Here is a 544,437-nt window from a genome sequence, read left to right as displayed (position 1 = left end):
AATGAATGCAATAAACAACATCTGTAGTCTCTAGAGTGGTTAGGGGTTGTTTTATTTTGCTATACAGCTGACGTATGGTTTTGATGTTCTTGTTAGCTATTTTGATATTCTTAAAGTCTTTAAAAATCTTAGTGAGTTCAACGGTTAGTTTCGGAATATATGGAAGGGCATAAAAATACACACTTGTTGGAGCAGAAATATTTTGTGCTGAGGGCACTGATTGTGACATAGTAAGTATGTTGTTTCTATTAACAAAGGGGACATTAAAAATTAATTTATTTATCAGTCTTAGAGGATATGAATTTTCAACAAAAATATTGCGTAAGAGGTTGAGATCATGTTGGAGATAATCCGGATGAGACAACCTTTTGACACGTTCTTTCATCGCTAGGACTAAATTAGTTTTCATCCTCGGGGGATGGTAGGAGTGGTAGCTTATGAATCTATTGCTACATATGGGTTTTCTATACCATTGTGTTTTCACAACATTATCCTCACATCTATGCAAACTAATGTCAAGGAAAGGCAAAGATCCCTCCCGCTCCTCCTCGCATGTGAATTGCAAGTGTGGGTTTTGTTGGTTGAACACATTTAACGTAGAATGTATGGAGTCTGCAGGTAGTGCCAAGATTAAGTCATTCACATATCTCTTTATGAACGGTATTTCAAAATTGATTTGTTGCAAACTATCTTCAATCAAATCATCTAAGACATAATTGCACAGTATTGGTGAAATACTGGAACCCATTGGAGTACCAAAGACTTGTTTGTAGTAACAGTCATTAAAAATAAAATAATTTACATTTTTAATTTCCCGCTTAATTTCAAGTTGGTAATACAGTTGGCAGTACTAAAAATTCACTAACAGTATTCTGTTAGACGTTATTTTCAAAGTTGTTTTTTGTATTTTCTCCAAACTATTTAAACAATAATTATCCACTCACTTTCTCTTTCTGCTCGTGAAATGTGACTGAAATCAAGCCTACAACGACGACTGTTTTAACATGTCGTCCTTCATTTTGTTTTTAACTTTTAACGTTTTTAGTAATTTTTAAAGTGTTTTTTAACAGTAACATTTTTAAGTTTAGTTGCAACCTCAGTTTTATCATGTTATTTAACGTTGTTGTTTATGCCACGAATCTTACATTCGGGTAAGTTTTTTATAGTTTTTTACAGCCTTTTTGGCACCATTCAGTTTGTTACAACATAGTAATTTTCTTTGTAGACCTTGATAAAGGTGGCAAAAAACCATCGAAAGCTTGGATTCAGAATAAATAGTACGCCTTAGCAAAGCTCTATTTTTTATTGACTACCACACCCAAAAAGAAAAAAGTATTTACATATATATATATATATATATATATATATATATATATATATATATATATATATATATATGTGTGTACTAGATAGTACTTCTTCTTCTTCTTCAAGTGCCCTGTCCGTTGAGGAACGTTGGCTATTAACATGGCAATTCTAATCTTATTTGCGGCGCTTCTGAATAGTTCGACCGATGTGAGCCCAAACCACTTCCTCAGATTTTGGAGCCACGAGTGTCTTCTCCTGCCTGGCCCTCGCTTACTGTCTATTTTTCCCTGGACAATCAATTGCAGTAGACGGTACTTATCGTGTCTCAATATGTGGCCTAGATATTCAAGCTTTCTTTGTTTAATTGTATTCACGATTTCTTTCTCCTTTCTGATTCTTTGGATTACCTCTGTGTTGGTGACATGTTCGGCCCATAATATACGAAGAATGTGTCGGTACATCCACATTTCGAATGCTTCTAGTTTTCTCGTAAGCGTCTCCGTCGGCGTCCAGGCCTCCACACCATACAGTAAGATCGGAAAAATGTAGCATTTAACTAGACGTAGTTTTAGGGGAAGAGACAAATCCCTGCTTATAAGGAGCTTTTTCATATTGCTAAATGCTGCTCTAGCTCGTTCTATTCTCGCCTTAATTTCTGTGGCCTGTTCCCATTTTGCATTTACGTTGGTGCCAAGGTACACATAAGATTCTACATGGTCAATTAGTATGTTACTTATCCGTAACTGTCGAGCAGGCTGTTGCTTCCTGCTTATCAGCATCCACTTTGTCTTCTTGAAGTTGAGGCTCAGGCCGTATTCCTCACTAACTGAATAAACTCTTTCCATTACCTGCTGTAATTCGTCTTTGGTACTGGCAAGGATCACCGTGTCGTCGGCATATCTTATATTGTTCGTTAACTCGCCGTTTATTTTTATGCCCTCATTTGCATTTTCCATACATTTATTAAATATTTCTTCGAAATAAATATTGAATAGGAGTGGGGATAATATACAACCCTGACGGACACCTCTTTTGATCTGCACACTTTTAGTGAGTTCGTTGACAATTTTTGCTCTTGCTGTTTGACCCCAGTATAGGTTTGCCACAATTCGAATGTCCTTGTCGTCAATACCTGTCTTTCGCAGAATATCTATTAATTGTTCATGATTGACATTGTCAAATGCTTTTCTAAAATCCACAAAGCACAAATACACGTCCTTATCAACGTCTCTACACCGCTGTATAAGCACCTGGAGAGCGAAAATTGCTTCTCTAGTTCCAAGTGCTTTCCGAAAGCCAAACTGCGATCTATCAATATTTGACTCACATTTATCATATATTCTTCTATGAATGATCTTAGTGAATTCTTAGTGATCTAGATAGTACTAGATAAGATAAAGATACCAAAGCCATCATTAATATTAGGGCCGGCGATAACGGGTCTGCAAGAGATGCACTGCAGACGGGCGCCCTTGTTTGGAAAGCGCCTAAATGTACTTTTTTTAAGCTAGTGTTATACAAAATGGTAAAACAAAAAAATTACTTTTTTAAAAGTGGTTTTAATTTTAGTCATAATAAGCTAGTCTATGTTTTTGTTACTTTTGCATCCCGCTTAGGTAAAATATACAAAAATATACAACGCATAGAATTCATAGCGTGGAGTAATAGAATTTATTAATAAGTATATGTTTCAAAAAACAAACATCTTTGCATTTGGTCGAAATGCTTTGTTTAATTTCTTTAAATGCCTTTGAAATTGTTTAGAAGATTTTTGTCAGCAATTAGGAATATAAATAAATGATTTGTAGTAAAATAAATAATTTATTTTATCAGGAGCTTTGTCAATTTAATATCCTATGTGTTTGCCAGCTTACTTTGCAGTTAAAAGAACAATATCTGGTGTTGCTCTCAATTAACATAAAAAGATTACCAAAAGATTAAATAAATACAATTCAATTTTAAGCAATAAAATTGTATTTATGTTGTTAATGTTGTATTTACGGTGGTTAAAGGCTGGTAAGGGGTCTTGGAGGCGACATGAAGCTGCCGACGCTTTTGTCGTAATAAAACTCACTCAAGAAATGCCCACTGTTTTCCAACTACTGAGTTGGAGGTTTTAGGAATAAAACTCGGCTGTCTCAGCAAATCCTACTCTCACGTCCACGAAGACATACCATGTTGCGTAACCACTGGGTGCATGGCCTACAATGGGGGTGCGTTATGTAGCAGACGATGAGAGGGTAAAAGGCGAGTTTATGGCGCCTAAAAACTGGAACATATCGGCTAGGGGAATGAACCCCAACAGAAAATTCGGTCCTCTAAGGATGGAGGTTAAGCGGTAAGGCCAGCGACCTTACACTTGTGAAAATTCGACAGTGCTAAAATACCCAATGAGCCTCGGTTACCGGACGAAAATTACAGTAGACGAAAACAGCAACGAAAATGGACCATGAATTACGGAATATGGAATATACAGGGAATTCGGAACAAGCAACAAGAAATTATGCAGGAATTCGTAAATCGAAAATTAGATATAGCCATACTCTCCGAGACCAAGAAAACAGGAAATAGAAGCGAAAAATTAAAGCACTATCTACATTTCTTTTCAGGAGTGGGAAAGGATTAAAGAGCAAGAGCAGGGATATCAATATTTGTACACAAGAAATTCGAAAAATATATTAAATCTTGGGAAGCATACAACAAAATCAGAGAAAGAATAAACAAGGGCAGAACAGCGACCCGTGCCTTAAACTCTCTTCTCTGGCAAAAAACAATTCGACGAGAAACCAAAAAAACACATTTACGGTAGTATAGTCCAAAGTATTACACTTTACGGTTGGGAAGTATGGGACGTCACCAAAGCTAATAGAAACAAACTTATGACGACAGAAATGGATTATCTGAGACGAAGCTGCGGTAGATCGAAACTGGAGACAGTTAGAAACCAACAAATAAGAAACGAAATGAAAATGGAGCGAAATATCAATGATGACATAGAAAGAAAACAATTAATCTGGTTCGGACATGTTAAAAGAATGCCAGAGTACAGATCGCCTAGAAGAGTACTTGAATGGATCCCTCCTGAAAGAAGACAGAGAGGACGACCACGGAGAAGTTAGCGCAACGATATTGATGAAGCAATGGCAGCAAAAGACAACAGAGGCAACTGCATATGACAGAAAAAGATAGAAATTGGGGCGGGAGAAGCGGCGACAGCATTATATAGACAGAATTATATATAGCCGTTATTATATATATATATATATATATATATATATATATATATATATATATATATATATATATATATATATGTAAAAGATTAAATCTTTTAGCGAAAGCTGCTATCGCATTATTGAGCAAGCTACTGGTTTTCACTGCGTCATTTAACCATCTGTTTTGTGGTGTTCTTCTGAATTGATGGTTCTTGATTAGAGAATACGCTCGCGGTGATCTTAATCTAGTAAATAAAAAATATAGGCTGTTAAAATGCTAATATAATTATAGAATGTGTAAAAAGATAAAAACTAGCCAAGAAAATGAAAACAATGTTTAGTATATCGGACTAACAACAAGGTTTCTGTAGCGAAAGACGACGAGAATAGCGAAAGAAGAGATAAATACCAGTGGAATCTATAGAATAAAATAAACTAGTATACTTATGTATTGTAGACTTAAAAGGCAGACAAAGGTTTCATTACTAACACTTCATAAATATCTCCAGATTACCATGCATTACACTACCGATTAAAATCATTTAAAGTTCTTTCCTTATTTGAAATATTTATCACTAAAAATACGCAAAAACAAAAAATTATGGATGTGGGGTTCAATAAATTTGCATGTATGCTAAGATGGTTGACCTTTAGATTCTACAACGACTTCTACATTAAGTTTTAAATCATAGTCTAGCTTTACGTAAATATATGCGACCTGTAATTCCATTTGTTTTTGAAATATTTAGGTATCCAATACTAGGCGCTATCCTAATATTAGGCGACCTTTCTTTATTAGAAGAAACAAGGAATAATGGGATGAAAGACCTAAGTAGAATGAACACCGTTAATGTATGTGAAAGAAAAATAACGGAGTCACATCAGTTGAATGGCTAAGAAAAAGATAGTCAGGATAGCCCAGGATAAGTCGTAAATTGGAAAAAAGCACATGTCTTCCACAGAAAATATTATAAAATGATATTCCATTTAAGGAGTGAGCTGACGTTGAAGAAAAACAGACAATTTGCCTATATAAACGTAAACGAAGTTGGATACCTACGGATATTTCTTATATTTCTTTTAATTGGACTCCCACTATTCATCTATACGTACTTTATGACGTTTTTTTTTATTTAGAAAATCTCATCGATCAAATGGCCATTAGCAAAAAATTAATCGATTCCATTAGGTACAATTACTGCATTACAATTTGTTTTATTAAATATTGTGGTACTTATTAATGTCTTTCAAGAAATTCAGAGTATTGCTAAAAGTACAGTCTGCACCTAGAGCTTCTAGAAGAGTTCCTGGTATCTTGTTGTTACTTCGTTGTTGATTGTAGAGGGGACATTCACATAATATGTGCACTATTGTTAGTGTCGTATTACGCGTTTCACATCGCGGCGTTTCGCACTTTTTAATTAAGTAATCATGCGTTAACCTAGTATAAATTATTATAACAATAAACAGAATAGGATCAAACCACGCACTCACTCCTGCATACAAACACAGCGTAGGTATTACTGATAACCCATATTGCTCCTGTGGTAAAGTGGGAGATCTGCAGCACTTTATATTGGAATGTGGACAGTACAAACAAAGTATCAAAATGATGTATAAAAAAATTATTGAGCTAAATTGTTCATTGCCTGTCAATTTAAATACAATTATTTTTTCAAATAATAAGCAGATATTAAAATGTATCTACGAATACATAACATCCTGTAAATTTAAATTATAAGTAGTTTTAGGTATTCAAATCAACAATTATTGTAAATATGTCAAAAATTTGAATGTGTATACCAACATATTACTTCCTGTAAATTTATATTATAAATAGGCTTAGGTAATAAAATCAAAAATTGTAATTACCACAAATAGTCTGGCTAATTGGCTATGCCAAAGCCATTATACAATAAAAAATCGGTTGCCTGTAAAGTCGGTTTTACGGGCGAAGATTTTACGTGACAACGTCTTTTTCTCGGTAGAATATTTATTGATATGAATATATTAAATTGCACAATAGGAACAAGGAATTGAATGAAAATAAGAATTGCATTACCGATTTATTAGGTATTTTATATATTATTTATATTTTATATATTATATTTTTATATATATTATTTTATATATTATTTATTTTATATTATATTATTGATCTTATTATTTTCTACAAAATTTATTTGAAAATTTTTTCGATATATCAATTAGTTGCGGAGATATCGATCAGTGAAGTTATTGTTTGCTACCAGTATTTTATATATTTATTTTTTTTCAGTTATAAAAAATTACTATTTCCAATTGTGTCTACCAAGTATGGTCACATGTATTTGCCTACATATTAAATAATAATAAGTACAGATAATGTTATGTGACGTTCACTTCTGATTATATATATTTTAATATTTTTAATTTTAAAGAATCAATTTGAAAATCAAAACACTTATTCAGATCGAAGGTTCAAATTTTTGCTCAATAAATTTGAAATTAATTAAAATTTGTAAATGTAAATGGTAAAGTTGAAAATTAAAACATTTACTAAAATTGGAATTTCAAATTCTTTCTAAACACATTTAAATTCTAACTCCGCGCGTGGTGATTGGTCGGTTTAGTTCGTTTGTTTGGTCGCCCTGTTTTGACAGGTTAGAAGTTATAATTTGTTATTTTAAATGTTTGACTAGCAATACGCGCTGTTTCTTCTCAATCGACTGAATTACGATTGATTGCAGAGTGATTTAAACTAATAATTTACTTAACACTATCAACATTTGTCAATAGTATGACATAACCTATAAACTCAGTTTCTCAACTTTTGTGTCAATCTAACAATTAATCAATCAATCATAGTTTACGATAATGAAATATTAGTGTACAATTATTTACCTTTATTGTTGTAGTTGTTGTAAATGACGAATCTAAGCACTCCACATTTTCACTACAGACACAGCTGACGATACTTTCAACGATTTTCAACTTTAGCGATTCAACGCGCCTAATTCTCTAGTGCCGCGCGCAGCGGACCGATCATGTTTGAGTGGGAGAGAGACGCAAGGCATTCGCCGGTCCGGCGGGCCTCTCTCTCGTTCGGCGACTCAGTGTAACAGACGTGAGCGGGCGTTACACTTTTTCTTAAATGACTCCGAGCCACAACCTAATTTAAGACGTTGTCACGTCAAAAAAAAACCTAGTATGTCCGAGCCTGAGGCGCGTTACTATTATTTCTTGGCTTCTTGACGTAGGTAACACATTCCATGTCTCTATGCTGGGTTTCACTTGTTTTAATTTTGAATTCGACACATTCCATTAATTTTTCCACGCACTTTAAGATTGATTTTTTTATATAAGCTTTTATACCCGTTGATGCCGATGTGTTTATGATTTCGGAAACGTCACTTACTATCGCGTCTTTCGCACTATGGTCAGCAGTTTCGTTGCCTTTTATTCCTATATGGGATGGGATCCAGACGAAATTTATCTCATTATGATTGATATAAGCCTGAAGAAGGACCGTTTTAATTTTTTTTAAAAGAGGGTTTTTTGGATACAGTTGTCGGATGCTTTGTATGGCACTAAGTAAGTCTGTTAAGATAATATATTTGCAGTTTGTTGTCAGATTGATTAGTTCTATGGCACGATAGAGAGCATACAAATCAGCTGTATAGATAGTACTAACATTAGATAGTTTGAATTTAAGGACCTTCTCTGGAGTTACTACAGACGCTCCCACACCTTTGGATGATTTTGAACCATCGGTGTATATCTGGGTATGATTTTTATAACGACTAAGGATTTTTCTAAAATGGGAAATAATTAAATCATGATTAGTGGAGTTTTTGTCAAATGACGTAAGTTCAAAATTATATGATGGTATGTTTTGAATCCAAGGTGGATTATGGTCATATGTGTATGGTAGACATTCAGGTATGACAATATCAAACAAATGCAAATGGTCTTTTATTCTTTTATAGACAGGTTTAACAGAACGGTGATTTAAATTGAGGTTTAGGAAATTATCAGTAAAAGTATTTATATAGACATGATTTTTTGCATTATCCCTAATTTTTGTTGCATACGTTAGACTAAGGTAAGCTCTTTTATTATTTAACGACAATTCGTTTGCTTCGTAAAGTAAACTTTCAATCGGTGTTGTACAAAAGGCACCCAGACACATTCTGAGTGCTGTGTTGTGAATAGTGTCGAGCTTTATAAGTACTGATTTCGATGCTGAGTCGTTAGCTATAGCCGCGTAGTCTAGCTGTGTATATTAGTTCTGTATATAATTAACAATGTACTCCTGTCTGAACCCCAATTCTTGCGTGCTAGAATTTTTAGTAAATTTAATCTTCTGTAACATTTACATGTTAGATTATTGATATGTTCTTTCCAATTCAACTTTCTGTCAAAAGTAACTCCTAGCAATTTTAGCGAATCTTTTTGTTGTAGCGATTGGTTGTATAGATATAAGGAGATTGGTTTACTGACTTTGTTTTTAGAAAATACTATATATTTAGTTTTATTTGTTGACAAGATAAATACAGTTTCCTGTGAACATTTTTAAATATCTAACAAGAAACTTTGTGCAAGTTGTGAGAGGTTGTTTAAGTTTTTGCTTTGACCAAATATTACGAGATCGTCAGCATATAAGCAGTCAGAAGGACGTTGTTATACTAGAATTGAAAAGAAATATTACTGTGTATATCCTTAGATATTTAACACAATTTTACTTTTGCGTTTTATTTTTGTTCTCTAACGATCAATTTATTTTCCTTACTAGTTAAGTCTAGAAAAACAATAATAAATTACCAAACGATCTAGAACATACAGTCACCTTGTCACCCCTATAAAACACCATATATCTTCTTTGCCTGGCCATTAAAATTAATGTAAGTTGACGCGTCCATAGAACGAGCAAAAAATTAAAAGATTTTCCTAATGGCACGTCGTTTAAATTCGAACGAGGATAACTTTATTCTAATTGGTCTTTCTTTCAATTTGTATAATGGCATTCGATTCGCTATTTCCATTATTTTAATAGTAAGGGTCAAATATGTGCAATTATATTCACAAACTTGTATTTTTACAAAAAGATAAAAGGTTGGTAATTTAAAAAATAATTCTTATAAGAAAAAATTGTGTATATTTGCTACTGTATTTGATTGGGAAAAAACTACGCAAATTTATGGGTTTTTATTATTTAATACTAAAGCACCAGCATTTTTGCATACCTACAACAGCGGAGCGGTCAAAATGACGGGTATTAGAATTTTCTATCGCTAGCTGTTTTTGTATTCTTTTTTACTAGCAAGAAAACCTATATTGATTCATGCCTTGAGTGTTCCAAGTACCAATTTTCAAAGTTTTTTTCTTTGCCAGGTGTCGTCGTCGTAAGTTTCCATCCATATTCCGAGGCTCGGCGTTAGAATTTTTAGTCAAAAGAGTTTTTCCCAGATGATGAGGGACTGGCCCACCGCTCCAACCCCCAAGCTTGTAGGACCAGGATTTTATGTTGGTGTTTCTTCTCTCTTTTTTTTTCGTCTTTATAGAGGGGGGGGTCTGGAATCTTCAACAGACATCTCAGTCCAGGACGCCGCCTGACTAACTTTAGTGCAGGATTCGTTCTTCGTACTCCCGGCGATAGTTCCCGAGGTACTTTAAAATGCCCTCTCGTCGCCAAGTCTACGCCGAATGCCTACCTGCTAAACCAGACCCTCCTCTGTCATCCAGCGGTCGGTATCACTTCCGAATCACTACCTTTATTCATTCATTCTCTATTCATACACATCCACACTCTATTCATCAGCAAGGAGGTTCCGTGTCTCATTCCAGGTAGCGCGTAGAAGACACTCATCGCTCCTAGTTCGGCATTATTTCCAGATGGGCATTTCCTCCTTTCCCACAGTCTGACTCACGCATTCTATACAGTGTGACTCACTTTTCTAGCTTCACCTTTCAGCATCATTCACTCTTACCTTTAGCGTTGGTTTAGCAGTCTTTCTTCCTCTTCCTTTTTCTTGATCACTACACGGATATAGCTGTGTATGTTGGTCCAAACTAATTTATTTTCAATCATTCTCTCAATCATTTCTCTCACTGTAACAAAATTCACACCTGTCTCTCTCTCCATTCTGTTCCTTTCCACTATCCATCTGCTGCAATCTAACATCGTATGTGTCACAGTGTCCGAGTATCTACAGTATAGGCATTCATCTGTATCAGCCTTTCCGATCCTATAGAGGTAGGCCCTAAAACACCCGTGTCCTGTGAGCACCTGCGTGAGGAAATAATCCAGTCGCCTGTGGCCACAGTCCACCCAATCTCTTATGTTCGAGATCAGCATTTTCGTCCACTGTGCCACATCTTCCGTGTTGTTCCATTCTTCTTGCCATCTTTCAACTGACCTTTCCCTTTCCTGTCTTTTCTCGGCCACAGTAAGGTTTGGACCTCTTCTCTCATAAAGCTCTTTTCTTTCCACCGCCAAAACATGCAACGGAACACATCCAGTGATGTTCCATAAGGCTGCCGCAGACACAGTCCTGTAGGCGCATGACACTCGCAACAGACTTGTTTTGTCTACTCGTGTCATGAGACTCTTATAGGCAGTTATCTCTACCGCCTCGCTCCACACTGGTGCCGCGTAGAGGACGATCGACTGTACAACACCGTGTAAGACCTTCCTCATTTCAGATTTGGGTCCTCCAATGTTCGGCATCACCCTCCCCAACGCAGCCGTACTATTCGCAGCCTTACGGACCACCTTTTTTTCTTCTTAAAGGGGTTTCTTCCCTTAGTTGACATCTTCCAGTATATTAAAAACTGTTGTCCTGCTTACGTTAAAATGGTTCGCTACGGCAGATAGTGACCAACCATCTTTTAATTTCGTTACAATTCTTGCTTTTAGTTCTTTCCTAGTATGTGGAGCCATTTTATGAGGTTGAACAGAATAAGTTATCTGACAAAAGATTTGGCAGTGACAGTGACAGTTTGTAAATAATAAGTATTTATTAGAGTCGTATCAGTTTTTTTAGGAACCAGCTGTACAATTCCACATTTCCGTTTTTCATTGACGACGGAATATCCTGTCTTGCTTGGTTCGTAATTATTTTGCCAACGTAAAGAAACGTAAAAAAATATCTCATGAGAGGGCTAAATACATGAACCCCTAGAAGTTGATTAGCTGGTCGTTGCTCATCTTTCCCCAGGTGAGGATATCCGTTTAATAAATATTTGAACTGTACATCAACTGCAAGTTAGAATTTAATTCCAAACTTATCGAGTTTGTTGGTATTTTGGGAGGATCTCAATTTAAAAAAAATATTTACACCTTTAAGTAGACCATTTCACAAGATACGCTTATATTTTGGTATCGAAAACACAAAATTCTAACGACTTCATAAAAATAATTAAAAAGGTGACACAGGGTCACGAAATTAAAACTGTGTTGACTGGTCAATATCCTGGCATAAATTCCAAAGAATTCAGAAATTTTCTACGGAGTAATCAGACTAAGTAGTAGATAAGTACCTACAGGGCAAAAGATCAGTAGAAAGACGCCAGAACTCGTGGCTGCAAGACCTGAGGAGATGGTTCGACCGCTCATCCGCAGAAATCTTTCGCGCAGCAGTTTCCAAAACTACAATTGCCATTGGGATCGCCAACCTTCGAAAGTAGACGGCGCTATGAGAAGAATGCAGCATTTTTAAACGATATCAATAAAAGAATAAACCAAACATTGGTTAATAAAATAAGATGCAAAATAAATAAAAGTGATAAGACAACAGCATGGACAACAATTGCCTAAGAATGTGTACAAATATATAATGAGACAACATATAACTACAAAATTTGCACCAAAATATTTATTAGAAGGAGAATATATAAGCATTCTGCCTAATAAACTGAAATCGAAAGGTACACAGACAGATCTCGAAAAAGACCGACAAATTGCATGGAAAAATACAAAAAAAATACACAATTATAATTTAAAGCGGTTCGATCTATATAGGAAGGAAATTGAATTAAATGTTGAAGATTTAGTATATGTGGAGAATGGAAACCCTCTAAACAGAAAGAAATTAGATAAACTAAGGATTGGACCATAAAAAATATTAAACAAGATTTCCAATTCAATTTACGAAGTTAACACTGGACATAGGAAAACGAAGAAAACCTTTTTCATATAACTAAACATATTCCAGCGTTGATACAAAATATTCACTCAACAGTTAGGCTGTATATCGTTTATAATGGTTTTTCTCCACAGGGGGGGGGGTAATAAATATTGTAATTTAGGTTTTAATAAATTGTTAGGCCACTGTCAAAATACTTAAAGTCATATTTAATTTTTATTACTGCCATAAGAGACGTCATTTTAATATTAGTTAAAAGCTTCAAATGTTGTTTGCAGGTAATGGTATTTTAATTTCTTCTTTTCGTGCCCTATCCACTTCGTGGATGTTGGCGACAACTCTGGCCTACTCCTCTCGGTCTTGTGTGGCTCTAAAGAGTGCATGGGCATAGAGGTTTGTCCAATCCCTTATGTTTTTAAGCCACGAGTATTTCTCTCTTCCGATGCCCCGTCTCCCTTCTATCTTTCCTTCCATAATAAGCTTTAAGAACTGGTACTTGGAATTTCGAATTATATGACCCAAATAAGCAGTTTTTCTTCTTTTTATTATTGGCACCAATTCTCGTTCTCTGCCCTTTCGATTTAATACTTCGACATTTGTTGTGTGATCTGTCCAGGGAATTTTAAGTAGTCTTCTAAATACCCACATTTCAAAGGCCTCCAATCGGTTCATCACATTGGCCTTTATGGTCCAGGTTTCTACACCATATAGCAGTATGGAGTAAATGTAACATTTTACAAAGCGATATCAAAGCGTTAAGTTAAGGCTGCGGTTGCTTAGCAAGGATCTCATATTAATAAATGCTGTTCTGGCTTGCTCAATCCTGCTACGTATCTGTATGTCTGGATCTAGATCTTCAATTATCCAACAACCGAGATATCTGAACTTGGGGACCTTTTGGATGTTCTTATTGTTTACTCTTATATTTAATTTCATATTTCGTGTTCTGCTAACCACCATTACCTTCGTCTTGTCTATATTAATCTTCAAGCCCAGTCGTTCTTCTTCAATGTTTATTCTATTAGTCGTTGTAGCGCTTGTTGGCTATCAGCTAATATGACTGTATCATCAGCATAGCGAAGATTACTAATAGTCTGTCCGTTGATTTTGATTCCATCTTCAGTGTCACTTAAGGCTCTATCGAAAATCGTTTCAGAGTAAAGATTAAAAAGGAGGGGTGACAGAACACAACCCTGTCGTACACCTTTTTCGATTGAGAAATATGATGTAGATTCCAGTCCTACTCTCACAGATGCCACTTGATTCATAAAAAGGTTCTTTATGATTTTAAGGTCAATCTCATCTATCGAACGTTCCTGGAGCAATCTTACTAATTCTAAATGATTAACACCATCGAACGCTTTCTGGTAATCTATAAAGCATAGGAAGACATCCTTTTGCTGATCTCTGCATTTCTGAAGTAGGACAGTTAAGCTATAAAGTGCTTCTCTTGTGCCAAATCCTTGTCTGAAACCGAACTGTGTGGGGCTAATGCCTCTTTCGTAGTGAAACGCCCAACATAGCACGCTCCATCGCCCTTTGACACACACGGATCTTTTGAAGTGTTCTCCTTGTCATGGTCAACGTTTCCGCACCGTAAGTTAACACTGGCAAAACACACTGATTAAACGTTTTTCTTTTAAGGCATATTGGTATATCAGACGATTTGAAAACATGGTTCAACTTGCCGAAGGCTAACCAAGTCAGTCTTATACGAGGGAGAAGCTCAACGGTTTGGTTATCTTTTCCTATGCGAATCTCATGACCTAGGTATTTATAGGCCATTACCTGGTCTATGGATCTTGTTCCTACGCATATATCTTCGCTGACTACAAGATTTGTCATCATCTGGGTTTTAGATATATTTATTTTCAATCCCCCTTCTAGCGAGGAAAGGTAGAGCTGATTTAAAAGTTCTTTGACCTCATCTATCCTATCAGCTATTGGTACAATATCATCTGCAAACCATAGATGGCTAAGCTTTTCTCCGTTTATGTTTATGCCCTTGTCGGTCAGTTTTGCCTTTTACATATATATTCCAAAAGCGTAGTGAACAGTTTGGGCGATATGGTGTCCCCCTGGCGTACTCCACGTTGTATCGGGAATTTCTGGGTTTGACTTTAAACTTTAACTTAAAACTTTAAAGAATTTCCGTGGCAACGGTATTTTAACACGCATTAGTAAATTGTTTTATTTAAGTTGTCAGTATTTTAATTTAAGTAAAAAGTTTTCAATTCTGAAAAATGGTTAGATTAACAGAAATGCATAAAATAACAGTTTTACAAATGATTGGTTACGGAGATAACACCTGAACACAACAGGAAGTAACTCGCCTATTTCATGAGAAATTTCCTAATTTACCGCCTATATCCCAAGGAACAATAAGTAAAATAGAGAAGCAGTTTCGCGAGTTTGGTCATGTAAGGCAGATAAAAAAAGCAGCTGCCAATGCACTGAGTGATGAACTCAAATTAGATGTATTGCTTGAGTTTCAGGAAAATCCACATACATCGAGTAGACAGGCATCCACTACATTCAATGCTTTGACGATCACCCACTCTAACACTGGCTGTTGCGTTTTGGTATATGTGTTTACTTATATTTATTACCGATAGTCAATTCGGCATTCTGTCAAGGCTTCCAACATTTTTTGTTGATTTACGGTGTCGAATGCCTTTTCATAGTCGACAAATATTAAAGCTAGTGGTTTATTATATTCAGTGCATTTTTCTATAAGATTTTTTATTACCAGTAGGTGATCGTTTGTTCCATAGCCTTTTCTAAAACCCGCCTGTTCTATGGGCTGATAAAATTCCAATTTATTTTCTAGTCGTTTCGTAATTATTTTTGTAAATAGTTTATAAATATGTGTAAGTAGGCTTATGGGCCCGTAATTCCTGAGGTCGGTAGCATCCCCTTTTTTATGAAGTATGATAATTTCTGCGTTATACCACTGGGTTGGTGTTATTGCTTCCTGCAAACATCTAGTGAATAGTTTGGCAAGGACCTGCCATAATCTTTTTCCAGCCACTTTCAAGGCATCTGCCACTATTTCATCGCCTCCGGGGGAGTTATTGTTTTTCATTTCTTGCACTGACCTTCGAACTTCATTGGTTGTTACGTCCGGTAAAATTTCAGATCCCTGATTGATTATCTTTGGTAATGATCCACTCCGGTTACATTGCTGATCTTTGTATAGTTGTCTATAAAAATTCTCTATCGTGTTCATAATTTGAACTCTATTCTCGATTATTTGCTCCTGTTCATTTCTTAATTTGTGGACGTTTTTTCTTCCAATGGACATGCTCTGTCTGAGTACTTTCAAGCTTTTGTTTTCTTTTATTACTCTAGTTATTTCCATCGTATTGTATCGTCTCAGATCTTTTCTAACTTCCTTTTTAATTTTCTTATTCAAAATCTTTAGTTCATTTTGGTTATGATCCTGATTTTCCCTAAGTTTTCTTCTTTCCTCTAGAAGATGTTTTGTGTTGTGGCTTAATTTTTTGTTATTGTTTTCAGGACGAGGACAGTATTTCTTTTCAGCTTCTCATACGAGACAAGATCCCAAATCGCCAGCTACGACAAAGAACAGGAGTAGCCGATGCAGTAGAGAGAGTAGCAACACTGAAATGGAACTGGGCAGGTCACGTGGCTCGAATGACAGATAATAGATGGACAAAGCGGATACTGGAATGAAGATCAAGAGATAATGCCTACCGAAGCAGAGGTCGTCCACCAACACGTTGGACTGACGATCTAAAACGTTGTCATAGGAATTGGATGCAAGAGGCACAAGATCGAAATAGATGGAAAATTATGAGGGAGATCTATGTCCGGCAGTGGATTAGCGAAGATTGAATGATGAATGCCTCTTTCATATCTGTTGTATATTCTTGTGTGAATTATCTTTAAAAAGAGTTTTAGGACCTGGCTTAATAAGCTGATCATTCGGAATTGGACGTAACTATTAGCGTTTGGCTTTTTTGGGATTGGTATAAAGGTTGATTGAAGCCAATCCTGTGGTATTTGACCGGACACATAAATGTCATTAAAAAGATCTACCAAGGCGTCTATATTGTCTTCACTCAACATTGTTAGAACCTCTATGTATATGTCGTCTGGGCCTTGTGCTTTACCCCATTTGCTCTGTTTGATTCCCCTTACAAATTCTGACTTCAATATTTTGGGGAAGGGTTTACTTTTATATTTACTTTCAGAGTTTATTCTAGTGTTGTCTGAGTATAGTTGCTGTGTGTAGTTTCTCCAATTTTGAAGTAGATCCTTGGGATCAGTAATTACTTTATTGTCCTTCACAATACTGTTAAAACTGCAAGGTTTTGTATGACCTGTCACTTCTTTAACGAGTTTATGTATGTTAAAGTGGTCATATTTTTCTTCCAATTCTTCCATTTTTGTACACCTGTCTAGCAGTCTTTGGTCTTTAGCTTTGCGACACTCCTTTCGTATTTATCGGTTAAGCTGCTGATGTTTGGTTAGGTCTTTGTTTTTAAATGATCTGCGGTCGTCCATCATTGATAATATTTCTCCAGTCATCAAATTCTTCTTTTTGAACTTTTGGGAAGCGATCAGAGACTTGGTGGTGGTTACGATAGCTTTTTTGATACAATTCCATTTGTCTTTTATAGTGGCCGGTTGTTGAGATCTTGCCGTGATATCCGCTATTGTCTCATTTAATTTTTCTGTGACTTTTAGTTTCACGTTAGGTTGTTTTAAGCTGTTTATTTTAATTGAATGTTGTTAAACTAATAAGTTTTTTTCAAGCACCAGCAAGAAGCGTTACTGCCTGATTTGATCATGGCAAGTGCGGCCTTGCCGAAACGTCGTCAAAATAATGGTTTTAATCATAATTCGATAATGATCAAAATTTTTAATTTTTACCATAAAAATTACTCAAAATTTTCACACTTTTTCAATATTTCTTATATCTTCTACCCAAAAGATTAAACACCATTGCATCGTTGTGATTGAATAAAAGTCAATAGATTCAATAATCCCCAATAGAATTTGCATAAAAACTTCTATTCTATAGGAAGCATTTTCCGATAAAGTAAATATTGTCAAATCAACATGAATAACTTATAAGATTTTACACTTTTCTCGAGAGACTTCGTATATTTGTATATCTCCAATCCTATCTTTCCAGTTCTCTCTCCAAACTAGGTCGAGGGAGAGATTTCCTGCAAAAATAAAAATATCACAATATAAGAATTCAAATTGATGATGGCGCGTGTTTATATATACTTTAGTTTAAAGGCGATCTAGTGTTTTATAAAAATAAAAAACTAATCGTAAAAACACGGGTAATAAACTAATAAAACAGTAAGAAACATGAAAATTTCGCTTTTGAATTGCTGCTTTAGTCACCCCCAATATAAAATAATATAACTCTGAAATTATAGTAGGATGTTATTGGTAAATTTTTTACAAGCTAATAAAACAGAATTATATAGACAAAGTGATATCCGATAAAAAGGAAAAGAAAAATTTATGGTAACAATGTTTTGATACATTTAGTCAGTTGAAAACTGGAAGAGGCCTTGACAGAGCAAATAATGACTAAAGCTCGGATTTATAGGCAACAAAAATTGAAGAAAAAGGCGCCTATATAGGCAAAGATTTTTATTAAAAAAGGCAGGAATATTAACATTTAGGCAAAATATAGGCAATAAAGGAATATAACTTATTATTTATTGTATAAAGTGAATTAACGTAATATTAACTTAAGGCAGGTATATTTACACATCATAATCATAACATTAGTATAAATAAACTAGTAACTAAATAATTGTAAATTAATAATTAAACATTGTAACCACTTAAAATTTTATCATTAATAGAAACAACTAAATGTTTTTCAATATTATTATTATAGTCTTAAAACTATGTCTTCGATCACTTAAAATTAATTTGTACATTGAAAACGAACGTTCGACATCGACAGATGTAATTGGAGCATATTTCAGAGCGGATAATAAATCTGGCATAATTTGAAATTCCTCGGAAAATGTCCCATTCAAAACTTTGAGCAACATTAGATAAAAACGAAAAATCTTCATTCTTGTCGAAAACATATTTCATTTTTTTTTAAATTAATTGGCCGTTACTTCCAGGTGCCGATTTAATTTTCGTCTTTAAATTATCTATTAATTTTACTGACTCACATAAATTTATCTCTTGTTTTTCTAATAATGTAATTGTGGTAACTATTAATTTATAATTGTCATTGATATAAGCGAGTTCCTGTTTCAATTTGGGATTTTTTAATATTTTTTTTGCTTCTCGAATGGCTTCGGAAATATCATCATCAAAATCTGACATAACTAATTCTATTTCATTGCAGTGTTCAAAGTAAAAAAACTGCTTCGAGCCAGGTTCCCCACCTTGTAATTACTGGTTTAGGTGGCAAAGGGACACCGGGAAGTCTTTCTTTATATATTTGCACCCTCAACGGAGCCTTTACAAAAACTTTTTTCATAAAATTTATAAAATTATTTACCAACGGAAACAGATTTCTTCAGCAATTCTATTTACCCCGTGGGCTAGACAAGTGCAATGAATTAAATTAGGATAAAAAATCTTTAAATTAACAGCAGCTTTTAACATATATGCCGCAGCATCTGAAAGCATTAAAACTATTTTATTCACTGGTATAGCGTTGGGTAAAAAGAGGTTTGTTAAACTATCTTGTATAAATCGACTTATTGTTAAATTGTTTGTTTTTTTCCAATTCTTTAACAGCAACTAAATAAGGTTTTCTCGCAAAGTTTTCGTTCAAAATTCCAATCATTAAATTAGCTATATACCTGCCGCATACATCTGTCGTTTCATGCACGATAATATACAAAAAATTGCCCTCTAACTCCCGCTTAATTTTTGAAATACATTCCACATAACATTTTTCCACAGTATGTTTTCTCAATTTACTCTCGTCCGGTAAGGATTTATTAAGATTTTTTGAAAAAGCATTTAAAACTAGGGTTATTAACTTTATATAGAGGAATGTAGGATGCAATCATCATCTGGCATAAATTAAATTTAAATGCGTCTTCCTCCTTTTTTTTTGAACTGCTTAAACTATACCGCAGAGATATTTGGGCTAACTTAGAGGAATTTAATTTTTCCAAATTACGTTTATGAAGTGGGGTTCCACAATGAAGGTCAATAAAGTACTTTTTTCTACTTGAAATCTGAGAATTTAAAAAAAATAATTAGAATTCTAAAACCGCTTTAGAATTTAGTTATGTTGTGGGACGAGAAAAAAAGAGAAAAAATAAAACTTACCGATTTGCCGCATGGGATACAAAAAGCTCTATCTCCTTCTAGAGAAAGTTCCGAATAAGGTGCGATCCATAGCTTTAATTTAGATGTCATCTTTTCACACAAATGTCTAAAACGTTTTAAAACGTGTTCTTTGCTTTTCGGTACACGCAACAAAACTAAACTAGGATATAGCAATTTGTGACTAAACTCTGATACATTAACCGACCACAAACCGACTGTACAACTGATAATAAACTAATAAAGCTTAGGGATTTCCAAATAGTTAACCCTCAAGTCTCGATCAGGTACATTTTCCTAGAAATCTGTTATAAAAACAAACCATTGATATTTTATTATTGACCCAAAATTTTAAAATAGAATGGTTTAGTAATATAATAATATCATGGGTAGTACCATGAAATTTTAAAAAAGGTACAAATAGGCGGAATTTACGAAAAAAGGCAAAAAGTGCAAAAAACAATGCATTATAATAGGCAAAATAGGCAAAAAAGGCATTTTGCCTATAATCCGAGCTTTAATAATGACACTATCAAAGTATCAATCATATCACTAATGGGATTAAAAGAAAATGGTACAGTAAGCGGTACTGTAGACTTCAAAATAAATGTTTTTGGCAGCATAAAAGTGGATTTCTATGGAATTCTTCCTATACAATGTTTTTTTTTTTAATTTTATTTATCTGCATCAACCACTGGGGTTATTAGCGGTAGGTTTCTGATACAAATAGAGAAAATAAGGTACATTTTAAAAGTCATGACTTACAACAATATGGTACAATGTACATGTATGTACATGTAACAAAAAATAAATCATAATTTATTATAGAGTTTACAGTAATTTAAAAAAGACGAAACTTCATTGAATTTTTTAACCAGTGCAAAGGTGTTTGGCATCTTTGGCACATTGGTAGTGGTTCGTTGGAGATTATATAGCCATACGTAAGTCGTGTATGCCCAATCCGGAGTCTGCTGATAATTACCTGGTCTTTTCTTTATGGTGGTATAGGAAGGTTTAAAGATTTGTGTTTGTTTGATCCCATATTTCTTGCCAGATTTTATTTACATGAGTCTTGAATAAAGTTTTAGTATCTGATATTGGTATACCTGTATGGGATGGGACCCACAAAAATGATACGGTTTTCCCAAAAAATTGGAGTTGTTGCAACGCGTCTTTAATTAGGAATAGATTGATTTGTGTAGGATAAACATGTTTAATGGCCTGTAAAGAACTTAATGGATCTAATAATATTAGTATTTGTTTTTTATTTGTTAATTTACAATGATTTAGTGCGTCAATTATTGCTTGGAGCCCTGCGGTATAAATACTACAGCCGTCAGTTAATCTAGTGGCAGAAATTACGTTTTCTGATAAAGTAGCAGCTGCTACTCCGTTGCAATCTTTGGAGGCATCAGTGAATAACAATTTTTGAGTGGAATATTTGAGTAAATTTGCATGATACTGAAGCCTGACCTCAGCAGATATGTGTGAATGCTTATCATGATTAAGTAAGGAGAGGTCTACTATTGGTAAAGAAACTGTCCAGGGAGGTGTCTGATATATTATTATGGGTGCCAAGGTGATTTGATTGATATAATAAGGTAGTCTTTTAACTCGTTCGTAAAATGGTACTGTCTTGGTGGTGTAATTTGTGTATTGTTCTGGTGATTCTTCCAATACTAAACTTCCAAGAAAAGTATGATCCTTTGCGCTTAGAATTTTTGAAGCGTAGCATAGTGATATATATATTGTCTTCTAAGGTATAGTGGCATTTCTCTTGCTAGCACTTAGAGGCTTCTTATTGGAGTAGTTCTAAAGGCTCCAAAGATTACCCGTAGATATGTGGTTTGAATAACATCCAGTTTTTTTAGTGATTTTTATTTCCTGTTTCATACAGATGCATCCATAGTCGAGTTTACTTCTGATTAATGTCTGATATAAATTTAAAAGAATTTAGTATCTAAACCCCATCTATAATTGGATAAAATTCTTAGTAAGTTTATTCTTTGTTGGCAGGATTTGATTAAATTGTTGATATGTGAAGATATGTGAGTTGCGAGTCACATATTACACCCAAAAATTTGATTTCGCGGACTTGTTTCAGAGAACGACCATTTAGATACAAGTTTAAGTTGTATTCTGCTCTTCTTTTGTTATACATTATTACTTTAGTCTTCTCAGTTGAAAAGTTAAACCAGTCTCTCAAGACCACATTTCTAAGCTGTTTAAAATTTGCGTAGCTAATTCTATATTTTTACTTTTAACACATATTACTAGATCATCAGAAAAAAGATTTATGTGGTTTGTTATATTATTTTTATTGCGATTTAGAATAATAGTGGACTTAAGGTCGATCTTTGAGGAATTCCATTATGGAGTGATTTCAATGTTGACATGAATCCATTCGTTTTTATTTGTATGGACCTGTTTTGAAGAAAGTTTTTGGTGAAAGCGAGAAAGTTACCATCTATTTTCCAGTTTTTCATAATTTTGAGGATATAATGCGTCCATGTTGTTGTAGCAAAAAACTGGGGTGTGTAGGAGGAGAGATGTATAAGAAGAGTAGTCTATATATATATATATATATATATATATATATATATATATATATATATATATATATATATATATATATATGGGATAAAATTGATAGAAGTAAAATAGATAACAATTAAGTAAAGAAGTATGAGAAAAATATTGAACGGAATGTGGCTAGGCTAGCAATGTAGGCAAGAGAATGACCACTAGAAACTCAAGGATGGATACGGTCAATTTGCATGCCTTTTAAAGACAGTAAATCAGGAAAATATGTATGATGGATAGAAAAGAAGATACGAAAAATGAATAGATATAATGAAAATTAACAAAGAAAACAAATTGAGGGCGCCAGAAGAGGGATACTACTCTAAAAAGAGTAACGGTCACTCTTCCAGGTATCGTATACTGCTAATATTAATTAAAGTTGATGTAATAAACAAAAATGCTGTAAATGTAAAAAGGTAAGGAAATATTAATAAAAAATTATATGCAAAACAAATTCAAGTTTATTAAATATAACTTCTTAGATTTTGACAATCTCTAAGTTACCAAAAAGTATATGAAAATTTCACAATATAATATTTTAACAGAAATGTTGAAAACAACTATAACAAAAAGTTGAAAACTACACAGAATAACTCTGATATATAGAGTGTACAACCTACATCTAGGTTAAAAAACAACCCTAAACAAAATAATGCTAACGTTGGAAGAACGTATAGCCAAGTAAATATATTATACTAACCTACAATATGACCAACAATATTGTTAAACACCTCTAAATTCAAATATAAACAAAGTAATATATAAATGGGAACAAGCCAAGTTAAACAATTGAAACGGTCTATCGCAAGATGAAATATAAAAAAATTAGTTAAGTAAACAAATAATGAAATAATTAAAGTTAATAATGAAATAAATGGTTAATACAAAAAAAATAATGGAAGATAATCTCTGGGTAGAATTTGAGCTCAAACTTACCGATACCTTACACCAAGGCGAGTTATATTAATTAATATATATATATATATATATATATATATATATATATATATGTTATAAAAAAAACCTATAACTGGTGAAACAAGATATATATATATATATATATATATATATATATATATATATATATATATATATATATATATATATATATATATATATATATATATATATAGTTCTGAAGCAAAAACCAACTGTCCTACTAGGTGAAACAGTTGTCTGGAAGGATACTCCCGAATGGCTTCGGTGTCCCAGCGAAGTCCTCCTTGAGGTCCGAAATTAGCACGGAGCTGGTGCTAATTGGCTCAGTTCCGATGGTTACTGTCCTGCCCTATCTCTAGGTGCAGGCTGGAGAAAAAATGAGGGTGGAGTAGACAATACCCCCTGGCTTGTCCCGATGACCCTGATTCTTATAGAGTTGAAGTGGTACTCTCCCTCGGATGTTCTGAGGGAAGTTTATAATTCCATGGGAGGTGGCTGAAAACAATTCGCCGTTACTTCTAGTCTCAACATTAATAAAAAGAAATCAAAGAAGAAGTGAGGAAAGTTTCTTTCAGCATAAGAAACCGGAGCAAAAAGATAATTATAGTAGATGAAAAAAAAACACATCCAATCGGATGTAGCGTGACCTTGCTTCACATAGAGTAAAAATATAATGGCCTTGAACAAAATACTATATTAAAATATGAAATAATGAATCTGAATAATAGGATATGGATAAAATACTCTAATGTTTATTAAAATATCTGTGGAAATTGTAATAGATGTTAGAGATTTACGGAAAATTCAGAATTTTAATCAGATTCATGCCAGAATGATTGTAAGCGGCCATACTATGCTTGAATTCGTAACCCAAGGTCATTCTGAATAACTTAAGGATGTGGGATGTGGGAACAAAAAGTTAGTTTTTATAATATCAAAAAAATAGTTACCAGATAGCTACTCAATTTCGTGCTAGAAATTTCACTTCAGCCTCCCGAGTTTCCGAAAACACCGTCAATTAAATGGTTACGGTTATACTTAAAACATTTAACTTCTTAAAGTGAAGGAAATACTTTAATATAAATAGTAGTAAAAGTAACGACTGTTACATTGTGTCGAAAGCTTTTTTGATGTCAAAAAATATTGCGATTACTTTTTATTGATTTGTAAATGCTTTGTGAATTTCGGATTCTAGTGCAACAATGTTATCAGCTGTCGATCTGTCTGAAGAGTTTGCGTTTTATGTTAAAGTAAAAAGTTTTTTCTTTTCCAAGTGCCATTTCAGTCTTTCACTCAATATTCTCTCCATTGCTTTGCAAGTATTACTGGTGAGCGATATTGGACGATAGGAGGATGGTAAGTTTTTTGGCTTATTCGGCATATTAAAGGAAACGTTTTATTTGTATAAATAATGTTATAGATGTCAACTAAAATTTTCTTTACTGTTTCCAATAGTCTCTCAATAAATATTGTTGGAATATCATTAGGTCCTTAAATAGTTTTTTTTAGCATTGCCTAGGCTTTCGTTAAACTAGTCTAGTGCAATCGGTATATTGAGAGGGCATAAAATATCTTTTATTTTGATTTGTGGCAATTCGGTTTTTCCTTTGTGTTGTAAGAATGTAAAGTTCTATTGATCATTGCTCGAAGTAATTAAGTTATCTGTAGCAAAGGTGTCGATATGATTAATTTTGGTTGAGCCTTTTATTTTCCTTATTTTCTGCCAAATATTACTTATTGGTATAGATAAATTTATTGATGAGATATAATTGCCCCAGCATTTTTTTTTTAGATTTTTTAATTAGAAATCTGGATCTGTCTTTTAAGGCTCTAAATCTAGCTAAAGTTAGTTTCGGAATTTTTTTTTCAATATATTAAAGGAGTGTTTTGTTTGTTGCAAAGAAGTTTCTATTTCGATATTCCACCAGGGTAGAGGTGTTTTTGTGGTAGCTTTAGTTTTTCCAATAGCTTCTCTGGCTGAATCTATTATGATATCATTAAAATTTGTTATTGTGATGTTTATATCTTCTAATATTTTGAAGTCTTTCATTCGTTCAGTTATTAAACTAGTGTACTTTTACCAGTCTGCTGATTTTAATTTTCATGTTTCATAAGGTTTTGTATTAGTGTTTGTGTCTTTAATATGAGTAATCAAAATTGGTAGATGGTCGCTGTTAAATAAGTGTGAAAGTGTATTTCACTCAACTAATATAAATCGATGGTTAAAAACGTGTCATTGTATGAGTTGAAACGGGTAGGCATGTTTATGTTTAACAGTTTGAGGTTGTTAATTATTTCTTACAGAGTTATGCCATTTTTGTCAGTTCTCGCAGATCCCCAAGATTTGTTATGACAATTTGTGTCAGCAAGAATTAATTTAGGAGATGGAAGATATACAATGTTTGATAATAGCTTTTAGAACAAAATTGGTCTATCATATTGGTGAAGTTGTATGATCACTTTATATTTCGTTCGTGTGGCTCTTTTTGGTTAGTTCATATGCTCAATCCTTGTTTAAGTATCTTATTTGATAAGAAGTCTTTGCCCCCTTTTTCATTTCAACACCGGAAAAACAAAAATAATAATCGTAGGTAGGGCAAAAATAATCTACCGCACAAATGTTAATTAACTATCACTAGGCACATATTTAGCCGCAATAACAAAGGTGTAGTTTGGTTTTTTTTGCGAGACCCATAAACAATTTACAATTTTCTTTATTTTTCTGCTTTCAGGATACTAAAATAACAAATACCTATCTGATGATAAAAAAAATCTAAAAACTGCATTTTCGTACTTAGTTGGTAATAATTAGCCGTGTTATTGTTTTGATTTAATTTTTTCTTGGCTGCAAATATTAAAACGTTCCATTACACCATCATTTTCCCACTGTAAGTTTTCTCCGGAAATAGGCTAAGAAAACGGGCTGTATCTAATTCGCAAAAGACGCAAAGAAGCAACAAAAAATTCAAATTACTCGTCCTTACTTAACTTTTTAATTAGTCTGAAAATTTTAGTTACGGAACATGATTACGAAAGTTGACTCCATAACTTTTTAAATAATTATGTAATTGATAATTATACTCAAAATTTTAGTTTTTAACCGTCAGGGAAGGGTTTATATATTTCAAGAAATTTGCTACTGGAGATGGATGGATCGGATCTTCATCGTAGATCTCTTTATCCGAATCGAAAGAGTTTTGACTCTTGAGAGTCTGACTTTTCTTATGTATTTCGCAGAATCTTTATATTCTCTAAATAATTTAGCGCCACTTTGGCTGGTACGAGTTCTTTGGATTTACTAAAACTTCTCTCTGACCTTTACTTTGATAATGATTTGGATCTACAGATTCACATTGCTAAACTCTATGTAAGTAAACTGAACGAATCCCATTGGCCATTATTTCGTTTATGCCAAATTTACCGTTACGAAAAAAAAAACAAATTTCCATAATTCCTATACTTAATAAATTATTAATGAAAAACGTTTATTCTACTTCTTCTTTCTTCTTGTATGTAGGCTTTAACGCCTGTTTCTTCTTCAATATTAGCCCAATAAATTGTTTAAATTATCGCACCATCTTTTTCTTGGTCTGCTAATACTTCTTCGTCCATGGCTTATCTCGTGCTATTCGTACTATCCTATTCTCTGCCATTCTACTACTGTGTTCGTTCCACTTCTGTTTCCGTTTTGTCATCCATCCATTTATGTCTTCTATATTGCCAGCTCTTGTTATGTTTTCACTTCTCTCCCTATTCAACAGACATTTCCCTGATATTCGTCGAAGTATTTTCATCTCTGTTGTTTCTAGTAGTCGTCTCGTTTTAGATGTGTCAGGTCTTGTCTATGTTAATATAGGTCTAATTGCTGCTTTATAGATTCTTGATTTCGTATCTTGCCTTAGGTGTCTGTTTTTCCAGATAACGTCATTCAGAAATTCTCGTTGCTTTTAAGCTTAGTTGTCGTACTTCTTCTTCAACATCTCCGTAACTAGTTATATCTATTCCCAGATATCTAAACCTTGCTTCCTGCTTTATTATTTTCCCATCAATTTCGATTTTACATCGTAGTAGGTATTTAGATGTTGTCATACATTTGGTTTTTTCTACTGATATTATCGTATTGTATTTTTTGCCTGTTGTATTGAAGATATGTGTTAATTTTTGGAGCTCGTCTTCTGTCTCGCTGATTAATGCGGCGTCGTCTGCATAACATAATATTTGGATTTCGCAGCATTCTGTAACCATGACCTTTACGTACTGCTTGTATTATTTCGTCCATTATTATATTAAGAGAAGTGGGCTTAACGAGTGCCCCTGTCTAACTCCGCTGTGTTAGTTTTAAATTTATCTTTGCCTGTATCGATTATGGAAGTAGATGTTTTCGATGGTTTGTATGATATTGATTGGTCATCATCATATAACGGGGGTCCTACAGCGATTGCCGCTTCCCGCATTTCAGCCTCCATCTTTTCCTATCTCTCCAATCTCCCTCTTCTAAGCCTCTAGATTGCATTGTTTTTGTAATTTCTCTTCTCCAGGAATTTGGTGGTCTTCCCCTTTTCCTTCTTTCTGGCGGAACATACATTAAGACTTTCTTTGGCCACCGCTCCTCCTCCATTCTCATCACGTGACCATACCATTGTAATTGCCTTCCTTGTATTCTATCTGAAAGAGTATCTCTAATTCCTGTACGGTTTCGTATTTCCTCATTCCTGATTCTTTCCAGTCTCGATACTCGACATGACCTTCTAAGATAATCCATTTCCACAACGTCTACTTTATCTCGTTCATTCTTTGTCATCGTCCAACATTCGGCACCATATGTGGTAATTGGTTCTACAATTGCTCTGTATACGCAAAGTTTGGTATGCATCTTTATTTTATTAGACCACAGTAATGAATTCAGTATTCGGATGCATTTTTTCCCTTGGGTTATTCGGTTTTGTACATCTATCTTAACTCTGCCATCTGCTGATATGATGCTTCCTAGATATTTATACTGGTTGCAGCCTTTTATGACTGCGTTTTCAAGCCTCAGATCTGTGGTATTTCCTCCAATTTTTAAATATTCTGTTTTGCTTATGTTTACAGTAAGCCCCCATTTGGTATATTCCTCAAATAATTTTCGATTCATATAATTTATATCTTCCTCATCGGTTGCAACCACCACCTGATCATCTGCAAACAACAATGTATACAGAGTTTCTTGTCCCACTTCGATGCCCATAAATCTACATTTATTTCTCCAATTCCTCAATGCTTCTTGGACGTATATTTTAAAGAGTGTCGGTGACAAACAGCATCCTTGCTTTTTTTCTACTAACTGCATTTTCGTACAATTTATATATCGCTCGGATATACGTCGAATCCAATCCGGACCTTTTGAGGACCTCAAACATTTTCTTTAACGGGACACTATCATATGCTTTCTCAAGGTCTATAAATACCAAATGGGTCTCTCTACTTCTTTCGACACGCTTTTCAATTATTTGTCGTAGGATAAATATATTATCAAGGCAGGATCTCCCGGTACGAAAGCCGCTTTGTTCTTCAATATCTTGTATCTGTCTTTCAACTCTCTTCTTTAATATTCTGCCGTACAACCGGCCCACAGAGCTCGTCACACTAATACCTCTATAATTGGAACAGTCTCTTTTATTCCCTCTCTTATATATGGAGCTTATATAAGATTTATTCCAATCTTTAGGAATTTCCTGGTCTCCACACATACATTTATTGAAAAGGTCTACTATTAATTCTACAAGTGCAGTCGGCCCATATTTAACCAGCTCTATGGGAATGTCTCTAGGCCCTGCGGCTTTTCCGTTTTTAACCTCTTTTAAGGTTTCTGTCAATTCAGATAATGTTATTATAGGGATTTCCTGTCTTTCGTCTCTGTTGTCTATTAATTCCCTTATCTTTTCCCATCTGTACTCTACTCTATCCTCTTTCAGCAGTTTCGTATAATATTCTTCCCATTCATTTAACTTTATGAGAGAAATGTTGTCTTCATTTTTCTCATTTTTCCTAAACTGTTTTAATGTTTTCCAAGCTTGCGCCACTTTTGTTCCACCCATACATCTGTCCAGTTCATCACACTTAGCCTCCCATTTTATATTTTTCGCCTTATCCACGTCTTTTTTAACTTCTCTATTCCATTTAGCGTATATTTCTTTGTCTTGAGGATCTTTGGATTGAAGCCATATGTGATATGCTTGTTTTTTCTTGAGAACTTTTTCTTCTAGTTCCGTTGACAACCATTCAGGTTTTCCTTTTTTCAGATTTTCAACTTTTCCCAGTGCTTCATTTGCCGCTTCATGAATATATTTTTTAATTACCTCATACAGACTTTCAGGGTCTAAGTCCTTTGTTTCTATATTTTTTATTTTCTGAGCTATTCTAATTTTATACAAGAACTTTGTCGAATCTTGTTTAAAGCTTTCCAGGTTATATTTTATGTTTTCTATGGTTGTTCCTATGTCTGTTACTTCATCATTTTTGTGACTTGATTGTTCTCTCTTAAATGTCACCATTACTTTTGCAATAATCATATGGTGGTCACTTCCACATTCTGGCCCTCTAAACACCTTCACGTCCTTCGTTTTTAGTTTAGAATCTTTACGATGAATGAAATAGTCAATTATTGATTTTAAATTCCTGGTAGGCTGCGTCCATGTAAATTTATGTATATTCTTATGGGGGAAGAAACCATTTAATATTTTCAAAGAATGTGCCTTGCAAAAATCTATTAATCTTTGACCATTGTCGTTCAGAATGTCTTCTCCATATCTCCCTATTATTTCACTGTTGGAGCTCTTTCCGGTTCTTGCATTAAGATCACCTAAGATCCAAATTTCTTTCTTCTTATTAATTGTGGCTAGAACAGTTGTTAACTTGTTAAAGTACTCTTCCTTGCTGTCAACCCTTGAGTCATCCGTCGGTGCATATGTTCCAATTACCACTATTTCATGGCCATTTTTCTTAATTTCCACGAGGATAATTCTTTCATCTATTTCTTGCCATGATTTAATACATTTTTTTCAGTTTCTGATGTATTGCTATAGACACTCCCCTTTTAGCTCGTTCGCTCTTTTCTACGCCACTATAGAAATGCAGGTATTCGATATTGATTGGTATGTTTCTTTTATACGGTAGGTGTAAGACGTCTTCGACTTGGATGCGATCCAAAGCCTTTGTCAGGTCTATAAAACGTAGATATGCTGGTTTATTGTACTCGATGGACTTTTCTGTGATTTGTCTTAGTACAAATACGGCATCTACGCAGGATCTTCCGGATCTGAATCCTTATTGTTCATCTGATAAAGTTGTTAGTTTATTTATTTTGTTGGTTAGGAGTTTTGTGGTAAGCTTAAGTACCGTATTCAGTAGATTTATACCTCTATAATTACTGGAGTCTTCTTTATCTCCTTTCTTAAACATTGGTATCAATATGCTGTTTTTCCATATGTCTGGTATCTTGCAGTGCAATATTAGTTATTGTATAAGTTTTGTCATCGTTTATAAAAATTCGTCATCGAAACAAAGTCACTGGCCTCTGAAGAGAACCTGCTAAACCTCTGAAAACTGGTAGCCCTCTAGTTGTAGAAAAACGGTATCTTTGCCTTCTTTGGCAAAAATATTAATAAAAGCTAACCATCTAGATATTCACAAAAAGGGGTTTGTCTGTAAATGAATAGCGGCAAAAAATGAGTTTCCAGTCGGACTATATAAATATACAAAGAAAGGATCTCTTACTGCCGCAATTAATAAAAAACGAAAACTGAACACTTAACACAATATTGTGAGTTTCTCGATCATAAGTTAACTACAAATACACACGTCTGAATGCATATTGATATATCAATAACAATTGACAACTGAGAACAAAAATTGGATTTTAGCTTTTTTATAAGTTCACCCTAAGGGAATTAATTTTTGGAGAGGGAAAGTGTGGTTTTATTCAAAATATTTGTTCGCTTGAGAAAATAATAACGCTCTGAGATTAATACTTGAATGAAGTAGTTTAAAAAACAACGCATGAGTTGACAACATTTATCTTGAATTTATAAAACACATTGGTCCAAATACCAGTAAATGGCTTCGGGAATTTCACAATCGAATGTTGACTAAGCAGAAGTTTCCAAAATCCTTCACAAAAAGTAAGATCATCGCAATATCTAAACCCGAGAAAGACCCTGCACTATCTGAGAGCTACAGACCAATCGCTCTTTTAAGCGTCTGCTATAAGATATTTAAGAGGATAATCCAAACGAGATTATTTTGCCATGCAAAACCAAATATTCCTCAAGAACAAGCTGGATTCATGCCGAGAAGAAGCTGTGGCGATCAAGTGCTCTCCTTAACAACATTTATTGAGAACGGATTCCAGAAAAAACTTAAAACAGTAGCAGTTTTCATAGACTTGACGTACGCCTACGACACAGTGTGGAAGGAGGGTCTTTTATTTAAAATATACCAGATGGTACCATGCCGTTCGTTCAACAATTTAATAAACCAAATGGTAAGTGGCAGACTTTTCCAAGAACACCTAAATGGGACAAACAGTAAGTTCAGAAACCTGCAAAACGGCTTACCACAAGGGTCAACTGCTACAAGATTGGCTGATTTCACTACTGAGGAGCACTAGATGTGCGAATGGAATCCAGATATCAGAAATGCTAATCTCATAGAAAACCCTACAATTAAACCAGATGGATTTTCTCTTCCTCGTCGTGAATGGTGCAACCTTAATAGAATACGCGTTGGTCATGGAGTTTGTAACAAGTCTCTGAACCAGTGGGGTATAAATGCTGGTCCGGGATGTGACAAATGCAGCGCTGTTGAACAAACAATTAACCACATCTTCTTCGAGTGCCCAGCCTCCAAAAGTTCGTTGGCAGTCTTCAAGAAATCCAAGAACTTAATGCCAAGTCAAGAGATTGGCTTCGAGTAGCTGTAACCTTTGACTTTAATAATTTTTATTTTTAATGTAAAACTGCAGTGTGTAAAGTTTAACGTATTAGTTTATCGGAACGTATAAATTTTCTAAATCCAAACATAATTTATCATGAAAAGGGTCTTTTAAGTACAAACACTTATAAAAGTTATGCAAAGCGCTAACAATTAATAATCTCTAAACACAATTAACTAAAAATACAGGCTCGCAATAAGTTTTCAATTCGAGAAATTCAAAAGAAATTTCTTCTTCTTCAAGTGCCATCTCCGCGGCGGACGTCGGCAATCATCATAGCTATTCGGACTTTTGAGACGGCTGCTCTGAAAAGTTCATTTGATGTACATCCGTACCACTGTCTCAGGTTGCGCAGCCATGACATTCTACGCCTCCCTATGCTTCTCCTTCCTTGGATCTTTCCCTGCATAATCAGTTGGAGCAAGGTTCTCTCCACGTGTATATGTCAGAGATATTCCAATTTTCTTGTTTTAATTTAGCATGTAAAAGAAATTTAGCATGCTACGATTTATGCAAACATTCGGTGGTATTTTCTTTCCATTTTTTGTCACGATTATGATAAAAATGAATACAGTGTTCATCCATGTAAATTATAGCCGAATTTTGTTCCTATAATGATATTATTTCTAGAAAAATTTCTCTGAAAAACTTGTATATCAGATTTTTCCATTAGAATTTTTCTGTTATTTTTCGCTTTCCTCCATAGAAATTGCGTTTCCCTTATCACTTTTCCTAAAGTTTCAGGTGACCCTGTATAAATATTGTCTTCATGAATTGTTTGTAACTGGTTATGTGTCGCAAGGTAGGGACTCGATTTTCCGTGACATAAAAAGTTATTATTACACGACAAAGTAAACCTGTGTCAAAAGAAACCAAGTTGAATTTTGGGGCAGATATCATACATTTGTTGTAAGGCTAGATTTATTATTATCTCCTTAGTTTGTCTAGACAAACTTCACAAGCATCTCGCTTTCAGCGATCTAGAAATAACAATGTTGGTAATTTTGTTGCTGTTCACTGCGCATTCGAGATGGAGCCTTATGTCAAAAAGATCAGGCCTCAAGCTATATTCGACAAGTAATATGAAACTGAAGATCCACCACTTAATAAGAGAATACCGGATCACGGTGACAGTTACTGATTCGTGATCCGGATTCATTGACTCGATTTTTAAAAATCTTCCACCTCTAATTCTTGCTTTATTAGAATTCCGTTCAGGATATCAAATTACCCCAAAAAGTGTCATAATCGAATTCTTCAATTTTCAAGTTTTAAACTCATAATCAGATTATCAATAATATTTTGCTTAGAACTTCAAACTAGCTCGACTTTTTTATTTAAGCAAAGAGCCGTGTATGCGAAGGGTGAATACATTAAAACTTCTTCACCGATATTTTTTAACTTAGATATATGCGGCCTTTGGTAAAAAACAAAAATGTTTAATAATGTTTTTACATGCAAAACTTTAGGAATATATTTCGATATTATTAAAAAGAAAACACCAACAAGCATTTACAAAACCAAATATTATGAAAAATACGTTTAAATAAATTTTAATGTGTTCTAATTTTATATAAATTCACAGATAAATGGGTCAAATACTAGTTCCTATAGATATACTAATAAATTTCTATACCGCGAATTTATTAGTTTTTAGTGAATTTGTATATCGAAACGATGATATGTTTTATTTGTGTAAATATGGGTTAATACGTTGCTAGACAGTTAATGATATCGAAGGGTCCGAAATTGGTCACTTGACATTTTTGCAAAAATTAGTTTGCAAATAATTATGGATAGTAGTTCGATCTAGTGTATAGGCCTCTCTTAAACTCCTTCATTCTTTACGATTTTGTGCTCTTTGTTGCCAATTTTTAGTGATACGCCTGATGTCGTCAGCCCAACGTGTAGGTGGTCTTCCTCTACTACGTTTGACTGCTCTTGGCCTCAATTGGTAATTTTGCACATCCATAGTGAGTCGTGTATTCTCGCTACATAGCCAGCCCAGTTCCATTTCAGTTCTGCTATGCATTTCACAACATCAGCAATACTGGTCCTTCTTCGCAGATCTTAGATTATTAGGTCCTGCAACGTCACTCCCAGTATATACCGTTCCATTCGTCTCTAAGGCACTCTCAATTTCGAAGTCGTAGTCTTAGTTAGTCTCAGCAAAAATCAAAATAAGAATAGAAAAAGCCAGATCCATATTCACTAAAATGAAGAGAATGTTCTGCGGAAGAGATTTGAGCCTTGAAATTAAACTTCGCCTGATGAGATGTTGCGTACTTTCTGTGCTGTTCTACGGAATGAAGTCATGGACGTTGAAAAAGATTGATACCAAAAAATTAGAGGCATTTGAACTGTGGATGTATCGCAGAATCCTGAGAATATCATGGACCGAGAGAGTCACAAATGTCGAGGTCTTGAGAAGAATGAATAAAGAAAAGGAAGTCATATTTACGATCAAAAAACGAAAACTGCAATACTTGGGACACATCACAAGAGGCGAAAGATATGAACTGCTTCGAATAATTATGCAAGTGGAAATAGCAGGAAAAAGGTCCATAGGAAGACGACGAAACTCCTGGCTAAAGAATCTACGGGAATGGTATAGCTGTAGCAACAACGAATTGTTTCGGTCAGCAGTTTCGAAAATACTTATAGCCCTGATGATCGCCAACCTTCGGAACGAAGATGGCACTTGAAGAAGAAGTCTTAGTTACAGTCATAGTTTCCACCCCAGAGGTCATGACCGGTAATACGCATTGGTCAAATACTTTTCTTTTGGTACTAATTGGTATGTTGGCCCTAAGTGTGTCTCGCAGTTTTCCAAAGGCTGCCTACGCTGAAGTAATTCGTCTTTGGATTTTGCATGTTTGGTTATCCCTGCTGATTCTTATTTCATAACACAAATACGTATATTTCTCTACCAGTTCTACCACTTTGTCTTAAATAGTTACATGATTATTGGGGACAATATTTGTCACAAACTTAGTTTTGGTCAAGTTTATTCTGAGGCCCAGCTTCGAACAAGCAAAGTCCAATTCATTTAACATATCTGTGACTTCTCCTAAATTAATTGTGATAAGGGCAATGTCATCTGCGAAACGGAGATGGTTAAGCTTTTCGCCGTCTATTGTTACTCCTCTGTGATCACAACTGACCATCTTAAAGGCATAATCTAATGACGTTATGAATTATTTCGGTGACAATGTATCTCCTTGCTTTATTTTGCGTTTTATTTGTATTACTCGTATTTAATCTTAAATCTTAATGGTCACAGTGGTATTTTTGTAAATATTGTATAAGTTCATTATACCTATGGTCAATCCTGCTGTCTTCTATAAGACTGTCTATTTCGATCGTGTAGAACGCTTTATGAAAGTCTATGAAGTAAGGAAAAGAGGTTTGTTGTTTTCTATAAATTTTTCTGTAAGTATCTTTTCAGTATGGAGGTGATCATTGCTACCATAATTTGATCGGAATCCTGCCTGCTTTCTCCGTTAGTAGAAATCTAATTTTTTCTACAATCTTAATGTCACTAACCTGGCAAAGAGCTTGAATATGTAGTTCAACAGGCTAATAAGTCTATAATTTTCTAGCGGTACTTATTAAAATAAAAATAAAAGAAAAATAATTTTAAATACTTACTGACGCCATAATTTTTGCATTTCTAGAATCCAGTATTTCTTGTCTCTATTTGTCAAACTTATATTTCGTTATATAATTGTTATCTACCTTTTTTATCTATTAGATAAGATTTATATACTACTTTTCTATTAATTATATTTTTACTCTCCCCCAATTAAGCCCGAATTAAGCAACGAGTCCTTTGTAAAGTCTTTGTGAATGATCAGCTTTTTACCATCTACTATTGTTAGCTTCTTCGTTTCAGTGTAAAAAGTCTAAGACCTACAGAAAATATTATATTATAAATTAGTATTTTAACAACAAGTCTTGTACCAGTATGTAAGTACCATTTGTATATACATATACTTCCTCAAATCATACTTGAATAATATTGGCACTAATTGCAAAACAAACCTAATAGAACTTTTTTAGTTATGATATGTAATTGAAAAAGAAAGACCTAACAATTTTCAACCTGTAGTTGGACCATTTAGACTAGGCAACCGAAACGATCGGGGAGGTACATTGGAGATTTTTGCGGAAGCAAATCAATTAGTAATAATGAAAACCTGGTTTAAGCTACATCCAAGGAAATTGTACACCTGGAAATATCCACAGGATTCTGTGGGAAGGATTGTAAGAAATTACATGCTAGTGTAGAAGAAGTATAGGAACAGCTGTACATCTGTCAAATCATACCCGAAAGCAGAAATAAATTCTGATCATGTACCAGTTGTAAGTAATTTTAAAGTCAGAATGAAGAAGGTTACAAGTAAGTCGATGAAGAAGTATGAAGCTAAAAAACTGAAAGATCCCAATGTTCGACTGAAGGTGAGTGAAAACCTAAATACAAAGATGCATAAATGCAGAAATGCAGGAACTATAGAGGAAAGTCTGAATATCAGATAAGAAACAGTGAGACAAATAAAAGAACAACACCTGATAAAAGATACAGAGAAATGGAAATCGTGGATGACGGATAAAATACTTGAACTTATGGATCAGAGAAAAAAAAACAGAAAATCTCCAAGAATATAAGAAACTACCTACCATCGTCAAAAGAAAGATAAGAAAAGCCAAAGAGAAACAAAAAACAGAACGATGTCAAGAAATAGAGGAGTATCAGAGTTGATATGATAACTTCAATGTCCAACGAAAGATGAAGGAAATAGCTGGAAAGTTCCGAAAACGCAACAGCGGAAAAATAACAGATGATTAAGGCAATCTTGCCATAACTAAAAAAGATAAAAAGAAAATATGGAAAGAATACTTGGAGAAATTTTTCAACGACCTTAGAACAATACGAGAACCCACCATTGAAGATAATTCAGGTTTTGAAATCCTATCAGAAGAAATAACGACAGCCATCAGACAACTGAAGGATGGAAAGGCACCGGGAGTTGATGAAATTCCTGCAAAACTGCTTAAGTTTTAGATGCAAAACAAATAAAATTAATAACTGAAATATTTAATGACATATATAAGGCAGGAAAAATACCAGTAGAGTGGCTCAAATCGTAGTTCATACCATTGCCCAAAAAACCAGGAGCAAAAGTTTGTGAAGAGTATAGGACCATAAGCCTAATGAGTCATTTTTAAAAGTCGTCCACACAAGAATTTACCGAAAATGTGAGGAACACATTGCGCCCAATCAGTTTAGATTTGTGAACGCCGTTGGTACGAGGAAGGCTTTATTTACCGTGCAGATACTGTTTCAGAAATGTAGATATGTCAGCTGTGATGTTTTTGCATGCCTGATTGACTACAAGAAGGCTTTCGATAGAGTCAGGCATGAACAAATGATGGAAGTGCTGAAGAGAACAGGGATTGACGGAAGAGACCTAAAACTAATAGCTAACCTGTATTGGAATCAATCAGCTGTGCTCCGAATCCATGGAGAATATACAGATCAGGTCAGATACTTAAGGGGAGTGAAAAAGGGGTGTATAAGTTCAATAACCTGCGGTATGCAGTTGATACAATAGTGCTTCCTAATACCATAGAAGGGATGCAAAACTTAGCACAAAATAACGGAAACAAGTAGAACATATAGACCGGATAAAAACACCAGCATAACGAAGCTAATAATAATAAGCAAGGAAAACATAACTGGAGTAACTCTATAAGTGAACCAAATTAGAATTGAACGTGTCTCGCAGTACAACTACTTGGGAACTATAATCAATGAGTCGTGACATAATACCCAAGATATTAAATATCGCATTGGAAAGGCAAAAAGTGCATTCTTGCTCCAATGAATTTGGCAAGGTAAAATTGAAGGAAAAAGGGCTACATGACGAAGAAGAATATCCTGATTTGCTAACCTACGAGCATGGTATAGAAAGACCACAACATAGCTATTTCGTATAGCAACCAACACATTCATCATAGCCAGAATGATCGTCAACGTTTGAAACGGTTAGGCACTCTAAGAAGAAGAATGTAATTATTTTAGAATTTAAATTAAACCTGCGTAGCGCAAGCGGTAGAATGCTTGCCTCGCATGCCGGTGGTCCGGAGTTCGAATCCTACCACCGGCAAGAACAACTAGACATTTTTAAAAATGTCTATAGGCCCCAGGTCGACTCAGCCTAAATAAAATGAGTACCTAAAAGCGTAGCACTGGCCATGTTACCTTCCTTGTATACCGTAGGCCTAGATATAGCAGACTACCCTGCTATACTCCCAAAGCCGCAAGCGGTATAAAACGGAAGACTATTATTAATTTGGATGTTATATGTTTGGATGACCTGAAGATGACCAGAAAATTTTAGTAGTCTAAACTGGTAGTTCTAAGTTAATAAAACAGATTTTAAGTAAGTCTAGTATGTATTTTATAAAAACCTATTTAAAATGGATTCACATGTGCAACCAAAGTATATATTGTAATATAAATTCTTCTATTAGCAATATCTCCTGGATTATTCTGTTTAACTTTGTTTTTTTTTATGTTTTCATATGTTCAATCGTGTCAATCTTGTTATTAATCTCATTTTTGGTAAAGATTGGCAATTGACAAATTTTGATTATTAATCTCGAACTACTTTATATGACTAGAAATTTGTTGCCGTTTAGCCTTCACCTATATAGCAAACACGCAATTTTATCAAACAACAATCCATTCCAGCTATAATTTAAAATTAATATAATTAAGAAAAAAAAAACGATTTCCTTTCACCTTCTTTAATTATATAATAATATCGATCAAGCGAAATCCGTTCGTCTTCCAGCATCCACCTGATGTACGTCCATTCATTAGAAGACATCAAAGCGAGATTTATGTGAGCATTTCTAAGGGCTTAATAAGAAGGCGATAGAGCTCTTTTTAAGGGCCAAAGTCGTCGCAAGCCGAATTTCTTATATTAAAATAACAAAGGGTATCTAATTTGTTAACTAATTAAAAAAAAGTTCATATTGTTAAAATTTAATGTTTTTGTTTTTTGAAAAATTTGATGTTTTTTAATTAGTTAGCTCGAGAGATGTAATGATGTCCCAATGGTAAAAATATCACAGCAAAATAGCAAATAGTAGAAATATGACTGTGTTGGTGTTATTATTTTTGTCAAAAGTGAGAATACAAGCTTAAGACTTATTATTTCTTTTTTTTTTCTTGCAGACTCTGATTGTTTCTCAGAGATTTGAGGGGCTTTATGTTAGGTAATTCCTCTTATATCTGGTATGTTTCAATACAACGTGCTTAGGAGTTTCTTAGGATGAAGCAGTTTCTTCAAACGTCCAACTTCAGTGGTTTCAAATGCTGTCTCAATCGATAATGCAGTAATTTACACATATGAGTTAAGTAATCTAACGGCTACTGGACTATCGGACATTATAATATAATAATTTCTCAATATTTTTATCCAAATTTATCTGAGATCTTCTTTCAGTCGCTTAAGTTTTCGCTGTAAAGATGTCTTGTATTTTTCTCAGGTTTTCAGTATTTAGTTCTAGACCCATACATTCAGCTATTGTAGATATGTCTGTATACTAGTTAATCGAATTATTATTTAACTAAAAAATGGTGTCTTTATTGATTTATCTTTATAACTTAATTCCTGGAAAATTCATTCTCAAAGATATTCTTTTCTGTATCCATTCTTAGAGTAGCACCAATAGTGTCTCTTAGTTAAATTGATAATTGAGTCTACTAATTACGTCGTTGGTTATCCTTTATATAGCATTTGCTGTCACACTCTTTGCTAGGATATCTAGGGCTGGAAGACCAATATTTTATCTTCTGCTACGAAAACACATGTTAGTCTTTCAACATGTTAGATATTATTTCTAGTTTTGTTTTCCTTTACCTACTTTTCCAGGCCACTGCTTTTTCTTTTTAATGTGTCTATCGGTGACAAATGTTAGCGGTCATCATGGCAATTTTTATCTTGTCTACAACAACGCAAAAAACTACACAGATGTTGTGTTAAACCAGGATCTGACGTTCTTTAACCAGGTCGTTCTTCTTCTTTTTGGATCTCACCTTTCACTTATTTTTTCCTATAGGATAGGGCATATCTGGACTTAGCATGATTTATCCGAAGTACTATAGCTTTCGAGATTTGATCATGTTAAGTACCTCTTGGTTCTTTTTTATTCTTCTCAGGATCTCTTTATTTGTAACTTGGTGAGTTCATGAAATCTTAAGTATTGATCGATACAGCCAAATCTTCAATGCTTTCAGTTTATAAAATATATAAAGAGGGAAGAGTTAAAATCCTGTGATTTTTGAATTAGCTTCTGCAATGTGTTATTCTACTGAGACCAAATAGATACCGTATTGCTCTTTTTTGTAATTAAAAAAAAGACATCAGATTGAGCAGCTGTACCAGAACCCCAAAAAGGAAGATCATATCGAAGATGTCCAACAAAGAAAAATATGTTATTTTGGAATTGATTTTCTTTGAAATAGATCTTATTGCATAGCAGGCTGTGGCTAGTTTCTTACTTAACAAATCGATATAAAGAAACCGTTTAAGGTTGCTGTCTAAAAAATACCAAGAATTTACAGAATCAACAATACTGATCTGTCTGTTATTAAAAAGTAAGGGCTGAAGAGCACCTTAATAGGATAATGATAACGTGCCTTATCCACGTTAAAAGAAAGTAAATTAGAGTTGGACCAGGTTTATATTTTAAGTAGATCAGAAGTTATAGTTGCATAGAGGGTTGCAATATTAGAGTTCCTCCAGGTGATACTGGTATCATCAGCAAAAAGAAAAATGTTTCCATCAATTTTTAAGTTAGTGATGTCATTTATAAAGATAAGAAAAAGTAGAGGACTCAATACTGAACCTTGTGGTACTCCACATGCAATGATTTTGTGACTTAAGTCAGTATCACTTGCTCTTACTAGTTGATTCCTATTCTTCAAGTAAGATTCTAACCAATTCAAAGAAAAACCTCGATTACTGTTTTCAACCAGAAAGGACATAACTCGGGCTTTTATAAGTCTTTTAATAATTTTAGATAGGACCGGTAGTAAAGCAATAGGTCTATAGTTGCAGAAATTCGATTTTTCACCACCCTTATGAAGAGGAATAATAATGGCTGTCTTTAGGCACTCTGGAAGTATACCTTTTTTAAAGGAATCATTAATTAGTGAAACCAGGACTTCAAACATATTTTTTGGGAGATTTAAGAAAATTTTTATGGATAGTCCATCAGTACTACAGAAAGAATTGCTTTTAATACTACTTATTATTTGGATTTATCAACAGGTCTTATAAAGAATGAATTCAAGACCTTTTTTTGAATTGTGAAGATAGGAAAAAGGATCTTGTTATGCAAAATAGTTGATGTTATTAATATTACATTACATTACATTTCATTAACGAAGGTGGATGTAGCTTGTCCGATGTGCTTCTCTTATCTTCTGGTTGTTGGTGCTTATAATTTTTCATAATTAATGTCTCTGTATCTTTAAAATCAAACTTATACCGACAGTAGCCACTGCTTAGTAAGCGATAATTGGTCCTATTATTGCAGTATTCCGTCATATAATTTCCTTTAAAGTTGCTCCACATCAGCATACCATTAGACCTTTGGTAACCTTACCGATTTAATTTTTTAATGCTTGTTTTCGACAAGTTTATTATTTAGAAAAATATTTAGATATAATCCTAGCTACGATAGATGGAAAAATTGGTCAAGGTTCATAGGAAGTAAAGGATAAAATCCAAAGACATGACCGTGCTGTATCATTAGGAGGCTTCAACACTAAACTGAGTAAAGAGAAAACTCTTAAAAGCGTATTTGGACAGCATAGTTTATATACTGGGACCACTTCGCTGGTCGCATCAATAATTAGATCGTAAATTCTAGATTTTGCGTGTCTTTTACACTGAAAGCCGAGTCAGCTCTTTTAACCGAAATTCCAGAAAAATATCGCTAGTACGGCATTAATACAACGCCAGGTAGAATTTTAGAGAAATTACAGGACCGTAGTTACAGTCACATAACAATATTTCGTAACAATAACTGAATATGTCGTTGTCAGCACTAGTTTCCAGAGAGAAACAATCTATAAAGAGACGTAAAAAATATCAGGAACCAACGACAGCAGCCAAATTGGCCAATTCGTGGGTCTGCATTCTTACAAAATTCAACTAACTCAGGATCTAAAACTAAACGACCATAAACAACGAGATGTGTTCGCACTGGAGCAGTTGAAACTTACCCTAATTTTCATCGAAAAAATCATCTTCGGGGATAAGGCCCATTTTTGGATTAATGAATATGTCATCAAACAAAATTAATGAATTTGAGACGATTTGAGCCTAATGCATCGATAAAAGTCACTGTTTGGTGTGGATTTTAGTCTAAAGGCGTTGTCAGTCCATCTTTTATTAGAGAACGAAGTTGGATAGCCATCATTGTTAATGACGAGTGCTATAAATCGTTGATTATCAACTATATAGAAGTAATTTTGTAAGTGATTGCTGTTTTAAATACCGTATTTGTTTAATTTTCACCTAAATATTTGTAAAATATAGTCCGTCTAGAAAGTATCCAGAGTTTTATATTTTTCCTAATTTTAATAGATTTCCTTTTTGTAACATTTTAAGACAAAAGTAATGCATCAAGTAGGTTGTGCCGATAGTAGGTTATGGACAAAATCGCATGACAACACCATCTGTCAAATATTGTTGTTTGTAGACAAACTTAAGATTTGTGAAATAATGTCGTAAGTAGAAATAAGAAAAGTGGTGGAATATTTGTATAGAAAGGGTATCCGAAACGTTAAAAAATTAGTGCAATTGACTGAACTCGGAAAAATTGCAGTGTTTGAGACAATAAAGAAAAAAAGAGGATAAAAAGAGGCATAGATATGAGACATAGACCAGTTTCGGGTAGCGCTTAGAGTTTTGAAAATTAGCGAACAGATTTGGAAATCAACGAAGAATAAAAGTGTGCCCAGAAACTGTCTGCATGTCACTAAAAAAGCAAGGCTACATATTAAGGAATCCAAAAAAAATCCCTACAATGACACTTCTGCAAAGGCAAAGAAGAATAGATTTTTGTCAACGTTTGCGAGAAGATAATTTTAATAATATCTTTATATCTGATAAAAGTTGTTTCCAGCTTGGTGCAAATCATCTAAAAGTCCCTTTAAGAGAAAATATTACCGTTCAAATTTCCAAATCTCCCACTAAAATAATGGTTTGGGGAGCAATATCTCAGCGTGGTGCTACACCTCTCTGTAGTTAATGGTACTGTTGATAGTGCGAAATATTGTGACATCCTAAATGGTTTTCTTCTTGAAACGGCTATATGAGATGTTTTATATCCAGAGGGGTGGCGTTTTCAACAAGATAATGCAAGATACTTCGGCTTATATTCAAGCTTGGATGCAAGAACACGAATTGGCAACAATTCTGTGGCCAGCAGCATCTCCAGATCTTAGCCCCATTGAAAACATATGAGACTAATAAGATTGAAGTGAAACGAGCAGCGCCACGAGATAAAGAAGGTTTGATTCGGCCAGTTTTACAGGCCTAGAACACCATTACCGAAAATCATGGCCTTGACCTAGTTTCGGGTGTACCTGGACAGTTAGTTAAGTGTTTAGATTTAAATTGAGTTTGTATAAATGAGGTGAAATATTTGTTTGAAATTTTATATTTCAAGTGATAGAAATAAATACCGTAAAATTATAATTCTGCTTTTTTTTCCGGATACTTTCTAGGAGGACTATATATTGCCCTAACGTATGTGATTCCATGTCTTATCTCAATTAAGATTTTTTTTATGGTTCTACGTAACAAATCCTAACTTAATCATCATTCAATCTTCGCTTATCCACTGCTGGACATAGATCTCCCTCATAATTTTCCATCTATTTCGATCTTGTGCCTCTTGCATCCAATTCCTATGACAACGTTTTAGATCGTCAGTCCAACGTGTTGGTGGACGAGCTCTGCTTCGGTAGGCATCATCTCTTGGTCTCCATTCCAGTAACCGCTTTGTCCATCTATTATCTGTCATTCGAGCCACGTGACCTGCCCAGTTCCATTTCAGTGTTGCTACTCTTTCTACTGCATCAGCCACTCATGTTCTTTGTCGTAGCTGGCGATTTAAGATCTTCTCTCGTAGTGAAACGCCCAACATAGCACGCTCCATCGCCCTTTGACACACACTGATCTTTTAAACTGTTCTCCTTGTCATGGTCAACGTTTCCGCACCGCAAGTTAACACTGGCAAAACACACTGATTAAACGTTTTTCTTTTAAGGTATATTGGTATATCAGACGATTTAAAAATATGGTTCAGCTTGCTGAAGGCTGCCCAAGTCAATCTTATACGACGGAGAAGCTCAACGGTTTGGTTATCTTTTCCTATGCGAATCTCATGACCTAGGTATTTATAGGCCATTACCTGGTCTATGGATCTTGTTCCTACGCATATATCTTCGCTGACTACAAGATTTGTCATCATCTGGGTTTTAGATATATTTATTTTCAATCCCCCTTCTAGTGAGGAAAGGTAGAGCTGATTTAAAAGTTCTTTGGTCTCATCTATCCTATCAGCTATTATTACAATATCATCTGCAAACCTTAGATGGCTAAGCTTTTCTCCGTTTATGTTTATGCCCTTGTCGGTTAGTTAACATATACATTCCAAAAGCGTAGTGAACAGTTTCGGCGATATGGTGTCCCCCTGGCGTACTCCACGTTGTATCGGGAACTTCTGAGTTTGACGATCACCCACTCTAACACTGGCTGTTGCGTTTTGGTATATGTGTTTAATTATATTTACATACCGATAGTCAATTCGGCATTCTGTCAAGGCTTTCAACATTTTTTGTTGATTTACGGTGTCGAATGCCTTTTTATAGTCGACAAATATTAAAGCTAGTGGTTTATTATATTCAGTGCATTTTTCTATAAGATTTTTTATTACCAGTAGGTGATCGTTTGTTCCATAGCCTTTTCTAAAACCCGCCTTTTCTATGGGCTGATAAAATTCCAATTTATTTTCTACTCGTTTCGTAATTATTTTTGTAAATAGTTTATAAATATGTGAAAGTAGACTTATGGGCATGTAATTCCTGAGGTCGGTAGCATCCCCTTTTTTATGAAGTATGATAATTTCTACGTTATACCACTGGGTTGGTGTTATTGCTTCCTGCAAACATCTAGTGTTTGGCAAGGACCTGCCATAATCTTTTTCCAGCCACTTTCAAGGCATCTGCCACTATTTCATCGCCTCCGAGGGACTTATTGTTTTTCATTTCTTGCACTGACCTTCGAACTTCATTGGGTGTTACGTCCGGTAAAATTTCAGATCCCTGATTGATTATCTTTGGTAAGGATCCACTCCGGTTACACTGCTGTTCTTTGTATAGTTGTCTATAAAAACTCTCTATCGTGTTCATAATTTGAACTCTATCCTCAATGATTTGCCCCTGTTCATTTCTTAATTTGTGGACGTTTTTTCTTCCAATGGACATGCTCTGTCTGAGCACTTAATAGATCAGAATAAAAACAAATTTACCCTGACGTTTACTATCTCAACAGGGAGCTCATAGAAAAAGAAGTCTATTTCGACAAAAGAATAGAAGATGTAGTAAACAAATATTAGTGGTTATAGACTTACAAGGAAAAAGAAAAGACATTTTAAGTAAGATGGAATGACAATTTTATGAACATTTTAACACTGAGTGATCATAACATCACTAGACGAAGATAAGCGTCTTCTTCTACTTTTAAATATAGAGAGGATAAGCCACAAATAACAAACATATAGTTTATAGATGTCGTAAATGTGAACAAAGCTTAAATAACCTATATTAATAATTATGCAAATTAAACCTTTTTATTTGAAATATAATTTCCTCGGGTCTGTATTTATATGTTTATTAAAGAATTTTTTGAATGCTTAAACAGCTATTTGGTATTCAATTATGTATAACTTTATTTTCATTGTTACTTTTTAAACGAAGCAAACGCTGTGGGAATGTCGAATATTACAATTTTTTCTGTTACACGATTATAAAATTTTCCAGCAACTAATTAAACATTTTGCTGTTAAATAAATGGTCTAAAGGGGAAAATATATTTGGTTTTTAGGTCATTCATTAGGAATTTAATTTTGTATATAAGGTAGGTTTTGAAAATGCTTAGTTTGTTAATGAAGCAAGCGTTACAGCGAAAACAAAAACAAAATTTCTACGTTACAAAATGATCAAACTTATTTTTATTTTTTTTTTTCAGGCAAGTATTGTAATAAAAAGTAAGTGTAATTGGCATCCTGAACGAGCGCCACTTTAGCAAAATTAGGAACTATGCCGGTAATGGAATGAAGCAATTTAATAATAACGTGAACTTACCGGTCAGATGATGGAATGAATTTCACATAAATAACAAAATAATAAACAACTAAATCCAAATATTCTTCTTAACAAATTAATCCATCTCCCTAGAAGCTTAAAATATTTTTTCCAATAAAAATCCACATCACTGACCGCCGCATGCTATTTAGAACCGAGCTATCCCTAGAAGTAGTCTTTTAGACGCACCGCTCTCTTTCAAGGCCTCCGAATAGTCTAACAATGGTACTAACCAAAATGTTTAATGCTCTATACGGTAAATAAATGCGGCAAAGAAAACTTCGTTATTCCATGCGGCGAATAATAGGTTTTGCATGCTCTGTTTTGCTGTATGGCTGTGAAAGTTGGACAATGGACTCAAAATGGAAACAAAATAAAGAATAGATACCTTTTAGGTGTATATATACAGACAGATGCGGAGAATTCCATGGATACAAAAAGTTACCAATGGTGAATTACCAAATGAATTACTCAGCATAATCAAAGAGAGGAAAATAGAATACTGTGGTCATGTGTTGAGTGGTGAAAAATACGAATTACTCCCAATCATATTGGAAGGTAAAGTTCAGGGCAAAAGATCAGTAGGAAGACGCCAGAACTCGTGGCTGAACGACCTGAGGAGATGGTTTGACCGCTCATCCACAGAAATCTTTCGTGTAGCAGTTTCCAAAGCTACAATTGCCATTTGGATCGCCAACCTTCGAAAGGAGACTGCGCAATAAGAAGAAGTATCGTAATCTTTCGACTGAAATAAAATTTACTTAATGGATATAAAATAATCAAGTTCAGACATTTGTTCGATATATTGGGCACATAAATTGTATAGTATTCCTAAAACAACATTATTCTACCATGTGACTGGTGCTCGAAGAGTTATAAGCAAATCGCAAGGAAGGACTCTAGCAATTTCACTCCAAGAGACTAGATTTGCCAAGGACTAAAAACTATGGAGTAGTGGGGATTTGGAATATCCAGATTGGAACTACTAGGGATTGTTCGCCAATGTGTTACCAAAAATGACATAAAAACTCCATTTAAGGATAACACTCTTGGGGATGAGTGGTTCGGGAGTTTTAAAAGACGTCACCAACTTAACATAAAAAAACCCCAAGCTGTGGAGTAAAAAAAATGACAAATCCTTTCATCATCCAAGAATATTTTGATATTTTCAAAAAAACTTTAGTTCAGCTAAAATTAGAGGACAAGCCGCAACTAGTGTGAAATATGGAGGAAACATCCATTTCTCACGACTCCAATAAAACCAAAGTCATTGGAGCTAAAGGTAAACCAAGTTTCAGAACTACTTTCGCTGCAGGAAGAGCAAAATCATGCAAAATATTCATAAAAATAATCTAACTGAAAACTAGTTCACACTTCGACGGGTTCACCTTTTTTCAAATTTTTTACTCTTTAAGAAAATTCTATAATAGGACTTTAAAGTATATTTTCCGTCGACCGTCCATTTATGATTAATTTTAACACCCTCAAAATCATTGATTAATGACCCCTATTAATGAATGATTTTCTATTAATGAACGATTTCATTATAGGCAATACAACATACATTGCTTGTATAAATTAATTTAACCACATTTAACGCTCTGTGATTGGCAGTTACCTGTGGTGTAGGCAACCAAACATACCTATTTATATTCCCACTAAAAAATTATTTAAAATGAAGTAGTCGCTGTAAGTACTGTCTGTCATTGTATGTCATTATTTATCGTTAAGTAAATAAAAATTTAAACTAAGATATTTTTATTTCTGAAAAGTACGGTCGACGGAAAAGTTTTATAACGAACTCGTAAATTAAAATGGCGATTAACAATCTCGAACATTAACGCACTCGCTTCGCTCGCGCGTTAATATATCTCAATTGTTAATCGCCCTTATTAATACACTTGTTGGTTAAATAACTATAAAAAAGTAATAATAAATAATAAAACATTTAGTTAGCTTCTTTCGGCATTAACTTGCCTCTCTGAATCCATTTAATAGTCTTAAATATTTTATTTTTTAAGCTCTTGTTAGTATGCTGGCCCTTAATCCCATCATCTCGGGTATTTTATTTGTATCTCAAACATTCTGCGGCTTTGTGAGTTTTACCGTTCTTAATAATTCAGTGAGCACCTTAACAACGCGTTTTTAATTCTCCGCAAATTTGTTTGGAACTTAAAGTTCCTATTACCTTAAAATAAATAATAAAATTTGTTTGTGAAGAATTTTTAATGTTATAAGGGTTGTAATTCGAGTTAGTTGTGATAAATATGGTCCTTTGTATTGCACAATGAAAGATTAAATTATTAGGTGTCTATAAAAAATTGTTATTATTGCTATTTTCTTTGTCTTTGTTTCTGCGCGTATTAAGATTTCGCAGTTACATTTCTATATATATATATATATATATATATATATATATATATATATATATATATATATATATATATATATATATATATATATATGTACCCATACATAAAATTGTCTAGGTCTTTCAATTTTTAATCACTTTTTTCCTTTATTATTTACTTCTCTCCAGTAAATTCTGTTTTTTCAGATATATGGCACATGGTAATCAGATTTTCAGTGATTCCCATTCCCTGACTTTTGAAGTAGGTCTAGGGGCCAGGTTCTATCTAGTCACCTTGTAGCTTGATCATTGTTGAATAATTCCTTTACTAGCTCATTTTCATGATGAATGGTACGTTCATTTTGCGATTCCGTGGCTCGATGGATTTCTTCTCTGATGAAAGGAATCTTTAAGTCATAGTGAAGTGTTTGATTACTTACGTACCATAGTGCACCCACTATCGATCTTAGCACTTTAGACTGCAATTTTTAGATAATATTCAGCGACGTTGGCTTTGCACAGCCTCCATAGGTGTAGTCCGTAGAACCAAATAGGTTTGAGTATGGCTTTGTATAGAAGAATTTTGTTTTGGATGTTAAGTTTTAATTTACGTCCAAGGAGCCAACACATTTGCCGGAATTTTAAGTCGAACTGCCTTCTTTTGGTTTGGATATGTTTCTCTTCCAAGTGAGACGTTCGTCAAGATGAAGGCCAAGGTATCTAGCGTATGTTCTTCTTCTCATGGCGCCGTCTCCTTTCGAAGGTTGGCGATCCAAATGGCAATAGTAGTTTTGGAAACTGCTGCGCGAAAGATTTCTGCGGATGAGCAGTCGAACCATCTCCTCAGGTCTTTCAGCCACAAGTTCTGGCGTCTTCCTACTGATCTTTTGCCCTGTACTTTTCCTTCCAGTATAACTTAAACACTATTTTTTGCCTCTCAACACATGACCCAAGTATTGCATTTTGTTCTCCATTTTGTATACCAATCACTGAGTATGTTCAGATGATGTTGCAGATTTTGTAAGGCTTGTATGGGACCTTCATTTACAGCTAGTATTGCTACGTCGTCAGCAAAGGAAGCAAATGTAGTATTATTAGTCTCTGGTATATCGGCTGTGTAGAGTGAGAAAAGCAGCGGCCCTAGAAACACTACCCTGTGGGACTTCGGCGTTGATACGACAAAGGTTGGACTGTTGGTTTTTGAATTTTACAGAGAAATATCTATGTAATATTTAAGATTTAAGTAGGAAGAAATAGTTAATGGATAGTGCTATTTTTACTTTGTATAGCAGACCTCTGTGCCAGAGTTTGTCAAATGCTTGTGAGATGTCTAGAAATACAGCATTGTAGTATTTCTTTTCTTCAAGACTTTATGATATTTCGTTTATCATTCAATAGACGTGTTGGGTAGTGAAGTTATTTTCCCGAAAACCAAATTGATGTTTTGGAAGTAATGTTAGGAATTCATGATCTGCGTATATCTTTTGTAGCACCAATCTTTCAAACAATTTGCTTGGGTTTGGGAGTAGGCTGATGGGTCGATAAGATATTACTTCATTTGGCTCTTTTCCTGGCTTGATGATGATAATGACTTCAGCAAATTTAGATATTTTTGGAAAGTATGATAAGCTTAGCGTGCGATTAAATATAACTGTTAGTAAGGTAATGGTCTTGCGAGGAAGTTATTTAAGTACTTATACCGAAATTAAATTATAGCCTGGGGCCTTTCGTGAGTTGAGTTTGTTTATTTCTTTCTTGATTTCTATAGAAGTAAAACTTTTAATTGGGAGGGACATTTGACATGCTGCGCTAATTAGTTCTTCCACTTCTTCATCAGGGTCTGCTGGCTCTGTTTGAAATACGTTTGTAAGATGTTCAGCAAAAGACGTCCGCTTTTTCTTTCTTAGAATAGACCCATTCGCCATTTGTTTTACGGATGGGAAGGATAGTTTTGTATGGTTTATTAAGCTTCTTAGTCGCCTTAAATAACATCTGGTCATTTGCTGTAAGGTTTTTAATGTAATGTTTGAAGGTTTCGTTGTTTGCGGCTTTGATGGCTACTCCAAGTTGCCTACGTAGTCTATTGAATATATGTAGATCTATGTTGTTTCTAGATCTTTGCCAAGTTCTCCTCGCACGACGTTTTCCACCAATGAGTTGCCGAATGTGCAGGGGAACATTTGTGGTATGTGTTGGTTTGCGTTTAGTTCATGCTGTAGATTGCCATGCCGCTTTTTGCACAAGTGTGGTGAAGTATTGAGCTGCTATATCTATGTCAAGTGTAGCTTTGATAAGCAGATTAAGATTGGTGTTTTCTTCTAGGTAGGATTGAAAATCTGCCCAGTTGGTGTTTTTTGACGGGAGTTGAGAAGGTGGTGAGTTGTTTATAACCGTGGTTATAAACAACTCACATAAAAGACATTATGACAAAGTACACCGAAGAATATAGTAAAGACCCATTTAGCGAAGTTACGGCAGAGATAGGGGAGAGACTACAGCAAACACTAAGTGCCTCCAGACAACAACGGTGGAGCGAGACTTTAAGTAAAATGGATATGACGCACAGTAGTAAGCAGGCTTGGAATATGATCAAAAAACTTAATGGTGATCCCACAGAGATGAAAGAGCTATGTACAATAACACCAAATCAGATAGCCCACCAACTGCTTCTGAATGGCAAAACAAACAATCGTTGCAAAACGCCAAAGATTATAAGAACTCAAGACCAGGAAACAACTCTCTTGCGAAACCCATTTACCATCGAAGAGCTCAAAAATGGTATTGACTGTATGAAAAATGGAAAATCACCTGGAGTGGACGAAATCCTAACAGAGCAGATAAAACACCTCGGGCAAAAAGCGAGACAATGGGTGCTCGATCTATTTAACATCTGTCGCTTTACCTACCAGATTCCAAAACTGTGGCGTAAATCAAAAGTAGTAGCCCTTCTGAAACCTGGGAAAGACCCTGAACTACCGAGTAGCTACCGTCCGATATCCCTGCTATGCCATTTGTATAAATTGTATGAACGTCTCATTTTAAACCGCATCCAGGAAAAATTAGATGCAAAATTAATCCCACAACAAGCAGGCTTCAGACCAGGTAAATCATGCACAGGCCAAGTGCTGAACCTAACAGAATACATAGAGGAGGGATTTGAGCAGAAAGACATAGTGGGAGTAGCCTTGATAGACCTCACAGCGGCCTATGATACGATAAACCACAGAACCCTGCTAACTAAGATCTATAACACTGTGCTTGACTACGACCTGGTAAATATCATTAGATCACTGTTGTGTAATAGACGTTTCTACGTTTTGCTAAATGGAAAGAAGAGCAGATGGAGAACCCAAAAAAATGGCCTACCTCAAGGAAGCGTTCTGGCGCCGTCCTTATTTAACATCTACACCAACGATCAACCAATGCACCCTCAGACTGAGAGTTTTGTCTACGCTGATGACCTTGGTATAGCCGTAAAGGGGAAAACATTCACACAAGTAGAGTCGACAATGGAAGAGGCTTTAAACATGATGTCAACTTACTACAAACAAAACTCATTAAAGCCAAACCCTACTAAAACCCAAGTATGTGCATTCCATCTCAACAACCAACTGGCGCATGTAAAGCTGAATGTTTCTTGGGAGGGACAACGCTTGAAACATATTGATAAGCCCAAATATCTTGGAGTAGTACTAGACCGGTCACTAACGTATAAATTCCACTGTCAGAACACAAGACAAAAGGTTTCTACGAGAAACAACCGTGGGGTGCAAACCCCCAGGTCTTGAAGACAACAGCTGAGGCCTTATGTTTCTCAACAGGGGAATATGCTTGTCCCGTCTGGGGTAGATCTAGACACGCCCAACAAGTCACCACGGCGTTAAATGAAACATGCAGAATAATTACCGGTTGTATGAAGCCTACCCCCCTACCCCTACTGTACCGGGTAGCTGGATTCTCATCACCAGATGACCGTAGATGCGCCTCACAATATGTGGAGAAGTTCAGGCAAACTTTCGATGAAAGGCACCAACTATACGGGTTTGACGAACCACCAGGAATCAGCCGACTTAAAGCAAGGAAAAGGTTTATGAGAAATGTCAGCGTCGAACCACCCGAACTGTTCCCCCTACATCCAGAACGACCTAATGGAATGAACCTGGACTGGAGAACCTGGCGGACACTGAATCGCATACGCACAGGTGTTGCCCCTGTAAAACAGAACCTCATTAAATGGGGCATCAAGACAGATAGCGACGCACTTTGTGAATGTGGGGAAATACAGAACATGGAGCACCTGAGAGTATGCAGACTTTGCCCATCACAGTGCACCCTCGATGATTTATGGCTCGCAAATACAAAGGGTGTAGACGTAGCCCGATATTGGGCAGAAAAACTGTAGTCGGATCCAGACACGAAAAAGTAAAGTATAACCGTGGTACTCAGGCTTATAATAACCGGTGTATGATTCGATGAGAGATCATAGCTGGATGCTATTAGACAGTTGTTTCTGGACACTCCTTTGCCTATGTAGTATTCCAGTAGATCTGGAAGTTTTCGGGGGTCACTCGGCCAATACGTAGGGATTTCATTGGTGTGGCAATCATAGTTGTTGTCGGCAATTGCTTTTAGAAGATTACGACCTTTTGTTGTTGTGAGTCTTGAGCACCAGTGTATGTGTTTCGCATTCCAGTCTTCCCCGGCTACGAATTTGCTGCCAAGTAACTGGAAGAAGGCGCTTTGTATTCATGTGTGGAGATTGCGTGACGAGGTGGGCTATGCATTGCAAATATGTTAAAGTGCTATGGCGTTGAATTTACTTGAACAATTGCTACTTGTATTTTATCTGTTGCATATTTCGGCAATACATGATGTAATATGCAGCTGCGGATGATTACCGCCTAGCCACCATGAGCTTTACCATCGAGATGAGGTGTGCTGTATGTAATATATAGGAATATTGAACGTAGTTAGATCGGTAAAGTGGGTTTCTGAAATAAGCAGAACATCCATTTTATTTAGGTTTAGGAAATTAATTACTTCCTGCTTATGATTTAGCAGGCCATTCGTTCAAAGTGGCAACTCTAAGTATGTTTAAGAATTTCTTTGGTTAATGACTTGTGTTAGTAAGTCTAATATCATACTATTTTGACTCATGAGTTGCGAGAACATGTTTTTGACCTCGTTTAGGAATGTTAATAGTTCTATATTAGTTTAAGGTTCTGTATCGTGGTTGGTTTGATGTGCTGTCACGTTTGTATTTATTTTTTGATGTTTTTGTAAAGTAGTGTTTAGATACATACACGTGGGCTATTGAAGTTCTTTGAGGCTGTTGGTTTTCTCTTTTCTGCATGTCTGTTTTCTACTAGTTCTCTGTAAACTACACAGTCCTTGTAGTTAGGAGGGTGACCTTTTTTGAGCAATATTGAGTTTCTTTTATATGGTACCTCGACTGCTATTTTGGTGTGACATAAGAATTCTAGGTTGAATGTCTTTGTTGTTACTGTTGGGTTCAAGGTCTATGAAAAATAAAGATAAGGGTTTCTTTGTTTGTCTGTGTCGAGTATTAGTTATATTGCGAACTTTATGGCCGGCTTTTTTTAGTTCCTTTGTTTATCTCTTGTAGGTATAGAGTGATATATCTTATAATCACTATGTAGACACGTTCTTCCTTTATTTGGTAAGTGTGGTGAATGATTTCTTCTTCTCGTAAATGTCTTAATAGTTTACGGTATGTATCTATTCTATATGTTGTAATCTTGACAGTGTCGTTTGGCAGAGTACTGGTATAGTAGGTTTCTTCCTCCACAATTTGTGCAAAGTTATCGAACATATCTTTAAGTTTTTGACGCCATGTAGAAATATTAGATGTAGTTTTAGTATTTTCTGTTGTTTTTCTGTTTCAGTCTGTTCAGAGCCATCGGCGTTTGATAATGCACTGTATCGATTTTGTATTTTTGTTGGTAGTGAGCTTGGAGAATTGGGATCGTTATTTTGTTTACTGAATTTACGTTTTTTGACTACTTGTCATGAGTTTTTATTTTGGGTTTCTTGATCATCGTCTTTGCTAGACTCTATATCCGAGTTTTCTGAACGTGTAATTGCAAGTTTTAGCTTTGTGTTTGAGGTCTGCCCTACAGTAGATGGCTTGTTTGGGTTGTAGTAAATTGATTGGGGTTGTAGTGAAAATTGTGGATAGCGAATTGATTTTGTGGAATGTTTGATACAGGAGTATTTGTCAATTGCCAGTATATGTGGTTTGGTGTATGTTGGGATGTTTATTCCAGTGGCGAATACTGTTGGGGACTTAGGTACCTGTTCCTGAATGTTTGTTATAGTGGACCTGTTGCTTACTTGCAATTTCTGCTGATACTGCAATAGACACTGATTGTTTGTGTTCCGTGTGTATGAATTGTTCATTGTAGAAAACAGAATTTGGTACTCCACTGCCACTGTTTATTTTAATAACCAGATTTAATTGTTCTTATCGGTGGTCACTTTTTGATATCGCACTTGGCGGAATACGTCCTGAATCTACGATATTCAAGTAAGTTATCAATATTCCTAAAATCTCTTTTGTATCACTTCGATTTATTAAGGAAATCACTCCCAAATTGACCAAAATTTTTGCTCAATACTCTACATACTATTCCCGTCGAATTAGTGATAATATATCTGTGTTTAATCATTAACATACTACCCTGTAAAGCAAAAATGTCAGTTTATTGTCTGTTTAGTTTCAGTTTGAAACGTACACATAAATATTTTTGATTGTATGATTTACTCGAAACAATTTTTCAGGGCATTGAAGGCTATTCATCTTGTTTGTAGAAATGTTTATCTATTAGCTATTACCTGCTACATAGTGTTATTTTTAAAATTATTCAGAATGATTTAAACTAGAATTGTTTATAAAACACTGATTTATACCGATTTTGTAATTATTTTACAAAGTACATTAAAAACTGTAAAGAACATTGCCAAATAACTGACAAAAATAAATCTAAAATGAGATATGTAATATTTTAACAGTTTTTGCTTTGTACACATATTGTTTAATCTAATTAGTTTAGATCAAATAACAGGGAAATTACAAGGTAAGATTCCTTGGTATGCATATATTGTAGTGATAGTAGAAAATATGGAATAGACAACTTCATTTGGGTAAATAGTATATGATCCTGTTTTACCACAACACGGACACTTCAAAGTTGGGTTAATTTTTTTTATTAAACAATTAAGAAAAAAATTTAAAAAATTAAATTCTTTTTCTATTTTCTTTTTAGCTGCTAGGCATTTTAAAAAAAATTTGTAGAGACAAAAAAGTTCTGCAATTAAATTTCCTATAAGATGCCTATAAGACATAAGGCCACTGATGTACTTGCTCTAAATGTTAGAAGGCCTTTAGAGTTGCAATCTTGCAGTCAGGGTTTTAATTATCGAAAATTAACTAATATTCTTCTTCTTCTTCCTACTTTATAAATAGGCTTAATGCCTCAATTGATGTTGTCTGACCATCTTTTCCTCGGTCGTCCCAATGATCTTCTTCCATTTGGCGATTTGTCTCTTGCTATTCCTACTATTCTATTTTCTGTCATTCTTTCGATGTGTTGATTCCATTCCACTTTTCTTCTTTTGGTCCACGCGTTTATTTCCTCTATACCACATCTCGCACGTATTTCCTCACTTCTTACTCTGTCTCTTAGAGTTTAGTTTGTTATTTTTCGTAAGACTTTCATTTCTGTTGTTTCCAGTAGTCTTTGTGTTTTCGACGTATCTGCTCTTGTTTCCGCTGTGTACGTCATTATCGGTCTTATTGTTGATTTATATATCCTGGTTTTCGTTTCCGCTGTGATGTATTTGTTTCTCCAGATTTTGTTGTTGAGACATCCTGCTGCTCTGTTTGCCATGTTCACTTGTTTTTGTACTTCTTCTTTCACTGTTCCGTAGCTTGACAGTTTTATTCCCAAGTATTCAGTTTCCATCACTTGTTCTATTATTTTGTTATTTACGACTAGTTTACATCGTTTCGGTTCCGCTGATATCACTATCGTTTTAGTTTTCTCTGTTGAGATTTCCATGTTGCATATGAGCGCCGTATCTTCGAATTCTTTAATTAATCTTTGTAGGTCATCTTCATTTTCGGCTGTTATTATGGCGTCGTCGGCGTAGCATATTATCCTTATTTCCTTTTCTCCCATTCTATATCCTCTTCTTTTTTAACTTTCTTTATGATTTCATCCATTATCATATTAAATATTAATGGGCTCAGCGAATCTCCTTGTCTAATGCCAGTTTCATATTTGATAGGTTGCGATAGTTTTCCTTTACATCTTACCATAGCTATGTTATCTTTATATATATTCTCAATGGTTTTTACTAAATCCAGTGATATTCCCTTTTCATATAATAAACGTATCGCGTCCCGAATTCTCACTCTATCAAACGCTTTCTTCAAATCTATCAGACACATATATGCTGGTTTGTTGTATTCCAGCGACTTTTCTTTTATTTGTCTTATTACAAAAACTGCATCCGTGCATGATCTTCCTGTCCGAAATCCTTGCTGTTCCTCTTGCAGAGATTTTCGGTCGTTTATTTTTGTCGCTATTATTCTTGTTGTCAATTTGAGTGTTGTATTTAATAGATTTATTGCTCGATAATTATTGGGGTCTTTCTTATCTCCTTTTTCGAAGAACATCACCATGATCGCTCTCCTCCATTCATCTGGTATTCTGTTCGTGGTGATTATTTTATTAATAAGAAGTTGCAGTTGTTGTACAAGATGATCACCTCCATATATTAAGAGTTCATTTGGTGTTTGATCTTATCCTGGTGACTTTCTGTTTTTTAATATGTTTATTCCTTCTTTCACATCGTTTTGGGAGATTTCGGTCTTTTCCTCAGTTATTATATTTCGCGTTTCTGGTAAAGGTTCTTCGTTTTGTTTTTTAAACATTTCTGTCAGGAAGGCCACCCATGTATCCTCTTGTATGTGTTCTATTTCAACTAGTTCTTTTATTTCGCTTCTTTGTTGTCTTATGAAACGCCATACTTGTTTCTGTTGTCCTTAGAAATCCATCTCTAGTCCTTTTGTGAATCTTTCCCAGTAATCTGTTTTTGTTTTTCTTACCAATTGATCAGCTTCAGTTCTTATTCTTTTATATTCTTCATATAAAAATTAACTAATGTACCTACCAATGTCCCGCACTAAATCAGTAATAAATTACAAACTACATTTAGAGAAGATCACGGGTTAATATTGAGCAGCTGGTTCTTTCAATATGATCGAACGACATAATTTAAATACTTGCAACCGCACTTCTATGGATTTTGTGTGTGCTGTTGGTTTCTTTTGAATGTGGACTTAATACATTAGCCGAACTTCTATGGATTATTTAGAACAAATCCAATCTGTACCTGATTGTTTCTTTGAACTTAATAATCGGGAATCGTCAATTTATATAGATTTACAACCAATTCAAAACAATGAATCCGCAGTAGTTGTCTCTGCTATTGAGTTTGAAGTTTCTCCTAAAAATTCACGATTGACTGATGAATGCTTACCAATAATTTCCCAAGAAATTCAGATTCACTTAAATATTCATCAATGTTTGGATATTGACACCCCAGTTGCCAAGCAAAACTACTTCAATACAAATCAAAGTTTGTTGCAAGATGTTTCAGCTGATGATACAACATCTGTAGCTAACTTTCGTAGCCGTAAAAGTGTTTTGAAATCGGCTTATACAGACTTTTTAGATGAAGAAGAAATATTTCAAGAGTACGATTGCGATTTAAGATTTTGGGAAGGTTTGTCTGGGCAAGAAGATAGTACAGATGAAACAGCAGCCAAAAAGATATTGAAAAGGAAAAGAAGAAAAGAAAAGCGGTTGCTGCTGAAAATGGAACAGCATATAAGATAAAACGGCTTAATAAAACGAGCGAAAGGCAAAAATTATATCGAAGTAGCAAAAAATATAAGAAGAAAAGTGGCATATGGGTTCCAGCAAAAGAAATAGTACCAAATCCATGTAAACTAAAGAAATGTACTAATCGTTGCGACTATATATTTGAGGAAAGAAGATTAAATATATTTAATAGCTCTTGGTTACTATTGTACTGTATTGTATTTGGTACTTTGGAAAGCAGAAAGTCCAATATATTTCTCTATTTTATTAACGAAGATAAAGGACAACTTCATGTTTGTGTGAAGTTTTTATTATCTACTTTGAATGTATCATACAGATATATTTATTACACACTTTCTAATGCTTCTTATGGTTTGGGATAAGGATCTAAATAAATTGTACCATTCGAATATAATACCCTTGCAATATTATAATAAATATTCAAATCTACCTAGAGGTAATAGTGTAAATGATGTCCTTCTAGAAACTGACGAAGAAGATGGAGTTCAACGTTAATATTGCTGATGTGTTTTTCATTATTTTTGTCAAAAACCTCAATTGTTTTTTTTTTTCGTAGAAATAAAGTATTTTCGAGTAACTTGAACTATTTCTTTTTGTCTTTTGATGTAAAATGTCTAGAATATCTAATACTGATGCAATTAATATAATGAAATAATATTAAAATTTAAACCGAGAATGATTTCTTCAATCTCGTAGCTTCATAGTTCGATCAGATAACGTTAACTCAGATAAAAAAGTTCAAGAGAATGTAGTACCACAAGGATCAGTTATAAGCTCAATCCTTTTTCTGATAGACATAAACTACATACTTCAACAATGCTCACCGATTGTTAAAGGAAGATCATACGCTGATGACTTAGTTTTATTTGCCAAACGAAAAAACTCGACATCATTTACAACAAACAATCAATCAGTTAGAATCATGGTCTAAGACTATCGGATTACAATTTTCACCGACACAAAATAAATGTATTTTATTCACACTCTAACTCCACATCTAAAGCTATATAATCAAACTCTCAGTTTCACACAGAATATCAGATTCTTAGGTATGGTTTTCGACCAAAAGCTCTCCTGGAAAAAACATACAGAAGAACTTAAAAAATCATGCCAAGCAGGATTAAATTTTATGAAAACTATTTGCAGCAAAAACTGGGGAGCAGATCAAAATACACTATTACATGTATATAAATCTTTAGTTAGATCCAAACTCGAATATGGTGCGATAGTTTATTCATCAAGCAAAGTATCAGTATTGAAAACCTTAGAAACTATTCAAAACACAGCTCAACGAATAGCTACAGGTGCGTTTCGAATGACACCAGTTGAAAGTTTACAATGCTTAACAGGAGAACCACCCCTAAGTTTACGATGCAAATACCTTTCTCTCTCATATGCTTCTAAAATAGCTAGTAATAAAGAACACCTTATTTATACCAATACGTTCACAGATCGATTTCAAGATACTTTCTCTACAACAAGACTAGATCCACCATTTTACGAAAGAGTTAGGAGAAACCTTCATGACCTATATCTTGAATTTCCTGAAATTCTCCCAACAAATTTCTTAACTTCTCCACCTTGGTTAATACCAATTCCCAAGATTAATACTAACCTTAGTATATATAAATAAAAGTAAGACTATAACGGACCTGATCAAACAATCATTCTTAATAGAAATGGAAACTTATAAAAATAACTATAAGATATACACTGACGCATCTAAATCTTCAGACGGTGTTGGTGCAGTCATGCTCACACCCAATACATCCTTAAAATTTAAATTCAATCCCATTACTTCGTCATACACTGCAGAGTTGTTTGCAATATTACAAGCACTTATCCACATAAAAGAGTCGAAACAGTCCCCGTCTCTCATAATAACCGTTTCACTAAGTTCACGTAAACGTTTATATACCAATAATCCAATTGCCTCACATATCCAATCAGAAATAGAGATTCTAAATAATCATAAGAACACTGTTGACTTTATGTTTGTTCCATCACATTCAGGTATACAAAGAAATGAAGAAGCAGATGAACTAGCCCGCTTAGCATCCTTCAGCCAGGACTCTATTCTTATTAATGAGGTTTCTCCAGATGATTTCAAGTCAGAAATAAAATATAAAGTGTCAAGTAGGTGGCAAAATAAGTGGAGTGCTTCACAAAATAAACTCAAGGAATTCAAACAATTAGTGAAACCGTGGCTCCAACCCACAGCTAATAGACAAGACCAAGTGAGAATAACACGCTTGCGACTAGGACACATGTTTTTAGGATTGCATGTTTTTGCATGCCTGATTGACTACAAGAGGGCTTTAAATAGAGTCAGGCATGAAATGACGGAAGTGCTGAAGAGGACAGGGATTGACGAAAGAGACCTAAAAATAATACTCGTAGCTCAACTTGTAACGATATATTTTGCCTACCTCAGGGTAAGAATATTGGGTAAAAAATTGGGGACAGAAACTATGGGGGCGAAGATAGGGCAAGCAAAACAAATCGATACGTATGCGAACGGCACTCAGGGGGTTGTTGGAGAGCTGAGGTCGTGGATAAGTTGAAATAAATGGGTCGGATTGGGGTATCTACACAAAAAAATGAAACAAAGGGGTTACTTACGTAAATCTCCTGGACAACTAAATAATTAAGACAACAAGAAACGACTTCTAGCTATTTTAAGGAAAGGACGCCGCTTCGAAGAATCCTAAACTTGCTGGATTTAGGAAAAATATCCCTAAAATAAAAAATACATAAAGGGTTAGGAGATTTCTAAAATAAATGCAAACAAATGGATCAGAGAAACAAATCAAACGTTTATTTTTGTCTCATACAAACAGTTATCAAACATATAAATGGCACAAAAAATATACTATATAAATAGTTGCAAAATACAGAATAAAAAAAAACTTACATGTGTCCATTTACAAACTCCAGGGGTTGGAGATAAATGTTACCGCACAGAGATTAATCTTTTTTTAAAACAAATAAAACAAATAAATATCGAAAAAAAATAAAGCTAGCTGTCATATGTTAAAATTAAATTTAAAAAAACAATTAAAATCACAGCTAAGTTAAACCATAAAATTTACAATTTATTAATTATTACAAATCCTTTTAAATTTTAACGAAAGCAATTATTGTTTTAGCAAAAAAATGTCTGTCTTTACCTTAAAATTAAAATGTTTAATGTTACCTCGATTCACAAACTTTGCCACTTAACTCTGAGAAACTTGCTACCATCTCTGGGATTGGAACTGCAAGGACAAAACTCTCAACTGGGACAAAAGGAAACCATTTCCATACCAGGAACGAAGATCTGACGCAGATGGGGCTGAATCAAGCAGGCAAACGACAACAAAACTGGTGGGACATCCTATATACTCATTTTCCAAATTTCATCAGTGCCGGTGTACTGCACAAATCTTATGGTGATTACTCTGTTTTAAACTGCCATATTGCAAAGAGTATTATCACCTTAACCGGTCTTAAGACATAACACAAAAAAATTGAATCGACTCGCGATTCAAAATTGCCCAAACATCTATTCTGTCTCAGATCTATTGCTTGACTCTCTATGCCTTACATTTTACAAAATTCAACGCCAAATAATTTCCCTTCACGGAACCAGTTGTGCCTACAAACTTAAAACAAACATAATACCCTCGACAATCGTTCGTCGACAACCTTGAAATATTCCCAGTTTTACTACGTCTTAGAAAAATGGATTACCTGACTTGCAATATTATATTAGGGGACTCGAATGTAAACAAATCGTTGTTCAGCGACAAAAAAATTTGAAATATTATAGTTAGAAATAACACGTACAAAATGGGGAATTTTGAATGTAAATAAAGAAAAAAACACTTGAAAACTGGATACAAAACTTGTTATATTATCGATCGTTTTTACATTCCCTTTTAAAAGACAAACGCAGATTTCCTGGTAATTTTTAATGCGTACTAACGAGATAAACAAAATAGGGGCGGACTACAAAACTTTATACAGAATTTATATTATTATATAGATATTAAATATTATATAAAGAAACAAATTTAAAAACGCTACAAACTGTATTGGAATCAATCAGCGGTCCTCCGAATAGATGCAGAATACACAGATTAGGTCAAAATCTTAAGGGGAGTGAGACAGAGGTGCATAATTTCACCACTGATATTCAATCTGTACTTGGAGCACATTTTTGAAGAGGCTCTAAAAGCTATTGATGAAGGCATATTAATAAATGGAGTCAAGCTCAAGAACTTGCGGTATGTAGATGATACAATAGTGTTTGCCAATACTAAAGAAGGGTTGCAAAACTTAATGAACAAAAGTAAAATATATTAACTGGATATAAACACCAGTAAAACCAAGCTAATGACCATATTTGTATCACCAACTTTATCAAAAGTAGTTGTTAGATGGCTGTATTAAATAGTGTCACGAAACAGGCTTTTTATTTACTAATTTCTTTGGTCTATACACTCCTGTTTGACAATTTTTTATTTTTTTTTAATTTAAAGATACTTTCTTTGGAGATTACAATTGGATATCCATTTAGCATCACTGCTATCAGTGTGAATCTTACTTTTATTATTTTTTATTTAGAATACAAAAATATAATTAAAAAAGGAGGTAAATTAAACCATTAACAGATAACCCTGTATACAAAGAATTAACAAACTTCCAACGCTTGCGCGAATTTCGGCGTCTCGACGTAACGTTAAGATATCACACTCGCCGCTATCAGACGCACTTTTACCGCGCTAAAGCGACGATGACTCTACTACTACCTCGCTTTTCGCGCCGCTGAAATCCGCGCGTAAACTTTGAAACTTCCAAAAGTTGCAACCACCTGCCAAAATGAACGAAACAACCAAATATTGCAATCTGACGGGTTTCCAAAAGAGTTACGGTGAGATACACGGCCCTTTGAGTATCATCGTGTGCGTGTTAGGGTCCATCGCGAACATATTGAACATTTGTGTCTTAACGAGAAAAGAAATGCGATGTTCTACGAATCTAATATTAACCGGACTTGCTGTGGCTGACTTGTTAGTTATGATAGATTATATACCGTTTTCTTATCACAGTTATTTCAATTTGGACAAAAGAAAATATGTGAGTTATTTCAGCTACGAATGGGCTGTTTTTACCATATTTCATGCGCAATTTACTCAACTGTTTCATTTTATATCCTGCTGTTTGACAGTCATGCTAGCTTTGTGGAGATATCTAACTATCAAGAATCCCCCGATTACGAAATTTTGGGCAGATCTAAGAAAAACAATATATGTGATAATTAGTTCTTATATTTTTTGTGCTGTCGTATGCATACCGCTCTATTTATCTTTAACTATTCAAGAATACGAAGATAAAACAGACGCGACTGGTAAAATCATAAAACCATTTACAAATCAAACAGATTTTTACGTAAATACAAAATATATTGTCCAATATGTCAACGAATCTTATTCGAGACTAGTGTTTTGGCTCTACACTGTGGTGATAAAACTAGTGCCATGTGTTTTATTAACAATCCTTTCTACGAAACTTATTTTAGTATTGTTAGAAACTAAAAAACGAAAAAATAGGTTGCTGCAAAATAGACTTAACTTAAATAATCTCGATTCGGACGCGAAACCGATCATGAATCATAAAGTGAAAAAGGACAAACAAGCAGATAGAACCTCGGGAATGTTAGTGGCTGTTTTGTTGTTGTTTTTAATCACAGAGTTTCCCCAAGCTATCTTGGGACTACTTAGTGCCACGATGGAGACTTCCTTTAACGTCGAATGTTATATACCGTTAGGTGAGTTTATTTACATTATTGGGTTGTATTTATATCTAAGTTTTCATAATATATATTTCAGCATTCTTAAGCAAATAAGGTACCTAATATTTGTATTTAGACTTAAATTTTTTTATTTTAATATGTGCTAATTTACCTAAAAATATGCATTTCTTTTAAAAAAATATACATAATGTCAATGGAAATATAAATTTGATAATGGCATATCAATTAATGTTTACTTTAATAATTAGAAAACATTATAAATAAATTTAAAAACCAAGTAGGTAATTGTAATGTACTAATTAATTGTAATGAAAATAGTAAAAAATTAAAATACTATTCCTTATAATTATATAAACAACAAATGACCAAATGCTTTTAAAAAATTTTCCAATTAAAACTTATGGCTTATATTTATTTTTTTTATTAAATTTGCAAATTAACAATCTGCTATTAAAAGCTATTAGTAAATGTGAGTATAGCAAATATATATGAGAGGAGAAATTTTCCACTGATAACACTCCCAATACTAACACTAACAAATTAAATTAATTAAGGATTATAATTTGAAACTAAAATTAAAATGAAAATTAAAATTTAAAATTGAAATTAGTGAATAAAGTCTGTTGGCCACTGTCTCCTCAATCTTCGTCTGACTTCTGGTTGGAGGTGTAGTTGTCTTGCTTCCTCGTTGGGGTGATCTGGCAAATGTTCTAAATAATTTCTTGTTAGTGTGCTGATTTCGTCTTCAACGAACGATATACCAAAGTCATCATGCACTGTTTTGTTACTAACGTACCACGGCGCGTTAAAAATCATTCTGAGTATTTTGGATTGCACTCTCTGAATGATTTTAGTATTAGAAGGCTTTGCACAGCCCCATAGTTCTACTCCGTATGTCCATATAGGCTTTATTATGCACTTATACAAGAAAAATTTATTATTTGTAGATAACTGTGATTTTCGGCCTATTAGCCAATTCATTTGAAGTACTTTCATGTTGATTTGGATTTTTTTTGCCAATATGTGTGCTTTCCAAGTGAGCTTTTGATCAAGTGTCATTCCTAGATATTTGACTTCTATTTTTACTGGTAGTAATATGTTGTTCAGTCTGATTCTCGGACATATGATGTTCCTGTTGGTGAATGTAATTTGATTAGACCTAGTATGGTTAACTTTTATTTTCCATCTATTCATCCAGTCTTGTAGTAGGTTAAGGTGTATTAGAAGGTTTTCTGATGCTACTTAGGGGTCATCATCGATGGATATTATGGCGGTGTTATCTGAGAACATGGCTACTGTGGGGAGGGGACCCAGGACACTTCCCCTTGGGACACCGGATTTTATGGGACAGTAATGAGAGGTTTCTGTAAGGAATCTGACTTGAAAGTGACGTTATGTGAGGTATGATTTTAATAGTAGATAGTGAGGAGTGGAAAAGGATCATTTAAGTTTAGTTATGTCGAAGCCTGGTGCTTTGTACTTATTGCATCTAGAAATTTGTAGAAAGCATTTGATTGGTAGAATCATTGGGCATGGAGTGTAAGAAGTTTTTAACTTGTTCTTCGTTATTATTGTTATTACGTTCAGGTACACCAAAATCGTGTGAGAGATGCGCACCAAAGATTTATGCCTTTTCTTGTTTAGTTTCTCCCCAGCTTCCATCGGCTTTCCTTAGAGGTGGTATGTGCTGTGTAGGCCTCTTGAATGATTTCGTTGCTTTCCAGATGCTGTGGTTTTCTTTTGACAGGTTGTTCATAAATAGTTTAAATGTATCATTCCTCGCGTCTTGTAGAGCAGTTTTAAGTTGTCGTGTTAATATATTGTATTCATTTTTATCTATAGGATTGCGACTTCTTTGCCATATGCGTCTGGCTCTTATTTTTTTGTGCAACAAGACGTTTTATATATACTGGTATGTTGGTATTACTTGGTTTTTTGTCATTATGAGGGGTCTAGCTATTTCAGCGGCTGCATGTATAGTTTGGGTGAGAAGAAGCACAGCATTATCGATATCGTCTGGTTGCTTTAATTTTATATTTCAATTTAAATTTTCATATATGTAAGACTCGAGTACATTCCAGTTGGTCTTTGATGTTGTCAACTTAGGAATATTTGGACGTTTTATAATTTGCGTAGATAGTGTGACAATTATGGGATGATGGTCAGTGGACAGATCCCAGGATCTTGTATGTCAAAATAATTTAAGATCATGCTATGGAGGATAAAGAAATCGAGTAGATCTGGGATTTTGTTTGAATTTAATGGTCAGTAGGTGGGTTGCCCTGTACAAAAGTAAGAGCTGTTTGTGTTAGCGATGGCTTATCTGAGATTTTTCCCTTTGTCGTACATAGTCTCGAACCCCAGTCTATATGTTTGGCATTTCAGTCACCTCCAATTAAGAATTTGTTTGATAGATGTTTGAAGAAGTCTTCATATTGTGCTGTGGTGATATTATGCCTTGGAGGGCTGTACATTGCCGCAATGTCAAAAGACTATGGTTGAGAACTGATGCAGATTACTGCAGCTTGTATTTTTTCCATCTGATACATTGTTTCCTCATAGTGGAATAGTTACGTACAATAATAGCAGTGCCACCGTGTGCTGTTCCATCAGGATGGTTGGTGTTGTAAATAGAATAATGAGGGATCTTGAACATCGTTCTGTCAGTGAAGTGGATTTCCGATATGAGTAGAACATCAATTTTGTTATGTTCAAGAAAGTAAGTAACTGTTATGGTTGCCTAGGCCGTTGGCATTCCATTGTGCAAATCGTAGTGGCTTAAGTTCCATTACTGGATTTATTTATTACTGTGGAAAGCATGTTTAGGATCACACTATTTTGATTTATTAGTTTTGAAAACATAGCTTTGAATTCGTTAAGGAAACTTTTAATCATCTCTCCAATGTCACTGTTTGTATTACTTACATGTATTCTACTTGTTATTTGAGCGTAAGTTGCATAATTTTGGTTGTATGAGTTCGTATTATTATCGACATTATTTACATATGTTCCACTTGTTGCTTTTGTGTAAGTCGCGTTATTTTGATTGCTTAAGTTCGGATTATTATGTACTGTGTTTCCATTATATTGCAGTTAATTGTTCGCTGGAGTGTGCGATGATACTCATCTTGCTCTGTTTCTACTGCTAATTAACTCTTTATATACCATGCATCCTTTGTAATTTGCGGTGTGTGCTCCATTGCAGAGAGCGCATATGGCAGGTGTGTCCCTAGGTTTTTTACAATCGGCTGACATATGGTTGCCTCCACATTTGACACAGTGATAAGGTCTATTACAGTATGTCTTGAGTGTCCATACAATTGGCATCTGGTACACTGGATAATATTATTCTTTTTATACGGTGGCTCAATAAAGATTTTCGCGTTGTTTATAATTTCATATTATTTTTTTATTATTTTGATAAGGTTCTATATCGACGTAGAACATCATTAGTGTCCTAACTTACTCTGTGTTTTATATTTACAATATTGCGTACTAAATGCCCATGTTTTTCTATTTTACTTTTTAATATATTAATGGGCACTGTATGATGTAGATTACGAATTACAACTCTGTATGCTCTATCCTCTTTCATTTGGTATGTATGATGCACAATTTTTTTGCTGTTTAAATATCTTACCAGTTTTCGGTATGTTTCAGAGTCCCGGGTATTTACTTTTATTGTGTTATTTTTTAATGATGTTCAATAGTATGTCTCTGTTTTTGTTACTTCCGATAGGTTATTAACCATTTTATTGTATTCAGTAACACCATATATAAAAATTGGTGGGGGTTTAGAGAGGTTGCTGGAGTTTTGTTGATATTTTCTGTACTGTTATTGTTGTCGTTTTCGTTTTCATTTTGTAGAATCTGAAAATGATTGCTGGTTACTACCGTGTCTTCGTTTTCTGTTGGTGTCGGAAGATTAATTTTACGTTTTTTGTTACTATGTTGTATAGTTTGCCATTCGTGGATGTCCGATAACTCAATCTCGCTCATTTCCCCTGAAGATTCTTCACTTTGTGATGTATGTGTCATCTCAATAGAATCAGAAGCTTCATTTTGAGGTGTAGATAATGTGGGATTTATTATAGGATTATATTGACAGTTTGAGGAAGATTTTGATAAACTTGGTTAGGAACATAATATATTGTTGGAGGGATGTGCAGCACAAATTTGGTTGAAAATTTTGTGGAAAAAGGACATTTGGGCATTCTGGTTGAATTTGCTGTTGCTGATATTCAATATTTATAGGTTGACCAATAACAGTAGCAGTATAAAAAGGAACACTCACCGATAAATCTGGTGGAGCACTCATTTTAATTGTTAAAACTGTATATTTTAATTTTTAAATAGTTTGTAAATAGTATATCTACTTGATACACGATAATGACGGTAAAAACCAGGCCGCAGCCCGTTTTTAATCACCACTATCACCACCTAATCCATATCAATGTTTACAGGTCGAGAGTCAAATGAATACTATTATATCAATATCTACGGTTAAATAAATATTATTTAAAATCTGAAATTCGAAATAAATTGTGGTTTATGCATTTTATAAAATTTTTAAAGTAAATATGCAAAATTCCCAGATATTTGCATAAAATATGCAATGTATGCAATATATGCATTTATGCATTTTGCATAAATATTTGCCCAAGTCTAATTATAACTAAATTTACTACAGTAAATATTCTACATATTCTTACAGACACTTTTAAAATTCTAGTTTTATGGGTGTAATACACAAAACTTGCCTTTTAAATATACCAAACCTACAAATTACTCATTCTAATACTATTGGCGCTGAATCACAGTTTTCGGTAGTACCAATAACATCAACGAATCGGAAGAATTATAGGCAGTACTAGAAATGTAATTAGTGAACAAAAAAGTAACCAACGTTTTTCACTTTGCCAATAAACACACTTGTACTGTAGAATAGGTGGATCCATTAAATTAATTTCCAGAACCGCTTAAAGAATATATTTCTTTAATTGGCAATAAGTTATTTTGTAAAATGGGTCTTTATGGAGTACTGAATTTTGTTTTTATTATGTTTAACTATTTAAAAATTAAAATATATTACATTCTATAAGCTGACTTGTTAGCTTGAATGAATGGCGTAAAATAATTATTTATAGTTAAAGAATTCTATTAGTTTATTTTCGTAAAAATTGAGTTTATTTTATAAGAAGTGTCAAATGCGTACTGTTTTAAGGAATAAAATGCAGGGCAAAAATAAAGCCAGAAGTGTAGCGAAACGTAAAATTTTGAAGCTACGCAATCTCGGGGAATTTTCATAAATATTGATGGTACCACAAGACCTGTAGATCTCACACACAAATCTGACCACAGACGTATTTTCTTTCAGACGACTTACTCATTCACAAAAAAATTGCGTAACCAGACTGTTATTTACCAATGATAGATAGATAGTCTTTTCAATTTGAAATTCGTCTTCTTAGAGAGCCGTCTCCCTACGGAGGTTAGCAATCATAATGGCTATTTTTATTATTGAACTTGCTGCTCTAAACAAATCAATCGATCTGCATTGATACCAATCACGTAGATTCTTCAACCATGAGTTTTGCCTTCGTTCAACAGATCTTCTTCCTTGAATCTTTCCCTGCATTATGAGTCTCAAAATTTCATATTTTGGTCCCCTTATCACGTGGCCTAGGTATTCCAGTTTTCTGGTTTGTATAGTGGTGATCTGTTTCTTTACCAACTCTCTCCAGTACTTCGTTATTTGTAATTCTATTAGTCCGTGATATTTTTAATACTCTGCGGTATAACCAGAGTTCGAAAGCCTCGATTCTTTTAAAATCGCATTTTTTTAATGTTCAAGTCTCAGTTCCATATAATAATATTGAAAATATATAACAGCGAATGGTACGTAGTCTGATCTCCAAATTTAGATTTTTGCACGTTAGGAGTGGCTTCATTCGTATAAATGCTGATCTGACAATCTCTATTCGCCTGTTTATTTCTGCAGTATGATCATTGGTTTCATTGAACAAAGTTCCCAACTACTGATATTTTTCTACTTGTTCTATCACGTTACCATTGATTGTCAATAGGTGATGTATATTTTGTGGTCTTTTTGTAATTAGCATGCACTTCGTTTTTTTAGCGTTTATAGTAATTCCCATCTCAGCACTATTCATACTTAAGCTTTCGATAAGATGTTGTAGATCTTCTATACTCGTTGCTATAATCACAGTGTCGTCTGCATATCGTAAGTTGTTAATTAATTTTCCGTTAACGGTTACTCCTGCTTTGATATTATTGAGCGTGTTTTGGAAAATTTCTTCAGAATATAAGTTAAACAAAAGTGGAGATAAAACACATCCCTGTCTAACTCCTCTACAGATCTTCATTCCTTCTGAGTGTTGGCCATAAATTTGAGCTATGGTACTTCGGTTCCAATATAATGTTTGCACTATATTTATGATTTTATTATTGTAAGTATTGATATTAGTTTTTCATGTCTTACTTTATCGAAAGCTTTTACGTAGTCAACAAAGCACAAGTGTAGATCAACGTTTACATCCCGACATCGCTGAATCAATATGTTGATGGCAACCTTCTCGAGTACCCATTCCATTTCGGAACCCGAACTGCGTCTCGGTAATATCCTCCTCTAGCCCGTCGTATATTCTCTTATGTATTACTTTCAGCAGTATGACTCATGAGGCTCAGTATTCGATAATCAGAGCACTCTTTTGCTGCTTGTTTTTTAGGGATGGTTATAAATGCTGACTTCAGCCACTCTTGTGGTATTATTCCCGTATCGTACACCGTGTTGAATAAATTTGCCAATACTTCCAAGTTATCCTCTTCCACTAGTTTTTAACAGTTCTACTGGTATTTCATCTTATCCAGCTGCCCTATTGTCTTTAAAGTTTTTGATAGCATATTTGATTTTATCTATCGTGATCTTCTGTCTCTCCAAAGGATTTAATTCTTGTATTTTCTGCATTTCACCTCTTTCATCTTGGAAAAGTTCTCTAACGTGCTCCTCTCATCGTCTTAATTTCTCTAATAAATCTATTAGTAGTACTCCTTTTTTGCAGTACTCTCCTATTTTTTTTGTGCACATTTCTCATATCATATTTTGTTTCTTTTTCTTCTATCTCTTTACATTGTTTCATCAAATAGATTTCCTTAGCTGTTTTGATTTTTTCCTTAATTATTCGTTGTATTTCTTTATACTTCTGTAGATCTTTTCCTTTATATTTCCTTCTTTCTTTTATCTGTAATAGTATTTTTTCTGTCATCCACTGTTTTTTAGCCTCCGACCTATGTTGTATCAAACTTTCTTGAGCTGGTTTCAGTAATGTGTTTTTTATATTATACCACTTTTTATTTACATCCATAATTTGTTTGTTTTCAGTTAGTGTTTTTTGCATATTAACATTCATATTATTTTTTATTTCGTTTTAAATTTCTTCGTTTTTCACATTAATTTTTGGTTGTTGTTTTCTGAGTTCAATTCTTTTTAATTTTATTTTCACGTCAGCAACTAACGGATTGTGGTCTGAGTTAACATCTGCTCCAGGATAAATTTTAACTGAGGTTGTAGCGTTTTATATCTGCTATTTACGAGTATAAATTCTATCTGGTTTCTGAATATTGAATTTGAACTAGCTTTTGCTAAATTAAAACTTTAATTTTGTAGGAAGAGTGTCAATATTGTACCACTTAATATATTTTGAACTTTAATCTAAATAATATACGTCATGTTTAACTGAACGATGTATTAGGATAAATAATAAACATTTTTACACACATGATAATTTAAGTATGTTTTCCTGGCAGGTTTGCATGTGGTACAATTTAGAAATTTAGTTACCTTTATTGTACCATTTGTTTTCTTAATTGTAGGTACCCGTAATAACCCATCTAGAGGGATCAGTGTATAGTAAAATAAATTTTAGTGTAAATACTATTAATCATGTTTTGTTTAATATAAATTATTTTCCAATGTCAGAAATTATTCAGTTTGAAAAGGTAAAAGAAATAATAAATTAGACTTACTCACAATCAATTTAATTTAACTATCAGACGACCGGTTTCGCTTTCTACAATATGCAAAGCATCTTCAGGTCACGATGCAAAGTTAAATAAATGCTGAAAATAATAAACCCATATTAGGGTGTTGTCTAATAAAGGTAAAACAAAGATAGGTGATATAAATTATATAAATTACAGTAATTATGCCAATATTACATGTCTGTGGTTTTTCAAAATGAATAAAATGTTTAAGCAGACAAGGTAAGCAGACATTACTTACATGCCGGTACTCTATTAATTGATGGTTGAAAGAACATGGTTCAAACTATCTTGTATTGTTGATTGGAGAACTCAAGTCAACTATTGTAATTGTTTAACAGTAAACGGGGAAGTTCTTGAGGAGACAGATTTTATCCAATGAAGTAGAGATATGTAAATGTAATTGTTTGTTTGATGAAAGTAATGTTCTATACCATTAAGTTCTTTAAAGTTATTTATATTTATTCTGGAGATATATTTATGAAATGTGTGTTATTTATTGAGATTTTTATTTTTGTTTTGGAAGGTGACAGTTGTGAGACAATGAATAAGAATGGATGTACAAATTGTGTGGGTGTGCAATTATATCAGCTTGTAATTATCAAATTTCTTTGATAAAGTTATGTTGCAATATGTGGCAAAATGTTGTAAAGTCCAATATATAAAGTTAAAAATTAAAATTGAGACACTTTAAGACACACAGAAAACACACAGAGAACACTTAAAAAAACGGGGGGACGAAACAGACAATAAATTTAAAAAGGGGAGGATTTTAAAAGAACTACATCTCTTACTTGGAGACAATGAGTTTTTTATGTTATATATCAGATTTTAGAGGTAAACTTGACAAATGTAGGTTAAAGTGTGACATTTCTTCTTCTATTTTAAATGCTGTAAGTTAAGCTGTAAGTTAAGTTATCTAGTTTTATGAAATAAGCTGATATTAATAAATGTCTTAAAAATTTTTAATTTTAAATTTAGATATCAAAGTTATTTGATGTGTTAATATTGGCATACTTTAACATTACTGTTAATTAAAAGTTATTTGGTAACATTTATCATCCTAGAGACAACGTGTAGGCGACCAACTTCTCGAGCTGACATGCAACCCCATATCATAACGAAGGTTGGATGTTTAATTGTGGGAAGAACACATTTTGGAGAAAATTATTCACCAGGAAATCTTCTGACGTAAGCATTTCCAGCATGATTATTAATATTGAATGTGGATTCATCACTAAACAGTACACTCTGCCATTGCTCTGCTGTCCAGATTCGATGTTCTTTGGCCCATTTTAAACGGTGCAATCTTTGCTTTTCTGAAAGCAGTGGTTTCTTCCGTGCCTCAAGTCCAAAACTAAGCAGTCTTTTTCTTACAGTGGAAGTGCACACGCTTACACCTCTAGATTCAGAGCCCAGCTTCGTCAATTGGGTGGAATTAAGGCTTCTGTCTGCCAGACTTGTTATTCTTAACGCAGCGTCATCTCGAACAGAAGTTTTCTTTGGTCGGCCACTACGCGGTCTGTCGTCAATTTTTCCTTATTCAGCATACTTCTTAATGTTTACTGCGGATGCTATTTTGCGACTAGATTTGTCGTTTTTATGGTGAAAAATAATGTCAAAACGCTTTTCGTCCGATAATTTAGTTTGTTTGGTCTGGGATGACATTTTGATCTTTTTATCAAAAATCAAAGGGCAAATAAATGTGTTAGGGTAACTATAGTGTTTATATAGTCAAAATATGTGGCAAATTTGTCATTAAGATTCAATTTAATAGTACTTTAACGACTTAATAATCACCTCATAATTTTCTCGGATTATGGGAAATCTCTTCAATTAGATTATTTTAATCTTTTTTGTAGAATTTTGAGCTAGTAATTAAAAAAACATTAGTAAGTATACCGATAATGCTAATTACAAGCAAAAACTTAAAATGAATTAGCGAAAATATACAAAAAACCTGTGTTAAACTTCAAAAACTATAAGGCGCTTAGGTGATGCAGGACTTTTTAACACCACTGTATTTATAAATATGTACAGATTCGAAGGAAGGATCTCAGTACGTTTTTTTCCTATGGTTCTTTGTATTATAGGAAGACTAAAAAGATAAAACAGAGAAGTGTAGACTACATAATAAAACGTATAGTCGGTTCGCTATATTTACGCGGGTTTCGGATTAACAAAATTATGCTAATGACTCATTGATAACCAGTTGCAGTAAACGACTTCCCAGAAAATTAGGTAAAAACTGCATTAATGGTCATATTTTAAAATACATTAAAATAACATTAGGGTAGGTATAAATTTGTTACAATATTGCAGTTGAATTGATTCTTTGCCAGTGTTGACATTGTATGTTTGGTGAAAATATTTAAAAATGCCTAGACGTGTGTTAGATGTAGATAGTCTAATTTGTAGTTTACATAAGTATTTTACGGATGAAAAAGAAAATGGCGGTCCTTTAAAATCGGTAATGTCTGTTCAACAACGCGTATGTGATGCTCTAGGAATTAGTGAAACCAAAGTAAGTATTACAATACGGAGTATTACAAAATCGCAACGATCCAACAAGGAACATGTCACCTTAAATATAATTCTCTCGGAATTAAAAGATAGAAAATTTGACGAAATTGGCAGAACAAGTCTATGGCAAGTGATACATAATTTGGGTTTCAAATTTCAAAAGGAGGATAACAGAAAAGCCCTTTGTCAAAGAAGTTCTGTTGTGCATCAAAGAATTAACTTTCTAAGAAAATATTCTCCAATGGATACATTGTCTACCACTAGGAAAGGCAGAAGGACCCAGACGTAACGGAGTTGCAATTTCGTTCCTTTCAATGATCGCATCATGATGATACAGCTGCAAAATAAATTAATGAATATTAATATAATACAAGTCTATGCACCAACAGCTGACAAACCAGATGAAGAAATTGAGCAATTCTACAACCAAATTAAACAAATTTCTGAGAGCACAAAAAAAACATGAAGCTACGATTATTATGGGAGACTTCAACGCAAAAGTTGATGTCGAAATAACACAAGATATAACCAGAAAGTATAGACTTGGAGAAAGGAACGAAAGAGGGCAGATACTAATACAGTTCTGCCAAGAAGAGAATTGCATTACAGCAAATACTTTGTTTCAACAGCCTAAAAAACGACTATATACCTGGAAATCTCCAGATGATCAAGAAGGAAAGGTAGTCAGAAATCAAATCGACTACATTAAGTGGAGGACATATTAATGTCATCAACATACTTTTTAATAAAAGGAACGTTAAAAGAAACAACTTAAAGAACAATATCCAACAGATTGTCAATTACCTATGTAGCTAGAATTGGGGAGATACTAGCTTCCTGAGGAGTGCCAAAAGTTTGATTATAATATTTGTTGTTAAAAGAAAAACTAGTTAAAATAAACGAGAACTCTATCATCTCAATAAACATACCATAATCAAGGATACATACTGCAGAAATTTTATCCCAGTATTTATGAATAGACCGAAGAACGGCATTTAAGTAAACAATACTAAAGAAGGAGACCTTATCCAGACTGACGACATAATTATGTAGTAAGACAGTTGTGTTAAACAACTCGACGACTTGAAAAGAACCTCTCATGTAGTAATTATTATTAGTTAAAATGTTATTTAGAAAGCCCTAAATATATTCAGTTAGTGGGCCTATTGGTCTCATAGTTAAGGTAGGTTTATAGATTTTAACTATGAGACCTATGGTCTCCTCCATCCCTATGGGCTCACCAACTGAACATATTGAGGGATTTCTCACTAATATTTCAACTGAAGCTTATGATTAGAATTATTATTACTACATCAGAGATTCTTAAGTTGTTTAACAGAGCTGTCTTACCACAGAATTATATTCTCGTCAGTCTGGATGTAGTCTCCCTCTTCAGTAATGTTTACTTAAATACCGTTCTACGGTCTATCCATAAACACTGGATACAATTTCTGCAGTATGTATCATTGATTATGAAAGATGATAGTTTTTGTTTAATTCCACTTGTTTATCTTTTAACAACAAATATTATAAACAAACTTTTGGTCCTCTTATGGGAGCTAGTATTTTCCCAATTCTGGCTACATATGTACTAGACGTTCTGTTGGATATGGTTCTCCAGGTTGTTCCTTTTAACGTTCCTTTTATTAAAAAGTATGTTAATGACATTAATATGTCCTGTCCACTAGGTTTATAGACTGAACTCTTAGACATTTTTAATAGCTATTATCCCCACATTCAATTTATTCTTGAAAAAATGGATCAAAACCAATATGTTTCGTTTCTTGACACAATGTTTACTAGAGAACTGGAAAACATTATTACAATTGATTCGCATAGAAAATGTGTCGCACTGGGAGCTAACTCAATTACCATTCTTACCAAAAGTCAAGCATGAAAGCTAATCTAGTGAAAAAAATGACCACAAGAGTTTGTAAACTGGCTGACTCTGTTTTTAAGAAGAAGAATCTCAACATCCTTTTACAATTATTGTTCCTAGATAATTCTTACCCTAAATCATTACTCAGAAAAATCATCTTCAATACATCCTCTGTTATACTTAACACATAAGAGAACCCTCCCTAAAATACAGGTGCTATGAGAAAGTTAGCTCTAATTTCTATTCACTGACTAAAAATATTCTTAAAATCTCTTTTGTATCACTTCCATTTATTAAGGATGTCAGTCCCAAATTGACCAGAATTTTTGCTCACTATTTACCAAATGTCAAAAATTGCTTATAATAGCACTCTAGTTATGGGATCTTTGTACAAGTCATTGAAAGACACAGTACGAAACTCATAAAAGTGATGTTGTATACAAACTTAGTTGTTTAGGCTGTGAAGGTTTTTATATAGGTCACACCTCTCAAAAAGTTTCCAGCCGTTTGACTTTTCACAATAGTGACATTAGGTTACACCCTGATAGATTTTCCCTAGCCACACATACTAACACAACACTCTTTCGATTTTCCGAATGTAAAAATCCTATCCACGGACAGTAATTATTAAAAAAGATTGTTTTTCGAGATGTCATTAATTTTTCAAGAGAAAGAAACCATTAATAAAAAGACAAAAAAATTTTTGGATGGCTTTTGCTATTATTTGTGGGAGCCAGATGAACTGTATATTGACAACTAATCTCCAGCATTGCAAAGCAGATGTTTTTAAACAAATTGTAAGTTTTTGTTAAATACAACAAATTATCTGAGGCGTGACTGTCGATTTTTTTGAGAGGCCACCAGATTTTTGTCAATATTTTTCTATGAGATAATTTCTTTGGGAAAAGATCGGCCCAGGAGGCGAGTACCTTAAACTAGAAAATGCAGGATTTTGAGAAGAAGAAGCCTGGTAAAGTTTAAGATTAAATTTTGGATTTAAAATTTTCAAAAGACAGTCATAGAAAGATAGAGGTGTTCTGAATAGAAACAGTTTTTCTTATTTGATTCCTAGAATTAAATAACACTTTAGAAACATATATGATTTGTATATTTTTGGATTTTTAAAATTTAGATGTTATAATTTTGATCTGTTAGAAAATGTTATTCATTTTATATAGCAGGTGCACAAATTTTGTATTGATACAGTATATTGATGAATTTTACATTTGATATTTTTTTCATCTTATTTTCATAATAATATCATAAGAGAGAAAAATTGTCGATCAAAAATTTTCGACTGGTATAAAAGTTTGTTGCCTGGCAATTTTCGCTTATAAAATTTAATTCACGACAGTTAAATCCCGAGTCGTCAGTCGAGTGATTTTGTCAAAATTTCATAAGCGAAAATTGCCAAAAGGCAACAAACTTGAATAAAACCAGAAGAAAATTTTGCCGGTAAATAATTTTCTCTCGAATGATATTCGACAAGACTATTTCGCGAGGTAATTAATACACCATATCAACGAAACATAATCTTCATTTATTTGTTAACAATATTATAATAAGCTATAGTAGTTTGACCATTCTTGTGTGCCAAAACATCATCATCATATAACGGGGGTCCTACGGCGATTGCCGCTTCCCGCATTTAAGCCTCCATCTTTTCCTATCTCTCCAATCTCCCTCTTCTAAGCCTCTAGATTGCATTGTTTTTGTAATTTCTCTTCTCCAGGAATTTGGTGGTCTTCCCCTTTTCCTTCTTTCTGGCGGAACATACATTAAGGCTTTCTTTGGCCACCGCTCCTCCTCCATTCTCATCACGTGACCATACCATTGTAATTGCCTTCCTTGTATTCTATCTGAAAGAGTATCTCTAATTCCTGTACGGTTTCGTATTTCCTCATTCCTGATTCTTTTCATTCTCGATACTCGACATGACCTTCTAAGATAATCCATTTCCACAACGTCTACTTTATCTCGTTCATTCTTTGTCATCGTCCAACATTCGGCACCATATGTGGTAATTGGTTCTACAATTGCTTTGTATACGAAAAGTTTTATATGCATCTTTATTTTATTAGACCACAGTAATGAATTCAGTATTCGGATGCATTTTTTCCCTTGGGTTATTCGGTTTTGTACATCTATCTTAACCATGTGCCAAAACATGATTTTGTGTATTATTGACTAGTAGCATTTGGGAACTCGAACGTCCAGCTTCATTTGTTGTTCTGAGATTTTCGATCAACTTGTGGTGACTGGAATCCAGCTGCAGATATCGTTTTAGAGAGCTTGCATTTGAGTGAACCGTTAATTAAATTAACTTCTGTTCAGAAATACCTTGCTTGAACAAGGCTGACACAGCTGAAGATAGTTGAGAATGGTTTGTTATTTTATGTTTTTTTGGTGGAAATTCTTTGAACCAAGACTTATCCTTCCATTTGGGGTTAACAGTAAGAAAGAGTCTGTCTGATAAAATCTTTGGTCCCCTTTTTTCCATTAATTTCAAAAATAATCCAACTGGGCATACATTTTCGTTTGATGAATTTCTTTCCAGCCATTTGCTGCTTGCCAAACTTTTCGAACCGGCTTGATATTTGTTTGGAAAAAATGCTGTTGTATTCAATTCGTCCCGTAAATTCTCCCATAACATCAAATTCCTTTTGGAAAAAGTGAATTTTGCAGTTTACGGCCTCGTTGCTTTCCCAAGCAAGGTCAAATGAGCAAATGTGAAAAAACTTTTTTTGTACTTCATCGGGGGTTTCCTCGTCCTAGCTTTGAATGATTTTTAGCCCTGCGGCAGTCGCGTCTTTTATTTTCGTTCGAGCGGTCGCGCTGCAGTCCTCAGGTCCGCGTGATGAACTATCAGTTATTTAGTGAGATTATGTTGCATGTCATACAAAACAATTAAAATAAAACAAATTTTATTAAAAATTAAAATTTTATATAAATGAATTGTATTGATTCAACAATTTAGAAGACAAAAACTAAATTCTTCTTTAGTATTATAACTGTTAATCTTCATCCGTTTCGGTTTCATGGCTGGTAGCGCAGGTAACTGTTCTTTGGCAATCCTCTAGACATACAAGTTTGTTACAGGAACCGAAAATAATTGTCGTTTTTCTGTTCTTGTGGGAACCACACTTGTGGCATGGTCCTTTCTTTCTTGTATTGTCTATGGTATTACTATCTTAAACGTTCTCTCTGTATTTTTGTAAAATAGTTTAATTATTACTGGGAAGATTATTCAGTTGGGCACTTTTTTTTTAGATGAGAGCCCACGAGTTCAAATTCCAAGATTATTTTCGGTTTGTTAGTTTTAGGATCAATTTTTCCAGAGTCATGCGTTGTTGACAGTAAAACAACTAACTTATTCTTTTTAGGAACATAGGACACAATAGTGGTATCATATTGATATCCAAAAAGGGAAGAACCAACTGGTCTACTTGCAGTTTGGAGAAATTCTATCTGTATGTCAGGTTTATTTTTTCTTAAAGTCCCAATAGTAGTAATTCCATTTTCTAATAACTTTTGCGATAGTGGATAGCTTGTATAAAAATTGTCAGTAGTCAGATTTCTATTTGATTTTAGTAATGGATCAATTAGTCTCATTACTATGTCAAATGGTTTATTGGACGTCACATATGGTCCAGGTTTTTATATGCTGCAGTATAGTTCAAACGTCCAAGTGTAAAATGTTTTATTGTCAACCAATGCGTATAATTTATGCCCATATTTTGCCGGTTTCTTTGGCATGTATTGGATAAATCCACACCGTCCTCTAAATGGATGTAACATTTCGTCTATGGTATTAAATTCTTCAACACAATAGTTTTTTTGGCATTTATCGACAAATTTACTGTAAATGTCTCTAATGGTGGCAAGTTTGTCTGACGTTTCACGGTCTCTTCTTGTCCGAAAGTCGTCAAATCGCAGAGACCGTAATAGAAATAAAAACCTTCTATAACTAAAGACGGCTCTAAGTAACATCATTCCTGTGCCGTCTTTTGCCCATAGCTCTAAAACATTGACATGGTTTCCCTTTTTTATAGGAATTAAAAAAAGTACACCAAAAAGGGCTAGTATTTCATCTCGATTGGTAGGTTTGCCATCTCTCGGTCTTGAATACTTCATAACTACTTTTTCCTTAATAAATAAGTTAGTCGACGTAACAATTTCGACAATTATTTCAAGAGAAATGAATTTTAAAAATGCTTCGATCTTTGAATATGTCTCTTTGGCATGTATAGTTGGCCTAGGTGATATTTTGACAATATTTTTAGATTTAGTTTTAGTACCTGATACAAGTTCCTTACTACTCCATATTGTGTCATTATTTTTACCTATATAAAATCTGTTGTTTTCATCTTCTACCTCATTCGATCTCTTGTCCATATCTATCTCCATAACTTCCTCTTCGAATTCAATTTCAGGTAGCTCGGACTCGCGCTCATCAGAAATATGATCAATGTGCTCCTTTTTACCGTCGCTTTCATCACTAAAATCCACTATTTCTTCTTCGTCATCACTCCATATATGTGCTGCTATTTCTTCCAGCTCACCCTAACCTAAAACGTTACAATTTGTAGCATTTCTGTTCCTAAAAAATATCTATATGTAATACCGTTTGCTTTGTTTCACGAAAAATAGGGTCATATAAAAATAACTAAAATCACTTACATGATCAGTCGCACAGGGGAACAGAGATGCAAAAAAACGTACTACTCTGTATCAAAGACTGATACACACTGAAGGTAATTTTCTAGTCGGGCGATGTCGGTATAAAGTGTTGCCCACCATCGTCAGGAAAGCATACCTAGGGACATTATTCAATATAATGATGAATATGTAAACAATTTCAAAATGTATCAACAGTGTGGACCTCTGTTCCCCGACGCAACTGCCACAGGGTTAATAGTTCTTCGGTGAATAATGCTTTTGAACTGAGCTTAATAATGCTTTGAAGCTGCCTCTGCTTGGTATCTCTGACCAATCTTGCACATTGGAAAGATATATCTGTGAAAGGGTCGATTTGTATGCCGTACTCCGTAAAATATTTTTCTTCTACCATTTTTGGTGTAGTATTCTACATTGACCTTACAAACGATTCTTTATAGTCTTCGCCATTGACTTTTTTCATGTTAAAGGCATACTCCTTGAGAATTTTTGCTAGTTCCGTATGGTTGTACATCTTGCAAGCGTAAAATTTCTCGCCCGTAGGAACTCCGAAAATTGGGTCCAAATAGAGCTTCTGGACCTCTGCGTATTCGATGAAACATTTTCCGAAACCAATTTCTTGATTTCTTTACCTAACTGACATTCAAATCTTGATTTTTTGTCTGGATTCATTAAATCTGTCCAAAATTGATTACGCCTCAATGACGTTTGTCAAACATAGCACACTACCACCTAGCATTGAAACTTCCGTGTTAAGGAATAAAACAATGATTGGCGCATCACCTAGTGATCGGGCGCGTAACTATATATACATGGCGCTAAATTCAAAAGTTTAGTAATATTACCTAGGATTGTGAACTCATTTTAAAGTAAAGGAAAATCGATATAATCCTAAAATAACAAGAAAAATCCTTATCCTATACGATAATAAATATTTTTCGTATACTTTTTGGGTTTTCTTGTTATGTTGGGACTATATTTATTTTCCATTACATTAAAATGCCAAAGTGGTTAAAAAAATTACAGAATAAAATATAGAATAAAATCTTTATTTATAAAAATGTTACAAGAAATGTTATATGTGTTACAAGAAATATTAATAATACAAGCCATGTTTAGTATAATTTAGTTTTCTTAATGTTGTGACAAGAACGGGTCAGTATTTAAATAATTGTTTTGTCATTCTTATCAAGTTTTATGTGAATAAAAGTCTAATTCTGCAAAAGACATTTTACTACAATTTTATTCGCATAAATTTACAATGGGGAAGTACTTTAGACCAGATAAACTAGAGGCTGGTCCAAACTGTCAAACTTCCACCAAAGAATTCAAACATTAGTAAGTATATAACATTCAAGAATTTTTTAGAAAGCAATGAATCTAAAGATAAATCCCTAGAAGATAAAGATAAGTACATGCTTTTAAAAAATTAATCTACGATTACATAAGCGAAGCAATCAATCTGGAAAACCAATTGCTTTTTTCACACATACCCTCACAGATTCTGAATAAAAACATTAGGCAATTGAAAAAAAAAGCAAATGAGTTGAAGTATTTAAAAAATGCAGACATTATCTGGTAGAAAAGCAATTCTAACCAATTACAGATTAAATCACTATTTGGTTTATATAGAATGACGGTATATATCAAATCTAACAAGGAGAACTAGCTTTACTTCACAAGAATTTATTAATTATCTACACTCTAAAGGAATATATTCAAGTAGAACAACACCATATAATCATGAAGGAAATGGTTAAGTCGAAAAATACAATGAGTTATATGGAAATTGGTGAATCTAGCACAGAAAACCAAAAATTTAGAATTCACTTAATGGAAAACTGCTTTACCATGTGCTCTGCACTATATACGAAGTTTACTGTTGAATTGTTATATTATTGAATCAAGATAATGATGAAGGTCCAAATAACACACTAGAGAATTCCACTACTAAATAAATACCAGATGAGACAGAAAATTTACCTGTTCAAAAACCTGATGATAATGATGAACCAAGATTGGAAAATTCAGATTTTCATTCTAGCTGTAAATCAGCTGGAGCTAAAAATAAACCAAAATAGTTGCAATATTTTGTTCAAAAATAGGGACGGGTGAATGTAGTATAATTTAGTGTTTTAAATGTTGTGACAGGAACTTGTCAGTATTTAAATATTTTTTTTGTAATTCTAATGTCAAATTAAAGCCTAATAAGCAACAGACAGCCATCAGACATTCTGAGTTTTTTGTAGTACTTTCATCCTAATGCAATAACACTCACTATCAGTGGTCAGTGAAAACTCTTACAGTCTGGCTTTCTACTCACAGAAAGAGAGAACTCAAGGACCCTGCTAAGTTGGAAACAGAACAATTAAATGATTTAGTTCTAGAAAGAAGTTTATATATATTTATACTCATACTATATGTTATATATTTATATGATAATACTTTTATTCTTATAATCAGAATCATAATATAAGTTCCAGAAAAATATTCTGGTTATCAACAAAATTATGATTTTGATTAGATTAGCAGCAAAATATTGCTTCTTGCAAAAAGAAAACCCAAGAATGAGGAATAACCGAATGATAGCAAATAGAAAAAACGAACAAAAAAAAAGAACAATGGATAAGGTAAATATTTTATTTCTAAGGTATGCTTAAAGTTTTCACCCAGAATGTAAGCTTTGCTAAAACCTGATATAGTAACTTTATTTGCTCAGTATAAACTCCAAACAACAGAGGATAATAATGTTTTTATGCCTGAAATGACAAACACAATTACAATCAACAGATTTTTTCACCAGTATGTCATCTTAAGATCAGACATCCCATCCCTATCATCAACAGAATAGGAAAGATCCCTGTCAACACATTCAAATTTATTTATTCATAACTCTGAACGCCTAACCGCTGTCCATGTGGATGCAGGCTAATATACCGGACAAGCCGATTAAATGTTACAACTTAGTGGTTAAGTACACAGTATTTTAAGATAATAAAATTAAATAATGTGAAATAAAAATATATTATGTACACAAACACATGCATGTACACATACATATATATATATATATATATATATATATATATATATATATATAATTAAACATGTAATGACATTTTAAAACCTATAAACCCAACAGTTAGTTCTATGATTCTAAAATCCAGCACAAACAATAAAGATGGAAAAATAACATAACAAAAATAAAAAAATATGTAAAGTATTACCTAGTTACAATAAAAACATGAAGTATTTTACACAGTTAAGTTTCCAAACTCTATGGTACCAGTAACTCTTCTACTAATATTTATATATTTATTGAGGGACATATTAAATACATTTACATTTAGGTTGTTTAACAAAGATAAGTATCTATTCAGTGGGCTATTAGCACCATAGGTTGTTCTACAAAATGGAACATTAAAAGTACATAGATGAGGCAAACCATGGTAATATGGTACTCTAAGACCAATCTCACTCACAAGAGAGGGACAGATCCCTCCTCATACTTAAAGCAGGCAAGCTCATAGACCTCTCCATGATAGTGTAGTCATGGTCTGCTAATCTAATCCAACTTTGAAAGGCGCACACCTGTAGAAATTTATGCCGAACCCTCTCTAAGGTGATGCTTTTTAAGATAGTTGTTGAACCACCACCTACAAATAATTCAAATACTAAACTAAGTAAGACTGGTTTTATAATATATAATTTTAGGTTAAATTTATAAACTAATTTTATAGTAAAAGGTCAGATATAATGTGAATAAGAATATAGGTCAGTGGTATAATAGTTCTTACCTGGTCCTGGTAAAAACAAACTCGGAACGGCTGTTCTTGTAATACCGCTATTTCCAACATTGACTATATCTTCCTCTTTAAAATGACTAGCGCATACACGAAAATTGTTATAAATAGTTTCTTTTGCAGCATTCTCTAATTAGGGCTCTTAACAGCATTCACCCATTTATCAAACATATCCATATAATGTCCTGGACTTAAAAAAGTAGTATCAAAGAATATAGACGCTTAAGCGTCTATATTCTTTGGTAGTATCCATGCAATCTGGAACACATCTTTTTTGTTCAGTTCTTCGTCTCTACATTGTTATTCCATGTAATGTGTTCGATTCCATAATAAAAAATCGTCGAAAATTGTACGATTTTGCACTATTTATACAAAAAATTTTAAATTATAAAATAAACTATAAAAAATAAAACAAATACAAATATGGCGCCGTATTTGTCTAAACTCAACTTTGACTTGATCACAGCACACTCACTCCGCGCAGGAACGAGACTAGCAGTGCCACCAAGCGAATGGGCGCCTAATCCGAACATGATTTGACCTTGGCTATCCCTGTTACCAATCTAGGTGTAATTTATCTATGTTTGTCAAACTGACAACAATCGAATTGCCAGACACCTTCGTGACGGATCTGTCATTATTTTGTAGTTGAGAAATCACGGGCTGGAAGGAGTTTTGTCAGTAGTATGTCAGAGGCGTTGCTATGACTTTTTATCAGTTAAAATAGTCTAGTGAAATAGTCGATACAATATATTGATGAAAATTACATTTTTGATATTTATGTCTATTTTTATTATTCCTTTAGAAACAGAGAGGTAGAGGTATAGGTAGTGGGGATCCCGTAATGAAAGTTTATTAATTTCTTAAAAGCTTTGTATACGCTAATATATTTTTATAATAAACGATTTTTTTTTCTTTCAATTAAAAAAAATATTGGGACTGAAATGAATTGTTTTATTTGCTGTTTTTTTCTCCCACGAAGGACATTTCAAAGTTTTTATAAATCGTTTTCTATTTATTTATAATTCCCAATAATCAACTCGTTATAAAGATAATTCAAATATTATTAAAAGAAAAATTTTAAACAAACTGCTTCTCTCTTCCTTTAATCATTGCCTTGTAAATATTGATATAAACGTAGTAGGTATGGACTGGAGCCGTGAAAAATTGATCGGTCCGCACGCAGTTTACGTAACGGGCCGTTAAAAATAATCGCTCGCTAATTAATAACAGATTTTTGCTTGACTTTGAGAATTACGTGTTTACTTTTTTTGTTTTAAGTCGCTTTATTTAAGGAACACAAATGTAAAGAAACCGCTGTATCTTATCGAGCAATTACAGTGTTGATTTAAGTGAACAAACTTAGTCGTCCCTCCTAATTAATCTGCCTTGGTTTATTTTAAACGTTCGGGGATTGGTTTTGTTAAATTTATCTAAACAACGCAAAAATATGATATAAAAGTTAAACTTTTTTAAATTAGAATTACCGCATCATTCATAAAAGTTTATTAGAGCATTTTACAAAAATTGATTAACACTAGAAAGTTGGAGGGGCCGATTAATTGAATTAGAATAGAAAAGAATAGAATAGAAATATGCTTTATTGTTACTGAAAATTATTGAACAATTTTATGGACAAAGCTAAAAAAAATCAGTCAAAAAGTACAAAAAGTATAAAACAAAAACAAATATAATAAAAAAAAACAGAACAATACAATTTTAAATTAGTAAAATTATTGTATCACTTACATAATTTGTACAGACAACAACAAATGAGACAAACTGTAGCCACTGCTTGAGACACCCAGATTTAATTATAAGCAATACTAATTTTGTTTCTTTGTTATACATTAAGAAACTCGTCAACTGAATAATATGATCTTTCAGAGAGATAGATTTTTGTCATCTTACGAAACTTAATGAAAGATGTTGCGGATTTAATTTCTCTTGGAAGGTGATTATAAAGCTTTTTTGCACTATATAGAATAGAATTCTTTACTAGCTGAGTGGACGGGATCGGTAAATAAACGTTACAATCCGAATTTCTAATAGAGTAGCCATGATCAGGTCTATCGGGAAAAATGTTTAGATGCTTGCGAATCAAACAAACCGTTTCCAAAATAAATAAAGAGGGAAGCGTCGAAATTCCGTGATATTTGAAGTAGGTCTTGCAATGCGTTGTTTGTTTGAGACCAAATAGATAACGAATTGCTCTTTTTTGCAACTTAAAAATAGTATCAAATTGGGCCGCTGTGCTAAAACCCCAAAATGGAAGCCCATATCGTAGATGGGACTCGAACAATGAGAAATATGTCATTTTGACAGAAGATAAATTTAGTTCCTTTGAAACAGATCTTATTGCAAAGCAAGCTGAGGCTAGTTTTTTCCTTAAAGAGTCAGTATGCAAGGACCATTTAAGATCGCTGTCGATAAGAAGACCTAGAAATTTCACGGAATTAACGATACTGATTTGGCTCTCATTCAAAAGCAAGGGTTGAATGACACCTTTATAAGATAATGCCACGTTAAAGCTAAGTAAGTTGGAGTCTGACCAAGCCTTGATTATAAGCAAATCAGCGGTTATAATTAAGTGAAGCGTTGAAATATTAGAGCTGCTCCAAGTAATAAATTTTCCCTTTAATTTTCAAGTAAATGATTAATGAAAAGTAAAAAAATCGGTTGCCTGTAAAGTCGGTTTTACGGGCGAAGATTTTACGTGACAACGTCTTTTTCTCGGTAGAATATTTATTGATATGAATATTATTAAATTGCACAATAGGAACAAGGAATTGAATGAAAATAAGAATTGCACAAATTTTAACTATAGAAATATATTTTGTTTACTAAAACATTGTACATGTAAACTTAAACTTAACTAATTTCTATTTGAGTGATTTTGTTGAGGATAGGACGATGATAGGAGAAATAGCATCGCACCAGCGGACCGATCATGTTTGAGTGGGAGAGAGACGCAAGGCATTCGCCGGTCCGGCGGGCCTCTCTCTCGTTCGGTGACTCATCGTAACAGACGTGAGCGGGCGTTACACTTTTTCATGAATGACTCCGAGCCACAACCTAATTTAAGACGTTGTCACGTCAAAAAAGAATGGGACCTAATACTGAACCTTGCGGTACTCCACACTCAATGTCTTTACAACTAGAGTCGGTGTCTTTTATTCTAACCAATTGTTTCCTACCTACCAAGTAAGTTGAATTGAATTGAATTAAGTACAGAAAGATGTACTGGTTGATGGGAAAAAATCTACTCTGTCTACTTATAACAAATTGTTATTGTAAAAGCAAGTCCTTAAAACGATATGGACATTATGGGATACAGCTATGGGGCTGTACAAAAGAAAGTAACATATAAATTATACAACGATATCAGAATAAATTATTAAGGAACATCGTTAACGCTCCATGGTACTTCAGAAACTGTGATCTTCATCGAGACCTCCAGATGTTATCCAAACAATAAGTAAGTTTGCCGAGAGTTATGAACAAAGGCTCTCCAGCCACGTGAATGTCGAGGCCATCAAACTCCTAGACAACGCCAACCATATAAGAAGACTCAAGAGAACGAAACCGTTTGAGTTAGTGCTATAAGTGAGTGAAAGTGAAAAAGCAGAGCAAAGTGCGGCTAAAGTGTACACGTTAGCTAGTAGAACTATAATGTATTAGAGCCTAAGGAATATTACTGAATGTAACCTTAGATAAGTTTTTTGTAATATTTGTATATAGAACTAACTTGCTTATTGATCAGAGTGAATGATCAAATAGCAATAATCATAAGATTTCTGTCGGAGTTTTATATATATATTTAGGGATTCTACAGTATTCACTGCCTTCCCTCGCTCAACCGTTTTCATTTCTCTTTGTTCTTCCATTCTCCATCGTTTAGGCCTCTCTTACCCATGGCGTCGTCTACTTCGTTCCTCCAGGATTTTCGGGGTCGTCCTCTTTTCCTCCTTCCTATGGGGCTCCATTCGGTTATTCTCTTTATCCATCTGCTGTCGCTAGTTCTTCTTACATGTCCATACCACTTTAGTCTTTTTTGTTCTAAATATGGTAGTATGTCTGTTTCTATCGATGTTCATTGCTGTATTTCGTCATTACTTCTCCTATCCATTCTTGTTACTCTGCAGCATCTTCGCAGGCATTCCATCTCTGTTGCTACTATCTTACTGCTGTTTTTCTTGTTTATGATCCAATTTTCAGCCCCATATGTCATAATACTTCGCACTCATGTTTTATAAATCTGCGTTTTTGTCTTCATATTTAGGTGAATTTACCTTCTACGAAAATAACGAATAAAAATCTATGGTCTCAGAAATCCAAGAGACATAAAAACAAGTCAGCTTACAGTACGCGTTTTAATTTAAAGAACTTTAACCACTTTAAGACCTTTTTTTAATTTAAGTAATTAAAAGTTACTTCTATTAGCAGTTTGTGCATTTGGATAGAACAAATACAGTCGCCAGATTTAATTAAAAACACAGATCCTAAAGAAACGAATAGCCAACAAAACTGCACCCACTTCTTTGGTAATTAAAAACTCTCTGGGGTTGACACCAATTAAAAGTAAGTGAAGGAATGGAATTCGGGTTAGGTAATTTGTTTACTTTAATTATTTCATTATTTTATATCGCAACAAACCGAACGAAATAATTAACATTTACCAAGGGAATTTGATTTGCGGATATACATCAATTAACAATTAAAAGAAAACATAATGAACATATATAGATAGATAGATAGATAGATAGATAGATAGATAGATAGATAAATAGATACCTTTATTGAAAATTTTTACATAGTAAACACTACATGTCATATCACAATATAAATAAGTCACTTATGTATACATAGAAAATAACTAAGAAATAATACAAGAACACATATTATAACATACACAGTAAAAAATATAAATATGAAAATATAAAAAAAAATCAGTTAGGTGTAAAATAGTTTTCATAAAAACGACCACACTATACTTTGTCTCAAAGTGACTAGTCTGTACAGGGTAAGATATGCAATGCTAAATTTATAGGGATTTTGCCAAGACGTTGCCAGTTTTATGCAGTGAGCGATGGCGTTCTCTACTGTCTATATTTCAAAATAAACAGAATAAACCAGGAGTTCTCAAAAAGTCCTCACGTACAATTTTATGTAATAATTATGAATATCGTTTGCTAATAATTTTATAAATAAACATTTGTTTCAAAGTTTAAAATAATTCCGGTAATTTGTATTAACTGCCAAATTTAAAATGTTATTTATGTACCTGCGGTGCTAATTACTGCCATAATGTGTAAAGAATTTGTAGTTTTGGTTGATATCAGCTGCAAATACTTTCTTCTAAGTTATTCAGTAATTAAGAAGCAATTAGAGTAATTCTTGTACAGAATATGTTTAAAAACTTGATACATCCAGGGCCTTAATCAGTCTTTATTTGTTCGCATACGTTTCGCATACGACAGAAATATTCATCATTTGCTGGATTACAATCTTCAAAGCGCAGGCCCAAGAAGCGAAAGGTTGGTAATTCTTGTGAAAACAAGTACGATGAAGGTGTCAGGGGCCAAATTCGTAGAATAGTTTATTAATTTTTTCGTGACAACATACCACCAACAATAAACACCATATTAGCTGTTGTAAATGTCGAAGAAACTTTGCCCAACTTTTCACGGACCACGCTATATCGCTTGCTGAGTGATATGGATTTTGTGTTTATAAAACGTGGCAGAAATTCAATTTTGATTAAAAAACCAGAAATCTTCTCGTGGCGTCATCGTTATTTACGCGAAATTCTTAAATACCGTTCAGATGGATACAACATAGTGTATTTGGATGAATTATGGGTAAATATCGGGCACATTGTGAAAAAAGAATTGGTTGATAAATTAATTACATCTCATCGCGATGCTTTTGTTCGTGGTTTGACAACAGGATTAAAAGCTCCAACAGCTCGTTGTGCACGGTTCGTTTTATTGTACGCAGGATCTATCAGTGGATTTGTTGATGGAGCAGAGCTCACGTTTTGGTAAAGAAAAATACTCAGGACTACCACGACGAAATGGATGAACCGACCTTCGAAGATTGGTTCGAAAATAACTTAATGCTAAATTTGCCAGAAAAAACTATTGTGGTAATGGACAATGCCGCCTATCACAGCAGAAAATCAGAACAAATTCCCAACAGTTCAACAATAAAAAAAGATATTCAAAAATGACTTCTGTCAAAGGACCTATTTTTGTAAGAAGATTACCTAAAATGCCAGTTACTTGATGTAGTCAAGGCCTTCAAAGTAAGATATGAGAGGTACATAATAGAAGATATTGCCAAAAAGCACAATGTTAAGATTCTGTGGCTCCGACACTATCACTGTGAACTCAATCCCATCGAAATGGATTGGAGTGAAGTGAAACGGTATATAGCTGGACGTAACGCGAATTTTAAAGAAGCTGAAATGCGAAATTTAATTACAGCAGCGTACCAGTCATTACGCCAGAGAAATGGAAAAACTACGTAAACCACGTAATAGCAACAGAAAAAAAAAATGTCGGAAATTGACAATTTTTTTGATGATATCGAACCAATTATTATAAATATAAATAACGGAGATAGTGATGACAGTGACGATAATAATGATGATGATGATAGTGAAGCAGAAACTAAATGTGACAGCGATTGACAGAAAAAGGAACTAAACATAATGGTGTACAATTACGATTACTTACACACGAAATTAAATACAATGACTTCTTTTATTTTTAACTTATTTATTAGTTTTAGTTTCGGATATTTCTACGTTTTGTTACTGCCAACATATACAGTGTGGTTTTTAGAAGTCCTTCCCCCCTTAACGTTTGAATGCAAAAATACATAAAAAAAATGTTTCGTTATATTTTAGTTTTATTTTATTCGATTTTATTTAAATCTATAAACAAATGGTTTGTATCGCTAGCACATACTGTAGAATTAAAAACAAACTGCTTGTGTGACATAAATAAAAGGCATTTCTATTTTATTTTAATTTAACTCAAGTATGCTGTAGCAAATATTACTTATGTTTAAGAACCACTGACAGACGGAAGCCAGACAGGGTCGTTAGTGGGCATTAGTACTTAAGCTACCCTCAACACAAAAGATGGATTAGGCTAAGTAGTAAGAAGTGACGTTTATTTTAATACAAGTTTGCAAAGAAGTATGGCATCGATGTTGTGCATTTACCCTGTACAGACTACAGACTAGTCACTTTGAGACAATCTATAGGAGCTTAAACAAACAAATTCCTTTATACTATAGAAACAGTGTTATAGCAAGAAGTGTTTTGCTAATTTATAAAATTATTTAGAATTCATTCCCTTAATATCAATATTTTTGTTCAGATTTAAAAAACAATTATACACATTATAATCTATTGTATTAGGTTGTGTAACACACAATCAGGAATATGGTATAATTATATGACTTTTATTTCTTGTATTGTACTGATGTTAATTAGCATGTGTTTTAACATCTTCTATATTATTAGGGACAGTTAACAAACTTTTAAATGTATATATTGATGGTAAAGGAAGAATGTCATACTTTTTAAATAAGGGTTTAGCTGGCGTAATATTCTGCTATCAGATATCGGAGTCAATAATAATTCGGATTGCTGCTTTTTGAAAAGTGAAAATTTTATATGCATAAACCAGGATTTAGATTTTTCTTATATTTTCTGACTGTAATCAGTTTTACCTCTACATAGTAAGGTTGTGTCATCTACAAAAAGAACACAGTTGTTGTTTTCTAACGCACTTGGTAAGTCATTTATATAATCAAGAATAGTAAAGGTCCCAAAACTGATCCTTGTGGTACTCCGATTAAAACTGGTAGAGGATTAGATTCTTGATTATTAAATGCAACAATCTGTGTTCTTCCTGTAAAATATGATTTTAAAAGGTTAAAAGGTCGTGTATGCTACCCCTTATTCCATAGTACTTTAATTTTATCAATAGTGTTTGAATATCCACACAATCGAATGCTTTTGTAAGGTCACACATTAACCCATTAATATGTTCACATGCATCAAGATCGTGAACAATATCTTCTACTACTTCTAATAAAGCTTTAGTTGTTGAGTATTTTTTTCTAAAACCAAATTGAGAACTAGATATAATTGATTTGTTATCCAAATAATTTGTTATGCAATTTTTAAATAGGATTTCAAAAATTTTACTTATTGGTACTATGGTAAAAGGTCTGTAATTGTCTGGAGCATTTTTATTTCCTTTTTTATGAAGTGGAATTACTTTTGAGATTTTAAATACATCAGGCCAGTAACCCTTGTTATTACATTTTTTAAATATTATTGTGAGTGGTTTAATCATTATATCTAGAGATGCCTTAATAATTTTACTGTTAAAACCATAGTGAGGAATTTTTTAATTTGTATAGATATTCTTTCACATCAGATGCTACTATTGGGTCATAAAGAACAAACTCGACCTTCTAGGTAGCCTGCTAAGATAGTAGTATATGTCATGCTCGGAGTTTTCTATTGATTTCGATATAATATCTACTATATTCGTAAACTATTGGTTAATCTCTTCTGGTGTTAAGTTCAGATTGGACGTAGTATTTTCCTTATAGGTTTCTTTTTAACAATACTGTCCTACTTTTGTTAGTGGATTTGTTTATTATGTTAGCATAAGCAGTACGTTTTTCAGCTTTTATTGCTTGCTTGTATTTCTTTCGCATTTGACAATATTTAATCCAATTGTCAGTAGTATGTGTTTTCCTATAAGTTGCTTTACAATCGTAGAGTTGTTTTCCTAAATTTCGAAGTTTCCAATTAAACCAATGAATAGCACGGTTTCCGCTATTCACGTTCTTTAAAGGAAAACAAATGCCGTATTCTTCACACATATATTTCATAAACAACTCTGTCATGTTGATTGAATTACAGTGGCTATCGTCAAACACAGTTTCCGCGTTAATCGTTTCCACAAACTTCTTAATATTTTTGACGTGACAACGTCTTAAATTACGTTGTGGCTCGGAGTCACTCATGAAAAGTGTAACGTCCGCTCACGTCTGTTACGATGAGTCACCGAACGAGAGAGAAGCCCGCCGGACCGGCGAATGCCTTGCGTCTTTTTCCCACTCAAACATGATCGGTCCGCTGCGCGCGCAGCACTAGAGAATTAGGCGCGTTGAATCGGTGCGTGATTGTGTCTCTGTCTTTCTCGAGCGTTCTTGGCGTTGAATTACACATTACAGCAGAAACACTTCCTTTCATTTCATATTTCTCCTATCATCGTCCTATCCTCAACAAAATCACTCAAATAGAAATTAGTTAAGTTTAAGTTTACATGTGCAATGTTTTAGTAAACAAAATATATTTCTATAGTTAAAATTTGTGCAATTCTTATTTTCATTCAATTCCTTGTTCCTATTGTGCAATTTAATAATATTCATATCAATAAATATTCTACCGAGAAAAAGACGTTGTCACGTAAAATCTTCGCCCGTAAAACCGACTTTACAGGCAACCGAGTTTTTTTTTATTAACTAATCTTTTTCTTGACAGAACATCAAGAGATACTAAGTAGATGGACAGAACATTTTACGGAAAAGCTTAAAGGAGATCGGAGAGAGACGAACCCTGACATGCCATTAGACCAAGTAGACAACAAAGAAAAAACTCCACCAACAATAGCCGAGATTAGAGCAGCAGTAGACAAATTAAAATACAATAAAGCACCGGGATCGGATCAAATAGCATCGGAGTTACTGAAGGAAGGAGGAGACGCACTACAAAAAAAATACATGAATTGATAACAAAGATATGGTCGAATAAACCGCTACCAGCGGAGTGGAATAGCGGTATTATTGTACCATTACATAAAAAAGGAAATCAGTTAGAATGTGGAAACTACCGTGGAATCACGCTGCTGAATGCAGCATACAAAATAATGCCCAACGTCATTTATGACAGAATTAGACCACACGCTGAAAAGATAGTTGGCAAATACCAAAGTGGCTTCTGTAGACAGAAGTCAACAATAGACCAGATAGTTGTTCTGCGACATATCCTCGAAAAAACAAGTAAATATAACATCGACACACATCATCTCTTCATAGACTTTGAAAGCGCATATCACAATATAAACCGAGAATTCTTAATAAAAGCAATGAAGGAATTTAATATACCAACACAGCTAATAGAACTAATAAAAGAATCACTGAAATTAGAAAGTAGAATCTGGATACAAAATGAATTAACGGAAACAATAGATGTGAAAAAGGGACTACGCCAGGGAGACGCTCTATCATGCATCTTGTTTAACATTGTACTCGAGAATATACTGGGATACAACAGGCAATACACGAGGAAAAATCATTATTAAAAGCGTGCAAATACTAGCATTTGCAGATGATGTTGACATAATCGCAAGATCAAGAAGAGAAATGATAGAGGCATACAACCAAATAGAACGAGCTGCACAAAATAGTGGTCTTAAAATCAATCAGACCAAAACAAAATATATGCAGGTAAGTAAAAACGCAGAAATAAGGCAGCCACAAAATATAACAATAGAAGAATACAACAGTGAGGGGGTAAAAACTTTATATACTTGGGATCCCTAGTCACGTCTGATAATAACGTTGCGGAGGAAGTGAAGAGGCGAATATTTATTGCAAATAAATGTTACCATGGCTTAATTAGGCAACTAAGATCAGATAACGTCTCAAGAAAAACAAAATACCAAATATATAAAACCCTAATAAGACCTGTACTTACATACGGCTCAGAAACCTGGACACTCACTAATAGAGAGGAAACGTTGTTAGCCAACTTCGAAAGAAAATTCTTACGACACATATATATGGGCACAAAAGAAAACGGAATATGGCGAAAAAGATACAACTCTGAACTATACAAAATATTCCAGGATCCGGATATTATAACATTCATTAAAATAGGACGGCTGCGTTGGATAGGACATGTAGAAAGAATAGAAGAAGGCGAAATACCAAACAAAATATTCAAACCGATGCCGGTAGGAAAAAGAACAAGAGGAAGACCGAAGCTAAGATACTTAGAATAAATAGAAAAAGATATAACAACCTTAAAAATAAAAAACTGGAGAAAAAAAGCACGAAACAGATCAGAATGGACAAGAATCCTGGAACAGGTCAAGACCCAAAAAGGGTTGTCGAGCCAGTGATGATGATGATGAATATTTTTCTAGTATTTTTAATAATTGTAGACACATTTTTTAAATGTGTACACAATTATTACAGTAGCATCTTTTTGTATATTAAGTTACCAAATTGAGCTCACTATTATCCAAATTATTAGACAAATATTCAACTATAATATATTATTATATAGATTTACAGTCAACCTTGCACAACTCGTTAATGTATACTAATCGTTGTTTGTTTTCAGAATTTCTCACCATTAACTTCCGCAAATAACTTAACTGACCCAAAAGGTCTCGTAACAAGTTTAAAAATTTAATTTATTTACTAACGTACGTTACGAATAATAATTATGCAAATTTAAGACGTGCATTTCCAGCAATATAAAAAAAGGTTTTAAACAATTTGTCCTTTTGTTGCTACGAATAGTATTCATAACAATAACACAAGCCAAGGATATCTTTTTCATAATTATTATGTTTTTGTTTGTTATCTTTATATTAAAATTTCTTCTGCTTGAGTAAAAAAATAGTACATTTTTCTTCTGCTTGACTCTTGATTTTTGCCCATCATGACGTTCAAAGATAAAGACCAAATAGAAAGATTCTATAACAACATGAAAATGTGCTCGATATTACTAAAAACAGAGACATAAGAATATTAATAAGGGATTTTAATGCACAACCGTTCATCATCATCATCACGTAGCGCTACAACTCTGGATGGGTCTCGGCTGACTGTACAACTTTTTTCCAATTTGTTCGGTCTTCCATCAACCTAGGGTCAAATGGAATGTTCATTTTCCGGAGATCTGCTTGGATGTTATCTCTCCATCGCATTCTGGGACGTCCGAGTGGTCTTTTGCCTGTGGGAATCTCTTCCCTGTGATGGGTAGCTCTTTCGGGGCGACAGACTCAGTAAAACACAGGTTTGAAATAAAAATAAATCTATTAATTTAGTATATACAATAAATAGGCGCAGAACTATCCAACATTCAGATGGACACAACCGAAATTGCATTCTGCACTGAATATACCTACCTAGGAATTGATTTCGACACCACAGGCACAGACAATAGGGAAATTAGAAAACGAATAACCCAGGCCCGTAGAACAATTGGATCCCTTAACGGAGTTCTTTGGAGCTCAGAAATTGGTAAAAGACGAAAATACAATATATATGAATCTCTCATAAAAACCAGCTTAACCTATGGTGCAGAGACATGGAGACTAACAGAAAGCAATAAAAGAAAACTCGAAGCAACAGAAATGGATGTATTTAGACGATCACTTCGAATATCTAGAGCAGACAGAATTAGAAACGATGAAATAAGAAATCGGATGGGGGTAGATGGATCACTGGCAACAGACATAGAAAGGAAACAACTTATATGGTATGGCCATGTTCAAAGAATGCCAGAAACAAGACTACCAAAAATCGCCATGAAATGGATACCACCAAATCGTAAGAAACGAGGAAGACCAAAAAGAACATGGAAGGAGGGAATAACAAAGGCAATGAGCTCCCGAGACTTGACCGAAGAACAATGGAATGATAGAAATTCGTGGAAATTAGGCATCGGACAACGACGCAAGACGTTTTGAAACCGATATATATATATATATATATATATATATATATATATATATATATATATATATACAATAAATAAAAATAAAAAAGGAATTCTACGTTGTACACTTATATAACGAATAAAACTAAAACGAATTCTACGTCCCACGATGAACGAAGTCCCCGGCGAATGTCTATAAAAGAAAAGAAATGAATTAGTATTAAAAAGAAACGAAATGGGGGAAATCGATCGAGCGCAGATTTATACTCGCTTTCGCTTCAATTCAGCGAAAGCTCCGAATATGCTCGCAAACAAAATATCTAGCTGTGCAGACCCACGGCAATGTTCAATACACAATGCCGACGGGTTCCGCTTGGCTAAGGACAGAGAGTACGATCCTCAATACGGAAATCTCTCCGTCCCGGTTGGTTCTGTGCAGATCCACGGTAATGCTCAATACGCAATATCGATGGGTTCCGCTTGGTTAGGGACAGAGTATGATCCTCAATACGGAAATGTCTCTGTCCGCAATGGTTTGCCGGTTCACTACACCGGCGAGTCAGGGAGCCTAGAGCGCTAGCTACAAGACTACCTAATTCCGCTATTCACACGCCTTAAATAGCCGTTCTGAATCCCACTCGACCCTCACGTTGTAGAAGTGGATGCGCAAATATTGACACTCCCACGGTTCGAACTGTTAAACGATCAAAGCATCGTTACATCCCATACCAGTTTTACAAGTCTATCGTTATGCAGTCTGTGCACGTGGCCTACCCATCTTAGTCTTCTTCTTCTTCAAGTACCATCTTCGCTACGGAGGTTGGCAATCATCATAGCTATTTTAATTTTTGAGGCAGTAGCTCTAAAAAGTTGTTTTGAGCAGCATCCAAACCATTCTCTCAGGTTCTTGAACCATGAAATTCGTCTTCTTCCGATGCTTCTTCTGCCATCTATCTTTCCTTGCATTATGAGTCACAGGATGCCATACTTCTCGCCCCGCATCACATGTCCGAAATACTGTTGCTTTCTTTCTTTAATTGTTAGTTCAACTTCCTTCTCTTTACCTATTCTTCTCAGTACTTCATTGTTCGTAATTCTATCTACCATCTTAGTCGCTGTGATTTAATTTCTTGGACAATATTGGCGTCATTGTAGAGTGCTTTTAATTCGATATTGGTTCTGATCTTATACTGGTTTGTGGTGATGTCATAGCGAGGTCCGAAAATTTTTCTAAGTATTTTTCGTTCAAAGCGTCTGAGCTTTTCTTCGTTTGCTTTGGTCATGGTCCACGTTTCGCATCCGTATGTTATTACAGGTCTGACGATGGATTTATAGATTTTGATCTTTGAACTTCTTGTTAGATTTTTTGATTTTATGAGCTTATCCAGTGCGAATAGACAACGGTTTGCAGATTGGATTCTGTCTTTTATTTCTTCAGTAACATCGTTGTCAATTGTGATTACGGCCCCCAGATACTTAAAACGTTGTACTCTTTCAAAATTGAAGATGTTGATTGTCCAGGTAAATACGCAACCGTTAGGTTTTAAAAATGCTATGGGCAGACAGTTGGCAATATTCGGAAGAATTTCGTCTTTATTTTGGTCCTGGCTAGTTTATAGTCTAAACCCACAGCTATTCCTCGTACGATAATAACGTCTTGCAGCTAGCTTTTACATTTTGACTAAAATTGGAATTTTAATTGTGTATCATCGAATGTTTAAATAATCTACCAGTTAATTTTGATGGGCTTTTGTTAAAGCGCTCTAAAGCGCTCTAAAGTAGAGACGCTGGAAGAGATCTAATAAACAATGACATGACAGTTTATTAAAGAGGTAAATTTAAACAATATTAACAACAGTCTCAATGAGTCAAAATAAATATGTTATGGCGACCAAAAGGTCATAATAATGAAGTACTGAAGATAAAAAAAAAGAAAAGGCAATTAATTCGCTCACTTTTTCAAAAATAGAACTAGAACTTGACATGGTTTAAGATCTATGTGAGGAAAACATATATTTAAAGAGCGTAACCATGATATTGACAATAAAATAATGGAAATCAGACACAATTTATCAAAGGTTTATTGTTACTTAAAAAAATTAAATTACAACTAATTGCAAAAAGTATCAAAGTATAATTTTTATCACTGAAATTAGCTAATTGCGACACATGTCATATGAATGTAAAAATCGCGTAATTTTTTATAGCAAGTCCTTATCTTTATCTACCTTTTATATTAACATTTATAACAACTATTTAACGAATAACTAAGCTACAACTATAATAATCTTCTTCGTCATTCCAGGCTTAAGGCATCAAACATCATTCCATCTTTCCATAGGGTGTCTACAGTGCCGGCAAAAAATTATTACATTGCCAAATAAATCAATAAATTCGAAGAAAAATTACATGCTTAGTTTCCTTAGTTTATTCTGCATGTTTGTACTGTACACAGTTGGCTTTGTACGAGTAGTCACTGTTAAACTGCTTTTTATTTACTCAGTATGGTTTGGGATCGTTAAATTCTAAATTGAAGTAAAAATATAAGTCGAAAGAAACTTAACGTTACTTGAGAAAGGGGACTCTGTAAGCACGTGATATTGGTGTTTCAAGAGGAGCAATTTATCAATTGAAACCGTCAGATGCGTCGTTGCTTTCAGGGACTGTTCCAGAAAGAAAACCTGGTTCCGGAGCTCATAAAAAAAAACATAATCTAGGACTGACACCATCAACAGGCGTAAAATAATGTTGAACCCTTCCATAACTGCCACATAACTCAAAAATAAACATCCTGATCTCCTTGAGAACGTTAAGAACGTTTCTTCGCCGGCTTTAGAAAGATCTTGCATTACTAAGTCGACGTGCTGCAAAGAAGTCCTTGCTTACAAAAGAAATGAAGAAATAAAATTAGATTTTTGTAAAAGGTATCGGCATTGGATACCTGATAAATGGCAAAAAAGTCATGTTCAGTGACGAAACTACGTTCAGCTTAATAAGAGAAAGCTTCAAATTTGTTCGTCGTCCACACACCGCATCAAGGTACGATCCAAACTTCAAAGTTAAAACCGTCAAACATCCTGAAATTGTAATAGTATGGGGTGCGTTTAGTGGACATAAAAAAAGGGCACGGTTGTATTTCTTGCCAAATAATGTTACAATGAGGGCAAGCAACTATGTGACTGTTCTAGAACAACATATTTGTTGAACTTGTGGGAAATTCACGAATGTGACTTTTATTCACGATGTTACCTCTGCTTACAGGACCAAAACAGTGTCGAAGTTCTTGAATGATCACAATATCAACGTATTGGAATGGCCAGGTAACCCGCCCGACCTTAATCCCATCGATAACGCCTGAAAAATGATGTGATGACATCTCCTTTGAATGTCGACTGAGCAACATAGATCAGCTAAAATAAGAGTTGAAGGAGTCGTGGGTGACCATGGAAGAAGAATATTTCTTGAACCTTACTCAATCCATGCCCAAGAAAATTTAGCTTGTCATCGACTACAAGGGTGATATGACAACGTATTAATTTGTAAAATTAAAATAATAATTATCCTGATTTATGTGGTTTATTTACTGTGTAAAGATTTTTTGCTGGCACTGTAGAGTGCATTCTCCAGGGTTTTTCTATCTTGTGTCATTTATTTTCAGTATATCGATATTTAATCTGCATCAATTTAATTTAATATTACTTAATTTTTCGGTTTCGTACATGTTTCTTACATTTCATAAAGCAATTTTGAGAGATGTTCGTATACATTTAATAGGCGTGAATTCACTGATTTACGACCTAGAAAGCCCTGCTCCCTGTATCATATCTTTCATTGCGTAATCTTGGTTACCAAGAACAATGATTAAGAGCTGGTTGCTTGTTATTCATTGTCATGGTAGCCAAAATTGTATTAACATTAATATTGCAGCATAAATCTTAATTATTTATAACTTCTTGTTCAATTTTATAACACTAGCTCTGCTATGTCTGTTTTTTACCTACACAATGCTTTTATTCATATTGTTTATGTAAAGTTGTAAAATCGTCTTAAAATTATTTTTTTGTACGAGTTTATACGAGAGGTTGCTGTTTATATTTTTTTGTTGCTGGCCTAACAATGAAAAAACAAGTGTGGTCGGAAATGGATTGACTGCTTTTCAAAATAATCTCCAGGAAAATCATTCAGATTGAGGTAACTCCAAAACATGGGTTTTGAACGGTTCAACCGCTTTCAATGGCTTTTATAATTTCTTCTTCGGTGGGGGGCGGCTCTTGAGCGTTTTCATCCATTTCAGGCAAAGTAATTTCTATTTGGTCTTCTTCACGACTATCGCTAAGCAGTTCTTCAAAATGAATCGCCCACCTGTTTAGTATCTGTTCTTTGTCACTAATTATGGAACCATCTCTGTCTTTACAAGCTGTTATTCTGGGTTTGAATTCTTTTCTACAGCTGTTTATCTTCTGGTAGAATTTTCGCGAGTCTTTTCTATTGTGGCGGTTGACAATCTCGTTTAGAGCGTTTTCGTATAGCTCTTTCTTTTTCCTTCTAAACGTCCCTTTTTTCTTCTCGTCTAAGATTTTCATAGTCTTCCAGGTTTGATCTAGTTCTGCGCTGCTGAAGTCTCTTATATGCTTCATTTTTCTGTTGGTTAATGAATCTACATTCTTCGTCAAACCAATCTTCTTTTATTTTAGCCTGCTTAGGTTTTAAAAAGCCTTTAGCCGCTGTATGGATAGCTTCCTTGCATTTGGTCCAGTGTTCTTCTATACGTATATTTTCGTCAACTCTTGTCAAATGCCAAAATATTATCTTTTAAATAAAGTCAATTTCATATAAATTTAAAAAAATCATCTTTGTTTTATTCCATTTCAAAATTCCATACCTCTAAAAAACACCCATTATAAATATTAATTCTTTGTAATAAATAAATATATTAATTAATAATAATAAATTTGTAGATTACTTTTTATTTTTCATACATTTTTACTGAAAACCATTTAGTGTATATTAAATTTTTAACAAAGTCCTTTTATTTAGAATGTTTTAAAATTTCTTGATTAGAATATTAAAGAATAGAAAAATAAACTGTTTAATCCGATTTCAATAATATTCTCACCATAAATAATTCATTTATAAATAATAAACTGCCGCAAACACAGCTGGTTGATTACTGGTAAATGCCATATGGTGGCTTATATTATAATTATAATATAATGTCTCCTTGCTTTTGTATCGATCTTTTTTGTCGTGAGTAACATCATCAAATTCGGTAGGGACGCTTTGCGTTAGTTTCCTCAGAGTTGGGATCAACAATTCCTGCCCGTACCTACATCACGAATGCCTGACAGTAAATAAATATTTATACAGGGTGCGCCAAACCTCTGGCTTTCTTTGATTACGACTAAACTATGAAGTATATAAAAAATGTTCCAGCAAAACTGATGTATATAAAAGACGTCTATAATTTCAAATTATTTTCCATTATACAAGGTCAGTCAAAACAATGGAATGAACCAAAGTTTGAACGAAAACATTGTCTACAACGAGAAGAAAGTCCTGGTAGAAAACGTAGACGAAATTGTGTTGATTGTTACAAGAAGTTGAGACAGACTATAAAAAGTAAGGAAGCTGACAAGAAGGTGACCAAAGTAAACACTTTTTGTGAAAATTGCGAAAAGAAACCGGCTTTGTGCTTAACTTGTTTTAATGATAGACATATCTAATTATTAATTACTATTTTAATTATTATATATTTTTGTACTCTTTAATATTACTTCAAATAAAAATTGATCATTTTATTTATTTTTTAAAAGTAAAATATTTCAAATTGCCACATAAGTATCAGTATATTTTTTATATACCGTAAATACTTTACCGGACATCGGAATCTGGTGCTATGTCTGCCAGAAATGGATTAGAGTGTTTACTATGACATGGCAGTGTTAGATTCAAGGTAATTTCAAATACAAAGTCACAGAAACCATTTATTTATAGATATGTTTACCAGACCCATAGTTCTGGTATCGTCCGAACAGTAGACAGTGTTACCAGATACAGGGATCTGGTAACGTTAATAAATGTTACTGACAAATTTAATGCCGTCGTGAACGTGTTAAATAAATGCTGAAAATAATAAACCCATATTAGGGTGTTGTCTAATAAAGATAAAACAAAGATAGATGATATAAATTACAGTAATTATGCCAATATTACATGTCTGTGGTTTTTCAAAATGAATAAGATGTTTAAGCAGACAAGCTAAGACCCACAAATTGGTAAAATAGTCTATTAAACTGTAATGAATTAATAAATAAACAAATAAATAAAACATTACTTACATGCCGGTACTCTATTAATTGATGGTTGAAAGAACATGGTTCAAACTATCTTGTATTGTTGATTGGAGAACTCAAATCAACTATTGTAATTGTTTAACAGTAAACTTTTTTTTTTATCCAATGAAGTAGAGATAGGTGAAATGTAATTATTCTACTTCATTGGATAAAATCTGTCTCCTCAAGAACTTCCCTGTTTACTGTGGCAAAGGATTGTTCAAAAACATTTCAAACGGAAGTAGATTGGTTATCGTGCATGGTGATGTTGAGATGGGTTTCATACAGAATGCCCTTTTGATTTTTAAGTCAGGAGATTATCATGATGATATGAATTCAAGAACAGTTAATCCCCAATTTGCCTGTTGGATATGTTGTTGTTACTGATAATGCGTCATATCTTAATGTACAAATTAATAAAGCATCCACTAGTAATTCTAAAAAAATGGATATGATATCTTGGTTGACAGAAAAAAATTCACAATTTGTAACGTCAATGTTAAAACCGAAATTGTATGAAATCATCAAATGACACAAACAAGATCATATTCAATATAAATTTGAAACAGTGCTGCAAGAATGTGGATATGTTTCTTTAAAACTTCCATGGCTGTGTTGAAAGTTTGGTCACCTTCGCTAGACTTTGTGGCGCCATGCAGGACCGGCGGCATGACACCAAGTTAAATTGTATTTTCGAAAAAGATTAATAGTTTTATTTTATGTACATTATTCTGTCAATATCTAGCGAGGTGTTTTTTTTCATATGTTTATTAATTGTTATAGCTGTTATGTGAAGATAAAAAATTAAATTTTTTTAAGACGGCACATGCATAAAAACACAAACACAATTTATGAAAAAGAAGATAAGATTGTTGCCACGTTCAATAAAGATGTTACTATAAGAAGAGGAATAAGAATGAGTCTTTAAATATTCGAAAATCACTCAAGCATTCTTGCAAACAAATTACAAATAAATGTCAAAGAAATTGTATAAAAACTTTTCTCAAAGAAGAACCAACATTATATAAAATGGACAATACGAAAAAAAATCATCCTATATAAATGTTAGGTATATTAAAATAAAATATATTACTCTACAGTGATGTGAAAACGACTATACTTGATAGCACGCCCCAGGGCTTTTTTATCAAGTAATAAAGCATAAATATCATATATCTAATTTTGGATTTAGAGATGATCAATTTCCCAACTGCCTGTTTTTCCTGCCTTTCTCTATCCGGCGCCCAGCGTTAATTTTTGATGAAGTTATCATTTTTTTCACGTCTCGTTCCCGCAAATCCTCGATCTCACAAATAGTTTTTTTGAGCTCGATAAAAAAGATATCAATATTAGGAGTTTCGTTGTATCATAACTTGAAATATATTAAATATTTTCGAAATTTAATAACGGGTTTTATTGGAATCTTTTTATGGTAAATCCACCTTGAGACATTGTAATATATTGTTTTATTTAGAAAAAAAAATTTTTTAATAATGTTAAGAAAGTGTAATATATTACTATTATGCTTGTTCATCAACCAAAGAGAATGCAACAAAGTTATCTATAAAAGAAAAAGGAGAATTACTTTATTAATGGAGTCTAATGTGGCTAATATAAACCTAATAATAATTTTATATTACACTTCACACAGAAAATATGGTCTATGTATATTTGTTCCATGGAGAGAATTTCTAATGAAAAATAAAAAAATTTAACTTGCCAACAAAATTGAAAATCAGTCATTATCATCAAAAATATCATAATCGTCATCATCATCACTGTCATCACCATTAATTGTTATTATGATTGGACTTATTTCGTTTATTTTATTTTATTTTCACGAGTCCACCAATCTTCTATTAGTTTCTCGCACTTGAATATACAGTTGCACCACACTTCTGGAGTTACAATTGAAAGTGCCTTTCGCCAAGTTTCCCGAACTGCGTCGTCGCTATAACCGTTAGGCCCAATATGGTTGTCATAATATTGTTTTGCTATTCCCCATATATATTCGATGGGATTAAACTGGCAATGATACGGTGGCAGACGTAAAACTTGATGACCGTAACTTTGAATAATCTGATCCACAACAAAGGTTTTTGGTTTTGCGTGGATATTTGCCAAGCGTAATAATTCTGATTCTAAAATATGTTGTGTAAATGGTATATGTTTCTTTGTCAACCATTCTTTAATTTTATTAACAGTCCAAGAATTTGTTGGACTTTTGTTTAATACTTCAGAATGGTAAGGTGCATTGTCTAAAATAATTACGCTGGGCTCACTTAAACCTGTGGAAGTTTTTCATGTAACCATTTTAGAAACATTTCTGTGTTCATATTATCGTGATAGTCACTTGATTTTGATTTAGATGAAAATATTAAATCAGCACCTCCTATAAAACCCGATTTCCCTCCTGCATGTAAAATTATGTGTCGCTTCCCTTCTCCATCAGTATGTTTGATAGACTTTACGTTATCATCTTGCCATATTCTCTTGGTTGCACCCCTAGAAAATATCCATGTTTCGTCTAAATATATAAAATTTGCCCTTTCTTCTTTTAATTGAGAATTGGACCCTAGCCATTTCGTCTCGCAGATACCTAGGATAGGAATGTCTAGTCTGGCCATTTCCAGCTGAATATCGTGTAACTTCGCGCCTTCAAACATAGTTGTGACGTTCCACATAGCTATCTTGTGGACTTCCACGACACGGGGTTTTCATGGGTTTACAACCTGAGAAGCCCCGTGCTCTGGTTGTGATCTTCCTCCCCTACCGGATCTTGGATTCCGAAGTCCATGATCATTAAAAGTATGCATACCTTCTTTTTCTGTCATAGGAAGCTGTACTAGGGATATCCAAAAGGATCTTTAATGTAGTGGTTTCTCCTGGCATTCTACATCCTGATGCCGTTGACCATTTGTTGGTTCCTCCGCCTTTGAGACCGATTTCTCGGTCTCAGGACAACAGAGTGCCCTCCTACTCACCAACTCATCCGTCCGAAGCCGTTGGCCAGTAAGTGGGAGATTGCTAATATCGGCAATCATTCGGTTTATCTGTAACCCTAGACAAGGGGCCCTTACAGGGTGCTATCAGCCGGGCCAGCTAAACCCTGTTTTTATATAGAGGTGTTACTCCTCTCCAGTCCTCTTTTATCCGGGCTTGGGACCGGCTGTATCAGGTGTAAAGCTACTCAGTTCACAGTTCACCCCCCACCTAATACAGGCAGAGTTTTTAGATAACTACAATTTTAGATAAATACAAATCTATTTATAACGACAACTCATCATCAATAATATAAGTTTCATTATATAAGTGATATAATATCTGTTCTACTTCATAAAATAAGTCTTTCTGCCTCTTCTTTTTCAGAAAATCCAGCGCCTATCAGGTATACTATTTACTTTACATATGGAATCAATTATTTTGTTTCTCATTAAGTATATGTATATGTATAACCTAGATTTATTACAATATGACTACAATTTCTGTGATGATTTTACAACATAATTTTACTTAAATGTTTGTCTGTTTACAAATGAAGGTGGAAGGCAAAAGAGGACCGGGGAGAAGACGCACGTCCTGGTTGAAGAATCTGAGACAATGGAGTGGGAATACGTCAATAGAACTTTTCAGAACGGCTGTAGATAAAGTCAAATGGGCCATGATGATCGCCGATGTCCTAAGGGATGGGGCACGTTAATAAGAAGAAGTTTGTCTGTAAAAGTTTTTTAAATATGTGTGTTGTGTAAAGACGTTCTTTAAAACAAAAAATGTTGCTATGGTTTTTGTTAATATTTGTAGGAGCCCGAATAGTTGTGTTTTTATATATATATATATATATATATATATATATATATATATATATATATATATATATATATATATATATATATATATATCTTTCATATTTATATGTATTTCTATATTCAATGGTCCTGATACAACTATCTTTGCTGTTTCTTTGTTCATTTTACTATTTATCCTTTGTCCCTAATGTATTAAAAAATCTGACCCAATGGATTTGTATATTGTATCTTCAATATAAGGAGATCCAAATTTATCAAAAACGTAAAAACCGAATTTACGTTTAACCGATACAATTTTTTACACATTTTGTTTTGCCCACGACCAGTCGTATTGAAAAGATATAAAGACTTGGATTATATGATACGAAAACTAAAATGACACAGTTTTTTGGAGATGACAATTTCAATTTATGTCTCGATCGTTCGGTAAAGTTTTTTGTAAAATTTTCGTTGTAAATATGACAGCTGTGAAGAATAAAAAGGGGAAAACAATACATTTCTACAAAAAAAATTTATAATACAAGAATATTGGAGCGAAAAATGAACGAATGGACATTTTTCCAATAAATTTATATACTTTTTTTAAAACATTGTTTTATATAATAAAATCATATTAAAATAAAAGAAAATATATATAACTTGGCATGATTAATTCTTAATTCACATACGAATTAAAAAAATTAACCATCAAATATGATCGTAACCTGAATTATTGTTAAAAATTCAGTTCAGTATTTTTGTTAGGTTAGGTTAGGTTAGGTTAGATCATCATGGCGCATTTTTGTTAGGAGTTAGCCACAATTTTATTTTAAAATAAGTTTATTTGACGTTTCGATTTTCACTTCTGGTAATGTTAAATGTTTTCCAATCAGCCAATACAATTTCTTATATCTAATATCAAGCTGTCCCCTTTTCTTTTTGACATGGACTTTCCAGCGCAGCCTCGCGTCTAGGGTGATGCCCAAGTTGGTATTTAGCTGATGTTACATAAAGAACTTAAATATCATTTATTATAACTGGCAAATTTTCTATTTTTTTATTTTTAAAGTTAATGTGTGCAGATTTAGTCTCATTTAATTTTATTCGCCATTTTCTGGTCCAGGTATGCATTGTATTTACTGATAGTTGCAATTTATCAGTCGCTTTTTCACTCGTGTCTCCTATCGCTAGTATGGCTGTATCATGCGCGAAGGTGGCAATAGTGTTTTGTTCTAGCTTTGGAATGTCACACGCATATAATAAGTACAGGACCGGACCTAATACACTTCCTTGTGGCACGCCAGCTTTGATTTCTCTTAAATCGGTGTTCACTTCCTCTTATCTTACTCTGAAATATCTGTTTGTAATATATGATTCTAAGATTTGTGAATACTGTTTAGGCGTGACCGTTCTTAGTTTACAGTTTAAAGACTCCAAAAAGATTGTAGAGCAGACTTTCTTTTCTTCTAATATTTTGTCTACTATTTTCGTTATTTTGTGAACTTGATCTATATTGTAATGTTTATTTCTGAAAACAAATTGATGATTTGGTATAAGATTTTTTCTTTCTATTATTGGTTTTAATCTTTTCAATACAAGTTTTTCAAATAGTTTTGACATCACCGGAAGCAGTGATATTGGTCGATAGGATGTCACTTCATTAGGAGGTTTTCCTGGTTTGGCGACCATAATGACTTCGGCTACTTTCCAGAGTCTGGGAACATATCTCAACCCAAAAGCAGCATTTATTAGGTGTATCAGCTTAACTATGGCTTTATCGGTAGATTTTTTAATAGTTCTCCGGTTATGAGATCACATCTTGGAGCTTTCTTAGGATTTATATTCTCCTTTATCTCTGGTGATAGTTCTCTAAATGATGTTAATGTTAATATTTCTTCGGTTTGGAGTGGTTCTTTCCATTCTTCTCAGTTCTTCTTTATCATTGTCGTTGGGTTTAAACGTGATTTCTAAATGATCTGCTAATCGTTCTGCTTTCTGTTCATTACTTCTAGCCCAGTTGCCGATTTCCAACTTGATAGGAGGAGAATGAATAATTGGTCTCTTCATTCTTTTTGTTGCCTTCCATAACGAATAATCTGTGTTCTGATCAGCTGTTAGATTACTTAAAAAGGAATCAATTGTTAAATTTTTTTTATTCTGTATTTCCCGTTTTAGTTTTTGTGTAGCATTATTTAGACTTGTTTTGTCCAGTGCAGTTCTGTATTGCTGCCATTGTTTTCTTAACTTTCTTTTTTTTTACTATAAGTTCTCTGATTTCTTTTGGATAGTTGTTCCCTTTTGTTCTACAAGTTATTATGGTAGTATTTTCCAAGCTACCTGTTGGATATTTTTTATAAAAATTTCTAATTCGTCATCAAGTTGCCTCGTGTTTCTCAATGGCACAGCAAGATTAATTTTGTGTTTAAGGTTTAGTTTAAAGCTCTCCCAGTCAGTTTCTTTATTAGTCAATATTAGATTGAACTTTTTTTGATCGCTATATCACTCATAGTTAAAATTATCGATGAGTGATCAAAGTTCATGCTCCAGCCGTCATTGGTATCCAGATGGTAACTGAGATATTTTTGTAAATAAAGAAATCTATCAGGTCTCGAATTTAGTTCCTTTCTGTAGGTCAGTATGTTGGTCTACCAGTAGATAATACTTCACCCTTCTGTTCTTTAACAGCTGACAATAGTTCTTTTTATGACAAAAATGTATAAAGTTAATTTATTTGAAAACTGCAAGGATAGTCAGGTTTTATGCCAATTTTAACAGCACCTTGTATAACAAAAAAGGCAACTTTATACTGTTAACGATAAAATTTATGTGTTTAATAAATTCTTAATGAATTAAACTTTAATTCAAATTATATTAGAAAATATTGAACTTTATATACATGGTAGAAAAGTGTAATTTTCATATAAAAACCATTCAAACTCAAAAGCGGTTCATAATAGGTATACGGACGTATTAACAAAAATGTTTAGAATGGCGTGAATATTTCTAAAATTAAAAAAATTACAGGGTGCCTTGTAAAAGGCACGAAGTTATAAACAACTTCCACTACGGGTAAAGGGTATTTGACCAGTGTGTGTAACCAGTTGGGAAGTCTGTGGCCAAACTCTTACCATCACTAAAAAATCAGCAAAGAAAATAAGAGTTGACCATAAAAAAGCGAAAATATTGACGCTCGGAATCACTTCTAGGCATAAACTCAAACCAAGAAAATACAACAAAGAAATTTATATACGACATTATTAAAACAGTTGTAAAACTAATGTGAAATTTGCTTGCAAAATTGATGGTATGAAGACAAAGAAGGAGCTAAGAAATAGGAGTTTTTTAGGGAAACCTATTTTCAATAACGAAAGCAGCAGTCATAGCAATAAATGAATACAAAATCAATACAGCAATGTGATTAAGAATAAGAAGACTCACAAAACACAACAATATAAAAATAGAAAGAATAATAAATTCTGCAGCAAAGCCAGAATAATAATAAAAAACAAAATAGAAATCAAGACAAATGCTAAATAAAGTATTAAGAACTATAAATAAAGGTAAAAGATTGAAGGAATTGCATAGAACAAAATAAAAAGGAGGGACATGATGAAAAAAATGTAGAAGAACTCTAAATCATTAATAATATAATAAGTAAGTACTATTAAAATGCTGCCTAAGGTTTGTTTAGAGACTATGTTTTGGACCAGTAACTCTCGTTGGGAGTTTAAGCTGAAATATTTATTCCTAAAACGTTCTGTGATTTAGCCCGAAAGAGTTCTTTTATATTAATATACCTTTTCTTAATGATTTTTTACCAACTTTTTTGTATTAAAATAAGTTATTGAAATTAATATTAACGTATAAAAACATGGAGACACAAAAATCATTTTTAAATATTCTTTTTCAATTCAATTAACCCTCAGACAAACTAGGTCTCCAATGCTCTTCAAAAATTCCTTTATACAATTCAAGTTAAGTTGGGACCGTTCCACTCGAAAAAGCAAAATGCCGATTTGCTTTTCAAGCTAATTGGGAACGATCGTTTCTTCCAGTCCACCGAAAAATAGATATGATCTTATATTATCAAACTGAAGTTTAAATACCTCACGGCCAGATGTCAATTATTATCTGACTTAGAAATACTTTATTCGTCTGATTAAATATTTTTTAATTTGAATGGTAATGAATATTAATCAACCTTGCCCGTAAGAAAATTAAAATAAATTCAAAGGATAGTTTTAGCTTTGTCTGTCTACAATAATTAAAAAAAAATTCCATTTTTTCTCTATTAATTTAAAAAAAAAGAAATTTTTTAAATTACGATTAAATTTTCAATTAAATTTTAAAAAGTTTAAAGCGTAACACCGAAGCTGACTGAGACCATTACCTAAAGCAATGTAATAATACCAATAAAGTAAAAGCAATGCTAAAATTTAGAACACTAAAGCTGATAAAAACAATTAAATGCAAGTGTATTAAATACGAAAAAATCAAAAAGAGAAATCAAACGATTTTTGCCTAGCGAAACCGAATTCAAATCTTAACCACTGTGTTTCCTAAAATTTGCGAAACAAACAGCTGGATAAATTACTCGGCATTCTGTGACGAAAAATCACTTTAATCAGAATAGAAACATTCTTGTGGCCATTGATTGTCGCAGATATTACGACAGCACAGACAATACGATAATACGACAGCTTCTTTCAAACCCTTGGCTCACATTTCCTGGTAGCAGGCGATTGGAACGCCAAAAATACTCCATGTGGATCACGACTAACTACAACGAAAGGTAAAAATCTACATAGATCATTACAGAAAAACAATTCATTCTTCTTATCCACAGGACAACTAACATACTGGCCAGCAGATAACAACAAAATTTCGGATCTTCTAGATTTTGCAATATTTAAAGATTTACTTAACATGCATTGAAAAATAGAGCCTAGTTTTGATCTAAGTTCGATTCATAGCGCTATAATATTAACATTAAGCACAACTATATTATACAATCAACAGCCATTAAGACTATCTAACAAAAAAACAAACTGGGAATAATTTGAAAATACCATTAACCAGAATATAATGTTAATTCGCCGAATAAAAGAATCTGATGAGCTGGAATTTGCAGTACAAACGCTAACGGCTGTAATACAAAACGCTGCTTGGGAATCTACTACTATAAGTAAAAGGGGTAATACTGAAGACAATAATGTGCCATTATATATCAAACAAATTCTAACCGGAAAAAAGAAGAGCGCGTGCACAATGGCAAATGTTCGGAAATTCACTCGTAATGACACCTTCAATTTTAATATTAATAATCTCTCACCAGATGACCGCGCTATATGAAAAGCAAATAAAAAATTCAAGAAACCGACACTACCAATTCCTCCATTAAGAAAACCTGATACAAGTTGGGTGCAGACTGACAATGAAAAAGCTAATGTATTTGCAGAATATTTATTAGTTAGTTATTTTAGAAGTATAGAATTTATTTACTCCAAATTGATGTCAAAACATAAATGATGATGTAGTTAGCGAATGTCTAGATGCACCCTGCCAACTATCACCTTCAATAAAATCATTCTTCCCATTTGAAGTTTGTAGAACAATAATGAGTACCAACTCTCACAAAGCCCCAGTAGACACGATTTAATCGATGGGAGAATCCTAAAACATCTATTCAGGAAAGCATTTCTATGCGAACTATTATCTAAAATAGAATGCTGCAGTTAAGCCATTTTTTAATCCAGTGGAAATATTCTCATAATATAATGATTGTAAAGCCAAGTAAATTGCCTACAGAACCTTCTTCCTATCGTCCGATAAGTTTGTTACCCTTGATGTCCAAGATATTTGAAAGACTCCTGCTATATAGAATAAACGAAACCGTACAACTCGAAAACATAATACCCGAACATAAGTTTCGTTTCCGGTAAAAATATTTCACAATCCAACAGTATCATAGAATCGTTAATACGATCAAGAAAAGGTTTGAAGAAAAAACTATGTGTGCCTCAGTATTTTCGATATTCAGCAGGCTTTTGATAAACTCTGGCACAACGGTTTGCTATATAAATTAAAATCTTTACTGCTTAGCAATATGTACCTCATCCTGAAGTCCTATATTAACGAACGTTCATTCCAAGTAAAAAATCAATAATGATTTCTCAACCTATCATGCAATCTAATCCGGAGTTCTTCAGGGAAGTGTCGTCGGTTCCTTCCTGTAACTAATCCTTACTGCTGACATATCTTTTACAGATGACGTCACAGTGGCGACTTTTGCCGATGATACAGCCGTTTTAGTTTCAAACAAAGACCCAGACATAGCATCTGAAAAGCTGCAAAATTACTTGCATACATTAGATAATTGGTTGACAAAATGAAAAATTACGTCAATAACGTCAATAACGAAAATTCAGCCCAAATCACATTTCCAACAATAAGAAGCATTGTTCACAAGTTAGTCTAAAGGGTTCTCCCATTCTTGCTAGAGATGTTGTGAAATATCTTGGGTTGCATGCCCAAAAAGCTCAGCTCAATATAAAATTAAAACAACTAAATTGGTTACTTGGCAGAAAGTCAAAACTGCCATTGAAGAACAAAATACTGCTTTAAAAAAGTCATACTAAAACCAATATAGACTTACGGCGTAGAATTCTGGGGCTGTAGCAAGCCTTCAAACACAAAAATTTTGTACAACTTTTAATCAAAAACATTGCGTATGATAGCTATCGGCCCTTGGTATGTGAGCAATGCAACCATCCACAATGAACTAGGAGCACCAACCGTAAAAGATGTCATATCACTTCACGCCATTAAGACCAAAATTCTTATTTCAACGCATCACAGCCAAAGTTTCAGTGAATTATATCAGCCACCAATAGAGGAACGAAGACTGAAGAGGATTTGGCTAGAAGACCTTGTTACATAGGTGAAAGTGGAGAACTGTCGCTGGACCATACCCTAATTAAGTCAATATTGCCATCACATTTACTAATTACTCAATGTACTGTTTATGAGTAGATTGTAAATATGCATTTAAAAATAAAAAAAATACAACAAAATGAGGCTAAAGGATGTTAAATTTATATGAAATACTAAGAAATAATAAGACTGACGTGATAAAAGACAGGGTTAAGGAAACTATGATAATATTTGAACTGAGTTTGAAAATACAATCAAATTATCAGCAGAAATACTATAAAGCTACGGGAAAAGCTAAAATAAGTCGCTCAAAGAAGAGTGAATATATTGGATAAGACTGAAAAACGAATCTTACAACTCTGCTGGGGCAAAAAACTAAACTAAGAAAATGATAATAGTACAAAAAGAAAATTTATCTACAAAAGAATTAAAGATAATTTTAATGACACATATATCAGAAATTTATTAGGCATTATCGATATCTGTGAGATGGGTGGAGGTGGGAGTGGTAGAAATGACAAACAATGACAGCATTTGAAAAATGAAAACGAAAAAGTATCAATAAGGAGACGAATTAAAAGAAGTTATTAAACATCTTAAGAATAATAGCAGTGCAGCTATAAATGGAATTGTCGACGAGCTTATAGAGGGGGAAGGGGCTTGAAAATTTTTTATACAATCTCTCCAGTATCTCTTGTGCCATATTAGGATCAGGAAGGGAGTTAATTAGGCTATTACCATATCTAGCTATTTTCATAACTTTATTCCATATTGTCCTGATTGGCTAGTTTGTATTAAGGCCTTCTACAAATTTTCCTAAAATTATTCTTCCTTTTTTCTTTAAGTAATCTTCTTGCTATAGCTTTGTTTTTTACTATTAAATAATTTTGTAAGCTGGGTGTTGATTGCAATTCCTTTGTTGCCTTTATTTTGTCTTTAATGACTTCAGCGCAAGATTCGTCCCACCATGGGATATGATACTGTTTATTGACATTCGATTTGTACAATGGGATGGACAACTGTGCAGCTTCATTTATTAAATCTGCAAATGATTGGTAGTTCTCACCTGGAAATAATGTAAATGATGGCTCTAATACTGAGGTATATTGATCCCAATTAGCTTTTTTGTTTCTTTTATTGCTTGGTTGCATGTGGATGGTAAGTTTTTGACTATTAGTACCTATTTCTGGCACTTTGGGTTCCCTCTGCATTGATTATTAGTGACCATATAAAAGGCACTTCCACAAATTAGAACTGGGCTGATATATGGAATAACCCTCCATGTACAAGAACCCCCTAGATAGTGCTTTTCCTGTAAATATCACGCATATTGTAGTTGTTGGTACATAAATTTGTTTTTTTCCCTCTTCAAGAATTTTCCCATTTAATCTTTTTATGTCAATTACTTTACAGGAGGCCAATTTTATTTTAATTGCATTTTTAATTTCCACTTCATTTCTTCGCATATATTTCTTATTATACCCTTGCAGGAGACATTGTGATTTGGAATAAAAACATCATATTGTACACTTTAAAAATCTTTAAATACAACAACTAACTGGTTTTTTCCTTTACGATTAAATTTGATAATTTGCTGTAGGTTTAAGTTAAACATTGCTTTAGCAATACTTAAAATGTGGAAATTTCCTATATTTTTGTCCTTTCGTTGTACATATACTTCAAATGGACCGGAATCATATACAGTGATGAGTGTCTTACCACCCGGCAAAATAGCGGAAAGGATAGAAGACAGATTAAGTTGTGAGATAGTATGAGATAAAGCTATTTCTTGACGTGGCTATTTCACTTCAGTCATAATTATACGGATGACCTCGAAAATATTTTATTTTAATAATTTCTGATGTTAGAATAAATTATTGAATAAATTAAGATATAGTAAAAAACATTAATTATTAGCGATTTTAAATTATAAATTTTTAAGTTTATTTAATAATAAAAATAACTTAACTGAAATATTTGATTAAACTAAAGGTAGGTATGTTCTATCCTAAAATAATTGTGTGTAGAATTGGCGTAATGGTTAGAGACGTGGTCTAGTGACAAGAAGATTGTAGATTGTAGGTTCAATTCTCACCAAGGATAAAATTTTTGTTTTAGTCAATCAAAAAGTAATAGAAAATATGATACATATTAGGTAAAAAGTTTTCCAAAAACTCATTATTTACAATTTATTCTTATTCCAATGTTAAAAAATAGAAATACAAAATAATTCAATTTCAGTTTTACAGTCTTCAGTTGTGATTGCAAAATAATCCGGTTAAGACTATTTAATGCCAAATCCATCACTAAATTCTCAGTGTTAATATCAATAATTCCTCTGTACAGGTAATGATTTTCAAAACAATTAACAACATTGTAATAGATGCGCGCGAATAGCTGCCTGCTTTACAGCTAACCAAATCATCAAGCCATCAAAAATAATAACATACCGAGAAGTGTTTTTGCACGGTAAACAGAAACTTTTTATTGAAAAAACGATTCGTGAAAATGGTTTTAACGGTCGAGGAAAAAGTGCAAATTGTTGTCTGGCATGTGAATGGATTATCAGACAACATGATTAGACAACAATTTGTAAATATGTTTCCAAATAGGCCGGCTCCAGCACGATCAACAATTCAGTCTATACGTAATTTTTTTACTTATGGATCCGTGTTCACTCCAAGAGGAGTTCGTAGACGAAGGGAGGTAAATCCAGATTTGGAACTAAGGGACACTTTGATTTGTGCAAGTATTCAGCAAAATCCTACCCAATCAACATCTCCTCTCGGAGAACAATATGGAATTTCAAGATTTAGAGTAGGTAAAATTTTGAAAAGACATGGATACCGTCCCTATAAACTTCATAAATCCAACGAACAATTCCCTGGGGATCAATATAGACGTTTAGAATTTTGTCAAACTGCAATGGAAATGTCACATCAAGATGAACATTTTTTAGAGAACGTTTTGTTCACCGATGAATGTACGTTTTCATTGCAGGGCCGTCACAATTCAATGAATGCTCGGTATTGGTCTTGAGGAAATTCTCGTCAGATTTATGTCGCTCGTACCCAGCGTCCTCGAAAAGTAAATGTTTGGGGAGGCATAATAGGGAATCATGTCATTGGTCCATTTTTTATAGACGGTATGTTGACTGGGCGGAAATACTTGGAACTTCTGCAAAATCAAATTGTCCCAGTCCTTCGTAATTTACCAATACCTTTCGATTCCATATGGTTTCAACACGATGGTTGTCCCGCACATAATTCTGGCATCGTCAGTGAATATCTCAGTGCGACTTTTGCTAATCGATTGATTAGTGGCCACGGAGATATTTTTTGGCCTGCAAGATCACCTGATCTTGCACCTTGTGATTTTTTTATGTGAGGATATATCAAGTCCAAGCTATATGGAATTGAAGACGATAGGCCTAATTCTCTCCAAGAATTAAGAGAAAAGATCTCTGATTCAATGAGAGGTATTAGTCCAGAAACATTAACTAATGTTAGACGAAACTTTTATAATAGATTGGGTTATTGTTCTGCTGCTAATGGAGGCTTATTCGAACATTTATTGTAAATACATTTCATTAGAATAATTTTTTTTTATTTTTATAGAATTTCTACCTATTTAAATATTTTTGGAAGTACATTTATTTAGAACGTTCTTTTATGTTTGAAGAATTTTTAATTTATTTTCGAAAGTACGACATTGTTTTTTCAATAAGATTTTCATGTTTTACTATAAACACTTCTAATAAAAACTGAAATAAATGTCTAGTGATTTAAAGCAAAACAATATAATGTCTGCATAATTTCAAATTTTTAAAAAAGTAAAACCTTCATGTGGGATTTGAACCCTGAGTGCCTGCATGAAAACATCGTGACTTGAACTCTGATCCATCAAACTTTTATATTTCTTCAGTGACAGTTTGGGATATTGTTCTGCTGCTAATGAAGGCTTATTTGAACATATTGTAAATACGTTTATTTACAATATTTTTTTTATTTTTGTAGAATTTTTACTTATTTAAACATTCTTTAAACGTTCTTTTAATTTTAAAGAATTTTTACTTTATTTTTGTAGTACGGCGATACTTTTTTTTCAATAAGATATTTGTGTTTAACTTTAAACACTTCTAATACTAGTAACGACTGACATACATGTTTAACGATTCAAAGCAAAACAATCTCTGCATAATTTTAAATTATTAAAAAAAAAAAAAAAAGAAAACCACATGTGGGTTTTGAACTCTAATCGTCTGCGACGTCTTTTTCGAATTCTTACCACTAATCCACGAAGGATAGTGATTATTCCGTGACAAGAGTGTATGAAACTCCTCACATCATAATAGAAATTATTCTTGGTTAATAATTTAAAACTTTAGATTAAATAATTACTATTAATTAAATTATTTTATTCACATTTTTGCTTTATTGATGTCAATCAGTTTTTACTTTATGTGAAATTAAAAAATGGAAATACGTCACACATACGTTACACATAATAATTATGACCGAGGTGATTTAGCTCGAAGCTAACGTCTAAAGGTGTGAGACTATCGATTTATAATGTTAATTATAGGTTTCTACCGATTATTTCCCACCTCTACTACTTTCATCTCTTTTTATTTCACAACGTATTATATTTTCTATCTTTTGCGTTATTTTGCCGGTTCTTAAGGCACTCATCACTGTATATTATATTGGTTATTAATTTTTTCCCACTTAAATCTGGCGGGGAGTCAGGAGGTTTATTAGGATCGAGGTGAATGGTCTCCATTTTCGGCTGGAGGAACCGTGTACTTTATTACTTGTTACTATTAAGTATGTATGCGATAGGATCGGGTTATAAACAAAGAATTGTTAGTAATAGCCTTATTAACTATAAATATCTCGAGTTTTTCTGCAATAGGTGTTATCACAACAACTTTTAAGTACAGAAACTGGATTGATCCGAATAATTAAAAAAAAAAAATAACAAATTAAATCAAATATATCATTAAGTATGCAATAAAGTTTGTCCATGTGTCCTTACAATAATTTTTTTATAAATATTTAATATTTTGACTTATAGTAGTAAAGCAGTATCGAATCTGTTTATTAAATCACATACAATTCCCTAGTACAAATACTTCCATCGGTTGTATAGCCACGTCTTGTTTGTTTTACATTTTATAATTTACTTGACATAAGTTATATAATAATCCTTGTCAGACGAGCTGTAGCATATGTAGCTTTAAATAACAATAAAAATAAAACTGTACTGGATATTCTACCCCGACGTTCTACAAACCACCAAATTAGCTAAACTAAACATTGCAGCCATAATTGTGGACTTATTCAAGACTCTCATGTTCCTGAGCCTACTGTTTTTGAAACGGTCGTCCCATATCACAACTGCCAGTTTTATTAAGTACACATTTATATCCACCTTTACTACCTTCATCCCTCAGGAATTTCGAACATTATCCCGAATAGACCTGAAGTGCTTTGCTTAGCTGTGACCCATTTCATCTAATTGTAGTAGAATTAGCTGTATTTAAAGTCACATTTAGTGTGCGACAGTAAAATCCCTTCAAATTAGTTTGTTTTGTACAAGGTAAATTTATATAAGAATCACTGTTTGTTCTCGGGGATAACTATTGCTCAGATTAATTTTAATGTACTAGGATTATTTTATATATGTCAAATTTCGAGTAGGCGATCAACATACTTCCATTTGTAAGTGGAAGAAAAAGTATAAAAAACTCAAGACAGCAGTTAGATAGGTTGGACAAACCAAATTAGTCGATGCACGAATTTAAAAAAAATGTTAATGGGATCTTTGAAAATGTCAAGGGATTGAAATACATGGGTAGCACAATCAACGATGCTATTGAGATTAGTCAAGAAATAGCATCTAGAATACTGAGTGGTAATTGAGCAGCAGGAGTTCTACACAAATTGCTTAAATCCTGGACTTTATCCAGAAACTTAAACCTTAATATATACAAACACATCATAGGACCAGTTGTATGTAAATTTTCGAACCAAAGTATTATACATTTTTAAAATCACTATTTCAAAAGCTTTTATATGAGATACTACATGACGTACTTTCTCATTTAAAAAAATCAAAATTATGACTGTCACCTGAAGAGGAATCGCGTAAAGTTCGAAACATTCGTGCTATAATATACTATGATTATTTTAAAAATCGATGTGTTCGAGCGTTTGGCTTACGTGCTAAAGATAAGTTTATAGCGGGGGTAACACTTATTCCATTATATATTATATAATAAGCTAATGGTATAAGCTCCACCCAGGCCACGTCACGGTATAAATGAACCGTCTTCTGTTCCCAGTCATAGTAGTGAAGTGAATAGTGATCAGTGTAGTACTGTCTAGGGGCTCGGGAGACTGAGACCTCGGAAGCCCTGAAGTCTCCATAAAGTAGTGGTTTATCTCAAATAATGAGTTTGCGCTGGTAGCTCCTTTAAAATCCTGCATAACATTGTAGCAATTACTATTTAAATGAGAATAAGCTACAATTAAAGGTTAAAGTACGTTTATTGACGTTTCAATTTCCACTTCGGAAATCGTTCCCAAAATACAAACATTATTAAATTAAACAAATTTTGTTTTTTTGTTACTTGGTGAAAAATTCTTCTAATAATCTAATTTTATCTGACTCATTTGTATTGACAATTCAGACATACATTATACATTTTAAAGTAGACGACTTTAAAATAATATTGCCAATATTGTTGAGTTGCGTTCATGGGGCGACTTTACTTGTAAGATAGTTCATTCTCTTATATGAAATCAACTTTAACTTTAGAATATCGGTCAGAAAAATCATAGCTTGTAGTTCGTCTTTAAAAAGACAAACACATGCCATGATGACAGTAAAAATCTCCTGTTAGTGATTCCATAGTAAATTATGAGGGAAAAACCAGGAAAAACCTCATAATACTATTCCGACATGGTAAGTATTTGGACGTGCATTTAGTTTACTTTCAATAAACACCGAATTCTGATTTTATATGTTTGTTATTTAAAAAACCTAAATGATGTATCTTCTATATGTAACCGACTTACTAATACAGGTATTTTCCTTTTAATAACTTCCTCTTTTAATATGGGTAACCAGATCCTACTACATTCTGCCGAGGATTTTGCGACACAATTGGTCTCATTTAGCATAATCAGAGCCGCTTCTTTAATTTTTCTTTTTCTACCATCCGTTTCTTTTAGGACTATATTTGAATTATTCCATTGAACCCTATGTTCATTATCCCATGCGTGTTTACATATTTTTAATATAAGATTGATGTTCACTTATTCTAATATTTAATGGCCTTGATGTTTCACCTAAATAAAACTGACCTCATTCACAAGGCATTTTATAAATGCAATTCTTTGTCTTTTCTTATTCATTATTAGGTTTGGTTTTAGACAAAATAGATCTCAATGTGTTTGTTGTTTTGAATATTGTTGAAATGTTGAATTTATTTCCTATCCTTTTAAGTTTTTCTGATAATCCTTTTATGTATGGTATTGTTATTTTCCTCGTATTATTCCTTGCGTATGCTGTAGGATATCGTTCTAATTGTTCTGTTCTATTCGGTCGATTGTTGAAAATTTCTTATTTATAAACGATAAAGGATAATCATTTTTTAATAAAACAGATGTTAACAAATGTTTTTCTTCCAAGAACGAATTTTCTTTAGAACAAGTAACTTTGGCTCTATCGTATAAGGATTTAATGATTCCCTTTTTAATATTAATATTGTGATTTGATTTGAAATTTAAATATCTGTTGGTGTGTGTTGGTTTTCTATACACCTGAGTCTCATACCCAGTATCGTTCTTAGAGATTAAAACATCCAGGAAAGGTAGTGTGTTATTATTTTCCTTTTCCATGGTAAATGTTAGTGTCTTCTTTATCGTTTATATCATTCAGGAATGTGTCCAACAACTCTGAGGCCATATTGAGAATACATCGTCTACATATCTCTCCACCATACTGTGGGTTTTAAATTATGTTTGGAAATATAATTTGTTTTAAAATCTTCCATAAATATATCGGCTAATAATGGAGATAAATATTGTAGCAACATAAAAATTTCTATTCTGTCCAGAACATGAATCGCTGTAGAAATTATGAATTTTAACCTCTTCTGAAGAAATATTCAAAACAAACTTTCTTAAACAAGAAGCTATTTCTTGACCTACAAGTCCTGCTATAGTTTCGTTCCATAAAAACACATCCCTTCATTGCCAATATTATCCGTTTTAAAAAGAGTTTGTAGACCCACAATTGTCCTTTGTAAAAATATACACCATTTCTCAAGAAGGGGGTCGGCAAACATTTTTCCAAATCAAATGAAACAGGTACATAACTTGGATCTAATTTACTTCTTTCTTTATCTTTCTTCTTATTTTCATAGAAGCTTTGAACCATTTCCATATGGTTATTTAGATCTTATTTTATTGTAATCTTTTCGTGTACCTCATTTTTTGTAAGGTTTGTTATATTATAATATGACTTAAGGCAAAGATTTAATCGATCACACTTCGCACATGTATTATTTGTAGAATGATGAAAAGCAAGATTAAATTCTTCATTAAATATTTTTCTGTACTAAAATTCTTTGAGCGAAGCAACTTTCATTTCTTCAAATCGGGGCTAAGATAATGCCTAATGAAGATTTTTTACGGGAATAGTGGCTGGTGTATGCTGGAAAACTTCTTATGTAATCACGAACAATATTTTTCAACTGTTTTTGGGTTGGATTTTATGCAGTCCTCTTCAATCTGGTGAACATATCCCACCATAAGCCCTTTTAAGGTCTAACATCGGTCTTATCTTTTTAATAGAAATGTCATAGGTGCTTAAGAATATGCTTTGACAAACGTCTGTTCGATTTTCGGTATAATTTAAAAAAAAATGTTTTCTAGAAAAGGAGATCCGATTTTCCATTTTCTCTGGTGCCAGCCTTTGCCTATCTTTGAGTTTTTCTTCCACACTTTCCTCTAACACTTGATCTTGAGCGTGTCTACTTAATTGGTAAAATCGCGAAAATATATTCTGTCTTTGAGCGTTCTCAATCTTATCATAACACTTTCGCCTATAGTGGATACTGACTGTAATACTTAAGCTTTCTTTACCTTCCCCTTTTAAGTTTTATATTCCTCACCTTTACGTTTTTGTTCCTGTCTTTTGAGTTGCTTCAAATCTTGAATACGTTTCACTTGTTTCATTGATTTTTGTTTCCATTGTAACTGTCAACATAGGCTCATCCTCTTCGCTATCGTTTTCATCTGGATTATAATTAAGATCTTGATGATCAGAAACATTCTCACTACTGTCTGATTCCTAAAAAAATTAAGAAAACAATGTAAGTGGAAAAAAATGTGCTTTTAAGAATGGTAAAAACACAAATTAGTATGTTGGAAGCACTTACGTTTAAAGTAAGTTCATGCTTTTTTGCTTTTTAATTTTGTTGATTGCTTTTATGCGTTTCATTAATTTGTTCTTCAAGTACGCTTATTAAATTTAACGGCGGAATATTTTAAAAGAAATGAATCTTCAATAGAGTTTCTTGACTGATATATCGCCTAGTCCATCGCAATATTATCAGATGCCTGAAATTGCATGTCTACATCTTGTGGTATCATTTCCACAATAACAGCAGCATTACTACAACCAGGCTAGGTAAAAGAAGTTGATATGGTTTCTTCAGTAGAATGACCTAAACCCATTTTTTTTATTAATAAAATAACGCAATTTGCATACCTATTTTATTTTAGTACTTACCATTTTCGTGTCTATTTCTATCACCAACTCGTTCGGAGTATTCAATAAAAGACAAGAGCCTTTTAGTTTGGCTTGAATACATTTTTTTGCTTTAGTTGTAGTAAACTCACTTAAAATAAAACACAGAAGATTGGCCTTTCTTGTATTGAAACTTTTGAATATTATAATTTTTGTGGTGGTACTCAATAAAGGCCAAAATGGAGTTTGGACCTTTTATGAGTAAATTAATAAATTTAACAAAAATAATTTTACCTCTTAAGCAATTTGTTATCAGTAGAAGAACATTTTTAGAATCAGACTTTTAGATAAGTACAAAACGAATAATTTGAAACCGGAAAAAAGTAATTTCTGAAGCTTTCAATCATTTGCATAAGACGCTTCTTGGCTTTACATTTCAATTTTACCGAGCAGATACTTACTCATTTTGTCAAATTCCAAAGAAATATAAATTTGTTGCAGATCGGGAATTTAAGTACAACAATTTTTAACTGTTATGTATGCAAACCCGAGTTCAGTATTATAATATGTAATTTTCTTTCTCTCTAGATCTTTTCTTTTTAGGTCTTTTTAGATATACCATTAAAGTTAAGGACGAGACGCCATTTTAAAAAATGTTGACTGAACTTATTTTCTCGTTTATGAATACATAAATATATTAGAAGGGGCTTTTCGTCTTGAAAAATGTTTTATACTTATACTTATACGATATATGTCGTTAAATGCAAATATCGAATTTTTAGTCCAGGATATGACTGGTTTTTTGTTCAGTATTCATTTTATACCAATGAATTTGCTTAAAATTTTTAAATTAAGTAGAAAATATCTCAAAGATCAAAATCTAACCTATGGCAATGTGTACTTTTTCTCTGGGGGTGAAAAAGTTTTTTTAAAGGAAACCACAGAGAAGATGGACATGTTAAAGTCCTAATGGAACAACTCAAAACGAAATAGATTTTATTATCACGGACAAAACACACACCGTTGAAAACATCACGGTTCTAATCAGATTTCTTACCAGCAGCGATCATAGAATGGTACGAGGTAAAATAGAAATAAGCTTAAAGAAGGAGATATATAAGATGATCAAAAAGAAGAATAATTCAAAACCATGGATGAAACCATCAGATGTAGATAGTTTTCAGAAATGTATTTCCGACATACTTGGTAGACTGTAACGATTATTTTACCTACCACGTAGGGTATTATTATAGGGGGCTAAAAATTGGAGACAGAAACTACTGGGGTGGAGATAGGGCAAGCAAAACAAATCGAAACGTTGGCGAACGACCACTCAGGGTTTATTTGGAGAACTGGGTCGTGGTTAAGTGAATAACAAGAGGACTGGATTGGAGCAACTACAAAAAGTAAAACAAAATGGGTACTTACATAAATCTCCTGGATAAACACAAACACAAGAAGGTTCTCAAAGCTATATAAAATGGACGCCGCTTTCTTCCTGTTGGATAAAAAAAGGTTCTTCCTTATTAAAAACACAAAAAGGGGTTATCTAATAATTTATGATTGAAACTGTAATAAATCTAATAAACCACTCTAATAAATTGTCACTACTCTAATAAATGCTGTCACCATTGTAGAAGACGTCTGTCTCAATATCCTTATCAATGCATCTACAATTCTTAGGGGATACTTATCCCTGCGAGCGGGACAAGGCTTACTGGTTCCACTAGTCTGGACTGACTGGTTCCGCCCTCGCGGATTTGCAAGAGGGTAGGGAGATTTTGGGAGGAAGGGGATTAAGGACTTCTCGGTCTCAGGTCCTACAAAGAGTGAGAAGCTATGGGCTTACGTTAGAAGCCGGAGCACTGCATAAGCGGAAATGTGTATCTCTTCTAGTCTCTACCTGTAACGGCCGGGAATAACAAAAAAAACAAATTTCGAGTTAACAATGTATTAAATAGACTGTACACTACAAAATATCAGTTATGACCAATAATGTTTCGATCAGGCGCGAAGGGAGACGAGAAGAGACAAAGCAAGGAATTAAAGGGCGGACAATTCCGTATCATTAGATATACCTTGGGTTAGTATATAGATCTTAGTTACCTTCGCGTATTTAGGCTCTAGCTAATGAATACGCCTCCAGTCCTACAGGGATTCGAGATCCGTCAGTTTTTAAGAAGTCAAAACGGCGCGCTGTCGCGAACCTTCGAATCTCCAGATACCGGCACTTCTTCGTCACACTATCCCGTCAAGTTAAATAGCGCGCTCACTGTCCGCGTATCGTCCGATCTCCAGTACTTCTCGCGTGGGGCGCTCTAGAGTGCCAACTTCCCTCTAGTCCCCGCTGGCCCGCTTGTTCGGTTTTTTATGAGCCCGTATTCTCAATTTTCAGTCGTGGTACCAAGGTCGCGTTATTGTTTTTTTTGCTGACTGGGTCCCCGTGTTATTTTTCAGCGGAGGTCTATGTTTTTTTAAACGTGATTTAAACAACCGTGGTGGCCTGATATTTGAGACTCGTATAATACATTTAAACTGGGTCGAGTTTTCAATCTTTGTTTAATGTAAAATGTTTACATTAAATATGTTACTTACTAGCTATGAATTTATTTGTTCTTTAATCAATTTGGAATATGTAATAATTACTTAAATAATTATTACTCTTTACTAGACTAATTATCCCTTCTTTATTTCCTTGCTATGTTTACATTACAGTTAGGAACTTTTTTTAAAAGAGATAAATAAAATGGTTTAGAAAAAAAATTACACATTTATTATTGTCTTACTACAAACAGTTACAAATATAGACAATAACAATAAAATACAAAATATTAAAAACATACTTACTTTACTACTGAACTTACAATTGTTAATGGGCGACAATTTGTAGCAGAAATAAAATATTACAAATAAAGAAATATATTTTTAAGTGAAACTATGCATAGAGGTTAACCTTATTTAAAAAAACAAAAACAAAATCTCAATTATGATTACCTATTTACCAAATGTCAAAAAAAAGCTAGCTGTCAGATGTTAATATTAAATTTGAAAACAGAACAAATATTATGACAGCTACACCTAGACCACACCCTAGCATCTACAATTTTAATTATTACAATTTCTTAAATTATTATGAAAGCAATTATTATTAGAAAATGTTTATTTTTCCTTTAAAAATCAAACACAAAAGTTACCTGGATTTCACCAAAATTTTTATGGTTAGGAACTCGACTTACAAAAATTTCTGGGGGTGGAACTGAAGATTCACTGTTATGCAAAAAACTGCATCTATAGTCTGGAACGACGAACAGGGACAAACAAAATTGAGGCTAAAAGTGGACACCGGACACAAACTTGGAAAATCTCCTTCTTTAAAAAACTGGAACCATATGGGTATTTTCAAATTTGTTGAAAACGCCGCAAATCTCTTAGATACAAATCTCTTAGGTGAGAGACGACTTAAAACAAAATCACAGTGATAACTCCTTCAAAATTGACACATTACATTGAGTATAATTCATTTTTCTCAAGAAATTAGCCGGCTTATTTAAACTACACACGCAGCCGTGTGCTCTTAATGACCAATCTTTTTAATTTTACTTAAAACTGTAACTATTAACTGCTCACTACATGTTTTCCATGAACAGGGGCGAAAAAGGAGAAAACATTACAAATTTGACGTAAAATATGACCATAAACATTGAAGCCAAGCGCCCCTGACAACTGCCTCAGCAAGAGTGATGTAATTCTCTTTAAAATTCATTCCCCCAACTTGGTATAAACAAAACATATAAACGGTAACATTTATTTAACGCGCAATATTAGGCGGCCTAACGATCAAAGAATACCGAGGAAATATGTATCTGTGATATATAAACAAACTTTAAAAATATGTTTATTATCAACCACGGCGACGCAAAATTGATTGAAATATTATTTATTTCGGTGTTTTAACTTGTACGATAGGAAACAGAAATACATGGGAAATATTCTTCGGTGTTTAAACATATACGGGGTGATTTCAATATATACCAAAGAATTAAAAATGTTATAAGACCTGAAATGAAAAATAATATAAATGACTTAAATAATAAATTAACAAATGCTTTACTGGAAAGTCAAAACTAATTCTAGCCTAGAACTCAAAAAGAAGAGAAGATTAGATTAGAAGTCAAAATACAAGGCAACTAATGCAGAAAAAAAGTAAAATGAGAAGCGAGACAAAAACTGCTGTTAGACAAGACACTCGAAAATACAACCAAGAACAAATCTAACATACCATTGAAAACAATAGAAGTATGAAAGTATTGAGAAACAGACTAAGAACGGGGACAAGGTAAATAATAAAGATTAAATATAGAAATCGTCATATTACAATCAACATAGAGAAAACCCTTAAAATAGTTGAAGACTTTTACAAATTGCTGTACACAAGCCAACACAAAACAAATAGGAGAGAAGATCAAGTACCACAAATAAACAAGAAAAAAGGGCATTGTTAACAAAGAATTAGAAATACCGCAAAATACCAATAGAATAGACGAAATAAAACTAGCCCTAAAAAAGCAAAGAATAACAAATCTCCAGGAGTCCCCTAGAATAAACAAAAAGTTTTTTTGAATAAGATATTTCAAATCCAAAATCACACTAAATTTTCTCTTTTTTTTTCTGTAACTTATTAAAATAAACATTATAGAAGTTTACAGGGACTTTCGGCCCTCGGTAATAGTGTATTCTTTCATTCTGCGTTTAAATTTTTCAAAAATATTTATTAGTTTTCTCAGGATTCGAAAAAAAAAAAAGAATGTATTTAAAAAACATTGGCCCGAAACTTTCCGCCTACGCTCTTAAATTAAAATTTATATTGTCACGACCTTCCATACTTAATATTAAATATGAAATTTTGAATAAAACGCAAATTGTATACTTTTTACAAAAGTAAAACAGAGACTGATAATATAAAAACCAGACAAAATACCAATTAACATTTTTTTTTCTTAAACAGTAAGCTGTATTTACAAATTTCTTTTTAATATTTATTCTAGCCTTAATATTCTTAAGAGCCAGAAAGAAATCATTTGAATTAACCAAATGCGGTCAGAAATATTTGTAATTTTATGACTTTATGAGTTCCGTTGTTGTTTAACCCTTCATGTAAGCTGTGAATTCCAATGGTTGGCATGTATTCCCTCTTCTTACCTACCTTTGCATTAAAATCTCCTATTAAGACCTTTACGCATTTCTAGGACGATGTTGTATGATATTTTCCAGTTGTTCATAAAATTGTTCTTTTTCTTCATCCGGCTTCTCCTCAGTTGGTGCATGGGCATTTATTATTGAATATTTAAAGAGTTTACATCTGATTCTTAGTGTGCATAATCTTTCGTTGAGAGGTTGGAAGTCTATTATATTCTATTTCTTTTATTGATTATGAATCCCGTTCCTAATTTGTGTTCCGTTCGATGGCAGCTATAATATATCTTATAATTCTTTTTCTCTAATATTTTATTTCCCAACCATCTCATTTCCTGAAGTGCAATTATATCGCTCTTATATACTTCTACACTGTTAATAATAGACTGCAAGGCTCCTGTCCTGTATAGAGATCTTACATGACTCATAAGTCATGCGATACTTTTTTGGCGGAGTATAGTATTTTCGAAATTTCTCTAAAAATTCTCCTTATTTTTTTAAAATAACTCAACAACTAGAAAAGTCACAAAAATAATGCTACAATACAAAAAATAACCTTTTATTACTATTTTATTTCTTTTGTGCAGACTATGTAGAGTAATGCATTTATTTTCATATACCTTATTATTAAACTTTGGCTGATGTCATAACCAAAGGCTAAAGTTCTAGATAAAAGTCAACAAAAAAATATATCAATCATCACAGAAAATGTATCATATTGTTTTCTTTAAACAAAAAAGTAAATTCCATAGACATCTGTCCTCGGTATTATGCCCTTCCAGTTATAATCTATTATCTTAGGCGACAAACGAATCGTAGAAATGAAAAATTAAGCTGTTGTTTCCGTCTTCAAGCCAATGATTATAACTTCGTTATCCTTATGTAAAACGTTGTCAGGATCATAAATTTCAGCTGATTACAAACAACTTTGACATGAACAAAACTTCGCTATACGTATAGTGAATCTGATGGCAAAGCTACGATGATAAATTACCAAAAATACATTAATCCTCAGTTTATGATGTTACACAGATAGTTTTGGTAAATGGGGCAAAGTTAGAGTTATATATTTTCCTAGTTTTATATTGAACAATAAGAGAAAGAGAAAGGTAGTAAGAATTTTTTATAGATATTAAGATATGATAGTGATTCTAAAGAAAAGTAAGCTGTTTTTAAATAGAAAAAGGCATTGAATTAATACCTAACAGATAAAAGAACGCATCAGAAAACGGTACCTTATATTCTTTTTGGCCAACTTGTGGACCAAGTCTGTTGAAATTCAAATAACAGCAAGTTCTGAAAAACACTAGAAGTCCTGGGCTCGATAATGACTACCAAGACCTGATCAAGGCTGTAAATACAAAATATTTGATATATCTATTCAATACAATATTTAGTACAGAATAAATACCAAATAACAGACTAAAATATGTATCACAATTTTAAAAATATCAAATATCAGCAATCTATACAAAAATAAAGGCGACAGAAAAGATTGTAAGAACTACCGAGGGCTTAGTGTAACTAACTCAATCTGTAGAGTCTACGGGAAGATAATTAAAAGCCGAATTGAAGATTTCTGGGAAGACGCTGAAGACTCTTGTATAGACAATGTGTTCTGCCTAAAACAAACAATAGAAAAGCGTTTGGAACATAATATGGAGACACACATGGTATTTATTGATCTTCAAAAAGCGTATGACAGTGTCCCATTAGCCAAGCTATGGCAGGTGCTAGAAGACAAGAATATTCCACCGATTTACATTAATGCTGTAAGGGAGTTGTACGATGATATGACGAGTGTAATAAAGATTGGACAAAAAGTGACAAGAAAGATAAAAGTGACCAAACGACTTCGCCAAGGCTGCTGCATTGCCCCTACACTCCTTAAGATTTATTTGGAGGGGGTTTTGGATATTTGGAAAAGAAAATGTGAACCTATGGGTGTTAAAATTGGAGACCATACACTGTACAGCTTGGATTTTGCTGATGACCAAGTAATACTTGCAGAAGATCAAGATGATATCCACTACATGTTACGAAAAATAGATGAAGAATATACTAAGTGGGGCTTATCAATTAATCCATCAAAAACAGAATACGTAGTAGTGGGAGGTGAAGGAAAGCACTTAGAACTAGGAAGCAAACAAATTCAAAATACTGATAGCTATAAATATCTCGGTGTAAACATTACCAACAATGGTCGAAATACAAAAGAAATAGCTACTAGAATTGGTCAAGGAAATTCAGCAATACGTCAACTGAATAGTATACTTTGGAATAACCACATCACCCGAAACACAAAAATTAGGATATACAAAAGTATCATAGAAAGCATTGCTACATATGGTTCAGAGGTTTGGGTAATTAATAAAAATGACGCATCCAAAATAAAAGCAATGGAAATTAATTATTGGAGAAGATGTTGCCAACTCACTAGAAGAGATAGAGTAAGGAATACTGAAATCAGAGAGCGTATGGGCATAGACATTGACGTCCTGGAAACTATAGAATGCAAAAGGCTGAAATGGTATGGCCATGTAGAAAGGATGAATGATCAACGATGGCCAAAGAGAATGTTACAGTAGATCCCCACCAACCGCAGGAAAAAGGGAAGACCAAGAAGATCGTGGAGACAAGAAGTAAAAGGTGCAATGGAAGATAGGAGTCTATAAGTAGATGACTGAAACGATCGCAAGCGTTGGAAGCTAGGTTGCGAGAAACGGCGGCAGCTGTAATAAACTCGTTATATATATATATATATATATATATATATATATATATATATATATATATATATATCAAATTCTAAACAGTGCAAAAATCTCTTAATGACTCTTTAAAAATGAACTTAATTAGTCTCGTTTCGAAGACACTTCTTTGTCTAATTCACGACAGGATTAATAGAAGAAGCCAAGACATGGGTGATGACGTGCAATCATATTTTATTAATGATTTAGGAACTAGAGAAATTTTATTTTCTTTTTTATTTCCAATGAGCTTCTCATATCTATACCGTAACCAGATCTTCTTCTTTGTGTGCCGTGCTTGTATTCAAGCGTTGGCTATCGTCATATTGACAAGCTCATGAAATGATTCTCGGTCGGCAGCTAGATGAAACAGTTCCTCGACCGTTCGACCTGTCCATTGTCTGATGTTACGCAGCCAGGACAGTTGTTTTCTTCCGACCCAACGTTTTCCTTCGATTTTTCCCTGAATGATTAACCGAAGTAAGCGATATTTAGGTCCTCTCATTATAAATATGACCGAAGTATTGGACCTTTTTCATTTTCATGATGTTGATCAATTCTCGCTCTTTGTGCACGGTCTCTAGCACGCGTTCGTTAGATATGTGTGCTGTCAACGGGATTCTGAGCATGCGACGGTAACACTATAACTCAAACGCTTCTAATTTGTTAAGATTTATTATTTTTGTTGTCCAGGTTTCATATCCATAGAACAAAGTGGACCAGATATAGCACTTCAATACTCTTAGACGTGTGGTCAACGACATACTTCTACTGCATAATACAGAACGCCAGTTAATAAAGTTTTTCCGTGCGAGTTCTATTCTGGTCGAAATCTGCAGTCAATCCAGCTACTCAGATATCTAAAGTGTTCCACCCTTTCCAGGATTTTGTTATCTAATCTTAGTACTGAGTCTTTGATATTAATTTTTCCGACCACCATCCATTTTGTTTTTTTTGCGTTAATTGTTAAGCCCTTTTCAGTGCATTCGTTGTTTACAGCATTCAACAGGGTTTGAAGATCTTCTAGACTCTCTGCCATTATTGCGGTGTCATCTGCGTATCTGATGTTGTTAATAATTTCTAAAAACTTTTATACTAGTCGAAAATATTGCCGGCAAAAATTTTCTCTCTTATGATAATGTATACAATAAAACTTCATAATAATTTCTCATATCAACCATTTAACGTATTTTTCCAGAATTTCCAGATTTCTCCAGAAACATATAAATTTATGAAGTTAGCCATACTAGTTAGTATTGACGTTGAACAATTTTTGAAACAAATCTGAAAAAACAAAAGGCAAAGGCGCTTAAACTAATTAAAAACGGTCCAAGACAGGCAAAATATTACGGGGATCATCGCCAAACTTCTTTTGCACAAGTGGACCTGCACAAGAAGAAGAAATTCGTTTAACTCAGCTGCTCACCTAGGAATAACATTCATTACATTGATAATATAATTATTATTAAAAACTTTACAGAAGATTCTTAGTATCTGCTGAACAAGACAAATACCGTTGAACAAAAACATGGATTAAATATAAATATATATAAAAACAATTAAAATTAATCGCAGATTAAGCGTCTAGCTTTTAATGTTATTAATATTAAATAAGACTGTCTCCATGAGGATCAAATTCTAATCCATATACCTAAAAATGTTTTAAATGAAACTAAGCAAACAGATTATTAAAAAAATGGAACCTGGAAAAAAAGATGTCACTTTCACAGAATCTGACAAATAACTATCACAATAAAAACGTCATGCTCGATGAATTCCATTACAAGAATGCTAGACCCATAGAATGGCAGTTGTAAATGGCTAAAGCTGCCAAGTACAACTAGAATTGTTAAACGATTTAAAACACCTTTTCTCCTCTTTCAACCATGTCAGATCAAGGAAAACCCTTTCAGTGGTTGTAATCTCTAGGCTGTATTAATATTACTTACTACAATTTGGTGCAATCTACTGGAAAACTTTAACTTGGCATAAAATAGTAGAATTGGTGGCAGGTTTGTTGGGCAGACTTATCTGAATATTCTAAAAAAACACCAAGTTTCCCAGTGTAGAACAATTGTACCCAGAAAATAATTTTATCCTCCAACAAGATAATTGTCCTGTTCACATTGCAAATATAATAAACCAGTGGCTTCAGAATAATAACATCCAAACCTTACCATGGCCCAGCTACAGTCCAGATTTAAACCCAATCGAGAATGTGTAGGTGGTTATTATAAAACGGTTGTATCGGCGTAATTTTATACCTCAAAATACTGAAGAGCTGTGGCACGATATACAACAGGTTTGGGAAGAGTTCTCTGAAGAAGACAATTTTATAGTTCCTTTCACACAGATGGACCGAAGACTACAAGCTGATGCTGAAGCTATCCATGCTGATGGAGATATTACAAAATAGTAATTATATTTTTACATACCTAAATTTAGTTTAGTTTTGGTCTTCCAGACCCTCGCTCTCTTTCGAGAGTTTCTTGTTCCCTCCATTTTTTATTAATAGAAAAATTGTTGTTCTGCTTATGTTAAAATGTTTTGGTGTCTCTGATAGTTGCCAGTTATCTTTTAATTTAGTTACAATTCTTGCTTAAAGATATTGTTAAGTCGTTTGTTTTATTCCTTAATAATAAACAGACAGACAAATGTCGTGCACTAAATATAGTCAAGGGTAAGAAAGAAACTATCAAGAAAGAAACCAAGAAACTATCCAACATCCTACCGGGGGCTGCCAGGCATTTGCTGCAACTGAATATAAGGAACGGCATGACTCAGTAGGGAAAATCCTCCATCAGGAGATAGCTTTTAAACTGGGACTGTTACAAACAAACCATCTCCCATATTATCAATACGTTCCTGAGAGTATGCTTGAGAATGACAACTACAAGCTATAATGAGATCGCACTGTGCTTACAGACCAAACTGTAGCACATAATAGACCAGATCTCGTTCTAGTTATTAAACTAACAAGACAAACAACGCTAATCGATGTGGTGATACCTAACAACAATAATCTACGTGTTAAGTACAACGAAAAGATCGCCAAGTACTTCTTCTTCAAGTGCCATCTCCGCGGCGGAGGTCGGCAATCATCATAGCTATTCGAACTTTTGAGACGGCTGCTCTGAAAAGTTCATTTGATGTACATCCGTACCACTCTCTCAGGTTGCGCAGCCATGACATTCTACGCCTCCCTATGCTTCTCTTTCCTTGGATCTTTCCCTGCATGATCAGTTGGAGCAAGGTGTATTTCTCTCCACGTGTAATATGTCCGAGATATTCCAATTTTTTTGTTTTTATTGAATTTAAAATTTCCATTTCTTTGTTCATCCTTCTCAGAACCTCTTTGTTTGTGACGTGTTCTGTCCATGATATTTTCAGAATTCTTCTGTACACCCACAGCTCAAATGATTCCAGTTTTTTCATTGATGTAGCATTCAAGGTCCAAGATTCCATTCTATAAAATAAGGTCGAAAAAACATAGCACCTCGCCAACCTAACTCTTAGTTCCAGTTTTAAATCCCTGGTACATAGAACTCTTCTCATTTTGTTGAAATTTGCTCTAGCCTTTTCTATTCTTATTTTTATCTCCTGATTGTAATCATTTGTGGAGTTAATCATTGTTCCCAGGTATGCATATTTGTCCACTTGTTCGACGTTGGTTTCGTTTATTAGAAGACTCTCGTTATTTCTTTGAGTTTTCGATATTCTCATAAATTTCGTCTTCTTGACATTCACTGTTAGACCATACTCTTTTCCATACTCTTCTATTCTGGTCACCAGTCTCTGAAGATCTTCAATGTTTTCGGCTAAAATTACAGTGTCGTCCGCATATCTAATGTTGTTAATGGGAACCATTAACTCCATTAAACTCCATTTACCTTAATTCCAGCTGTTTCACCCTCAAGAGCTTTTTTCAGCACCTCTTCGGAGTAGGCGTTGAAAAGAATTGGCGACAATACGCATCCCTGTCTTACTCCACATCTAATTTCAATTTCTTCTAACAGCTGTTCGTTAACACGTACTTTTGCTCGCTGTTTATAGTACAAATTTGATATGATCCTGAGGTCGTTGTAGTCAATCTTCTTTGATTTCAGGACATTCATTAAATGTTCATGTCGTACTTTATCGAATGCTTTATTATAGTCAATAAAACATGCGTATATATCTTGATTGACGTCCAGGCATCTTTGTATTAGTATATTCAGTGAAAAAAGAGCTTCACGTGTTCCTAGGTCTTTGCGGAAAGTACCTTCGCCAAGTACAGAGATCTGGAAATACAAATAAGGAGACAATGGAAAATGAAAAGTACCCAGACGATACCTATTATTCTTTGTCAAGACCAATTAAATAAACTGCTCAAAATGATCAAATCTGACTTAGAGTCGTATCAGTATTTTTTAGGAATCAGCTAGTAATTGTACATATGGAATATTTTTCTAAAAATCGATAGAGTTTTTCATGAAAAAATAAATGAACAGTTTTCCTGTTAAGTGCTTCTAATTTATGTGGTCATATATTATCATCAAAAATAAATCAATTTTATCCACGACTATACGTTCCATTTAACCACTTCATCACCAATTATGATTCAATCCTTGTAATTAATATTAATCAAAGCAAATTGCAATTAACTGAGTAAACAAAACAAGGTTTCTAATTTATACTAATTAGTATAGTCTATTTCATCGTGCTTTAGCGAACGATATTCCATAATATCAAATAAATTTGCAGTTCACATAAATTTTCACTCCAATCATTTTTTACATCTACAAATTTCACTTGTACTGAATATTCTTTAAACCAACATCTCGCATGATATATTTATATTTACTTTCACATAAAAACTTTTGGTTATTTTTTATACAGCTTCTGAAACATCAAGATTCTATACGTGCCTTCAAGTCGCCGTTTTCTGTTATTCCATTAGGTGGAAACACCCACATCTAATGCTATAGTGTTGTATATGGTATTTGGACGTGCAAACACCGCTATACGGGAAAAACATAAAATGCAGGCAAGGATAAACTCTAAAAAATTGTATTAAAACATTTTTTTGGTTATACAGATCCATCTAGAAGACTTCGATTGTTTTTCTTTGAACTTTTTTTACTTTTAACATTTTATTCTTGTAATAATTACCACAAACTGTAAAATTGGAAGCTTTATATAATGTTTAATCAGCAAAAAAACTTTTTTTTTTTCAGATTATGGTTAAATCGAGAAACAGTTTATTTTTTGCAGCACAAAACAAACGGCTGTGGTAGTCCAGTGGTACTGCCGCTAGAAGTTAGACTTCTATACACGCATTCGCCGTTTAACATTTATATGGGAATCAATCTGCGCAATCATTACATATGTAATGCTATAGGTAAGAGAGAGCAGAAATAGAAAAAGAATTAGGTATATAGGTATATGGTGCATCGTTAGCTGTATATAAACATGTGACCTGTAATAAAAGTAAAGTAAATGAAGGATCGAATAAATATTTTGATAAAAATGTATATTTTTATTTTCATATATATCTGAAAGGAGTTGAATGCAAAAATTTTTTTACACATACTCTACTGTAAAATTCACCGTTTATTTTGTTATTAATATAAAAATACAATACACTGCAACAAAATTCAATATATTAATACAATACAAATTAAAATGCAATATTCATAAGTATTTAAAAATGAAAATAATATACATAACTTTTCTACTTACGCATATGTTTAATTTACAATGATAATAATATTAATAAAACCCGACTGGGAATCGAACCCCGGTCTCCCGCGTTACAGGCGGGAGACTGACTACTATACTATCGAGGACTACATTATTGAACTTTAAAACTTTCTATAAAAATGACGTGTCACGATAGGATTTATTGATTTCCTTACTTTTGACAAAACCAAAGATATCACAAAGATTAAAAAATATTGTTTGGTGATACAACTGTCAATTTATCTGACATTGACAAATATATATATATATATATATATATATATATATATATATATATATATATATATATATATAATATATAATATTAAATATATATATACAAAAGGAACATTTTTGTTCTCCAGAGAGGAAGAGAGAGAGAAAATATATCTTCTATCTCTCTCTTACTCATTATCTTACATATGTAATGATTTCAGCGATTCACTCCCATACAAATTTCCAACGTCGAGCGCGCGTATAGAAGTATAGCTTCAAAAATGTGCTCAACTTGTGACTAATAATCTAATAAAATATTTTTGTATATAAAATAAACTTTAGCATGCTATCTTAACATTTTTCTTATGATACGTTTTTAAATATAAGTATTTTTTGGTCGATTTCATTGCGGATGCGGTTTTTATTGATTGGATGCCACTGAACCCCAGGTAGCACATTTGGTTTAGAAAAAAAAAATAGCAATCCAGTGTTAAATACCGAAAATTTAGAATCTTTCTTTAAATTTAAGTTAACATTTCCTTATAACTTTTCTTTATGTAAGAGTTTGTTGGCTTTTGCTAATCGTGGCTCAAATTCAAAACACATTGCGAAATTAAATTATTCTTCAATTTTATCATATACTGGAAAACAAAAACTGTGTCACAAAAATTTTGATAAGTCGTTTACATTCCTATCCAGTTGTGTCATTTCTGACACATTCACTTACTGACTTCTTAAAAACTCTAATATTTTTATATTTCTCTCATACTTTATAAAACTCTTCATTCAAAACTTTTTCCGTTAATTTACCATTTTATTGGTTCGATAACAAAAGTCCTTGAAGTTGTGAAAACAAGCTTGTATGGGATGCATTACCGGTTACAAAACAGCTTAAAATGTTGGTTAAATTGATTGCCAAAAATTTGAGAAAAAACGTGAAAAATACTCAAAATATTGTAGAGTTTTATTCTTTTCTGGAAACGGAAACTAAATTACAATGACTAATAATAAGCAAACTTATGTTCCTTAGGTGTTGATTGTTTGGATGTTGATCCTATTTGCAGTCCCGAAAATTTGGAAACTTTCCCTAAATTATTGGAGGTAACTTTCACTTGAAGCTTCAGCATTACTTAGTACTTTGTAGTTTTAAAAATAAACGCTCATAAAACGTTAAATAAAATCTTTTTATAGCCACACAATATATAAGACCAGAAACTTCTTTTAAAAATAAAGAAAATTCTTTTATTATAGAGGCAATGCATGGACTACGATTTTGTTTTTCTTCTGACAATGGATACAATTAAACTTTATGATGTTGTAAATAAGTGCAACACAACGAATTTAGTTCATTAAAAATTTAAAATAAAAAAAATATTTTTTCTAAATGAGAAAATTTGAAAATTACAAGTGGTAGTGGTTAAATGGGTTATCAGTTAAATGTGCTAGCCTCCTTTGGGACAGTTCTCTTGTAAGGTGTGGTTCGAAAGCAAAATCGAAGCGAAAAAAAGCCCTAACACAGTGTGGTTTTTATTTTATGTTCCACAACCGTCAGAGAAAACACGAAGATTTTTCACCAACGGCATCTATAAAATACTTCATGAGAAATGAGCAAACTTCATTCTGCCCCTTCGTACCGTTTCCCTTTTGATACAAGGAAAACGATGCTCTTCCTGTTTTATTACTGTCAATAATAAAAAAGTTCTCCAAAACCTCTTGCACCGGTAGCAGTTAAAGGTTCCGTATAAAATCTATAGAAATAACTCCAATTTCCTCGTTGGACTCGGCTATTCCTTTAACAAATTTTATTTGAGTTGAAAATTTCTTAGCTTGTCGTATTTGAAGCCTATATTGTGACCTGTCCCCGTAAGTTCGTTTTTCCCGGGTTGTATTTTTGTACCTAGCATCTCCCGTTTTGTTCTTTAATTAATTTATATTTGATTTCCTTCATTTCGCTTAATATTTTCAAGATATACACTAATGTCATTAAAAGGAATGAATGTCATTCACGTGTTGTTGAGAGATTATTTTTGAAATGTAAAATATTTTAATTAAAATTCGGTTCTCTATATTTCAGCTGGCAGCCGTTAAATTTATGAAAATTTGAAACAGGAAATGTCAAGCTTCAGTTTTAGATGTTTAAAAATTAATTTTAGTGTATATAGAAAGGTAGAACATTTTTAAAAGTAATTTTTAATTAGTTTTAAAATAAATGTGAGAAATTTTAAACACGTAAATGTCGAATTTTTTTTATTCACTTATTCATCTTCCTTATTTTCTTATAGAGGCAAAGGTGATCTAATGGGCTATTAGTGGCAATACGGGTTATCCTAGTACATGGTAAACAAGCCAGCGAATTCTAGCGCATAAACCAGAAACTATAAGTAGTAGTTTGTGTGAGAGCCGCTAGGAAGCTATAACGCATTTAGTTAAGCAGTGGTTGAGTGATTGACGTGTATATTGTCGTAAACTTCCTATCCAGAAACTGTACAGTGTTTAGTACTACAATGTAGTTATTCAACTGTTACATCAAACTGCTAAGTAGTTTTTAACTGATGGTGTTCAGTGGAACAGGAGGGCTCAAACAAGGTGTTTCTGAACAGGAGTTAATTAAATTAATGGGTCACTCGAATGCAAGATCTCTAAAACCATATCGGCAGCTATATTCCAGTCACCACCAGAAGTTGATCGAAACTCTCAGAACAACAAATGAAGCTGGACCTTCGAGTTCCCAAATGCTACAGGTCAATTCATGCTTTGGTAGAACAAAATGGGCAAACTACTATAGCTTATAATAATTGTACATCTAATATTGTTAACAAATAAATAAATATTATGTTTCGTTGATATGGTGCATTAATTGTCTCGTGAAATAGTCCAATATTATTCGAGAGAAAATTATTTACCGTCAAAATTTTCTTCTGGTTTTATTCAAGTTTTTTGCCTTTTGGCAATTTTCGCTTATGAAATTTTGACAAAATCACTCGACTGACGTCTCGTGATTTAACTGTCAAAATTTAATTCGCGAACATTGCCAGGCAACAAACTTTTATACCAGTCGAAAATATTGTCCGCAAAATTTTCTCTCTTATGACATTATATACGAAAATATATTTTTTAGAATAACGGGAAAAATTTTGTTTTTGGAAAAAATTGAATTACCCGTATAGACAGCTATTTTGGACATAGAAGGTAGAAATTTGACAAATCATCATATTTTAAAGTATATAATACGACTGTAAAATTTAAAACAAATCAAGAGGCCTGATCAACTTTGGATAGTTGACGTGGAATTACCCATCTTGGTTTCTTCTTCTTCTTCTTCTTCTTCGGCTTTTCCCATTATGAGTTCGCCGTTTTCGTCCTCCACAGCACTCTATTCTCCCAGTCACCTTCTCTGAGGTCTCTATCTATCATAGCATTTCCGACGTATGTTTTCCATCTTGTAGCAGGTCTTCCTCTCCGTCTTCTTCCCGGCGGGTCCGAGTTTAATATTCTTTTCGGCCACCTATGCTCTGGCATTCTTTGTACATGCCCGTATCACTGCAGGGCTCTGTTTGCTAACTTTTTTGTAATTGAGCATTTTACTTCCATTCTGTTTCATATTTCCTCCGTTCTTATTCTATCCGCTCTTGTGATTTGTAGACATCTTCTTATAAAGTCCAGTTCAACTGTTCTTATTTTATTTCGTATTGTTGTTGTCATTGGCCATACTTCCGCTCCATATAGGGTAATATTCATGACTATGCTTTGAAAGATCCTCTTTTGTTTTCTTTGGTTAGAGTGTTGTTCCATATCACTCCATGAAGTGCTCTTGTGGCTTGTTTTCCCCGTGCTATTTTCATTTCTATATCTTTCATACAAGTACCAACTCGGCTAATCATTGACCCTAAATACTTAAAAGCCTTACAACTCTTAATAGTCTCTTCTTCTAAACTTAAGTTCAAATCTGCAACCTCGGGTCCAATACGTAAGTATTCGGTCTTGCACATATTTATCCCCAGTTCCCAAAGTTCATATCCTTCTTTTAATTTCCTTATCATATATTCCATATCTTCCCTGTCTTGTGCAAAAATGACTTGATCATCTGCGAAAAGTAGTGAATGTAATATATTCTCTTGTACTGGTATGCCCATTGTTCCGCATTTTCTATACCATCTTTTCAAAGCCTAATCTATATATATATATATATATATATATATATATATATATATATATATATATATATATATATATATATATATATATATATATATATATGCTGTCACTATTTTTCCGGGTTTGACTCCGCGTTGTAAAATGCTGGTTTTCTTGAAAACCATTGTTTTGGCGACGTTTCGGCAAGGTCTCACTTGCCATTCTCAAGCCTGGTGGATCTACTTCTCGTCGTTACTCGATTAGTACTGGTTGACTGGGCATTTCGGCGCTCGTTTAAATACTCTCTCGGCGTATTCGTGCGGGTGCTACGGCGAAATTGAAACGAATCCCTGTTGAAAAGATTATCAGCGAAGTAGAAAGTTCCATTACCAATATACCTCCGGAAACAGCTGAGATCATACGCCAAGACGTATCGCAGATATTACGGACAGCCAAACCACCAAAAAGAAATTTAACACGTGAGGAAAAAGAGGCGTTGCGAGATTTGCAGAAAAACAAAGAAATAATCGTCCTTCCAGCGGACAAAGGTAACGCCACGGTAGTAATGAATATAGATAACTACGACAAAAAATTAACAGATCTTCTAAACGACACAGCATACGAAAAAATTGCCACAGATCCAACAACGTATCTAGAAAAAACAACGAAGGCCAAGATCAAAGTTTCAAACATAAAAAAGAAGGATCAGCCCAAGCTGATTCCACGCGAAAAATCATCTAGGTGCTCTAAGCTCTACGGTTTACCAAAAGTTCATAAAGTTGGGATGCCACTACGACCAATAGTTAGTTCAATCGGATCACCCACACAGCCGCTCGCAAAGTTCTTAGCCAATCAGTTACAGCCGTACGCAGAGGAAGCGGATTCTTACGTCAAGAACGCAGGCCACTTCATCGAGCGTATAAAGGACGTGACTCTTGACCCGGGACATTTGCTAGTGAGTTTTGACGTGGTGTCACTTTTTACTAACGTCCCAGTAGAAGAATCGTTAGAGATTATAGGAAAAAAATACCCAATACCACCGGATACAGTAAACCTAACGAGACACTGCCTGAACAACACTATATATATATATATATATATATATATATATATATATATATATATATATATATATATATATATATATATGTTAAAAAGTGTAGGTGAGAGACCACATCCCTGTTTGAGGCCTTTTGTTGCGGTGATTGTTTTTGCTATTTCATTACCTAACTTTATTTGCACTTGTGTTTCTTTATATAGTCTTTGTGTTATATTTACCCATTTCTCTCTAACGCGCATTCTTCTCATTGCTTCCCATAATTGTTTCCTGGGCACGCTATCGTATGCTTTCTCTAAGTCGATAAAGGTCATATGTGTTTCAATGTTTTTTTCTTTGTTCTTTTCAATCACCTGTCTCATAATGAATATATTATCTAAACATGATCTGGCTTTTCGGAATTCGGCTTGTTCTTCGCTATAATGGTCCATGTGTTGTTCTAGTTTTTCTTTTATAACTGATGAAAAGATTCTTGCTATTGAAGGCATTACACTGATCCCTCTGTAGTTATTTGGTGACCTTTTGTCACCTTTTTTGAAAATGGAGGATATGTATGATAAATTCCAGTCATCGGGAATCTTCTCTCCTGCTTCGATTTTATTGAACAACATTTGTATAAAGGATACTATCCTTGCGCCTCCATATTTCATTAGTTCCATTTTTATGTTCCCTGGTCCTGGTGCTTTATTGTTTTTGGATTTCTTTAGTGCTTTATTTATATTTTCCTCTGTGATTTCTGCTTCCTTAGTTAGTATTATCACAGGGTCGTATGAGATATACTCCGGCCTATTCTCCTGCAATAATTTCGTGTAATGCTTTGTCCACTCTTTTGGTGTAATTATCTGTATGGTATTTTTACTTCGTTTATTACTTCTGATGTTTTTTATTTTTTTCCATGCTTCCGTTGGTCTGTGATACCCTATCGTGTTGTCTATGTCTCTGCACATTATCTCCCAGTATTCGTTTTTCTCGAGCTTTATTCTTTGTTTAACTTGTTGTCTGAGGGTAACATATTCTCCCCGTGTTCCTGGGGTTCTGTCGTTTAGCCATTTATGAAATGCACTTTTTTTTCTTTTAATCATCTCTTCTAAGTCGTCGCTGTATTTCACCAAATACGTATTCTTATGTTGTTCAATACCCAGCACTTCGTTTGCCGCTTTGTTTATTTTTTCCTCTTGGTTTCTAATAATTATTATTGTTTTATGAAGCAATGCAATAAAACTCAATTAATTAATTATTAAGAACAATTTAACCGAGGTATACTAATTATATTTTATACCATTTGTATACCATGCACTAAACTTTCACTACTAGATGCACAAAAGACATTTTTTTTAATAATCGGTGTAAAAAAATCTAGTTAGAAATAAAAATAATCTGCTGAGGAATCTCTATCCGATAAACATCTCAACAGAAAGTGTTGTTCCCCGTTTCAGTTTAATAGTCATGTTAAAAAATTTTACGATCTGTTATACATCAAGCTGATGAAATAACATAATTTAAAAAAACTGTTTTGTTTTCAGCGCAAAGATTATAAACGTTGGTCTTAATCTGAACAAATTTAATTTATATTGCTGGAAATAGATCAGGTATGAAATATTGTTTCGCTTTGTATGTGACGTTAATTGTTAACAAATTAGTAGATTTGTGTTATGGTACATTTCATTATTGTAAGCAAGATGAAGTGAGGGAAATTTTATGTTTGTTCTCAAATGTTATATTTAAGCTGTAAAGTAGTCTACAAAAAACATTAATAGTAATATTCTTTAATTATATGCAGTGTCGGATTTACTTCATGGACCACCGGGGACTAAGTCATACTATACCGCCACTCTCCAATAGGTATAGATGCTTCTTAGGTTAACATTCATTAAAACTATTTTAATAGTATTGGGTAATTCATTACTAGACTTCGGCAAATATGCAAATAAAAATGTAGAAAATATGCGCATAAATATGCACGTGTTTACCCGAAAATATGCAAATATTTTACAAAATATGCATACAAATAAATAAAAAAATCGTAAAATAGTAACAATTTTATTTAAAAAAAAAAATGTACATAACTAAATATTTCCTACTATTCATTAAGATTTACATTTATTTTAAGTAACTACATCATTTTTAAGTATGAATAAACTTATTTAGAATTATGGTAACAATAAATGACCAAGTGGTGTTCAAAATTTTCTAACAAAAACTTGTGGCTTCTGTCTGAGTACATATATTTATATATGGAAAAACTTCGTTTAACATCAACTGATGTTAAGGGAACATTTTTCAAACTAACCAAAACATTTGGTTCTAAATTAATTGTTTCCGAAATATTTCCAGCTAGAACACTGACTACTTCAGAAAGAATATGGTAACCTTTATTTTTTTTCATAGTAGCTTCAAATTTTTTTAAAATATCTTTTCCAATATTACCTCTAACGTTTCGACACCATGACGCAAATTCTTTTATTAATGCTGTACTTTCGAACAATGACAGTTTTGGTGATTCTAACTGAGTAATTGTTTTTTGAACAAAACTAAAATTTGATTTTATAAATGAAAGTTCTTGTTGAAGCAAGTTACTCTGAAAAGTTTGTTTAGAATCCAAAAGAGATTGGGAACTTTCATCTGTTAACGTATCAATTATATTCTTTATTTTAACAAAATGATCTGCATAAAAATTAGCTGCTTCTAACCATGTTCCCCATCGCGTTAAAATAGGTTGTGGTGGAAGAGGAATGTTAGGTAGCATTTCTTTATAAAGTTGAATTCTTATAGGAGATTTAAGAAATACTTTTTTGACACTGGATATCATGGTATTTACAAGAGGAAACTTTTTTCGTATTTCCTTTGCAACTCTGTTTAATCCATGCGCTACACAAGTAACATGTATTAAATCTGGGAAAAATATTTTTAAATTTTGTCCTGCTTTCACCATATAAGGAGCAGCATCCGATAAAATAAGCAGTAATTTATTAGAAGGAATAGTTGTCGGAAGAAAAAAAGTTGCTAATGTTTCTTGTATAAAACGCGAAATTGTTAAAGCATTTGTTTTCTCAAGTTGCTGGCATGAAATAAGATGAGATTTTGGTAAGGTATCTTCTTTAAGAACAACAATCAATAAATGAGCAATATACTTTCCTGAGGAATCAGTTGTTTCGTCTACAGATATGTAAAAATAATTATCTGCAATTTCTTCCTTAATATTAATTAACACCGACGAGTATAGCCCGTTCACATTATTTCTTCTTAGAGACCGATCACTTGGAACATTAAGTTTGCAATATTTTTTTAGAAACAAACTAAAATTTACATTTGCTAATTTTGAAAGCGGTATGTTTGCAGACATTAATGCGTGACACAAGTCTTCATTAAAAGTTTCTTGCTCATCTAATTTTTTTGAAGTAGATTGGAAACATTTAGCCATTGAAGTTTGATGTTTTCCTCCTATTTTTCCTTTTTTTGCAATGTGTGAAGCAGTTCTCACATGTTGGTCTATCTGAAATTTCTTCTCACATGCTATCTATAAATAAAAATAAGAACCTTTATTTTAACCCAACCTTTAAAATATAAAAATATACAAGGTGTTTTTGGTTAATCAAATAACTGGTTTGGAAAAAAAACACTCGCTAAGTGTTTTAAATGCAGTATTAATCCACAAATTAGTTTTTGTTACTAACCATTAGTACATCATATAACTTATTTTAAAATTCAACAAAAGTTTTTTTTTTGTTAATTCAATTACAATAAAAATAATTGTGTTTTAGAATAGCTGACTTCATAAAAAAAAGTAAAGGTCAAAAATTTTTCTAAATACACACCATTGTATTGTACCATGGACAATTTTTTCTCACTAAAGAAAGCTATTTTTCATTTAAAAACAACCTACGAGTACTAAATTTCAAGTAAATACGTTTATTGGTTTTAAAGTTATTGTTGTTATTAACTAAAAAAATTTAATTTTTTTTAATTTTAACACCTTGTATCTCGAAAAGTAAATAAGTTTGACCCCTCATTAACTATATCGTTTTGTTCAATTTTTCGAGAAGTATCTACAGTCAAACGTTGTAAGTGTCATTTGGAAACACCCTGTATGTATGAAATATTAGATATTTAATAGAAAATATTAGATACTTACAATTTTGCCACAGACTGAACAGTAGATTTTTCCCATATCCATAGACAGCTCTTTATAAGGTTTAATCCAAGTTGAAGCACTGGTTGTTTTAGGCATTATAAAATCACAATCTTCCTTTTTGTTACGCACAACGAGTGTTTACGCTTTGAATATCAAAACAAAAATGATTTACAAATCTGAGCATCAAATTAGAAATGTTTAGGTACCTAATTCAATAAACTGGGAGATTTTGGAAAATCCCTAAATTTGGAACAAAACTATTAGCCGTTTACCTGCTGTTAAGATACAATAAATTGTAGATAGATTTGGGGATTAGATCATAAAATGCCAATGAGCAAACCCTTAGCGATTATCCAATAACTGAATGCCTCAGTGACCGAGACTTTCTAAGAATGTTGAGGGCTACTTAAATTGATCTTCTTTGAAATTGTAAATGTTTTGTACCTGTAGAGATTACGTACTTAGATCATTTCTTGATTAAAATGACTACAAAATTTTATACAAGAATTGAAATAAATTGGTATGTTTAAAAATTTTCAAATACAGTATAAAAATCTGAACTTTTATGCACTTTATGCAAACTTTTATACAAATATGCCAAAATATGAAATATTTGCATAAAATATGCACAATATGCAAAATATGCAATATGCATATTTGCCGAAGTCTATTCATTACAAATATACAAAAAAGCTACACAGACACAAACTCACAGCTTTTACAAACAAAGTTTCCTGGACTTCATACTTGCAAACAGGTCGATGATTTTATTAAAATCTAATTTTGTAAGCGGATCATTATTAATATTTAAAACAGCGAAAAAATTTAATGTTTCTTCCGTCATCGCAATTCTCAAATAATTTTTGACCCGTTTTAAAGTTGAAAATGATCTTTCACCAGTTGCGTTAGTAACCATCAACGATAAGAAGATTCTTAGTGCTATTTCTACGTTTGGGAAGGTTGCAATTATATAAATTATATTATTTTTATGCAAAAGCTCCATCACAAAAGTAGTACTGTGAGTTGTTGGATTTTTATACTCAACTTGGCCTAGTAGTAATATTATAAAATGTTTTAATTAAATACACTCACTTGCTAAAGATGTATCCAAGTAATTCGAATAAATATTCACTAATACTGACGCTTTATCTGGAATCACGTAATCCTCTTAAAAAGGTAGAGAAAGATAGAGAAAATAAATATGAGAAAGTGATGGCAAGATCTTCATAAGCTTTTAGTAATTAAGTAATTAATTTGTTTATACAGCGCTTGGGTTCTAATCTTATTTTGCGGTGTAAGGATCTCTTCTGTATCTGGTTCGTCAAACTGTAATTTTCTTTTAGGACTTCTAATTTCTTTGTTGTATTCCGTTTGTTGTAATAAGAGATGCTCCTTTTGTTCAAATAAATTACATTTATCACAAAGAGACTCGTAAAAATGTTATATTGAGCTATAAAAAGACGAACATGTATGTAAGTCCATATTTGCGCTTTGTAAAGATTTACTCGCTAGCTCAGTCCTTTCCAGTTCTTCGAACCAAAAGGCAACATAAATACCAAATTCTAACGTAGCCATCTTTTCGTGTAAATTGTTTGCTTCACAGCGAACTGGCATCTTCTCGTCGTCGTTAGATAATGACTCTAAAAGTGCTTGCTTTATACCTTGATAGCATAAATTTCTTATTCTTAAAGTGCCCTCTCCTCAATGGAGGTTGGCTACTACAATTTTAAACTCTTCTCTATCTTCAGCTGTTCTTATTAGCTGTTCAAAATTTAGCCCTGTCCATTGTCGGATGTTTCTGAGCCACGATAGTCTTTTCCTTCCTAGGCCTCTCTTTCCCTCGATTTTTCCTTTCACTATAAGTTGGGCATATTGGTACTTATTATTTCTCAGTATGTGGCCTAGGAGAGACGTTTTCCGAGTCCATGAGAGCAGCCCAAAATCGCAAGAGATGGAGAGAATTGACAGCCCGCATTGTAGGAAATCACGATCCTCAGCAATGAGGAAACGACAAGAGAGAGAGAGGCCTAGGTATGATGTTTTTCTAACTTTTACTGTGTTAAAAAGTTCTCTTTCCTTGCCTATTCTATGCAGCACTTCTTCGTTTGAGGTATGTGATGTCCATGAAATTTTGAGTATTCTCCGGTAGATCCACATTTCAAAGGCCTCCAATTTATTTACGGTTGATGTTTTAAGGGTCCACGTTTCAACTGCATATAGAAGAGTCGACCAGACGTAGCATTTTGATAAACGTAGTATAGCATAAATTAAGAGCTTTTAATGCATTAAATCCTCCTGACCATCGAGTCACATTAACTCTTTTTGGAACAAATGTTGTATGGCCACATTTTTTCAATAGCTCAGTGAGTCGTTTCCATCTATAAGTTGAAGCTGAGAAAAAACATAAATTTCTTCAGCAACTAGAAAAAAAGAAGTACTTTACATAGTGCATTGAGCTGCATGTTACACAATCAAATTTAGGGAATGGGCTGCACATGGTACGTATTTTGCCAAACTATTCCTAGATTTTATTTGGTTTGGAGACCGCTATAAACGCCAGACATGTCATTCGCATTGTCATACGGTTTATATTGAGGTGGACAAGATTTTTACAATGCTGACTGCCATATCTTCGGCTTTGTGGCCACTGTTGTCTAAAAACTGTATGAACATCTCGACAGGTGTTCCAGTGTCCGAGCACTACCTAATAATAAATGTCATTTGATCTGTACGTGTTATATCAGGCGTAGAGTCAACACTGACAATATTGGCCACAATGAATTTGTTTTACAATTTCTTCTAATATGTTGTTCGAAAGCACTTGCAAAAATTCAAAACAAATAGTTTTTGATAAATAAGATTTTGAATCACAGCCTTTTGTAGCATATTTTTTAATATGTTCTTTTAAAAGAGGATCATATTCCGCCAACAACTCTAGTAATCCAAGGTAGTTGCCATTGCTAGTAGAACCAAATTTTTTGTCAGTTCTTTTAAAAGGTAGTCCTTTTTATTGCCTGGATTTGGTAAAACAAAGCTGAATCTTGAGTTTTTTTTAATACTGCATTTAATTTTTGTTGTTTTTCTTTCACCTTCCCACCTTCCTATCCGCTCATTTTTTAGAAACGTCACGAAAACACTTTACTAATAAATAAGTAAAATTTGAGACTAGTCTCGAAAACTGCACTAAGACGACTGACGACTGACATTGACATGGCGTGTTGGAGCCGGACACGCTGCCGCCAGGCGTCGTGGCGCTGGCCGATTTCCCGGAAACATGAAATGTGTTTTTGTGCGACCTGCTACCGCTGGCACAAATCTTATCGGTGACGAGACGAAGTTTTATTACCATGCCATTTCAGAAAATCAACCCCATAAATTTGAAATATCCACATATAGAATTAAAACGTGATGGAAGCGACGTACCGCCTCTCAAAATTTACCGCCGAGGGCTAATAGTCCCATAGCCCCCCCTTAACTCGACACTGATTATATGTTAGGCAAACGGTTAACCAATTTAGACAAAATTCAATCTTTCCAGCATTCAGACCCCAGAACTAGTCAAATGATTGGGCACCCAAACCTTGGACAATCACAGCAGCCTTGACCGACAACTATGAGTGGAATATCAGGTACCACAAACAAGTTCCTCCAAAATTTCACATGAAATTAGTAAGCACAGTCAAAGTTTACCCTCGAAGAAATATACAATATACAATGTCAAGCAGTTAGGTAAAAAGATAATGCCAACTACCATTACTATGAACCTGCGTATGAAAATTTTCAAGATGCTAACGGCAATCAACAACCAGAATAAGAAGAAGACGTAACTCTTGGAGAAGATCCAAGCAAAGCAGCCGAAGCGTAATAGAACTCCGTTCATTTTCAGATAAGAAGGAGCTACCCTATATCGAAATTTGTAAGCCTCCTTTACGACTTTTATCGATACAGGATTCACAAAATCTTTTCTTAATCCAGAAATAGCTTCTTCATATTTTCCAGATTACATAAAAAATATACTTTTCGTAGTTACATCGATTTTTTTAAATTATTCACAAAATAATTGGGTTAAAATTCCTTCGTTATAAAAATAAGGACTAATAAACTTAGTGTTAGAACATTTTAATTTTAAATTAAAAAACTGTAAATAGAGACAGTAATATTGTTACAGTATCTTCGAAACATTAATTGTAGCTTAAAAAAACTGAGGAATAAACCAAATTTACATCCGTTAGCCAAAATTACATCTCTGGATTACATAGCTTTAATAGCAGAGTTGACAATAGAAACAAACGTATTTTCCGTATATTCCCCTTTCGTGTAGTAAGACAATTACCAGTTCGACGATGATCTTAGCATTTCCTGGGTTATCGATGTTTCCCAGATAACAAACCGAGGATGTAGTTAAGACTGGCAATCAATAACACATAATGTCATTAGGGATAATGTGATTTGAAAGTTCGTCGATTGTGAAGAGAGTTAAAACCATTGCCTGGATGTTAACTACGTTGTTAGTGGAACATGGACAACTTAATTTAAAGTGATAAATTAAACGTTTACTAGGGGATATACTAGGATTTTTGTTTTTATATCGAATATATTGGTTAAGGAGTTAGCCTGATTTTATTTAAAAATGGTCATTTCTACGAATAAAACTGATGCGAATAGGACTCGTTGTTTTAATAAAGAAGAAATTAATTTGTACAATCTACTAAAATTCACAATGTGTACCAGTCTTTTTTAGTCTACTACAAAGGGTACCTGTATATTATCATCATCATCGTATCCTTACAATCTTATTGGATTATGGTTTACACCTGGACGTTTAATCCTCCTATTTTATTAGAGGTGAATTGTATGTATGTACAGCGTTAACAGGCTTTCTAGGCCCATTGCTGGATGGATAATTTCCATCGTTTTCTGTTCTCAGCTATCACCTTCCAATCTCTGATTCCCATCTCTCTGACATCTTTCATCACTTCATTTCTTCATTCCCTTCTTGGTCTTCTTGCATTCTTTCTAGATGTCCGAGCCATTCTAGTCTACGTTTTTTCACCAATTTTGTTATTGTAGGATTAGCATACAAATGGTACACTTCTGCATTAGTTCGTCTTCTCCATTCTTCCTCTACTACTTTTCCACCAAATATTCTGCGAAGTATCTTTTTTTCCCATGTCTCCAATCTGTTCTGTATGGTTTTTTTCATAGTCCATGTCTCGGCAGCATAAAGCATTGTGGGTCTAATTATAGTTTTGTATACTTTTATTTTTGTATTACGAGATATATCTTTGGCCTTTTTGCTAATATCTCCAGCACACCTGTTGGTGTTTATTCCTTTTTTGCTCGAGATTTCCAAGTACTTCGATTTATTAATATTAACTTTTAGTCACATTTTAGAGCTTTCCCGAATCAGTATTTTGCTATATTTGCCAGTTCTTTTTCATTACTTGCAATGAGAACCACATGATCAGCGTATGCTAAGTATAAGCGCTCCTTGTATAAAATACTGAAGTACCTATGTATTCCACTAACTCTTACAATGTTTTCTAGAACTATATTGAATAGTAATGTAGACAACGAGTCTCCTTGTCGAACACCTTTTTTCACTACGAATTCTAATAGGACTGTATTTGCTGCTTCTGAGACTGCATTTCACAGTACAAATGGTTTGTCTAATTGTCATTTTTACCAATCTTACTATTTTTTCTAGCACTTGGAAATCTTTTAGCGTTTGTTGTGAATTTGTTTCTGTCTATTGTATCGTAGGCGGCTTTGTAATCAATGAAAAGTATTTGTACTGAAATGGTGTGTTCATAGCAATTGATTTGGTTTAGCATAAAAATTTGATGGGTTGCTGACATTTCTTTTCGAAATCCTCTCTGGTATTCTCCTAAATTCTTTACTACGTATATTTTTATTGGTTTTTTAATTAGTATGGCAAGTAATTTATATATTACCTCTAACAATGGTATTCCTCTATAGTTGGCGCATTTATTTCTATCTTCCTTTTTGTGTATAGCAATTTTATTCGATTTATTTTATTCTTGAGGCATATCTTCGGCATCTCTCACTTCTAGTGTTAGCTCACTAAGTTGGTTTATTAAGGTATCTCCTCCATATTTTAATTTCTCTGCCACAATGCCGCTCACTCCGAGGCTTTTTTGATTTTTCATATCTTTTATTATGTCTTCAATTTCTTCTTTTGTGGGCTTTGGTATTTCTTCTATTACTATTTGAGGTTTAGGAATAATATAATTTTCTTCAGTAGTCACTCCGTCATTTAGTATCTCTTCGAAATATCTTTCCACCTTTCACATATTTACAAAATCCACAAGGAAAATAAAGAGTTACCAGCTGATGTCCGTTTGAAGAGGTTTACTCTCTGGACCCTGGAACTCACGTGAGGCATGGTTATGTGTTGAGTGAAATTAAATATAATAAAGTATTAAACATCACTCACTTTTAAACAACAACATGTACATTTTTTACTAACTTCATTTTTGTAAAGGGTTGTACCTTAATATTTTGGTGGCTCAGGCATGTTAACCTGCTTTTTAACCTGATGATGAAATTATTATTCCGAAAACGTTTGTCATTTTGATGTAGCCGTTTTAAGGGTTTTTAAATATACCTACATACAAAGATTAAACCTCTTTTCACATATTTCTTCTTCGTCCACTATCAGGTTTCTTTGCTTATCTTTGCCAAAAAACCTACCATCCTCCTATCGTCCAATATCTGTCACCAGTAACATTTGCAAAGCAATGGAGAGAATATTGAGTAAAAGACTGAAATGGCACTTGGAAAAGAAATAACTTTTTACTCCAATACAAAGCGGATACCGTTCAGACAGATCGACAGCTGATAACATTGTTGCACTAGAATCCTAAATTCATAAAACATTTAGAAATCAACAAAAAGTAATAGCAATATTTTTTGACATCAAAAAAGCTTTCGACACAAAATGGACGCATTACATATATCCTCAAAATTATGAAAAACTGGAAAATAGATGGTAACTTTCTCGGTTTCACCAAAAACTTTTTTTAAAACAGGTCCATACAAGTAAAAACGAATGGATTCATGTCAACATCGAAATTACTTCATAATAGAATTCCTCAAGGATCGGCCTTAAGTCCACTATTATTCTTAATTCCAATAAATAATATAACAAACCACATAAAGCTTCCCGTAAAAGCTTAAAGTTGTATCTAAATGATCAAATTTTTAGGTGTAATATTTGACACACAACTCACATGGACTTCACATGTCAACAATTTGATCAAATCCTGTCAACAAAAAATAAACTTACTAAGAGTTTTATCCAATTATAGATGGGGTTCACATACTAAAATTCTTATAAATTTATATCAGACATTAATGCGAAGCAAACTCGACTACGGATGCATCTGTTATGAAACAGAAAATAAAAATCAACTAAAAAAACTGGATGTTATTCAAACCACATCTCTACGACTAATCTTTGGAGCCTTTAGAACTACTCCAATAAGAAGCCTTCAAGTGCTAGCAGGAGAAATGCCACTATACCTCAGAAGACAATATATATTACTATGCTACGCTTCAAAAATTCTAAGCGGAAAGGATCATACCTTTCTCGCAAGTTTAGTAACTGAAGAATCACTAGAACAATACACAAATTACACCACCAAGACAGTACCATTTTACAAACAAGTTAAAAGACTACCGTATTATATCAATCAAATCAGCTTGTCACCCATAAAAATATAAAAGACACCTCCCTGGACAGTTTCTTTACCAATAGCTGATCTCCCCTTACTTAATCATGATAAGCATTCACACATCTATGCTAAGGTCGGGATTCAGTATCATACAAATCTACTTAAATATTTCTTTTACAAATTGTTCTTCTATGATGCCTCCAAAGATTGCAACGGAGTAGCAGCTGCTACTGTATCAGAAAACGTAATTTCTGCCACATGTAAATAAAATCTGGCAAAAAATATGGGATCAAATAAACACAAATCTTAAAAGCATCAAACCAGAGTTATCTTCAAAAATTCTTCCTATACCACCAAAACGAAAAGACCAGGTAATTATTAGCAGACTCCAGCTTGGGCATACACGCCTTACTCACGGCTACATAATCTCCAAAGAACCACTACCAATGTGCCAAACACCTTTCACATTCAACCATATAATAATAGAATGTCCAGAGTACACCTCAGCCAATGCGATGATATTCAAGATACCCAACGGCCTGAAAGAAGCACTGGTTACAAAATTCAATAAAGTTCTGTCTTTTTTAAATTACTGTAAACTCTATAATAAATTATGATTTAATTTTCGTTACATGTACATATATGTACATTGTACCATATTATAAGTCATGACTTTTAAAATGTACCTTATTTTCTCTATTTGTATCATAACCCTACCGCTAACAACCCCTAAGTTCCCCTGTTTTTCTGTTTATCGACACGATATAAATACATATAAATAGTCACATAAAAGAATAGAAATATGAACCAGTTTTGTCCTGGTATAATATTAAAATATAGTTTACAAGTAAAACAAGACAAAGCAGTGGATGTTATAAAATTATGTTATATGTTATAAAAAAAATAACAAACATGTGATGTTTATAGTGTTATAATGGGAACAATAAGAATTATATAAAACAAGGTGAACACATATATAAAACGACTTTAATTTACTTAATATAAAGTAAACAGGCATCCCAATTTACATACAAAAAGAAAAACTAACAATTTATATAGACAAAATAATGTAATGACTTCAGTATGATTCCAAAAAAAGATCAACAAAAGCCTCCATATATAATAAAACAGATTGTAAAAAAGACGTACGTATATCTTCTGTTTTGAGCCCCCACATAAAATAAATTTTCAAGCGATAACAGTTACAGCTTCCGCAGAAGTATAATGATGATACATATATGAAAAATTGTACCTTTTCTAGATCTAACAATTGAGTCGTAATATTGAAACATCAAGTATGATGTATGTTATCGAATTATTCATATATGCTGGTATGAAGGTAGAATCCACGATAAAATCTTTATGCGGGTAAAAATTATGTTGTTTAAATAAACAATTCACTTATACTGCACTGCATTTATATTTTATACAATTTGTATGTTGTTTTAATGGTGGTGAAGATTCGAGTTGAATATAAAACAGATGTTGCACAGGAAGATTTTTATTGTTCCGATTTCCTTAGTATTTCCAACAATATACATGTTTTCATTGTAACATGCTGCTATTTTTAATGCCTTCTGTTCCATATAATTTTGTACAATGTTTGTGTACTTTGTTACTGATTTCTTTTTATCTTTTCTTATTTTAAACTTTCAAAATTTGGTGTTAGGTATTTGAAATTTTTAGTATCTCTAATTAGTCCACTCACGCATATATACTATTAGTCTGGAAAAAGCCTTATCAAATCTCGCGACCCTAGGAGGACGGATGTAGAAGTCTACGAAATGAAAAGACTTCAACTCCAGGAACTAATACAGAATTGGAAAGGTATACGGTATCTATGATTATAAAAAATCCTGTCCGATAAGAATGGTCCAGGAAAATTGCAAGACCAACTCTTGGTGGTGCACTGAACTAAAACACCTTAGAAAGACAGCAGGAACTGCTTTTAGTTGACCAAAATGAACAGAGCTTAAAGAGGATTGTGATTCTTATTAATCAAACCTCAGAGACTTTAAGAAAGTCTACAAACAAAGACAAAGAGCTGCTTGGACCTACCCATATCGGTATATCGGCATATTAACGAAGAAAGATGAAAGCAAAACTTCTATTCTTTGCGAAAGTGCCTAGACCCTGATGTGAACACTCTGTTTTGGTTCTAGCACCTCAACAGTACCAAACTAGATGAAAAAAAACTATTATACACTCACTAAACGACTGGCATCTCGCCAGAACAATGATTAATGAGGAAAAGGTAAAATGGATCATATTGTGCTTTACCCCTTTTAATTGTGGAAATATGCAAAGCCTCCTTGGCTGATATCTGATATATTCTGATATATATCTGATATATTCCTAGGAAGTAAAGAGAGGTACGTTTGGTATCTATAACAAAACCAGGTAGGATGGACTACACTCTACCAAAGGTTTTCTGACCAATTAACCTAACGCCGTTTTTCTTAAAAACGATGGAAAGGCTATGCGAGAGGTACATAAGGGATTTAGTTCTGGTTTGTAACCCACTTCACTGCATCAAGTAGAGGAAAGATCATGAGATCATTAAAATTGATTATTTTTCCATTAACTAGTCACTATAGAATTTTCATTGTTAAAGCTCAATCTTCAAAATCTATGGCATCAAATTTCGGTTTTGATTTTTGGCAACAAATGTGAAGCATTTGAAATATGCCTAAGAAATGCTGAATTTAAACTTTCACATTACAAACGATCTAAATATTTAGAAGTCCTTTTTTATTACACATACACTACTGTAGCTACAAATTTCACTCAATTTAAAGATTGGGCTTTAACAATGAAAATTTCATAGTAAACTATTAATGTAACAGTGATAAATTTTAAAGATCTCATGAGAATCATAAAAATTTCAAAGTTTATTTATTTAACACTTTTATAAAAACTGGCTTTAATTGTGGCAAAATGCAAAAATTGCATAAAAAAGTTGAACTCTACCTTTTAAACGCTTTTTGATTTTAATCGATAGGACACTCTTATCAAAAGATATACAGGGTGTTTAAAAAAGGTATGTCATAAATTAAATCACGCATTTCCGGGACAAAATAAATTGATCGAATCCAACTTACCTTAGTACAAAAGTGTACACAAAAAAAGTTACAGCCCTTTGAAGTTACAAAATAAAAATTGTTTTTTTGCATTATCTCCCAAACTACTTGACATTTTGTAATAAAAATGGACACGTTAGTTTCTTGTTCTGAAAGCATTTTTCATACAAAAGAAATAACAAAATCTAAGCGCACAGAAAAATTTTAAGGGGGTGTGCAGCCCTAAATCCCCCCAAGCTTTTGAGTACGTTCAAATCAAATGAATTTTGTGACATCATTAGTTTAACACATTATTTTTAAAACATTTTTGCCTCATCATTTTTTCGAAAAACTAGTTTTTTCCTAGTTGGCGCCATAAAATTACAATTAGTTTCTACGGATAAAATAATTACAAACAGTTCCATCAATAATAGTCAATAATTTGAAGCCATCATTTATTGTGTGAATAAGATTAATATTAAAAATTTTGATATTACAAGGTCCTACTTGTTTTAGGAAATGGCAGATATGCATTTAACTTTGGGTAAGTTGAATCAAGGAAATAGTGCACCAGCCGCAAGGCGTTATGCAGTAAAATAGCCCAATCGAAAAACACGCGATACACACACACACGCAGTGATCAACCCTGCCCCTAGGAACATGTGTATACCAATGTAAGAATGGGATCCACATGTCCGAAGATCAAACCGGTCACACTTCGCTAGTCGAAGTGGTACCTATCTGAACCTCAGGCTTTTCCACCACCCCTCCTCATCGTGTGACTTACGTGAGGAGGCTTATGATCTGAAATTTACTTAAGATGCCCTGGGTAGTAGGACATCATCGGTTTTTAGTGAATGTGGTTATGCCACCTAACTGTAGGGGTAGCCATATCTAGGCTTTTCTCCCTATTTACTTTACTGACTCTATTGATTTTACTCTAGCTTTACGTCGGGACTTGAGTCCCTAAAAAAAAAGAAAAAAGAGCGTGTGTTCCGACCATAGAGCCATCAGCCTGGGCTGATGACTCTATGTCCGGAAAAGAGTGTGTGCTCGGTCACTCAGCCGCCGATTTGGCAAAATAAATTTTGTTCTCCTCGCCGGCTGAGCACCCGAGAGGGGTCCGGCCACCAAGCCCATGTATGCCGCTCATGACCTCAGTGCCCGGATTTCGCGAGAAAATCTTTCATTCGATCTGCCTTAAGGGCCTAGTCCGCGGAGCGGTATATAGAAGGCCTGACGGGCCCCTTCTATATTTGCTATATAAGGTAACACGCGATAGAAGATTATTTCTGACTATTAATCGTCGTTTACGGGAAACGGGTACATTCCAACCGCAATTTGCTGGCAATAGTGGTCGTCCAATAATGGATGCAACTGATGAAGACATTTTAGAAATCGTTGAAGAAATCCCTGAAACAAGTACAAGGGTAATAGCTGCTCAACTAAATGTTCCTCACGTAAGGGTTTGAAGGTGTTTGAAGGATCAGCTGCTTAAACCCTATCACTTATCAACGGTGCAAGAGTTATTGGTTGAAGATTATCCTAAAAGGATTGGATTTGGCGATTGGTTGTTAATGGAAAACACTCGAAATGATAATTTTATTAAAAATATTTTGTTTACCGACGAGGCTACCTTTAGTAGAAATGAAATAGCAAACCATCATAACGAGCACATTTTGGGCCGACGAAAATCCTCACGCCAAAAAAACGACTCATCACCAAAGGACTTTCAAAATTAATGTTTGGCAGGAATTGTGGATAACAATCTAATAGGCAAAGTATTTCTTCCCAACAATTTAAACAATGATAATTATTTGCAGTTCTTGGCAAACGATTTACAAGGGTATTTGGAAGAAGTGAATATTGCAATAAGGCAAAATATGTGGTTTCTACAAGATGGCACTCCACCGCATTTCAGTAATGAAGTCCGGGAATACCTTTGCAGACAGTATCCTGGTTGGTGGATTGGAAGGGGTCGTGACGCACCTATTTCTTGGCCACCCAGAATTCCAGGTCTCAACCCCATGGACTTTTGCCTTTGGGGGTTTATAAAAGAGAAAGTGTATTCTATAACAATAGAGGACGAACAACAATTGACGAACAACAATTAAAATTTAATTGTCGCTATCTTATTTTGTATGACTTTGCTCCAAAATGAATTGTTTTAAAGTTATAAGCAAAGAAAGTAAAAAAAATCGACGTTTTAAGTCATTTTAAATACTTAAATTTTTTTAAATGTTCCCGACGTTATTTGAGAGGGAGTTTAAGTTAATTAATAGCTTTGTTCCATGACTGGTTTTTGACTGATTTGCACGCGCAGTTGCGTTTTGAGCGTTCGCGATGTTAAAAATCCAGGACTTTAACAGAAAGTTAATGTTCGTGGAGTTTTTCTGACTGGTTCATTATCAGTCAGAAACAGGTTCATTGGGTTTGTGGATTAGAGTGCGTATTTTTAGTCATTAGAGTGCGGATTTTTAGTCAGCGCAAGCGCTATAAAGACTGTGGATTGTCAAGTTTTTTGTTTGTCTTCGTCTCGAACAGTGGTCTCGTACAAGAAAACGTAACAATAACGAAAATTCCTTCTACCTACTAAACGAGATAACATGAACATGAGGAAAGTCAGTTATTACTGCAGACCATAATCTTGATATATTTCTTAATATTTTGTATGTAGTTACCTGTTTTAATTCAACAGCTATCTACTACTCAAAAACTTTAAGTTTAAGTTTAATTTTTAGTTTCTTATACAATTCTTGACAATCTTTTAAAATGTTTTAATCTTTTTTTGCCCAATACAGATACTTGCAATTTACTGTGATTCTTGATCAATTGAAGACATTTTAACATGTTATTTACCACATTTACCAACGTTGGATGAGGTCATTTATGTTAAATATTAATATCTTACATTAAAATGACAAAAATATAATATATATAGGGATTATATTTATCATCTAAAAAAGCAGACCTTTCCATTTGTTTTCAAAATTATCACCTTTCCCGTTAAGAATTAAGGTTAAAAACTTTGGTCTTTTTTGAGGTTAGAAACAATAAGAAATGTCCGAAAATCGTTCGAGAAGAATTTAAAGTTGGAAACTAATAACTAATCTTGTACTGAAGCTATTTTCTTGTGACATCTTAAAGTAATTACTATCTAAATGTGAATAAGTCACAATTAAAGGTTAAAGTAAGTTTATTGTAACCTTAGTAAATTTACTAATGTTTGTATTTTAAGAACAATTTCCGAAGTGGAAATTGAAACGTCAATAAACTTACTTTAACCTTAAGTTATGGCTTATTCCCATTTAAATAGTAATTATAATAACTAATCGCGCCAGTTCACAACAATAATCCCTAACTGGTCCGAAAGTTGTCGGTCTAGTCAGGGACGCTCTTCGCGAACAAAGCTATTATTACTGAAGTTATCACCTAATTACTTCTGCAAAAACCTAAATGCCACCTCTCACATTCACTTTAAAACATATCTGCCCTGATCTATTCCTTGTTTTGCTAATTTCGTCTTTTTTAATATCGTAGTTTATCACTTTTTATCTTCGTATTTTCCAGTCAAAAATTTTGTTGATATTTGAATTTATTATTCTATTAATTTTATCAATAAAAAATTTCAAGATCCAAGTGTAGATCGTAAATACCTCATAAATAATATTAAATATTATTCGGTTTATATATTTTGCGATCAGTTTTTGATAAATGTTTATTTTAGAATTTAAAAATAGCCCCCTAATAAATTTTCGGTCGTAAAATTCATTTAACGGACTGTGACTAAATTCATTAAATGGTTTAATAACAATGTGATCGTTATCATTTTGTGTTCCGGTGTTAAAAATTTTCAGTATAAATGATTGAAATGAGATCAAAAATATGTTTTTGCGAACACAATATAATTGAATAGTTAAATCGCGTTTGTATTGATTTATTTCTACAAATATTAACTGTAAATGAGATATAAAATGATTCCTAGATGATATTTCGGTAATGGTTATGTATTTTCCACCAAATAACAACAATACAGCTCATTATAATCATCCATTCTGCTATATCCATTATGGAACTTAACGCTTCCTCAAAAGTAGCCAGTATCTTGTGATCTGAGCTTCTTGGATGTCGATAACACGATTGCATCTAAGATTTATATTATTCTATTCAATTTAGTTAAGACTCAATTATGTTTTTACTATTCACGTGGCAAATATACACAATTTATTTGCTGATTTTCCTTTCTACATTTTCAACAATTTCTAATTAAATCATTATTTAATTTAACTTCTGCAAGTTCCGCATTCAATCTAATCATGGAATTTCCGCATCCGCCTGACGACTCGTAAAGTAGTTTTTTTCCATTAGCGAAAAAAGTTCCCCTGTTTATACAAATATTTTTATTCGCACACTAGAAATATCTTTAAGGCTCCTGGATACAGATACAGTACATAGTTGAACTCTGAGATAGTTTTGTGATTGTTTGTAATTTTATTAGAGTTATAAAGTAGATGTCAAACAATATCGATACATTTTTTCATAAGGACAGCATTTTGAATGTAGTTAACTGGATGGTTGTAAAATACAGCTATTGCGGTTACTGGTTTTAGATACTGGTTGGAATGTGTATTGGATTAGAAAAGAACTAAAACGCGATATACAAAAATGGAACGAGAACTTAATAGAGCGAGTCATTGAAAACAGCAGAGGCTTAAAATGTCTAAGACCCACACTGGGAGTTCAAAAAATCATCAAAATTAAAGACGCCAACAATAAGGAAGAGAAGGACAAATATAAAATAACAAATATTGTCGAAGACTTCTACACATCCTTGTACAGCTCGCAAGGCCAGCCTAATGAAACAACAAAGGAGAACGTCAAAAGAAAAATAAAAAACATGGGATCAGAAGTACTACCAAATATAAAGGAATTCGAAATAGAAAGAGCTTTAAAAGAGCTAAAAAATAATAAAGCTCCAGGACACGACAGTATAATTGCCGAGCTCTTGAAAACAAGCAAGACATTAACAATCCCTGTACTAACAGAGCTATTTATTAGATGTTTTCATAATAGCAAGATCCCTAAAGACTGGAACGAGAGTCTAGTAATACTCTTACACAAAAAAGGTGACAAATGTGATCTACAGAATTATAGACCTATATCGTTGCTCAGTCAAGTATACAAACTATTTATGAGAATTATTAACAACCGGTTAACCTACAAAATGGACAATTATCAACCGGTTGAATAGGCTGGCTTCCGCAAAGCATATAGTACATCAGACTATCTGCTGTCAATGAGAACATTGATAGAGAAGGCAAATGAATACCAAGTACCCGTATTTCTTGCCTTCGTAGACTATGAAAAGACGTTTGATTAAGCGACAAGCTATTAATAATTTTAGAATAGATTCGAGATATAGGCAACTAATACATAATATATATATATATATATATATATATATATATATATATATATATATATATATATATATATTGTTATGTTTCTTCTTTCCCAACCAAAGAAAAATAAATAAAAATATCCATCGAAATAAAATTTCAAGATATCAATATAGACAAATTGTATATAGTAATTTAAGATAAGATTTAGTATAGATAAGAATAGAAATTTGTTTGGCAAACGACCTTTTTTCCGTTGCAAACAAAATTATCAAAAAATCTTTGTTTAGAATTAGAAGACATTTTACCTGAAGTTAATCTTTTCATTGTTTGTAGAGTCGAGTATTAAATGACCATATTCTAATCTTTTGAAATATGTATAAATGATGTATTAAAAAAAAACCAATTTTAAAGTAAGCTATTTAGTTTTCTCTGAAACCGAAACTAGGCTTTTCCAAAATCATAGTAAACACAATTTAAGCTTTTTGATTGGATGGTCGTTTTTAAATGGGAATTTGGGGAGTCGATGATGAGAGAGGAGAAGTCAGTCATATTTTGGTCATCGAAAGGAAACAGTCGTGTGTCTCAAGATAAGGTGTGGTTCGTGAGTTTGGATACCGGCGTAACGAAAAGAAGTGAATAGTTTGAAGGAGATAACAAGTAGATTAAAAGAGGTCCTTGTATCTACCGTGGGCATTTTATAAAGTATATGTGAAAGTATTCTTACGGCATCAAGTTGACAAAAGGAGGTCCTGGTGTCATAAATAAGTAGCGGAGTTTGGAGAAGTGAATCAGGTGTTTTTTGTGTAGTCTGAAGGAGGTTTGCAGAGACGTAAAGAAGGAGCCGAGGTGCCAAAGAGGGGAGATCACATCTTTGAGGAGACTGGACTTTTCTGGGTATGTTCCAACATACAACTCAAGAAGAAAATAAACTGTAAGTGTTTGTACAATTGAATTTTATATCTGTGAAGGATCGTTTCGACATCATGGTCATTAGCATTAAAATTTAAGAACTGAGGTTTTGTTAGGCTAATCAAAAGTTTAAAGTTTTGTGGTTTCTTTTTTCAAGTAAAGAAAATTTTAAGTAAAATTGGTTTTTCACGTAATATAAATGTATGTAGCTTTATAATCTTATTATCATAATAATTTGATTTATTTTCTTGTATGCTGATTGATAAGATAACGATAGAATTTAATAATTGTTTTATTAGTTCATATAAAATAAAGAAACGTAAATCTTTGTAATATAATATATTTGTATTATTATCCTTTCTTTTCTATCCCGATAAAAGACAACTAGAAAATCTTTTGAATCCATCGAACACAGGTAATATAAGGATTATTTTACTTTTGATAACAAATAAGTTATAATTCTTTTTTATTGGCTCAATAAACTAAGTTTGAACTCAAAATAAACAATCATAACAAAATATATATATATATATATATATATATATATATATATATATATATATATATATATATATATATATATATATATATATATATATATATATATATATATATATATATATAACTAGACAAAAATACAAATCCCATCCCCATTAAGAGAGGAGTGAGACAAGGAGACGTAATATAGCAAGACAAGAAGTAAGAGCGTTGGAATATGAACTTGATTGATTGTTGTTATATAAATATGGATAAATATATATATATGGAAAAGAAATATAACCAACAGTATTTTCATTTATTTTTAAAAATGTTCATATTATCGGGAACTTGTTTTGATGTATCTCCAATTATATTAGAAATTCCTATGTAATAAATAAAACTATATTTTGTAAAAAAGATTTTCATTAATTCACCAATTTTCTTAAATATTACTTATTTTTTACACGGAAATAATTCCTTCAGGCCTTTGCAGAGATGTCATAGTTCATAATTTATTCGACATGTACCTACTTTTAAAACTATTTTTAAAATTTCAATTATTAATTCCATAAGTTATCACACTAACTCCACAGTATTAATATATTAACCAAAACTAAGTTAAGGAATCGGAATTTTGTAAGTTTTGGTAAGTTTTGGTTTTTGGCGTAATATCGCCAAATCTTTTTAACCTAGCCCTAGAAGACGTCTTCAAAACTACAAATTGGTCAGTCTATGGTATTAATGTTAATGGCAACAAGTTAAACCACCAGTGGTTGGCACTGTAGTAGAGGGTCATAACTATTAAATACCTGTAAAATTTCTGTGGAACGATTACTAGGAATAGCAAGGATTAAGTTATCCACATACTTTTTTACAAAAGGAATAAAGGAGGTCAAAGCTGGGATCACCATATCCAGTTAATGATCCATCATATAACAGGCCAAAATGGGAGAGATAGTACCTCCCATGGGAGTTCCTTGTGTTTGTCTAAACACAGTATTATTAAAAGTGAAATAGGTGTTGTTGAAAAGAAAGTTGGTGAGTTTTTTTGAAATATCCCAAGCTAATATTGCAATAAGCGCGTTGTGCGAAATAAAAGTGTTAAACATTTTTACCAGTGTTTATTCCGATTTTTGAGGTAATAGTGAGAAATAAAATCCAAACTATACGTGAAAAATTGTATGAGGACATAAACTCTCTGCAGTGCAAAGAAAATTGGCAAAAAGTGACCTGTAAGTAAGTTTTAAAACATTTTATTGTATTCAAAACAAAACGACATTTAGAAATTCCAGTTCTTTTAATAACAGATAAGAAGACAAGTCTTGATCAAATTGAATGCGACGTTGCCGGTTATCCAAAAAGTTTCAAAAATCCAAGAAAGGAAATCCGCTAATTAATAATATTAACTAAATAAACAAAATTTAGAAGAAATAAAATATTTAATAAATTTAAATTTCATACTCAATTATTGCTTGAGAAGTTCTAGAGCTTCTGACGGGTTGACCGGAGAACTAGAACTTACCGCTTGCTATAATATAGAGTAAAAAATACATAAAAAAGAAATAAAAATGGATAGCGATGATGACTACACCTCAGAAGACAATAAAAAAAGAAGTCGAAAGGAAGATGATGAAGATATTTTCAACAAGAGCAAGAAACTTACCAGAACACCAACCAAACAACAGAAAGATGAAAACAAAATAGATCAGCTTTTAAAAATGATGCAAAATTTAACAGATCAAACAAAACATCTAACAACGGAGGTAAAAGGAATAAAAGAAGAACAACGAGAATATAGAAATGACCTCAGAGAATTAAAAAAAGAAATAAATGAATTCAAACAAAGTAACCAACAACTAAAAAAGGAAAATGATGAAATGAAGCAGGAACTAAAGATAGTGAAAATGAAGGTAGAACAGCTCGAGAAAGAGAGAAAGGCTAACAATGTTATTGTCCAGGGTCTACCGATGGATACAAATAACCCAAATGTAGTCAACGAGATTATGGCAAATTTCGTGGAAAAAGAATTAGGCATTAAAGTAGAAATAGAAGATGCCTATAAAATAGGCGACAAAACATGTCTTGTAAAACTAAAAAACAGAAATGAAAAAATTAAAATCATGAAGAACAAAAACAAACTAAGGGCATCAAAGCCAGAAATATACATCAATAACGATCTAACGCAAGAAGAGATGAAGATCCAACAAGAAATACGGAAAATTGCAAAATTTCAACAAGAAAAAGGTATGAACACCAGAGTAGGTTATCAAAAATTAAATATTGACGGGGCTATATGGAAATGGAACAAAGAGAAGAATGAACTGGAAAAGGCAAACCAAGACACGCCAAAAAACCGATAAAACAACAAATATCGTACACACAACAAAAAACGGAAACGAAAATGACAAAGGAAAAGGACATGAATAGATTAGATAAGATAAAACAGACGAGCAGGAAAAAATATAATAGAAAAATGAAAAAACGCGATGAACTAAAAATAAGTACGTGGAACATCAGAACAATGCTTGAACCAGGAAAAATGCAGGAGATTGTCTCAGAACTAGAAAGATACCAAATTGATATTGCAGTGATTCAAGAAATTAGATGGGCAGGTCAAGGAGAAATAAATAAAAAAAACTACACACTACAGTATTCGGGACATGGAAAACAAGGTCAATATGGAGTTGCTTTCATAATTATGGGAAAAATAAAAAATAACATTATGCAATTTAAACCAATAAATGAACGTATGGCTTACCTGAGAATTAACGCCAAACCATTTAATATATCAATCATAAACGTATATGCTCCAACTGAAAGTGCTGCTGCGGAGGAAAAAGACAAAATGTATGAGGAACTTGAACGAGAAATGGAGAATTTACCTAGAGAAGACACAATACTGGTAATGGGAGATTTTAACGCCCAAGTAGGTAAGGAAGACTACATTAACCAAGTAGCAGGTAAACACACATTACACGAAAAAACAAATGACAATGGTCAAAGATTATGTAACCTAGCAGCTAGTACCAATATGATTATCATTAGTACAAATTTCGAACATCCTAAATACCATAAAGTAACATGGATTTCCCCAGACCAAAAAACATGGTCCCAAATAGACCATATTCTGATTACAAGAAGGAAACAAACATCGGTTACGGACGTGAGAACTTACAGAGGTGCGCATGCAGACACAGATCATTTTATGGTGACTGCAAAGGTAAAACAAAAAGTCAAAAGAACTCTAAAAAACACGACAATGAAAGACAAATGGTACGTAGAAAAACTGAATGCTCCAGACATAAGGATTAAGTATGCTGATGACATGAACAAAAAACTAAAGGAACAGTGTAAATATACAAAGGATATAGAAACAGAATGGAGAAATTTAAAAAAATGTATAAATGAAACAGCGGATGTACACATAGGAATAAAAAGAAACAAAAAAAAACAAGAATGGTATAATGAAGAATGCCATAACATGCTAAAAAAGAAGATAGAAATTAGACAAATGTGGATAAGAACAAATAGACAGGATTATAGGGAAGAATACAATAGAATAAGGAATGAATGTAAGAAAAAAATAAGGAAAATTAAACGTGCCTGGTTAGATGATAAGATAAAAGAAATAGAAAAAGAAAGTAAGAACAGAAACACAAAAGCATTTTATAAGAAAATTAGCGAGCAAAACAAAACTTTTAAAGGAAAGATAAAAGGCATAAAAGATAAAAATGGAAAAGTATCAGAAAATGATGAAGAGTATAAAGAAATTTGGACTCACTATTTTAAAGAATTATTAACAGAGCAAGAAGATCAAGACCTAAATGAAAACGTAGAAGAAGAGACAATGATGTTAGGAAACCAGCTAGAAAGACCAACAAAAGAGGAAGTTGAGGAAATTATAAATAGCAGCCGTAATGGTAAATCTTCAGGATCAGACGGGATCAATATGGAACTTATAAAATATGGTGGTGAAGAATTAAAAGAAAAACTGTACAATTTAATAAAAGACATATGGGACGAAGAAAAAATGCCGGAAGAATGGAACAAAGGACAAATTATCACGATTCATAAAAAAGGAGACCAACAAATGTGTAATAACTACAGAGGACTGACGCTATTAAACACAGCATATAAAATTATGTCGACCTTAATACATCGAAGACTGACCAACGCTATGACGAATATCATAGGACACTATCAATGCGGATTTATTAAGGGAAAGTCTACAACAGATGCCATACATACAGTTAAACAAATTATGGAAAAAGCTCATGGATATAAAATAGAAATTGAACTGCTTTTTATAGATTTTCAGCAAGCATTTGATACAATAAAAAGATCAAAATTAATGGTAGCTCTGAAAGAAATGGGAATACAAAACAAATTAAGACGATTAATAAAAATGACAATGAGTAGAACTGTAGTGAGTATAAAAACTCAAGTAGGAGACACAGAAGAATTTGTCATAAATAAAGGGGTTAGACAAGGAGATTCGTTATCAGCAACCCTGTTTAATCTTGCCCTGGAATACATCGTCAGGAAAATAAACAAAGGTACCCTTAGAACTAGAGAAGGACAAATAATAGCATACGCTGACGATATTGTGCTAATAACAAAAAATAGAAAAACAATGGAAAAAATGTTAAATGAAATGGTAACAGAAGGAAAAGTAATGGGATTAAAAATAAACCAAGAAAAAACAAAAATAATGAGATTTGATAAAAACTTCGAAAACAAAAAGGTTAGACTAGGCGAATACATTTTTGAAGAAGTCGAAAAATTTAAGTACTTGGGAATATTAATAACAAACAATGGAGAAAGAGAAACAGAAATCAAAGAAAGGATTATTACAGCAAATAAGACCTTCCATGCAAATAAGAAATTACTAAAAAATAAACTATTGAGTAAGAAATCGAAAATGAAGGTATACAAAACAATAATTCGACCGACGATGATGTATGCAGCCGAAACCCTCAGCATGACAAAAAAACAAGAGGAAAACCTTAGAATACAAGAAAGAAAAATACTAAGAGCAATACTGGGACCAATAAAAATAAATGAAAATGAATTTAGACAAAGAACGAACCTTGAGCTACTGGAAGAAATTAAGGAAGATATAGTGTGTAAAATAAAACAACAAAGAGCAAAATGGCTAGGACACGTATGGAGATCAGGATCAACTACGACGATATTCTCAATATTGGAATGGACACCAGCTGGCAAAAGAAGACGTGGAAGACCAAGATCTACATGGTTACAAGAAGTTGTAAATGATCTCAACAAGGCGGGCATACGACAGTGGAAAGGAAAAACCAGAGATAGGACACAATGGAGAAAAATAACTGAGAAAATTAAATAAGGAACATGAGGACTGATCTACCTCAAAACATAGATCTAGAGAGCGTAAGCGGCGTAACCCCTAAAGGGGTGTTTAGCCACATATATATATAATATTGCAATAAGAAATAATGAAATTCCAATTGTTTTTAATAGGTATTAAAGCTGCATCTAGATGAACATTAGTGAACAATGAGACTACATCCAGACTAACAATAACATAGCCTTCAGATAACTGATAGTTATTGAAGTTGTTAAAAACATCGAATGAATTTTTTATGTAGTATTCATTAGAAACATATGCATTGGTCAAAATCTCAGTCAAAAAAGATGTTAATAAATTAGTAGGAGCACAAATACATGCAACAATGGGACGCACTGACAGCTGTGGTTTATGAATCTTAGGTAAAGCGTAAAATATGCTTGTATTTCTTGACTGATGTTGTTGTTGTCGTTTATTTTTGAGCCTAGGTAGGAAAAGGTGGAGGCATATTTGTAGGTATGGTTATCTACCTACAGATTCTCATGCCGATTTGATTTGGTGCACTTAATATATTTTGTTCACCTTTCATTTATATTTAGACCAAATGCAATCTTGACTGCCAATGGTGAAGACTTATATCTCCATCTGCAAGTAGCATTATCAACGATATTTTGACGATCTTGTTTGTGACTTACACATTCCTTTAATAAATCTGAGGCACATTTTTATTTATGTTAATAAAGACCTTTTTTTCTTCTATGTTTGTTGGGAAGTTCCTACGCTTTTTTAATTTTCTTTACGTTGCTAATTCCACGGAAGTTTTTAAGCTATAATCTGCGATCATTTATATTCATTGGATATATTTGACAAATCGGTAAAAAGTCCTTCATTTAAACAAAAAACTTTAATCTCGAGATTCTTTAACATATTTTTGAGACTTTAAAAACTTTCCGCGTTCTTGTTGTTAAATCTCCAGCACTTTGTCTAAACTAAAAGTTTACTGTCTGCATTTTCCGACGATATTTTATCGGAATTGGTCGTGCGGAAAATTTATGGCGTGATTATATTACCAACTTGGTTGCGACTAATTCTAAGTTTTAGAATTATTGCAAACTACTAAAGAAAACACTGAGTTTACACTTTATGGAAGCAGCTATAGCGGATTAAAAATAAACAAGTACAGAGAGTGTAAATTTTGTTAAGAAACCGTAAAAGTTTTATTAAAACCACTACCTACTTCAATAACTCTTTATTTAATTAAAGTTCAGTAAATAAATAAGTTTAAAAATAAAATGTAAAGCAGTAAAATAAAGCAATGTATTGTTTTAAAAGTGATTATTTAATATATATATATATATATATATATATATATATATATATATATATATATATATATATATATATATATATATATATATATATATATAATAAATCTTCTAGCAAAAGCTGCTATCGCTTTGTTGATTTAAATGGCCAAATATATGGCCTAGGAGGACAAATTCGTTAAACTTCCCGTGCTCGAATCGTTATCAATAAAGTGTTATGACTCATTTCGGCCTATCCCAGCCTCATCAGACACTTGGGCTGATACAAATTCAAACTCGCAAAGTCCAACGAATATCTCCAATAATTTCACCACAGCAGTGGTTAGCATGCAGAGACGCCACCAGCTTTGGGCCTCTGGGCCGCCAGTCTCTTCCAGCAATTTCTTTTTCTTTGGAAAATGGATGATGTAAATTTTTTCTACGGCGTATTTATAGGCACATCTTTTTATTTTTGTGGGAGTTATTCCATAAAAATGTTTTGATAACTTTATGACCTGCTTCGTCAAAACTTCTTGTTCTTCTTTGGTAAATATAGAATTACGACCTAAAGAAGCAGCTGTTATATCATTTCGCTTTAGTCGTAGTTGAATTGTAGATCTAGGAATTGCAAAACTTCTTGCAACTTCACGGAGGCTTCTGCCATTATTTACTGCATTTATTGCTGCACTAAGTTGCTCAGCATTCTATCGTGCTTTGTCACTTTTTCTCTTGTATACTAGAGGCATCTAAAATATAAGAATTTATAAAGAAATACTCTTTATTGTATAAATTCAATTTGGGCGTAATAGTGGCCAGCCAGCATTACCTCCAGGTGAGTGGCTATTATAACTCAACAATACATATTTATACTGATCGAATCATAATCATTAATCACTTAAATTAGAGCAAGCTACATAAACTTAATTACATACTTCTTCATACCTTTAAAAATCTTGCACTAATACATCAACTCCAACAAAATATGACATTTTCAAAAATTCCTTCTTTGTCGGCAAAACATCGTCATTGTTTTAGGTATAGTTTGAACGAAACACTGTTAGATAGCGCAACAGGTATTAAACGCGAAATAATATTAGGCCGTAAATATTTCTTGGCTACCATTACCCCAGCGGCCACTATTTCCCCCCTTTTAGGGGGGCATAGTGGCCGCTGGGGTCAGATTTGATTTCACATCTTGACTGTCTTTTTCATTTTATTCGGATCTACTCTGTATGAGTACAAGAAACCAATTCGCTAAGGATTTCTTCTTAGTTGAGGAGACATGTTGTGGAATGCAAATTTTAGATTCCCCATGTCTCTATTAACATCTTTATCAACGTCTGTTTTGCCTTGCAATTTTTAGAAAGCTCAGATTAAAGAAGCAATCTGAATTGTGGTTAAAATCTTTTTAATATATTTTCTTGGCATTTTTGTACTCATAGAATAATTTATAAACAAACTAACCTAGAAACTTTTGGAACCACAGTTTCCCCGGTGTCGCCGTCCACAGTTGCACCGATTACGTGTCATATCAGGGTAACTGTGGACCCCTTCTTAATTACCAAACTATTCTTCCCACACTCCGGTTACTCAGCGCTAGATGGCGTCTCAAGTTTACTTTCAGAAGCCTTTATTAAAAATTAGCACTGCTTCAGTATTGAACCAAGTCTATTAACATCTTTATCAACGTCTGTTATCTACCTTGCAATTTTAGAAGGTTCAGATTAAAGCAGAAATCTGAATTTGTTTCGAAACTATCTTACCGATTTTTCTATCAGATGTCGCTATTGCGTCCATAACGAAGCCATTTTATTGTTGCTTCTTAAAAGACAGAAAAGATTTATTTTTCACGTTGAGAACGCCTATGAATAACTGTTCTGATGAGACTTATTAAGTCGAAATACGTATCAACAGATACATAGACGCTTTGTGCGTGAAATCAAATCTTTGCTGTCTTTTTCATTTTACAAGTTTTTCAAATTTAACTCAATTACTACGCAATTTACTTAGAAAAAAACATGAGGGTTAGAGTTTTAGTTGCTAACTGAATTTTCGTTTTGGTAGCTGATGTCCCAAGAATTTATCACTAGTTACTACCAGAGAGATTAAACGAGTATGTACTACAAACTTTATAATATCTTGTTAATTAAAAAAAAACATTAATGGGTGCCACAGTTACCCCAAACCACAGTTACCCCATTTCACCCTATGTCTGATTTATCAAGTCATTAAACTTTGTGGCTTATTCCTAATAAAAATAGTAATTACACTAGTTATTATTAGGTATTAATAGTAACCCAGCGAAAAATCCGACGCCATGGACCAAACTGAAAAATGAAACTAACATTCTTTTTTCAATAAAACTATTTCAATGTAGGTATTAATGAACCCTCCTGTATATATTTATAAATAAACATTTCCTTTTGCGAGTTTCCAACGACAATCGAGCTCATCCTCAAATCGATTACAAATAAAACAATATTTTCGTATAATCCTTCACAAATACGGATGGCTGGCGGTTGTTAGCTTAGCCTCTTTTGTTTTCTGCAATGCGTATTTTTGGGCATCCGTCGGTTTTGTCGACAGATTTCTTATCGCGGATGCGAACTTAGAGAAATTTATAGGTATTTCACATGTCATCCTATCGCAGTTTGTTCTATTTCCTTCAAAACCACTCCAGACTATGCAGCAAACGTCAAATTTAAAAGCTCTGAGTAGAATGTCATGTATTGTATCTAAGTAAAATATTGCTTTATGCTTCTCAATTGTTTACTGGAAATAATAATACATCACAAAAAAGCTTATTTCATCCACTTTTCAAAAATAATAGAAAATTGATGCAATAATAAATAATTAACCAAATACTTAAAGAAACTTTGTTAAAATTAATAAACATGTAATTTTATACTATGGTATTTTACAACTCATAACAATAATATACAATAGAAATAAATTACAATTTTTTTTTTACAGTAAGTGCTCAAAGTGTTGTCCATTTGTTGAGAATGATACAATTTATCGTGAAAGCTGTGAATAAAATTTTGAATCATTTCTACAGTAATTAACTACATTTCACGACGTATGCGACCTTTTAAATCATTTAGGTTAGTTGGTCTGGTAATATAAAGTGGATCATCGAGATCATCGTCAGTAGAACATCGAGAAAATGCAAAATGAGGAAATACGAGAAAATTACAAACAAGAAATTAAACAGCATCTAAATACAGTAGACCAGAGCAATGATGTCGAAAGGCTGTGGCAACAAATGGAAAAATCAATTACGGAGTCAGCAGAACTAATAATAGGAAAAAACAGGAAGAGAACAAGGAAATGGTTTGATAAAGAATGTCAAGAAAAACTACACGACAGACAGATAAAGCAAAACATTGTGCTTCAACAAAGAACAGCAGAAAGTAAAGAAAACTATGCAACTTCACGACGAGAAACAAAAAAATTTATTAGAAAGAAAAAAAGGAAGTAGGAACAACAGAAATATAAAAAAATGGAAAGGAATAGGCAACAGTCAAATAGTCGAGCATTTTATAAATCAGTGTTAAACGAAACGAAAGGCTTCAGACCTAGATGCGTGTCTGTACTCAGAAAAAATGATGAATTACTAATAAATGAAAAAGAACTCCTCCAAACATGGCAAGAATATTTCAAGACTTTACTAAACATACATCAAGAGGAAGAACATGGAGCAAATATATATTTTGGGGTGGACCTACCGGTAGAGGACCCCAAAACAGATGAAACATTGCAAGCAATTAACAAATTGAAGAACAAAAAAGCTCCAGGCTTTGACAATATACTGGCTGAATTCCTTAAGTACGAAAGAGAAACTCTACATAGACAAATACACAAACTAATATCACTTATATGGAACGAAGAGGAAATACCAACAAAATGGCAAGAAAGTGTAATAATCCCCATCCATAAAAAGGGAGACAAAACCAAGTCCTTTAATTATAGTGGCATCTCTCTACTTACTACGGCATATAAAATCTTATCGAACATCCTATTAAGTAGGCTGACACCGTTTGTAGAAAATTTCATGGGGGAATACCAAGCCGGCTTCAGAAAACATATATCGAACATAGATCAGATCTTTACTATAAGACAGCTGCTTGAAAAAGCATGGGAATTCAATAGAACTATCCATAATCTCTTCATAGATTTTCGACAAGCGTACGACAGCATTAAAAGAGATCAGATGTGAAATGCAATGACAGAATTTTTAGTTCCAAAAAAACTTATCTAGCTTGATAAGTTATGTGTGAATAGCTGTAAATCCAGAGTACGAATAGGTAACAAACTCTCAAAATCTTTAAAAATAAACAGTGGCCTGAAACAAGGAGAAGCGCTGTCACCTCTCCTCTTTAATATCATCCTGGAGAAAGTAGTAAGAACAGCACAACTTAAAATAGAATTGCCGACAGTAAATGGACCAAAATTACTACTAGCATACGCAGATGACATTGACAATGTGGGAAATACAGTCACCAATGTGAAGGAGACTTATAATAAATTGGAGGTAGAGGCAAAGAAAACTGGTTTAGGGGTAAACGAAGAGAAAACCAAATACATGTGCATCAACAGACAAAAAGGACAAGATAGAATAGAGCAAAATGTTACAATAGACCCATATAACTTTGAAAAAGTTTTAAATATCTCGGAGCATTAATCACTGCAGATAACAAAAATAGATAATAAAAAGAGATTAAAGGAAGAATTCAGGCAGCAAACAGATGTATGTACATCCTCCACAATACTATTAAATTTAAAAGCCTAACACGAACATCAAAGACTAAAATATATAAAACGGTGATTTGACCGGTACTCATGTATGGGTGTGAGACGTGGACCCAGACCAAAGAAACTGAAAGAAAACTTAGATGTTTTGAGAGGAAAATTCTCAGAAGAATCTTTAGGCCTTATCACGACATTAATAGCAACCAATACCGAATGAGAACAAATGCTGAGGTCAAGCAGATGTATTGAGCGAGCGATATAGTCCAAGAGATTAAATCCCAACGTCTAAGATGGGCTGGCCATGTCCATAGACTACCTAATAACCGCCTTGCCAGGTTAATATGGGAGGAAGCCCCTACAGGAAGAAGGCCCTTAGGACGTCCACGAATGCGATGGAGAGACAATATATGGTCAGATCTAAGAACAATAGAGTTAGTCACTGACCCAACTATTATGGACGACCGTTCAAGATAGAAGCAAAGTGTGCAGTCAGCCAAAACCCACCCCAGTTGTAGTGCTACGAGAAGAAGAAATAATATAAACGCGGTTTTGTAAGTAACACTACAGAAAAAAATCAAGTGGTGTCAAATCCGGTGATCTCTGAGGTAAAATTATATTTAAATATTGCCTAATTTCTCTTTGATAATGTGGAGGTGCATCATCTTTTTGAAAATATACATTCATGTTTGAAGACAAACGGTTGATTTTATGTATAATTGGATTTTGGAGAACAAGATATTTGGCTCCGGTCAGCGTTCCTTCAATTAAAAAAAAACAATTAAACTTTTTTTTGCCAAATTACACCAGACATTACTTTTTTCTGGATATTGTGTATGAATCTACTCCATCTAGTGCGAATTACAATCTGATCAGTATCGAGAATTATGCTTGTTTACATAACCATTTAATACAATGTGGCTTCATAACCGAATACAACAAAATCTAAAAAAAATGTGTTGCATCTTTATTTTCTCTGTTACCGTTTCACAAAATTCTAATCGGCAATCAAAATCATCTTCAGATAATTCTTGGTGGGTCTGAACTTTGTATGGATGAAATTAATGTTCATATAAGTTTTTCAAGTTCATTCGTAGATATTTTAAGATTCTCCTGAACATTTAATAGGATATCTAAAGTTCTATCGTCATTAGTTTCTGTTTTCGATCTACTAGACCTTGGACTATCTTTTGATCTTTATTGATATACTTATAGGAGGGAGTTTAGGGTTTAAATCGTTAAAACCTAGCCATTTTACAACAAAATTTCTAATTTTTAAATTAGTCACTAATTGTTTGGACATTTAATCCAAAAATCCTTTTTCTGAACGTTATATTTCTATATTTGCACCTCCATAAAAATCAATTCGTCTTAAAGTACAAATAACTGCAGCTTTGCATCTTGGAAATCATAGAATAGCATAAAACTCTTCTTTAACTTGAATCATTTCATAATTTTGTTCATACATTTTCTATTCTTGAAGCTGTTGCCCCCGATATACCCATATAGTTAGCTACTGATATTTGCATTTTTGCAGAAGCAAAAAATAATAATCTTAAAAAATCGGTTGCCTGTAAAGTCGGTTTTACGGGCGAAGATTTTACGTGACAACGTCTTTTTCTCGATAGAATATTTATTGATATGAATATTATTAAATTGCACAATAGTTGTTTGCAGTTGAAACGCGCTGTTTCTTCTCAATCGACTGAATTACAATTGATTGCAGAGTGATTTAAACTAATAATTTACTTAACACTATCAACATTTGTCAATAGTATGACATAACCTATAAACTCAGTTTCTCAACTTTTGTGTCAATCTAACAATTAATCAATCAATCATAGTTTACGATAATGAAATATTAGTATACAATTATTTACCTTTATTGTTGTAGTTGTTGTAAATGACGAATCTAAGCACTCCACATTTTCACTACAGACACAGCTGACGATACTTTAACCACACGTGTGAACTTGTATTATGACGCTTTCTCGGTTTTCCAACGCCAAGAACGCTCGAGAAAGACAGAGACACAAGCACGCACCGATTCAACGCGCCTAATTCTCTAGTGCTGCGCGTGCAGCGGACCGATCATGGTTGAGTGGGAGAGAGACGCAAGGCATTCGCCGGTCCGGCGGGCCTCTCTCTCGTTCGGTGACTCATCGTAACAGACGTGAGCGGGCGTTACACTTTTTCATGAGTGACTCCGAGCCACAACCTAATTTAAGGCGTTGTCACGTCAAAATATTTGTGTAACAGCTTCTCCTGTAAAAATAGGTACCGATTAATATTTTCTCTATATATATTTGAACACTAATGTTCATTGGTTTGACTTTTAATGATTTTTTATCCACCAATGTTAGGATGATAAATTTTATTATGATATCTTATCTTTAAAATCTTAATGATCATCTAAATGATGAAAATTTTTTTTCGGAAAATAGTGCAGTGGTTACCCTTTGCCTTCTGCACCGCTGTATATGTGCCATTTCTGTGGCTATCATTCTTGCCGCATGATCAGTTTTGGAACAGCTAGCTGCCACTGTCCAACCTATCGCCATGTCTGGCTACCCTCACTTTGTTTGTAGAACAATATGTAGTAGAAAGACATATAGTGACATGTCTGCCCTCGGAAACCTAATAGCGATTCAGGGTAAAAAAAACAAGAGTTAGTCAAGAGAGGCTGATAGAAAAGATTAAAGACATTTCACTCAAGACTAGTTGACAAAAAATAAAATGTGAAGGCCCTTATGATGCGCCAGGTGCGTTTAATAAGCGTATGAGTATAAATACACTTTGTATTTCCGCTCATACTTCGGGGTGTTGACTACAGGCTGTATGGCTCGTCCAGCGTGCTATAGCATGAAGAATAGGGTGCACGCTATTTTACAATGTGGATAACCCAACTCTATCCCCTGACATATTAGTATTACATAGTGATTAATTAAAAATAAAGACAACGTCCTTAGTTCATTTCCTAGTTAGTTACCTTTACCTGTAACTGTGCTATAGTTTTTATGTTTCGCGGAAGAGTCGCAGTGAGCAGTGAAATCTGCGGATTTTAGTAAGTCATATATAACAACTTTACGAAAGGACTTTGAGTAATACCAGGAGCAATAGTAACAACGTTAGCCATTAGATTAAATATTGGTCTTCGAACAAATGTCATCGAACTTTAATTTATTAAATAGTTAATTCCGCTCTAAATGGTAGGAAGATCGCTATCCTAATTCTTTGTTCATCTTCCACCAAAATGTTTTTGCCAAAAAAAATATTTTTTCTTTATCGGACCACGTACTTATCAACCACTCCTCGTAAGATTCCCATTTGCAGAAAAATAAATACGATCATGTTTTTACAGAAATTGCTTAACATTCGTTTAAGATCGTATGCTTTTGATATCAAACTCAAAAATAAATCGCAAGGCTTTTTTAAACCTCGCAATTATTTTTCAAAGCTTCTCAAAACCGTGTAACACAAATATTAAATCAATAAACGTGCTCACTTGTTTACTTTCTTCGTTTGTTTTGCTGATCCGTACAAAACTGTGATACAAACTTATATAGCTAGCAATAACTATAAAGTAATAACAAAATAACGTGTGTTGATTCACAATGCGAGTCCTTATTGGTTCTTTGTGCTTCTATTTTTGTACGGTAAATATAAAAAGGGGTGAAATGGGAACGATTTACAGAAAATTACGTCGGCTAGACGGAGTCTGTTAAGATTATAGTTTTGGTAAATGAACAGCAATAAAACAAATGTTATAAAACATAAAGAAGCTTTGTGTAAATCTAAGCAATTTTTATACTACACTGCCCTGCAAAATTAACTGGGCATGGTTTATTTAAAGTAACAGTAAAAAGTATGAGAAAAACTTAAATTCGTATACCTATTTTTTTTATTATATCTTTAATAACAAACAATAAAATAAAACATAAGTTCCAAGATTGTGATTAATTTAAACATTTCGAAGTAAGATATTTTTGAAAACTAAATCATAAAATGAAAAGGTGGCGTTCAAAAAAGGATTATTTGTCACAATAAATCACATGTTGAGATTTTGGTGTCATTTGAAAACTTATTTTGAACTCCACATGTTATTAAATAAAAGTTTGATCAAAACAAATTTTGTCGTATGGTTTTTCACATATGAAATATAGGTAGCGAAACAAAACAAGTTTTGTCCACCATAAGTAGTTAATCGGAAAAGATTTAGTCACAACCAGCCAATCACAGGACAGCATTCGCCATATCCATGATGCTCTGTTGTTTGAGGTTAGGAGTTTTCAGAAGGTATTGTAACCTAAAGGTTACAATACCTTTAACTAGTGCTCACATTCCTCTAAAAGGTTTTTGTGTAAAAGCTTTACTCCCAGTGATTTTTCTCATGTGAGGAAAAACTTGCTATCTGTGCCCGTTAAAACTGCTCAGGACAACTTCATTTCAAGTCATGTGACCTTTCAAAACATAAAAAACAGAAGGTCACGAAATTCAAGCAACGAGGCACGGCCTAACTGCTTGTTCTGTTAAGTACACTTTGATTAAGCAAAACACAAAAATTATTAAGGTATGTAAGAAGTTTTTTATGTCAGTGATGATAGTCAAACCTACCAGATAAAGCAACATTATAAAATGTATACGTAAGGGAGAATGTCCAAATGAAAATAGGGGGGCGACCGCAAATCAGCGAAGACAGCTGGCAAAAAGGCGCGTGTAAGAGATTTCATAAAAAGGTTAAGAGGTAAAGAGAAACACATTATTCTAGAAATAAATTAAAGCGCATATATTTGGATCAGGACATGAACATCACAAAAGTATGAAAAATGTATAATATTCTACAAGATGAAATTTTAAACAACAAAGTATCAAAAACTATGTTTCGAAGAATTTTTCAAACCTTTATTATTATATTTTGCTCCCCAGCATCTGATGTGTGTAGTTACTGCTACAAAATGAAACATTTCATCAAAACTACAAAAGATCCAGCTAAGAAGATTGAGTACATGACCAATAAGCGAGTTCATGCGATTCGTGCAGAAGCATTTTATAAGGCTATGAAAAAAGAAGAGTCTGGTTCACTCACTATGTGCTTCGACTTACAGCAGATTCAACCGTTACCAAAATCACCGATTCAAGAAGCATATTACTCTAGGCAAATTGGATTATACTGTTTCTGTGTTGGAATTGACCGAAAGAATCCGACATATTATATGTGGACAGAAGATGAAGCTGGAAAGGGTTCTAGTGAGGTCTCTTCAGCTCTTTTGCAACACCTTCAAAGCCTTGATCTACCTGAAAATGTTACATCAATCAGACTTTTTCATGATAGGTGTGGTGCTCAAAATAAAAACAATTTCGTTTTGCATACACTTATGCTCTTTTTGACCAAAACTAAGTCCAAAGTAACAGACATTACAATTACATTTTTGGTGAGAGGACACAGCTTTCTTCCTGCCGACCGAGTGTTTGGACGAGTAGAAAAATTGTTGCGTAAACAGCCAACTATCACTCACAAAGAAACCTACATCGACGTATACAAATCAGTTGGAACAGTAAAACTACTGGGAGAAGATTAAAAACTGTTTGACACCAAAAGTCTTTCATCAACAGAGAAGGGCTGCTTTAGACGTCTGGACGGTATCTTAGACTGCAAGAGAATTTTCATAAAAATAGAAGTTATTAATCGACAAACTAAACTCTTTGTCACAGGCCTAATCAACTTTGTGTTTGAATGTGAGACAGAGGCATGGAAATCTCTTCAAAAGAAAGGTTGGCCTGCTAAAAAATGCGCCTTATTAGAGATAGATGAGTTACCACTCGGTTACAGCATACCTCCAGACAAAAAGAAAGATGTTGACAAGCTTTTGACGCAGATCTTTGGGGAAGAATGGAAGGACGATCAAACACTATATTGGTATCTCGTATCGTTTCTAACAACGTCCCTGGAACAGAAGAAGCTGACCATGATGAAAAAAACTGTGACTGCCTAGAGGAAGATCTTGGGATGCACGTTTGAGTTTTGAATTTTATACATTTAACTTTTGATTTTATACTCATGTCATAAAGGTATTGCTGTTTATATCAAATTTATTGTTTTGTAATTCATTTTGTGACCTATACATATTTACATGATCAATCAAAAGGGGATTAGTCCTCATAGAGTTTATTCAAAAGAAGTTTGGTCCATACCGTCAATCAAAACGCGTTTAGTCCATTGACCTATAAAAAAACCTATTTTTTATAAAATAAGCACATAAAATTCTACTTTTATATTTATTTTTAGTGTCCAGAACTACCAATCTATCATTAGAAAAAAAATGTCATAACCAGGAACATGGAAAATAAAGAAATAGTTTTTTTGATTTTCTGAACATTTTTTTAGCTGTGACAAATTATTTTATGAACACCACCTCCTTAAATATGGATATTAAAATTGAGTATTTCCTTCTCCAGTTCGAATAAAAACTCTTATTCTTTCTGATCATCCCTAGAGAAATGTTGATATCAGCATTTGTGTGTTTGCCAAAGAAAGTGAATGCCAAAGAGTGCAGTGACTATCGAATCATAAGCTTAATGTCACATACCTTGAAAATTCTGTTGAAAATTATTCACGCCAGAATTCACTCTAAACTGGAGCTGGATATTAGTGACACACAATATGAGTTCCGCAAGGGTATGGGTACCAGAGAGGCACTATTCTCCTTCAACGTGCTAACGCAGAGATGTTTGAATGTTAATCGTCCTCTTTACGTCTGTTTTATAGACTACAATAAAGCGTTTGATAAAGTAAAACATGACCGACTCATGGAAATTCTAAAAAAAACCTAGATCAAAGAGATTTAAGGCTAATAACAAACCTTAATTACAATCAGCGAGCAACAGTACGAATTTAATAAGAGACATCTGAAGAAATGGAAATAAAGAGAGGAGTCACACAAGGCTGCATACTATCACCTCTATTATTTAACGCTTATTCTGAAGAGGTAATTCGAGAAACTCTGGAAGATGAAACAGTCGGCAAGAGTAAATGGAGTCTTAGTTAAGAACATCAGATATGCAGATGATACAGTAATACTAGCCGATAGTTTACAAGACCTGAAAAGACTCATAAGTAAAATAGTAATGTGGAGTTGGGAGTACGGACTCTCGCTCAATATCAAAAAGACGAAGTTTATGAAAATTTGTAAAAACAACCATAATACTAACTAAATCTTGACAGTAGAAGGACCGCAGATCGAAAGAGTAAAAAAGTACACTTACCTAGGAACACTTATAACAGAAAATAATGACTACACCGCAGAAATCAAAGTCAGAATCGAAAAAGCACAATTTTATGAAAATAAAAAAGGGTCCTATGTGGCAAAGATTTAACATTAGCTCTTAAAGTACGCCTAACAAAATGTTACGTATACAGTGTACTATACTATGGAGTGGAATCATGGACGTTAAATCTAGATACAATGAGACGACTTAACGCCTTTGAAATGTGGACCTATAGAAGAATTATGAGGGTTTCCTGGGTAGATAGAGTTACGAACAATGAAGTACTGAGAAGAATAGGTAAAGAGAAGGAAGTTGAACTAACAATTAAAGAAAGAAAGCTACAGTATCTCGGACATGTGATGCGGGGCAAGAAGTATGGTATCCTGCGACTCATAATGCAAGGAAAGATAGATGGCAGAAGAAGCAACTGAAGAAGACGAATTTGGGTTTGGATGCAGCTCAAAACAACTTTTTAGAGCTACTGCCTCAAAAATTCAAATAGCTATGATAATTGCCAACCTCCGTAGCGGAGATGGTACCTGAAGAAGAAGAAATTCTTTGTGATATAGACTGGATCAACCACTAATCTTGTTTTGCTAGAAACATTTGTTCCCATTCGTTTACCAGATTCTGTTCTAACGCTACCACAGTTTCAAACTCTCCATAATTGTGACTTAATACAACTTTTTGCATAAATGTTCTATGAGATTAAGGTCTTCTAGGAGGCAAGACTAGTTACTGAAAACCAACATCTGTAAAGTATTGCATTGTTAACTTGACTATGGGCTACCGAGCATTATTCTTCATTAGGAGAAAATTTTCACCTATAATATGTATACAAGGGAAAACTTCTTCTATACATTCAGAAAATAGAGAATGTAATGTTTATATAATATAATTAAAGTAAATTATAGAAAGTAGAGAGGAAATTGCTGGTTTTGCTACTAACCCTAGTTTTTGACGTTAAATATGCAAGGTTTTGCTACACAATATTTTGTGAAGTTGTAGAGATAAACACAAAGATATAGATGGCAGCAATAACTCAATTTGGGGAAAATATGGAGATTGCTGGTTTTGCTTCTGTTTTACTACTGTTTAAATTTTCACCATACGAAAATAATTCTGACAGAAAATCATCATATCGTGGACTACCAGTTGTTTATTTTTTTTTTATTTTTCTGCAAAATATAACAAAACAAAAAACAAAAAAAAATAAAATAAAAATGTCTGATTTAAGTAGTGTATCTTGACTGGAAACCAATGGAAATCTCTCCATTCCTTAATATCTAGATCAAATCTAGAGCTGAACAAGCAAGATGGGCCATTACCAAAATGAAAAATGTTTGTTTAACAGAAATTTGCCGATCTAATTAATAATAAATGTGACTTTTAGAGGACTTAAAGCACAAACGCTTAAAAACAAATCGATAATAGATTGGAGGGTTTCGAGATGTGAACTTATAGAACAATACTAACAATAATATGAGTGGACATATAGTTACAAATAACGTAGTATTGAAAATACTACGCGTTTACTATTGCCTTCCATGTTTGTTGGTCCTGTGCCAGTAATTCCCATTGTCGCACTCCCATTTTCTCTAGGTCATCTTTGACTGCATCTTTCCACCTTTTTCTAGGCCGCATTACAGAACTTCTTCCCTCTGGCTTTCCCAGAACACATTGTTTATAATAAAAAATCCTAAGCACTATCAAAATTGGAAAGTTTCAATATTTGGGCAATGTTATGAGAAGTGAGCACTACGAACTGCTGCAGATGATCACGCAGTAGAAAATATAAGGACAAAGATATTTTTGCCCTATGATTTATGATTTCAGTTTAGTTCTGCATATTTATCTGATTTTTTACGTCCCCTGCATTAAGTGTATTGTTTCATTAGATTTTGGTAGGATCAACTTAGATCTAAGCAGCTAATAGAATTGGTTTACAAACACCTTCAAAAATAATCTAACAATCACAATTCCATAGCTGCAGATTGGAAAGTGCAAATAAAACTAATGTGTATATGAGTGTATGAAAATAAGATATTTTATAAAAATTTAAGCTCTAGCTGTAAATCTTTTGACGGAAAATTGCCGTACTAAAAACGCTCATTTAAAATAATTATTTTTCTACCTACAATATCCATAAAATTGTTTTTACGACAAACATAAAGATGTGCTACCTACCTACTAATTATATGGTTTGTTAAAAGCAAACACATACATTAATAAATTTGATAATTAAAATGCATCTTGTGGCAAATGGATTGGCATCCAAGCCAAAAAATAGAACAAACATATTTACACAAACCCAAGGTACATCTTAAAAACGTCAAAATCTACTGTACTATTCATTGTACCTACCGAGGTAAACCTTTTGGGTTATTTTTGGTTAATTGAATGGAGTTGTAAAATTTATTACGCAATAATTTTCATTTTATTTGCCATAAATACTCCCTTTAACCTAATTTTGCAAATCAGTAATACATTTAGCAATAAAATTACTCGAAAAGCACTCTCATTTAAAATCGAAATAAAATTGTATAATATGTAGCAATATTCTCAAAAATGTTTTATTTTCCGGCTTAATGCACAAGTATTTTTCTTATATTAGTAGTAAACATCTCAGGATATATAACTGATTTTATTACACAGCTACATGTGTAGATATGACGTTTGTGATTCTGTTTCATTTATTTTTTACGATGTAGGTATTCAGTACATATCAGTGTTTATATAAATTTATTACTCATAAAATTAATAATATTTTGAAGTAAAATTAAAACACCCACCTAGCTATTTTACATTTGAAAGAATGTGTTTATTTATAATACGATATTAAGTAGATAAAATAACCAAACTTCAGTAAATACAAAGATCTTGATTCATAAGCATGCAGAAAATTTAATATCACTCAGACAAAAAAAATATTTAAAGTACAGAAAAGTAGTAGATAATAAAAACAAACATAACATAGCATAAAGATAAAAAGAAATATATGTAAATGAAAGATGAAACAAATAGCCTGGGGATTGGAAACTAAATACTACAAAATAATTAAAAAGTAAACTGCAGATGATGTTGTAATACGCCCGGGAAAGACCGCTGTCACCACTGTAATAAACGCTGTTAATATTTAACATCCACGTCTATAATGTTAAGGGAGACTTAACTCTGCGAGCGGAGGCAAGGCTTACTGATCCAACTAGTCCGAACGGTCGTGATTCCGCCCTCGCAGATTTACAAGAGGGTAGGAAAAATTTGGAGAAGGGGATGAAGGACGTTCAGATGTAGGGCCTGTAAAGAGTTAGAGGTTATTGTATTACGTTAGAAGCCGAAGAGATGTACAAATCGAAAAAGTGTGTTTTCTTCTAGTCTCTACCTGAAACGGGCCGGGAAAGAACAAAAGCCAATTTTCAAACTTACTATATATTAATAAATCGTAAATCTACAACTAATACAACAAGATATACGAGATACCTAATTATTGTTTTATCAAATTTTGCGAAGGGAGACGAGAAGAGACTTTACCAAAGAGTATAAAAGGCAGAAAATCTACTATTATTTGTTTTTCTCCATTGGTTAGTATTTATGTTTAGTTACGAGCGTATTTAGGCCCTAGCTAAAGAATATGCCTTGTAGTCCGAACTGGAACTTAGGAACAGTCTGAATGAACTCTGGGAGCACTGTACGCTATCACGATTCTAAGAGAGACGAAAATTCGGTACTTATACTCTCTTCGTTCTCGTAGGATACGATGCCGCGCTAACTGGGCCGATCACACCGGGACGGCTGACCGATTAACACACTCCTAGGTCGCCTAGCACTCACTGCCTGGAGCACCAAGTACCCACTGGCGCCGGTCGCCCGAGCACTACTCACTGGACCAGTCGCCCGAACACTACTGCCCGATTGACCAACTTTTTTCCTTTTTATGTCCCGCAACGCGTACCTTCAATTACTCGTCACAGTTCGAAGTCAAGCGTCGCGTCCTATCGCTTTCCCCTAGAGTTTTTGCTGATCTTGTCATCTGCTCCACGTGTTAAAATGGATCATGCGATGCTTTGTTGTATTATTTTCCACGAAGGTCTAAGGTGTCGTAATTTTTAAACATTCGGAGCTTGTGTTAAACTAGGTGGAATTGTCATTCTTTTTTTAATTTGAAATATATACGTTAAACTGTGTCGAATTTTTTTATTCTTTATTTAATTTGGAGTATACAATGATTATTTAATTAATTATAATTATTATTTTCTAGGCTCACTACCCCCTATTTTGTTTCTTTTATTTTCTTGCTATGTTGACTAGTTACATACCGGGCTAACTGATTAACGATTGCGTTTGGGGGGTGGGGTTGTTTCCCTTGGGTATGTGGCTGATACATTACAGCGTAGCATTTTCATTGTCACCCTCTAAATCATGGGAACCGAAAATGGTTCATATTATTTTGCGTTAGAACAGTATTAGTCGAAACAACTTTGGTGTCTGCTTATTATTAGCCAAGTGCTGCTTCCAAGACGAAATATTAACTGTCTTACTTTTCAATTCGTTTCTTCTATTTTTCATATAGAGAGACTTTAAAATAAATGCTGATTCTTAGACCGACCACTTATGCATGGAATAAATAAAAATCCACTTACGGTGTATGTCACAATAGTAAAATTTATATGCTTTTTAGGTACAGTTATCGTCACTATTTCTGAACAAATCCTAAACTTATGATTGTAGCATTTGTAAATTTCTTGAAATCCCCTCGTATATGTATTAAATTGAAATCCCCTCATATATGCATTATAATAATGAAGAATTTTTTCCATGTTTCTGAGTTCGTATCTTTTAAGTTAAAATACCCGAAATATAGTTCAATTCCTTCTTAGGTCGCGTCGGCTCGAGTTAATATAAACTCCTTTCCTAGGAGCCGCGGTGAAGAGCGGTGGTCTTCAGCGTTATGTCCAAATTTTAGGTCAAATTTGAAATGTTCCTCGTTGTTCGTCTTTTTTTATGAAGAATATGTAAAATAGAGTTTTAAAATGTTGCCATTGTATCCAGTTGTACCTATTCCTATTTCTAAGAAGCCAAGTCCAGTTTAGTTTCCAAGGTTTGTGTTTCAGTGACCCATTTTCCTTTTTGTTCGTATGTCAGAGATTCTCAGCCATTGTTGAGTTTATAAGAAGTCCAGTTTACATCTCAAGTGTAATTTTTGTGAAACTCAGGTAACTTTTTAGTGTTTGTTTGTTTTCTTAAGTCAAGACAAACATTTTTTTATAACAATAATTGCTTTCGTAACAATTTAAATTTTTGTTTTTTTAAAAAATTGTAAATTTTAAGTTTATGTAGTATCTCCAACTCCTGGAGTTTGTATGTAAACGGATGACATGTAAGTTTTTTCGGTATTTTTTGAATTATAACTATTCATATAGTATTTTTGCATTATCTTATTTTTGTAACTGTTTGTGGTAAGACACAATAAATGTTAAATTTTTTTTCTTAACATTTTGTTTATTTTTCTAACTAACCTTTTTTGAGTTTCATTTGAAAAGGATATGTTTTGCATTTCTAATAATTATTTCCCTAGTTACAACTAGTTGTTTTAATGGTTATAATTAGGCACCTCGAAGTGGCGCCCTTTCTAAATTACTAGAGGTGTTTCCTGTTTCTTTTTGTTTTGTTTATCCCAAGAGATTCATGATCTTTTGTTTCATATTTTTGTAGTTGCCCCAATCCGACTCCTTTGCCATTTACTTATTCACGATCCCAGCTTTCCGAACAAACCCTGAGTGCCGTTCGCACAAGTGGCGTTTATTTTGCTTGCCCTATCTCCACCCACATAGTTTCTTAATTACTATCTATTTAAATGGGAATAAGCCACAATTAAAGGTTCAAATACGTTTATTGACGTTTCAATTTCCACTTCGGAAATCGTTCTCAAAAAGTATTTTGAGAACGATTTCCGAAGTGAAAATTGAAACGTCAATAAACGTATTTTAACCTTTAATTGTGGCTTATTCCCATTTAAATAGTAATTAATTTAAAATACCACAAGAAAATAGCTTCAGAACCCATTGTTCCTGTCCCCAATTTTTCACCCCTATAATCGTACCCTATGGTAGGCAAAATATTCCGTTACATAATTATGTACGTAAACTGTAAACTTTCTGTTTTAATGATATCTAGTTAAAACTTCCAAAGAAAGCAGTAATTTTTCATAACTGTACTTAAATGAATCCATGTCATAACTTACTAGGTAACCTGCCTAAAATTTGGTTTTGTTTAATAAGTTTTTATTTTGGTAGTGAGAAATTAGTTCGGTTGTCACTTAATAGATGGAAAAATAAGTTCACGTATCATTTATTAGAAGGCAGCAGTGATGTGTTAAATGGCGACAGATGCGCGTTTGCCAAATTTAAGAAAAACCTGAAAAACATTGAAAACAAGTTTAGTGGTTATGCAGTATTTATGGAAATACAAATCACGTGGTTTTGTTTAGCAAAGCGGCCCCTCCCAGTATACATTTTGGCCTCGTGTCACCTTCAATCATGACTGTATAACGTCACATTGTCTAACAATCCAATTATACCATTTTTATCCTTGGCACCGTGACGTTATATAATCATGGATGAAAGTCAAACAAGGCCCAAAATGTCTCGAAATGTATATTGGGGAATAATACTGGTTTTTACATAATACATTGATTACACAAACTTTAGCATGTTACAAGACGTTTATCTAAAAACAATATTAGTTTTATTCACTTTCTGGCAAATTTTATTTTTATAGACAAACAATATTATATAATCATTGATTAATTTTTTTGACGTGACAACGTCTCAAATTACGTTGTGGCTCGGAGTCACTCATGAAAAAGTGTAACGCCCGCTCACGTCTGTTACGATGAGTCACCGAACGAGAGAGAGGCCCGCCGGACCGGCGAATGCCTTGCGTCTCTCTCCCACTCAAACATGATCGGTCCGCTGCGCGCGCAGCACTAGAGAATTAGGCGCGTTGAATCGGCGAAAATCACTCAAATAGAAATTAGTTAAGTTTAAGTTTACATGTACAATGTTTTAGTAAACAAAATATATTTCTATAGTTAAAATTTGTGCAATTCTTATTTTCATTCAATTCCTTATTCCTATTGTGCAATTTAATAATATTCATATCAATAAATATTCTACCGAGAAAAAGACGTTGTCACGTAAAATCTTCGCCCGTAAAACCGACTTTACAGGCAACCGATTTGTTTGAAATTTAATTTCCTCTGTTGACATTCCATATGAAAAAATTTGTTATTGTAATGACGCAGTTTTTTAACTGACTTACATATTTTAGATTTCTTAGAAATACTGTGCTTATAAATAAATAGTAACTCAATCTTCATTCCCCTGAGAATGAGCATAATCCCTTTTTTGATCATTGTATATTTGTATTTCAAACAAGTGCAAATTTCTTAATCAGTTTAAAATGAATATTTTTGAGCAGATAAAGAATTAAGAATTGCCATCTGAATACTGTCTAAATACAATGTGTTTATATTGTCTTATGCTTCAATTCTTTATTTGTTTCAAATGTTCTTAATCTCTCTGCTATCATTCCACCGTCGTTTATTACATTACATAGTTTATTTAATTCGTTTAATTCCTAGTGATACTCTGGCTGCTTCATATATATTATAAATGATGTACATAACGTCGCCGATGGACTGTTATATAGTTTTTCACAGTTCTTTATCTAACCTTTACCGAAACAGATATTTGGTGCTTTCTTTGTACCATCATCATCATTTTTGAACCTGCAGATCAGAAATTCTTCATATTGGCTGTTCAACTTCTCGACGTCGAATATGACCAAACCATCTTAAAATTTGCTCTCTCATTTTAGCATCAATTTGTGCCACCCTTAGACTTTACTAATATTACTTAATTTTACCATTTTTTGTCCTAACACTAATTGTTACTCCTTCATACATGTCTGTCACAATCCTTACATATTCATCGGAAACTACTTGTTTATTGAGTGCCCACATCAGAAATTCTCAAGTAAATCATATGCTATCTCAAGACCAATGAATATCATATGATAATGTTATGTAATGTATCTGTATTGTATCTAATTCTAGTATTTTTTTGTATTTACTTATCTAATATTTTCATGAAACGTTCTTATATTACAACTATACTTTTTTTAGCAGTTCGAATATCATGTAGAGAGAATTGTATTGACGGATTAAATTTGTACAGAAATAACTACACAAGCACGTTTTTTTATTGTAGTCCAGACACGGAAATATCGGCGCTCCGCCATTAATTGAACTACTTACGTAAGTTTCGCTTTCACCATTTTTTAAATTCTTATACAATAGACCAATGATAAAAAAACTGGTTTACTAAAAATACCATGGGCCTAATACTAACAACTAAAAGAAATCACTAAGGGAAACGTTCAAAAAAAGGGTCAGTAGACCTTTGGAAGAAAAAAAAAATACTTGACTCAAGGGACTACAACGTTTGTCGACAAAATCCATCCGAGAACTTAAGAGCCACTGCTTCGCGCATAGCTGAATCTAATTGAATCGTCAGCCTTTAAAGGAAAACGGCGTAGTAAGAAGAATAGTAGCAATGCTAACATTAGGATAAATAAGATGCAATTTATTTAACTTGCATCATAATATATTGAATTCGATGATTGGCGTCTTAAATGGAGTCTGGAACCTATGTAAATTAGCTTAAAGAAACCAATATCTTCGTTTTCTTTATGTTTAAATACTGTATCTAAATCGTTACATTGGTATAAAACTTGGTATTTGTCAAAGATTTTAAACCGTTGTAATAAAAAAATTAGTTCTAAATCTACTTTTAGCAAAATACAGGAGTCGGCCTAAGCCATTCAACAAATTTGCATTAAGAGAAAAAATGCAGCGTCAGAATTAATTTATTCAAAGAAATTGCGAAAAGAATTCGAAAGGGGGTTACTGTAAGTATTCAAATTAATCTCGATCTAGATCAATGCAGAGGCAGGTCCGGTGAAGCACGTCAAGCTGTCCGCGAAAATTTTCACGTTTTTTTTTCTATTGCTGTTCAGAGATCGGAAAGGGTGCGTGGTCCTCGAGAAGGCCCCACAGGAAGAAATGTTAGGTCACATGACCGTGCGGGCCACTCAACGGTTTCTCGTCTGCTTATAAATTCTTCAAAATGAACATTAAGGTACTCCCATACACATGCCTCGTAGGCTGCGAAGCTCCATCCTACATCTGTACCCTCCCTGGGAGCTGTCACCCTTAGCTCATTGTCCATCCTGCCAGTTCTAGAAAGATGGACAAGTCACCAGGAGACATCTCGCTTATGTGGGCAGGTGTGGACCAGGACTCGCCGAAAGCGTACTCTCGTATTAACGATAATTCCAGGCATTCACATAGGACATGCTCTACAGTTTTGTTTTCTGGTTCACACTTCCTACATAGAGGTGCTAGCCCCAGTGTGTGGAGGTGTTTGCTTAGTTGACAATGACCAGTTAAAAAACCAACTGCCAAACGTAGGTTTTTCCTGGTCATTCCCAAGTACTTCTTTGATGCTGACTCTTCAAGGTTACTTAGTGTTACTCTGGCAAGTTTATATCCTTGCCCTTCTTCCCATCTTTTTACGGTTCACGTATGGGAGTGACATTTGACAATTTCCGCGATTGTTGTAGTTGACCAACCAAACAGATCCCCAGGTTCTAAGAGTCTTAGGCCTGCCGCCTTCCTAGATAATTGGTCAGCAATGTGGTTGTCTTTATTCCTATTGTGTCCTTTAACCCACCTCAGGATGATGGTATTAGCATCCGAAGCTTGAGTTAGTGACTCGTGACACTCCATTACTAACCCTGATGTGACACGTGGTCTATTCAAGGTTAGTAGCGCTTGTCTGCTATCTGAGCAGATCATTATAGTTTTCCCTGCTGTACCTTTTTGGGTTATCTCTTTTGCGGCTATGGAGATACCAGTTAGTTATGTCTGAACTACGCTGGCATTTTTGCTTATACCCCACTTTATTCTTAGGTTCAGTGATCTGGAGTATATCCCGCATCCTGAGACTTCTTTCATTTTGGATCCATCGGTGTATATGCAATAGGCATTTGCCACGTTTGTCCCCTATTCTGTCTTGTTTTGATTTTGTAGGGTTTGTTAAAGACAAACTTTGGTTCAATTAAGTCGCAGCCTGCCTGTAGCAGTGATAGCGCATCCAGCTCTCACCGCCAGAAACGAGTTCTCAATTGTCCCATTCCTATATCAAGGTTTGCACTAGCTGAGCGCAGTCGCATCATTGTAATTAGCGGCCACCTCTTTGACATATATATCTAGAGGCGTAATGCCAATGATCAACTCCATTGAAGCAGTTGGTGTTGTTTTCATGGCATATGTTATATTTATGCAAGCCATCTGCTGAATATGGTTTAGTCTGTTAATCGCTGTTGCCTGTAGCACTTTTGGTACCCAAGCAATAGCTCCGTAAGTTAGCATTGGCCTAGTGACAGCACTGTAGACCCAGGCGATCAGCCTGAACGAAAGGCCCCAGGTGCATCCGACTGTTCGTCGACACTGCTCATAGACAATAATATATGCTCTTTTAGCTCTACCATCTAAGTGTGAGTTCCATGTTAACTTCCTGTCAAGGGTAATACCAAGGTACTTCACCTCGTCAGAAAAATTTAGACTGTAGTTTATAATCCTGGGGGGTAATGAGCCCGTGATTCTTGTTTTTTTGGGAAAGAAATTCCTTCTTTTCCCTACATGAAATGACAGATATTGGCGAGTGTTGGATTGTTATCCATTTGCCCATGTCAATCTTCGAGCATTTCCGATTTTTGCCATGTCGATTTTTCGAGAGCGTTACCTGACTTACGTCAATCCCCGTATCTAGCTTACTTACAACTTTATAACTAAAAATTATCTTTTTTAGTTTTTTATAAATAATATCGATAGCTTTTTAGAAATATTGTTTATAAATAATGACATAAAACCTAGCCAATAAAAATCATTAAGATTCTAACAAAATTAAATTTACCTGATTTATCTCTTTTACCAATTTATAACATTTTGTTTTTCAATTGAAGCTCAAATCCATTGATTATTGAAAGCCCACTCTTTTTGTTTTCAATTTCTGAAATATCCTCTTAATTTTATACCTGTTTACAGACAATTCTTGTGGCGCCTTTGGGCATGTTTCGGTAATTAATCGAAATACATTTTTTTTCATCCTACATAAAAATTTTTGGTTGAGCTCGGACAAAAGTTATTGAAAAATTTAATCAGTATTTAATGTATACAATTTCAAATTGAATTTATAATATTAGACTTCGCTTGATTTAATTACTTTTTTGTTGCTTTTAAAGGAAAATAATTGAGTGATGTAAAATGTAAAAAATAAAAAGAATACATTTTATACAGAACAGAAAATTACAGATTTTACAGAATTACAGCTTAAAAAGTCCAAGACTACAAATAAAAGGATTGAAAAATTTCCTTTACATACATTTTTTTTAATATAACTAATAAACTAAAACCAATTTAAATCCGTAAAATAGTTTCGAAACACAATTCAGATTTCTGCTTTAATCTGAACTTTATATAAATGCAAGGTATAACAGACGTTAATAAAGATGTTAATAGAGACATGGGGAATCTAAAATTTGCATTCCACGACATGTCTCCTCAACTAAGCAGAAATCGTTAGCGAATTGGTTTCTTGTACTCATACAGAGTAGATCCGAATAAAATGAAAAAGACAGTAAAGATTCCATTTCACGTACAAATCGTCTATGTATCTGTTTATACGTATTTCGCTTTAATAAAGCTCATCAGAACAGTTATTCATAGGCGTTCTCAACGTGAAAAATAGATCTTTTCTGTCTTTGAGAACCAACGATAAAATGGCTTCGAAACGGACGCAATAGCGACATCTGATATTAAATCCGTAAAATAGTTTCGAAACACAATTCAGATTTCTGCTTTAATCTGAACCTTCTATAAATGCAAGGTATAACAGACGTTGATAAAGATGTTAATAGAGACATGGGGAATCTAAAATTTGCATTCCACGACATGTCTCCTCAACCAAGCAGAAATCGTTAGCGAATTGGTTTCTTGTACTCATACAGAGTAGATCCGAATAAAATGAAAAAGACAGTAAAGATTCCATTTCACGTACAAATCGTCTATGTATCTGTTTATACGTATTTCGCTTTAATAAAGCTCATCAGAACAGTTATTCATAGGCGTTCTCAACGTGAAAAATAGATCTTTTCTGTCTTTGGGAAGCAACGATAAAATGGCTTCGAAACGGACGCAATAGCGACATCTGATATTAAATCCGTAAAATAGTTTCGAAACACAATTCAGATTTCTGCTTTAATCTGAATCTTCTATAAATGCAAGGTATAACAGACGTTGATAAAGATGTTAATAGTTTTGTAACATAATGTTAACAATTTTTCATTTTAAAACCAATTTGTTTATCTTTTTTTATTCGTGGAAGCTTCTGACTCAAGTTTTTGTGTAAAGGACTGCTTACGTAGCCGAGAGGTACGGCTTTACATACGGCTATTTTATCTACGGTAGAGCTACTGCCGCCACTTATTGTCCTCATAAACTAAAAGGTCCTAACTCCAGCATTTTTGTAAATGTCTTTTTTGGGCATTTATGAATTGGCGTATAAAAATAAACCTATAAATGTCGTTAGAAAGCCTTAAATCCATCTAAATGACGAGTTTTGTAAAATATGTATTGGTCCTAAATCCAGTTTGGTGTCATTTTTATTAAAAAAAAGCCCCATGTAGCGAAAAAGAACTAAAAGTACCCCAAATCCACAAATATTTGTATTTAGTGGTTGTTTTCTTCAAATTACGCCTGTGACTACGGAATTAATGCCATCTGTGAAATACCGCGAAATAGTTTTTGGAGTTAGGGTATTCTTTCATCAAATGTTATGGCGTGACTGGCTGTCTTGACGTGGCTTTTGTCAGTTTCATTGTCATTATTTGTTTGACGCGGACGAGTACTACTTCTTTCGTTCGTGGATTTAATTTTGTTTAGTTGTAATTTTAAGATCCCGTTTTCCCAAAAAGATATGAGGCGCTCAGCGCCAAAGTGAACTAACTACCAAAACGACAAAACAGAGAAAATGGCGCTTTAAGATTTTGCACTTCTAACATACTTACTTTTAGAATTAATAATTAGCAAAGAAAAAATAATTTACCGTTTATTTGATACTTTTTACTAACCAATTGGTATTCTAGTTCAAATATAGCTGAATATTACTTATTGATAATAATAAAAGGAGCATAGCACACTTTGGCATTTAAAGTTTTGATGGCATATGGCTCTTACCCTTACTTTCATTGGTAGTTGAGTCGGTATAGCATTATTAAATTAATATACACCATTTTTTAATAAGAGATATTGGCTCTTATTAAATTATGTTTAATTTATAAAAATTAGAAATCTGTTCAATACACATTGGGTTTTATTGTTCAAAAACTTACAAATAAATCGTAAATCTAAAGAAACAGAAAAATGGGGGTTAGACTGGTTTGGCTTAATAGTTCCTCCTAAAGTTTGGTGGTTAGGCTATCACTCTATGCATAATAATGGTGTCAATAATAAAATACTATAAAATTGAATGCAAATAAAAAAATAATAAATTATAAATAACACAAAAAAATTTAAAAACCTATAAAAAAATTAAAATACAACAAAAATAGTAGTTACAAAAATAATTATTATTATTAGTTTTCATCTTCACTGCTTGAAGTATTCAGTATATCTTCAACACCAACAGAAGTATTGAGGTTTTTGTAAAACTCTTAAGCAATTGGGGGTATGAATACCATTAGATCTTCAATGTCTTTTATTTTCTTCTGGTCAACTGTACGCCCATTTGGGTACAACAACGAAAGAGGAGAAGAATAAAAGTTTTGTGGACCTCGTTTTTTTAGATTTACTTCATGGAACTGACTGTTCTCATTGAAAGAAGTTTTGTACAATATTTTCAAATTACTGCCTTTTTTTACTTGGATGTGAACCATGGTTCTCCAGACAACCTTCTTACCATCTTGTGTTTTCTTCCTATTAGTAATTTGCTTCAAAAGCTGTTTTGAAGAGAAAAACATCTCAGAAGACATCATATTAACTATAAAAGTTTTTTTTTACATGCATTCTTTACTACCTCAGACCAATCTGCAGGTAGATAAATTTTTTTGTAATATTTCTTTGCCTTTTTTATTAATCCAAAGTCCTGATCGCATGGTAAATATGTATGGCCTGGAATTGAAAATTTATGGTCAATTTTTTTCACATGAAATTCGTTACTATTTACAACATAGTCCATAATAGCTGTCAATTTTATGTTTTTGTTTTGACCACCGCATTGATCACTATACATGATTATATGAGATTTATCCCCAGCATGATATTTGAAAAAGTAGATGAGGCATGAAGCAATTTCGTCTGGGCCTCTGGAAGCTATAGATTCGTTCCATAAGTATGTTATAACTTCATCCGTTGTCATGTCGTGGATTCCTAATAAATATGTCTATAACTGAATTTTTGTAGTAACAGATCCCCACGTCTAAATCTGGCGTTGGGAGGGTTTTCATCAGATCGAAACAGATTAATAATGAATCACTGTTTAGTGCTTTGGTAATTGCAACATCAGACTTCATTGCCTTCTCTGGCTTGTTCGGTCAATATTTGATGCGATTCTAGTTCTTCCCTAATGTGTAACTTTTCTTCTTCATTAGAAGAACAGTCAATTTTATTTTTTAGTAAGTTGCATGTTTTGCACGTGTCTTTTAAAGGAGGGTGAAAGTGATAATTAAAATCTTTATTGAAGACATCTCTAAAAACGTAATCGCTACTTGGTACAATCTCTGGGATTTCTTCTTTACAATGTTGTTTATACAGTGAATACATAATATTAATATTTAAAGATGGTGATAGATAGAGCCTATGAGGGCTTTTCTTTCGAGAATAGTGAGACTGATAAACAGGGAATTTTTTCAAAAAATTTTTTATGTGTTCACGAGTTGAAATTTTAGTTTTATTATGGGGCTCATGTTTTCCTCTCATATCGTCAGGTGTTATTTTTAAAATGGCATGTGAGATTCTCTGGTCTGATATTCTTAGGATATGCTTAAAAACATTCTTACAAACTTCTACAGTGTTTACATTTGAAATTGGGAAAAAATAGTGTCTTGAAAAATTCCTCTTACTTGTTTCATTTTTTGTACGCTTTCTCATACTTCACTCACTTTAATATGTGACTGAATGTACATTGTCTGTAATTTCCAATCTTTCAAACTGTAAAAGTATTTATGTATTTCTTCTCTTTTTTCGGGAATAAAGTTTGTCTTACATTTAAAATTACATTTGCACTCAAAAAAATCTGAATTCCTTGTCTCTAACTGTAGTCCCTTTTACCGACAAATATTCCTGTCCACTGTTTCTAAGGCGTTTTCGTACATTCCTCTTCCATTTATTTTCATCCCTCTTTCTTTTTCTTGAATGGATTGGTTCTTCTTCTATATTATTCTGTATCTCTTCATGATTCTCAGCATCTATTATTTCACCTTCATTTAATATGTTTACATTGTTTTCATCATGAACATCATTTATATTAATATCTACGTTGTCTAGCCCTTGAAAAACTTGGAAAGATCTTTCATCATTAATAATAAATAAGTTATCTTCATTATTTTCATGATTCTCAGCATCTATTATTTCACCTTCATTCAATATGTTTACATTGTTTTCATTATGAACATCATTTTTATTCATGTCTACGTTGTCTAGCTCTTGAAAAACTTCGTAAGACCTTTTATCATTAATAATAATCAAGTTATCTTCATCGTGTGAATTTTGTATGCCACTGTAGTCATTTATACCTATCTGGTCTACCTCTTTTAAACCTTCAGTAGATCTTTCGTCATTGATAATAATCAAGTTACTTTTATTATGTGAATCGTGTATGTTTATGTAGTCTCTTTCGAGATTAGTATTTATATGTTCGTTTTCTCTTAAACTAATATAAGTATCATTAGAAAACAACTCTCCAATGGAGGCATACTCAGTGGTAACAATTTGCTCTTTATTTAATATTTCATTTATTAAACTTCTTTCATTGTTATTATTGTATATTTTATCATTATCTGCAGATAATCCTGCATTCTCATTATAACCAGTCAAAATATGCCTAGTAAAAGAGTGTTCAAAAGCAAGTAAACTAACAGAAGTTTCTTGGCTGTCTTTAATGTTAGGATTTTCAGAAATTTGATTAATCAATATTTTCTTATTTTTATCAAAGCTGTTATTAGATCCTGGTATTGGCGGTTTATTGATGCTAACTTCGATTTCATCTTGTATTTTGTCTGAAAAGAATAGATTGGATTAGGCAACTTTAAGACAATTTTCAATGCCATAGTAGCCTAACCACCAAAAAAACCACCAAGCGACAGTGGATAAAATGCCAAAGTAGCATAAGTGCCATAAAGTATAAAAATGTTAAGATACAATGTAAATACCGCTTTTAGAATCGCAAGGTTAATGAAGACTAATGTTACTGTATATACCTGAGCTTCTTACACTTAACTCGCTAAGTGGTTACTCAATTTAATTGTATTAAAGTAAAAAAACTACTCGCATAGGATTGATTCATAACGTGTATGTTAAATATTAATTTTAATTTTGCTATCGTACATTTAGTCAGATTAACAATTTTATATTCACAAGGGGACAATATTTTATAGCCCTGTATAAATTACATAGACTATTTCCCGTTATTTACAAAACTATAGAACTTATTTGAAACTATTACATGATATAACCTAAAAATGTAAACATAATTTAAATTAGGTTGTAATTAATAATGGCTTACCTTTGCTATTAGCCTCAGTTTGTAACACATCAGTACACTTCTCTACCATTTTTATTGTTCTTTTACGAAACATTTTCCTTATATTTAACCACCAAAAGTCGCATGTAAAAATCACTTCACAAGCCTATTTAAAAACACAATGTATTTGCCGCTTAAGTCAGTTTGGCATGCAACGTATCAGAGGTTGACCTTGGTGCCAAACTAAATACCTGTTAATAAAAAATTCCCCACTACACTTTTCTCTGTTAGACTTCTATGGCATTATAGTATAAGTAATATGGACTCATTTAAGAGCGTATTCAGGAAATCTCCGAATTGTCGCTTAGTTCACTTTGGCACTGAGCGCCTCATATAATATCCATTTTATTTTTTTAATCAGGTAAGTTCATTCATATTATGTATTTAAAGATATTCAGTTATCAGTAAAGTTGTACCTACGTTAACCTCAAAATGTAATAGTCTAGGCTTGGTCACCTAGAAAGAATGCCAGGTAATCGAGCTGTAAAAGTAGTCCAGAGATGGAAGCCCTAAGGAAACAGAACAAGAGGCTCCGTAAAAGATGGATAGACGACGTAGAGAGGAATCTTAAAACCATGAACATCAGGCAGTGGCGAAGGAAAGTATCCGACAGGGCAGAATGGACGAACATTGTTAAGCAGGCCAAGACTCACAAAGGGTTGTAGCGTCATTAGAAGAAGAAGAAGAAGGTTCTTGAATTTAATTTTTATTGACCAACATTGTTGCTTAACTAATATTACCACTTTGGATACAGTTTAAAAGTTGCTTGCTCAAAAATTGAAAACATAATATATATAGTAAAAACAAAAAATGAAACTTTTAAAATAACAGGTAAAAAGGAGTGGGGTAAACTTACTTCATAAAAAAACTTATTAAATGAACGTTACACAAATACTAGGATATTTTACCAGAAATTAAAGTTGCATTTCTATTTCTCACTTTAAAAATTTAATAATATTAGATTATCTTCCTGTTTGTTTGGATTAAGATTTTTAAAGAATTTGATTATTTTTTTGTATATTCTTACAGTGTCTACTTTTTCTATTAGTAACAAAAATAATAACATAGATCCAATTATTTGTTCTGAACTGGTCAGTTCATCTTTTGCATAAGATTTAGCGATTTTTTATGTATTTTGGGTGGTTTAATAAGAATTTTGACACTTTAAAACGTTGAAGCAATGATTCTCCTCCTCCTAATTGCCTTCTCTGTTGGGTTTCTGTTCTGGACGTGATGAATTAATTCATTTCCTTTTGTGTGGATCCAATCTCTGATGTTTCTTAGCCAATATTTTTTCTTTCGTCCTATGCCCCTTTTACCTTCAATCTTGCCTTCTAATATTACCTGGAGCTGCTCAAATTCTCTATGGCGCATTATGTGTCCTAGATATGATACGCGCATTATGTGTCCTAGAAGCAATGACACCTAGACGTAATTTATCAAGAGGAGTTTTAATGCTATCGATGTTGTCTTAACAAAATCAACAACTCAATGATGTTCTCAATAAGACTGAATCCAACTTAAAAAAAGATCCGCAACCAATGGCAGATGATAGTACAACTTCCCTAACTTTAGAGGTTCAATTTAAAACCGAAATAATACCTGCTTATTCAGTGACTAAAGAAGATATGGCCTCCTTAAATTTTCTACAACCTGCGAAACTTTTAAATCTAGATCAGAATTCTTTAAAATGTAACGAAGAAAAAGAAAATACGTTAATTTACACAACACTTGAGGTATTTACTAAATCTCAAAATGTTCCAGTCTGCAATAAAGTTAATTTAATTAATTTTTTAAGTAGTTAATTTTTAAAATAAAAAGCAACTGCCTATAGGAGTTAGCCCCTAATCCATTTTTCTTCTAAAAAATTTAAATATTCTTATGTTAACATTAAAACCATAGTTTTAACATTGAAACAAAACCATTTACACATTAAATACATTTAACCCTACTCTACCATGGCCAAAAATAGTAACATTTGTACCATGGCAGGGTCAAATTTGACCCCCCATTGTTTTTTGTATCAAAAAATATTCTTTTTTTAACTTGTTTTATTTTAAATTATTTTGTTTACAGCTACTTTTACATTTATATAAAAATAAACGAATTTGGTTAATTAGATATAACTTTATTTAAAAAAAACTTTTGTATTCAGTCAAATTAACAGCTATGCAGTTTCTCGAATTATAAGAAAAATAATAACAATGTGCAGTTTTTTTATATCCAATGGTGAAATCTAGGTATCATAGCTCCTACCTTAAATTAAAAAAAATCGATTTAGATTTTGTATCTCAAAAATGACAAGCATGATTTTACCTTAATTTTCAACACAGCTTATGCATAACGTCTGTATGCGAGAATGATTTTTGCAAATAAAATCTCGACATTTATCGCACGATGAGCTTTCTTTCTTTTGGTTTTTGGAATATGGACATATTTTACACCTTCCCCTCTTTTTTCGTCGTTGTGGCTCTGGATTTGCGGCAGGCATTGGTTCCTGAAGTCCGGAAACTTTAAAAATGGCACTACGAATTTCTCTCGGTAAACAAGTTTGCTGAGCTCTACGAGTTAAATGGGCCTTAATAAGTTCTTGATCTTAAGTGGTTAGAAACAATATTCTTTCCATTATTTGATTTTGCTAAACTCCATTAAAAATTACGTTAGCATTTAATCCTGCAATGTCCAAAATGCGAAACAATATTACTTAAGGCCATCTACGAGTTCTTCTGCCAGTTTTATAGCATGCACATTTCTTATCCAATGAATCCACCCCACCTTTTGTCTCGTTGTAAAAATTTATAATCTCTGGCTTTCCATTAACCATTGTATTGGAATGATGCATAGTTGACACTAACAACACTGAGCGATTTTTCTTAGGAACAAAAGATACAAGGCTCTCGCTTCCTGTAAAACCAAATAAGGCAGAATTAGGTGGCCTGTTTTTTTGGGGTTGAAATTCAGCAGGAACCTCTCTTTTATTTCTTTTTAGAGTTCCAACATATGAAATTGTATGACTTCTCATTTCTTTTATGAGCTCAATGGACGAAAACCAACTATCTGCTGTTATGTTTCTATTTGTACCAGAAATTGGTGGAATAAGTGTCAAAACATCTAGAGTGGGGATGGATAACTTTTTTGGATTTGCTCTGCGTGTATCTTTTCCAGTATATATAAAACCATTTAGCACATAATGTGTCTTAGAGTTTACTAAACACTGCATTTTCAGACCGTATTTGTCTGGCTTATTTTTGTGATACATCCTGAATTGGCACCTTCCTCTAAATGCAATAAGCATTTCATCTATTGTGAAATATTCACCACAGCTATAATTGGACTGGAAATGAATTATAAACATAATAAAAATATTGGATATAGCTGCCAGTTTATCTCCGTATGCAATACGTTCTTGTCTAGTAGCTGGGTCGTCAAAACAAAGGCTTCCAAGCAAAAAATAAAATCGGTTTAGTGACATGGTTGCTCGAAATATATCACGGCCAGTACCATTCGTAGCAAATAAAGACCTTAAATCTTTATTATTGGATTTAAATACCCCAGCTAAATATAATAAGCCTAAGAAGGACTTTAATTCAATTATGTCAAGATGATTGGTATATTGACACGATAAATTGTGTAAATTATATTTAGAAGCCATATTAGTTATTCGTTCATTGGTTTTCTCAAGAATTTCTTGCAATATATCGTGGCTAATAATACATTCCCAAGCATCAACTGGTTTCTCTGGCATACTAGCTAGAGATTTTCCAATAACACCAGGTAAATGACTAATTAAATTATGCTTACGTGTACGAGAAAAGGTGGAAGAAGTTTTAGACCACTTATACCTATTTTTGCCATAAAACACATCACTTGACTCAGCTATATCACTTTCTTCGCCCGAATATTCACTACCAGTTTCGGAATTATTAATTTGCCAATTTTTTTCGTCATGTTTCGCCTTCACTGTCTGTTTCGTGATCACTGTGTTTACTAGCCTGATCTAAAAACTCACTGTCACTATCTAGTCCATTGTCCATAATTTTTTGTCCCTCCTCTTCAAGTTCTTTCTGTGTCAGAGGACGTTAATTGCGACTACACCCCGCCATTTCAAATTACTCGTTAATTGCACTAGAAACATTTATACCATAAGCGGGTCAAAATTGACCCTATGCGTGCCTAACTCTGCGGTAGTAACAGATAAACTAACGGAATTTTCGTAGATTGATAAATCACCTACCGGTCAAAGATTAGCAGAAAGCGCGCAATGCTCAATCTATGTTTCGGTAGCGAAACTTGGCATTAAAAACGCGGGGGGTCAATTTTGACCACGCCATGGTACTTAAGGGTTAAAAATATCAAAACTGTGATGCTGAAGAAAAAATTGGTTTTCCTTGTCTCCTGTAAAATGTTGATCTGTGGAGATAGGGCTTTTAAACTTATGAGGGCAGACCACATGCAGTTATTACATATATTTCTTATTTATGATTCATTGACGTTCATAATTAAGGATGGCGAAACTTTCTTTAATTACAATTTCGGTTTTCAATAGCCTGTAGATTGAGTTAGTTTAAAAACATAATTTCCGGGTTCAAAATATAAAAGACAAACATACAAGCCTTTTGTTCGTTAACTTGGTTTCGGAAAGTGCGTCATAAATTTTAATTTTCAAAACCCCGAAGTTGAGTAAATATTGAACACTGAATATTCAACTGAAATACACTCATTTTATAATTACATATATTGATATTTTATATGTTTATGTAAATTTAAACAATGCGATGTATACATTCGTGTTCATTAAAATGAAAACAAACATTATTTTTGTAACAATTCAATAATTCGTATGCCCATTGTAATAATTTTTTAATGATTATATTATATTTTAATTGAAATATTATTGTTTCATTAAAATTTAAATGCTATAATTTTACTTGTAGTTATAATAAAAAAAAATTACATCTCTTTCTTTATTTCCTCTCCTTCTTTTACACTTCAGTTATAAGTAGACTTCGGCAAATATGCAAATAAAAATGTAGAAAATATGCGCATAAATATGCACGTGTTTACCCGAAAATATGCAAATATTTTACAAGATATGCATACAAATAAATAAAAAAATCGTAAAATAGTAACAATTTTATTTAAAAAAAAAGTGTACATAACTAAATATTTCCTACTATTCATTAAGATTTACATTTATTTTAAGTAACTACATCATTTTTAAGTATGAATAAACTTATTTAGAATTATTGTAACAATAAATGACCAAGTGGTGTTCAAAATTTTCTAACAAAAACTTGTGGCTTCTGTCTGAGTACATATATTTATATATGGAAAAACTTCGTTCAACATCAACTGATGTAACGGGAGCATTTTTCAAACTAACCAAAACATTTGGTTCTAAATTAATTGTTTCCGAAATATTTCCAGCTAGAACACTGACTACTTCAGAAAGAATATGGTAACCTTTATTTTTTTCCATAGTAGCTTCAAATTTTTTTAAAATATCTTTTCCTCTAAGGTTCCGACAACATGACGCAATTTTTTTTTAATTAATGCTGTACTTTCGAACAATGACAGTTTTGGTGATTCTAACTGAGTAATTGTTTTTTGAACAAAACTAAAATTTGATTTTATAAATGAAAGTTCTTGTTGAAGCAAGTTACTCTGAAAAGTTTGTTTAGAATCCAAAAGAGATTGGGAACTTTCATCTGTTAACGTATCAATTATGTTCTTTATTTTAACAAAATGATCTGCATAAAAATTAGCTGCTTCTAACCATGTTCCCCATCGCGTTAAAATAGGTTGTGGTGGAAGAGGAATGTTAGGTAGCATTTTTTTATAAAGTTGAATTCTTATAGGAGATTTAAGAAATAATTTTTTGACACTGGATATCATGGTATTTACAAGAGGAAACTTTTTTCGTATTTCCTCTGCAACTCTGTTTAATCCATGCGCTACACAAGTAACATGTATTAAATCTGGGAAAAATATTTTTAAATTTTGTCCTGCTTTCACCATATAAGGAGCAGCATCCGATAAAATAAGCAGTAATTTATTAGAAGGAATAGTTGTCGGAAGAAAAAAAGTTGCTAATGTTTCTTGTATAAAACGCGAAATTGTTAAAGCATTTGTTTTCTCAAGTTGCTGGCATAAAATAAGATGAGATTATGGTAAGGTATCTTCTTTAAGAACACCAATCAATAAATGAGCAATATACTTTCCTGAGGAATCAGTGGTTTCGTCTACAGATATGTAAAAATAATTATCTGCAATTTCTTCCTTAATATTAATTAACACCGACGAGTATAGCCCATTCACATTATTTCTTCTTAGAGACCGATCACTTGGAACATTAAGTTTGCAATATTTTTTTAGAAACGAACTAAAATTTACATTTGCTAATTTTGAAAGCGGTATGTTTGCAGACACTAATGCGCGACACAAGTCTTCATTAAAAGTTTCTTGCTTATCTAATTTTTTTGAAGTAGATTGGAAACATTTAGTCATTGAAGTTTGATGTTTTCCTCCTATTTTTCCTTTTTTTGCAATGTGTGAAGCAGTTCTCACATGTTGGTCTATCTGAAATTTCTTCTCACATGCTATCTATAAATAAAAATAAAAACCTTTATTTTAACCCAACCTTTAAAATATAAAAATATACAAGGTGTTTTTGGTTAATCAAATAACTGGTTTGGAAAAAAAACACTCGCTAAGTGTTTTAAATGCAGTATTAATCCACAAATTAGTTTTTGTTACTAACCATTAGTACATCATATAACTTATTTTAAAATTCAACAAAAGTTTTTTTTTGTTAATTCAATTACAATAAAAATAATTGTGTTTTAGAATAGCTGACTTGTATCCTTGACTTGACCCTGTATCTCGAAAAGTAAATAAGTTTGACCCCTCATTAACTATATCGTTTTGTTCAATTTTTCGAGAAGTATCTACAGTCAAACGTTGTAAGTGTCATTTGGAAACACCCTGTATGTATGAAATATTAGATATTTAATAGAAAATATTAGATACTTACAATTTTGCCACAGACTGAACAGTAGATTTTTCCCATATCCATAGACAGCTCTATAAGGTTTAATCCAAGTTGAAGCACTGGTTGTTTTAGGCATTATAAAATCACAATCTTCCTTTTTGTTACGCACAACGAGTGTTTACGCTTTGAATATCAAAACAAAAATGATTTACAAATCTGAGCATCAAATTAGAAATGTTTAGGTACCTAATTCAATAAACTGGGAGATTTTGGAAAATCCCTAAATTAGGAACAAAACTATTAGCCGTTTACCTGCTGTTAAGATACAATAGATTGTAGATAGATTTGGGGATTAGATCATAAAATGCAAATGAGCGAACCATTAGCGATTATCCAATAACTGAATGCCTCAGTGACCGAGACTTTCTAAGAATGTTGAGGGCTACTTAAATTGATCTTCTTTGAAATTGTAAATGTTTTGTACCTGTAGAGATTACGTACTTAGATCATTTCTTGATTAAAATGACTACAAAATTTTATACAAGAATTGAAATAAATTGGTATGTTTCAAAATTTTCAAATACAGTATAAAAATCTGAACTTTTATGCACTTTATGCAAACTTTTATACAAATATGCCAAAATATGAAATATTTGCATAAAATATGCACAATATGCAAAATATGCAATATGCATATTTGCCGAAGTCTAGTTATAAGTAAAGGATTTGGATTACATATATTATTTTTCATTCACTGATTTCTTCCATTACAGAGCGAAATATCGGTGTAAGATCTATAAATTGCAACAACAGTTTCACACTAAACGATATGCTTCTTTTATTTTATTAAGTAAACCGCATCAACCATGAACGGTTATTGGCGGAGAAGACTTGTACATCAAATCATATGTTTGCTTATAACAACTAATTATAATTGAGAACTTAAGTCTATTTTTATATTAGATTGTACAATTTAGTTAGTTTTAGAAACTTGGTCACTTTATCACATTTGCTATAGTTCAGAGCACTTTTCAGATCACTTGGTAAATCACTTTGAAGTGGTTCCTGGTGATAGAGTGGATAACTAACCATAATGTGTTCGATTGTCAGAGGAATATCACAAACATAGCACAGTTTTTGTTGTTCTTTCTTCATTAGGTATTGGTGGATTAACACAATTTATAAAACAGTCATCATACCAAAGAAATGACTCTCCTCTACTTTTGTCACAATCCCGAAGACGAATAACGTCAGAGAGTCTTCAGACCCCAGAACTATAGCATTGATGAGCCACACACTAAAAGTATTTTTAAAAATACTTCACAAAAGAATATTTAATAAATTAGGAGAGGACATAAGTGCCACACAGTTTGGATTCAGAGGTGGACTGGGAACACGGAAAGCTTTATTTGGTCTGAGTGTGTTAATGCAAAGATGTTTGGATGTAAACCAAGACCTCTACGTAGGTTTCATAGATTTTAAGAAGGCCTTCGATAAAGTCAGACACCAAAAGCTGTATGAAATCCTAAGAAGCAAAAACATCGACAGTCGCGACATTAACATCATATCCAGGTTGTACTGGGGACAAACAGCAAAAATCAAAGTTGATAATGAGTTAAACGAAGAAATTGAGATTCGTCGAGGTGTGCGTCAGGGTTGTGTGCTTTCTCCACTCTTATTGAATATATATATATATATATATATATATATATATATATATATATATAGCGAAACAATATGTCAGGAAGCGCTTCTAGAGCAAAACATTGGTATGAACATTACCGGAGAGTTAATTACCAATATACGATACGCTGATGACACGCTAATAGTAACAGATAACCTAGCAAATTTACAGTTTTTGATGGAAAACATAAACACCCATACCAAAAAATTTGGTCTAAAACTGAACATCAAAAAGACTAAATTCATGATTGTAACAAAGAAGCTATACACCAATGTGAATTTAACCATAAATAATCAGCCAGTTGAAAGAGTTACGTCCTACAAATGTTTAGGGCTTTGCTTCACTGATACTAATGACCAGACAAGAGAAATCAAGAGGCGAATAGAGATAGCGAGACAATCGTTTGTCAAAATGAAAAAGTTCCTATGCAGCCGGGACATCAACATAAACTTAAGAACGAGAATGTTAAGGTGCTATGTTTTCTCCGTTCTGCTGTACGGCATGGAAGCCTGGACACTGAAAAAGATAAACATCAAAAACATTGAGGTATTCGAGAGGCAAAATACCAGGGACAGAAAGAGTAACAAATCAAGATGTTCTGCTGAAGATGGGGAAGGAATGCGAAGTCATAAAAACCATACAAACGAAAAAACTGGAATATCTCGGCCACTTTATGAGAGGAGAAAAGTACTCTCTGCTTAGACTCATAATCCAAGGAAAAATCTCGGGAAAGAGAAATGTGGGACGTAGGAGGATTTCCTGGTTGCGAAATTTAAGGGAGTGGTATGGGTGCAGTTCAAAATACAGTTGTTCAGAGCTGCAGCCAACAAAGTGAAGATTGCTGTGATGGTAGCCAACCTCCGATAGGAGACGGTACTGCAAGAAGAAGGGTTAACCTGGTATGTCCTATTCTCAAGCGTATTCTGTTGTATGACTTGATCTCGTCGTTTTTATGGCATTATCCCTTTTGGTGACAAATTTGTCAAGTCATTGTCAAGTTTTTTCCATCTTTCGAGCCATATTCTCATTGAGAATTCAATGAGGAATAAGGAATTTTAATTTTATGGTAGGCCTCATATTGTTTTAATGAGTATTTTTTATGTGTTGTGAAATTTGTCTCTTGTAAGCAGAAAACTTGTGGATGTGTTTTTTTAATTAAAAGCTGTAGCATTTCTATATGTGTAAATACTGATTAAATGTTCCACTGAATAATAGCCATTAGTTAACACTTTTTGTTTTTTTTTTAATTTATCGTTGAAAGAAGCATTTTCCTGTGATGTATCAGTATCTTCAGAGGGGTCATCCCGAATACTAAAATCTTGGTTTATTTTACTAAGTAGTTTTTCCTTAAACAGGGGTATCAACGTCGACGGATCATACTTAAACCACTTGAGATTCGCAGATGACATAGTTTTAATAGTCGATAATATTCAAGAGCTAAATGATATGTTACAGCAATTGAATGCAGTTTTAAGAGCGGTATGCTTAAAAATGAACTACAATAAAACAAAAATACTGAGCCGAGACCTGACAAATATATCAATACACGATCATACCATAGAAAATATTGAACATGATGTATATCTAGTTCATGTCATCAAACTCGGAAAATCAAATCAAGATGCTGAAATTAAAAGAAGAATACAACTGGCATGGGGCGCTTTTGGCAAACTAGCATATATCTTGAAAAACACCTCCATTCCTGTAAACTTAAAGAAAAAGGTGTATACCACACGCATACTACCAGTTTGTACCTACGGCTTGGAGACAGTAGCCCTTACCAAAAAATCTGCTAAAAAATTAGAAACAACGTAAAGAGCAATGGAACGAATCATGCTTGGAATCATTTTATTTCCACCTAGTTTGATCGCTTCGATCATTACTCCGTCATCGCCAGGGGATTTATTATTTTTTATTTCTAAAAGTGTGGTTTTGATTTTGTATGAATTTATTTCTGGCATTAATTCTGATTCCTGGTTTGTGATTTTGGGCAGTGGCAAATCTTGCATATCAACAAGAAATATCATATTTGATATTGTGTATATTAACAAAATTATCGTCCAATAACAATACTCAACACGACTTATAAACTTGTGTAAGATTTCTTACTGACACTTCCCAATGCTTTATTTATGTTAGCCCAAGGGACTCCTCATCATAACTGACTTAAAAGCGTTCATCTTACAAAAACCTATCCACAGGCTAATAAAAGGAGTTCTTATTAGTCACAACCCATTGTAGGGCTCAAAAAATTTTAATACAAAAGGCAGACTAATTGAACACATATTAACGACATTGCCTTTATTTACAACTTCTTGTCTCATGTGTCTTTTATTTCGGTCAGGTCATCGTTGATAAATATCTTTTCTACAGTAAGAAATCTGAGTTTGCTTTTTTCCTTCATTACCTTGGTTTTTTTCGCCATAATTGTTTCTTAGCTTCATTGCAGATTCTGTTTCGACATCCTCTTTTAGGTTATCATCATCATCAGTAGCTCGACAACCCTTTCTGGGTCCTGGCTTGTTCTAGAATTTTCCGCCATTCTGTTCTGTTCCTTCCTTTGTTTTTTCAGTTGGCAGTAAGTAAGTATTTTCAGATCTTCTTCCACTTGTTCCATGTATCTAAGTTTGAGTCTTCCCTTTGACCTTCTGCCTACTGATGTTTGCCTCATTATATGTTTTGGTATTTCAGTCTCCAACATCCATTCAACATGGCCCATTCAGCGCAGACGTCCGATCTTGATGGATGTTATGACCTCATATGCTGTGTATAGTGCAAAATATGTGTGCTGTGTATAGTCCGTTATATGTTTTATTAGCGATATGTATTCTTCTCTTATTTTCTTCACCAACATTATTATCTGCGGTAACTAGTGAACCTAGATATGTTAAATTTTTCACGCTTTCGATGTTATAGTCTCTAATTGTCAAATTCTGTAGGTTTCTTTGGCCTGTCGATTTGCTGGCCTTAATGCATTTGGTTTTTATTTCGTTAATGTTTAGGCCACTGTTTTGTGTCGCTCTTTTTATCGCATTAAATGCTTCTATCATCTCTCTTTCGCTTCTAGGTATGATATCAACATCATCTGCAAATGCCAATATTTGTACACTTTTTGTTATTATTGTTCCTCTGGTGTTGACTTTTGACTCTCTAATTATTTTCCCTAATGTGAGGTTGAGCACGTCTTTTAGGTGCTTTTGTATAAAATCTTTTACGTTATTTTTTAAGTGTTTCATCTCTTGCGACTATTGGTAAACCCGTAATTACTATGATATTTCTTTTTATCTGTTTTTCAATTCTTTCGACTTTGTTTTCAACCTGGGTTCTTTTGTTAGTCAGCGCTATCGTCTCTTCTCCATATTCCTTATTTTCATTCCTAATTTCTTGCAATTCTTCCGTCATCTTCTTCTCCCTAGACCGCGAAAGGAACTAGGTCCGCTTCATTCGCTCAAAAGTCCAGTTTCTATCATTCCTCAGTTAGTAAAATCATTTTTAACTTTGGCAACGTCGCAAATCTAACGGACAGAGTTCCACCAATATGACTGGTTTGAATTATAAATAACACTACTTACTATTATCATTTTAAACACTAGTTTTTACTGGAAGTGAGTTTTTCTTTTTAGAAATTTCTCACTGAGCTGTTACAGAGACTTTTTAAATTCACATATGTAAATAAACCGTAAATTTACTTAAATCTACTTAGTACATTACGTTTCTTGGTTTTTATAAATAAATTAGCTGGGAGATTAAATCAATATACCACTTTTTACCCAATGTTCCCAGATAACTACTACTATTTTGTAACAAAACTATTACAATTTGGTTTCTAAACAACAAACATGTAAAATTTAATTTTTAGAAAAATTAAATCTATCTTTGATATAGAAGGCGCATTTGATACCATCTCTAGAAATTCAATTCTTGACAAACTTTTTGAACATCTAGATCGTTCAGGGTTTCTGTCAATAACTTCCTTTCTTCTTCACACACCCAACATGATGGAGTTCCTCAAGGTTCAGTTTTAAGCACATCCTTATTCATTCTTTCGATTAGCAAGTTAAGTGAAAATATAGCTCCACCAATCAAATGCTTATTATATGCCGATGACCTAATAATGTACTGTCATGGTAAATCCAACGAAACTACTAGTAAAATTCTACAATTAGGAGTAAATGACCTACAAAACAAAGTAGCTTCTCTAGGACTTACCCTCTCCCACTCTAAATCCAAAGTAATTAAATTTAGCAGAAGAATGAGTTCTTTTGATCCTGAAATCATTATTAACAACTTCAAATTACCGGTTGTTAATAATTGCAAAATATTAGGGCTGATATTTGATTCAAGATTAACCTGGAAACAACACATACAGGAACTTAAAGGAGTTTGCCTAAAAAGGTTAAATATAATTAAAACACTGTCGCATTATCATTGGGGCGCGGAAGAAACTACGTTACTGAAAGTTTACAGATCACTTATCCGCTCCAAGCTCGACTATGGATGTTTTGTGTATATGTCTGGTACTAAATCAATCTTAAATTCACTAAATATAGTACACAACACAGCTATTCGTCTATGTCTTGAAGCATTCCGTTCTAGTCTGGCAGAAAGTCTTTACTGTGAAGCTAATGAACCTCCTCTATGGCTTAGGTGAGAAAACCTTCTTCTCTCCTATGCTGCTGCAATTTCTTCCAATCCGTCCAATCCAGTATATCATTTAATTACCTCATCACACCATCCCCATAGTAACCCTTTATGTAACTTAATTATAAATCCTATTCCTAGTCTCCTACAACCGTTAGTAAAAGATATAAATTTGCCTGAAACCAGAGCTCTACCATTCTCCAATAATCCCTATTGGACCAACATACTCCCACATCATAATATTTCCCTCACCAAGTTTAACAAGGAAAATACCAGTATTAGTACATTACCAGTACCTTAAGAATTCTCTTTTTAGAACTTATAAACAAAAATAAATATATCATAATTCTTTACACTGACGCGTCAAAGACTGAAAGTGGTGTTGGATATTCTGTAACCACTGTACAACAGCCTATCGAACTATCTAAAATTTCTCCTTGGTGTAGCATCCACACTGGTGAACTACTAGCTATCTCACATGCTTTCAAATATGCCCAACAATATCCAAATACACACATAGCCATATGCTCTGATTCACTTTCCTCTATACACTCCATTAATGCTATATACACCAACCATCCTATCGTCCAAGATATTCATGACACGTATCAGCTTCTTATAAACCAAAATACAACTATCACTCTGATATGGGTACCATCCCATGTTGGTATTAGTGGTAACGAAAAAGCTGATTGTCCTGCCAAAAAAGCCGCATCATCCACGGACACCATTATGAATATACAAATTTGCAACGATCTCAAAGTTAGACTGAAGAAGCTGAATCTATCCACCTGGCAAATTCACTGGAATAATGTTACTTCAGCGCTGCATGAAATTAAACCCTCAGTGAACATTCTTACCTATCCCAGTTGATCTCGAAAAAATAAGGCAATCATACGGAGATTGCGTATAGGACATACCCGTCTAACTCATGGCTAATTGATGACATCATCTCCACAACCAAAATGTCAGCGTTTTTATTATTTTCTCTTTATGTTAAATGTTTTTGTAAACTACTACTTTATGTTAAATGTTAATGAAAACTACATTATTTTGTAATTAATATGATATTACCATGTAAATCGTATATCGTGCTAATGACCATAGATGTCACATGCACGTTAATTTAAATAAAAAAAAATTACAAACGTTTAATTATCAGATAAAAAAATATTAAAGAAGCGAAACTTCACAAGCAATTAGCTTCAAAACGTATTCAAATATTTATATTTCGGCCTCTGCTGGACCGGTTATTTGTGATATGCGACGAATCTTTTTTAATTATACCAATTCCTAATTTCTCCGAAATTCGGAGAATCTCTGTGACCCGTTTCATATGTTCAAATTCCTTAATTTCATATCCAAGGACCTTCATAATAGGTCCTTAATGAGGTGGAAGATCGTATTGGTTAAATTGAGTGAACGTGAATGGTATTCATCAAGATATAAAATAATTTAATTATCTGGTTAATGGAGCAAAACAGTAAAAATAATTGTCATAAAATATTATGAAGACAGAACAATCATTGAACATTGTTCGATCATTACGAGGTGTAAGAAAAACCTGTCCCTAAGTTTTTTGTCCGTGGATTGAACTTTTCGTTGATATTGGAAATTGACGCACCCTTCGACCGTACTTATTTTATACACCAGAGAATGATAAATGATATACCCTCTTTTTGATAAATTTGGTGATAATAATATGGAATAAACAAAAAATGTAACAGATTAAACAAAATTTTACTTTTGTATAACTTAAACATTGCTACTAATAATTATAAGAGAAAAGTACAATTTTATTCCAACCTATTTTTGATCATCGATTCTAAAACTTTACCTACACAAGAGGTGAGGGCAACAGGCCGATAGTTAGTTGCAGTGAGTTTATCTTTCATAGTCTTAAGAATTGGAATAATTAATGACTGTTTCCATTTAATCGGAATGGTCCCTGTACTGAAGCATTTGTTAAAAATTTATAGCAAGAGTAATGAACCTGAATGGGGTAGATTTTTAATCAAAGAGTATGAAATTAAGTCAAGTTTCCTAGCAGATTCTTTAATTTAAATTGTTTATGTATTTGTATTCATTAAAGGTAAAAGGGGAACTTGTATTGCTAGGTTGTATACTTTGTTGACGTAAATGGGTATTGGGAGAGCCAAGAAATTCAGTGTTTCTTGAGCTATATTGGGATCAGGAAGGGAGTTAATTAGGCTGTTACCGTATCCAGCTATTTTTTTAACTTTATCCCATTGTCGTGATTGACGAGTTTCTATTCTTCTTCTACGAATTTCCTAAAATTATTCTTTCTTTTTTCTTTACGGAATCTTCTAGCTATAGCACATTTGTTTTAAACTGTTAAATAATTTTTTACGTTGAGTGTTGATTGGAATTCCTTTGTTGCATTTATTCTGTCTTTAATGACTTCAGCGCAAGATTTGTCCCACCATACGATGTAATACTGTTTATTTATGGGATGGTTAACTGTGCAGCTTCATTTATTGAATCTGCAAATAATCGGTAGTTCTCTTCTGGAAATAATGTAATTGATGACCCTAATACTGAGGTATATTGATGTTAATTAGCTTTTTTAAAAGTTTCTTTTATTCCTTGGTTGCATGTGGATGATAATTTTGTGGATACCAAATTTGCACATTGTGGAGAGGTAATCACTAAATCCTAAATCAGGAATTATTTGCCATGATGATCTAATAGCAATATCCTTACTTGTTATTGTTAAGGCCCACAGCTGATGATCTTTTTGGTGGTGGTGCTATTCTGGCAGATGACCCATCATTTAAAAAGACTAATTCAAGATCTATTCTTTCACTAGTTCACTTTCACAAGACTAATTCTATCAAGATATTTATTTCATTGAAATTATTACAGGTCGACTCGAGTTGCTTCCATAAAGTCCTCGTAGACACACCGTCTCAGGACTTGCAACTTCAACGTGGAGTCATATGTCACCATGTTACCTAATCCAACGGTAACTTTAACATCCTAATAATTTATAAAATATAATGTAAAACAAATGTAACTAATTATTTGTTAACGGGTTTTTACCCATGTATTTAGTGGCTACATTCATGTACTCCTAGACACCGATGATGGAATAATGGATTCCGAAAAGGTTTTGTCTAACACAGCCCGTTTGGGTTTTTAAAAATATATACCTTTTACAAAGGATTTTAATAAATTTTTTTTTTGGGAAGAATGTCGAATTTGAAACTTATTATAATGTGAAAATTCCGATTTCGAGAATAATTATTTCTATTTGGAAATGAAAAGTGTTGTGAATTATTATTCGAATTTCTATTAGAATTATTATAGGATCAAGAATTGCTAAAATTTAAGGGTCTCGTATTATTACCTCGATTTTTGTAAGTAATAAAATGTTCTTCTTCTTTAGCAAAAGTCATTGCTTGTTCTATTGAATATTCTTTAATCTAGATTCTTAAGTTTTACGACAAAAGAATTTCATATTGTTGAATTCTTAATATCTTTACATTTGAATGGTCATTACACATATTTATTTTTAAACAAAAAATGCTTCTAGCATCCTGGATCCTTAATGCATTTTCGTTTCCTGCTGGATTCATTGAAGTTATATCTTGTATTAAACAATCAATTGATCTCTCGTCAGAAAATGTTACTATAAGAGAATCTTTAACTTTTGCCTAAGAATCAAGTTCTGTTTTTGATGCAATAAGGTCTGCCGCTCTGTCAGTTAATTTACTTAAAACAGTATCAAAAAGATAAACATTTATAGAATTATTTGCATCTCTATTACTATGATTATTCAAATCATTTTTACATGATTAATAAATCTATTTAATTGTTTTGGATTGCCATCATTAGTAGGAATATTATCTGCTTGATATTTAGTTAATTAATAATTAGGTTGAGTCCTTTCGTTAAAAGTTAAATTTATTGAATTATCTAAAATGTCCACAGTAAATCAAAAATATACAACATATAGATAAAATATAGATTTTGGTAAAATAGAAAACACATGGATATTTCCATTCTCTATAGACTTAGGACTATTTTTTTTATTCCATCTGCACCAATAGGATTCTGGATGATGCTGGTTCTTTCCTTATCCCTGGTCTTGGCTTCTCTTCAATAATGTTTGATCCTAGCCCTAAACGTTTGGCTGTTACTGTAGCCGAAATGTGGATTTTTTTCGATAATCTTTAAAAACGAAAATTGGACACGAAATTCGGCAAAAAAGAACACTATACATTTTCGAAAAATCCTAATGACTGCGCCAGTTACGAATGTCAAAGTAGAAAACGGGTTTTAAAAAAATTATTTTCGTAACAAAATTTATTTATTAAGAACTACAATTTCTAAGTATGCTAATAATTACAAAAACAAAAAGCTCTTCTTAATCTAATTAAAGGCTGGTATAATAGCCTCTCTATATATCGTCTCACATTGGATAATCCAGGAACGTAACTCTATGACTATACTAAACAAACAAAAAACGTAATGATATACACATGCCAAGTATTTATTTTGATTATAAACAGATGTTTTTTGTGATACCCTAAATATCTTAAATAAAACGTGTATTTAGATTTACTGCCTTTTATAAGTTCTTTAAAAAAACGTTAGCTTCGAAAAGAAAAGCTTTTACCAAGTAATAGTTCACGTCTATCTTGTTTTTATTCGACGCTGAGGAAATTAACGTTTTTTCTGCTACAAACGGTATTGTGCTCGTTATTTTTTGTTTTTTTACGTATCTTCTTTATGTTAAATCTGCTACGTAAAACGTAATTTTAAGATTAAAATATTTATATTGAAAATAAATCGAAAAAAATATAGGCAATAAGATCATTCGTTGCATTTAAATTTCTTTGCCCTATTCTGTGACAATTTTACGTGGTTTTCATATGGGATCAAACAATTTTCCACACTACCGAGATTGAAGTTTCCAATACAGAATTAACTTTCTGCTCTACATATATTTTGTTTTATCTCTAGATCATTCGTCTTTTGTTATATTTTGAACTATTTCTTTTATACTAGAGAAAAGAGTTCTTAATTTACAATGTAAATTACTTGTTGCAGTTACAAAGCGCTTAATATATTTGTTCAGCAGAGTGTGTGGAAAACCAATTCCACCGTAACGGAAATCAAATGGAAGACTTTTCGTTAAAGATCAAAGCCACATTCCAAGCGAATTATGTACGAAAAAGCCATTTATAATGCAAAAGAAAATTATAAAATGAAAGATGCTTTCTCTAGTACATTTAAAAATTATTGATAGCAATGGCAAAGGTCTAAATACAGGGTTGGTCTTATCTGAATTTTCACTCGACTTTAATATGAACACCCCGACAAACCTCAAATACAACCCTAAGAGATTAACCTTTTAATGGCTTTTTAAAATGTTTGGAATAAACAGATATGTAAAAGATCTTTTGATGTTGACATATTTTAATAGATTTTGAAATAAAAAAAAATACTGCTGCTGTATTTTGTCTTCACCACGTTGTTCCCATTTTGGGAACGTTGGCATGTAAAGTATTATGTATTTTTTAAAAATAAAATACTTAAGTGTTTCAAAAAGGTTTATTATTAGCAAAAATGTCTAAATAAGTAAAAATAAGATAAAATATAAAACAATTATTTATTAGGTGTATGAAATTGGTCGAAACATTCATTTTTATGAAGTCGCTTTTCACACTTACTGCACTGAAATCTAGTACACAGATTCTATAGCACTCAACACAATGCCCTTGGTTAGTGCCTTCGAGAATGTGATTTATCCCTTCAAATTTTGTGTCGCTTAGAACAGGGGCAGATGAACCGTCTTTTCTTTTTCTTTGACCTGATCCTGCTTTTACAAGTGCCAGGGCAAATTTCTGCGAAACTCAAGGTGTGTTATATTTGTTCCTGAATTCACATTTTGGAAAAAAACGAAAAGCTGCCACAACCGCCAAATTCAATGCATGAGCAAATACCACCAACATTTTTTTAAAATCTAAAACCTCAACGATCAAAAAGGTCAACACCACCCATTCCAATGTATATTGTCTTATCAAATTTGGTTGAGTTACATCTTTTTTTATGTTCAGACTTCACTCTTCTGGTTGTATTTTGAACAGGGGTTACTACGAAATAATTACTTGCGACTATTACAGGAGCATTGTCATTCCTTTTAACACAAATAACATCGCCATCTGGTCGCCATCAAAGCAAATGTGTGTACATTGTGCTGAGATAAAACAAAACATGCAGTCTGAATCAGATTAAGATATTATATTTAGGATATTATAGAACCTAGTTTGGTTTGTAATGTTTGGTTATGGGTAACTTTGATTTACAGTATTTGTTTTTTAATTTTTATTGTCTTTTTTTTATTTTTTTTTATTTAATGTACATTTTACTTATAAAATCAAGCCTATTATAGATTGCAGTGGTATTATTAAAACCTCATGAAAACAATAAGACTATTTTCAAATAATATTGCTTTTCCAGAGCTCCAGTACGTATGGATTAATAATGTAATCCACGCTTGTAGTCACGTAAGAAAATAGAGCGTGTGTACTGGAGGGTTAAGGCAGCAAAGTCTGCTTGAGGAATTTGCTCCCATCCGTCACGAACTGCTTGCTCCAAATCATTCATGGTCTCAAACTCACCATGGTTACGTCGAATACTCCCAGAATATCCCATGCACGATCTATTAGATTTAAGTTTGCCCTCCTTTGGGCCATGGTAATAAACGAATCCCAACTTCATCCAAGTAATCCCGTATTATTCTAGCGATGTGCGGACGAGCATTATCTTGGATCAGACGAAAGTTTTCTCCTACAAATAAAGCGTGCCATATGCAAAACGTTGTAAGTGCCACTTTTTCACAAAAGCGGATCATAAGCTAAATAGGTAGTATGTGCCATGCTTTACTTGCATAATAAAATTATATCCAGCGGCGATACAAGGAATTAAATATGAAAACGTAGCAAGTGCCAACGAACAGCGGTGTTTGAGTGTACTGTTTTCGAAAAAAAAATGGATATTCCTGCAGATACACGTGCCAAAAAAAGAAAAATTACTGGAAATGTAAAAGAAGATGTAAAACGCAATAAAAACTCTGGAAATCAATACCTAACTTTAAAGCAGAAGCGAGCAATACCTGGCAAACTTTTTTGCAAACAGGTAAAGTAAAAAGTTTTAATTTTTGTTTTTTGAGACCGTATAAAGCTCAGTTGTCTGAAGGGAATTGATATATTTTATTAAAATATTCTTTTATGCAAAATGCAGCTGTCAGTACTCTTGTAAGCTAATTACTGTTGTTGCAAGAAAAAGAGTGTTTGAGCAGTCTTGGAAACTGGCAGATTATAATCAGCAGAAGAACTTTTTACGTTCCTTTATTCGACATACTTTAATCTAACGTAGAAGACATAAAAATACCAACCAGAGCAGACGACAACACTCATTTAAATATTTTCTACCACTTCCAGGAGAATCTGAAGTTCAGGTATGTAAAAGTACTTTGTGTTTAACTTTGGGTATTACACAAATAAGATTGGAGATACTTAAGTAGCGATTACTCTCCTCCGGCATATCTGTTCAAGACAGACGAGGTGGTAAACGTCCTGTAAGAAACAAAACCCTAAGAAAACAATGTCGATTCCTAGCAGAGAAAGCCATTATAGTCGAGAAAAAGTTATAAACCAAAGATACCTGTCTAAAGATTTGAATGTTCGTAAGCTATATAATGCCTTTCTTGAAAAACATCGGCTTGATACAACAAAGCCCCCAGTCTCCCGATAATGGTTTAATTGAACTTTTCAACAAAGAATTCAGATTTGTCTTCGGAGCCCCAAGAGTGAACACCTGTGCTACTTGCGATTAGTACAAAATTTATATAGCTGCTAGTAATACTTTTAAAAAGCTTTAAAAAAAATTATAAAAATACGTTTATTGTGGTGTCTGGAAGAAAATAACCAACTGATAAATGAACAGTCTTAATTTCGTCCTTTAATATCGACTACCGACAATTTAGTAGATATATAATCACATATCAATAACGCATTCTACAACAACCAAAAATGTATTGCAATTTATTTTGATTTACACAAAGCATTTGATATGGCTTGGCATCACAAGATAATTTCAACACTGGAATCATGTGACTATCAAGGAAATATTCTTGCTTTTATTAAAAATTTTCTCCTAAATAGAAATTTCAAGGTAAAAGTAAACTGTCTTTTATCTAATGTGAGATATAAAAAAAATGGTAGACCCGAAGGCTCGGTAATCAGCCCGACGCTTTTCCTTATAGCTATTAATGATATACTCAAATCAATGAACAAACCCATTTAAGCGAGATTGTACGCGGATGATCTTATAATATTCTTAAATGGAAACAATATATAGAGTATGGCCAAATTACTACAAGATCAACTCGATAAATTTATAGCATGGTCTAAAAGGAGTGGTTTTCAATTTGCTTCATCTAAAACTCGCTGCATCATATTTTGAAAGAGACCAAAACAGATAAAAGAAATACCTACTTTAAAAATTGGGGGTCAGACACTTGAATATGTAAATACAATTAAATATCTAGGTTTAATATTTGATCAAACTCTAACCTGGAAGGACCAAATCAAATATATATCAGCTATATGTCAAAAAAGACTAAACCTCCCAAAATGTCTTTCTGATACGAACTGGGGAGGGGACGGTAGAACTCTACTTATATTATTTAAAAATCTGATTCGCTCCAAGATCGATTATGGATGCCACGCTTACTCGTCTGCTTCATCAACAACTATAAAAGTTTTAGACACCATTCAAAATAACGCTCTTGGAATAATAAGCGGTGCATTTAGAACAACCCCTTTCTTAAGTATTCAAGCCGAACTCGGTGAACTACCATTAGATTTAAAAACGAAGCGGTACTCTTTACAATATCACCAAACCATTCGCTGCTCGAATATCCAGCACGCAAAAACCCACATTCCCTTTTACGAAAGATGCAGAATCATAAATGAATTAAACTTTAAAGTCTCCGAAATCTATCCTAGCAAGATGCCAACTTCCCCTCTTTGGCTAATCAATTTTCTTTCTTCAAACAGTTATTCACAGATGGATCTAGAACGTTGTATAGCATCTGCCTTTGTAACAAAAGATGAAATAAAGAAATATAAACTAGCGGAGACTAATACTATTTTAACAGGAGAACTCTTTGCAATATATAAAGCCATATGTCACGTTACAAAATGTCCTGAAACTAACTTTTTAATAATAACTGACTCAGTAAGTTCTCTAGAAATCATATCCAAAATGTATGCTTCCCATCCTGTGGCCAAACTCATTAGACAAGAATTGCACAAACTAAATCACACAAACATTGCTTTCCTGTGGGTGCCATTCCATATTGGAATGACGGGAAACGATCTGGCGGATAAATATCTTGTGATACCCAGCTAACAGTAAAACACCTTCTAGTGGAATGCCCCTTACATAGTGCGGAAAGATGTAAATTCGGAATCCCGGAGAATTTGAGAGAACTATTCTTAAAGTGCGGTGTCAAAGTGATTATCCAATATCTAAAAGCAATAAACTATTTATACAAAATTTAATTGTTACACTATTATTGTTAATTGTTGTTAACAAGGGAAGGCCCGTCAGATAAAGTACAAATGGAGGTAGGTGTCAGACAGGGAGACTCCCTGTCAACAATATTATTTAACATTGCCATAGAGGGGGCAGTAAGAGCAGCCAAAATTATGAGAACGATTATTATCGAATCTTCAGCCCAACTGATAGCGTATACAGACGATATTGCACTGGTTACTAGAGATTTAAAAACCATGCAGAACATAATATTAATACTAGATAAAGAAGCAAAGTAGAGAGGGCTAGTAATAAACCAAAGCAAAACGAAATACCTCAAGTGTTCAAGAGAGAATACGAACATAGAGAAAGAAATTAAGCTTGGTGCATATACATTTGAAAGAGTACACCGTTTCAAATACCTGGGAGTGATGGTGAATGACAGAAATGATAGAACGGATGAAATAAATGAACGCATCCTACTGGGTAATAAAACCTACTGGAACTACCAAAAATTCCTGAAAGAAAAGCACATTAGTAAGAAAACCAAATTAAAAATTTACAAGACTGCAATCGGGCCAGTGATCACCTATGGTGCAGAGACAATGTGCCTAACACAAAAAGATGAAATGAGGTTGGAAATCTTAGAAAGAAAGATAATTCGAAGAACAATGGGACCGGTGAGGATAATTTAGAAGACTAACCAATGAAGAAATTAAAGAAGTCATCGAGGGTGAAGACATAATCAAGTTCGTGAAGACGCAAAGGCTCAAGTGGCTAGGACACACAGAAAGAGCTAACCCAGACTCTATGCTAAAGCGAATAACTGGATGGAGACCAACAACAAAGAGACCAAAGGGGAGACCCAAAACAAGATGAATAGATCAAGTCTTAGGAGGCATAAAAAGCTGAAAATCTACAATTGGAAGGAGCGCTGTAAGGACCGGAAATAATGAAGGAAAATTATAGACAGGGCCAAGTCACACACGCAGCTATAATAATTAAAAAAACAACAGCGGACTGATTCTCCGCAATAAATGAATCAGAGAGCCCAAAAGGGCGGCAAACACTCCGCCAGGAGTGAATAAGCCATGATGATGATGATTATTGTTAATACTTTTTCTTTTTTCGCTAATAGCCTTACAGGCTGATGCAAGTTTGTAAATTAAAAAACAATTCAAGTTTTGATCTAAACACCAACAAAAAACAAAAAAATCTGAGTGTCCGAGTAATTTTGCACCACAGTGTAGATTTATAATACACGATTTATTGAACAAATGTATTAATATCATTAAAAATAATGTAAATAAACTGGTATTTGAATAAAAATTTCGCAAGAAAAACAGTATTGATTAGTATTTAGAACAATTTTAACAGTTTTACAACATATTAATTTTTTGCTTAATTTTTAATGATGGTATTAAAACCACAATTATTATTCCTTTAAAATGCGATTAAAAGCAATGTATTATTAAATTATTAAAGCTCTTCTTTATAATACAAATTATCGCAAAGAGGTCAAAGCAAAAACCGGACAAGTATTCACTGATGAAAAAAGTAAATGGAATTTTACGAAAGAAACTTTTTTCCTGTTTCATATGAAAGAAGCCTGCTGATGACGGTAATGGTTATGATGATATAATGCTAGCGATCGTAAAATCCACTCGTGGTGTACAAAATCAGCGGGACGGATATTTTCGAGGCGTTTATATAAAATCAACCCCTATATTTTAGCCCTTCATTCTTTGTGGTTGTTTTTAAAATGTAATTACAATCGTTTTGGTGCCCAGCGTGAGGTCCTGCGTTTAATTTTCTTTTTAGTATCGGAAATTTTTAATATTTTTTAAGAAGTTTGTTAAAAGCGTTATAATTAGTAATTATAAAGCGTCTTGGAAATGTATTTTTTTAAAAGCATTTTTATTTTAGTATTACCATTGTCCAGAAGGAAAATAATTCCTACAGCTGGCTGTATACCACGTATCACAAAAAGAGGTTAATCTTTGTATATAGGTATATTTTATAAAAACCCTTAAAAGGGCTACATTAAAAACACGAACGTTTTCGGAACAACAGTTCCATCATCAGGTTAAAATACAGGTTACCATGCCTGAGCCACCAAAATATTTGGATAAAGACCCTTTAAAATATATTATGTTACCAAAGATTGTACCTGATGTTGATAAATATTTTAATTAAATTTTACTTCAGGTAACATACACCCATGCTTTAAGTGAGTTCCAGTGTCCGGAGAGTAAACCTCTTCAAACAGACTTCAGCTGGTAACTTACTAGTCTCAACAACGCAACATGGAAATGAAAGATTAATGATAGAGCAAACCCAAATAGAAAAAGTAGAGACATACAAATATCAGGGAACCTGGGTTGATGACAAAAATGACCAAAGCAGAGAAATCAAAGTCCGAATTGAAACTGCAAGGCAAGCATTTGTAAAAATGAAGACAATGCTTACCAACAGAGACCTTCAGTTGCATCTCAGATTGAGGGCTCTAAGATGTTACATATTTCCTATCTTGCTATACGGAATGGAAGCTTGGACATTAAAGAAACAACACATAAGAAAAAATAGAAGCGTTCAAAATGTGGTGTTACAGAAGAATATTAAAAATTCAGTGGGTTCAAAGGATTACCAATGCTGAGGTACTACGACGTCTAAATAAGGAGTTAGAAATTATGAACAGAATAAAAAGAAGAAAACTAGAGTATTTGGGTCACATAACCAGAGGAGAAAAATATGACCTGCTGAGAATTATGATGTAAGGAAGGATCCAAGGAAGAAGAATCATAGGAAGAAGACGCATCTCCTGGCTGAGGAACCTTAGAGAATGGTTTAACTGTAGTTCACTACAACTTTTCAGAGCAGCAGCACACAAAGTGACCATAGCCGTTATGATATCCAACCTCCGATAGGAGATAGAACTTTAAGAAGAAGAACTGTTTATACACAATTCAATTCAGTTTAAATTTTGCAAAATATTTCAGTAACAAATTAACAACATTAACTTTACAAATGTTCATTTTCTAGGATTTTCAATATTTTTTTAGTAAAATTGGGTCACTTTTATATAATTTACCAGTTTTTACCATGAATATAATTTAATGATATAGTGCTATCAGCTCTGAACAATTGATTAAAATCAACTGGCTCTTATCTAAATGACGTCGAAAAATTTCGCAGAACCACTATTATTAAAATATTTTAATGAGTAGCTTAAAAGACTGAAAACGAAAAAGAAAAGTTTTCATTATCCGAAATTCCAAAACAACCCTTTATCCGCAACAATAATTCTTACCCACAACAAATAATATTAGCTTTATTATAATGAAAAGCAACTCAGTAATCTTCTCTACCAAAACTATTTTCTTTAAAAACATAGCAAAGTATTTTTCTTTAATTAAATTGGATAAAACTGTTGGTTTGGCTGAGTACACGTTTATGTTTTACTTAAATAAACTTTGTTTCCTGGATTTTGTTTCTATTATTTTTAGTTTCAGTGCTTTTTGTATGAGAAGCTTTGATAACAAAAGCATTTTTTAATTATTAGCCTTTAAAATGAATGCAAAAGGGTTTTTAATTAATGTTTATATGTTTTTCTGTCATGTAAAAGAACTAAGTAAAATAAAATTTTGTATGGAAGCTTTTAAAACAAATAATTTGTTATTTTGTGTCACAATACTACTATATACAATCACGAAATATAAATATCTATATACGAATGAAACTGATGTAATTTCAAGCAAAGATTTGTTGAAAAAAAAATATATAAAAAATCGTTTAATAAATTAAAACATCACAAAATACCTAAAAATATAATAGAATATAAAAAATTACGAGCTCAAGCTAGATATATAACTAAAAAGAACAGAAAAAATCTTGGCAAGAATTTGTGTCTTCTATTAATACCAATATATTGATATAAGGTTGAATGCTCGATTAAATGAACTTTGATTAAATGAAAGGCAGATATCGAGCACAGTTTATTAATTAAATCTTGCCCAAGTACTTTCGCTTCGCATTGACGAAATGCCCCGAAGATGCTCTAGGAAGCGAAAGTACTTGGGCGAGATTTAATTAATAAACTGTGTTCGATATCTGCCTTTCAGTTGATCACAGTTAATACAAATATGCCTATAAGCATCGTATGGCAAAATGTTAGAAAAATATATCTGGAAGCAATACACATAAAAGGATTTCATTCCTATGCAAAAATAAACAGACAGTAACAACTACTAATGACATAGCAGAACTACTGGCAAAACGATTTGAAATGAACTCGATTAATAACAACCTTTCTAAAGAGTTTATCAATACTAAGATTAGATTTTGATTGTATTGAAGATAATTATCTTAATAAAACATTTACCATGGAAGAGCTTAATCACTCTATCTTCTTAGTCGTTGACCTGATGCAGGTATCGTGATATCATGAAGCTATTAGCTAAATGTCCCAATGTTCCTCCACGTTTTTCTATCTTCTGCCATTCTAGCACATTCTGATAATGGAGCGCGAATGGTAGCAACAATATGGTCCGTGTATCGTGTGGGAGATCTACCTCTATTTCTTTTGCCTTCTACTTTTCCCTGGATGGTAAGTTTTTCAAGACCATTTCTTTGAAGCACATGTCCAAAATAGCTTATTATTTGTTCTGATATTTGTGTTCTTAGTCTTTTCTTTATGTTTAGCTGGTCCAGTATGGATTCATTTGTTCTTCGGGCCACCCATGGTAGTCTCAGCATTCGTCTCCAGCAGTACATCTCAAATACATCTATGTTCTTTTGTCTTTCTCAGTAAGGGTCCAGCATTCCGATGCATAAGTAAAAACTGGAAAAACTAGACTTCTTACTAGTCTCATTTTTGTATCGGTAGTTATTTCATGGCTTTTCCAAATTTGTGTTAATAATTTTGCCATAGCGCTTTTTTCGATTACTGACCGCCGCTTTATTTCTTCAGTACAGCCTCCTTTGTTGGTTATTAATGAGTCCAGATACACAAATTTATCTACAACAGCGATATTGTTTATCATGACCAGATGATTTTGATTGTTGTTAGCTCTGTCAATTATCATGATTCTCGTTTTATCTCTGTTTATTTTAAGGCCCATCGTTAAGCTTACGTCTTCTATCCGTTGTAGCAGGTGAATCAATTCAGCTTCAGAACTAGCGAGGATAGTAGTATCATCTGCATATCTTAAGTTGCAAATCGTTTTCCCGCCAATGGTGATGCCACCGTTCCAGTCCTCAGTAGCTTTCCGCATTATCCATTCACCATAGATGTTAAATAGAATTGGGCTTAGTATGCAGCCTTGTCTCACGCCCTTTCTGACCCTGAAACTATCGGTTAGTTCCCCATTAATTCTAACTCTGGCATAATTGTTATTGTATAGGCTTTTAATTAGCAGTATTAGATGATTGGGGACTCCCATTTCAGACAAAACCTGGCACATTTTACTTCAGTTGACCAAATCGAAAGCTTTACTATAATCTATGAAGCACAAATATGTTGCGATGTTGAATTCTCTGGATTTTTCTACAATTTGCCGTACGTTTAAAATTTGTTCTCTAGTAGCACGTCCGGGGACGAAACCTGCTTGTTCCTCCGCAATGTTAGGTAGTAAAAAGGGCTTTATCCTCTCGAGAATTATGTGTAAGAGTATCTTACTGCAATGCGCAATTAGAGCAATTGTGCGATAGTTGCTACATAAATCTTTCGCTCCCTTTTTATGTATGGGAATATATAGTGATTGTGTCCTGTCCTCAGGCCATTTACCTGTCTCCCACACTCTTTGACACATTTGATGTATTATATCCACTCCAACGTCATCTAGGGCCCCAATCATTTCAATAGGTATGTTATCTGGACCGGCAGCTTTCTGACTTTTTTGCCTCATAATTGCTGCTTCAACTTCACTTTTAAGTACGTCAGGTTCCGTCACAAAACTGGCATCTTCTTGTTGTGATGGGGCGTCTGTGCTTTCCTCCATCATCAGTCGTCCACAGTATTCTTTCCATCTGTGTAAAATATCTTTTTTAGAAGTAAGTAGAGTTCCGTTATCATCTTTGATAGCAAGGTAGTTTGGTGTAAAGGAACGTGTTATCTGCTTTATTTTTTTAAACATGTCTCTGGTCTCAGTTTTAGTTTTATGCCCTTCTATTTCCATGCAGATTTCGTTCAAGTGTGTGTTCTTGTCCTTTTTGCAGAGTCGTTTTATTTGACCGTTCAGCGCTTTATAGGCCTCTTTATCACTTTCACTGTTCAGTCCTGTGGCTTTTAAGCACTTCCTCTCCTGTATTTTAGTCCACGTGGAGTCTGTTATCCATTGTTTCCTTCTTTCTTCTCTATCACTCGTAATGTTTTTCGCAGCATTATGCAATATGGATGTTGTTTTTGTCCATATCCTATTTGAGGACTCTTTTGGATTTGGATTCTGGAATCACTCTTTAAGTACCAGCAAAAAATTGGCGCCAGGACCAGACGATATTCCTGTTAGTTTCTTACGAAATCTACCAGATAATGAAAAAAAGTATCTTCTTAAACTATACAACACCTCACCTCAAGTATCCGTTATTAGTTCAACAGTATTCTTAGTAGCAATAAACAAAATCTTAGAAAACTTTCCTCAAACATATTAAGGCGAGATTATAGGCTGATGATTTGGTTACTTATTCAATAGAAACAAATAATCTTTCTATACAGAATAATTTACAATGTGTAATAAATTACCTTGAGAACTGGTCAAAAGCTGTAAGATTGCAATTTTCCACAACCAAAACAAAATGTATTTGATTTTCAAAAAAACGGCACTTTACAAATCTAGAACTTCAGTTATATGAAAACAACTTAACTAATGTGAAACACTTTTTATCAACACAAAATTTTTAGGAATGATAATAAACTATCCTGGAAATACCATATTATGCAAATTAAGCAATCTTGTCAATCTGGTCTCAATTTAATGCAAACAGTGTGCAATTGTAATTGGGGCTCAGATTTTAAAAGTGTGGTTCATATTTACAAATCAATTGTACGATCAAAACTCGATTATGGAACCGTTGTATACTCATCTGCAAAGAAGATTCTTCTTGCACAACCAGAAGTTATACAAAATCCAGCACTAAGAATAGCTACAGGAGCATTTTGGTCCAGCCCCATTAACAGGAGTTAATGGGGGTTAACGGAACCCCAAAGTTAGAAGACGCTTTTCTCGATTAGTACTGGACACAGAAAGGTAAAACAAAAATCAACGATTACAGAAAAAAAAACTCTTTCAAGTGATGGGCGTAAAAAGTTTGGTTATAATAGAACGTTAAACAGTATAATCCAATTTTTTAACAGAAGTTTCAAAAAAATAAGTATGAAATAGTAGTGTTTTGTAATAATTTACTAAATCTTGACAAAGAGTTTTCAACAGTCGAGTATTCAACGCACTGTTGTTTATCTAATTCACTACTTTATTACACAACTTTAAGACAGCATTCAGTTCATTTGAAAGAGTTTTTGCTGCCAAGGCGTGTTGATGTATAACACAATATATCCCAGTTACATCAGCATTTTTCTCTCTTACTAATTGTACAAATCTTAAGCGAGAACCAAGCATTCAAGACAGTTCATGTTGTCAAAGAAGTCTGACATTGCTTTGATAACATCAATAGCTTTTGTCGTGGTCTCCAACTCTGTAGAAAAGAGTCTTTCATTCTTTCGTTTTCAATATACCGAACATAAACAATTAACTGAGAACATTTTGCCATGTCTGTACTCTCATCTAGCTAAATAGCAGAAAATGACGATTGTTTTACTGCATCAACTACCTGGTTTTGTATGTCTTCGGCCATATCATCAATGTGACGTTTCACATTATTGTCAGAAAAGGGTATTTGAGATAACTTTTGCTTACTCTGCGTTCCAAGAATAATATCAGCTGCCTTTAACAAACACGGTTTAACATGCGTCTCTCCAATAATATGGCTCCTCTTTTTATTGGAAATCAGAAGTGATAGCTCATATGAAGCTTTAAGCACTTTTTCATATGACAGCCGTAGAACCACTACTATCCAACTTCATGCGTTTTAAATTTTCAGATTTTGTATCAAAAAATTCCTATGGTTTGTCGATGGATCCTGAGTTTTAACCTTGCTTAAGTTTATGCTTCTTCAAGGAAGGGGTACTCCTCTTTTTTTTCTAGGAGGAGTGGCGGAGAGAAACGTGTTGAGTGATGTTCGAGTGGAGAGGTAGTGGACTACTAAGGAGAGGGGAGTCAGAAGGTGGCGTGCCTATGTAGGCGATGTTTCTGAAGCGCACAAGAGGAATTTGGGTGAACTTTGCCAAGCATGCCAAGGAGGTACTTTCAGGGGTTACCAGTCATACAATGGAACGGATCTTGATCAGCGTTTTTGGTGTGCAGTGTTAACTGCGATATTTAATGAAGGTTGATTCTAGAATTTCAAAATACTCATCAGGGAGTTCTTGTCCAGTGTTGTGTAGAAGTTTGGCTGGAGGGAACGAAACTTTTCTTTGAGGAAGCCTGGTAAGTATTTGCCGTCGGCGATTTCATATAGTCTTTAATATTCGTTTGGCTCTATTGTTCGAGCCGGCAATGGTTCTAAGGACATACCTCCTGCTGAATGATAGGATTCTGTCCTTGTTTGGTATTATATTAGCCAGTGTATGTATGTGCGCTGATGGATAATGCCAGCTCAGCCTCATACAGGATCTAAGGATTTTTCGTTCGGTAGCTAAGATGGTGTTGATTTCGTATGGTTTGACAGAGGCGTAGATGCATGCCCTGTATTCGATGATGAGTCTGAGAAATGTCTTGTAGGTATTTTAGATGCCGTCCCGCCCCATTTTCCGGATAGCACTGCCAAGATATTAAACCTCTTTTTTACCCTATCAAGGGTATTTTGAATGTCAGTTTGCTAGTTGAGAGTCCTAGTAAAATGAACTCCCAAGTAGGAAACTGAGTTTTTGAGAATAAGGTCCTCTCCTGACAGAGGTATTCGGCCAATGATCTCGCGGCAATTTGAGGATTTAAAGAGACTTAATTGAGTTTTGGAGGGATTTATAGTCACTCTCCATTTATTTCAGCACCTAATGATTCTGTCTAAGCAAGTTTGGCCTCTTTCGAATTTTGACAATTGTCCACGCTCTCTGCGTGGTCCTGATATGAGGAGAGCAGTGTCATCAGCGTACAGGAGCAGGGTCTCCGATCTATGCTGTGGGCGGGGGATGTCACTGTTGTTGACTGTGTATAATACTGGTGCAAATATTGAGCCCTTGGGTACTCTAGCTTGTGGAGTAAAGGGGTGGATAGATATTCAGCTACTTTAATCCTTATCGTGCGATTAGAGAGATAGGAATTAATTAGTTTAACGAAAGCAGTGGGCAGTTCAGCAGAGTGGAGTTTTTCAATCAGGCCTGTGTGCCAGACCTGATCAAATTCCTTCTGGACGACTAGGAATATGCCTATGACGTGGTTTCTTTCGTTAAGAGATTGTGAAATAAAGGTTGTTGTTTTAACCAATGCATTTTGCGTGGAATGTTCAGCCTTGAATCCGAATTGGCAATCTGGAATGGCAAGATAAGCGTCTAGGAATTCTACGAGCCTTTCCTTAAGGATTCTCTCGTAGACTTTACCTAGGGTGCTTAGTAGAAAAATAGGTCTGTACGATTCAGGGTTGGTAAGGGTTTTCCCTTGTTTGGGAATCATGACTGTGCTGGCCACTTTCCACGGAATTGGAAAGTAGCTCAGCGTTAGAGATGCATTGATTATATTGGTGAGCAACGGGATAACATTCTCTGGAAGATTTTTGAGGCACCTTCTGTGGATGCCATCAGGGCCAGGAGTTGTGTCCTCAGTCACAGGGGCAATTTTCGGATGAGGATGTGGTCCATCGTGTGCCTGAGGGTAGTAGAATATATCTTCCATAAAGATTATGGTTTGTCCATAAAGAATTTGGATGTTTGGATGACAAATGTCTTTTAAGATGATTAGGTCTCATTGCATCATTGCTTAATACTTCATAGCAAATAACACACAGGCTGGTCAGCTCGGTTGTCAAATGCGCGCTATTGCCACATTGAACGGCCATTTTTTAAAGCATTCGATTTCAAATTTATGTGTAAAGTTAGATGTTCCAGCGGTTTGTTTTAATTTTCTAAACATCACGGTTAATTTAGAATATTAGAAAGACTAAATAAGACGTAAATTTAATTTATGTTTCGATTTGTCTCCTTCCCCACAGGATAGACGCACCCCTCAGTTTGGGAACCTCTGCTCTAGATTGTTGCTTACCCATTTTAAAGGATTTTGGAAACTTAACTTAATATCTTTAAAGTTAAAGTTTAGTAGACTATTCATATTTTAATAACGACCACAGCAAATCCACCGTCTTGGTGTATTATCATGATTTACTTATTTACAATTTTATCTCTATTATAGAAAGAGCACTCAGTAAAATACACTTACAATGATTAATATGTAAATTTCCTTCTATAATCTCTTTATCACTGTACTCTAGCTCTTCGCTCTAAATTAAATTTAAGAGCAACATAAACTAATTATTTCTTAACATGTTCAGCGTACGTGCAACTTCGCTAATCATATAATGATTTTATTTATTTAGTGAGATTTCTCGTCGTAGGACTTGGCGCAAAATATAAAAGATGAAGGGATGTTCATGAAAATTACTTGACATTCGCTGACGCCCTTCGGGATTAACACCCTAATGGTTTCAGAGAAGTAGTTGTTGCTTTGAAAGAACTTCGCGGAACGTGTGACTTTCGTAAAAGTTACGTCATTCACACGGCAATTGCAAAAGTTTTTAATATTGGTCTTGGAAAAAGTTAAAAATGGTCGACTTTACTTAGTTTAAATCGAGAAGCTTAAAGAATGTTTAGACTTTATACTTAGTCCTGTAGCTATTTCATTTTTTCTTTATTACAAGTAGTAAGTTCTTGTTCTTTTTAAACTTCAGCGTAACTTTAGACACAAATTAAAAACCGGATACAACATAATATAGAAATTCTTTGAGAAGTTTGACCGGTTTTAATTTTCCACTTTTAAAGCGAAGCTTCTATAAAAGAATATAGAAGCATAGTATGTAAAGGTCATGGCTACAGAATGGGGAACAAAGAAATCTAAATAATATGTTATCCAGACGACGTCGCATTAATCGCCGAGACAGAAGACAAACTCCAAAGATTAACACACATCTTCAATACAACAGCCAAGAAATAGAAATACAATATGATAATATCAGCAGAAAAAATCAAATGTATGACAACATGTAAATACCCACTACGATGTAAAACCGAAATTGATGGGAAAATAATAAAGCAGGAAGCAAGATTTAGATATCTGGGAATAAATATAACTAGTTACGGAGATGTTGAAGAAGAAGTACGACAACGAAGCTTAAAAGCAAGTAAAGTGGCAGGATCTCTTAACACGTTGCGTACGGCGTGAGACAATACGTGTCTCACACTCGATTTGATCCTTGGACGGCGTGGCACAAATGGTGTACCACATGGTATACTTTCACTTAGACGGCGTGTATTACAAAACGGTTCATGCGACTGTGCTATTTAAGCAGGAATACAAAAAGAGCCGTCCTAGCGAGAGGCTGATATGCGCCGGACGTTTGTTTTTTGTATTTAAGAACTTATTTTTGGTAAGGTGAATAAAAAAATGTAAATAGTAAAAATTCTGTTTTAGTGGAAAGCTATAATAGGCATATGAAACATCGGAATATTAGTAAATTATAGCAAAACATGTATAATTACGAAAAAAATATTATTTCTTGTTCATCTTATGTTCCTGAAAAAAACAAGGAATACAATAATCGGGAACAAGTATTCGCTGCAGTGTTCCTGTTATTTGATTCTTTTAAGACCTTATAACACACAACACAACGGTTTCGTTTATGGTGTACCAAAACGTGTTCTAGTTGTTCTATATCATCTGCTTTTTCGTTGTCCATGTGGTCCACACGATGTTTACTGTCATTTTTTTTTAAATTTAGTATTAACCACTTTGGGAGAATTGAGTTAGCTCTTACAGTGCCAACTAGGTGTGTATTTCTTTCTAATAACTTGGTTGCAAGACTCACACTTGTGTAATAGTTGTCGGTGTATAAAGTACGCCCACAGTCAAGTAGATTATCCATCAACTGCAACACAACTCCTGCGGAAGCACTACCATCATCAGTCTTATCATTACCAGAATACACTTTCAAATTGTATGTGTACCTACCCACCTATAGTACATAATTTGTACAGTTTTAGGCCAAACTTGTGCCGTTTGTTCTTTATATATTGCCTAAATTTTAGGCGTCCTCTAAACGACACAAGTGTCTCATCTATGCATACTTCTTCACAAGGCACCATTACTGCTTGAAACTGTTCAATTAGCTTCTCGAGAAGTGGAGTAATTTTTCTTAGCCGATTATTTACTACAGATCGGTCATTATTGTCGCTAAAGTGCCACATCTTTAATAGCTCTTCAAAACAACCTCGAGACATTATACTTTTTATCGAATTTGTAAACAAAATGTCGTTACTCCAGTATGTTTTTATTCGATGATATTTGACTAATCCCATCCACATAATAATGACAAAAAATTTTTTCATTTTAGAAGTATTTGTGAGAACCCACTTCTTTTTGTGTTTTATCTTATTTGACGGTGTAGTATAATTTTGTAAAACCTGCTGTGCATATAAGTTAGTTTGTTCAACTATATGTCGTTATTATGTCGTCAGTAAGGAAGATCTTGAAACAATCATATGGTTCTTGATCTATATAATTCTCGTAATACGAAGATGTTATTCCGTCGTTTTCTACACTGTAATCGAATGTTTTCAGCGATGTTCCCTCAACTTCCCTCCACTGAAATTGCTCGCTATGACACACTTCTTCAGTAATTGTGGCCATATCAATTACTTCTTGTATAGTTACATCAATAATATTTGTTTGTTGTTCAACAGTCCTTGTTCCTTGGATTGAAATAGTTTCATGTGAACCAGATTCCAAATCCATTTACAAAAAGTTTACCTGTTTATTGTTGACAAAATAAAAATAAAGTTCAATAACTTACGGCTGCAGAAACCACATTAGAAGTACCTTCGACAGATTTTTCATCATTTTTCTTGACACGCTTTTTGGGAACTGGCTCCTCGCAACCATCAGAAGAATACTCATTGGAAGATTCAGGTTCATATTCTTCTGACAAATAAACATCGCAAATTCGATTTCATTGTCCTCATCAGACATAATCTCATCCCAAATGGCTTGCAGACGGCTCTGTTCTTTTTCATAATCTCCCATATTGCAATAAATGGCACGATAATAACACTCCGTCAGCAACAACTAATATCAACTAAGACTACTTCTAACTAGACACAGAATACAAACGATCTGCAAATTCAGTCACCCCACTACTGTTCTAAGAACCATGAATATGCATTTGGCGCGAAATATAGCGTGTGGTACGCGTAACAATCCACGCCGGCTGGAATAAACAAATTAATCCTTGGCCGGAGTGAAACAAACGTTGTGCCACAAAGTATATTCTAAAAAAACTTATGATATATCGAAAATCAAACAAGAAAAATTACTGTGGAATGTTAAATAGGTAAAAATGAATCTAGATACATAAAAAAACGCCGGCTGGGGGTACATTTTTTTTTGTACAGCCGTACGCAACGTATTATGACACAATCTGGACAAACAAACAAATAAGACAAGACACAAAAACAAGAATTTATAAAGCAGCAATTAGACCTATATTAACATGCACGGCGGAAACAAGACCTGACATCTAAAACAAGACGACTACTAGAAACAACAGAGATGAAAATACTCCGACAAATATCAGGGAAAAGTCTGTTGGATGGGGAGAGAAGCGAAAACATAAGAAGAGCATACAATATAAAACTCATAAATGGATAGGTGACAAAACGGGAATAGAAGTGGAACGAACACATTAGTAGAATGGCAGATGACAGGATAATACGAATAGCACAAGATAAGTCACCAAATGGACGAAGAAGTATTGGCAGACCAAGAAAAAGATGGTGCGACAATTTAAACACTTTAGGTTTAGTAGGCTAATATTGAAGAAGAAACAGGCTTTAAAGCCTACATACAAGAAAGAAGAAGAAGAAGAAGATATTTTAGGTTAATCTGATAGATATGCAAACAGATCTCTATGGTCCATAAAACTTTTTTTAAACTACCAAGATCATTTGACTACATTTTTGTTTTTGAGACCATTGAAAACCAAAACAGCACTTGAAGTGGCTGACCACTTGGTTGATATTTTTTGTCTAGTAGGTGCTCCATATATCTTGCAAAGTGAATAACGGCCGTGAGTTTAACAACTCGGTTATTGTAGAACTAACTACTATGTGGCCTGGTTTAAAAATAGTTCACGGTTGACCAAGATACTCACAAAGTCAAGGTTCTGTAGAGTGGGCTAATCAAGATATCCGGGATATGCTGATTACCTAGGTAAACGATAATAATAATACAAAATGGTCTGAAGTGTTGAGATTTATACAGTTCAAGAAAAACAGATCTTTTCATAGAGAAATTAGTATGAGCCCTTATGAGGCCATGTTTGGTAGCAGACAAACAAAATAGTAGAAGATGAATATGATGAATGAAGAAGAATTAATAAATATCATGGAAAACAAACATGATGATAAGTATTTAAAAAATGGAGAAGAAAGCAATAGTGTAGAACACTGCCAAGAGTATTTAGAGAGTCAAGACAAATATTTTATGAACGAATCTGGACAATAATAACCTGATTAAAAGTAATGAATATGCACCCAATATACAAGAAGGCAAAAATGACGGTAATTTCAATAATGAGTTATCTCAAAGAAGTAAGAGAATATTGAATAGGAGAGAAGAATCACATCAAATGATAAGAGTTCAGGGATCATAGATGATATGTGAGTCAAATAAAAGATTTGCTCCTTTAAAAAAAGGGATTAATGTTTAGATTCAAATACCAGATGTTGATAGAGTTCGATTAACGACAAAAAATGTATTAGCCATTGTTGCTGAAATAAATAATGATGGCTTGTACAAACTTAGTACTGAGAATGGATAACTGGATAAATTTTTTTCAAGAAATGAACTCCTTGAAACCGATTCGCAATTCATGTTTAAATCAAATGATATTAGTAGTAAGGAAATACCCTTCCGAACTGCTAAAAATATGTCATCCTAAGGTTCTGGTCAAGGTTTTCTCAGATGCAACTGTAAAAGGTTTTGTGGTGACAATAAATGTTCCTGTAAACAAAGGAACAAACAATGTAATTCAAAGTGTTATGGATCGCTGACATGCAAAAATAAATTATATATATATACAGGGTGTCCCGGAAAATAGTGCGTTCCTTAAAGGTATGGGCTGAGTGTAGCATTTAAAACAAAAAAGTCTTATAACATTTTTTTATAAAGTCAACCGTTTTCAAAAAAAAATATATATTAAATTTAATCCATTTGATTAGTGTCCACAGAAAAGCAAATACATCCGGCAACGTTGCTCTCCAAAAGGTACGGGCAGAATGCGATAGTTTAATTTATTTTGATACAGAAAATGTACATTATTTTTAAACAGTTGTAATTACCCGTAGCTCAAGAATAAATAGTATTGTCATGTTTTCGATTCGCGAGTATCACGATATGTTAATTACGTACGGTGAAGCCCACTGTGACAGTAATAAGGCTGTTAGACTTTATGTTGAACGCTATCCCGAACGACGACATCCTAATACCCGAAGTTTTGTGAACGTGTCCCAAAGGTTATTAGAGACGGGTTGTGTGATACCTAAAAAAACTAGCGGTAGAACACGAAGTAACCGTAGACTAAATGCAGAAGATGTGATTTTGGATATAGTCAGTAATAATCTAAGAGTAAGTACTCGATCTGTGGCTAGAATGGTTGGCATTTCAAAAAACATTGTTCACAAGACATTTACGGAACAACTGTTACATCCTTACCATTACCAACGAGTGCAAGATTTACACCAAGGCGATTTACCTCGAAGATTAAGATTTTGTAGATGGTTTCAAAACAAAATCGCCAGAGAACCCGAATTTCCGTGCAAAGTGTTGTGTGCAGATGAAGCTTGTTTTACGAGAAATGGTGTGTTTAATTTTCACAATTGTCACGTGTGGAGTGATGAAAACCCGTATGCTATACGTAGGACAAATTTTCAAAAACAATTTAGTATAAATTTATGAGCTGGGATTATTGGTAATCGTCTGATTGGACCGTACGAACTTCCCAGAAGATTGAATGGAGAATCCTATTTAAATTTTTTGCAGCATGTTCTACCGATACTTCTTGAAGACGTTCCGTTACAAATACGCTCTGAAATGTGGTTTCTTCATGACGGGGCTCCAGTACATTTTACGAGACATATTAAAGATTTCCTCGACATTACTTTTCCTCGTCGTTGGATCGGTAGAAATGGACACGTTCTGTGGCCACCCAGAACACCAAAATGCAATGTTATGCACTTTTATTTTTGGGGACATCTAAAATCATTAGTATACGACAACCACGATGAAATTAAAACAGAAGCTCAATGTTGCCGGCTGTATTTCCTTTTCTGCGAACAATAATCAAATGGATTAAAATTAATAATTTTTTTTTTGAAAACGGTTAACTTCATAAAAAAATGTTTCACAAAAAAGACTTTTTTGTTTTAAATGCTGCAATCTGCACACATCGTTAAGGGAACGCACTATTTTCCGGGACACCCTGTATATATATATATATATATATATATATATATATATATATATATATATATATATATATATACAGATTGAACGAATTTAAAACGGAACATACAATTTAATATATGTCTGTTTGAACTGCATTTGAAATAGTGGACCAATATAAAACTTGGACAAAAATAAATCCATACCCGGTGATAGACATTGTATAAAATATCGTTCAACTATCTGTCTCCTTTAAAGGAAAGAGGAGCTTGCCTAATAGTCGGAGAGATAGAGCCGAAATTTTGAACTGATCACATTACAATATATTCATTGTAACTGGGCTAAGACTTTGCCTTACAGGCGGACGCCCCTCGTGGTACAGGGGGTGGCTATACAGGGATGAAGTTGTAATTTTTTTCGGAAAAATTAACGATCGATAATATGGCTGAAAATTTGCCCAGAGTAAGATCTTGGTATAACTATGGTTTGTTTTTTAACCAGGAGGAGTAAACTAAAAAGACAAATTCACACCCAAGAAAATTACAAGAAAAGTCACCAACCACATCTTCTTTTTTGGTCGAATATCTCGACCTTGCCGTAATCCAGTAATCAGTATCGGACAACCTCACACGTCAATTCTAACCTAACTTTGTTTATGTTTGAATAATAATTTTTTCCAATTCACTGCCAATATATATTTTTTTGTTTTTATAATTACAATAAAAAATGTTGGATTGTTATGAAGAAGTTGAAGAGTTTATTTATTACATTGTAGAAGAAAATCGTCCGGAACGTATAAAAAAGCGATATATTCGTGATAAAATTATATCTAAAATCCACTACTTGGCTGTGTGCTATCTGTCGTACAGATGTTTTAACTTTTTCATCCTATGTTGCAAGGATAAGAAGTCGACCGCCAATATTTTTAGGACATCTTACTGTTCCAGTCTGCTTATATTCCTTAATTGTTCTGTAAATAGTTGAATTCGCAACACCTAAATTAATTAAATTCGCACATTACTTTAGTAAGTCTTGATTTTAACAATAACTATTCTGCAAAAATAACCTGTTGCCTGTTTTATTTTTGCTGCCATGGCAGTTATTTTCATTCCATGATTATCAATTTTTATTTGTGTGTACATGTTCATAATGCATTGTTTTTCATTTGATAATAAATGACACAAATCTACTCGGCGTTTTTAGGTGGAGAAGGATAATTAAACTCGGTTCGCTATTCCCAGTCCGAACTGTCTAGTGAATTTAGTAATTATTTTTTTGCTAAGTTAGTTACTTTTTGACAGACTAAAAGTGGCTGGAAATTACTATACAACCAAGCACACGTACTCATAGCCAATATTAATAGTAAACAAACTAAATAGTAAATAAAATAGAACTTTGCGAATTACCGACAATCAATATTTATTTATCTGCACCATATAATAAATATTTATGTTAAATTATAACAACTAAAATATATTTTTTAAATATATACTACCCAAAATTTGATGTGTTTAGTATACACTTCCACTATTTAGAATAATTCTTCTTTTTTTAAAGAAAGAAGTCTGCAATAGTAGGATACTTTAGCTATTAATACTGAGAAGTAGGAATTGTTGTGTTGTAGGTTTCCGACAATGAATCTGTCAAAATATGCCCGAGCTAAGCGAATGGACTGTACCACTAGTATCCACTAGGACTTGGCATTGAATCCATATTGTTATCTTAATAACACTAATACGTCGCTAAATAGTTCTGAAAGAACTTTTTTTTTATATATAAATGCAAACGAAAAATCTACAAATTAAAGGAATAACGCAGAAAATACAAAAAATCGTCGATATAAATTTTGAATTTTAAAATTTCATAAATGTCATTAGTGTCAAAATATCATAATTTGGTGGAGTAAACTTGCCTGCGGTTGGACCAATTACAAACAACCATCACGGCGCGGTAAATTTGAATTACTCCTCCTAGTTAAAAAACAAACTATAGACGAAATCCCAAAGGGCGGCCGCGAGAGTGGATACATAAGGGGTGGCGGACAGGGGTGAAATTGCAATTTTTTGGGGAAAAATTAACGATAAGTAATATGTCCGCCATTTTCATGGCTCATTATTTAACCCCTAAAAACTCTAAATCCAAAAGATCGGACAGCTGCGTTGGTACAGGGAGCCATAAAACGGGGTCAAATGTACTACTTTCCTCCGCATTTTAGGTCTCGGTAACAATTCAAACTGATTTTATTATGATATTTTTATACCGATTGATTTGAAAATTTGTATGCTCACTTCTGTAACTATTCTGAGAAGCGTCAAGTAGAGTTTTCCTCAAAATTTTCCAAAAAAATTTCCGTAGTAAAATCTAATTTGTAGAATCCTTTCGATTTTCTGTCAGTTATACCATGATTTTTTTCCAAAAATTTTCAAACGATTTTTCCGATAAGAAAAAAAAATTTAGAAAAACTTTAAAAATTTCAATTTTCAGCCATATTATCGATCGTTAATTTTTCCAATAGAGAAATGTCATATTACTGATCAGTTCAAAATTTCGGCTCTATCTCTTGGACTATAAGGAAGCAATAGGTGGTTTGACAGCATAATAACTGCTTGTTTAGTCTGTTTTCACAGTGATTCTAGGCAACCTGTTTGGGTGGAGTTTTGACTTGTTCTTGAATGAGTTCATAATCCAGCAGCCCGCTGAAGTATTTAATTTTTATAATATAATTATTTGACAACCTTTTGTTAGCCAACCACCTAGAGCGGAGTTGAGCCGAAATACATTGATTTCGTATGTTCCGTTTTAAATTCGTTCAATCTGTATATATAAAGCTTCTAGATATATAAAGCGCTTATGACAATGTAAACCCAAAAATTTTATTTAACGAACTCTAATCTGACTTACCAATACAATATAACAATTTGATATCGATTCTTAAATTAAAATGAAATGGAATAAGACTCTTATCTGGTAGTTATATAAAAACACTTTTTCACGACTTTTTCTAAACGTCTTAAACTAATCCACACGAGTGACACAAAATGACGAAGGCACAAATTTTATCCTCTATCAGTAAGATTATCAGACATCTGTCATGTTTCTCGCAAGATTTTTCTCTGGGCGCGGGATTTCCCCCGCAAATCCTAACATGATTAGCAATTTCCGTCTCGAAGCGTTTTTATTTTATTAACGAGTTTACTTCGAAAGTCAGTTTTTCTATATTGAATTAAAAAAAGATGATGTTTAAGGAGAAATATGTTTTTTTGACAATTTGTAGAAGCAGCGTTGAGTAGATCACTCACAGATCTTCATTATTATTATTATTAGGGTAAGGTTTCCTAATTTGGACCAGGTTTCAAATATCTATTACACACGTTAATAAAAATTTCAAAGTTTTATCATAAAACTCATTTAGTAACTACTACTTATATTCCAAAAAATCACAAATAATAGATTTATGGTAGTCTATAATATTTGATTTTTCAAATGAAAAAAATGTAAACAAAAGTCCAATTTGGGATAACGGCATCTTTAGTTGGACCATTAGTGCCCTAAATTGGACCGATGTTAAAACCTATATTTAAACATGAGGAACGTGTTAAAAATATATATTAAAATAACATAAACTAATATTCAACTTTTTGTAATTGATAAACTTAACCTAAATGTAAAAAGAAAGAAAACTAAATTTATGGTGATCAGTAAAAAGAACATTCAACATATCGACCTGAATATTGAAGCCTAACGTATTGAAAGAGTACACCGATTTAAATATCTGGGATATACAGTAAATGATAAGTGGGACCCAGATGTAGAGATTAAAATCCGAATTGAAATAGCAAGATCCAAATTCATCAAAATGAGAAAGCTCTTAAGCAACCGCCACCTAAGCGTTAACCTCCGATGGCGCGCCACGAAATGCTACGTACTCTCTACGCTACTTTACGGAGTTGAAGGGTGGACGTTAACAGCAGCAACTATAAAGAAGTTAGCGGCTCTAGAAATGTGGCTGTATCGACGCATACTGAGAATACCTTGGACAGACAGAGTGACCAACACAGAGGTATTAAGACGAATGAGTAAAGAGATGGAATTGTTAATAACTGTTAAAAGGAGGAAAGCGTCATACCTGGGCCATGTGTTCCGTAATGATAAGTACAGTCTGCTACAGCTTATCGTGGAAAACAAGATTGAAGGTAGAAGAGGTTTGGGTAGAAAGAAGAAATCCTGGCTGAGAAATTTGAGAGAATGGTTTCAAATACCAGAAGCCGCGAACATAATACATGCGGCACAAAACAGAGAAACCTATCGTTTGATGGTCGCCAACCTTCGGTAGAAGACGGCACATAAAGAAGAAGAAATGTAAAAAATCTGTATTGTCATGTAATATTATAAATTTCAATCCTTAATTCAACATTAACTTTGAAAGTCCTTTGGTGATGAGTCGTTTTTTTGGCGTGAGGATTTTCGTCGGCTCAAATGTGCTCGTTATGATGGTTTGTTATTCCATCTCTACTGAAGATAGCCTCGTCGGTAAACAAAATATTTCTAATAAAATTAACATATCGAGTGTTTTCCATTAACAATCAATCGCAAAATCCAATTCTTTTAGGATAATCTTCAACCAATAACTCTTGAACTGTTGTTAAGTGATAGGGTTTAAGCAGCTGATCCTTCAAACTCCTCCAAACCCTTACGTGAGGAACATTTATTTGAGCAGCTATTACCGTTGCACTTGTTTCAGCGACTTCTTCAATAATTTCTAAAATGTCTTCATCAGTTGCATCCATTATTGGACGACCACTATTGCCAGCAACTTGCGGTTGGAATGTACCCGTTTTTCCGTAAACGACGATCAATGGTGAGAAATAATCGTCTATCGGCTGTATTTCGATTGGGGTATTTTACTGCATAACGCCTTGCGGCTGCTGCACTATTTCCTTGACATTCACATAAGATATTACCGATAGTTTATTTAAATCATAATTTAATCTGATCCAACTTACCCAAAGTTAAATGCATATCTGCCATTTCCTGAAATATGTAGAATATAAAAATTTTTAATATTAATCTTATTCACACAATAAATGGAAGCTTCAAATTATTGACTATTATTGATGGAACTGTTTGTAAATATTGTATCCGTAGAAACTAATTGTAATTTTATGGCTAACTAGGAAAAAACTAGTTTTTCGGAAAAGTGATAAAGGGCAAAAAAGTTTTAAAAATAATATATTATATTAAACTAATGATGCCACAAAATGGAGGAACTAATGATCCCCCTTAAAATTTTTCTGTGCGCTTAGTTTTTGTTGTTTCTTTTGTATAAAAAATGTTATCAGAACAAGAAAGTAACATGTCCATTTTTATTACAAAATGTCAAGTCGTTTAGAAGATAATGCAAAAAAACAATTTTTATTTTGTAACTTCAAATGGCTGTAACTTTTTTTGTGTACACTTTTGTACTAAGGTAAGTTGGATTGAATCAATTTATTTTTGTCCCCGGAATGCGAGATTTAATTTATGACATATCTTTTTGAAACACCCTGTATAAATCCTGTATAATTCCTAGATCTAATATGTAAAATAAATTAATCTCGGTTAATTTCCATCCTACTTTTCCAAAAAACTATCAAAATGGTGCCGTAATGAAAAAGTTATTAACATTTTAAAGAGAACGGTTTTTACTTACTTGCGGTATATTATGATAACTTTTTTGGGGGTTTAAATGTTTTTTGATAAACTTAGTCTGAAAGCACTAACCAAATTCATTGGTATTGAGATCATCCGTTAGCTATTAGGGCTTGGGACTTTAACAAGGTTAGTTCAATCAAGCGTTGTACGATTTTCTATCAGAAAAGTGATCTTTTATGTAAAATTGTGTCCTTTGAGAATTTGATGGAGGTAAATAACTTTTGATATTTTGATTTATTATAAATGCATAGAATATAAAAAGGGGTGTCTAGACGATACTTCTATGTAGCAAAAATAATGTATTATTAGAAGGTAATATTTAAAAGATGGATTAGATTCAACACGACCCCGATATATACATATATATATATATATATATATATATATATATATATATATATATATATATATATATATATATATATATATATATATATATATATATATATATATATATATATATATATATATATATATATATATATATATATATATATATATATATATATATATATATTGTTATGTTTCTTCTTTCCCAACCAAAGAAAAATAAATAAAAAAATCCATCGAAATAAAATTTTAAGATATCAATATAAACAAATTGTATATAGTAATTTTAGATAAGATTTAGTGTAGATAAGAATAGAAATTTGTTTGGCAAACGACCTTTTTCCGTTTCAAATAAAATTATCAAAAAACCTTTGTTTAGAATTAGAAGACATTTTACCTGTAAGTTAATCTCATTGTCTGTATAATCGAGTATTAAATGACCATATTCTAATCTTTTGAAATATGTATAAATTGTGTATTGACAAAACCAATTTTAAAGTAAGCTATTTATTAGTTTTTCTCTGAAACCGAAATTAGGCTTTTCCAAAATCATGGTAAACACAATTTGAGCTTTTGATTGGACGGTCGTTTTTAAATGGGAATTTGTGAGCCGATCATGAGAACCGGAGAAGTCAGTGATAATTTGGTGATCGAAGGAAACAGTCGTCTGTCTCAAGATAGGGTGTGGCTCGTGAGTTGGATACCGGCATTGTGAATAGAATTGAAAAGTTCTGCAGAAGGAGATAGCAAGTAGATTGAAAAAGGTCTTTGTATCTACCGTTGGCATTTTGTGAAGATTTGTGAAAGTAGTTTTACGGCATCAAGTTGACAAAAGGAGGTCCTTGTGTCATTAATAAGTAGTTGAGTTTTGTGGAGAAGTGCATCAGGTGTTTTTGGTTAGTGCAGCAGGTTTGCAGAGACATTAGGAAGGAGCCTAGGTGCCAAAAAGGAGAGACCACATCGTTGAGGAGACTGGATTTTTCTGGGTATGTTCCAACATACAACTCAATAAGAAAATAAGCTGTAAGTGTTTTGTACAATTGAATTTTATATCTGTGAAGGATCGGTTTGACATCATGGTCATTAGCATTCAAATTTAAGAACTGAGGTTTTGTTAGGCTAATCAAAAGTTTAAAGTTTTGTTGTTTTCTTGTTTCAAGTAAAGAAAAATTTAAGTAAAATTGGTTTTCACTTAATATAAATGTATGTAGATTTAAAATCTTATTATTATAAAAATTTGATTTATTTTCTTGTATGCTGATTGACAAGATAACGACAGAATTTGATAATTGTTTTATTCGTTCATATAAAATAAAGAAACGTCAATTTTTGTAATATAATATTTTTTTTATTCTTATCCTTCTTCTCTATCCCGATAAAAGACAACTAGAAAATCTTTGAATCCATCGAACACAGGTAATATAAGGAGTTTATTTTACTTTTGATAACAAATAAGTTATATTTTTTTTATTGGCTCAATAAACTAAGATTAAAGTCAAAATAAACAATCATAACAAATGGCGCCCAACGTAGGGCCACGCCAAAATAAACAGTCAAAATAAACAATCATAACAAACGCCCCAACAAACAATCATAACCAAAGCTCAAATTGTGTTTACCATGATTTTGGAAAAGCCTAATTTCGGTTTCAGAGAAAAACTAAATAGCTTACTTTAAAATTGGTTTTGTCAATACACAATTTATACATATTTCAAAAGATTAGAATATGGTCATTTAATACTCGATTATACAAACAATGAAAAGATTAACTTACAGGTAAAATGTCTTCTAATTCTAAACAAAGGTTTTTTGATAATTTTGTTTGAAACGGAAAAAGGTCGTTTGCCACACAAATTTCTATTTTTATCTACACTAAATCATATCTTAAATTACTATATGCAATTTGTTTGTTATATATATATATATATTATATATATATATATATTATATATATATATATATATATATATATATATATATATATATATATTATATATATATATATATATATATATATATATATATATTATATATATATATATATATATATATATATATATATATATATATATATATATACAACCACATTTATATGGAATCATCCAGTATTTCCGATTTTGTAAAGTATTACTAAATTTTTTTTAATGGAAAATGAATTTCATTTTATACTAAACCAGTTTAATTACTATCAAAAAGAAAAAAACAATCAAAAAATGTTACAAATGCATGAAATTAACAAAAACGCAAAAAAACACGAACAAATGAAAACATTGCAATGGTTGACTAAAGAAAGATACAGTTTTGTTGTTAATTTTAATAGTCAGTGTTGCCACCTCTAGCTCTAATACAAGCTTCAATCCGACGGGGAATACTTCTAATCAAATCGTCAACTTGTTCTTGAGGTGAGTTTGCCCATTCTTCTAGAGCGGCTTGAATGAGCTGATCCGCATTACCTGGATTATCCCTTCGAGCTCTAATCCTTCTTTTAATGAGGTTCCACACATGCTCAATGGGATTAATATCAGGTGAACAGGCAGGCCAGATCAGAACATCTTCAGTTTCCAGAAAGTCTGTGGCAACTCTGCTGGTATGTGGAGGGGCATTATCGTGCATGAAAATAAAAATATTTCCCACTGCACCTCGCCACAGCCTAACTATGGGTTCTAGTACCAAATCGACATACCGGCGAACCGTTAAACTTTGCTAAGGGACGCAAAGGTGTTTTTTCTCCCATCATAATACCTCTTCAAAATATTACAGTTCCTCCTTTATATTTTGCAACGCATCTGGCAGTTTGCAGTCTAGTTTTGCAGTCTTAAAACATGAATTTAACGGTCATCTGATCTCAGGCCAACTCTGGTTTCATCTGAAAGAAGGACGTTTTGCCATTCAGCCGATCAATTTTGTTCTGTCTAAATAATTCGGGAACCCTCAACTGCCTCTTTCTAAATAAATTTTGGGAAAGAAGTCTCTTTCGTACTGTTTCAATTGAACTGTCAATATCTGTAGTCTGCAAGAGTTGCCTTTGGAGCTTCGGATGAGAAGAGGTTGGATTTTTTATAGGTATTTGACCTAAAAACCGGTCTTGTCGATCACTAGTTTTTTCTACGATGACTTTCTCTAGGCCTGTTCTTGAGTGTACCCAATTCTAAAAATCTTGCATATATTTTTGAAACAACGCTCTGCGAGACGTGCAGCGTATCTGAAATTTGCCCTTGAGACATTCCCTGCTCAACAGGAACAACAATTCTTCCCCTCTGAACATCTGACAAACCTACGTAGGACATATTACCTTTTTTGAACACAAACTTAACTTTACTCTGACGTCTTGGTTTTACTTAACACAAATAATAACATTTTTCAATGTGTACTTAATCCAATTTTATCAATTATGTATGGTATTTTCAACAGGAGGAGAAAAATACAACTTCCTACGACTTATAATGGAAGGGAAAGTGGAAGGAAGAAGAGGTCTAGGAAGAAGAAAATGCTCCTGGTTGAAGAATGTAAGAGACTGGACAAGCATGGACACACATTCGATACTAAGAACAGCTCAAGATAGAGAGCAATTTGCTGTAGTTATAGCCAACCTTCAGTAATGGAGAAGGCACCTTAGGAAGAAGATTTTCAACAAAAACGTTTATCTCTTATCTGCAAAAAAGTTGTCATATATTTCTTATTATTAGTAAGAAATACTGGGTGATTCCATATAAGTTTGGTTGTGTGTATATATGGGCTAATGAGCGAATCTTTAAAAAAAATGTGAAATTTGCTTATAGCGTCATTGAAGGGTCCAGTAAGAAAATGACGATATATCAGAGTGACGTCATAAAGAAGGTAGAAAAAAATAAAATTTTAACGAGGCTACATTTTATTACCGCATTATTTATTATTAGGTACAGCTGCGTTTAGGATCAAAAAATTAAGAAATAAAATATATCGTGTATATGAATCTTAAATTTTTATGAAAAAGTTCCCTAATGCTGAAAAAAGTCAGTTATTTTCTTCTGCACAACCCTTTTTGAAAAATACAGTTTTTCTGTAGTGTCCTTGGTAATCTGAGCTGCTTCTTTGGTAGTTGTGGGTACCTCCCTGAACTGGTAAAACGTGGATATATGGCTCCAGCAGCTCTCATTGCTTCTTGAATTGTCGGACAATCAATGCCGTCTTTGTCTCCTTCTTCATTATTTTCATCAACATCCATTTCCAAATTTTGCATCTGTTGTAATATTTCTGTATCACTTAAAACTTAAAATTTTTCTACCTGATCGTCTATTGAAATCTAGGAGTCAAGATCAGTTCCAATCTCTCTCTGGTTTACCATAAATTTTTGTATCCACTCTGACAAAGGCAAAGGAGAAACTACAGTCAATTACAAAACGAAAAACAGTCTAAAAACTAAACTGCATCAAGGATGGTAATGTTCACGGGTTCCCCATGGTCCAGGGGAACCCGTGAAGAAAAGATCATCCTTTTCAAAAGCTGTTTCCGATAATGGCACTTTAAACTTTTTCTGACTCCATGGTCCATAGATTGCAAGACACTCGTGCACTTAGCTGGTAAGAAAACTAGGTTGATATTGGTCAAATTAAGCTTTGGATTGGCTGCACAGTTATCAACTAAGAGAAGAATTTTTCTTTTTTTTTTAAAGAGAGTTCCTTGTCCCGCTTTCTCAATTCTTTTTCAAAAATAGCAGAAGTCATCCACGATTTTTGTTGGCTGTGTAGTTTACAGACAGTGTTTTTATGTTTTTGAAACATTTAGGATGTAAACTTTTCCCAATAACCAAAAGCTTTCTTTTCTATGTACTAGTCATGTTTGCACAAAGAATGTTTGCACAAAGTCGTGACTCTGTTTTGAAAGCTTCCCACTGATACACTTTTGATTTTTGAAATTTAAAGCTTTGTCTGGCGTTAATTTGTAAAAGATACCAGTTTCTGAAGTTGAAAATATCTTTATCCTTGTATGGTTGCCTTAATTGTGGCCATTTATTTTGTAACCAATCACCTGTCACGTTCTCGTCCACACATTTTGCCTCTCCACACAATTTCACAACACAATTTCGCGTTAGCGAAAATTTCTTAAACTGGCTGTTCTGAAGCAAAAAATTTAACTGTTAGGATGACACTGATAAATGAGAAATCATAGAACTGTCAAGGTCACATAACTGTACACAGAAGGGATAATCAGGCTTTCTCACATTCTTGGAAGGAACAATGCCACAAAGCCGGAATCGCATTGAACTTTATTCCTCATAAAATAAACGACAACCTACTGTAAAATTTTTTGACGCTATAGACGAGGCAAAATCTCGAAATCAAAATGCTGTTTTTTGTTTTGATATTGTCATTTTACCAGGTTTGCTAACAATATGGACTCCACCAACTGTCAAAGTTCGGAAAACCCTATTGAATGACTCTGTAATACAGAAGTATCGTTATAACACCATATTTAGTGGTGATTATTGACAAAACATTAATTGGGATATCTCACATAAATTATCTAATAGAAAAAAGTAACAGCACTAAAGGGTACCCCCGTTAAGATGATCTCACTCTCAGAATTCAATTTTTTAATTTTTTTTACGTTTTATAAGGTGATTAAAAAATAAGGCAATTTAATCCCATCACTTCTCACCGCCTACCCCTCAAAAACATGCATTTTTTGTTTTTTTTTATTTAGCATACAATTAATTTACAAATTTCAAAAAATTCAGTTTTTTCAGGCTTTTACAAAATTTTTATATTTTTTACATAACCGTATTTTGAGTGTACATAATCTAAAAATGCATTTTTTTATGAAAAAAAACATATTTTTTTTTTGGGTGGCTGCAGGTCCAATTTTTTTCAATTTGTTTGTTTGATCAGAAACTATATCTCCAATTTTTTTCAGATTTTTCCGTATGATGCGTTATCTTCAAAAATCCGAAAAACTGTGAAAAAACCCATTTTATAGACTTCAAAATCAATCAAATCAGGATTTTTTGTGAAAAAAAAATATATTTAATACCGCCAAAACACCTAAAAACCGCGAAAAACATGGTTTTTGGGGGGGTTTATTATTATTTCTCAAAAGTTTTGAATGTTCTAAATTCCTGATTTAATTTAGAACAATTCATCGAAGTCTTTAGGACATTCAAAAATTTGGCGAAGCTCTTTTAAACCGCCCAAAAAGCAATTTTTTATCAAATACACAGAATAAAAAAAAATTGGACCAGCAGCCAGCTCCAAAAAAAAGTTTTTTTCTAAAAAAATTGCCTTTTTAGGTTATGTAAACTCAAACTATGTCTATAAAAATATACAAGTTTTGTAGGAGCCACTACTATGCATGTGAATTTTTTGAAATCTGTAAATTGATAGCATCCCACCTAAAAAAAAATATTAACAAAGATTTTACGTTTTTGGAGGTAGGGAGTGGGAGGTGTGGGGTGGCGGACTAAAATTGCACTGAGCCTTATTTTTTAATCATATAGAACGTAAAAAAAAAATGAAAAATATTTAATTCTGCGAAAAAGGGCATTTTGCTTATCTTAACGGGGGGTATGGAACTATGCTGAAGAATAGTTTTAAACATATGCAAATAGTGTAAAATCAAGGATTTATTATTTATTTATTTAAAAATTTTCCCAATTTTTAAAAAGTCCAAAATATACTTGAAATATTTAAAGGAGTTCAAATTTTAATATATAAGATTTTCTTAAAAACAAAATGAAACAAATATCTTTCTTCGTGTTTATACTTGCATTGGGACCTTTTAAGTAGCTAACATTTCCAGTTCGTTAACTCGCTATGTGTATTTATATTTATTTGTACTTTCACATGCCATTGCAGAGCAATTTATTTCTTTCGTTGTTCCCAACGTGGCACTTTATTTGTCTCTTGTTTTCCAGTCAGGCTGAAAACTCCCAAAGGCGAACACTATGTTCAGCTATAAACAGTTAAACTAACTAGGTCTGGCGAAAACTCAGAAATGTAGCAAAGTAATGTCGGATACTTGTTGGAGAAAAACATATTAACGGATTATCTATATGGAATTTGTTTACGTAGCAATCAATATTGACATCCAGAGACCGAATCTGATTTCCGCACCACATAGTATGTTTAATTTCAGCTGCGATATGTTTGCAATAATTTATATAAGTATTTTTACCATAGTAAATTAACAAACGTGATATACCGTTTTAATAAAGTTAGTGTTATAAGAATACATAAAAACGTAAGTAAAAGATTATTAAATAGATTGAAATAATATATTTATTTTGGAAGTCAATCTAAATAAAAATAAAAACATAAATAAAAGCATCATATCAACACAACACCGGATGGTTTTTTATCAATAAAAATTAAAATCAAAGCCGTACTTGGATATCACTATAATTAAATTAAAGTATTCAAGTAAAATTAAGTGACCAATAATAATTTATCATCAACTAAACTTTTACCCCTTCACAAAGTAATCCACTGTATTCTGTCTGTCAATAAATCAGTCCAAAATTTTAACTAAAAGAAAAAGCTCATCATCATCATCTTCAGTCCAATTAATTGCGCAAAATTGCAAGATTATCTATTGCAACTAAGACCACTCGTTCAACCAAAAAATATTATTTATTTGTTAAGAATCTCTAATAACCGAGTATGCATTTTTCTTTCCAGTAAAGCTGTAGTTGATGACTTTTTCAATAGAGCAGGATCCACGAAAGTAAATAATGTAGTACTTCTAGCATGTAGAATAATCACCCCATCAGAACGACTTCTCTTATCTAATGTTAAGTCCAATGATCCCACATAACATATTGAGCAATATTTTGTAACGAAATATTTTGCCTACCATAGGGTAAGATTATGGGGTTGACAATTGGGGATAGAAATTACTGGGGACGAAGATAGGGCAAGAAAAATAAACGCTACTTGTGCGAACTGCACTTAGGGTTTGTTAGGAGAGCTGCGGTCGTGGATAAGTAAATGAAAAGGGGGTTGGATTGGGGCAACTACAGAAACATGAAACAAAGGGGTCATAATTCTCTTGGGACAAATAAAACAAAAAGAAACAGGAAACACCTCTAGTAATTTAGAAAGAGCGCCACTTCGAGGTGCCTAACTATAACCATTACAACAGCTAGTTGTAACTAGGAAAATAATTTAAATTTTAACTATATTTACTATATTTACTAAATACTATTTTTAAATTTTAACGAAAGCAATTATTGTTAAAAAAAAGTCTGTCTTGACTTTAAAATTTGATCACAAAAAAAAAAGTTACCTTAACTCACCAAAACTTCTGGAACCATAACCAGAACTATAACTGGGGGTAGACATGGGCCTCACTCTCTGTGCAACGAACACACGAACAAATCCATCTCCATACTGCCAAAAAGCCTGGGGCGACAACCAGGGAGAAACGAAACGAGGATGGAAACGACTATTCTTCCAATCCTCACTTAAAAATTCAACTAAACCATCAACTTCACACTGCTACACATTTTCTACGAAAAGGGGCAAAAACAGAAAAGTGCACAAATTCGACGTGAATTTGGACATAACGCTGAAGACGACCGTTCTTCGCGGCTCCAACGAGAGTGACGAAATTATCTTTAAAAATTGATCTTAAGTTGATAAGTTGAAATAAACAAAGCACTTTGGGTATAAACAAAACACAACGGAAATTAAGACGTAAATTATTAATTTGAAAACGCAATATTGGGCGATTTGAACAAAGAAATATCGAAGAATTTGCGCCTATGACATAAACAAGCAATAAAATGATTTATTATCGACTTGGCGACGTCAAAAGAATGAAATATTATTTGGGTCTTAAATTGAAAGATTAGAACTAAGAAACACGGAAAAAATTCTTCGTTATTATAATGCATATATGAGAGGATTTCAATTTAATACATATACGAGGGGATTTCAAGAAATTTACAAATGCTACAATTTTCCAAAAAACCTAGGCCTAAAATTGATGTCACAAATAACATGTTTGAGATTTGGAGTTACAAATCCTTAACCCGTAACCAGTGAGCTGGAGTCAAGCAGGCTTGAAAAATGGCAAAAATCGCGCCACGTTAATTTATTTTACACCCTTATAAAAACTTTGTTTATTCTCTGCAAAATACAAAACAGATTGAACATTGATTTCGCGCGCATAACTGACATACAAAATCAACGGTCACTTCAAGCATTGTTTCTAAGGGAACGGTTCATTCTACATAAAAATGCTATATTGATATTTTTGTTTAAAATTATTTCAGCTACATTTTTTATTTAAAACATTTTTTCCTACGGTGTACAGATTCTTGATAAATCGATTTTTTTGCGTTTGTACCCCTCTGGGAGGGGAGTTTTAGTGGGAAGCCCGGGGATAAAAGTGGTAAACATTTTTGCATCTTTTTTGGAATACCAAAAATGACATTCATAGCATAATTCAGCTTGTTCGTATAATTTTTAAAAGTCAACTCTCAACTCAAAGAATCAGAACTGAAACTCATCAAATGGTAAGAAAAACAAAAACAGACTACTGGGAAAGATTCACAAAAGGACTAGAGATGGATTTCTATGGAAAACAGAAACAAGTATGGCGCTTCATAAGACAACAAAGAAGCGAAATGAAAGAACTAGTTGAAATAGAATACATACAAGAGGATACATGGGTGGCCTTCCTGACAGAAATGTTTAAAAAACAAAACGAAGAACCTTTACCAGAAACGACAAATATAATAACTGAGGAAAAGACCGAAATCTCCCAAAACGATGTGAAAGAAGGAATAAACAAATTAAAAAACAGAAAGTCGCCAGGAGAAGATCAAATACCAAATGAACTCTTAAAATATGGAGGTGATCATCTTGTACAACAACTGCAACTTCTTATTAATAAAATAATCACCACGAACAGAATAACAGATGAATGGAGGAGAGCGATCATGGGATGTTCTTCAAAAAAGGAGATAAGAAAGACCTCAATAATTATCGAGCAATAAATCTATTATGACACTCAAATTGACAACAAGAATAATAGCGACAAAAATAAACGAACGAATATCTCTGCAAGAGGAACAGCAAGGATTTCGGACAGGAAGATCATGCACGGATGCAGTTTTTGTAATAAGACAAATAAAAGAAAAGTCGCTGAAATACAATAAACCAGCATATATGTGTCTGATAGATTTGAAGAAAGATAACATAGCTATGGTAAGATGTAAAGGAAAACTATCGCAACCTATCAAATATGAAACTGACATTAGACAAGGAGATTCGCTGAGCCCATTAATATTTAATCTGATAATGGATGAAATCATAAAGAAAGTTAAAAAAAGAAGAGGATACAGAATGGGAGAAAAGGAAATAAGGATAATATGCTACGCCGACGACCCCATAATAACAGCCAAAAATGAAGATGACCTACAAAAATTAATTAAAGAATTCGAAGATACGGCGCTCATATACAACATGGAGATCTCAACAGAGAAAACTAAAGCGATAGTGATATCAGCGGAACCGAGAAGATGTAAACTAGTCGTAAATAACAAAATAATAGAACAAGTGATGGAAACTGAATACTTGGGAATAAAACTGTCAAGCTACGGAAACGTGGAAGAAGAAGTACAAAAACAAGTGAACATGGCAAACAGAGCAGCAGGATGTCTCAACAACACAATCCGGAGAAACAAATACCTCACAACGGAAACGAAAACCAGGATATATAAATCAACAATAAGACCGATAATGACATACACAGCGGAAACAAGAGCAGATACGGCGAAAACACAAAGACTACTGGAAACAACAGAAATGAAAATCTTACGAAAAATAACAAACCAAACTCTAAGAGACAGAGTAAGAAGTGAGGAAATACGAGCGAGATGTGGTATAGAGAAAATAAACGCGTGGACCAAAAGAAGAAAAGTGGAATGGAATCAACATCGAAAGAATGTCATAAAATAGAATAGTACGAATAGCAAGAGACAAATCGCCAAATGGAAGAAGATCATTGGGACAACCGAGGAAAAGATGGTCAGACAACGTCAATCGAGGCTAAAAACTGAAGTAAAACAGGCATTTTGCCTATTTATAAAGTAGGAAGAAGAAGAAGAACTCTCTGACGAATGAACTAAGTGTCATGAAAAGAGCTTTCTTTTGCCAATTTCCCTGGTCTATTCAATAAAAACTCTACATTTAGGATAAATTGCGATGTGGTATATTAGTTTTGTAAAGATGATAATTACAGTTTTGCTAATTGCTAGTTACGCTATTCGATATTTTCGATTAACCAAATATTAAATACTTGGAAGATACTTTCAAGTGCATGCATAATACCATCGTATTTGCGCTATAAATGCAAATATTTCCACCGTACTAATTAATTTTAAAAGAAAGATCAATATAGCTTTAACTTAATTAAATATTAAGGCATTATAGCTTTAAATATTCAATTAAATGTATCTTACCTAAATTAATTTTCAAGAAGTTTTCCTCAATCACTATGTCTGTATCAAAGTGATTAAGATCTGAAGACTTATTTTCATAAACAAAACATTCCTGAAAACATTTTATTGTATTGACCAGACTTCTTGACGTTTATATATCGACATATTTTATCGAAGGTTGCGGGTTCGGGAATTTCTGAATAATGTTCTTATACCGGCATAAAGGAGAGAGAAGAATTTGCCATTTCTCGTGTACACGATGTTTCTGCCACATTTATTTCCAACCTTTCACGAGTGAATGACTTTTACGCTGGATTGAGGGTCAATTTTCTTTTTCTTATTGGACAACTTAATGAAGACACTAAGATTTTAGCGAGCTGTTAGTCTCGGCCGAAGGATTTGATTTATTTGATAAATAGATCTAATAGATTACGTGAGAGATTTATTAAAGATGGAAGGAAGAGGTAATTTTTATATATTAAAGTTCAAATGATTTCTTATTATACAGAGAGATTGCTACTATCTGATTTAGTCTAGCGCTTTAATCTGTAGTACGGTAGAGGTCCCGTCATATCGGAAGGCATCTAATTTGCAAATTATGAGGCTTGTCGAAATTGTATAAGAACTGCCTTTGTGTGTGTGTGTCATCGAATTTCCTGACTGTGGACTTAATCCATTAGCCGAACTTATTTTTGCTCTACAGATATTTATGTCACATATTACTATTCAAATTAGGTTTTTTATTTTAAAGATATACCTAGATTCTATAACAATAAATGGATAATTTAATCTCCAGCTACAATCATACAATATTACACATTTATATAGATATATCTATATCATAAAATATATTCTAGTATTATTCAAAATTATTCTTTATTGTATGTTTTATATTATTATTATTATTTTTTTTTCTCTACTTTTTTTTCTCTATTTTTTTTCTTTTTTTTTTCTTTTTTTTTTAATTACATTATAAGGAATGTCAACAAGGAGTACTTCTGCTCAGGGGTCTTTCAGAGCAATGCACACACACAAGACTAGACCACGGAAAGATAGGTAGACAAATGGGATAAACACAGGTATTAATAGTTCACAATTTTAATTTTATATTAAGTATGTGTTTAATTAGGATCTCGTATACACGTTCGTCTAAACTAGATAATATTGTTTTTAGATTAAAAGGTGTTGTAATATTGGTTTCTCTATATACTTGATTCATGAATTGATTTATTTGTATTATCTTTAGTCTACAGTTTAGTATCATGTGTTCTGCAGATCCTAACTCACCACATTCACAAAGATTACTATCACTAAGGCCTATTTTAAATTTGTGTTCTGGAACTAGGCAGTGTCCAAATCTAAGTCTGCATATGTATGAAACAACGATTTTTTCGCCGTGGTAATGATTAAACCATAATTTAGCTGGAATATTTAATTGTATGTTTTTGTAGAATAGCCCTTTAGTTGAGTTGTTATACCATTGTTGCCAGGTTTTGGTTTTATTGCTAGTAATATTAGCGTAAACATCATTTAATGTTAATTTATATTCACTTTCATTTTCTTGTTCGGTGGCCTTCTTAGCTAAAGTATCTACTATTTCATTGTGTTTAAGATTAGAGTGAGCTTTTACCCAACAAAATGATATTTGTTTGCCCTTAGCCTTAAGTGCGATATATGCTTTAATAATGTCAATATATATGTAGTTTGATACGTCCTTCAAACTTTCCAGTTTAAGTAAAGCACTTTTGCTGTCTGTAAGGATTAGAAATTTCTCTTCCTTATTGTTTATACTGCTTATATACTGCATTGCTCTCAGTATTGCAATAAGTTCTGCTGAAAATGTTGTAAAATTGTCATTAAGTCGTATACCCTCTTTATACCTTGTCCTAGGGTCCCACACGGCAGCGGCCATTCTCGAATTCATTTTTGAGGCATCGGTATAAATTTGGTAATGTTCCGGAAATAAAGTTTCTATATCCACATTAAGCATGGCATTCCTTAAGTAAACTGGAAATTTCGAGTAATCTCTCATGTAGGTTGGTTGTATGTTTGGTATATTGTTTAGATTTATCTGAAACATGGATGGCAGAGTTGATGTGTATAGTTTATTTTTAAATTGTCTAATTCTATTGTAACTTTCGGCAAGTAGTAATGTTGGCTTTTTTCTCCAGTATTCAGTGGTTAGGTCATTTATATAAAGTTTGTGGCAGTTGTTACATATTATGCTTTCTTTAGTTATCATTTTAGTTATAAATTTTTCACACATAGTTTTCCTTCTTAACCATAGTGGTGGTTTATTACATTCTACGCTTAGGTTTGATATTGGAGTACTCATCAAAGCTCCTATACATAATCTGAGGCATTTATTTGAAAGGATGTCTATTTTTTGAAGATAGGTTTTGGCGGCTTTATTGTAAAAGTAACATCCGTAATCTAATATTGATCTTATGTATGATCTATACATTAGTAATGCTATATTGGGATCTGCTCCCCAGGTTGTATAGTTTACTGCTCGTAACGCATTGTACCCTTTGTCAGTTCTTGCTACGATGTACTCAATATGATCTTTCCAAATTATTTTTCTATCCAGTATAATACCCAAATATTTAACTTTAGGTTGAACTTTAAACGAGACATTTTGCAACTCCACTACTTCTGGAATGTTTCGTTTTCGGGAGAATATGCAAGCTTGTGTTTTTTTGGTTGATATGTTTAATGCTATTTGATCTAAGTCTTCTTGTAGATGTTTAAATACTGTATTTATTTTTCTACTGCCTTGTTCTATTTCCAATTGATCTACATATATGCATATATCATCTCCGAATTGTAATATTTTACCTTGTTTACTAGTAATTATGCTTTGACCTATATGAGCTGTGTAAATAGTGTATAATATTGGACTTAAGATGCTCCCTTGAGGTAACCCGATGTTTGAAACTCTCGGTCCTATTAGTTTGTTATTAATTTGAAGATAAAGAGTTCTATTGATGTAAAGTTGATGAAGTTTCCAGCAGAGTATATCTGGCAGTCCGATTTCTTTCATTTTGTGGTATAGAAGTTGTAGGTTCACATTGTCATATGCATTTTCTATGTCTATGAATGTAGCAAATACCGACTTGTTGACGGAAAATGAGTTATATATATCCAGTATTAAGTGCGTTAAATTTTCCATCGAAGAACATGATTTTCTAAAGCCGAATTGTGTTGCAGGTATTTTAGAATTTTTTTCTAACCAGAATTCTAGTCTACATTTAATCATTCTTTCCATTGTTTTTAACACACATGATGATAGAGAAATACCCCTATATGAATCCGGACAGTTTGGTGATTTGTGTGGCTTAAGAATTGGAACTATAATGTACTCTTTCCATGCACGTGGTATATCCATACTCATCCAGATATTGTTTATTACATTTAGTAGTTGAACTTTCTTATGTATGGGCAAATTATACAACATACTATAGTGTATACCATCTAATCCTGGAGCTGAATTATTATGTCTTTTTAGGCAGTTCTTTAATTCTTCCAGACTAAATGCTTGTGTGAGAAATATGTTGTCTGTGTTTGCTTCGTCATTGTCATGTCTATTATCCGTAGGGTTCCTGTGATTAATTTCTCCTTCTATAACCCCAGGTCTAGCAATTTTATTAAAAAATATATCTGTCCACTCATTTACAACTATCGGATTATTGGGAGGGTTATAAACGTTTTTTAATTTTCTTATTTCATTCCATATTTTGTTAATGGGTGTATTTTTATTTAAACTATTACAAAAGTTTTTCCAAGAAGCTCTTTTGCTGCCTAAAATAATTCTTTTTTTATAAGCTTCTGCTTGTTGGTATTTTAAATAATTATCGTAATTAGATAGTCTTTTAAACTGCAAAAAAGCTTCTTTTTGTTGTCTTATAGCGTCCCTACAGTCATCATTCCACCATGGTTTATTAAATTTTGCATTGGGCCACCTTTTCCTCTCTGGAATAGAGCATTTACTAGCTAAATTGATTGATTCACAAAATGTGGAATATTCTTGCTCTGAACCATCTGATATATTATTATTCTTTTCATTGTTTAAGAGATAGGTAAAGAAAGCCCAGTCTGCCTTTTTAATATCCCATGTAATTCTAGATCTAGATATATCATTAGTTTCAATGACACCATTACTAATAGCAACATTATTATCAGAATTATGGTTAAATTCTCTTACTATTGGGTAGTGATCAGAACCCAGACTCAAAGTTTCTGTGTGCCAATTAAATTTGTAATAAATATCCCTAGAGCAAATTGTTAAGTCTATAGCAGATCTATTTAAATTCATAGGTCTACGAATTAATGTTTCTGACCTATCATTTAGGAAATTAAGTCCACATTCCTCCATAGCCTCAAAAAGATAAATACCTTCTTGATCGGTGACATCACAGCCCCACACTTTATTATGGCAGTTGAAATCTCCCCCTATTAAAAAAGGTTTTTGTAAGCTATTAAAAAATTTAACCCATTCGTTTTTTGACACACATAATTTGGGTTTTGCATAAATGGAATATAAATTTAAGATTTTATTATTTATTTTAATCTGTACTGCAACGCACATGACATTATTTATTTTATAAAAATTTAAATTGTTCTGAAAATTGATATTTTTTCTTAATAATATCGCTACTCCTGCATAACCGTCTGATCTATCTTCACGGAAGATGTTATATTGGGAAAAGCTCATCTTTGAATTCGGTTTTAACCAAGTTTCACTTAAAAGAATAGCTAAGAATTTATTTTCGAAAATGTACTTTTCAAAATGGCCTTTATTGTTCACTATTGATCGTGAATTTCATTGTAAAATCTTATTATTTACTAGAGCCATTTAAAACTTTTTCTATATTACTTTTAATGTCGTCTAAAATTTGTTTGTTTGCTATTGGAATTAAGTTTTTGTCTAAGAAATTTTTAAATATTGTTACTATATTATCAGTCATTTGTTTACTAGTTAGTGAGTTTTGTTGGACTATTTTTGTTTGATTTTGATATAATGGGTTGTTTATAATTGGTAGCGACGGGTAAGCAGAAGCGCTTGCAGTGTCCAGTATATTTTCGTGTTCTTTTGAATAAGGATAAACTGATTTATTTTGAGCTTCTTCGCTTCATTTTCTTTTGGTTGTCACTGTATACCTATTTCCTGTGTTTGTTGAATTAAGGACTGTCCTATAGCTACTGCTGTATTTTAATTTTGCTTCTTCAAAAGGTAAATTTTCATTTGCCATTATATATTTAATGCCCTTTTGTTTTTCAAACTCAGCGCACTTGTTTCGATCTAATGCTGAATGGTTTCCGAAACATAATATACAAGTGGGATCTGTTAAATCGCATACATCTGAATCATGTTCCTGTCCGCACTTGCTGCATCTTTTCTTACCTCGACATTGTGACGTAACGTATCCGTATCTAATGCAATTAAGGCATTGTATTACTCTCGGAACGTAAGGTTCCACTTGGTATATCATTCGTTCAATGATTACTTGTTTTGGAATCATTTGGCCTCTAAAAGACACCACTATCGTACCCGTCTCCACCAGTTGATCATTTTCTTTTCGCTTTATTCTTTTAACGTTTATTACTTTAAAATTGCCGTATCTTGGAACAATAATACCTTTTAATTCGTTTTCTGAAATATTTTTGTCTACCCCTTTAATTACCCTACTCTTTTGAGTAAAAAAATTTGGAATATATAAATCGTAATTTCTTTCTATTAACTTTTTACATTCCACTAAAATATTAGCACTTTTATATGTGTTACATTCAAATTTAAATTTTATTTTTTCCTATAATATTAATATTAACAATATTATCTTTAATTGCAGGTACTGCACCTAAAATTAATCGTGCTGTCGCTATGCGATGCAATCGGCCAATGTTACCTTCCTTATTCTGCATAAAAACAAAATAAGGACCTTGGTCACCTTGACTGTATTTATTTTTCACCTCTGACATTATGGACTGGCCTATATTAATATTTGTTTTATTACTTACCTGATAATCTGGTAAAAAGTTTTTTGAATTTGTTATCGGTACCTGTTTTGATTGTGTATTAATATCAATATTTATAATTTCCTCAGACTGCTTTTGTTTTTCATTAACTTCATAATCCATATTACTAGCAACATCGTCAATCCTTCCTCTGTCAGGTGGATTTCCTCTGCCATCTGAATTTAATTCCATTTTTTGGTAAAAACAACAACTCTATTAATTAGCACTTCGATTACACAGAGAACTATTCGCTTCCGCTGCTACAATCGAACTTCAGAACTGCCTTTGAAGTTGGTGATTGGTAACTGAAATTTTATCTAAACGACAGTGAGCGCACTATTTAGTAGATACAGCTAAAACATATTACACTGAATAAAGGCGATTTTTTAGTTTTCAATAATTTTGAACATATAGCCAACATTTGAAAAATGATCAGTAAGATATTTGATGGGACAAAAACAATAATACCTTCGTAATACGTTTTACCTGAACAAACAAACTATTTTCATTGTACAAAAGAATTATTAAGTTCTGAATATTGATATATCTATCTAATTAGCCTTCTTGGGTCCATCTTTGGACATAGGTCTCCCCGATCCTTTTCCATTCTTCTCTGTCTGTTGCTATAGTCATCCACCTAGAGCCCACGTGCTTCTTGATATCATCTGCCTATCTCATTTCGGGCCTTCCTATGCTTCGTTTATATTCCCACAGTCTCCAACTTATAAGAATTTTGTTCCATCGGTCTTCTTTTTGTCTTATATTGTGTCCGGCAAATCTTCATTTCAATTTTGCAACTTCTTGTCTAACATCCCTCACTTTTGTTTTCTCTCTTATCCACTCGTTTCTCTTTTTATCCATTAGTCTTATGTGCAACATTTGTCTTTCCATTGCTCTTTGGGTTTTTATGATTTTGTCCATGTTTGCTTTTGTAAATGTTCACGTTTGGGAACCATAAGTGACAACAGGGAGTACGCAATGATTGTATACTTTGGTCTTAAGATGCTGTGGATATCTTTTGTTTTTAAGAATGTAGCTTAGTTTGCCAAATGCCGTCCATGCCAGTCTAACTCGCCTTTTTATCTCTGCTGTTTGGTTTTCTTTGTTAAGTTTTATAGTTTGACCCAGATATATATAATCCTGAGCTTGTTCTATTTTATGTTGTCCGATCCTCAGTGTGATGTCTTTATCTGTATTTGTTATGATTTTGGTCTTGCTGTAATTCATATTAAGGCCTATCTTTCCAGGTTCTAAGTCCAGTTCTTTCATCATTTCAAATAATTCTTCTTTTTTATCGGTTATCAATGCGATATCATCAGTGTATCTTAGATGGTTCAAGCGTTGTACACAAATTTTTATTCCTTTTTCTTCCCATTCTAATCTTTTAAAAATATCTTCCAGAGCCTGATTGAAAAGTTTCGGTGATATTGTGTCGTCACCCTGACTCACGCCTTTATTTATTTGTTTTGATTTTGTTGCTTCATATACTTTAATTGTTGTTTTGGCTTCCTTATATATATTGGCTATTAGTTTCGTATATATGTGGCCAATTCTGCTGTTAATCAAAGAATTTTTCACTGCCCAATGTTCGACACTGTCTAAAGCCTTTTCAAAATCTAGGAACGCTATATATAGAGGAATGTGGTATTCATTTGCTCGTTCTATAAGTATTTTCATACTTAGTAAATGGTCACTTGTGCTGAATCCGTTTCTAAAACCAGCTTGTTCTTACGACTGGTATCCGTCAAATTTTGTCGTCAATCTATTGGTTAAGAATGATGAGTGAATATTGATAAGTTTAACAAAATGGATAATAGCAATTAATTGTCAAGCGTATTTTCCAAAATATCAAATACCAATACAATACCAAAATATTAAAGAGTGAGGATAATAATTATTATATCCTAGTGAACGGTCCCAATTACATGTACCTAAAACTTCTGCCTGATTTAATTCTTTTCTTGGAAGCCTTTTAGTAATATAATAAAGTCATGAAAACATAAATATTCCTGTCTTTGGGAAAGGCCTAATTTCATGGACCTACCCGATTTAAGACGTTTCTTGGAAATATATATTAGCGATATAATAAAGACTACCGTCAATATTGCTGTCCTAAAATATATGCACATCTAAATTTGTAAATGAAAACTTTAAAAAGATATAAAATTAACTCTATATGCATACCCTTTAAAAATTCATATACCTAATGTAAATGCTTCAAAGAAGAACAACAAAATCTAATTTAATTTTCTTCTTCCGAAGAACACTCGATGTCACTATCGTTACTTCCTAAGTTTATTATAATGGGATTAATATCTTCTTGATGGCTATTTGGACTTCGGATGTTAAATAACTTGTCGATCGGATAGCCAAGCGGGCTGGGCGGCTGGCTTCTCCTTCGCTTCACTGCGAGAGATGTCAGTTCGATCCCCAGCTCGGTGACAGAAAACAAAAAGGCTAACGCAGCAGTTTAAAATTCTAAAATGAATCTGCGGCTTAGTCTAGAATATGCTGGTATTCTTCTATTTTAATTGCATGATGACATCGTTTTCTCCACTCATCTGGGGTTATTTCGGAAACTCGTTTTTCCAACAGGTGTCTCACATCTTCCAATTTGAAAGTTATGTTATTTTTTCCGATATTGCCAACTTCGAAAAAATTAATGGTCAACAGTAATTACCTTAAACGGAGTCGGTGTTTGACGAGCATCCTTAACTACCTCAATGCAATCGTCAGGAACCTCTGTCCTAGTTGCAGATTTAATAAGTCCCATATTTTAATTGCACTCTAAGTATGAGTGCCCTCTTACTGGAAATTTCATCATTACAGATTTCAACTGTTTTTAAACATGAACTAAAAAAATGTCGATGAGCCCCTTTTATTCCTGTACCCTTCATATTAGATGCTATGTCCTCCTCTAAGAGGCCGACAAAGCAAGTAGTTCCATATTGAAAAAAGGCACAAAATCTAAAACCTCTATTGACTTTTGAAAATTTTGCCACCTGGTGTAAACATTATGTGGTCTCTAGAATCTTCATATTCCGAACCAACCTTCCTTTGACCCCACCAAAAGTTAGATTAACCAATAATTTGAACAGTCAATATCTTTTAGCAAGATTAAGAGAATCGAATATGTTAAGAGCCATTAAGCTTGCTTTTCTACATAACCAACCTCCTTCAGTATGTTACGAAGGATTTATCAACACAAGCGTTAAACTCTTTTTGGCTTCCGAAGGACTTTTCACTAAGACTGAAGATCTAAGAAAAATCCTTCTAGAATTTAAAAATGCCTATGGAATTGGTCCAACTGAGGTGAAAGCTGAAATGTCTGCCTTAAGGTCCTTTCTTACTTCCGAAAGAATCATTTAGCTGCAATCAAGGGAATGTCACCAAAATTATTACTCCACTTTCTCACTAATACAATTTTTTTTTGTAAAACATATTTTGAGGGACAAGAAACCTGAAATTATGTTTCACTTTTACCAAGTACTAAACAATAATCTTTATACTGCCACTGTTTTTTGTGACTATGACGGAATTCGAGGGATAGAAACGAACTGGTTATAGCAAATGATATTGACATTATTAACAAAAGTATTGTATGTGGAGTACCACAAGGTTCAGTAATGGGTCCTCTACTTTTTCTTATCTTTATAAATGACATCACTAATTTAAAAATCGACGGAAAAATGTTTCTTTTTGCAGATGACACCAGTATCACCTGGAGAAACTATAATACTTCAACTCTTCATGCAATTGTAACTTCTGATCTACTCAAAATAAAAACTTATTCTGACCCCAATTTACTCTTTATTAACGTCAATAAAACAGTAGCATTATCCAATAAAGGAGCTCGTTAACCCCTTGTTTCTAATAACAGTCAGATCAGTATCGTTGATTCTGTAAATTTCTTGGTATTTTTATAGACAGCAACTTTAAATGGCCCCTTCATACCGACTTGTTAAGTAAGAAACTAGCCTCAGCCAGCTATGCAATAAGATCTGATTCGAAGGAAATCAATTTTGCATCTTCCAAAATAACATATTTTTCTTTGTTTGAGTCTTATCTTCGATATAGCCTTCCTTTTTGGGGTTTTAGTAAAGCTGCCTAATCTGGTGTTAGTTTTAAATTACAAAAAAGAGTAATACGGTATATGTTTGACCTCAGAAGAACAACACATTGCAGAAGCTACTTCACAAATCATGGGATTTTAACGTTTTCCTCTTTATTTATTTTAGAAACTGTTTGCTTAATTCGTAAACACATACATGTTTTTCCAGCAAGGCCTTATCGTGACTACTCCACCAGAAATTCAACCTTCGATGTTTATTTACCGACCCTGTCTACTAAGTTAGTAAAGAAATCTATATTAATAAAACTGTAAAACTATCTCCCTTTACAACGTAAATCTGCAACATCTTTCCCCAGGTTCCGATAAATGACAAAAGCCTATATATCTAAAAGAGAGTACCTTTATTTAGTAGAAGAGTTTCTTGACGAATAACCAAGGAAATTACAGTACGTTTAGTTGTTAATGTTATTATCCTTTATTTTGAAATATTGACGATTTATATAATTTCAGTAAATTGTAATTGTTATTGTTATTTTTTGACTTTTTGTAAGCTTTGCCATAAAATTATACAATTTTTATTGACAATGAAGCATATTGCTATTATATTCTATTCTTATTTAAAAATTGCTAGTAAAAGTGTATGAAATGATAAAGGACGTTAGACTGATGTGCTTGCTGAGGTGCATCCTTTAAATCGTCGGATCTATGTTACATTACAATCCAAGAAATAAACTGCTTCAAGAAAGACGTTAATTGCAAACATTGAGGAAAATATAGTGATCTTGATCATATCTTTTTTGAATATCTTAAGTTTCGACAGCATTCAAACTCCCTCTACATCATTCAGCATCCAATCTCTGCTGACTACAGGCTCACAATAAATATGCAATATCAATATAGATTTCTTGTCAGACACGTGCACGGTTCTAAAAGATTTGTACGTGAGCATGGAATTTTTCATGATCGGGTACAAGTTTAAATTTGCACCCTTCGTTTACCCTAAATGTTATAACACCTCATCCATGGTATTGTTTGTCTACTAAAAATGTCTTGATGGGCCCCTATCTGAGAAGCAAGTTACCTTATGAATATTCCCTATCGTATTTTCTTATAATAATTATTTGTTAATTTTGTATTGGGGATAGGCTTGTGTATTTCTCTAATTGGAGAATCTATTATTGCAACTAGCTGAATGACCAATGTCATTGTTAAAAATTCCTTAATATTCAACTGTTCCAGAAACCAACATATATTAATTTTTAAAATATAAAATAATCCTTGTTTCCGTCCAAAATCTAAGGCTGTGTTGGATTGGTTTTTGCATAATGACTTTTTCCGAGTGTCTGGTAGCAGGCCCGGCGCCTCAAACCCCTATTCTTCGGAGGACCATCTTCCTATTCGTTAATCAAAAAATCATTTCCATATTCAATCTAGGGTCGTTATCGGTAAATCCATCCAGGGTACTGGGAGAGAAAAGGTAGATTTGGATATGGACTGAGGGTAGGACAATGGTTTCCCTTGTATGGTATTAGGAGATAAACCAAGGCTCGCGTGGGCAGGGGCGCATCCCTGAAGTAGATCTGTCACCTATCGGGATTATAGATGAGTATCTACCCGCTACCCGGATCATAGATGAGTATCTACCTGCTACCCGCCGGGAAGAAGACGGAGCGGAAGACCTGCTACAAGATGGAAAACATACGTCGGAAATGCTATGATAGATAGAGACCTTAGAGAAGGTGACTGGGAGAATAGGGTGCTGTGGGGGACGAAATCGGTGAACTTATAATGGAAAAAGCCGAAGAAGAAGAAGAAGAAATGTAAAATAATAAAAATATAATTATACTTAAAAGTTATGTATTGTATAAATCTTTCTGTTTCTGTTTCTATTCTCCGAAGTAATGGAGGAATGGGAAAACTACATTAAAGCATTATTTAAGGATGATCGAGGATCACTACCTAACTTAAGTGCAAATACAGGACCATCAATCTTAAACGCTGAAGTGGAAAAAGCCATAAACCAAGCCAAAAACAACAAAGCCAGTGGACCAGATCAAATATACAGCGAATGGCTAAAATTACTCTCAAATGACAATATAAAAGAACTCACTGTACTTTTCAATCAAATATATGATACCAGTGAAATTCCATCGGATTGGCTAAAATCGATCTTTATTCCTCTACCTAAGAAACCAAACGTTAAGAAATGTAGCGATTGTAGACTCATTAGTTTAATGAGCCATGCCGTTAAAATACTGTTGCATATTCTTCTAAACCGAATTAACAACAAGTGCGAAGAAATAATTAGTCAAGAGCAGTTCGGGTTCCGGAGATGCCTTGGAACTAGAGAAGCAATATTTTCTATGCAAACACTCCTTCAACGATGTTGGGAGGTAAGACAACCCGTATATGTGCTTCATTGATTTTGAAAAGGCATTTGATCGCGTTCAGCATACCAGACTAATTACCGCCTTGCAGAGCATCCAACTAGATGAGAAAGACATCAAACTTATTGCCAAACTTTACTGGAACCAAACAGCCATTATTAACACCAACAACAGAGAATCAAAGCCAATCAGTATTGAACGAGGCGTAAGACAAGGCTGTATACTATCTCCCACCCTCTTTAAAGTGTATTCTGAGAATCTATTTAGGGAAGCTTTAAAAGATCAAAAAGGAATTATCATAGGAGGAGAAATAATTAACAATATACGGTACGCCGACGATACTGTGATTCTAGCTGAAAACATCGACGATCTGCAGGAGCTAATCAATAGAGTTGACATGGAATGCACAAATTGGGGACTGTCGATAAATATCGATAAAACTAAATACATGGTGACCAGTAAAGTGGATATCGGCGCAACCCAACTGATATTAAACCAACAACCGCTGCAGAGAGTTCAGAGATTCAAAAACCTTGGATGTTGGATTACCCAAAATCTAGATCCATCCTTCGAAATTCGATGTAGAATTGAACAGGCAAGAAACTCATTTCAAAAATTCAAGCCTCTATTATCCAATAACTCATTAAATTTGGAAATCCGTGAAAAGTTTACAAGATGTTACGTGTGGTCTGTACTTTTGTATGGATGTGAAACTTGGACTTTAAACGCCGATATCATGAATGAAATCGAGGCGTTTGAGATGTGGTTGTATCGAAGGATACTAAAAATTCCATGGACTAGCAGAACTAGAAACGAAGAAGTTCTTCGAAGAATGGGACATCAACGACCTCTATTAAATATTATTAAGAGGCGTAAACTAGAATATCTTGGACATGTAATGAGAGGACCAAGATATGAGTTCCTTCGGCTAATTCTCAACGGTAAAATCGAAGGAAAGAAATGGATAGGACGGAAGAAACTCTCTTGGTTGAGGAATTTGCGGCAGTGGACAGGTTTGACAGCGGACCAATTGCTACACGTACGCAAGACCGAGATCAGTATAAAAATATTATAAGCATGGTAGTCGCCGACGTTCCGTAGGGATATGGCACTCTAAGAAGAAGAAGAAGAAGAAATCTTTCTACTTAATTTACATTCACATTTTCTCAGTGTAGAATCGGCATTTGGTCAAGTTTTCCTGCAACACTCCCATCTGGTTATACAGTAGTAACAATTCAATACTCAAGGCGTGTTTTACGCTGCGCTAGCTGAAATTATGTAATATTGGGGGCTCAAACCGGTATTTGGTATATTATTTTATATAAAGAAAAAAGTGTACATATTTGAGATTGTACAATAACGTACGGCCGCGTTGGGCCCTTCTACGTTAAAGTTTTCAATATAAACTGTTAAATCACAAGTGATTTATTGCTCTGGAGCTGTATTTGCTTACCAAACGTGTCCTCATTATTCAACGGTCATTGTAAGAAACCTACCTATGGAGATACATCAACCAAGAAGTCCTTTGAAGTAAGGCTTGAAATCAAAAGAATTTCAACGCTCTATGGTATAATTTCAGTATTTGAGAGAGTGATTCATCGTTTAAAGGCGCAAAAATGCGGAAAGACGTATGAAAATCCAGTGACGTACACTCACTTTTATTTTAACGTTAATTAAATTTTATTTTTCAAATATTAATGTTCGAAATAGGCCACAATATATTTATTTACAAGTTTTTACTGACGTTTCGATCTCTATATCCAAAGACCGCTTTCAAAGATACAAATGATAGTTATATTTATTTTATTTGTTTATTAATATATATTTTTATAATCTTATATTGTTTATTTTCTTTTTTTTTTTTTTCTATATTTAAAAACGGAATAGAGATTGAAACGTCAGTGTATTAAACATGTAAATAGATATATTGTGGCTTATTTCCAACCTTCTCCCTAAAAATATAGAATGCCACAAACAAGAAGCTATAGAAAAATATAAATATCTGTCATTTGTATGTTTGAAAACGGTCTCTTTATAAAGATCGAAACGTCCGTAAATTAAACATTTGAATAAATATATTGTGGCTTATTCCCAACATTATTTCTAAAAATACAAAAGGACAAGCGAAAAGCCATAGAAAATAAATATTACTATCATTTGTATAATTGAAAACGGTCTCTGGATATAGAGATCGAAACATCAATAAATAAACATATGAATAAATATTTTGTGGCTCATTCCCTACATTCCCTTAAAAATACAGAATGCCATAAACAAAAAGCTATAAAAAACAAGTAATTTTGCAGAAAGTTTACTGATTCCAACCGGCTGTCGCGAAAGTTATGCTAAAACGTCTTTTGATGTGACCCGTCCTTAAAGAGTTACACAATGAAATTTTTTTTAAACAAATTTTAAGACAGTTTCCACACCACCCCAGAGGTATGTCTTGTGGCGCGTTACTTTTTTTAAATGGGTGTCCGCCAAGAGCCATATTGTCTTATTAAATAAAATGAACAAAACACTTAAACAGTATAAAACAAAACAAAATAAAATCCTATAAAACAAAATAAAATTCTATAAAAACAAAATAAAAATAATGTTTGATGTAACAAAACATTGTACTATTTATTGTATTTAAACACAAACACTATACACACTTACTATGTTCTTCTCGTTTTTTTCTGTTTTTGGTTTTTTATGCTGATGTTCTTATTAAACTATTAGAAAATATTATTTGCTGTCTAAATCTGAAGATGCAGTGCTGCTATCGCTGTCATTATCTTCACCACCTGGTGTAATTATAATTGGCTCTAGTAAAACTTCGAAATGAGTGTCAAGTTCCCACATACATACATTTCTCTGGAGTTGCATGGAGGATTGCTTGAATCAAAAGATTCCTAATTTCGTTTAGTTTGAACGTTTTTGTTATTGCGTGCTACTTCTCCTTTCACTTGCGCCCAGATAAGTTCAATGGGATTAAGTTCGCAATGATAAGGTGGTAGACGCAGAACTTTGACACCATAATCTTTTGCAGTTTCATCTACAGCATATTTAAGATATTCACTTTCCCTTAACCGTGCAATCTCAAGTAGCTAAATTTTGAGCATTGATTCTTCGTATGCAATCCCCTTTTCTGTAAGCCATTCTTGAATCCTCCCTTTTAATTTCTTTCATAATCACCTGTTTTTTCGACTCAAATTGAAGAAAACCATCATCAAGAAACCCTGTATCACTTCCTATATGGGTGATGATTAAACGCCGTCCCTTTTCTGGTGAAGCTTTTAATCCTGTAGATCAGCCTTCTATAAATGTTTCGCGTTTACTTTTGACATTTAAATCTTGCCAAACTTTTCCAACTGTATGACCTTCGTTAATTCAGGTTTCAATGACATATTTTGCGTCCAGTGCTCCGAATTTTGCGTATTTCTTCTAAATATTTTCTTCTCCACACAATAATTTAATTTTTTTCTAATAGCATACTTTTTCTGTTGAGTTTTACATATCGAAAGTTCATTTCGCGCATGGTTCTGATTAAGACTCTACGAGATATCTTGAGTAAGGAGTCATCGTTTTCGAGCTCTTGAGAAATATTTTTCAGTGTTGGAATTTCACTCCGAAAATAAAATAAATGAATTTTTCGACATATAATATTCCTTGTCTCGTCATCCAAAACAATGCTTTTCCTACCTCTAGTTTTATCTTTTTCTTGCTTTTTTTTCCGATGTATTTATAAGTACACGATAAATACAGCTTTCGGATACTTTTGTTAAACTGCTACAAATGTCGACCGCTTGACTAACATTTAATGCCATTTTTCTGCCGACAATTCCTTCATAAACCGTTTCGTATCATTACCTTCTCTTTGGACGTTAACATTTTCCGTCTCTTTTGCGGCTTTTCATTTTTGGAATCAACATCAGAATTTTGCTGTCTTCTCTTGGAACAACTCGGTTTTTCGTCCAACTCCAATAAAACTCTAAATAAAAATAAAAAACTAAAACCAAATAATCACAGAATATAACTAAAACTTTATTATAAAACGACAAACTATAACACTCGTATTATCAATAATACGTTTTATCAATACCACAAACTTATCGCATAAAACATATTCACAAAATGCAACACATGCCCTACCCTCAGAAACGCCAATGTAAATGAACTATTGTTGATAGGCACTTGATCGACAAAAACTAGTTTTACGGCTTTCTGTGGGTCGGAATTGAAACGGAGTTCCGTCGCTAATTCCAAAGTTACCAAACGATTGAAAAATAGTGTTTTAAAATATAGATTTTTATTTTATTAATTTAAAAATGTAACGAAACGGAAAATATAAATAAAATTTATTTAATGACAATTTTATGCTTAATTTTTACTATTGAAAAAATCATGTTTTTTGGTATTTTTATGGCGGTAACAATCGCTGCATGAAAGAATACAGGTTTTGTATAATACCATAATTACTACTTGTGAACAAGAATTGGCTACACTGTACGACAACTCCTGGTCAGTTTTTCTATAGAGAAGCACAAATAAATATACTACTTATGTATTGTGTAATTTCTTATGAGGAAACGCAAATTGCAATTGAGAAAACGGGTAGTTGGGCACAACGAGGGCCGCTGTGTACATTTAAGTTTGAGGATATTGAGCGTTTAAACGATGAATCACTCTCCCAAATAGTGAAATTGTACTTTAATGTCTAAGTTAAAAGGCTATCTACACCAACCTTAAGAAAACAAAAGTCTGCGACTATTATCTAAACACTAATCAAGCCAGGAAAAAGCTAAATATGATATGTCAAGGAGAACTACTAATAGCTGTATAGAACCAAAGTACTGAACTGTAAAATTGAACGGCACAATACCAACACAGACACGTCAAAAAAAATTACGATAGCATTTCGTAAACATCGCAAATCACTAAGAAATGATGGTGTAAATGGAGAAGTATAGAAAAGGGAGTAAACGTTCACCAAATATATCTTACTAGTAAATCACCCTATATAGTAATATTAAAACAAAACAAAAATAAGACAAAAACCTTAACATTGGCCAATTCTCTCCGGAACAATCACTTATTTATGTGACTTGGGAGAGATGGATTCGAAAGAGGGTTAAATTTTTTTATAAAGGGGCAACAGAACAAAGGTATTTTTACTGTTTTCTTATAAGACAAAATTGAAGGATCGTCTAAGAATAGCTTTATCCAATTTTGGCATGGTAATATATTTTTTGTTTTATGTTTGACTTTTTTTAAGGATCGTAAATCTCAATCGGTCTCTCTTGGCCGCATATAAGTTATGATGATAGAAGTTTGCGATGCAATTGATTATGTTCCAATAAGACGCTTCATTTTAGGTATGAATAGGCGTTGTGAAGAAATCATTAGAAATAGAATCTGAAATATTCGTTAGTGTTATTTAGTATTTTTCAGAGTAAGAACTTATTAAAGATTATTGAGGTTATGTTTTCGTAGTATTTAATAATTGTTTTAAATGTCAATAACGTTTGTTTTACTTAATTTCATTTGCTTTAAATGTCAAAAAAGTATTACATTTAAAGCTTTGTATAATGTTTCATAATAGAGTAATCGAGATCATTTTTTTTTACGAAAATGTATGACTATCTCATTCTGTAGGATATTGCAAAATTATATGAGAAAACACAAATTAATTTTTACACCGCGTATATCGGTAAAACCGATAAGGAATCAATAATTTCTTAGAAATAGAACTATACTGTAAAAGATAAATCATGAAAATATAAAATACAAATCTAATCAATAGTTCATAAGAAAAATAGTTTCAAACTTGTGAGAAATAGAGTTGAATATCCGTAACTAAATATATGAGAGCATCAATGGTACCTCGACCTCTACGAAATCCATCAGGTGAGTAGGGAAAAACTACTTTGATTTTGTTCTAATCTAGGTTTTATTAGTCTTTAAAAGGATTTTGTCACACATGATAATAAAGAAATGAGTCTATAAGATGATGTACTTTCGGAGTTTAAGTTAAATTTGAATAAAGGACATATGGTAATATTTTTTAAAGTATCGCAATATTCTAGTTTCAACCACCAACTATTAAAGTTGGTTAAAACCACCAATCACCAACTATTAAAGTTGGTGGTAAAGCAATTTGTCCAATATCTTATAAGTAAAACCGTCTACACCGGGGGACGTATTTCTGCTTTTTTTTGTGCAAAATCTAGTTCTGAAGAAGTGAAAGGTTTTGACATGGAATCTATACTAGTATTAAAACGAAAGATGTCTTTATTCCTGCCAAAAACAAATACCAGAGGCAGATAAATGTGCAAGTTGGTCTTTTTCTCTACGTGCCATCTCCGAGACGGAGGTTGTCAATCATCATAGCTATTCTGATCTTAGGTGCCCTCAAGTAACATTCCCTCAAGTTACACAACCAAGGAAGGAGATTCTTCTCCTTCCTACACTTCCCTTGGATAATTATTTGAAGTATGTTGTATCTTTCATTATGCATAACTTGTCCCAGGTATGGCAGCTTTGGTTTAATGGTTTTAATGGTCTTAATGGTTTCCAATATTTCCATTCTTTTGTTGACTCTTCTCATGGTTTCGTTGTTTGTTACATGCTTGGTCAATGATATCTTCAGGATTCTTTTATACACCTACAGTTAAAATGCTTCCAAGAATCATACGAGACTTCACCACAACAAAAGGGCTCCTGCAGGGTTGTTCCACATCTCCAACCTATTCAAAATATAGAGAAAGCCTTGACTACATGGAAAAGAAAATGCGAAGGCATGGGAGTACCAGTACGAAACGAATACCTATATACGTTAAACTTTGCAGACGATCAAGTAGTAATTATACAAGACCAAGAAGACCTCAGTTACATAATGAAGAAACTACAAGAAGAATATACCAAGGCTGGCATAGATATTAACCTCCCGAAAATAGAGTACCTATCTACAAGTGAAGAATACATAGAAGATCTATAGATTGACGACAACGTAACAATCAAAGGAAAGGATAAATTCAAATACTTAGGGTTTATAATCACAAAAAAGGCAACAACAGAGGAAGAAATTAAGCAAAGATTAATTAACTTAAGAAAATTTGACTAAATTAACTCAGTATGGTGGGATAGACACCTAAAGATGAAGACAAAAACACAGATTTATAAAACATTAGTGCGAAGTATTATGACATATGGGGCTAAAAATTGGATTATAAACAAGATAGCAAGATACAACAGCAGTAAGATGGTAGCAACAGAGGTGGAATGCCTGCGAAGATGCTGCAGAGTAACAAGAACGGATAGGAGAAGTAATGACGAAATAAAGCAAAGAACATTAATAGAAATATAGAAACACACATACTAACAAATATAGAACAAAAAAGACTAAAGTGGTATGGACATGTAAGAAAAACTAGCGGCAGCAAATGGATAAAGAAAATAACCAAATGGGGCCACATAGGAAGGAGGAAAAGAGGACGACCCCGAAGATCCTGGAGGAACGAAGTAGACGACGCCATGAGTAAGAGAGGCCTAAACGATGGAGAATGGGACAACAGAGAGAGATCGAAACGGTTGAGCAAGGGAAGGCAGTGAATACTGTATCTGTAATCCCTAAATGTATATATATATATATATATATATATATATATATATATATATATATATATATATAATTTATTGATATGTGGACAGAATGTCAGGTAGAAAATGAATTTGACAAGAGATTTAAAAAAAAATATATTGAATTACTTTCGTTGAAAAATTATGTTTATTATTGTAAACTAATCTACGTTTTATGATAAGTTTTAAGTAGTTTTTTATAAACACTTTAATAAAAGTAATCGATAAAAGTTTTGATAAAGACATGGAATACCTGTCGGAATGTCAACTCAAATAAAAGGCTTTTAATATTTAATTTTAAATGAACCTATTCCCTATTACCAATAAAGTTTTGTCAAAAAATACAAAATTAAGGTCTAGTTGTGATTATATTATGGTTTGGATTTTCCATTCAATTTTCACTTTGTAGATTTTACGTTTTTCTTTTCTTTTCTTTTATTTGTATTTTCTATTTTCTATTTTAATAAAACAAGCAAACTTTAAACACAATTCGATGACATTAGCATTCAAATCTGTTACGCCTTTTGATCTGATTCAAAAAATAATAACTTTAGACTCGTCTGCATATTTCATACAAATCCGCCAAATATGCTATTTTAGATTTTTATAGCAACGCCACGTCCACTTCTGATGTAAACTTGCACGGTGGCGGAAAAGTTGAGGTTCCGATTCCCACAGTATGTAAATTTAATATGTACAGTTCAGTTTGGCTCATAGTGAATTTTTGTTATGCCGCAATTGCTTAAAATATTTAAATATGTTTCCTCAGGGATGTGGATTGTTGCCAGAATGTAAACGATTTGACTTTATTTTTATATCGTGAGAAGTTTTAAAATCTAAAATAAATGTGCAGAAGAATAGTAACATAATCTAAAAAGTACACGGTATTTTGTATATTTGGGTAAAAATGTGTTATGAGTGCAGTAAAATAAACGAAAAATGTTGAAAATTTGGTTAAAAAGTTGATTTTTTTTTGAGCTCTTTGGATTGCCGAATATAGGCCTCTCCTAATTCTCGCCATTCATCTCTCTTGTTTGTAGGATGATTCCACATTGATCCTGCAGTTCTTTTAATATCAACGATCCAGCGCATTTGCGGTCTTCCTCGTGGTCTTTTGGCTTCATATGGCCGCCAATTCCCGATTTCTTCTTTTCATCGGCCACCCTTAAGACGTTCGTTATGTCCAGCCCATTTCCATTTCAGTTTAGCTGCCTGTTCGACAGGCAGTATCGTATTTAGTGCATTCCACGTGTTGGCTATTAGTACTACCTCATCTGCGTATCTAAGATGGTTCAAATATATTCCGTTAATAGAGATTCCCTTATTTTCCCAGTCTATTGACTATTGATGATATATTGTGTATTGTTGTGAGGGAGGCCTTTGTCCAATGTTGGATTACTTAAGGCTGAAGAAGAAGAAGAAGTACCAGTTATGGTATGTTTCCTGTACTACATAAAGTATATCAAGTACTAAACAATAATCTTTACACTGCCACTGATTTTTGTGACTATGCCAAAACTTTTGATTGTGTAAATCACGACATTTTGATAAAAAAACTAAATTTCTACGGAATTCGAGGTATTTCTTGGTTCCAATCTTAATTGAGGAATAGGAAACAACTGGTTAGAGCAAATGATACTGACTTTAGTCACAAAAGCATTGTATGTGGAGTACCACAAGGTTCAATATTGGGTCCTCTACTTTTCTTTATCTTTATAAATGACCTGAATTTCCTATCCTTTTCACCTACCTCTTTGTATCCTGCCTGACTAAAGAGTTCACTTCTGTGACCGCATCTATGGTGGAGTTTTTGGCGCTAAAACCATATTGGCGGACGCTCAGTGCATGCTTTTCTTCCAGCTCTCGCTCAAGGCGGTCTTTCACAAGCTGTTCGTACAATTTAGCTACCGAACCGAATTGACCGAAAGCGCATCTTTTCTTCGTCCTCTTTACCTTTCGGGATCAGGAAAACCTTTTTTTCAACTGTGTTGGAAACTGCTATTGTTCAAGCAGTTTATTGTAAAGGATTCTACCTCTACGAAGCCGGTAACCCTTTTACGCCTAACCTCCACCTGACGAAAGAGCTCACGTATTAAACGGAGTTCCTTTTCATCAGGAAGGGGGTAGGATGTCTTTTTCCTTTCAATTCGGTACACACAATCTTGTAGCCTTGCTCCTGGATATTTCTTTCGTTACTCCCCCTTTCTCTCTTAGAAATGTCATGTTATTACATAAAAATGTTTTAACATGAAATATATTCTTAAAATCTTACGAACTTGGGCTATCCATTCTACAACGCCGTCTCTAATTCTACGTAAGACGAGGTTCTCATTGGTTTTCTTATCTTAATGGCAGAAGAGCTTTCTGACATTGATGCAAATGCAAATAAAATCCTTTTGTTTTAAAATGTCTCGCTCTGTCGACTCACCGATTACGTACTGAAGGCACTTAAGTTTACGAGAAGCACCGTTTTCAATTTTACTTATGAATTCTAACTTTTGATTAGTTGTCAACACAACTTTTTTTAAAATAAAAAAGACAGCAAAGATTTGATTTCACGTACAAAGCGTCTATGTATCTGTTGATACGTATTTCGACTTAATAAGTCTCATCAGAACAGTTATTCATAGCCGTTCTCAACGTGAAAAATAATCTTCTCTGTCTTTTAAGAAGCAACAATAAAATGGCTTCGTTATGGACGCAATAGCGACATCTGATAGAAAAATCGGTAAGATGGTTTCGAAACAAATTCAGATTTCTGCTTTAATCTGAACCTTTTATAAATGCAAGGTATAACAGACGTTGATAAAGATGTTAAAAGAGACATGGGAAATCTAAAATTTGCATTCCACGACATGTCTATCAACTAAGCAGAAATCCTTAACGAATTTGTTTCTTATACTCATACAGAGTAGATCCGAATAAAATGAAAAAGACAGCAAAGATTTGATTTCACGTACAAAGCGTCTATGTATCTGTTGATACGTATTTCAACTTAATAAGTCTCATCAGAACAGTTATTCATAGCCGTTCTCAACGTGAAAAATAATCTTCTCTGTCTTTTAAGAAGCAAAAATAAAATGGCTTCGTTATGGACGCAATAGCGACATCTGATAAAAAAATCGGTAAAATGGTTTCGAAACAAATTGATTTCTGCTTTAATCTGAACCTTCTATAAATGCAAGGTATAACAGACGTTGATAAAGATGTTAAAACAGACATGGGGAATCTAAAATTTGCATTCCACGACATGTCTATCAACTAAGCAGAAATCCTTAATGAATTTCCACAAGGAAACTAAGTTCCTGTGTTTGGCTGTATACCATATATTAAAAATTTTGAATAAAATCCTTTATAAAAAGGTATATAAAAAACCCAGTTGGGCTATGTTAAATTGGCAAAACGTTTTCGGAATAAGTATTCCATCATCAGTACCCTAAAAGCATTTAACCACTTAATTAAAAAAGAATTGAAATAATTTAAGTTTTGACTAAGGTTAGTGTAAAATGTGGTTAATACTTACAAGTTAATACATGGATGTAGCCACTAAATATGGGGTTACAAACCCTTTAAAAATTGCTGATTTAAATTTAGTTTACATAATGTCTGTTTTACAATTTAGATGGTAAAGTTACCGTTGGATTGGTAACATGGTGACATATGACTCTGCAATAAGTTGCAAGTCCTGAGACGGTATGTCTACGAGGACTTCAATAAGGCAACTGATTAAAATGACAATCTTAGCAGGTTATGACGGAAGTTGTGACAGAGCTGTCAGTGTAACTATATATGTCTATTTAAGACAAAAGCCAACGTTATTTAAAAATTGTGAATGAATTGAAATAAAATAAAATTATAACAGTATCAACCATGTTATTGTTGTGAATTATGTATGTAAGATAAAGTTATGGTGAGAAAATTATGTGATTGAAGTTAGGCAACCAACTATACAATGTCAAGTGGTGAGATGAAAAGATTCTAATATAAGGCCCTTTATGTTTTAATAACATCTGGTACCTGGAAAATGGAAACTAGACACAGGTGGACAGTTGGATTCTTGAAAAGTATAGGAATTAATTTGTTTGATATGTGAGAATGTTATTCAATGAATGAAATAAAACTATTGTAGTATAAGATAGATGTAAAAAATTGACTTATAACTCAATTATATTAGGCCCTGTATGTCAAAAAACAACATTTGGTACCTGGAAAATGTAGAATTTCTTGAGTTGCAAGTTCATAAATGTAATATCTGATTGGGTGTTAACAAACTGAGTTATGTATTTATATTTTAAGTGTTTACAGGTATCTGAAATGGACAAAAAATTGATGGTTGGAAGTGGTTTTATAATGTGTTGGTCATAAAGTACTCAACTTATAACTTGAGAAAAGGCCCTATCTGTTATAAAGCAACACTAGGTACATAAGGAAAATAAAAGATTAAGTTATAAGTTGGTGGGTTGAATGAACTATTGGTCTATATTGAATATATTAGTAAACTGAAATTGTTGTTGGTGGCTCTGTAGAATTTGAGTAAAGAGGATAAAAATTAAGGTGTTTTTTAGAGAGAATTGTGATAAACGGATAGACTACGGAAGGCTGAGGTCCCAGAGAACCGAAGCCAAACCCTGAGGGAATTGTGTAGAGAAGTAAAATAATAATTTAATAGTCAGGAAGGGGTGGGGGGATGACGGGTGATCTGATCTGAATTTGGAAATGACGAAATAGAGGAATGTAAAGTATTGGTTATAGTGGTTAAGAAATGAAATTTGGTTTGAAAAGAAAAGAGTGTGATAAATGGAGAGTAAAGTGTATTGGAAGAAAAGTTATTAGAATTAACTAAGGAGGATGGTAGACTATTAATGAATATGGATTTTTAATTATAGAAGTAAATTGGGAATGTGGGTTATGAGAATAGTTGGCGATGGAGAGGAAGAAAATCTCGATTGAATGAAACATGGCGATTAACGCAATTTGGGCTTTTTTGTTTTTCTTTAAGAATTTCAAGATCTTCGTATAAATCTAATTTGAGGAAATTTTTTTGGGAGATATTGTGGATGAGTGAAACGTCTTCTGGGATATTGAGGGTGTGGTTGTGTTCTTTGAGATGTTGGGAGAAAGTGGAAGTGTTTTCTCTTTTTATGTGCTCTAGAGAGCGTGAAGAAAGAGATCTGCATGTTCTACCTATGTAGGTGGCATTGCAATCTGAACATTTAAGTCTGTATACTCCACTCCGGTTCATATAATTGATAGGATCTTTGGAATTAGAAATATGTTGTCCCAGATTGTTGGGTACTTTGAAAGAAACATGGATGTTTTCAACAGAACGTTGGATGAGATTTCGAATATCTCCAGAAAGACTTTCATGATAGAAAGGGAGTGAAACATAGTTGGGTTTGGTGGTAAGGTCTCTGGGGAACGCAGTCTCCCGCAGGGTCTTGAGGCGTTTTTTGTGGATGAATTTGTTAATGATGTTGTGATCATATCCGTTGTTGACTGCTATTTGTCTGAGTATATTTAGTTCTTTTTTGTAGTTTAAATCTGACAGTGGAATGCTTTCTAGACGATGGATGTAACTATGAAAAGCTGCATGTTTATGTGACATAGGATGGTTAGATGAAAAAGGAATTACGTGGTCAGTCTGTGTAGGTTTCCTATAGATACTGAAGTCGAAGTGGTCATTTAATCTGGTGATGGTTAGATCAAGAAAATTAATTGACTTGGAAGATTCTAGTTCCATGGTGAACTTGATATTGGGGTGAATTTGGTTGATTTTGGAAAGTAAAAGTTCAGCTGAATTGGAATTACCTGAAATGAAGACTAAACAGTCATCAACATAACGAAACCAGTGTAATATTTCAGGGTTTTTCATGATATGTGTGGATTCTAAATGATCCATGAAGACATCAGCTAATAAAGGGGAGAGACAGCTGCCCATGGCTAAGCCATCAGGTTGTCTATAGTAATTGTTGTTAAAAACGAAGAAATCTTGATCTAAACAAAGTTGTAATAGTTGGATAATGTAGGTAGTGGTAGATGAGGTAATGGAGTTGGCTCTTAGAAGTGAATGAACCAGATTAATTGTTTCTAGTTTGGGGACAGAGGTGAATAGATTGCTAACATCAAATGAAAGCATAGTGATGTTGGGGTGAAGATTGATGTGTTGTAAATTATTGACTAGATGACTAGTATTTTTGACTGAGAATCGAGGGGTGAAGTTCGTCATATTATTAATTAGATTCAATATAAATTTTGATAGAATGGAAACTGGAGTGTTTATGAAACTAACAACTGGACGAATGGGAATGCCCTCCTTGTGTATCTTAGGTAAACCATACAGTCTGGGTGTCAAAGGGTTACTTGGGATTTTATAATATGGTGCAAAATGTTCAGAGAAAAAGTCTGTGAAATGTTTAATGTTATCTTTTAATTTGTTTATAAACTTTTTAGAGGGGTCTGTTGCAAGTAAAGTGAAGTTATTATTATCAAGGAAAGTAGAAACTTTATTGTTGTATGATGTTTGATCTAAAATCACTAGACAGTTACCTTTGTCAGCTTTGCTGATGATTAAGTTATTAGATTTGATTTTCTTCTTGATGGAATGAAGGGTCTTGAGGTGTTCATTGCGTTTGTTTTGAGACATTTGATGAAAATTGGGTGTTGAATGAAGATTGGGTGTTAAATGAAGATTTTGTGCGTTGGAAGAAAAGTTGGAAGATGAGGGTGTGTTGGTATTAAGTACTGTTGAAGAATTAGAAGGATAATTTTTGTTTTTAAATTTGTTGATGGTATTGAAGCAAGAGTTTCTGATAGAAGTTTTTTGATTTAACGGGACTGAGAGGTTTTGGATGATAATATCTAGCTCAATGGAGAGACTCTGAAGGTCTTTTTCGGAAACCTTACGGGGGATGGAGTATTTGAGACCTAGGTTTAGAAGATGAAGTTCATTGTTGTCGAAGGTAACTGAAGAGAGATTTTTTAATCTTGGGTGAAAAGAAAAATTAGAGAATTTACTGTTGTTGTTACTGTTACTATTTGATGAATTATGTTTATTTTTGATAAGATTATTTAATTTAGATTTAAGTTTATTGAATTTGGTAAAAGTTACATTGTCCAATCTGTCCTGAACATCATTCAAAAAATTATTTAAATTGTCGAAGCCAATGCAATCAAGTAGAGAGTCATATGTTACCTTAAGTTTACAATCAATGTAGTAATAATGAATTTGTTTCTTGTACTCATATAGAGTAGATCCGAATAAAATGAAAAAGACAGCAAAGATTTGATTTCACGTACAAAGCGTCTATGTATCTGTTGATACGTATTTCGACTTAATAAGTCTCATCAGATCAGTTATTCATAGCCGTTCTCAATGTGAAAAATAATCTTCTCTGTCTTTTAAGAAGCAACAATAAAATGGCTTCGTTATGGACGCAATAGCGACATCTGATAGAAAAATCTGTAAGATGGTTTCGAAACAAATTCAGAACAACAAACGAAACAAATTCAAACAACTTTTTTTCTTTTCTTTGACATGGTAATAAAACATTAAAAAATGCAATGCAGCTCAAAATAAAGCACTACCTTACAAGGATGAACTGAACGAACTGTGAAATAACACAATCACGAACTTAAAAATCAATAAAAAAAAATTTTCTTTTTGCTGATAATACCAGTATTATCTGGAAAATCTCTAATATTGCAACTTTTCCTACAACTATAACGTCTGATCTACTTAAAATAAAAACCTGGTTTGACTCTAATTTACTCACTTTTAACGTAGATAAGACAGTAGCATTATCCTATAAAGAAGCTCCTCAACCCTTACTTCTTAATAACAGCTAGGTCAGCAAACCTTAAATGGTACATTTATATCAAGTTATTAAGTAAGAAACTAGCCTCAGCTTGCTATGCAATAAGATCTGTTTCGAAGTAAACCAATTTAGCATCCTCCAAAATAACATATTTTTCTTTGTTCGAGTCTCATCTTCGATATGGCTTTCCTTTTTGGGGTTCTAGCTGCCCAATCTCATGTTATTTTTAAATTACAAAAAGGAGCAGTACGGTTTTTTTGGCCTTAGTAGAATAACCCATTAACAATACTGATTAACCAAGGGTTACATGAAACCGAACAACTAGCCCAGGACAGAGAAGGATGGAAAGAAATCGTGAAAAAACTGTAAAGGCCTGATGGTGTCACCACATCCCAAAAGGAATTAGGAATGAGGAGGAGGAGAATAACACATTGCAGAAACTATTTTAAAAATCACAGGATTTTAACTCTTCTCTCTTTATATATCTTAGAAACTCCTTGCTTAATTTGTAAACACCTACATGTTTTTCCAGTAAGACCTAATCATGACTGCTCCACGAGAAATTCAACTGTTGATGTGTTAATCTTTTTTAGGGTCCCAAAATTGATATTCTAACAAAATTTAGCTTGTTTGTATGATTTTTATGCCTTAGTGTAGAAAAAGAACTGAGAGCATCTATTTCTAATATTACACTCTGTTTCGATAAATTTTGGTAGGCAAAACAGGCTCAAGGAAGTAACTAATACATATTAAACTTGTTCATGATTTAGAATTAATACATGATACTATAACAAACAAGGTATGTTCACTTGCCGTTCTAATTTTAATCGACTTTGCGCATGACGTCATAATGAGACAAAGCCAGTGGACTTGTGTGGATCTTATTTTAACGATGCATCATATGGCAACGTTGTTCCATTACTGTAATAAACAACTTCGAAACTTAAACTGTTAACGGTAAGTATACCTCGATACCATATCTTGCACTAAGAAGTCATAACTAGTTACTTTCTGTAAAAACGTGGTTTGAAAATTATTAAGTAATTTGTAAAATTATTTAAAGAAAAATATGAATCTTCAAATTGATTGTGTGTATTACAAACAAAATAGATATTGCTACAAAACATAAATTAAATATAAAAGGCCGGTAAAATGTAAAGAATTTGAAACATAAGGAAAAGCAGGTCATACTTCAAACTTTCTGAATATCATTTAGACATTTATTTAACAATCTTCGTGATTTTTCTTTTGCGGATATTGTAATTATCTTTAATATTTTTAATTAGAATTAGTATTTTAAAATACATTTTACATATAAAAAAAGTAATTTTACATCTTCGCTAACATTTACATACTTTGCAGCTTCTATTAGGTTTTTTTAAATAATTTTTAGTTATTTTTAATTTGTTGCCATTATAACTACGAAAAATATGTTCCAGTTCACTACATTTAGTTACAAATTCCAGTGTTGGTTTGAGTAAACCACCCTCAGAAACGTGGTTTACCCAAGTAAACGATTTATCGTTAGCGTCCGGAATATATCCAAGTATTTCTTTTTTTTTGTAACTTAAATGCAATGAAACCGGCTAAATTTTCCAATTTCATAATTAATTATACTATTAGTAATAATATTCCACTATAGTTTCACTTTTAAACAATAGTCAGCTTCTGTAAAATGTTTTGATCATATTCTCGCGGTTTCTACCTTAAATTTGTCTCGCTGAAAACACTTGAAGACCCATACTTTACGCATTTGTTTGTCTCTAGGAAACACAAAAAAAAACGACACTTTGAAAAAGATTTACTTTTTTTATTTTAATTGTTTAAACAAACCACCACTGCACAATACATTATGGCAACCAAATAATTAGTCTTCTTTATAAAGTATCTACAGGTAGTCGAGAGGAAGTTGCGTACGATAAATAAATTAGGTGATATTATCACAGTAAACTGAATGTTTTCACCACAAAATTTATGTAACAATATAATATACAAAGTCTTTACTACATCAATGAATAAATAAAAATCTCATTCACTACTTTTTGAAGCACACAGGATGGGAACAGAGAGCATTTAACTTGGCATCATTAAAGTTGTCTCGGGTTTACGTCACAGGTGTGCGAGAGAGATGCAAGAACATGCGCGTTGACTTATCTTGTTATGTTATAGTATCATGGTATTCATATAAGTTTATGGAGCCGAAAAAGACAAGCAACAAGATGGATAAAGGACATCGCCAAGGCGACGTCTGAAAGAAATCTTAGGGAAGAAGACTACCAAAGATGTATTACCCTTATTTATTAAAGTAAAAATATGACCAATTAGACTTCAGAAGTGTATTTAAAAAATAAAATTTTATAAACAACAAATTATTTCTGCCGGCAATTTGTTATTCTGACAAAATGATTAAATGCAAACATCTTATAATAAAATACTAAACAAAAATTTGTTTCCAATCAATATGACGGGCCAATTAAACTTTTTACGTTGTTTCGTATTTGTTTTATTTTATTTTTTGCTGATATAGGTAGAGTTTAGGGATGTAAAACATTATCTTTATTTCTGACAAGTCAAGCGTATTTTTTGCGGGTTTAAAAGCTTACGAAACAATTTTTTTTTGGGATGAATGTGAATAATATCTGCGTAAATGATCTCGTTTAGTCAACATACAACGTTACTGTTAAAATTTATGTTCTGAAAACTAAGTGAGAACACATTCTGAAGAAAAGAGATGCAATGTGTACTATCTCTCTACGCTTCGTTAATAGAATGTGAGCTTAATTTATAAAAGAACTTCTTAAATGGAAACAATTTTCCAAATGACGTAGTTGTTGTAGAAAAAGATACAGTAGATCCGCTGGATCTTTGCACAATGTCATCATTCGGATTATAGGAAATATACCAAAACATGTGAGCCAAACTTACGTCGGAGTTGGTTATAAGAATTAAAAAATTGCTAATATTACAATGGACGTTTTTATACTTCTTTTTTATATCATTTATTGCGTTTTAAAAGCTGAGTCATTTATGAATATGATTTTCCAATTTTTGGAAACCTACAGGTTGTCCAATGACATATTTATAACTTTTTAAGTTATTGTTTAAATTGAGATGAAAAAAAGTTGATTAGTCCATTCCTATATTTTCAAGTCATTGTATGGCTTGTATGATAGTTCCAGATCTATGACAGCTTTGGACAATATAAGTTATATATAATATATAGGGTGTTTCAAAACAAGGTAACCCCGTCTCTAGGGTAGGTAAAAAACTGAAAAATAATTGGGGTTAGCGTAAGGAATATAGCAAGACAAACAAATACTTCTTCTTCAAGTACTTGGCGGATACTGAAAGAACAGCAATTACATCCTTATCATTACAGACAAGTTCAAGAGCTCTTGCCAGATGATCTACCGGTTAGAGTGGATTTTTGTGAAACATTGCAACAAAGGATCCAAATTTTTTAAAATGCATTCTTTTTACAGACGAGGCCACCTTTACGCGACAAGGTATGTTTAACTCCCATAATGCACACTACTGGTGTGATGAGAATCCACGAGTCAAAAGGGTATCACATTACCAACACTCATTTAAAGTCAATGTTTGGGCAGCAACTTTAGGTAACAAATTAATAGGTTATCATTTATTCTACCTGGAAATTTAAATGGTGATATGTATCTTGATTTTTTAAACAATTAATTATTCGAGATATTAGAAGATTTAACGAGCAAAGATCTTTATTTTTTATGCACGATGGAGCTCCACCACACTTTGATAGAAGGTGTTGTAATTGGTTGAGTAATCATTTTCCGAATCGATGAATTGGTAGAGGTGCAGAAGCTCCGATTCATTGGCCTCCTCGGTCATGCGATTTTATCCCTTTGGACTACGCAGTTTGGTCGTATATTAAGGAAAAAGTCTATGCTACAGTGGTAAATTCACGCCAAGAATTGGAAGAAAGAATTCAACGTCAATTTAATGATATCATAGCTGATCCCCTACCGTTTAGAAGGTTAATGGAATCTTTTTTAACTATTAACTAACTATTTTATACCAGCATCAATTATTACTTCATAATTTTCAAATCACAATATTCCGAAAACGGTACACAGTCGCGAGTTTTACCAAGAGTACCTTTTTCGTGTAAAATTGAATGATGTTTAAGTTTACTTGAAATTTTGATTGATAATTATACTCTTAAAAAAGTTATATTGACTAATACTTAGTACGATCCGTGTAACTAGCGCCCTCTATGAGAATCAGATATAAAAACAAATTCATGGGATGTATCAGCTTCCAAAACATATTCGTATAAAATTTCATTACAATGTTGCCAGTAGTTTCAGCAAAATCGTAAAAAATGCGTAAAATTTTTTTTTCTTCAACGCCCTGTATCTTGAAAACGGATGACTTTACAAAAATTTTTTACTAAGCAAACCCCAATTATTTTTCAGTTTTTTACCTACCCTAGAGACGGAGTTACCTTTTTTTTGAAACACCCTGTATATAGACCTTTTGCAATCATCCATCCCATAGGACCAAAATATTCTCTTTTATTCCCTTCGTAGATTTGTTTCCCCTTTCAGAGTTAACGTGCGGACTGTGAGTCCACTTGACGAATTTGTCGATTTCTGACGATTAATTATGATTTCGATCATAACGTGCTGAGGATATTCTATTCAGTACAGTTGTAAGAGTTGTCTAGTGCATTTATTTCTGCTGCTATATTTAATTGCGGAACTGAGTCCGCACGTTATACAAGTTGTCACAAATCTTCAGGTAAGATTCAATTTTAAAATATTTTATTTCTAGGGTAAATAAAAAATATTTATGTAACTTACAATTGAAAGTAATCTACTAATTATGTTTTCTGGATATTTGATTGACATAAACTTATTTTTTTACAGATTTTTTGAATATGAGTTTTAAAAAGCAACAAGCATATCTTGAAAAGCTTCATGCGGAATTTATCTCTGATTCTGAGCCAGAAGTTGAACCTGACGATGACAATGCTAGTTTGGAACGAGATTTCAAACAGATACAGTACCACGACACCGAAATGGAAGAAGAAATTGAGGAGCCAATCTCAGAAGTCTAGAATGTTCCACAAAAAGTGCGGCATTTGCGGCAAAAACGCATCAAAGATTTGAAGTTGTTTTTTTACTGAAGAGCAAACATACTGATTTTGCAAACCATTGTAGACAACACAAATGTCTTTATTGAACTGTATTCTTAGAATCTCAGTAATAAATCTGCAAAAAAGATAGATATTTCAAAACCTAGGGCAATATTGGGTCTTTTATGAGTAGCTGGGATAACCAAAAATAACCACAGAACTGCAGACGATTTCTTTAAGGCAAATGGCTCTTCGCCAGAGATTGTTAGATTGACAATGTCCCTTGCACGGTTTAAGTTTTTGATCACATTGACACATACGTTTTGATGATAAACAAACACGAATAGAGAGGCAAATATGACAAATTGGCAGCTGTAAGAGAATTCTTCGATTCGTTTAATTCAAATTTACCTAAACATTTTTCATTATCAGCATATACAACGGTAGATGAAAAACTGGAGGCTTTTCGTAACAAGTTAGGGTATATATGCCCAATAAACCTAATAAATACGGCATAAAAAATTTAATTAATAATAAAAATTTTAATTTGAATTCGGTTTCGCTAGGTAGAAATCGTTTGATTTCTCGATGGCGTAGTTACGTCTGTATATAGTTATTTTGATAACTATTGTCTAGGACGGGAGAGATTTTTGTTTTGGTTCAGATCAGTGGCTATACCGTTCTGAGAAGACCTAAAGAGGTCGAAATACGTATAAGCGGCTGTCGCTGCCCTGTATCGAAACAGAAATCTAATACCGTCATTATGTTATGTTTAATAAATGCTTACATGCGGGTTCGATTCCAAAAGACTGGAACAATGCAGTGATAGTCTTGTTACACAAAAAAGGCGATATTACTAAATTAGAAAATTATAGACCCATCAGCCTCTTGACACATATGTACAAACTCTTTATGAACTTTATAAAAATCTTAACAAAGAGACTAACATCTAAACTTGATCTCTATCAGCCAAAGGAACAGGCAGCCAGCATACCATAAAGATCTTAGTAGAAAAGTGCATCGAGTACAACATACCACTGGTTCTTGCATTTGTCGATTACGAGAAGGCTTTTGATTCTGTAGAGTTTGAAACAGTACTGAAAGCCCTACATTAAAGCCGAATAGATTACAGGTACACGAGACTAATCAAAAACATCTACGAGAACGCTACATCAAGTAGGTATACGACTACACGAAGACACAGAAAAATTCTGCTTAGGTCGAGGAGTTAGATAAGGAGACAATATTTCACCAAAATTGTTCATGGCAGCTCTGGAGTCAATATTTAAGAACACTCAATGGCAAGATATGGGCATCAATATAGATGGAGAAAGATTAAATCATCTAAGGTTTGCAGATGATGTTGTATTAATCGCAGATAACTTACAGGATACAGTTTCTATGATACATTCGCTTAAAAGTCTGTCTGAAAGAGCAGGATTAAAGATAAACTTTGAGAAAACTAAACTAATGACAAATCTCGTAATCAGTGGAAATATAACTATAGACAATAATACCATACAACAAACAGACACTTACATATATCTGGGACACGAGATCAAAATAAGCAGAGACAATCAAACACATAAAATACAGAGGCGAATAGACCTGGCATGGGCAGCATTTGGCAAATTAAGCTACATTCTAAAAATTTCAATTCCCATGTGTCTCAAGCGAAAGGTTTATAACCAATGTGTTTTGCCTGTAGAAATTTACGGAGCAGAGACTTTAACACTCACGCAAAAATCTGCAAATAAACTCAGAGGTACACAACGAGCCATGGAACGTGCAATGCTGAACGTGAGCCTTTAAGACCACATAACAAACCAACAAATCAGGCAAAGATCAGGAGTTCAAGACGTTATCGAAAGAACCACGACGCTTAAGTGGAACTGGGCAGGGCACTTAGCAGAACACAAGATGGACGGTGGACAAGTCGTATTATGGAATGAAGGCCCCGATGATATTAAACGTGTAGCGGGAAACTGGCTACAAGCGGCCCAGTGAAGAGAACACTGGAAAGAACTGAGGAAGGCTTATGTCCAGCAGTAGACGCGATTGGCTGATTGATGATGATTAGTTCTCGAAGTGTATTAATATGATCTATGGTACTGAATCCACTTCTGAAGCCAGTTTGTTATCTCAGCTGTGCAGCATCCAATGCGTTCGTTAATCTGTTATTGATCTTTGTGAATATCTTGTATACAATTATTAGTTTTTGATATCCTCTTTGCTATCTTTCTTATGAATGAGAATTATGTTTGCTGTATTCCAGTGGTCTGGTATGCATCTCGATCTTAGGCAGTTAGTAAATATGCCTGCTAAGATTTTCCAGGTTTTATTGTCAACGTATTTAAGCAGTTCCACTGCTATACCATCTATTCCAGCTGCTTTACCACTTTTCATCTTTGCAATTGTCAATTCTAGTTCTTCCGGAAGGACTTCTGGTACATCTTCTTGGTTACTTCTTCAAGTGTGTTAGGGGCTTTGTATAGTTCGCTGTAGAATTAGTTAAGAGTTGTATTATTTCATTTCTGTCTGTAATTCCGGTGTTCTTGTTTGTTAGAGCAACGATTTGCTTCTTCCCAATGATTCTTGCTTTTCTTGTTTTCTTATTATTTTTTTTTGTTTTTGATTGCATTTTCTACCAGTCTTCCATTGTATTTTTTTATGTCTCCCTTAATACTTTTCCTCATTGTCTTACAAAGTTCTGTGTATTGTATTCTCTGTATGTTGCTGCTTACTTTTATTTCCTTTCTTTGTTTTAGCATTATTTTAGTTTTATCAGATAGTTTACTAAGTTCATTTTGTTGTTGCGGGCCTCCGATTTCTTTGGCACTATCAAGGATGATTTCCATTAATCGATTTAGTCATGTATCCTTTATATACATATATATATATATATATATATATATATATATATATATATATATATATATATAATATATATATATATATATATATATATATATATATATATATATATATATATATATATATAGCAATTAAGGCCATTCAAAAATTAAGCGACGTGTTTTAAGTTTGTTTCTGAAATAATGAATTTAGTCCATATATTTGCATCACACTATATATTTAGACGCGACAGGTAAAACTAATAATGACTGCAGCAGCACTAATTAAAGTTACCTTTGCAGACAACAAATGATCTGGTTAGGAAATCTTAAAATCAGTAAGAATTTGGAGAAATCATCGTCGACCTCCATAAGGAGACGATACGTAGATAAAAAACAGACAATAATTACGTTGTATAATACAAAATAATAATTTTAAGCGTATGCTCGTAAAGCCTGTCAAGCTAAATTAATAAAACTTCCAGATAGTGTCGATTTAATGAATAGTATCTGACAATGCCCACTGACGTGAGCCCTTCATGTTGCAATTTGAACGCCCACACAATACCAATTCGATTTTATCCCCAATGTAATTGCTTCGTACAAATTATAGTTCGTTTTGTACATTTTATCGGTTATGTTTCCGTATTTTCTATCGCCTTTGCATAAAATATCACATCATCAGATGCAATTAGTGTTTAATTTGAGTTATAATTTGTTTTAAGTTCATACTCCTATTTATAAAATGCTGGTTGACATGATTGGAAAGGATCATTTAAAATTACGATTCCTGTATGTTGGGCTTAAAGGCTTTATCCTTTTGGGAGATTACTAAAGGAGATTTAATGGAAACAAATGAACTAAAAACGAGAATATACTGCCCTGCTAATTTTGTGTTATGTGTATCGTAAAGTTTTAGTGACCTAATAAAGAGTCTTAACGTACAAAAACGAAGGGTATATTTAACAATATATAACAGATTATAGGATCGTAAAACCACTTAGCCACCCCATTAAAATATGGGAGGGAATAATACCGGATTAATAGGAATGTGTGAAAATCATTTACAATTTATACACAAAGCAAAAAAAAACAGAATCGATTTTATGAAAGCTTCTTATCACTTGTAATATCTCCAGGACAAAAAGATTTTTTTTCTCTTCTTAGCTCCAGTAATCCGGAGGCGCATCGATGCCACCTGTGATGTATATATTTGTTTTATCGACTATAAAAAAGCATTTGATAGACTAAAACATGACAAGCTCATATCCATGTTGAAAGAAGCAAGCTTGGATGATAAAAACTTGCGAATTATATGCAATTTAGATTACAACCAAACTGCAAACATTAAAGTGAATGACCAGTTGACACAGACAATTTCCATAGATAAAGGGGTGAGACAGGGATAGATTCTGTCTACAGTGCTATTTAACATGTAATCTGGGACAACTACAGGGAGGCGTCTTAGTTAACGGACTGCGTCTAAACAACATTAGATATGCTGGCGATGCAGTAGTCCAACAGCCAATTGACAGGGTAAACAGCTACACATATCTTGGTACATACTAACATAAACAGTCAATGGGACCACTCTACTGAAATGAAACAACGCATAGGGAAAGCAAGATTGTAACGAAATAGTTTGCCAACCACATAGAGTACACTGTGTTAGGCTTTCACGGCCATCGTCTAACTTGTTAAACTGTTTGTTCGCTTCTTCATATTGAAACTTCTTTATATTTCAAAAGCGCTCACCTCCAACGGTTATACCAGAAGAGAAATACATAAAGCGATGAACAACATCTCTAGAAGAAAGGATGAAGAAACAGAATGTAAAGGCAAAGCGTTCTTGCCTTACATATCGGGGGTAACGGACAGAATTGGGCCAATACTTAAGCAAGCCAACGTAAGGACCATTTTCAAGCCTACAAAGAAAATCAAGGACTGTTTAAGATCGGTGAAAAAAAAAACGCGACCCATTAGCAACGGCCGGAGTATAACGAATACCATGCACATGTGGAATGGTATATGTGGGAACCACGAAAAGAGACACAAACACAAGGATAAATGAACATAAAAGCCATTGTCGTTTAGGACATATCGACAAATCTGCCGTTGCCGAACACGCTTTGGCAAGCGGAGAACATCGAATACTGTTTGAAGAAACGCAGATGCTGGACAAAACTTCACAGTACTACCCATGGTTGTATCGGGAAGCGGTGGAAATATATAAGCACACAAATAATTTTAATCGGATAGAAGAGAGACTGAAAATTAACAAGATATGGATACCAATATTAAAATCCACAAACACCCTTCCCGCCAAACACGAAGAAAGAAAAGCTACTACAAACGTGGGAACTATAAATATTGCCTCCGTGGTACAACGCACCGTCATTTTCAGGTTACAAGCGAAGCAGTAACATCTCCAGAAGATGCCAACCGCTAGTGTTGGCGAAACTTCGAGAACCAATCTCACAAGACAACGGCCTAACAGCCCGAACAAACAGTTTAACAAGTCACATAGGGTATAATTATAGGGGGTTTGAAAACTGGGGATGGAGATAGGACAAGCAAATAAACGAAACTGTGCAAACGGCACTCAGGGTTTGTTTGGAAAGCTGGGTCGTGGATAAGTTGAATGGCAAGGGGTCGGATTGGGGCAACTACAAAAAAATTGAAACAAATGGATACTTACATAAATCTCCTGGATAAAAGGGCAAATAAAATCAACAAGAAAAACCTCTAGCTGTTTGAAATAAGGACGCCGCTTTAAGGAATACTAATCATGCTGGATAAAGGAAAAAAGGCTCTTCCTTCCTAAAATGAAGAACACAAACAGGGTTAGCAGATTTTTCTAAAATAAACATTTATTGTGTTTCACCACAAACAGTTACAAAAATACAGATAATACAAAAAGACTGTATTGATAGTCACAAAAGTAAATATAAAAATAACAAAGAAAAACTTACATGTGTCTTATTCGTTTACCAAGAATATACCATTCTAATGTAGAATGGTATATATTTATTAAAAAAATGTTAAAATCATTATCTAAAGGGATTAGAAATTGTTTTAAAACGTTTTTAGTTCTGTCGGACCATCATCAATGAAACTTCTTAAACGTTTGTTTAAGATTCAAATAGAAGTAATTTAATTGAACCCAGCCTAAGAGACTTATTCACCTCTTGAAATTACGTTCGGGTGTAACAGTTTATTGGAGCGAAGTGTATGTCAGCACCGCGCTCCACACTATCTCTGATAAACTTTAGATTTTAAGTATCCCCACAGAAAAATATCTAATGGTGTGAGGTCCGGTGACCAAGCTGGCCATTCTAATGTACCTCGTCGTCCAAATGGTGTGCAGGAGCACCATCTTGTTAAAACGTTATTTCCAAGTTGTCGAATGCATCTGCATTATCCTCCGGAATTTCGAGTATTAATGGTTCAATTGCATTTTGTAACATCTCCAGATACACTTCACCGGTTAAGTGTTAGTATTGAGAAAAACAGGACCAACTATGTGGTTTCCCCAAATACCTGGCCAAACATTTTTTTTTAGAAATTTAGTATGTGTTTTACGAAAGACGTGAGGATTTGTGTCACTCCAATACCTCACATTGTGTGTGTTAACATTTCCATTGAGAGAAAAAGTACTTTCATCACTAAAACTAATTGTTTTTATGTAATCGGGCTGTTAGATAATTTTATTGGACATATTTTCAAAGAAATCTACTCTTCGGTAGGAGTCATCATCTGAAAGTTGGTGCAAAATTTTTAATTTCTATTGATGAAATTTGTTTTCAGCCGGGCTGTGGAAGAAGTAGGGTCGTTACCATTTCTGTAATTATGTTAATTTTTTTGTCATCACTAACGGCAGGTCTCACAAAGTAAAGTTACCTTGCGGTTAAGAGATAAACCTTCAAAATTTTTAACCCAAAGTAAAAGCGGTGGTTTAGAGCTTGACCAGGATATCCTAACCTAATTTCGAATTTCGTTTTGTTGACATTGAGAGTGTAGAGAGACACGTAAATTATTAATTTATCAGATATGGATTTATATAATATAAATGCTTTTAGCAGTGATGAGGAAGCTGGCAGACCAAGAATCATTAGGCACAGAACAAATCATTTTGAACAACTAGACCATGAAGATTTTTTCTGTCGGTTTAGATTCTCAAAGAACACAGTAAGAACAAAAAAGATAGATATTTTGAACATTTTTGTGGGTTCCATTTTATAATTTTAATTTTAACTTGGAAGAACAAACAACCACTACTTAGAACAAACTACCACACTTAGAACAGAACTTGAGAATGAGAATAATATTTGTATATTGTTTTCGATCTAACGTAACAAATGTGTTATAACTCATCTATACTGGTCAATTTCCATAATATCTACTGATGATTTTCCATAAAAATTTGATTATTGCCCATAATTCCCTACCAACATAAGAAAACTACAACGGACCATAACTGAATATGTGAATGTGAAACTGCATCTGTCAGTTAAACTAGGGGTAAAGGTTTCTTAACTCCTAGAGTTAACCACTATTTTAGAAGAAGTAGTAGAGGTAAAATAAGTCTTTTCTGTTTCAAGTTCAGCGTCTATCAGGTATACTATTACCTTTACATTGTTATCATTAAGATCTAACGTTCTATCGTTTTAAGTTGGCAGTAACGAATTCACAACCAATTCTTTGTTTCTGATAAGAATGTTTATAACCTAAATTTTATTTTATGACATGTTCTGTAATTATTTTAACATAATTTTATTTAAGTGTTCATGTATATGTGTTTTAAAGTGTTTTAAATATGTATTTGTTAAAGAACGTTTTTTAAAAAACAATTTTGGATAGTTTTCACCATCATTTGTAGGGGTCAAATGAGTTGCTCATTTCATTTGATAAACATCACGACAACCAACCTCAATTAGTGTAAGATGCAAAATAATTCATTTTCTGTATTTTGTACTAATTTTGTTTATTGTAGCACCCTGATGATGCAAATAAAGATTTGCGAAAGCTTGGTTTACTAAAAAGAGTACTTCTTTGTCCCATCTTCCGCTGCACACCCAAATATTTGAGTTTTGTATATATATATATATATATATATATATATATATATATATATATATATATATATATATATATATATATATTATAGTAATTTTATTCCAAATTCATCATGTAGGACTGTGCAAGGAATGTGCCAGGCATGGGCTAGGAAAATATTGTTTGAAAAGATTGTCCGATGCCGGGCACGGACCGTTCCCACTCCGAGCACTTGTAGTGAGAACAGACCGTCGCTAAACCCATTTAAATAACGTTAAAGTAATTTTGCAGGTCTCGAGCAGGGCACAAGCCGAGCACATGCCTGGCACTATAGTGAGAATAGGCCTTTAAACTTCCGAAGAAGCTTCCTCAAATAGCTCTCGAGTTAGGGCGATCGTGGTACCTCTCATTAAAAAGACTTTCCACAAATTATTTCTACATTCACCAATTGTTAACACAGCTGCTACTTTGTCGGCTGCAGTACGTACAATTCTGCCTTTGTAAAAATTTAAACAGCTCGTTAAACAATAATTAAACTAAATATTAACTAAGAACAACTAACTAAAAACAACTTGACTAAACTAAGCAGAAACAGAAACTAAATATTCAGGTATAAACGCGTTTGTAAACTAAAAACAACGGGAAAATTTACAAACGTCAACTTTTTTGACAAATAACCAAACGCAGACGCTACAATTTGTATAAATTAACTGCCAAACTAGAATTTTAGTATTTATTTAATTTATTTATCAAAATGAGCTTAAACTCTAATAAAATAAGTATGATTGAATAGGTATTTATCTTTCCAACGAGGTATCACTTGCCATAAGGTCCTATTTAAAATTATCTGTTTCAGTGAGGCTGTAATGCCATCTGCCACTATTACGTCACTTTTTATGACTTGTTAAGAAGCCTACGTCTGTTTAGTACTTCCCCCCAAAGTTCGCTATTATAAGTATAACCGTTCAAAAGATATAAAGGGGGGAACGGACTTTTGACTAGCACTGTATACAGCAAAATGCATTGGTAGAACAAAAGCCTATCGATTGATGAAAAATACCTCAGCCATGTAAGATTTGTAGATGTGTTAATTAGATGAGATGAAGAACTGGAACAATTAATATATTTATCATACATAAATCTGGCTCCTTACTACCAGAAATCAACAGAAAAATGAAACTGGCTTGGACATATTTTGATAGAAATACAGTTATATTCAAATCGAAGCTACCACTTTACCTAAAGAAAAAAGCATTCGATCATATTCAAAGCATTCGATATATGCAGGCCATTTAAGACGACAAAGGGACTACTACAGGGTTGCTCCACATCCCCCACCCTGTTCAAAATATTCCTGGAAAAAACCCTGAAACCATGGAAAAGAAAGTGCGAAGGAATGGGTATACCAGTAAGGAACGAATATCTATATACGCTAAGTTTTGCCGACGACCAAATAGTGATCGCACAAGTCGAGGATGACCTCAGTTTTATGATGAGAAAACTGGAGCAGGAATATACAAAGAATGGGATGGAAATAAACCTAAAGAAAACTGAATACCTAACAACGGAGAATACAGAAATAAAACAGCTGGAAATAGACGAAGGTAAACAAATCAAAGGAACAGACAAGTATAAGTATTTAGGTTTCATAATATCAAACAAAGGAACAACGGAGGAAGAGATAAAAAAATAGACTAGGACAAACAAGAGACTGCATACGAAAATTGAACCCGGTACTATGGGATAAGAACATCAGCATGAAAACAAAGAAAAAAATATACAATACCATGACAAGAAGTATCCTCACTTATGGGTGTGAAAATTGGACAATAAATAAGAAAACCAAAAACAAAATAAGAGCAACAGAGATGGAATTCCTAAGGAGAAGCTGCAGAGTAACAAGAAGAGACAGAATAAATAACATGGAGATTAAGAGGAGAATGGGAATGAACTCCGACATAATAGACTACATCGAACAGAAGAGATTAACATGGTACGGACATGTCAGAAGAGCAGACCAAAATCGGTGGATAAATAGAATAACAGAGTGGAGCCCGATAGGAAGAAGAAAGAGAGGCAGACCCCGAAGATCTTTCAGAGATGAGGTGGACGAAGCAATGAGTAGAAGAAACCTACAGGAAGGGGACTGGCTAAACAGGAAAAATTGGAGAAAACGGTTGAGCGAAGGAATACAGTGAAAACTGTGGAAATCCTTGTATATATATATCAATATATACTACCAATCATGAGATATGGCTGCGAAACTTGTCCACTAAAGAAAGAGATAATATGGAAACTTAAAGTCACTCAAAGACCAATAGAGTAACCACTGATGTAATCCACGGAATTATATCTTTAAAATGGCGATAATTCAGCGAGAAGAACTGAGAATAGATGGTCCACTAGAATTACACTGTGGTAGAATATTATAATCAGTAGAATACGCTGAAAATGATAATAATATAATAATAACAATACCTGTACCATGTCGAATACCATGTTAACACTAATTAATCATGTTATTTTTATTCCGCAGGAAATACCATCATTCCTAACTCAGGGAACAACTTATTTAATACCGAAGGATCAAAATAATACCCAAGATCCAGCCAAGTACCGGCCAATTACGTGTCTTCCAACTCTGTACAAACTGGTCACATCCTGTGTAGCCCAGCGTATTTACCAACACTGCGCACTATACAATATCATAGAACCTCAACAGAAAGGATGCGCTAAGGGTTCCATGGGTTGCAAAGAACAACTTATTATCGACTCAGTCATTTCTAACCAGGCATGCACCAAAAAAAAGGAACCTCTTCACTGCCTTTATTGACTACAAGAAAGCCTTTGACTCAGTGCCGCATGAATGGCTGGTGGATATAGTAAGAATATACAAAGTCGATGATAATATAGTGGCCTTTTTAAGACATATAAGAACAGATCGAATGTCCAATTGCGATTCAAGCTCCAAACCCGTAAAACTTAACGTATCAGCTTTCCACCTGACTAGTTATAAAACCTTTTTTAGACAAAAGAAAATACGTGATTTCAATTTTTTAAATTCCATTTTTCATATATAAAAGATGTTAGAGTTAAAATAATTCAGGTAAAATGTTTCTAATAGAGGTTTTTAAAGTTAATTTCATGTTCTGTACGTTTCCGTACGTATTTGTCGACCTAAATATGTACCGAATTCACAAGCTAACTTCCATTTTGCCAAGAACTTAAATTCCTTGCTGACCGAGAATTCCTTGAAGTATGATCTCAAAGCACTTTTAGGGATTAATATAGCAAATTCATTCAGTAAACTTTTCAGTCGAATTATACAAAGACAAGTTCTAAATAATCCAAAATTCTATTATTCCGAAACGCTTGCAGAATTCGTAACAAGTATTAGTAACTGTCAGGATACCAAAAAACTTTGGAACACTTTGGCTGTTATTTTAGTATCAAAGTTGATAGCAGTAAAACGTAGCACTGAAAATTTTAACAAATATCTATATCGACTAAATAAAGCTTGCAATTTGTAAATAATTAATTCTGACTATCTCGATTAAACTAAAACTTCTTTAACTTATGGAAGAACGAAGAAAACATAAAGCAAAAGACCTGAATAAATACAAAGACATTCAGAGAAACATCAGGAAGAAATCATGAATGTGTTGCTTGTGTGAGTCCATTTCAAAAGGTAAAAGAAATAATAAATTAGACTTACTCACAATCAATTTAATTTAACTAATCAGACGACCGGTTTCGCTTTCTACAATATGCAAATCATCTTCAGGTCACGATACAAAGTTAAATAAATGCTGAAAATAATAAACCCATATTAGGGTGTTGTCTAATAAAGATAAAACAAAGATAGGTGATACCTATCATAGGATAGGTGATAGGACAAAGATCAATTAATAGAGTACCGGCATGTAAGTAATGTTTTATTTATTTGTTTATTTATTAATTCATTACAGTTTAATAGACTAAGTTACCAATTTGTGGGTCTTACCTTGTCTGCTTAAACATTTTATTCATTTTGAAAAACCACAGACATGTAATATTGGCATAATTACTGTAATTTATATAATTTATATCACCTATCTTTGTTTTATCTTTATTAGACAACACCCTAATATGGGTTTATTATTTTCAGCATTTATTTAACTTTGTATCGTGACCTGAAGATGCTTTGCATATTGTAGAAAGCGAAACCGGTCGTCTGATTAGTTAAATTAAATTGATTGTGAGTAAGTCTAATTTATTATTTCTTTTACCATTAGGAAGAAAATTCGAAAGGCAAAATAGAGGTGGCTCTCCGACAGATGCAAGGAAATAGAAGATCTGGATAAAAAGTATGATTGCTTTAATTTACACAAAAAAATTAAAGAAATGACAGGTTCTAGAAAACGTACAAGAACGAATATCCTTAAAAATGATATAGTAAATTATTACTGATATGAAGGAGAGATTATGTCACTGGACTAATTACATCCAACAACTATTTAATGATGAAAGAGAAGAACTGTCATTAGAAATCACCGAAGATACCGGACCACCAATATTAAGAGAAGAAGTCATCTATGCCATCAAAAACACAAAAGAAGGTAAAGCTATTGAACCAGATGATGTGCCAATCGAATTATTAAAACTCATCGATGAAGATGTTATTGATGTAATGGTTGAACTCTTTAATCTAATATATCAGACTGCCACAATCCCCAGACAATGGCTGCAATCGATCTTTGTAGCAATTCCCAAAAAGCCAAGTGCAACAACTTGCTCAGATCACAGAACAATAGCTTTAATAAGTCACACACTTAAAACATTTTTGAAAATAATTTACAGTAGAATTGTTATAACTCTTGCATACGAAATTAGTGACACACAATTTGGCTTTAGAAATGGTATGAGTACAAGAGATGCTTTGTTCGGCTTGAATGTGCTGGCTCAGAGATGCATGGACATGAATCAGGACATTTACTTATGTTTTGTAGACTTTGAAAAGGCATTTGATAAGGTTCAACATAAAAAGCTTGTAGATATATTAAAAAGCAAAAATATTAACAGCCGTAATATAAAAATTATATCTAATTTATATTGGAATCAAACCTCCACGGTAAGAGTTGACAACCAGTATACCCAAAATATCAAAATACAGAGAGGAGTCCGCCAGGGTTGCGTGCTGTCCCCACTACTTTTCAATGTCTACAGTGAAGCGGTATTTCAAAAGGCGCTCTCAGACTCAATAGAAGGTATATCTATCAATGGAGAAGTTTTGAATAACATACGTTTTGCAGACGATACAGTAATAATGACGGATAACAACAATGATTTACAGAACGTAATGCAACGCCTTAACGAACGCTGTCATGAGTACGGACTGAAGATAAATTTAAAGAAAACTAAATGCATGATCATGACTAAACCTGCACATGCAAATATCCAATTGACTATTGAAGATACTGCAATTGAGAGTGTTAATAACTATAAATACTTGGGAACATGGATAGCATCAGATGTAGACCAAATCAAAGAAATTAAGACACGGATTGAAATAGCACGTGCATCATTCATTAAACTTAAAAAGTTTCTTTGTTGTCGGGATATAAGGTTAGAACTGCGCCTGAGAATGCTTCGTTGTTACGTGTTCTCTACTCTTCTTTATGGCTTGGAAGCGTGGACACTAAAACAAATCCATCTAAATAAGTTGGCCGCCTTTGAATTTTGGTGTTACAGAAGAATCCTACGAATATCATGGATTCAAAGAATGTCAAAGTGGAAGTAACTAGAAGAATAGGAAATAAGGCGGAAATAATATTAACTATTAAAAGACGAAAACTTGAGTACTTAGGATATGTGATGAGAGGGCACAAATAGGCATTACTACAACTTATTATGCACGGCAAAATCCGAGGAAAGCGAAATGTGGGAAGACGAAGAATATCCTGGCTGAAGAACTTAAGGGAATGGTTTGAATGCAGTAGTGCAGAACTTTTTAGAGCGGCAATCAACAGTCCGCATAGCCATGATGATTTCCAACCTTCGATAGAAGATGGAACTTAAAGAAGAAGAATCGCAATTGACAAACACATCTACTTATTCTTAATTAACTATGAGCAAGCTTTTTATTAGAGTAAAACATCTCAAATTGCTAGAATATGTACAAGGGAAAAATCTGGATCGAAATGATATCAGAACAAGATAAAACACGATGTTTTTGTTAGAACGGAATCTCATGATAACGATGTCATGAATATTCAAAGAGGTTTAAACAAGGTTATGATCTATCACAACCGTTATTTTAATAAACGAGTATATATGTACAGCGTTATTAGGTCTTTTAGGCCCAATGATGGATAGATAATTCCCATCGTTTTCTGTTCTTAGCTATCAGCTTCCAATCTCTGATTCCCATCTCTCTGACAACTTCCATCACTACATCTCTCCATTTATTTCCTGGTCTTTCTCTCGGTTTTTGCCCCAGGGGACTCTCCAAACAATATTCTTGACTAGTCTATTACCTTGCGTTCTTTCTAGATGTCCGAGCCATTCTAGTCTACGTTTTCCACCACTTTTGTTATTGTAGGGTTAGCATAAAATGGTACACTTTTGCAGTAGTTCGTCTTCTCCGTTCTCCCTCTACTACTTTTCCACCAAACATTTTGCGACGTATCCTTCTTTCCCATGCTTTCAATGTGTTTGTATGGTTTTGTTCATAGTCCATGTCTCGGCAGCGTATAGCATTGTGAGTCTAATTATAGTTTTGTATACTCTTATTTTTCTGTTACGAGATATATCTTTGGCCTTACTTATTTATGATCCAGCGCACCTGTTGCTTTTGGTCACTCAGGTTAATTTCAGTTTCTTCCTTATATGTCTGATTCTTAAGAGTACCTAAGTACATATGCCTAAATATATACAGCCTAAATGGTTGCCGGCTAAACAACATCAGATATGCAGATGACACCATAGTATTTGCGGACAACTTAGAAGACCTACAAGTTCTTATGAACAAAATCACGTATTACAGTCAACAATATGGACTCAATATAAACGTTAAGAAGACAAAGCTTATGATAATTAGCAAGAAAAGAATAACAGAAGGTCAACTCTACGTCAACCAATCCCCAGTAGAAGGAGTGACGCACTACAACTACCTCGGCACCATAATAAATGAAGAATGGACCAACAACCAGGAGATTAGAGCACGCATCGGAAAAGCTAGATCCACCTTCAATCGGATGGGGGCCTTCTTCAAGAGTCACAACCTCTCTCTTGATACAAAAGTAAGAATGCAGCGATGCTACGTCTTCTCTGTCCTTTTTTATGGTGTTGAATCGTGGACCTTGAACGAAGATATGTGCAGAAAACTGGAAGCATTTGAGATGTGGCTATATCGAAGAATGCTTAAGATTCCGTGGACTGACCGAGTCACAAATGAGGAGGTCCTCAGAAGAATGAATAAGAATCGAGAAGTACTGACCACCATCAAATCTCGAAAGTTACAGTTCTTCGGACATATTATGCGAAATGAATCCAGATATACTCTCCTTCAAGCAATCCTGCAAGGAAAAATATTTGGAAAACGAGGTCCAGGAAGAAGAAGAACATCTTGGTTAAAGAACCTCAGAATCTGGTTCAATACAACATATGTGCAGCTTTTCCGCGCTGCTGCAGATAAGATAAAGATTGCCATGATGATCGCCAACATTCGTAACGGATAGGCACATCAAGAAGAAGAAGAAAGTACCTATGTTTATCCACCTTCTCGAATTCTACAACTGATCCATCCTCCACCTCCAATTTAAAGGATAACCTGGTGTTTATTCCTTTTTTGCTCGAGATTTCCATGTACTTCGATTTATTAATATTAACTTTCAGTCCCATTTTAGAGCTTTCAGAATCAGTCTTTAAAATGACTGAAATGACTGAAATAAATAATGACATTGCTATGAAATGTATTCATAGCAATTGATAAAAATTGATCTCCCAATCAGTGGTTTTTTCTAAATATTTTTGTTCTTGGTATGTTCGTCGACGTTGCTTCCTTTATAGTGATTGTCATTTTCAAGAACTTCTGTTTATGTTACTCACAGTAGTACTATCTTGTTTAACGTAGGTGTCTTGTATATCCTTTTGATAATCCTGTACTACCTTAAATTTTCGCTGTTTTTCAAAATTTAATTTACGTTGCACTTTCTTTTTCCGTTTATGCTTTTTAATTATTGCTTCTCTTATATTAATTCTAACCAAAAAATGATCTGAGTCTACGTCAGCCACTCTGCACGTTTTCATATTTGTTATTAAATTGGCGAATTTCTCTTGTACTAAGATGTATATAAATAAAAGAGTATACTTAGAGTAAATCTTTACAAAGGTTTTACTTATATATATAATTTAGCTCTCCAGGCCTAGAAGGCCCATGGCTTGGGTTACTATTCTTTTCCATTTTTTTCTGTTTGTTGCTTTATTTTTCCAGTTTGGTATTTTAAGTTTTTCTATGTCTTTTTCAACATCCTTCTTTCACCTGGTTTTCGGTCTGCCTTTCTTCCTTTTCCCTCCTATTCCTCCCATTAGCATTCTTTTTGGTAGTCTCGTGTTTTCCACTTCCTTTGGATGTATCCCAACCATCTCAGTCTTTGTGACTTTATGATCCCTACGATATTCGGCTCTCCATACATCTCCTCTAATTCCATATCTGGTCTTTTTATCCATATACCATTCCATAATTTCCATCTCATTCCATATTTTCCTGAAGACTTTTCTTTCCCAGACTTGCAGCAAGACTTGCTCGGATTTGTTCATTGTCCATGTTTCACTGGCATATAATACAATAGGTCTTATTACTGTCTTATATATTCTTATCTTAGCCCTTCTAGATATGTTTTTGCTTCTTAATAAATTGTTTAGTGCAAAAATACAACGGTTACCGGCCATAATTCTCGCTTGGATTTCTTCCTTCATATTTGGTCTTCTCGTGAATGTCGCTCCTAAATATTGGAATATTTTTACTTCTTCGAATTTATATGTTTTTTCATCTGTTATTACTGTCAGATATTGTTCTTGTAGGTAATCTCTTTCTGTCCATTCCATATATTTGGTCTTTTCTTCATTTATGTACATCCCTTTCTTTCTCGCTTTCATTTCTAATCTTTTTATTATTTCTTTTAATTCTTGCTTACTTCTGGCTATCAGTACAATGTCGTCAGCGAATGCTAAGCATTGGTGTTTTCTTTGATATATAAGTCCTGACCTGTTGATTCCAGCTTCTCTGATGGTAACTTCGAGGACGATACTGAACAACAGCGATGACAGTGGGTCTCCTTGTCGCACCCCCTCACTGACCTCAAACTTATCTGTTTCTTCGCCATTTATTTTAACCCTATTCTCTGTTTTTCGGAGTGTCACTTTTACCATTCTTATCAGTTTTTCACTAATTCCCATTTCACGTAGTGCTTTGTATATTTCTTTGCGCTTTATCCTATCGAATGCTTGTTTAAAGTCGATGAATAGGGCCATTGTAGATTTCCCATATTCGTAGCTTTCTGCTTGTATTTCGCGCAGTAGGAAAATTTGATCCACTGTGCTGCGCCCTCTTCTGAATCCATATTGATATTCCCCTATGTCATTATCTATATTTTCAGATAGGTTATCTTTTATATATACTGCAAGTATTTTATATGCAACATTTAGTAGGGCTATTCCCCTGTAATTGTGGCATAAACTTTTGTGAAAAGGGCACAGTGTCGCTTCGGTCCATTCCTTCGGTAATTTTTCTTGTTCCCATTATGTCTTTTAGCTACTTTTCCAAATGTTTAATTAGTACTGGTCCTCCATATTTAAACATTTCAGCTGTTACTTCATCTCTTCCTGGGCTCTTATTATTCTTTAGTTTCTCTATTATTTCTTTTATTTCTTTTTCGTTAGGCGGTCTTTCCTCTATTCGTTCTTGATCGACATTTTCCTTCACTCCTTCTTCCTCTTCATATTCTGTTGTGGGAAATTCATTTAAAAGTTCTTCAAAGTATTCTTTCCATCTGCTCAATATTTCTTCGTCACTTACTAAATTTCTTCTATTTTTGTTTTTGTAGTGTACAGGTTTTCCTTGGTACCCCTTTTTCTCATTTTTCGCCCCTTGATATAAGTTTCTAATTTCTCTATTTTTATAGCTCTGTTCTATACATTTTAATTTATCTTCATTGTATTTTCTTTTCTTAGATCTTATTATTCTTTTGGCTCTTTTCCTTTGTTCATTGTATTTTCTCTCTATCTCTGTTGTTTTTTCTTGCATCATTTTCATTCTTAATTTATTTCGTTCATCTAGTTTCATTTTACATTCATCGTCGAACCATTCTTTGTATTCGTGTTTTATATTTCTATTACTGGCCTGAGCTGCTTTGGTCATACATACTTTTATTTGCATCCATGTTTGTTCAATATCCCCACTTTCTGCAATATTATCTAATCCTCTACTGACTATCCTTTCATATTTATTTTGTTCTTCTTCTGTCAGTAGTTTTACTAAGGTTTTACTTAGCAAACAAAAAGTTATCAAAGTCAGCAAGATAATTGTCAATAATATACGGTATGCACAGATACTCTACAAAACGCTCTTGATAAATATAAGATCTACAAACTTTGATAAAAAAAACATGTTTAATAATCAGAAACACGAAACATCATGATAAGAAAACAAAAACAATCAATAATACATTAGACCTCGATCAAAGGAGATCAAAATCAGGATTGAACAGGTTAGAAAGCTTCTGGTATGGAAGCATAAACGTTGAAAATGTTTGAAATGTAAAAACTGAAAATAGATATGGAAGAAATAGAAATAGAAACTAAAAAACAGTTATTTCTTATTATATATTAGTCTATATCTCTCAATTTTAAACAACGAATGGAAGGAACATCTTACAAGGGTAACCAGAAAAAGTGATAGACTGAGTGTCCAAGTGAGTACAGGAAATAATACCCTGAACATCATATTTGCCCACGCCTCACAAGTAGGTTGTAAATGAAGAGAAAGAGGCAGAATTTTAGAGGGACCTTGATTGCGAGATGCTGGAGATTACTGTAGACCATAAGTGTTTTATCGAAGGTGACCTGAATGGACATATTGCTAAAGAAAGAGCTGGAATAGAAAGAGTGTATGGAGGTTGTGTAGGAGAAGTTAGCTAAAAGAAGCTATTAACTGTAAAGTGATAAAGGGTTAGTGTGTAGCTAGTAAACACTGATAGAAGTTAAAGGATAAGAATTTGGCAATAGTCTTTAAGAGTACTGGAAGAGCTTATGGAAAAAGATACGGCAAATTATTGGTTTTAAGTCAACAGTAAAGCTGTGGTGCGAGTGGGAGAGGAATTGCTAGGAAAAACATTTGCTAAAGGGCCTCCTAGAGACAAAAAAACTTGGTGGTAGAACGACGAAGTGCAACAGAAGGTTGGATAGAAGAAAGTGGCTAGAAAAGGTATGACAGGTTTAAAAGAGAGAAAGATAAGGATATGTACAAGGTAGCAAAGAGGAAAGCAAAGCGTTGTAGCTACTGTTAAGCAAAGATCGGCTGCACAGCTGTATGAATAAATGAAAACACCTGAGGGGATAAAAAGGTTATACAGGATTGTTATAAGTTATAAGTCAAGACACAAGTCATCAAAATACTTACCCCACGTTCGGCAAATTAAGAGTGCGTATGAAAGACTACTAAGGACCAATGTTAAGATGAAGCAAAGATGGTATAAGTACCTTAAAAAGATGCTAACTAAAGAACACAAGAGGAGAGACAGAGGATGTGAGATTACAAATGAGAATGGAATACCGAAGATAGTGTGAGATGAAGTCTTTACTCTTAGTCTTTTCCTAGACGGAAAAAAACTGGGACGAGTAGTAGAAAATATATACCTTGACTCTTATTTAACAGAAACTAGGACATAGATCGAAAAATTTCCCACAGGATAGAGGCTGATTGGTTTAACTGGAAGTGAATAAGCGGGGTACTTTGTGATCAAAAAATCGGGGAAGGGCTAAAAGAAAAGATATAGAAGAGTGTGGTGAGACCTGTGTTGGTGTACGGCGGTCAAGTGTAGCGTGTATAAAAGATTTAACCAAGAAAGTAGCAAAAAAAAAGATGGAGGCAGCTGAAATGAAAATGTTACAGAGGATGTTAGGTAAGACTAGAATTAAAAGGGACAGGATCAGAAACAATTTAATTAGGAAAAGAACCGGGTGACTACAGATTCAAGAAAGAAGACTGCAATGGTTTGGCCATGTCAGATGCAAAGATGAAAACTATGAGGGACGAACTATAGAGCTGTTAGAGGTTGCTAAGAGGAAAGGTAGAGAAAACCCAAGGAGAAGGTAAAAGTTTAAAAGTTTAGACGAGATGGACAGAAATGAGTGACGACAAAGAGTAAGAGTGACGTCAGAAAAGCGAAAAGCTAAGGAAGAAGAATTTCCACAGCTAATAACCAAATATTGAGCACAAGGCTTTTATAAACGACATATGACGTGAAAAGGAACATTAAAGAAAGAACCGGCTTATAATTCCAGTCGCTAACAAAAAGGACCCGAGAGGCAAGATTCGCAGAAGTCATCGTCGATCTTTCTTAGAAAAGGGCACCTCAAGAAAAAGTATTAAACTTATTTTCATTGTGTTCGATAAAGGATGTTGTCGTATATAAATAAATACCTTTTTTGTACGTTCTTGAAATTTTATATCGTCGCAAATCCCTAAAGACTGGTCCAATATTTAAATCCTCTTATATGTAACCAGCAACTTTGCCTCGTTTACATATTCAGCTATGATATCCTCTCTAAAATAGAAAACTGAGTATCCTTAAGAAGAAGTTTGTTCTTTATATACATTATATACATACTTTTCATTTTATATTTTGATAATATTAGAGATTTCATTTGGATAACCCTCTTTATGACCTTATTTTATTCAAGAGTATTACTATCTCAAATCCTCCATAGCAATACTTTGTGTTTTATTTTAAGGATATAGATAACATAAATGGTAATGATATTTGCCAATTGTCTATATTTATTGGTTTATTCTTAAATATTTTAGAGTTTTTAAAAATATTTTAAATTTGCTTAAAATATGTTTTTACTTTATGGATAAATCTGCATAATTTTAAAGACATTGGTAGAAAATTAGTCGATAATTCGATTACAATAGAGAATATCCAAAAAAGTTATTTAGATAATACATTCCCCACGATTAAATCGACGTGAGTCGACATTAACGAACATCGCTTTTTACTTTCCTTGTCCATCTACATATTATTTAGTTCTGTTAGTGCTTTCGTATCACGATTGCTCCACGTAAACACGTGATTTTGACTAGCGAACAAAAGACCAAAATTCTCTCTACAACGAGGAACTAGCTACAGTTTTACTTCAAAACAGTTCGGTATTGGCAAATCTACCATAACGGACATTAAGAAAACAAAGAAAAGATCGAAAAGTTCGTTAGCGAAACGAGAAGCGGTCCTGGAAAGAGGAAAACCAATAAACCCCTCGAATATCCGAAGGTAGAAAGTGCGTTGTTCGTGTGGTTCCTATAACAGCGGAGAAAGCATGTTCCGGTACATGGTAAAATATTGTGCGAAAAAAACCGTCATTTCCATCGTGAAATGTCACTAAATCACCAAGCTTTTAACGCATGTAAGGGTTGGTTGGACAACTTTAAACGACATGTTTAGACATCTCAAAATTACTGGTAAGAAACTTTCGAGAAATACCGACGACATCGAAGCCTTTCAAACTGCAATTGAAGAATTTGTGATTAACAATAATTTGACACCTAAGCAAATTTACAATGCAGATGAAAGTGGGTTATTTTGGCGCATGTTACCAGACCATACATTGGTGTCATCTCAAGAAAAGAACGCTCCTGGTCGAAAAATTATGAAAGAAAGAATCACCTTTATGCCTTGTGCAAGTGCTTCAGGAACTCACAAACTTTGTTTGCTTGTTGTGGGGACGGCTAACAAGCCTCGTGCATACAAATCTGTTGATCTTTCTGTATGGTATCGAGGGCCAAAAGTGCATGGGTAACAAGAGATTTGTTCTTGGATTGATTCAAAACTGAATTCGTCCCTGATGTTCGTCGTCATCTCGCACGTGTGAACCTCCCTCAGGGGGCAGTGTTGCTGTTGGACATCTGCCCTGTTCATACATCCGCTGATGAACTTTATAGTGAAGATGGTAAAAATTTTGCCATGTTCTTACCACCCAACACGACAGCTATGATTTAACCAATGGGCCAGAATGTCATCCAAAACACAAAACTGCGCAATCGAAAAGTTTTACTCTCCAACATTCTTGCTGACAAGCTAAGTGGAACGGATCTGATAGTAGATTTGAAGAGAGTTTATCTCAAAGACGTCGTTTTCAATTTGGCAAATTACTGGTCATCCATTTTACACCGTTTGATTCAACTTTCTTGAAAAAAGTGGCTGTTACGGCTCTTTGTCCAACGAAGAAGACATTATTTTAAGCCCGCTTGTCACTCAGCTGGCCCAGGACAACACGACAATAATTACTGAATCTGAGGTTCCAGAATGGGCATTAGCTAGCTGTGACAAAGAAATTGACAACCAAAAAATGCTCACGGATGAAGAAATTGTAAGGGCCATTCAAAATGAAGTAACGGAAGAGGAGGATGTCGATGATGAACCACCTGCTTCAAAAATCTCTGCTGCTGAAGCTGTTAAAGCCCTGAACACGGCAATAAGTTGGACAAAAGACAACCTCAACAGCAGCGAGGAGATCATGATGCTGAGACGTATAAGAGACAAAGCGTTTGATCAGCACGTCGAGACTGGCGTCCAGAAAAAAAAATACAGATTTTTCTACTGCTCTCTATTGAAATTTATACAGATAATATGTATTTATTAAATATATTGTTTATATATTTGTATAATTTAATATTTTATTAATATACATAAAGCAGTTTCACTCATTTTCATTATGTTTTTGCAGTTTTTCTTCTCCCAATAAAAAAGTCTTAGGTAATCAGAACGATGCGATCATTCGAACAACCCGTTTCCCTGATTCCGTTTGGATTACCGCGACCGTACACTATATGTAGGCAATAATATTTTCCAGGCCTGGAAAATATGTCGAATTCTATAGGAAGGTTAATAACTACGTGGAATGAATATGTTTGGCTAGTGTACAACGGTCTGAATAAAGGCGTGAATCACTTTTATGGAGAGTGATCCTACATTTAAGTATTTGAGTTGTTTGACCAATGTACGATTAATTACATGAATACCATGGAATGATGTAGACAATATTACTAAGCTTATATTATTGTGTTTTATGCTTAATTTTTGCAAAAAGTTGTTAATTGTTAAAACTGATATGTGAGCAACATACATTTTAAAATGACTATCATTTTTACTGTTATTGTTTTCTAAATTATTCAATATCACAGTCAAGCACCGAGTAATAACTTTAATATAATGTGCTGAGAAATATTCGTGCAATATACTATGGCACTATATTATTATGGCAATATATGCTTTATAGCATATATAGTACGTTACTGGCGATAATGGCTTTTATTATGTCAAAATAATAGCTAACATTTACTTGACAATATAATTTATATCTAATTTAAATTTAATAACTGAAATTGGCTCCAATTTAGATAGTTATATACTATATATACATTTAAACACTGAAAAATTCCGAGATTATTTACTATTTGTACAAATTCTCAACGTCTGTATACAAAATTCTGCGTGTCTTTATGTTTCGTCTTGAGTAGATGTTTGAAAACAGCTTTTAGCTCCTAAGTAAATAAATAGTTTTCCGCAATTCTGCCAGGCGATATTTTGAATTCACTTTGAACGCAGTTTAAAATAATTGTGTGAAAGCGGCAACAACAACGAATTTTCTTTATACAAACTTTTCACTGAACTTATGTGTAGTAAAGTAAACATAATAGGTTCGTTTTAAGTTGTTCTAAAGTTTATTTTTTGAAACTTTATCATTAGTTTTCTGTAGATGTCGAAGTAGTTATTGTAATTGCTTACAGAAAGTTGGGGAGTTTTCCATATTTTGTGTATTGAAGATTCGATGAATGCCTATGAATGCTACATCTGATAACGCTGATAAACAATTGTGAAAACTATAGAGGCATCAGTATATTCACGTGCCGTCTCCGTTTCGAAGTTTGGCTTTGATTTTTGCTGAAAAAAGAATATTAATTCAAAAAACTTTGAAGGGAAGAAAGAAAGAAATGGACATCTTTAAAAGAAAGGTACTGGGATAAATATCAAGCCCTATAAATGAGAACAACAAGTGTCTAAACATAAGTTTAGACATAGAATCCCAAGCGTAGCTACCTTCGTATCAGTCGTATCAATTATCCTTTCAGTAGACGGAGTTTAAGTTTGTGTATTAGTAGTCGCACATGGTCTTCTACACCGCTCATAAAAAATCCTCTGGATGCATTTTGTTTAAATATCGGTAAAATAATCTATTGACGTGACAACGTCTTAAATTAGGTTGTGGCTCGGAGTCACTCATGAAAAAGTGTAACGCCCGCTCACGTCTGTTACGATGAGTCACCGAACGAGAGAGAGGCCCGCCGGACCGGCGAATGCCTTGCGTCTCTCTCCCACTCAAACATGATCGGTCCGCTGGTGCGATGCTATTTCTCCTATCATCGTCCTATCCTCAACAAAATCACTCAAATAGAAATTAGTTAAGTTTAAGTTTACATGTACAATGTTTTAGTAAACAAAATATATTTCTATAGTTAAAATTTGTGCAATTCTTATTTTCATTCAATTCCTTGTTCCTATTGTGCAATTTAATAATATTCATATCAATAAATATTCTACCGAGAAAAAGACGTTGTCACGTAAAATCTTCGCCCGTAAAACCGACTTTACAGGCAACCGATTTTTTTTTGAAGTTTTTTTTAACACTATTTATTATTATTGACATATTTTGTTTATTTCAAATGTTTATTTACGTAGCACAAAAAATAGTCCATAATTTTTGTAATAGTTTGATTTATTCTCTTTTTTACTAAACAAATTTCAATTAATTTAAAATTAGCACATAACATATCAGTCTTCAAGAACTATCTTAAACAAAAATTAAACAATGTTTCACTAAGACTTATCATAAAAAAATATAAGAGATGGCAAAAAAGATAATAAAATTAAGCCGGAATACCGGCTTATCTAATCTAATATCTAATCTTTACCGAAAAAATAATATTTTACAGTTACAGGATCAACGTCGTCCCCATGGTGTATAGTGGACTATAACAAAAAGTTTTTATTTTTTTTTTGTTTATATGACACTAGTGTTCCTCTCAAGGTCGTCCTTGATTGTTAGAGAAACATACAGGAATTTCTCTTCTATTTACTTTTATTGTTCGCAAGATAGTTACTCTGTAACGGTATAATTTGCTTACCACATTGGGTACCATTTATAGGGGGTTGAAAGTGGGACTGAGCCATTACTAGGCTGGAGATAGAGTAAACAAACAAACCGAAACGTTTGCGAACGGCCACTTCTCTTGATTTGGTTGGAGAGCTAAGTCGTAAGTAAGTGAATAAAGGAGGGACTGGGAGGGGTAACGTCACAGAGAGAAATCAAAAAAAATACTGACATAGATTTCCTGGGCAACATACACAAGAAGGTTCCTGAACTATTTAAAAAGGACGCCGTTTAAAAGAATCCTCTTGCTGAATAAAAAGAAAGGCTTTTCTTTCCTAAAATAATATTAAAGGGTGAAAATCTTTTTAAAGAAAATAATTCTACAACTCCTGGTTTAGAGAGAAACGGTACATATTTATTATAACTTCACATCAACAGTTATTACATATAACATTAACAAAATTTATGAACAAAACTTACGATGGAGCTATTTGCAACGATTTACAACAAGTTAGTTACTTAAGGAATTTAAATTATTATTAGAAATTAAAAATGTCTAACTTTTCAACGGAGCTTACATTGAGGTTAACCTTTAAACAAAACAATTCTAAATTATGGTTATGAACCAAATGACAGAAAAGGATAATACTGACTCTCATATGTCGAAATGAAATATTAAACTTATTTTGAAATATTAATTAATTATTGTTAACTTTATTTAAAAGAAGACTAATATGACAATTAGCTAATCCATAAAACTTATAATTTTATTTATTTATAATTTATTTGTTTGTCATTAAAGCAAAATTTTTTATAAATGAAAAATTTTATCAAAAGTGCCTTATATCACTCTGGCTGGTATTTCCTTTAAGAAGTTTTTGGAATTGGAATTAGATCAAAAACACTGTCCCACACAAATTGTAAATGGTCTGACCATGGAACACAACAAAATGGACAAGTCCTAGGGAGGTAGGACACTGATTCGGGCATCGGATTATCCTGGATGACAACAAATTGCACTTTTCAAAACTCGGCCTCTCAAACGCTGCTGCTTAAAATCATGTGAACCTTGTCAAATTGTTGTAACGCTGCTTTACAAAGCTCCTTACGTAGGACACAGCACAACAAATTGGTGATTAACTCAACAAAGGCTGCCATTTAGCATCTTGAGCTCAAATTCAACTCTCCACAAAAAAATTGCCGGCTTTGAAGACCTACACGATGCAATCTATTTCTTCCTAATGAAAATCTTAACCTTCACTTAAACTTCACACTGCTACTATACTACACATTATATTTCCACGACAATAAACGAAAACAGAACAGAAATAACAAATTTGAAGAAAATCCGGACTAAACAATAAAACCAAACGCTTTGGCGTTCTATCGTAGAGTGATTTCATAATCTTCCCCGCAATACTTTCTCACCAATCTAAGTGGATATTTATTTGACGCGCAATTTTAAACGCAATTAACATCAAAAGAAGGCAATTACTGTTATTATATAGAGACCAGAAATGTTTATATTATCAATCTCGGCGACGCAAAAAAATTAAGAATATTTTTCGGTGTTTTAACATATATGAAAATCGAAATGCTATAAGTTCAAGCTTATACCAAGATCAATGCTGTTGTACCAATTGTTGATGGTAGCATATCTCTCAGATCCGTAGAGATGTTGACAGGCCTGTTCCGATACTGCCTTGGTACTAGTGTCTAGATAGTATGGGTCACCCATTTGGTTTTTGCCAACCTATACTTCCATGGGCCTGATAATATACAGCAGAACTACTCAAACTAATGGACAACGAATCAGTAGCAATAATCGCAAAGATATTTAACAACATATACAACTCTGGGGAAATACCAACAGAATGGCTAAAATCTGAGTTTATTGCACTTCCAAAAAAACCAGGAGCCAAAAAATGCAAAGATTACCGTACTATAAGCCTCATGATACATTTCCTAAAATTGTTTCTAAAGATAATTCAAAAGAGAATCTACAAGCTGTGTGAAAGTCAAATTTCCCCCAACCAGTTCGGGTTCACAAATGCTGTTGGTACTAGAGAGGCTTTGTTCTCAGTACCAGTCTTATTCCAGAGATGCAGAGACGTCAACTGCGACGTATACGTATGTCTGGTTGATTACGAGAAAGCGTTTGATCGAGTACAGCACGCCAAGATGATGCAAATACTCAAAGAAACAGAAATTAATTGATCGAAGCTTTGCACGAAACTGAAGAAGGTATTCTACTAAATGGTTACCGGCTTAACAACATCAGATATGCAGATGACACCATAGTATTTGCGGACAACTTAGAAGACCTACAAGTTCTTATGAACAAAATCACGTATTACAGTCAACAATATGGACTCAATATAAACGTTAAGAAGACAAAGCTTATGATAATTAGCAAGAAAAGAATAACAGAAGGTCAACTCTACGTCAACCAATCCCCTGTAGAAAGAGTGACGCACTACAACTACCTCGGCACCATAATAAATGAAGAATGGACCAACAACCAGGAGATTAGGGCACGCATCGGAAAAGCTAGATCCACCTTCAATCGGAGGGGGGCCTTCTTCAAAAGTCACAACCTCTCTCTTGATACAAAAGTAAGAATGTTGCGATGCTACGTCTTCTCTGTCCTTTTTTATGGTGTTGAATCGTGGACCTTGAACGAAGATATGTGCAGAAAACTGTTTAAGAATGCTTAAGATCCCGTGGACCCACCGAGTTACAAATGAGGAGGTCCTCAGAACATTGAATAAGAACCGAGAGGTACTGACCACCATCAAATCTCGAAAGTTACAGTTCTTCGGACATATTATGCCAAATGAATCCAGATATGCTCTCCTTCAAGTCATCCTGCAAGGAAAAATATTTGGAAAACGAGGTCCAGGAAGAAGATGAACATCTTGGTTATAGAACCTCAGAATCTGATTCAATACAACATATGTGCAGCTTTTCCGCGCTGCTGCAGATAAGATAAAGATTGCCATGATTATTGCCAACATTCTTAACGGATAGACACATCAAGAAGAACCAGAACTCTTGCCTCTCTAATCATGCCTTGTGTTATTACCATCAGTTTGCATTTCCCTTGGTAAATTTCTGAATCTCGTGATGTTCATTGTCAGTCGAAAAACCTCTATATCAGTGCCGTCTGTTTTCCACAAGTCTGTTGTACTAAGATGACTTGCCTTTCTTACACCTGCAAGATATAGGAGACCTAAAAGGGCAAGAATTTCATTAATGTTTGTTGGGTATATATCTCGATATATACCCAAATAAACAACCACCTCAGATTCGCTGACGACATAGTGATTATAGCGAGCACATTCGAGGAACTGCAAATTATGATGGATGAACTAGCAGCCAGCTCCCAATACGTCGGCCTAAAAATGAATATGAAAAAAACAAAAATAATGACAAACATAGATGAACCCAGACGTATAACTATAAATGGCAGTGAGATAGAACAAATCCAGGAATATATCTACCTAGGCCAAATCCTGAGACTTGACAAAGAGAACCAAAGTGCGGAAATTACTAGAAGGGCAAGACTAGCATGGGCAGGATTTGAAAAACTTAGTTGGATACTTAAGAACCGCAAAATACCCCAATACTTGAGGAGCAAAGTGTTCAACCAATGGATCCTTCATATCACGACATATGGATGTCAAACCTGGGCCCTAACCAAGGCAAACATGAATAAACTAGCCACAACAGAAAAAATAATGGAAAGATCAATGTTAGGTATACGACTGTCAGATAAAAAGAGGAACGACTGGGTAAGATCCAAAACAAAAGTCGAGGACATAGCAACAAAAATTGCCAAACTTAAATGGAGCTTCGCGGGCCACACTGCTAGACAAAAAGACTAACGTTGGAATACTACAACATTGGAGAGCTTACGAAAGTAAACGACCGAGAGGAAGACCACAGATGAGATGGGTTGATGACATTAAAAGAATAGCCGGAACAAATTGGAAATATGTTGCTCAGGATAGAGACCGATGGAAGGAGTTGGGAGAGGCCTATGTCCATGTTTGGACATAGGCCTCTCTAGGATAGGACAGAAGGCAAAGAACAAACAACTAGCTTAATACTAGCATATTACACATCAAAACAAACGACGTGAGACGTATAGTATATATATATAATAACCTTGGATTCAGTTTTCCGAAGGTAATAACAGCATATTTTCGGTTTTTAACATTTCCTAACTCCTGCCGTAGATGAAAGAAGTTTTTCTATATTAAAATTGATTCAAAACTACCTCAGGACTTCTATGGGATAGGAACGACTATCAGACTTATCTTTACTCTCTACAGAAACCGAAAGTCTAAGGAAATTAAAATCTTCAACCATGGAAGCTTTAATAAATAAGTGTGACGAACAAATGCGAGAAAACTTCATTTTTAAATCGTTTGGGTAACATATTAGATCGCAGGAGCAAATTTGTATATGTTATAACTATATTAACTATACAAGCGTATTTGCTTCTTTTCTTAACATTATTTTAGCACTATCCCATATCAACCGTGGAAAAGGACCCCGCCACAAACTTTGATACGGGCACCCTGTGAGGCTATATGGGTCACTGCATAGAATTCTATGTTAATATGTATTATTTCAGATATGTATATGAACTTCTTGCTATATCTGTTCTAACGTTTATCAAAAGTTTTCAGTTTTCACTTAATATATTTTTAACGTTTTTTTTTCCAAAACGTATGGCCTGTGAAAAATATGTGCAACTACTTTTCCAACCAATAAAAATGTCTGGATATTTTGTAATTGCAAAAATAAATTATTGTGCATTTCTGGGCTACGTCAGAATTTAACGTTTGACTTGGCTGTTACGTGCGGAAAATATTGTATGCGGATTTCTTCACCTTGTTGTACGATCACGTATTTTATTAAAACATATTGGTAGCATGTACGGCATATCCTCGACGCATTGAAAGTCAGTTTTTAATAATTGTAAAGGAAAATAAAAAGGCAGATCTATAAATAATGTCTTTAAATTCAAAATTAAATTTATAGCTTTGTATATATACGTAAAGAGAACAACATATTATTGTGTTAAATTCAATATGATTGTATGACTAAAACATACAGTGTTTATTTAAAAATTACCCACCGTTGATATTTCAAAAACGTGATTTAATAGAACGAAATGCCGAGAGAGGTCGATTTTTAAATTTGGTTCTGCTTTTATTTTGGATGATAGAAACATTTATATGAGACATTTATATGAGAGCAATCGATTTTATCTAAAATATTTAAACCTAGGATTTCCAGCTGAATTCCAAATAAATTTGGACCGTCCTTTTAGTCTGTTTTAAAAAATAACCTCAATTTAAAGACAAACGTGGAAAAAACTGTTATATAGGAGCATTCAAATGTATTACAGGAGTTGGCGCTGCATATGTAATACCGAAAAATCAATTTCAATTAAGACTTCCCAAATATTTCAGCATTTTCTCTGCCAAACTTTATGCAATATTGAAATCTTTTAAATATTTCAATAAAATGGTCGATCCTTAGCAATTCCCTTGATGTTTTACAAGCCTTAAATCATGTTTATCCTAAAAGGCCCTTGGAGAAAATGGTAAAATCTGAACTAAAACAGACTCAAGAAGATTCAAGATGCATTATCTTCATATGAATCTCATCTTATACTGTTATTGATGGAAATGAGGCAGCAGACCAGTACATCCGTAAAGTATCAGAAAGTGTCGAAATAGATATAGCGGAGTATCGAAATCTCGCAAGTGACATAAAATCGTATATTAGAAATTTTACGTGTAACTGGAATCAAGAATGGAATTATTCACAGAGAATAATAAGTAAAATTAAAGACAATATTTATGCGTGGATGCAAACAAGTTAGATTTGTGTAAATCGGGCTTTAATATTTAGCTTAAATTCGGGTAATATTGAGTTATTTTGTCCCAAAGTGTTGTGTTTTAAAAGCTATTAATTATGCGTTAATAATAAAATATTAAAAACTTGAAATTATTCGCTGGTAAATAATTATAAACAAAATCAGTTTATAAGTTTAATTAGCATTACAAGCTCCGAGTAGAAGAAGCGGTGAGCAGTGCGGTGCGGTAAACTGTTGATAAAAGAGTAACTAGTGATCTTCTTTTAAATGTGCCTATCTTCTAGAGATATTGGCGACCACATTGACTCATCTTATTCTATTCACAGCAGCTCGAAATAGATCAGTTGACGTCCCACCATGTAGACAATGATATACGTCTACGTCCAGGGCCTCTCTTACCCTTTTAAATAAAAGGGCTAGGAGAGTACGGAGTATTTTCATATGTTAAATCCCATAAAAAATCGCTAAGGTCCATTCTGCTCGTTTTTGACGCTTTTTGTGGTTTAGGTGCGACGGCTTATCGGATCGTGACGTCTGAGGTATCCTCGGAAAGGGGAGGGGGTTAGGAATACGTTAACACAAAAAACAAAGATATGATATAGCGCCGTTTTGGCGATGTTGTCATGTTTGTTTGTTTCTCTGTTAGCCTTAGTGACTACTCTCCTTTCCTTCAACGTCTTTTATGCAAAAATCCGATCAATAGCAACGAAGATACGATATAGTGCCGATTTGACAATGCTGCCATCTTTGTTTTTTGTGCCCGAGCCCTCATTCGTAAAGATCGAGCCAATAGAAACGGTGATACGGTATAGTGCCATTTTGGCAATGTCTTTGTCTTTGTTTTTTGTGTTAAAGTATTGGACTTTGTTTGAAAAATTTCAAACAAAGCTGGCACAAATAAAGAAAGAAGACGACAATGAAGAAGATGGATGGAAGCGGTAAAAGAACACTTGGGATTTTTAGAAGTACAAAACTGGAGAAACCTCTGAGAAATGGAAGAAAACCATTAAAGCCTTGGACCTCTACCGCCTGTTTAAGCTGATGTATATATTTATCCGTGACTACCTATAGTTCGAAGCCGAAAACTCCAAACTATCATTACTCGCCTACGTACAGGACATACAAGATATACGCACTCTTATCTGTTTATCAGAGATAATCCCCCTAAATGTAAAATTTGTGACGAAACCAATAGTGTACAACATTTTTTTTTAAATGACTGTCCACTTTTTGTTAATAAACACAACAGGTACGATATTCCGAACAATATCAATAAAATTTTAGGTACAGAATTTTATGTTGTTGTGTTGATATCCCAAATTGTCTAAAATGTATAGATTTATATTATAAAATTCAAATTATTCGAATTGTATACCTACACTGTATTTCCACCAATCAACTCATAGTAGATGCGTTAAATTTTTTAATAAAAAAAATATTTGACGCCTTCTTTAGCTCAGATTACAGATTGCAAATTCCATTTATGGTATAATCGGTATATGTGAATAATTCTTGTGTATGGACTGCTTTAGATACGTCTCTTATGTGTGTGTATCTGTCTTACGTAAAAAGACGAACTGACACCGACACTCCATCGAAACAACTTCAACAGTTTTATTTGGAAAATTTTTTACACAAATTGCTTACGACAGTTTGCAATTCCCTTTCGAGAAGACTCTGGGAAATTTTATTTTTAAAGTTCACACCCGATCAATTTTCTTTAAATTTAACAATCTTTGGGTTAACCCTAAAACGTTTTTTGAAACATGATACACACATATATATATATATATATATATATATATATATATATATATATATATATGTGTGTGTGTGTGTGTGTATCATGTATCAAAAAATTAAATGTTTTAGCAATTTGGTGGACATGGACGAAAACGATTTAATAATATCGTTTTCTGTCCTCAGGGCTATACGAAATAAGTAAAAGATTAAATCGTCTAGCAAAAGCTGCTATCACTTTGTTGAATATATTCAAAATTTGATTTAATTCAATGTCCCCCTAAGACCCATCATCAGTGCATACAACTGCCCCACTTAGAAATTGGCAAAACATCTCGACTTATCCTTATAACCATTAGCCGAAAACACCTCGTCTTTTGTCAAAAATTCTGTTCATTTCATTGATCTTTTAAAAATCATTTCTATTTCATCCTCACTATTTCGTGTACCGAAAACCCATATGTGCCAACCGTTATATCAATGCCCAGTCACATCACCACCCCGCCCAACTCAACTCGGTCATCTTGTTTCCCGTTCCATAAGACTTAGCGACAACAATCACAGATCATCTGAAATCAATTCAATAATGCAAGCAATTCTACAAGCGGCTACCACAAAACCCAAATCAATAGTAGCATTCCAAAAAATCTAAATCTTATTCCATATTTCATTCATCCTCATTCCAAAATCTTTCTACCTTTTATTAAAGGTGTCAGTGACAAGATCAGTAGAACTCTTAACCGTCTAAACATCAAAAACATCTATATTACTCACTCCAAGTTGTCCAATCTCGGCAGATCCGTAAAATACCAGATCCCCAATGAAGACCATGGTGTCTACGAGATACCTTATTCCAGTTGCTCACGTACATACATAGGACAGACAAATCGACGAATCCATAACCGTATCGTCACTCGGCACTGAGAAGTAGGCACATTAAGACCTCAGTGCCGTGTTACGGTTCTTGTATTTCTACAGAACAAGATACTGGTACGATACGAGTGAAGGAGGTAGGTAGTACTGGTGTTTAATAACACTGTACCACATGTTAAAAATGTTCCTTGCTTTTTTAGTGTGCTCCGTTTGCTTTTCTTTTCTTTGATGTGGTCGCTTCCAAGTACAAGTCAACTCCATTTAAACTTTGTTGTTTCTTGTACTTGTATATACTCCTGCTAGGGTAATGAAAACAGATTCTCATAGTGCTGTATCTATTGTGTTTAGTTAACAACTTATAAGTTGGTTGTTAGACTGTCATAGAAATCTCATGATCCATTGCGTAGATCCTGTCAAACCTACGTGTACGACATATTGAATTTCCAGCTTGTGTACAGACTAGTTTTATAGTACACTTGTAAACTATGTACCTAATTATGAGTATATAAAATAATAAATAATCTTTTTACAATGAACGACAATTTGTTTAATACTGACGAAAATTCTGTTACATTTCAAAACTAGCGAAACTATGTAATAGCTAAAACCGAAATAGCCTTAAATGTGTCCATAACACTCTTGTCGATGCGTTAATTTTGTCAACGAGTATATTTATCATTGAAATTTTGGAGGTAACGCACGAAATGGATTTCGAAATTAAATACTTAATTTAATTATTGTGCATATTGCATTAGTCCGATAATAGAACTTTGTATAAACAGTACTACTTGATGTCGACAGCAAGTGGCGCGAATTCAATTAAAAGCAAACGAATTGTTTATACCAAAATATTTTTAGGTTGTAATTGGGTCAACAAGAGAAGAATTGTAAGAGGGACAAAAGCGAGTTAAAATATATTCGAATTGGTATAAAAATTGTTAAAATTTGATTAAATCTGGTTTAAATTAATATAACCGATGATTATTATTCACATTCTTCTTCTAAAAACTTCTGTTAACACTTAATTATTTTCAATAATTGACTTTGCTAATAAAAAATATAAAAATATGATGATAGTTAGGGATTTTAACATAAAAATATGGAAGTAAACTCAGGGCATGTTTATGAAATATATAATTTCTTTAGAATGTAAGACTTAACCATTTCATAAAATATCACAAGAGTCACACCTAGTACAAGTTCTTGCATTGATAACATAATTACAAATCTTAATGATATCAATTTGATTACATGTGTATACGATCCTTAATATCTGATCATTCAGGTACATTTGATATTATTGAGAATCTAAAAAATGTAACTACATTTATAGAAAGGATTAAAAAAGATCCTTATCTTTATAAATGACATCACTAACTTACAAATAGTTGGAAAATATTTTCTTTTTGCTGATGATACCAGTATCACCTAAAAAACTCTTCTTTCTGATCTTCTTCTTCTTAACGTGCCCTATCAAGTCCCCTTGACGTTGGCGATTAACATGGCGAAACTGTCTCTGTCTTGAGCTATTCTAAAGAGTTGCTCAGCTTTTCTCATTCCAGTCCACTCCCTGATATTCTTCAACCAAGAGGCCAGCTTTCTACCAATTCCTCTGCGTCCTTCGATTTTACCCATCATAATAAGTTGAAGAATATTATATCGGTCTCCCCTTACTACGTGTCCAAAATAATCCATCTTTCTACATTTGATGGTATCAAGCAGCTCGCGAGCATTATTTGCTCTCTCAAGGACTGCCACATTTGTCAGCATAGCCGTCCATGGAATTTTTAGTATACGTCTGTGCAGCCACATTTCAAAGGCCTCCAGACGATTAATGGTGGATATTTTTAATGTCCATGCTTCGACAACGTATAAGAGGACTGACCAAATGTAGCATTTAACCATGCGCTTTCGAAGCTGAAGTTGCAAGTTATCATTACAGAAGAATGACTTCATTTTTAAAAATGTCGTGCGGACTATCTCGATTCAACGTTTTATCTCTTGATCTGGATCTAGTTGTTCAGTAATATGGCAACCAAGATAATTAAAACTGGACACTTTTTGAATTATATGACCATCAACATATAATCGTGCATCTTGATGTGCTAAACGGCTAAACACCATGTGTTTTGTTTTTGAACAGTTTATGTTTAGGCCAAACTCTCTTCCCACTGTATCAATGGCATTTAAAAGGCATTGTAATCCATTCATGTCATTACTTAAAATAACTCTATCGTCTGCATATCTGATTGTATTTATTAGAATTCCATTAACTTTCACGCCCCATTCCAAATTATGCAGCGCTTCTTTAAATATTCTATCTGAATATAAATTAAATAACAGTGGGGATAGTATACAACCCTGTCTGACACCTCTTTGTATTTTACATATTTCTGTTGATTTTCCGTTTATGCGAGCTGTCGCTGTTTGACGCCAGTATAACTTTTCTATGAATCGTATGTCTTGACTATCAACTCCTTTATCTTTTAATATTGTAATTAATTTGTGATGCTGTACTCGATCAAAAGCCTTTTCTTGGTCAATAAATACAGCAAAGACGTCTTTCCTTTGATCTCGACATTTCTGCAATAATACATTTAGTGCAAAGAGGGCGTCCCGAGTTCCCAGTCCATTTCTGAAGCCAAATTGTGTTTCAACCTGGTCTTCTTCACATTTATCTCTGATTCTACTGTGGATGATGCGTAGAAATATTTTCAAAGTGTGGCTTTTAAGGCTTATCATTCTATAATCACTATAGTTTTTCGGACGTTGTTTTTTTTTTGGTAGTGTTGAATTCGGACTTTAACCAATCTTCAGGGATATCACCAGTCGAATAAACATCATTGAAAAGCTGAACCAGTATTCCAATGTTTTCCTCATTTATGAGCTGTAATATCTCTGTCGGTATGTTATCAGGGCCAACGGCTTTCTTGTTCTTTGCTAACTTTATAGCATGCAGTATTTCTGATTTTAGTATTTCTGGTCTTTCACCTTTAACTAAAGTCTCCAGTTCTTCGGGTCTATCATCATTATACAGTTCACTTATATAATTACACCAGGTTGTTCGAATTTCATGTTCGTCTATTATCATTTTTACCGACGAATCGGCGAATCTATTCGATCTACTCAAAATAAAACCTGTTCCGACTCTAATTAACTCTCTTTTAATGTGAATAAAACAGTAGCATTGTTCTATAAAGGAGCTCTTTAACCCTTGCTTCTTAATAACATCCAGATCAGTATCGTTGATTCTGTAAAATTTCTTGGTATTTTTATAGACAGCAACCTTAAATATTTCCTTCATATCGTTTTATAGTAGCTCAGAAGCCGCGTTCATGCCCACATCCGGTCCCAAGCCCGGATAAAAGAGGAAGGTTAATGAACCAGGCTAGCAAGGATGCTAACCATTGTAAAAGAAAACAAGGCCCAAAGAACCGATATAAAGCCTCAAAACCAAATGGAACCTAAGATGACGAACCACACAAAGAAAAGAAAAACGAGAAGGAAAAATAAGCCCACAATCAGATTAGCAACATGGAACATTAGTTCTTTTAACAACAAAGATCAACTGTAACAAAAACCTATATGTTTCCTGCAGTCGATTTTTTGGACTATTTAGTTATTAACAAATTCAGGTAAAAAAGTGGAAAATTTTTGCTTTTTTCGTCTATCGACAAGAAGTGAAGCATTTAAACAAATTTTACAAGAGAAAAAACTTTTGAGTCATATAAAAACCTTTAAAATGGCATTTTCTAAATGTTTCTATCCTTATTTGTTGCTTAGGAAATTGCAAAATAGGTCAAAAATTTCGGTTTTTTATAAATGTTAATAACTTTTTTGAAAATAAACTTAAAACATTCATATTTCATGAAATGCTGTATCTTGGAGTGCTTAAAATATTGTTAAAATTTCAAAGTGATCGGTTAAATAGTTTAAAAGTGATTTTATTTATTTATCCCAAATTAATTTGAGTCAGAAAATTATATAGTTTTAGTAATTGTAATGGTAGTTTCTGGAAGAAGAAGACTTGTTCTATTATTAACATTAAAAAAAAAATTAAGAAAATTAATTTTAAATATTGCAAAATAATTTTGCAATAACTTTTTAACCATTGCCTGTAAGAATATTGTTTTTTTATTCCCAATATTACTAAGTTGCATTCTTGGGACGACTTTATTGTAGGATAGTTCATTCGATAACATGAAATTAACTCTCAACCTAAAAATAATAATAATAAAATAATAAAGAATAGCCATTAGAAAAATTATTTTAATTAATATTTCCAAAGCAATACTATTTTTAGAAACAATTGAATACGACAATTTGTTGTTTTCATAAAATCTATTATAAATAAATTATTTACAATTTTATTAAAGAGGTATAAATAAATTATAAATATTTATTTTTTTAAATTAAAATTATCTCAAATATTACAATAAAAATTAAAAAAAAAATTTGAAGCAAAATAGATAGTTTATTTAACAATTTATTTATTGAAATAATGAATATTCGTAATATAAGCAAACAGTACATACAAATTAAAAAAAGGAACGTCGAAATCCATAAATAAGAACCAGAGACACAGCTAACAGCTCCTTTCCCCTCCCTTCGGTTCCCGTGAGTTTCGAAGCCAGCCGATTTTAAGGACCACATTTTGAAGCTTTTTAGAATTTGGTACGTTAAAACTATAAACTATGGTCTTTTAAATAACGCTAATTAGATTTATTAATTGTTATAAACAAAGCTGCTATGAATAAAATAAAAAAAGAGGCTAACTTTGTCGCAAATTATTTTAGGACAAATTTTTTTTCTTTTAAATTTGTAAAAAAATTCAGGCTTCTTAAATATAAAAAAATAATATTCTTGTAGGCAATGGTTAAAAAGTTATTCTAATTGTTTATAAGCAAAAAAGCGACATTATTTTGCAATATTTAAAATTACTTTTCTTAATTTTTTTTAATGTTAATAATAGAACAAGTCTTCTTCTTCCAAAAACTATCATTACAATTACTAAAACTATATAATTTTCTGACTTATATTCTTGCAAATAAATTAATTTGGGATAAACAAAATAAAATAATTTTAAACTATTTGACTGATCACTTTGAAATTTTGACCATATTTTAAGCACTCATAGACACAGCATTCCATGAAATATAAATGTTATAAGTTTATTTTCAAAAAAGTTATTAACATTTATAAAAAACCGAAATTTTTGACTTATTTTGCAACTTTCCAAGCAACAAATTAGGATAGAAACATTTAGAAAACGGCATTTTGAAGGTTTTTATATGACTTATAAGTTTCTTCTCTTCTAAAATTTTTTTAAAGTGCTTCACTTTTTGCTGATGGACGAAAAAAGCAAAAATTTTCCGTTTTTTGACCTTAATTTGTTAATAACTAATTAAGTCCAAAAAATCGACTGCAGGAAACATATAGGTTTTTGTTACACAGTTCCATACTACTCAAAACAACTGTCATTTGCCTGGCCGGACGAGTATCATGAAAAAATGCTTATTTCCCTGGGCTATTTAGGAAAAACTATTCAACGACTAAAGCATTACTTGAAGTAATTAAGCTTTTTAATGTGTGACCTAAAAAAGGTTTTTGATTATGTGAACATTTAATTACAATTGATAAAATTGGAGTACGATACAATAATGGCGACTTTAATATAACCTCTTAACCCGGCATCCGATACGTGGGGTGTGAGAAATCTCAGAGTTCACAGAGTAACGGCTATAAGTTCAAATTTCACTCCAAATGCCAACAGCGCTTCAGTAGGTTTCGAATACATATTATGTAGTTAGTGTACAATCTGATGCAGTTAGGTCAGTCGGCAACTAGATACACCGTGGTGGTGTCACTTTCAAATTGTCTGGGGTTTGTCACACACCACGTGTCGGAACTCGCAAGCTTATTTTTTCCGTTTTTATTTCGTACTTCGATGTAAGTTTCAGAGCTAAGCGATCTTATACATACTATTTATATTAAGTTATTCATAATTCCACTCTCCTAGATTTGGAAGTAATGGGCAACTATGAAAAAGAGCAGGTTCAACTTATGCGTATGTCGGAAGAGTGTGAAAATGAAGACGAATTTATTGATCACGATGATTCAAAGACAGATGATGGAATGGAAAACAGCTGATTTAAAGAATTAAAGGACGAAGGACCACCAGCCCAGCGGCTGTAATGAAAAACAGATTAAACACTAACTTATATTTAATGCTAAAAATAGAAATTTCTGATATCCGTCCGAAAACACTGTGATATGGGATATTTCACTACACTTTTCACTGAGGCTGTTTTCACTATTACCTATTCTTACAAGTAGAATTGCTTAGCGAAATGTCGTTTCTATGTCTAAAGCGAACTAGTGGCAACACTGATAGTTTAAATAAATGAACTGTTTATATGAACATTATAACTGCGGTTTTAGGAAACACTGATAAATATAAACGATTGACTTGATAATATTTATGAATAATAATGCGATGCGAACTGCTTATATAATATTCGCTCCGTGCGTGACCATGGTAGGGGTACTTTGAAACGATGCCAGCGTGCGTAGCGGCGAAATATGACAAAATTGGACCTACCTTTTTACGCATAAATTTTATCAGAAATGTGTGCAAATACATATTGCGTATTTAATTGTGCTAATAATAGCAAAAATAGTAAATGTAGTTTTTATAGGTTCCCAAAAATTACATATAATTTAGAGAAAAAAAAAGATGGATCCGTGATATTAATATGAAAAAGTAAATATCACATAATTTCATTTTTATGCAATTGAAATTGAAAAATTTAAATAATTTACCTTAAATGATATTTTATAAGTAGACTTCGGCAAATATGCATATTGCATATTGTGCATATTTTATGCAAATATTTTATATTTTGGCATATTTGTATAAAAGTTTGCATAAAGTGCATAAAAGTTCAGATTTTTATACTGTATTTGAAAATTTTTAAACATACCAATTTATTTCAATTCTTGTATAAAATTTTGTAGTCATTTTAATCAAGAAATGATCTAAGTACGTAATCTCTACAGGTACAAAACATTTACAATTTAAAATAAGATCAATTTAAGTAGCCCTCAACATTCTTAGAAAGTCTCGGTCACTGAGGCATTCAGTTATTCGATAATCGCTAAGGGTTCGCTCATTTGCATTTTATGATCTAATCCCCAAATCTATCTACAATTTATTGTATCTTAACAGCAGGTAAACGGCTAATAGTTTTGTTCCTAATTTGGGGATTTTCCAAAATCTCCCAGTTTATTGAATTAGGTACCTAAACATTTCTAATTTAATGCTCAGATTTGTAAATCATTTTTGTTTTGATATTCAAAGCGTAAACACTCGTTGTGCGTAACAAAAAGGAAGATTGTGATTTTATAATGCCTAAAACAACCAGTGCTTCAACTTGGATTAAACCTTATAAAGAGCTGTCTATGGATATGGGAAAAATCTACTGTTCAGTCTGTGGCAAAATTGTAAGTATCTAATATTTTCTATTAAATATCTAATATTTCATACATACAGGGTGTTTCCAAATGACACTTACAACGTTTGACTGTAGATACTTCTCGAAAAATTGAACAAAACGGTATAGTTAATGAGGGGTCAAACTTATTTACTTTTCGAGATACAGGGTGTTAAAATAAAAAAAAATTAAATTCTTTTAGTTAATAACAACAATAACTTTAAAACCAATAAACGTATTTACTTGAAATTTAGTACTCGTAGGTTGTTTTTAAATGAAAAATAGCTTCCTTTAGTGAGAAAAAATTGTCCATGGTACAATACAATGGAGTGTATTTAGAAAAATTTTTCACCTTTACTTTTTTTTATGAAGTCAGCTATTCTAAAACACAATTATTTTTATTGTAATTAAATTAACAAAAAAAAACTTTTGTTGAATTTTAAAATAAGTTATATGATGTACTAATGGTTAGTAACAAAAACTAATTTGTGGATTAATACTGCATTTAAAACACTTAGCGAGTGTTTTTTTTTCCAAACCAGTTATTTGATTAACCAAAAACACCTTGTATATTTTTATATTTTAAAGGTTGGGTTAAAATAAAGGTTTTTATTTTTATTTATAGATAGCATGTGAGAAGAAATTTCAGATAGACCAACATGTGAGAACTGCTTCACACATTGCAAAAAAAGGAAAAATAGGAGGAAAACATCAAACTTCAATGGCTAAATGTTTCCAATCTACTTCAAAAAAATTAGATGAGCAAGAAACTTTTAATGAAGACTTGTGTCGCGCATTAGTGTCTGCAAACATACCGCTTTCAAAATTAGCAAATGTAAATTTTAGTTCGTTTCTAAAAAAATATTGCAAACTTAATGTTCCAAGTGATCGGTCTCTAAGAAGAAATAATGTGAACGGGCTATACTCGTCGGTGTTAATTAATATTAAGTAAGAAATTGCAGATAATTATTTTTACATATCTGTAGACGAAACCACTGATTCCTCAGGAAAGTATATTGCTCATTTATTGATTGGTGTCATTTTTTCTTCCGACAACTATTCCTTCTAATAAATTACTGCTTATTTTATCGGATGCTGCTCCTTATATGGTGAAAGCAGGATAAAATTTAAAAATATTTTTCCCAGATTTAATACATGTTACTTGTGTAGCGCATGGATTAAACAGAGTTGCAGAGGAAATACGAAAAAAGTTTCCTCTTGTAAATACCATGATATCCAGTGTCAAAAAAGTATTTCTTAAATCTCCTATAAGAATTCAACTTTATAAAGAAATGCTACCTAACATTCCTCTTCCACCACAACCTATTTTAACGCGATGGGGAACATGGTTAGAAGCAGCTAATTTTTATGTAGATCATTTTGTTAAAATAAAGAACATAATTGATACGTTAACAGATGAAAGTTCCCAATCTCTTTTGGATTCTAAACAAACTTTTCAGAGTAACTTGCTTCAACAAGAACTTTCATTTATAAAATCAAATTTTAGTTTTGTTCAAAAAACAATTACTCAGTTAGAATCACCAAAACTGTCATTGTTCGAAAGTACAGCATTAATAAAAGAATTTGCGTCATGTTGTCGGAACGTTAGAGGTAATATTGGAAAAGATATTTTAAAAAAAATTTGAAGCTACTATAGAAAAAAATAAAGGTTACCATATTCTTTCTGAAGTAGTCAGTGTTCTAGCTGGAAATATTTCGGAAACAATTAATTTAGAACCAAATGTTTTGGTTAGTTTGAAAAATGCTCCCGTTACATCAGTTGATGTTGAACGAAGTTTTTCCATATATAAATTATATGTACTCAGACAGAAGCCACGAGTTTTTGTTAGAAAATTTTGAACACCACTTGGTCATTTATTGTTACCATAATTCTAAATAAGTTTATTCATACTTAAAAATGATGTAGTTACTTAAAATAAATGTAAATCTTAATGAATAGTAGGAAATATTTAGTTATGTACACTTTTTTTTTAAATAAAATTGTTACTATTTTACGATTTTTTTTATTTATTTGTATGCATATTTTGTAAAATATTTGCATATTTTCGGGTAAACACGTGCATATTTATGCGCATATTTTCTACATTTTTATTTGCATATTTGCCGAAGTCTATTTATAAGGCTTCAAGCTAACTGCAGAGTGCCTGATGACTTTAGCTTTTATATCATATGTAACTTTTACTATTACTGTTTTTAAATATATGCTCTTTCACGTGAAAAACTTGATTTGCCAGTACTAGATTTTTCCCTTTTTTTCCGTTTATGGTTGAAAAGATATATTATGATGAATTTTGAGATACCCAGTTTTTCAAACTATATTTTTTTTGTACATAAACTGAAAAAATATAATTAAAAAGTTAATTATTAATAATTGTCAATTTCGCATGTATTTAACAATGTCAAACATATGTCATATGTTTAACCTGAAAATTGGTAGGTCCAAAACTGTCAGGTGAAGGCGGTAGGTGTCGCATCAGTCACGCACGGAGCGGATAATATATTAATAAGGGAGCGAGTATTTTGCGAGCTAACGATTTCAGCTTACGTGATTTGCGACCGACTTTGGTAATAGCTTTTTCTCAACTGACTGATAATATTCGAATTATGTAGGCAGGTAGCGGATGATTCTTACCCCGAGAAGTACCGTCAAATAACTTCCTTTATTCCTTTTAAGAATTGCAATATCGGTATGGTTGAAAATTTATATCGAAAGGAATGGAATTTCACCAGATGACAGTACTGACAATGTAAGTATTGTAGCGTTTTTAAATAAAACGTGCGGTTCGAATTTATATAAATATATTTATTTATAAGTTTACAGTTCGGTAATATCTTAACAACTAAAAAACTCAACGCATAACATCGTTACATATATATACCAAAGGTACACCTGTTCTAGAACATTATCACCTCTAATTCGTCTACGTGACGGGTTGTTCTCTCTCGCACTCGATGTCGGTGGAAAGTTCTAGTCGCTTGCGAGATGCAGCCGTTACACGGGCCACGCTGAATGCATTTTAGTATCAGTATCAACAGCGATTATCCCGATATGGAATAAGAACCCGAAAAAGAGAATGGAAATCAGCAAAGCTGTTGTAGAAAGTATCAGACAGGGATGTTATTATTATTCCGGAAAGAATGGAATGAAATTTAGTAAAGAACAAAATAACCGAAATGTTTGAATAAGAGTAGAAAACTTAATTACATATTTACCGGGAGTCAAAAATCAAGCAAAGGATACCAAGACACCAATTGAGTGCTTCCTGCTATTTATTGATCGACAAATGATTGCTTACTTGATTAAACATACTAACCAATGAATTGCAGAAAAATCTGAAAGTTAAAATTATTACACTTTACAACGATTTTTAAACGATTCTTTTGTATTGAGACCACAAAATAATATAGGAAAGTAAATTACATTAGCTTAATTGCGATTGCAATCGCTCGATTACACATTTATAAAGGCTCTAGGCACACTCAATAGCGAATATGGCTTTAGTCTGTAAGCGAATATGGCTTTAGTTAATGTAATTGAGCGATGATGATTTTGTTGATTTTCGTTATTATATTGTAATATGGGGATAATATTGTGTGAATATATTATTATGTTGGATATTTGTTCTTGTTATAGTACTAAATTATTGAAATTTAATATTTCAAATGCTTTCATTCATTTTAGTCTGATAATTGAGTGTATTAGTATTGGTTTTGTTATATCTTTATTACCTTTAGTAGGGGCTTTTACAATTTATAATGAAAATACGTCAATACGAACCTTCGACGAACTGTGTCCTTTATTATATTATATCTAAAACATGAATGTGGCTTATCAGGCAGGTATAAAACCTATTTTATGGAGAAACGGTAAAATTGACTCTAAACCTTCCTTCCATTTTAAAATTTCTGAATGATATAAACAGATATATCATGATCTGAAAGGAATTTTTCGGAAAACCTTTTGCAATAAATTGACCTGGTATTTTTTTATAACTGAATGATCGCTGAAATATATCATCCTTCTTATAAAGATGTATTCAATAAATGTCAAGAAATTTTATATACATAAATATACAAGGCGTTACAAAAGTTTATTAAAAAGTTAGTTATTTTTTTGGATAAATTTTGGTCTGTCTAAACAGTACGCTTGTTTTCAAAATAAATAGTGTATAAAATAACTGATCAATCATGCAGAAGTTATATCAAAAAATATAAAAAAGAAATGAAAGAAATATAAATGGAAATCGCTGGTTTACCCTCATCCGGACACTTATTTTTTCTGACATACTAGGACAGAGTGTGTCCTTCGGACACTCGATAACAATATTATGGTATTTCATGATATAATTATTAAAATATGGATCAATTCTTTTGAATTTTTAATTTTAGCTAATAAAGTAGTAATTAGTGAGTACTTGGTCTATAAGAATTCAAAAACAATGCAAATCTTAACCTATAATTCTAAAGTAGCTACAATGATATGACATTATATTACTTTTTTAGGCAATTAATACACTCACGTTGTACACTGCTGTGCTCGTTGTAAACAATCCAATAGAAAAAATTGAAAATAATTTGAATTCTAGAGAAGTTACATTAAAAAATGATTACTCTGATGTGAACGAAATATTTAAGGAAGTTTTTCAGGTATAGGCTGTTTGGATGAGCCATACAACATTGTGCTAAATGAATCTGCACAACCAGTTATACATCCTCCAAGAAAAGGAGACACTGAACCTTGAATTAGCTGAAATTAGCTGGATGTGAAAAAGATGGCGGCGTGTAATACAACCGTGTTAACGACTGAGTTAAATAAACTAAAGAAAAATGAACTAATCGACATAATTGTGACGTTAAAAGTACCAGTGAATGTTGCAAATCCACAAGTGATTGCCTATATAACTAAAATTGGTGAATTTATAAACAGCAAGAGCGACAATAAATCTTATGATTTGGTAGATAACATAACCTGTTCTCACTGTGACACATTATCAGACAGGACCATTACCATTAAAAAGGAACTTGACGCTGTAAGTAAACTTACATATCATCTAGAAAAAAGTGCCAAGAACAAGAAGATCTAATTTTTCTCCTAAAACCATTAAAAGAGAATTCAGATTTACCAAAGATACATATACCGCCATCTACTAGTACTATTATGAACTCCAAAACACATTATAAGACCAATTTAAATATTGCCGAAAAAAAGAAAGAAGAACACAAACAAAACTTTATGGGCAGAGCAGCAAAAAGTGAACTGGTAATTACTCAGAAAAAGCCTGACGTAAATAAACAAGGGAATTCCCAAACAATAACAAAAACAGATGTTTCGAAAGGACTGCTTTTTGAAAAAAAAAACAGATTTAGATTTAGATAGTACAGGACGAAAAACCGACTAGGTGATTTATTACTCTACAAATTACATTACGCAGATGATTAAATTAGGAAGGGAAGAAGCTAAGGAAAAACTGGAGCTGGACTAGAAAAAGATTGAAAGTTGCAAGGAATATAGATTGGAATTAATCTAAGGGACGAAATAAAGAAAATAGAAGAGGTCATATCGAAACAAGAAGATAAGTGATACGGGCACTGAATTCGATTTTATGACAAAAAAAAATGTAAGAGATGAATCTACAATACAATATTAGAGCCAGTGTTAACATATAGGGGAAATGTAAGACAATTAACCCAACAAATATAACATCAAACTAATAAGTACTAAAATAAACTTTTGGAGTAGAGTTGCAAGAAAATTATATGATACGAGCACGTGAGATTCAAAAAAATATTAAACTGGACCTTTACAGAGAAACGCGAACAAGGATGACCAGCATTACTATGGATGAAGAGCATCGCCAAGGCGATGACTGAAAGAAATTTTAGGAAAGAAGGTTGCTAAAAAAGAAAGGAATGGTGAATAAAAAAGATAAGAGTATTACACCACGAAAACAGTTTCACTATATATCAATGTAAAATCCTCCTTCTATATTCATTGTGATAGGTAAAAAATATATTTAATCTTGCCAGTTAATAGAATATAAAATTAAATTTTAAACAGAAAAATTGGACGAGGAACACTAGGTTAGGAGATGAGTACAGAGCACAGTACAGAGTAAATGGCCGACCAATCAATAATATACGGTTTGCCGACGACATTATTTTATTAGCGGAATGTCTTGAGGATTTACAACAAATGGTTAACAGAGTAGTAGAAGTCAGTGAAGAAAACGGACTGTCCCTAAACACAAAAAAGACACAATTTATGGTAATTACAAAAGCCCAACAGCGCCAAGAAAACAACAATACATGGAGAACAAATTAAAAAAGTTGAAAATATAAATATCTGGGTACAATAATTAACGAAAATAATAAGTACACAGAAGAGATTAAGGCAAGAATAGGACAGGCAAAAAATTCTTTAAACAAAATGAAATAAGTACTCTGCAGCAGGGACATTTCAATTTCTTTAAAGATAAGACTTCTGAGATGCTACGTGTTCTCCGTATTATTTTATGTGTTAGAGGCTTGGACATTAAACAAAGATGTTTTGGACAGATTAGAAGCCTTCGAGTTATGGGCCTACAGAAGGATATTAAGAATAAATTGGGTGGATAGATTCACGAATGTCGAGGTGTTAAGAAGAATGGGAAAAGATAAAGAGGTTTTAAGTACAATTAAAGTCAGAAAACTGCAATATCTGGGACATGTCATGAGAAGCGAGCATTATAACTTGTTGCAATTAATAATGCAAGGAAGAATGCAGGGTAGAAGGAGTCGCGGAAGAAGACGCAGCTCCTGGTTAAATAATTTGAGAGCTTGATTGAACTGCACTTCTGCTGACCTCTTTAGTGCGGTGGTATCGAAAGTGCGAATAGCCATGATGGTTGCTAGCCTTCTTAGAGGAGATGACACATGAAGAAGAAGAAGACAGAGCAAAGAATCGAAGAAAATAGTAGAAACGAGTAAGTGAATAGAATTGAAAATATTCCCAACTCGGTCATAAAGTCAATAGCATATAGAACACAGAATATTTATTGAGTAAATTGTTAATTTTAATAAATAAATATACGAAAAAAAGCTAAAATGTATAACATTATTTAAATTGATTTGCACAGAATCTATACCAAAAAATGTTTTCTCCAATTTTCTAAAGGACTGTATTATAGAAAGTGTTAGCATTACATTATCCATAGATTCAATATTCCCGTTCGCAAGATTTCATCCATCATGAGCCACAGCGTGTAAAAATACAGCAGCAGAATATTTACGAATACACCCAGCAAAGGGTAAACGTAACAAAGAGATTTAATAAATTCCGATTCAAACGACCAGCAGGAATTTGGGGCTCTTTGGAGTAAAGTAAAATCTGGAAATCGGAGAATATTTTTTGTAGTATCAAAGAGAAGTAAATACCCTTATTTTGTTGTGAAATATGATGTATATTGTTAAGCAAAAAATCCAAAATGCATCTAGATGTTTTATAATACTAATGATAATACGAATATTTACATAAATCTATACAATTTATATTGGTAGCATTGATTTTTATGTTTTCTAATTTTTATATAACCTTTACACTGTCGTGTAAGGAAATAAAACGAGCTGGAGCACTGTCCTGCTGGAAATGTAAAAGACGAAATATAAAATCAGTCTATGTAGATCTTTATACTTCTTTCTCTTTTTTGTTATGTCGTCCTTCTCTATTAGAGGAGAGTGTTGTACCTTTGGTCAAATTTCATATCGTTTGGCTCAAAATGTTTAAAAATTGCTTTATAGCGACCATTGAAGCATACAGAAGTAGATACAACCTTTATCTACAAATGACAAATTATAAGTCTATGGATTCGTTTCGGTTACCTTTTAAAAAAATTTTAAAATTAGTTTGACAGGTCGTCCAACGGTACGACACTGTGTTATACCTTTGTCCACATTATGTTGTATCTGCGGTCAGAGAACAAATTACCTTTGATTAAGAAGAAACAACACAAACGAACGGAATCTTATTTATTACATGAATTATAAGATGACAAACATGATTACTTTACATTGTATGTATCCAATTTAACATTAAAGGACATCATATTTTGTTGGCGTTGTGATGTTCCAACCAAATCTGGTGAAGGCAGTTCATTTATTATGTTACCTTTGGAGACACAAGAGACTTTCTCATCTGAATAGACAATGTTTTGTTTTCAATAACTGTTTTTAAATATTTGACCATGTATTCGTCATCTAAAACCTCAACTATCTTGGCAACATCCACTTAAATCCTTTGTTATATTTTTCACCTCTTCATCAGATTCAACTGAACTATCGCAAGGAACCTTTATTTTGACTGACTGTGGTTTTTCACCTTACTTTGCAATAGTTCCTCTTTCTCCAGTGTGTCTGTCAAAATTTTTGTTTTACCACACTTTCGTTTCTTTTGAGAAGTCTTTCGAGCTACGGCTTTGGGGAACGGGCGCATTACAAACGGGCTTTTGAAGTCAGCGTTATTTGCCTTGTTGTCATTAGAATGCAGTGAAAGTGCCGGTGTCAAGTTTGATGTTGACGAATTTGCGGATAGTTGAAGGCTTGATGATCAAGATGCCGTATTAGGATTCTCTTCTGATTCTGGATTTGGGCGATCTGTTACATCGGACGACAGATATTCGTGGTCGCCAAATATATTTTCATTAAGAGGTCATATCCCTGTTTTTTCAAATCCTTTGACAATGTTTGCAGGGGTAAATGCTTTTGCAAATGCCTTGCCTATGAGTTAGCCTAGAACATCCAGGATGGGTCATCATCCACTCATTAGTTATGATGTTGTAGTAGGTTTTATATGGTCCAAAAACAGTCCGGTCAAGAGTTCTGTGCGAGGTGTGAGGCGATAACGGTAATAGCATAATATTATTTTCCTTCGCCAAATTAATTACGGAAACTGCAATATGAGACTCGTGATTATCGAGTATTAGTAACACTTAATCTTGCTCTCTCGTCTTAACGTGGGCTATAAAATGCTGCAACTAGTGTAAAAAAGCTTCTCGTTTGACCATCCTGATGGATTTGCGCCTCCAATTGAACCCGGTGGTGCACCGTGTAACATGTGGTCCTTGAAAAACACGAGAGGGAATATCAACATGAGCGGCACATGGTTACCGATGGCATTAACCGCAGCAATCAAAGATACTGAAATTGATCCCTCTTTTTCCGGATGTCATACTACCTAGTTGCTTTACACCTTTTAAGGCTATTATCTTAGGTGAGGCATGGACTGAAGAATTCCCGGTTTCATCTAAATTATAGATATTGGGAGGGGAAAACTTATAGCGTGACATTACTGTTTTAAGATTGCTGAAAAAAGCTTGGATATTTTCTTTGTTAAAACTGGTTGACCTTTCCAGGCTTGTAGCATAGGGTTTCCTTAACGACAATGATGAATGCCGATTCATGAAGTGTCTTAGCCATTCTTTGCCTGCAGTTGCATTTGAAGTCCAATTGTCTGGTGTTTTTATCTTGTTTTCACGTGCCTATTGAAATGTTAAGATTCTTGCATCTTTGTTTGTAAGTCCATAATGAAGCGACGCTGCCTGTGTCAAGTACTGCACCAACTATGACTCTTGTTCAAGTAAAAACACTTTTTTAACATCGTTGTTCGCATTGTATTCGAATGTACGACGTTCGGAGTTTACATGAATTCAAATATGATTAGATAAGGTTGATCGACAAATATCATATCTTTTGGCAGCTTGTCGAACCGTAATCATATTTCCGAGGACGTCTTCGACAGCTTTCTGCAAAGCATCTACATCCATTTTGTCTCTGTTTATTCCACTTTTGCTTCATAGCATTTTTTCTGTGAAGAAGTCTAGTGTCAGTTTACTTGTTATTTAAGTAAAAAAGCATTAAAGTTCAATTTTGTAGAGTTTATTAGCCGAGTGCAGTGAGGTTAATAAATTACATGAGCGATAAAAATTGCCTTAATGCCGCGGTGCATATTAAAGCAAAGAGACCACTGAGCTTCCTTTGATTTGAAAATTATTTATTGCCTATGCATTAAAAATACAAGTCAGTGCCGAGTTCGCCTTACTTTAATGTCTACTTCCAGTAAAATTACAGATAAATTAGAAAAAGTAAAAAGTTTTGCCTTGTTATACCTTTGGCTATTGCCAGTTGTACCTCTGGTCAGGCCAAAGGTACAACAAACGTAATGTCCCAAGGTACATCAATGTTTACGACTACCAAAACACATTAATTTTTTAAGGTTATGTAAACTTTATGGACTGGTGAACACAAATTTTAAATAGCAAACATAGTATATTTCTTACACCTGGAAAATTATAGATGAAACCAGCCACAACTTTGTAACATACCGACTCTTTATGTTCTCGCTAATTATTTGTGATAAAAGTGATACTATACCTGCGGAACTTATTAAATGTGAAGGTGCTACTTTGATTAATCATATATATAAAATCATACTGAGAGCCTGGAATGGGAAACAAATCCAGGAAGAGTGGTGTATTGGGATCGTTTTCCCGCTACACAAAAAGGGTGATCAATTGGAATGTACAAACTATAGGGGAAGAACCCTCCTTAATACAGCATATCAAATATTTTCGAGTATTTTATATGGTCGCCTGAGTGCATATTGAGAGGAGGTTCTTGGCGAATGTCAAAGTGGTTTTAGGCCTGGTCGATCAACAACAGACCAGATCTTTGTGCTAAGGCAAATACTGAAAAAAACCAATGAATTCAATATCGACACATACCATCTTTTCGTAGTTTTTAAATCGGCCTATGATAGTGTCCTAAGAAATAAACTATATGAAACCATGGATGAATTTCACATCCCCGATAAACTGATAAGATTGGTAAAGGCTATAATGCGTAAAGTTGTTTGCAACGTCGAAATACAGGGCGAACAATCACAGACATTTGAAACGCATGTTGAGCTGTGACAGGGAGATGCGCTGGCGTGTCTCCTTTTTAACATAGCTCTGGAAAAGGCGGTCAGGGATGCCCAAATAGACAACAGAGGAAACATTTTTAATAATCATCCCAAATTTTGGCATATATGCAAATGATGTTGACCTAGTTGTCCGCACAACACGCAAGCTAAAAGAAATATATACCACCTTGTGGTATACATTTCTTCTATACCATAAACGCCTCAAAAAATATGGGCCAGCAAGTAAATGAGGAGAAAACTAAGATAATGGCATCAACACCCAACAATAGAGCCAGAAACATCGGCCATCAATTCACGGTTGATAACTCTACCTTTGAAGTGGTGAACAAATTCACATACGTAGGCTCCCTGATCACCAAGGAGAACGTCATGACGGAAGAAATCAAGCAAAGAATAATCCTAGCAAACAAATGCTATTTTGGACTGAATAGACATGTGAGAAGCAGAAACTTAAGCCAAAAAACAAAAATAACCATATACAAAACCCTTATACAACCAGTGTTGACATATGGGTCGGAGATATGGACCATTTCCAAGGCAGATGAAAACCTCCTGCTTATATTTGAACAAAGGATCCTGTGAAGAATATTCGGTGGCATCTGTGAAAATGGTGTTTGGAGAAGGGGATACAATTACGAGATATATCACAGATATAAACATATATTTGGTGCTAAAGACGTAGTATCCCTTATAAAAATAGGAGGACTAAAATAGGCAGGACATCTGGCAAGATCACAGCAGAACAACCCTCCTAGAAGAATCCTTATGCCACAACCTGGCAACAGTTGGCAATGGATAGAAGTGACTGGCGTAATAGACTTGGGGAAGTCGAGGCCCGTCTATAGGGCCTCGACTGTAGCACCAATGATGATGATGATTCGTTTAATTTTTTACTTTTTATGTAATGTCTGTATTTTTTCATTTTTCATATAGTTTTTAATTTAAGCCTGCTTAGGGTAATTATGTGATGACTAGAAACGAATTGATCGAGAGTAGTGAATTGGTGTGAAGATCCGCTATTCTATGACGCTACTCGTGACGACGCCAACTTGTGGCGCTTATTCCGTGACGCTCGCCTCAGCATTTTACTATAATGAGCGTTTTAGTCTTTTTGACAAGGGATTGTTAAATTTCTGATGATGCAAAGGAGCAAAAATAAAAGACTTCATTTTTCGTTTTCTCGCAGTTTGTTTAGAGCAGCAACTTCAAAAATAAAAATAGCCATTATGATTGCCAACCTCCATAGGGAGACGGTACTCTAAGAAGAAGAAAACTTACACAAACCTTTAGACTAAGCAAGCATTCTTTCTTAAAATACAGGTTAAAGAGAATAGAAACTCATTATCATTATTCATAATACAAAAGGTTTGCACGATCTTTGTCACGAGGCAATACTTTTTTTCAAATTAACACTAAGAATCAAGTGGTATATACACATATTAAATAAATAATAACCATATGGAGCAATACATGTAATAACCAAAATTTGGCAAGGTCACAGAGATAATACAGATATAGAGTATAAATTAATTATATTGGAAATGAGACATTGTTGAGCTTTGGGTCAATAACAGCGAAAACATTAACTTTATATTGTCGCTATTATTAAAAAAATGTGTGTGCGTTGCGTAGATAAGAGCTGATAATATTAATTTGGGATAAATTAGTTAATTGGGTAGATATAAGGACTCTAATTCAATTTATTACACAGCTAAACAAAATGAATAAAAATTTGGCAATATAGAAGTAATAATAAATTTTAAATATTTTCGATTGACTAGCTTTAAAAATATCTTTCTTTAAAATGTATTATCATAATAAGATAGAGGTAGTGAGACTTTCATGACCTGTGCCTAAAAAATATTATTTTTTACTGTAAAACTTAAATATAGTATGCATGTACAGCGTTAACAGGCCTTTTAGGCCCATTGCTGAATGGGTAATTTCCATCGTTTTCTGTTCTTAGCTATCAGCTTTCAATCTCTGATCCCCATCTCTCTGACATCTTCTATCACTACATCTCTCCATTTCTTTCTTGGTCTTTCTCTCGTTTTTTGCCCTTAGGTACTCTCCAGCAATATTCTTGACTAGTCTATTACCTTGCATTCTTTCTAGATGACCGAGCCATTCTCGACTACGTTTTTTCACCACTTTTGTTATTGTAGGGTTAGCATACAAATGGTACACTTCTGCATTAGTTCGTCTTCTCCATTCTCTCTTTACTACTTTTCCATCAAACATTCTGCGAAGTATCTTTCTTTTCCATGCTTCCAATGTGTTCTGTATGGTTTTGTTCATAGTCCATGTCTCGGCAGCGTATAGCATTGTGGGTCTAATTATAGTTTTGTATACTCTTATTTTTGTATTACGAGATATATCTTCGGCCTTAATTATTTTGCTCATGGCTCCAGCACACCTGTTGCTCTTGGTCAGTCTCAAAAAGGTGATGAATATATGTACTTAGGTACTCTTATTGATCAGACATGTAAGGAAGAAACTGAAATCAACCACCCTGGTTAATTTCTGTTTCTTCCTTACATGTCTGATCAATAAGAGTACCTAAGTACATATATTCATCTACCTTCTCGAATTCTACAAGTGATCCATCCTCCACCTCCAATTTAAAGGATCCCCTGGTGTTTATTCCTTTTTTGCTCGAGATCTCTATCTACTTTGATTTATTAATATTAACTTTCAGTCCCATTTTAGAGCTTTCCCGAATCAGTCTTTTTGCTATATTTGATAGTTCTTTTCCATTTCTTGCAATGAGAACCACATCATCAGCGTATGCTAAGCATTGGTGCTCCTTACATAAAATAGTTTCGGACCTATTTATCCCACTAACCCTTACAATTTTTTCTAGAACTATATTAAGTAGCAATGTAGATAACGGGTCTCCTTGGCGAACACCTTTTTTTACTTTGAATTCTTCTGAGACTGAACCGTCGCATCTCACAGTAGAAATGGTTTGTCTAATTGTCATTTTTACCAATAATATTATTTTTTTTTGCACTTGGAATTCTTTTAGCGTTTCTATTAATTTGTTGTCTATTGTATCGTAGGCGGCTTTGTAATCAATGAAAAGTACTTGTGCTGAAATGTTGTATTCATACCAATTGATGAGGATTTGTTTTACCATAAAAATTTGATCGGTTGTTGATCTTCCTTTCCGAAATCCTCCCTGGTATTCTCCTAGATTCTTCTCCATATATATTATTAATCGTTTTTAAATTAGTATGGCGAGTACTTTATATATTACCTCTTATAAGGATATTCCTCTATAGTTTGCGCATTCAGTTCTATCTCCCTTTTTGTATATAGGAATTATAATCGACTTATTCTATTCTTGAGGTATTTCTTCGGCATCCCATACTTCTAGTATTAGCTCACCAAGTTGGTTTGTCAAGATTTCTCCTCCATATTTTATGTTTTCTGCCACAATGCCACTCTCCCCGGGGCTTTTTTGATTTTTCATATCTTTTATTATTTCTTTAATTTCTTCTCTTGTGGGCTGTGGTATTTCTTCTATTACTATTTGAGGTTTAGGAATATTATAATTTTCTTCAGTAGTCACTCCGTCATTTAGCATCTCTTCGAAATATTCTTTCCACCTTTTACATATTTGGTCTTCGTCCACTATCAGGTTTCCTTGCTTATCTTTTACATTCATCGTTCTTCCCTGGTACTCAGTTTTAATGTATTTTACCTCTTTGTAAAAAACTTATTTAATTTTTCTTGTAATTTTCTTCAATGCGCTTTATTTTATCATCCATATACTTTCGTTTCCGCTCCCTTAGGATTCTCTTTACTTTTTTTCGTTGTTCGGCATACCTTTCTATGTCGCCTTGTTTTTGAGATCGTAAACTTTTTAATCTCAAATCGGATCTTTTTTTAACTCTGTTCTACATTCGTCATCGAACCAGTGGTTTTTTCTGAATCTTTTTGTTCTTGGTATGTTCTTTCGACTTTGCTTCCTTTATAGTGTTTGTCATTTTCAAGAACTTTTGTTGTATGTTACTCACAGTAGTACTATGTTGTTTGGCGTAGGTTTCTTGTATATCCTTTTGATAATCCTGCGCTACCTCAAATTTTTGCAGTTTTTCAAAATTAAATTTTGAAAATATAGTACCTACTTTATAATTTTCGTTGTAGCTGTAACTGTTTTTTGGTTAAATAAAGTTTATATAAAAAGTATATGTGCTCTTTGCATAAGAAATTTCGTGTTTAGACCACCAATAAGAAGAAAAAATTTTTTTTGCAAACCAGTGTAATTACAGGCTCACTAAATTCTTTAGAAAATAGTTAACATATGGAATAGCAGATGGCACAAAAAACAGACGAAATTACGTGAGATAAAACCAACATTTCAACCATGGTCTCATAGTTCCACCAATCGTTTTTCTCAGGTGTTCATCACGCGATTGCGGCTTGGTTATAGTCACCTTACGTATGGATATCTGATGGTACCAGTTGTTTAACTGAAGTGTTATTCTTGCGAGACTCCGCTAACAATAAAATACCTTCTAGTAGAGTTCCCGTTACACAGTTGTAATAATTATAATTTGTTTATTAGGTATTGAAAGGGGACTCTGAACAATTACTGGACTTGGAGATAGGATAAGCAAATAAATTGAAAGGCTTTTCTTTTGTAAAAAAAATAAAAGGGTATATATCCTATTAAAAGAAAAAAATTTTAAACTTTTGGTTTAAAGAAAAACATTACATTTTTATTTTTATTTCACATAAACAGTTATTACAAATAAAAATATCTAAATTTATAGACAAACCTCAAATTGAATTTTCTAATAAAAGAGACTTCACAAATATGGTTATGTACCTAATGACAGAAAAGGTGTACTAACTGTCATATATCAAAATGAAACTACTCAACTTTTCTGAATTATTAAGTAATTATGAAAAGTTAATATTATTTAAAAGAAACTAAAATATGACAATTAGCTGATCCGTAAAACTTATGTTTACTTATAAACCTTTAAACTGAAATAAGAGCAAATCTTAGTATATTAAAGATATATGTTTATTTAGAAAAATTTAGAAAACTAACTAACTAATTTCTTTTGAAATTATTAACAAAAGTTTGTTACCTTAGATTTAAATACAAAAACACTGTTTCACATAAACTTCAAACACAAAATAGAAGCTGGACAAACGCCAAAACTGGGCTTCAGGTTATACTTGATGATAACAATATGTATTATTTAAACTTATATTTTCCTAAATAAAATAAAATATGCATAGCAGCATATTTTCCTTAAAACCATCTCGGCTTGCTTAGTCGGCTTGTCCAATGGACGCTGTTATCAAACCCCTCTGTCACGGAATACAGCTTACAAAAACGGTGATTAATTCATTTTACAAAGACTGCCTCAAATTCATTTTACAAAGACTGCCTCATGGCATTTGGGCCTTAAATTACCTCCTTCTAACCAAGACTCATTGATTTAAGCAAAAATTTGCCCGTTTTTAATACTCTAACGATGTTTCTGCGTTCAGGCCCTAAATTGTTCTCTTCGCTTCTTCTTTCGACCTCCACTGCTACACACGCCTTGTCAAACTTGTCTCCCCGTACTAATTTTTTACTTGCAGTCAGGTTTGCCGGTTTTCTCCAGTTAATATTTTCCCCAGATCACTTGGGCAAACAAACTTCAGGTTGCTGTGCCGTATTGGCCAGGAGCGTTTAACTATACAACTTCAGATCACTGTTAGCAGAGGCGTATCAAAAAAATTATTTTTAAAAGTTTAAATATTCGATATATAAAGGAAAAAGATCATGCTACACAGTGCGAAAGAGGTGAATTCGAAATATTCGATATATAAAGGAAAAAGATCATGCTACACAGTGCGAAAAGAGGTGAATTCGAAATCCCGGAAAGTTTGTACGAAATTTTCTTAAAGTGCGGTGTCAAAGTGATTATTCAATATTTAAAGGCAATAAACTATTTATACAAAATTTGATTGTTGGCTGTTTGACCATGGCTATTAATATTTTTCCGTTTTGCAAGGTTTTCGCTTGTTGAAAGCCATAAAGACCTTGCCTTTTTTAGATCTTTTTTCTCAAGATGAAGGATGCTCTTTAATCCATTAATGCTTTGGTTTAACGTTGTCTTACACATCTTTATGCCGTTGTCCATTTCTGGTTCGTCCACCTTTGGAAATTATTTCTTATTTCTACGCCAAACACATTGTTCAATAGATCCTGTAGCAACTATTCAAAATGGTCAAAATCTCAGCTAGAAATAAATACGAATAACGGATTTAGGTTTCATAAACGACGATTTCTTCACTATCGGTTCTTAATTGCAGTTCTTTTTTTTTTAATTTTATTTATCCGCATCAAATACTGGGGTTATTAGCGGTAGGTTTATAATACAAATAGAGAAAATAAGGTACATTTTAAAAGTTATGACTTACAACAATATGGTACAATGTACATGTATGTACAAATAACAAAAATTAAATCAAAATTTAGTATAGACTTTACAGTAATTTAAAAAAGACAGAACTTCATTGAATTTTGTAACCAGTGCTTCTTTCAGGCTGTTGGGTATCTTGAATATCGCCTTGGCTGAGGTGTACTCTGGATATTCTATTATTATATGGTTGACTGTGAAAGGTGTTTGGCATCTTTGGCACATTGGTAGTGGTTCTTTGAAAATTATGTAGCTGTGCGTAAGTCGTGTATGTCCAAGCCGGAGTCTGCTGATAATTACCTGGTCTTTTCGTTTTGGTGGTATAGAAAGATTGTTTGAAGATACGTCTGGTTTGATGCTTTTAAGATTTGTGTTTGTTTGATCCCATATTTCTTGCCAGATTTTATTTACATTAGTCTTGAATAAAGTTTTAGTATCTGATATTGGTATACCTGTTGTAGTTGGAATGTTCACATTGTTTATTGCTTCAAACGCTGTTTTGTCTGCTAGCTCATTACCAGTTATTCCGACATGTGATATGACCCACATAAATGATATGGTTTTCCCAGAAAATTGGAGGTGTTGCAAGGCGTCTTTAATTAGGAATAGATTAATATGTGTAGGATAAACATGTTTAATGGTCTGTAAAGAACTTAATGAATCTAATAATATTAGTATTTGTTTTTCATTTGTGGTTTTACAATTATTTAGTGCGTCAAGTAAAGCTTGAAGTTCTGCGATATAAATACTACAGCCGTCAATTAATCTAGTGGCAGAAATTACGTTTTCTGATACAGTAGCAGCTGCTACTCCGTTGCAATCTTTGAAGGCATCAGTGAAGAAGAATTGAAAAGTGGAATATTTGAGTATATTTGCATGATACTGAAGCCTGATCTCAGCAGAAATGTGTGAATGCTTATCATGATTAAGTAAGGAGAGGTCTACTATTGGTAAAGAAACTGTCCAGGGAGGTGTCTGGTATATTTTTATGAGTGCCAAGGTGATTTAATTGATATAATACGGTAGTCTTTTAACTCGTTCGTAAAATGGTACTGTCTTGGTGGTGTAATTTGTGTATTGTACTAGTGATTCTTCCGATACTAAACTTACGAGAAAAGTATGATACTTTGCGCTTAGAATTTTTGAAGCGTAGCATAGTGATATATATTGTCTTCTGAGATATAGTGGCATTTCTCCTGCTAGTACTTGAAGGCTTCTTTTTGGAGTAGTTCTAAAGACTCCAAAGATTAGACCTAGAGATGTGATTTAAATAACATCCAGTTTTTTAGAGTTGATTTTTATTTGCTGTTTCATAACAGATGCATCCGTAGTCGAGTTTGCTTCTTATTAATGGCTGATATAAATTTAGAATAATTTTAGTATCTGAACCTCATCTATGATTGGATAAAACTCTTAGTAAGTTTATTCTTTGTTGACAGGATTTGATCAAATTGTTGATATGTGAAGTCCATGTGAGTTGTGAGTCAAATATTACACCCAAAAATTTGATTTCGCGGACTTGTTTTAGAAAATGACCATTTAGATACAAATTTAAGTTGTATTCTGCTCTTCTTTTGTCAAACATTATTACTTTAGTCTTTTCAGTTGAAAAAGTTAAACCAGCCTCTAAAGACCACATTTCTAAACTGTTTAACGTTCTCTGTAAAATTTGCGTAGCTAATTCTATATTTTTACTTTTAACATATATTACTAGATCGTCAACAAAAAGATTAGTTTTTAGGGGAAGCTTTATGTGGTTTGTTATATTATTTATTGCGATTAAGAATAATAGTGGACTTAAGGCCGATCCTTGAGGAATTCTATTATGGAGTGATTTCGATGTTGACATGAATCCATTCGTTTTTACTTGTATGGACCTGTTTTGAAGAAAGCTTTTGGTGAAAGCGAGAAAGTTACCATCTATTTTACATTTTTTCATAATTTTGAGGATATAATGCGTTCATGTTGTGTCGAAAGCTTTTACAGCGAAAGCAGTTCTTTATTCCTGTAATATTTAGTCATTTCTTGTATTATTGTTTATTTCTACAAATTACCGTCACGCTCTTATCACTATAACACAAATACATATTTTATAAAAATTTAAAAAGGTTATGCAGCAAAATCGGTCTATCTTGTATCTGCCTTTTACTAACTTTCAGCAAACATTAATTTATTAAATTAATACGAAACAACAAATCAGATTAATTAATTTTTTATAATGTATAGGTGTATGTTTATACCTAATAACACATCGAGGTTACGGCCCCCTTAATAATCGATAAAACGAACTGTTTTTTAGCGTTAAGCGAAAAAAAATTTAACTGATCCAACACGAAACTGCTCCATTAATGTAATCACTGGACATCATGAAACAAAAAAAAACGTGTAACTACATACCAGTTCGTAATATTAAAGCGGTGATTGCTGATAAAGCGATTTCACAATTTAAGCGAAAAAATTAAGCTATAATAAAAAGATTTTCAAAGAAAATGTTTAGATTGAAAAATTCTTCATAATTTAATTTAATTTATTTTTCTAACAATTGGTCTCCAATACAATCAAATACAATCTTTAAAGAGACTAATTGGTAAGTATAAATAGAGAATAAATCATATATAATTATATAAAAATAAAACTTATGTAAAAGAATTTACATATTGTCGCGGAAAGATGATTCAAGTAAGGTTTCTATAAAATGTCTAAATGTTGTTCAATTTATACTCAGTCCGTTTGCGAATGATATCATATCATTATCCTCCCTTAAACCATAGGGGCAGCATGGAAAATTGTATTAAACGCTCATCATCATCATCATCACCCAGCCCTTTGCATCCACTGCTGGACATAAGATTGCTTCATTTTTGTCCATTGTGCTCTATCTTGAGCACTTTTCATCCAATTTCTTGACATTTTCAGTTCAACGAGTATGGGGTCTTCCTCTTCTTCTTTTGTCTAACCTTGGCCTCCACTCAAACAATCTCTTCGTTCACCTTTCATCACTGATTCAGGTGAAGTCCATAATGATTAGGACAAACCAGAACAGCAATCCGACAACTTAACTCAGTATGGTGGGATAGACACCTAAATATGAAGACAAAAACGCAGATTTATAAAACATTAGTGCGGAGTATTATGACATATGGGGCTGAAAATTTAATCATAAATAAGAAAAACAGCAGTAAGATAGTAGCAACAGAGATGGAATGCCTGCGAAGATGCTGCAGAGTAACAAGAATGGATAGGAGAACTAATGACGAAATAAAACAAAGAACATTAATAGAAACAGACATACTAACATAAATATATAGAATGAATATTGTTCTGGATCATGCATTGAATTCAAGTTTGGTCCTGGATTGATATTATCGTGAACATGACGAGTAGTTTGTGAAACTAATTTTATTTTTTTTCTCTGTAAAAACTTTCGTACATTTTCCACCGTTTCTTCTGAATTTGACCAATCTGATTCTTCTTCTGAACTACACAGGTACTCACTATCAGAAGCTGCGAATGGTTTATCATCGTCATCGGAAAGTTTTTAAAAAATGTATTGCAATGTTTTGCAATTCACGCTCTGTCAGAGGTTTAGAACAGAAATAGAGGATTGGTCACCAAACACACAGTGTTTGGAGAATCAATTTATCATGTATCAGATTTATCTCCTAATGACAATATTAACGACTTAGTAAATAAAAATTCCATCTATTATACTTAGCAGATCATTTCATTTGAAAAAGAAAATATTGAGAAATCGTATATTAGTAACGTGGTGAAACAATCACAGTCAAGAGGCTATAAAGAAGACTCAGCGAACTTTTAATAGATATAAAAAATAGAAAACATAAAAAAAGCTTCTGAAGTATAGCAAGTTAAGAGATATTAGTAAAAAGTGGTAAAAGAAGAAAAAAGGAATCGTGAAAAATTTTTTTACCAACAATAAACAGTTCTACACCCAGCAGATATTTAGAACACAATATCACAATACACGGCTATCTTTACTTTATTTATTGCAGCGCGGAACAGTTCAGTGGTAGTCGTGTTATACCACTTTCGTAAATTTTGAATCCAGGAAATGCGTCTTCTTCCTGGTCCTCTCTTACCATTTACTTTCCCTTGGAGAATCGGCTGGAGAAGGCCGTAACGTTCTTGATTTCTCATTACATGTCCTAGATATTCCAACTTTTTAGTTTTGACGGTCATGAGAATTTCACATTCTTTCCTTATTCTACGCAGGACCTCCACATTAGTAACTCTGTCAACCCAGGATATACGTAAGATGCGCCTATAACACCACATTTCAAAAGCTTCGAGCCGATTCATAGATGCAACAGTCAGTGTCCATGCTTCCATTCCGTAGAGCAGAACTGTGAATATGTAGCAGTTCAATAGACGGCATTTTGTTTTTAATGATTTGTCTCGACTGTTGAAAATGTTTCTCATTCTAACGAATGCTGCTTTTGCTTTTATTATTCGCTGTTTAATTTCTGTTGAGTGGTCCCATTGGCTATTTAAATTGGTGCCTAGATATGTATATTGCTCGACTCTTTCGATATTCTGTTGGTTGATTGTAAGTTGAGCGTTGAGTGTTACCAACCAAGAGATAAGAAAAATAAACAGCGGAATTTGGAAAGATCATAGAAGCATAATGTAGACGATAGGGTAGTCAAGAGGTAGTCATTCTAAACAGGAAAACAAAAACAGCCAGAATTTCCTTATAAGGAGACAGAAAAAGAAGAAGAAGATATTTTTTTAAGAATCATTAAAAACATAAAACATAAAATTTTAATGTGAAAGCATGTCATAAGAAATAGGTTACATGGTTGTAGCAAACATTTTCGTTCTTTTCATAAATACAGTTTCATTATAAAAATAAATAATTCCCTTACGAAAAACTTTTTCGTAACAACTTTACCGTGTTTAACCATCGCAAATATTTAATAGAATAAACCGTAATAATTGCCCATTTGTTTTAACAGACTTAAATTCTCTCTGGTAAATTTCTCGTGGCTGAGTATAATTCACTTTCCTTATTGCGGCTTTTTAGACGGGAAGATATATAACGTTTTTGTTGGTAAATCGTACAGCGAAAAGATAAAATATTTGTTCGATTGTACTTTTTTAATAAAAGACGGATTATCTGCTTATTGAGGGCATTTATCCGAACAATCAAATCGTAGTTTTTTGTTGGTATTGTTGTTCTTTATGAAAAGTGTTGCTAATAATCTCAAATCGTTGAAAAAAATATAATTATTTAATGATTTGAAATTAACTTAATAAAACTCGCAACAATGTCTGTTTTTTCTATTATTGAAAGCCCCTTTGTTTTCTACTGTATGTTTGTTAAAGTTTCGATCAGTTTGACCAATGTAAGCTTTGATTATAAAAACAAATTCTATGTACGCTCTTTACATTCTAGATCAGGGGTGGCCAACCTTTTTAAGTCGAGTGCCAATATGAGAACAAAAAAAATTTGGCGTGCCACTAAAATTTTTCGACATACTAACATTAATAATATACGGTACAATATGTATTTCTTATGTAAATTCCACATTTTTCCGTTTAGTCAAGATAGTGGAGGTTTAAAAAATAACGTAATAAGTAAAACATAACAACAAACTTACTTTATTGTTAATAAAAATAAAATAAAAACGTTAAACAAAAAAACTTAAATATTTTCTTATTATCTAAAATTCAAATTATTAAACAGTTACTTATTTAATGTGGTATTTGAACTTGTATTTTTTTAATTAATTCATCTATATTGGGATTAATTTCGGAACTAGCCAACAGAATTAGATTTTTTAAATGCATGTCAGTTAATCGTGACCGATATTTTGATTTTATTATGTTCATAATAGAGAACATTTGCTCACAAACGTACGTTAAACCAAATCTACAACAATATCTTAGAGCTAACTCGTGTAAATTAGGAAAATTGTTTGCTGGTACAAATTTCCAAAATTCAATATAATTGGGATTAGTAACAGTTGAAATAATTTCCCTATATTTGGTTTTTAGTATAGTGTGGTTCTGTAAATCAATAATTTCGATGTGTATTTCAGCTGAGTAACAATTGATATCTTGCAGAGAAATAGAAAAAGGATTTATGAAAAGGTCAACATTCATTTTGTCTTTTTGAAAATCTTCAAACCGGGTATTGAATGAACCTAGCAAAATAGATATAAGGTTTTTAAATTTGTCATAATTTGGAGTTCTACTGACCTTGTTGGCTAATTCCTGCATTAATGTGAAATGTGCCAATCTCTGTTCTCCAAAATCGTTACAAAAAAGCATAAGTTTATTCACAAAAGAAGATATATGACCAACTAGAGTAGGAAAAATACAATTTTTTCCCTGTAATCTTAAATTTAATAAATTTAAATGTCTCATAATATCAGTGAGAAAAGCTAAATCCCAAAGCCAATCTTTATCATTAAGTAACGAGCACTCACTGGGTAGTTCATTGTTTTCTTGCAAATATTTTAAGACGCACTCCTTCAAGTTCCAAAACCTTTCGAGTGCATTTCCTTTGGAGAGCCAGCGCACACTGCAATGGAGAAGTAACTCTCCATATTGCTCCGTTTCTTCCGCGAACAGTTCTCGAAATTGTCGTCGATTCAATGCCCGAGCTCGTATTTTGTTAATGCAGCGTGTTACAGGGTCAACAACAGATGACATGTTTAGGTCCTTGGCACAAAGAGCTTCCTGGTGAATAATACAATGGTACTTAAAAACTTTTCTTCCCAAATAGTTTTCCAGTAATGTAACAAACCCCTTTAGTCTACCAACCATGCAAGGAGCTCCATCTGTACAAACACTATCTAATTTTGACCATTCAACTTTGTTGACTTCGATTACGTTTTTAAGCTGCTGAAAAATGTCCTCTCCTGTTGTTGTGACTAGTTGGCCCAAATCCAGAAGCTCTTCGGCATTTTCAAAATTATCATTGGTATAACGGACAAAAATGCTTAACTGCGCATTTTCTGTGTTGTCACAACTTTCATCCAACGCTAAAGAAAAGAATTTGCAGGATTTTAATCCACTTATAATTTGGGAAACAACATCCTGGCCCATATCATCTATACGGCGCATGACTGTATTTCGGGATAATGCAATATTATCGACCATATTTTTGATCTTTACATCTCCCACATTTTTAGCAAATATTGCCAGACTATTTTTAATTATCTCCTCTCCATCAGAGTAGGCTTTTTTCTTCCGGGCTAACAGCAGAGAAAGTTTATATGATGTTTTAACCATAGTTTCCATTTCATCACTTCTCTTCCGAAACAGTGACTGTTGGCTGGCTAGGGTTTTCTTTTTTTTTTCAATAAAGTCGGCTCGCAAATGTGAACCAATAGGATATTTGTTGCTGAAGTCCTTATGCAGTTGTTTATAATGTCGTTCCAGGTTAAATTTTTTCGGAACTGCTACAGACAATCCACATATCAAACAAACAGGCTTTGAAGTATTACGATTAGTAAATAAAAATTGTTCTTCCCAAGCAGGTTGAAAATCGCGAATTGCAATATCATCTTCGTATTTTCGTTTTGAAGTCGAAGGCTTACTTGTGGACATATCGAACAAATAGTTTTAAAATTTTAAAGAAACAATGCGCGATGACAAAATGTGCACATACAACGGGGCAGTTTAAAATAAACTAAGCAAGGGTAACGCAGTCCTATTCCTATTGCACATTGCGACAGCTAGGATCACGTGCACCAATCGCAGCAATATCGCTCGCCAGAGGATGCAATGATGTCACATCTATCGTAACTTCCGTAAACCTACCAAGTTTCTTCTTATTATTTTTTGTTTTTCAAGTTTTAATTTTTTTGAAAGTGATTTAATCCAAAACGCTACGCGTGCCACTGATAGGACTCAATCGTGCCACAGAGTGGCACGCGTGCCGCGGGTTGGCCATCCCTGTTCTAGATCATAACCATTTAAAAATCATTTAAATTTAATTGTCTACTGTTTTGTGAGAAATCTTAAGTATAAAAAGATATCGTACCTAAGTTTTGGTTTACCTATGTAATCTAATGGAAGTAGGGTGTAATCAGTCACGGAACTGATGGAGGAGAAGCTTAGGTCGTCAGATCGGCGGAGAGCAGTTTTAGAGATATAAAATTCATAGCGTTTTTTTTTAAATGTAATGTAGAATTTTTTCTGCATACTATTAACAAAAATTAATTTTTTGCATATTATTGACAAAAGTCGTGCATATTTATGCGCATATACTGTACATTTGAATATGCATATTTGCCAATGTCTGGTGATAACTATACTGACTAAGCATCTAGTACAACTGTTAATAATAATAAAAGTATTTAAAACAAAATATTTATTATTTTAATGCTCAATAAATGTACTTTTCTGTTAATAAACCGCATATATAATTTACAACAAAGCTGAAAAGTTGAATTTCAATTAGACAAAGGAGACGAATGTCTGTGATTTCAACATAATTATAACTTTCAAACAAGACTTTAATACATGAGTAATCCTAAATGAACATAAAACTGGAAAATATTAATTAGAAAACAAGTCTTCTAAAATGAACACAAAAGCTATACATGGAGCTAACGTTGCCAGTTTGAAAAAGTATCTTAACTTTCTTCAATGAAATTATTACGGTAATTACGTAACTTTTAAAACTGCTGATACTCTGACAATAAGAACAAAAGTATTTGAATTAAATTTGAGTGAAATTCATTTAGATTTGAATATAAATATATCTAAATGAATCATTATAAATCTCATTTTATATAAAGCTAAACCCAGAGTAGACAAAGACCTCCTTACAGAACATGCTTCTGACTAAAGAAAATTTGAAACGGAATGATTTTGAATGACAAATACCTAATTAGTTACAGTGCAATATAGAAGTATTTAATTAGTTTCTAAATAAATAAATAATACCTTCATTATCAACAGGATTATGCCGAAGCACAAGAAAAATATAGACAGACTTTTAAACAGTAGCTGACGAAAACAAAAGATTAGCAACAGTTAATAAAAGAGTTTAGAAAGTTTCGAATCTTATATATACAAAAATGATATATTCTTGCAATAAAAAGACAAGGATTTTCGTGGAATTATCAGGAAGGCAATGGAGCTCAAATATAGATGTATATAAATAATGTTTATCATGGAGTGGCAGTCAAAGATTTTGAAGTAGGAATTTAGAAATAATCTTGGACGTTTCATCTATAATTCTATTTTCTTTAATTCATCTTTAGGATATCTGAGAAAATTATTATATTAGTAACTAAATACTTATTGATGTCTGAACTTATTCGTGGTGAAATTTAGTTTGACTTCTACATATTTTATTGGATTGGATGGAAAATAGTAAAAATAGCAATTTTGTTGATTAATATAAAACGTCGCACTAATCTATAGTACTGTCTACTGAACCCTTTTTTACCAATCTAGTGCGAAAAATGCAATTTTTTTTAATAATATACCTAATATGATCAAGTTCCCACATGTTACAATTGGTTTCTATGCTTAAGTAAAGTGTAAAGTTGTCAATTATCGGAAGATTATTTGACCAATATGAATAAATTCATGTGGTTACAACTTACAGTTTTAAGCTCTTGGGACACGCCAAATTATATTGCACTTATTACTATTGTCGAGTGGTTCTCCCTTGTTCTGTGAAGAGATGTAAATTGTGTCAAAATGGCGTTTAAAAAATTATCAGAAGCAGATTAATAGCGGCTTCCCACGATAGGCGATTCTACAAATCATCACGCACAGCCGATGAGCACGGCCAGCAACGTACCGCAGACAGAGCTCTTCCTATGGTCCGTGACAGTCTGTGTAGGTCTCTACTTTTGCTTTTTTCCTTCTATATGTCGACATTAAATTGTCTCTCTTTTTTTTTAAGTCTTTATTCGAAATAGTGTGGGTAGTAGGTAGGAGTTCCTTGGATTACCTTGAACAGTCCTATCAAGGAAAATAAATCAGTCCCTGCCCTCCACAGATTCCAGGTGGTCCCTGACCCGGGTAACTAGTACCTGTTTAGGGTTCCTTGTCCAGAGATACGGATGAAGACCACAACGGCAATCACGGCGGAGAAGGATACCTTCGGTACGACGAGAATGACGGAAGTGGCGACCCCAGATTTTACGTCTAGTATAAAGTCAATTTTGACCGAACGATCGCCGGTATAAGCGATTCCACTCACCTTGCTAACGGTCTCTACATAGAGGGCGGATGAGCATACGTGAGACAGAGCACTCTTTTGTCCTTAGGGTGGGAAACTATCTTAAAAAGGCGGATGAACAAAGGATGTCAACGGCATAAGAATACGAAAGGCAATGGGAAACCACCATATTAAAGGTCCCCAAGGATATCCCAAGAAAGACAAGGATGCAAAAGACATTGCAACCAACGGCCCCCAGTCCGTGGCAGGCCTTAAGTGGCCAAGGGGTGCTAATAATCTCTGCGAAGAAAAACAATGCTAGGAACCACCCGAAAGTAGGAAAAACCCCAAAGCTAAAACTGGGTACTTGGAATGATAAAAGTCTTTACACCGCCGGTAAACTAGACAACAAAATACAAGAAATGGAACGATGCGACCTAGACATCATAGGACTTAGCAAAATCAGATTGTCCAACAGTGGTAAATATACTAAAGAAAAACAGACACAGAGAGAGGTAATATGCTAATCCAGTTCTGTCAAGAAGAAAAATTAGACATTGCGAATACCTGGTACAAACTGCTACCTCGGCGACTCTACACCTGGCAGTCTCCACAATATACACATGACAACATCGTAAGAAATCAAATTGATTTTTGAAGTTATACTTCTATACGCGCGCTCCACGTTGGAAATTTGTATGGGAGTGAATCTGTGAAATCATTACATATGTAAGATAATGAGTAAGAGAGAGACAGAAGATATATTTTCTCTCTCTTCCTCTCTCGAATATAAAAATGTTCCTTTTGTATATATATTTAAAATTATATATATTATATATATACATATAATATTATGTCTTTTGTATTTCAAAATAATAATCTCAATAAATCACTGTATGACCCAGAACTGTCAATTTTGAAATACATTTGTGTCATGTCCTCGGTAGTATAGTAGTCAGTATCCCAGCCTGTCACGCGGGAGACCGGGGTTCAATTCTCAGTCGGGGAGGACTTTTTTATTAATATTATTACATGGTAAATTAAACACATGCGTAAATAGAAAAGTTATGTATATTATTGTCTTTTTTAAATACTTATGAATATTTCATTTTAATTTGTATTGTATTATTATATTGAATTATGTTGCAGTGTATTGTATTGTATTTGTATATTAGTAACAAAATAAACAATGAATTTTACTGCAGAGTATGTGTAAAAAAATTTTTGCATTCAACTCCTTTCATACATATACGAAAATAAAAATATACATTTTCATCAAAATATTGATTCAATCCTTCATTTACTATACTCCTATTACAGGTCAAATGTTGTTTAAAAATTGTTTGTAAGTTGTTATTAATTCTGTTTCTCTTTCTGCTATGTCTTACCTATAGCATTACATATGTAATGATTGTGCAGATTGACTCCCAAATAAATTTGTAACGGCGAATGCGTGTATATAAGTGTAACTTCTACCGGCAGTCCCACTGGACTGCCACACCCGTTTTTTTATTGATTAATCAGAGATACAGAAATGGATTACAAGGAGTAAAAACGTACCCTGGAACAGATATCGGATCTGATCAAAATCCCGTAGTTGAAAAATTGAAAATAAGGCTTATGAAAATTAAAAGTAAATCCATAAAGAAAATTAATATAAACAGGTTAAAACAACCTAACGTTAAACTAAAAGTCACAGAAAAATTAAATGAGGCAATAGCGGATATCACGGCAAGATCTGAATAACCGGCCAGTATAGAAGACAAATGGAATTGTATTAAAAAAGCTATCGTAACCACCACCAAATCTCTGATCGCTTCCCAAAAGTACAAAAAAAAAAGAATTGGATGACTGACGAAATATTATCAATGATGGACGACCGCAGATCATTTAAAAACAAAAACCGAACCAAACATCAGCAGATTAACCGACAAATATGAAAAGAGTATCGCAAAGCTAAAAAACAGTGGCTGCTAGACAGGTGTGCAGAAATGGAGGAATTGGAAGAAAAACATGACCACTTTAACATACATAAACTCGTTAAAGAAGTGACAGGTCATACAATACCTTGCAGTTTTAATAGTATTGTGAAGGACAATAAATTAATTACTGATCCCAAGGATCTACTTTAACATTGGAGAAACTACACACGGCAACTATACTCAGACAACACTAGAACAAACTCTGAAGTTGAATATAAAAGTAAACCCTCCCCCAAAATATTGAAGTCAGAAGTTGTAAGGGCAATCAAATAGAGCAAATGGGAAAAAGCACCAGGTCCAGACGACATATACATAGAGGTTCTAACAATATTGAGTGAAGACAATATAGACGCCTTGGTAGATCTTTTTAATGGCATTTATGGGTCCGGTCAAATACCACAGGATTGGCTTCAATCATCCGTTATACCAATCCCAAAAAAGCCAAACGCTAATAGTTGCGACCAATTCCGAATGATCAGCTTATTGAGCCAGGTCCCAAAACTCTTCTTAAAGATAATTCACACAAGAATATACAACAGATGTGGAAGAGACATTAGCCCCACACAGTTCGGTTTCAGACAAGGATTTGGCACAAGGAAAGCACTTTATAGCTTAACTGTCCTACTTCAGATATGCAGAGATTAGCAAAAAGATGTCTTTCTATGCTTTATAAATTACCAGAAAGCGTTCGATTGTGTTTATCATTCAGAATTAGTAAGATTGCTCCAAGAACGTTCGATAAATGAGAATAACCTTAAAATAAAGAACCTCTATATGAATCAAGTGGCATCTAGGAGAGTAGGTCACCCCTCCTTTTTAATCTTTACTCTGAAACGATTTTCGATAGAGCCTTAAGTGACACTGAAGATGGAATCAAAATCAACGGACAGACTATTAGCAATCTTCGCTAGGCTGATGATACAGTCACAAAAGCTGATAGCCAAGAAGCGCTACAACGACTAATAGATAGAATAAACACTGAAGGAGAACGACTGGGCTTAAAGATTAATATAGACAAGACGAAGGTAATGGTGGTTAGCAGAACACGAAATATGCAATTAAATAAAAGAGTAAACAATCAGAACATCCAAAAGGTCCCTAAGTTCAGATATCTCGGAAGATCTAGATCCAGACATAAAGATACGTAGCAGGATTGAGCAAGCCAGAATAGCATTTACTAATATGAGAACCTTGCTAAGCAACAGCAGCCTTATCTTAACGCTTTGATATCGCTTTGTAAAATGTTACATTTACTCCATACTGCTATATGGTGTAGAAACCTGGACCATAAAGGCCAATGTGATGAACCGATTGGAGGCCTTTAAGATGTGGGTATTTAGAAGACTACTTAAAATTCCCTGGACAGATCACACAACAAATGTCGAAGTATTAAATCGATTGGACAGAGAACGAGAATTGTTGCCAATAATAAAAAGAAGAAAAACTGCTTATCTGGGAAATATATTTCGAAATTCCAAGTATCAGTTCTTAAAGCTTATTATGGAGAGGAAAATAGAAGGAAAACGGGGCATCTGAAGAAAGAAATACTCATGGTTTAAAAACATAAGGGATTTGACAAAACTTGATGCACATGCACTCTTTAGAGCCACACAAGACCAATCGAAATAATACCATTCTTTAATGAATTTTTTATTCGGTTCCATGCATCGTATATACCGTTCCGGTTCTTATGCTCTTATTCCGTAGAATTCTATAAACTTGTTTAATTTTGATACAAATTTAAAAAATCAAAAATAACTTTGTTTGTCATTCCATTTTTTAACAAAAAAGTGCAAAACAACTTTAACAACACTACAGACAACTACTCGTGACAGCGAATGAACAACTTCTGATTTGCACTTGTCTGTTAAAACAAGGACGAGCTCGAATCGCGTCGCACTGACATGTATCGCACCTTTGATGTAACCGACTCTCGGTGCATACGACGCACCAGCACAGACGTGCCTGTGCTACCAAGAACGGGACATTTTTCACGGTGCGTTGGTGCGAGCTGGTCCGCGTCCGTCCGCAATATCGCCGATCGTGGGAAGCTGCTTTTAGAAAGTCTTTGATAAGAGAGGGATTATGAGTGTCTTAATATATAATAATGTGGTTGTAAATATCTGTACTCTATCACTTATTCTTAACTAAACTTCACAAATTAAAACAAAAAATGGCAAGCAATATTAAAAAAAATTAAAATAATGCTTTATTACTGTCTAAGAATATTATTACTTTATAAATTCAACTACTACAATAAAAACACAAAAAATCTACAGACCAAACCTTCAAAATGTTTACGACCAATAAATTCTTGGTGAATCATAAGGTTGTACCTTCTTTACAAAGTATCTCAAATCAAATCTCAAAATAAAAAGGAAGTACTTAAAAATCAATTAGTAGCAAACCAGTTCCGTCTATACATTAACGAATAAAAATAATAGTACAGTACTCCCGGCGGGATGGTACCATTAGTACCGCCTTTATTATTGATTTTTCTATTAATACCAAGTTAGCAATATATAACTGATATGAATTTATCGTCGTAGAAATTCAGCGTTTTCCACAATAATTGGAAGCTACTCCTTGCCATTACTTTTTTAATATTATTCACATAAAGATCATTCTTTGGCCAGTACGGATAAAAAGATAAAAAATAACATAATCCCATCCATATAACTATACCCAGGAATCGTTTTCGTTCGATGACATTAGTATTATGATACGTTCGTAATACTGCAGGGCATAACGATTTGTTTCTTCGATAATTAAAAAAAAATCAAAATCAATTAAACAAAATAAATTAGATATTTACCATCGTGGATAAAAGGGAATCGTCTACAAAATATTCGTAATATTGAAACGGCGATTTGTTGTAGAAGTTTTCGTATAATTGTGTGTGAAAACCTGCAGAATTATAGTCCTCGAATGTAAATTTCTGTAAATTTTCGCTGTTGACCGGCGTTCTAAATGACCGGCTATTGGTTCTTCTAAAAATTTCTTTTCGGAGACTTCAGAATGTTGGGCAATGACAGATTCTATAGCAGCATCAACATGTTCTCCGAAATTCGTATATTTTTTTTCTTTACTGGTGGACGCCGATACATCTTGTCTTTACGGTTTGGTATTTCTGGCCACAAGTTTTTTTTATTATGTTGCGGAGTACTCGATTTTTTTCACTGTCACTAGAATAAGTTGGTTGATACATTGTACCGCTCTAATCTAAGTAAGTACTGACAAGAAAAACGCAAGCCACGGCAACGGCGCCTTCGCTTGTTAGACTTGTTAGGCATTTTGTGATAAAAATCTTGGTGGTGCCTGCCAAACTTCAACGTGGACTCACATTTTGAAAAATGCAATTTTAACCAAAATTCGCATTTTAGAGTGTTAGATTTTGATTTGAAAGTTAAAGAAAGTAATAGAAATACTTCAAAAAAAAGTGATCGGCCAATGAAGACATAAAATTTTGAATTTAGTGGTATTTAACCTGTTAATTTAAATAAATAAATAGGTAAATAATATTTCTTAGAAAAAAGAACTAAAAAATACGTTTGTCCAGAACCTGATTCCATATTAAAGTACAAAACACTTTTCAATTTTTTTCTACGCAACTTCTACTCCTTTGTTAGAAATATGCCATGCTTTTTGGTTGTTTTTATTTTCACTACTGAACGATATGCATCTTCCAACCTTTATCTTGTACATTTATTATACCGTCGAGCGACTTTCAAAGTTTTTTAATCAAGCCTTTCGAGATTATTATTATATATAAAAACAAAAGGGCTGCCACCTTCACTCTCATATAATCAGATAAATACATTCAACAGGGCAGACGTGGAGCTTTACAAATTAAGAAACTTAAACGGGAACATGCAAGATTCGAATAACGATATCACGAAAGTTTGGTTGTGTAGATTTTTGTAGGCAGTTGTAAAAAATTAAATAAAAAAAAAAGAAAATCGTTTTGTGCTTGTATAGTAATAAAAAGAGTAAAACCTTTTGACCATTTAACCCTCATCCAGACACTTATTTTTTCTGACGTAGTAGGACAGAGTGTGTCCGTAGGACACACGGTAACAGTATTACGATATGTCATATTATAATTAATAAAATATATATCAATTCTTTTGAATTTTTATTTTTAGCTAATAAAGTAGGGGAAATGTGTCTATGATAAACTCCTTAAGGAAAAAGCTCTATAATAATTTTAATATTAATTATAATTTTAGATATTAATTACAAAACAAATTTTTTAAAGATATATAGAAATTACAAAAATTTTTCAATATCTTCTTTCAACGCAGATCTGGAAAAAATGTCATAGGATAATATACGGTACGAAAATTTTATAGATAATAAAATTCGAATTTTCAATGATATGTTAGTTTCGCTGTTTGATAAACATGCTCCCTATGTTGAATCAAGAATTACAAAGCCACCTGCTCCGTGGCTAACACCCACAATACAGAATATGATGAAAACTCGTAATGCTGCTTTAGCCAAATATAAGAAAACTAAAAACGTCTTAGACTATAGTTACTATAAAGATCTTCGAAACGCAGTTACTAACGCAGTCCGTTTGGAGAAGAATGGTTACTTAAATTATCGGTCTGCTTCTTTGAATAAAAAAGACATTTGGAAAGCTGTGAGGTTATTCAAAATTGTAAATAAACCAGTTATAGAGATCCCTCAGGAGCTTAGAGATCCTATATCTATAAATAATTATTTTACATCTGTCTTTAGCCCTGTAAATTGTTGTCCTGAGACAACCCAATGGTATCAGTCAAATATTTTCAACCCAGATATTATTTTCTCGTTTAAAATGGCCACTATTGATGAAATTAAATCACTTATATTAGGGCTAAAATCGGAAGCTGTTGGATGTGATAATATTTCTGCAAAGATGCTACAACTCTCCCTTTCTATTACTGCTCCTTATATTACGCACATTATAAATTGTTGTTTGGAGGTAGGTTATTTTCCGGATACTTGGAAATACGCTTTGGTAAAAGCACTGCCCAAATCAAATAAACCTGAATCACTTAATGATCTTCGCCCAATAAGCATTCTACCGGGACTGTCAAAAATTTTAGAAAAGGTTATCTATAAACAGATATACGATTATATTTTTAGAAATAATGTAGTTACGTGTATACAATCAGGCTTTAGAAAAGAGTTTAGTACAACGACCCTGCTTCTTGACTTAACCGATAATATACTTCGATCATTTGATGAAGGAAAAGCAACCTCAGTCATCTTGCTTGATTTTTCTAAAGCCTTCGACACTATTGATCACGCTCTTCTGTGTGCTAAATTGAAATATTTTGGATTTGATGATACCTCCTTACAGTTTTTCAAATTTTATTTGGTAAATCGTTATCAAAAGGTCATAATCGATAATAGTTCATCAGAATTTGCATCTGTCAGTTCAGGGGTGCCACAAGGTTCGGTTCTTGGTCCTCTTCTTTTTTCAATATATATTTCCGACCTGTATAAATGTTTAAATAATCTGAAATTGCACTCTTTTGCAGATGACACACAACTGTATTTCTCTTTTGAACCTAACTCTGTAAATCAAGCGTCACAAAAAATAAATCAGGATTTGGAATCTATTTGTACTTATTCCACTAGACATAATCTTAAACTTAATGCTAAAAAATGTAATTCTTTGTTATATTGTTCAAAAAATTATAAAGCCACTGTTCAGAATAACTTAAAACTAATTATAAAAAATGAACCTCTAAAAAATGTTAATAGTTGCAGAAACTTAGGAGTCATATATGACTGTACGCTACGTTTTCAAGAGCATGTCAGCCTTTTAGTAAAAAAGTGCTATTTAGTTATGCGTCAACTGTATAGAAGTAAAGGCATTTTAAACTTTAAATTGCGTAAGTTACTTTGAAACTATAGTTACGTCAATTCTTAATTATGGGCTCTTGGTATTTTACCCTTGTTTAGATCAAGTTACGAAATTGAGGTTGCAAAAAATTCAAAATAATTGTTGCAGATTTGTTTTTGGCATAAAAAAATATGATCGTGTATCATGCAAAATTAAAGAACTTCAATGGTTAACAATAGATAATTTAGACAAATATCACCTCGTCTCATTGATATATCGAATTATTTCCTCGTCAAATCCTATTTATTTAAGGAACAAATTAGTATTTCGTGGAGACGCTCATAATCTGGATCTGAGATATCCTCATAGTCTTATGCTGCCAAGATATAGACTAGCTATTTTCCAGCGATCGTTTACTTACAATGCTGTTTTAGTGTTTAATAGTTTAATAAAAAACTTAAGAGGTAAATCTCTTGATTTCATGAAGCGGCATTATAAGAAATTTTTACTACAATCGCAGTAACGTTATTATTATTATATAGTATATTGTTGTCGTAATTGTTACCATTAGAATTTTTAGAATTTTTTTTTATCATTAGTATCATTTATCACATAACATCACAAATTATTTTCTTTATCTTATTTTTCTAGTAGCCACATGACTATTTCTACCATTTCAATATTATATTATTATTTATGTCAATTTATAAATCTTTTTTTTTTCATGTTCTACTTATTTCAAACTGACGTTGTAAACTTGAGGTTAAGTGGAGTAGCTCTAGCTAGACTTCGCCTCATGTATCTCTTGTTTGTAAATTTTTACAGACTAAATAAAGGCAATTTATTATTATTATTATTATTAATTATTTACTTAGCAGGCTTTAAATGTGACCACATAACCTCTCGTTATTTGTGTAATATGCAAATGTTTCAAATTTTGATAAAAATTAAGATGACAAAAGTTATTCATAGTTTACTAAAATCCTGTTAAGGGTCCGTCATGGGCATATATGTGCTCATGATGGACCTTTTGATACGCCCATGATGAATCCGTTGCATTTTGTACGTCCAGGATTTACGTCTGCACATTTATTGTGACACCAGTTCTTACACACTTGACAACGAATCCATTTTTCTTTGGATCGTGAATGCGAAAATAGTTCGTTACAGTAAATGCAAGCTGCATCGTCCGAGTCGTCTTCTTCAAAAGAAGATTCACAATCGGCTTCAGAACTGTTTGTAGTTTAAACACAAACTTGCCTTTTCACTTTTCTTGCGTCTTGTTTTCTTTTTTTTTTGCTTCTTTTCTGCAATTTTTTGTTTTATATCATCAATTTCTGGCGTTGAAGTTGAATATCCTGTTTTACCCCGTTTTCTACCCCTTTTCTGAGTTACTTCAGATACTCCAGCTAAAGAAGGATGGCAAATATCTTCGACCGAGATGTTTAGGACTGACGATGATGTTGATTTCTGATCAGTGATTTTTAATAAACCTTCAATCGAAGAAACATTTTGGTCCGATGTTCCGGTAGTGAGTTCTCGTCAGAACATCATGGTAGTGATCGCTACCATAATTGAATTTCTTGGTCGTAGTAAGTTAGAAGTGGTCTAAGAAATCCTACGTCCAAAGGTTGAACATGATGAGAGTAGTGAGCAGGAAAACAAAACATAATAATACCGTTTTCTTTTGCAAACTGGAGAGCTTCAAAATTTTTATGAAGTCATCCATCCTTTTTCTTGAGCGAAGGCTACACTTCCAGTAGGTGCATCGATCATAAGTTCATCTTTCTTTCTCTGTCGAGGAAAAATCAAAGCAGGAGGAACATATGTTCCAATTGCATTCATTGCACATACGACCGTAACATGTAGACCGCGCTCTGCACTTCTTAAAGCACCAACTTGTTTGCGACCTTTACTAGCATAAATCTTCTGCGATCTCTTTTGCACAGTTGTCAAACCGGACTAGTCCATGTTATAAATGTTTTCCGGTGGACATTGAAACTCGTCTAATATATGTGCTAATGCTGTAAAACAGGCACTTTAACAAGCCTCTGACCCATTTCCAGCCTGTCCCCTTGGTTTCCTTATTAAAACTGTGGCTACTATAATTTCTTTCAGCTACTTCGTATACAAGTTTTCGTAATTCTTTACTGTTCAGGCCAAAAAAACGAGCTTCCATGGTGATAATATGGTCAGCTATTTCCTTTTCAATAGCAGTGAAAAATATTGGTCTTCGTCCTCCCAAATCACCTTTGTTACTTCCTTGTTGCTTATAAAAGTGCCTTTTCAAAGTCGTTTTTGCAACGTCGTTTGCAAAGTCGTTAAATTTTTTTGCTGCCAGTTTAAACCCCATAGTTTTTTCTTGTATGCTTTTTAAAGCTTGCTGCATATTACTTTCATTCCACTGTTGGCTTTTTTGAGGATGCATCGTTATAAAATGTATTATGTTAATCGTTAAGTAGTAACTTATTTCCTTTTTCTTATGATGGACCCATTTTATACAAAACAAAAGCAACACTTAGCTTAACGTATGTTACCAGTAAAATATTACTTACCAAAAAATTTTATTAGATCAGCAACGTCAAATTTTAATTTTATTTCACAAATTTACTGTTATAACCGCCACGGGTCAGAAACTTTGCAAATACTAAACTACAAACTTCGTGCGCAAGCGCTAACCGGCGATGTGCATCTAACCGCGCCATATTTGAAATTACAGCAGGGAGTCCATAATATGTAGGGGTCCAACATAGGCACACTTCCACTTATAATTAGTGAGTGCTCGGTCTATAAAAATTAAAAAACAATGCAAATCTTAACCTATAATTCTAAAGTATCTACAATGATATTGTTGTGTATTAATAAAACAAGTAGTTGACGAGAACACCATTTAATCAATATTAAATTTAAACCGTACAACTAACAGTAACAACTAAACTTCAAAGTCTACTGGCCGCTATGTCACAACAGCCCTTCTTGACATATTATCAACCTAAGGAATATCTGACACTAGCATGGGTACCAAAATACATAACAGATATGGCATTTTATTACTTTCTTAGGCAACTAATACACTCACGTTTTACACTGCTGTGCTCGTTGCAAAACGTTCTTACTGCAGCTGTTAAGTTAAGTTTGTTTTTGTGTTCTTGATTTTTTTAATGGACATAAGTTACATCTTCTTTTCTGTGTTGACTGAGGTGTGGCACTTGTGGTAGCTGCTTCTCCTGCAAAGTTCGCCATAAGGAATCTGGTTGATATATACAGTCCTTCGTTCCATCTGTGGATAATATGGGGCTTTATAAGTTGTTCTGCTGTTTCAGTTATGATTAGATGTCTTTTTTCGTGTCTTTTTATGTACCAGTTTGGATGCAGGTTGATCCAAAAAACATAAGATGCTAGACAGCATACATCAAACACATTCATTTAATATGCGAAAGTCCAACGGTTTGTTCTACGTTTGCACATATATTGATGCACCATCTGGTCAAGCAAGTCAACTCCACCTTTTGTTTTATTATAGTAGAGAATAATCTCTGGTTTATGGTTCATCTCCTCTCTAATCTCATTCGAGTAATGCATTGTTCATAATACTATGAGACTTTTCACAGGCTTAGGCAAGTATGATACCAATGTTGCCTTTTTTGTAACAGCAAATGTAGAAGACAATGGCTCCTTGTTCTTACATAATTGAAACTCAGGAGGAATAAACTTTTAATTTTTTCTAACTGTGAGAACAAATTATTGTTAAACCATTAGATAACATATTATAAGTCCATAAAATAGTTATCAAATGTTACGTTTCTGTTGTGAGGATATGTACCAACTGGATTGCAACTGAGTAAGATAGATCTGAATGGAAGTTTTTCGATGAAGCCTATATTCAAAAGTGGACAATTATGTGCTGATGATTATGATGAACCTAACCATATTTTACTTAAATTTTATGGTCAAGTCGTAAGTAAAATGTGAAAATAAACACTAAACGTAAAGAATATTCTTTTTCTTGATGTGCCTATCCGTTAAGAATGTTGGCGATCATCATGGCAATCTTTATCTTATCTGCAGCAGCGCGGAAAAGCTGCACATATGTTCTATTGAACCAGATTCTGAGGTTCTTTAACCAAGATGTTCTTCTTCTTCCTGCACCTCGTTTTCCAAATATTTTTCCTTGCAGGATGGCTTGAAGGAGAGCATATCTAGATTAATTTCGCATAACTTTTGAGATTTGATGGTGGTCAGTACCTATCGGTTCTTATTCATTCTTCTGATGACCTCCTCATTTGTGACTTGAAGAAGGCCTTCGTCCGATTAAAGGTGGATCTAGCTTTTCCGATGCGTACTCTAATCTCCTGGTTGTTGGTCCATTCTTCATTTCTTATGGTGCTGAGGTAGTTGTAGTGCGTCACTCTTTCTACAGGAGATTGGTTGACCTTCTGTTATCCTTTTCTTGCTAATTATCATAAGCTTTGTCTTCTTAACGTTTATATTAAGTCCACATTGTTGACTGTAATACGTGATTTTGTTCATAAGAACTTGTAGGTCTTCTAAATTGTCTGCAAATACTATGGTGTCATTTGCATATCTGATATTGTTAATCCGGTAACCATTTAGTAGAATACCTTTTTTAGTTTCGTGCAAAGCTTCGATCAATATTCTTTCAGAGTACAGATTGAAGATTAGAGGAGACAAAATACAGCCTTGCCTCACTCCACGCATGATTTTCACATAGTCAATGTGTTCATCTTCAACTCTGAGATTTTCTGTCTGATTCCAGTAAAGATTTCTAATTATTTTCAGTTGTTGGTTGTTAATTCCTGTTTCTTTTAGTATTTGCATCATCTTAGCGTGCTGTACTCGATCAAACGCTTTCTCGTAATCAACCAGATATGCGCATACGTCGCAGTTGATGTCTCTACATCTCTGGAATATGACTTGTACTGAGAACAATGCCTCTCTAGTACCAACAGCATTTGTGAACAGAAATTGGTTGGGGGAAATTTGACTTTCACACAGCTTATAGATTCTCTTATGAATTATCTTTAGGATCAATTTTAGGAGATGACTCATGAGGCTTATAAGGCTTAAGCTTAAGTAAACAATATATAAGTAGAAAATTTACTAACTGAACAAATAATAACCGAATAGAAAAATATGTACCGGTATAAACAAAACATGCCTAAATCCTGAAATGAAAAAATAGAGAATAATAACATGTTTATTTTACAAATAAAAAATATACTTATTAGGTACATTGAAAAACTAAACCGATTCGACACAAAACCAAAAAGTCGATACAGCTGTCTTTTAGTTTGTTTGTCTGAAAACTTTTACACTTTGTTTTCCAAATAGCCCTCTATGTATATCCAATCCCACTAAATCATTTCAATAATTCCAAATATTGAAAGCTATTATTTTGACAAATAACGTCAGGACAAAACAAACGGTTGCAAGATTGTGGAACCGCTTTGGCAAATTGAAAACAAGTCGCATAAATCCTTTGCAAATACCTTTGATCTCTAACCAGCTTTGTTGAGCAATAACTTATTCTTTATTATCTCTTATTTACCCGAAGTTCTTGGGCTTTTCTGACAGCGGCAGATCGATTTTGTAAAATATATTACGGCATTGTAAATTAGTCTGAACATTTTATGTATACCACGTAGCTTCTGGGTAAAATTCGGTGTTGGAGCCTAATGGAAGCGATTTTATTTCGACGAGGATGTCATTTGTCCTGTGTGTCAAGCCCTTTGCCGGTTTTTATTTAATAACAGGACGAAAAATATACCTAGTTAGGGATATATTTATGTCAATGTGTAGACCTTGCTCCGATTTCCGTTTTTTGGGACAGATTTAACGTTGTTTACGGCAATATTCATCATTTAAACACGGGCAAAATATGACCTAATAAATAAGACGGTTTTCTAAAAGAGTCATTAAAGATAAATTCTTAGAAATACCTACAATTTCTTCTTCGGCACACAAAATATCTAGTTATCTGCGGTTATTTATATGTAATTTCGTAGTACAGATGATACATTTGTTATGTTTTTTGACTTTTGTACCAAATTTTTGACAGCTTTAGGTTTACTTGTATCAATGGTGGAAAGTGGCATCTTGATAATCTTAACGAATTCATAACGTTTTTTCGTATGAGTCTCTTTAAAGCTAGTATTTTATCTTCTAAAATTTTATTAGCTACCTGTACTATGTCAAAAGTCATAAATATCATCCGATCCAATTAATAACAATATAAAATCGTCTGTTTAATAACGCTCGACATCCTTAACAATTTTAAGCAAACATTAAATAAATTAAAAGCTCACTTCATGTGTAAATTTCAGTTTTCTTCAAGTTCGAATTAATCCAAAAATAAATTTATATATGAACGCCACTCAAAAGTTTACAGCAAAAGAATGAATTGTTTAGAATCATATGATGATTTACATTAAATAATGAAGTTTACATAAGGAATCAAATAAAAACGATAAAAAGTTAATAGAAATTGCTACAGAGAACAAAATGAAGATAGCTAGCACAATGTTTGATCACAAAGACATTCATAAGGTAACATGGACTTCTCCAGATGGAAAAATAAAAAATAAAAAGGAAAGGATAAATTCAAATACCTGGGGTTTATAATCACGAAAAAGGCAACAACAGAGGAAGAAATTACACAAAGATTAGGACAAACAAGAACAGCAATCCGACAACTTAACTCAGTATGGTGGGATAGACACCTAAATATGAAGACAAAAACGCAGATTTATAAAGCATTAGTGCGAAGTATTATGACATATGGGGCTGAAAATTGGATTATAAACAAGAAAAATAGCAGTAAGATAGTAGCAACAGAGATGGAATGCCTGCGAAGATGCTGCAGAGTAACAAGAATGGATAGGAGAAGTAATGACGAAATAAAGCAAAGAACATCAATAGAAACAGACATACTAACATATATAGAACAAAAAAGACTAAAGTGGTATGGACATGTAAGAAGAGCTAGCGACAGCAGATGGATAAAGAGAATAACCGAATGGAGCCCCATAGGAAGGAGAAAAAGAGGACGACCCCGAAAATCCTGGAGGAACGAAGTAGACGACGCCACGAGTAAGAGAGGACTAAACGATGGAGAATGGAACAACAGAGAGAGATGGAAACGGTTGAGCGAGGGAAGGCAGTGAATACTGTAGAATTCCTAAATATATATATATAGCTTTTCGTAGAACTCTGTTTTGGTTTCTAAGTCGGTATCTTCAGTCAGCGCATGTACATTAATAATACTTATCTTCCTACACTTTCCTCTTTCTCTCAAGTAACATATTCTGTCTGATATTGGTTGAAAATCTACAATTGCTTTGTTTACTTTCTCAGACACCATGAGTCCCACTCCAAAATATCTCTTAGTCCCCTCACTTTTGAACAGTGTGCTCTTTCCTATTTTTATTATTTCATTTCCCAGTTGTTTCGTTCTTGCAAGGCAAGGATGTCTATTGTATTTTTCTTCTTCAAGTGCCCTCTCCTCTACGGAGTTTGGCAATCATCATTGCTATTCGTATCTTTGAAGCTGTTGCTCTAAATAATTGGTTAGATGTGCACTGGAACCAGTCTCTTAAATTGCGCAGCCAGATATACATCGTCTCCCCACGCTTCGTTTGCCCTGAATCTTTCCTTGGATAATTAACTGGAGCAATCAGTACTTTTTCCCTCTCATCACATGACCAAAATATTCCAACTTTCTTCTCTTCTCTTGATGGTGATCAACAGCTCCCGTTCATTGTTCATTCTTCGAAGAACTTAACTATTTGTTACTTTGTCTGTCCAAGGTATTTTCAAAATTCTTTTGTATATCCACATTTCGAAGGCCTCTAGTTTATCAATATTGCTCTTGTTTAAAGTCCAAGTCTCTACTCCGTACAGCAGTATCGAGAAGATGTAGCATCTAACCAATCTCATTTTCAGGTTTAAGTTAATGTCATGACTTCCCAGAATATCCTTCATATTAATAAAAGCAGCTTGAGCCTTTCCAATTCTAGTTTTTATTTCTTCTGTGATGTCATTGTTGTTATTAACGTTTGTTCCCAAATATTTATATTTGTGCACCCGTTCGATTTCGTTATTGTGAATGTAAAGGTTTGCATTCAATCTTTGTTTTTTTTAAATAATCATGAATTTCGTCTTCTTGACGTTCATTGTTAACCCTTTCTCTTCACTAGCTGTGACTACCTTATTTAAAATGACTTGCAGGTCATCTATTGTATATTTTTCCATAATATGGTCCAAGTTTCTTAAAGATCCCTGCTCATAAGTACCCTGATCATAAGTCCCAATTTTTATTATATCCTTGGATTGTTGCCCTTCTTTTGTGTTTATTTTTCCATTTTCCATGGTCGTATTTCGTTGCCTTGCCGTTTCGGTATCATATCTCCCCGGTTTTTTTTCTTCTACTAGTTTGTTGGCAATTTTTTTATTATTAGCGAATATATTACTAAAAAAAGAAATTGAACCGGCAATTAAAAATGAAAATATTGGAGAGTTTTCCAACAGAAGTAATTGGTGTCTAAAACGTATATATTGCTTTGAAAATATCTCTCTAATTTTTCCTGAGCTGAACAGCAAAACTTAAATGTTTAAAGTTTGCTGAAAGTAATGCAAACGTTAAATTAATATTCTCATAAATACAAAATTGTATATACAGGTAAAAATAAAACTAACATATTTTACGTTCCAAACTTAACTGTGAAAAGAAATACTTTAAAGAAAATTAAGTATTTTTCCGTCTCAAATTAATATTAAAGTTATAGTGAACAAGTCAGCACTATGTTCTGAACCATAAGAGTATAATTAATACAAAGTTAACCTAGTTTATCATTTTCGAGGAAAGCACTTTCAAGACAGTTTTGTCTTATAATATATTCCCCTATTAATTTAAATTGCAAGGTATATAGACCGGATTGGCCCTAGCAAAGTTTAGATCACGATTTGTTTATTTAATTATAAACTGTGATGTATTGTATAATACGACCAGCAGCTTGTTGTTACGTTATAATATGTAATTTTCTCCCCCAATATATTTATAGGTGATGCTTTGTAGCCGATATGATCCAATTTTAAGCCTAAATATACAGTGGATGATCAAATTATTAGAGCCACCCCATAAAATTTTACTCTTTGTTTAATAATGGTATGTAATAGAACTATAAAGCATATTTTTGTAGCTAATTCATTTTTACTGTGATTTAGAACCCAATAAAGTTTACAAATTTTAAAAAAGAAACGAGTTATTACATGAAAAATCTAAATTAAGCTTTAAGCCTAATAGGTACTTGATAGTATCATCTTTTGGAGCAATGACTTCTTGGCATACTTTCTATGCATTTCTGGCTTAAATTGTTTCACTCCTGTCCCATGCCGATATTAAACGCTAATTTTATTAATAAAATTTTTTTCATAAGCTTCCAAAAATTTTCTATTGGATTCAGATCTGGCAAATTGCCAGGCCAGTCGAGCACCTTTATCTGGTTGTCAGCAAGGAATTTTGTAAAAGTTTTGTAAAAGGCACCGAGTCATGCATAAACGCGAAATTTTTATTCGGGAACCATTCCTGGACCTGGGGAAGCATTTTTGTTTGCAGTATTCTTAAATACGGGTCATGTTGCATGGTTCCTTCGACAATGTCAAGTCTACCAGTTTCTTGACTGCTAATAATAAACCACACCATGATGCTCAAGGGGTGTTTTACCATCCTCACAATACAATCCGCTTTGTATGCTTTCTCAGGTCTTCTCCTCACAAATTTAGCTCTATCTATGAAGATCTGCAGATAGATTCGTCCGAAAAACAAGCCTGGAATATTAATATTACTTTAGAATCGTGAACAAATTGATCAACTGTAAACTACGTAAAAGAAAAATAATGTTAAGTTATGTTATTTACCTGATTCCAACCATCAATTGTCCAATCTTCATTCCATTGAAGCTTTTTTTTCTTTATGGCTAGTGTGAGCTTTTTTGCAGTGCGACAGGTCTCCAAATCCTTTATTTGCCACCAAGCTGTCACTGGTGAAATATTGATACCAGACTCCTCTGCATCATTTTCGTTAAAATCATTTGAGATTGTTTTTTGTTTGCCAAGACAATATGTCGAGTTTTTTCTTTCATCTCAGGGTGTTTTTTTTTTCGACCACATTTTTGTTTGCGCCGTGGGATCAAATTCAAATTTTTGTCAAGTTTTTTCTTTATACGGTCTACAGTTGTGTACAGTTGTTGTACAGTTTTTGTCTTGGAGTGATAAGTGTTAAATAATAAAGGTTTTATTTCCTCTATTTTTCTTAGTGAGATGTCTTTGGCTTTTCCCATGATGTTCTAGTACCACTGATGTAACGAACATGCAATATTTGCTAAATTCACAAAACGTAGTATGCGACTATTAGAATATCACTAAAGAGTAATTAAAACTATTTATTATAACTTTAAAAACCAAGAATACAAAATAATATGCACACCAGTGTGAAAAAAAAAATGAATTTTACTAGATGGCTCTAATAATTTAATCACCTACTTTATAATTTCAAAAATCAGAAATTCAAAATCTAAGCAAAATTTATAATTATATTCTTTCTTTATAATTTATGTATAAAACTTGTAAAATGTCACAATTTGATTTAATTTTCCATATATCTGTTACATTTTTTCAGACATCTATAAATGGTGAATAAATCTTCTTCTTTTTTGTTACTAAACAAAAAAGAATTTTTAAACAAAATTTTATTTTTGGCAATATAATTGTCAAAAATAAAAATTTTAAGTTGGCATTTATGACATTGAGGCTTATTTGTAATTGGTTGCTATTTTAACTTATTTATAAATTCAGTTGTTTTTGTATTAAAAAAAATGTTTTCAAAATTATACTTACAAAAATTTCAGAGAAGCATTTATTAGATTAGGATATTTTTATATTAATTATTTTTAAAATGTATTAGCAGCAATTTTTATTTACTCAACTAATTTTATTTGGTAAGTTAACAAAAATTGTTTTTTCTTTCTAGTTCAACTTTGTAAGATATTTTGTCTTTTTTAGCAGCTCTTGATAATAATTGTAAATACAATTGAAAGCTTATATTTTTTCCAAACGAGTCACAAGTACTTCTTTTTTCTTATATATATATATATATATATATATATATATATATATATATATATTCAATATAATTATATGAAGCTGAGACTTGGATTATACCTCAGAGTATTAAAAATATGTACTGATAGAATTACAAATAAAGAGGTACTGGAGAGGGTTGGTAAAGAAACAGGACTAATCACGATTATACAAATAAGGAAACTATAATACCTAGGCCACGTGATAAGGGGACCAAAATATGAAATTTTGAGACTAATAATACAGGGAAAGATTCAAACGAGAAGATCTGTTAGCCAAAGGTAAGGCAGAATTTTTGGTTGAAGCATCTACGAGATTGGTATCAATGCAGATTGATTGATTTGTTTAGAGCAGCAAGTTTAAAAATAAAAATAGCCATTATGATCGCCAACCTCTGTAGAGAGACGGCACTCTAAGAAGAAAAATGCTGAGAACGTATAGTAGTTCTAGAAAGAAAAAAATAAATACATTACTTTGAAGTGAAATGGATCACTTAGTTCCACACTCTTAATGAACAGCTCTATAGTCTTATAGAACTTTTCATCAAACTAACTACTCAGATGAGGAGTAAACATACATAGAGGACCAGGACATCATATAGATGAATCTTGATTATTACTAACATATCAAACAAAACAGTGCTTTAAGGAGAAGGTGCTGCTTTCTGAGGTTGCTTTACATAAACGTAGTTATCCATATATGACTTAATACTCTCTTTTGGATTAACCTCTAAATGCAATAAAGTTATCTCTTTTTAAACCTCTCTCTCTCTCTCTCTCTCTCTCTCTCTCTCTCTCTCCAAAAAATCACAAATAACTCACAAATTAAAGCAGTTAAGTTTAGAGAATGCTTAATAAATAAATAATAAATAATTTTATGATAATAAAGTATCATAAAATAAGATTTCATTACATTACTAAAATACAAGGTGTTCAGAGAACATTGAATCCATCAGAAGAAATATAGTGTTGAATGCTGATTGAAATATAGTTTAATGGCGAAAGAGAATTTTAATTTGTGAGAAATCGTATAAATGAATGTGAGAACAGTGTCACTATTTGAATCCTAAGTTGGAGAATTGGTAGTATAAAAAGTTTTATAGAATTTGTAGGTAAAAAAACAAATCACTATTTCTCTAGAGATTTATAGCTAAGGAGAGTTTGGCAGTCAAAAGGAGATAGAATCCGTTGTTAGGTTGTTTTGATCGACAGTCCTGTTTCAGTAGAACCAGAAAATAATGTAGCACGTCCTTTGAATCGTTTTAGTAAAGTATAGACGCAAACTGTAAAGACGAGACAATTATTTGAACTAAACTTGTACGATTTTCTTGTGTTAATTTTAAGTGTAAAAGCTATTTAATTTAGGGAAACATTTATTTCCAACGGATCTGTTTATTTCTATAAAAATTTTCAAATGTATTTTATAATTATATTTTAATTGTATTGCACAAATTTGAATTCTTTTATTTATGCCCTGCTACTACTCTTGTTATCGAATACTAAGATAAAGGTATTTTTGAACTAAAATAAGAACCCTGAGATAAGAAAACACATAATTATTAATTTGGAGTGTGTAATAAAAATTAATCACATAATTATAATAAAATTCAAAAATTTTTTTTTTGTTTTTGGTTTGCTAATTATATGTTGATTAATCAGATAATTTGCTAATTCATTCCAAAATTATATTATAATAATATATAATATATATATATATATATATATATATATATATATATATATATATATATATATATATATATATATATATATATATATATATATATATATATATATATGTATATATATATATATATTATAATAATATATAATATATATATATATATATATATATATATATTTATATTACGGCTATAAAATCAATATATGTTCACACTGTTTTTTTTTTGTTTCAGGTGATCTGATGGACATTCTAGCACTGACAAATTCGGGAATTAACTTCATCCTATATTGTACGATGTCACGGCAGTTCCGGCAAACTTTTTCTGAGTTCTTCAAGTTAAAACATCTGCGGAAGCTTAATCCACTTGCCCACGCTAACGGATTAGAAAAAGTTGGCGAAAAGACGACACAGATTACGGCCGTATAGCGAGAAATAAAATTCTTATGAATTTTTTTACTAAAACAATAATTGTAACCTGTTGTTTGTTTTGAATAAGAGAGTTACGTCTAAATCTAAATCCGAATGTCACTTTTCACATCCACCTTAAAACAGGTCCGCTCTGGTCTATATAGAATTATAATAAAAATATTAAACATTTTCAAAATACACTCAAAAAAATGCAACGAAGAAAAGTATTTAAATTTTTTATTTTTTAGCCCCATTTTGATGATTTTTTTATGCACATTGTGTATAAATTTATAAATTTTAATTTAGTATAGTGAGTTTTTGATAAAATTTTATATTTGACTCATTGTACGGGATTAATTAAAACGTGGTTTTATTATCCTAACTTTAGTTCGAGGGTAGTGGAACGTTTTATCCGAACTGAAATAAACAAGCGTAAAGCAGGTGGAAGGAAGCGCAAAGCTACCGATTTAGATGATCGTTTTACCAAAACGCCAGAGTAGGATCGAAGGTTCCACATCCGCAGAAGTAGAAATTAGGAGGGGAGTTAGACAGGGATGTGTTCTGTCGCCTCTGCTGTTTAATCTTGACTCCGAGTTTCTATTTAAAGAAGCATTGGAGGATTCCAAGGATGGAGTCAATGTGAATGGCGTAAATATCAACAGTATCAGATACGCCGATGATACAGTGTTAATTGCGGATTCCGACTTAGGTCTACAACGACTCATCGACAAGATCATCTCGACCTGTGAGCAATTTGGTATGAAAATAAACATTAAAAAAACCAAAGTGATGTCAATCGGAAAAAACCAAAACGTACCTCAACCTTGCACAATAAATCAGCACATTTTAGAACAGGTCAATAGATTTAAGTACCTGGGATGTTGGATCGATAGCAGCCCAAATCCTGATCTAGAAATAAGATCGAGAATAGAACAGGCCATAAAATCTTTTGAAAAAATAAAAAAACTGCTTTGTGATTCTCGAATAAAACTCGAAACTCGACTACGTTTATCAAATTGCTACGTCTAGTCGACTCTTCTATATGTAGTTAAAACGTGGACCCTTAAAACATCAACCGTAAATAAATTTGGATGAGGCCTTTGAAATGTGGATCTACCGGAGAATACTCAAAATTTCATGGACATCGCATACCTCAAACGAAGAAGTGCTGCATAGAATAGGCAAGGAAAGAGAACTTTTTAACACAGTAAAAGTTAGAAAAACATCATACCTAGGCCACATACTGAGAAATAATAAGTACCAATATGCCCAACTTATAGTGAAAGGAAAAATCGAGGGAAAGAGAGGCCTAGGAAGGAAAAGACTATCGTGGCTCAGAAACATCCGACAATGGACAGGGCTAAATTTTGAACAGCTAATAAGAACAGTTGAAGATAGAGAAGAGTTTAAAATTGTAGTAGCCAACCTCCATTGAGGAGAGGGCACTTTAAGAAGAAGAAGTGTATTAACAGTTCGTCGAAGATTACATGAATTTGGTTTGCAAAGTTGCAGACCAGCAACTGGGCCTAAATTACTTCCTTGGCACAGAGTGGCTACACTACAATTTTCCAGGGAACATTTACATTGGAATTTAGGACAATGGAGTACTGTTCTTTTTACGAATGAGTCGAGATACTGTCTTCACTTATCAGATGAGATAGAACGAGTATGGCGTCGAACTGGAGAGAGATTTGCGGAGTGCGGTTTTAGTCCCCGTGTTAGGCATGGATGAGGTTCGGTGATGGTATGGGCAGGAATATCCCGAGAGGCGCACACTGAATTGGTATTTATTGAGGGTTCGTTGACTGCACACCACTATATTGAGGAAATTTTAGCGAATCACGTAGTACACTTTTCTAAATAAATCGGCGATGACTTTCTATTAATGCGTGGCCTCACTTTGCAATGTGTGTCACGCAATATTTAAAAGAAGTTCTTCTTCTTTAACGTCTACCTATCGAATGTTGGATATCATCATCACTATCTTTACTCTATCTACTGCTGCTCTGAAGAGTTCTATAGAACTGCATTTAAAGCAGTACCTTAAATTCTTCAACCATGACACTCTCCTTCTTCCTATACTCCTTCGTCCTCTTATCTTTCCCTGTATTATCAGTCTTAGCAGTTCATATCGCTGTCCCCTCATTACGTGTCCCAAATATTGTAACTTTCTTATTTTTATTGTGTTTATTATTTAGCATTCTTTGCCCATTTCTCACAATACTTCCGTGTTAGTTTTCTTCTGTGTCTATGCTATTCTAACATCCGCCTGAACCACCACATTTCAAAGGACTATAACTTATTTATGTGTTTTTGCTTTAATATCCAGCTTTTAAGTACATATTGCAGTATCGAAAACACGTAGCATCTTAGTGCTCTTACTATCAGTTCTAATCTAAGGTCTTTGTTGCAGAGAATTGTTTTCATTTTTACAAAAGCATTTCTTGCTATTTCTATCCTGGCACTTATTTCGGTTGTTTTATTATTATTGTCTGAAATCCAGGTTCCTAGGTATTTGTATTTATCAACCCTTTCTATCGGTACATTTCCCAAATGTATGCTTGTTGGTATATTTGGTCTTTTTTATATACATTTTTAGTCCATATTTTTCACAGAAACTGTTTGTTTTGTTTAGCAGTAATTGGAGTTGTTCACCTGAGCTTTCCATAATCACGGTGTCATCTGCTATTCTTATGTTGTTAATAGATCTTCCGGTAATTATTATTCCTTCACTTTGAGATAGTAATGCTTTTTTAAAAATGGCTTCACTATATACATTAAATAGTAATGGGGACATAATACATCCCTGTTTTAACTCCTCTCCTGATTTCAATTTCTGGACTGGGTTTGTTATCTATTACGATTTGTGCTCTTTGATTCCAGTAGAGGTTTTTATTATTGGTAAGTCCCTATGTGCTATGTCTTTTGTATTTAGAATTTGGACCAATTTTTTATGTCTTACTTTGTCAAATGATTTTTTAAAATCAACGTAACAAACATGTAGAAGAAGTTGGTATTAATAAATCGAACTGGCCAGCGTGTTCGCCAGATCTGAACACAATAGAGCACGTTTGGGACATAGAAGAAGTCTTCGTTTGGCTCTAAAAGAGAAATGGCAAAACATCTAGCAAGATAATATTCGTAACCTCATAGACAGCATGAACCGACATGTACAGGCAGTTATAGAGGCTAGGGGAGGCAATACAAGTTATTTTTTAATATATTTTCTTTGTTATTTGCATACTTATGTTAATTTACATTTAAGTTGTTTTTTTATGTTTTGTTATTATTATCATTGTTCATTAAAACCAAGATTATGTCGTTGCTTTTAATCATTATTTAAATAAAGTGATTCTGGGATGTCTATGCAACATTTCTTCGATATCAGTCACCAAAGCCCCCATCGTCGTATTACAAATTAATACAAAAGATAATGGCAATAATAGGAAAAGTCATAAATTGTGGGTGGCAAAGTCATTTTACTCCTACAAATGAACCAATCCATATTTTCACATGAAACAAAAAACATAATACTTAGAAGACCTGGTTGCAACCAGGCCCTTCGATTAACACCTTATAATAAGTCAAATACAAAAATTTTATTAACAAACTCACTATGCTAAGTTAAAATTCATAAATTTTTACATAGTGTGCTAAAAAAATTCATCAAAATAGGATAAAAATAAAAAAACTGAAATAATTTTAATTTGATCAAAATTTTCTCCATTGCGTATTTTTTGCATCTGAGTATACTATTCCAAATTTGTAAGCTCTTGCAGTCCATCTCAGATACTTTGTAAACCTGTAGACAAATTAATATGGTAATTCGTTATATTCTAACACAGAAACGTTATGTGCATATGTAAAAAATACGTCATATTTTATATTTTCCAGCATGTCAAAAACAATTATTTTTACTCTCGTGGATATGAACTTTTCTCATAAAACAAACTTCCAGTGGTGTTTGTTTGCTGTAGCATACACGAAGGGTAAGTTTTTTACTTACATACACCCTTTGCCTGTCGGCTGAAATATTGTGTTTGTCCTTATTTTATCTTTTGGTTTTACTAAACTCACGTTTGATTAATTACCCCTACATTTATTCATGTTGATGATAGGTTTCCGGAAATTATATTATATTTCAGACAAGCATTACACAAAGGCTCTTCTGAAGTATATTAATAACCTAAATGAGGTGTTAAAAAGGGTAAAATAATTAGTATAATTGATCAATATATAATTTATTATAGAAACTATAAGCTTTATACAGCGTGAGTCATGAGGAACTTTACATACTTCTACCATATGTAGAGTCCCTCAGGGAGCATATCCGGTGGCCACTAAAAAATGTCAACTCCTCTTCTTTATTAATTAACAGGGTGATTTGTGTAATTGACCATTTATTTCATTTTACTGTAGTGTTTATACGGCTCATTTGATTTTTTAAATTTTTGCATGATACAGTACACTACTATCAAGCAATCGACTGGTATTAGCTAAACTAAAAAATTCCAGGACTGGCTTTGGAAAAATTAATTTAGGGATTCGTATTAAATATTACACCCTGTATATATATTTTTTTTTTTAATGCAATAAGTGATTTTTAAACTACATAAATAGCCAATGAAAACGACATATGCGACAATGTTGTCGCACTTTTATTAAATTTTTAGTGAACGATCAAATCTTACCAAAAATAGAACAACCATAATGAAGTATCAAATTATAAGGTAATTAATTTAAACAAATGTTATAAATTTCAAACATTTTAATTGAAATGATAAACTGAGTCACTGCACAACAAAAAACAGTAACTACTAACAATAACGAAGAACAATTTAAAAAAAAAAACTAAAAATATGTACATAGTTATGATAAACCCATAAATTAGAACTGGAAAAGATACAATAATGGTAACCAAATAAAAATAATTCAAAATAGATTTTCGAAATGGAACCCTGCAGCCTGTACACATTTTTTTTGCCGAATTGTTAATTGACGTATTGAATTACGGATACTCTGGGGATCGTTTCTAATATTATTACAACAATGTATAATTCTATCAATTAATTGTTGTCGGTTATTAATATTCACTGCGTAAACTAGTTGCTTCAATCGTCCCCAAATATGGTAATCAACGGGATTGAAATCAGGGGATCTTAAAGGCCACGAAATAGGACCTGCACGTCCTATCCACCTGTTGCCATAAACATTATTGAGATGTTGTCTCACTGCCAGTAAAAAGTGTGGGGGTGCCCCATCATGCTGAAAATACATCCCTCGGATAGTAACGTTCGCGTTGGCAAGCAAATTCGGCAAAATATTTTGTAGAAAGTTCAAATAGACCTGCCCTGTTAAAGGACCATCAAAAAAGTGAGGACCTACTAATTGGTTATTTATGACACCAATCCACACGTTAACCAAAAACCTTAACTGAGAACGACGTTCTCGAATAGCATGGGGATTTTCTTCTGCCCACACATGTGAATTTCGTGAATTATTTATCCCGTCTCTGGTAAATTGGGCTTCATCTGTATATAGTGTGCTGTATAGCGTTGGTCGATTATTGTTAATCCATCTACAAAATTCCAACCTATCGATCTCATCTCCAGCATGTAGTCGCTGAACCATTTAAATGTGATATGGGTATAGATTATTTTTTTGTAAGACTCTACTTACTTTTGATTAAGTAACATTGAGTTCTCGACTTACTTGTCTAGTGCTTATTGTAGGGTTCATAGTAACGGCGTCCATAATGTCATCTTCCTGCGCTTCATCTACATGTCGCTCTGTTGTTCCACTAGGAAAAGTGCCATTTTCTCGCAAATAATTAAAAACTGACCCAAATGTTGGATGACTGGGAGTTTGACGATTAAAAAATCTCCTGCGATATTCTCTACTAGCAGCCCTACCATTCCCATTACAGAATCCATAAGCAAATATTATGTCTGCATATTCTGTGGTCGAAAACTGATGTGGCATTTTGAACGAAAGTAACAAAAGCTCTACCAAAACTAACACAATGTACTTAACGTAGATATGACAGAAGAAATATGTATTCTTGTACACATAAATAACAATTGATAATGATAATAATGACAATGGGTATAAAATATCAAGAAACGTCAAACGGTCAACGCCAACCTTCATTTTAAACTTTTTTAGATTTATTTTTATTTAGTACAGTTGATGCAATGTATTATTATTTGACATAAAATTTTAATCATTTACAATCAACAAAAACTAACACATACAAGAGGTTTGACTTTTTAATCAATTTAATTTATTATTTATCGAAAATAATGCCCCAATACGATCTATGAGTAAAAATTTAAAATTGAAAAACAATTGATTCTATCGTAGAGATAATACAAAGTGACAGTAAAGATGTTAATTTTCTACGTATTAGATTATGTTGTAGGAACTCATTTTAATTAAAATGTTTGAAATTTATAACATTTGTTTAAATTAATACCTTATAATTTGATAGTTCATTATGGTTTTTCTATTTTTGGTAAGATTTGATCGTTCGCTAAAAATTTAATAAAAGTGCGACAACATTGTCGCATATGTCGTTTTCATTGGCTATTTATGTAGTTTGAAAATCACTTATTGCATTTTAAAAAAAATATATACAGGGTGTAATATTTAATACGAATCCCTAAATTAATTTTTCCAAAGCCAGTCCTGGAATTTTTTAGTTTAGCTAATACCAGTCGAATGCTTGATAGTAGTGTACTGTATCATGCAAAAATTAAAAAATCAAATGAGCCGTATAAACACTACAGTAAACTGAAATAAATGGTCAATTACACAAATCACCCTGTTAATTAATAAAGAAGAGGAGTTGATATTTTTTAGTGGCCACATGATATGCTCCCTGAGGGACTCTACATATGGTAGAAGTATGTAAAGTTCCTCATGACTCACCCTGTATTGGTTTTTTATCTAATAAGGCGTTTTACTTGAAGTTAAGTTGAACATAAAGATAATCACATCAAATTGAAGGCCGTACTGATCTCGTGTTTATTAATAAAGGAGCGTTGAATACTCATCGATACATTACCGAAATTTAAGACGAGCATGCAATGCTTTTGCTGGATTTGTGAGCGAAACTGGATTTACAGGCAAGACAAGGCGCAGCCACACGTTTGCCAGGATGTTAACGCAATACTTAGAAACCGTCGGTGTGCCAAAAATGAATTGGCGGGCTCAAAGCTTAGTTTGAACCCGATTGAGCATGTTTGTGACCAACTCAAACGAAGAATAGGAAACAGAATACCTGCTTCAATAAATCGTAGGCAGCTTCGATTGTCACTCATTAAAGAATGGGAAGCTTTTCTTCAAGACAACATCCAGAATTTGATCAATTCAACATTAAGTCTAATCAGGAGTGTAATTCAAGATAGAGGTGCTAATACGGAATAATAAAAATCACGACTTTATTGTAATTTTTCTAAAGAAAGCAGAAAAATTTTACAATTAAATTTTCCATAAAATTATCATTTTGGGAGAAGTTTTTTTTTTGACATTTGTTATTTAAGAAATGGTTGCATATTGCTTTATAACATATTCTTAAACATTACACGAACATCTAATGGCAATCAATTTCTTGTAGGATTTTTAAAAATTAAAAAATGTCAAAAATTTTATGTCTATATTCAATTTTTCAGATTTACTTGCCCAAATGAATTTGATTTAGACGTAACTCTCTTCTTCTGGACTAACAGCGAGGATAAGTTAGTGTTGTATATATGATGAATTTGTCATTGCATTGATGAAATTTTAAGCCCGTCATTGGCACAAAATTAGTTGAATTGTTTAACTAACAAAAGTGACATATCTTTGTGTAAAAATTTTATATTTTATAAGCAGCTAATATAAATGTCGTTAGTTTTGGTTGTTTTTACCTTTTCCTTGCATTAAATAGAAGGTTGGTGAATCCTATATTTTTGCAATGTTAACCTTCCAGAGTTAACGTGGGGACTATGAGTCCGCTTGTCGAATTATTGACTAGATAATATTCTGCTACAAGAAACATAAAACTCATAATCGGTACTATCAAGGAAAACTATAGTAGAGAAAAACAAACACATTTTTTTAAATTTTTTTAATTTATTGGACGCTTTACGCTTCCTCACAGCAAAATATTTTGATTTTTTAGAAGACATACATGAAACATCAGTAATCAATAACAAAACAACAAAAACAAAAAAAAAGTTAGAACCATAATAGATAAATAGGTATAAACTGTTTTTATTTGTTCAATTGAAACCCATCTTTGGTTAGGTTAACCTCGAAAACAATAGATTTAATCAGTCAACTGACATTCTACAATGTTTGTTATATTTGTAATCGTCATACTAATCAGTTCCTATCATTTGTATATAACTGTTAAGAAATTGTGTCAAAAATTCAAGAGCGGTAAAGAAGAGACGAGTACTAAACCGTGACCATGTAACGATAATATTTTGCCTACCATAGGGGTATTACTTTTAGGGGTAGAAGATGGGGGATAGAAATTCTTGGGGCGAAGATAGGGTAAGCAAAATAAACGCTACTTGTGCGAACGGGCACTCAGGCTTTGTAGGAGAGCTGGGGTCGTGGATAAGTAAAAGACGAGGGGTTTGAATTGGGGCAACTACAGAAAAATGAAATAAATGGTCATAAATCTCTTGGGACAAACAAAAACAAAACGAAACAGGAAACACCTCAAGAAATTTAATATAGGGCGCCACTTGAGGTGCCTAATTATACCTATTACAACCAGCTAGTTGCAACTGGAGATATAATTATTAAACATAAAAAATATATCTTTTTCAAATAAAACTCAATAAAAAAGGTTAGAAAAAAAAATAAACAAAATGTTAACAAACAAAATTTAACATTTATTTTTGTGTCACCACAAACAGTTACAAAACATAGACAATACAAAAAATATAATAATCATAGCTGCAAAATACAAAAATCCAAAAAAAACTTACATGTGTCATCTGTTTACAATTTCCAGGAGTTGAAGATACTACAAAAACTTACAAAATTCACATGTAAGCTAACCTTACTTTTAAAGAAAACAAAACAAATCAAAAATGCTAAAACGGGCTGTCATAAATTAACATTAAATTTAAAAAAACTGAACAAATAAATTGACAGCTGAAGTCAAACCATAAAATTTACTACTTTAAATGTTACAAATACTTTTAAATTTTAATGAAAGCAAATCATTACGTTTATTTAAAAAATGTCTGCTTTACTTTAAATTTACACAAAAAAAATGTTACCTGTATTTCACTATTTCGCACCTAACTTTCAAAAAAAACTTGTTACATCTCTGGACTGAAACTGCAACAGGACCAAAAAAAACATTTCTATGCTCAGGAACGAAAATCTGACGTGGATGGAGTTGAATCCTGGACACGAACACACGAACAAAAGGGACTGGATCTCACACTATACATTGGATCGACCATTTGAGGCCGAAGCCGGCACTGAGCACAAAACTTATGACTCTGCCTCTTAATTAGACGATTAACTGCTACTAAAATTGATTTCCATAACGTAATACGAAGATTTCCCTGAAAAGGGACAAAAACAGAAAACTACAAATTCATTTGAATTTGGACTTGACGCTGAACCACTGGAGATCACCGTGGCTCCAACGAAAAGTGACGAAATTATCTTTAAAAATTGCTCGCATAAGTTAGAACAAACAAAGCACTTAGCGTATAAACTAAACACAACGGAAATTAAGACGTAAATTAATTTGAAAACGCAATATCGGGCAATATCGAAGAATTTGCGCCTGTGACATAAATAAACAATAAAATGAATTATTATCGGCGGCGGCGACTTAAAAAAATAACGAAAGATTATATGGGTTTTAAATTGAAGGATACGAACTAAAAAACATTGAAAAAATTCTTCGTTATTCTAATGCATATGTAAGGGGATTTCAATTAACACATATACGAGGGGACTTCAAAATAAAATGCTACAACCAGATGCATTGAGTATTGCATTAACAGACGCTTGTGTTGAATGCTAGATTAGAGAATCATCAAATTTTAATTACAATTTAAAAAAATGTTGTGAGTCTAGGATCTTTCCATAGTATCGTACACAAACTGGGTCACTGCAAAGTTTTTGCACAATGGTGCCTTGCCGTTTGTCAGAGAACCAAAAAGGCTTGCAAATAAGAAGGCACAGATTAAAGCGGAATTCTTGAATTTGGTTTCGAAAATTAGTCTACGATTTTATTATCAGATGTCGCTACATTGCGTCTATACGAAGCCATGTTATAGTTGCTTCCTAAGGCAGAAAAGATTTATTTCACGTTCAGAGCGCTTGCGAAAGCCGTTCTGATGATGCCTATTGGGCTAAAATACGTATAAACGGATGCGCAAGCTCCCTATACGTGAAATAAAATCTTAACTGTCTTTTCTTTGTTATTTCGATATACTCTGTACGAGTACTAGAAACCAATTCGCTAAGAATTTTGCTTAGTTGAGGAGATATGTTGTGGAATGCAATTTTTAGATTCCCCATGTCTCTCTTAACACCTTTATCAACGTCTGTTTTTGCCTTGCAATTCTTAGAAGGCACAGATTAAAGCGGAATTCTTGAATTTGGTTTCGAAAATTAGTCTACGATTTTATTATCAGATGTCGCTACATTGCGTCTATACGAAGCCATGTTATAGTTGCTTCCTAAGGCAGAAAAGATTTATTTCACGTTCAGAGCGCTTGCGAAAGCCGTTCTGATGATGCCTATTGGGCTAAAATACGTATAAACGGATGCGCAAGCTCCCTATACGTGAAATAAAATCTTAACTGTCTTTTCTTTGCTTGCAAATAAATTTATCTTTGCAATATCTTGCGGAATACAATTTTTTGTCAGTAGTTTAAAGTCCGCTGGCAAGATCATGTTAACATTATTTGGACCATTTTTTGAACCCTTGTTAATAGAGTTTACAGAACTTCGAACCAAATATGTCTAACCAAACTTTGAATAAGTTCCATCAAGCAATAAGACGGAAATGTTCAAGAAAGTTCTTAAGTGGTGTCATTTTTCTTCACGACAATGCTTATGTTGGTAAAGTTTTTAAAAAGATCTACAACGGAAAAAATAAAGGATATAAGAGCATCCACTCTATGGATGCCATATTTGATTTATCGTCTTGCCATTTTTATATTTTTGGACCACTAAAAAAGGCGTTTTATATTGGTTTTTAATTAGACGAGAAGTACAAATTCCGTAAACTAATTCTTCAAGTAACTGCCACAAGAATTCTTCAAGTATGGTGCACATCGGTTGTTGAAACAAAAAGATATGTAGGTTATAATGTGAATTTTATTGCCAATAATTTTTTTTTTTGAACAAAGATCGGTTTCAATTGAACAAATCTCATATATAGTTATTTTGCACTTAAGGATAATCTCTTTTTTATTCAGTCTATCCAAACGTATAACTAAACGTGTTCATTTAATCTAAATAAAAAAGTATTACGTATCGAGCAGAGGAAGTTGTTGAATATCGTATTATCGTGAAAAAATATTATTATGGACATTTACCTATACTACATTCTGTTTAGTGTTTTTTAACCTTTTTGTCACTGGATTTTTTCTTAAAAACTATTTTAACGCAGCGTCTAACTACTAACAATAAAATAACAGCCACTGATATTGGCAAAGCCATTACGTCTAGTAAATACAGTTGATACCATCGTAACTTAACAGATTGAGATCTCAAATGTGGAGCTCCTTTGTGACGAACCACGTATTCTATCCAGAACATTGCTTCGTCGATCTGCTTTACTGGCTGGTCGTGCATGATCTTGGATCTTGTTTTGGCACCTTCTCTGTATCTAAAAAAAAAGTAAAATTAAATAGAATAATGTACATTGTATTAATCTCGTTATATCTTTAAACTCAGCCGACGCAGGAAGTGTATACAAACTAGTACTAGCAAAAATAAGGATGAAAATAACACTAAAACATTTTCTACAGGATCTGCGAGGAATAATTTACATTATTTTGTAACGACTCTATAAGGGAAATGTACAGCTGAAACAAATAGAGGACATTGTAGATACAAACGCGAGCTGGAAGAAAATTAAAAACAACATTGAAGAAGCACCAACAGAAGCTCTAGAAAAATGGAAAAAAGTCATACTGAACAAAAGAAACAACAACGATACACCATGATTCAGAAAAGGAATAAAAGAAAAATGTAAAGAGAAACGACAGGCTTACACGAAGTAAAAAACATCAAATAATCCAGAATCCTGAGACAGCTATGGAAGAATACGAATTGAAACAAAGTAGTTGGTAAGAAGAATAAAAAATAAACACTGGGAACAGTTTACAAAAAGGATGAAAAGCGAATTGTACACTACACAAAAACAAATATGAAGATTCATAAGAAACCAACGGAAAAAAATGGCAGAATTGAAGGAATACAATAAAATACCAGCAAATCAATGGGAAAGATACCTGACGAAACTGTTTAAAGGAAAGGAAAATAATAATCAACACAATAATGTACCCTACGATATAGAAATCAGTTTTCAGGAAGTAGAGATAGCCATAAACTCAGTTGAAAATAGAAAGTCACCAGGACCACCAGCTTCTAAAACACGAAGAAGAAAGTGTAACCCTAGAGGTAACAATACTTATACAAAAACTAATATTGCATTGCAAGATAACAGACGTATGGAGAAACAGCATAATGATACCAATGTTCAAGAAAGGAGATAAAGAAAACCCCAACAATTATAGAGGTATAAATCTACTGAACACCGCACTTAAGCTTACCACAAAAGTCCTAACCAACAAAATCAATAAACTAACAGCTTTATCAGATAAACAAGATTTTAATTCCAAAAGAGCCTGCGTAGACGCCGTATTTGTACTAAGACATATCGCAGAAAAGGTCATCGAGTACAATAAACCAGCATATCCATGTTTTATAGACCTGACAAAGGCTTTTGATGGCATCCAAGTCGAAGACATCTTACACCTACTGTATAAAAGAAACATACCTGTAAATATTATACACACCATCGAAAACATCTACTTCCATAATCGAATACAGGCAAAGATGAATGGAAAACTAACGCAGTGTATACCAGTACAAAGTGGAGTCAGATAGGGTGGCTCATTAAGCCCACTTCTCTTTAATATATTAATGAACGAAATAATACAAGCAGTACGTAAAGCTCATGTTTACAGAATGGGGAAAAAATAAATCCAAATATTATGTTATGCAGACGACGCCGCATTAATCGCCGAGACAGAAGACGAGCCCCAAAGATTAACACACATTCCAATGCAACAGCCAAGAAATACAATATGATAATGTAAAATCTAACTACGATGTAAATTCGAAGTTGATGGGAAAATCATAAAGCAGCAAGCAATGTTTAGATATCTGGGATGTTGAAGAAGAAGTACGACAACAAAGCTTAAAAGCAAGTAAAGTGGCGGAATCTCTTAATGACATAATCTGGAAAACCAAACACCTAAGACAAGACACAAAAACAAGAATCTATAAAGCAGCAATTAGACCTATATTAACATACACGGCGGAGACAAGACCTGACACATCTAAAACTAGATGACTACTAGAAACAACAGAGATGAAAATACTTCGACGAATATTAGAGAAAAGTCTGTTGGATAGGGAGAGAAGGGAAAACATAAGAAGAGCATGCAATATAGAAGACATAAATGGATGGGTGATGGAAATAGGAATACAACGAACACATTAGTAGAATGGCAGAGGATAGGATAGTACGAATAGCGTGAGATAAGTCACCAAATGTACGAAAAAGTATTGGCAGACCAAGTAAAAGATGGTGTGATAATTTGATTAATTTAGGAGGCTAATATTAAAGAAGAAACAGGTTTTAAAGACGATATACAAAAAAGAAAAAAGAAGAAGTATAATGATCAACGTAATATATCATATACCTGGTGGTAAATATCAACTGCCTATAACAGCTATAACTAAACGGAAAAACGGATTTCTCTTTAAAACAGCTGAACGTCGGAAACATCTTCGAAATTAACAAAATCCTCTTTGCATTATTTTATTTGACTTCTCGAAAAAAGTCTGTTTATTGTTCCGTATTTCGTCCTATTCTATATATAACTTCAACTGTTTTATATTGTATTATACCCAAAACATTTCGAGCACCTCCTTTGGCTCTATCAAAGCTGGAAGGGGGTATGGTGAGGGTTTTTCCAATCGCAATTGGCAATTGGTGATTTGTTCTACGTTTTTAAAACTATAAGCGTTGATGACGTGCAGAGCTGATGTATGTCAGGTGATGGTTACCGTACTTGCTGTGACTTATCATTATAAGAATTTCTAGCCTTACAGGCACAACGTTACTCGAAGTGTTTAGTAGCTCTTGGTCTATTAAACAATAAATCATAAAATAAAAATCATTTATTCACTGTTACGAAATGCAACCAATTATACACATTCTATACTACATGTGGCCTAACTTACAACAATACTCTGTCAAATGTATTATATTTTTTCAAAATTTTAGAATGCGTTTAATTCATAAAACAGTTTTAGCATTTGTTTTTGACATATATATCATTCCTGTAGAAATAGTTTCTTATAACTTTTGATGTAAAATAATTAAGAAAGCAGACTCTTAACAATTTAGAATATCCCATTGAATTTCCTATGGTCCGTTTGACGATTTATTTGACCCGGTATAGTATTACTATTAAGTGCTAAAATTATACAGAAATGACAAGATGAGTTTTATTTTTTCAGTAGAGAAAATTAGTAGAGTGAAAATTTTATCATTTTTGTAAAGTAAATTGACACATTTGTTCATAACTACACAAAATTTCATATAAAACACATTTTATTCCTGAAAAAATTACGTTCCGACAGATCTGTAATCCTTTATTCTAACGAACTTTTTAGAGTGAAAATTAGTAAAAAAAAACTCACTCAACGTCGGCAAAATTAAATTTTTGAAGCAGTATGATCCTATAAAGTAAAATTGAAGCATCTAATGATAAAAAAAAACGAAAAAATGTTATGCGAAAGCTTTTATCAAAAAATCGAAGTTTAATTTAGCCAAAAGTTACTTGCAAAGGGGATGGAAAATCGTATCGGATAATTTTTAATCCCCGTTTTCTTCGGCACTAAATTTTAATTAGCAATTATTGAATACCGAGTAAAGATAACTTTTAGAGACTCTGTCTGATCAATGAGGCTTGCAGCAAAGCAAATGAAGTTAGTAAATATTTCCTTTGTCGCATTCCAGTGTTTAATGATAGTGTTACGTAAAAATATGAGTCATATTAAAAACCAGTAAACATGTTTTTATTCACTATAAATGTTGTAGACTTATAATAAAGTAAAAACTTTATATGTTGTAGATTGTACGAGATTTTTCTAGCAGCTGGTAGAAATTTACCTGAAAGAAAAAGGTCGAAACGATGACCCGGATTGACCTTCTAGTATAATCAGCTGAAATTCTAGACCGGCTGTGTTTTGATATATAATAACGGGGCTTTCATGGAAGGGTCAGTTAATTTTGAAGACGCGCTCGCGATTTTTAATTGTTACGTTCGGATATATAAATTATTGTAAGATAAGTTAATATAAATAAAAAAAATAAATTAAATTCGTAAGTGTTATAAATATTGAACCTTTTAATAAATTCACAACAATAGGTATATTAGAAAAACTCCATACATTTTAGTAACCAAAGTTCTTTGTGACTTTTAGATCTGAAAGCACAAAAAATGTGTATAAAGAATAACATAAATATATATATATATATATATATATATATATATTGTTATGAAATTAAAGCTCCTAAACAGTTTTTTTTTGAATAGTATGAACATAAAACAAAATGACAATATTGAATATACCACATATATATTTAACTCAAACAATTGTATTATTGTTGTTAATTTAATAGTTGAAACTAGATTCAACAATAAGAAAGAAACTAAAAGCAAAAATAAGCAGAATTCACAGACATGTAACAAACCAATAAGGACTATATTGTATCACCAGATTTAATTAATGTTTTCAAAATAATTTTATTATTATTATAATTAAAACCAGTTGGTTTATTATAAACAAATTTAGCATAATAGAAATAAGATTCTTTTAATACGTGAGTTATTATAGCCACTGAGTTATAGTTGGTTGATAAACACTTTTCAATTAAAAAAAAATATATAAAAAAAAATTAAACCAAAAACAATTGTTGATCATGAAATTGATTATGATTTAAACTTAAGTTATTGTTCGTTATATATATATTATATTATTTATGTAAGAGATACTTACAGAATAAGCCAATATAGCCACAACATAAAGATACAAAAAGCAAATATCAAACCACTTCGGATCGAGTGGAAATAAAAACCATAAATTTGTATTTATTAATTAATTACAATTTTTATTATAATCCAAATTCTAATATATACAAGTCAATAGAATCTTCAACAGTCCTAAAACAGATAAAATATTTAAGTCATTTATTCACAAAGTAAGAAGTTTCAATTTGTTAGTAAACATACAGTTAACATGGATAGAGCTCAGAAAATAAAACGTGTTAGGAGGTGAAATAGGATATATCTCATAAATAAGAGTTCAGAATGATATAATCTTTAATGGACAGGTAATCTGAAGACAATTCTCAGTGATTCAATATCAAAAATGCTTTCAGATAGCTTTAAAATTAAATAAAAGCAAAATAAAAGCAACTAATTCATGTTAAAATTGGTGTATGTCAAATTTGTTAGTAAAAATTTTAATATTTAAATTATCATTTGTTGTAGAAATTATATGTCAAAAGAATGCTTAAATTCTCTAGTATTTGTTTCAATTCATTTCAAAAGTCAATATAATTCTCAAGATTTAACAATTTATGAAAATTTAAAATATTTTTTATTTTAATCATAAATGTCAAAAATATACAAAAATCCTGTCAGATCTTAAAAAAACATTGTCAAAATGCTTGGAGATCTGGTAAGCAATGAAAAATAAAAGATAGAAAATCAATAGTTACGAAGAGGCAGAAAATTTTTGATTTTTTTCAGCAGTCACAATTTTTCAAAAGTATTTTAAAAAACCTTAAAAAAGTCCTGAATTATAACAAAGTATATTCAAATTACCTTGCCGATAAGAAACCATCGTTTCTGATTAAATTTTAGCAAAGCCTGCAGATTAACAGTACATTTTCCGATAAGGGAATTGTTAGCAGTCATCATAGAGGTCAACAGTTACCAGAAAGGTGAGTTTTTCCACTCATTTGAATTCTCGCTGAATAAAGAGACCGTTTGGTGTTTATTTTTGACTGAAGATCATTTAAAATTCATTTTGGGTACTTATAAAAATATTTCTCAACCATTGGAGAGATAATTCTGATAGTTTGCACAGAGAACATTATTTTATATCACAATTTTGCGGCCCTAATCCATTAGAAGACGTCACTGAAAGATGCAATCTTTGTTATTGAAGATTTCCATAAAATTTTTAGAGAAGGGATTATCTGAAAGACGAAAGTGAACTTTAATAAAGTTAAACGCAAGTTTTGAAATTTCTTTAGAAATAATCTTACCTTTTTTTTTTTAAACAGCCTATATCATTCAGTTCACATATAAGTTCACAAAAATTTTATTATCGCTTTTGTAATATTAACCAAATATAATTCACCGTTTCTTTTGCTTACTAAAATCATTAAACAAAACAGTTAAACTATAAAAATTGAAGGATTATAAACCTTTGTTTTCGCTCTAAAAAGATAGTAAATGAGGTTATAAATACTTTGACAAACAAACACGTATTAGATCTTAGGTCAAGTATTTCTTGTTGCAACTTCACAAAACACTAATTTCATATACTTACTTCAATATTGTATTACGTCATAAATCTAAATCCATTCATATTAGTATTAAACGGTTAAGTATTGGCTTATTTATTGGAAGAATCTTAAATAATTTTTTTTATATATTATACAAGATATCGTTGTGTAATATTTAATTGATCACTTGTGAATAATTGCACAGTACATTAAAAATAAAACTTCTTGTGTGGTGATTTTTGCTTTATATAATTTTATATAGCTTTATCAAGCAGTACAGGTCACAGAACTCGCTTGAGTTAAGAGTCTGCATGTTCTAAGACAAATAAGTAAAAAAAATTTAAATTCAAAATACAGATTTAGAGAATACAAGGTGAGTAGAATAAATGTTTGTCAAATTTTTTTTTATTTTCAGGCGTTCAATAATTTTTATTAAAAGCATTTCTAAATTTAACAATATTACAAATTAATCAACTTAAAAAATTTATTTTTATCTTCATAAAGCTAGCCGGTAAATAAGAGCAACTTGTAGTTTTCTTGCATTGAATTCTCATATCATAACAATTTGGCGAGCCCAACGTGTGGCTGTGTATTTGGACGGTGACAGGTAGTGCATTATAACAAAGTATTAACCAGTGGTGTACCTTAAACATTTAATAACATAATATACAGGGTGTTAAGAGTATAATTTGTGTAGATAATAAGTTTATTGAGTGAATTGAAATTAAATAAAAATAAACATGGACAAAAGAAAGACTAGATCACATAAGAACGTAGAAGAAGAACAGGAAGTGACAGACAGAACCGAAGAACAAATTAAAGAGACTGAAGAAGTACAGGAGACAATGGAGGAGAAAAGACAGCCAGAAGAAGCACAAATGGAAAGGCAAATGGCAAGTGGAGACCAAGCTCAGCCCGTAAAGAAGGATGAATTGGACTTTCACAAGATGATGGCAATTTTGTTACAGGAAATAAAAAAAACTGAGCAAAATATAAACCAGAAAGCAGAAGAAAATAAACAACATATGACAAAAGAACTTGAAGATACAAAAAAAGAAATAAAACGGGAAATAACACAAAATTTTGATGACAAAATACAACAGATGGCACAACAGGTTGAGGATAAGTTGGGAAAGAAGATAGAAGAAGTAAAAGAAGAGTTAACCCTAGAAATGGCCAAGATGGAAGAGCAGTGCAAAGAACAAATGGAAGTGTTATCGGCACAGCTGGAAAAGAATAATGAAACTCAAAATAAAAAGATTGAATTAATGGAACAAAATTTGAAGCTAGAACAACAAAATAACCAAAAAAAGTTCGAAGATATTGACGAACAAATGGGAGTGTTGGCAGTACAGCTGGAGCATCATATTGAGCAGAAGGAAGAGATATTTCGACGAGACATTAATGAACAGTGGAAGAAAAAAGAAGATGAAATAGATGAAAATATGAATAAGACCAAAGAGATAATGGAGAAAAAAATTGGGAGAGTACAAGAGTCTCTTAAAGAAGTGACACAGAAGGAATTGGATGCAAGGCCGGTTGTACAAACGGTCGAAAGAGATTGTAAAATCTATTTTAGTGGAAGAATAAAACAGCAGCATCCAGTACCTTTCATGAAATTCCTTAGGCACAGATATGCATCTTACAGAAATTTCGAAGACTTTAAAGAATTCATCAGAAACCAGATGACGGATGAGGCGTTACTATGGTTTTCGAACAAAGAAAATGAGTTGGTGGATCTGGAAGACTTTGCGACCAAATTCAGTGAATATTTCTGGGGTCAAGCACAACAGCGTTCAATCAAAAACGAGCTGTTAAGTGGCAAATACAACCCAAATCGTAGCATGTCATACCACCGGTACGCCATGCAAATTTACAGCACAGCTCAATACTTAGACTGTGGTTTTAACGAAGAATACATTGTGGGTTGTATCGTGCAACACTTTGATCGGACATTGGAAGATATCATGATGTTATACAACTTTAAAGAAATAGACAAACTGTGCCAATTTTTGATGATGCATGAGCAACGAAACCCCATGTATCAAAACAATGACCAAGCAAATAATAATAATAATAACAACTTCAATGGGAGCAATAACTACAGCAGAAACAATAATCAGAACGGCAATAATTTCAATAATCATCGTAATTTTAACAATAACTATAGACAAAATAATGGTAACAACAACTATAATAACTCGAACTTTAGGAATAATAATAATAACTACCGCAACCAAAATAATCAGAACTTTAATCGCCAAAACTATAATCGTAACAATCAAACTAACAACAATAACTATGGAAATAATGGACGGTATCAAAACGGTAATTACAATAATCAAAACAACGGAAATTTTAACAGAAATAATTACAATAATAACAACAGAAACTTTAACTCCAATGGCAATATGAATCATGCATTTTCAAACAGTGCCATTCAACAGAATCAGACAAACAATTCACAACAACAGTCAAATCAAAACTACACAAACAATCGAAACCATAACACTAGAAGTCTAGAAGATATAAATAGAAATAACCAAAAAAGACAAGTGAATTTTCTAAGTCACCATCAATCATACACCGACGTCAGTCAACAAGAGTCACCAATTGAAACACTCAACACATCATCACCATCACAACCCTTTGACACACAATACACAACAGATTCACAATCACCAAATTTTCAATAAAGCACCTGCTAAATGCGGCCGTATGTCACTATGAGCATCCAAGGGAGTTCATAACATTTGGGGAAGAAAAGAAAAATCAAAATTTGCAAGGGTTAATTTTAATTCAGGGTAAATTCTTTCAAAAACAAGTTAAAATTTTAATAGACACGGGTTCTGAAGTTTCACTAATTGACAATAAAGTTATTAATTAATTAAATTTTCAAAAATATTGTTATTCAATTCCAAAGGTTAATCTGGTGGGTGCAAACAACAAAAAACTATATGAAGCAAAGAAGGGAATAATGAGAAAAGTATTCTTTGATACAACCGAATATAGTATGCAATTCAATAGAACCTGAATATGACCAAATTTGTCAAGATGTAAAACTAAGAATCATCAAGAATGGAGAGAAATATTTGAAAAGACAAAACAAAAGGAAGATGAGAACAAACCGAAAATTTCAAAAAGGAGAAATAGTATTAATTAGAGCACATAGGGTAAGCAATTATAGAGATAACATTTGTAACAAACTTTTACCACCATTGGAGGGACCTTATGAAGTTGAAACAGAAGATGGAGAAAATAGTTATTTATTGAAATATCCTGAGAGTGGGTATCTTAGAGGAGTTTTTAACATAAAAGACATTTACAAATATGAACAATAAGTGAAGAAATAAGAAGACATTATTAATTTTAAGTTATATTTATAAAATGAAACAATTAATATTTTTTTATATTAAGTAAAGGACATGAATGGGATACAGAAGATGGAATAATAATAATAATAATGCGGCTATTTATGAAATATGAAATATGATGAAATATGAATTATGATGAATTATGAAAGATTATAATGATATAATTATGCAGTATAATAATAAAACTTGGAATGGAATTACAGAAGAAGGATTGGAGAGGAAAAATTTGAAACGAAGATGGCAGAACTCTAAGAAACCAAGGAAGAAAAACAACTATAAAATGGATTCAAAAGTAGAATATAAACTCAACCCTCAACGAAAACTTATTAAAAATAACCGAATGATAATAAAGTCACATTCAAACTAGCTTACACTCTAACCACAAAATGCAGCTCACACGTGCTTAAATAAAACTTAAACTCTATATTTTTTTGTATATATTCAAAATAAAACATGCATTAATAAAACAAACTAAAGCAACTTAAGCTTACACATGCAAAATTAAAAGAACAAAACTAATTATTATTTTTTTTCAAAGAGAGCATTCAAACTATCTGCAGCATAATTGTATACCATATATATGCAACTGAATCAAAAATTTAATTGTTTTTAACCATCACACATTCATAAAATCACTGAAACATACACTTGTGTCGACGTTCAGAGAAACAATCACACAACTTGCAAAAAAACCAGTCAAAGAAAAATGAATATTTGATATTTGCCAAAAAAATTGTCAAATATGAAATATTAATTTTTGGAGAATTGTTATGAAATTAAAGCTCCTAAACAGTTTTTTTTTTGAATAGTATGAACATAAAACAAAATGACAATATTGAATATACCACATATATATTTAACTCAAACAATTGTATTATTGTTGTTAATTTAATAGTTGAAACTAGATTCAACAATAAGAAAGAAACTAAAAGCAAAAATAAGCAGAATTCACAGACATGTAACAAACCAATAAGGACTATATTGTATCACCAGATTTAATTAATGTTTTCAAAATAATTTTATTATTATTATAATTAAAACCAGTTGGTTTATTATAAACAAATTTAGCATAATAGAAATAAGATTCTTTTAATACGTGAGTTATTATAGCCACTGAGTTATAGTTGGTTGATAAACACTTTTCAATTAAAAAAAAATATATAAAAAAAAATTAAACCAAAAACAATTGTTGATCATGAAATTGATTATGATTTAAACTTAAGTTATTGTTCGTTATATATATATTATATTATTTATGTAAGAGATACTTACAGAATAAGCCAATATAGCCACAACATAAAGATACAAAAAGCAAATATCAAACCACTTCGGATCGAGTGGAAATAAAAACCATAAATTTGTATTTATTAATTAATTACAATTTTTATTATAATCCAAATTCTAATATATACAAGTCAATAGAATCTTCAACAGTCCTAAAACAGATAAAATATTTAAGTCATTTATTCACAAAGTAAGAAGTTTCAATTTGTTAGTAAACATACAGTTAACATGGATAGAGCTCAGAAAATAAAACGTGTTAGGAGGTGAAATAGGATATATCTCATAAATAAGAGTTCAGAATGATATAATCTTTAATGGACAGGTAATCTGAAGACAATTCTCAGTGATTCAATATCAAAAATGCTTTCAGATAGCTTTAAAATTAAATAAAAGCAAAATAAAAGCAACTAATTCATGTTAAAATTGGTGTATGTCAAATTTGTTAGTAAAAATTTTAATATTTAAATTATCATTTGTTGTAGAAATTATATGTCAAAAGAATGCTTAAATTCTCTAGTATTTGTTTCAATTCATTTCAAAAGTCAATATAATTCTCAAGATTTAACAATTTATGAAAATTTAAAATATTTTTTATTTTAATCATAAATGTCAAAAATATACAAAAATCCTGTCAGATCTTAAAAAAACATTGTCAAAATGCTTGGAGATCTGGTAAGCAATGAAAAATAAAAGATAGAAAATCAATAGTTACGAAGAGGCAGAAAATTTTTGATTTTTTTCAGCAGTCACAATTTTTCAAAAGTATTTTAAAAAACCTTAAAAAAGTCCTGAATTATAACAAAGTATATTCAAATTACCTTGCCGATAAGAAACCATCGTTTCTGATTAAATTTTAGCAAAGCCTGCAGATTAACAGTACATTTTCCGATAAGGGAATTGTTAGCAGTCATCATAGAGGTCAACAGTTACCAGAAAGGTGAGTTTTTCCACTCATTTGAATTCTCGCTGAATAAAGAGACCGTTTGGTGTTTATTTTTGACTGAAGATCATTTAAAATTCATTTTGGGTACTTATAAAAATATTTCTCAACCATTGGAGAGATAATTCTGATAGTTTGCACAGAGAACATTATTTTATATCACAATTTTGCGGCCCTAATCCATTAGAAGACGTCACTGAAAGATGCAATCTTTGTTATTGAAGATTTCCATAAAATTTTTAGAGAAGGGATTATCTGAAAGACGAAAGTGAACTTTAATAAAGTTAAACGCAAGTTTTGAAATTTCTTTAGAAATAATCTTACCTTTTTTTTTTTTAAACAGCCTATATCATTCAGTTCACATATAAGTTCACAAAAATTTTATTATCGCTTTTGTAATATTAACCAAATATAATTCACCGTTTCTTTTGCTTACTAAAATCATTAAACAAAACAGTTAAACTATAAAAATTGAAGGATTATAAACCTTTGTTTTCGCTCTAAAAAGATAGTAAATGAGGTTATAAATACTTTGACAAACAAACACGTATTAGATCTTAGGTCAAGTATTTCTTGTTGCAACTTCACAAAACACTAATTTCATATACTTACTTCAATATTGTATTACGTCATAAATCTAAATCCATTCATATTAGTATTAAACGGTTAAGTATTGGCTTATTTATTGGAAGAATCTTAAATAATTTTTTTTATATATTATACAAGATATCGTTGTGTAATATTTAATTGATCACTTGTGAATAATTGCACAGTACATTAAAAATAAAACTTCTTGTGTGGTGATTTTTGCTTTATATAATTTTATATAGCTTTATCAAGCAGTACAGGTCACAGAACTCGCTTGAGTTAAGAGTCTGCATGTTCTAAGACAAATAAGTAAAAAAAATTTAAATTCAAAATACAGATTTAGAGAATACAAGGTGAGTAGAATAAATGTTTGTCAAATTTTTTTTTATTTTCAGGCGTTCAATAATTTTTATTAAAAGCATTTCTAAATTTAACAATATTACAAATTAATCAACTTAAAAAATTTATTTTTATCTTCATAAAGCTAGCCGGTAAATAAGAGCAACTTGTAGTTTTCTTGCATTGAATTCTCATATCATAACAATATATATATATATATATATATATATATATATATATATGGAAATTACTGAATTCTCGGAAAGTTATCCGATACCACTTCAGCCCTAGCCCAACATCATATTCAGACAGGCCACAAAATAGATTTCGAAAAAGCAAAAACCATCGCTCTCATCCGCTCATTAAAAGCGAGAATCATTCATGAAGCTATCGAAATCGAAAAACGGCCTAACAGCTTGAACACGCGCGATGGCGCGAAACGATTGCCGGCAACATGGCGACTCCTGCTTCAGCGACCTCCCGCCCACACCGCCCAGGCCACGTCAGTTCAGACCACGTCAGCGCATACCGTTCCTGCGCATACAGCGAGTATAAAAGCAGCCACACAGGGTAAGACCGGTTGTCACTCGACACTGAGGAGTAGGCAGATTGAGACCTCAGTGCCTAGAGACAGTTCTTGCAATATAGAACACGATACTGGTACGTCTCGAGTGAGGGGAGTAGGCAGATTGAGACCCCGAACTCGAACCGAACCGTATCACTCTTGATAATGGCTCCAAAATGGGTGCCGAAACGTCGAATTTTAAATTCTCAACGCGGTTCTTCCCGAGAACTCGTAGTATTACTCCGTAGTAGAGTCTACGTAGTAGAAAATTACTCCCGAGTAATGTTCAAATTATTTACTTTATTAGTTTTTTATTTTCAAATTATTTTTGACCGTACTGTGTTAAATTAGAATCAGCAATCGGTTTGTAGGAAATAGAGCTCTATTTGTTCTATGTCTTAATATTTCGTCACGATTTTGTGACTTCTTTCGGAGAAAACTGTAAATTTATTAGAATAATTATTATAGGGTAAAGGTAGGAGAGATGGACTAGGAGGATAGTCGGTCCGCTAGATATATTTGACCAAGCTTGGTAATAGGGCAAGTCTATCCTACTCTGTTGTATCGTTTATTCAGAGAACTGCGAAAACAAGTTCTCTGGTTTAACGATAATTGCTTAAGAGTTTATTTGAGTTTTTTAAATTTCACTTTTTGTAAAAACAGGTGAGTTTGGCCGATTATTTGTTAGTTTATTACTGAACTATATTTAAAATGTGTATTATAGAGTAAAAACTACTGCTATATTCTGCTTATTTTAAACAATACGGGATGGTCCATCTGTCCTTCTATTTGAGGATAGATGGACCACCTACGAGGAGGAGAGATGGGCCAGTATGTTTTGGATAAGGTGAACCGCTTGGGCTCAGATTGTTCTTTAGGAACTGCTGTTGAAGCTAAAATCATTAGCCATATAAAAAAAACTACAAAAAGCAGGCTTTGCACCAACCAGAACTGAAGTAAGAATCATGACCTTTAATTTAGCTCAGCGATTAGGAATCCCAACTAAATTTAATGTAGAAAAAGATAAATTTTTAAATTCATAAATCTGATACAACAGTTACTTATTATCTACTTTTAGGTTAAGTTGGTAAAAAATGGCTAGAACTCTTTTTGAAACGAAGACCTGAAATTTTAATTAGAAAAGCTGAGAACACCTCAATTGCACGAGCTTTAGGAATGTCCAAAGAAACAGTCGATAACTACTTTTCTGATCTCGAGAGAATTATGACCGAATATAATTTTTATGATAAACCCGGACACATATTTAATACTGACGAAACAGGATTACAACTGAATACTAGAGCCGGTCAAGCCGATTGCGAGAGGGGTCAGGCAAGGATAAGTCTTGTCTCTGACGCTTTTCAACGCCTACTCACAGATCATATCCAGAAAAGCCTTTTGGGGAAGAAAAGAGGGAATAAGAATTGGTGGAGAAATCGTAAACACCATGAGATTTGCAGATGACCTGAGAGTATAGAAGAACTACAAACTTTACTAGATGCACTAAATAGTGAATGCATTCGAATGGGACTTGACATCAACACAGATAAGACCAAATTTATGATAGTATCAACGAGTCCAATAAATAATGAACAACTAACCCTTGGTGAACAGCAAAAATAGAAAGTGACAAAATATAAATATCTGGGAGCTTACATCAACACATAATTAGATCCAGACCAAGAGATCAGAGTACGAATAAAAATGACAAGGGCAGCGTTCTTAAAATTCAAGCAATTGTTCTGTGACAAAATTCTGAATACTGCGCTGAGACTGACATTTGTTGAATGTTACGTCTGGTCCCAACTATTATACGGGGTAGAAACATGGACAATAAAAGCGTAAATAGTTAAGAAGCTTGAAGCCTTTGAATTTTGGATATACCGGAGAATGTTGAGAACTCCATGGACTGCCAGGGTCACTAATGAGGAAGTGCTGAGAAGGATGGGTGAGACAAAAAATTGTTGAGAACAATAAAAGTACGCAAGACTGCATACCTTGGACACATAATGAGGAATAATAAATATAGTCTTCTGCAGGTCATCATGCAGGGTAGAGTCGATGGCGAAAATGGGAATAGGTAGAAAGAGGAAGACATGGCTGCGAAATATTCGACACTGGACAAACATGACTGTAGACAAATTATTCCACTTTGCAAAAGACAGAGAAACTTTTAGAAATGTGGTCGCCAACCTCCGTTAGTGGGGACGGCATAAGAAGAAGCATGTAGCGATGTTGTATTAATTTTTTTACACTGTTTAAAACCTGCTTCATCATTTTCATTTCCTCTATTACGTTTCCTCTTTTTCAGGTCCTTTTCACTCAGTTCATAACATCTTTAGCGTATTTTGGTAACACTATTTTGCAGGCACATGAAAGTATTAAATTTTCCCTTTTTAGACCCAAAATTTAATTAAACCTTTAAACTCGTAAAAAGCTAATACTTACTTGGGATTATTGATTAATTCGTTTAACGACTTTTCAAAAGTCTCTTCGTTTAAGTCGGCAAAATTAAGTTTTATACCATAACCTTTTCTAGCGGATTCTTCAGTATTTTTCACCTGGTCCCAAAAGACTGGCATGCCCAATATGGGCACCCCATGATATATGGCCTCAATAGTACCGAGTAAACCTCCATGTCCAATGAATCCTATTACATTTGGATGAGCTGAAAGCAATGGAACGAATTATTAATTAGAAAGAATAAATATTGCAATCTTCATTATCCCTTTATCCCTTTGAACATTTACTTTATTTAGGCTTATTTCCTTAATATCACATTAATTGTTACATTTATTACATATTATTATGGTTTATATTTTTTGTTAGTTACTTATTGAATAAAAATAATATTTTTATATTATCACTCAATACTCAATACTTATTTCTACTTACAAAAATTGAATGTATTTCCGAAATTTGAAGAAAACTAAAAATATCTCGGCAAGTAATGAGTTTAGGTATAGGGAATGCCATATAAAAATGAAAGAGTATCATAAATACAATATTTCTAAAAAATAAAAATATAGAGTGATCCATTTAAAAAAATTGAAAAAATCGTAATTTTGTTTTGCCTTCTTCTTCTTAGAGTGCCGTCTCCCTACGGAGGTTGGCAATCATAACGGCTATTTTTATTTTTGCTGCTCTAAACAAATCAATCGATCTGCATTGATACCAATCACGTAGATTCTTGAACCATGAGTGCTGTCTTCGGCCAACAGATCTTCTTTCTTGAATATTTCTCTATATTATGAGTCTCAAAATTTCATATTTTGGTCCCCTCATCACGTGGCCTAGGTATTCCAGTTTTCTGGTTTGTATAGTGGTGATTAGTTCTGTTTCTTTACCAACCCTCTCCAGTACTTCTTTATTTGTAATTCTATCAGTCCATGATATTTTTAATACTCTGCGGTATAACCAGAGGTCGAAAACCTTCTTTTTAAATTGCATTTTTTTAATTCTCCAAGTCTTAGCTCCATATAATAATATTGAAAATATATAACAGCGAATGGAACGTAGTCTGATCTCCAAATTTAGATTTTTGCACGTTAGGAGTGGCTTCATTCGTATAAATTCTGATCTGGCAATCTCTACTCGCCTGTTTATTTCTGCAATATGATCATTGGTTTCATTGATCAAAGTTCCCATGTAATGATATTTTTCTACTTGTTCTATCACGTTATCATTGATTGTCAATGGGTGATGTTTATTTTGTGGTCTTTTTGTAATTAGCATGTACTTTGTTTTTTTAGCGTTTATAGTAATTCCCATCTCAGCACTATTCATACTTAAGCTTTCAATAAGAAGTAGATCTTTTATACTCGTTGCTATGATCACAGTGTCGTCTGCATATCGTAAGTTTTCAATTAATTTTCCGTTAACGGTAACTCCCGCTTTGATATTATTGAGCCTGTTTTGGAAAATTTCTTCACAATATAAATTAAACAAAAGTGACGATAAAACACATCCCTGTCTAACTCCTCTACAGATCTTTATTTCATCTTGCCCATCAATTTGTACTATCGCACTTTGGTTCCAATATAATATTTGCACTATATTTATGATTTTACTGTCAATGCGCTTGTTCATAAGTATTGAAATTAGTTTTTCATGTCTTACTTTATCGAAAGCTTTTTCGTAGTCAACAAAGCACAAATGTAGATAAACGTTTACATCCCGACATTGCTGAATCAATGTGTTGATGGCAAATAGTCCTTCTCGAGTACCCATTCCATTTCGGAACCCGGACTGCGTCTCGCTAATATCCTCCTCTAGCCTTTCGTATATTCTCTTATGTATTACTTTCAGCAGTACTTTCAAAGTATGACTCATGGGGCTCAGTGTTCATAATCAGAGCACTCTTTTGCTGCTTGTTTTTTAGGGATGGTTATAAATACTGACTTCAGCCACTCTTGTGGTATTTTTCCCGTATCGTAAACCGTGTTGAATAAATCTGCCAATACTTCCAAGTTATCCTCTTCCACTAGTTTTAACAGTTCTACTGGTATTTCATCTAATTCAGCTGCCTTATTATCTTTAGAGTTTTTGATAACATATTTGATTTCATCTATCGTGATCTTCTGTCTCTCTAAAGGATTTTGCCTCTTTCATCTTCGAAAAGTTCTCTAACGTACTCCTGCCATCGTCTTAATTTCTGGTAAATCTATTAGTAGTACTCCTTTTTTGTCTTTATGTGTCCTTGCTGTCTATTTTGACCCATTTTAGTCACTTTTCTTATTTTTTTGTGCATATTTCTCATATCATATTGTGTTTCTTGTTCTTCTATCTCTTTACATTGTTTCATTGAATAGATTTTCTAGCTGTTTTGATTTTTTCCTTAATTATTCGTTGTATTTCTTTATACTTCTGAAGATCTTTTCCCTTATATTTCCTTCTTTCTTCCATCTGTAATAGTATTTCTTCTGTCATCCACTGTTTTTTAGCCTCTGACCTATTTTGTATCAAACTTTCTTGAGTTGGTTTTAGTAATGTGTCTTTTATATTATACCACTTTTTATTTACATCCATTGTTTGTTGTTAGTTACTGTTTTTTGCATATTAACATTCAAATTATTTTTTAATTCGTTTTTAATTTCTTCGTTTTTTAGCATTCTTGCAATAATTTTTGGTTGTTGTTTTCTGAGTTCTATTCTTTTTAATTTTATTTTCACGTCAGCAACTAACGGATTGTGGTCTGAGTTAATATCTGCTCCAGGATAAGTTTTAACTGAGGTTATAGAATTTTTATATCTGCCATTTATGAGTAAAAAGTCTATCTGGTTTCTGACAATGTGGTTTTCTGTATGTGAAGGAGACGTCCATGTATATAGTCTTCTCTTAGGAAGCTGAAACCAAGTATTAGCAAAAACCATATTCTTTTCTTGGCAGAATTCTATGAGCCTTTCTCCTCTCTCGTTTCTAGTTCCTAATCCGAACTATCCAACTATATTTTCAACTGTACCTACTCCAATTTTTACATTAAAGTCTACTAAAATGTAAGTAATATCTCTAGATTTCGTTAACTTGATTGTATTGTCCAATTCTGAATAAAACTTTTCGTTCCCATCTTCGATCTTATCAGTTGTGGGAGCATAGACTTAGATGATATTAATAGTACAGTTTCGTGCTTGAATTTTTAGCATTATTATTCTTTTTGAGATTTGAATCTCACCTAGCACTGATTTTCTAATAGTGTTGCTTATGATGAAAGCTACTCCGTATCGATGATCAGTTTTGTCTCCTCCAGTGTAATAAATATTTATTTATTGATATCTCTCCATTTCCTGATCATTGTACATCGCTAACCCCAAGTATATCTATATTTAGCCTCTCTTTCTCTTTGATAACATTATGTAATTTTCCAGGCTGATACATACTTCTTACATTCCAGGTAGCTATTTTTATCTGAGAGGGTAATTCTGCATTCTGATGCCGTTGACCACTTTCTTGGTTCTTCCGCCTTCGAGACCAATTTCTTAGTCTCAGGACAACAGAGTGTCCTTCTACTTACTAGTTCATCCACCCTTAGCCGTTGGCCAGTAAATGGTGGATTGCTTCACCCTATATACAAATTTTTGTCAATAATTTCAATTAAACTTAATTTAAAAACTGCAATATATTGTTTACTTTATTATATAAAATAAATATTTGTTTATACATTACTTCTTTATATACATGGTGTTGATTTCATTCGGATTTTGAAATAAAAATGGTCATAACTTGTTAAATACTTTATGTAGTAATGAAAAACCAAATACTGTGAGAACAGGAATTATGGGAGAAATAAAATATGAAAAAATATATAGGGGTGTCCCATTTAAAAAATTGTATGTTTGCTATGACACGTAGTTTGTAATCCAAGTTTATAAATCATCTAGAAACTTCTTAATATTGGATTGTTTCTCAAGTGAGGTACTAAATGAATTCAAAACATTCTCCTAATATTAACTCCCAAATTGTACATACCTAAGACGTCTTTTTGAGGTAACCAGCTAGAAATCATCACATTATCACTCTTCTCTGGAAGGTCTGTCTCAAATTTCCAAAGAACCTTCTGTTTGATTTTCGAAAAAGCCTTTAAAATTGCCCGTTTTTTTGCTGGTTTAAAGACAGAGCTCCTTAGATTGGATCCCATACTGAAAATGATTGCTCCATCTTTGGCGCTGTCTAAAAAGTCTTTAAGATTTTTTGGCAGAGGTTCTGGATCGGTGACGTGGTAACCTCCGATTTCCTTGATGTTCTGTTGTAAGGGCATGGTGTCTATCAAACTAACGTGGGAGGTGATAAGTATGAGGCTGGCATTGTACAAAATTGAATTTAGGTCAGGGGCATCTAGAAAAGATAAAATTTAAAAATTAAAAAAAAAATTATTGACGTTCAGTTTTAATCTATCATATTCTCTTCTTAAAACATTCGAAAATATGTGTGTGTAATGGCATTACAAAAGTCTAATTTTACTTAAAAAGTTTCTATTAAAAGAAGAAACGTTTTCATTTTTAAAATATTGGCTGTTTTATTAAACGTTTTCAAATTATTTTAGACCTTCGGCTTTCTGTTTTCTCTTCTGGTTTGTCTTTCCCGTTTCTAGACTTATTATTTCTCTCTCATATTGCTCTTTTAAACGCCTCCTAATAATGTCTGATTTGGTCTTTCTCTTTTTTTTTTGACTGTAGGTATCCATTTTAGTATTTGCTTAGAGACTCGTCGTTCATCTATTCCTTTTATATGGCTATACCAAAGGAGCTGTTTGCATTCAATTTCTTCGACTATAAGTGTGACTCTCTTCGTTGTAGTATTGGTCTTTTGAAGATGGAGCTTCACCATAAATCAATTTCTAATGATATTAAATGACGTTCTTAACTAGCTTTATAACTTGGGTCCTAGATAAATCGGCTACATCATCCTTTCATCTTTTTCTGGTACGGCCGACTGATTTTCTACCATCTGGTCTCTCAAAAAACACTGTCTTTACCACTTTGTCTTGCTCTGATCATACCACATGACCTGCTCATCTTATCCGGTTAGCTTTTATATGTCTGACAAACTTTTCAGTACCATAAAGAGATATCAATTCAACATTGTAGCGCCTTCTTCACTCTCCTGTTAATTCATCCCTTTGGGGTCCAAATATTATTATGCATTTATGAAGAGAAGAATCTATTAGGTAAAAATGATAAAAAATAAGAAAGATGCAAACTTCATAACAGCTTTTCTGGAGTAAACAGCATTTTTCAGAGTTTGAGACCAACTTTTTCTGGACCAGTTGCCATCCAGATGTAGAAGGTTGGTGTAAAAAATGCGATTTATGTAACGGTAAAAAAGGTCCAAGACCAAGAATAGTAAAATGAGCCTTTTAAACAAATTAATTTCCGACGAAAAAGGGACAAAACAAGTATGAATGCAATGGATTATTTTATTAAATGACCTGAAATTCCACCCCTTTCTGATGGAAAAAGGAAGTAACTCTAAGGTTACTACAAATGAAGTTCCTTTAGAGTTACATTCTGATTAAGGAGGAAATTTTAAATCAGAATGGCAAGAATTAATGAATTTATTATTGAACAGTACGACATTCTTAGAAAGTCTATAGAGTGTGCTAGTTTAGTTCAATATAGAATTTATACTGGAGATGTAAGACCAATTCGTCAAGCTCAGCTAAACTAACCATTTGCTGGAAAAAAGAAATTGAAAATATAATACAAAACATGATAAATGCTTATCGAAAAAGCTTTGAGCTCCTAGTGTTCACCAATGGTAACTAAGAAAGACGAATCTACTTGCTTTTGTGTAGACTACAGAAGGTTAAACCAGGTTACACAAAAAGACAGTAATTTATTGCCACTAATAGATGATACACTAAACACTGTATTAGATACGAAATTTGTTTCGACCCAAGATTTAAATTTACTGGTAGTTCAAATACAGCATAATAATTGAGACAAAACAGCTTTTTTAACTATCCGTGGTTACTACCTACTGATTCTTGGTTCTACAATATGGTCTTTGTAATGCTCTAGCGTTCGTTTGAAGGTCTGATGGAGATAGTTTTAAGAGGATAGACCTGGAAAACATATCTAGTATGTCTTGACGATATAATTATGTCCATTAAGTTGTAGCGTATGTGGATGATCTTATTTTAATTACAATGACAGCCACTAAATTAACAGAAATTTTTAATATATTATAAACAAAAGCTAGGGAGTATGAATTAGAATTAAATCAGGAAAAAACAAAATATATTTTGAACGTTTGAGACAGTTATTTAAGCTATCTAACCATACTAAGGGTTATAATTTTAAAAATTTTGGACGATTTTGTGACGTCCTCTCGTGGGAGTCACTATCCGGGTAGCTTTTAGACAGTCAGAGACAGAGTTCAAAATAAAAATAAAACTTTATTGTCTTCCTTAAATTAAATTGACAAAAATCTTATGTACATATTTACAATTTGGTTTAGTCTTCTCAGTACCTGGCCTATTTATTCAAATTAGGTTTGACCTTGTCATATGGAACCAGTCTTATCGGCAAGCGAATGTGTATTTGAAATTTTACGGTAACGTTGTATCGATTTAATAACAGCGGACGATAGGTACAAAGAAAGGAAAAGGAACTCAACACGTCCCTTAAGTGATTCGGGTTAATAGGACACTCCTCGACAGTCTCAACACGACTGTTTCAGAGTACGGGTAGTGAAAAGCTCAACACGCTTTTCGGGTAAAGACGGTATGGGACGGAAACAACTTGTGAACTCAACACGTCCACAAGCCGGGGTAGGGAAGAAGAGAACCTTCAGTCAACACCTGTCGATTCTGTCTCTATGAGGAAATGTTGCCGTTTATATAGCGGAGCTTTGCCCTTTCTACTGTCGATACACTCCTACTTCATGGGTTGGTTCGCGCGCACGCTGGTTTAACGGTGATGGCTTGGACTCATCGTTACAATTTGATTACTTAGGACTAACAGTAACAAACAGTAATGGAAAGAGCCGAGAAATCGTAACAAGAATATTCAGACGTAGTACATATGTTGAGGGTTTAACTAAGCTGTTAAGGTTGAAGAAAATGTCCAGAGCTGCCAAAATAAGACTATACACAAGCTTAATGCAAGTGAGATCTCGTTACTTGTCAAGATATGGAGATAAAACTAAATATATGAGAGTAAAAGATGCTTAGAAGAATGTACAGAGTTTAAAAAAAAGAAGAATATCTGGTAAAGAAGAACTTACAATGACTAAATTAATACAAATACATGACCAATTAAGAAATAAAGAGGAATCTACAAAAAATCTAATAAACACGCTGGTAAAAAAGAAGACGTCCCCGAAGAAAATGGCTGAAGTCTATATAAGAAAGTCCAAAATTGTTAAGGATACAAGATTGAAAAATGTAACACGTAACAAGAAAGACATAGAAATAATATACAGGTGAAACAACAAAGTCTATACATAATACTAACCTGGAAAAACTCGTTTCAGTAATTCGTTTTGTGCTGGAATAAACTTCGTATGCATGAAAATTTCTCCTAGAATAAATCGGTAAGTGTTCGACAATCGTTCCCAGTAGTTCATTTCAGCGTCATAGTTTCCCAAAATGCTTGGTACGTACGACGGTGGAGCTAGATTTCCTACGAGGTAGTTGTTCATCATGCTCATGGGTCCAGGAGATAAAACCACCAACGGACAGTTGAACCTGAAAGAATTATTGATGGGTAGATTTATATTATGGTAATGATACTCTTTTAATTTATAACACAAATCAATGATTTCAGATTGCGTGTGCGTAAGTTTGCCCACAAATATTTTCTTATATATTTTTCGTAACATATTTTTCATATTGATTCTGGTGTGAATGAATATGAACTCGTTAAAAATTTCTGAATTTACCTACGTAGTAACTATAGTGTAGTGATAAAAATTGTCTTTTAAACTGAATCTAGTGAGTGATAAATCCATAATAATTGTGAAATGTGACAAAAAATAAAAATAAGGAACTGAAACAGAAAATGAACGAAATGGAGGAGAGGATGGACAAATTGGAAAAAAAACGAAAACAAATATAGACTCAAGCAACAGAGTAGCGAAATTAGAGAACGAATGAATTAAGAACAATTTGGTAATAGCTGGCTTTAATCTAGATTTGGAAGATAAAATGATACTTAAATGTAGTACAAAAGGGCATGGTGGGACAGATGGAAAACTTTGGAGAGAAATTAAAAATCCTCAAAAGCAAATATAGATTGAAAGAAATTAAAGATCAACAACTATTATTGTTCTGAAGCTATTTTCTTGTGGCGTTTTAAAGTAATTACTATTTTAATGAGAATAAGCCACAACTAAAGGTCGAAGTAAGTTTATTGGCATTTCAATTTCCACTTCGGAAATCGTTCTCAAAATACAAACATTAATAAATTAAGCAAATTTTGTTTTTTGTTACTTGGTGAAAAATTCGTCTAAGAATTTAATTTTATCTGACTCATTTAATTTAAATACATATTACACATTTTAAAGTAGACGACTTTAAAACGATATTGCCAATATTGCTGAGTTGCGTTCCTGGGACGATTTTATTGTAAGATAGTTCATTCAATTACATCAAATCAACTTCAACTTGGGAATATCCGTCACCAAAATAAATTCATAGCATGTAATTCGTCTTTAAAAAGACAACCATATGCCATGATGCCAGTAAAATTCTCCTGTTAATGATTCCATGGTAAATTATGAGGAAAAAACCAGGAACAAAAAACCTCATAATACTATCCCGATATGGTAAGTATTTGGTCTTACTCTCTGTTCCAGAAATGAACATATTGTTTTTAAAATATAAAATAAAAATGTAATTTTAGACTTTTCTTAGTGTAGAATAAGTAAAATAGTCACTTTATGAAGTTTGCTCGGGATACCCGACTTATTGGCGCCACAGCCTCTTAAATAGTTTTCACACCTAAATACAAGAGGGGTAATCTTCACTTAAAGTTCGCATCAAGTAGTATTATCAGTTAGTTCGTTCTCACACACCACCCTTGAGGCATGTGCATTTTAAAACACTCTCAATTCATGTATAAAATATTTCTCTACGCCGAAATCGGGCATTTTTCTCATAAATACGGTTTTCTCTTTTACTTGTGATAAAGAAAGAATTATTTGATATTTTATAGTCAGCTACGGTCGTTTTGAACCTCTCTACTCTAAAAATAAGTTAATTATAAGTCGATAAACTTAAAGTGCTTTTATTTCTCTGGAGCAATATTTGCTCACCTTAACAATCCTTATCCTTCAACGGTCACTGAAGAACCAAACCTATGGAGATACATCCACTCACAAGTCCTTTGAAGTAAGGCTTGGAATCAAAAGATTTCCAACCCTCTCATATAGGGAGCCAGTTACAAGGCTCCCACTCATTCGTGGTCCTATCGAGCATAGATTATTTGATGAAACAGGACTGAAGAAATAAAAGGATTACACACGTCGGAGAGCAACAGAAAGAAAGAATAATGGTTTCTCGTCCCTAGAAGAAAGATTGCACAAGTTGACCTTCGTTCAAGATTAGACACCTGTGTTTTGTGAAAAGTGCGTTATGTGTTGGTAAGCGACAGCGGTAATTAAATTGGATACTTGAAAAACATTTGGTGAGGTTAAAACTCTTTCTATATTTTCTATATTTACTGCATGCACATAATTTATATTGGTAGATATTTGTCTCGACTTTTATTTGTTTATTAATATTTATATTAACTAATGGCTTTGATTTGACAACAGATCTTTCTTCTCAATATCGCTAAAGATAGCTGACAATTGTTTATTATACAGATTGTCTCACAGCCCGCTCTCACGAAAAATATTTGTTTATCACTCTAGTAAAAACTCTATTAAAATTAAAATCGCGTCTTAGTTGAAAAAGACATTTACACTAAACAAAATCATTCACTCTCGCTCAGCATATATTTGCAAATAAATTCACTTAAAATCACTTAAAGCATCAATTACACGTATCTCAGAATGGTTTATAGCAAATAAAGAAACAGAAAACGAAATACTTGGTTTTGAAAATAGGAAAGAAAAACTTTTTAATTTTTTCACACAATATGAACAAATTCAATTAGAAATCGAACAGACTGATGACAGCGACCAACAATCAGCTGATCGAGCAAATGTTGAAGAAAAATACTTCAACACACTCAAAGGTTTGCAAAGAAAAATAATAGAATTAAATTTAACAGAAAATAAAGTACCTAGCTCAAATAATAATGCTGTTTCCAGTGCGAGGCTGCCTGAAATTAGCATGAAAACCTTTACCGGAAATTTCTCAAAATTCAATGAATTCTTTCAACTATTTGAAACTCTGATCACAAACAATTCAAGTTTAAATAATGTACAAAGGTTTATATATTTAAAATCCTTCGTCAAAGGAGAACCTTTTAACTTAATTAGCAGTATCGAAGTAGTAGATGCAAATTTTGCTATCGCTATAAAAACCTTAAAAGAAAGATATGATGACAAATCACGAGTGATTAGTACTCTTATAAAAAAGCTGTTAAAGTCTCAATCTTTAGTTAAATGCACTCCTCAGGTACTAAGAGATTTTCTTGTACACACGAAGCAAACGCTTCAAGCTCTTAGTAATCTCGAAGTTCCAATTGAACATTGGGACCTCCTTTTAATAGAAATATTTTTAGAAAAAATAGATTTTGCTTCTCACAAGGCTTTTGAATATGAAGTAGGTTCTAAGAATGTTCCAACACTCAAACAATTTTTTGAATTTTTAGAAAAAAGATGTGATGTTTTAGAGAAACTTAATTACACTGAAACTCAGTCAAAGTTTAATAATAAAGTCACTCAAAAAACTGCTCATATTTCCACTATAAATAATAATAAATCTAGCTATGAAAATTGCATATTTTGTAAACAAACTGGTCATAAAATATATCAGTGTAACTTATTTAAAGACACAAATTCTCAAGAAAGGTTTAATTTTGTAAAGCAAGCACAGCTTTGCAGAAATTGTTTTGGCACTAAGCATTTTACTGATAAATGCATCTCTAAATACACATGTAAAATTTGCAATAAAAAGCACAATACACTTCTGCATGAAGAAAATAATTTTTCTCACACTCATGAAAATAATTTATTCTCTCCCACTCGAAGCAATCAAAGTGCTTCAAATTCACATGATGGTAATCAAAGTCACGCCAATAGGCAACAATCACGCTTTAATGCACCACAAACCTCTCAATCGTCCGCAAGTATACAGGGTGATTCACAAACTCGCCATAGTGCACCACATATTTCTCAAAGTCATTTTCATGCTCCTCAAAGGAGTAATAATGCCCAAGTTACTCAAAGAATTAATTCTCCACATTCATATAATGAATCACCAAACACTTCTACTCACTTAAGCACTCAGACAAATGAAAATTGTCTACTCTCAGACACACAAAGTCAAAATTCATCTTGCATCTCTTCTCTCTCAACTTTCAATCCAAAAAACGAAGTTTTGCTAGCCACAGCGCTGGTAACAATTTACTCTGAAAGTGGACAACCTGTACACGCAAGATGTCTTCTCGATAATGGATCTCAATCGAGTTTTGCAACAAAAGATTTAGTAAATAAACTAAATTATTCTACCACTAATAAAAGATTACAAATTTCCACAATCTCTCAAAATTGTTTCATCTCAAATGAAATGGTAAACATTGAATTTTTCCCATATAAAAACAATGATATGAAATTTGATGTATCATGTGCAGTTTTGGATAATATTACGTGTAAAATACCTCAGGTACCTCTAGATCGTAGCAAAATAAAAATACCAGCTGGCATAAAGCTCAGTGATCCCTCTTACTCCTCCCCAGGGAGAATCGATCTCTTATTAGGTGCAGAAATTTACTGTGATCTATTAAAGGATGGTTTAATTCATATTGAAGCAGGTCTTCCAGTGCTTCAAAACACTCATTTAGGATATGTCATGTTCGGTAACCTATCTCCACAGTTTCAGTTAGTTAGTTAGCGCAAAATAGAACTCGATGGCGCGTTTTCACTGAAGCTCTATGCTCCACTTCAGGAGTTCAAATACATTCTTCGGGGAACATTCATCGCGACGTCCACATTTCGAAGGCCTCCAACTTATTAATGGAAGGTACTCTTAACGTCCATGTTTCAATGCCGTATAACAATATGGACCATAAATAGCATTTAACCATCCTGTAGCGGAGATTGAAGGGAAGATTGCGGTTACATAGTAGCGGTTTAAATTTGATAGAAGCTTGTCTTGCTTGTTCGGTACGGCATTTTATTTCTTGTTGAAGATCCCATTGGTCATTCATCATCATTCCCAAGTATTTAGATTTTTTCACTTGATCAATTGGAGTATGATCCACTTGCAGTTGTATTCTTAAAAGTGCGTTTCTGCTGATTGCCATGCATTTACCTGTTTTTCCAGCATTTACCTTCAAGCCATATATTTTTCCTATGATGTTTATTTCACTTAACATCAACTGCATATCATGTTCGTGTCTGTTATTATCGCGGTGTCGTCGCCGTAACGAATGTTATTTATCGGGAACCCGTTTACCTTTATTCCACACTCAGAGCCTTCCAGTGCCTCTGCAAAAATGTTCTCTACATAGAGATTGAAGAGCATAGGAGACAAAATACACACTCCTGTCGCACCAATCTTAAAATTTCAAATTCTTCTGTGTTGGTTGATTTGTTCAGTTTCACTCGTGCTTTTTGATTCCAATAGGAATTCTGGATAAAATTGTTATTAAAAATCCTTTATAAAAGGTATATAATTTAAAAACCCAATCGGGATATATCACAAAACGTTTTCGGAATCCATATTCCATCATCAGTGTCTAGGTATACATGTATTGGGCCACTAAATATGTGGGTAAAAACCCGTTAAAAATTGTTTGTTTAAATTTAGTATTATACATATACATAGTATTAAATATTATGATGTTAAAGTTACCAGTGGATTTGGTAACATGGCGACGTATAACTCCACATGAAGTTGCTTATCCTGAGACGATGTGTCTACGAGGACTTAACCGCATGTAAACAAATGTTTAACTTAACACAATCAACATGAAGACAGGTTCAGACTCTTTTCTATAATATTTTAATTGAGAAAACGAATAAAAAAGAAGTATTTTAAAGCAGTCATGGACAAAGATAATTTACATTAATAATATATTTTACGAAACAATGTTATACATTGTGCAAATTCCAAAAATAGTCCATAGTTTAAATAATCGAAATACGCCAATTCAATAATGAGTTAAATTGAATGTTTTTGGTATTCATACAATTATTACGTTCTTTTTTATTAATATAATATAAAAAATGTTGTAAATGTTAATGTGTAAAACGTGTTTTAACTGAAGCATCAGTTCTAATTTGTTAGTTTAACATTTTTAAATTAAAAAGCCGATAAAAAAAGACAAAGAATTTAATACAACTAAAATATCACAAGAAGTTGTTAAGCTGTTTGTTCGGGCTGTTAGGCCGTTGTCTTCTGAGATTAATTCTTGACGTTTCGCCAACACTAGGGGTTGGCATCTTCTGGAGATGTTACTGCTTCGCTTGTAAGCTGAAACTGACGCCGCGTTGTACTGCTTCAGAAGATCTCCAGAAGATGCCAACCCCTAGTGTTGGCGAAACGTCAAGAATTAATCTCAGAAGACAACGGTCTAACAGCCCGAACAAACAGTTTAACAAGTTAGACGATGGACGTGAAAGCCTAACGCATTTTATCAATACAAGAAGTATTTAAACAGAAGTTACTACTATTACTAGATATAATTTTTATTATTGGTGATTTGAATACGAAAATTGGTAAAGGGAAGAGTACTAACAGGGAACAAAAATTAAAACTGTTTGTAAAGGAAGAAAAATTTGGAATAGTAAATACATTCTTTAAACTACCACCAAGACCTTGTATTCCTTGTTTCTCCGCAAGATCAACTAGGAGACGTAGTAATACGGAATCAAATTGAATACTTGATGGTGAACCAGAGATTCCGTAATGGATGCCTATCAGTTAAAAGTTACCCTGGTGTTGATACATCGTCAGATCACGTTCCTTTTGTTGGTAAATTTAGGTGAATTTATGATGGTTACAAAAAAGAATGGTAACAAAAAATGCGACATGAAAACACTAAAATGTAAGGAAACCAAAGAGACAGTCGCAAAGAGAAGATAAGTAACATCGAGCAAAACATATAATGCAGAAGAATGACTACAGAATATATTTGGAACCTGTATCAAGATAAGAGAAAAACATCTAATAGAAAAACTAGAAAAGAGGAATAGTTGGATGAATGAAATTTCCGAAATCTCAACTTCCGACTGGTATATGAACTAAAAAAAGCTTCTTTTTTATGACTGTGTATAGTACCATAGTTATTAGGATATAATAATCGACTCTTTGTAAAAACTATGAACTTAACTTTACCTAAGAACAAAGCATTTACTTAACACCTGAAACAATACAAATTCCTCTAATAACATTGTATGGTTAATGCTGATAATTACGTAAAAACTTACCTATGATGAAATATCGTCGCTGCGTCATTAATAAAATGCTCCATCACGACAAGATCAAATTCCTGATTGGAGTTCCATAATTCTTGTACCTCAGGAGCGGTCAGTACGTACTCTGTATAGGCAATACCTAGACCTTGAGTCCATTCTAATTGGCCCCAAAAGTTCATCTGTCCAGACTCTGACAAAGTGGATCGGAAACCTAAAACAAACTAGTATTTGTAATACTGAAGGTACTACCCGTTTTTTTTTATGTTCTGTTTTTAAAATAAAGCTATGAGAGTAAATGAATAAGATTTGGATCTCTAAGACAACCTAATAGTCCCTGAATCACAGAAGGAATAATCTAACTGGAAACTTTGACGAAGTTTACAAAATCCTAAGGTACACGTAAACTCATGACCAATTAAAATAAATGCAATCAAAGAATTTGAAAATAGACCTGGAGAGATTTGCAAACTAATCACTGGCCTACCTGTGCCCCGTGACAGTTAAAGACCACAAAATGACCTTTGGCCATTTCTAAATGCCAGAAAAGGAACTTGGAGCATTTTTATGCATTTTGTTAAATTAAAAATGCTCGCCAATGATGCCATGAAGTGTAGAGCTTTTGCGCGTATAGAAAATTATGTTTTTCGTTTTCTATGCAATTCTTGCACATTCAAGTTTTTATATTGATCTGTTTTTCCTTCTTCTTCTTTTTCTTTTTATGTAAACATGCCTGTTTCTTTTTCAATGTGCCTCCAGAAACTGCCATTCCATTATTTTCGTGGTCTTGAAAACTAATCTTCTTCTTATTGTGGAACCGTCTCTTGCCGTCTTTACTACTCTATTTGTTGTCATTCGGGTCACATGATCGTTCCATTCTACTCTTCTATTTCTTATCCAATCCTTGATGTTCTCCACCTTGCATTTACGTCGTATATCTGTACTAGCTCTGTCCCATAGTGTTGTACCATTAATTTTTCTTAGTGTTTTCATCTCTGCTGGTTCTAATATTCTGTTTGTCCTCTCTGGCTCAGGTCGTGTTTCTGCCGCGTATGTTATTATTGGTTTGATGACTGTTTTGTACTTAGACCATAAAAACTGATAGACACGCCGTAATGCTATTCTCTCGTCTCGAAGAGTGAAGCCAACATAAAACGATTCACACAGCTGTGGGTGACGTCAGTGTGCGGCAAAAACGGTAGTGATTAGAAGTGTTTATACGCGTTGTAAACTTTTTAAAGTATTCCAATTTAAAAATTTTCCAATACATTAATATTTTAATTATGGTGGGGTCTTGCAGTGCATTTAATTGTACGCAGCAACAAAAAAAGGGACAGATATATCATTTCATGGGTAAGTAAATTCACACATTAAACTTGAAAAACATACCAGAAATTTAGCACCTATTATTTTACTTTTTCCTCCCAAAGTGTTTAAAATAGATACATATGAGAGAGAGTCTTATATATAATTTTCATTTTATAATTACGTTGCAAACTGAAGAATAAAGCAAATATATTCTTTAAGATTTCCTAAAGATTCATCATTGCAAAAAAAAATGGATTATAGCGATGCGCCGTGAAAATTTTAAACCAACTGAGTTCTAAAATTTGCTCCAAACATGTCATAGCGGATTCGTATATTACTAGCGGTTGGAGTTCAAAAAAACAACTAAAAAAAGATGCTGTACCCAGCATTTTCGATTTTCCAAACCATTTAATTAAGCAAATTACAACTAGAAAATTTCCAAAAAAAAAGAGAAACTGTCTCAGTCAAACCAACAGGATCTAAAAGGGAAAATATAAATGTGACGAGTGAATCTACCACCATAAAGACTCCAGTAGAAATTTCAGATGAAACTACCTTAAAACCTTCTTTGAAAAAGCGAAGACATTACCTTGGTGACTTTGAACAAGAATCATCTAACAGAGACCAGGGATATAAAGTAGTAGTAAACAAATTAATTCAAAAGAAAAACAAACAAATCAAAATGTTGCAACAATGAAATAGAAGGCTTATTAAAAAAGTAAATACCTTAAAATCTTTATTAGAACATCTTAAAGAAAAACAGATGATCGATGAAGATTCCTCTCTGAAACTTTCGGTAAGGAAAATTATTAATACTTCTTATTAGTGATCTATTTAGCTTTGGCATGTATAACAGTTTATTATTTTATATTGTTTGTATTTAGTCGATCAAGTTTTGATTATTGTTTTTTATTTTATTAGGATACGATGCATGCTTCTGCAAAAACTATCTTTAAGCAGCTACTTAAATCTAAGAGCACTAAAACATATCCACCGGAGTTAAAAAGCTTTGCTCTCACTCTTAATTTCTATTCACCAAAAGCTTACTTGTATGTCAGAAAAACTTTTCCTAACATATTGCCTCATCCACGAACTCTTCAAAAGTGGTATCAAGTAGTAGCTTGTGAGCCTGGATTTCAAAAAGAAGCAGTGAATGTATTAAAACAAAAAGTAGTTGAACTTAGAAATTTAGGAAAATCATGTATCTGTGCTTTGATGGTCGATGAAATGTCTATACACCAGAAAATAGAATGGGATGGTGAACAGTTTTTAGGGTAAGTGTAGCTTAATATTTATTAGCAATTATAAAAAGTATCAACATTATATTTTGTATTTAAATAATTGAAAACATTAATTTTAGGTATGTTGATATAGGAAGTAAACCTCAAAGCGATTCTTCCGACATTAAAGCAAAAGAAGCAATTGTATTCTTAATTAATAGTTTAAATGATTCATGGAAGCTGCCGATAGGCTACTTTTTAATCGCTGGGTTATCAGGTGTTCAAAAAAAGTAATCTAATAAAAATGTGCTTAAAAATAATGCACGAAGCTGATGTCACAATTACCAGTTTACCGTTTGATGGTGCAGCATCAAATATTAGCATGGTTAAACAACTTGGAGTTGATTTATCGATTAATTCCAATAAAGTATATTTTCTACATTCAGCAACCAATCAACCAATACATGTAATATTTGAACCGTCACATATGTTGAAACTTATTCGCAATACTTTAGGTTATTACAAAATTTTTTTGACGGGAATAATAAAGCGATTAAATGGGAATATTTGCATAAATTAGTAGACATTCAAGAAAAGGAAGGCCTTCATCTTGCAACTAGGATAACGCGAAGGCATTTAAATTGGTATAAGGAAAAAATGAAAGTGAAATTAGCTGCCCAAACGTTCAGCCAAAAAGTTGCTAAGGCAATACATTATTTGAGAAATGAAAGCTCAAAAGAATTTGTACATAGCGAAGCTACTCAAAATTTTATTGAACATATCAATGATATTTTTGATATTTTAATTAGCTAAAATTTATTGGCAAAACACCTAAAATGTAGTTTACAGCAACATAATAAACAAGCGATTTTTCAAAAAACTGAAGAATCTATAAAGTATCTTATTTCACTTAAGGACTCCAAAAATGGTGAACCCCTATATCTAAGTCAAAGAAAGACGGGTTTTATTGGTATGATCATTAGTTTAAAGTCACTAATGGGAATTTGGAAAAATTACGTGGAGGCTATGGATGGAGGTCTGAAGTATCTTTCGACCTATAAACTTTCTCAAGATCACTTAGAAGTTTTCTTTAGTTCTATTAGGAGTCATGGAGGTTACAACAACAACTCAACGGCAAAACAATTTAAAGCTGCATATAAAAGACTCTTAATGCACACAAGTGTTACAGGATCTACCCAGGCTAATTGTATAGAACAGGCACCTTCCATAATATTAGCAATAAGCACAACAAATACGGTGAAAATGAAAACTGTTGATCATCAACTCATTGACAACTTTATAACTGATGAAAATAATAGGAAAACAATAACTAGTAACCAGGATCAGGATTACACAAACTTGATCATAAACGTCATGAGTAACGTGCATGGTTCTGTGTTTAAAGCATACAAAGAACATATGTTTGATCATGATTTTAAAACAAACCATTTGTTTAATCTAATAAAGATAATTTGTTTCCATTATTGCAACATTAGATTGTACCACGAAGGCGAAAAACTAAATAATGTAATACAAGTTCGAAGTAAGTTAACAAAAGCTATTTTGTTTTGTGGTCAATAAATTAATAGATTTCCTACATATTTTTTTTACCTAACCTGAAACTTCCACCCAAAATAAAATTACTCTCCTTTAAATTTATTTTTGAATATCAAACAAGAAGAGATATACCAACGATATATAATAATATAATACATAATATATGTAGGTATGTACTTTCAAATAAAACATTTATTTGTACAATTTAAGGCAAAAATATTTATTAATTACTTTACTAAATAATTTATCTTTCATATTTTTTACAAAATATTGAAGTTATATTAAAATTAATCTAAAATTGGGTAATTTTACTAGTGCTTTGCTAAGAATCCAAGCGGGCTCTTGCCGCATTGTGACGTCACTTTCGCGGAAGGTGTTTGCTTCATCGGTTCGGTACAAGGCGTGTCTATCAGTTTTTATGGTCTAAGGTTTTGTAAGTACTGCCTTTCATTTCTTTCCCGATATTTTTTTCTCCATATTGTTTCATTTAAGCAGTTTGAGGCTCTGTTTGCTCTACTCAGTTGATCTTCCACTTTTTTTTTAGCTTTCCGTGGCTAGATAATGTAATGCCTGGATATTAAAACTCCATCACTTGTTCTATTATCTGGTCTTCCAGCTCCAATTTACGTCTTAGGAAATTTGCTGTTATAACCATGCATTTTATCTTTTTTGTGAAAGTTAACATGTTAAAATTTGTGACGGTGATATTGAATTGGTGCAGCATACGTTGTAAATCATTTTCACTTTGAGATAGTAGTTTTTCGTCGTCTGCCTAGCAGATAATTTTAACTTGTTTTTCTCCTATTTGGTATCCTTATTTAATTCTGACTTTTCTTATTATTTCATCCATAATCAGGTTCAAAAATAGAGGACGCATGGAACTCCCTTGTATTATACCTTTGCCAGCTTCAATAGGGTCAGTTAGTTCTTCTTCTACTTTTACTTTTATTGTGTTGTTTTTGATTGAATAGAGAAAGGAATTTCTCTATTCAATCTACATAAAAAGGTTAAAGAAATGGCAGGGCTACAAAAAAGAAACCACAACACAACCAAGTATAGAAATTACAAAGAAATAAATATTGTATGCACTATAGAACACCAGAAACGGAAAAAGCCCGGGGCCAGGTTAACTTCCTATTAATATCCTTAAAATAATAGAAAATGAGCACATGGATGTCCTCTTAAAGATCTTCAATGAAAAGGAAAAGACAGTTAAGATTTGATTTCACGTACAGGGAGCTTGCGCATCCGCTTATACGTATTTCGGCCCAATAGGCCTCATCAGAACGGCTTTGGCAATCGCTCTGAACGTGAAATAAATCTTTTCTGTCTTAGGAAGCAACTCTAACATGGCTTCGTATAGACGCAATGTAGCGACATCTGATAATAAAATTGTAGACTAATTTTCGAAACCAAATTCAAGAATTCCGCTTTAATCTGTGCCTTCTAAGAATTGCAAGGCAAAACAGACGTTGATAAAGATGTTAATCTTCAATGAAATTTATCAGTCGGGTGACATACCCAATGAATGGTTGACCTCAACATTTATTTGTCTTCCAAAAAAGAAAAATTCTAGAGAATGTACCGACCAACGCACCATAAGCCTGATGTCTCACACACTTAAAATGTTTTTAAAGATCATCTGTTGTAAAAACAACCTATTTTTAATATTGTAATCGTAATATAGTTATTTTATCAACTTGAGCGCTCAGATCGTCAGCTATCGTGCTAAGGTGTGTGCGACTGGCTCCTTCCCTCAGAAACTCTCACCACTTCTCGTTTGGCGGTATATAACTTAGGACAGTGCGAATTTGCCTCTCGACAAGTAAGGACCGGGTGTGTTGTCGACGGAAAAATACGTTCTATGGCTTCAGTGGTCCTTAATAAATATTTTGAAGCAATTAGGTGTACAACTACGCCTCTCTAAAATGTGGAAAGTTTGGTAATAAAATTATCCTCTCCAACATCATCCATAAACGCATATACCAAATACTCGATATGGATATTGAAGAAACCCAATTTGGTTTCCGTAGAGGCGTAGGTACCCGTGAAGCTCTCTTTGCATTCAACGTACTAATCCAGAGCTGCTTTAATGTGAACCAAGATATGTACGTCTGTTTCATGGATTACAACAAGTAATGGACGTCTTCAAAGCAAAACAATTACAATACAACATGAAATACTTCACACATCACTACATCTACTGAGTTGAGGAATCTTACGTCGATTATCTCTGTTGATGACCTAAATGACCTAAGTTTTTTTATTTCTTCTTCGCCGCCCTTGGCGGCGGCGCAATGAGAAGAAGAAATAACCTGACGACACCCCTGTTGTGTTTTGCAAAATTTGATCCCGGCGACAACTTGTCGCGAAGGTAAGATAACAGGTCCCGGCCACGGCTTATCTTAAAGATATCTGGCTGAAATCAATCCTCCTGTCGAAAAAGACAGTCTGTTTCAAAACGTCAAACTAACAACATGGGTTAACAATAATATTTTTGTAATATTTATTTTTATTTCATTTTACAAACAATTAAGTTTCTTTATATTTCTACATTTACGTTTACATAGAAGTAATAAACAGTTTCATTTGCGGTCTTGAGTTCTTTACTAAAAACCTAGGAAGTCCTAATAATATTAACCAACAAGTAACTGGAAGAATTCAAGATTCCGTTTTCTACTGGACAGTTTCCACCGGTAATCTATCATAGATCTTTGTCCACGGGTGTTATGGAATGTATATTTGTGTTGGTGTTTGGGGTCAAAAAATGTGTTTCTTCATTCTTATCTTTGTTAGAATTCTTTTTAATATACATTGAAACTCTTTGGTGTGATTTTGGTACCTTTGGTATACTAGTAAGGCAACACCTTGTTTGGCCCTGTTTTCTTTGGCTACTCCACTGTAGAGTAGTATGTATTTACCTAATTTTGATTGTCCTTTTCCTTAATTTTTTGTTTCCTGTAGAGCGCAAATGTCTATTTGTTTCTCTTTCAGCACTTGGGTTATTTCTTGGTCCATTGAGTTGAGCAACCTGATATTCCAAGTAGTAATTTTCATCTGGGTTTTGGATATTTCTCGCTTGTCTTTATTTCTTGCCGTGGTCATCTTCATAGTATCAATTTTGTTCCGAGGATGTACATTGTTTCTTTGAGCAATATTCGTTTTTATGATTGGTAAGTTGCTAACCTTGCCAATCACCCTCCATATTTTATCCGAGCTTGAGACCGGCTGTGGTAACCGCTCAATCCCCCCTGCAATTACCCTAGGCAGGGTTTACAAAGTGTCCAAAATCGCATATTATTTCCAAAAAAAACTTAATAAAGCCAAAATGGTAACACTTATTGTGTTCAAAAAATTTAATGATAAATTAAAAATGTAATGCAAATGAAATAGCGGACTATTTTCGGTATAACCGGCAATAGCATACGCTTAAACATATTTTCATTAAAAAGTTCCCTATCGAAAACCTACGCAGAATTTTCTCATCTTAAATCCATTTAGATTGGCAGATATAATATATCAATTACCTTTTAAAGCCATTTGCTAAAAATAACTTTTGAATTTAATAAAGTACCTCATAAATAAGAAGTGTAATAGGTAACAGGCAATTTTCCGCATTAGAAACCAGTGGCTTAAGGCAAAAATCCTGGTGATTTTACCTATCGGGGTGATCAGTTTACGAGTCTACAAAGGGTGGCTCGGAGGGTCTAATAATTATATGGGGAGTTATAAATTCGTTCACTTTCAAATCCTAGACGGGAAGATTTTCTAGAATTTATCCCTAAAATAAATATTGAACTAGCAAATATTCAGAGGACGATAATAGACCAAATTTTTACTAATAAAACATATTTTGAATAAATCTCTTCAAAACAGTGTTTGGTTATTTTGTGGAGCACTGTATTAAAAATACCAAGGTCTAGATTTCTGCCTTCGATATGTACGCAGATTTTGACAAAACTGATTAACTAAAGTCATGTTTAATACAAAACTTGATCGTAAATGCAAAACATGACAAGTAACGGTAGTTTCCAAAATATTTAATATTCTAAGGTTTGTAGACTTTGTTCCAAGGACTTTGTTCGAATTAAGAAATAATTTATGTACAGTTTTTATAATTTTGACATAAACATAAAAAACAAAATTTTAATTTCCTCAAAATATTATCATTTGAAATATTGACATATATATATATATATATATATATATATATATATATATATATATATATATATATATATATATATTATATATATATATATATATATATATATATATATTTATATATATATATATATATATATATATATATATATATAAAGTAAAATGTAGTGGCATGTCTCGCAAAACAGAAAACCAAAAAAGGTATATCGATGGAAGGCAACCGCATATACGTATTTTTGACTATTGGTCGTCTTTAGTACGGTGCAGCCAAGTTAGAAAAGGAGTATGTTAACTTGGGAGAAGATCACTACAGGAGCAATGCGACTAGTTTGTGACATTAGAGTTAGCTGCCCAAATCACATCAATACGATCATCCACAGACATAAATCTCCCACTCAATTCCAATCCAAAGACTCAGGCCCTCATCACACAAAAGCTTTTGCTCCTTACATCCCCCAATACAATATTTATTCGCCAATAAAAATTTTCATCTCTTGTCTTACCAATCAAAGGCAACATTCCCAATAAACAACACGGAGTTTATGAAATTCCTCGTGTAGACTGCCCCGGATCCTATATAGGCCAAACAGATCGTAGAATCCAAAATAGGATATATGAACATTCTATTTCTGTTCGTAGTTCCGATTCAGTTTTATCTTCATACAAATCACAAAATTGTTTTTTTTGAAAACTCCAGAACCATAGCCCTCAGGAGCTTGACGAGCAAAGAGATGACGGCATACGGTTACGTTCGACATGGAAACCTCTCATAAAGAAACCCTCGCGCCAATCATCACGCTAACCCCCACGCCAACCTCCACACAAACCACGTCACCATCGACAGTATAAATGAACCATATATTGGAAAGATCTTTGATATCAGTCTTATTACTGATAGAATTTTGATCTTTTTTTGTGTGATTCATCTTTAATAAGCACCCCTTTATTCGGAGTTAGCATTATTTAATAGTATGGTCATAAATGAAATTTTAGAGAAACATCCAAACAACGTCACTATATACACTGATTGATTAAAAAACCGATGGTACAGGTTGCGCTTTCGTAATACCTAAACGTATACAGAAAAAATATAAGTTAAACAAAAACACATCTATTTTCACAGCTGAGGCAATAGCAATTCTAAAAGCACTAGAATATGTTCATCACGAAGAGGATCAGAATGCTATAATCTTTTCCGATTCACTTTCCGTTCTTCCAATTTTAAAATCAAACTCAAACACAACCAATGACATTATTTTTAACATCCAAGCAATACTTAAACATTTACAAGATCAAAATAAATATATGAAATTCTTCTGGGTCAAAGCACACGCAGGAATAACAAACAATGAAATTGCAGATCAAAGTGCCAAAGAAGACATAGTAATGGGGGAACAAATAAATTACGAATTAACCACAGATGAAAAATTATTATAGCAAAACAGAGAATGATGAAGAAATGGTCAAAAGTATCAGCACTACTATCAGCAGAATGAAGTTTGGTCGCGCATGTTATCCAGCACATTTATTTAAAATAAAAATACTTGAAAGTGATCTTTGTGAAGCCTATAGTAAAATCGGTGACCTAGACCACAAATTTTTTAATTTTTTAAAATATAGAGCTCAATCTAATAAGCTTTTCAGAAAACTTTTAAAAGTAAACATTGAAAGCCCATATAATACACTGCATCTTCTTGCTTTAGATAGAAAAGAAATTTACGATTGTTTGCTGTCTTTCGTCAGAACAACGAATATACAAATATAACCATCTTTGTTGATACCTGATGTCTTTCTTTAATGTATGTATACCTATCTGTCTGAGACCTACCTTTTATCGTTTATAAAAATGGCCCCTGATCGGCACCTGTGCGACAAGAGTGTAATCCCTATGTAATCCTTGTATTGTATCTGTTTTTAAAAATTTGTGTCTGGCTATGTTGATATTTTTTACCCTAAAGCCAATAACAAAAAAAATATGCATCGTTTGTTGTAATTTTTTTCTTTTTTTTTTTCAAAATGTGTATGTACATTTTCAAAATCAAAAGAATAACTATGAATGCTTCGCTAAGGTTGTAGTGTTTAATTTGTTGGTTTGCTCACTATGTTTATGTGCAACAACAATTTTATGTAAATTATGTAATTATTAATGTTAGTCCAATATATGTTGAATTGCAGTCTTTATAATTTATTTTATCAATAACATCCGACTGATGATCTTTCCTGCCGATATTTTTATGTTTAAATAGGAACCAACATATTTTTTAATTTAATTAAACAGAAGATATTTCAACGAAAACGAAAAGATTACGAATTTGAAAATAAATTCGGATTCCAATAAAACTAAACACGCAGCGGCCGGACTTACCGAGAGTGAACAATTATATTTCCGGCAAAAACTTCTCAGCGATCTAAATGGATGTTTATTTGAAACGCATATTTCGAGCGGTTTTGATCAAAGAAAATATCAAGGAAATATAAACAACTCTAAAAATGGTTTATTTTACTCGGCGACGTAAAAAAAACCAATACACTATTTGGGTTTTAACTCGTACGATAGGAACAGAGAAACATCGAAAACATTCTTCGTTATTTTAATACATATATGAGGGGATTTCGCAGGTAAGTAAAAATGCAGAAATAAGGCAGCCACAAAATATAACAATAGGAGAATACAACATAGAGGGGGTAAAAAACTTTATATAAGTACTTGGGATCCCTAGTCACGTCTGATAATAACGTTACGGAGGAAGTGAAGAGGCGAATATTTATTGCAAATAAATGTTACCATGGCTTAATTAGGCAACTAAGATCAGATAACGTCGCAAGAAAAACAAACCGCCAAATATATAAAACCCTAATAAGACCGGTACTCACATACGGCTCAGAAACCTGGACACTCACTAAAAGAGAGGAAACGTTGTTCGCCACCTTCGAAAGAAAAATCTTGCGACACATATATAAGGGCACAAAAGAAAACGGAATATGGCGAAGAAGATACAACTCTGAACTATACAACATATACCAGGATCCGGATATTATAACATTCATTAAAATAGAACGGCTGCGTTAGATAGTAGAAAGAATGGAAGAAGGCGAAATACCAAACAAAATATTCAAACAGATGCCAGTAGGAAAAAGAACAAGAGGAAGACCGAAGCTGAGATACTTAGAACAAATAGAAAATGATATAACAACCTTAAAAATAAAAAACTGGAGAAAAAAAGCACGAAACAGATCAGAATGGAGAAGAATCCTGGAACAGGCGAAGACCCAAAAAGGGTTGTCGAGCCAGTGATGATGATGATGAGGGGATTTCAATTTATTACATATACGAGGGAATTTCAAAATATATATTAAGGAAAATGCAATTGCTACAAATTATACTTTATGTAAAGTGTCAGTTTTGGAAGAGTAATCACTATTTCTGTGTTTCTAAGTATCTGAAAGATTTGTGTCACTTACAACAACTTTTAAAATTAACCACGATGGTTCCTGTTTTTTAAGAAGCCCAGTCTGAAGTTTGTATCCAGTGCCGCCCATTTCAACCTCAATCCTCAATAGCCTACGAAGCGTTTCAGCATATAATTCGCAGTGGAGATTTAGTTTTTTGTTCCAGTGGCAGAAATTTTAGTAGGTCCAGTTTCCGACCCCAAAAATCATTTAAAGTAATTTAGTGAAATCCAGGTAACTTTTGTGTTTGAATTTTAAGGAAAGAATAAACATTTTAATAATAATTGCTTTCATATTTAAAAAAAAAAGAAATTGTAATGATTAAAATTATATGTGTTAGGGCGTGGCCATAGCTGTCATAATTATTTGTTCTGTTTTAAAATTCAAGTATTGACATCTGACAGCTAGTTTATTTTTTGACGTTAGTTTGTTTTGTTTTTAAAAAAGGTTACCTTATATGAATAATCTCATTTAAAAGATATTTCTTAATTTGTAATAATTTATTTCTGCTACAGATTATAGCCCAGTAACAATTTATTGTAGTTGTGTAGTATCTCCCATTTGTAAACGGATGTTGTAAACGGATAGGACATAGTAAGTGTTTCTTTGTTATTTTGGTATTTATCTCTGTAACTATCTATATAGTATTTTTTGCCATTTATTTTTGTAACTGTTTGTGGCGAGACAACAATAAATGTTTAATTTATTTCTTTAAACCATTTTGTCAATTTATTTAAAAAAGTCTCCTAACCTCTATTTTGAGTTTTTTAGGACGGAAGAACTTTTTCTTTCCTCCAACAGGAAGTTTCCTCGAAGCGGCGTCCCATTTTAAATAGCTAGAGGTCCTTCTTGTTGTTTTGTTTGTCCATTTGTCCAGGAGATTCATGTAAGTACCCCTTTGTTTCATTTTTGTAGTTGCCCCAATTTAACCCCCTTGCCATTCACTTATTCACGACTCCAGCTCTCCAAATAAACCCTGAGCGCCGTTCGCATAAGTTTCGATTTGTTTTGCTTGCCCTATCTCTACCCTATAATTTCTGTCCCCAATTTTCACCCCCTTATAGTAATACTCTATGTGGTAGGCAAAATATTTCGTTACAATTTTTCTTGGTAATTTTGAGGTTTGATGTTAAAAATATCGTATAAACGTCGTTCTTATTTTGTGTATTAAACCCGCCCCTTGCCACTTTAGATAATACACTCGCGATCATAAAATCCAGGTCACCTTGAAAATCACCGATATTTCATTTTTAACGAGCTTTATCGTAAATAATAATAACACAAATACAAACTAATGCATGTTTCTGAGAATTGTTGCGGTTTAATTTGTAACAAAGAATTCCAATAGTGCGGATTTCGCGGTAAAGTTCACACTTCCCAAAATGAACGCTACCTGTAACTCCGCTTGTTTTAAATGTCTCGTTTGTACTTCGACTTTCTGTTCAAATGCAACGGACAAACGTTTATTATTGCCACCATTAGTGTTTATTAGTGCCATTATTAGTGTTTATTTTTTGACAAAAATGCCTTTGACTGTTGTTGAAACGGCACAAATTGTTGCACTTGTGGTAGACGGTCACACTCCACGGCAAGTCGCAAGAACTGTTGGCGTATGCCTTTCTACGGTTCAAGGAGTGCTTTAACGCTTTCAGGAGGCAAGTTTGCTAACCAGGCGACCTGGCTTTGGACGAAGAAGAACGACCAAGGCACTAGATGACCGTTTCCTTGTGTTTCAGGCTTTACGAAACCGGACCTCAACTGCGGTTATGCATCAAAATCGTCTAGAGGAAGTATAAAATCGCAATTTTAGTGTTGCAACTCAGAAGAAGACTTCGTTCTTCTTGACTATCTTCTCGGGTAATGGCTAGAGGACCGCCACTTCACCGGGTGCCTCGAGTTGCACGACTAGCTTTTGCTCGACAATACGCGCATTGGGAAATTAACGATTGTAGCAAAGTGTTATTCTCAGATGAATCACGTTTCTGCCACACTGGATCCGATGGACTTGTAAGAGTTTGAAGGAGAACCGGTGAACGATTTTCACAAGCTTGCATTGCTCCAAGAATGCCATTTGGTGGAGGCTCGGTCATGGCTTGGGAGGTATATCTTCCGACTTCCACACAGAATTACCCTTCATCGAAAATAGGTCCCTAACTGCACGAAGGTACATTACGGAGATTCCGGAAGAACATATTCAGTCCAACATGGCAGGGCTTGGAGAAAACGCCGTTTTTATGCAGGACAACGTGCGACCGCACGTTGCCAGGATCAGTATGTAATACTTGGACGAAGTTGGAATTACGAGGGTACCCTGGCAAGCTAGGTCTCCGGACCTGAATTCCATCGAACATCTCTGGGACGATTTGAAAAAACGTATTCAAACCCATACACCTCCTCCTAACAACGCACAGCAGCTTAAGGATATGTTAGTGAGAGAGTGGAATAACATACCACAACATGTAATCCGGAGAAAAATTAAGAGTATGCCCCGTCGTCTGCAAGAGGTTATTAGAGCAAGGGGAGGCAATACACGATATTGGTCATTGAAATTTCTTTGATTTTATACCACGTTCTGTATTTTCCACTTTTTTTCGTATGTCTGTTTTATCAACAATTTGATTTGTTTTCTGTTTTTTTCAATAAAAACAATAAAAAGCCATTTTTTTTCTTTCAAAACAAACATTGATGACAAATAAAAAATACATTAGCCAAAAAAAAAGGTTATTACTGCACCAGAGGCAAAAATATTTAAGAAACTTGAAATTTTCAAGATGACCCGGATTTTATGATCGCGAGTGTATTTTTTTTTTCTTTTTAAATTAAAATTGATCTAATTTGCTTGGTCTCGGTACTTATTTACTTCTATTAATGAGTCTCTGTATATTTTCTATATCATATTTACTCTATTTGGTTAAGAATCGCGTTTCATCGTTCTAATCTTCAAATAGGTTTATCAGCTAATAACTACTTTGGTTATATAATAGATTTGATTTATTTAATATTTATACAATAGTTTAGAAATCTAACTAGATAACATCGAATAACTTAAAATAAATTAAATTTTAAAATAATAAATAAATAAATTAAATTTTGTAAATGGGTCCAAGGCTAAAGCCCTTCTATACCTATTAAATTATCTACTTGACTTGCAAGCAAATAATTGCATAACTACAATTGATCGTGCAGAAGTAAAATAATGCTACAACAAAAATATTTTAACAAAATGATAAGCTTAACTTGATTAGCACTATTTGATCTTTGTTCTTTTAATAAATAGTTTTTTGTTTTTAAATACTTGATATCAATTTCGATTAGTCTTTAAAAAACTTCCTTTAACTTCAATACTGATGAAAATCGCTATCAGTATTTATGTAATATTTAAATGCATATAAAAACGTTCGTTGTGTTGATTTTGTAATTTGTTATGTGAGTATTTCAGCTAAAATCAATATCAGGTCAAACATATACCTCCTTCTCCTAAGTGCCTTCTCTGTTGAGGTTGGCGATCAATATGGCAAATTTCTCTCTATTCTGGGCTTGATGAATTAATTCATTTCCTTTTGTGTGGGTCCAATCTCTGATGTTTCGTAGCCAAGATTTTTTCTTTCGTTCTATACCCCTTTCACCTTCAATCTTGCCTTCTAATATTACCTGGAGCTACTCAAATTCCCTATGGCGCAATATGTGTCCTAGATATGACGTCTTTCTAATTTTGATAGTATTGACCAGATGAGGGCGTGTGTTCATTGCTCTCAGTACTTCTATTCGTAGTTCTGCTGGTCCAGCTTATTCTTAGCATTCGGCGGTACATCCACATTTCAAATGAATTTAATTTGTTGACGTCATACTGTTTTAATATCCAGGTCTCACAGCCATATAGTAATAGAGACCACACATAACACTTTAGTGTTTTCAATCTTATTGAGACTGATAGCTTCGGGTTACAGAGCATTTTACGCATATTCATGAAACCAGATCTTGCTATTTCAATGTGTCTTCTAATTTCTTTTGAGTGCTCTAGTTGACTATTTAGTTCTCTGCCAAGTATATGAAGCTTTGGGAACTCTGAAGGGTGATACCATTTATTTGTATGTTAGGTGTAACTTGTTTATGGGGGTTTTTGTGGAATACGAGAATTTTGGTTTTGGAAAAGTTAATGTCCAAGCCCAGCCTGTGACTCTCTTCTGATAATATGTTCATCAATATTTTAGTTGGTCTTCTGTTTCTGCTAATACTAGGGTGTCATCGGCATATCTTATATTGTTAATGATGATTCCATTGGCTCTGGCACCTTCAGGGCGATCTTCAAGAGAAGCTCCAATTATATGTTTGGCATATACATTAAATAATAGGGGGGATAAAATACACCCTTGACGCACTCCTCGTTCTATGTTGATGTAATTGGTGTTTCCGTTCTCTGTTCTTACGCATCCTGTGTGGTTCCAGTATGTATTACTTATGCTAGCTATGTCGTGTCCTTCCAACCCTACTTCTTTTAGCACCTCGATCAATTTTCCGTGTTTGATGCGGTCAAAGGCCTTTCTATAATCTACAAAGCACACATGCAGCCGTTTTTGAACCTCAAGATACCTTTCTGCCATCAGTGTCAATCCCATCATTGCTTCTCTAGTGCCTGTACCCTTTCTAAACCCATATTGAGAAGACTCAGGTATTCTTCACACTTATTTTGAATTCGGTTATAGCGGCATGACTCGTTAGGGATACAGTTCGATGGTCTTCAGATTTCCTTGCTTTTTGTTTTTTAGGAAGAGCTATATATATATATATATATATATATATATATATATATATATATATATATATATATATATATATATATATCTCTCTTGTCGTTTCCTCATTGCTGAGGATCGTGATTTCCTACAATGCGGGCTGTCAATTCTCTCCATCTCTTGCGATTTTGGGCTGCTCTCATGGACTCGGAAAACGTCTCTCCAGTGGCTTTCTGTACTTGATCTGACCATCGAATAGGTGAGCGTCCTCTGCCTCTACGTCTTTCTACGTTTCCGCATACAATTAATCTTTCTAAGTTGTCATTGTCTCTTCTCGCAATGTGGCCAAAAAACTTTAAAACATTTGCAAGACACTGAGAGGAGAGTCTGGTCTGAATGTTTAGCTCTTCGAGAATCGACTGATTGGATCTGTGCTCCGTCCACGAGACGCGTAGCATTCGTCTCCAGCACCACATTTCGAATGCGCCAATCCTTTTCCTATCCTCTGATTTTATTGTCCATGTTTCGGCACCGTAACTGAAGATTGAAAAAATGAGTGTCCGTACCAGTCTCATTTTGAGTTTTTTGGATAAAGAGCGGTCCTTCCATATTTTTGACAGTCGACTCATCGCGTTCTTGGCCATCCCTATTCTTCTGCGCATTTCCGTATGGGAGGAGGCTGCATTGCTTAAGGAAGATCCTAGATACGTGAACTCGTCTACTTTCTCGAATTGATTTAGGGCGCCTGTTGTTTGGAGGATATTCGCGTGGTCCACAATCATGATTTTTGTTTTCTGATTATTAATCTTGAGCCCACACTTGTTGCTTTCGGTTTCTACTCTCTTTATCAGTCTCGACATCTCCTCTTCAGATGTTGCTATCAGTGTTGTATCGTCTGCGAATCTTAAGTTTGAGATCTTTTTTCCTGCAATGGAGATGCCGCCTCTCCATCCATCGAGTGCGTTCCTCATTATGTATTCTCCATATAAATTAAACAGGTCTGGAGATAGTATGCACCCTTGTCGTACACCTCTGCTGGTTTTGAAGGTATCAGATTGCTGGTTTTCAATTCTTATTTTAACTGAGTTATCTTCGTATAAGTTTTTAATTAATATTGCCAAATGATCTGGAACTCCCATCTCGTGAAGAACTGTCCAGAGAACTTCCCACTTCACACAATCAAATGCCTTTTGGTAGTCTAGAAAACAGATTATTATTGGAATTTTAAATTCGCGGGCCTTTTCTATGAGCTGCCGCATATTAAGGATATATATATATATATATATATATATATATATATATATATATATATATATATATATATATATATATATAGAATATATAGATGTTAGCGGTATTATGCCATGTTCATATATAATGTTGTAGAGGGATGTTAATTTCCTGACAGCATTATCACTTAGGTGTTTAAAATGTTCGGCTGTTATTAGGTCTTCGCCGGGTGCCTTGTTGTTCTTTGCGTCTTTTATTGCCTGTAAAACTTCTTCGGTGAGAATGTTTAATTTTTCATCTGTATCTATTTGTGGGGGCTCTTCTGATCTCTGATCACCAAACAAATCTTTAAGATATTGCTCCCATATTTCTTTCTGGTTTTCAGGGTCCAATTCCATTTGGGTTTTCTTGTTTGTTATAATCGATAAGTGTTTGGGTTTCCATATACAACATAGCTTAAATAATCCCAAACAATATTTAAATAAGTTTGCCACTTTTACCCCCCAGCTTCCCCCTATAAGTCCTCTCGTAGGGGACACAGAAAAAATCGATTTACTATGAATCTGTATGTCGTAGAAAAATGTTTTAAATAAAAATTGTAGTTGGGATATTTTAAATAACAACACTTGAAGAGACCGGCGATTTTGAATGTCAATTACGCATGCGAAATAATTTTTAAATATTATTTGTATCAACTCAACTGTAAAAATTTGAGATTAAATCCCAACGTCTAAGATGGACTGGTCATGTACGTAGACTCCCTAATAACCGCCTTGCCAAGCTAATGTGGGAGGAAGCCCCCACGGGAAGAAGGCACTTAGGACGTCCACGGATGCGATGGAGAGACAATATATGGTCAGATCTAGGAACAATGGGGCTACCCACTGACCCAACTATTATGGACAACCGTTCAAGATGGAAGCAAGTTGTGCAGTCAGCCAAAACCCACCCCGGGTTTCTGTTGCTCATTTTTCATGAGATCAATAAAATCACTTCCATTGACCGGTCGTAGCGGAATTTCTATTTTTGGGGTCTAATCTTCAAGCGCCATTCTGACAATTTGGCAACTGTACCCAAAATATTCTACTGGTTCCCTTGTGAAAACTGAACTAGATATTTTATACCAAGAAGAAAAAAACACAGAGATCGTAATACTTTGGGACCCATTTCATGTAAGTATTCGAGTAAACGAAGAAGAAGTGAGGTGGTTTTTAGTGATGTTGAATCAGTGATTAAATCCTAAATCCAGCGAAAGTGGCAAAGTGACATAGCTGTCAATCGAAATTAAAAGAAATGAAACGATCTACATAAACGTGGCGAAAATAAAACACCAAATGATACTAACCAGGTTAGAATTGATCGATTTACCCAAAAAAATCCAATAATAATCTTTTCGGTGGTTTAAAATTATTATTGGACAAAAACTTTAACATAAGAAATATTTTTTTATGTATTTCTAACCTTAATAACAGTAAAAGTACAATAATACAGAAATAATAAACTTATGAAAGTACAAGATACCTCTTAAATATACTCTAAATTAGTTGCTGTAGATTTTTTTTGACACAAAAACCATGCTGAGACTCTGAGATAAGTCCACTGCACAATCAAGATAGCTGTTTATTTATCAAACTATCGAATAATTTAGGTATTGCAGACTGAATGCAAATACTTCGATAATTTTCAATGGTTCTTTCTGACCACATTTGAATATTGGTACAACAAAACTCTTTTTTCAAACATCAGGAAATAAAGATGACTGTAATGAGTTATTAAATAAAGTATGTAATGGCATGGTAACAGTACAAACTACTTTTTTTTTAAATTGGGAACACCATCAGTTCCAGAGGTGAATTGAATTGGAAGAAAATTTATGCAATTAAAAATATCAATGAGAGTAATTTCAAAGACACTATAATTTGTGCCAACATTGTTATTAATGGGTATATTGGGAATCTGAAAGTTGATAACTTCAGGAACATTCTTCTAAATGTGCCTATCTTCTAGAAATGTTGGCGACTACATTGACCCATCTTATTCTATTCACGGCAGCTCGAAATAGACTAGTTGTCGTTAGAACAGTCCACTTCCTAAGATTGACCAGCCAGGATATACGTCTACGCCCAGGGCCAGGTCCAGGGTCTACGAAATAAGCCAATTTTTTGTTCTTCACGGTGTTAATAATTTCTTTGTCTTTTCTTAGCCTCTGGAGAATAGTTATGTTACTTGTGTGGTGTATATATGAGACTCTCAACATACATCGGTAGCACCACATTTCAAATGCCTCTAATCATTTTATGGCATCTTCTGTAAGGTTCAGCTTTCTACTCCATAGAGGAGGACACTTAAGGCGTAACATCTAAGAATTCCTATGCGTATATTGATACTTAAAGATAAGTTGCAGAGAATCTTCCTAAGGCTGTTGAAAGAACTTCTGGCTTTTTCAATGTGAGTTTTTATTTCGTAGCTGTGATCCCAAGTATCCTTAATATTGCAGCCCAAATAGCATATTTTTTCCACTCGTTCTAACGGTGTATCGTCTATTGTAATTTGGACGTTTATGTTGGTGTTCTTACTAATGATCATTATTTTTGTCTTCTTGCAATTTAGTTTTTTTGCCGTATTTGTTACATGTTTCTACAACGTTATCCATCATCCTTTAGAACCCCTGCGCAATATCTGCCAGCAACATTTACAGCAATTCCATCTTCTGATTCGTCCAAGGCCTCTTTAAAGATGTTTTCAAAGTATATGTTAAATAATGCCGGTGACAATATGCAACCCTGTCTATCTCCTTTTTTGGCTGTAAAGATCTCAGAAAGTTCATTTTCTAATCGCATTGTTGCTTTTTGTTGGAGATATAAGTTTGAGATCAGTCTTATATCCTTACCATCGAGTCCTGATGTTTTGAGGATATCGATTAGTTTCCCATGTAGAACTTTATCAAATGCCTTGTCGTAATCAATGAAACATGCATACATATCGCAGTTGACATCCCTGGCTCTCTGCATTCGAACCTGCAAACTAAAAAGTGCTTCCCTCGTTCCGAATCCTGCTCTCAATCTAAATTGAACTTCACTGAGGTGTTCTTCTAATTTGGTGTATATGCGCGAGTGAATGATAATAAGAAGTACTTTAAGTACATGGCTCATCAAACTAATTAATCTATGTTCTTTACATTTTGTAACGTTGGCTTTTTTAGAAAGTAAAATGAATATTGATAGTAGCCAGTCTTTTGGTAAGTAACCAAAAGACTGACTACTATCTACTACTACTTTTGGTAAGTAGTCTCGTAGATGTTGTTGAATAAGTAAGAGCTGTGTTGAAAGAGTAAGAGCTGTGATTTGGTGTGCCTCTAATAGCTTTAAAATTTCACCATGCACCTCATCAGGTCCTGGTGATTTCCCATCTTTAATCCGCTTAATGGCCATAGTTACTTCTTCGTTTGTTATTTCTAGTAGGGATTGTTTATTTCAGTCGGACTTTGTGCTGCATCTTTGAATAATTTTTGCATATATTCTTTCCATCTATATGCCCAAGAGCATAAACAGTTTAAAAGAAAAACCTTGAACAAATTGGATATTTCTTACCCATTTGAAGCCGACTGATCCCTATACAATATAGCATTTAATAAACTGTGGCTGGAACGTAGGATTGTCTTTTAACTGAGCATTGATTATTGATTAAAGAATATACCAGACAAACATTTGCATTTTGACCTAAGAAGAGAAAATTTACTATAATTGGCATAGGTACGATATTTCATGTAAAATGAGTGAGCATACCTTTTCTTACATGTCAAAATTCTAATTTCATGGAAAAACCATTTAGGAAAAGTTGATGTTCTTCTTCAGAGGTATAAAGTAAAATATTCCTAGTGAAAGAATTTTATAGAATATATTAGTTAAAACAATAATATCATTGTGAGTCAAACAATACTGCCGATTAATAGAACCCAAAAAGTTCTTAAGTTTAGTGAAATTGCCATTTTTAAAATGATAAAAAAATTCCTCGTAAGCTAGTCTTGACAAATTAAATATATTTGAGATTGTTAATCAACATTCATAGGCAACATGATGTAGACTTGAGTTCAGTAGGGGATCACTCGCTTTTACAACATTCAGTTCCCTATCGCTGAAAAAAAACCAAATTTAAAAATACATTTCTCTCATTTGATCCAGAATTACAAATAAATACAATAAAATTTTATACAATCAAGTGTTTGAGCAACATTCACAGCTGGATCTCCTCCTGGACAATGAACCAATACACCATACTCATCGTTATATCATAATGAGTTCGGTAAATTGTAGTCACGAAATATATGGATATTAACTGAGGAAAATAGCTGAACAATATTTTCAACGGAGTGGAAGTGTTGGATATAAGACTCACGAGGCATTTGAGTAGGAATGTAAACAACCCCTACAACAAATTGAGACCCATGGACCAAGGTACAATATTGTACTTAATAGACCAGTAAAAAAATGCTAAAAAATCTTACAGGTTTTTAAAAATTCTAAAAGGTATATGAGGGATAGCTGATCGAATATCCTTGAACATGTATGGCTGATTTTGCTTTGCTTTTTTTAACAATCTTAAAGTAGTAGATTTTAAAAAGTTCTTATATTTCTGAGTGGATTATTAAGTATTCCGGAAAGAGATTAGTTCAACAAATGTACTTGTCCAATTAGTGGCGCTAGAGGTATCGAGCAAATCGCAATCGATTCTTTGAGGCTTTAGTTTTAAGATATCATAAAAAAAATTAACATTTTATTAAAATTGCTATTAAAAATAAACGTTTAAAAAAGGGGTGACTTTTTAGCTTATAAACATTTTTTAATTTTTATATCACGCGCTAGTAAGTAGGGTCACTGAAAAGATGGTGAAAAAACACAATCTGTAAAAACAAAAACCTTGTATGACCAATAGAAACCAAGATGTCATATTTTCATTATTTATTAACATTAAGAGGTAAAAATTGAACAGGTTATAAACGAATAACTAAATTTCATGATCCATCGTATAGATGGCATATACCGAAAAGGAGTAAAAAGGTGTAACCCGCTAAACTGATGGTACTCATAAAATACCGCATGTCTGATCTCCGTTTTTTATTGGAATGGAAATTCAAATAGGAGTGCGCTGAAAAATTTGCAATATCTCGGTTTTCAAGACACGCAGAAGCTTGTTTTTTTTATTTGCAGTAGCTTGATAAAATAATAAGAACTGTGTTATTTTTATCTCCTGTAAAAATCGGAAAATCCCGGAAAATAAATGAGGTAAATTCTTCCAAAAAAAGTTACTTTTATTTCATAGGAAATATTTAAATTTTATAGATTAATGTATATTATTTGTATAAGTATACAATAATGATTCTTCTTGCAAAGTACAAAAAGATTTGTTTAAAAATTTGTTTTAATGCCATTTATTCAGAGAGTGTAAAAACTTCTTAAAAAAATAGGTCGTTTTAATTTAATAGTTATTTAACCAACAAGTGTATTATTAAGGGCGATTAACAATTGAGATATATTAACGCGCGAGCGAAGCGAGTGCGTTAATGTTCGAGATTGTTAATCGCCATTTTAATTCATGAGTTAGTTACAAAACTTTTCCGTGGACCGTACTTTTCAGAAATAAAGATATATTAGTTTAAATATTTATTTACTTAACGATAAACAACAATTTTTTCAGCTTTCATTGACTTTATTCAAAGTTTCCTTAGTGGTAGTTTTATTATAGTAAACATTAATATTCGAAATGGTACAATTACTGAAATTAAAGGAAGATATTGATAAATAATTATCTGCTGTATAGCATTTTGACAAATTTATATTTAAGTCTTCTTGGACCTCTGTAAATTCTGTGATAGAAGAAGTTAAATTCTGGTGGAGTTAAATGAAACTCTTCGTCAATATCCATCCTTTGATTTTTCAAATACACAGAATTTTAAACAATAAAGTAAATAATGACATACAATGACAGATAGTACTAACATCGGCTACTTTATTTTAAATTAATTTTTTAGTGGGTTTATAAATAGGTATATGTTTGGTTGCCTACACCACAGGTTACTACCAATCTCAGAGCGTTTAATTAATTTATGCAAGCAATGTATGTTGTGTTGCCTATAATAAAATCGTTCATTAATAGAAAATCATTCATTAATAGGGGTCATTAATCAATTATTTTGAGGGTGTTAAAATTGATCATAAATGGTCGGTCGACGGAAAAATTAGTTGTAACGATAAGACTACCAAAGAGAATTGAAATACTATTGTAAAAATAATACCTCAATCAACCATGGGAGCTTATCGTCTATACCTTGCCTAGCTCAGTATCTCAAGGGTGAGTTCGTCTTGTCTTAAACTAGGGATTGAACCTGAGTTCTCAGTTGATAGCAAATAAGACAAATTTTAACCAATCATATTTATTTAAATCAATAAAAAAAAAACAATAATTAACCCTGCCAAAGCTTAACAGTTATAAGTGTTACTTATTGCTTCGATGGGCGGCTTGTGTGTTCTAGCTGTTGGATCCTCCAATTAGAAGTTGTGGCTTCTGGAGAGCTGCAGTTACACGTGGCTGTAGCAAGAGAATTTGTAGACCATAAAAATGAGTCTTATAATAATTTTTGCCTTCTTTTATAAATTTCAAAAAGAGGCAAAAAATAATCCCACTACAGAAAAGTTGTTTTGACAGAAAGTGGGAGACTGAATGAAGTTAGCACAGATGTCATAGAATGTTGGTATAGATATCATGAAACTAGCTTGTCAGTCAACACAGAACAGAATAGTCTGCCGAACAAAAGTGAGAGGGCAAATATTTATTCTATGGGACAGAAAGAGAGAAAATAAAGACAGAGGAAGAAGAGAAAAACAGGGGCGCCAACTATTTTTATAAACAAAAAAATAGTAAAAATTAAACTGAAGATAAAGAAATTAATAAATTAATAAAGAAATTAAAATGAAATAATTATTAAAATATAAATTAATAGAGATGTGGCATTTATAACGTTACATAGTATTATATATTTATATAAATAACAAACATAATATTAGAATTTTAATATTTCTTATAAAATAGTAGTAAAATTCTAGCTTTTTTATGAAAAAATTTATTTATTTTTCCGAAATTTCCCGATTTTTCCAGGAGGTGAAAGTAGACCAATTCTTACTATTTTTTCGAGCTACCCCAGTAGAAAAAAATAAATATTCCCCGTGCCATAGAAGGCAAGATTATCGCTCTCCAGAATAAACAAAATAAATTAACTAAATAAGTTACAAATTCTTTGGTTGATTTGGCTGAGGTTAGTACATTTTGTTTCGATAAATTATTGCATCATAAGAGTTTTTGCAATCATCTTTGTCAATTGTTTAACCCTTTGCGGACCGAATTAAGTATTAAACAAAAAACTGCAAAGTTATTACAAGTTAGGGATACAGTGATACAAAAGATAACGTCAAGTGTCAATTAAATTTTTTTTATATAAGGGGTGGTTTAGTTTGGAGGTGGTTCTATGGTGGAACCACTGGTACTGATTAGTACTATCTCAATTTTTATAAAATGATAATAAATATTTATAAAGGAGGTAAGTTCACTTTATTTTTTATGATATTCTAAAAAACAATTGATTTTTTCAGATAAACATAGTCCCACCTTACATACAGTGCAATGCCACCTCGTTCGATGAGGTTGGTTTCTTGTGCTGCATCGAGCACATCTTACTTTGGTTCCATGTATTGGCATATGCTCCGACTTGTTGGTGCGTATTTCAATAGGAACGCAGATTTTAAATTTATTTACCTCAGAACCGGACGATTTTCTTCCTTTCTGAGTAAGCGAAGGAGTACCCATAAGTCCTGCAGAAACTGCTAACCGAAATTCTTTTAGAGAAAGTGTTGATGCACCACCAGATCGTTCTTTAAAAATAATGAAGGCATTAACAACCGTTATGTCAACAAAATGCCAGAATATTCTAGGCCACCATTTCTTGGATTTGCGGTTAATTTCGTAACAAGATTTGAACATATCTGGCTTGTCCACATAACCCATATGTTCGTTGTAATCTTTGATCAAACTTTGGCAAGTAACGTTTTGTTTGGAGCCATCCTTATGTTTCCATGAAATAAGTTGAACATCTGTAGGATCATGAAAATTACTCATAAAATGAACTGCTCTGTTATCCATCCATTTCACAGCAAGTACACCAACATCACTTATCTTCCATTGAGTGTCTCCCCTTTCCATGGTTTGGTCCTCTAGAAAATTACATTCTGACAAATATTTAGTATTAGCTTTTACTGTTCCACATCCATATATATATATATATATATATATATATATATATATATATATATATATATATATATATATATATATATATATATATATATATATATATATACTTGGATCTAAGTTGTTCTAAAAGATCATACGAAGTAAAATAATTGTCCATAAATATTTTATGGCATTTTCCAGCAAGACTGCTTGTGAGGTCTTTTACAACTCGTGCACCTAAGCCTTTTTCAGGTAAGTTGTTAACTTTACCAGTGTAGATTTAAAATTCTGAAACAAAACCAGATTCATTAGCACGAATCCAAACTTTGTAGCCGTTTTACAGGCTTCTTGGGCATATACTGGCGTAAAAGCTTCTACCTTTGAATCTAATCATTGACTCATCTACTGACTGGCATTCACTTGGCTTATAATATCGAATGAAATTGTCAGATAACCTATCGAGCATTGGTCGCACTTTATACAATTTGTCGTAGCCAACTTCACCTTTTTTCGGTTCAAGACTGTTATCATTTAAATGAATATGTCCCAGTAACCAACTGAATCGATTGCGAGACATATAAGATGCAATAAAACCATCACGTAGATCTGTCCTCGAAGACCAGTAATCCTTGTAGCTTGGTAAATGCTTTATTCCCATCAGAATGTTTATCCCCAGGAAACACTTCATTTCTTCGCGATTAGTGGGAGTAAATTTGTTAGCATTTCCCTGATTCATTTGGGTTGCATAGAGATTTGTTTGAAACACTAATATATCTAACAGCTCCTCTGAAAATAACAACATGAACAACTCCAACGGATCTTCAAGTAAATCCGGTATGTCAGGACCCACTTCTTCAACAAAAGATAAAGGTGTCTTGTAATAAGTTTGAATATTTTCTGACCATTTGACAATCTCATTTTTCTTTGCATGTACATTATTATTTTTTTTCCTTGCAGTTTGTTTTTGTTTTGTAAGCTTTCTTTTCCTTTTCCCAAAAACAGATAGCGGCGTACAATCATCCGAATCACTGAAAACACTTTCGTTATTTTCTTTTTCATGTTCACCTTCGTCAACCATTTGATTCATTTCTTCCAATGAATGTTGAGTGCCCGGGATGCCGTTATCTGGTTCACTATTTCCAAGATCCTCAACATCAGAATCAATATCTGACGCTTCTGACTCTCCGTCAGATGGTATTTCCTCAATCAAAGCAAATACACCATCATTACCCATAGCTTCTAAATTATTTATTGTCCATTGTTTTCTTTCTGTAATAAAAATGAAAAAAATGTTCAGGAACTGTAAAGTCTTTCAACTCCCGTATCAATATATTACCCCGTATAAAAACAACAACAAAAAATAATAAAAAGTACTTGTGGGTCCATACGGAACCACACCTTTTAGATGACTTGAAAATATACAAAAATATCAGAATAAATTGTATACGATCTCTTTAACAACCATCAAAATTACCTAATTTAGCTGTTCTTACCTGCCATTATCAATTTGTTTACGTTCAGTAGAAATTTTAGTAGTTGGTGCGCAAAATAGCGAAAAACGTGTCACATCAATCACCTACTAGAACACACTAAAGCGCTCCAAAACCTGATCGTATGCATGGCCGATAGTGTAAGAGAGGGGATTAAAGAATTTGTCTGTGGTTCCGGCCGGCGCTTACCGGGACAGTAGGATAAAAATTCTTGAAATTGTGGTTCCACTATGGGACCACTGGCCCACAAAGGGTTAATGTATTTTAATTTAAACCATTTTTGTAAAATAAAGAAACGTTTCGTAGAAAAAATTTTTCACTTTTTATGACTGTTTAAAAAAAGCAAAGCAAAATCAGCTTTACGTCTTCAAGGATTTTTCATTAGCTATCCTTCATATAGAGAACATTAGAAAAGAAACAAACAAACAAGTTTAGAACGAAGTAAATAATATTGCAAGAAACAGAAGAGAATAGAGAAAATTAATCAACAAAATTGGACGAGACTTAGGCAATCATGCGTGAGGCTAGCAAAATTACCATCAATTTTTCTTTTGCTACTGAAACACTTAGTACAATTTGCTCGATGATGGAGCTATATGATTTATATTTCTCATATACCTTGTAGATCATTCAAAAACCTGTACAAGATTTTCACGTGAAATCGACGATTTTGTCACAGATTAAGTGGGCTATAAAGAAACTATCCTTTTTTTTTCAATTGTAATTTAATTAAAAATTGTACCTTAATGTAAACTTATAAAAGGTACAAGCTACATATTCGACTGGAATTAAATAAAAAAAGAACAATACTTTGAAATAGTGTTTTTGAGATAGAAGAATTTGTAGTTCATTCACAAAAAACTGCTTAAAAAACCTAGCCGATTTTAAAAATCTCTCTTACTTTCAATAGCTCCTACAAGTCCTTCCACTGAGACTTCTTTTAAATTTTTTAGCCCCTTATTCTGGGGTTTGCAAGTTATCACAGTCACATCATGTCCTCGTGCCGCCAATTCCGACGCTAAGCGATATCCCAAACTAAAGTGACTATGAGCACAATAACTAAAAACACCCAGTATTTTGTAACCACGAGTTACGGCTACGCTGCACATAAAAAGTGCAGCTATTGCAGTGAGTTTCATGTTGCCACGACGAACCGCGACTTAATATGTAGTATTTTTACTTTTACACTATTACGACGCGTTAACTAAGGCATTAATATGCATTAAAAACCATATATTTAAATAATGTACTAAATATTAGACTAAAGTATCCTCTTTATGACTCCGTATGTCATTTATTGTTTAAAAATGTTTAATATTTATAAAAAAAAGTTTTATTCTTGCAAAAGCAGATTTTATAATGATTGGCCTAATTTTGATAATAATTGGCATAGTAAGTAGATAGTAATTGGCCACCAGTAAAAGGCTAAGTTATCCTAGGTACATATTTTTCTTATTTATGTATCCTATCTGCGTTATTTTAATTTTGGTTAAAAAACTAAAAAATCATTAAAAATTATATATAATTTTAGTGATCAAAGACGAATTTGGTTTCAAAAATTTTTAATAAATGCAAGAAATTACAAACCAATTACAATGTTATCTTGTCAAAACAAACGTTACACAAAAAGTTCTCCATTTCGGAGGATTTCATCTTATTTTTGGAAATACTTCCTTGGTTGCACAGTTGCACTTACTTACATTTGGAGAATATTTCATATTGGGATCATTGTTTTCTATATCACCTGCTGTGCTTGTTACGGCTTCTGGATCTGTATTATTTTTAAAAACAAGTTTAACGTTAGTGTTGTTTGGTGATCTTCCTGTATAATTATGTTTAGGCTTTCTTTTTGTTGCTGCTTTTTTTTATTCATTTGTTTTCTCTCTCTTTTAATTCTTTTTTGTTTAACCTTTCAGTCTTACGTTTCTCCTTTTTCATCTCCAGTTCTTTTTTTATAGCTATTTTTTCTTTAATTGCCTTTTTCCTAACGGAAGAAGTCGGAACAAATGGTAATTTCTCCGTCTCACTTTTTCCTTTCCTTTCAGGAGTTTTCGGCCAAATAACATAATCGCTGATTGATGGAGATGACTTACTTAATAAGACGTGTTCAGAGGCGAGCGATGAAGTGCTAGGAATTCGGTTGTCGAAGCTAGTATTTTCTTCGATTAGAATAGGAATATTTTCAATGTCAAACATTTGCTCATTTACGATAATTTCCGAAGTATGCTTAATAAAACCCTCATTTTTTTCATCCTGTAAATTTCTGATTTCAAGAGTTAATTCTGGCTCACAGATTTCAGATTGGATCGTTCCATGGAATTGGTCCGTTTCTCCTTGCTGCTCTGTATCTTCGCGTTTATCTATATCTTCCAGTTGATCAGTATTCACGGATGGACTTGCCTCTAAAAAAAATTTTTAATAAACATAATAGAACGTCAAAAAATTGAAATTATGTACATCACTTTCAACAAAGTTTTTAAGCCTTTCCATTTTTTCCTCTCCAACAATCTTTTTAAATGTTTCGAATGTAATTTTACTGACTTTCGTGTCTCTATTTTGTTCTTTTGTCTTGCCAGTGCATTTGGAATAATCAATTGCAGATACATTCCAAGGGAAAAGCCCACAGACACGAAAACCATTTCTAATATTTTCTGGTTTTATATTATTAACCACTGTTTTTAAAACTGCAGCAAAATTGTCCTTTGTTACAACTTCAGTAGGGTACACTCTCTGAAACTTTAATAAAGCACTTTTCCATCCTTCTTTTAAGGGCTTAAAGACGGCCACATCTGCAGGTTGCAAGATTCGAGTCGAGTTAGGGTACAGAGCAATTAGAAATATCTGTAGCTTTGTGCATAATTCGCTTATTTCATAGGTTAAATGTGTGCTGTGACGATCGAACAAGGCTATTGGAAATTTGATGTTATTTTTGGTTAAGTAAGGATAAAGAATGTTTCCTATACATTCGTAAAATAGCTGATTTTTCATCCAACCGTTATCACTGCATCCAATTCCCCAGGTGTCAGGTACAGATTTAACAATTTCAGCTGGCAGTCTTTTGTAAGCATAGATAATCATAGGTGGGGTCACAACACCACAAGCTGAAAATGTAAACATCACTATGATATTGTTTTTTGAATGATGTTGTATTTCATAAACGTTTTTCGCTCTTCTTGGTGCAAGAACTTTTTTGTTCTTTGGGCAAAGCCAAAAACAGGTTTTGTCTCCATTGTAGATTCTGCTGTGATCTTTAAGAATCTCAAATAATTGTTTTTCCTTTAAATAGTCTTCTACATTAGTAAACCAGTTTCTTATGTCTGCTTCGGCTACAACTGAGCTAGCTGCTGTTATTCCTTCTGCGGTTCTTAGAGTTATATTTGGGTGACGTTTTAGGAAGGAGTGATACCATCCTCTTCCTGGATGGTTATCTTTAAACGGATTTTCTCTAGGGGCTGCGTCAAGGAAATATTTCACACAAGCTTGAATGTATTCCATTCTACGAGGAAATCCTTTCTTGTATGAGGTCAAAATCCATCTTTTTAGAACTGCTTCTTCTTCTGAAGTTAATACTGGGTGAGGTCCAAGAGAAACTTTATTATTAAATCTGACACTTGACCGGAAGTGAAGTGTTGCTCGAGGAATCTGATATAAATTGGAAGCTTCTCTTTGACTCATACCATTTTCAATAGACTCTAAAGCCTTAATTATATCTTCTTCTTTATATTTTTTTCGGTAAGAAACACCTTCACAGACCTTTGGCATGTTATAACTGAAAAAAAAAAGCATTGCGATAGTGATTGGCCACATTAAACTATAGTAATTAGCCTACGGCCAACGACTATTTACTCTTAGAATATTTAAAGGTAACAATAAGAATAATGTAATTTAGAGTGCCCATTTTTATGGAACACAAATTCTATCTGAAAATTTATTTTAGAAATTTATCACAGTAATTGGCAGTTCGGTATCAAGTAGCGCCATCTATCAAAGGCTAGTTTAATACCAATCTATCCTCGTATATGAATTGTTCTATCGTGTAATAAATAACACTTCACTTCGTATCGTATGGTACATGTATTTAAAACACTACTGTACACTCTTACAAAGTTACTTATCTTAAATGTAATAGTACTCAGTTGACGTTGTGTTAATACGTGGTATATCGACTTGCCATCTTGACGTTAATTTAGTTCTGATCCCGGAGATAATAATCGTTGTCACTTTTATAATAGTCCTTGCTATATAAGCAGTCATTCATTAGTGGGTCAAGTTTGTTTTATCAACCTACGACAACCATGCGTTCGCGATTCACAATTCTGCTGACTTACACATTCTAATCGAGGCTATTTTTATAAATGTCCTCAATTCGAATTATTAAACATATTTTATACAAACAAATGCGAAGTGTGTTACACGTTCCTTTTAAACTTAATATTTTTATAAATTGTAATATTGTAGGGATAATACAACAATCGATATCTCATCGTTCCAAGTCTTTTACTTCCTATCTTGATATTTCTAATGTTATCTCACTGTTTGTATATTTATTGCCTACATCACTCTAAACCACCAAAATACAGATAAGTACTTCGTCCTTATACGTGGGATTTTAAATGAAGCTTTATTGCGATTTGACACAATCTTATGATTCTATTCACTTTCGATAAATAATCGGTACTATCAAGGAAAAATATAGTAGAGAAAAACAAACACTTTTTTTTTAATTTTTTTAATTTATTGGACGCTTTACGCTTCCTCACAGCAAAATATTTTGATTTTTTAAAAGAAGTATATGAAACATCAGTAATCAATAACAAAACAAGAAAAAGAAAGAAAAAAAGTTAAAACCATAATAAATAAATAGGTATAATTTGTTTTTATCTATTTGTTCAATTGAAACCCATCTTTGGTTAGGTTAACCTCGAAAACAATAGATTTAATCAGTCAACTGTCATTCTAAAATGTTTGTTATATTTGTAATCGTCACGCTAATCAGTTCCTATCATTTGTATATAACTGTCAAGAAATTGTGTCGAAAATTCAAGAGTGGAAAAGAAGAGACGAGTAATAAACCGTGACCAGATGCATTGAGTACTGCATTAACAGACGCTTGTGTTGAATGCTAGATTAGAGAATCATCAAATTTTAATTACAATTTCAAAAAATGTGGTGAGTCTAGGATCTTTCCATACTATCGTACACAAACTGGGTTACTGCAAAGTTTGTGCACAATGGGTGCCTTGCCGTTTGTCAGAGGACCAAAAAGGCTTACAGATAAATTTATCTTTGCAATATCTTGCGGAATACAATTTTTTGTCAGTAGTTTAAAGTCCGCGGGCAAGATCATGTTAACATTTTTTGGACCATTTTTTGAACCCTTGTTAATAGAGTTTACAGAACTTCGAACCAAATCTGTATAACCAAACTTTGAACAAGTTCCATCAAGCAATAAGAAGGAAATGTTCAAGAAAGTTCTTAAGTGGTGTCATTTTTTTTCATGACAATGCTCATGTTGGTAAAGTTTTTAAAAAGACCTACAACGAAAAAAATAAAGGATATAAGAGCATCCACTCTATGGTTTTGATTTATCGCCCTGCCATTTTTATATTTTTGGACCACTGAAAAAGGCGTTTTATATTGGTTTTCAATCGGACGAGAAGTACAAATTCCGTAAACTAATTCTTTAAGTAACTGCCACAAGAATTCTTCAAGTATGGTGCACATCGGTTGTTGAAACAAAAAGATATGTAGCTTATATTGTGAATTTTTTTGCCAATAATTTTTTTAGAACAAAGATCGGTTTCAATTGAACAAATCTCATATATATTTTTTTTTTTCACTTAAGGATAATCTCTTTTTTATTCAGTCTATCCAAACGTATAACTAAACGTGTTCATTTAATCTAAATAAAAAAGTATTACGTATCGAGCAGAGGAAGTTGTTGAACAGCGTATTATCGTAAAAAAATATTATTATGGACATTTACCTATACTACATTCTGTTTAGTGTTTTTTAACCTTTTTGTCACTGGATTTTTTCTTAAAAACTACTTTAACACAGCGTCTAACTACTAACAATAAAATAACAGCCACTGATATTGGCAAAGCCATTACGTCTAGTAAATACAGTTGATACCATCGTAACTTAACAGATTGAGATCTCAAATGTGGAGCTCCTTTGTGACGAACCACGTATTCTATCCAGAACATTGCTTCGTCGATCTGCTTTACTGGCTGGTCGTGCATGATCTTGGATCTTGTTTTGGCACCTTCTCTGTATCTAAAAAAAAAGTAAAATTAAATAGAATAATGTACATTGTATTAATCTCGTTATATCTTTAAACTCAACAGACGCAGGAAGTTAACACAAACTAGTACTAGCAAAAATAAGAATGAAAATAACACTAAAACATTTTCTACAGAATCTACGAGGAATAATTTACATTATTTTGTAACGACTCTATAAGGGAAATGTACCAAAGGAGGCTAGCAAAGAAGATACAGCTGAAACAAATAGAGGACATTGTAGATACAAACGCGAGCTGAAAGAAAATTAAAAACAACATTGAAGAAGCACCAACAGTAACTTGGTGCAACTGCAACTTTCTCCCACATTTCCAGGATCTCCTTTATATCTCCTGTAGAGACAACGTCTTCCAATTCTGGCTCTGCTTCAAAACTAATTTTTCGTTGAACCACCGTATGCTGCTGCGACTGTAGTTTGTCTAACCCCTCGGTTGTCAGCTCCTGAGACTGTTCCTCGACAAGTTCGTTCATATCTCTTTCATCCACCTCCAGAGCCATAGATTTTCCAAAACAAAAAGTCTCATCTACCACTGACACTTCGAGTTCCAATCCTTCGCAGGCCCTTTCATCTACAACCTCAGGCCACAACTTTTTCTACGCAGAGGTTAAGGTTCTTGTTGTAACACCTAGCTAGTCCTGCTTACTAATTGTTAGGCATATTACTATGTTAAAGTGGACCTTCCAGAACTCTCGAAGGGTAAGGTTTATGTTTTCCGTCACATCAAATCATGGGCTGGAAGATAGGAGTGGTGTTGGCTGGTAGGAAGGTAAAAAGAAGGATTTGCATGGGTAGGTTGTTTTACTGAAGATATTTTTTAACAGAAGAGGCAAACACCAGGTTTATCTACTCTACAAATAATTTCCTGGTGACCCACGCCTTTGAATTTGCACTCCACATAACTGGCAGTTTTTCTTTTAAAATATTATGTGACTTAAAGGCTCTGGGATTTTCTGAATGGTACACTAGAAGAGGTTTGATTTTACAGTCGCCACTTGTATTGGCGCAAAGTAATATAGTTAATCGATCTTTCATAGGTTTGTGACCTGGCATCATCTTGTCCTCTGCCGTTATATCTATTCGGCATCTTTTTCCAGAAATGTCCTGTTTCGTCAAAGTTAAGGACGTGCTTTGGCTTCTATTAGTTCGGAAAACGTTTTGTTGTAAACCTCAGCTGCTTTTACATCTGACCTGGCTACCTCACCATGCCTGACGACGGAGTGAATGCCGGTCGTTTTTCTAAAGTTGTCAAACCAGCCCCGACTGGCTTTAAACGAGTCTTCCGATTCATCATTTGTGGAAGTGTGTGGGATATGCTTCGGCAAGTCTTCGTAAATCGTTCGTGACTTCTCACATATGATGCTTTGGGTTAAGGTTGAAGCTGCTTATCTGTCACCTACACCATTAGTAGTTTCTTCATCTTCTCATAGAGAGAAGTCCGGAGCCTAAAATTTATTATAACGCCCTTAGCTGACATTATACCATTTATCATCTTCTTCCGTTTAAGTACAGTACATATCATTGATGCGGTACACACGTACATCCTCGCCAAGTCAGATACTTGTACACCTTGCTCATGTTTTTCAATGATTTCACGTTTTAGTTCAATAGACATCATCTTCTTCTTCGAACCCGTGGTTGTAAAAATAAATGTAATATTGTAATGTACAATAAACACAAAACGCGAACCCAACTTATCAACTATACTTCGAAAATGAGGGAAACAAGCAAAGCAGACAGACTGAGGTCTATAGTAAAAATTTGCATAGTGTAAATTGCACCGACATCAAGAGTGCAATATGTAATGATCTATTACCAGTAAAACTACCTTTTATTTACAAAGCAAATTAGAAGTAGTCAAATAAGAGGTATGAATTTGAATAAAAACCGATTCCTCGTATCTCAAATCTTGCTCTCATTTCCGCAGCTCATATCTCAAAACAGTCGTATATTAGGGCGCTCGAATGTCGAGGTACCACTGTATTATAATTTTGCTAAATTTTAGAATGTGTTTAATTCATAAAACAGTTTTAGCATTTGTTTTTAATATAGACTTCAGTCCGGTAAAAATATTTTCTCATGACTTTGAAATAATTAAGAAAGCAGAAACTCAAAAATTTAGAATATCCCATTGAATCTCCTATGGCCCGTTTGACGATTTATTTGACCTGGTATACTTTATTATTAATTGCTTAAAGTTTTTTTTAGTAGAAAACATTTTTGTAAAGTAAATTAACACATTTGTTCATAACGACATAAAATTTCATATAACATTATATTTTATTCCTGAAAAAATCACATTCCGACAGATCTGTAATCCTCTATTCTAACGAACTTTTTAGAGTGAAAATTAGTAAAAAAACTCACTCAACATCGGCAAAATTAAATTTTTGAAGCAGCATAATCCTATAAAGTAAAATTGAAGCATCTAATGATAAAAAAAACGAAAAAGTATGAGAGAGCTTTATCAAAAAATCGAAGTTTAATTTAGCCAAAAGTTACTTGCAAAGTGGAAGGAAAATCGTATCGGATAATTTTTAATCCCCCTTTTCCTCGGCACTAAATTTTAATCAGCAATTATTGAATACCGAGTAAAGATAACTTTTAGAGACTCTGATCAATGAGGCTTGCAGCAATTTTTGATCGTACTGTGTTAAATATTGATTTATAGTATCAGCAATCGGTCTGTAGGAAATAAAACTCTATTTGTTCTATGTCTCAATATTTCGTCATAATTTTGTGACTTCTTCAGGAGAAAACTGTAAATTTATTAGAATAACTATTATAGGGTAAAGAGAGGAGAGATGGACCAGGAGGATAGTCGGTCCGCTAGGTATATCTGACCAAGCTTGGCAACAGGGCAAGTCTATCCTACTCTGTTGTATCGTTTAACGTTAGTTGCTTAAGAGCTTAAGAAACGCCACAACGCCAGTTAGAGTTAGTTCGCCAGTTGTAACACATCGGTGCGTACTTATTTACGATAATTTAAAATGCCACGTTTTATAATTTTATTTGAGTTTTTAAGTTTCATTTTTTATAAAAACAGGTGAGTTTGCTAATTATTTGTTAAAAATGTGTATTATAGAGTAAGAACTACTGCTGTATTCTACTTATTTTAAACAATACGTGCTGGTTCATCTGTCCTTCTATTTGAAGATAGATGGACCACTTACGAGGAGGAGAGTTGGACCAGTATGTTTTGTTTTAGAATTATGCTCAATAAATATCTTTACAAACAAAATACACCTAAGAGAGGTAACTGGACCTCTAGGGAGCTAAGTGGTGCCGTAGATGCTATAAAGAATGGTAATATGGGTATTAATGAAGAGGCCAAAGCATTTGGAATACCCAAAATGACTTTTAAACGTCGAATAATAACAAACAATATGGATAAGATGAACCGATTGGGTCCAGATTGTTCTTTAGGAACTGCTGTTGAAGCTAAAATCGTTAGCCATATAAAAAAACCAGAACTGAAGTACGAATCATGGCCTTTAATTTAGCTCAGCGATTAGAAATCCCAACTAAATTTAATGTAGAAGAAGATAAATTTTTAAATTCATAAATCTGATACAAAAGTTACTTATTATCTACTTTTAGGTAAAGCTAGTAAAAAATGGCTAGAACTCTTTTTGAAACGAAGACCTGAAATTTCAATTAGAAAAGCTGAGAACATCTCAATTGCACGAGCTTTAGGAATGTCCAAAGAAACAGTCGATAACTACTTTTCTGATCTCGAGAGAATTATGACCGAATATAATTTTTATGATAGACCCGGACACATATTTAATACTGACGAAACAGGATTACAACTGAATACTAGAGAAGGTCAAGTCGATTGCGAGAGGGATCAGGCAAGGATAAGTCTTGTCTCCGACGCTTTTCAACGTCTACTCACATGTCATATCCAGAAAAGTCTTTTGGGAAAGAAAAGAAGGAATAAGAATTGGTGGAGAAATCGTAAACACCATGAGATTTGCAGATGACACGGTAATTATGGCCGAGAGTAAAGAAGAACTACAAACTTTACTAGATGCAATAAATAGTGAATGCATTCAAATGGGACTTGATATGAACGAATATGATTGAATAATGAACGACTAACCCTTGGTGAACAGCAAATAGAGAAAGTGACAAAATATAAATATCTGGGAGCTTACATCAACACAGAATTAGATCCAGACCAAGAAATCAGGGTACGAATAAAAATGGCAAGGTCAGCGTCCTTAAAATTCAAGCAATTGTTCTGTGACAAAATTCTGAATACTGCGCTGAGACTGACATTTGTTGAATGTTACGTCTGGTCCCAACCATTATACGGGTTAGAAACATGGACATTAAAAGCGTAAATAGGTAAGAAGCTTGAAGCCTTTGAACTTTGGATATACCGAAGAATGTTGAGAACTGCATGGACTGCCAGGGTCACTAATGAGGAAGTGCTGAGAAGAATGGGTCGAGACAAAAAATTGTTGAGAACAATAAAAGTACGCAAGGCTGCATACCTTGGACACATAATGAGGAATAATAAATATAGTCTTCTGCAGGTCATCATGCAGGGTAGAGTCGATGGCGAAAATGGGAATAGGTAGAAAGAGGAAAACATGACTGTGAAATATTCGACACTGGACAAACATGACTGTAGACAAATTTTTCCACGTTGTAAAAGACAGAGAAACTTTTAGAAATGTGGTCGTCAACCTCCGTTAGTGGGAACGGCATAAGAAGAAGCATGTAGCGATGTTGTATTAATTGTTTTACACTGTTTAAAACCTGCTTTATCATTTTCATTTCCTCTATCACGTTTCCTCTTTTTCAGATCCTTTTCACTCAGTTCATAACATCTTTAGCGTGTTTTGGTAACACTATTTTGCAGGCACATGAAATTATTAAATTTTCCCTTTTTGGTCCCAAAATTTAATTAAACCTTTAAGCTCGTAAAAAGCTAATACTTACTTGGGATTATTGATCAATTCGTTTAACGACTTTTCAAAAGTCTCTTCGGTTAAGTCGGCAAAATTAAGTTTTATACCATAACCTTTTCTAGCGGATTCTTCAATATTTTTCATCTGGTCCCAAAAGATCGGCATGCCCAATATGGGCACCCCATGATATATGGCCTCAATAGTACCGAGTAAACCTCCATGTCCAATGAATCCTATTACGTTTGGATGAGCTGAAACAATGAAACGAATTATTAAATAGAAAGAATAAATATTGCAATCTTCATTATCCCTTTGTCCCTTTAAACATTTACTTTAGACTTATTTCCTTAATATCACATTAATTGTTACATTCATTGCATATTGCTATGGTTTATATTTTTTGTTAGTTACTTAATGAATAAAAATAATTTTGTTATATTATCACTCAATACTCAATACTTATTTCTACTTACAAAAATTGAGTTTAAGTATAGGGAATGCCATATAAAAATGAAAGAATATCATAAATACAATATTTCTAAAAAATAAAAATATAGAGTGATATAGAGATTTAAAAAAATTGAGAAAATCGTACTTTTGTTTTGTCTTCTTCTTCTTAGAGTGCCGTCTCCCTACGGAGGTTGGCAATCGTAATGGCTATTTTTATTTTTGAGCTTTCTGCTCTAAACAAATCAATCGATCTGCATTGATACCAATCACGTAGATTCTTCAACCATGAGTTCTGCCTTCGGCCAACAGATTTTCTTTCTTCTTCTGAAGATCTTTTCCCTTATATTTCCTTCTTTCTTCCATCTGTAATAGTATTTCTTCTGTCATCCACTGTTTTTTAGCCTCTGACCTATTTTGTATCAAACTTTCTTGAGTTGGTTTCAGTAATGTGTCTTTTATATTATACCACTTTTTCTTTACATCCATAATTTGTTTGTTGTCAGTTAGTGTTTTTTGCATATTAACATTCACATTATTTTTAAATTCGTTTTTTATTTCTTCGTTTTTTAGCATTCTTATATTAATTTTTGGTTGTTGTTTTCTGAGTACTATTCTTTTTAATTTTATTTTCACGTCAGCAACCAATGGATTGTGGTCTGAGTTAACATCTGCTCCAGGATAAGTTTTAACTGAGGTTATAGTTTTTATATCTGCTATTTACGAGTATAAAGTCTATCTGGTTTATGACAATGTGGTTTTCTGTATGCGATAGTCTTCTCTTAGGAAGCTGAAACCAATTATTAGAAATTACCATATTCTTTTCTTGGCAGAATTCTGAGCCGTTCTCCTCTCTCGTTTCTAGTTCCTAATCCGAACTATCCAATTATATTTTCAACTGTACCTACTCCAATGTTTACATTAAAGTCTCCTAAAATGTAAGTAATATCCCTAGATTTTGTTAACTTGATTGTATTGTGCAATTCTGAATAAGACTTCGATCTCATCTTCGGCCTTATTAACTGTGGGAGCATAGACTTGGATCACATTATTATTACAGTTCCGTGCTGGAATTTTTAGCATTATTATTCTTTCTGAGATTTGAATCACACCTAGCACTGATTTTCTAATAGTGTAGCTTATGATGATACTCCGTATCGATGATCAGTTTTGTCTCCTCCAGTGTAATAAATATTGTGGTTATTTATTGATATCTCTCCATTTCCTGACCATTGTATATCGCTAACCCCAAGTACATCCATTTTTTATCTGAGATAATTGTGTATTTCTTTTGGTTGTCCTCCCCTGCCGGATTTTGGTCTCCACATGGATTACCATAATCAAAAATGTCTCTTGTGCAAATAGTGTTAGCCATTATAATTTATACTAGAGATGTCATCAGGGACCTTTAATGCAGTGGTTTCTCGTTTCCTTCTGCAATCTGATGCCGTTGACCACTTTCTTCCGCCTTCGAGACCAATTTCTCAGTCTCAGGACAACAGAGTATCCTTCCACTTACTAGCTCATCCGCCCTAAGCCGTTGGCCAGTAAATGGTGGATTGCTTATCCCGACCATTTGTTTTATAGTTCACCCTATATACAAATTTTTGTTAATAATTTCAATTAAACTTAATTTAAAAACTGCAGTATTATGTTTACTTTATTATATAAAATAAATAATTGTTTATGCATTACTTCTCTATATACATGATGTTGATTTCATTGGGATTTTGAAATAAAAATGGTCATAACTTAGATATTTTATACAGTAATGAAAAAGCAAATATTATGAGAACAGGAATTAGGAAAGAAATAAAATATGAAAAAATATAAAGGGTGCCCCACTTAAAAAAACGTATGTTTGCTATACCACGTAGTTTGTAATCACCCTGTGGAATTTCACCCTGTATGTATATATATATATATATATATATATATATATATATATATATATATATAAGAGTAAGAAAAAAGAAGTACTTGTGACTCGTTTGGAAAAATATATAAATGTTTTTAATGGGCTGGAGTCAATAAAAGAGGCTATTGGTTAACTATTTAATATCTCGAGCTTTCAATTGTGTTTACAATTCTTATCAAAAGCAATTTTTATAAACGAAACTAATTTTATTTGGTGAGTTAACAAAAAAATGTTTTTCTTTATAGTTCAACTTTGTAAGATATTTTGTCTTTCTTATCTTACAAAGTTGAACTATAAAGAAAAACATTTTTTTGTTAACTCACCAAATAAAATTAGTTTCGTTTATAAAAATTGCTTTTTTTATTTTATTTTAGCAATTTTTATTAACAAAACTAATTTTATTTGGTGAGTTAACAAAAAAATGTTTTTCTTTATAGTTTAACTTTGTAAGATATTTTGTCTTTTTTAGCAGCTCTTGATAAGAATTGTAAACACAATTGAAAGCTCGAGATATTAAATAGTTAACCAATAGCCCTTTTTATATGACATTAAAAACATTTATATATTATATATATATATATATATATATATATATATATATATATATATATATATATATATATATATATATATATATATATATATATACATCATTTATAAACTTCTTAACATTGGATTGTTTCTCAAGTGAGTACTAAATGGATTTAAAACATTCTCCGAATATTAACTCCCAAATTGTACATACCTAAGACGTCCTTTTGAGGTAACCAGCTAGAAATCATCACATTATCACTCTTCTCTGGAAGGTCTGTCTCAAATTTCCAAAGAACCTTCTGTTTGATTTTCGAAAAAGCCTTTAAAATTGCCCGCCTTTTCGCTGGTTCAAAGTCAGAGCTCTTTAGATTGGATCCCATACTGAAAATAATTGCTCCATCTTTGGCGCTGTCTAAAAAGTCTTTAAGATTTTTTGGCAGAGGTTCTGGATCGGTGACGTGGTAACCTCCGATTTCCTTGATGTTCTGTTGTAAGGGCATGGCATCTATCAAACTAACGTGGGAGGTGATAAGTATGAGGCTGGCATTGTACAAAATTGAATTTAGGTCGGGGGCATCTAAAAAAGATAAAATATTTTAAAAAAAATAAAAACAAAATTAATTACTTTCAGTTTTAACCTATCATATTCTCTTCTTAAAACATTTGAAAATATGTGTGTGTAATGGCATTACAAAAGTCCAATTTTACTAAAAATTGGACAAAGTTTCTATTAAAAGAAGAAACGTTGTAAGTTTTGAAATATTGGCTGACTGAGGAAACGTTTTCAAATTATTTTAGACCTTCGGTTTTCTGTTTTCTCTTCTGGTCTCTCGTTCCCGTTTCTAGACTTAATATTTCTCTCCTATATTGAGCTTTTAAACTCCTCCTAATAATGTCTGGTTTGGTCTTTCTCTTTTTCTTTTTTCGACTGTAGGTATCCATTTTAGTATTTGCTTAGAAAGTCGTCTTTCATCCATTCTTTATATATGGTTATACCAAAGGAGCTGTTTGCATTCAATTTCTTCGACTATAAGTGTGACTCTCTTCGTTGTAGTATTGGTCTTTTGAAGATGGAGCTTCACCATAAATCAATTTCTAATGATATTAAATGACGTTCTTAACTAGCTTCACAACTCGGTCCTAGATAAATCGGCTACATCATCCTTCCATCTTTTTCTGGGGCGGACGACTGATCTTCTACCGTCTGGTCTCTTAAAAAACACTGTCTTTACCACTATGTCTTACTCTGATCATACCACATGACCTGCTCATCTTATCCGGTTAGCTTTTATATGTCTGACAAACTTTTCAGTACCATAAAGAGATACCAATTCAACATTGTAGCGCCTTCTTCACACTCCTGTTAATTCATCCCTTTGGGGTCCAAATATTATTATTCATTTATGAAGAGAAGAATCTATTAGGTAAAAATGATAAAAAATAAGAAAGATGCAAACTTCATAATAACTTTTCTGGAGTAAACAGCATTTTTCAGAGTTTGAGACCAACTTTTTCTGGACCAGTTGCCGTCCAGATGTAGAAGGTTGGTGTAAAAAATGCGATTTATGTAACGGGTAAAAAGGTCCTAGACCAAGAATAGTAAAATGAACCTTTTAAACGAGTCAATTTCCGACGAAACAGAGACGAAACAAGTATGAATGCAATGAATTATTTTATTAAATGACCTGAAATTCCACCCCTTAGTAATTAAAAAGGAAGTAACTCTAAGGTTACTACAAATAAAGTTTCTTTAGAGTTACATTCTGATTAAGGAGGAAATTTTGAATCAGAATGACAAGAATTAATGAATTTATTATTGAACAGTACGACATTCTTAGAAAGTCTATAGAGTGTGCTAGTTTAGTTCAATATAGAATTTATACTGGAGATGTAAGACCAATTCGTCAAGCTCGGCTAAACTAACCATTTGCTGGAAAAAAGGAATTGAAAATATAATACAAAACATGATAAATGCTTATCGAAAAAGCTTTGAGCCCCTAGTGTTCACCAATGGTAACTAAGAAAGACGAATCTACTTGCTTTTGTGTAGACTACAGAAGGTTAAACCAGGTTACACAAAAAGGCAGTAATTTATTGCCACTAATAGATGATACACTAAACACTGTATTAGATACGAAATTTGTTTCGACCCAAGATTTAGTTTTATTGGCAGTTTAAATAGAGCCTAATAATTGAGACAAAACAGCTTTTTTAACTATCCGTGGTCTCTACTGGTTCCTGGTTCTACAATATGGTCTTTGTAATGCTCTAGCCACGTTTGAAGGTCTGTTGGAGATAGTTTTAAGAGGAGGGGTATTAGACCTGGAAAACGTATCTAGTATGTCTTGACGATATAATGATTATGTCCATTAAGTTTTAGCGTATGTGGATGATCTTATTTTAATTACAATGATAACCACTAAATTAAAAGAAATTTTTAATACATTATAGAGAAAAGCTAGAGAGTATGGATTATAATTAAATCAGGAAAAAACAAAATATATTTTGAACATTTGGGACACTTCTTTAAGCTATCTAACCATACTAAGGGTTATAATTTTAAAATTTTTGGACGATTTGATTACTTAGGACTAACAGTAACAAATAGTAATGGAAAGAGCCGAGAAATCGTAACAAGAATATTCAGATGTAGTAAGTATGTTGAGGGTTTAACTGAGCTGTTAAGGTTAGAGAAAATGTCTAGAGCTGCAAAAATAAGACTATATACAAGCTTAATGCAAGGGAGATCTCGTTACTTGTCAAGATATGGAGATAAAACTAAATATATGGGAGTAAAAGATGCTTAAAAGAATGTACAGAGTTAAAAAAAAGAAGAATGTCTAATAAAGAAGAAGTAACAATGAATGAATAAATACAAATACATGATCAATTAAGAAATAAAGAGGAATCTACAAAAAATCTGATAAACACGCTGGTAAAAAAGAAGAAGTCACCGAAGAAAATGGCTGAAGTCTATATAAGAAGGTCCAAAATTGTTAAGGATACAAGATTGAAAAATCTAATACGTGACAAGAAAGACATAGAAATAAAATGAAACAAATTATTGAATCTTTAGATCTCCAAGACCTGTTATTGTTCAACAAAAATGTCTATACATAATACTGACCTGGAAAAACTCGTTTTAGTAATTCGTTTTGCGCCGGAATAAACTTCGTATGCATGAAAATTTCCCCTAGAATAAATCGGTAAGTGTTCGACAATCGTTCCCAGTAGTTCATTTCAGCGTCATAGTTTCCCAAAATGCTTGGTACGTATGACGGTGGAGCTAGATTTCCTACGAGGTAGTTGTTCATCATGCTCATGGGCCCAGGAGATAAAACAACCAATGGGCAGTTGAACCTGAAAGAAGTATTGGTAGGTAGATTTATATTAAGGTAATGATACTTTTAACATATTAATATATATCACAATTCAATTATTTTCAGAGAGTCTTCGCGGACTGTAACTTTGCACAGAAATATCTCTATATATAAAAATCTCGTATCACCATGTTTGTCCAAGCTAATATTCAAAAACCACTAAACCGATTGCAATAATATTTTGTGAAAGTATATTTTTTGGTCCAACTTAGGAGATAAGCTGAAGTTAATCTAGCCTAAACAGGTTTGGACAATCAATAAATCCATGTATGATCTTATATATAAATATAACTCCTGACATATCACGACGATTTTTGAGTGAAAGTAAAGATAACTGTTGTTCGATACGGAAATAATCATGATTTTCAATAGTAGTGTTGACATGGTAAGCACAATATCCCAAAAATATATGCTGGATTCTTTCTATAACATCAATATTCTTCTGAAAATAGGGTGATCAAATCACTGAACAGTATTCCAAAATAGTTCTAACTAAGCAACAAAACACTAATCTTGTTGAACTAGTAGAGAAATACTTGCAATTCCTAGTAACTAAACCAAGAAGTTTAAATGCCTTTATTGAAATTGAGTTTATATGGTCACAAAAAGTAAGCTTCGCAACGAAAATAATAGTATAGCTTGCTCCAATTTTATTGTGTTTACAAGAAAAACTTATAAAACAACATTTTTTTACATTTAAGTGGAGTTTGTTCTGATTGCTTACATTTTTTAGTCGGTCTAAGTCATCTTGTAAAAAGGTTTGATCTTTTAAGATATCTATAACTTTCCAAAATTTCAAGTCATCTGCTACACATTAGACATTTGCTATTTAGGAAACAAGAAATGTTGTCGTTAACCAAGATATTAAAAAGAAATGGTGAAGGGTGGCTTCTTTGAGGAACTTCAGCTGTTACTGAGATACTGTCAGACACATGACAACCTATCCTGACTTTTTGACTTCTCTCATATGTAGAGATTTTAATTCATTCAACAAACCTAACATTTACCTGACCTTAATTAATTTGCCCAAAAGTATTTGGTGATCTGCACGATCAAATGCTTTGGAAAAATCTGTGTATATTGCATCTACCTGTTTACGGTCTTCCATATGAGATAATATATCAGATTGATAGCTTACCAAGTTTGTTGCAGTGAATGTTTTGCTATGAAAACCATGTTTTGATTTAGATTAAGCCTTTACATAACCAAGAAAATTGCGTTGCTATAAGACAGTCAAATAGCTTAGGGATTGCAGAGTGTATACAAATGCTACAATAATTTTCAATGCTATCATTCTGACCATTTTAAAATATAGGAACAGCATAACTTTCTTTCCATGAAGACGGAAACATAGAGGTTTTCAGAGATATCTTAAACAATATGGCAAATGACATTATAAGGGTACAGATACACTTTTTTAATAACAAATTAGGTACTCCATCTGAGCCAGCAGTAAGCTTATTGGACAGCTCATTAAAAAGCCATTATGCCATTAAAAATATCAGTCATGGTAATTTTAGGACAAATATTTGTACTAAGATTTCTATTTATTTGATGAATGGGTACGTAAAGGTTATTGTTATTTGGTGAATACACAGTTTGGAAGAAGTTTACAAATTAATTAGTTATGTCTTAACTATTTGTTGCAGATTGGACTTGATAAAATAAGGAGTTAAGTAGGTTATGACTAGATCGCTTATCATTGATATACTGTGAAAATGATTGTGGATCCTTTTTTAGGTCAGTATCTATACCTTTAATGTAATTGCTAAAGCAAATTTCAGACAGTTGTTTATATTCAGCTCTTAGGGTGAAAAATCTAATGTAGTCATCATCTGAACGATTATTAACATAAATATAGTGAGCATATTTTCTCTTCAGAGTCAGTTTTTCTAAGATTAGCAGAGAACCACTTCGGAAAAGTTGAAGTTCTATATTTCTACAATTCACTTCATACTGACAATCATCAATGGTAACGTGATAGAACAAGTGGAAAAATATCAATACTTGGGAACTTTGATCAATGAAACCAATGATCATACTGCAGAAATAAATAGGCGAATGGTGATTACCAGAGCAGTATTTATACAAATGAAGCATAAAGTGCAGAAATCTTAATTTGAAAATCAGGGTTTGTACCGTTCGATGTTATATATTTTTAATGTTATTGTCTGGAGCTGAGACTTAAGTATTTAAAAGTTGGGCATTTTAAAAAAAATCGAGACTTAAACTCTGATTATATTGCAGAGATTTATAAAAATATCATGAACTAATTAGATTATAAATAAAGAAGTGTTGGTAAAGAAACAGAACTAATCACCTCTATACAAACACGACAAATAGAATACCTAGGCCGCCTGATGTGCGGTCTTTATATAGGGAAAGATTCAAGAAAGAAGATCTGTTGGCCGAAAGCAGAATTCTTGGTTGAAGAATCTACGTGATTGGTATCAATGCAAATTGATTGATTTGTTTAGAGCAGCAAGTTTAAAAAATAAAATTAGCTATTATGATTACCAACCTCCGTAGGTATAAAAGTACTCTAAGAAGGAAAATGAAATTAAATTTCATTTATTGTTTAAGTGAGTAATACAATATTATGCAGCTTCATTATATAAAATATGTTTCTCAAATTGTTGTAATATTGCAACGCCACTGCAAAGCTGTACTCGATAAAATATTTCTTGAAACCACTAGATTTTAAACCAGCTGTACATTGTTTCATTTATTACATGTTTATATGCATATCTACGTAATTTAAGGTAAACATTGCCTTCGCCTAACTACTCCGTTATTATAGTGTTTGATTGTTTGGGACCAATTTGCTATAATAGATACTAATGTCTCAATTACTAATTATTTAAAATACATGTCGTAGATATAGCTGTCAATTATTTTATAAAACTTTTCCTTACAATTTAAAAACAAAACATTTTATGATGACACATAATGATGGTAAATATTCCTAATAGTTTAATTATTGATTGTGGATTGTTTAGCTTTATAAACTACGTAATTATTTTCTTTTATATTATCTGCTATAAACAAACCAAAATTACTGTATATTATTAAAAACAGTTCTTTTATAATTTATAATTATTAAAGAACTGAGAATAAACAGTCGGTAAAAAGCAAATTGAAAGTTTTACAGGAGAGCAAACAGACTGCATGTTATCAGGCAAAATTAAAATTCTTTAGAACTTAAAACTTAGGAGCTACCAGCATCGTATTAGTTAATAAACAGTAAAATTGGTACATTTTTTTTAGTTTTGCTGTAACTAATTTTGAAAAAATATACAAATTAACACGTTGGCTGCCGCAACACATTAATCTTTTGTTGGTATACGATACAAACCATATCAGGCCCCGGTATCAGGTATTGCATTGCGTTATTGTTCAAGGGTAAGTATATGACCTCTTGTCCCACGACGGCCATCTTGAAAATGTGGAGAAAAGTGTTTTTACGCTGTATCTCGTAAACTTTAATGCAGTATCATAAAGGGTTTTGCAATGAATCATTTTCATTACAAATTGACTATTCGTAAAGCTGCGGCCACAACGGCGCACCGCACATCGCATAGTACAACGCACAGCACCATACCCCGTACCTAGCTTAGCCTTTGCTTTGCACATTAGTGGCCGTATTGGCGCACCGTGCACCGCACATTTATTTGGTAATGATAATGAAAATATACAGGTTCCCCCTGGAAGGCTCAATAATGAAGCAAAATGGATACGAGAAAACTTTAAATTATTTCTGTAGTCATTAAAATATAATTTATTATACATTTTTATTGTTTTATTTACCTGTTGTTTCACATTCCTCTGCCACTTCTTTCCACAGTTTTGATAAAACCAAACTATTGTGGTGGCTTTTGCTTTTTTGTTCCAAATTGTTTCACGAATAAACACACAACTAATAATTAATTTGTCTTTATCCATCCCTAGAATAATCACTGTGCGAAGTGCGAAGATCAGAAAATACTAAGCTCAATTTACGTAGGCGAGGCGTTGGTACCCAGCCATGTGCGAAGGAAGGAGCGGTGCGTCGTTGTGGCCACGCACATTTACGGCAATGCTTGTATTTACTTTGCTTCAGCGAGGCTATGGTCAAGGCTAGGTGCGGTGCGATGTCTTGTGCGCCGTTGTGGCCGCCACTTAAGAATACTACAGTGCTAGTCAAAAGTCCGTTCCCCCCTCGTATCTTTTGAACGATTATTGTTATAATAGTGAAATTTGGAGGGAGGTAATAAACATGCGTAGGCTTCTCAACTAGTCATAACTGGTGACGTAATAGTGACAGATGACGTTACAGCGCCACTGTGACAGATAATTTTAAATGGAGTCTTATGGCAAGTGATACCTCGTTTGAAAGGTATTGAAAATACCTATTCAGTCATAATAATTTTGTTTGAGTTTAAGCTCATTTTGATGAATAAATTAAATAAATAATAAAAATGTAGTTTTGCATTTGATTAATAAATATTAAAACCTCCGCCTCTGGTTACTTGTCGAAAAGTTGACGTTTTTCAATTCTCTTATTGTTTTTACGTCAACGTCAGCTTTTTGACAATTAACCAGAGGCGAACGTGAGAATATTTATTAGTTAAATGCGAAACTACAGTTATTTTAATGTACCTATTTAATCATACTAATTTTGTTTGGATTTAAGATGATTTTGACTAATAAATTAAATAAATACTAAAATTCTAGTTTGGCATTTAATTAATAAAAATTCTAACGCCGCCTTTGGTTATTTGTCAAAAAAGTTGACGTTTATCAATTCTCTAGTCGTTATTAGTTTGCAAAAGCGTTTATACCTGAATATTTAGTTTCTGTTTCTGCTTAGTTTAGTCAAGTTGTTTTTAGTTAATATTTAGTTTAATTATTGTTTAACGAGACGTTTAAATTTTTACAAAGGCAGAATGGTGCGTACTGTAGCCGACAAAGTAGGAGCTGTGTTACTAATATGTGAATGTGGAAATAATTTCTATGCAGCGGAACGTCTTTTTAATGAGAGGTACCCCGATCGCCCTATATCGAGATCTTATTTGGGAAAGCTTCTTCGGACGTTTAAACAAACAGGTAGTGTTCAAGATGTCAAACGATCTGGTCGACCAACAATTAGTGTTGACAAAAAAATTGATATAATATCAGAAATGGTAGTGAACCCTACGTCTTCTACAGCCCAAGTTGCATCTATCTATGAAATCAGTCAAAAGACAGTGCACCGAGTGTTGGCTGAAAACAAATTTCATCCATACAAATTGTGTACCAATTCATCCATACAAATTGTGTACCAACTTTCAGATGATGACCCCGACCGAAGACTAGAATTCTGTGAAAATATGTCCAATAAAATTAATCAACAGCCCGATTACATAAAAACAATTTGTTTTAGTGACGAAAGTACTTTTTTTCTCAATGGAAATGTTAACATACACTATGTGAGGTATTGGAGTGAAACAAATCCTCACGTCTTTCGTGAAACACATACTCAATTATCAAAAAAAAACAAATGTTTGGGCAGGTATTTTGGGAAACCACATAGTTGGGCTTGTTTTTCTTAATACTAACTTAACGGGTAAAGTGTATCTGGAGATGTTACAAAATGCAATTGAACCATTAATAGGTACTTGAAATTCTGGAGGATAATCCAGATTAATTCGGCACCTTGGAAATAACGTTTCAACAAGATGGTGCTCCTGTACACCATTATGGTGCAGTAAGACGTTACTTAGATGACGAATATCGTGGTAGATGGATTGGACTACGAGGTACTGTATCCAAAACATCCAATAGGTTATAAAAAAAATTGTGGCTTAACCGCATATAAACAGATATTTAACTCGACACAATCCACATAAAAACAGGTTCAGACTCTTTTCTATATTTTAATTGAGAAAATAAATAAAAAAGGAGTATTTTAAAACACTCGTGGACAAAGAAAATTTACATTATATTACGAAACAATGTTACACATTGTGCAAATTCCAAAAATAATCTATAGTTTAAATACTCGAAATACGCCAATTCAATAATGAGTTAAATTGAATGTTTTTGGTATTCATACAATTCTTACCTTCTTTTTTATTAATAAATATAAAATATGTTGTAAATGTAAATGTGTAAAACGTATATTAGCTGCAAGGTAATAAATATACAGTTTTATTTTAACCTCTTAAAATGAAAAAGTCGATATAAAAAGACAAAGAAATTAATACCACTAAAATACTACAAGAAGTTGTTAAGCTATTTGTTTGGGCTGTTAGGCCGTTGTCTTCTGAGATTAGTTCTCGACGCGACGTTTCGCCAACACTAGGGGTTGGCATCTTCTGGAGATCTTACTGCTTCGCTTGTACGCTGAAACTGACGCCGCGTTGTACTGCTTCAGAAGATCTCCAGAAGATGCCAACCCCTAGTGTTGGCGAAACATCGAGAATTAATCTCAGAAGACAACGGCCTATAGTTTATTTTTATGAACGAGAGAGTAATTAGCATAATTTTAACTGGTAGCTCCGACCACTCCATGGGTGTGCTCAAGATTAATTGAAAAATTACTTTGAATAATTGTAAAAAATAAATGAATTATTTCAGTGTTATAAAGTGTTATGTGTATGTAAACAAAAGTGACCTCTTTTATCACACACTACATTAGAACTGACTGGCCTACATTAAAAAGGGTTTTAAAAAATTCACATTTTTTTTAATTTTTAAAAATTACAAAAGAGAAAAAGAGTTTTTAAAACCGTCTAAGGTATGTTAAATAGATGAATAAAAATATTAATATAAAACTTACAGCTACTTGTTACAAATCCAAATCAGATTCAGAAGATGAACTTTCAGAACCAAGATTTATAATAACTGGCTCGATCATTTTATCAGTAATATTGTCCAGCTTCCACATTTTTTCCTCTTCTTTAATAGTCTGATTTACTGCCTTTTCCCAGTTTTCAGGTTTTACATTATTTACGGCCTCCAAAAACAACTGTTTAACATCATGATTTTTAAAAGTGGTATTTTTTCTTGAAACTTCACTCTTTATCTGTGCCCATACCAGTTCAATCGGGTTTAATTCACAATGATATGGTGGAGATCTAAGTACTGTCATTCCACGATTTTTGGCAATTTCATCAATTTCGTATTTTTTAAATTTTTCTTTATGAAGGGCACACAACGAATAAAGTTCCTTTCTTATAGATCCGGGATGGTACGTAATATTTTTTGAACTCAGCCAATTCTGCAAGTCTTTTTTTAACCACTTGGTTGTGGGCAGTCCTTCTATAAGTCTGGAGTGATAACTTGCATTATCCATTACTATTACACAGTTCTTAGGAAGAAGATCTATCATTTGTTCGAACCATTCTTGAAAGACATCAGCGTTCATGTCTTCATGGTAGTCACCGGTACGAGTTGATTCAAAAGTTAATAAACCACCTTCAACAAAACCGTCTGAACTGCCAATGTGTACTATTATCAGCCTGCATCCCTTTCCTGATGGTGGGTTTAAACCAGTAGATAAGTTATTTACAAAAGCGTGCCTTTGACTTGTAACAGTTTCATCCTGCCAAAATTTATTTGGTGTATGACCCTCGTTGATCCATGTTTCATCAAGATAAAATATTTTTCTTTTTTGGTTTCTCATTTCCTTTATGGTTCTTAGAAAATGTCTTCTCCATATGACAATATCGCTTCTTTCTAATAAAATAGACTTTATGGGATTCTTTTTCCAGCGGAAGCCTATTTCTTTTAAAAGTTTCCATAACGTACTTCGACTCATTTCTGGGTAATCCTTATCATCTCGAACTGAGACAAGAACTTTATCCAATGTTGGAAATTCTTGTCTAAAGAAGAATTCATGCACTTTCCGTCGAAGTCCTTCTTTAAAATGATATTCTATTTGAAATTTTGGTTTCCCTGGAGCATTACGTGGCATTTGAAAACTACCACATTTCTCTTCTTTAATAACTCTGTAAATCGTAGATTTCCCAACACCAAGTGTACTGCTAACTAACTCAACGGTCTCATCAACACTTTCACATAAACGTTTGTCTGTAAATGATTTAAAACAATTAAATATTAATGTTTTTTCATTAACTGTTAGAGGACCAATTTTTCCTACTTTTAGTGAACTGTTAAGAATTTTGAATACGCAACTTGGACCTTCCTATATACAAAATGGAAAAACCCACTATCATATTTTCTGTGGAATAAGTTTAGAAGGTAATTATCTAGTCAATTACTGTCGTAGATTCCTGGAATTAAAGAATTAAATGTTTGATTGTTGAAACCCTTACTTCTTGGAATGCACTCATTTCAGATAAAATAAAACGTTTTATTTTATCTAAAGAATTAAACTTTATTTTGCAAATAGGCAAAGAATTAAACTTTATTTTGCAAATAGATAAAATAAAACGTTTTATTTTATCTAAAGAATTAAACTTTATTTTGCAAATAGGTAGCTACTTATTAAACTTTTATTGGTTATATATAACGAATAAAATAAACATCTTACATTTCTTGCAAATTCATTAGTACCTGTTAACCTCCATCACTCCGACACTGGCAACCTTATTTAGGCATTAGTAACCCTCACAACTATTGTATTTTATTCTGCTCCAACCTTTATACCTGGTGGTCATAGTCAATTTAAAATTGTTTTCCTATATACTTCTGTAAACTTGTTGACAAATATCTGTTTTTCATTGAGTCACCCGTATCAACAGTTTAGGGATTTGCATACATAATTTATTGTTTTACTACTCTCTCATACATAAAAATACACTATAACAGCCCGAACAAACAGTTCAACAAGTTAGACGATGGACGTGAAAACCTAACTCATTTTATCAGTACAAGAAGTATTTAAACAGAAGTTACTACCATTACTAGATATAATTATTATTATTGGTGGTTTGAATACGAAAATTGGTAAAGGGAGGAGTACTAATAGGGAAGAAAGATTAAAACTGTTTGTAAAAGAAGAAAAATTTGGAATAGTAAATACATTCTTCAGACTACCACCAAGACGCTTGTATTCCTTGTTTCTCCGCAAGATCAACTAGGAAACGTAGTAATACGGAATCAAATTGAATATTTGATGGTGAACCAGAGATTCCGTAATGGATGCCTATCAGTTAAAAGTTACCCTGGTGTTGATACATCGTCAGATCACGTTTCTTTTGTTGGTAAATTTAGGTGAATTTATGATGATTATAAAAAAGAATAGTAACAAAAAATGTGACATGAAAACACTAAAATGTAAGGAATCCAAAGAGACAGTCGCGCGGATTCTTTCAGAGAAGATAAGTAACATGGAGCAAACATATAATGCAGAAGAATGACTCCAGAATATATTTGGAACCTGTATCAAGATAAGAGAAAAATATCTGATAGAAAAACTAGAAAAGAGGAATAGTTGGATGAATGAAATTTCCGAAATTTCAACTTCCGACTGGTATATGAACTAGAAAAAGCTTCTTTTTTTAGGACTGACTTAGACTTTTTTAAGAACAAAGCATTTACTTAACACCTGAAACAATACCAATTCCTCCAATAACATTGTATGGTTAATGCTGATAATTACGTAAAACAACTTACCTATGATGAAATATCGTCGCTGCGTCATTAATAAAATGCTCCATCACGACAAGATCAAATTCCTGATTGGAGTGCCATAATTCTTGTACCTCAGGAGCGGTCAGTACGTACTCTGTATAGACAACACCTAGATCTTGAATCCATTCTAATTGGCCCCAAAAGTTCATCTGTCCAAACTCTGACAAAGTGGATTGGAAACCTAAAACAAACTAGTATTTGTAATACTGAAGGTACTAGCCGTTTTTATTATGTTGTGTTTTTAAAATAATGCTATAAGAATAAATGCATAAGATTTGGATCTCTAAGACAGCCTCTTTTTCTTCTTCTTCTTCGTCTAGCCATTCACGTCCACATCTGAACATAAGCCTCTTCAAGTCTTCCTTTCCATTGTTTTTTATTGTACGCTACTTGTAGCCAATTTTTCCCGGCAGTCCTTTTCAGATCATCTGTCCATCTCATAGGAGGTCTGCCTCTGGGTCTTTTGTGTTGGTATGGTCTCCAGGATAAAATTGATCTGTGCCATTTGTTTAGATCGCTCCTAGCTACATGTCCAGCGTATTCCCATTTCAACTTTAATGATTTTTGCACCACATCGGTGACTTTGGTTTTCTGTCTTATCCATGTGTTTGTTTTCTTGTCCTTAAGTGATATACCTAGCATTGCTCTTTCCATCGCGTGTTGAGTGACTCTAAGTATATTCATATTCTTTTTTGTGATTGTCCATGTTTGTGCCGCATAAGTTAATATCGGAATAATGCATGCATCAAAAACTTTAGATCTAAGATGTAATTGAATTTGTTGATTTCTGAGTATATAGTTCAGTTTACCGAATGCTGCCCAAGCTAACTTTTTTCTTCTTTTTATTTCTTCAGTTTGAATTTCCCTATTTAGTATTATTTTTTGTCCTAAGTATATATATTCTTCAACTTTTTCTATAACTTTATCGTTTATTATTGTCACGGTGTCTTCGAAGTGCATGACTTTTGTTTTGTTTAAATTCATTTTCAGTCCTATTTTAGAAGATTCGGTATGTAGTTCTAAAAGCATGGTTTGCATTTCTTGTAGGTCAGTAGCTATCAGGATTATGTCATCTGCAAATCGTAGATTACTGAGGTATCGGCCATTGATGTTTATTCCCTTATATTTCCAATTTAGGTTTTTAAAAACGTCCTCCAAAACTAAGGTGAACAGTTTGGGTGATAAAGTATCTCCCTGTTTGACTCCCCTGTTTAATGGTACAGGGTTCGTGTGTTCATTTTCATTTAGGTAGTATGTAGCTGTAGCTTGGTTCATAGTTTCTTTTATTAAGTTAATATATCTGCTGTCTATTCTACAATTTTGTATTGCGTTTATTACGGCCGTGTGTTCTATGGTATCGAAAGCTTTTTCGTAGTCTACAAATGCTAGGAAAACTGGAAACTTGTATTCGTTACATTTTTCTATTAATATTTTTGTGGTTAACAGGTGATCGGAAGTTGAATAGCCTTTTCTAAAACCTGCCTGTTCATATGGTTGGTATTCGTCTAATTTCCTTGTTAGTCGAGTAGTTATGACTTTGGTGAGTATTTTAAACAAGTGTGACAGTAGGCTGATGGGTCTGTAGTTTTCCAATTTTCGACTATCACCTTTCTTGTGTAATAAGATTACTTTAGAGTTGTTCCAGCTCTTAGGGACTTTGCCCTGATGTAAACAACTGTCCACAAGCTTAGTTACAATTGCAATTAGTTCCTTACCTCCTTCTAATATCATATCTGTGGTAATATTATCTTCTCCTGCAGCCTAACAGTACCAAAATCACAGAAGGAATAATCTAACTAGAAACTTTGAAGAAATTTACAAAATCCTAACGTACACGTAAACTCATGACCAATTAAAATAAATGCAATCAAAGAATTTGGAAATAGACCTGGAGAGATTTGCAAACTAATCACTGGCCTACCTGTGCCCCGTGACAGTTAAAGACCACAAAATGACCTTTGGCCATTTCTAAATGCCAGAAAAGGAACTTGGAGCATTTTTATGCATTCTGTTAAATTAAAAATGCTCGCCAATGATGCCATGAAGTGTAGAACTTTTGCGCGTATAGAAAATTAAGTTTTTCGTTTTCTATGCAATTGTTGCACATTCAAGTTTTTATATTGACCTATTTTTCAAATATGTTAAATTTACCAAAGTGGCTTCTTCTTCTTTTTCTTTTTATGTAGACATGCCTGTTTCTTTTTCAATGTGCCTCCAGAAATTGCCATTCCATTGTTTTCGTAGTCTTCCAACTGATCTTCTTCTTATTGTGGAACCATCTCTTGCCGTCTTTACTACTCTATTTGTTGTCATTCGGCTTATATGATCGTTCCATTCTACTCTTCTATTTCTTATCCAATCCTTGATGTTGACTTGCATTTAAGTCGTGTATCTGTACTTCTAGCTCTGTGCCATAGTGTTTTACCATCAATTTTTCTTAGTGTTTTTATCTCTGTTGGTTCTATATTCTTTTTGTCCTCTCTGTGCCATGTCGTGTTACTACCGTGTACGTCAATATTGATCTGATGACTGTTTTGTAAATTCTGTCTTTAATTTCTTTCCCGATATTTTTATTTGTCCATATTGTTTCATTTAAGCAGTTTGAGGCTCTGTTTGTTCTACTCAGTTGATCTTTCACTTTTTTTTGAGCTTTCCGTGGCTAGATAATGTAATGCCTGGATATTTAAACTCCATCACTTGTTCTATTATCTGGTCTTTCAGCTCTAATTTACGTCTTAGGAAATTTGCTGTTATAACCATGCATTTTATCTTTTTTGTGAAAGTTAACATGTTAAAATTTGTGACGGTGATATTAAATTGGTGCAGCATACGTTGTAAATCATTTTCACTTTGAGATAGTAGTTTTGCGTCGTCTGCCTAGCAGATAATTTTTGTTTTTCTCCTATTTGGTATCCCTATTTAATTCTTACTTTTTTTATTATTTCATTCATAATCAGTTTAAAAAGTAGAGGACTCATGGAACCCCCTTGTATTATACCTTTGCCAGCTTCAATAGGGTCAGTTAGTTCATCTTTTATTTTTACTTTTATTGTGTTGTTTTGATAGATATTTTCCATCGTTTTAATTATTTCTAAAGAAATTTCTCTATTCAATCTACATAAAAAGGTAGGAATTACAAAGGAAGAAATATTGTATGCACTAAAGAACACCAGAAACGGAAAAAGCCCGGGGAAAGATTAACTGCCTATTGATATCCTTAAAATAATAGAAAATGAGTACATGGATGTCTTCTTAAAGTTTTTTAATGAAATTTATCAGTCGGGTGAGATACCCAATGAATGGTTGACCTCAACATTTATTTGTCTTCCAAAAAAGAAAAATTCTAGAGAATGCACTGACCACCACACAACAAGCCTGATGCCTTACAGACTTAAAATGTTTTTAAAGATCATCCATAAACGCATTTACCAAATACTTGATATGGATATTGAAGAAACCCAATTTGGATTCCGTAGACGCGTAGGTACCCGTGAAGCTCTCTTTGCATTCAGCGTACTAATCCAGAGCTGCTTTAATGTGAAATAAGATAATATATAATAGTCTCCCGTTTTATACCGCTTCGCGGCTTTGGGAGTTTAGCAGGGTAGTCTACTATATCTAGGGCCTACGGTATACAAGGAAGGTAACATGGCCAGTGCTACGCTTCAACCGCCTATTATTACCCCTGGTTTTCCCCAGGGTACTCATTTTATTCAGGCTGAGTCGACCTGGGGCCTATAGACATTTTTAAAAATGTCTAGTTGTTCTTGCCGGTAGTAGGATTCGAACTCCGGACCACCGGCATGCGAGGCAAGCATCCTACCGCTTGCGCTACGCAGGCCCTAGTGAAATAAGATGCGTACGTCTATTTCATAGATTACAACAAGTAATGGACGTCCTCAAAGCAAAACAATTACAATACAATGACCTTCGAATTATAACATATCTACATTACAAACAGCAGGCACATATACGCAATAATAAACACACATCAGAAAAGTTGGAAATTAAAAGAGGAGTGCGACAGAGGTGTGTATTGTCACCACTACCATTCAATAGATACTCTGAAAAAATTATGAAAAGAGCTCTTGAGAGAGAAACAGCGGGAATAAAGGTCAATGTTGTCTTTTGCAAAATTTGATCCCGGCGACAGATTGTCGCGAAGGTAAGATAACAAGTCCCGGCCACGGCTTATCTTGAAGATATCTGGCTGAAATCAATCCTCATGTCGGAAAAGACATTCTGTTTCAAAACGTCAAACTAACAGCATGGGTTAACAGTAATATATTTGTAATATTTATTTTTATTTCATTATTACAAACAATTAAGTTTCTTTATATTTTTATATTTACGTTTACATAGAAGTAATAAACAGTTTCATTTACGGTCTTGAGTTCTTTACTAAAACCACGGGAAGTCCTAATAATATTAACCAACAAGTAACTGGAAGAATTGAAGATTCCGATTTCTACTGGACAGTTACCATCAGTAATCCATCATAGATTTTTGTCCACATGTTATTGAATGTATATTTGTGTTGGTCTTTGTGGTCAAAAAATATGTTTCTTCATTCTTATCTTTGTTAGAATTCTTTTTAATATACATTGACACTCTTTGGCCAAACAAGGCAACACCTTGTTTGGCCCTCTTTTCTTTGGCTACTCCACTGCAGAGTAGTATGTATTTACCTAATTTTGATTGTCCTTTTCCTTAGTTTTTTGTTTCCTGTAGAGCGCAAATGTCTATTTGTTTCTCTTTCAGCACTTGGGTTATGTCTTGGTCCATTGAGTTGAACAACCTGATATTCCATGTAATTTTTATCTGGATTTTGGATATTTCTCGCTTGTTTTATTTCTTGCCGTGCTCATCTTCATAGTATCAATTTTGTTTCGAGGATGTACATTGTTTCTTTGAGCAATATTCGTTTTTATGATTGGTAAGTTGCTAACCTTGCCAATCACCCTCCATATTTTATCCGGGCTTGAGACCGGCTGTGGTAACCGCTCAATCCCCCCTGCAATTACCCTAGGAAGGGTTTACAAAGTGTCAAAAATCGCATATTATTTTCAAAAAAACTTAATAAAGCCAAAATGGTAACACTTATTTTGTTCAAAAAATTAATGATAAATTAAAAATGTAATGCAAATGAAATAGCGGACTATTTTCGGTATAATTGCCAATAGCATACGCTTAAACATATTTTTATTAAAAAGTTCCCTATCCAAAACCTACGCAGAATTTTCTCATCTTAAATCCATTTAGATTGTTAGATATAATATATCAATTACCTTTTAAAGCCATTTGCTTAAAATGACTTTTGAATTTAATAAAGTACCACATAAACAAGAAGTGTAATAGGTAACAGGCAATTTTCCGTATTAGAAACTAGTGGCTTAAGGCAAAAAAGGTGATTTTACCTATCTGGGGTGATCAGTTTACAAGTCTCCAAAGGATGCCTTGGAGGGTCTAATAATTATATGGGGAGTTATAAAGTGATGAGTTTGTACAAGTTCAAATCTTAAACGGGGAGATTTTCGAGAATTTATCCCTTAAATAAACATTGAACTATCAATTAATCAAAGATAGATAATAGACTAAATTTTAACAATAAAACAGATTTTGAATAAATCTCCCCAAAACAGTGTTTCGTTATTTTGTGGAGCACTGTATTAAAAATACCAAGGTCTACATTTCTGCCTTCGACATGTACGCAGATTCTGACAAAACTGATTAATTAAAGACATGTTTAATACAAAACTTGATCGTAAATGCAAATCTTGACAAGTCACGGTAGTTTACAAAATATTTAATATTCCAAGGTTTACATGACTTTGTTCGAATTAAGAAATAAATTATGTACAGTTTTTATAATTTTGATAAAAAAAAGAACATAAATAACAAAATTTTAATTTCCACAAAATATTATCATTTGACATTTGACATATTTACATGCACACACACACATATATATATATATATATATATATATATATATATATATATATATATATATATATATATATATATTGTTATGGATCAGTTTATCGATCAGAAATAGAATACAGAATTTTTTTAATATTTTAATATACCGCGGGCATATAAGTTAAAATACAACCCTGTACTTATTTGTAATAGACCATAATAGAAAACATTGTTCCGGGAAAGACTGAGTGAATAGTGAAAGGACAATGGACCCGTATAATTATATATTTAAGGAATAAACTTTGTAATTGTATTTTGCGGTGGACATTTTTCGAAAGTAAATAAGAATTAGATTTAGATATGAGATAACAAGAATTTGGAAGCTTATTTCGGTTGAAAAAGGCAAAATTGTTAATGGTTTCTGAAAAGTAATTTGAGTGAAAGTAGTTTATTTGTTTTAAATATTATGTTGGAAATTTTCTAAATCGAAAATTAGTGGGAAAGATGAATGCTTATGATTGGTTAAAAAGGAATGATGGGGGATGAGAGAGTTTGAGAAGGTTGTCTGGGGAGATTGAAAAGATTATTATGTTACCGGCAGACCAGAAGAGAAGACGTGTTTTTTGTGTAGTCAATCTGAGTACCAGTGTTTTCGTTTGTTAGTGAAAAAGGTGGAAGCTGAGAGCAGATCAAAATGGAGAAGATTAATACCTCTTTTGAGTCTGCATAGTCCACGAGATATAATTAAGAAAGAAAGGAGAATTTGTGAATAAAGAGTACCGGTCAAAAGAGGCTTGGGCTTGTGTTTTCGGAGGAGTAGTTTGCTGGTATGCGATTTGGATCGATGCTGAGAACGGGAAGGATTTGATGGTAGCCGGACATAATCAATCAAGGAAGGAACTGTGGTTTTGATCGAGAGGAGACATCATTGGTTGTAAAAAATAAAGGTCAGTCAAATAATTTGAATGAAAGAAAACTTAAGATATTCTAAAGATAAAATCAAATATAAGCATACGAACTAAGATTCCAAGTTTCAAAGAGTTATTTTTTTTGTGAATAAATTGTATTTTATATGGTAAATTTTTGGTAGATATTATTATAAAACAGATCAATAGATAGTTTGTTAATTAAAATTAAATTTAGAGTATAGGAGTTTGTTGGGAAAGATAATTGCCCACAAAAAGTTATTTATTAACATTCACCGTATTGCTTATTGAAAATAAATAATAATTTGTGTGCATATTTATATTGTTTTAATGTTAGTTCCGTTTCCTGTTCTATCCCGATTATGAGCAACTAGGAGATACTGAACCCATTAGAAGAGATATATAAAGTAAACTGATTAAAGTAAAATTAAAAAGGCACCCTGAGAATTTTAATAGTAAGTGAATTGTATGACTCTGCATAAATTAGTGAATTAATTAATTAAATAATTGGGTTAATTAAATTAGTGTTAATCAATAATAAAACATCATAAAACAGATCACAACAATATATATATATATATATATATATATATATATATATATATATATATATATATATATATATATATATATATATATATATATATATATATTTAATTATTAAAATTTACAGTTTTCTTCAATCCCTCTGTGCATCGAAATTCCACCCATACCAATCGCTACTTGCGTGCCAACTCTAATCATCTACCTTTACAAATTAATTCAGTCATTAATAGCCTTGTCTCTCAACACTCAATCTCAACAAAACCTTTTCTTCAAAGCTACAAAGCCTGTCAAAATCGACGAAATTCTCAAAACGAGAGGAATAAAGGCAGTATTTAACCCCAAACAAAAACTTTCATCTCTTGTCTGACCAATCAAAGACAACATTCCAAATGAACAACTCGAAGTTTATAAAATTCCTTGGGCAGACTGCCCCGATGTTATATAGGCCAAACAAATCGTAGAATCCCAAATAGGATTTATAAACATTCTACGTCTGTTCTCAATTACGATTCAATTTCAGCTCTAGGTCAACACCATTTTCATACAGGTCACAAAATTGATTTTGAAAACTCCAGAACCATAGCCCTCATCCGCTTCTATAAACCAAACCATAGAAATTGAAGAAAGGCCAAATTTTCTCAATAAAAGAGATGACGGCATATAGTTACGTTCGATATGTAAACCTCTCATAAAGAAAATATCGTCCGCTTTATCCGCCAATCAAAATCATACTGTCAGAAACGTTCGCTCTTACCCTCACGCCAATCCCCACGCTAACCCCTACGCTAACCTTCACCAAAGACAAGTCACCATCGACGGTAAAAATAAACCGTCCTCTGGTCCCAGTAGTACTAATACATTGGTTAGTGATTAGAGTAAAATGTCTGGGGGCTCGGGAGACTGAGACCTCCGAAGCCCTTAATACGACATCAAAGAGGATGTCGAAAGCTCGGCGCAATGATAATCGACGCAGTTCAACCAGGAAGAATGTTGAGTTCAATATTAATTCTTGTAATAGTATTAATCTTAGCTCTAGGTTTATTATTATGTCTTGACAGTGAATTTTTAAGTAGAAACTTTTTTAATTTCTGGGTTTCTTGGCCTGTTATAAATAAAGCACTTAATTATTGCTTACACGTTTCTGCTATGTGCTATTTTCAATAAGCACTTTAATTATTTAAACATCACACAATACACAATTATATTTTATATCTCTACTTTCGAAAAATTTTATTTGGCATAAAAAAATGGTATCTGACCCTAAATACATGTGACGGGTTCTTCAAAATAAGAGTAGTTCAGGGTCGTATTTTAAATATCGGCCAATGGTACATTTAAAAAACAAACCAATAAAATCAGTCTTATTATTGATAGAATTTTGATCTTTTTTTGTGTGAATCATCTTTAATATGCATCTTTTAAATAAATAAATAAATAATAGCTTTATTACCCAACAGTTTCCCATTTCTAGGTTAAAAATTTAAGATACATTTTTAATTAGTATACAATCATTAGTAGGTGATACAAAAATATTAAGTAAAAAAATAAGTGCAAAAAATAAGTAGGTGAAAAACAAAATAAAGAGTGAGAACAATATAATTAAACAAATCACTACGTATATAAGAAATAAAAAAAAATACACAAAAAAAATTAACAATCTAATATACTATAGTCGACCTGGAAGTAATTCGTGGCACATTAAATCTAATTTGACCTAATATATCACTGCAGTCAATACAGTTGTGTAACAACTTATATAAAAATGAAACCGAAAATATAATTCTTCTTAACTCTAAACTTATAATATTAAACCTGTTACATAACAAATCGTAATCATAACCATGGACAGGATATACTCCATCAACCTTAAAAGCTAAATATTTTAAAAGTTTCCGTTGTACCTTTTCAATCTGTTGCATATAACATTTATAAATGGGATACCAAATTAAGCTGCAATATTCTAGTTTTGTTCGCACCAGCGATAGATACAGCAGTTTAATCGGTCTTTTGTTGTAATTTTGTTCTTTTTCAAAATGTGTACATTTTTAAAATAGAAAGAATAGCTGTTTTCTAGAGAATGCTTGGCTAACGCTATAGTGTTACACGAAAAACACAAACTCAAAGTGGAAAATTGCACCATGTAATTTTTCTTTGAAAAAAGAAGAGTAACTTCTAAAAAACAAAGATCCTGGAAATGCTTATATCTTTTTTTCTAAAAAAAATTGTTAATTAACAACTTTTTAATATATAATTCTGGTTTATCATAATTGAATAAACTTAAATCGATTTTCTTTATTTCGCTCGGTAATTTTGATGTCATGTTAAAAATGTCGCATAAACAAGTTGTATTATTCTGAAGCTATTTTCTTGTGGTATTTTTAAAGTAATTACTATTTAAATGGGAATAAGCCACAATTAAAGGTTAAAGTACGTTTATTGACGTTTCAATTTCCACTTCGGCAATCGTTCTCAAAATACAAACATTAGTAATAATCCAGTAAAATAAGGCAAAAAAGGGGGCAAACCTCGGAATGAAAGATAATAAGCTGAAAATTTGCATACGTCTTTATTTTAATGGTATAAAACTTACCTCAAAAGTCTTATATAATCACGTGTCCGCAACTTAAGATATTAAAGGTCAAAGGTCACGAAAATGAGTTTTCTGCAAATATCTCGTTTCCCTTACACTTTATGACATTTAAGGTAGTAAGAAAAATTGTAGAATGGAAAATTCTCTTCAATTTTTGTCCCAAGGACTTTTATGTACCTTCAACCCTTCTTAAGATAGAGCGCAAAGAGTGGGGGGCCGCTAACCTGTGTATACGGTAACGCGAAGTCAGCCAGTAGGATTCAATAAATAATAAGTTATATAGTTAATTATTTACTTAAAATACTATTATTATCATTAAATTTTTATTATTTATTATTTTATAAACTATATTTATAGATATTAATTATAAAATATATATTTTTTATATAATATTTATTTTATTTTTACCAAACATAAAATTTTAAATAAAATACTTTTCGTCCATATTACTACGAATATTATATCTCAAAATACAAATCTCTTGTACGGCGGTTGCTGTTTCTGCTAAGCTGTAGCAGATGCTCCTTTGTTAGATATGACCTAACCGGTTTTTTTTAATATGACTTTCTACACACCGTGGCGAATGAGTTTGGGACTTCTATGTATATACGCACAATAGCGGTGCAGGGATATTTCACTTGATGATGGGAATGATAGGGTAGAGCTATTTCTCTGCGTTAGTATTTCTTTACCGAAAAAAATTTATTTTATCGTTCAGTTGAAAACGACATCTTAGCATCGACAGACGTATAATTTTGAGTTAATATTTTTAATTGCAATGGCTGATTTGTGTTTTATTTGTAACAAGTTAATATCAGAAGGTGTCTCTGTGAGTGTTGTGCGTGGCTTACAAACATTAAAAACTGCAAGTATTGAAAGAAATGACGGTCATATAAATTATTTAAATACTTTAACTTCTGTGATGGTGCATGTTGAGTGTCGAAAAGTATATATAAGTAAACATTCAATTGCTGCATCGAAGCGACGTGCAGAAGAGGATGAAACTTCAACTGCAGCAAGTCCACCTCGTAAGAGAATCTCGTGGGCAGTGTAATGGACAATCATGTCTAAACGCTTCATCAACTTCAGATGATTTCAATGAAGAAAGTGAATATGCACCTGATATTCTTGAATATTTTTATTCTGATACTTTAATAAACGAGAATGATGATGATGAATCCGATATTGAGCAGTCAGAGGAAGAAGAAGAAGAAGAAGACGATGAAGAAGAAAATTAATACAAAAATATTAACCATACATAATAAAAGAATATATATTATATTTGTAACTTTAATAAATCGATTATTGGATTAATAAATAAATATATAATTTAAAAAAATAATAAATATGATTTTTTCAGTATTTAATTAAATATAAAAATGATTATTGTTGAATTCTGCACTTGATCTTAATTTATCGTATATACAGCTGTTAAAAATATCATTAAAGTTCATTTGAAATATTTCATTTAATATTGTATGTTTGTTAAAAATACAATAAATATTATATAAAAAATATATATTTTATAATTAATATCTATAAATATAGTTTATTAAATAATAAATAATAAAAATTTAATGATAATAGTAGTATTTTAACTGAATAATTAACTATATAACTTATTATTTATTGAATCCTACTGGCTGACTTCGCGTTACCGTATACACAGGTAAGCGGTCCCCAACTCTTTGCGCTCTATCTTAAGAAGGGTTGAAGGTACATAAAAGTACTTCAGACAAAAATTGAAGAGAATTTTCCATTCTACAATTTTTCTTACCACCTTAAATATCATAAAGTGTAAGGGAAACGAGATATTTGCAGAGAACTCATTTTCGTGACCTTTGACCTTAAATATCTAAAGACGCGGACACGTGATTAAATGAGACTTTTGAGGTAAGTTTTATACCATCAAAATAAAGACGTATGCAAATTTTCAGCTTATTATCTTTCATTCCGAGGTTGCATCCTTATTTTACCGGACTATAAATGAAACAACTTTTGTTTTTTTTGTTACTTGGTGAAAAATTTTTTTAATAATTTAATTTTATCTGACTCATTTATATTGACAATTCAGACATACATTATACATTTTAAAGTAGACGACTTTAAAATGATATTGCCAATATTGTTGGGTTGCGCTCCTGGGACGGTTTTACTTATCTTATAAGATAGTTCATTCGATTACATGAAATCAACTTCAGAATATCCATCAGAAAAGATTATAGCATGTAATTCGTCTTTAAAAAGACAACTGATTTCATAGTAAATTATGAGGGGAAAACCAGGAAAAAAACCTCATAATACTATCCCGACATGGTAAGTATTTGATTGTGCATTTAGTTTACCTTCAATAAACACCAAATTCTCTTTTTGTATGTTTGTTATTTAAAAAACATAAATGATGTATGCTCTATATGTTACTGACTTACTAATACTGGTATTTTACTTCTAATAACTTCCTCTTTCAATATTGGTAACCAGATCCTAATACATTGTGCCGAGGAATTTGCGACACAATTGGTCTCATTTTGGTGTTTATTGAAGGTAACCTAAATGCACGACCAAATACTTACCATGTCGGGATAGTATTATGAGGTTTTTTTCCTGGTTTTTCCCTCATAATTTACTATGGAATCACTAACAGGAGAATTTTACTGTCATCATACCATGCATTTGTCTTTTTAAAGACGAATTACATGCTATGATATTTTCTGATGGATATTCTCAAGTTAAAGTTGATTTCATGTAATCGAATGAACTATCTTATAAGATAAGTAAAATCGTCCCAGGAGCGCAACTTAACAATATTGGCAATGTCTTTTTAAAGTCGTCTACTTTAAAATGTATAATGTATGTCTGAATTGTCAATATAAATAAGTCAGATATAATTAAATTATTAGAAGAATTTTTCACTAAGTAACAAAAAAACAAAATTTGTTTAATTTACTAATGTTTGTATTTTGAAAACGATTTCCGAAGTGGAAATTGAAACGTCAATAAACATACTTTAACCTTTAATTATGGTCTATTCCCATTTAAATAGTAATTACTTTAAAAAAGTGGTAGATTTCTAATCCTCCCAAAATCACCCCCGGAATTTGCAGCTGTTTAATTTATTTTTATTTTGTGTATTAATCCCACGCTTTGCCACTATGGATAACATTTTTTTTCTTGTTAAATAAAATTGATCTAATTTGCTTGGTCTAGATACCTATGTACTTCTACTACTGAGTCTCTGTATATTTTGTATAGTATATTTACTCTTTTTGGTTAAAAATCGCGTTTCATCGTTCTAATCTTCAAATAGATTTATCAGCTAATAACTACTTTGGTTATATAATATATTTGATTTATTTAATATTTATACAATAGTTTAAACATCTAACTAGATAACATGGAATAACTTAATTAAATTTTGTAGATGGGTCCAAGGCTAAAGCGCTTATATACCTATCAGTTATCTACTTGACTTACAAGCAAATAATTGCATAACTATGATTGATAGTGCAAAAATAAAATAATACTGCAACAAAAACATTTTAACAAAATGATAAGGGGAACTAGAATAGCACTATTTGATATTTGTACTTGATATCAATTTCTCTTAGTCTTTAAAAACACTTCCTTTAACTTTAATACCGATAAGGTTAAATATAATAACATAATCTAAGCTTATATAATCTCTAAAACGAGAGAATAGTTAAATCCGGAAAGAAAATGAACAAATCAAAAAGGATCTGAATGATACAAAAGGACGCCTTGAAAGGCTAGATAGAATAATAAAAGAAAATAATGAGAATATATAGGAAATGACAATAGAAACTGGAGATAAAAGAACACTATAGTGTATTTTTATGTATGAGAGAGTAATAAAACAATAAATTATGTATGCAAATCCCTAAACTGTTGACTCAATGAAAAACAGATATTTGTCAACAAGTTTACAGAAGTATATAGGAAAACAATTTTAAATTGAGTATGACCACCAGGTATAAAGGTTGGAGCAGAATAGAATACAATAGTTGTGAGGTTTACTAATCCCTAAATAAGGTGGCCAGTGTCGGAGTGATGGAGGTTAACAGGTACTAATGAATTTGCAAGAAATGTAAGATGTTTATTTTATTGGTTATATATATAATATAACCAATAAAAGTTTAATAAGTGCCTACCTATTTGCAAAATAAAGTTTAATTCTTTAGATAAAATAAAACGTTTTATTTTATCTATTTGCAAAATAAAGTTTAATTCTTTGCCTATTTGCAAAATAAAGTTTAATTCTTTAGATAAAATAAAACATTTTATTTTATCTGAAATGAGTGCATTCCACGAAGTAAGGGTTTCAACAATCAAACATTTAATTCTTTAATTCCAGGAATCTACGACAGTAATTGACTAGATAATTACCTTCTAAACTTATTCCATAGAAAATGTGATAGTGAGTTTTTCCATTTTGTATATAGGAAGGTCCAAGTGGCGTATTCAAAATTCTTAACAGTTCACTAAAAGTAGGTACTTCAGTTGCAAGGTGCAGTTTATTGTGTATACTAGTGTTATGGAAAATTTGGAAGTGCCGTGTAAACGCCGAAAAATTGGTCCTCTAACAGTTAATGAAAAAACATTAATATTTAATTGTTTTAAATGATTTACAGACAAACGTTTATGTGAAAGTGTTGATGAGACCGTTGAGTTAGTAAGCAGTACACTTGGTGTTGGGAAATCTACGATTTACAGAGTTATTAAAGAAGAGAAATGTGGTAGTTTTCAAATGCCACGTAATGCTCCAGGGAAACCAAAATTTCAAATAGAATATCATTTTAAAGAAGGACTTCGACGGAAAGTGCATGAATTCTTCTTTAGACAAGAATTTCCAACATTGGATAAAGATCTTGTCTCAGTTTGAGATGATAAAGATTACCCAGAAATGAGTCGAAGTACGTTATGGAAACTTTTAAAAGAAATAGGCTTCCGCTGGAAAAAGAATCCCAGAAAGTCTATTTTATTAGAAAGAAGCGATATTGTCATATGGAGAAGACATTTTCTAAGAACCATAAAGGAAATGAGAAAACAAAAAAGAAAAATATTTTATCTTGATGAAACATGGATCAACGAGGGTCATACACCAAATAAATTTTGGCAGGATGAAACTGTTACAAGTCAAAGGCACGCTTTTGTAAATAACTTATCTACTGGTTTAAACCCACCATCAGGAAAGGGACGCAGGCTGATAATAGTACACATTGGCAGTTCAGACGGTTTTGTTGAAGGTGGTTTATTAACTTTTGAATCAACTCGTACCGGTGACTACCATGAAGACATGAACGCTGATGTCTTTCAAGAATGGTTCGAACAAATGATAGATCTTCTTCCTAAGAACTGTGTAATAGTAATGGATAATGCAAGTTATCACTCCAGACCTATAGAAGGACTGCCCACAACCAAGTGGTTAAAAAAAGACTTGCAGAATTGGCTGAGTTCAAAAAATATTAAGTACCATCCCGGATCTATAAGAAAGGAACTTTATTCGTTGTGTGCCCTTCATAAAGAAAAATTTACAGTACTTAAATCCCCACCATATCATTGTGAATTAAACCCGATTGAACTGGTATGGGCACAGATAAAGAGTGAAGTTTCAAGAAAAAATACCACTTTTAAAATTCATGATGTTAAACAGTTGTTTTTGGAGGCCGTAAATAATGTAAAACCTGAAAACTGGGAAAAGGCAGTAAATCACACTATTAAAGAAGAGGAAAAAATGTGGAAGCTGGACAATATTACTGATAAAATGATCGAGCCAGTTATTATAAATCTTGATTCTGAAAGTTCATCTTCTGAATCTGATTTGGATTTGTAACAAGTAGCTGTAAGTTTTATATTAATATTTTTATTCATCTATTTAACATACCTTAGACGGTTTTAAAAACTCTTTTTCTCTTTTGTAATTTTTAAAAATTAAAAAAAATGTGAATTTTTTAAAATCCTTTTTAATGTAGGCCAGTCAGTTCTAATATAGTGTGTGATAAAAGAGGTCACTTTTGTTTACATACACATAACACTTTATAACACTGAAATAATTCATTTATTTTTTACAATTATTCAAAGTAATTTTTCAATTAATCTTGAGCACGCCCATGGAGTGGTCGGAGCTACCAGTTAAAATTATGCTAATTACTCTCTCGTTCATAAAAATAAACTATAAAAGAAGTAATAGGAAATTTTATGACAAAAGAGCTAAATATTACCGTAAATATAGAAGAAGCAGTGAAACTAGGTGATAAAACATGTTTAGTCAGACTGCCAAACAAAGAAGAAAAAACAAAAATTATGGAAAACAAAAGTAAACTTAAAGAAGTTAAAGAAGAAAAAATATATATAAACAATGATCTAACCATAGAGAAATTACAAATACAGAAGGAAATATGAAAAATAGAAAAAGAAGAAATAAAGAAAGGTAAACGTGTCCAAATTAAAGCCAACAAACTGATAATAGATGGTCTAGAAAGGAGATGGAATATAAACACCAACCAGCTGGAGGACCATACTGGAGGTGGTTCAAGAAACTAGCAAGGAAGGAGAGGATACATTATTCGTTGACAGACAAGGCAAAGAAACAGGAAATGACTGCAGATAAACTCGGGTACAACAAAAGTGAAGTAAAGAAAGATAGAAAAGAAAACAAAAATAAAAGACGAAAGTAACAGGACAAAAAAATTAAAGAGTTAAGCACATGGAACATAAGAACTATACTAGCTCGAGGAAAAATGCTAGAAATAGGAAAAGAACCCAAAATATAAAATAGATATTGCAGCACTGCAAAAATTACGCTGGGAGGGACAAGGACAGGTTGATAAACAAGACTTTACAATATTATATTCAGGAGAAAAGAAGCAAGAGCAAAAAGGGATATGATTCATGATACTAAAGCACCTAAGAGAGAAAATTATAAATTTCAAGCCAATATGCGAAAGGATGGCCTATGTTAGAGTCAACATCAAACAATTTAATATATCAGTCTTGAATTTATACGCCCCCACAGAAACAAGCAATGCAGAAAAAGAAATCTTTCATGATAGGGTCGAAAAGGAGATAGATAAAATACCCAAAGAAGACTTCATTTGTACTAGGAGACTTCAATGCCCAGATTGGAAAAGAAGACTTTTTACAATAAATTGCAGGAAAGCATACAATACACGAAAACACGAGTGACAATGGCCAAAGACTATGTAACCTAGCAACAAGAACAAATTTGTTAATAAGCTCAACAAAATTTGTACACACTAAAATACATAAGGTAACATGGAGGTCACCAGATCAGAAAACATAATATAGTCAAATTGATTACATATTGATTAATAAGCGAAAACAATCGTCAATAAAAAATGTAAGAACGTTTAGAGGTGCGTGTACAGATTCAGACCACTATATGGTCACAGCCACTATAAGACAAAAAGTTAAAATTGAAATAAAACAGAAAACCCAACATAAAAAGTGGAATGTCAATAAAATGAGTAATAAAGAAATAAAAAAAAGGCAGTAACAGTTCAAATAAAAGAGAAATATAAAGCAGAAGATATAAACACAGAATGGGAGACGATCAAAACATCAATAGAAGAAGGTGCAAATATGCAGATAGGTAAAAGTCAGACGAAAACAAAAAACAGATGGTATAACCATGGATGTAAAGAAATAACAGAAAAATAGTGCAAGTCAGAAATAAATGGCTAAGAACAGATAAAGAGGAAGACAGAAAAGAATATGAAAAATTAAGAAGGAATGCTAAGAAAGTGATAAGGCAAAATAAAAAAAGATGGGTAGATGAAAAAATGCAGGAAATAGAGCAGGAAAGAACAAACAGAAATACGAAAAATGTTTACAAAAAGATTAAAGAACAAAACAAAAAATACAAAGGCAAAACAAACGAAATGAAAAATAGAGAGGGAACAGTGATAATAGAGGATCAAGAATACAAGCAAGTATGGAGGGATTACTACAGAGAACTCTTGACGGAGGAAACAACAGGAGAAGAAATGCATAACGAGGAAGAAATGGTGCACGCAGAAGAAGCAGACGTAGTAGATGAAGTAGACATCGAAATTTCAAAAGAACCAACATTAAAGGAATTGGATAAAGTAATACAGAGAAGCAATATTTAATTACCCTGGTAAAGATAGAATTAATATGAAACTAATAAAATATGGAGGAAGGGAACTAATAGAAAAAATATTGGCACTATCGAAAAATATATGGAGAGAAGAGAAAATGCCAGGGGACTGGGAGGTAGGGCAGATCATAACAAAAGAGAGATCACAAATCTGTGAAAATTATAGAGGAATAACGTTACTAAATACAACATATAAAATATTGACATCAATAATAAAAAGGAGGTTATCAAAGATCATAAAGAAGACAGTAGGATAGTACCAATGTGGATTCACAGAAGAAAGATCTACAATAGATGCAATACACACAATAAAACAAATAATGGAAAAAGCAAATAAATATAAATGAGAATTGGAAATGTTATTCATAGACTTAAAACAGGCATTTGATTCAATTAAAACGAAAGGATTAATGATAGTACTTAAAAATTAAAAATTTCAGATAAACTCAGAAAATTAATAGAAATGACAATGAGAACTAGAAAAATAAGCATAAAGACACAAAAAGGAGAGACAGAGAAATTCAGTATAAATAAAGGGATACGGGGTACGATATTTCATGTACAATGAGTCATGACCCTTTCTTACAATATGTCAAAATTCTAATTTCATGGAAAAACCATTTAGGAAAAGTTTATGCTCTGTATCTCTTCAGAGGTATAAAGTAAAATATTCCTAGTGAAATAATTTTATAGAATATATTAGTTGAAACAATAATATCATTGTGAGTCAAACAATACTGCCGATTAATAGAGACCAAAAAGTTCTTAAGTTTAGTGAAATTGCCATTTTTAAAATCATAAAAAAATTCCTCGTAAGCTAGTCTTGACAAACTAGATATATTTGAGATTGTTAAACAACATTCATAGGCAACATGATGTAGACTTGAGTTCAGTAGGGGATCACTCGCTTTTACAACATTCAGTTCCCTATGGCTGAAAAATACCAAATTCAAAAATACATTTCTCTCGTTTGATACAGAATTCAAAATAGATACAATACAATTTTATACAATTAAGGATTTGAGCAACATTCACAGCTCGATCTCCTCCTGGACAATGAACCAATACACCATACTCATCGTTATATCATAATGAGTTCGGTAAATTGTAGTCACGAAATATATGGATATTAACTGAGGAAAATAGCTGAACAATATTTTCAACGGAGTGGAAGTGTTGGATATAAGACTCGAGGACGAGGCATTTGAGGAGGAATGGAAACAACCCCTACAACAAATTGAGACCCATGGACCAAGGTCCAATATTGTACTTAATAGGCCAGTAAAAAAATGCTAAAAAAATCTTATACAGGTTTTTGAAAATTCTAAAAGGTATATGAGGGACAGCTGATCGAATATCCTTGAAGATGTATGGCTGATTTTGCTTTGTTTTTTTTAACAACCTTAAAGTAGTAGATCTTAAAAAGTTCTTATATTTCTGAGTGGATTATTAAGTATTCCGGAAAGAGATTAGTTCAACAAATCTACTTGCCCAATCAGTGGCGCTAGAGGTATCGAGAAAATCGCAATCGATTCTTTGAGGCTTTCATTTTAAGATATATTAAAAAAGATAACATTTTATTAAAATTGCTATTAAAAAACGTTTAAAAAGGGCTGACTTTTTAGTTTATAAGCATTTTTTAATAACTTTGATATTTTTATATAATGCGCTAGTAAGTAGGGTCACTGAAAAGATGGTGAAAAAACACAATCTGTAAAAAGAAAAACCTTATATGACCAATAGGAACCAAGATCTCATATTTTTATTATTTATCAACATTAAATTGGACAGGTTATAAACGAATAACTAAATTTCATGATCCATCTTATGGATGGCATATACCGAAAAGGAGTAAAAAGGTATAACCCACTAAACTAATGGTACTCGTGAAATACCGCATGTCTGAAAAAAATGGATATTCCCCGTGCCACAGAAGGCAAGATTATCGCTCTCCAGGATAAACAAATTAAATTAAATAAGTTACATACTATTTGGTCGATTTTGCTGAGATTTAGTACATTTTCTTTAGATAAATTATTGCAAAAATGGAGTTTTTGGAATTATCTTTGTCAATTGTTCAATGTAGGTATTTTAATTTAAAACATTTTAGTAAAATAAAGAAACGTTTCGTAGAAAAAATTTTTCACTTTTTGTGACTGTTTAAAGTCAGCTTTACGTCTTCAACGATTTGTCATTAGCTATCTTTCATATAGAGAACAATAGAAAAGAAACACAAACAAGTTTGGAACGACGTAAATAATATTGCAAGAAACAGAAGAGAATAGAGAAAATTAATCAATAAAATTGACGGGAATCATGCGTGAGGCTAGCAAAATTACCATCAATTTTTCTTTTGCTACTGAAACACTTAGTACCCGTTGCTCGATCATGGAGCTATATGATTTATATTTCTCATAAACCTAGTAGATCATTCAAAAACCTCTACAAGATTTTTACGTGAAATCAAAGATTTTGCCACAGATTAAGTGGGCTATAAAGAAACTATTCTTTTTTTTTTCAATTGTAATTTGATTAAAAATTGTACCTTATTGTAAACTTATATTACTCCAGTCACTGTGGAGGAAAAGAGGTCCATACCTCTAAATTTTTTATAACTGAATCGATTTTGCTAATAATTTGGAATTAGGCTTATCTTACCTCCTTCTTCAAAAGTTATATATGCGATAGGTGAGCTTTTTATTTTTAAGGGGTGAAATCACCCCTTATTGAAAATAATGAAAACAATTTATATTAAAGCATTTTATGGATTTAAATCGTGTTAAATTAGGTAATTGAAATATTGTCAATTATATGAATGGATATTGTGTACATTCTCAACCCTTAAATAATCTTAAAAACCACCCCTTTTATTAAAAATTATTGTAAAAAATCGTTTAACAGGTTCAAACGCTTTTGTAGTGCATTTATATCATCTACAATGTAATTCTCTGCTTATATAAAATAATTTTGGTTGATTGCAACACTTCAACCCTTAAAAACTACCCACTATGTCAAAATATATAAAAAAATCTTTTTCAACAACTTCAAAAGTTTTTAATGTACATTTATATTCAAAAATTCCTTTCTTATCAATAAAATATTTTTTGATTGGTTGCTTATTTTCAACCCTTAAAAACCACCTCTATGCTCACGAAACAAATTCCCCTTTGGTAAATGTCTAAATAAAAAAATTAAGTATACTCATGATGTTTTTATTGTAAAAAATTATGCATGAAAATACTTTACATTAGAAAGTATACAAAATATATTTACAAAAATAAAAATTATTTACAATATATCAAATTATTCATTGTCTGAAGCGTCATTCTCGTCGTGTTCTAACTCCAACTCTTCGTCTATTGCAGGACAGTTTTGACAATTGTCGCCAGAGCATGTTCCACAAGTAGCATTGCAAAATAGACCTAGTCTACGACAGCCACACGCTGAGCCGCAACCCTTTTTGCAATTGCAAAAAATCAGTTTCAATAGTTCTTCTGGTGCAGGTGAACTTTTCATTTTTATTGGTTGTAAAATATCATCACTCTTGAACCATCCCCAATCCGTTATATCAATCTCTTTGTTTCCAAGCCATATCTGAGTTTGTAAATAAACTCTTTTGATATGCTCATTCAGGGCACTTACAGTTGGTACAAGAGATGATAATTTAACTGCTTTATTTTTAGTTGTGGCTTTAATAAACGATTCGTATCGCATTTGTTCAAGTAATGATGAATAATCTTCTACCTTATTCATTTTGTTTATGTGGGTGTCTTTGGCAAGGCCATACAGCAAAATTGTACAATATCTCCCAGCTTCTAAAATGTCTTCGAGATCTGAAGTACTCCTGTCATTGGCACTCATTGGCGGCTTGCCCAAGCAACTTCAAAGGAGTGTCGCTTCTCTGTGTTCGTTAGTTCTCTAGTTCTATGTATATAACATATATATATATATATATATATATATATATATATATATATATATATATATATATATATATATATATACGTATGTATGTATGTTTTTCGAATATACTTGAATAAAACATTTATATATACAGAAAATAAGTTGATGCTCCAAAATATAAATAACATGCTCTAAAATTTTTTTAGAATAACTCCGTTAATTTTTAAGCTACAGTGTCCATTAAAAAAATATTTTGAAGGTAATTTCAAAAGCTACAAGACTAAGTAGATTAAAATATGTTAAAATTCTTTCTTTTTAAATAGTAAAGGGCCAAAGTGCTGATTACAGGTGTGTCAGCCGCTGTATCTCAAACTTCAATTGGTTATATCTCTATTATTTTTCGAGCTACAACAAAAACAAAAAAATCAAAATTTTTGTTAAGAAAAAAACTACATTTTGGTATAGAACCATTTTTCACGTATCTCTTATAGTTTTAGATTTATTTTGAAAAAATGTAAACTTTTAGATAATTAAAAAAAAAGATTTTTTAATTTAAACATGATTTTTTCAAAAAATACGCATTTTAAACAAGCTAAACTTTTAAAACTTATAAATAACACTAAAATAAAATGAATTGTAGAAGATATACGTTTAATTTCAATTCTGATTGAAATAGTGTTACTTATACTACTCGTTTTTTTAAAAAACGCTAGAGTAATTCAAATTCTTTCCTTCGTATTTCGCTTTGTTTTAATCCAAATGGCTTTTAACATAGCTCATTTTATAGGTTTTTTATAGCTCTTTAAAAAGTGTTGTATGAGTTTTTATCAAAAAAGATGTCTATTTTCCGATATTTGATGTTAAATGCATCGAGTATAGTATCCCAAAAATAAAAAGTCATCTTCAAACAATTATAAATCGCATAGTATTGTACTTATAAAACTTAGTAAAAAAACAATCTCTTTGTTTTTTTATAAGCTTTATTTTTGTTCATTATAGATTTTTCACTAAAACGCTTTGTTTTTGAGTTATTCGTACAAAATCATTGAAAAACATGTTCTTTTTTGCGAAAAGTTTACTTTTTCAAGTGCGTATAACTCAAAAAGTATTAATTTAGCGAAAAAAATTTATATGACATTTTTTGTTTACAATTTGATTCTATATCAATTCCCGAGGTTATTTTGAGTGTAAAAAGTTCAACCTCCTAGATGGGGTGCCAACCACCCCAGGGGTAGAAGCACACATCGGCACCATAATATCTTATGTTTTTTGAGTAATTTACTACCCACTGTAAAAATTTCAGATAAATCGGTGCAGTTATAAAAAATTTAAAGGGAAAATGCCACAGTAACTGGACTATATATGGTACAAGCTACATTCGACTGGAATTAAATAAAAAAAGGAACTTTGAAATAGTGTTTTTGAGATGGAAGAAACAACTTAAAATATAAATTTGAATTGTTTTTGTGTTTGATTTGTAGTTTATTCACAAAAAAGTGCTTAAAAAACCTAGCCGATTTGAAAAATCTCTCTTACTGTCAAGAGCTCCTTTAAGTCCTTCCACTGAGACTTCTTTTAAATTTTTTAGCCCCTTATTCTGGGGTTTGCAAGTTATCACAGTCACATCATGTCCTCGTGCCGCCAATTCCGACGCTAAGCGATATCCCAAACTAAAGTGACTATGAGCACAATAACTAAAAACACCCAGTATTTTGTAACCACGAGTTACGGCTACGCTGCACATAAAAAGTGCAGCTATTGCAACGAGTTTCATGTTGGCACGATGAACCGCGACTTACTATGTATTTTTACTTTTACACTGTAACGACGCGTTATCTCGCAATGAACTAACTAGCTAACGGTCCAGATATTGTCCGACTGTCTCAAGTAAAACTGTTTCGTACATACAAGGGGTATGTCATAAATAAAGAGTAATGGTTTTCTTTGATATTTTATCGTGCGAATTTTGAGAATCGTTATACTCATAATGCCACTGGGCGTAATTTTTTTCTGGTAAATACTTTATATGGAATTTCTATTAAAGTACTTTTTCTTAAAGAAGAAAAATGTCTTTTACTTCTTCTTCTTCAATTATCATGTTTGCGTCATCAGCTTTTCCAAGGAGAGTCGTTACGTTGACTCCATACTCTTCTTGTTTTTAGTGATAATAATAATAGTTTTTATTTAGGAAGCTTACATGGATTAAAAGAAACAAAAAGCATACTTAATACTAAATAAACATAAAAACTCACTGAAGTAGCACACCTTGTGCGTGAGCCTTGACAAAATAATTGTATAAATATAAATAGTAAGTTAGACAACAGAGACGAAAGACAGGAAATCCCTATAATAACATTATCTGAATTGACGGAAACCTTAAAAGAGGTTAAAAACGGAAAAGCTGCAGAACCTGGAGACATTCCCATAGAGCTGGTTAAATATGGGCCGACTGCACTTTTAGAATTAATAGTAGACCTTTCCAATAAATGTATGTGTGGAGACCAGGAAATTCCTAAAGATTGGAATAATTTTATATAAGCTCCATATATAAGAGGGGAATAAAAGAGACTGTTCCAATTATAGAGGTATTAGTGTGACGAGTTCTGTGGGCCGGTTGTACGGCAGGATATTAAAGAAAAAGGTTGAAAGACAGATACAAGATATTGAAGAACAAAGCGGCTTTCGTACCGGGAGATCCTGCCTTGATAATATATTTATCCTACGACAAATAATTGAAAAGCGTGTCGAAAGAAGTAGAGAGACAAATTTGGTATTTATAGACCTTGAGAAAGCATATGATAGTGTCCCGTTAAAGAAAATGTTTGAGGTCCTCGAAAGGTCCGGATTGGATTCGACGTATATCCGAGCGATATATAAATTGTACGAAAATGCAGTTAGTTGTGTAAAAATTGGAACCAGAACCTCAAATGAATTTAAAGTCACTAAAGGCCTAAAGCAAGGATGTGTCACCGACAGTCTTTAAAATATACGTCCAAAAAGCATTGAGGAATTGGAGAAATAAATGTAGATTTATGGGCATCGAAGTGGGACAAGAAACTCTGTATACATTGTTGTTTGCAGATGATCAGGTGGTGGTTGCAACCGATGAGGAAGATATAAATTATATGAATCGAAAATTATTTGGGGAATATGCCAAATGGGGGCTTACTGTAAACATAAGGAAAACAGAATATTTAAAAATTGGAGGAAATACCACAGATCTGAGGCTTGAAAACGCAGTCATAAAAGGCTGCAACCAGTATAAATATCTAGGAAGCATCATATCAGCAGATGGCAGAGTTAAGATAGATGTACAAAACCGAATAACCCAAGGGAAAATGCATCCGAATACTGAATTCATTACTGTGGTCTAATAAAATAAAGATGCATACCAAACTTCACGTATACAGAGCAATTGTAGAACCAATTACCATATATGGTGCCGAATGTTGGACGATGACAAAGAATGAACGAGATAAAGTAGACGTTGTGGAAATGGATTATCTTAGAAGGTCATGTCGAGTATCGAGAATGGAAAGAATCAGGAATGAGGAAATACGAAACCGTACAGGAATTAGAGATACTCTTTCAGATAGAATACAAGGAAGGCAATTACAATGGTATGGTCACGTGATGAGAATGGAGGAGGAGCGGTGGCCAAAGAAAGCCTTAATGTATGTTCCGCCAGAAAGAAGGAAAAGGGGAAGACCACCAAATTCCCGGAGAAGAGAAATTACAAAAACAATGCAATCTAGAGGCTTAGAAGAGGGAGATTGGAGATATAGGAAAAGATGGAGGCTGAAATGCGGGAAGCAGCAATCGCCGTAGGACCCCCGTTATATGATGATAAATAGTAAGTTACAGATGCATACTTACAAAAATACATTAATTTTAATTTTAATATAGCATATGACACAACTGTGAGTACTCAAATGTAAGTCTTCTTCTTCCTATGCCGTTCCCATTACCGGAGGTTGGCGTTATTTTCGATATTTCCTCGTGAAGCTGTTCAAAAAATGCGTCTTTTATATTAGCTAGTGTGTCGTTAATTATTGCGTATACGCCCATAATTGTTAGTGTATATCCGCGAAGACACATATTTTGAGGTTGTTATGAACTTTCTTAGTCTTCTGTGAATCATTAAAGGAGTTCCCTGTTGAGCTCTACATTCTTTTGGTACTCCACTATAGAAATGTTCATATTTTCCTAGATTTTCAGAGCCGGTTTCCTTCTTTTTTGTTTCGGTAATGACTGCTATGTCTATTTTTAGTTCTGTTAATTCATGGAAGACTTCATTGAGTTTTTTTGATATACCTTGAACGTTCCATGTACCAAAAAATCGTCTCCTTTTTCAAAGCTTATGTCGTCTATGTTGTGCCGTCCTATTCCGAGGCGTGTGATTGGGTTTTTTAATATTCTTATGTTTTTTACAAGTACTAGGGAGTTAGCCCAATGCTTTAACCCCCAAGTGATTGATTCACTTTCCCTGGTAGGAGTTCCTATCCGCTACCCTTGAGACTACCCTATATTAACACATGTCCTGAAAAAGCATAAAGAAACAGCAAATTCTCTGCAATGACGTCGCCATATATAAGACTTGAAGGAAAGTAAAGTTGATGCCTCTTATACCTTTTTGAACGCTTAAAAAAATTGGTCACTTTAGACACACAACATTGGACTACTCCCTTCCTAATGTAGTGAACATGAACAAAAATATAGAAAACGTATTATAAAGCTTCACGTTGGTCTACTATACCGCCTACAGTAACACCTTTTTTTGTAGATGGGCGATATTTATGCCACGTTTTGTAGGTTAGGAATTTCTTGACCATTCAGACATTTGTAAAAAAAGGGATTTGTTTTAAAAATGTCATCAGTTTCTTCATGACGTTATTTCATTAATTTTGGGTACGTTTCTCTGGTCCGAATAATTTTCCATTTTTTCCGAATTATTTTTATTTAAAAGTTAACACCTATACGCTACAACGACGAGTTGTAATCAACTATTTTCGATCATACTAGAAGAACAGTCTGTCAAATAAGCACACAATGCACTAGAGTGAAGTAATGTTTGAAACTGTCGATGTCATACTCGCTGTTTCATTTAACAGTGTGCAGATTTCTCTGCTTGGTTTTATTGCAAAAGTTAAACCGTAGTGTTTCCCGGAAACCGAAATTAATATGAACCGAACAATGGATGATTTATTTCTGCATTGGATATTTCTTAATTAAGCAGCTGGTTGTGTGTGTATGAGTAAATTAGTTTAATGTTACGGCATTGTTTACCATTAAGAATGATATTTGCTGAAGTTTCACAAAGATTAATAGTTTTTTATGCTGTTCTTGATAGTTTTAGGTTGGAATATGATTATTATTATTTAAAAAAAAACTATAATAGTATAACTGCTTCAAAATATACTTTAAAGTAAACTGATCTCTTTTTTGAATCTATTCGTAAGGCATATATTAGTATAGCGAACAGATAGCAAACAGTAACGGAATAAAAATGATAGACTTTTCAAGAAAATAACATTTTAATATGAAACACCTGATAAGAACAAAAAATACAAGATAAATATATCTTTGTAGCAATAGAAAGAAACGCGAATAAAAATCAGAAATCGGGTCAAATCTCATACTAGCAAGAGCATAACTACAGGGTAAAGAGTGTTAAATGTCTCCTACAATATATTATCAGGAATTATATACAACCATTTTGAATCATTTTCTGATGGAATAATTAGTGAATACCAATGTGGTTTCAGACAAAAGAGGTCAACTATAAACCAAATAGACATCTCACCTCGTTAAAAAAAAAACACAACTCAAAAATCGCCATTATTAAGATAAACATGCGGCAAGTATTGAAATAAGTCCTACTTTCTTCCATAAAAGCGTCACTCTTATATTTGAACTACTTACTGCGAGATGGCGATGTGACACTTTTGTTTTTTACAGGTTAGCTCAGCATACATTACGCTACAATGTCACTTTTGACTTTATAACAGTCTACACGTAGTGCTTAATCTTGAAAAGAGTCACATTTCGAATTGTGACAGTTTTGTGTGAATAATTAGTTATATCTGATTATTGCAATAAGTAAAATACTGTTCTTTTTTGTGTTGTTACAGTTTTTTCGAAGTTACAAACGAGGATATTCCACCTAGTCAATTACTGGTAGATCAGCAACAAATACTCCAAGTGCCCCGTTACTACTATTTAGGAACCACCATAAATGACCAATGCGACCACTCAGTTGAGATAAAACAAAGAATTGAAAAAGCCAGGTCAGCATTTGTTAGAATGAGTAAGATATTTAAGAGCTACGACCTACCCTTAAAAACGAAAATCCGTTTATTGAGATGCTACGTGTTTACAGTGCTGCTCTATGGGGTTGAATCATGGACACTAACCAAAGCATTCATGGGAACACTCGAGACGTTTGAGATGTGGTGTTATAGAGGGATACTGAGGATCTCCTGGGTGAACATTGCCATGCTAGTAGCCAACATCCGTAACGGATAGGCACATCGAGAAGAGAAGAAGATAAACGAGGAAAGTACTTTTCCACGGTGCGAAAGAGTATTACATTTTGAGTTTAGCCAGTTTTTTGGAATATGTAAGTATATTTTTTCAAATTATTTTTGGAATATGACTGTTTTGGAGAACCGGCAGTACGATTTTCAAATCTACTGACGTTTTTTTTTTTAATTATGACACTTTTCAGAATTATTGACTCTAATTTTCTTCCACAAGAAAACTAAGTTCCTGTAGTTGGCTGTGTACCATATATTAAAAAATTTTCAATAAAATCCTTTATAAAAAGGTATATGAAAACCCAGTCGGGCTATGTTAAATAGACAAAACGTTTTCGGAATAAATATTCCATCATCAGTGTCCTAAAAAAGTATTTAACCACTTAATTAAAGAGAACATGAAATAATTTAAATTTTGACAAAGGTTAATGTAAAATGTGGTTAACACTTACAGGTTAATACATGAATGTAGCCACTAAATATGGGGGTAAAAACCCTTTAAAAATTACTAATTGAAATTTAGTTTACATTATTTCTGATATAAAATTAAGATGGTAAAGTTACCGTTGGATTGGTAACAACTTATTTTCAATCACAACCTTATTTTCTTGTTTATGGCTGTTATTCTTTCTAGTTTTTATTTATTATTATTTTTGTTACGGCAAGCAGGCGGTTCCATAACAAGCAAAGTTCATCGAGTTCAAGGACATGCAGAATTATGGCCCTTGCGATAAAATAAAATCAAAACTTTAGACACCAGATCTAGTGCGAAACTCAGGTAATCTGATACTGAATAATAAAAAAATAGCAAGCCTGAATAGCAAAGTTTTTATTTTAGCTATAATAATGTTTCTTCTTTTTTAGAAATCTCAGAACGACATCTTTTAAATGAGGAAAATGCTGCACTTGTTAGTTATGATAATACAAACTATGTTATAGCTACCGATAACGATAATAATAAGTCTGGTACATAGTTCTAGTTCGAATAGCAGTGATACTCCAGATTGCAATGGTTTCTTGTCGAATTCAAACATTGTAAGCCAGGTAGCAGACACTCCACTTGCGGACTCTCAAGCAGTAAATATAACAGCAGCAAGCATTCAAGTACCAAACGATGAAGTTGCAGACACTCTAGCTTACAAAGCCAAGAAATTACGAAACTCTGGCCAAGCATATACCTCAAGATCTAAATCACAAAAACCTATTGTTGTCAGGAGTATCAGACCTGCTTGTGGAGATAAATGCTGGCTTAAATGCTTTAATAAAATGGATGAAAATACCAGGAAAGATATTTTTTAAAAATATTGGGCCCTATAAAAATGAAGACTACATCTCTGCCGAAGAAAAAACAATACCATTCCAAATACCTTACAACAGGCCTACAAAAGTAAACTTAGCATTAAAGAGAATAAGAAGAAAAAACTCTTGGATTTAGTAAATGATAATCACATTCCCTCTTGTTATTCAGAATTCTATAACTCTTTGTAATAACAAATACAAAGTTTTTTCTGTTTTTTTTTGTGATTGTTTTATTATACTCTACCAACGTAATTTTTAAGATGATAATACCTTGTTCTAGAAAAATGTCGCAATATAGGCATGTTTCTTTTTTTTTCACTAGGAACTGAAAAAATTGAATTTTCTAAGAAAAATAATGCACCAATAACCCGCTAAATATAAATGCTAATATATGTCAGTTTACAATAAAATAACATATCAGCTTGCATTTAGTCATGGAACTCACAAATAGATGTTTAACTGAACTTAAATCTTTAACATAAATTTTCTCAAAACAATGTTTATTTGAGTTGTGACTCTTTTTTAGTGGAGGTGCGACATATAAGAGGTACACATGAAAAATTTGCTGAATATAACATACCACTTTGCAACTTGTATATTGATTTCAAACAGGCGTTTGATGAGGTAGATATACAAAAAATGTTAAAAAAAAGCATACATGTTAAGAATACCGAAAAAGTTAGTTAAATTTATACAAATGACTTTGGAGGGTTCCTATGCTTTTTAGATTACCAAAAAGCGTTTGATCGTGTCCAACACCACAAGTTAATGCAGATCCTTAAGAAAGTTGATATAGACCAAAAAGACATAAGATGCATTGAAAACTTGTACTGGCATCAAATGGCACAGTTAAAAATATCCAAACGCATACATATAAGAAGGGGCGTTCGACAGGGATGTGTGCTCTCCCCTCTTTTATTTAACATTAATTCGGAAGCCATATTTCAAGAGTCTTTAGAAGATGCAAAGATGGGAATTAAAGTGAATGGAGTATTGATCAACAACATATGATATGCTGATGATGGTGTCTTAATTTGTGACAACATAGTCGATCTTCAACAACTTGTCACTATAATCGGAGAATTCAGTAAGCGAATGGGATTAGAGATTAATACCAAAAAAACCAAATTTATGATCATCTCCAGAAACTTGGATGCACTTGAAAACTCCACCATAACACTGAATACTAAGTCCATTGAAAGAGTGAGTAAATTTAAATAACTGGGATCGTGGCTTTTTGAGGACTGGGCATCGGACAGGGAAGTAAAATGTCGCATTGAGCAAGCTCGACAAGCTTTCGTAAAATTCAAGAAGGTACTGACTTGTTCAGAGTTCGATCTTCAACTGAGACTAAGGTTTACTAAGTGCTACGTGTGGTCAGTGCTGCTATATTGCGTAGAAGGCTGGACACTTAAAACGAGGGATATAAATAGATTAGAAGCTTTCGAAATGTGGCTCTATCGACTTATCCTAAAAATACCATGGACAGCGAAAATCACAAATATGGATGTCCTTAAAAGAATAAACCAAGAACGCCAACTTTTCGAAACCATCAAGAAAAGGAAAACGGCGTATCTAGGTCACATCATGCGAAATGAAAAATACCAGTTCCTCCAACTTATAATCGAGGGTAAAATTGAAGGCAAGAGAGGAATGGGACGCAAGAAAATGTCCTGGCTCCGAAACATAAGGCAATGGACAGGGATTAACGACATACAATCTCTGATACATATTGCAAGAAATAGAGAATTAATGGAAAATGTGATCGCTAACATCCATTAGTGGATTTGCATCTGAAGAAGAAGTTCCAAATGACCATGGTGAAAATAGATGGAGACATGACAGAGATTTGATATTAAAATTGGAGTTGGGCACGATGTTGTCTTATCAATAACACTTTTTAATCTAACTTTGAAAGCAATTATCAAAAAGTAGATACGAACGACTGTAATAATACAAAATCTACTCAAATATGCGCATATGCGAATAACTGTGCCATAACAAGCCTCAATAGAAGGGTATTAAGCGAAAAATCTATAAATTTAAAACGGGAAGCGACTGCTTTTAGTCTTAATATAAATGAAAGGGAAAGAAAATATATGCAGTGCACAAAGAGGTAGTAATCCGCCAATGAACAATCAGAATTACTTATAAAGAGGAAGAAGAAGAAGAAGAAAGACTTACTGAATAGTAAGTTAGTTAATCGTGAATCTGAGCTTAGAATCTACAAAACAGTCATTAGACCAGTGGTCACATTTAGATGTGAAACGTAGACTCTTTCAACCGATGATGAAAATCAATTGAGAAAGATATTTGGACTAATCTCTTTATAGCATGGTTCATGCAGAATAAAAATGAACCATGAGCTAGATGAAGTAAGTCAAAGCCCAGATATGGTTACATTTATAAAGTCACAAAGATTAAACTGGCTTGGCCATTTAGAAAGAATGCCAGATAATCGAGCTGGAAAAGTAATCCAGAGATGGAAACAATGAAATAGGACAAGAGGAAGGCCCCGTAAAAGGTGGATAGATAATGTAGAGGAAGATCTTAAAACCATGAACATCAGACAGTGGCAAAGGAAAGTATCCGACAGGGCAGAATGAAAGAACTTGGTCAAGCAAGCCTTGACTCACAAAGTTGCAGCGTCGGTTGCAACCCACGGTTGCAGCGTCATTAGAATAAGAAGAAGAATATGACAGTAGTAGATAAAGAGAAAAAACATAGTAACATAGTAATAAGATTAGACAAACACAAAGACGGATGTAGATTGGAAAAGAGACAGAAAAAATTGGGTAAATCCTACTAGAAAAGGTAGAGAAGACACGTGGAAGACAAAAATATAATAAAAAACTAAAGAGAACGAAATGGTGTAACGAGGATATTAAAAAGTTAGTAAAGAAAAAGAAACAAGCATGGAAAACACGCATCTAGACTGCAGATCAAAGAGACAAAGAAAAATAGAACGCTGGAAAAAAGGACATGAAAAAGGCAGTAAAGAGTAAAGAGTAAAGGTTAATGGGCTTAGAAAGAATTTAGAAATCTAACAAGGGAGGAGTATACGATTTATAAGAGTAATTTCTGAACGAGAATTGTGATAAAATACCTTTTTGAAGAATTCGGCTTTTATTCACATTAAAATTGACATTAGAATGATAGAACCATTATTTAAATACTGACATGTCACAACTTAAGAACACTAAATTATACTACATTTACCTGGTCTTATTTTTAAACAAAATCTTGCAAATGTCCAAGCTGATTTACGGTTAGCTTGAAAATCTGAATTTTCCAATCTAGGTTTATGAGTATCATCAGGTACTTGAATCGGTTCCTGATCAGGTAAATTTTTTGTCTCATTTGGTATTAATTCGCTAGTGGAATGCTTCCATAGTTTGACTGATTTTCATCCTCGTCGTTATCATGATTCAATAATTTTAGGTCACTTCTAGGAGCTAAATGCTTCATTGCGACTGTACTTCTTCTCCATTTAGATACTGTATTAAGGCGTAATAAGGCGTAATCTGAATTGGCTTCTAAAAGATCAACCTCTTACAACCCTCTGTACAAATTTTTTTAGTAATATTTTGTCTAAATCTTTAAGCCATGAAGGAATCGAAGTTCCGCTAGTTGATCTTTGTTAATAAGTCAACAAACATTCGTGGGGTGTACAATTGGTTGTTCTATATAGTAAACTTCGTATAGAGTGCAGAGTATCTACTAGGACAGTTTCCCATTAAGCGATGTCTAACTTTTTGGTTTTTAATGCTAGATACACCGCTTTCCATATAACTTCATTGCATCTTTCTACTTTACTATTTCTTTTAGGGTTATATGGTGTTGTTCTACTTAAAGAAATTCTTTTATAGTGTAAATCATTAATAAATTATTGTGAAGTAAAGCTAGTTCCCCTGTCAGAATGTATATTTGCCAGTAACAAAAAAAATAGTTGATTCAAATATTCAATTATTGTCTGACTAAATGTATCTGAGCACAGAAAAGCCCACGGGAATCTTGAAAATTCGTCAATGATTGTAAGCATACAGGAATTTCTAGAAGAACTGGGTATTGGATCTTTAAAGTCAGTGTTCAATCTTTCGAACGGAGCTGCTGATTTGATTTAACGTTAATCATCTTCTTTCTTATAAAATATGGGTTAAATTTCTGCATAGATTGAACAAGAGGTACTTACTTTTTAATTACATATATAGAATAAGGTAAATTTCTATATATAATATATAATAACGGATTTATTACGGCTGTCGCCGCTTCTCCGCCCCCAATTTCCATCTTTTTCTGTCATATGCAGTTGCCTCTTCTAAGTCTCTTTCTTCTTTCAGGAGGGATCCATTCCAGTACTCTCCTAGGCCATCTGTACTCTGGCATTCTTTTAACATGTCCGAACCAGATTAATTGTTTTCTTTCTATGTCATCATTGATATTTCTCTCCATTTTCATTTCGTTTCTTATTTGTTCGTTTCTAACTCTCTCCAGTTTCGATCTACCGCAGCTTCGTCTCAGATAATCCATTTCTGTCGTCAAAAGTTTGTTTCTATTAGCTTTGGTGACGTCCCATACTTCCGAACCGTAAAGTGTAATACTTTGGACTATACTACCGTAAATGTGTTTTTTGGTTTCTCGTCGAATTGTTTTTTGCCAGAGAAGAGAGTTTAAGGCACGGGTCGCTGCTCTGCCCTTGTTTATTCTTTCCCTGATTTCATCTGCGGTATTTCCCTTCTTGTTGAAAATGACCCCCAAATATTTGCAGGATTGCACGCCTTTGATTTTGTCGTCTTCCAAGACTAGGTCACATATTTCATCTGTTCCCACTGAGAGATATTCACATTTTGTCATATTCATGTTTAGACCTGCCACCTCATATTCTCCTTGCAGTTTTCTTACCATATAGCTAAGATCGTAGCTGTCTTCGGCAATTACTACCTGGTCATCCGCAAAGAAAAGTGTATATAGCTTGTTTTCTTCCACCGTTATTCCCATGTTTCTACATTTTTTTACCCATTTCACTAAGGATCTGTCCAAATAGATTTTAAATAAGGTGGGTGACAGACAGCAGCCTTGTCTTAGTCCTTTTGTTGTTTGAAAAGGAGAGGTGATTTCTTGTCCCATTTTAATTCTTGCAAAGTTTTGTTCGTAATATTTTTGAGTGGCGTTAATAAGAATTGGGTTTATTTTCAAGTTACCCATTTCTATCCATAGTTGGGAGATCGGTACACTGTCATATGCTTTTTCCAAATCTATTAAAGCTATATGAGTTTCTCTATTTCTCTGCACTCGTTTTTCCATTGCAATTTTTAATGTGAAGATATTATCCATAGTGGAGCGTCCGGCCCTAAATCCCGCTTGTTCTTCGGGTTGTTTGTCTTTGATATCATTTTCTATCAGGTTTCGTAGTACTTTTGAGTATAGTCGGCCTATAGTAGCAATCACTGCGATCCCTCTATAGTTTTTAGGATCCATCTTTGTGCCTTTCTTGTGTATTGGAGAGATATACGATTGTCTCCATTCTTCTGGAACTTCTTCTCCGTTTAAGCATCTTAGGTAAATTTCTAATTATTATAAAATGGTACTTATAAGTAATCCCAGGATACAATAAGTCTAAATGTAATTGATATAACTTGTTTTGTATTATTTATATTATTGCGTATTCTTGATACTGCATCAGCTGCATCATTAGCCTTTCCTGGACGATATTTACAACAAGAAAGCTCCAAACACCAACACCTAATTTTTTCATATTTGATTTTACTTGTATGGTTTGTAATAAAAATAAATGAAACTGATTTTTGGTCAAAGATTAGTTTGAATTGCCTTTCTACGCAAGCATGTGCTTCTTTTTCAATTGCAGAATGTTTTCGTTCAGAATCTGTGAGGATACGTGAGAAAAAAGCAAAGGGTCTTCCAGATTGACTCAGCGTGGCAGCATTAGCAAGTTCAGATGCATCTGACAAAATAAGACAATTAGAAAATTAGACACTGACATTTTGAAAGTGAAAATGAGTAGCAGTCAAAATGAATAAAACCAGTATTTACAACGTATACCTCAAAAAACATCTACAAATATGCAAATGAATGAAACATTTATCGCCAAATGATAGAAACTCAACACTAAGATGCCGACAATTATTAAAATATTGAGTTCAATTTGCAGAACTTTACAAGAAATACTACAAAACTTTCTGCTGGTTACAACTTTGAGAGAAAACTGGAAGGAAACTTCTACCGAATTTGAAGACAATGAGTTTGTGATCCAAGTTAGTACCATACGTATTGATAATAGTAATTTGTAAACTTTTGTCAAAATTGTATAAAAAATAATGATTGGAGAAAATTTGGGGGAATTTAGTTTTTGTATTTGCCTTTTATAACTTGACTAAACTTATCTTAAAATTTTGTTTGTTTAATTTGAAAGGAGACAACAATTTCATACGTGTCAAAGTTAAGACTGTTAAGAAAGGTCAGGTATACAGTCGGCGCTAAAAAAGAAAGATATCAGAAGGACGTATTGAAAGAAATAAGAGGATCAGCGAGGGGATCAATACTTACCAAAATGATGATAAAATAATAAAAAAAGAGAGCGAGAGAATCAAGAAAGAACCATAAATCAAAACATCCAAGACCTTATATTGTCAAGCTATTGACCTGAAAGTCTTGCGTTAGTAGATAGTTGGTTGTATTTTCGTTCTCAGTAGTTTTTGTACGTTAATTGCTCTATTTGTTATAATATTTTTTATAAAACGTTCTGGTGTAAATATGTCGTATACCGGACCCTCTTATACGTTTCTAATACTTCCGGTATTCTTCTCGATGTATATTTCATATAATTTTTTTTCTTGGCATTTTTATTAAATTTTCTAGACAACCACGGTATGCCTTTTTTTCTTTTTTGAACTTTAATTTATTTCTCTTTCTCTCAGAACCTTTTTGCTCCTATTTTGGCCATTCTGGAAATTACTTTTACTGTTTTCCTAAGTCTATGTTTTTCTTGTGTCCTAATTTTCAATATACTATTTTTTCATGTTGCTCGTTAAATTTTTTGGACGCATATGTGAAGACAATTTTGTCAAATATGTTTAAAGTAATTAGTTTTTTAAAGGTTTATCTTTTAAATTGAGGATTTATTACTACATTTACATTACTTAATAGATTATAGGCTAGATTTTCTGTATTGGCTGATATTTGTCGTAGCCACAGGAAAAGTTCATTTATCTCTAGAACTCTCATGGGGGACTTACCTAAAGATTTCAAAGCAAATTCTTAGTGCATCGTTGTACACAGGATTAAAAAGTTTAAAATCTGATTAATTTAATAATGAAACAACTCTACATTCTTTATTAATTCGTTGGATCAAAACTGTCGGATGCTGTAGCGTAATCCTTAGATTTCCAATATATCCCCACAGAAAAAAATTTAATGATGTGAGCCCTGGTGACCGAGCTGGCCATTATATCGAACGTTGTCCAATCCACCTACCACTATATTTTTAATCTAGGTAACGTCTTACTAAAAGCACCATCTTGTTGAAACGTTAATTCCAAGTTACTGAATTCATCTGGATTATCTTCCCGAAATTCCATAATTAACGGCTTAATTGCATTTTGTGCTTTTGTAACTGTGATCAAACAAAATAAAGTTAATTTTCAAACTCAAAAATCTACAATTTACTTTAACATCGAGAAGATCTTTTAATAATAGATAAGAATTGAGCAAACATCTTATTGAGAAGATGTTTGCCCTTCGCTGTGAAGATCTGCCGCGTTGGCGTTGACACTGAGCCTACCTTGAACCTCCAATCGCTTTATTTTATAATCACTTTGATGAATATGACCAAAGAACTTTAAAATATATAAAGATAAGCAAAAGCTAACGTAAAAATTTATGAAAATACTCCAGAATTTTCCACTACCAGAGGAGTCTGACCAGGAAATGCAATATCGCCAAATCTCTTCTCCATTTATGGAGAATACTTCAGCCATCTAAGATTTGCAGATGACATATTTCTGATTACTAATAATCCTGCAGAACAATAAGCGACCTAAATACAATAAGCAATGAAATTGGCCTAAAAATGAACTTAACAAAATCAAAAACCATGTACAACGGGCTAGTGGACGTCCAAGATATAATAATAAACAACACTGCATTTGAGACAGTAGACGAGAAAGTATCATCATCATCATTTTGGCTTTACAACCCTGTGTGGGTCCTAGCCTCCCCAAGAATTTTTCTCCAGTCGTCCCTATCCATCGCCTTCCTCCGCCAAGCACGTATTTCCATATTTCTCATATCTTGGTCTATGTTATCTAGGAATCTTGTTCTGGGTCTTCCTCTTCTTCTTTGACCAATAGGTCTATCAAGGAGCGTTTTTCTAGCTGGGTCGGTTTGCTCCATCCGCATTACATGGCCTACCCACCTCAGACGTCCAATCTTTATGTGTTTTACGATATCTGGTTCCTGGTATATCCTATAGAGTTCGAAGTTGTATCGTCTTCTCCAGACACCATTTTCATTTACCGCTCCATAGATGCGCCTTAGTATTTTTCTTTCGAAACATCCTAACATGTTTTCATTGCTTTTTGTTAAAGTCCAGGTTTCTGAACCATATGTTAGGACTGGGCGTATTATTGTTTTGTAGAGTTTTACTTTTGTATTTCTTGATTTCTTGACGAGAAAGTATACCTGGGACAATTAATACATAAATCTGGCTCCTTACTTCCAGAAATCAATAGAAGAATAAAACTGACTTGGGCATCTTTTAGTAAAAATGCCGTTATATTCAAATTTAGGATGCCACTTCACCTGTAGAAAATAGCATTAAATCAGAGTATACTACCAGTCATGATATATGGCTGAGAAATTGGGACTTTAAGGAAAGAGATAATAGCGAGACTCAAAGTAACCCAAAGGTCAATGGAGTGATGCATTTTAGGTGTAACAAAGAGAGGTCGAAAAAGAATAGAAGATATCAGACAAAAAAACCAAGGTCACTGACGTAATCCACAGACTTATATCTTTAAAATTGCACTGGGCACGATATTTAGCGAGAAGAACTGGCAATAGGTGGTCTACTAGAATTACACTGTCGTATCCAAGAGGCGTCAAGACTACGACATAAGGAAACAAGCCGCTACAACATTGTACATAAAAGTAAAAATATTTTACAATCGTGGGTAGAAATAAAGAAAGGCCATGTAAGGAAAGCTGCACAATAATTGGTAGAATACGCTGAGAATGATAATGATGATGATTCCTTAAGAAATCACTTTCTTACAACTGACCATAGAAAGGAATAAGACACTCTACATTCGGATCGGACTAAACATACAATTAATCAATTAATTAATTAGTATTAATAGTATAATTATTAATATATCTAAATTATTAACACTAATAATTTAAAGTTATGTATGCCTTAGGGATAAAGAACAAATAGGTATCAAAAATCTATAATTGTCTACTTTTTATTAACAGCAATTATTACTTCTTTTTTGTTTTCGATCTATTTTCAAGAAGTTTCATGCCATGTTTAGTAATTTCAGTATAAACTCTTGGATTATAGTTTCTTTTATCACTTTGATCAGCATCAGTTAGAGGTTCAGTGAACCATCCGTACCTTAAAAAATGGAAAATTTAAAGTTAATTATAATTGTCTATGTATGAAAATACAGATGCAAAACCGCAGATAAATAAAGAGCAAAATATAAATTATTAAAGAGTTAAATAAAAACGCTAAGGACAAGTGGATAACTAAAATATGTATTGGAACAATTACAGAAAAAAAAACAAGTTTATTAAATAATTAGAAAATTATCGGATAAATCACGAACAAAATCGCTTAACCGATTAATTGATTAAAGGAATAGACCCAAGATGGCTTATAGTATTGAATGCTTTCTCGTAGTCGACAAATATCAGTGCCAATGGTTTGTTGTATTCTGCAGACTTCTCCATTAGGTTCTTTATCACTCGTAAGTGGTCGTTATTGCTGTATCCCGATTTTAATCCAGCTTGTTCTCTAGGCTGATAGAAATCTAATTTAGCGTCCAGTCTTTTTTTGATAATTTTTGATTATAATTGATAAAAGTAAACTGATAGGGCGGTAGTTTCTAGATCTGTTGTGTCTCCTTGTTTGTTTAATAAAATAACGACTGGATTGTTCCATTGAGAAGAAGTTTTTCCTTGGTAGATGCATTCGGTGAAAAGTTTGGCCAAAGCCTTGATAATGTTATTTTCACCTAGTTTAATCACTTCGATCACTACTACGTCATCGCTAGGGCATTTGTTATTTTTCATTTCTAAAAGTGCCGTTTTGATTTCGTATGGAATTATTTCTGGCATTAATTCTGATCCGTGGTTACTGATATTGAGCAGGGGCTGATCTTGCTTATCATCGGTGCTCTCATACATTTCGCGATAAAAGGATTCGACAACCTTAAGGATTTTGGTTCTATCAGTAGTAATATTTCCATCTTTGTTTTTTATTTTGTACATATTTTTGTTGCCTATGTTATTCGTATTTCGCCTCAAAACTTTTACAGCATAACTAATAAACCAAGTATAAAACTTATACTCAGGATAAATCAAAATATAAATAATATAAAACTCAAAATATAATAAACAAACTTAGACATAGATTATACTTGATATAAGAATTTATTCCAGGGTTATACCGACCCACACCCTTGTTTTAGTCTAGTATAACCTATTTTATGAATGTCATAGTCATCTGTGACAAGAATATATTAGCTATATAATAAAAAAATGTGTTTCAAAGGTGTTGCGGCTGTCGAGGAAGTTGATAATTTAATTAACATGATGGAAAATACAAAAAAAGAAAAATTTTAAAGACAGAATAAATCCCTTTTCAAAATACACTGATAGAGAATTTAGAATAAAATATTGGTTTTCTAAAGATGGTGTAAGGTTTTTTGCAATTTTAAAATACTTAAACTCAACATATAAGATAACAAATAAAGATATATTTGGTGTCAGGTCATTGTCAGTTTCAAAGAAAAATCAAAATTGACATATTTCACTCAATATGTCGTTGTTCTATGTATTTGTGCAGAAAATTGCGACATTGCCAAACTATTATTTCGCAATAAATTGGGAATACTTATAACTAACATATACGGAGTTTATTTGTATCAAATTATTTTAGTATTATATTTACCTTATACTTAGGATAACTATTCTAGGTATAAATACGGAATACCCTTAGAATACGAGTGTTTTATTAGTAAGATTGTTAAACGTTTGTTTTCTTGAATTATTTTAGTTATTTATTTTGTATTGTTTTCTCTTACGTCTTTTCGGATGATCGGTGGATACCTTTATTTTTTCAATGTTGTGTAGTTAGAGCCGTATTTTTTCGACAGCTGTCTTCTTGTACGTATTAGCTCTTTGATATTTTGGCTTAGTTTATCTTTATGGGTTAAAACGGTCGAGCAGCACTCCCTTTCCATTTCTTTTAGACCTTCGTTATGCCATCATTTGCTTCTTCTACATCTTCTATTGCATCTTGCAAGTCTTGTATATGTCTGGTTAGTGTATCTTCATATAGGTCGTTGTTTTCTGGTGAAATTTATTTTTTTTTCTTGTTTTTAGGACCATTTTTGTTCTTTTCAATTTGACATTTAATAGTATCTTAGCTCGGATTAATCGGTGATCACTTTCTATTAAAAATTTGTTGAGTACTTCGATGTCTTTGATTATTTCTTTTCTGTTTGTTATGATATAATCTATTTTATTTTTGACACTGCCATCTAGGCTAATGCATGTCTATTTAACGCTAAGGCTTTTTATCGAAAAAAGAGTTCATCATGGATAAATTTTTTTGGTGTAGGAAGTTCAGCAATCTTTGACCTCATTTATTTCTTTCGTCATATTTATACTTACCCATTGCTACTTCGGCATCATCTTGTTTAAACCCCATTTTCGCATTAAGATCGTCCATAATTATTGTGTAATGTGTTGGTGTGGCATATAACGCTGTTTCTAGATCCTGATAAAATTCTTCAATTTTCATCCGAGTGGCTAGTCATTGGAGCATATGTAATTATTACCTCAAGTTAATATCTTGCATTTAGTTTAAAGATGAGATATACAATCTTCGAGCTTATGCTAATAATTTCAACTATATTTATTTGTGTGTACTTTCTATGCATAATAAATCCTATTCCACCATTTGAAGTGTCTTCTTCATCTCTAAAATGAAATGCGTGTCCTGATTTAAGAGTAATTTGGGCTTCTGCTCTTCATCTTATTTCACAGAGGCCGATGCTGTCACATTTTATTCTTTTCAGCTCTTCCTCCAGTTCCATTACTTTCTGGTCTGATATAAGAGTTCTAACATTGTATGAAGTAATATGCATTTGTCACTCTTTGTAGTAGCCCAATTTTTTCCTGACATTCTTAGCATTGTCTCCTCCAAACCTGTTTCAACCGCTATCTTGTGGGGTGTTGGAGCAGCCGGAGACTAAGGGCCGTTCACTAGTTTGGTCTTTCATGGAAAATACCTTTTGGGTTATTAAATAGATTAACCCAGCACTAAAAAACCGGCCCTAAGACCAAATCCGAAATGTGATAATTTAAACAACGTAGCAGGCTAATATCGAAGAAAAAACACGCCTTAGGAGCCTATACCTATATAAAACGAACAAAAAGAGGATGTAATTTATATTTTCTCTATGATAAATGGTCTGAACATAAATTAAATAATTTTCGAACACATGTATTTTTCTTTATCCTACCAATTTGCATATTATTTAAATATGTCGCGAATATATTAATAAACTAAAATGATAACCACTGTTCTTGTTTACATTTATGTGTTGGAAAAAGGTCAAGTGCGTTTAAGATTTTTTACATAATATAATCAATCAGGATTACTGCGTGTTATCAACAAAGTAATCAACATTGCCGATTGGTAATACAAAACAAACAAGGAAAATTATATCGAAATGTCATCGCCCCTAAAGGCATATATTTTAATATTGTAAGAGATGATAAACAAGAAAATCGTATCACAAACATGTCAGGACAAACAGACATCCCTGCTAAATTGTCTTGTATTTTAAAAAACTTAGATGGGTCAAAGAAATGTTAAAAAATCACCACAACAGTTAATGTTCTGATTAAAGGTTGCTAATTAATCCTGATAAAACTAATAGAAATCAAATTCAGCTATGCCAACACATCTTGCTTTAATGTACCTAAAAGCTCAGTGCCGCGTAACTACTGAATGTATTGGATATAATGGATTTAAGGTCTGCTAATAACGACTAAATGTAGGAAGAAAAAAATGATAATTGGAAGCTAGTTGAAAAAATCTCGAGTAGATACTAGATTAGTTTCGATTTTAAACAAAAACCAGCTATTAACTTTTATCCAAAGTGGCTTTATATAAAATAGATCAGCCAATAACAATCTAGTATACTTTGTAAATGATATTAATGAAGCCGTGTGCCGTCATCTCTTTTATTGAGACAATTCGTACGTTTTTAAATCTCTATGGCTTCTTGAATAATCCTTGGTTTATAGAAACAGATAGGGGCTATATTTCAGGATTTTTCAAGATAAATTTTGTGATCTGTGTGAAAATGATGTCGACCAAGAGCTAAAATTTAATCAGAATTGCGAATAAAAATGGAATGTTCAGAAATCCTCTTTGGGATTCTACGATTTGTTTGGCCAATATAAGATTGCAGGCAGTCTGTACAAGAAATTTCACATTTTTCCGTGTTGTTCATTTGGAATGTTGTCTTTGAATGATCGGAAAAAGGATGAAAGTTTTTGTTGGCGAGAAAATATCGTCTTTATTCCTCCCCTTGAAATGGGTTAAGATTGAGCTGGAGATTGATGTCGGCTTGTTTTAACGAAGGTATGTATCATTACAGATTGGTATGCAAGTAGCCCTTGTTATGGGTGGCTTTTTGGTTAACAAAGTAGTAAAAATCTTAGGTTTGATTTGTCTTTATAAGAACGTTGTGAAACGGTTAAAATGAATCAGTTTCCGTGATTCATGAACTGGATACTACATACGTACAGCTGGTTCCTAAAAAACTGATACGACTCTTATTGAGCAGTGTATTGTGAAGGATAAATACTTATTATTTACATAATGTCACTTTTACTGCCAAATCTTAAAATTTGTCATATAACTTATTCTGTTCAAACTCAAAAAATGGCTACACATGGTAGGACAAAGAACTAAAAGCAAGAATTGTAACGAAATTATAAGATGGTTGGTCACTATGTGCCATAGTGAACCATTTCAACGTAAGCAGAACAACAGTTTTAATATTAATAAAAGATGGAGAGAACAAGAAACTCTTGAAAGAAAGGAAGATTCTGGAAGACCAAAAATATCTACCGCTCATGAAAATCGTACGATTTTGTAGAGATTAGAAAGAATCCTTTTGAAGATGCAAAAACTGAAAGAATTATGTCACAGTTACCGGGAAGAAAGACAACAACTTGAATTAAAGCATCGTCTTAGGTACCGAACTGCAGCAAAAAAAAACAAGCACTTACACTTACTCTATATGTTGATAGATATCGAGCAGCTGGTCATTTTAGCGCCAATGTATGGGGATGGATTTTAGTGGAATGGGAATGGTACGGCGTATTGATAGCAGGTTTGTTGGACAGACTTATCTGAATATTCTAAAAAACATCATGTTTCCCAGTCTATAACAGTTGTTTCCAGAAAATAATTTTATCCTTTAACAAGATAATTGTCCTATTCACGCTGCAAATATAACAAACTAGTGGCTCCAGAATAACAACATCGAAATCTTACCATAGCCCAGCTACAGTCCAGATTTAAACCCAATCGAGAATGTGTGGAGTGTTATTATAAAACGGTTATTTTGGCGTAATTTATACCCCTAAGGTATATAGATAGCCGATAGCCAAGTACTGGAGAAAGTGTTGAGTCCATAAGGGTACTATTTATTTGTCTTAATAATTTATTTTGAAAGATGAACCAAATGTTGGTGATAAAATGTTTAATGTGATCTTGATGGATCCTGTATATATTTTCCAGAATGTTTAGGGTTTTATCTATGGGAATGTTTGTAAAAAGTGAAATGATGTCAAAACTAAAATGTCTGAGAGTGAGATTAGAAAGTAGGGTATTGTTTAAGAAGCTGGATAAAATAAAAATAATTGTTGACGAAGGATAAAGCATTTTTGGCGATAGGTTGTAAAGTTCTGGCCAAGTATTTTGCAGATGGTTATGTATGGCAGTTGTATGCATTGGCAATGGGACATTTGAAGAATATTGGGTTCGTGAATTTAGGTTAGGTCATATATTCGAGGTGTTCTAGAAGACATTTTACAGGAAATTGAAGTTTGTTTTACGTCAACCAGATAGAGGATAATGCCTTTTGTTGTTTACTCTAGATTAGTTGTGGTTCTCCAACGGAAAACTGAAAATATTTGTATGATTAGAAAAATGATCCCAGAAAAGTGGTTTTATGCTTTCTAGCGAGAAGACCTATTTTTTGTCTTTACCAAAAATAAAATCAATCGCAGTGGCTTTATTTGTAATACCACTTTTGGTAGTACCAGTTTAAATAATACTGTTATTTATCTTTAAGACTTATTCTAGATGCTTTATAGGCCTGTTATGCAGGCTAAGTTCCAGAGTCTGGACATATACGAGTTACGATGAAATAAGCGCAAACACTGACTTAAATAAATAGGGGTAAGGACTTAAAATCGATGATTTAAATGTCATATAAGAATGAAAAAATAAGATTATTAGTAAGAACATACCATTGATTGACTGTCTCAGGCCATATTAGTTTCTTATTAGGGGGAAAATCATTTGCTCTGATTAAATCACGTAAAATCTCTGGTCTAGCTTCGTACGCAGTAAATCCTTCGTATTTTGAATAAAACTTAGCAGTGATTGTGGATTCTAAAAAAAGTTGAGATAACGGTTGTATAGCCGACGAAATCGATAAAAGTATTTGAGAAAATTGAGCCAAGAAGTAGATCCAAAACGGTGGTTTATCTCCTAGAAATAGTCAAAATAATTGGTAAAGTAGACTTTCGTATATGATAATTATAATTTTTGGCTTTGAATGCCTTATCTTTGTCGTTGTTAAGTTATTTTATCCCTTGGAGTTTTCTTTTTTTTTAATACGAATAGTCTGTAGATGAAGTAGTACTTGAGTGTCCTGAATTGTATTTTTTTAAAGAGAGTCAAAACTTTCTCATCATCAACTTCATCTGATTGTTCAATTTCTTTTTTAGACAAAAGACTGATACTTTCTTCGTCAACATTTAAATCTTTTGATGGAATTCTATCCATTTCTAGTAATTTCTTAAGCAAAGACTTGTCTTCATCTCATTAGATTTTTTTTCCTGTCCCCCTACCCTACTACCAACTTGAGGCGATGTCGCTTTATTACTAACATCTTTCAATTCTAGATTTTCAGATTGCTTATTGAGAATGTTGCTGTATTCAAATTTATGAGCGAATCCATTTTATTAGGTTGTTAGTACCAATTAAAGTTAGTACTGTTCTCTTCTTCGTTGGAATAGTCTGTTAGGAAATTACATTTGCAAACTTGATACTTGCACAAACATTTTTTAGTTCTTTTAGAGTGTTCTTCACGTTTTGGACTGGTAGATATAGTACTCTTCTTAATTCTGCTATACAACGGTTGCAGTTCCTCTTCTGAGGTTGAACAAAAACATTTAGAACTATCAAGTTTGCGTTTCTTTTTTCATTTATTCTTCTTCTTTGGCTAGTCTCGTTCTTGAACACTAACAAATTCTATACGCTTGTTTTGTTTAACTTTGGAAATTGTCTCACCTGAAATGGCAGTTCCCACATCAACTGTCTCCTTTTCAGTTGAATTTATCTCCGTATAACTTTTATTTATAGCATCCGTATCTAGAGGCAGTTCTTCTACATTGGTCTACTTTTTTATTTTTTAATGTGCTTTTTCCTAAGGATTTGTTAAGTTTATTTTACCTAAAAAATGTGATATGTGATATGTTTGAATGGAAATAAATTTAAAAAAAAATGGAGACTTTATTTTTTCAACCCTGTTTATTTTGTGTCTCTAGATTTAATATAACAGGTAAAAGAGCTGTCGTATATGGTTTAATCTTATGTTAGAGGAGAAAAATTTAACGTTTAGATCAACAGTAAGTCTAATTATATGAAATTACTAGCACCCCGACCAGAATATGAGAACAACAAGTCTTTAGTATCAAAGATTATGAAGGAAACCCACTAGAACTATAAACTCACTTTTGTAATTTGGACTAAAATGTTCATAGACGCTCGCAAATTTTTCTTCTAGCTTACATCTAGCTTCTAATATAGCTTGAGCTTTGTACGGTTTCATTATGATATTCGAAAAGTGTTTTGATGGAAAACTGAATGTCAAAGTGACACGTACACTATTCAAAACAGTTTAAAAACGTCCAATAATAAACTTACTGTAATAATAATACTCTGTATTTATTAAATATTATATTTAATAAAGGTATAAGATTAAGAATACACACGTTACATCTTTTTATGCTAAACTCTATATCTATCTCATTTTTTTTTTTTAATTTTTAACAAACTTTAATCATACAAAAAAAAACTAAAAAACTATGCTAATACAAAATACAATCAGAGTAAACTGTACTAATATAAAATATAATCAGAATACTTGGCAGGCTGTATGATAGTACGTGATGGTCTCAAGCTCATGTCAGTATCACACTCTGAACTGCTAGAACTCTGAGCTTTACTACAACTAGGTGTATTATCATTGTCATCACTTAAATTCTGAGTCTGCCTAATATCATGATCAATTTTTGACTTACGCAGGTGATAGCTGTTTCTACGTAAGACATTTTTACCAGTATCAATTAAATAAGACCTTGGAGACTCATGTTTATTAACAATAACAGCCGGACTCCATTGATTATTATCTTTGTATACCACATTTTCACCTTGCTTATATTCGGGCCTATTTCTTGTCTGTCTATCATAATATTCCTTATAAGTATTATTTCTTTCTTCTAATTTTGACCTAACTTCTTTGATATTATCATTTTGCTTTTCAACAACTGGTAATTTAGTTTTTAGTTTTCTGCCAAATAAAAGTTGAGCTGGTGACCTCTTGAGATCAGTAACAGATAGTTCATTAGAGCAACCCACATGTCATCTGATTTTCTAATAATATTTTTAGATATCTGTACAAACCTCTCAGCTAAACCATTTGGTCGAGGGTAATGGGGGCTACTAGTTTGAAATTTAAACTCAAATTTATCTGCAAACTTTTTGCATTCATATGATCCAAAAGGCATATTATCAGCTATAATTACATCTGGTATACCATGTGTTGCAAATATCTGCTTGAGTGCATTTATAACATCAGACGATTGTTTACCTCTTATAGGGATTATTTCTAGCCACTTCGTTAAATAATCAGCAACAACCAAATAAGCTTTGCCACCATGTTCCATAATATCAGCACCCAATTTTTGAAATGGCAATTCCGGGACATCATGAGATATTAATGGCTCTTTACTATTTGCATACCTATACTTTTCACAAATTTTGCAACTCTGTATCTCATTCGCAATATCCACACTCATCCCTGGCCAAAATAAGACATCTTTTGCTCGATCTCTTGAACGATTTATACCAAAATGACCTTCATGTACAATTTGAAGCATCTCTTTTCGCAAAACTTTAGGTACAACAATTCTATCATTGAAAAATAAAAGATTATCATTAACAAACAACTCATTTCTTAACTGGTGAAAAACTTTCATCTCTCCTTCATACTTTGTATTCTTCCACCCTCTCAGACAACACTCAATGACTTTACTCAGTACATTATCTTTTACTGTTTCTGCTTTAAACTGAATCTTTCTAGTATCACTCATGCTTAAATGCTTTTCTAGGCTTTTCTAGTGAATGCACCATTTCATTCATATCAGCATCATTCTCTGCACTTTCATCACTAACATTTCTAGACAAATAATCAGCAATATGTAAATATTTACCAGGTACATACTGAATTTGTATATCATATTTCAGTAGCTTCAGTTTTAGCCTCTGCAACCTAGGAGAACTAATTTGACTTATTTGCTTACTCATGATACTTACATTAGGTTTGTGATCTGTTATGAATTTTACAGAGCGACCATAAATATAATTGTGGAATTTTTGACATGCAAACACTACGGCTAATAACTCTTTCTCTATAACAGCATAATTTTCCTCAGTACCTGTTAAACCTCTAGAAGCATAAGCAACAGGTCTTCCACCTTGCATTAGACAACATCCCAAACCAAACTGAGACGCATCTGTTTGAATTACAATATCTTTACTAGAATCAAAATTCTTTAGAGATATATTTTTAGCAAGTTCCTGTTTTATCACTTCCAGTGCTTTACTGTGAACTCCAAGCCACTGAAAAATAACATTCTTTTTCAGTAATTGATACAGTGGGCTTGCAATCTCACCCAATTTCGGGACAAATTTTCGTACATAATTTACCACACCCAGTAGTTTTTTAAGCTCTTTCTTGTTTGATGGGTTTTTTAGGTCATTTATAGCCCTCAATCTATCATTATCTATTTTCATACCATCTTCACTAAAAATGTGTCCCATGTATTTCACTGTCATTTGCCTAAACTGAAATTTTGATTTCTTAAACTTTACACCCATTTCCCTATCTCTATTAAACACTTTTTTAAGTGTCTTGTCATGCTCCTCCATGGAATCAGATGCAATTAATAGATCATCAAAATATATAATAACATTTTCAATGTCACCAAAATTTTTACAATTTAATTTCTGAAAATATTCTGGGGCCAGATTTAGACCGAATGGTAATCTGAGAAATTTGTAACACCCAAATGGAGTTGCAAATGTTGTTAAGGAACTAGATTTTTCATCTAATTTAACTTGATAAAAGCCATCTTTGAAATCTAATACTGAAAAATATTTTTTTCCTGAAAGTTTTGAACTTATTTCCTCTAAACTAGGAATTTCAAAATATTCCCTAACAATACATTTATTAAGCTCTTGAGGGTCTAGACACAGACGCAGTGAACCATCTGGCTTCTCAACTATAACTATATTATTAACCCATTCACATGCTTCTGTTACTTTGGATATAATATTTCTACTTTCTAATTTAACTAATTTCTCTTTTAGCTTATTTTTTATAGTAAATGGTACTCTTCTAGCTGGTCTAGCTACTGGAACACTATCATTTTTTTATTGTATTTTACAAAAACCTGTGAATGTGCCCATTCCCTCAAATACATCTTTATATTCTAGTAATAATTGTTCCTTATTAGTAAGTTCCTCATCAACATTTACACTCTGTGTTTCTTTAATTAAGTCAAAAGAATAACATGTTTTTAAACCCAAAATTGGCTGGACTTTTAAATCTACAACTACAAATTCTAAATTATAATTCCTATCCAGCCTCTTACAATTTAAAGTAATTTTCCCTAAAGTTTTCAAACGTGTACCTCCATAAGCTTCTAATACAGTATTACACTTTTCAATTTTGTACTTACTGTTTCTGAATATGACTTTTAAAATATCACTGGGTAATATATTTACTTCTGATCCAGTGTCCATCTTGAACTCAATGTCTTGGTTGTTTATGTTGACTACCTCGATCCACTGATTACGACTTCTACTATTGATTGCCCCAACTCCTTTCACGGTATGCACATGCATGTCATCATCTGTTGAAGAGCCATCAATGTTCTCGTCATGTCTTCTAATTTCTTTAACTTTTTTAACATTTTGCCTTTTATATCTTTGCTGATTGGACATTTCAGCAAAACACGCATTACTAAAGTGATTTGCTGCACCACATTTAAAGCAATTTTTTCCAAACGCTGGGCACTGGGCAGCTACATGTTTACGTTTGCATTTTCGACACAAAAATTTTAACTCACTTTGTGTATTTCCACTGTCTTGTCTATTTTTTACTGCACTTACTTCCAAACTTTCATTGTTTCTTACAGATTCTAACTGCTTTTTTGTTATTTCAGAGTTTCTGCATATCTCTATTGCTGTTTCAAGCGTTAACTTTTGAGCATTTAATAATTTTTCTTGAACTGATGGACTATTTGTTCCTAAAACTAACCTATCTGTCAATATGCTGTCTTCCTGTTCGTCATATTCACAACTTTGTATCAACTTTTTTAGATCACTAAGATAACTATCAAAAGGTTCATCTGCAGCTTGAATTCTTTTATTAAATACAAAACGTTCATATGTTTTATTTCTTCTGGGAGCACAATATTTCTTAAATTCTGATATGACACTATCAAATTTATTCGGTTCTGGTATTTTGAGAATGTTATATATATCAACTCCTTCTGGTCCAATCATATTTAAAAACAAAGCAATTTTTACTCTATCGGCTTTGTCATCTTTCTCAGTTGCAATAAGATACATTTCAAAATTTTGGTAAAACCGTCTAAAATTTTCATGAAGGTTCCCCTCGAATTTCATGGATTCTGGCACTTTTCCTTCCATTCTGGATAACTGTACTTTTGGCTCTTGTACTGACTGCGCCATGTAATAATAATACTCTGTATTTATTAAATATTATATTTAATAAAGGTATAAGATTAAGAATACACACGTTACATCTTTTTAACCTCTATCTCTATCTGTCTAACTTCATCGTGCCACGCCTCTTCTTCTTTTCCATGTGGCCTATTACTACACTTACTATACAGCAGAAAAAAATAATATAATTTTTGGTGATTATTGACAGCATATTTTGCGGAAATTACAAAATCTTTTAAAGTTCCTAGCCTGTAGAATTTCATTTTTTTATTTTAATAAAATTTAAATTTATTTTACCCCTACAAACTACTGTACGTGAAAGTTAATAATTTTTAGAAAAACTGTTTGCTAGGGCATCATTGGCACTGAACGTGTTAAGAGATAAAAGTCCAGTCGTCACGTTGTATTAAAATTATTGACCGTTTCCAGTAATTTTCCAACGGTTGAACCAAAATTATGTTCAGCTGGTTTCAAATGCGTGGCAAGCAGTTCCACGAAATATTTTAGTCCAGTTAGGGAGTGGAGTTACAACAGAAGAATATTTTATATTTTAAACCGCAAAACTGCAACTTAAACAATAAATTAGATTTGCTTTGTAAAGATTGTTTTATCTTTAAAATCGTAATTATATAGTCACTAGGGACATACATTTATTTTTTGGAGAAACAACGAAGAATGAACGGCGAGAAGCACAGTGAAAATGGGACGTATACAAATTGAAAGAGAATAAAGTAAGAAGAAGATTAGTACAAAAAGTAAATACAAAGATACAGTTCAAAGAACAAAAAATGGAGGAAGAATGGAAAAAATCAAACAAGGAATAAGCAAAGCAGCTGAGAAAGTGGTTTACTAAATTCAAAATAAAAGAAAAATAATTTGTTTGACGATGAGTACAAATTAGCAGTGGGAGTAAAAAATAAAACAAGACTGAAATGGTTAAGAACAAGCAAAGAAGAGGAACGAGAAAAATACAAAGATCAAAGGCAAAAGGCAAATAAATTATTTCAATTAAAAAAAAATCAAAAAGTAGAAGAAATTATGAACGAGATAGAAACAGAAAATAAAAGACACAACACAAAACCATTGTACCAATACTTAAAACTAATTAACCGAAAACGAACAGCTAATATAGCTATAGAATCAGAAAGATGGTAAAAGTATTTCGAAGAAATATATCAAGAAACGGATAGAGAAGAAGGAGAAGACGGCACATGTGCAGAGCTTATAAAATACGGTGGGAAGCTATTGCTTGTCAAATTTAACGTGATACTTGGCTGATTTGAAATTAGGCTCGACCCACGATGCGCATTCGACCACAACATAATTCGTCCTTATTATTTCTTGGCCCTTCGAAGTGCAAGGTACTTGTATAGTCTGCGACAAAGTTTTTTTTATTTTACTTATCTTTAAAGTTACTGTGTGTTGAAGAAATATCGTATTACAATAGATTTGACTTTTTAAATAATTATTGTTAAGTATTTTAAATTATAAACATGGATTTTCATTCAAAAATTAGAAGGCAAAGTCTTGTCTGGACAAACGAGGTAGGTAATAATAGCAAATGTAATTATTTTTATGCAGAGAGAAGCGATACAAAATCCGCATGTTAAAGATTTTAAAAAAATTCGAGAGCGTGCTTCTTTAAATACATATTGTGATGAGTTTTCTGCAAATTTTCCCAAGATGAGTGGAAAAAATATTGCAAGCATGATATTTCTAATGCGCGTTATTATATGGAAAAGGAACCAGCTCTAGACTCTAGACTTAATTGTAGCCGATTTAATAATACATTTTTAGGAAGATAGTGACACTGATAGTGTGGATTCTCTAGAAAATAGTAGTTCGGAGACAGAAGACGAACTTTAATTTTAATCGTGTCTTTTGTGGTCAGTTATAAATTAAATGTGTTTTGTGTAGTCAAGTAATTTGTATCTAAAAGTAGTATTAGACATCAGACTGATCAGTGAGTTTGAGCGCCAGCGGCACCGAAACACCTTTCTGAAGGACGCGTAAACTGAGCATTGAGGTTACGTACCGACAGACGTGGGCGGATGGACAGGCCTTTTGGGCACCCAGTCGCCGAGGAAAACAAAATTCATTTTGCCAATTCGACGACTAAGTGACCGAATACACACAGTTTGGACAGCGAGACATCGACCCAGGTCGATGGCCCACTGTCTGGACAACACATTTAGGGGACATGAGTCCCAAGTAGTCATTCAGTTTTTAGTCATCCAAAGGGAGAAAAGCTCTTCTAGCTACCCCTAAAGTTAGGTGGCTTAACCACATACGGAAGATGTTCTATTAAACAGGGTCTCCAAAGTAAAAAATGAGTACAGTCTCGTCTTTCGTTATGTGCTGCGAGGGGGAGGGGTGGAAGGATAGCTTGTGGGTCAGATAGGTACCACTCGAAGGGAGTGTGACCGCTTTGATCTTCAGACATGTGGGTCCCACTATTCCATTAGAACACACATATGTCTGTAGGAGCTGGGTTGTACGCTTGTGTGTGTGTGTGTGTGTGTGTGTGTGTGTGTGTGTGTGTGTGTGTGTGTGTGTTTTTATTTAAACTAAAAATTATTCTTAGGCTATTTTCTTGTGGCATATTAATGTAATTTACTATTTTTATTGAAAATAAGCCATAATTTTAGTTTAAAATAAGTTTATTTTGAAGTTTCGAGTTCCAGTTGGGAAATCGTTAACTCAAAATACGAAATACCAATAAATTAAACAAATTTTGTTTTCGTTACTTGGTAAAAAAATTGTTCCAATAATTTTATTTTATCTGACTTATTCATATTGACAACTCAGTCACTATTTGAGATATATTTTATACGATATATTTCTACAAAATCTCCTTACAAAAATAAAATATTCGGGAAAGTTAATAGTTATAGAGTTTAGTATAGAGAAAGTTATACAGTTTAGTACCTAAATACCGGATGTTGACAGCCATCCCAACGGGGCTGGTATTATTCTATTGTAAAGAAATAAACAACAGATTAAAATATTTATGTCTTACTAAAATTTAGAACTACTGTTCTTTTATTCTTATACAGTTTACTGTAACGCAAATGTAAAGCTTTCATCTCTGCCAATATTCCTCTAATAAAATTACAGAACGAGGCATTTATAGAAGTGTTTAAAAAAACTGCCGCTTAAACATGACTGAATGGTCAATATTAATGAGTCAAATAAAAAATAATTATTAGAAGAATTTTTTTACCAAGTAACAAAAACAAAATATTTTGTATTTTGAGAAAAATTTCCAAAGCAAAAATTAAAACGTCAAAATAACATACAATATAGACATATCATAGAAGTTCCATTAATAAATAAGGTCACTCACTCTCTGTAAACTTGTAGTACGGAGTGTACCAACGAGGCGAAGAGACCGAGCGCATTATGTATCTCTTTTCCTCCGAATGCGTTCTCACTTAATTTTCTACGCAAGTAGACAAATTTGTCAAGTATCACCTTAAATTTGACAAGCTGTACTATACAGACAGATTTATGAACTAATACAGAATATATAAAGCAAAGAACTAATGCCCAAAGAATGGAAAAAGGGAATTATAGTGACAATCCCAAAACAAGGAGACCATAGAGTGTGCAAAAACTACCGAGCAATTAATTTACTGAAAGTAACATAATAAAGTAATGACTGGTATAATTAAAGACAGACTAACAATATATACAAAAATAGAACACAAAGCTATAGGTAGAACTGACAATAGATGCACACAGTTTTGAAGAGGTTGAAACATTCAAATATTTGGGAGTACTAGTAAAAAGAAGTAATGAAAGTGTAGACATAAAAAGAAGAATTCAAGCAGGAAATACTGCATTTTATAGAAATAAAAAAATTGCGATTGCGAAAGCCGTTCTGATGATGCCTATTGGGCTGAAATACGTATAAACGGATGCGCAAGCGCCCTGTACGTGATATAAAATCTCAACTGTCTTTTCCTTTTTAAATAAAAAAATGTTTAGAGATAAGAAGATAACCCAAAACACAAAAATGAAACTCTACAAGATGATCTTAAGACCAATAGTAGTATATGCCGAAGAAACATTTACATTAACAGCAAGAGAAGAAGAGCAATTGAAAGTTTTTGGGAGGAAGATCATCAGAAAAATACTAGGATGAAAGAGGGAAAATGAAGAGGATACAAGACAATGGATGTATCACGAAATACGAGAATGGATGGGTCAAGAGAACCTAATTAAAGCAATAAAAGCACAAAGAAGGTATAGACAAACCATGAGAATAGAGGAGAGCAATCCGTAAAGAGTAATAACGGAATGGATACCACCAGATAAAAGAACCAGAGGCAGACCTAAACTGAGATGGAGAGAAAAAGTGGAAGAAGACTTAAGGAGTATGGACAGTAGAAATAAAAAAGAACAATTAAAGAGAGAGAAGAATGAAGAAAAGTAGTGGAAACAGCGAAGTCACACCAGAAACTGTAAAACCAAACCCAGAATGGGATGATCCCCGATAAAAAAAGTATATTCAAGTGAAAACAGCTTCAGCTTCTTGGGGAGCGTATAGCTTGTATACAGATTGAACGAATTTAAAACGGAACATACGAAATAAATGTATTTCGGCTCAACTCCGCTCTAGGTGGTTGACCAACAAAAGGTTGTCAAATAATTATATTATAAAAATCTAATACTTCAGCGGGCTGCTGAATTCTGAAGTCATTCAAGAACAAGTCAAAACTCCACCCAAATAGGTTGCCTAGAATCACTGTGAAAACTAGACTACACAAGTAGTTATTATGCTGTCAAACCACTTATCGCTTCCTTCAAGAGATAGAGGCGAAATTTTGAACTGATCAGTAATATGACATTTCTCTATTGGAATATATTCAGTGTAACTGGGTTAAGACTTTGCCTTACAGGCGGACGCCCCTCGTGGTACAGGGGGTGGCTATACAGGAATAAAGTGGTCATTTTTTTCGGAAAAATTAACGATCGATAATATGGCTGAAAATTTGCTAATGAGTAAGATCTTGGTATAACTAGACGAAATCCCAAAGGGCGGACGCGAGTGTGGATACATAAGGGGTGGCGGACAGGGGTGAAGTTTCAATTTTTTTGGGGAAAAATTAACGAAAAGTAATATGTCCGTCATTTTCATGGCTCATTATTTAGCCCCTAAAAACTCTAAATCCAAAAGGGCGGACAGCTGGGTTGGTACAGAGAGCCATAAAACGGGGTCAAATGTACCACTTGCTTGCGCATTTTAGGTCTCGGTAACAATTTTCAAACTGATTTTATTATGATATTTTTATACCGATTGATTTGAAAATTTGTATGCTTACTTCTGTTACTATTCTGAGAAGTGTCAAGTAGAGTTTTCCTCAAAATTTTCCAAAAAATTTCCGTAAATGAAAATTTTCGTAATTTTTTGAGGTAAAATCTAATTTGTAGAATCCTTTCGATTTTCTGTCAGTTATACCATGATTTTTTTTCCAAAAATTTTCAAACGATTTTTCCGATAAGAAAAAAAAATTTAGAAAAACTTTTCTAAAACATTTGATAAAACTCTACGTCATCGTCTGAATCTTTTATAGAATATTTTGTAGTTTTAAAATGATATGATAATGTTTTTTTTTCAAACTAAAGTCATATTTACTTTACAAATCACATTTTTTTCTTAAATATAAATATTTTACGAATTAATTTTTAATTGAATAAATGTTTGATATTTGATATTTTATTAAATTAAAGTAATTTTATAATGTTAACAATTAAATATTTTTGGTATAACAAATAGTAATTTTACTTATTTTTTAAACCAATAAAAAGGTTTTTAAATTTATATTGCATAAATAATGGTTTTTCAGATATAAGAAAAATTTGATTTATTATTACATTAATAATCAAATACAAGTATATTATTTCTATTTATCAATAGGTAAAATTCAATTTGTAGAATTCCTTTAACATTTTACAAATAATTATTAATAAAAATCAATTTAATAGTGGAATTATCAAGTTTTGAAATTTACTTTGTAGATATTTTCAATATTTTTTTTTAACTTTCAATTTGATTGAATTTTTTTTTTTTTTTTCATTAGTTAATTATAATTGTACAAATTCTGTTTGGACATTAATTTTGCATCATAATTTTTTTAAAATATAAAAATAATAATGATGCGTGTTCCATTTCGATCAGTAATTCTAGACGCATGCGCTAAATGTAATAAGTATCAAGATGCTTTTATCCAACTTGGTGAAACTGACTTCGATTGTAATAAAGTTTTTGAAACCTTAGAAACTTTCATATGTCACTTATATGGAACAGGACTGACGAGAACAATTCCAAAAAGAAAAGTAAACGATGTCAGATTTTCAAGTAAACCATGTCAAGATGGATTACATCAACATCTACTGCGAGCTCATTATATTTCACATATTTGGACAAATGCTCATAAAAAAGTACCAACAGAATTGATTGTTGAAGAACATGGTTGGGAGTTTAAAGATGAAACATATGAAACAAATTCAAATGGTTTAGTGGACCTCAGATGCCACAATCAGTTCGAGAAGTAGTGATCGAAAATGAAGCAGATAATGAATGTGATATTATTGAAAGTGAAAGTGACGAAGATGATGAATGTGATGACATCAATAAGAGTGAGAAAAATGACGAAATTTTTCTAAATTTTTTTTTCTTATCGGAAAAATCGTTTGAAAATTTTTGGAAAAAAATCATGGTATAACTGACAGAAAATCGAAAGGATTCTACAAATTAGATTTTACCTCAAAAAGTTACAAAAATTTTCATTTACGGAAATTTTTTTGGAAAATTTTGAGGAAAACTCTACTTGACGCTTTTCAGAATAGTAACAGAAGTGAGCATACAAATTTTCAAATCAATCGGTATAAAAATATCATAACAAAATCAGTTTGAAAATTGTTACCGAGACCTAAAATGCGCAGGCAAGTGGTAAATTTGACTCCGTTTTATGGCTCTCTGTACCAACGAAGCTGTCCACTCTTTTGGATTTAGAGTTTTTAGGGGCTAAATAATGAGCCATGATAATGGAGGACATATTACTTATCGTTAATTTTTCCCCAAAAAATTGCAAATTCACCCCTGTCCGCCACCCCTTATGTATCCACTCTCGCGTCCGTCCTTTGGGATTTCGTCTAGTTATACCAAGATCTTACTCTGGGCAAATTTTCAGCCATATTATCGATTGTTAATTTTTCCGAAAAAAATTACAACTTCATCCCTGTATAGCCACCCCCTGTACCACGAGGGGCGTCCGCCTGTAAGGCAAAGTCATAACCCAGTTACAATGAATATATTCTAATAGAGAAATGTCATAATACTGATCAGTTCAAAATTTCGGCTCTATCTCTCCGACTATTAGGCAAGCTCCTCTTTCCTTTAAAGGAGACAGATAGTTGAACGATATTTTATACAATTTCTATCACCGGGTATGGATTTATTTTTGTTCAAGTTTTATACTGGTCAACTATTTCAAATGCAGTTCAAACAGACATGTATTAAATTGTATGTTCCGTTTTAAATTCGTTCAATCTGTATTATAAGTATTTTTTGGAGCCACTGCTTCGTTGTAAGTGAGTCATTACTGTTCTGAGAAATTCTTGCCAATGCATATAAATTAAGCCGTATGTACTAAAGAAAGAGCTTGGCAAATACTTGGAGAATTTAAAAACCTGGAAAAAATTATTTCGATGAGCTGGTATCAATTGTTCCAGCTTGAATATTCTACATTACGTATAAAAATATGTTTATTTATCTTAAAGTTTTAAAATAATAAACAAAGAGAATTTTTTCATCAGATTAATTTTCACCTGGAGTGTATATTTTGGAATAAAGACTGATCTCCAAAGAACAAACAATCAATTGAAATTACAGGTTCGATGAAACGAGCAGAGATAACAAATTGTTACGGTGTAAAAACAATATTTGTCTACGAAGAGAATAAAGCGTCAATAAAGACTCGGATAACTACCTACTCCCGCTTTATTAGGGTCGTTTTTCTGAAACATTACAGTCACTTTGAATATATTAAAATTTATTGCGGTATTTAGGACACTTTTTAGAACCGGGGTAAATTGAATTCCTTTTAAATTAGATTAAATAAACGCTTCATAAAATATTACGTCAATATTTTTGTAACATATAGTTAATAATTCTTATACCGGGTCGTATTTATCCCATTCGTATTGTTTGGTTGCAGACTAACTATGACACGTAGACGTTTTCTAACACAAAAAAAACTTCAAGAAGAAATTTAAAACCTCTCAATATTTCTGAAAATGTATCCGAGGAAAAACCTTATGCTGCCTTAGAGTCTGATTATGTACCTGGTGACGATTATGTCTCAGATTCTGATGAAATACTTAAGAATGCTCCTAACTGTATGAATATAAACATCACTGCTTCAGGCGAAGAAAGTTCTGATAACGCGAAAATATCCGAAGATGAATCTGAAAGGAATGCACAATGGAATAATACCAAATAACAACTTTTGACCGAAAAAAGAAATTCCTACCCAAAGAAATGGGATAACAATATTAAATATTGATAAAGGTTCTCGTCCTGTTGATATTTTTCTAAAATTATATCCGCGTAGTTTATTTATGCATATTGCTTCCTGTATAAACCAAAGAATAGCAGCACTTTCAAAAAAACAGAAATATAAAATTATACACGAAAAAACAGATATGTACGAAATGATGACAGCGATTGGTTGTGCTATGGTTATGTGTTACAATAAAGTACCATCTCTCTCACACTACTGGTCACAAAACGAATCACTTTCGAATTCTCTCATGAAAAATATATTTGAAGAGATCGCTGTTTATTCCTGCCATCTAAGTCCTACTATAATAATCCTGAAAGAAATGGTAATATATCATAAACATACTACATCGATGAAGTGGTTTCTTGTATGAAACAAACTTTTGTAAAGGCGATGATTGAGAGTTCCCATCAGTCCATCGACTTTTGATCGGTTTTGTAAAGTACAGTCAAAAATAATTCCTGTTTCTGGTAAAATTATTAAAGAAAAGGCATTAGAATTGCAAGAAAACTCAAAATTTTAAAAGCGGTACACTGTTTTCTTCAAATCTGTTAGTATGTAGCGAAGCCACACATTTTTAATGCAGATGGGTGGGTTTATTTTTTAAAGCATTACCCAACAAAACTTATACCCTGAAAATGGAAAGGTGCACTGGAGGTAAGGCTTCTAAAGATAAAATCACAACCCTATTTTGTCTCTATGACAGGAGACAAAAAAATGCTACTGGAAAAAGTAAAAACTCTTGTTGTTTCAACTGTTCTCTCTTAGAAAAAAATACTTATCGAATGGTACAGCAATAAGAAGTTGTGGATGACAAGGGAAATCATGACAAAGTTCTTTTGTTCCTAGGCAATGCTGTGTCTCATCCACTACTTGTGTTATGTAATGTTGAACTAATATTTTTACCGCCAAACACTACATCAGAGTGCCAACACCTGAATCAAGGGATTATACAATGTCTAAAACATACTACAGACAGTTTTTAATTCGAAAGCTACCGTCGTCGATGGACGAATATAATCCTACAAAGGAAATTGAGCAGTCTATGAACATTATCAAATTAATTTGCAACCGAAAACAATCAACAATTGCTTTCTTAAAGCTTTTTTTTCTTCTTCTTTTATAAGTGGGTTGTCCAAATGTTAGAAACATACCTCGGTCCTAGAAGGTGTGCAAAACCGCCTTCCAGCATCGGTTATGCAGGACTTCTTCAGCGTGACCACGATGATATCCGACGCCACGCGTTAGAGTTGTTCGGACACTCCTTCTTAGCTATGAATTACCGGCTGGATCGCCCTGATTAGGACGCAACATCGCCACGGCATTCACCCGATATTTTATTCAAGCACTTTCTCGCTACGACTGAATTCTTCGCTTCCTCTATTCCTCCCTGTTCATGTTCGATCTCACCCCTTCTCATTCTGCCTTATCTTCTTGCTTGCTCCTGGGCACCCTGCCTCCCATCGGGTCGCCTTTCTTCTTCAATGTTCTTCTTCCTTTCTCTTCAATGTTCTCCTCACATATCTTTGAACTGCTCTCCACCGATCTGACGACCTAAGTATCTCCTCCACCAGTTCCGTGACTGATTGCACCCTACTTCCTAGCTCTCTCTCAAGCAGGCTCCTCTCACTTATCCATCTATCGCATACCAACAGAGTGTGTAAGACAGTGTCCGATATTTCACAATACAGGCATTTGTCATTTTCTGCCTTTCCAAATCTGTAAAGGTATGCTCTGAAGTAACCATGTCCTGTGAGCATCTGCGTCAGGAAGTAATCCAAACGCCGGTGCCTGCAATCCATCCATCTTCTCAGATTAGTAATCAACGACTTCGTCCACTGCGTCACCCTTCTCATCTCGTCCCATTCCTAGTGCCACACCATTAGGACCTCTCCCTTTCTTCTTTCTTTAAACGTTTTGTTGCTATGTCTTCATTTCTTCTCTAGTATATTCTTCCTCTTTCCTTCACTAGCACGTGCATCGGAATACAACCGGTGATAACTCCTTATGCCTCGGCAGAGGCATAAGGAGTTATCACCGGTGGCGTGTGCATACTTTTCTGTATGCACACGCCACCCTCAATAGACTCTTCCTATCTGCTCGAATGAGCTGCTTTCTGTACGCCTTTGTTAAAATTGCAGTACCCCAGACAGGCGCAGCGTAGAGGACGATCGATCGCAAAACAGAATGAAGGGCCCTCCTCCTCTCAGTTTTGGGCCCTCCGATGTTGGACATGATCTCACCGCAGCTCTTTGATTCACCGTTTTTACTTGCTCCCTCCAATTTCCGTTTTGACTCAGAGTCATCCCTAAATACCTCACGCATTTCTTTGGAACCACTCTCTTTCCTGCACATTCGAATGTTATCCCGTCCCTTTTCCTTGGTCCCTTGAGAATTATAGCCTGTCTTACCCGCAGCTAGTTCTAGCTCATGCATTTTCATCCATTCCTCGACTTGGTTGCATGTACGGTGTGCACCAAACATAAGGTCCTCCCTGACCTACGCCACTACCAGCATAGCGAGGTCGTCCCCAAATGCGTACCCTCTCCGTATTGTTGGCTTACAACCCCGTCAAATGCCAAGTTCCACAGCGTGGGTCCTAGGGCTGACCCCTGCGGCACTCCAGTCGTCAAATCAATCACTACTACTTTTTCTACCACAATTTTTTTCTTTGACAAATAGTCGGAAACCAAATTCATCAAGTCCCTCGCGTACCTTCTCTCTCGTAGAGTCTTCATTACCTCTTTTCATTTTAACGTGTTGAAAGTATTCCAGACGTCAAACAATAGTAGGATTGTCCACCTCTGGTTAACACCCACCCCGCGTAATTCCCGAAAGACTTCCATCAGCGCATCCACCGTACTTTTCCTTGGATTTATGAACTTATACGAAAATTGATTAAACATTCTTGCCAGAAAATCGTGATATAAGTATTTAAGAGTGTATACGAGAGTTTCAGATGAGATAAGCCAAGCTTTTGCTGAACATTATCAGAAAATGAAAGTGACGACAAAGAAATGAATGGTTCGAATATAAAAGACATTAATGAAACTTATAAAAGCCTAAACGACATTGAAACGTTTTTTAAATTAAACGGATTTTCTAATTTGGCACAACGCTTCTCACAGTTTGTAGATTTGGTAGAAACTCAAATTAAAAAGATATACACTTATTTTTAAAAATTTTAAGTTCACATATTTATTTTTTTGCTTCAACGGCCACCTCCCTTAAAAGGGCACTTTATGCTAAACGACTACTGTTCGTTCAAGGGAGAGTTTACTGTATTATTACGTAAATAAGAAAATACGTTTCTAAGAATTGCGTATTAAAGTTTATAATCTAAAACGTAATGATAAACAAAATAAAAGAGCTTATGAATAGTTTTGTGTGAATTAGACTTCATTCGGAAGAAGTTCGATAGGAAATATATGATGGATTTTATTCATCAAACGATTATGTTCCTCTTTCATTTGGTCTATTAATGTTTCCATTTTCCAAATAGTTTGGAGCAGCACATAGTTGAAGTGCCAAGGCATAAATGATTAGTTATTAAGGAGCAAACGTAGTTCTGAAACACAGAACTAGTTTTTCTAAGAAGTTTGTGGCGAGTTGACACATTATATGCCAGCTGTGTTCCAGAGAAAAGTTTTCCTAAAGTTCCACACGCAGTTTTTACCCAGGACACGCTGGTGCATTATGAATGATTGCTAAACGATTTGTGTGGCATAACATGAATCAGCAAGTGAAGCAATAGTCACAAGAGTGCATCCAATGTCAGGGTGCCAAAATTGGACGTCACACTGTTACACCTCTAGAAATGTCTGAAAATACATATTGACATTATGGACCTACTTCCAGCTAGTCAGAGCTTTCGATACCTGCTTACAATTATCGATCGTTTTACGAGATAGCCAGAGGCCGTACCTATCCCAGAGATTACAACCGAAGTAGTCGCACGGAATTTCCTTGAGGGATGGATATCCCAGTTTGGTGTGCCAGCGATTATAACTACAGACAGAGGTAGACAATTTGAGAGCCAATTATTTTGCTAGCTTAATACAAAGCTAGGAGTACATCACGACTACTGCCTACCACCTACAGTCAAACTGGTGTATTGAACATTTTCACCGAACACTCAAAGCTGTGTTCATCGCTGCTCATACAGTATCGTGGGTTGAAGCCCTTTCTTTGGTCATGCTGAGTCTTCGAAACACTTTCAAGCAGGACATTTCATGTACAGTCTCCGAGTTAGTGTATGGTACTCCAATATGCCTCAGGGGACAGCTACTTGTCCCTAGTGCTGCTGCACCCGACGAATATATTTCTGTCCAACGACTGCGTGAGGCCATGGGAGCATTGCGGCCTGTACCAATAAGCAACCACTTAGTCCAAACTGCCTTTGTCCATTCGGATCTACAGACTACGACTTATGTATTTATTCGGACTGATAAAATATAGCCTCTACTTACACTACCCTGTACCGGCCCGTTTTGAAATGTAGGCTTTTCCCAGTAGGTCTCCAAAATGTTCCTCAATAAACCAGTATATATTCCAGTGGCCCAACAGGTATCATCATCATCAGTTGGCGCTACAGCCCTTCGTGAGCCTTGGCCTGCTTCAAAACATTCTTCCATCCTTCCCTATCGAGTCTCTGTCTTCTCCAGCCCCTCACTCCAATCTCCCTCAGATCTTCCTGTACATCGTCCAGATATCTGAGTTTAGGTCGCCCCCTTCTTCTTCTTTCGACCGGCTTGTTTAGCATAGTTATTTTAGTGGGATCACTCTCATCCATCCGCATAACATGGCCCACCCACCTTAGGCGGTTTATTTTGATGGTCTTCACAATATCTGCATCACCAAAAAGTCTATAGAGTTCAAAGTTATATCGCCTTCTCCACAAACCCTGTTCGTTTACTCCGCCATATATGGTCCTCCATACTTTTCTTTCAAAGACTCGCAGTAACTCTTCATCTAGGGTCGTCATTGCCCATGTTTCCGATCCGTATGTGAGCACTGGGCGTATTATTGTTTTATAAAGTTTGCACTTTGTTGCTATTGACATACTTCTCGCTCTTAGTTGAGGGCCCAGGCCAAAATAACAGCGGTTAGCCACGCATTTTCTTTTTTTTTTTATCTCGTTGGGTGTTATTTTTGTAGTCTACCAGTGATCCTAAGTAGCAGAATTCTTCTACCATTTCTATCGATTCGTGTTGCACCTGTTATTTTGTTGAATTCTGGATATGGCCGGCATATATTTAGTTTTCTGGATGTTAATCAGAAGTCCGATGTTTTCTGCGGCATTTTTGATACGTGTGAAAGCCTCCACTGCTTCATTTTGGGTTCTTCCAATTATGACGATATCATCAGCGTATGCCATTATTTGTATACTACGGGTATATATCGTACCTTTTAAGTTTATTCCCGAATCTCTCATAACTTTTTCTAACGCTAGGTTGAACAGCGTGCATGATAGCGCATCTCCCTGGCGCAGTCCTCTGTTGGTTTTAAATGGTTTAGAAACATCCCCTTGTACGCGCACTTTACATTCGACTTTCATCATTGTCATTTTAATTAATTCTACCAATCCTTTTGGTATTCCTAATTCGATCATCGCCGAATATAATTGGGACCTGTCAATAGTATCGTACAAGAAGATGTAATGGCAGTCTATGTCGTACTCCGTCGTTTTTTCTAATATTTGTCTGATGGATGATATGTGATCAATGGTATATTTATTTTTCAAGAAGCCTCTTTGGTAGGATCCTATTATATTGTCAATATAACGTGCCAAACGTTCGTTAAGTATCAGGGACACAATTTTATATGCTGTATTAAGAAGAGAAATCCCTCTAAAGTTGGAACGTACAAGAACGTTTCCTTTTTTGTGTATGGGGCCAACAGGTATATGGTAGACAATTTATAGGATATGTCACTAAGTGTGAACTTAAGATGGATTTAAAAAGATAACAAAAAAATATAAATAGTTTA

General features: G+C 33.1%; 4 protein-coding genes and 1 long non-coding RNA gene across 5 annotated transcripts; 2 read left to right on the top strand and 3 right to left on the bottom strand.

Annotated features, from left to right (window-relative positions):
• Positions 1–63,949: 63,949 nt before the first annotated feature.
• On the top strand, positions 63,950–384,467 carry LOC140451475 (G-protein coupled receptor dmsr-1-like). The gene is made up of 2 exons (XM_072545296.1): positions 63,950–64,993; positions 381,700–384,467. The coding sequence occupies exons 1-2, from the start codon at positions 64,045–64,047 to the stop codon at positions 381,891–381,893; spliced, it is 1,143 nt and encodes a 380-aa protein (XP_072401397.1). The 5' UTR covers positions 63,950–64,044; the 3' UTR covers positions 381,894–384,467.
• Positions 384,468–386,603: 2,136 nt separating this feature from the next.
• LOC140451474 (uncharacterized) lies at positions 386,604–393,004 on the top strand. Its single transcript, XR_011952053.1, has 2 exons — positions 386,604–390,332; positions 391,877–393,004. It is a non-coding gene; the product is annotated as an uncharacterized lncRNA (long non-coding RNA).
• A 229-nt stretch (positions 393,005–393,233) lies between these two features.
• Positions 393,234–452,479, bottom strand: LOC140451473 (UDP-glycosyltransferase UGT5-like). Its single transcript, XM_072545295.1, has 6 exons — positions 452,184–452,479; positions 423,866–424,064; positions 416,776–417,008; positions 413,288–413,653; positions 409,271–409,490; positions 393,234–393,738 (listed from the first exon to the last, which is right to left on the bottom strand). Exons 1-6 carry the CDS (start codon positions 452,419–452,421, stop codon positions 393,462–393,464), a joined length of 1,533 nt encoding a protein of 510 aa, XP_072401396.1. The 5' UTR covers positions 452,422–452,479; the 3' UTR covers positions 393,234–393,461.
• Positions 452,480–455,995: 3,516 nt separating this feature from the next.
• LOC140451472 (UDP-glycosyltransferase UGT5-like) lies at positions 455,996–502,318 on the bottom strand. The gene is made up of 6 exons (XM_072545294.1): positions 501,986–502,318; positions 478,387–478,585; positions 468,534–468,766; positions 465,618–465,983; positions 462,539–462,758; positions 455,996–457,561 (listed from the first exon to the last, which is right to left on the bottom strand). The coding sequence occupies exons 1-6, from the start codon at positions 502,221–502,223 to the stop codon at positions 457,285–457,287; spliced, it is 1,533 nt and encodes a 510-aa protein (XP_072401395.1). The 5' UTR covers positions 502,224–502,318; the 3' UTR covers positions 455,996–457,284.
• Positions 502,319–517,727: 15,409 nt separating this feature from the next.
• On the bottom strand, positions 517,728–525,712 carry LOC140450023 (uncharacterized). Its single transcript, XM_072543446.1, has 3 exons — positions 525,578–525,712; positions 524,086–524,230; positions 517,728–517,915 (listed from the first exon to the last, which is right to left on the bottom strand). The coding sequence occupies exons 1-3, from the start codon at positions 525,672–525,674 to the stop codon at positions 517,780–517,782; spliced, it is 378 nt and encodes a 125-aa protein (XP_072399547.1). The 5' UTR covers positions 525,675–525,712; the 3' UTR covers positions 517,728–517,779.
• Positions 525,713–544,437: the final 18,725 nt, after the last annotated feature.

The sequence above is a fragment of the Diabrotica undecimpunctata genome, chromosome 9 (assembly GCF_040954645.1).
Source record: "Diabrotica undecimpunctata isolate CICGRU chromosome 9, icDiaUnde3, whole genome shotgun sequence".
Lineage (NCBI taxonomy): Eukaryota > Metazoa > Arthropoda > Insecta > Coleoptera > Chrysomelidae > Diabrotica > Diabrotica undecimpunctata.
The sequence above is the reverse complement of the archived record's forward strand: the minus strand, read 5'-3'. Positions and strand labels throughout refer to the sequence as shown.

Bases quoted from the DNA above. Each gene is read 5' to 3' on its own strand.
- LOC140451475 (XM_072545296.1), top strand. From the start codon at position 64,045: ATGAACGAAACAACCAAATATTGCAATCTGACGGGTTTCCAAAAGAGT. The intron at 64,994-381,699 runs GTGAGTTTATTT...TTTTTGTTTCAG, and splicing joins CGAATGTTATATACCGTTAG to GTGATCTGATGGACATTCTA.
- LOC140451473 (XM_072545295.1), bottom strand. From the start codon at position 452,421: ATGAAACTCACTGCAATAGCTGCACTTTTTATGTGCAGCGTAGCCGTA. The intron at 424,065-452,183 runs GTAAGAGAGATT...AGTTTGTTTTAG, and splicing joins ACTTGTAGGAGCTATTGAAA to GTTTCCGATCCACTTTGTCA. The intron at 417,009-423,865 runs GTAAGTTTTTAC...TAATTCTTTCAG, and splicing joins GCGACGATATTTCATCATAG to GTTCAACTGTCCGTTGGTGG.
- LOC140451472 (XM_072545294.1), bottom strand. From the start codon at position 502,223: ATGAAACTCGTTGCAATAGCTGCACTTTTTATGTGCAGCGTAGCCGTA. The intron at 478,586-501,985 runs GTAAGAGAGATT...AGTTTGTTTTAG, and splicing joins ACTTAAAGGAGCTCTTGACA to GTTTCCAATCCACTTTGTCA. The intron at 465,984-468,533 runs GTCAGTATTATG...TATCTTTTTTAG, and splicing joins ACTAAAACGAGTTTTTCCAG to ATGCCCCCGACCTAAATTCA.
- LOC140450023 (XM_072543446.1), bottom strand. From the start codon at position 525,674: ATGAAACCGTACAAAGCTCAAGCTATATTAGAAGCTAGATGTAAGCTA. The intron at 524,231-525,577 runs GTGAGTTTATAG...AACTTTTTTTAG, and splicing joins TTTTAGTCCAAATTACAAAA to AATCCACAATCACTGCTAAG. The intron at 517,916-524,085 runs GTATGTTCTTAC...CCATTTTTTAAG, and splicing joins CCTGAGACAGTCAATCAATG to GTACGGATGGTTCACTGAAC.